Source organism: Strix aluco, chromosome 4 (genome assembly GCF_031877795.1).
Source record: "Strix aluco isolate bStrAlu1 chromosome 4, bStrAlu1.hap1, whole genome shotgun sequence".
NCBI classification, from domain to species: Eukaryota; Metazoa; Chordata; class Aves; order Strigiformes; family Strigidae; genus Strix; species Strix aluco.
Window position 1 is genome coordinate 18,953,659 of NC_133934.1, and position 568,435 is coordinate 19,522,093.

At 37.3% G+C, this 568,435-nt stretch overlaps 2 protein-coding genes across 15 annotated transcripts; one reads left to right on the forward strand and one right to left on the reverse strand.

Annotated features, from left to right (window-relative positions):
* Window positions 1-4,372: 4,372 nt before the first annotated feature.
* On the forward strand, window positions 4,373-16,541 carry PACRGL (parkin coregulated like). 2 transcript variants are annotated; one of them, XM_074822256.1, is made up of 8 exons: window positions 4,373-4,556; window positions 5,755-5,912; window positions 7,582-7,649; window positions 8,699-8,789; window positions 9,943-10,077; window positions 11,751-11,858; window positions 12,861-12,941; window positions 15,132-16,541. In XM_074822256.1, the coding sequence occupies exons 2-8, from the start codon at window positions 5,772-5,774 to the stop codon at window positions 15,186-15,188; spliced, it is 681 nt and encodes a 226-aa protein (XP_074678357.1). In that variant the 5' UTR covers window positions 4,373-4,556; window positions 5,755-5,771; the 3' UTR covers window positions 15,189-16,541. The 2 variants fall into 2 exon arrangements, with proteins under 2 accessions (XP_074678357.1, XP_074678358.1); XM_074822257.1 differs by lacking the exon at window positions 9,943-10,077.
* Window positions 16,542-16,597: 56 nt separating this feature from the next.
* KCNIP4 (potassium voltage-gated channel interacting protein 4) lies at window positions 16,598-458,356 on the reverse strand. 13 transcript variants are annotated; one of them, XM_074822248.1, is made up of 11 exons: window positions 174,790-174,833; window positions 157,257-157,384; window positions 114,657-114,728; window positions 113,190-113,280; window positions 66,120-66,244; window positions 38,927-38,996; window positions 31,797-31,867; window positions 25,084-25,191; window positions 23,862-23,966; window positions 23,470-23,532; window positions 16,598-18,201 (listed from the first exon to the last, which is right to left on the reverse strand). In XM_074822248.1, exons 5-11 carry the CDS (start codon window positions 66,225-66,227, stop codon window positions 18,154-18,156), a joined length of 573 nt encoding a protein of 190 aa, XP_074678349.1. In that variant the 5' UTR covers window positions 66,228-66,244; window positions 113,190-113,280; window positions 114,657-114,728; window positions 157,257-157,384; window positions 174,790-174,833; the 3' UTR covers window positions 16,598-18,153. The 13 variants fall into 13 exon arrangements, with proteins under 13 accessions (XP_074678349.1, XP_074678342.1, XP_074678344.1 ...); XM_074822241.1 differs by lacking the exons at window positions 113,190-113,280; window positions 114,657-114,728; window positions 157,257-157,384; window positions 174,790-174,833 and adding exons at window positions 71,415-71,516; window positions 458,242-458,356; XM_074822243.1 differs by lacking the exons at window positions 113,190-113,280; window positions 114,657-114,728; window positions 157,257-157,384; window positions 174,790-174,833 and adding exons at window positions 413,340-413,488; window positions 414,267-414,398.
* Window positions 458,357-568,435: the final 110,079 nt, after the last annotated feature.

Consider the following 568,435-nt stretch of genomic DNA (forward strand, 5'->3'; position numbering starts at 1 on the left):
CATCAACTTCTGACAGGCACTGAACTAATCATCTGATATTGGCATTTGTCAATGAAAGTGCCTGGAGCATCTAAATCTTTGTGGAGAAACCTGAAAACTACAATTAGATGTCTACAGTCTGTTCTGTAGCTTCACATTTATTGCCAAACCCTGTAAAATAACTTCTCTTTTACAGAGTACTATTTATAAAGCATGTAGAATGGTTAAGTCAGGATAAAAGCTCTGGGGAATGGTATTTGAAGACTATGATCTAAGGAAAACACTCCTAGAGACCTCAGTTTTAAATGTGCACTTTTTGAGACCAGTGAGAATTTCTAACTTTTCAGAATTACTGGAGAAATAAAAAGAATTACCAAATACATTGAGCTGAGGAAACATGTTTTGTTCTTTTACTGTTCTTAATAGGTTGTAAGACTTGTTAGTTCCCAGCTGGGGTTAAAATTGCACTTTGTTTAGAAACTTCTAAAATAATGTCAAATGAAAATATATCAGTTTGTATATTATTAGAGGAATATTAAAGAATATAATAAGATGTAAGAGGAATCAATTTTTAAGTCTGTTGGTAATCCCTTTCTTGTGCTTAGCAAATTATAGCAAACAAATCAGTCTAAAACACCTATTGTCTAACAAAAAGGCTGCTACAAATAGAGGAAAATGTTGACAATGTAAATTAATGAAATGACAAAAAGTCAAGTACCAACTCCCTTCTACGTTCAAAAGTCTCTACTTGTGAAGAAATATTCTCCCCACTATTTCCCAAGTGGCACTGGCCAAATGCCAAGCCTAAACCATACCAAAAAAACGAATGTAACAAAGGTATAAATATGCTCAGACAAAAAGATCTAACACGTGACAGTTTTATGTGGTTCTTTTAATTAGCCATATTCCAATAACCCTCAGTTTTAATTTCATAAACCTCAGAATCCATTTTGCTTTGGTGAATTCTCCTCCCCATCAGAAATTAACTGTTTAACTGTAACTAATGAAAAAAGAAGTCAAACTGCATATTGGATTTATCAGCAGTGATAATTAATTAATCATTGGTTCTACTTAAATTGGTTTTGTTATTACGAAAAAGTAAGCAATCAGTCTAGAGTTAGCATTTTGAGATTTCTATATGCTCACATGAACACGCTCACATACATGTAAGTGACTGCATTTCCTTTCATTATAAAAACTCCTTGCAAATTATTCTTATTTTTGTCTTTTACTTATTTTCAAGCATTTAGAAAGATTTATGGCAGTTCAGTTAAACAAACTAAAAAAACCCTAACGGAGAAACTCATAATAACATGAGCTAATGCCATACAAGTATACAGTAATAATAGTAGCTCATGACACCATATTTAAGACTACAAAGTGGTATCATCACAATGGAGAAAAGTGCTGAAATTTGTCATGTTTTGTGATTTATACACAGCGTAAGTCTTACAGTATTTTTCCTTCTAAATTATCCATCCACCAAATATGTTTAAAATGTCACAGACTGGTTCCTACTACAACTACCAAAAATAGTGAGACACAGTATGAAAAGTATTTTATTTTAAACAAACACATTTTATTACAAGTAATTTGACCCATATTCCCCATGTCAGTATTCAGCAAGGTCTTAGAAAATCCAAGGCCAGGCATAATAATGAGGAAGCTACTCAAGGAGCCGGAGATTTGCAAATTCATAGGAAAAGTGTAATAAAAAACATTTCAAGATTGTACTGTAGGAATCAGAAGGGACTGAACATGTGTTTAACCTTAGGACTTCTCTTCTCCTAACTCTGAAAACATCATGCAAGTTAGAAAAAGGTATCTATAAGGCTGTAGTTTCATCCTACCCTATTCTAGGAATTTAGGATCATTTTAGTCAGTATTCCTCCCACAGGGCTTGATGAGTTAAGCTCACACATGAGAGGGTCAAGCCCACCCAAGACCAGCAAGTTCCCAGCACTCAGGTACTTGGGCCTTGCAGGCGCGGGCACTGGGCCAGGGTGTATTTCTGCCTGCACGCAGTGATGCCTTGTGCTGAGTGCCCCGCTATGGGGAGGGATGTGCTGCTTCTGCACCAAAGCCAGGCCAGCGCCCCTGGGTAGGACCTCATGGCTGAAAGAACCTTGTATGAAGGCAATTCCCTGAGAGCCAGATATAGCGATTTCTCACAGTTCAAGAGATGAAATGCCCCAAGACATGAAATGCAGGGACACATGTCAGGCATCCACAATTCAGCAGGTATCTCTCAGACCCTAGTTTCACACATCACGTCTCACTGCAAGGAGAGCAGTGCAGTCCATATATTCAGTGTTTGAAGTACAGCAGGGCTCCCTGTGATACCATATACACCATCGTACTGTAACACTCTTTCATTTTGCATTTTTTAGGAAACTGATTGAACTCTGAACTAAGCCCTGCTCTTGCACACAGACTGGAGTCTTACTTGTCCTTTTATAACCCAGTCATTTCTGTGCCTCCAGGAACTCAGTGGGAGTTGCTGACTCCACAGAGCTGATCAGTGGTATTTTGCTTCATGCAACACAGCAGTTCATACCTCCTACTGACTTAGGAATTGTACTACTACTTTCTTCCACGCTTGAATGTAGCTGTAGTCTGTTCTGTACCCACAAAGCAACTACAGCAGATATGTGTATAAAATTATACTAATACACTGAACTAAAAATAAGCCTTGCTCAGAAAAGCAGTTCTTTTTTTCTCATTATGGACATGATCATGCTGGCTTGCATTTTGTAGTGTAACTTTCAAAGGCTTGCACAGTCTGCTTTACAAATACTGGATTTTTCTGGGATCGTTTACCAGCCTGCAAAATTTACGGATAAAAAGACATCCATTCCTCTACTGCCTTCCTGTACTGTGGAACAGTAAAATAATTTTGTGAAGTACTGTAATGTCTATTGAGCTTAGTTAAAAACACTTATAAAAAAATAACTGACATCTTCCCTTCTCCAGCATTATTTCTGTCATTTTTTCCTTCTGCATTTCCAACAGGTCTCTTGCACGAATGCATTTCAAAGGCGTTCGATTATGCAGCCCAGTTTTAACTCTGCAAATGTCCTCACTTGCAACCTTCCCAGTCAAACTATTTAAGTTGGATAAAACTAATTATGAAATGCCAGCATTGGCCAAAATCTAATGCTGACAGTAGTTTTCAAATAGTCAACTACTTTTCAACACTGTCAGTGCATTTTCCTGTGGTTTGGGTTTTTTTGGGTTTTTTTTTTTTTTTTTTGTGGAAAACCTACAGAATTGCCTCTTTTATCCACTTCTAAAGTCCCATTCTTTCCTCATTAAAAATCACAGAAGTAAGAAAGAATGCAACAGTGTAAAGATTGCATCCCACATAATCTAAGCAAACCAGGAAAACATCTTGCTTGGAGATTTACTGTTGAGTGCATGAAAGAATAAACACATCTCTTGAAGCAAGAAAGCACTCTCATGATTAATAGGGTCCACAGAGGGAAAAAAAATGTACCCTTTTACCCAAAAGGTCATTTACCACATTCAGATGTGATGGTGTGTGAACTAATACTGTATTTGTGACAGACAATTCAGTACTGTATGAGTGGATTTTCTGACAAAAAGAAACTAAAAATTAACTATTGCTGTAAACAAAAATGATCACAAATGGGAATGTGGCCCCATGCCGCATACTTTTGTCACACAAAAATAAAAACAAAGTATTTCCCAAATCCTGGTTTACCTGTAAAGCTATTAAGAAAGTTGTTAAAAATGAGTGGCAATGTCACCCGAAAATTTACGATGCCCATTCTTACCACAAACACAGAAGGTAGGCTGACCAAAAAAAAAAAAAAAAAAAAAAATTAAAAAAAAAATAGCCTTTTAATCTAATTTTCGTTCTTTCTTCAGCACGTACTGAACTCTGATGAGCTGAAGACGGTGCCTCAGCTCCCCGGCACTTCCCAGCGGCCAAGCTGGCCCGTCAGCCCCGCCGCCACGGCTCCCAGCCCGCCGGGCCGATGCTCGGGGTAGGCCCGAGGGGCCGGCCGGCCGCCGCAGCCATCTTACTGCTGCAGGCACCGCCCCGGCCCGGGCTCGGCCTGCTGCGGAAGATTGGGCTCTCGGCGGCCCGTAGTTTCCCTGGCAACCGGCAGGAAGCGTCTCCGGGCGCGCCGCTGCCCGCCCGCCAGGTCAGGGGGTGTCGGTGCGGCTGGCCGGGAGCGCTGGCTCGGGCCGGGCCCCCTCCTGCAGCCCCGCAGGGAGCCCTCGGGGCGCTGAGCGGCCGCCCTTCCCGAGCGGCCCCTAAGAAGGGGGGATACCGCTGCCCACCGGCCCCGCGCTCCTCTCTGGCCGCCTTGATCTGGGCTTCCCCGCGAGAGAGTGGGAGGTGTGGGGGGGGAGAGGGGCCCGAGGAACGGCTTGCGTGTCGCTGGGTCTTGATGTCCCGCGGTGTCGGCGAGAATCGGTCCGGCGGCTCCGTGGTAACTTGCCAGAGCTTTGCTGTTGGAGCCTCTTGGCGGTTACGGTGCTTGATGCCCCGTATCTCTTTCGCTCTCCGCCCTAGCAGCGCTCCGGGAGAGTTGACACTCACCAGGGTAAGGGAACAACCTCGCCTTTAAAATCCTACTTACTTTCGTTCCGCCTTTCTTAAGTGACTTCTAGAACCCAAACTCCAGGTCGCACTTTTCCTCCTTTGAAAGATGTCTTTTAAAGGTGCTTGTTCTATTTCTGTTTAACGATTTCTGTCCTTTGCTTGAAGTCTGTCATCTGCCAGTAGGATGGTTCACTTCTGTATCAAACCTTGTATGTCACTCGTTTGATTCACAACTAGACTTGTGCCGTCTGATCTCTCTACAAATGTGTGTGACTTTCCCAGCTCTTGACTACACAGGAACTTTCATGTGGCTCTGAAGACCGAGATCTCCTTATCAAAAGTCCTTCTTCCACTCTCTGCCATCTCCTCCTCTGCCAATACATAGACATGTTAGCTCAGTTGCGTTTTTACAAAACCGTTATCACTGTCTTTTACTCCTATCTTTACTTTTGTCGCAAAGGGCTAACATTGTTCCTGCCTGTTGTCACAGCTTTTATTGTTGACTTTCTCTGATGGTGCAACCAGTGACTTTTCAAATGCATCTAGATTTTGTCATTAATTAAAACATTAGTAGTGTCATTGGCATGTATCTTGATTACTTCTTGGAAAAGAATTTGAATCCATCTGAATTATTTCTGAATACTTTTCTGAGAAAAATATTTATGTTATTAGCAAGATGACTGTTCGCATTCTGAGCAATTGTACATTTCTAAGGTTGACACTGATAGCACTATTTTGTGATATATAATGCTAATGTCAAGAATTTACCTGGTGTTTTTATAGTATAAAACCATTTTGATTCTTATTTTTCTGATAGTTAAAAATGTGTTTTCTAACTCTAATGTGATTAGAGTGTTGTGATAATAAGCTGGCACTTATAAAATCAGTAAATTTTCTATGTTATTTGTCTTTTAGTGCTTTGAATTATTTCTGATTTTAATAATTTGCATTTTACAAACAAAATAGTTCCCATAAGTGTCATGTAAGTTTTTGTGTGTTGTGAAGAGACTTAATACTGTAATTGTGGTATGTTAATTCTTCTTTTAAAAAAACTGTCACTGGAGACAGGCTGTATTCTGAAAACAGATTTTCTTGATTGATTGTTTGTGTCAGTCTTTGGACCTGGTGAATCTAACCATTGATATTATGTCATATAGGAATGACAATTATTTTATGTTTTTAATCTTTTTCTATTCTAGGAAGCAATGTTCTAAGAATGTCATCAGGTATCCAAATAAAACCAAAGACTGCAGTACAGAAAATCAAGACATCTTCTCCTTTGCCACATTCTGTAGAAGCTGCAATTAAACCACAGCCAAAGCCTAGTGACAAGCTAAATCCTAAAACTATTGATCCAGTATGTATCAATATGGTGGTGGGTTTTCTGTTTGTTTGTTTAAAACAGAACTCTTGTTGGAAGGAATTTCCTTACTTGATGAAATACATGCAGGACATGATTCTTCTGGTCCTGTTTTGTAAACTAAACTTGTGTTATTAATCATACATGCCCTGATTTCTAAGCTCAAATGCCTGAGGTGTAACATATTTATTACTTTTTTAAAAAAAGGGTTTTGGTACAATTGTGGCTTGGATGGTAACTTTTTTATTTTCTGTGTACTTTTGGCCTAAAAAGAGATTTAGAGCTAAGAATTAAAAAGGGTTGGGGTTTTTTTTTTTTTTGGTATAGTTATAAATTTTGGTACCTGCTGCTTTAGAGGAACTGATATCAGTTACACAATGAAACCCAAGTATCTGATAGCGTCTTGAAGATGATCAAGACCTCATAAAATCTAGCAAATTAATAGCAAGCATTACTTGAAACTCCTGAGTCCTGTGAATATGTAATACTTTGGGAAGAATTTGGTCTCTCAGGAGAAGACTGATGAAAGGAGTTGTTTATTTCACAGATAAGTCCTGTGCCTGGAGAACTAGCTTTGAGTGGGTGAATTATAACTCACCATTGGGCCGTATTAGCCAAACAATTAGTATTGTCACAAACTTTTTGGAAAATGGCCTAAATACAGGTGTACTTTGGAGAGATACTAGTTTGCTATAAACAGAGGCTGAATACTTTCATGTGGGCACTTTTTTTCTTGAAAATTCTTTTGCAAGTAGTGCGATGACTTAATTAAGCCAAGAAGTCATCAATCATGCACACAATTTTAACAATGTTAATGTAGGTTCAAACACTCAAAAGATAAAAATTAAGATTTCATTGTATTTCCTGCTATATGCTTTGTGATAAGGTGTTTAATCTGGGAAGTAGCATTGAATGATAATGCTAATAAATAATATCATATTTCATATGCATAAGAAGCATGTATGTGTTAAAAAACAGCTTTATGCAGTCTTTCCTCCCATGAAGCTCCTAGTTTCCTCCTCCAGTGAGTCCTTCCTAGATTCTCACCCAGTATGAACCTCGCTACTGATTTCCAGTGCCCTCATACCACCTTGCCCAACATTGGGTGTTTTTCCCACATCTTGCCACCTTGTACTTTTGTCTAGACTGAGATCAAAATGGTATGCCTTCTGCATGTTACCAATATAACAACAATAAGAGCATCTAGTGGAAGCATCTAGTGATCTAGTGGAAGGTGACCCTGCCCATGGCAGGGCGAGTGGGGGAGTGGAACTAGATGATCTTTAAGCTCCCTTCCAACCCAAACCATTCTATGATCAGGAAAGTGAGAGGTCCTTAATTTGTTAAGGAGAGAACCCATAAGACTTCAGTGTTAAGGTTTGCAAGAGAAAATAGAAAAATAAAGGTATTTCATCAGGAGAGCACTGATTCTGTATTATTTATTAATTTTCACAACTTCCTAGGCAGACAATTCTGAAAAGCAGTTTTCTGATAAATGTACCATATATGTTTTCCACCATAGCTGCAGTTCTTCTTTTAATTAGTTTTAGAATCATATAACTAAGTTCTTATTTGGTAAACTGCAGTTTTAACATATACATAATAGTTATCAAACATTACTGTTAGAATAAATAATGTTTGGTTTTTTTTTTTTCTGTCTTCACAGTTTAGTGCTTATTCTCAACCACCTTCTACATTTGCTGCTATATACGCTAAAGGTGGCATTCCATGCAGGTGTGTTGGTTTTGTTTATATTTTACTAAATATATCATGGTTAGGTAGAATTACACAAATTGAAATACATCTATTCACATTTGATCTTTTAGTTAGACTGTTTGATTCCATTCATTTCTGAAAAGATTTCTGACACTTAACTCTTTTCAAAGCAGAAAGCAATTTGCCATATCTTTGAGACTGTCTTCTTTTGGTTCTTTTTTTATGCTATGTTAATACTGAAGCTGCATTTTTAAAGAATAGCTAAGTATTTGTAGATTTGGTTTGCTTCATCTTTCATGAATGAAGTTGATTTCTTCAAGTAATGGAATTTATTTCTTCCTACTAACAAAGACTATAAGGTTAGTGCCATTTTACTAAGTAGACATCTTGCAGTCCTTTTTTGTCTGAAGTAAGTAGTATGACAAGATTTTCTTGAATATTCCAATTCTGTAGTTGTCAGCAATATCAGATATTAAGAAAACTACTTCTATGTAATAGTTTGTGGTATTTTAAGCAACTTTTTTCTATTATATATTTGCCCGGATAATAAGCACTTTACTATTTTGTCAAGTGCATGCAGAATTACTTAACAAAAATTTGAGTAATCATTAATACATGCATATACATGTATAAAATAATCATTAATTCATAGCCTTTATCTGTATCTTAGAAGTAACTCATGAATTCCAGTATGATTTTCTTTCAATTGATTTCCCATACCAATTGTTATCAGAGGAAAACATTTCTTGATATTTATCAAAATAAGTAACTTGGCAAAGCAGCCTGTGTCAGTATGAGAGGCATCTATAATTTTTATAACTTTTATTTTCTGATTTCTATGTGATTGGGAGCAGAATTTTGAAAACTGCCATATTTGGGAATTATAATTGCAGCACTGTTAAATACCATTATACATGTGGCTAAGGAGAGCAGTATGTATTGAAATTATGTATATAACATTATAGTAATATTGCAAACCAATTGGTGATGTATTTAAAGTGAATAGTGTTAGCAATAAATTATGTATTATTATACATTAATTTGTTAAAACTTTATTCTTTATATAGGTTAGTACATGGCTCAGTAAAGCACAGACTGCAATGGGAATGCCTTCCTGAAACTGTTCCCTTTGATCCTCTTCTTGTAACATTGGCAGAGGTAAGCTCAATTTTCTTGCAAAGTTAAAGATGCAGGATTTCCTAATTGCAAATGGCATTTTTTAGCAAGCTAAGCTAGCTAACTTAGACTCACCTACTAGGGAAACATGGAAAAAACATTTGTGAGGCTCTTGTATAAATGAAGATGGTCACGAACATTGTCATTTGAGTTCTTTAGTTAGCACGTTCTGGGACAGCTAGGTAGAGCTATTTAATCTTTGAGATACTGGCCAAATACAAGACTGCATCTCGGATTCCCAACTGTTGAATGAAATACTTCAGTCCATTTGTGGCTTTGCAGGGTCTTTTGTAAACAAAATTGTTTTGATTCTTTTTGTATGTAAAGCCTACTTACTGAAGTAAGAGTGCTCTCCTCAATAGATTGAACTAATACAGTGGAAATAGCATCCTGTAAATAAGTGAAAGAGAATTACTATACATTATGTTCAGGCTTCTGTTTTCTCAGCATCATCTGTGACATTTATCACCAAATATGTTTCAGGAGTCTAAATAAATGTTGAATTCAGTGTCACGGATGGAATAAAGTGCATACTCTAGAGGTGGCTTTTTTTTTTTTAGTATTTTTTTGCTAAGATTAAACAAATCTGTCAATTCCTAAAGTAATTTAGAGCTTCTATTATGGAAAGAAGAAAGACTTCAGCCATAGGGTTTTAAATGTTTGAGTTCTGCCAGTCAGGTCTTCACTAGAAGTGCTTATTTGTACCATCTGCAAGTTTTTGGTGTTGCAGAGGGGTGTATGTGGTGGGGGTGTCTTTCCTCCCATAGCTCACCTTCTGGGTTTTTTTTTTCCTTCAGAGAATGAAAACCATTTAGAAATATAACCTATACTTGTTCATGGTATTGTTAAAAAATTACCTTGGGTAGTTAGATTAAAGGTAATGAAGTACAAATATCAATGGAATTGGCAGTATTCATAATATGAGTTTTAATATTCAATTTTCTAAAAGAAAAATGAATATTCTGTGAGCAGAGTTGTACTCAATGGCTCCACATGGTGGAGTTAGTGTATTTTATGTTTTGAACTGATGTAAGAAAATCTAAACATTATCTTGCTGCCATGTGGAACTTTTTAATGTGTTTTTTGTTTAAAAGAAGGCTCACTATTAAGCAAAGATGTTTTATATTTGCAACAGGGTCTAAGAGAGACAAAACATCCCTATACATTTGTTTCAAAGGAGGGTTTTAAAGAATTACTTATGGTTGAAGGTGCTACCGAAAAAGCAATTCCCTTGTTGCCTCGTTTAGTTCCAGTGTTAAAGACTGCATTGGTATGTCTTACTCTTCATGCAGAGATTTTAATGGGTTTGATTTTTTTTTTTTCTTTTTTCTTGTGCTGGTGAGGACTACATGGGAAATATTGATGTGATAAATCTATTGCATGGGCTTTTGGGTTCGGGGTGGGAATAGTTTCTTTTTTCATGTTAGCCCTGCCTTGGTTTTATATGTTAAATATGTCTGTAACTGTAAATTCATTCAGATGGGCAACTCCTTGTATAGCCATATGACAGTAGCTATGGACAAATTCTGTGGCAATGTTCTGTTAAAGATCTGAATATAAGCAGAAATAAATATATGTATTGGTGGTGGTTTTATATGTTCACATAGTAACTTGCAAAAAAAAAAAGGTGAAGAAAAATGGAGATGCGGGAATAAATATTCATCTGTTACATTTAAAAATTCAAGACATGCTACAGAGATAAAACAGTATATACCAATGAGAAAAAGGGAAGAATACAGTTAAAGTGTTTGAGGTCATATTCTTAATTTTTAAAAGGGTTTTAACTTTTCCACTCCTTCAGAAAATAACGTGAGGTAAAAGTATTGGCCTCAAAGGTAATCTCTTTTGTATCTTTTTCATATCTTTCAGAGCCCTTTTCTGGTTCAGCTGCTTGCTGTCCTTTAACGTAGTTGTGTTTCAGTTCTGGTTTTATAGAAACGGCTGAAAGTTTGAAAATTCTTTATGATCTCAGATCAGAGGTGTAATAGAAGATCAGAACTCTGTGTTATCAGTATCTTTGGTTTAGTTTGGAAGACAAAATTAGAAAAATTATTCTTGTCTGTTCTTCCAATTACTGTTATTCATCTGATAATTTTCATCGTTGCACTGCTTTGGTATAAAGGCTTGTTAAACCTAAAAAAACTACACAAGCAGTCGATGACTTCTAGTTAAAAAAAAAAGTTCAGGACTCAAACGTCAGAGTGGAAAAATGTTTAAATAAGGGTCAGTGTTAGTACAAGAACAAAATAAATTGTTATGAATTAATTTCTCTGCTAAAGGGAGAGCAAGATCACTAAACCATTAGAGAATCAGGTATAGAAGAACCTTCCCATGGGAGTAATAAAGATGACAAAGCACCCTAGGAGTAGATAAGAGCCGCATAATCACTGTCAGGTGACAAAGCTGTAGTTGGCAGGGGACTAAATTAATTGAACCAGGAAGTCATTGGCTCCTGTGTTTCTCCAACAAAGACAATTATTGTTATGAATTACATAGAAATGACCCTGAATTCATTACATTTGTAACTAAAATGTTGTCTCCCAATTTCAAAATACCTGTATTTGAAGGGCTCTTTCTAATACACTGTGAAGCACTAAATCATTGGTGTAGTAAACTGTTTTGCCTGCTGAATTTTTTATTTCATCAATAACAAATTATTAGTTTCCTTGTCTCAGAAGAAATGCAAGAGTTTCACTGACATTTGTGGATACCTTTGTTTTGTACTTTAAAAATAGAATTCTGTTTTTAAATGTTACCTCTAGATACTAATATTCAGTCATATTGTATTTCTAAACTTGTAACATTATAACAATTAGCAGTTGCACAGTAGTTTTAATTTTTAAAAATACTATGTACAAACATAATGTAGAGATTGCAGTTTTGAAGAACTTGTGCATTTGTCTGAATATTACTAACAGGATTTTCTTTTTTCCCCCTCTGAAGGCCCATTCGGATGATGACGTATTTGGAAGGGGATTGGATGCTTTAGTTCAACTGAGTGCTGTTGTTGGCCCATCCCTTAATGGCCATCTTAAGCATCTACTCACAAATGTAAGTTTTTAATGTTGTAGTAAAAAATCATCTACATTTTTATGGTTCTTTTGTTGAGATGTTTACTACAGTATCTGCACAGATACAGTGGAGGGCTCAGCAGTTCCATGAAAAGCATTAGTTCATATATTCATCATTCCTTAATAATATGGTGGCTTAAAAAGTTCTAGCAATGTCCAAAACCTGTTGGTAATGTAAATTGGAGAATAATGGAACTGTTGTCTTTACTATTTAAAAAAGATGCAGCTTGAAGCTTGAGGTGAAATAGATGCTATGTTTTGAAGGGAAGTTTGTGTTTATTGCAAAATGAGTTTTGCATTTTAAGTGTAAATATTTTTTAAAATCCATGAAAGTTTCAATAAATTAACATAGGCAAATATTCCCACTTCTTTCAAATGGGAATTCTGGACAAGGAAGTTTTCATTCAATAAACTCATAGTGAGATTATGGAAAGTATTTTTATACTGAGTCCTGTAGACATCCTTCCTCTGTCAGACAGGCTTTTCACAGTTTCATTTAGCCTGCTTTCGAAGTGCACTTTTACAGCAAATAAAAGGACCTTTTAGACATCCGATGCAGAAGAGTGAAATTGCAATAGTTTTTTTAAAGTATTTCCACTATAATAAATCTCTTTCAGCGCACATGAAAAATGTGTTAACTTGTCGTGCAGACAGCAGTTTAAGAATGACTTTTTTTAAGGTTGATACCTCTTTAAAATTTGTTTGCTAAAAGAAAAATTAAGTATTTTTTTGGCTAACAGCTGAGCTTTCTTTGAATTTAAGTTTATCATCAGTTAACATTTTATTCCTTTTACCTTAACTGAGTTCTGCACTTTGACGTCAGTTACAAGCTATAAAGCAATGGGTTTTTTTGGTTTTAATTTTACAAAGATAAGAGGAAATAAAGTAATAAAATAGAATTATATTGACTGCTTTGCATATATTGTACTATACTGTGCAGCAATCCTTTTTATTTTACTTTGTGATTTTACTTTTCCAATAGCTTTCAAGGAGATTAATGCACAAGAAATTTAGAGAAGAAATTACTGTTGCTTTAGAAAAGTTGGAGCAATATGGTGGAAAGGTGAGTTGATCAAGTGATTGTTCTGTAATCTGCACATTTGAATGCAGCTTTGCCGAAACAACTTCCAACTCTGACTTTCAGATTAAGAAATCCCTTCTGAAAACTGCTTAATTTTACATGTCACAACTACTCATATTGCATAAAACACAGGATTTTGCACTGTGGTGATTAGCAGTTGTGTTCCAGTCCATAATAAAATAGTTGTTTTAGTCTGACTAAAGTGGTAACAGAAATGACATTAAAGCTACTCTGGGTAATCCATATTTTGCCAGTTAGATTTTGTTGTCTCCCATTTTTTTATCTCCCACATTTCATTTGTATTCTCCATTGTTTTAATCTCTGAGCAGGAAGTACAAGAGTATGTCTCAGTAAATATTTCAAGGGATCCACACCTACATAAGAAGCTGCGTGGCTGAACTCTTACAGCACAGCACACCAAGCCCCATTCAGGAGAATTCTTTTCGGGAGCAAGTATGCATCCATGTGGATCCCTACCCATGATATTTGATTGGAACATTTTATTGTCCTTGGTGGGAAGCTTATGCAGACTTAGTGGTTAAATGAGATACTTGCTGTTCTTTCTTAAAATTCTCCATTTCTCTAGAAAGTCTAAATTTTTTTTCCAGGGTTTGAACTGGTGTGACAAATGGGTTAGTTGCATGGGGTAAGATCCAGGATGCCTAATATAAGTCCTTACTCCAAGTTAGGCATTGCAGCACTTAGAAAGTAGATGCTTATGCTGAGTAAAGCATGTGAGCTTCTTGCACAGACCATAGGGTAGGCTAGATGCCTGTGAAGAGTGATCCAGGAATTCACCAAATGTCAATTGGTAATTGGTCTCCTTCTGGAGTATTGACACCTGACTCAGGCTGAATATTTGTCTTGCTTCAGTATGCCTGGGATGCAGGCTTCATGGTCCTCTTTTTGAGCTTGAATACTTTTCTTAACAGGATTTACTTTTGCTAAAAGATACTTTTTTTGCTGTTGATGATGCCTACTCATTCCTACTAATAGCTTATTGTTTAGGTCACTTACTGAGGAAATCAGATACTCCCATTCCAGCCCACCCTGGTTAACCCAGAGGTTAGATCTGCAATTGCTATAAATCGAAAAAATGCTTTAAGTAATAACTGGCAGAGTATTTTTCTGCTGAACGTTTTGTTGCCTTTTCTGTTGTGCTGTACATTGTGCAGAAAGAAGAGAAGAAAAAGTGAGAGAGTATTGGCTTGGATATTCATCTAGAAGTGAAAATTATTTGCTTTCTTGACTCTATGAACACTTGCATGTATTATATTAAATGGTCATTGAGAAAGAATAGGAATAACCTAAAGGGTAGGTACCATAAATATAGGTCTACCAGTTCTGAGCCTGTGGGCCTTAATCAGTAGGCACCCAAATAATCAGTAGACACGACTTCATTTTTCAATGTGTGCTCATATTCATTTAAGGGCAGTAGCAATGTTCATATTACAGACTTGAAAACATCACGGCAAATAAAGAAGCATGAGAGTTTTTTATTTATATGTAGTGAGAGAAGAAAAGGTCTTGTCTCCTTTTCTTGTCCTAAGATGAGACGTAATCTTGATGTTCTGAAAATTTAGGTCTAGATAATGTAACTAATCCAGTGAATCATTAACCTCTAATTCTTCTGTCTGTCCTCTGATTTCTTGTAGTCTTACTGGTTTGTGAGTAGGTCTTTCTGTGTGTCTTTTAAAAATACTATAGTAAGAGCAGAAAACTGGAAACAAACTCCTAAATTGTGATTACAAGCAATATTATATAATCCAGTTAATGAATTTATCAAATTTCTATTCTAAATGAGTTATAATGTATATGATTCTTACTTTTATTGGAAGTCCTTTCCAGAATATCACTCCACTATTCAAAAATCCATATTATTTCATGTCTATATTTATGCCCAGTTTTAGGTATGAGTTTACATGTATCTTTTCTTGGATGTTTACTCTTCAGCATTAGTTATCACAATGGTTCATTTTGTCAGCCCTTTTGATAGTAAATTTCTCAGCAAATATTAACTTTTTAGTTTTCTACTGTCTGATAGTTACAAAGATAATTAAGTAAAAGTTCTGAATTATGCAATTTATAGAGGCTATATGTGTATATATATACTCTCATATGTAGTGCTAGTGCTCCTTATTTTGTTTAAATTTGGTTTATTTTCATCAACAGGCAACTGTGGCTATCATCAAATCTAAAATTCCAACCTATTGTTCTATCTTCTCTTGAACAAGAAAATTGTAGTGATTTTTACTGTGAGGTGAATTTCGGAAAGAAACTGCCTGTGAACATAACTGATGCTTGGGGTATGATATATTCTCTTAAAATAATCACAATTCTTCAGCATGATGGAGAGTGGGAAAAGTCCTATTAGTTTGTGAATATGTAATTATGGAAGACTATTTAAAATAATGCTCTCTGTGTTGCCTGCTATTTGTGTATGCATTGTGCTTACAATGACTGACTACTGACTATTATTTCAAAAACAGAGTAAATAATGATTCTTATGTTGTTGTAAAGTATAATTTCCTTTAATATATCTGTAGTGCTTTATTTGTTTTGTATGTTTGTGTGATGCAAAATAATGTGGCTGTAATTACTTAAATAATAACCGTGTTAAATTACATGTGTATTTTGAAACATGTAACTTATTTTGTGCCACAGGCACAGATGGATGGGTTCATCAGGATTTGCTGGATGAGACATAGAACTATGAGCACTCCTAGACTTCTTGAGAGTCAGCTTTTAAACCTACAAAGCTGAATGCACTAAACAGGTAGCATATGCTGCAAAACTGAACTTGCTCGACACATTATTCTCAGCACACTGTTTTGAGAAGCTGTCAAGGCTCTGGAGAATACAGTAGAAAGGTATCAGGTTGCTCCATAGAGCCACAGCCTAGGTTTTGCTCGACTAATTAGTTCCAGTTAGCTTTGGGCCTACTGAACGTGAGCTAGAGGTAGGAGGCAACTTTGGAGGATTTACACTGTGCTCCCTTTGCATTGAGTTCTGTAATGTCACAAATATGCTTGGGACTAGCTTGTGAATTCAGCTCCAGACAAGCTAATAAACTTCTGAACATGGAAGCTATGAAAAAAATATGAGTTAAAGACAGTAAAAAGATCGCAGAAGCAAGCTTAACTGGCTGACAAGCCTTGCAGGGTGCAGTGTTTCTTCATGAACGCACTTGAACTTGATTGCAAAATAACTCCTAACGGGTCTTGTGATAAATACTGTTCAGGATTCATGTTGTTACGGATATTCGAGTTGCTCTGTGAGGGAGAGCTGACTGAAGTAACAAAACTTGCTGTAGAACTTTTTCCCCTGAGGTAAGTTCAATTCCAGAATTTAAAGTTGTTGAAAGGTGGTTTTTTTAGTCATCAGATGATGCTGTTGCATAGGGTATTGCAAAAGCCTGTCATGGGAAAGCATTTTCAGAATTTTTTGACAATTACCACTACTTGGCTAAACTAAATTTATTTCAGGACTGTGCTACAATCTCTGCTGAGATCAGAACTGTGCTAAGTCAAGATCTATGTATTTCAGCTTTTTTAAAAAAATAAATGTTGTTGGCAAAAATGTTTAATTTGAAGAATTACAATTATTTGTTTAATAACTAAAAAAATCAACCATGCTGCTTGTTTTTCTTCATGTTTACTTTATTACTTTTTTTTACAAAATGTGCACATTTAGTTTACACAAACACACTACAGCAGATTTCAGGTGTACATGTATTGTACTACTCTTATCCTACACTGGTGATAGCAGAGCAGCCTTCAACATGCTTCTAACATCCCATCTCTACACCAGAATAGATACCTGATTTATTTTTGCAAAAAAATGCTTGCAACATTCTTTCTACTTCATTAATCCCCTTTCACATTTTCTGCAGCAATGTGACAATGAAGATTGGCCTATCTCTGATAGCATTTCACCTATTTCAAAGTATTGGAATAAAATCTGTGGACAATATATCTTAAAAATTACATGGATGGGGGGGCAATATTATGTTTTTAGGTACATAGTTTTTTTAGAAAAATCCTTCTAGGTTCAGAATTCAGGTAGCTCCAATCTTAATGAAGAAATGATCCTAAAAAAATGTAATGCATTTATCACATATAGATGATATACAGCTGAGGTTTCCAATTTTTTTTCTGATTCTGTCTCATAATTAAAGATATTACAAAAAGCTGAAACAGATGTTAGCTTGTCTAGCAGTCATTATTAGTAGAGGTTACTACATAGTGATACTCATTCTGAGCACTGAAGTGGGATGGAAGTTTCAGAAGTTCATGCCTTTTTCTTCATTAAAGGCCAAAAGACATGTACTTGTGAAAACGGTGTTAGGATCCAGTTAAGGTTTCCTCATGAAAAGTCAGAAGATCCTTAATTTTAAGCAAAGAACTTTGCAGACACATCCAAGAAGAATTAGAAATACAGTATGTAGGACTCCTGATACTCATGTAATGATAAATTAAATGCAGATTTACTAGGTAAGTGTGATTGATAGAAGCTTACTCGTATTTGTTAGGGAGTATATCTACCTATAAGCAATTTATTTTTTTGTTCTATAACAGTTCTTCCTCTCAAGTTATCTATTTTGTTAGGTTTGGGGCTTTTTTTTTTTTTTTAAGAGAAAAGCAAGTCAAAGGTTAAAGGCAATTGTAGCAAGTTGTGCATTGCACGTTGATTATAGCACTTTAACTCAAAGTATTATTCAAAAAATGAGGACTACACCATACAAATGTGAAAACAAAATACAGGGTAATACCTCTATAAATTAGAAGCTAAGATTTAAGAAATACACTCAAACACCTGGAGCTTAATCCAGTACAAATAAGTAGCAAAACTAAGAGAATTTATTTAATCTCCTTGTGATAGTATCTATTTTATCTAGGGGTTGGAATGATAATAAAGCTGCATAATGTCAGGTCTTATTTTGTTTGGGTTTGAAGTAAAAACCTGACTTTTCAGAATAATCTTGTTAACTAAGTTGCAACTGTTGAAGTGCTAAATTGTATAATTTAGAAAGTTTTTTGTTGGGAAAAGTTTATAATAAAAAATTTATTTGCATAATACATGTCTCAGTGTAAAGCTGAGTAATTTTATTTATGATAAAGTGGGAAATCCATCTTTTAGATAATGTTGCAGAATAGCTCATATTTGTCCATTAGTTGTAGACCTAATGTCTTCATTAAATCACATTTTCAAAGAGCTGCATGGATCTCATTATATTCTCATCCTGTAAAAAAAAAACAACAAAAAAACAAAAATCATACACCATTACAAATGCAGCTGGGCAATATCTATAGTAAAATTGGGTAGAACTAACTGTATTTTAGTTAATAACATTATTTTTAAGGTTGTTTGGAGAAATTGTCAGTAGAAAAAGGCTGCTAATAAATCTACACTTAAATAGGTTTTTGTATATATTAATTAAACCAGAACTATTCTGTCAAGAAAGCATGTTAAGAAAATTAAGTCTGCAATATCTGGAAGTTTATATCCAGTATAACAAAATACATATAGACAACAAATTCTGAAGGAGTAGTTGTTGTATCTGAAGTGTGAATCCATACATGAAATTGCTAGTCCTGTGTATCGTACACAGGAGCCTTTTTGCAATTCTGGGGCATCCTATTGCATAGCTAGGGATGTCCCTAAAATGTGTGCGTCTTTGCATGAACCAGAGTCAGTCAGTTCCTCAAATATCACCACAACACTCTTTGACTCCTCAGCTCACATCTTCTATGTGTTCACACAAAAAGATGTTGACAGCTTTCCAATGTTACTTTTGCCTTCTGATTGCTTTGCATTACACAGGTAATAAAACCTTTGACTTCCAAGTTCTGCATAATGCTTACTAGTACATCACTCTACTCCAGTTTTTATCAGTAAATAACTCCTAACCACAGCAGTCAGGAAATTATTTTTTTTTTGTAAGATTTACCTTTCAATGTATAGAAGAAAGAGTTTACTTGTAGTAGCCCGTATTTAGTGGCACTTCTGGATCAACAGTTGGTTGCACAGTACAATATACATACAATACAAGAGTATATTACATGCTCTTAGCATTTACTGGTCTCCACTGTAATGATCCTCTTTTTTGATCTGAATGCATACCCTTTAGTACTTTCTTGAGAGATAATCATTCTAGTGAATAAAAAGACTAAATTTGATAGAGTATTTTAGGAAGTGAATGAAAAAGGTGCATAAAAAACCCACTTCTTAGAAAGGTTATCTCATTGTATTCTCAGCTACCAATAGATATGTGGGCCTTCTGTACATTAATGTTCCAATAACAGATGTTCAGTATAAATTTCCAGTTAAATTATTCACTGTTCAGTCTAGTGGGTGATTTGCTTTGTAGAAAATGACAAGTCTGAGTAATTTTCTTAATTTATGTTATGAAACATGCACAGTGGCATTTTTCATCTTTGATTCCGTATGTCATCTCAAGCGATGTTGCTGTAAGAAGTGATCTGCACACTATTTTGTGCTGATAAACTAACTTATGAAAGCAATGATGTGTAATTTCAAAAAAATATGTTACATAGATTAATGCTTAAAAAGTTTGTATAGGAAATTTACTATATTAAATTACTGGGAATTAAAATAAACTAACTTTTTCCCACTGCATTGTTTTGAAATATCATCATACTATCTGATTAATGTAAGGTTAAAGTCTGGTTTAACTGGAATCATTTGTCATGTAATTATTTACAAATGTTTTTGTATATACATTGGCAACTAAGCTCAGCAAATGTGCAAAGCAAACAACATGCTCTTAATTTAGAAAGTGTTTTGACACTTCCTACCAATTTTATAATATATGTATCATCGCTAATGAAACTAGTAGCTTTCTAAAATCAGCTCCATATTTCTGAAGTTTGCTGTTTCTATACATAAGATTTCCAATGCCCCTCCTTTAGTCAGTCAAATGGGAAGAGTCTTCACAAGAAAATACAGGCTTGTCATAATATTTGGAACATGGTGACTTTTAGTAGCTTTTTTTTCCATCTTCAAAAAAGAAAAAAAAAAAAAAGCAGATGCTTGCATTAGAATCCTTTGGCAAGTGTATCTTTCTCCTTTGTCCCTTTTTTCAGTGCATTTTTCTAAACAATTTTTTGTAATAGATTCCTAACTCTGTTTAATGATTCCTAACTCAAGGCATTAGGAGGTGTTAGTGCATATGAAGCATAGTCCATATGAAGCACAAAACATGAATGAACAAGCTTTGCCAGAGCTGACCTAACTTCAAGCCAACTTTGAAGGTTTTCTTACTGGTTTGAGATGGCTCCTTTGTTGTTTTCAGGCTAACCCAGACCATCAGCATTGTGTATGGAGTGGGTTACTTACTCCTGCAGAAAGTATCTATCCCAGAAGCCTTTTTATCATTATCAGAAGGACCTTTAAGTCATTCACCCTGACGTTCACCTCACCTCACCATACATGCCTTAGTCCTGTGCTTCATGGTGTTGCTGTAGATATGCCTGAGTCAGACCATTTTCCACCAGCATCAAGCAGTGAAAGGAGGCAGGTGAGGAACTGGGTGGTACCTAGCCCTTGAGTTAGCTGTGCTACGATTTCCCAAGACCTATCTCTGCTATTTGGTGACTTACACAAAGCAGGACAGACAGCAGCCGCTTTCTGGGACTCAGTCCAGCATACCTAGGGCAGGATGGTACATTCCTCCTGTGGGAGCAGGGAAACTCCTGGAGTCTGGGTGGGATGTGGGGTAGGGAGGGCAGGGAAATCAGGTCATACACATTCCCTATCCAAGATAGAGGGAGGATGAGGGGAAGCACCTTTGCTGTCCTCTCTTAATCATGGGCAAAGATAGGTCCTTACACCCAGCGACCAGAGAAGACCACACTTAAAGTCTGAAGACTCTGTAATTCCTCTCATAACTGCTTAACACTGTGTGAATGGACAGCCATTCTTTGCATTGGGACTGTGAATAAAGAATCTTGAACTTACTGTATACCTCAGGCTGTACAATGCTACCACATTGATAGGTGTGCCAAACCAGTACTCAGCACAAGGAGGTGATTTTAAAAAAGGCACACGTGTGTATAATGAGTGTTTAAGAACACACCAGAGGCTCTTGATGATACAAAAAAACCCTCAGGAACCTATCCCAGGAACCTGAAGTGGAGCCTCTGTATACAAATACGCTCTGTTGTGTTCCTTCTCAGTCTTAAAGTAAGCATGCCACGCTTTCCTTAGTTCTCACAAAACACCAGTAAAACGGATGTACTTCTAAGACCCACTAATTTGGCTTCCAACTCAAAATAGAGGAATGGCAGTTCTCAGAGACTGGCAACTCGTGCCTGAGATATCATTCAAATAGAATGCTCTTGCAGCCTTTCCCTGGCAGAACAAGCTTCTAGTCCATTTTAAGGTTCAGACTGGATGGGATCTGAGCTTTAGAGTTTGGTTGAGGGTTTCTTACAGCGCTTGCCTCCTGGCACTGTTTTGGCTCTAGTCTCACAGCTTGAGCTAGAACTGGCAATCATACCCTCTGTATGCCTTTTAGCATATTTTCACATGCACCAGATGCAGCTCCAGCTGCCATATTCATCAATGGGCATTCCCATTCCAAGATCTGAGGTACAGTCATTTTTTTAGGAAAACTGGCAGTGAAGGTTTTGAGTAGATGTGCTCAAACATCAGCCTTAATGCCAAAGGAGGGTTCATAGATGTCACAGAGGGTCATAGCTGTCAAAGCCTATGGAGCAGCAGGTGTGCTGTGCCCCTGTCCTGATTTTGGTAAGCATAAGGTAATAGTAGAACTAGCAGTGGTCTAGAGAGAGGGCCAAGGGTGATTAAAGTTTCCCTAGGAGGAAAAATTGAATAGATTGAGTACTTTACAGCTTGGAAAAGAGATACTGAATGAAGGGCAATAATGATAACTACTGTTATTCCCATAACACCAGAACATACAGAAAACATAAAAATATTGCGTGACAGGTCTAAAACACAGGTAAATTTACTACAGGAAGGATCACAGGATCATTTAATTTTGCTTTTGGCATTGTTAAATGCTCATGAAAGATGAGACACCTCGCTCCTGGAGTGATGTGACTCACTGCATGATGAGGAAAGAAAGGAACCTTACCTTTTTACATCAGTCCTATTAGGATACTAAAAAAAGGTTTTCCTACAGCTATTTTAAAAGGAAGCAGCCACTACTGTCCTTTGTGAAAAATGTAATGCTGAACAGGCTGAAGCCACGGTAACTCCTGAATCAAGTTTCTTGAAGGTCTTGGATTGAATCCTAACCCCATACCTCGTTTCTGAAACCAAATCTTGATATAAACATGAATTACACACTTTGCAGCTCAGGTCTTAATAGAAGCACAGGTCTTAGTAGGTAGAAAGACAAGAATTTAGGCAGCAAGATACTTTTTGTATCAAAAAACACTGCCACGTTTGATGTTAAAAGCAAGTGAAGGTGAGGTAAGTCGCACCATGAGAACGGTGTCTCTGTCATGCAGCAGTTTAGAGAGCATCTCTCTCACATGTAGTCTGAATACTCAGAAGAGGTAAATAAGAAATCATCTAACAGACAGGAGAAACTGTGAATCACATGTTGGAAAAGGAAAGCAGGCAATTCCTTCTGAAGGTACTAATTTTCTTCGTAAATGAATCATTCAGCCCATCACCTTAATTGCTGTCAAATCCAGATTAATCTGTCATTTAACTTCCAGAACTCTGCAGAACTCAGCTGGGAAATTAATCTGTCTCTGTTTCTGATGATCACTCACCTTTAGCAGAGCAAATGCCTTTCATTCCTATTGAACAAGACTGACAAGCTAGAACCACGGTCAATGCAATAGAGCGCTGCTGACAGGGAAGACACCACCCAATACCCATTGCTAAGGATATACAGAACAGCCACAGTTAGAAGAGCTGGTGGATTAAAATCAAACAGAGAGTCACAGCCACCTGGGTAGCATAAACACGTGGAACTGATAATCACAATCGCAATCAGTTGTCACTCTTTTGCCTTGAGGAAAGTTGCCTGCTGTTAACTCCTGCCATCCAACACTTTGCAAGCTTCTTACACTCTCCCTTTTTAAGGCCTCCAGCAGGTCATGACTCGCTTTTTGAGGAAACACTATTATAGATGATAAATTTTCAAGCAATATTATTATTATTGCTGTGACTATATGCCAATTCTAACAGGAATGTGTTCCCCAGCACAGTTCTGATTGTGAAGAAACTTTTCCCCTATCAAGTACAAACAAAACACTGTTCAAGAGAGAAGGGATGTGGACACAGTTGTCTAATAAGCAATGACAGCTTGTATATAACATCTCGTTTACAGATTCAGGTCACAAATTTATTTACATTGTTTAGTGGTTTTGTGTAATGGTGTACATACATACTCTACCTTGGGAAAATACTGTCTCTGGTATTAGGATTACCATCAGTGTCGCTCCAGAAATCTGTGTAGCGCTATGATAGCATTAGCCAACAGATTCAGTACTTATTGGGTACTTACTTTCTGGCAGCTCTCGATGAATTCATCTATGGTAACTACTCCATCTTTGTTCTTGTCCATTTTCTGTTCAGAAAGAATAAGAATGTATGTTTATTATCTTCCTGAAATCCTGTGTAAAACAAGGAATTTCTATTATTCGCTTCAGTTATATGTTGGCCTAGGAACAAACAGGCCAAAATGCTGTAAAGATGTAGCAAGCGATATACTAGAATAAGCTTAAGGAGCTTACTGTTGAAAAAGCAAGGTGTAATGAGTAGAACTGAGAAACTTGGGGTGGAACCACAAAGAAAAAGGATTACAAAATTGGTAGGATATGCAAAACTGTTACAATGAAAATCTTTCCATACCTGCTAACAGAGCAGTCTTTTTGGCTCCTATGTTACCTGACCCACCTGGAAAAATGTTTCCACATGTTGTCTAGGCGCATCCTCCTTGAGAATAGGATAGGTGCATTTCCCCATCATATCATATATTGCTTTCATGATATCAAGCATTTCCTTAAGAGAAAAAAAAATGCGTGTGTAGTGTACAGTGTGTTGTAGACACTGCTTTAAGTCAGAACATATAAATGATTTTTAGGATTTACGTTTTAGAATAAAGTTTTGAGATTGTGCCTGTTGTTTTATGACTGAATAGCTTTGGGAAGGAACTACTATGTTCCTAGAAATTCTAGGATTTTAGTTCAGCTTTCATAGATAAACTTGTTAAATAGATGCTGATGTATGAGTTTGATTTTAAATGATTTAGAGTATTTGCAAGTTTATGGATTGTGGGAAGAATCTCCTGAGGTCTTGTGAATAAAACTAAACAGGAAAAGAAGTTCTGTAACAGCAAGTGAATGGTCAAAGCACATCAGCTTTGTATAACTGAGTTTTCTCTACAGAAAATAGAAACACCCATGCACACACCAGCATATATGCAAAGAGTCCTCCTTTTATATTAAAAGCTTTGAATTTTGTTAATAGAGTGGCCTGTGAAAACTATAAGAATAATTATAAAAACAAGTCATTTGCCAATATGCTGAGAAATTATTCTATAGATCACCCTTTTATAATAATTATGAAGTGTTTTTCTAAAAGTGTAAAATTATAAGTGTAATATATATATATTTACATAAAGACCCAGTTTTGAAAAAAACATATCTTTTTATGAAAGCATTCAGTTGGTCCCACTGTAATTTCAGTATGTGTTTGAATCATTGCAGAATAAAAGATGTAGGAATCTTTTTATATAGATTCTGTTACAAGTAAAAATTTCTAGAGGTAGATTCATAAAATAAGTAACAATTATGGCCCACATACTTAATTCTTTTTTGTCCAAATATCCTACCAAACTATTCTAGTGACTGTATGTGCAAATACACAGGCATAGGTTGAAGCCAAACATTTCTGTATCTGAAGAATTCTGACCTTTTACAATTTCTGTGGAGTTTTTCCTTTTTCAAGTTTTATATATGCCTTTAAAATGAGAAAATTATTTTTAGCATGTCTCGTTTAATAATATATAATTATTTGTTAACATGTCTAATTTGACAATGAAGCCATTCTTCTCTGAAAGCAGAACTTAACACATACAACTTTAGTTTCAGTGATTAGTGTAAAAAGTAGACCTTACCTCTTTAGTTATATATCCATCCTTATTTATATCATACAAATTGAAAGCCCAGTTCAGTTTCTCCTGTACTGTCCCTCGGAGTAGAATTGAGAGACCCATAACAAAATCCTAAATAGACAAAAGATCTTGGTCAGTTTGGAATTGAGTGGTTTTTCACAAACACTCAGAATTCCAGAATAATGCATAGAAGTCTGGAAAAATGTGTTTCTATTTTTTTTGCCTCACAGTAAGTGTTAAGGATTGCTGGTTTTTTTTTTTTTTAAATAATTAACAATCTAGGCACTGTTTGCTACACTCATTATTAATAAATTGAGTAATTTTCTATAAAATAAGCCATAATTAGTGGATTTATCCTCTGAAATGCCTCACATAAGCAGTTCCTGTTGAACTTAATACCAGGGAAAAGCAATCCTCGTGGTTTAATGATCCAAAAAAAAAGCTTAAGTGGGAGTTAGATTAATCTAAGCACAGGAAACCAATTTTGGAAGAACTATCTACTAAGGAACATTAAATGCTTGTTAAATCTATACCTTGTTGGAAGTGGAATGAATGTGGTTCCCAGACATCTTAGATCAATCTGCTGCAGTCAACATTTGAAACTTTGTGTATGCTACAGTACACCTCAATACTTAAACCTTTTACTGGATATATGATAGGGAATAATATTTATTACATGTCCATGTACCACCATGCTTTTGTGACCCACCAGTGCTCTATGCTGTAGAGCTATTCCACAGAAATAAATCAGAAGACTTTTGAGATTATTTATATGTAGAGTATTTGGTTATAGGTTTTTTGTTTCATAATTAATACTCTTTTGACAGCACGAACCTCATTTACATTTAGAGAGCATCTTCCAGATTGGAGAAAATATCAACTGGGATGTGTCATCACCTGTCTTCAGTACTTCTTCAGTATTTCTTAGCATGTTAACTTTTTTTAAACAGTGGCTTCTTTTTTCCTGTCTCCTCCATCTTCTTCTACTTGATAAGCTTATAAACCCATAAATCTGTGAAATTGTCTCCATAATAGGTTGAACACAATACGGCAAGAGCTTATATTTAAATGTGCATTTCTACATCATTGGCAAAGACATACAGGAAGTCTTAGAGTAACATTAGAGACAATAAAAGCTGAAAAATTTCTTATCAGCACCAGCAAAGTTTATGCATTTCGTTAAAACAGCAACAATGGAAAAGACTGCACTAAGGTTAGACATAAATTACAAAGGTCTGGTGTACCACACAAACAAATATGCCTGATACAGTGAAGCATACACAGATCTCATGGCCTCAGATGGTCTAAGTAGGCACAGACAGCTCCTTTGGCAGCTTCAGTCTTTTTAACAATTCAAGTGGTATGCTCTGGGTTTTCTTTGTCATAAGTTTGTGTCTTATTGGTATATGTGCCCTTTGGGGTAAACAGATACATGAATCTTGAAAGAGTTTTGCTCAGCATGTCTTGTCTAAATCTTAATGACTAATTGAGGGTCACAGGGTTAAATCTCCAAACAGATCTTTAACAATGTACTATTAAGTATTAAAATGTTCAAGAAATTCAGAACAGATTTCTCCACATTACAGCATTAGCAATTAACCCTTTTAATTCAGTACCATGTCTTCAAATCTTTTCTGCACTATTTTACTTTCTTGATGTAGATTTTCCTGAAGTCTTTTACAAAGGTCTCCAATAACTTAATTTTCTTAAGAGTATTATATTTCAGAACTCTGAATTTATTTTTAATTTGGCACCAGCAACATTTTTGTATTTATTCTATCTAAACCATATCTATTTATCTTTTCCAATTATTTCTCTTTCTTCCTTTCTGTGATGCACCACCCATATGTTAGTTGACTTCCTGGCATCATTTATATCCCCATTTGCAAGGCTGCCCTTCTATCATTGGTTTTAAAAGCTATGCATAAAGAAGAATTGACTTTATGCTGTTTTGCATGGCACTGAATGTCCTTATAAAAGCTGAGACAACTCAAAAATCTTCCAGATGTGTGCTCTAAACTTTGCAAGGGCGGGTCATCTCCTTCCATATTGCATCAACATGTTTGGGGATCATACATAGTTCAGTTCAGGTGCATTGCCTTTGTTTGAGTGTTCTGCAGGAGGCCATCTCAGGAACAACAGAAAGGATTTCTCTTAAGAGGAATTTGTGATGAATTGAATAAGGACCACTTAGGATGGCATAGTTTTTCTACAGACTTACTTTCACGCAGTTGAAGAATATAGCAATAATATAGAAATAGAATATTCAATTCAGTGGACATAGGCTAAATCCACAGGGTATTTTAGGCTAGATTCTCAAAGAGATAAATGCTCTGCATGGTGGAAGGTGATGTGTGTGTCAGGAGCAGTGTAGCTATGCTAGCTGTTAAGCTTGTAATCCTGTACAGAATGACATAGTAAAGCAACAGTGCTCAGCTTAGCTCAGCACTAAGCTCAGAAAGTGTCTGTCCATATGCTTGTTACTGACAACTCAGTGACGCGTCAATCAGGCACACCATTTAGCACGAAGCATGAACTCAAGTCCCCATTACAGTATTAGAGTACCCAGATGTGTTTTCCTCCCTGGTTTAGACATCTGATTTCTGGAGAGAGAGGAATTCTGCTTTTAGAGCATATTTATTCTTGAAGTAAGATTCACAGTACTGCTTGGACACTTAAATCCCCTAAGGATGACAACACTGTCCACTGAAAGGGACAGTGCCACTCAGCTAGGCACCTAGTGAGGAGAGGTGCATCTGATCTAGGGTCACAAAGGAATCTAAAACTCTGGAGTTTTAGACTGGACTGAGACACAACTCTAGGTCAGGTCTCTCTTCAGTCTGTCACAGAGAAGTTAGAAACACAGAAGTCTGTGCTTTGATACTTGCCTTTACTCCCTTCCACAGCTTCCTAATGTGCTAGCTGCCTGCTGAGAGTGCTATTACCTGTGAAGACCTCCATTACATGCCAAACTCTCCTGTTCCTAACTTTTTTGATTCGGCAAGATAGAGGGATGTCTCACTGAAGGGTTGCAAAATGGAGTGTTGCTGCATCTGTACTGGAGCCTCTGTGCATCAGTATCACAGCCTGCTCACATTTCAGTTCTGCACTATAGCTCTATTGAGCCTCTGGTTGTGATCTGGGATTAACTCGTATTTTGGGTTTTTTTCAGCAGTGGTTAATTATCTCTTACGAAAGTTGTTGATGGCCTTCTGATTGCTTTATCCCTCAGTAAATCTTTGGGGAGAACTAGATCATTAATAAATTAATTAACAAGTTTAATAGTGTGCTGACTCAAATCCATAGGAAAGCTTAAAATTATTCCACCTGATCATGTGTTCCTTTATGTCATGTTCAAGGCCAAAAGAAGTAGATAGACAGACACCTAAATCCATTTTGGGATTTAGCCCTTAGGATTTTGGAAATGAATCAAGTGATGAATGTTAGTCACAGAGGTGGTGAAGTCCTGGTGTGCGTAAGAAAAGACCACTGAGGAGGAGCTGCTACTAAGAGGAATTATATTTCTTTGTAACTACTTTACAGCAGCTGGTATTAAAATACTTATGAGCTCAACACTGTCCTGAGAAAAATTAGCTCCTTTCCAACACAACATGAACATGGATTTTTGTGTTGAACACAGAGAATCACATTTGGATACATTTATTAAACTGCTACCCTCATATTACTGCCTTGGAGACAATGACCGTTTATCACTGTTATTATGAGTGAAATACCAAAGTTGTGTATGATCTTAAGATCTGAGTTAACTGAGTTAACATGCCTGTTAATTTATTAATTAGTGCAAATTTATCAGGTAACAAGTAATAAAGCAATCAGAAAATCACCAACAACTTTGCTAAGAATTATTAATCATATTTTTGACAAACAAATACAAGTTTGTTTCTTATTAAAAATGACAAAAATCTTTAAACATTTCCATTGCATTTGGGCACAGCTTTGTACTTTAAGGCACTGAGAATTAGTGGGATTACTGAGTGACTTTTCTCTCATCAAAATCACACTTAGAATAACCTCAATATGCATCTACAACAAACTAAGGAGACCGATTTGGATATGTGCAATGTGCTTTATCTTTGACTATATGTCTGAAGTTAATTAGCCTCAATTTTCCTGACTCTGTAAATAGCCTTGAGGCTCACATCTTCATTTTGGTTCAGTTACACTATTCATGCAGCAAAAGGAAACCTTGCTTTCACATCTATCTCTCCCTGATGGAAAAAAGAACTTCAGTTCATTAATATGCCCTTCAATAGCTAGGTCACTAGGTTGTCTGAAACTCTGTTTGTCCCTCATGTTGAAGAAAAACTAGTTGGCATAACTAATCAGATTAGTCTCAGAATTGATACAATCATGGGATAAGTAGAGGTCGGTTCAAGCAGCTAGTTTCATGAGGGATTTTTTTTATGCTACATAAAATGGTTCAGTTGGAGAGCCTGACTTTTATCAGAGAGTATACAGATTACGGGATGACAAAACTCTAAGGACATAACAATCTCACCAAGCAATCTCCTCTAATGAAGGTGTGCGTTTAAGTTGTGCTAAAGCCTAACACTTCGTTGTTGATGGTTGAAAGTTTGAGGAAAAAAGAGCAAAAAAGCTAGAACAAATTCCCTCTTTCTTCTTCCCTACAACTCCAGTTACCACTGCTTTATGAGAGAAGGGAGAGTGCAATGCAAAAAATGTAATTCTGACCTAACATTCTTTTAGTACCATTTCAGATTTTCATACCCTTTTTACATAGAAGAGAGCTGAAGAGTGTTTTGCATCATAGGTATAATATTAAATTGTATTTACTCCTATACTTTGATATAGAAAGTAAATTGGGATGAATGATTATTTATTCTCCAAATTTTTAAATCACTTCCTTTTTCTCTACCTTTTGTGCTGCTTGTTTTTTTTTTTTTTTTCTTTCTAATGGAAATTAGAAAACTAGAGTACAGATCGGTATAGAAAGAATATGGCACAGCTGTACCTACAATAAAAAGCAGCAGGAAAAAATGACATGATTGTATTTTTCACATTTCAGAATATCCACTTTCACATTTTGCAGCTGCTTTCACATGATTAGAAAAAAACCTAAACATTTTTAACATAAGGAGGAGGCTTTTATAAAGGCTCTCATACAGTTTGTAAGTATAATGCTGCTACATGGTACAAGGACACAGAAGCAAGAGTCTTTTGACGGCACTAGAGTTATGCTGGATCCACAATTAGTGCAAATAATATCAACGTCTGGATGACTCTGAGTCGAAATGGAACAAAAGTAAGCTGGAAATGTCTGGTTTGGCAATGAAAAAAAAAAAAAAAAACCCACTGCTTCTTTTCTTTTCCTGATTTATTTTATTCCAAAGCCTTTTTTGTACACAGACCTGCACTTTGAGATATTCAAATCCCTTAAAAAGGGATACTGCATTTCTTAAGGCTTTCTGTCTGAGATACAAATGTCAACAAACTGTCCTGGGAAGATACAAAAGCTTTTTTTGTTCTCATTATTCTTAATGATAACAGCAGAAATACTTCTCAAATACCGATGCTAAAAATGTTTTCTCTCAGTGCCTCTGCTGTTGCTGATTTGACCAGAAGGATCCCTTGTACAATCAGCCTATGTACAGAAGATGTGAATAAAACCTCCATTCCTGGTTCTAGCTTCAGAGCTAGATGGAGCCCATTGATTTCAGCTGCCCAGAAAAAGGTAGTTGACGTTCATGGGTTTTTTTAAATAGATGCAAATAATCCCCCACAAAAAGATCTGGTTATAGTCCCAGTTGAGGTATAGATTCCTGATCACAGTGCACCTGCTTGGTGAGGTTTCTCATTCCATCAATAACAAAACCAAAAATGCTTTCAAAAAAATTTCTGTCACACCTCACAAGACCATTCACTCAAGTAAATCATAAAAAACATGTATAGGACACATAAACAAATTTAAAGTGGGTGTATTTATCGCAATCCAATCTCAAGTTGAAAGGATATAATTTGTCCATTATAAATAAAACTAAGCAAAACATGACAAAGCAAATATATCCTTTTGCAAATGAACTATTTATTTTTTTTTAATTCTATACCTTCAAATAATGTCTCCTTCACAGTATTTTGTAAACCCTGTTTTCATCTAAACTGTTGTAGTGAGTTAGCTTTTTTACCATGTTATTGCATTGATGACATCAGCCTCTGTAGGTAATGACATCAGCCTTAGCAAGGAAAGGCAGAATTTTGAAAACAGATGGACAGTTAAATGGAAAAGAATGAATTTCAAACTCTTGTGCTTTTAAATACATTTGCTTTAAAGCCTTTTTTTTGTAGAGCCTTCTCCTGGAAACTAATAGAGTGTGTGAGCAATCCTATTTTGGCTGACTCATCCCCATAACATTAGTTGTAGTTCAGAGTCCTTCTCACCTTGCAGAGGCAGGGAGGAATATAAGGATTATTTTATGTAACTTGCATATAAATTGGGTTACCTTTTAAATTAACAGATTTATAAAAATATTACATAGCAGCACAGTCTGAGTTACCATTTTGAGATATACAATTATAACATGACTTTTGTTAATACTTGGGAAGAACTTGATACTTGAGTCACATAAGCTAATTTTTTTCATAATGTGAGGCATATAATAAAAGCCACCAAACTGGACTTAATTACAAGGAATGGCAAAATATGCAATAGCAGATAAAGAAGTAACAGTATTACTTACCTCAAAACTTACAGATCCATTGTGATCAGTGTCAAATGCGTTAAACAGAAAATGTGCATAAGTTGTGGAATCTACAATTTAAAACAGTAAAAATTATTCATAGCAACCACATCTCATTTCATTTAATTTCATTCCATGAAAAAAGATTGATGCCAAGATATATATTGATACCAAAATTTCATAGCAAGACTAAATTTTCAATTCAGTTTAAACTTTTTTCTTGGCAGGGGAGGAGGGATAAATTGTAAGTGCAAGTATGTGGGTAGCTACACTAGTAGGAACAGAAAATCTAAAATTCTGGTCTAGAAGATCTTTATTCATTTTCATTCCCATTTCTGCTAATCACTGATATCTGAATGAATAGCAAAGAAGTCATGTCACTGTACTCTGAAACAACCTGTGTTAATGGGAACACTACTTACCAGTTAAATGACAGTGATAGGGGATCTATCTCGCATGTTAAAAAAGAAAAATGCGTTTATTTGTTCACTTTAAATGAGGGAAGCAGACACTACCATCTGTACATCTGGCATATCATTTTAACTCTGGAGACAGGCCTGTTACCCAGGTTGAAGCTGAGCTTGTCAGAAAGCTGCTGCTGCACTTGGGTCGTAGGCTCACCCACAGGTAAGATAAAATCCTGTGCTGAGAAGCAGATTCTTAAAGCTAATCTGCTGCTTAATTCCTGTGAGGGCTAGGTGCTTAAAAACCTTGTAAAAACTGGCTGTGACTAACTGAAGTAGTCAATAAGACTCTGAAAGATGACCTTAAACAAGTGATCCCTTCACTAATTATTTGTATACTTTTCAAAATTACTAACCAGTGCATATCGACTCATTTTAGAAACACAGGACAGCATGAATGTAAATCTGTCAAGCCTCTAAGTTTTTGTAAAGATCCATCCTTCCATTTCCATTGAATGACTTCCAAGAGGCACAACCTTCTCCAGGAGTAATATATTGTGAAGAGAGAACTTCTCCAGAGACTGCCCTCTTGATGTGAGGTACAAGCTGCTGGGGTTATGGGAAGTCAGCTTTCCTCAGGGTCTTTTGCCTCCCTCAAAACCATGCAAATTAATGTAGGTTGAGGTATTGTTTACTTTTAATATTCATTGCTTTGCTCCTCCTACTTCATGTATTTACATTAATTTTAGGTTAATTAACATTAACCTCACAATCTTTTAGTAAAGTGAGAAGTGTTGTGAAATCTGTGTCCCCCTTGCAGGACAAAACCTCCCTGTCACAGAAAAACCTCATCAGTGCTGAGATATCTTTTTCTGATTTCTTGGCACTAAACCATTTTACCTTGCATATCAATCCTGGAAACCTTTATTTGTCACAGCCCAAAATATTGCTTTGAATTAAACTGAGTGATAGTCCTGGGTCTCCCACCTGAAATGCCACCTTGACCCCAAGGAACCAAGTATACCAAAACTCAAAACTGTGTACTTCACAGATTCAGACCTCATATTAGCAAGTAAAGTCTCTGGTCTTACTTCAATATGTTAATTTCATATGAAGTGAAATAATTTTAACAAGAAAAAACTCTGCAACCTTTAAACCCCGTGTCTGTTAATGCATTTTCAGAGAATGAAAAAACCCAAACACTATTGAGAGATTCATTCATCCATGTAGCCAGTCATCAGTGTAATTGCTTAAGCACGGCCTAGCAGATAAATTCCCACTTTAACTGAAAAATGTAAATTTGTTGACTTCAGTTTATATTTAGGATTTTAATAGTCATATTTTCTATAATCTACTGAGACTTCTGTTGTGCAATAGAATATACTATGCAAACCATCTTCAGGGAAAAAACATATTAGAGAGGCATAATTACTGTAAACTGAATTTTAAATAGCTTTCTATTCTCTTGGCATTTATTTCTTAAAAACAAGTGAAATATTTCTAATTATTTTCTGTATATTTGCAGAAAACACAAAGGTTAACACAAAGGGGTTTTTTATTATTTGTTGCCCATACATGATACAGTATATTACTCTTTTTGTATGATGGTATATGAAAAAAAAATCTCTAGCTGAATCTTTTCCTTCTAGTACCTTTTTCTGAAAAAAAAAATTCAGAGGTCTTTTTCAGGGTTGTTTGTTCAGGCAATTCTGGTGTGAAATTTTGCCTTCAAAACCACAGCAGGATGAGGTACACTAGTCTTTTAATTACAGCCATTTAATGTGATTCCCCTCTGCCCCACCACCCTAATTCTTGAACATTAATCATGTTAGGCAAAAGCTTAGCTTTTTAAATAAAATATGTTTTCAGGGATCTGATATCATAACTAGTAGGCTAAATTGATGTTTTGACAGGTTGAGACAGGAACAGCTATTAAATAAGAATTCCTTTGAAATACACCATTTAAGCATATTAAACATCAGACACAAAAAATGTTAGTCATTATACATCCAAGAGTATGCCTTATCAAACCATGAACACAATATATTTTGTTCATAACTGACAAGGAGTGTAATAATTACTCAGTGTGTGGATTCTTATCTACAATGGGCCAGGTGACAAACAAGTCCAAGTTCTATTTCAGACAATCCATTGCATCAATGCAGGGGGCCCATTGATTCACCTGTATGGAGTGGTTTGCTAAAAAGAAGTTACTGGAGTGCCTTTCTGGTATGGAAGCTTTTTACAAACCTACTTCTGCCTTTTAAAATACATTGCTTTTACTGCAACCCAGTGTCATCTCCTTTGTTAATCTTGTGGCTCCCTTGTCCTCTTTCTACTCCTCTTGTACCTTGTCCTGGATAGTCTTGAAAGTCGCTTGATGAAGTGACTTACTGGATGACATTGGAACAGGACTTTTTCATGATTGCTTGGTCACCCTGAAGCTTAAAATCTTACACAACATCATTTTGTTTGCTGAGATATGAATTGTTATAATGATACATCATGTTATATCTGGTTTTGCATTACATAGAAAATTGGGGCAGAGATCTACATATACAACACACGTTTTAATTTGGGGACAGCTTTTAAAACTTTTTTTTTCCTTTCCAATATTCAGACATACATAAAACCAATATTTTAAGCACAGCTGAAAATTAAAAGCCTCAGCTGCCCACAATATTTTGGCAATACATTCAAAGATTTAAGTGTCCAGTCTGGCTGCTTAACTAGACACTTAAATATGATGATCTCACCCTGTTATTAGTATGCAAGGATATGCAAATACAGATAATTAATTGGGCTTTGAAGATACCTTGGCTAATGTGAAGAACAAAGAATAGACTTTGGCTCCTGTACCTCTCAGAAAATGGCAAAAGTCAACAGAGGCACCTATAAAACAGCACAAAACCTACACAAAAGAGTTCAAGTCTCAGTGGCCCCACAGAAATTAAAGGATTACTGATGTGAGCTGTTACTCCTCCAAGGAGATTCAGCTCTTCTGCTCTTTCCACTGATTATTTTTCCTGAAGTTTTGAGGAAAACTACATGAGGCTTTCACATTTGTTTGTGCTGTCTTTATGTATTGTTAAGGCTGCGCGCCATTGTGTAGAGGCTATGGAGGATGGTGAGAGGAAGGGGATAGATTCTGATGGTCTCTTCTTGGTGCTCTTCACTGAAATCTCCTAAACAGCTTTATTAAGAAAGCTAAAAGTTCTGTTACTAGTACACAACAACATCTGTTACTGATGAGTGACTTATCTGGGTTTGATACTTTTCTGCCCTGCTAAAAATCTAAATTTTTACTGTATTTTACTAAAGTTAAATGAAGAAAAAGCATATTTTTTTTCATAAAATTGTAGCTCACTTGCTGCAGATAGAGTAATGGCGTTGCTGAAATTGCAGCAAATAGTGTAATGATGTGCCCCAGTAATGCACTATTGCCATTGTTACTATGAAGCTGCAAGTTTTATAGGTAGCTTGCCCCAGGACGGAGGCTCATCAGCTTGCAGATTTGTTTCCCATGGTTTAGCTGTACCAGCAGTCTCTCAGAGTTATCAGGTTTCTAAGGCTCATTGGTTTTACTTTTGTAGTGCAACTATAGCTTTATACAGGTAGCAGAAACAAGAAGTTATTCTATGTAGAAGTAGGTATTTATAACTCTAACATGATGATACAGCGGAGAGAAGAACTTTTTGCCTCATACCCAGCAGAGGCCTTGAGCAGCAGAGAGACAAGATGCAGCGCAGAGGAGAGCAGGCGTGGGATGAGAGGGGATGGGGTGCAGGCTGGCACTGGAGACCTCACATCTATAAAGAACTCACCCATGGTCAGTTAAAGAAATGCAGGTGTTAGAGCTGGACAAAACTGGTTTTAGGGGTAGCAAAGAGAACAAAGAAATAGTATCTAACACATGTAAAAGTCACCACCTATAATAGATTTGGGTGTAATGTGGAGATGCAAATCAATGGAGGGGAAAAAAAGGCGTAAAAACATGTTAGCAAACATGTAGAAATGACCGCAGGTGAATCCTAGAGCGAGGAAGAAGAAAGCACCAACATGAACATCCTGTTCCTCTCAGGGAAGGACTCCAGATGCCAACAGTCCACTTCAGTTCCCACCTCTTCCTCCAAATGATGCCACTGCACTAAAAGCCCAGAGGAGAAGCAGAAGGGTATGTATCAGTTTTTAACTACATTAATATTCTTTCTTTTCTCTAACAATTAGGTCTGGACTAATAAAGATTAGTCTTTTAAGATTACATTTATTCTCTCAATATGATGATGGAGCAGCTCCTCCAGAGTACCATCACACAACACATGCGGGACAACCAGATGGTCAGGCCCAGTCAGCATGGGTTTATGAAAGGCAGGTCCTGCTTGACAAACCTGATCTCCTTCTACAACAGGGCGACCTGCTTATTCGATGAGGGAAAGGCTGTGGATATTGTCTGCCTTGACTTCAGTAAGGCCTTTGACACCGTTTCCCACGGCATTCTCCTGGCAAAACTGGCTGCTTGAGGCTTGGATGATCACACGCTTCGCTGGGTAAAAAACTGGCTGGATGGCCGGGCCCAAAGAATTGTGGTGAACGGAGTTAAATCCAGTTGGTGGCCGGTCATGAGTGGTGTCCCACAGGGCTCACTTTTGGGACCACTCCTGTTTAACATCTTTATTGATGACCTAGACAAGGGGATCGAGTGCACCCTCAGTAAGTTTGCAGATGACATCAAGTTGGGTGGGAGTGTTGATCTGCTCGAGGGTAGGGAGGCTCTGCAGAGAGACCTGGACAGGCTGGAGCGATGGGCTAAGGCCAGCTGTGGGAGTTTCAATAAGGCCAAATGCCGGGTGCTGCACTTGGGCCACAACAATCCCCAGCAGCGCTACAGGCTTGGGGAGGAGTGGCTGGAGAGCTGCCAGTCAGAGAGGGACCTGGGGGTGTTGATTGACAGCCGGCTGAACATGAGCCAGCAGTGTGCCCAGGTGGCCAAGAAGGCCAATGGTATCCTGGCCTGTATCAGAAATAGCGTGGCCAGCAGGGACAGGGAAGTGATCTTACCCCTGTACTCGGCACTAGTGAGGCCGCACCTCGATTACTGTGTTCAGTTTTGGGCCCCTCACTACAAAAAGGGCATTGAATTGCTCGAGCGTGTCCAAAGAAGGGCAACGAAGCTGGTGAAGGGTCTGGAGCACATGTCGTACGAGGAGCGGCTGAGGGAACTGGGGTTGTTTAGTCTGGAGAAGAGGAGGCTGAGGGGAGACCTCATCGCCCTCTACAACTACCTGAAAGGAGGTTGCAGAGAGCTGGGGATGAGTCTCTTTAACCAAGTAATAAGCGATAGGACAAGAGGGAATGGCCTCAAGTTGCATCAGGGAAGGTTTAGACTGGATATTAGGAAGCATTTATTTACAGAACAGGTTGTTAGGCGTTGGAATGGGCTGCCCAGGGAGGTGGTGGAGTCCCCATCCCTGGAGGTGTTCAAGAGGCGGATTGACATAGCACTTAGGGATATGGTGTAGTTGGGATCTGTCAGTGCTAGGTTAACGGTTGGACTAGATGATCTTCAAGGTCCTTTCCAACCTAGATGATTCTGTGAAATATATTTTAGCTTTACTTTTAGAAACTGTGTGCTTTCTCTTTGCCCATAAACAATTCCGAGTGTAAAAATGGAAAGATAATTTTTTTATTATTAAGTGTAGTAAAGGTGTAATAAATCACATGCAGAGAATTATTTTCACCAGCCAGGGTAATTAAAAAATATAATATCTGAAACTGTAATTGTTAGTCTGGTTTAAAAGCTTAGATATAGAAAAAATCACTAGGCAGGTCAACCCTTTTAGCCTTTTGTTCTTCCCTATTGAGTGTGCCTACTTGTTAAGGATTTCAGTGATGGTAATCCACCCTGAATGCTGCTCTTTATCTTCTAGGTCTTTATGCAAAATAAAACTAATTGGGAGACATTTTGTTCCTACCAATTAAGTGTGGGGGGTTTTTAAATACAAGTGAAAAGAAAGAGCTATGAACAGTCCCAGGGAAACATGCAAATCTCAGGAGCTGTGGGAGAAGATGAAGAGGCAGGATTGAAGAGTTGTAGGAGAATATGGAGGATTGAATGGTAAAAGCAAGAGGAAGAACAGAGAGTAAAACAATTCAAATTAAAAGCAAATCCACAGTTCAAGGCAAAAAACTGTTATACATTTTTGTGTTACCTTCATTGCACTAAAAGATAATGAAGATAAAGAAATTAATGAAACCCCTGGAAATTAATTAATTGAAATTAAGGTTAGCAAAAAAAGACCTCATTTAAGTAGAGAAACCTCACAGAAGTCAAAGGGGTTCTGCCATCAATATTAGAGTGTACCTGTAGTGCCTTCTACAGTTTTTGTTCCTACTGTGAAGGGTTCTATGGAATAAAAGAGAATGGGAAAGATTTTGTAGAAAATTTAAAAAGAAATAACCTCCTCGGAGAAACATGGTTTTCAAAGGTACCCAAACACAGGCCCTAACTTCATAATAGAAGACTGATTTGTAGATATCATTGCATTTCATTCAGACATATATACTCTAAAATGTGTCCAGCCATTAAGGAAGTACCCCATGAGTTCAGATAGAGCTTGAGACAGCAATCTTGTTAATTTGAACAGCAGGCTCTTTTGTCAGACTTAGGAAGTAACAAACATAACTTGCTGTTCACTGTAGTACTAATTACATCTGTCAAGTACTCACCTCCCTGTGGAAAGAACTGAGAGTAAATATCTTTGAAGGTTTCTTCATTGACAACACCACTGGGGCATTCCTGAAAAAAAAGTGAAAGAGAAGAAATGAATACCATCCAACATGGTCCAGTCAAATCATATGTTCATGAGACTGTACAATGTGACTCCGAGAGTTTGACTTGTCTGATTTTGCTCTTTCAACAAAACATTAATGCTAAATGAAATGTTTAGCACTTTGAAGCATCTTCCTGGAGAGTTCCTATGGGACAAAATTTCTTCTGTGCCATATATCTCAATTTCAGTCTTGATACCTGAGTGACAGACATGAGCAGCGACCACTCTGCTGCAGTGTGTGGAGCTATCGGTGTTGCTGTGGGCCATGCGTGGTCGCTCCTGCATCTGCAAGCAGCATTTGCATGGTGTGGAAACCAAGCAGGAATGTAAACTGCATTTGCAGTTAGATATTACTGCTAGAATGTGCAGTCATGTTCTACCTAAAAGCTATATTCAATGAATTCAAAAGACCCTGCAACAGAAGTCCTTATTCAAACCCTGCAGATCCTTCTGCCTCTTTACATCTTTTTCATAAACTGAAATATGTAAGAAAGAATAAGCAGAAAGTGTCAGAGCAGAGTGATTATGAAAAAATGAAATGAAGTGAAGGAGAAGAAAAAAGAGGATTAGAGCAGTGACTTTACAAAAATGACTTATGTAAAGAGGTAGGAAAAGCAGAAGGAATACCATATTTTTCACTAAGTCACACATAAACATCAAATACCAGTCAGTTGACATCTAGTCCTGAATTTGCCACATTAAGCAGATGACTTTGGGCAATGCACTTAATTCCTTTATGCCTTAATTCCTTCTTTAACACAGAGGGTGAAAAAAGCCTGGCAAGCTCTTTAAAAGGGAAATATTTCTAGAAACAAAGTTAAGTAAGAAAAGACAAACTAAATGTTAAGGTTCATACATCTATTTTTGTCTACTCCTATGCTATTTGGACTGATAGCTCAAACTTATGTGCTCCTAGTCTGAAACTGGGGAAAGGAAATAGCTTTAAATGAAGATAAAGGACAGTGTAACATCTTTTACCAGTGTAATAACAGCTTTTCCTGTGAGAGAAAATGATATTTTTATTAGATCAAATAAGGAAGACTGAGATCTGAGATATTCATAGTTCTGACAGCTTCTGCTAAGAAACAAATAGTGTAATCTTGCTAATTGAGAGATGAATGCATCACCTGAAAAACAATCAGATCAGATTATTTTCAGCTCTTCACCATAACTAAGCATGTACAAACACGTAGTAAGAAAAAATTCTGTTTAATCAGAACAGACAGACAAACAGTGGTCATGAGGACAAAAGTACGAAATTATTTGTTCCTGGACACAGAGGCTGTCACCGATGGAGGGAGAATTAGAGCACAGCTCTCTGTAAGATCAGATATATACTGACTGCTGGGCCACACTGCCTTTCAAACCAAAGCCTTTGGGGAATGAGAGGAACAGTGAAATGGATCTAGCATCTCTACCCTTCATCAGGTAAGGAGCAATCCGTTAATTGAGGTGGCATCTCCCTGCCTGTATATGTATTTGGGTGTGAGGGCATTGTAAAACATCTCTCTCTGCTTTACCAGCTTCCTAAAAAGACTGTAGTCAGATGGCCTAGTGTCTCTGTGGGCCCTATCAGGTTTACTATGGTGCTTGTCTTTTTATGTGAAGCCTTCTGGAGTTGTACAAGTGCATGCAAAAGAGCAGTATTTTTATTTGTATTTGAAGCACAATAAAGAAAACATCAGTGAAGTGTTCAGATACTCATTGATATAACATTATAGTTATTCAATGTAGAAAATGTAGCAAAGGCATTTGGAAGTTCCTCTTCCAAGCATACATTAGTATATACTCTACATCATTCCCAGACCTCCCCAAGAAAGAGTAATGCAGCCTTCTCCCTGAGATTGGTAGCAGCGTGAAAGGGCAATGCAGTATTTTAGAATTTAAAAAGAGAAGCCATGGTTTCTTTCTGTTCTGCATGTAATTTCTTTTCAAAGAAAAAGCTAGGCACATTTTGGGTGAACTAAAAAGAAAACCTGTATATTTGAATTTGTACAACTCAGAGTTTGCTTTTTTAATTTTTTCTGAGAAGCTTAATAAATAATGAATGACAAAATGTGCATTTAAGTTAATCTAATTATGGCTTATTAACATGCAAAGCAATTTTTCTACCCTTTCCTTGGATGAAAAAGACATTCAAACTATGCTCATTTTGCCAAGAGTGCTCTCCCCTTTTTTACAGGAAATTCCATCAACTCGAACTGTGTCAGTCCTTAGACAAAAGCTGTGAAGAGTAAGACTCCCATCTCCTGACTGCATTTAAATATTGTGATGTTAGAGGAGAATTAAAGGCACTCTGGAAAAATTTGTCTAGTTTATTCTTTGTTAGTTCAAAATAAGTTAGCAGCCTGTTTTTAGAGAAATACATGATCTCCTCATTTAAAAGTAGTACCTTTTTCTATCACTTAATGAACTCCAGTTTCACCATACTGTTTGAAAGAAACTTTGCTTGAAAAGGCAATCTACTTTCACAGAATTACATATTAGTAGAGCCAGGAATGACCTCTTGAGTTTAACCAGGTTGACCCTCTGTATTTTCCTTTGCTCTTTACCACAATATTACCAGTAACACCTTACCTCTTCCATCCTTAGAGGTCTGTATTAACGGTATCTTAAGGACATTAATTAGAAATCTATGATGCTGGCCAACTACTCTTATCAGAAACATCAGTTCAAACTTTTCTTTCTTTAGCTTGGATCTTTCCTCTGAGACTCTACAAGACAGTGAACACTTCTGTTCTTAAATAATTTTCATCTAAATACATATGTAGCCAACATCATTTACCTCTAAGACTGCTCTTCTCTTGACTCATAAATCTGGCTTTATTGTGTTTATTAGGAGATTTCTCTAGTTCAGTGAAAGAGATTTAATACTGTAATTGTTAAGTATGTCCCATGGCTTTATGCCAGGTTATTGCTGACTCCTTCCATTGTACCAACTATAATTTAAAAAATCTTTCTAACCTTTCATTAAACTCTTATAAAAGAGAGGAAAATAATTAAATAGTTTGAAAGAAAAATGCAAGGCTTATTTAAACCATTTCCTATATTCTTTTTTTCCTCCAGCTGTATATAATTTATTTTGTTACAGAAAATTTCTGTTCAACAGTCTTTTAAAATTGCATTAATGATGTATTATATTTTCCTTCTGGAGAATAAAAAGTAGGAAAAGTTCATCTTGAACTGTTTTTCCTGAGTCCAGTGCTCTCTCCTTTAAAGAGAAAATAGTATAAACCAACAGAAAGAAGAGACAGAGAATAATAAATACGATTCTGCCTTTTGATGATCTCTCTTGCTTGCAATATTACTGCTGGGAAATTACGCTTTCAGCACATTGTGTTCTGAACCACTCCAAAACCTGTAAATTATTTACAAGCTTCATGCTGTCTAAGCTGTCTTGTCTTCAGTATTTCTAAGAATACTGCAATAGGTGGATTCTTCTTTACTACCTAATCAACACCCTTTTTAGACAAGAGGCAAACCCAAAAAGACACAAAAAATGAGAAATAGTGAAATGTAGGAAAGAGAATGAAGAGGAAACAAACTCAAAGCTCAGACTTTTGTCTGCATAACAAACAATTTTGTATGATAAATAAAGCTGTATTAGGAGCTTTGGCAATTTAAAATGTATTTTAATTATAGGGTTTTGCATGACAGGTTCTCCATCCCATGTTTTATCTGCTGTCAGTTTTCATTCTGCTTCATTTTAGATATATGTTCATGTCCGTTGACTTAATAATCTCTAAGTGATATTTTCTCTTTTTGCATGTACTTCTATTCTAACTGAAAATTTAAATTGTCCATAAACACAAAACCTAATGGAAGAACACATAAGTAATTTTGAGATAGCATGCATATACTTTAAAGCTAATTCTACCAAAAATTCCATAACCTAAACCCATGGTGGCTTTTCATAGCCCAGTCCAGTTCCTAATTTTTCATTTGAGTATAATAGGGCTTTGATCAAAACAGCATGAGAATTTAACAAATGGCCTTGATTTAATAACTTAATCTAGGCAAAATTAATACAAAATCTGGTCCAACAGGCACCTCATGAAGCTCAACAAGAACAGCAATGTTCTGTGTCTGGAAAGAAATCATCCTTTGCCCCAGTACCAGCTGTGAAGTGTCTGGCTGCCAAAAAGGACGTGGGGTCACAGTGGATGTCATGCTGAGTATGAGCCAACAAAGAATTCTTACTGCAAATAAGACAAACCACTTCCTGGGCCAAGGCCAGCAGGCTGATGGAGTTATTCTTTCCCCCTACTCTGGACAGTCTTGGAGCCCTCCCATGGATGTGGAGGAACTGAAGAAGGCCACGAAGACTACTAGGCATGAGAGCACATGGCCAACAAAGACAGACTGTGAGAGCTGGTCTTGTTTAGTCTAGGCCATCACTAAGAGATGAGCTAATAGCAGCCCACCTGAAGGGCAGTAACAGATAAAGGAACCAAATTCTTTGTAGGGGAAGACAATTTAACAAAGTTCAGCGGCCACAGTCTGAGGTTTGTGAGCTCACCTTAACAGGAAAAACTTTTTCACTCTTCTTGATACTCTAAAGTGTGGTGATGCTTGAGACAGCCCTTAATTTCAGTGAAAATTTGTACTATTGAACAGCCTTGGAAAGTTGTCTGTGTATGTGGCAGAGCTTTTCTAAGGGATGAGATGAGAAGCTTTGTTTAATAAGTGGACCTTTATAATTTGCCATTACAAACAGGAACCAGGACAGAAAGGTGTGGGTTAAAGACTTAAGACAATAGGTTCTGAAGCTTATGTTTCTTCAGTCTTTAATGATTTTAAGATATATGAAAATTAACTTTTAACTTTATGCACTCCCTAATTCTGCATACCTAAGGTTGATTTAAATTTGCTATATCTAATGTTTGTTCTGATGTATGCAATTGAAACTTAGGCCTTCTTATGACTTTCATATTTGCAGAAAACTGAGCTAAATTATAATTATGCAATTCACATGGGGTGCAACATCAAATTAATTTCTCCCATTAAGAAGTATAATTAGTATTTTTGGACTAAACATTTAGTTTTATTCAGAAAAAACACATGTATTTGGTGTTTAATCAGTGCACATTGATGTGTATTTAGCCTATATTGGCCTCCCATGGGAAGACATCAGTGGCTATGTAGTAAAATTACTCAGCAAAATTATCAGCAAACCATTAGTCAACATTTTATCAGATAGAAGCATTTTTTTAGTGTGGCTACAGTAATGTATTATATTGGGAAATTTTATACTTGAAATGTACAGTGTTTTTTCTAGGCTTACAGAAAAATTAACTACAAGGGAAATCAGAAATCTGAAAATTCATTCGACAGTATTTAAGGACTACATAAATTATCTGGAACAAGTCCAGTGATACTCAGTTCACAAATTACTCCTATCTTGACTCTCCAAGGATGTCCAAACAGTCCCTCCAAGGATGGAAAAGATAAGGACTTTGGTGAAACATCTCTAACATGATCTCATTATGATTTGGAAGAAGGAGAAACATCGGATAAATCTCACCCTGAAAGGGCCCCTTTGTACCCTGACACAGAAGCTGACACATTGATATCAGCATAACAATCACCCTGAAGACTTTTGCCCGAACGGTGTTGATAGGCTTTGTACTGCAGCAGCTGAGCCAAGCAGGTATTTGTTGTATAGATACAACACCAGATCCAAAACCAACTAGACTTATTAATCTTACCAAATGCCACTTTCAAAACCTAAATCTAGATCTCTGACCCTCAATTGCCTCTCTGTGTTTTGCCAATTTACTTCAGATAACGATGTTTTGCCTCCCAGTGCTGCTGTTCAGGCAGTGGCTCTGTAGCCATAGGCTCATTGCAACCAGAAGGGTAAGTAGTTACAAAAGCAGAAGGGTGGGGGTGGGAGGATCAGAGACAAACAGAAAAAGTTCTCTCAAACAAGCAGTGTCGCATTAAAAAAATGGTTTGAGTTTGTTGAAATGATGAATATGACTCTAAGTGCTGTTACGATTAAGCTGCTGGGTCATTAAAAATGCATATATCTCATGTTTAGATGTGATAATTGGCTGAGCAGGGGTGGTAAAGTTATACTGCACAAAGTTAAAGTTCCAAAATAAAAACAAAAACTGGAAGCGACATAAAGCCAAAGAGCAACAATGGCATGGTGATGGTAATTTCAATGTCAAGGTTTCTGAGGCATTTAATTTTCCTTCCTACAGCTGCAAATCCACAACAGCTTGTTTCAAATGCCTCCTCTGAGCGCCTGCTGTTTAATGTAATATCCCAGTTTGCTTCCAACACAGGGTAGCCCAATCAAGCTGTTTTTCCCAGATTTGCCAATCCATTGGGTTCCTCTGGAGCTAATTGGTTCTGATGAAGGACGGATCTTGTTCCCGATCATTTCTGTGCTCATTTCCCTCCACTCCCCAGAGCCTCTTCTCAGTTCCACTGGCTGCTGCCTTACTCCTGCCTGTCTTTTTTCTCTTCACCCTTGCAATACGGCACCAAGACCTGTTTCACATAGTCTCTGTTTCCTAGATCTTGGAAGAACTGGTCCATCAAACCCCCTCTGAATCCACACATCTCAAAATCTCTTCCAGATCCTAATCTTTTCTTCCTTTTCAGAAGATTGTTCACAGATAAACTTTAATCAGGTTATACCCAAATATTACCCCATTTGTCAGACATAATAGTCCAAGATCAAACCAAGAAGGTGTCAGATAGATGTAAGTTTCGAGTCAGACAGATCCAAAATCCCAGTTCACTTTTGAGAACTAGCACATTCTGTGAAAAGCATGAAAAAATATCTTTCCTAATATTCTTCATTCTCACTTTGTGTCAGATGCCTTGTTTCTGTAGCATAAGCCAGAGAAAGGATGCAGAGAAAGAAGCCTTTCCTGGAAATAAAGCAGGTGCAATTCAGGATTGCCAGCATGAGGGAGTGTAAGCAATAGCATCATGTTACATTGATAAATAATTTCTCATGGCAAACAGGAAAATCCAGTGCACTCTTAGCAACTGCAGAACTTGTGGACCATGAGAAATGGGTGATCTTAACTTGGCAAGCAGAAGCAGTATTGAAAAATTACTTATTTTGGACATTAAAGAAAAGCAGTCAAAGAGGACATAAGTATGTATGTTATTGATGAAGATAACTTTTCTTTTAGTTTATTTAATTGCAAATAATTAATCGTAGTGGATAATGTCCTGATGTGGGCCTGCACATCCAAAATTTTAGTTAGGAGAAACTTATACACTAAATTTGTCTAAAAATCTCATAGCCTGCAGACACAGGAAGGAAAGAATTCAATGGCTGTTGCACCTTATTCCTCTAGGGCCAATGCAGGAATTGGTTTTTTTACAGTTTTACCATGCCTTACAGCTTTGAAATTTAGCTAATATCCTGCTGACACAGTATAAAATTATTTAGTTGTGTCTGCAGACCACTGAATGTACTTCAAGCAGAGTAGAAAACAAAACCACAAGCTAATACACTTCTAGACCAAATTTGTTTATATTTTATTTATATTTAATAAAACTGTTTATATTTTTTAAGCATGCTGCTCCTGACTGTACACTTGATTTCGTTAGGTTATATGGTAAAAACTTGTCTGCACACCCACAGAGGAACAGAAAGAGACAATGGCAGGCTGTGGAGCCCAACTAATGTTCTGCCTTGGCTGCTCCCAGGACATCCCAGGAGCCATCAGCCCATCAAGGGCCCAGCTCCACAAGCCCAGAGGAGCACAGAGGCACAAAGGTAAGCAGGAACCCAAATTAAGGACAGAGAGGAAGGGACATACTGTCCTGGCCCCTCCTGGGACTGTCCCAGGACAGCCTCAGCCCCAGGGTCAGGGCATCAAGGCGAATGAATAACTGGACTGAAGGGGGTTGCTTCATTATGGGATGCAGGGAAAGAGCATTTGGGGATTGCACAGGACTTATTATGGGATGTTTAGCAGGGAACCAAAGGTGGGGAAAGGGAGGGATTTAGGTGATTTGGGGAGAAACAAGTGTGGGAAAATAGAGGGGTGATGAGATAAAAAGTCCCAATCACATGTGTATGGTTAGCTGGTTAGTTTGCTTGGCTGGCCATGCCCTGTGCCTGACCAGGGCAGTCTATCCTGTCTTCTTATTAATCACCTTTCCAACTCTTCCCTGGGTGATGGCTCTCCATTCTGTGAGTGCAGCAGCTGGCGTCAGACCATGGATTGGAGGGCCCATGTGTCTCTGGTGCAACAACTGGAGCACGTGAGGGGGTGTGAGTGAGTGTGTGAGGGCTAGCAAAGATCAAGTTGAATGAGCTGATGAACAGGAGACATGACCCGTGAGCCAGGATGTGAGTGGGTCTCTAAGGGTAACACCCTGGTGGGGTTGGCTACTGGGGACCAAGGGAGTCCTGGCCAGGTTTGTGCATGAGATGGTCTGTACCAGCAACTGGAGTAGGGCTGCAGCCTCAAGGGCTCTTATGCCCAGGTGCCAACAACTTGGGGAACTGGTATCCAGGAGCATCTACTGGGCATCTGAGGCCCGTGTCTGAGCCCAGCTGCTGGAGTGATCCACACTGTACGTATATGTGTGTGTGTATATATATATATATTCTCACTGGTGGACCTCTATCCTGCTCAGCCACAGAGGGGAGCAGGATGAGGCTGTTGGGGCTGCCTGTGTTTGTGTGACTGCTCTGTGCATCTATGTGAACTGTGTGGCTGGCCATGTATATATGTATATATGTGATGTATATGTGTGCTCTATGTGCACGTGCCCACTAGGAATACATCTTCAGCCTCACTGCTGGATGGATCCGGGGGCATGGCAACAGCCTCTTCTCTCCCATGCTGCTGAATCTAGATTGATGTTTCGCCTAAGAAATGTAATTATTTATTTTAGCTAATACATTTATATAATTCAATACATTAATTCATCAGCATTGTACTCATTTTACTTGGGAATATCTTTAACATTAAAGATGTATTTACCAAATGCCAACAGGGCTAAGCTCAAGTTTTGACCAACCTTGGAGCTGCATGCTGAGAATAAATAAGTTTGCAATTTATTGTAAGTTAAACAAAAAATAAATTTGTAATTTTGTAACTCCTTTCTCTGTAGTAAATATAAACCTACTTATCCTTGATATATGCATCAGGAATAGATTTCATTGCCTATTTATTTTGAAGTGAGTGGTAGTGTGATTAACTTTATGTTCTGAAAGTACTCTTAGAATACAGAGTTCACTTTTGATGCTTTTTTTTCCAGTAAAAAAGCAGAGCATATATCAGAAGTGATCTTTGTGAAAAGGGGCTGGGTGGCATTGGTGGAATTCAGATCACATTGGCCAATGTAGGAGAAACACCAAGAGCAGACAAAAAAATCCTGCAGCAGCTAATAATAAAAGGGAAATTATTTTAGCAGGACATCAAAATAGATGATACAAACAAAATTAGGTTTCTGGGGGAAAGATGGTTCTGATGTCATTAAAGGAAAAGCAAATGCAGTCTGAAAAATATCTCAAAAGATATGCTTAAAAGAGATGCCATGCACTAGCCTGTAAAGCAGCCTCAAAAAAATAATTCAGAGAAACCCTCTCTCTTGAAATATTTGAAGTGTGGCTGAACAAAGCACTAGAAATTAAGACTGGGAAAACTAACCCAGTTAGTTAGATATTCCAAAAGATCTTTTTCTTTTCTCATTAATACAGATTTTAAAAAATCCCAAACATATTTATGGTCCTTTTCTTTTTTATTTTCCTTTGCTCTAAATAATTCTAGAAGAAGAAATAACAGAAGATGATGTGGGGAGAGGAGAGCAGCTGCTTTCCTGTCAGAGTTAGTTCCCCCCAAGAGGGCAACGAATTTACAGAGAGTGAACTATAAGCAAATTATTGTCCATTAGGTGTTGGTAAAATTTCAAGGGATTGTTTCTCCTATGAATTAGAAGAAAAAAATTCCATGTCTTTGTAATCTATTACACACAGTCATTTCTCTGAACAGCTTCTTTGAACTGTCATCTTCTGGACTGCTGTATTGTCAGTATTTGGGCTCCTGCTTTTTAACACCTCTTTTTGAAATTAGATGAATGACAAAAACATGTAATTTTCTTGGTATAGATTTATTATTCAACACATCAAATGGGAGCTTTGAGGAAGGTTTCAGGAAATCATTGCATGTATGAGATAATTGCAACAACTACAGAAGAGATACCTACTCTGGATCTTTTGATAGGCAATTATATTATTCCCCCACCTCTGTGTTCCTCCTGAGCTTTGCTGTTTGCCTACTATAGAAGCCAGTTTGTTAAAGGACTGGGAGGGTGACTGGCAGGACAGTGTCTCAAACTACTCACAAAGGATGACAACAGGTATTACTGTGTCTTTACACCTATCATTCTGGGGTCTGGTCAGGCCTATGATATAATGCAACAAGTCTAGACTTTACCTGCCTTTCTTCTGAAAAGCTGTTGAAGGAGCTGCTGTTATTTACCAAGAATTGTGCAGAGATAGGAAGATGAGCAGAGGCAGGCTGCAGTGGAAGAGATGGGTAAAAGAAAGTTTTGAACACGTGTGTGTTGGATGCCTGGTCATCAGTAGTGGCAACCAAACTGGCTCAAAGGAAAAGTGTTCGTTCTGAGAGTGATCTGTGCAGATGAAACCATAAAAGTGAGGCTTCATAACATCACAACATCTCAAATTAAAGACATAAAACACAGTATAAATAACAAAGTGTCATTTCTTTCCTTCTGCTAGACAGGGGGGGCCCTCCAGTTTTACAACCTTTTATACTGGTTTAGTAGCTGGGTTACCAGCTACTCTAGCCAATGAATAGAGCTGCCTTCTTCATGCCACCTACCCGCTAATAGAATATCAGTTAATTTTCTGAGAGAGAAGATAATTCCTCAAACAACTCAGAAACATGAATATTTCACTCAAATCAATTTTCATGTTCCGTTAAGTAACTGAAACCTTTTGCTAACTTTTCTAACATTTAAAAATTATATTCTGTATTTATTTTAATTAATGAATTATTAATATGTACTGATAAACACAGAACTTTCAAGCTAATGTGGATCTGGGTATACTAGAGAAACCAGAAATGGACTAAATCAGGGATTTTTTTCCCTGTTTGAGCATAATTCATGCTCCATAATTATGCTATGTCTATTTAAAGTAGAACACATACAAAGTATAGGACAAAGTGTACTTAAAACACAGTTATATCTGAAAGAATTTAATATAATTTTTGTTCTAAAAAGCTTCCTGGAGTAAAATGAAGATTAATTAGTACATTAGTGAAGCCTTTCCTACTTTGTAGGAGAGTTGAGAGTCCCAGTATATTAATATGTGTAAGACACATGAAGATACTCAAAGAGTAGGAATTTTAAAAGCTCAAAATACAAGGTAGTGTGGGGTTTTTTTAATTTTTATTTATTATACTGCTTGAAGTTACTCTTATGAAAAATTTAATTTTAAGGCCAGCATTAATATTCTTTTCATCTGTGGGATATTATCCCCACTACGTACAACAATATATGTTATATATATGAATATGTTTATAATGACCTATTTCTAGCTTGATGGATTTTCACTCATTTTCTTTAATGAATAACCTGTGTTCAATTCAATTACACTGAAAACCGCTGGTGTTTTTAATTTCAATTATCAGTTCTACTTTTCGTGTTATCAGGAAGGGGACAGCTATTAATTTAACCTTCCTGTCTATGGAAACTGAATTAGTTCTTGGTTGTTAGGGGTTTTTTTCTGATTTGGTTTCTCATCTTAGTCTTCTCAGGAGTGGGCTATAAAAAAAGCTTTCACGGCACCTTTTCTTTATTGAAAGAGTTCTTGGTTTACATTTTTAAAAATAACTTCTGTGCAATCATATAGAAAGATGCTGTAACCAAACAGTGATGAATGATGAAACATGCTGACCTGAGGTATATCAGACCTGATGACTTCAAGAGGGACAGAATTTCTTCTTGTAACAACCTGCTATTGTTTTCAATTATTGCAGAATTAAGCCTTATAGATCGGAACATAAAATAGCATACTGTAGTCTTTGTATACTCATATATACTTGTGAGGCCTGAGAGCTAGTAATGGAGGTGAAGAAATATTTTCCCTATTCCTTGAAGAAGCCATATGGGACGAAAAGCATACAGAATAATACCAAAGGAAGATGGTTTTTGTGAAATGGTTAGGGATGGTCATCTCAGATAGTCTTTTGTCCCTACTCTAAAGCCTTCCTATGAATTTGCCTGTTTATGGTTACAAGTTTAAAGCATAAACAGTTTTTGAAGGAGAACCTAGAACACAGGAGGCATCCCCAAATGGACTGCACCAATTACTGGGTCTAAAGGGATATCCTTCCCTTTGATCTTTCCTCCCTTATCTAAAGCACAGTAGAATTATTTCAGCTAAAGGCTCACAAAGGCAACACATTATCATTTCTGTCACAGAAGCTGTAGACTCATTTTATAGATCAGTGCTAACAGTCTACATTTCTAGGAACATTGTGGAAGTCAGTGGATTTGATAGCATCAGTCTCCATTGACATGCATTGGTGAAATACCCGTAAAAACTTTCAAGCCTTGTCTCATCAGGTAAAACACAAAACTTCTTGCTTCTATTTAGCCACCTGTAGAAGAGTTACAGTAATGCTTCACAATGGCACAGAAAAGATGTACAAGATTGTGAGCCTCCCACTGGAAGATACTATAATGAACAGAAGCTTCTTCCCACCACCTACTTGCTATGGCAGTTTCAGAGGAAAACAAGCAGAAAGAAAGGAACTGGCTCACATCCAGCATGTGTGGCTTCACACAGTAAATAACAATCAACACTTCGGCTGCTTCCAGGATGCAGCAGGCGAAGTGCCAGCAATGCTTTTAATCAGCACAGTTCTTTGTGTAGCAATGCCCACTAACTAGTGTAATTTTTAGTTTCCTATTATTAGCACTGGCAGTAAAACAAGAGTAAACATGATGACTAAAGATTTGAACTTAAAAGCTTACCCCAAAGCTTGACACACCAAACTTTATAGATGAGTCCCTGGCATCTGAAAGGTGCTTACTATTTCTGCCTTTACTTGTCACTAGAGGAAGGCATTTTAAAATCCTGACTTCACAAATAGGTGGGAGCTATAATTAAACTAAATGTAGCAGAACCCATGCTTCAGATACTGAGCAGTGGAGTTTGCTGTAAACACTATGGCAAAGACAAGGTACTCAGCCTCTTGGGAGAAGTTGTATCTAGGCGAGCACTGCTTCTGTGACTTGCCTTTCACATGTTCTCATCTGAGTGATTTTGATAAAGTCCCTTCAAACTGACTGAAATCTGTGCTGGTTTTGGCTGGGATAGTTAATTTATTTCATAGTAGCTAGTACAGGACTATGTTTTGGATTTGTGCTGAAAACAGTGTTGATAATACAGGGGTGTTTTTGTTATTGCTGAGCAGTGCTTGCACAGAGTCAAGGCCTTTTCTGCTTCTCACCCCACCAGCAAGTAGGCTGGGGGTGCACAAGAAGTTGGGAGGAGACACAGCCAGGACAGCTGACCCCAACTGACCAAAGGGATATTCCATACCATATGATGTCATGTTCAGCATATGAAGTTGGGGGAAGAAGAAGAAAGGGGGGGACATTCAGAGTGATGGCGTTTGTCTTCCCAAGTAACATGTGATGGAGCCCTGCTTTCCTAGAGATGACTGAACACCCACCTACTGATGGACAGTGGTTAATCAATTCCTTGTTTTGCTTTGTTTGCATGCGGGGCTTTTGCTTTACCTGTTACACTGTCTTTATTTCAATTCACGAGTTTTCTCACTTTTACTCTTCTGATTCTCTCCTCCATCCCACAGGTGGAGAGGAGTATCAGTGGCTGTGTGGTGCTTAGTTGCCATCTGTGGTTAAACCACGTCAAATCCTAGATGAGAGAAGGATGAATACCTCCTTGCTGGCAAGTGCTGGTCACTCAGGTGCACTCACTTAGACCCACACAAGTGATTCACTTGAGCAGAATGAAGGACGTCATCAGTCCTTAACAGCAATATTTGAGTATAGGTCAATTTCCTACTTTAAAACCATGGAGGCCTTTATTTTGTTTTTCTTACATGAGGGAGTTAGAATTTAGAAGCTTGGTTGGTGCTTTTGTTTTCCGTAGAAGCTCCTTGTACCCTTAAAGAGTGGAAGATTCCCTGAGAAGGAAACTGTACTAACAACTTTCAGCTAAATGTTAGCAGACTTGCACCATCATGATTACTAATATTTTATAGCCATATCTGAAAATGAGAAAGCCTGAATTTAGTGCAAGGTATTTATGAAGCAAGTGTCAGGGGTGAAAAAAAAGAACTACATTCTGTCTAAAATGCTGATCTGAATTTTTGTGTGTTTGTCAGTCAAATGGATGTTGATACTAAGTACTGACATCAAATCAAATTTTCATTTTAATCATGAAGTAAGAACCTTGTGAGTTTTGTATTCCTGGGACACATGTCTGCATGAAAGACACTCAGCCTGAAAGTATTTTTCAGAGTGGTGGTTCTTTGTTTCTTTCAAAGATGTGCAATGGTAAAGGCAGACAGATCAATATTTGGTTAGTGCTAAGTATGATGAAAAGCACCAAGGAATTTCAGCTCCTACCGAATCCCATCAGCTCACAGAAATGGTGAAAAGGATAAAAGTCAATGGGGAGCAGGTTAGAAACTGGAAATCAAACATGTACTCATTATTTATATTTTATATACTAATACATTTATCCTTTAACAAAGGTGTTTGCTTTCTCCACTACTAACAGCACATTCTCTCAGGAGAAGGGCCCCAGCATTGCAAATGTAAGAACAAGGGTGCTTACGTCCATAAATATTTATAAAACTGAGCCTGACATTAGCATAAATAGGACTTGATGCACCAAGTACAGTGGTGAAAATCAGAAGCAATTGAAGCAATAACGTGTACGAAGCTGCTGTGAGTGAGAGAGATGTGGTCCACAGGAAGAAGTTCTTCTTCCCTGTTCACACAGTGAGGGCAATAGGCCTCATCCCAGAGGCTCTCTGACATTCAGTGTCTCGCACAGGCTCCCCTCTCTATGTACCAAAACCTCACCGTCCCATCTGTGCTCGTCCAGCCTGTCAGCACACCACACCGACATCTCCTTTATTCTGTTGCTCAAAGGGCTCCCCAGAGCATGGGTCCATGATATGGAGAAGATACTTGACCACTAGAGCTCTACTGTTTATGGTGATCATCGAAGGGCCAGAGTGGGCTTCCTGGAAATACTGTGGGCCATAAATCTAAATGTCTTTGAGAAGGAGGAGTGAACAGTTCCATAAGACAGGGGAGGATGTACCATTGCTAATTATAAATGAGATATTTTCTATAATTCAGAAAAAGACTTGAGAAAAGCCAGAATGGAACCTGAAGTTTAGTCAGGAATATGAACTGTAACTTTTTTTAGCACAGCAAAAAATCTAAATAAACTACATAAATCTCCTTTAGACTGTTCTGAAGCTTTCCTAGTTTCATATGTGGATATTTGATACATTGCTTTTGGCAGCATATCTAAAATTCGTAGCATAAGTCAAATCATTGGAACTAAATACTGAGATAAACCTAAATAAATGGTGACTGCTATTTGCTGGCATATTTTTGTGAAAACATGAATGCCATAGAGAAACGAAAAAGAAGCAGAAGACATTTCCCAGTTAAAACAGATAACAAGAAGGGAAAAAGTTAACTAGAGAATCAGACACATCTGAAAAAGAGTTATCTATCATACAAGGTAGGCCCAAGAAAGAGATTTAATTTCTCTTGTATCGTTCCTTATGGAGATTCATTGAGGTTGAAATTGCCGGGCATAAAAACTTCTTGCAAAACCTGCTAAGTTTATGGCACATAAAATTTGTCTTTGTTCCATAACTGCAGCTTCTGAGAACAGAAGAAGAAAAGAAGGCTGTTATAACTTGGGCTCCATTACAGGGGATAGTTCTACATCTCTTGTTCAGTGAGGCAGATGCTATATGACTTGATTTATTTATTTTGAACACTACTGGAAATGCAGTGGATTTTTTTGGAAATCAGATTTAGTGTGGTTATTTGATCAAGTCTGAGGGATGATATGAGACTCAAATCTGGAGAATTATACTTCTTAGAAATAAGAAACAGAAAAAATAATTGATCCCCGTGCATAAGCTTCTAGCTTGTTCATGGACTGTTTAGTGTTGAGACAGTTACATTAATAGAAAAGGGATGGGCTTCAGTCTTAGGATCCTAGTTAGGTCTTCACTGGAAAATGAAGCTTAAAACTTCTTAGACTGCCCTGAGGTTTCCCAAAAGATGCTACTCCCAGGAACTCTAAATACAGAAGGCAATGACCAAATGGAGAAAGGCATCTCATTTGCAGAGCAAAACCTGAAACTTCCAGTTTCAGGTCCTCTGTTGAACAAATGAAAGCTCTGAAGAGGCCTGACATGCTCCCAATTCAATGGTGTGGATACCTTCATTGGGATGCATACGCTTTCATGGCTTGTTAACGTAGGAGGAAAGAAAAAAATATTTTAAAGAAACCAGGAAAAGGATCAGATTTTTTCAGCCAAGGGCAACAGGGATGGTACTTGCTTATATACCGGTAAAAAAACCAGAATACATTTTGGTTTTGCCTCATGGGAGTATCTTCCTCTGGGACTGGACTGGAAGATTTTGGAGCCAATTACCACTAAATTACAGTTGTCTGACAGACTGAAGGAATGTGCAGTTCTTTTCAACACAGACAATTAATGTGGTGGTGGACAAATCAGCTGAACAAAACTGTAATTGCCACATTTTTATCTAGAGCTCTGGTATCCTTGAGAAGCCATTCTTATAGTGGGTCAAAAAATCTTCATGACATTTGGGCATGTTCCATTAAAATCAGTGAAGTTTTGCAACTGACTTTAAGAGAGGAAGAATTTTTAGCCTAGAAGATTAACAGTATAAATTCAGGAACTAAATGTTACAAGTATCCAGAACTGGAGAATCTATGTAGTTAAAAACTGATAAATTTTCCATTACTCCCTGGTGGCAAGTTGAATGAAATTTTGCATCTGCTTTTATATTAAAGTTCTCTGTTGTTTTATGTTGTGTCAGTCTTCTTTCTCATCTTGCTCTGGAGGAAGGTAACAAACATTGCCTGTTTTAAAACTTTGTTAATAGCAATGAATGACCCATTGTACTGTGATTTTTACTGGGAACTCATTATCAGGACATGGAGAAACACTGACAGAGATCTTATGCCCTAAAAACTTAGGAAAGAGGTGAGAAAAGAATATGAGAGGAACTGGATTGTTCAGAAGGACAATATGGCAGTTAGTTACTGAACTTGGATTTCCTGCCTATTGATCCAAATTTGGTAGCCTTCCTGTGCACCTAGATCCAGTGCTTAGTGCTGACATTTTTAATCACAAGCACAATGATGTGTCTGTTTCCCTGAAACCTATAATTGCTGGTAGTGTGCCAGAGACAAAGACTGCTATATCCAGCTACTGGGGGCTTACTTGTAAAAATTATTCTTGACACTTCTTTTTGTGAGGCCACAGTGAAGCTGACCACAGTGTCAGAGACACATAAATGGAGCAAGTAAATAATTCTTAGAAATACCATTTAGAAGTGCTTCCTAGATAAGTGGTTTTTCAGGCATGAGGTTACTGTTATTTCCCCTTGATGGATACAGAGATTGATCATGAAGGGGTAAATGGTCTCACTCAAGTGTACTGCTCACAGAACACACATTTCACTCTTATTGCTGAGGAATTCAGTGTTCATTTTTCTCTCCTGTAAAGATGAACTTTGCTATCTCCAGCTCCTGGGAAAGTTCAGTTTCCCACAGCCACCAGCCCCCCTACTGGTGCTCCCCACTTTGTTCCCAGGGCATGTCTGATGACGTTTTGATCAAAGACTGAGAAGCAATCTCTCAGATAGCCAGGGACACTCTAAAAGGCTGTCAGACCACAGTCATTAAATTAGGCAGTTGTCAATATGGAGCCTGTGTGGACAGCAAAGAACTAGCATAATGCTCTTGCAACCCAGAAGGCTTTTTTAGTGTGACAGTTAAGGCTTTTAAAGGTGTGTGGCAGTTAATAAGCCAGCCAGAGAGCCAAAAGTCTAGGGTCTTTAGACTTCTAGTTTCATGCTGTGCTTACTGAATCATGCTGTCTTCTGAGTTATTGGCTCCAATTTCTTCTCTTATACTCACCATATCTAAGGTCCTTTAAGTATCTTTCACAATGGAATTGATTGGGTTGAGTAAATTCCCTTACTTGAAAGTTAACATGAGAATCATTCACATAATTGGAGTGAAGAGCAACTGCGCAAATGTCCAGCTGATTTAAAGAATATGGGATCTGTTAGATATTGGATTTTAGACCAAAGGTAAATGCAGGTTGGCCCAAGACTTGCAATAAACTTCCACAGCACTGAAAGACTTGACCTTTATGCTTTGTCACTTGTGATTTGCTGTTTTATTTGAAGATATACCAGGGATTATTTTTAGCATAAATGTAGATCTAAAGACATTTCTAATCAGAAATTAATTCTGTTGAAATCAAGAAAGGACTTTTGACAGTTTCACTTCTTTCTGACAAAACCTACACATTGCTGACTTTGTTTAAATCAATCAGGAATTTAAACAAGAAAAATTATAAAGATTCAAAATTACTTGGAAATTCCTGGGATCCAGAACAGATCCTTGAGTTCAGCACAAGTAAGATTTTGTCTAGAAAGTTTTGAAGTAATCAGGACCTAAATGGTCTGCGCCATCCAGAAGTATCACCAGAAGATGTATTTATTCCCTTTCTTCTCATTTTTCAGGCTTATGATACCCACTTGAAAATATGCATGTCCAATTTGTGTCCCTGAATTGCAGTGTAACAGGGAGATAACAGTACAGGATTTAATACAGAATGATAACATTCTATATAAAAACTCTTTAAAAGCAAGAAAACCAATAGCAAGAAATCCAAGGAGAGGGATTTTTTGAACACTGTTTTCTCAACTGATTAATTGGCTCACTAAAGCATTTTATGTTAAGCTGTGTGTTATAATGTGCCGTGTTTATAAAAGTTACAGTTAGTATTCAACTCACCTCATGAAGAAAAGGGGACAGGTGGAAGAAAGAAGAAGAGGTGTCTACTCACTAAATTTTTAAATTACAACATGATCAGTGGTGCATTGCACCAAATTTTACTCCTCTAATGTTAGTGATTACCCAGAAATGAAAATCCAACAATTTCACACAACTCAAGTACCAAGCTTTGTAATGCTTAGTCCAAATGCAGCAAAAAAGTAACTGCAGTGAGCCAAAGAAAATATTTTGCTGATCATTCTAGTACATAAACATTTATATTCCTCAGATGTCACATACTGATGCACATGAAAACCCTGTGGTAGAAAACAGCTCTACCAGCAGATGAGTTATGCTGAGCAGCTGGCCGGCAGAGCAGAGGTATATACCGTGCATCAAGTGTCAGCCTGTCATGCCTGATTGCACGCCTTGCCCTGAGCCCCACTGAGAGCACACCAGGGCACAGGACAGGGTACTGCCCATTTCAGATGTACAAGTACACAGAGTAATACAATTCCACAAAATACAATATTGACTTTTTTAGAGTAAAAAGCATTAAAGGTATTTGGTGCTCTGCACTATTATTGAGTGCTTAAAATCGCACTCTTTTTATGTACTGCTTAATTGGTGACTTGGCATCTACATTTTTCAGAGATAATTCAGAAGTAAGCAATCACTATTATGAAGACAGTCCTTGGTATGCTAGATGACAGTTCTTCCCTAGTGAATATGATGTGAAGTATCTCCATGAACAGCAGTAAGTCATGAGATGAACAGAAGTGTAGGGAATGAGTTCTTTATTAACTTTCAAAAAGAAGATTTCAGTATCTGCCAGCAACTGTGAGACTAACTGAAATGAGTATCTCCACTGAATGCATTAAGGTCTGTAAATTTGTGACGACTGACAACTATATGCTAGGTCTGTCAATCTGTATCTCCAAATTATTTTTACTCTTACATTTGAAAGACAAGTTTCTTGACTAAGTCCTGAAGGAAATATATAATGAATGTAAGCATTATTTATTGCTGTTTGTTAAAAGGTTTTCACATAGCCTTGTTTGAAATATAGAAAAGTTCCCTCTAAGCCCCTAGTAAATGAATACCAGTGCTTTTGAAACATAATAAAATTCTGCCTTGTTGTCCTGGTTTCAGCTGGGACAGAGTTAATTTTCTTCCTGGCAGCTGGTAGAGTGATGTGTTTTGGATTTAGTATGAGAATAAGGTTTGTAACACACTGATGGTTCAGTTGTTGCTAAGTAGTGCTTATCCTACGTTAAGGATTTTTCAGTTTCTCATGCTATGCCAGCAAGTGGATGTACATAAAGCTGGGAGGAAGCCTGTGCAGGACAGCTGACCCAAAGTAGCCAAAGGGATATTCCACACTATAGAATATCATGCTCAGTATATAAACTGGGGGAGTTGGCCGGGAGGGGCAGATTGCTGCTTGGGCATCAGTCAGTACATGGTGAGCAATTGCATTGTGCATCACTTGTCTTTTCTTGGATTTTATTTCTCTCTCTTTGTTATATTCCTTTTCATTACTATGGCATGGTATATACCTAACCTTCTTCTTCATCGTTAAACAAAAAATTGCAGAAGGACAGAAATTATTTATACAGTGAAGATTATTTATATTCAGTGCACCAACTCAACTTTCCTCTTCCAAGTCCCAATTACTTTTATCAAATTTATAATTTTTCTTTCACTTTTTAAAACTCTCATTACATGGCCAAATGCTCTAACTACCAGGCTGTTATACCAAATATGGACAAAGTTACCTTGTTCTTTCAGGCACCTATTCTCAGCAGATCACTGTAGCTCATGAAGGTGCCTAGTATTTAGACCCACAGGATTTGGAGAGGGATATAAATTCAGATAAATATTTGTACCTGGTGTTTTATATTAGCCAGCCCAAGTGGCTTCCTTGCCATACTGAAGGATTCTTTAATTGCAGTTCATAGGCTCTATCTCTGAATAAAGTGACTGCAATGAGAACTGGTGCTAAACTTAAGTTTTCTACTTCATACCACTAGGTCTAGCACTGAGAATTTTAGAGAGTTTTTAATACATAATATGAGCACTTATCATATGAGGTCTAGAACTGGTGTTTGAAGACCAGCATCAAAACTTTGAATTTTACTTCCTTGTCAGCTAATGTCAATGATGACATAAGATTCTGTGTCTCAGTGATCTTAAATTCTTTTTTAATGTCAGAATGCCAACAGTACCTAGACACAAAGCCATATCAAACATTAACCGGAATTTTCACAGTAAGCATTTATATAGATTTTATTTATTTGTGGAGACTTTTTACAGCTAAGAACGTGGAAATGCACACTGTAAGTGTATTGAGGTTTTGAGGGGATTGGGCTGCTGTACACAATACAGAAACAACAATTAGTTTCAAACCATTAGCTAATCCTGTATATCAAATTACTTATCTAATCTGAATGTGGGCAATTCAGATCACAAACTGATGGAATTGTTCACTGGAAGAGGTCATCTAGTTCAACTTACCAAAAATATCCTATGAATGTTCCTACATGTAGATATACATTAGATTGATAAACCCACATGACATGAACCAAATGTTTTTATTTAGATTAGAAACATAGTTAATTAGATAAAACAAGCACTTACTCCTTTTTTTTTTTTTTTTTTTTTCTGTAAGAGACTAACAGAAGAACAAACAAAAGGGAAGGAATTTTCCAGAAAAGAACAATGAGAATAGTTGTATTTTATCATGCAAAACTCGAATGTTCTAGACAATCAATAAATTAGCTTTATAACCTATAAAACCAGCTTTCATTAAACTTTCTGAAACTCACAAATGCAACATACAGTAATACAATGCTTCCATCAAGCCATAATTGAAATGGAAAAACCTCTGAATAAATTAGCATATTTTGAGTTATGCACAAATGTATTCTTATATGGATGGGTAGTGTGATGGGGGAACCTATCTTTGAGCTGCAACATTATCAGAGTTATTATCATACTGTCATTGTTTGCCGCATTTGCTAACAGCAATAGGGAAGAAACTATCTTAGAAATGTTGTTTTCCCAATAAATGTCACAAGTATGGAGCTGCCTATTTAAAGTTACAGTATGTATCCAGGGACATTTTTATGCATGCATGACTTCAGTTTACTTTCTCTCTGATATACAGCTGAGTAAGATCAATGTTCATCAAAAATCCTTTCACTTTTCCAGGAAGGTCTAGTAGTTTTCCAACACAGAGTTCGACAGAATTTTTGATGAGAATAATTAACCAAAATTAAAAGATCATTAACATTTGAGTTTAGCACAGGAGTATCTTTTGTGCAGCAAAAGCATTGTCTAAGTATTTTTAAAATGGAAATGTGCCATAGCTCAAGAACATTTTTAAAACTGCGAGAGACCTATCAATGGACAAAAGAGAAAGAAAGACCACATGTTGAGTGAACGTTTGATAGTCTGTGCAATTTATTGTGAAGTGCTACTTGTACTAGGCCTGCTACAGAGGCATTGGTTTGAAAGGTTAATGACTGCAGCAATCACAATTCAGATTTACAAGAAATGGGATGACAGGATGCCAAATACAAAAAGGAGGGGTCCCACTGTGATGCGACTGAGCAATAATTCATCAACAGGAGTGCATGAACACTGTAAAACCAGAGTGCTGGGGACAACTCCTTGAGCAGGGGGAGGGCTTAGGACTTCCGTTAAGCTCATTTTTGAAAGATAGTATAGAAGCTTTTAAGTATTTTAAATGTTGACCTTGACTACTAGCAAAACAGCCATTGCTAAGATAGGCATTTCAATACTTTTTGGGCCTTTCCTGCAGTTATCCTCTACGTCTTGCTTCCTAGAGCATCAGCTGTACTACAGTCTGATTTGAGACTCTCTGAAGCTTTCAGGTGTGTACATATACACAGAGATGCTCCTTATGCTCGAATTACTTTTTGCTGGATTTGACGTGTAATTTGCCTACACTGGAAAATCTAATTGATGAAAGTATCTTTAAAAGTTTACCTTTTTATTTTTGTATAAGTAAAAACCACATAATAGATCAAACCCTGTAATCACCAACACTACAGAAATATGGGATTACTTGCTGCTTTCTCATCTGAAGTCAGTCAAAAATAAATTTAAGCAATTTGAAGTCATAAATAATAAATAATTGGACATAAACTGTGAGAAGTTTTGGTCAACCCTATCTCAGAACAGAGATCCTAGAACTAGACAGGATTTGGGGAAATCAGCAGACTGACAGGAAAAGAAGGGACTAAGTAAGAAATGTGTTAGACGTGTGCAAAACAGTGAATGTCTCGGACAATAATGGTAATGGTTATTCATTTTCTTATAGCAGAAATATTATAAATATCTTATTAAAATAAAAGGCAGCAGGTTTGACACAGAAATGAATTATTTTTCAAAGAAGGCATAATTAGGTATGGAACTAATTTCCCACAGGATGCTGTAGATGTCAAAATACCCTGGTAGATTCAAAAAGCAATTATCACAGTTTATGGAAGAAACTTTAGTTAAAGTATGGAAGATACAAAGATGCAGTTATAACTTTCAGTACAGGAAGTATTTCAGTAGCAGAGTGCAAGGTGACAGAACAGTTAGGGGAACTATCGCTCTAAATTCCCCTTATTCTTGTATTCCTTCCCTTATCTGGCCACTTGTGAAAACAGGATACTGAGGTAAAGGGACTGAGTACTGATTTTCTTCTGATTCATCAACTGTTATTTCTTTATCATGTCTTGGACTTAAATTTGTGCTTGACATATCTTGCTTTATATAGTTAAATTGTTGAAGAGGTAGTAAGACAGGCAAACATCAGGTGAAAATCATAAAGCACAGAGGTTGGATCTGCACAAGTTTTGATGGTGTCATGTTAAAGATGTGTGCCTGTGTGTTTCATTAAATATTTTCAGTGGAGTTTCCTTCCTAGTAGAATGATCAAACAGAATATCACAGAATCACAGAATGGTTGAGATTGGCAGGGACCTCTGGATGTCGTCTGGTCCCACACCCCTGCTCAAGTAGGGCCACCTAGATCAGGTTGCCCAGGACCATGTCCAGACAGCTTTTGGATGTCTCCAAGGATGGAGACTCTACAACTTCCCTGATCAACCTGTGCTAGTGCTCAGTCACCCTCACAGTGAAACAGTATTTCCTGATGTTCAGAAGGAACCTCCTGTGCTTCAGTTTGTGCCCATTGCCTCTGGTCCTGTCACTGGGCACCACTGAAAAGACCCTGGCTCTGTCTTCTTTACACCCTCCCTTCAGATATTGATATAGATGCTAACATACACATCAGTGAGATCCCCTGAGCCTTCTCTTCTCCAGGCTAATCAGCTCCAGCCCTCTCAGCCTTTCCTCATAGGAGAGAAGCTCCTGTCCCTCTAGTCATTTTTGTGACCCTTCACCAGACTCTCTCCAGTACGTCTGTGTCTCTCCTGTACTGGGGAGCCCAGAACTGGACACAGCACTCCAGGTGTGGCCTCACCAGTGCTGAGTAGACGGGAAGAATCACCTCCCTTGATCTGCTGGCATTACTTTGCCTAATACAGCACAGGATACCATTTGCCTTCTTTGTCGCAGGGCACATTGCTGGCTCATGTTCAACTTGGTGTCCACCAGGACCCCCAGATGCTTTTCTGCAAAGCTGCTCTCCAGCTGCGTGACCCACATGAAGCATACAGGGTTGGAGATATTGGCAGGATAGTGTTAAGCTGGATCAGAAGGGAGGTGGCCTGTGGCAGACAGAAGTGGATGACTGAGCACTGTCAGGGAGAGACCATCTAAGCGCAGATCATGGGAGGCACTTTAATGCCATCCTGTATCCACCAAAGCCGCTGAAACTGTATTTGGTAAAAGCTATATGTAGTGGTGGTAAAGATGAACTAATCCACACAGGCAAGCTGCTCATAGAGCTTTAGAGCATTTTGCAGGAGAAACTGATAAATATGGAAACAAAACAAACCCCAACTCAACTGAAAGTTTTGAAATCCTTCATTTCTGAAGTCTAATGTTTGGGCTAAAGACTACTGCTTTAAACAGATTTACTTTTATAACAGTCACCAGCCCTAGGCATGCTCTATGGCATTTTTGAAAGTAATTGATAATTTTGCAATTATATTAAACAGAAAAAAAATTAAGTTCATGCTCATTAGCTCAAAATAGGCAAAGATATTTATACATGCATGTCTTGAATTATCATGTACTGATACGGAAATGAAACACCTGAATAAAGATGTATTACTATCGACACCCCTTTGATGTAAGTAGAACCTACATCTTAGAACACAAAAGAATATGAACAGCTGGAATTCCTCTTTTCAAAAAAGGTAAAACAGTAATGAATTAAAATACTTTCTTATAACTTACTCTCTTTTTCCATACTTCATTTTATGCATAGAACTATCAAGGTCCTTAATTCTGAGACTCTAAAAATAATTATTCTTAGAGAAACAGAGAGAAGGCTTATTTTATCCACTATACTTTGTACCTTTTTGCCTTAGATAATTAGGGACATTAGTTCATGATTTGCAATACCTAGGGAATACTGTCATTAGCAGGGGAATGTTCTCTGGTACTCTGAGGAAATTAAAAGCTTTTAAGAGCAATCACTGTTAATCACTAACATGCCAACATTATATACCTTCTGGAACTGGGGATGATATGTAGACAAGACACATTAAGTGACTCTGTATTTTACTTGCATTGTAGGCTTTTGATAAAAATGTCGTTTTAAAACATCCGTTTGCATGACTTGCTTTCATTACAAAATACTTGACATCTAAAAATTCTGTAAGATTTACACTTCTTCTTGTACAAGCTATTGAAAATATCCTCTCTGCTTCCATAGTTGAGGTTCATTGTGCTTTTAGCATTACTATGATTTGTTACACAATTTCACTTGAGTGGTAAATGCCAAGGGCAAGAAGGTGGCCCTTTTTTTAAGGGTGAAAGACAAACTAAATCAAAAGGTGATAAATGTAATTAAATTTATCTTTACCTCCAGCTCAGCAGGAGACTTAGCACCTGTACAGTTGCAGTCCTCATAACTGAGTACATAGATTAATATTACACACTCATGATTTGCAAGCAATTGCTATTATTCAAGGTTTTTTTAATATCAAGTATTTTCTATCCAATGTTAATGGCATATAATATCCCATAGAAGTATTGATTGCATGAAAGATAGTAGAATAAAACAGAGAGAAAAAGGCTATTTTTTTAAGAAAGCAGCTTTTTTGTATAATATTAATAAAATCGGGAGCAGCTCTTACTTTTGGTATAGAGCCAGAATTTTATAAAACTTAGTAAAATATTTTTGTGTCTTATTTCTCTGCTGTACTAACCATGGGTGCCTTACATGCCAGCACCAAGCCCAGCACCACAGGACAGTAAATGCATGCTGGAAAACCAGACAGACTGCATTCATGCACTGGGGTCCTCAGTGGGGATCCCCGACAAGTAAAAGCATTGGTCCTGCCAATAGAGCATATCACAAATAAATCACAAATAGTGACTCCTAGTAAAGGGATCTGACAAGGTTCCATACTTCAGGAGCTAGGAAGGGCTGAAGAAGTCATCTACTGCCATCCACCTAACAAAAAATTCCTCTAGTGCCTTTTATGCCAATTACTTCTTGTGATAGCTATCATGAACACAAAAATAAAAAGTCTTTCTTCTCACTGATCAAATTCTTCAGGACTTACATTGTCTACCATTATTTCATCTTTAGACAACTCAAACACAATTTTCAATCTGTCCTTGAACAAAGTCCTACTATACTAAGTTATAATTATTCTCTTCTGGATGCTTTCTAATTTGTATGCATCTTTTGGTCGTTAAACAGCCCAGTTGCTACAGAGTGATTGTTTCCTCACCTGACCAGACATGCAGTATTTACCTACTGAATCCCATGAGCTTCACTGCCAGTTGCTCTTATACCGTCGAGATTGCAGTGGCCTATCCTGTAAATGTAGGGTAAATTCAAAAAGGAAGTGCTTACATTCTTGAAACCTCTATATAAGATCTGAAGTTCCTTCTTTGTGAATTTACTCTGTGCTTCCAGCAGTTCAAGAGCTTCGGGTCTATGTCGTACTGTGGCCATTTCCATTTCATCTTCTACAGTGTCTGCAGAATACAAGAGACAGAGAAGTAAAGCTCAACAAGAAATATAGGATGTAGAAATATCTAACCCTTGCAGAAAAAAGAAAGTTAAATTACATTCTTTTAAAGAACAGCTTTTGCAGCTTTAAAGACAAATGGCATGTTCATTTTGAACCGAGAGGGAAAGGGTATCTGTCTGCTTCAGTGGGTGCACAGAACATGGAACAGCAGTGATGATCCAGCAGTCTGGATGTTATCACATCAGTACAAATAGCAATAAACTGGAAAGCCAACATTCTGCAAGGGCATGCATGACATATTCAGAATGACTTTTCTGTTTCTATGACTCTCTGAGTAAAGAAAACAATTTTATAAAACTTCAGTGACTTCAGAATACTGGAAATTTTCCCTTGGTTAGTTAATGGATGTGAATCCACTGTATCAGACTGGGATTCTCAATGTTCTCATTTTACTGTGAAGCTGTGTTTTGGAAAGCGTGTGAGATTGATGTTGCATATTCAACAGTACACCTTACTTTGAGTACTGTATAACAAACCCTTCAGGGCAACATGATTATTTATAGTGAGCAGCCTAAGTGGGGAACATGAGTATTTTTGTGACCTTATCATTAGGTGAATAAGAATGTGGATATATACACATTCAAGGCTTACAGCTGAGTGCAGCTCCAAAAGAATGAGAGATAGCAATGCATTTTTTTTCCAGGTAGAGTTTTAAATGTGAAAGTTCAATAAAATAGCTAAAGAAACTTACAGTATGTATTTTTTATATGGGGTGCCAGCCGTATACTTGATCTAAAATATGAATGTGTGTATCTGTTTTTAAATATTCCCAGCATTAAACATAGCTTATATAGTATGCCAAACTAATCTAATCAAATCACTGCATTATTCTGGTTTAAGATTTAAACCAACTATAGAAATGTAACTTGAGAGCAAACAAACACACAGAATTGTCACTTCTTCAAAGCTGAAGATATATATTTTATTTCATCAGAGTGTGGGACTCTGCATTCTTAAAATAAAGTTTTATTCAGTTCAATTTTCACAAGAGCACAATATTAGAATACTCAATTAAAACCGTATTATGCTTAGTTCACATATTTTTGTTCTGCTACAACACAGTAATAATAACTTTAGGATGCTTGGGAAAAATCTGGCATCAGAAGATACAGTTCAGCTAAACAAAAAATGAACAATCTTTAAACAAATATAATCAAAATATGCAAATTATTTGGATAAATCTTCACAAAATTGTAGGGTCTTGTCTCTTCTCCTGCCAAAGAGATGTTGCTGTTGGCACTCATCTCAGGAAGATGATCTCAGTGTCACCCACAGTCTTATCTCAGAATGCCCATTGTCTCTTAGTTTGTGGGCAAGTTATAAGATGTTTCTCTTTCATTTTTCTTTATAGGTTATCTCAGATAGATATAGACTGCTGCCATCTTTGTGAAAACTTTCAATGTAAATGCTATTGACAAAAAACCCAACTGACACAACTACATTGACCTTATGATGTTTGATAATAGTTTTAAGGGGCCAGTATCTGAAATCACAAGATTATGAGAACATTTTGGTTCTCTTCTTAAAGAGACATGCTGAGATGCAAAGCCCTTATAGATGAAACTGGAATAGAATTGGACCAGATTTAAGAAGCTATCTTCCTAATCTAGGGAAGGTATAGCAAAGTTCTTGAGTCCCATTTTAACTCAGCATAAGAACACCCAGGGTTTATTTTGTAAGGTTTTTAAAGCCTTTCCATCATATTTTAAGAGATCTATCTTTCATTTTCTTTATATAGTTACTAAACTCCCTATAACAATGTCATGCTGTAGATATGCAGCTGAATGTTTTTTTGTCAACTGTAAGTCAACACTAGGTGCTTATACTAAACTGACAAATGAGTCAACCTGAAAATAGATATTGTTGTAAAGTCACTTGTGTTTTACATGTCAGGAGCTACATGGGATTTAAATGGGCTATTGTTTAGACAGAAAGGGACTTGACTGGAAATGAACTCTCTGAGCATCCATTCTTGAAACATCTGGCTAGCTAGAGAGACATCTACAAGCTGTTCTAGAAGCTAAATGAATACACATAATAAATGTGATGCTAGAGATAAAGGCCAGACAATGTGATGCTGAGCATAATGTTTAGTATATCCTTAGCAATAAACATTTTTATTGTGTTTTAATGATTCAGTGAGAACGTAGAAGACTGCAGCGTGGTGATGCTGTCATTCTGTTAAAGAAAATTTTTAGTATAACAGTCCTCTCACACTCTATTTCTGTAGTCTCTTATAGATAATCCAAAAATAAGATCACCATAAACTTCTTATAATGTGCCAACTATGCTGATTAAAATACTACAACATTCATGATTCACTTGCAGGTTTTTAATTTTTTTCTTCACACTTATGGTTACTGTTATCCAGGCTGGAATAAAATTCTGTACTTTTAAAAATGTGTGAAAATATATCTGTTTCTAAACATTAAAGATTTCTATGGCATTAATGAAAAATTAGTTATTTCAGTTCTCCAGTTTCTTCAGCCTAAGAAAGTTAAGGGTTCTGTTCTTTTTTTTTTTTTCTGTAAAAGACTTAACATGTCATCTGAAAAACAGAAACAAGTTCATATTCACTCATTGATATATTAAACAAAATATTCTTGCTGATTTCACTAATGACTAGTTTTCTTCCAGCTAAATAGTAAAGACAGTTTTTTAATGTATCTGCTACAAGAGCTATGCTTTGAACCTTTCTTTGTTCATTAAAGAACAAAATGGTAAAAGCAATGCAAAAAGCAGACATACTCTTCAAATAATGGCAGTTCGAGAAGCATGTTCAAAGTTAGGGCTCAGTTCATATATGTAAAAATTGTACACATGCATTTGCCTGCACAAACCTTAAATTATCGCTCCCCTATCTATTTAATAACTGCATGCACACATGCTTTTATTTTCCAGAACCATTCTTGTCTCTGGTCCTGTCTCTAGCAGATGCATTTAAAAGTTTAGCTAAGGAAGGATGGAATTAAGTTTAGGCTTAATAGGCTAAAGCACACAAACAAGAAAAAAGCATTCTTTGATATGCTTTGTTGAATGGGAATGCTGAAATAAGATTTTATCTATTCAAGTAACCTTTTTCTGTACATATTGATAGCAGTTAAGCACAGAAGTGCAAATTCAGGCTGTGTATATTTAAAAAAATTACTTAGCTTAAAAATATTCCCCTTAAAATTTCTAAGGAATTCACATTTTGTGGTTGTTGTTGTAGGTAGTGCTGGCTTCATTCCTACTACATTACAATGTTGCTTCTTTTATGCTAGCAGAAATCAAATAGCACGTTATGTCAAAATGGAATAATAACAATATGTGTCTACAGTGATATTCTTATTTAATATTTTTACTTAATAAAACATTCTTAATATAGCATTTCATTATTGATGAGAGTACAGAGAAAAGTGCTGAAGGAATCATTTTTTACTACTTGGTTCTCAAATATGAAATATTTAATGCAAGTTTTATTTTGACTTCTGGTTTATAAAACACTGTCAGCAAGAAAATACAAGTTTTGCATGGTCAAGGTTATTAAGACTGACTCTAAATATTTTTTGTTACCTGTGCAGACAAAAAGCTCACATCAAAAAGTGCAAGGAATAAGCATGTGTTGCTCTCGATCCAACTTCAAACAAAAAGATCAAACCTTCTATTCCTCTTATTCTATTTCCTCATTCTATTCTATGTCCCATCATTGGAAGTGTGGAAGGTCAGGCTGGATGGAGCTTTGAGCAACCTGATTTAGTGATAGAAGTCCCTGTCCATGACAGGGGGGTTAGACTTGATGGTCTTTAAAGGCCCCTTTCAACCCAAACCATTCTGTGATTCTGTGATTCCATGATTCTATGATTCCTTTTATAGTCTAAGGCTATATTACTCAGGCCACATAGCTGAAAGCAACTTCTACATAATGAATTATTAGCAGATGTCAGGACAGTAACTAACCTTTTTAAGCTATTTTCAAGTAAAACACATCAGCTGAAGCCACCATGCAAAAGTCACTGTGCATCTTTAGTGGTTTTCATCTTCGAGATCTCAAATAGTTAAAAAAGAAAGCAAATACCACAGTCTTCTCTAGGAGCATATGAAAAACAGTGAAGTGGGGTAGCAAAAAGAAAGTCGAGATCCATACCACTGAAGTCTAGGCACTTTGTAGAGGCATGTGTTTGTAGTCAAGCTGCCTTGAGTTGTCCCATAATCACTGGACAAAAAGAACTGCTTTTGGAGGTATTTTTTTACCCTATATTGATATGCTTTATCAGAAGAGTATACAGTAAACACAGGAGCACTAAGCTTGTAAACTCAGGTGTTCAGATTAGTGCCTAGTATTAAGCCAAATTAATCTAGACTGAATTGGGTTCACAGGGATATTTTAAAATCAGTTATAGTAGCCAAGTTATATAGGAAGTCATTAGTATTATTACTATAATTTATCACTATCTAGGTATATATGTATCTAGGTACATATGTATCTAGGTATGGATGTCTCTCTCTCTCTCCCTCCCTCCCCCTCTTTTTATCTGTTAGCTACCCTGGAGAGATGTTATTTCCTCACAGCATATCAAGACATTAAAGGTACCATCAGTGTGTTTTTGCTTTATCTCTACATTCCCATACTTTTTTTTCAATCTCATTTTTATTTTTCTTTCAGACACATATTTTAGGTCTCGTTCCCTAAATAGTTTGATGTTACGTAGTCAAAACCTGCAGAGCCAAGCCTTTCCTCCTAGACCAGTACTGCTGATACTATCCTGTGTATTGGATAGCAAGCACACACAGACACGTGCACACATGTACACAAAAAGACACCACTTTTCAAATACATTGAGAGCAGGTATTTAATTTAACCAGTGAATCACTTCTCAGTTAGCTTGAAGAGCCTAAGTGCCAATCCAGCAGCTCCTATGCGGCAGACCCTGGCACTATTATCTTGCCATCCAGCTCTGCACAGACAAATCTGATACCAGCCCACGAATCTGTTCATCACTTCCTTTCACACCTCAATAGAGCATAAGATTACTTCAGTAGATATCTTGTTTCTCAAATGAGCAGTTAATGAAAGTATAACTTTTGATGCATGCAAACCTATAAAAAAAAATCAAATGAAAAATAAAACTTGCTTTGAGTAACAGGAGATGTCGTTTTGGCAGCCGAGCAGGGCAAGAGCTTCATAAGTCGCTCTTTAATGCTGCGTTTGGTACTGTTCTGAGCGTAGAGGAAACCTAAAAAATATATTATCAGGACTGTTAACATAGGATTGTGAACAATTTCTGTGCATGCTGCAGAGTTCATCATTATAGCAGAATCCTGATGGGAAAAGGCCAAACAGACGTCAGTCATCCTGAATTGCAAAGGGCAACCAGAATTTTTGAAGAGGACAACAAAATTGGTTTGGTTTTGTATCTTTCCAGTAAAGGGTGGTTTTTTTGTATGTGTGCATCTCTTAAAAAGTTCTTTTAACCCACTTGAAAACATCAAAGAAGTATCAGATTATGTATTTGAAACAACACAAGGTAAGAGTGTTTGTAAAAATTTTAATGCCAAAATATTTTAAAGACTTTTAAGTATTTTTGATTTTGAAGTTCAATATGGAAAACAAAAACAAAACCAAATAAAATCTCAAATATATTTTTTGTTGTCCTTTCTGGCAGTCTTCTAGTTCCACAGATGAATTTTCCCATATAATTCACTCAGCAATTGTGATAACCAACCTGGTACTTTTGCCTTTTCTGAATATTAAAATATCAACCATGATGTGTAACTAGTCTCCCTTTTCTTTAATATTTGCCATTCTACATATATATAAACATAAGTATTATTTATATTTTCATCTTTAAATACTGATATGGCTGAATAGTTAATGTTCATGTGCCATAAAGCAGGTGAACAGCATTACCCTTATTTACTGTGAAGGAAATTGTCAAGAGTAACGGCCTGTGAGGTCTAACCATTTTATACAAAATGGATGATACAAGCAAACATTTCCTAGATGGATATTTGCCGCAAATGACAGACTTAACATCTGTAAAACAACTGAGTAAATTATTTATGTTCCTAAGAAATGTAGAGCTAGGTTTGGACATTATGCAACTCCTGCACTTTTCATCTCGACTGCATGCGCTCACACACAAACTCTGCTCTGTGATGGCTCTTGCTACAACAGCAAGAATGCAAAACAGATGGGGCAGGAAATAAAAGACACAACTAACAGCTCCTGTGCTAACAGCATAGTCACCAGGATAATCCTGGGTTATCCTCACTACTACACTTGTGCTGAATACTGGTGTTAGTGACATGATGTACAATAGTCTCCTCCCTGTCACCAAAGCAGACAGGGTGGGAACCTCCCACCTGTAACACTAAATGGAGCTTGTAGACAATCTTGAGAAAGTATGTACTTGTATTTGGGAACAGAAAGTGAAGACGGCTTTAAGGATATTAAACTTTGTAAATGAAAGAAAAAATATTTCTCAGTTTGTATACAAGTAAAACATTGAAGGAAAGAAGTGCGGAAAACCAGGAAAGACACAATCACAGCCTTAAAAAATCAATCATTACCAGGCAAGTTCTGCCTCTGCAAGAACAGCAGCTCTGGTGAATGGATGAAACAATCCAGTTTCAGCACAAGGTCAGATGGACCTAAATGACCATCTCTAGAAATGTCAAAACCTTTTGATAGAAATAATAAGAATGAATACACTTATTATCTGTAACCTTAACCATCTGTAACACCTAACCATCAGCTCAACTCAGAAACACTGTGCAGATAAATGCATAAAATAAAAGACAACCTGTGATCTAATGGGCATCTCAAACTCCATTGTTCTAGTTTGAGTACAAAATCTGAGCCTTTAAATGGATACCTTGTGGTCTCAGCTGGCACTATCTGAAGTATCACACTATGCCTGTACTGTAGATTCCTGAACACAAGGGAAATTTATCTTAAAGATTTTTTTCTTTATTAGGAATTTTTCTAGCATAGACATGATCTAGAAATATCTACTTCTAGCTTGTTAATTTGAGTTAAGGTTTGCAAAGTTTACTGTCCATGTATTAGTTATATAATTACATAGGTCCACTACCTATGTAATTACTAAAGATTAATACAGTGCTTTGCAAAACCTAAAGGGACACATTATTTCCAAAGGGTTTGAAGCTCAAAGCCATGAGTAAGCAAACAATTTTGTTACTTTTATGCTCACACAAAGGCTCATGGAATTCAATACAAACCATATGGGCTTTGCAGTGGTATGATCAAGGTCAAAAATAAAATGAAATATATGGGAGCAATATCAGAGGAGTAACTTAGGAGGACAGTATAATTTTTGTGCTCACTTCTAGCAGCTAATTTAAAATCTCACTAAAATCAGGGCAGAGGAGAAGGAATTGGTTTGTCTTCTTACAGTATGAGGAAGGAGCATGGAAGCTTCGAAGTGACTGAAGTCAGTTTATTCTGCAGTCATTGCAGTCCACTGTCGTGACCTCCTGATCAGTACTACAGCTTTCAATGGGATTTTTCAGGAGCAAAGGACTACTTAATACAGAGAAAACATTTTGCACACTGGGCCTATGCTGAGTCAGTGTTTAATACACATTAAAAAACTAGAAGTGTTAATTAAGATGTAATATTGTAATAATTTCTGTGAATTCTGTAGCTGTTTACCAAGTTTGAAACAGGCTGAAGAAAAAACTGTGGCCATTAAGAAGCTAATTAAGATTAAAATTTATTTATTATATAGTAAGAGATTCTTATCATATTACAAGTCTTCAAAACAGCTGTTCATGAAAAGATGAAGAGCCATGAAGCACCAACACACTGATAATGATGGACTGATGCTGCTTCCTTCAAGTTTCCAGAATAGAAAAATAGTCACTCTTAGCCTGCAGAGAGATATTCAGAAGAAGCTGAATTTTTCAAAGTCCTCTTGATTTTTTTTTTAAATAAATGGTTGACTAGAGATTTCATAGCTGTTATCCCTAATCCAATCAGCCATGAGCTCCTCTGGGTTAACTGCGAAGGTTCTTCAAATTCAGGTTAGTTAACTGGTGCTGCTTGCTCTTGGGTTAGATAATTTGCTCCTCTGCGGTGAAAATTAAACTGTGATACATACTCTTCCCCAGAATTCACTGTGGGAGTGTCCTAGAACTCGTCTCCATATGACACCAGCTGGAAATGTGGCCAACTGTCCCAAGAGGTGCTCACGCTTCACAAAATGCCCTGTAACTGGAGCATGGCTTATGCATTCTCATATCTAGGTACTGCTGTACTGATATATGTGCTCCATATAGATATTGGGCATACTAGATATCCTTTAAGAGTTACTGCTATTTATCATGATTTGTATCTGTAGTTATAACTGAAAAATGCACCAACGCCTTAAACCTCTGATTTACAGATTTTTAAACTGGAGAACTATAACTCTACAATTAATAAAACTGTAACTCTACAATTAACAAGTTTAATTTGGAGTGTACCATGCATATACATGGTCAGTACACTTTTTTTTTGAATTGCCACTTTTAAAAATCATATTTGGCCAAAAGCCTCCAGATCACTTTATGTGTGTGACCTAGTCACTCCAATATCACAGTGTTGGCAGGCTGATGTAGATCTGACACTGCTGGTTACAAAAAAATACACAAAGAAGCACAAAATTTTTTCCTCATTAAATAAAAAATTAATATAGTCATAAAAGACTTTAAAAGATAAGGAAAAATGATGTGTTAGAATATAAAAATTGTTATTTATATTTATAAGTTATTTATAAATTTTTATATTTATAAATGAACATATATTTCTAATCATATACATCTATACCTAGACTATCTTAACTCTTTACAGATTTACTTTTTTCAGACATATGATCTCAGCTTTAGAAAGACAGTACATATTACATATTGCTCTGTTGTTACAGAGACAGAGGAGACTACCGCAGGAAAGATATCAAGCCAAGGGATTTTTGCAGAAGTTTTCAGAGACAAAACATCTCTCTAAGGATGATTGTTTTCTTTGCAAATTCTTTGTAGTCAGCATGAAAGCAAGGCAGATAGGCCACTTTTTGCTGATGTAGCAGATAAATCAGTCTCATACCCCCAATAAGTGCACAAGATGGACTGTGCTATGGCTGCCTTTGCCCTCGAAGTCTTGCCCATCTTTCCTGCCCGCATCAAATGCCCTCTGTTCAAAGAAGCACTCTCCTCCCTTGCCTTCCACCTCATTGCTGCCTTTTTGTAACTGGATTTGGGTAATAAATGTCAATGTAGAAGGCATAGTCCTAAAAGAGCTTTTGGGGAAAGTAATCATCCTATTTATTAGGAAGTTCAAAAACCAGAAACAATTCTCCCAATAATTTCTTCCTTCACTGTCAATGAAAGAGAAAAGTCACCTGTAAAACTACCTTTTCCCCACTCTTTTTCCTCTCCATGGTTTTTTATTTTTGTTTACTTTTCTTCTTCCTCAAAGTCTCTCCTTTATTTCCCAAAGACAGCAGATGAGATTCCACCGCCTAAACCTCATTCCACCTTTTAGTCAGCAGTATTTACAATCCACTGGCCACATCCAATGCCTTGCCAGTACAGCTAAGCTCCCAGTTGTGCTGGAAATTCAATTTTGTTCACCTACAGGGTTTTAAGTCTTCCCATGAAAACAGGAAAAATGCCTATGTTGTATTAGTTCTGAATGGGTCTTTTTGAAAAAGGTTAGTATAAGACCTGAAAGTCAAGCTGCACGGGTCATTTTCCTAAATCTAAAATTTTGGTAGGAAGTGACAAAGATTCTGAACACAAAAAAAAAAAAAAAAAAAAATGCATGAAGTGTTTTCTTGGCATAATGGTTTACACTCAATTTCAGCTCTACGATGGAATTTCTCCCAGGGCCTTAAGGGCTGGCAGCCCCACTAAACTTAATGGTTCAGCACAGATGGAGAGACAAGGGAGACAAAATTAAGTGCAGACTTCATATTCACAGTTCAGAACTTGTGGAAGAGAGCCAAATCAGAGTATGTGTTCCTTCTGTGTAGTGAGTCTGGGAATTAAACAAAATGATGTACAACATAAATATTTATAAGTCTCAGCCTCAGTTCTTTGGAAACACCTGTCGAGGAACTGCGTGAGTTGTCATTAGGCTACCTGACAGATCATCAGCATTTTTTGCCAAGCAGGAAAACATTCTTGCCAATCTCATTTGTCCATATTTTTAGTGATTCTACCTCTACTGCCCCTAACTTTCTGGTTTTCATTGCAAAATATACCTGTCAGTTTCAAGGACTACTAAAGCCCTATAACCACATCAGATCTGCTACAGGGAGAAGCTATGAAGGTATTGAGCTGAAAAAATGTATTGCAGCATTTTAGGGACTACCTTGAAACACTCATTCAAGAGTCAGATTGCTCTCCTTCACTTTAAATTCCCTTCTACATACTATTTTAAATCAGCCTCCCAATGGCAGATGCAGATTAGCATCTGGTAGCCACATTTCTCTACCAATAAATTAGAAGTCAGAGTCAATTAGGAAGTCTGGAGGCCAATAGTACTTGAACATGGATTGAAAATGAAGGACAAAGAATAAGTGATCTTGTCAAAACCAGTAAGTACAGTTGGGCATTTCTGGGATTGGCAAATGGAAAAGGATGAAAGAATAGAGAAAAAACCTAATACCACAGGCGAGAAGAAACAGAGAAGTGTCAAAGTATAAAAAATATAAAACAGAGAAATGGCCACACTTTTGCCCTTACAGGCTTCATTAAATTTCCCAAATACAGCTTTATTATTCAGACCATGCCTTCCCATGACACACATGCAGCTCTTCAACCTGAAAAACTGCTTATGTTATGAACAGTTTCTATACAAATGTTTAATGCAAACATTATCTAAAACTATTATAAACATCTCCAGGAGCATAAACACTGAAAATTGCAGAGATCTTCGTCAGTGTAAAGCCTGAAAATGTACTAGTTTTTCACTACCACTTTGGTCATTTAATACCACTTAATACACGCACTCCCAGAGCATGTGTAAAATTAAGCTTGTCCCCTATGACAGGAAATGTATTTATACAAGATCACTTGCTTTCTTTTGAAGAATCTTACTTGAAGTGAACCATATGAGCATATGAGAGAATGCACAATGAACCAGATTTGTTTGATTGCTACTCTGAACTATGCAGTTTCCTTCATTTTTCCCCTCCTGTTGTTTATGAGAATAGTAGAGAAGTTTTTAACTAACTGCAATATATAAAAATGATCACATAATAAATTACATCAACAGAAAGTCAGTTATCTTGTGGGGATCTAGGAAGGAGACAGATGAGGAGGAAGAGGTTTTTAAGTTAGAGGAGAGAACAGCTGAAAGGAAAATACTTGAAGAAGAGAGTGTAATAGATGGTGCAGAAAAATTAAAAACAAAAAAAGCCAAAAAAACCCAAAAAAACCCCCAAACCCCACAAAAATCTCTCTACTATCCTGAGCAATAAAATAGTTGTATGTTATCTTAATGAAATTCCTAATTTGCTCAAAGAGATTTTAGAATCAAAAGAAAAATGCTGAATTACAGAACAGCTAACAGCTGTTATATGTAACATCTTCTAACAGAGTTAAAATCCAGTGAATCAAAAGACACAAAAGCACTATTTTTTTTATTTTTCATTGGGCTTTGATTCAAAGCTTGTATAGCTTTAATGGAGTGACAGCTTCTCTCAAAGAAACAAGCAGCAAATATAAACTCTGGGACAAAGAAAATCTTTATGTAGCTCAAGAATGCTTATTTTTCATATTCAGGAAGGACACTCAACTTAGGAAAAGTCACACTGTCTATGTCTATTCACAAGTAATTTGGTGCAACAGAAATAGATTGGCAGATGAAAGCAAGTGATGCTGAGGAACCTGAGATCTCGCAGATGGCTTATGGATATGAAGACTGAAAAATAAGCGTGTTTATTGTGCCTAAGCAAGGTGGATACTTCAGTAGTAGTGAAATTGGGCCTAATACAGGGCAGACTTGTCTGGACATCTCAATGGTAGTGTCCCCGGTCAGTGAAGAGCCTGAATGACTGGCACCAGTGACGGGGCAGGTGAGACCCTCCGAGCACTCCCTTGCTTACAGGGCTGGTAGGCTCTGCGTGGCAGGCATGGCAGCATGAACCTGTAAAGAAAACCTGTTAAATCACTAATTGCAATTAGATAATGATAACAAACTGAGTTTCTCTGGTTTAGCAGAGGTTCACTGAGTTTTGCAATGGAGGAAAACTAATTGATGCTTCAATCAAAATGAAGGATCAGTTCTAACCAGAGGACTAAAAAGCAGTGATATGCAGCACCTGTGCTGTGAAATATGAAAGCAAAGAGAGAAAAATTCTGCTGTAAAAAGACTAGAGATAGCAACTGAAGACAAAAAGATGAGTCTATCAAAAGTGAGTGTCAGATGATGGGAAGAAATCAAATGGGTGATATGAGATGAGCTAGAATGAAAAAGAAGGGTTCAGCAGACAAACGAAAGAAAGAAAAAGTAAAAATGTTAAAGAGGAGTTAAGAATTAGACCACAGAAGCAAATAGGGAGGTATTAAAAATGTTGAGAGACCTCTCAAATATTTATTATCTCCATATTTAGCTTGTTATCTAAACTGTGTGTATGGTATATGTGAACATGTACAATGTTGGACTCAGATATGCTTATACTTGCCAAAGGGCCAGCAGCTGGAGTCAGAACAGGGGTGTAGGTGCCCCTGGTCTGTGGTGTCAGCTACTGGAGCCAGTGGGGTCTCTGTGCCACCCACTGGAGCAGGTGAGGGTCTTGGCCCCAGCCACTGGGCTGGGAATGGTGTGTGTCCTGAAAACCAGCTACTGAGGGGTCCAGCATGAGTGAGGAGCTCAGTGCCGACAGATGGAACGGGACCACAGGTCACAGTCCATGTGTCTAGTGCTGGCTGCTGGGGGACAAGTGTCTGGTCTCCCCCAGATCATGTGTGTGGGGTGTGTTATAACATCCCTTAACAAGCATATCTGTACTTTGTAGAGAAAAGTCTTTTCATGATAATTAGGACAGTTACAGAACACCAGAAAGAAATACTTTTAATGAACAATTTGTGGAGTACGCCTTCATAGTGTTCACACTATTATCCAATTATTCTGAGTGGAAATAATTAACCTGCAGTGCTCTAGGCTGTTACTGTAATGTGGTTTTTAAAGGCTTTATATGAATTTAGTTCTTAGGAGAGTTGTCTTACTGAGAGCTCAGAGAACTTTCACAAAATGGTGAAATGAAATCAGTGCACACTTTTCAATACTGCTGAGCTAGCCCCAAGTGAGTCAGCTCTGACCTAGATCATTCAGGAGGAGGTCATTTCCAAGCCCACTATATTCCATACTTGGATTGCTAACATTTTTCTGCAAATTTTGGTGGTTTGCGTAAAGCTCATTTTGATCTGGGGTGATAGTGACACTACACCACCTTTGTAAAGAAGGTACCAAACCTTTCTTAAATACTGATAGTTTTCAGTTTCTAAGCTGCCAGTCTTGAGATAAAGTGCTCTACTTTTCAGTGATGATCTGTATCCTGCTTTCATAAAAATAACATTTTTGAACAAGATGGAAAAGGAGTACAATAAAGTAATGAAAAACACACTTTTCTCTTTTGCAAAGAGATTTAAAGAATCCTAAAATAGTGCCATTCATTAAATGCTTCATTAAAAATATTATAAAGAAGAAATAAAAGAAAAGAAAGAGTATTAGTTTTTGCTGTTGATCAACTAGCCTTAAAACCAAGTGTAACATGATGTTTACATTTCCTTGGTACAGAGTTCTTATAAATTAATGTAGTTAGATGCAGTGCAGTATTCCTACTTACAAAGTAGTAAGAGTAGTCTTTTATTTCAAAAGTGTTGGTTTCCTTAAGAATGATGCAGCTACTCTTTCAGTTTACAACTGTGTGTACAGTTCCAGCTTGAAAACCACTTCTAAGCAGGGAACAGATGACAGTCTTAACAAGCACTATTTAAAAATACCTAGTATGTGCACATGATGAATTTCAGAGGCTGGGTAAGTGTGACGGATTTACAATTACACTGGCTAGAAGTAACAAATACTTTCTTAGGCAAATGGGTAAATCCCATTCTCCGTAAGGACCAGTGTGTAATTTGTTACACAAACATGACCTTGTGCCAAAATTCAGAACTTCTACTCAATCTTCTAGTCCATCTTGACTACAGTTTCATTCTGAGAGTATAATTAATCTCAGATAGGTATAAAGAATTAATGATCTGGCTAGCACTGTTCAAATACTGTCAATTTTTCACTGGTGTTCTAAAAGTCATAATTAAAGAAGCCACTTTGAAGCAACAAATTCTCTGTAGCAGTAGTGAATATAAGAACTTAATTGACAAAAATTTCATGCACAGTTTAAAGGCTTATTAAAATTCAGGAGTCACATATTTACACATATGTAAAATACTAGGATGCATTTGCACCATTTTGAAATTATGTTTAACTAATTTACAAAGTAAAAAAAAAAAGCAAAATTTCTTTCTCAGTAAAACTAAGACTGTGATTCAATAGCAGACCCCAGTTCCCTGAGCTGAGGGTCCCTGACTAGCCCTCTCTTCCCTGACACCAATTCCCATCACAGCATCACACTGCTTAAGAGCAGCCCTTTCCTTTGCAAACCTAGCTCTATTTCCTGACGCAGCTGACAGCACATCTCTGCAAATAATTTTGTCTGCATCCCTGGGATAGGGATGTATTCAGGTGGGATGAGAATAAACAGTTAATTTGGGAAAGGGGGAGTTTCTTAGGCCTATGTTGCTGCCAAAGTTCACATAGTGCTGAACCATGATCTCATTCCCTACATCACAGAGCTGGGGGGAAGGTGCAGAATGTTCAGTATTAAATTCAATATTAAAGGAAGACAAAAAATGTTTTCCTGTTAATCCTTGCCAAAGAAAGAAGTTGAGGTATTCCAAGCGACTTTCTGAGATTAGAAATTGCATTTATTGTCAGACTTCTTCATGAGAGTTTTGAAAGGCACCTATTCTGTTTCAGTTGAAGGATATCATGTATAGCAAAACCATTAAATTATTAACTAACAACAGCCTAAAAAATGTTAGGTGATTATACACTGTCATAATAAGATTTATATAACACATGCAATAGTTATGCGAAAAAAATCCCAAAATCTATTTCTGTTAGTTTTTCTATGGATTACAATGTTTAAAAGGCTGGTTAAGTCACAGACCATTATGAGGACAACTGGAGCAAAGTCCTTTTTTTTACCAGACAAAAATCATGATAAAATTAGTTGCCTGGAAGGACATATGAAACCTGGCTTATAAAGGAACTCTGAAACCTTTGCACAATATTAGGAAAAAAGTTTCAACAGATCACTGGCTTTCTATCCTGATGCTTTGCTAACCATTGCAAAAGACCTAAGGATGGAATAACACTGAAAACATAAAAGAAAGATCACTTACTGAATAAGAGTTTAAACCTCTATTTTTTGGAGAACTTTTAAAAGATGTTTTTCTCTATGAGCCAACACTTGCACACACAAGCACACACACAAACACTGACTGCAGCATGCTGATGCTGATTATAAGTCTGTCCTGTGGCAATTCAGGCAGCAAGATAAAAGAAAGACTGCTGCAACAGGTGGGGATGTTTGATTACACCCTCCTGATTTTGTAACTATTAAAACATGTAGTTTTCTGTGGTTGCAGGACTTTTCTGTTGCTAGTGCTCACTTGCTTCTCTTTTGCCTGCAGCTTCCATTTCTCCTTTTAAACTTCATATTGCAGTTCTCACTGGGTGTGCATTTATTACATTCCTAGTTTTAGTGAGTATTTCCTGCAGTCTGTTCAAAATCTGCTACTAAGATAATTTTCTTGCCTTGAAAGAAATGTATCAGCCTGACATAAACTTATTGCTTGCTGCTCTGTAGCCTGGATAAATATCTCTCTTGAACTTCTCTCCCTGCGTCCTTCCTTCAGCAGCAACATTCCCTTCTTGGGAACAATGTAACTATATATAATTCATTTAGACTAGTTACCTTATTATAAGGTTGATGTCTTCCCTTGTTCCCTTGGTGTTCTCAGCTTTTCATCACCCAGTTCTCTGAATTTCTAGCTAAGACTTTCATTCTTTCTACTCCTATCATTGCATGCACAAGGAAATGAGAACTGGAACATGTTCTTCTTTAGACATCCCTTTAAAGTCTTCTATTTGTGCACTGAGCTAGAACTAGATTGAATTTTTACATAGAAACATCAAGAGCTGTGAATGGCATGAATAAAGGTATTTAAAGCATGGATTGTTTTGTATTATTTGTCTTTTATTTCTGCTTTTATCAGTGGTTCCTCATCTATCCACTGGTCATTTAGGTCCCACTATGTGTGGGAGGACAAGACATTGATTTATATTTGCATGATACCTACTGCAATAAAATCAAGCTGACTCTGATTCTTAGGCAATAATCTCATACAGAATGTTTATAAATAATAAAATATTTTTTAAAAACTCAAAACAATTACTAGAAAGAACAAAAGAAAGACTAGTGGCAGCTACTGGAGGATGTGCTTGATTTTAACTTCAGTCAAAGAGCCTCTGCAGTGCTCTGGCATGAGTTGCATGGAGCAAACTCACACTGAGCCTGACAGAGATTTCAACTGTGAAGGAAGAAGATGTGCTAGCACTGCAGCTTTCACGGTCCTACCTAATCCTTGTCCTTTGAGTCAGTTGTTTCCAAACAAGACATAATTTGTTGAAGAGGATACTGTACCTTATTTTTCTCCTGCTTATTTGGTGTCAATCAGGAGAAGTACATCTGACTTTCGAACTTGAGAGATGCTGGTATAAATCAGTTGTAACTTATTTGCCCTACATAAAATGAGTATGTCTCTTTCATTCCCTATTACTAAATGTTTGGTGTTAAAAAATTTCAGCTAAACCAGAGTAAAGTAACCATGTGCAATAACACATACCATGTTGTGTTAAAAGGAGCAACCAAAGGATTGCCCAGGGAGGTGGTGGAGTCCCCATCCCTGGAGGTGTTTAAGAGTAGGGTCGACATAGCGCTGAGAGATATGGTGTAGATGGGAACTGGCAGTGCTAGGTTAATGGTTGGACTAGATGATCTTCAAGGTCCTTTCCAACCTAGTTAATTCTGTGATTCTGTGAACACCAATTTATGAATAAATGTGGGAGAGAGAGAGTAGGTAGAAAGATTACTGGGTATTGTAATGCTAGTGCACAGGAAGGAACAAGAAGCAAGCTTCCAGTAGAGAAACCCCCTGCCCCAAAGGTCCTATTATTAATAACAAAATGTATTTGCAAAGTCCCATTAGAGCAAAGTTATTGATTTGGGAGTTCTTGCCAGGGCAAATCTGTTCAGTTCAGAGAGATTCCCCAGGGATCCTGACAAACCACTCGCACCATACTACTATGAACTGTTCTACTGGGTACTGTCTATTAGCAGGCCTAAAAGCAAGCAAATCCACTTGCTATTTTCACAGAATCACAGAATCATCTAGGTTGGAAAAGACCTCGAAGATCATCTAGTCCAACCGTTAACCTAGCACTGACAGATCCCAACTACACCATATCCCTCAGCGCTATGTCGACCCTACTCTTGAACACCTCCAGGGATGGGGACTCCACCACCTCCCTGCGCAGCCCATTCCAACACCTAACAACCCGTTCTGTAAAGAAATGCTTCCTAATATCCAGTCTAAACCTTCCCTGACGCAACTTGAGGCCATTCCCTCTTGTCTTATCGCTTATTACTTGGTTAAAGAGACTCATCCCCAGCTCTCTGCAACCTCCTTTCAGGTAGTTGTAGAGGGTGATGAGGTCTCCCCTCAGTCTCCTCTTCTCCAGACTAAACAACTCCAATTCCCTCAGCTGCTCCTCATAAGACCTGTCCTCCAGGCCCTTCACCAGCTTCGTTGCCCTTCTTTGGACACGCTCGAGTAATTCAATGTCCTTTTTGTAGTGAGGGGCCCAAAACTGAACACAGTAATCGAGGTGCGGCCTCACCAGTGCCGAGTACAGGGGCAAGATCCCTTCCCTGTCCCTGCTGGCCACGCTATTTCTGATACAAGCCAGGATGCCATTGGTCTTCTTGGCCACCTGGGCACACTGCTGGCTCATGTTCAGCCGGCTGTCAATCAACACCCCCAGGTCCCTCTCTGACTGGCAGCTCTCCAGCCACTCCTCCCCAAGCCTGTAGCGCTGCTGGGGGTTGTTGTGGCCCAAGTGCAGCACCCGGCATTTGGCCTTATTGAAACTCCCACAGTTGGCCTTAGCCCATCACTCCAGCCTGTCCAGGTCTCTCTGCAGAGCCTCCCTACCCACGAGCAGATCAACACTCCCACCCAACGCGGTGTCATCTGCAAACTTACTGAGGGTGCACTCGATCCCCTCGTCTAGATCATCAATAAAGATGTTAAACAGGAGTGGTCCCAAAACCGAGCCCTGGGGGACACCACTTGTGACTGGCCGCCAACTGGATTTAACTCCGTTCACCACAATTCTTTGGGTCCGGCCATCCAGCCAGTTTTTCACCCAGCAAAGCGTATGCCCATCCAAGCCACGAGCAGCCAGTTTCACCAGGAGAATGTTGTGGGAAACGGTGTCAAAGGCCTTACTAAAGTCAAGGTAGACAACATCCACAGCCTTTCCCTCATCCAATAAGCAGGTCGCCCTGTCGTAGAAGGAGATCAGGTTTGTCAAGCAGGACCTGCCTTTCATAAACCCATGCTGACTGGGCCTGACCATCTGGTTGTCCCACATGTGTTGTGTGATGGTACTCAGGATGAGCTGCTCCATCAGCTTCCCCAGGCACCGACGTCAAGCTGACAGGCCTATAATTTCCCAGATCATCCTTCCGACCCTTCTTATATAGGGGCATCACAATGGCCAACTTCCAATCTGTTGGGACCTCCCCAGTCAGTCAGGACTGCCGGGAAATGATGGAAAGCGGCTTGGCGAGCACCCCAGCCAGCTCCTTCAGCACCCTCGGGTGTATCCCATCTGGTCCCATAGACATAGTATATACTGAAAGAAGCAGTAACAAGGGAAGGGTCCAATTTTAATTCCTTCTGAAAAGCCCAGGCACATCCAGTTAATCTACTCCTATTCACAGACAGTACAAATTTAAAGGAAAAATCCAGAATTAATCAGAATTCCTTGCCACTAATATGGAATAACACTCTTGGTTCAGACAGTTACTTCCCAACTACGGTATTTTTGCAAAAGTTTCCATATCTTTTTGTAACAGGCTGCAACAGAACAGATTTTCTATTTGGATGTCTTTACCTTTAGAGAAAGAACTCTCCTAAATATTTCTTTTGAAATGAAAAAAAAATTATATCAAAACAGGCATAAAAACAGCAGCTGGTATTTTCTAAAGAATGCATAATTCAACAGTTTTCAAAGGTCTACTGGGAGATAGTGAACAAAGTGTTGCTGGTGACCTATAGAAGTAGGACACTGGGGACACTGACAGAAATTAGATTTGTTTAAAAAGGGGAGGTAATTGTTTCAGATAATATTTCTGATATGAGTTTCTAGTGATGATTTTTGTAACTTATACGCACATTCTCTTATTAAGAAATAAAATCTTCTAATGGTTCTGGTGTCTTCAGAAGTAAGAAAAAAACAATGAAAATAGTAGTATAAACCACAGAGTAAACATACTGAAATAGTAAAAATATTATTTTCAACAAAAAAAGCAGGACTTTTATACATAAGTGTGATTTTAAAATTGATGCTGCTACTCTAAACATAGGGTGTTACACCAGGAATGTTTGCATGAAACCCTGATTCTGTGAATAGTACAGAAACCTCCCAGAAAATGCCTGAAACTTCAGGAAATTGCTAAGGTTCAGGAAGTTGGCCATCTGTAAGAATTTCCTTTGAGATACCTTCTCCTAATAAAAGAGCTTGGATTGACAGAAAAAAATATACCTAATAAAACATCTTTTAGAATTATTTTTGGCAACTGTTTGGAATAAATAATCAATGATAGCTATATTAATGCCAGCTTATTAAGCTTTTTTTTTAAAAAAAAATATCTGTAGGTATTTGGTATTACTTTTGTTTGAGTAATTTAAGAAGTCTTTTTTTTTCAAGGTGTCATACCTATTCATAATTACTGATTTTTAGAAGCTCTTTACACTCTTTAGTCTTTGTAACTAAAAACTGTAATGCTTTTGCTATCTACAGCACTAGTATTGGACAACTTCATATACTTGGCTAGCTAAATTAAAAAAAAGAAAAAGCAGGGAACAGGATAAAGAGCATTGGGAAAGCAGCCTGATCACCCATCGGTCAGTCTTTCAGAATCAATAACCAATTTACTACAGCACTTTATTATGGTATAGCTTAATGAGTTCTTGAGATCAAACCTGGTCATTTTTCAAGGTGCAATATACCCCAAATTAACATCTACCATTTTTCTTTCTTTCCTTGAGTAATCAGTGACACAACCATTATGGCAGCTAATTCAGAAATAAAATCTCATTACTCAACACATATATAACCTTAGACATATTAGCAAAATACTGTTGAAACTGTTTACACTAATGTGGTTTATTTTTGAGACCGAGCTAATAGATCTGGGAGGACAATAATCTCCCCAGAGTGACAAATGGCTGTGAGAAAGCAGTGGATAATAATCTCTCCTGCTGGCAAAGCTGTTCTGGAAGTGATTAAGCCTTTAGGATCCTACTGATGTAACGGTTGTTACAGTTTCTTTTGTCAGGCAGGATAACTATCTGATAAAATTAAAATAAATACATATCATTTGCAAACAGAAAATGCATGCACCAAAATAAACAAGTGTTTACATTTACATACATAAAATCTATTCCTAATTGGTCTTCAATTCTGAGTCAAGCATTGTTTGAAATCACCCTGTTCAAAAGAATTTTATCTTTTAATCATTGTTGCAGTGAAGACATATCAAAGAAAAGAAAGCACATTTTCCAGTGAAACTTTTGCTCGTGTGGTATTTCTAAGTTGGAATGTTATTTTTCTACATGTGATTTTTATTATATTCTTCAAAATATGATTAAGAATATTCACCTTGGGAATTAATTATCACAGACTTTGTTCAAACTTTATTTATTATTGTTGTTAAACATTCCTTACACAAATCTGTGGGACTAACATATCTCATTTGGCATTTGATATTTTCATCTCATCCCGTCAGACAATGATGCTACTAAACAAGATGCTGCACCATTTTTATGAAAACCCTTCCTAATCTGTCGGTAGCATATAATACCTACTAAGTGAATTCACAGCAACAGCAAAAGAAACATGTTGTTTTCTCCCGTCAAATTACTAGTTAATACCTTCTAGACTGTGAGCTTTTTCAGATTTTCAGAAACTTTATTTTTCTGCATTATATACTGCAGGGCTCAGTACAGCTGAATAAATGAAATTCTAACAACTGCTTAGTTAAAATTGCTTTCACTGTAAAATGTTTGTTTAAAATGGCTCCTCTCCATTCTTAAAGAGCTTCTTTAAGAGATGGTTCCAACTGAGAATATTGTATTTCAAAGAAATGTCAGTAATTATTTCAAAACAATAATGTGAGAGAGAAAATGCTGTCCAAGCTTAGCCTAGAGATCAGGATTACACCTCTTGGGCGACACATTTGAGACATGTCAGAAGCCCAAGCTTCTTAAGACAATCTTCTGAAATACTGCTAGAATTTGACGAAATCTCACTTAGTATGAAGTTTGTAAGACTGGTTCAGCAATGCTCTGACCTTACTGTAGAAACATGCAAGAGTAAATCAAAGCCTGCAAGTAGCACACATAGCTCCTATCCCTACGATGTTGTCTCACACAAAAGCAGTAATTCCAGGAGCATAAAGCCAAGAGCAGCAACAGCAACAGAACGAGTAAAAGAATTTGGCAGTTACTTTCAATATGAAAAAAGATAAACCAAAGAGTTTCTCTTTAGCATTAGGGTCTTAAAGAGTATCTTCACATTCTTCACAAATGTAGCCCAATATTCTTCTGCAGGTTGTTGTGATTCTACTCAATCAAAACAGTTGGACTGTCCTAGGATACTTCAGGATAAATCTGTTTGAAAAGTTTTGATTTGAACAGAATGCCTAAGCAAGAAAGTAAAGAAGCAGCAGTCTTGTGTCTTCATGGAAGTGGCGTGAATGAAAAAAAATTCAGTTGTGAATTAAACCTTCTGAGGATGCTCGTAATTCGTACACTAGAATTATTTAACCAAGGAATGTTTCTGCAGATTAAATAGAACTAACAATCTGATGATATTTAAAAAGTCAAATAAAATGTGGCTTTATAAGCATATAGGTTTTGCTGGATTGGGGGCAGAATGCACATTGCCTTTCAGGATTAAGTTATGGGTTGATAATAAGATCTCAGTTTTCTTTTGACCTTAAGAATGAAAAGTCATCAGGACAAATATTCTGGAAACTTAGGCCAATTAGTTGTTTTATTCTCCAAGCTGTTCCTGATCAACTGAGCCTTATTCTTTATCTGTCCATATTTCTACAGAAAGACTGAAATCCACTGCTAGAGATTCTGGTTTTATTCAAATGTTCTTTACTCTATTTTAAACGCTAAAAAATCCAAACAGGTAAGAGGATCTGTTGTAAGAAATGATATCACTTCTAATGAAAGAAATACAAGTAACATAGTAGGGTAGCTACTACAGCTGTTATTTCCTTCCAGATCCCAAATCCAGGGACAGATTTCTTGAGATATCTGGCAGGCTATACTCCTCCTCCTTTATTGCTGGCTATTTGGAATATACAGTGTCGTGATTATACATCAAGAAAAGGTTTTACCTTTTTTCACTTTACTAAGCCTTACAGCCAAAAGGAAGAGAACAAAAAACCTATATACTATATGCATACATTTGAAGCACTGGACTGCTTAAATTTGAAAGGCCTATGTACTCTTAAAAGATCTTCTGTGACTACCTAAAACATACCTTCTTTTCACAGACTGAATATCAAATTAGCCTAATTTCATTAAAAATGTCAAAATGGGACTCTAATAGACTTTGAACCCTCTATAAGAATTTTTGCCGTTCAGATTGCTATTAGGTGTTTTCCATTACATTTCCTTCTGTACTCCAATAAGAATCACACAAATGATCTGCAATGAAAATGTGCCCCAGGGAACATTTGATTAAAATGTATGATATTGAGGAACAATGATTCATCAGTAATCATAAATTTATAATACCGGTGCCAAATGAAATTGTATCATTTTCCACCAAACAATATACTCTCCAAGAACAGGTGGATTTGAAGTCATTCCTAACATTGAATTATCTAGACAGAAACTACATGGAAGAGCACATGGAAGTGACCTTTAGTCTGACTGACTATCACATCCTATTACGCATACATGTTCGTAGAGCCTGAGGTATCTTCACTGACTTAATAGATTAACATTGCTTGGCTATCACTATTGCATATCATTGTCTATGTAACACAAATGAGGGGAATTATTCATAACGATTAGAAGCTGCATAAAAATATGTGAGAGGCAGACACTGGGCAGATATAAACCACTGTAGTTACAGTGAAGTCACTAAGGCTATGCTGGTTTTGATTTTGCTGCTAAAATGCAATTATAATACAGAACTGAATCTGTATTATAGCACTCTTGAGGAATGGGCAAAAAAAGGGAGTAAGAAGCACTTTCCAAGATGCATAAAATAACATTTTCATCGTAGAAATTTTACCTTAGCTGTTAAAATATGCTAACCAGAAAGATTTTTTTGCAAGTCATGTAATATCGCTTATAAAATAAACCATTTGCATTTTTGTGTAAATACTAATGCAGGCATTTTGTTTCAGTACTTCAGCTGAAAAATGTTGATGGAGCAAAACTGCAAAAAAAGCCAAATATTCACATCAAGTCATTAAGACTGTAAAAACTTTGAGCTGAGCTTATTGATAATATCAAAAGCAAGGAAAAAAACATATAACTGTCTACATGGCATAAATGACTGATTTTGCTATGATTTGGGGTTTTTCTGCCCCAAACTTACATCTACTCCAAATGATCACATCCCAACACCAGTAAGTTACATGAAATAACCATACAGACATTAAAATTAAAATAATGGTTCCAGCAATTGTTTGGGAAGAACTGGAGGCACACTGGAGAGAGGATTAGAATTCAAAGATATTTGGACAAATCAGAAAAAAATAATTTTAAACCCTCAAGAATACAAGTCAGTCAAGACAAGTACAAAGTGCTCCCTGAAGAAAGAACAACTTGGCAGAATTAGTAACATTTTAGATATGGGTTTATGTCAGTGTCAGGGAACTGTTTTTCAAGGACACAGACCTGTAGAAGTGAGTTCACAGATGAGTATCAGGAAAGAAAAAGACTTTAACAGAGACAACTTGAAAAAGCAGGGGTTTTTTGTTCTAAGGTGGATTAGACTGAAGGTAAAAGATATGACATTCTTCACTCTGTGCAGGGTTGTCACAAAAAGGAAAAGAATCTTCAAATGTTTTTTGGGTAACAGACAGTAAGTAATAAGCTTAAGTTTCACAAAAGATTTATAGTGAGTTGGGTTTATTTTAAATCATCCTAATATAATCAGATTTTCTAGGCATGTTGTGGGCTCATCATTGCTTTAGTTGTTTCAAAACATTTGTCAGAAATGGCTCAAGCCTTAGAGCTAGGCAGCAGACCAAATGACCACCTGACAACCTTACCAGCTTTGTTTTTATGTTCTATGAAAAATGACAATGTCCTCAGAAGAGCAAATGACCCCTCATAAATTATAAATCTCTTTCTCGAAGTACAGCCTATCAAGGAACTTCAGTCAGGTCAAATGTGACTTTGGATTGTTAAATCTTTGAGGCAGGGATTCTGCATCTACTTGAGTCTGATGCATTAGCATAGCTATTGATAAAAACGAATTAACAAAATATACCAGTAACCCTGGTTCTGAAGAGGCTGGTTTAGTGCTGTGAGTGAGCTCCTAGCAAAACATGTACACAAGTACCCGATGACGGGCTCCTTCCATTTTCTTCCCCTCCAGATACCTGGATAATGGGTCGTTCTGACTATTTAGTGTTCCGGTAAATTAGTCATCAGCAAACATTTATCAAGAATGTTTTATCAAGTGCATAAAGGAATATAACGGTATAGATTTAAAGAACATACCAAAATTTCAAATTTTACAAACACCTAGAAATAATGAATCATGTCAACCATGAGCTACATCAGATACTTCATTACCGGAACCTAATCCAATTAACGCTTGCTTAAAGATCCTGTCACTATCAGCTGCCTTTGAAATCAAAGTCTCTCTGTTTTTTTCTCATTTGGGGTGTCTTCCAAAGCAGCATCAGGAAATAAAAAAAAAAAATTACTAATGACCCAAATAAAGACAAAAAAGATCCATTTTTGTAGATATATTTTAAAAGTCTGTATACAATTTTCTTCAACATGTATTTCTGTGCCTCTGTGAAGAATAACCACTTAGGAATCAGAATTGCCTTTAAGTCTAATGAAACAAAAGATCTGTATGCAAGATCAAGTGCACAGTCTCAATTATTAAAACAACATTCCTTCTGGCTTGTAAGAACATTAGTGCTGCCTCCTCCAGGGTAAAGGATGGAGAAAGCAGTTATTTACTGGTATTTGAGTTCTGTAATGTTTCTCTTCAGCACTTAGAAAATCTAATTTCCTGTGAACGGGGTTTGTGTTGTCATCCATCACAACCCTTTTGTTCTGGTTCCTCACTAATATTGCTCATAACAGCTTGGGTTGATAAGATGACTGTGGTCTTTTTCAAGTACAGATACTTGGACCCAAATCAAAACAGATACTAGTCAAACAATATGTGTTAGGGCAGTATCAGCAACACACAGCAAGTTTTCTCTTCTCAGTTCTTCTCTGACTTTAATGAAAGATCTTCTTTATGTAATTTGTAGTGTTCCTGGAGTATAAACCTACTGCTGTCACCAAACTGTATTATTAGTAATTTAACAGCACTGAAAGCTGAATGAAAGCAGCTGTCAGTTGAATTCTAATTCATTCCCCATGCAGTGGGAAGCATACACGAGCAATTTTGTGTGTATAGTAGGCAGAGATATTATTTTTTCATGTCTTTCTATAAATCTCTTGCAATTCAAAACCAGGTATTTTGATACTGAGATCTGTGCCCTGAATGATTAGAAGCACACAAGCAAAACAGAGACATACGAAAAGTTTAATTACAAAATGCATGCAAACCCAGTCAATCCTGCTTAGTTCTGAAAGATAAGTCAAGTTACACAGCAAGTTAATTGCATCAAAAAGGTATTCAAACAAATTTTCAGTACCACTATTGCTTGTTTACAAGTTGGCAGAACAATACGCTGCTTTCCGAGAGTGGAAGATAATATGCAATTCTGCTGTTGTTTTGTTTGGGGGGTTTCTTGCAGCTCTTTGAAAACATTAATACAAACACTTTTTAAGACTGGCTAGGTACGAAATACAAATTGTATTAGTAAAGAATTATTGATTGAGGATTTCAGCAAAAGCCTCTGACAGCTGGACAACTACCATGTCGTTAGCTAGAAAAGGTTTTTCAGAATCCTGCGATAATTTTTTTGTTAAATTTCTCAAACTGATAATCTTAGAGGTTTGAGTTCTAAGCAAAGAGTTACTTGGAGCTGGCTAATAACAAAACTCCCAGCAGGGTATTTGTGCAGATACTTCTGACTTCTCTGGAATATAAGTACCTCCCACTAAATCACTGGCATAATATGCTTAATATTCTTTGTACTTGGAAAGTGATCGCTATCATTAGTAACTGATATATGAAAATATGTTTGAGATGTTCGAAAGGAATAAGTTTATCAAGATTCTGAAGCACAGGACAAGGAGAAAACCAGACTCTGAGGGCAGAACACATTCATAGCATTCAGACTTCTGTGCATTAAGTCAAGCCCCTACCAACAAGTTATAGATGGGGCTTCATATAGTATCTGCGGCAATTTCAGAAAGTTCTAGACCTGATTGCTGGGTCCTTAAAACTTTGAAGTCTCCTCTTAGTCTCCTTCTATGCAGCTCAGCTTTGCAAATATTCATGACAGCCTTGTGAGTGGCACTGGTTGCTTCTCAGATGTCTGAAGCACTAGTGGCTTCAGATGGGGAGATGAAGTGGAGTGGTACAGAGGTCACACTCAGAGAGGAAATTTTACTATGGTGTCAAATTTAAGAATTTGAGCATGGGAATGGTGTCAGGAAGGAAAATTATAGCAAAGCTTATCCCATCACAGAAATATGGTATTTTCACATCTGTTCTCTTACGAACTTTTACAGCAAAGATGATATCTAAATGAATTTATTATATTTAATCTCTTTATTATTATACTTATTATATATAACCAAAATCAAAATAGCCAGATAAACCTCACTCTTTCCTACACCAGAATTTTATTTTTACTTAAAACATAATGTAATAAAATTGTCCCATCAAAGTGAAAAGCAAATATCAATTGTATTCTTCCATCTCAAGTTGACATGGAAACAGAAAATTATTTTCTTCTCAGTCTATCTTACTGTATAACACAAATGTAATACAATGGGGGATCACCGTTAGATGTGCTTTCAATCAATACAGATGTATTCAAACCTTATTTTTTTAACTCTGTAGAGAGCCAGACTTTATATCTTCTGATATACAGGCTTACACTGGTGGCTATTAACAGAAAATGGCATTTGTTCTAGTCTTTGGTGGCACTGTAAAAAGTGATGTGAATTATAAAACAAGATGAATGGTTTAACAGAGGGCAAACTTTAGAGAAGATTCTTGCCATTCCATTATTATTTTCTAGACCCTACTCCAGAATTTCACACCTCTGGATGGATTCTTGTACTCACAAAAAAGCCTAACGAACTGAAACCCATTATATATGTTTATATAATTTCTTCCTAAAGATGATTTTCCAGGAGTCGTAATTGGTATTCTGTGCAAGCTGTTGGCTGTTGAAAGGAGCTATAGCATCAACCAATGTTGATTACCAGGGATAGATTTCAGAACAGAAATTTCTTAATCATAGAAATAAGTAGCTTGTACTCCCCTGATAATATAAAAGATTTGAAGACCTTGAAAATATTACATTCACGGTATCCATGAACCAACTACCATTGATAGAGTTGTAGGCAGCTTTTAAAACTAATGCAGATGAGTAGAAATACAATGGGAAGAATTACTTATTTTTAGAAAAGTTTATTAAACTCAAAAATTCTAAGGAATTCTCTAACAAGAAAATTAATTTGTATCTTTTAATTTTTGTCAACATATTTGCTGTAAGCATTCCATTTTCTGAGGAAAATCAATTATCTGGTAAATTATAAATTGACCAACAAAAGCAAACGTAGCGAGAACTAAAAATTTCTTTAAAATTTGACTGTACTGTTTTTAGAGGGCTGCTTTCCAAGTGATAGACACCTCTTTGTTCAGTTCAGGTTTTAATATTTCACTTTCTTCTTACTTTTGCTTGATTCAAGCAACAAAATGCAGCTTCACAGGTAAGGAAAATGTGAAGAAACCAGAAGTCCCCCAGAAACCATAAGCCTAAGCAGCACATTCCAATAAAGGCAGTAGGATTTTTGTTCCAATGCAATCTGACTGAAATTTGGGGTGACGAAGGAGAGAAGAACAATTCCCTGAAGTGGGGTGATGGCACATGCCTTTCGGAAGAAGAAATGCGAAATCCAAGGAAATTCTGATTTACTGGGGTAAGGAGGAAGGGGGTGCAATTTCTCCCTGCTCCGTTCTCGCAGTGGGAGTAAGCCCAGCAGCACTGGTGTGTTGGGTGTGTCCAGGGACAGGAGTTGTGCCAAAGGCACCCTCAGGAGAAGAGTGCATAGCACAATTTGGCAGCCTGTCACAGCTTTTCCCTTCCCACACTGCCGAACCTCACTGCTCTGCAGACCTTTCGAAGGGCCTATTGATCATGGGGACCCCTTACAATTACTGAAAGTGGTTACTGTGTTGCATTTGTTTATTTCTGCTCCCTTGATGCCTGGGCTAAGGCTGGGGGTTCTCTACCTTGTAAGACAGTCTGTACTTCATTCTCCTGACAGAGCTAAGACAAACTATTATAGTAAAATGTAAAAAATGAAATAAAATAAAATAAAATAAAATTAAATTAAATTAAAATAAAATAGGAGAACCACAAACTAAAACATTTGCAAATCAAGTTTGGTCTCTTCTCTCATCACTTAGAGTTAGTAAAATACTATCGGGGATGCTTGTGCTTTTCCTGAGAACCAGAACACATGCTTGTTAAAGGCATTTTCTCATACCCAAGCAAATTCAGAATGTTCCTGACTATATAGTCTCTGAAGGAGCTCTTCTGCTCTGCTGCTTCTTTTGTACTGACTTTTGTATTCATTTGACTACAACAACTGAGACTGATTATTTTGCTGAGTTAGTGTTTAACTAGATTAATGAGCTGAACTCATCAGGAGCTCACACAATCACTACTTTCAACATGAGGAAGATAGAAAAACATGTGGCAAGATAGATACTTGAGGCTGGACATCCTGATGGGATCCTTGCTTTGGTATATCTACTTCACAGTTAGATCAGAGGTAGCATATTGTGAAATGGCACCCTAATGATTCTTTTAAAGGCATTAATGACCATTTAGTACTAAAGTTATAGGCTATATTAGGTGTGAATGGTATGCTTTTATTCATATTCTAGTGGTAGCTGCTCTACTCTAAGACAAGCCTGATTCCTCACCTTTTCCTGCAGGAGAGACTGCTCCCTACAATATCTAGCTGAGAATTAATGGAAGAAAGAAAGGTATCTGAGCTAACACTATCAGAAGTCACATACCAAGATGAACATTGTCATGGTGGGATAATCACTATTTCTGTTAGTAAGCTCTTCCTAGTCAGTATATGAGTCACAGCCCCAAAGTGATAAATTTATTGAATCAACATGTCTCTGCAACTTCAAGTTTTTCAGAGCTCTGAGATAATTACAACTCTCTGTTCCTTTAGAATGAATAATATGTCTTGAGGAAAAAAACAATTTCACCCAAATGTGGCCCTTGCGATCTAAGAAATCATAAATCATCTGGGCAGCAAATATGTGGAATCAAAGCAAAACAAAACAAAATACTGCAAACCAGCATCTGTGGGAGCTGTATGATGTGCATTAAAACTTTACTATCAAAAAACCACTCCTGGTGTGTTACACAAAATGGATATCCAAAGAAGATGAGGCATTCACAATAGAAAAGCACTAAAACCATTCACCCCTAAGCCTCTGCTTTTCTGCATGCAAAGCAAATTACTACACTTACCAACAACCAAAGCTGAAAATGCCCAGGGCTTGAGCTCTTTTCAGGCAGAGGTTACATAAATTATTATAATCTTCATTTTATAATTTTGAGAACTAAACAACAGAAATTATAAATCTCAATTTTAAAGGAAAACTTAACTGAATGGAAGAAACTTGTGTATTTCATGAGTTTCATGCTATATCCAGTCCATTAATTTTCACAACTTTAAGCAGCTAATAGACACATTGTCCAGGAACAGTTAGGTGCACTGAGATTTGGGTGGTAGCCCATGTATTGCTTCAAATATCAAATCAATTGCATGTTATTTTTCCAGCAGGCTAGAAAATAGGAATAACTTAAGTGTTAATGAAAAAGCTACAGGTGCATGGATTTGGTCAACTAACAGACCTAAGAAGTTCTGGCATAAAAACACCTGCAGCAGCTTCATTAACGGCTGTTGATATGGAGAAGCAAAAATGAAAGGGGAACAAATTTGGGGGATAAAAAAAGATGAAAGCAATATGTGTGACTGCCACTCTGTGGTTACTGTCTTGGTACTTTACAGAAAATTTTATAACAATAACAACATGCCAGAATGTTTCCAAGATCTGCATGTGGAAGCAACCATCTCTTTGTTCTTTAGGTTCCCTTCTTCTCAGGCAGGAAAGACAAACGGATCTGTTTTACAGGAGCCCACAAAGGTCATTCAAGAAACGAATAACTCAGTATGTGAGGAAGGGGGTATGTGGCACTTTTCTTTATTTGTTTTTATTAGCAGTATTTGTTTTTATTAGCAGTATTAAGATATTTAACCAGTACAAAAATACTTCTTTACAGTATACTTATCCAATGCCTAGCTTACTCAACTGTTTGAGTTTCGGCAACTTCCTTCTTACCCAGAAATTATCACAGTTTAACAGATAGCCCTGTTTATCAGGGATGTTTAGTTATATTTATTTCTGTTCTTATCTCCCTATCACAAATTTTTGCTACAGTAATTATTTCATCTCTTTTAATGGTCTAATTTCTCTCCTTCACAGATATTCACATCAGTATCAAATATTGGTACTGGTAAAAGGTACAATATGCTTATATTAAACATTAATACCAAAATAAGGCTTTCATAAAAGATTTTAGCACAAAAAGCAGAAGTGGGGTAAATATCCTAATAGCAGGGAAGGTGAACTTGACAAAGGATCTCCTTATTTTGAAATGACAGAGAAAGTAAAGACCTGCATGTATTATTTAACCATATGATGGCCATCAACTACCAATCCAAAGTGGCCATGACAGAAGATGCCTAAAATGTTTCAAATAAAGTTTTTTCATTACTGCCAGGAAATACTGAATCTTTGGCATCAGGGAGACACACTCAGTGATACCAGGCAACGTTCAGCTCAGTCATGTTTGTGAAAGATGAACTGAAGTTGGAATAGATGAAGACAAAAATTCCCAGGATGACCTGGCACTTGTTTAGCTTAGTGAATGTAATGTTAAGAAAGGATATGGCTCTTGCCTGCAAATATACCAAAAATGCAGACTTGAGAACTGGAAATAATGCTATTCATTCCAAAGAATAAGATTGGCACAAATGGGTATGAAATGACTGCAAATACTGTTAAACTGGAAACTACTATAAGATTTTCAGCTACAATGAACCTGGAGCCCTTCAATAGCATTATTAGGGTTGAGAACATATCTAGCTCCAAGGTAAATGCTTGATTAAATAGAAGAAAATATTATACAACTGTTACCTTCGAGTCTATGGGATTCAGTGACAAAGAATATATCCAGGTTTTTATTTCTATTTTTATTTGGTTTAAGTGGCAAGGTTTTGGTAGCAGTGGGGGGCTGCAGGGACACCTCTGCAGTGCAGAGGACCCCACACCAGAGCAGGAGAATATTTCCTGAAGGAAGTTGCAGCCTGTGGAGAGACCAAGCTGGAGCTGCAGATCATGGGAAGGACCCACACTGGAGCAGGGGAGAAGTGGTGTGACAGAGAGGAATTGTTATGGACTGACTGCAACCCCCCACTCCCCACCTCCCTGTTCTACCTGGCATGGAAGAGGAGGTAGAGGAGTCAGGAATGAAGGAATGAAGTTAGTTTTTGTTTCTCAATAATCAACTCTATTTTTAATTGACAACAAATTAAATTTACTTTTCTCTGGCTTGCCCATAATGGTAATTGGTGAGTGATCTCCCTGTCTTTATGTCCATCTATGAGCTTTTTCATCACATTTTCACCCCCATTCTGTTAAAGAGATATTGCTAATTGTTAATCATTGGATATTGCTAATCATTTCCAACTACACATCATTAATTTACTGTAACAAAGTAACAGCTGTTCACCAACTGCTTTTCTTTGGCTACTTGTTGCACTGACAGACTGCTGTTGAAGTCTAGAATGTTAGTAATTATGTAACTACAGCAAATTAACAGTTTAGACTGAACACTCCGTGTTGTCTGGAGGTATCTGGAAGATCAGCAAAATAAAGGAAGAGGAAACATGACTAAAAATGAGATAGCCTGAAATGAGATGAGTGATGTTATTTGAAGTCATCTGCCCTTGCTATACTTCATTTTTTCTTATTTGTAAGAAAGCACACATTTTTCTCATCTTGCTGATTTGGGAGGAACCATGAAAGTTGAAATGCTGAGCCAGAACAGCCAAAGCATAGCCTAGGAAATCAATATGCAAACTACATTAGGTCTGCAAGCTACAGTATGCTCTGAGCTGAACATCACCTTCAACATAAAAGCATGCTGTAGCACTGCAGCAAAACACAGTTTCTAAAAATCTCTTTTTAATTCCTACAGAAAGTATAAGGAAACATGCTAAGGGAATCCAGGACATTTGGTGTGGAAGTTATAGAAGATAATCACTGTTTCTATATAAAAATATAAAAAGATAAGTACCATAACTAATCAGTCAAGATTTTGTAACTTCTTCCTAAAGTTTTCCTTCTGGAAAGGAAGCAACAATTATTCCTCCTGAAATTCTCTTCAATTCCTCCATTGATTTTTAGTGCAAGTTCCATCAGGATTATGCTTACCAGAGGACAAAAGCCTCTAGCTAGCATCAAATCTTATGGTAACTGCTTGAGAATGTTAGGGTAGCTCGAAGGCACTCATTTTCTCCTAGCATCCCAGGAGATCACATTGTGAACAATAAGTTCCTTTAGAAACTGTTTATGTTGTAAACACATGTCCTGAAATACCAGTTGATTTAAAAGAATATTTCATGTTCCTATTTTGTTTGGTTGATTTTTATAGCTGGCAATCATCACAGCTTTGGTAAATCTCCCTTTGCTGAACACTCCTTAGGCTGTTGTTTTGGGCTTACTTACCAAGACAACAGTTTTTTGAGTTTTCAGAGTTTAAGTATGCTAAATTGTAAATCTGCTTTTCAGTCTCCAGATGCAGTCTCAGGATATAACATTCCCCAGACAGCATCTTTTTGTGAGAGGTAAGATCTCCCACAGTTTAGCTTCCTAGGCCCTATGACTAACACAAACTCTCCCAAATGCTTCAGTTATTAAAAAAACATCCTTTTCCAGAGCATCAGTTTGACTGCCACTTCGGTTTACAATCTACCTCCTGTGGATCAAGCAATATTTACAGCCTATAATATCGGCAACTTGTAAAAATCTGCAATACACTTTGTCCTGACTAGGTATTCCATCAAATATTGGGGGGGGGGGGGGGGGGGGGAAGAAAAAGGTGAAAAATTATCCTATTTCTTTAACAATTAATTTTTCCTTTCTACTTGGATCAGAGTTGTGTAAGTAGTGGATTGCCTCTTGGACATGAATTTTTATCCCTCAGTAAAATCTCTCTCATCTACTATCCCTCTCTACAAAACACCAGATCAGAAAATGTCTTTTACAACTTCCATGCATGTTCAACAGATGGCTCATACCTTTCTTAGGTTATCAAAGATAACCTGTGGCAACACTCAAAATTGTTCAAAAATACTTTCATGTGAATAAGGATAATTGAATCTTTACCATTCTTTGTTAGCTCTTTTTCCAAAATGGAGTTTTTAGCCTGACACAGATAGAAGTACAGAGTTTGTATTCTCAGAGTTCAGAAATTAGACATAGGCATATTCCCTAAATCACCATGGTAATTATTGTGTCCTAGAACAAGTACCTTCATTTTAAGGTAATTTTAGTTATGAACATTGGTGAATTGCAGGGATTTGGGAGAGAAACTGGGGCAAAGCTATGCATATCTCTTGTGCAATGCAGATGCTCCAGAAGAGTTCTGGGAAGGAAGCCTTTGTGAGAATGTGTCAGGACTGAAGTCCTACTTCAGCCTTGGTCCCTTGGGGTTTATTGTCCAGTTAGCACCTTGCAACACCCACAATTCCTTTAGCACTTTTCAGTGAACTTCACTAAATTGCAGGGTTGGTTTATGGTTCAGCCAAAAAATAGCATTTGGCAAAACAATCTACTGATTGTAAAAATGTTTAACTAAGAGCTTTATAGGTCAAAATACATGAAGTGATACCATTTAAACATGTCTGTGGGTATATAGAGCTCCAAGGAAATACCAGAAAAAGTAAATAGTAAAAAAGAGAGGGTTTTAGCTTTTTTGTGAATATTCTTATTTAAATTTAATAATTTTTCATGCCTTTTTTCACTGGCTGTTTTTGACACTGGTATTTACACTGTGACTACATTTCAGTCAAAAATGCATATACTATATGCAGCCTTTAGCTTTCTGATTGCTTGTTAGGTGAACTGACAGTTTAAGAGGAACTCTTTAGCCATCTCTTTAGACAAAGTTTGGACTTTGAAGCTGTAGGTTTCCTGTTGTAACTGACAATTTGTTCATCTAAAGATCTTTTCCTTTCAGCTAGGAAAAATTCTTCAAATACCTGTTAGGAAAAGGCACAAGACATAAACCTGTTGAAAAGATAATAAAGAATATGTCCCTCATGCATGTCCTACATCACATTTAACTAACACTGAATTTATTTTTCTGCAATTAATACAAACAGTTTAGCTTAGTGGTTTTGTTAGCAGTGAATGAACTCTTTAGTGGAAGTCCTCAAGATTATAGCTCACTTCTCACATTTTTTTGGAGTTCAGCATCTCACCTTATTTCTTGCATTACTGGTAATAAAAAACATGTCTACCTACCAAAGACAGATGTGCTCCTATCTGTTCTCATTAGGGGAGGCTTTATGTTTAAATCCTTACACAGTAAAAAAGAAGGATAACCATCTCATATTTCCCTGAATATATAATGTAGTAAAACATGCACCAAAGAACAAGTCATTCACGGTAACACATTATTCCTATGTTCATAATCTCAGCTTCATACAGCATGCATAAGATACTGCTTGATTACACAGCTCAGCTTCCCAGACTCTCTTCACATTGTCAATACTTTGTATTCCAGCTTGATATACGTTTTTTTCCCTAGATTTTATTGTACCATCTACTTTGATGTTTTAGAGGTTCAGTGTGCTTCAGGCGCTGACTGAAAAGCTTCTCTTCCCAATAAACCATACACTCAGAGTAACTTTGTTCTTTACTAGTCAGATGTAAACGGAGCACCATACAAACTACAGGGAATCCGCTCTGCTCAGGACATAAGCCATGGAAACACATAAAACAGACATAAAGAAAAATCTCCTTCCTGCATGTGTGGAGATAAGCATAATAGGTGTACCAGAGATAACACTAATACAGAATATTCCTGATTGCTTCTTTGACCAGTAGGAAGTGGTATCCCAAACACTGGGAAATAAAGGTTAAATTCCTTACACTATCATAGACTTTGAAAGTGATCTTGGTGAATCATAACATCTTGTGTCTTATAATATATATACATAAGAATAATACACCACATTCCATTTGTCTGCTGTGCCTATTGTTTTAAAAAGAAGGATTGTAGAGATGAATACATTGGAAAATCAAGTCAGTAGGCACCTGCCAGTCAACAGAAATGCTAATAAAGCCAGTGAGGATCTCAGAATGAAAGACAGAAAGAGAAGAAAAAATACAGGCAAAGGAAAGCTCTGTAACTACATTTTACTGAGGAATGCAGCTAACTTGGTAGATGTATTATAAAGTCCCAGATGGCACACACAGCTTAGTAAAGAAGTCAAGAGAGACAATATTTGCAATTTGCTTCTGGGAGGAGGGTATAGAACTGGCTCTTGTTTTGTTCCTATCATGCCCTGGAACCTGGTGTACATCCTCAGCAATTTAACAGGGTATTAGAATTTATGTGAGTCCTTTGTATCTCTACTGCTGTACCAGCAGAAAAAATTCCCAGCAAAAACCAAAAAAATCTCCCCATTATCGAAAGCCAGCAAAAAACTAGAATGTTGCTGATCCGACAGCAGACAACAATGTCGGCATGAGATGAAGAAGGGAAATTGGAAATGACAATTCCTATTAGACCAAGATAGAACAAAAATGAAATTGCTCACAGACATAAAATGTAATGACTGAGATAATTTAAAGCAAGAGTTCAGAAATTTCTGAAGAAATTAAAATGCACCTACTGAAGGTTTCTCAGTGGCCACAGATAAAGTCCTTATTAATACAGCAATATCTGAGAAGGCTGTGAATCTATAAAACTCTCCTCCACAACTACCAAAGATCAAAGAAAGGACCAGTAACATTGACCACAGTTTTGAGGGATGTCAAGAAGACATTGGACACCTTCAAGTTTAGGAGCTGACCTGAAGGAAGAGCCTTGGGAAAATTTTTGCATGGAAACAGAAAGTTGAAGTTTGTGGTAGAAGAGGGAAGGAATTTCTCTGCCAGAAATGGAGGAACATACAAGGGTTTATTAATAACTTTATCTCCAATTTTAACTCATAGAGGTTCAGAGGGGGAGCAGATTATCTCATGTTACAGAACAGGGGAAGAGTGGAAGATTTATGTGAATGTTTTAGTACTAAGGATTGTTTAAATTTATGGATAAATGTATGAATAAACAACTAAATTAGCCCAACAGGGAAAGTGACACAGCCTATGCAAGTAGAGATGCTAAATTCCATGTTATTGCATATTTACATATGCTAGTATCATGAAGTCCTGAACCTAATAGATATTAAAATTAATAAAGTATGACATAACAAACTGTTAAGGAAACTGTGTTTTCCAGAGAACCAGGCAAAATATTGAAAATACTTTACATTGTCAGTTATTTTACCTTGAAATAGAACAAGAGATATAATTGATGACAGTGAAAGATAGATTTAACGTCTGAAAACTAGATGTGACCTGCAAATACTCATGGTGAACAACCTGAAATTTTGTAAGAATATATTACTATGATATCTCTGATAGGCAGCTGAACAGAGAGTATTGCAAAAAGCCAAGGTTATTAACTAAATACTGATGTCAAAGCACATTTTTATATTTTTAAAAGTGCATATTGCCACATGGAGGAGGACCTGTGTAAAGGATTGGAAACATATGATAAGATCTGTTACAATTTTAGTAATGGCTTTTGGAATACGTAATCAGTTTGCTAGAGTAATGGGATACAATTTTTAGCATGGTATGCCGAAAAATGGTAAAAAGAAATATTAACACACACACACACACACACCAAGCTTAGGAATAAACACTAGATTGATTATATTGTCTGTGATAAATTTGGGATGGAATATAACGAAATTACAGTTGTTCAGAGAGTTTCCCTTAAAAAAGTCAAGTGTGTGCAAAATGCCAGCCAGCCTGGCACTTAGAGCAGAGATTTGTGGGGTTCTGCTTCTATTGCAGAAGGGTTATTCGAGCATCCTGAACACAAGCCCCATTCTGGGAAAGAGAATTCCTTTCAGGAGTTTGAATGTAATCTTCAGAATTCCTAAATCTGAGAAGGGATCTTGTCATTCCCATATCCACATTTTCTTCTTAGACACATTTTTAACAGAAGCAAATTCCAATATAGTGACACAAAAGTACAAAGCCATGGGCGATCACTAATTATAGCAAGTTTACATTTTCTTTGGGTGTTTTTTTCCCTTTTATCTACAATTCAGTCTTAAAATAATGTTTCATTCAGATACTCCTGCCTCATAAAATTCCAAGCTAATTTGTATTATTACATTTTAATAATGAAATGAAGGGGGTTTTATCTGTGATTTGTAGAATTAAAGTTATAAAAGGCAGTTCATAAGATGAAGTAAAACAACAGAGAAGTAAAAAAGTGGGTGATTTACAAATTTCAGAATTAAACGAAAAATTGTTGTAGAGCTAAACCTTCAAGATGCCTATAGTAATTCTGATGCAATTAAATGAAAAACAAAAAAAGTGTTGAGACATATCCATCTTGTTGAAGAATCTGTTAACAGAGATGCCAGACCTGCTTAAGGTTCTGCCAAATATGAGATTATCAGCATTGGATTCCAACAATTGTCCTCAGCTGCTGAGAACTATGAAATGGAGTGCACATGACCTTTCCCAGTCCCACCAGATGGAACTGTGTTTAATCAAGTTTTAAGGAAAAAGGATTTTTGGTCTGCCAAGAAGATGAAACAGAGTAAAGCCTTATCTACACAGGTCTCTTTGGCACAGATTGACATGACATTGGCTTGAAGTTCTGAAAGTGATACTTCTGATAAAGTAGAATGAAGAATATCTAGTATTTTCAGTGAACTTCCATTAAACTGGGATATATATATTTGCACACATTCTTTTATTTATCCCAGTATTTATGCAACCATGACCACTGTGGTTAAGCCTTTTAGTGCAACGAAATGCTGCAAATAATTTCTGGGGTGAGGGATTTCTATGAACCTTCCACAAGTAACAACTGGTTGCACTGAAAAGGAAAGTTTAGAAGCAGAAAAAAGTACAGTAGAAGAAAATCTTCAGAGCTTATAACACAATAGTACTTCAGAAACACTCAGTAATCTCTCATGCCTTTTCCACAGGTGGTAATACTTCTTTCTAAGCACTTCTTAGGCTATCAGAGTGGCTCACAAAACACCCAGGAGTTATTCTGGAAGCATTTGTTCCTCTTCTCCATAGCCCCACAGAACACAGCTGTACAAGACCTGCATATTTTATTACATTCTCTAATAGGAGGAATCATCTATGAGTTAGACACTATTTCTGTACCAGCAACATCACAATACTAACCCACATTACCTAATCTGATTTTTACTGTGGCAGAGCAACTCTGCCTCTGCATATTAATTTAGTACATTTTTAACATGGTTTGTTGGAGACCCATAAATTTCCACAGCAATCCAGCCGCTACCTCATCTCTAGCACAGCCAAGTGCTCAGAGGCCTGCAGGATTTATTTATGTTTTTCAACTCAGCAACAGAATGTATAGTTTGCAGAGCAAAGGCTTTTGTGCGCCCATGAAACAACTACAGTCATGTATCACTCTGTGGTAATTGTTGGGAAAGGTTGATTTTATAATGACAACTAATGCACATTTCTGGGTACACTGAAAGCCACATCAGACCTAGTTTAAAGAAGAGTTTTTTATATCAGTCTGTCTTGCAGTCTTCCCCAACGTTTTGTGCCATAATACAGTGACACCACATGCTAATGACAAGTAGTCTCCGAGTTGTTGATTTTCACTGGTGTTCATTTTATCCTTGTCATCTTTATCACTGATAGTTTTCAAGATAAACCCAAGACAGCATCATAAATTACATCTAATGTCTAACCACGTATTAGGCTCTGCTGAGCTCTAATTACTCTGACGCTATTCTAACTTTAAGTTTTGTTTAAGTTTAAGACAGTTCATTCAACTGATTTTTAAGTGCACAGACTTTAATGGAAATAATTGCCTTTTCATTTACACATTTCTGTAATTGTTTTCCTGGAGAGAAGAAATGTGGTTAGCACCCTGCAACACCAAATCCTTTGTAAGTAATCTCTTTAGAAACATAAGGGTCAGCTGAAGAGCTTCAAGCCCCTACAAAGGACCTAAGTCACATTTGAGGCATTTTATTACCAACACCTATGCCACAGGAAGGCCTATGTTACCACTGTTGAGGACAGACAATGATACAGTCTTATTTGGAAGTAAAAGTTCAAGCACAGTATTTTTATAAACACTGATCAGAAAATCACATGTATTTTCCTGTTTGGTTTACTGTGGTCTCAACTGAAAATGTCAGTCTGACATCCAGCCTTTTTCCTTGATCAACATTTTTTAATGTAGACAGGAAGAATGAAACTGGAAAATAAGACAACATATCTCTGCACCACTCTCTAACAGTTTTTCAATCTTTAACACCAATCACTGCGACCATAGCAGATATTTACAGAACAAAGTTCACAAAGCTGACAGGTTAATGTAAACCCTAGTCATGGTGATAACTCTTATTTAGACTGATTCCTATAATGTATGGAAATATATTTAGAAATAAATAAGGTACCAATTTTTCACTGTTATCAGGAACCTCATGAACAGAAGTTAGAATTTACTCTTATTGAAAAGCTGGACAGTGGTGAACATCTACTTGTTTGCCATAAGGAAACAAGAAATTATTATGGCCTCATACTCTAAAGCTTGATAGAAAGCTTTCAGTAAATTAGGTTTGGCCCTTTGGCTGCAGGCAAATTCCAAAGTTTAGTTGACCCTCGGTGAGGGTAACTGATTTCCTTCTCAAACAGATAAGCTTTCTCTGGCTCACTGACAAATATTATTCATAAAATGTTCTTTTCGGAAAAGAACTGAAAGCCTGACAGTCAAAATAACTTCTACCTTGGCAACCGTAGCTCAAGTAACCTCCAAGCTTGAGAAATGCATTTGCAGACTGCTTCATGAGAAGAGTTAATATCCCTTTTCCTCTTAGCACTTTGTACAGAATTATCACCATTTATCTTAAAAAAACAGGAATTGATTCCAAGGGAAAAGTTCTCTTCTTGCTAAATCAATTCATTTTGTCTGGTCTTTCTCAAAGAAGAACTTGTAAAATGTATTATTTTTCAGTTTGTTGCTGTCTCTGTTATCAGTGTTTGTATAAAATAGCTTGTATAATATATTCAATTATCTCTGTTATTTATGGAGATCGTAAATGTTGCACCACATATAATCATCACAATATTGTAAATTTTCTTGAATAATTTTTTCAACAAGCAACACTTATAAATAAACTAGAAAATTTAATAACATCTGTCCCATTACCAGTATCTCCATCAGTACTTAAATGAGGCTGGATATTTGTGCTTTGGACAGCAACTTTATTCATTTTTCAAATGAGCAAAAAGTCCAACATGACTTTACAGTAGAACATTGTGCAGTTGCCTAATAAAAAATAAAATATTGAATAAATGAAAAGGGTTACAGCTCAACAAACTCTTAGATAACCTTGAAAAACACATTTATATGTGCTTTCAGGGCAGCATATTTACTAGTCTTTTTGAGATATTATTTTCCTTTGGGCTCTAGTACATTGGGAGGTTTGGAAATGGTGCTGTGACAGAGTAAATAATAGCCCAAGTACTACATAAGGTCTCTTACATAGGAAGGGTAGATGGGTGAGAAAGAGAAAGAAGTAATTTTTCTGATAATACCCCTATGTACGCAAGTTAGTGTTGTGTTATACATAAAAGCAGACCAGTTAACTTGCATATTCATGTATGACAAAGCTACCAGTTATTATTATTCCCATTCTGATATCCTGTTTTTGGTTATGACTCTAATTTTACAAATCCAAAGGTGTTTGAACTAACATTTCCCACTGTTTCCCCTGCTCTTATTCCCATTGCTAGAAAAATATATTTTGTTTTCCTGACTTAAAATGCTCCTGAAGACCTTTGTCAAGCTATGTCAGCTTCAGAACTGGGACTTGTAATTTAGCCCATTACTTGAATGGACCTTTGGAGTCCCTTTTAAAATCTAATAAATTTGGCCACGATTGTAAATCTTTGAAATTGTGATTCACAAAAACACAGCAGAAATTCTGACAATTTTATTGTTAAATTCCTGTTGTTCAAAGATTCAGAATGCAAGGAAACCAAGGATGCATAGGATTTTCTCAGCAGTAGGCTGCACACAGGTAACCTGAACTGAGAGTAGGGAATAAAATCTAGGCATCATAAAGGAAAGGTCTTCCTAAATTAAATGCTCCAGGTTCAAGAGAGGGACTGGCTGAAGTAGCAGTTTGAGAATCTGAGGTTAGAAGACAATGGGGAAAACATTAAAAAAAATAATCAACAGTGAAAAGAATCTGGATTAGAAAATGTTAAATAGAAACCCTGCAGGAAAGCTTAGAAGTAGATTTTTAAAATAGCATCTAAATTAGATTCCAGCTCCAGAACAGTTTTGGCCTTTGAACTGAAAAAAAAACCCTGTGAAAATTGACTTTACATCATGATTATACCAATCATTCAAGTATTTGAGTCATCATATATTAAGCCAGGTTTTATGCATGTATGTTTATCTGTATCTCTGTTGAGAAAGGAAAAATTTTGGCTATGAAAAAAGTCTTTTTTCAAGTTGTTTAACACAAATAGTCTATACTGTGAGGTGTACTGACTTCCTGATTCCAGATGGACTGAACAAAAATAGAACTACACAGACTTTTGCAGTCCCTAGTCCAGTAAAAGTAAACAGTTAAAAGTACATAAGTAATAAATATAGACTCAGTTTTAAAGTAGATCTTACTTTTTTCTGAGTTAGGTTTCTTATTTTTTGTATTAGGAAATATTAAAAGGACGTAAGAACAATCTAATATTTCATATTTTACCCAGTGAAAATTTAATGCGGATTAAATTTGTCAGAGAACCAAACCTAATTTTCCACCATTCTTATCTGTATTTTCAGGCTGTTGGAAATCACCAGGAGAGACCACTCTGAATAATAGACTAGTTGACAGAACACTGCTCCCCTATGAGAGCTATTTTTCATACTGAACACCTTCCTTCGCAGAAGAAAGTTCACATTTTGCTCTTTTTTATTTTCATTTTTCAGCCACAGTAAAAGAAACACATATTTATATTTAAAATGTGGATCTAAATTTAAGAATTTAAAGAATTGACTTGCTCAGAGTATCCCTGCCAAACCAAAATCTATGCAGAAGCATTAAGAAAAAAATTTAACATGAAAGAAGTTACAAGTGCATGAAAAGTAAAACTGAAAATATTTCCCCCTCCAAAATCTGCCCAAGTGATTATCCATTGCAAGTTCTTTTATAAATAAAGTTGTTTACATTGAAAAAACATCTCTCTTAAGCAAAGAGGTTTTTTGAAACTAATTTTTAAAGGAGGTGGGTTTTTTTTTTCCCCAATAAGGAAGAAAAAAGGAAAAATTATCCCATGTGTGGCTTGCTCTTTACCTGATTTTGTAGATACTGTGGGAAGATCCCCACAACATGTATAAAGACAAATATGTTCATTTTCCCTTGAAGAGCTTGAGTTTCAGGGCCTTTCAAAGATTTTGACCCCTAAAACTGAGGATGTCAGGAGAAAACTTAGCATCCCAAATGATCATTTGTTTGGCTGGAAGAATTCCACTGTTCCAGGGACAAGCGGTTTCTGTAGAATTTTTGCTGTACTAAGTAACTAACACTGATTAATCTCATCGCTTACTTTGGTAGAACAAATGTAAAGATGGTTGGGAATTTAGCAGCAGGGCACTAAATATAACAGCAGAGTCATTTTTGCTTAGCATTTGAACTTCTACAGACTGAATGTACAGATGAAGAACTATAGTCAGCAAACACAGAGAACACAAATCAATAGTTAGTGTTAAAACACGCAGAAATTTTTTGAGCCTTCACCAAATAGACTGATAGAAAATGCACTGTGTCGTGCAGAAACTATAAGTTCCTTCAAAATTTATTGGTGCTGATAAAGAGAAGCAGAGGTGCTTCACTTTCCTTATATATTAAGGAAATACATATTATCTTTCATGGAAGATATTTTTGCTACATGCAATAACCAATTAATTTATACAAAACACTAGTCAAGTATGACAAACATCCATTTGAGGGGGACCACTGTAGAGAAATCAGCACAGCAAGAATCTTCTGAAATCTGTAAAAGCATAAGAGATTCAAAAAACTGACTCTTGAAAAGTTTTTACCAGATGTTACTAGCAATTTTTTTACCTCTATATTTCAGACTATATTGCCTCTGTATTTCAGCCTCCATATTTCAGACTACGTTAAGTTTTAGCTTTCCAGTAGTCTGAAATGGGAACTGTGTTATACTGGCTAGTAATGCTACATTCAGCAGCACCGGACACTCACTTTCCACCTTTAGGCCTGATTTTTAAAAATATGAAGGCAAGTGTGAAAATAGTAATGTTAATTAAGCTGCATTTTAGGAGGATGATGGAGAAAGAATTGTAAAAGTAAAAATTCTGTTTGCTTTATTGGAGATGACTGATGGGGAACGGAAAATTATTAAATGAGCTAACTGGACAATGGAAGTCAACTCAGTTGAAACAGTTCAAATTTGTAACAGTCTGATGGAAAATGAGTAATGTCTTCCACAGAGAGGCAGGGAGTAAGATTCAATTATTCACCAGACTGGATGTCTGCTTCCAGGACACATATAAGGCAGTTCTCCAGGTCATTCCTCCCCTGGGAATGGAGATGCCACTTCTTCACTGTGGAAGAGAGGATCCCGCAGAGGGCTAGGTAGAGCTGTGCCATCCCCAGGTGACCCAGCTCTGGCAGCCTGCTGCTGACTCTTGTGAAAGGACTGGAACCTATTTGCTCATGTTGCTCTCTGTAGACTTTCACTATGGTAATTTAGGGTCAGGATGTTGCCCAGTCTGGCCCCATCAAGGAGAACTGACAGCTGACAGAGGTGGCTTCATCTGTGTTGCCCTTGGACTCTGGTGCTCAGTGGCCTGTACTCTGCATGGCTGAAATTCTGGGTGACAGCCTCTGTGTTCCAGCTGGGAGAGCCTAGAAAAGCCAATTACCTTTGCTGAGCAATTTTTCTCCGCTAGCCTGTGACCAAGGAAAGATTAAAGGTTACAGAAGTCAAGAGGTGATTTTACTACAAATGAATTGCCCTGAAAGGTAGATTTCTTCGCAGCTATTAGAATAGTGGGCCACTGTGACATAACAGTTTGCCTAAGGGATCTGCTTAAACCAAAGATGTCTTTCAATTACTACATATATGCTAGTAAAAAACAAAACAAAATGAAAAACAAAATCAAAACCAAAAGGCAATTAACATTTTACGGCAATAAATGTCTCATTTTCAGAATGCAATTTTGGGAATGGATAAGTTTGTGCATCAGCTGAAAAGGAGACTGAAAATCCTTTGACATTTAACTTTTTTTCTCCTTACAAAAAAGTTCTTCATTATTAATAGGTTTTATTAAACTAACAGCAGCAAGTGGACAATTTCACTCTGTAAAAAACAGACAGGTAGAACCTGACATTTATACTCTTTGAAAAACAGGAATTTATTCATATTACCTGAAGATTATTGTTTGGCTGGTAACAATAAGAAGGACTCATTCTGTATTTCTTATGTATTCTAAACTCCTGGTGACTTTATCAACGAAAATTATCATCAAGGGTTCTTCACGGGGAAATGGGAATTGGCAGAAAACGCAGGACAGAACCCAAGTAGCTATACATTACGAATGAATACTGTGAACTATCAGAACTGTGTTTTCTTGTTAAAAATAGCTTTTACATGAAATAGCTATTCAGAAAAACAACCAGAGAAGGTTCACAGCCTTCATTTGAATGTGACAGGTAAAATGCCTCAGTGTGTATTAACCTAATTTAAAGTAATGTTGCAGAAGGAATAAGAAGATAGGCTTTTTTAACCTAAAGTTCATTTCATTTACTCTGAAAATACTAATTCTAACAGTTTATGCTGTCTGAAATTTGCTTTGGTACTGAAGTGTTACATGGCCTTGCACATATTTTAAATACATATAGGAAAGGGGGAGTAAAGAGGTTATCTGTCCCCAGAGCAACATATCCTGCACACATCATGGGCACTGTCGTACCCCCAACTCACCAGTCAGTGGCCTGGTTGGCTATTTGCCATATGGCACCAGTATTAGACTAAAAGTGTGGTAAGATATAGTTTTAAATAGGTACAAAGATGCCTCGTAGATTCAGTGAATAGCTATAGGAAGATAAGAGAGCAGCACTCTGCAGTACCCAATGCTTAGAGAAAACAGAAAAGTCTAATCCAATAAATATTGACAGAAGTTGTACCTTTTCAGTTAGCTTTGACAATGACCTTTATTCTTCAATTAATTAAATCGGCTCAGTTCTGGAGATTAATAATTAGTCATAGTTTCTTTTCCCCTTTTTATCTGATACTTTTTAATTAGAGTCCCTAGTGGTGTTTCAGGCATTTGTGGACAAATACTGCCTTGGTGACTAACATTTACAATACTTAGATCATTCTTGCTCCAGGAAGATTTGTTATTCTTTATTACAAAGTACAACAACAAAATAAATCACCATTAAAGGGTTCTGTAAGCAATCTTCAGATAATTTTGACTCAAATTCTACATTTTAAGTAGATTGTTGAAGCACGGTCATAAACTATGGGACTGTCATGTGATGTCTTTGACCTACATGCACTTACCGAGTCCTGCTTTCCTCTTTTAAGCCTACTACATTCCCACTGCATACCACACCTACACACCTTCATACTCCAGTACCTTATCATAAAGTCATAATAATTTTGAAGGAGAATCACTCCAGTTAATCCCAGCCCAGCCTTTCTCATGAATCTGTCCCTTCCAGGAAGAGCTGTAAATCACAAAACTTTGAATTAATTTTTGCTATATATTTTTTTAATGTCCTACTACTTTTTGGAGTCTAAAGAAACAAATTAAAACATGTAGCATCAAAAAATTCAATGGAATATAGTTATTGAGCATTTAGAGTCAGTTGATCTTCCACAAAACAAGCTGAAGCAGCTGATTGCTAGCTGAAACTATGATCACATACTATTCATTTTGGGGAGCAGGAGAAATCTGCAACTAAAATAAAAAATTATCTGCAAAACCAGACAGTTCCTTAGAAAATCCCAGCATCTATTTCAAGAAAATAATCATAATAGCACGGAAAGTAAATATGCAGTACATCTACATTCTTCATTATTCATAGAATATGCCCCCGTTAATTTGTTAAAAATATCATGTTACATGATTCATTTCATGTACCTGATGGATATTTACACATTTAAAGATATGGTAATTCAAGGAAGATTAATGATTTCCCCAAAGCATACCAGTCTGGAACTCATTTTAATTGTCATGAAATTAGTATACATACAAATTACTCAGGTTGCTCTCTGTTGTCATCATAAAGCAATGATTCAGAAACAGGACGTTTATTAATTGGAAAGAAAAATGTGTGAGAGGAATCATATACATACACAGCTGTATGAAAATTCAGAGTGCAATTCAGGTCTGTACAGAAGAACAGGAAGTTCAGGCACTACAGACATCCAACTTACGACTTACTCTGAGGTCTTAAACAGTTCTCTGTGGCTTAACTTCTGTACAAGCTTGGTATGGTTATTTTCAAAGAGCTTTCCACCCTACTACTATATTTAGGCAGAGAGATGTGGGTGAAAATTTCAGAAGAGGTGAGTTCTCACATAAATATTCTCCCTTAGGAACTGCCCACTATTGAGTTTTTCTGGAACCCAGCTTAAAGAGAGTTTGGTACTTCTGTCTGCTTTTAAACCTTCCTTAGTCTCAACTTGAAAAGTGCTAACTACCTAGGATGAATAGAGGATAAATTTATATTGAAGGAATACATCTGGGATACAAATCTAGAGATTTGAAATTAATTCCTTTCATTTTCTCCTTCTTTTCTTCTGCTATTCTTGCATGTTTTGTGAATGAAAAACATAATTTAAATGTAAAATATTTATCAAATATTAAAACAGATATTAAATAAGACAATCAGAAAACATTAAATCAGGTGAAACTTTACCATATTCTGTCAATTCACATTCCTACCACTCCCATGAATTCCTGAGTTTCAGTTCTGTGAAAAGTTTGCATTTTCAGTTTCTCTCCATAACCACTAAAGGAAAATAAACAAAACCTTAATTCTAATTTACTAATTTATTCTTCCTTCCTCATTTTCATAATAAGCCAAGAAAGACTTACAGCAAAAATCCTCTATATGATTTTAGGAAGTAAGGTTTCAACTCAGACAAATATTTTGCAAGAAGACCACAACTGCAAAGAAAGGAATAGAAAATATGAATTATATTATTTATCTTTAAAATATCAAAGTAGAGACAACACGGGGATTTTTTTCCATTCATTTTTAGAATTGAACTCACTTAACAATTCTCGAATACATTCCAAAGTAGGAGCAATGCTCTAATTTATTAATTCAATTATAATGGGATTAAAGTAATAAAACTATTAGTAAGTTAATTTTTTCTCAGAAATGTGCAACTATGTAGTACAGTAGTAATACATTGTGAATCACTTGGTGTTAAATAATGCTTCTTAGCACCTGCAGGGTAAGACTGGTCTTTATTGAAATAAGAATGAGGGAGACCATTCAAAATACAAGTCTATAAAACCTGTGTGTGAAGTAGTTTAATGTAGTTTCCAGGTAGATTTGTCACCATCTGAGTCCACTACACTCCACACCAAACCACCAAAACCTAGGTAAACTAAGTACAAGGGCATGCTTTAGACCTGCCTGGATTCACCTCACTGAAGAGATTGATCATACAACCTGAAAGTCCTAACAAACATCAAAAAAGAAAAAGATTTTCTGTTGAGGATAAATAGCACACGAAGAACCACCAGTGCTTAAACCACATTTTCAAATGTAGGTGTCTAAACCAGCTCACAAAGATCTAGGAATTTGAATTGAGGTGGCCTGATTTTCAGAAAAGTTTCTTCTGAAATCTGCCACAATTCTCATAGTTCAACACTTCTAAAAACCAGAACATTTATATTCCAGCACTGCCAAGTATAGGCTCCTTCATTTGAAAGCAGCTATTTTTCAAATATTCACTTATCATCTAATACATTAAATAACAATCACTACACTTCTCGGGGGAAATGGTAACAACAGAAAATCCTAAAGTTTAATTTTTTTAGCATAGTTCCCCTCCTCCATGTTCCTTCTGTGCACAGATACATTTAGTAGAAGATACATACATTTAGTAGGAGAGCAAAAATGAACAGCTATAGCTTGCTTGCTCTGAGCCTGTGAAGTCTGTTGTAATTGTCCTTCAATCTTATCTACTTTTAAAAGACTAACATCATCAGGTCCTTAACAAACACTGCTATGATTCCTTCCTTGCAGTTCCTTAGGTGTTTAACTCTCTTAATGAATTAACCCATGATAATTCTAAGCCCTCCTTAAAAACTGCATTCAAAATGTGCTTCCATTGCAATGCCTCTGGGCCTGGCTGTGACCTAACTATATAGCACACACAAAATCTCCACTTGTCTTTGCATGTTGTTGCATGCAAATGTTAGGTCATTTGTCACCTCCTCAACTCTGGAGAAAAGTTGCAGACCCGCCCCATCCTGTTTTCTACTCATGTAAGCATTGCATTGAATCTCCTCTCTCTCTCTCCCATCAGATGTCCCTGAGTGGGATGCCATGCAGAGCAAAGAAAAGGTGAGCTGCCAGAAATATTAACCTGCTGCTACTTGTTCCTTCTCAGCAGCAGAAAACTAGAAGTGAGACTGCTGCTCCCTGAGTCACCAGCCTTCTCTATGGCTGCTTCTGAAGCAGTACAAATAGAAACAGCCCTTGAACTGTAAAGCCTTTGGGCAGAAACTTTCTTATTCTTCAAATAATAACCAATAGAATGGTGGTGACTACTGTCTCTAGTTACACAACTAATACAAAATTGCACAATTTAGTAAAATTCATAATAGTAAGAATTTGCTACTAAGGATTTGACTTAATTATGACTTTTCAGTTGCCTCTATTCAAGCATTCATCCATGAGATACATTTTTAACCTGGCACAGATAAAAGAGATCTGAATAAAAGCTTTTAATAACACTATTTTCAGCAATTTCATCTCCATTTGGAAAAAAGTTAGAAGCACAAATTCATGGTAATTCATGGTACACACTGAAGCACCCATTTATTGGTATTACTTTGAGGTTCTCTGCTTTTATAAAAACAGCCTATACTTTTGTGTTGATTGCTATATTTGAAATGTGCCATTTTTTGCACAATACTCTGCTGAAAGGATAAAGTGATGGACACATATAACCTCTGTTAAAGAGTATAACCTCTGCATATAGTACAATGCATTAGACTTGTTCATCTGACAAAAGCAAGCAGAAAATCTGATATAGCTGATGATCAGGGGTGAAAACCAATCCCAAAATGATTACTGCAAGTTAATTGATTGGGCTCCATTTAGTGACTTCAGTAATGAGGATGAAAAATTGTCCAGAGGGAGAAGAACTGGAAACAATTTTTTTTTTAGCAATGTAAATCATATTACTTATTATTGAATATAACAAAGAAACATTTATTTGCAGTGCATCATTATTGAAATATAACAAGATTATCTGCAATGTTAAACTATAAAAAATTTCCTTCGAGTTATTATTTATAATTTATGTTTAAATTAAAATGAATTATATTTCTTACGTTTGGGAAAACAGAATCCTGTAGAAAATCTCCACACTCCAATAACAAAATAGCATCTTGTGCCGAAATTAAAAGTGCATTCATATTACAAATATGTTGTATTAAAAGACTATTCATGTGAGTAATAGGTTGAGAAACAGGGCCTGTATTTTGAAATATTTCAAAGGAAACACAAATTAGCAAAGATTGTTTTTTAATTTGCAGTCTGTGAAATACTGCAAATCCATCTATTTGCACTTTGTACACCATAAATTGAAATCTAAAATTATTTTCCATATATTTCATTGCATATGTGTATATATGTGTTCTATGTGCTATATAACTCATAAAGGAGCGTATTCCCTCCTTTTCTGTAGATGGCCGAACGCTTGCGTACTGATGGGAAGCAGTGAAGAATTCCTTGTTTTGCTTTATTTGTGTGTGCAGCTTTTTCTTTACGTATTAAACTGTCTTTATCTGAACTCACGAGCTTTCTCACTTTTACACTTCTGATTCTCTCCCTCATCCCACTGGGTGGAGGGTGAGCAAGCAACTGTGTGGTGCTTAGTTGCTGGCTGTGGTTAAACCACAACAGAAGTGTTTATAACTGAAGAAAGTATATAGGAGTACAACATAAGATACTTACTATGCTACAGTAAAAATCTTACTGTAATTTATTTTACAACAGCTTTTTATTGGAATCTGAGATGAGACTACCTGCTTTCTCAACAAGAAAGTATATACTGTTCATAGTAAAAATAGTCTTGGGTATTGACCAATGCAAATACATTTCTGGTTGGATTCAGAGTGCCTTTTTTGTTTAAAAAAATCTCAACACGTTGAAGCTATTTGTAATTCTATCTCTCACCATGATCATGTTTCAAACTTGGACTCCTAGTTTTGACAGCGAGATTGAAAGACATCTATTGATGTGTGTCTCTCAGTACTCATGTGGCCTCACTACTTCAGCATATGACACAACTTTTAATCTATTTACTCTCACAACAGCCAGTGAGTTAACTAGCACAATTTTCACTGTTTTCTAGATTTCCTAAGGTCACAAAGAAAAGGAACCATGATGAGGGTTCCTGAATGCCAACCCAGCTTTCTTACTATTTAATTGCAATTCTTTTAATCATGTAATTGAAGTTGCTGATAATTAGTACCCATCTGACAGATAAATAATAAAGCACCTTATAAACAATTCAAACTACAGAAGAAATATGGGGAGAGGCTGAATGCAGATTACCTAATAAGGATAATAATCACACATATTCTTGTAAAAAATAACTAGCAGTAAGTATTTCAATGTAAATAACACCACTGCTCCACTGCTTGTTGAAAGTGGTATCATTCACCAGGAGTGATATTTCACATCAAGCGGAATACTCTGTTGCCATCTCAGAGGAAGGAATTAGATTATTGCTTCATAAATAGAACTTCGAAAAACAAATGCTAATCTACTCAGTTTGCCTAATCTCAAATTTCATGATGATGTGTAGAATCTGGAACTCCATCTTTTATTGAGAAACAAAGGAATATAAAGAATTAACAGTAGAAGAAGAATATAGATCAAACTGCTAGTACATAGGTTAAACATTATAGCTGCATTTTTCAGATATAGCTAAGCTGAAACCAGTGCTTCTGTCACTGTGGGTATCTGGAGAATCGCAACTTAGTAAGGTGTTTGCCATTAGATCACAGGAGAATATAATACTCTTTTTTTGAGCATAGAAGGCTACATTTCCTCTCCTTACACAACAGTATATGTTTAAATGTGATATGATTGACCCATGACATACAAAAATCCAATTCACTGAAATTCATGAGCCTTCTATTTACTCTCCTAATTACTGCATTTTATTTTAAATGTTTTTTTGAGGCCATCCTTACCCTGCTACTTATTCGTATGGTGATAGATCACTAAGCAAACTAGACTTTTTTTTTCCTCTTACTTTTCAACCATCTCTTCTCTCCTCTAATTTCACCCTCCCACTTCAAACCCAGCAGTTTTATTTGCCAGGAACAAACCACCTTTGGGAGCACCATGAAACAGTCACTGATCTGTTGCACTTCATTTTGGTTTGACTCATTTCAGTGAACTTTGATCAATATCCCTCCTAACTTTCAAAAGCCCTGTTGTCTGAACAATGATCTGCTTTATATGACATAACTCATTCTTTCTTAAGTGATTAGTGGAAGGCCGAAAATGTACCCAAAATATGGGCAGATGTCTATCAAAATATTCAAAGTCTGTTCATCTATATACATATCCAAAAATCAGGCAAATGCACATATGGAATCCATCCATCTACTTACAAGCAGATATAAAATAATCAATCTGCACAACAGCCTGACATTTCAATATGGAAATATAGACTATTCAGCAGTAACATATTGTACAGAAAAATACTGAATTGATCAGTAATGACTAATTACTTTTTTTTCAAACAGTAAAAGTGACCTACCTGCATCTACGTCAGACTTTCCGTTATACAGTTGTCCTCTTGGGACACCATAACAATTAGAAGATACTCAGTGTTAAAATTAGGTACATAAAGTCTTAATTTTAGATTATTTCTCTCTTTTCAACAAATGTACACACATGTATACACACATGCACTCAATCTACTGTTAGGCTATTTCTAAAAGTTCATAGACTACAGACTTTGGAAGGGCGTATTACATTTCTATTAATGGAACAGTCTATTTGTGCTTCTTTAATACTGCTATAGTAACATGAAGCAGTTATACAGCATTAAGTGTCCAGATGAGACTGCAGAACTAGATTTATGGCTGCTTTTGCATTTTTTCCCAAAGGTAATTCCTTAAGAATTTTTATTATGAGCTAAAATGCATACTAAACAATGAAATTATAGCATAATGTCTTTAAATTATGTTATTATTTTCACATTACATGGTACAGATTCAACTGCTTTGTAAATCTTGATGTTTCATACTGGTCTGCACGTAATCAGATACATAAATTCCTACAAAATTCACTGAGTATCTCCCATGTCTCATTAATATCAAAGAATTCTGGTCAAAAACTGCATCAGACATGGAACAAATAATTTAAGAAGTCAAGAGACCGAAGGTTACTACATGATTTCTACATCAGTGCGCTATTATGGATGGGTTTTTTTAATTCAGTCATTCCATCATTGCACATATTTAATCTTGTTCTATAATGTGACTTTAGGCAATGATTATTTATGTCTTTGCAAATACCATATTCTAATGGTAAAGCCTTCCAGATTCTCAGCCCTAAAGTACATTAGTGACTAGGCAATGCTTTTCTCTCCTCACCTATACTCAACTGACCAAGGGTAGGTATTTTTCAGAAGTGTACTTTGTCATACCGAGTATCTCTGTCATTTTAAAATTAGTTACTTTATGTGAGCTACATTTTAAAAGCAGCCTGAGACTGAAGCAGTGGCAGAGTGCAGAGGGGAAATGCCTAAGCAGGGCATTCTTTGCGAAACTCCTGGCATCCATGATATGGGATGCACACTGGTTAGATGCAGACTTTGCTACAGCTATCAAATACATGTTACATACCTTTATTTTGGATATTTGTCTCTATATTCTGGGAGAAAATACCTCCTTCCTTTTCAAAAGATATCTAATTCTGGCCAGCAATGGCCGTCATGATTGAATACTGACTGTTTTCTGTGTGAGTGTTCCTTCATCTTCTGATTTCATCTTTTTTCTTATTACATTTATTTTAGTATTCTGTAATAGTATGATGGAGGGTTGGTCACAGTTCATAAATGTAGTACATCCTGATAAAAGGTAGTACTCTCTTTTTCTTCTCTGAGTGCTAATTCAAATGTATTTTATTCCATTTTTCCCTCAAATGTTTTCATACTCAACACAGGCATTCATAAAGTACTTGAACAATGACAGTAAAATGGTCCTGAGAAAGAGGCATCTGATCTAACATGGAGGCAAAAGTGGTAAAAACCCAGATATCTATGGATGAATGATCTGCTGAAGATAAATACTCAGCATCTCTTGAAAAAACTTCAAATGAATCTCAAAAGTAACTATATCTTCAGAAAGATGAATACAAGAAGAAACTAGCCTTCTTACTTGCAAATAGTCAATCGCTCAGGCTAAAATGACTATCGCTAAGAACATTTTCTTGAAAAAAAAAAAAATCAAGACTAAGAAGCTAAAAGTCTAGGTGAAGGATCCGATGATTGAGGAGAAGGGTTCTCTCAGAGCTGTGTGGCCAAAAGCAGCCCTCCCCAAGTTAGGATGCAAATATACTGTGCGATCCTGAGCCAGAGAGTAAAGTTTTAGTACAGTGGGTGAGTGCATACTAAAAAGAAATGTTTTATCTAAGCAGTCCAGAAAATTCATAATACCTGATCCTTCTGTGAACTCTCATGTGAAGAGACAGCACATAAGTTGTCCTTACAGAAGTGTCCCTGGTTTCTACCAGTATTTTGATGTCATCTGAAATATTTCTCTCCACTTTTCACACAGCCAGTATCTAAATTTTGAATTCAGACTGGTATGGATCTAAAATGTCCTATTCCTCAGTGATCCAAATGTTCTGGATGTTAAAAAAAACCCCTGGAGAAGTCCATGGAAAGTAGTTAATGAAAAGATCTCAATAAATCAGTAAGGCCTTCCTTAAAATTCTTAAGTAAATTGTCCTTTTTAATTCATAGTTTGGTAAAAGCAAATGTTTAGGTTGATGCATGATTTCCCTGATTTTGACATGAAAGAATGATTTTTACTCTTCTTTATCAAGCATATTACTTTACACTCATATGTCATTTGTGCATCTTATTCAGGTAGGAAAGACACTAAAGTAAAAGCAAAACAAAAGAAAATCTTCAGTTTCAATATAGTTACACTAAGATTACAATCTTCTTACATAAGAAGGTTAGTCAAGATGGTGCTTCCCAAAATCATGCTCCCAAGCCTGGAAGAGCCTAGTTTTTGAGGGAAGGTGAGGAATAAATAGAGCATCTTCAACAACCCTGAGCTAGCTATAACAGATGGTTACAAGTTTCAGTAAGTTTCAGTCTGTCCTGCACCCAACATAAGCATACAGAAACATACATGTCCAAGAAGACATCCCTTTATAGATGAGCATACTGAAATTCACATCTCAATTTTTATATCAATTTGAGATTGGATTTAAAGCAGGACTTAATGCAGACTTGTACTTGGTCTGAAGTAACTGTTCTCTGCTGTGCTTCTCTAGATGCTTCTATAGACTGGCTTTCCTATAGTGACCTTGAATCCAGAATCTCTCTTGAGATTTACAACAAGAGTTCAGGAAACACGCAAAGAAAAAAGGTAATCTACTTTGTTCACCTTTGAGGGGAATTATTATGCTTCTGGAAAGGTAATGTTTGAATCTTAACACCTTTCACCTAGCCACATTCAGCAAATAAACAGTCTATGTGCACAGGCGCTAATATATTTGATGTCGAAGGGATTATTGGTTGTCATTTCTAGTGTGAAAGATTCACTGATGATCACAGGAAACCTCACACTATTATATACCTTGATAACATGAATTGGCACTGGGATATCAGCATCCATGAACAGAATTTTTTGAGGCAGGTGATGCTGGTTTACTCAGAAGAAAGTAGTTCCCTCAATCCCACAAGTATCTCTGGAGAAGAAAAAAAGACAAGCAAGAAGTGGACATTTCACCATGTGAAAACTGAACAGCTTATTGATAGATCCTAATCCAGTGTTACAAGCAGCTGCTGAGAAAAGGCAAGCAGACACGTACTGCTGTGTGATATATTCCTTATCTTTTTGTTTATTGTGGAGTTATGCTACATTGCACCCCATTTGGCTGAGAGACGTGATACAGGAGACTGAGAGTCTGCAGGAACCTGGGCTTGTAGCACAGTCACCAGTACATGGGTAGGACATCCAATTTCCAATAACTTATCAGCCACATGTAGACAAGCAGAAAACTTGCTTTTTCAGGTTCTTTTTCTTAGAAAAGTACAAAGCAATAGAGAATTTGTCAGCAATATGTCTTTCCCATATCATTCATTTTCTAAGTGGGAAACTCATACTGCACTTGAGACAGTATTTTAAACATTGATGTTTTTGGTAAACCATACGGGTAACCAACATGTTAACAGAGATGGTTGCAGACAGACCTAACCTTATCCTCTCTGTGCTTTTAAGTATCCCAGCTACAAAAGAGGCCACATTTCAGTGTGTTAGTGTGACAGAACAAATCAACTCAAATGCACTAACATAACTTCTGGACTGGAGGTGGCTTCTGACCATTCAAATTAGAGTAGAAAGAAAAAAAAAAATGTTATTTCTGTACCTGCACATAGCAGATATATCCTAAGACAGTAAAACTACCTCTATTTAAAGAAAATACTCCCCTTCCCCAATTTCCAAATTCTAGCCAATGCAACAAATTACTCTATTTACTCTCAAGGCTGACTTTACAGCTAAATATGTTTATTGATAACTGTAAGTGAACTGCTCTTTGCTTTGCATTACAGTAAGATAAACTAAGGATCAAATATTCCTACATATCCTTGATGACCTATTGAGTTGAAAAAACATGTAGGGACCAGTGGGTCCTACTAGCAAAGCGATTTTGAGTTCATGGGACATTCATATATCAGACATAAAATTTACAAATGAATAGGCATTTGAAAGTTGTGGAAACTTAGAAATTAGTGGAAGGAAAAGGGGAAGAATAGCAGGCTCTAGAATAGTTTGCAACACTGGTTGATTACATTCAGAAGAAAAAGAAAACCACTTCTGCATGAGGTGTTATACTTCAAAACAATCAATGCATAATGAATGAAGAGGCACAGTCTGTCCTTTTAAAGACTGATTTATGCAGTCCCCTGATGTTTACAAAGTTGCTCACACATATTTACATAACGTCTCCATATAGCTACCACTTGACAGATATTCTGGACACAGAAATGCAAAGTGTATCCTTCATTTTGCCAGTCTCTCTCCTCCAAGTTCCCGGTGGATGAATTTAATCTGGTGCTGCTATTGTACTGCTCTGATCCTTTGTTTCAGTTCTGATCGCTCTCCTCTCCTCCCCTTCCAGCTGAGTAACAAAACAAAAGCTTTGGAGGGAAGCTGCCCAGCAGCAAAAGTCTCAGTCAAGGAAGCTGGAGGGAAGATATTGATCAGTGTCAAACCACTTTCAAAGTAATGGAAGGAGAGGGAGTTTCATTCTCTTCTAGTAAAAGTGGTATTGATTCAATTCTGTCCTAACTGAAATAGCTCGCTGGCTCCAGTAAAGCCAGTTTTCTCCTCATTCTAGTCTCTCTTTCCTGCTTACTGGAAAGTGGAGGATGGATGAAGCAGAAGAATATAGTTCCTAGTCTGGGACATGGCATCAAATCAGGTTCTCTTTCCTGACAAATGTTGAACATTGTAATAAAACTAAACATATTGCCTAGATTCTCCTACTTTCCCATGGAGGAATGTGGGCAAGTCAAGCTCTTCCTCACCATTAACTCCTTTGTTATGTAAAGTAAAGGAGTGTGGTTGTCCATCACAGCACAGTGAGTGACCCATCTTCCTGCTTGTTCAATTCAAAGTCCGTTTTTGCAGGAGAGATGACTGTGCATGGCAAAGAAGCTGTACTGGGTAGAACACTTCCAGTAGATGTGTTAAAGAAGAAATTTTTCTGCAAGTGTACTATTGTTTTATCTTTGTTCTTTTTAAAAATAATACTGAAAGTGCCTGGAATACAACATCTAGGGTATTTTATATCTCATTATAAGTTACTATAAAAATAAACAATAAACAAGATGTTGCATTTTCACAGTACAAACAGATTAAGGAGTAATGAAACTGAAGCTACCTCCACATTCTTGTGGACAGAGAGGAAAAGTGAACTGGAAGGAAGGAAACACTCCAATTACTCAGCCCATGATGCTTTTGTGGATGACTTTAGTTCTGCTCCCATTTCTGTGGCTGACTCTTGGTTTGGGCTTAGACAAGTCGCTCTGCTGGTTAAAACTGCCATAATGCATCATCACAACCTCATCAAAATCAGTGGAGTTGTAACAAACTAAGGATTTGTCATTTAGCTGTCTTCTCTGTCCTGTATTGGCAAACATCCGGACAAGCATGCTGCCCTATCTTTCAGTGATATTTTTAAAATAAGTCAATATATCAGGGATATTAAGAAACACATGTTAAGGCATCAGAAAGCCCAGCTATGGGAACAGATTTGTTTCAGTATATGGCTCATGCCCTGCCTTCCATGGGGTAGTTAGGGAGGGCTCACTGCTTATTTTGGTTTCAGGGTCAACACTGGACATTCAAATATGGTCCTCCTTGTATATCAACAGAAAACCTGTCCTTGCATTCAGTAGAAGAACAACAAAACATTAGTTCTGAATATCCTGTAAAATATTCCTTAATCATTTGGGGTAGAATTCTTGTTTAATAGTAATGGCAGTACCCAAACATGGAAGAATTAAATAGCACAGATCAGCCTTATGGGAACTGGAAACTCCCCGAGGTCACTAGAGCTATGCACACTGTGGATGTTACAAATATATCCACTATAATTTATAATGCTTAATCTTTTTACATTTAGAGATCAGTTTTATGTTGCTAGGTAATTTTAGTGAAATTATGACATTACCATGTGAGGAAATACCATAAGAACTAAGACAAAAAGTTACACTCTAATTGATATATCATCCTGATACTATTTATATTAAAATCAGTATAATTTCTACCAGGGGGATTTTTTTTAAAAGGTGATTTAATATAGTTGAAAATACATGAAACACTTTCCCACAGACTTAATAGCCATATCATACTGTGAGACATCAAGAAAGGGATGTAACTGTACATCTGCTAAAAAGCCAATATTGTATTTTAACATTTTTTCCTGTTACCATGTGTTATAAAGTTGAAGCTAACACATATCTAGTAAGAGGATTTTTTAGATCTTAAAAATGCTAGACATCCAGAGCATAAAAAAACCCCAGAAGTGAGCACTGTTATGAGAGAAAAATTACTCATTTGTTTTGAATTTGAAAAGTAATTTTACAATTCCATAACCGATGCATTATATAGTAACACGGCAAATATTATAAATTCTCACCACAAACAGTTCTAAGGATGATTTATTTCAATAGTTCAGGAACTATAAAAGTGCTGTGTTAAATATTTCACATTTTATCAGCTGAACAATTTTATGAGGTGATGATGTGACTCTACATCCATCAAAGATCCTATTCCATGATGAAAAGTTAATGTTTCAGAAAACTGGAGGGCTCTCCTTGGCTGTATGATTCTGACTGAAAGCAGTTGCACATCAAAAAGGACTGGTTTGTGTTCACATGTACAAACATACTGACGAAAGCAGTATTTTCTGAGCCAGGGCTTCAGTGAGTGAATAGCTTTTGTTTACTACAACAGTCTACACGAGACATTTTGTTAAAGTGTTGAAAATTTGACATCAAAAGATCTCATTGATAACTGATCTGTAATAGTTTATTTCTATAAAATGTGAAAAATATCACTTTGTATGGAAATAAAAATCCTACTGAAATTAACGCGAAGCCCTCTTTGAGAGTAGATGAAACGATATGACCCATATAGTAGAGAGCAGAGAGAAATCTGAGAGAAAAAAAAAAGGAATTTTAAAACATATATTCATTATATATATTTAAAATACCCACATTTAATGTTGGCATCTATGCTTTTTCTTTGAAAGCTGTCAAGCAGACTATATCCTAAAGCTTACTCTCTAGTAAGTGTTTTGCATTTATCTATGAAACAGGTTTTTAACACATAAATACTGATACAGAATAAAACCCGAATTGCATCATAAATCAGAAGAGCGAAGCATGTTAAAAACATGAACTGAACTAAGATCCACTTAATCTATCAAGTTTTGTGGCAGTGAATAGCTTTCAAAGGCAACTGACAGGCATTATGTTCAGTTTTCAGTCTTTCTAATAAACATCCACACACAGACACTTGGCAATTCATTGTAAAATACAAATATTACGCTAGCATCTACCTCTGTTTTACAATAACAAAGTAAAACCAGCAGAAGCAAACCAGGATTTTTAGTCTGAATGTTATTTTCACTTTCCAAGCCTTTTTATTTCAAAGCTTTTATACCTGATGCTCCCTAAGTGTATTTTAGCCGATCAGACACCACACCTACAAAGAGCACAAACTGCAAGTGACCACTTTACCTTCTGAAAAATCAATCAGTCCCAGCAAATGAAGCAGCTTCAGAGATGCAAATATAATCACAACAATACCCACTGTTTGCAGTCCCTCCGACTCCCACTCGAGAGTCAACATTCTTCCAACAGGCAAATCATTCCAGTCTTCACACCAGTTTGCAATCAGAGGGAAATTAGAGGATTTTACCAAGAGTTTGCTTTGAAGAAAGTTGCAGTGGTGTACAGCAGCGCTGTACTGAGCTGTGGCGATTCACCAGCCACTCCAGCTGAGATAAAATATTAGATAAAGCATCACATCTCATGCTTCTCTAAGCATTTGATTTCATCAGTAGCGAGTCCTCTTAGAAGGCTGAGGTGGACCACGAACCCCTGGGTATGACATTGTATCTGGTGAGCAGCATTACTTCAGAGCTGATGGAGAAACATCTGTGTCGGAGCTGAAGACTTGGCTGTCAGTGCCAAGAAGAAACGCTCCCTGGAAACTTGCACGAGGGAGCACGCTGCTGTCTGCACTCTGCACTTCAGCGCTTCCAGACCCAGGCTTTGTGATTCTCCCCCAGCTTCACAGCCCTTCCCCAGCTTCTCTTAGCACGGTTTTTGTTAAGTTGGACAAATGACAGTTTGCTAAAGACAGACATCTGTTTTCACATGTGCTACATGCTGCACATCAGAAAACTACTGCCCTCTGCATTAGAAAGAATAATCAGAGAAACACTGTCCTTTCCTCCTCTTAAGCATCACCAGAATCTAATTAGAATCTTCAGTGGAAATGAGAATGGAAATTAAAGAAATACACATCAGCACGATCAGTGCCTCCAGCTAGCAAAATATAGTGCTGTCAAGGAGACATGCACTGCCCAAACCCCGTTCCGTATGCAGGAAGAATGTATTATTTATTGACTGAGAAATACAAACAGTGCTTTTCCATCTAAGGACGTGAACCTGTAAGTGCTGAACCCCAAACTCTGATATATATGAATGGGAATTAGGCATTTTCCACAGCTCCTGGGAAGATATTGCCCAGGCTATGCATCAGGGAAAAAAGAAAAGAGGCTTATGATCCCAGATGATTTATTGGATAGTCTGTACAAAACTAACTGTCCTGTGTTTATTAATACAATTACCAAGAGGATGCCCAGTGTGAAGAATAGGCTCCGAAGAATATTTATGCAACACATGCATAAATATTATAAGGTTAGGCCTACACGCTTATTCTTGTGCCCATCCTAATAATTTTATTAAATCCGGTCCACTGGTATACAAGGCACTAAAATAAAGTGAAGGGAAGTTTCAGAAAAATTTTAGACATACTACTAAAGAAACACCTAATCTAGCACCAAAATCAATCTTATAAACGATGTTCGATATTGACCACTCATCTTCGGCTGCTTAACTCTTTCCGTTAGAAACAATTTTCATTAACTTTCAAGAAGCTTAGAAACTTTTACTTTTGTTCAGAAAGTCATTATATTTTTAAATTGGCATAATAAAAAAGTGTAACAGTAACAATCTATTGTTCATGGTTTACCAGGTAGAGAAAGAATAATGTAAAGTACAATTTACTATCTGCTTTTTTTTGTTTGTCTTTGAAAGCTGTCTGTATTGAATTACAATAACTAACCAGAGTCACAGATTTTTGCATAGAGGGAGAACTCTAGAATCTACACATTTTTTTTTGTTCGAAAAATCATATGTACTTCAGTTAATTTTATGTTATAACTAGGCAATATATAAGCAACAATATTCTTTGGTTTTGCTCTTCTGGGTATTTAATACTAGAATGTCACGAGTTCTGTATTATTTATGTATGGTTTCAATCTGAATGTCAGTTCCTTTCCCTATTAACCTGTAGAGCTAAAATGGTGCCTAAGAGGAAAGCAGAATAAAAGTAAATCAGACCAAATATCACTATCTCACATTTGCACCTTCCAAATACATCATTACCTTTGCCTCATATTGTAAAATAATTATTCAATATATTGCCATGTTAAGTTCTATTCCTTTTAAAAGAAAATTAACATTTTCTTTCCTTTTTTCAATTTCTAGTTACTCTGTATCATCATCTTCTTTTAAGGCTCTGACGTGTTCATCTTAACACATTCTCATCTCTGACTTCCACTTTCCCCTTGAGTTTATTCCTTTTTTTTTTTTTTCCCCTCAACTTTTTCTTCTTTTTCTCAAATGATAAAGCATGGCCAAATGTTCATGATATTTCAAGGCTTAATGTGATCCCAAGATTGGAACTTTGACCCATCTTGTTTTACAGGCATTACAGAAACAATAAACCTAATATAATGCAAACAATCGGACTATAACAGTGAAAGCAGTCTTATTTGTCGTTAATAAACAGCACCAGGGAAGCTATTAAAATGGAGAAATCTGTCAGTCTACATCCTCCTTTCATGCAATAGGTCCAGGCTACCTTCTGCTGAGTTGTCCACTCTTGGGAGCAGAGGCCCTTCTACTCCACCACTGAATGTGCTAACCCACCTGCAGAAAGCCACCCAGCGAGAAGTGGTCCCAACCATAACCAGTGTTTTGTTTTCTGCTTTCACACAATCAGAGAGACCTGGATCCCTTCTGAAAAATGAAAGGGTCAGAGATTATGAATTTGATGAGCTTTAGGGGTCAGTTCTACCTGCATAGCAGGAGAATTACAGAACTTTTAAAGAAAAAAAATTAACCTGAGAACATCCAGTTGAATTAATGTCATTGATTACTGACTTCAAAGACTACCTTCTTAAAAAAAGTAAGACTTTTCCTGTTGTTTCTCATCATAGTTCTCTAAGTTAGGGGTATCACACACAGACTTTGTGAATCTCCAAGTCTTAGCTCTGAGAAGTAAAGCACAAAGGATAAGAAACTATGTGGAAAGGAAAAGGAAGTGATGTATGAAATGTTTCCCTTAATACACCATGCAACAGATTCAAACAACAGTGTCACTTACAGAGGTGAATACTTCTGGAAGTGGTTCAATCATAAAAATTCCATGCCTCAAAGCATTTGAAAATGAAATCAATCTTGAACAAGGAGATAACAAAATTCAGTTATATATAGGGTATTTCTTTGTATTCTGATTCCTTCCTAAATTCACAGTCAAGTGTAATTTCTCTCTCTCACTTTGTATTTTGTTCAATTATTTCAGAATAAGTATTTCTGTGACACATCCTTATGGGGAGCCTGTATTGACACTACAAGCAAATTTTAAAAGCTGTTCAAAGAAAAGGAATTTTTCATCAATGCTACCCTCAGGATACAAAAGAAAACATCATCCATTACATGAAGCACTGAAACCAGAGGCTGATGGCTTGCAATATCCAAGCATTGCTCTGGCTTGTTGTCTTTCCCTAATTCCTGCTTTCATTTTTGACATTGCAAGGCATTCTGGTGGTGATTTAGTAATATATTTAAATTTGCACAAACTTTCTTGATTCTCCAGTAGGTTGCATGGGAAAAAAAAAGTGTTAGCGTTGTTAGGAAGCTATCCCCTATAAACAGTGCATCTTCCACTGGCCGTAAATTCCTCTCCCCAAAGATCTGAAGCAGAACCTTCATTGTTTGCTGGAAATTTGGGTGCTATCACCCTATGGGCTTGCTGAATCGTTAATTATGGGAAAGCATAACCATGTCAGTACTAAACTCTAATTCAGAGCACTCCTTTAGCAATAAACATGCACGCAAAAATACAGCTTTAGGCTGATCTGTCCCTCCACAAAGTAAGGGGAGTATATGCTACCGCGTAAGGCCGTGGCAGGTGTGGATGCATGGCATGGCATGGTGCTCCTCAAAGGATGGAGTGAGGAGTTCATGGCTGTGGACCTGATCCTGCCAGCTCCTTCCCCCTAGTAATTAGCTGTGCAAGCATAAAAAGAAGTAGAAGTTTTTCTCTCCTAAGTAAACAGACAAGAAAAACCTGTGTTGAAGTGCCATGGGAGATACATCTTATCTCTAGAAGCACAGACCCTAAGTGAATTCTGAACTGGACTGAGTAGATCTGCAAAAATTAGCAGAGTCAACAAGAACAATCCCATTCTAGAGTCCTTACATTTTTCCACAAGCAATCCCAAGTAATTACTGGCTACTCTAACCATTGTAAATAGAATGATTTATGTATAGAATGCATAATAATGCATATATTTAATATATAAAAAAGACACCTCAAAGATGACAGCGTATTATGTACTAAGTAAATTTTGGTTCTGACTGCTGGACGCTTGTAGAATACCTACAATTTTCCCCTACTTCTTGGAAGAAGACAAAAATACTCAGAAATATTATTTATAAAGCTTAGATATGGGAAATTGAGTTTTAATAATTTCGAAGTTGACTAAAAGCAGAAAAGATCTGCCATTTCAAAACAATATTCCACCTAATTTAACACATCACAAATAGCAAATGCTTGAGAGTAACATGTAGGATGCTATGAATTGAACAATTAAGGAACAAACTGTTTTGAAATCCTAAAAATAGCTAAATAATAATTCTATGATTAGTGTATTAGGGTATAAATTTCCCTATAATTTTATATGATTACACAGTTCTTTCAAAATTATCTGGTATTATCGTATTTCTTTTATATACATTGGTAAACCAGTTAATTTCAGTAAACTCTTAAGTTTTTAACTATAACCTGTCACAGTAATTAGCACAGTAAAATGAGGCGTTTATTTATCTTTTAATCGCTTTAGTTTTCATAAAGAATTTTTATTTTACTTGTTCTTTTATTTTTATTTTAATGCTTACAAGAAGTTTTCTCTGCAGTTTATAAACTCTTCCTCTTTTCAATTTCTTCTGACTTTTGTACATGGAAGTAGAGAAATATGAACGCGTACCTGATCCCAAATACATTGAAGTGTTTTATGTCTTTCCACTATATTTTGTTTTTAACTTCTGCTTGTAAACAGTATAGGTCTTTTCAGGCTTTTCTCAAAGAGAAATCTCTTCTACTTATAATTTTAATTTATCTTCTGTGCAGATATTCTGGATTTGCTGCTATCTAATGCAGAATGGGGCTGATCAAAATTGAACAGTTTTCAAGGCAAGGATGTGTTATTATTCATTAATTGACTTGAATTATACTGCTTTCCTAAGTAATCTGCCCAGTGTTGTAACTAATTTACAGGGGGGAAGAAAAGTCTTAACTGGCTAGCAATAATAGTTCATTAGACTCTATTTGATATTTTCCCCCAACATAGCTAAAAAGGGAAAGTGCTGATGAGTTAGAAATAGAAACAAAATTTGGAAGTATTAATTAGCTGCCCTTCTTTCTGTACTCTCTTTTTCCAGAGGGAAATGTCAGTCAGCCAGAAGAGAAAGAAATTGTCAAATAAACACAGAAAAGGCACCTACATACAGGTCAGATGAACTGCTAATCTTCAGCTTCTTGTTCATGTCAGATCTGAGATTATTAGGAAAGTTATATTGTGGATAATGAACTTAATTCTCCTATCAGCCAGTAAGAAATCTGTTCACAGGCAATAATCTACAGTTTTCTACACTGAAAAGTTTCTATCTTAGATCTGCAAAAAAAAAATATGTCCACTAGAAAGCATTTCAAGAACCAGGAGAAGCAATTAATTTACACATATCCTTTCAAAAATTATTCTCAGGGTAAAAGAATTCATATTTTTTTAATGCAACACCTCCTGCATAGGCTGCTACAGCTAATCACAGAACATCATGTAATTTTCATAAAATGTTTAGCAAAATGAGATTAATGTATGGAATCACTTTGTTCGTCTCGTCAGTGCTGCAGCTACTGAAAAGCACAATATTGCACTAGGAGATTACTTATCCAACCCAAACTGCAGGGAAACTTTCACCAGTTAGAAGAGCTAGGTAGAGTGCAATTGACCAAAACTAAATTTATCAGGTTTCATATATCATCTTTAATATTTACACTAAGTGCCCTAGATCTTTAATGACTATAAGTGAATATAGGCTGAGAAGGAACAAATTCAATACCTGTACAGGCAAGATACAATTCATTGGTAATCAAGGGAGAAAACACGATATGTAAGCTTCTGAAAGTTTGGTCTCAGAAGTAAAGAACACTAAAATAATATTGCAGCTATAGCTGTTTTCCTCATTTTAGTAGTCTGGTTCTAGGCTATGGTATGGGATTTTTATTACTTTTTTTCCTCTTCATATTCACCTTCAGACTCTCACTTGCTCCTAAGAAGCTTTTGTTCTTGCTTTGATCTAAATCAAAGGACTGCTGCCATTACTGATCTGAAAACAAGAGTTGAAAAGAATCCCACAAGACAACTATTACCAACTCCCCCATGACATAACAGCTACAGGTGGTTTCATTTTTCTATAAAATTAACTGATATAGCATGTTATACAATTATGCTTAAAATAGCTGGTATGCAAGTGGATTGTAAGTTAAACAGCATGGCCATGGGAGTAATATTAGCCTTTTAATTTATTAAGCTTTAGCAAAGCATTACAGAGAGGCTATCTCTTTCCTAAACAAGGTTAAATTACATTTAGTAATAGTAAGTAATCAAATTCTGGTTTGTTTTACTGCAAAGCCCACTGGCTTGTTTGACAAATTGAATTATCTCTAAATTATGCGACTATATCTTCAGCCTAGAGACATGTTTTTCTTTTTATATTAAATCATACTCGATCTTGCAGCAGCAGGAATTGCCACTACCAAATTTGTAAGCATAAATGTATGTCTACGCAGGAGAACTGCAGTATAATGGAACTACTAGGAGCCGGTTAAACCCAATACTTTATTATCTATAATACAGTTTTGTTATCAGAAAGCTCAGACTGGGTTAAGCTAACCAGCAGAGAATCATCAGTAAAAGTAAACTTTCCCAAAAAAAACTTGCTGTAGATTGGCTCTAAAATTAAATGATTATTGTTTCTCTGGATGTTGAACTACTTGATCAGGAGTGCAAAACGTACTTTTAAAAAAGCTCAAGCCCAAGGCGTGCCTCACCTGTACATCTTCAATTCTCACCCCTTTTGAAGTATTATGTGAGTAAATCTTTGATCTACCTTCCTCTGACTAACATTACATATAAGATGTGCTTTTCCTGCTTTTAACAACACATAATTTTTTTTCTGGCATGACCCTCCTCTTCTTCAGTCTTTTCACATTTGGAAAGAACACAGTGTCTGACCTGCTGATTTTCTTCTTCCACTACTATTTTTGCAACTATACATTGAAGCAAGAGGACACCATTATCAATCATTTTATATATGCAAACAAGAAACTACTGGGAGGCCTACAGATCCAGCTGGTAGAAATGATGGGACAGAGCAGCAGTATTCACAGCTCCATACTCAATCATTTTCTGTTAGCCAAATTATGAATATATCCACTTACGCTCACCTATACATCTAGGAAGTTATGTTTTTATGGATTATGCAGTTAGATGACCTCAGATGAATTCCTAAAGAAAGGGACAAATGCTTTCTGCTGTGATGAATGAGAAAACAAATGAACCATGTATGCTAGTAATAAAAACTAACACTCTAGTAATGAATAGGAATATTCACCATCCCAACCTTCAAACCAACCATCTATCAATTTAAAATCCTCAGCCTATCCTGTGCAACACCTCTATTTCAAAACTGGTGTGTCTGGCTCCCTGTGGTTCAACAAATGGTTAGCAACTAAAGAAAAAAATGTGTTATGAAACATGATCATAAGAACATTGTTACTATGCAACTCTTTTCTTGTGATGCACCTGTCTTTCTCTGATATGAAATAAACCACGTATCATAAATGTTCTATTTCTCTCCTTGGCTTTTATAAAGGTGAAGCACTATATTCTTCCATAGCAACAGGAAAGTATTATAAATGAAGTCTGAAGTGGCTGACGTATTTCTACATTTGATGTACTTGTTAAAAGATGAGTGTATCTGTCCTACAAAGATGAGCTACAATAAATTAACCCATATTACATGGCTGCAGCACATTCAAGAAACATAAAAAAAACCCCGTAATCATGATCGTGTGTGTATATAATAAGACTCAGATGTATATAATAAGACTCAGACTATATATAACATATGCACAGATTTGACTACAGATCTGCAACATGTGGTTACCATTCAGAATTATGCAATATTCTGAATTAGTCCATAGCATCTGTTTATATATTATTGCTTCATTTATTAACAGCTTCTGAAGCGTGTCATTGTTTATTTTTTTATTTATTACTGACAAAAAAGATGCCTCATCAGATGAGGCCACACCTGGATTACTGTGCCCAGTTCCCAATACAAAGGAGACGGACATACCATACAGAGTCCAGCAAAGGGCCAACAAAGATGTCTAAGGGACTGGAGCATTCTTCCTATGAGGAAAGACTAAGAGCTGGGACTGTTCAGGCTGGAGAAGGCCCAAGGGGGATCTCATCAATGTATATCAATAACTGAAGGGAGAGTGCTTAGAGAACGGAGCCAGGGTCTTCTCAGTGCTGCCCAGAGGCAGGACCAGACACAATGGGCACAAACTGAAACACAGGAGATTCCCTCTCAACATCAGGAAACACTTTTTTACTGTGAAGGTGACCAAACACTGGCACAGGTTGCCCAGAGAGGCTGTGAAGTCTGCCTACCCGGATATATTCAAAATCCACAATAGACACATCCCTAGCCCAACATAGGAACCTACAATGATATTTGAAGATCTATGTAACACAATGAAAAATTTTCTGCTCCAGCAATTTTGCTGTTCAATCACTCTGGAAAGCAGCAGCAGTATGAAACCAAACCCTGAAGGGAGCAATGAACTTATAATGCCTTATCACTGAAGTAAGTAAAAGCAAGGCTATGGCTCTTCCCTGAGGAAGCATTATAATATGTCCAAATAACTGTAGCATCATGAGGTTCTTGTAGATACTGAAATGAGGGAAGCAACAAAATACAGAAGCACACTATCTTGAACCTTCAACAAAACTTCAGACGCCACTTTTGATTGTGTTACGCTACTGCAGGGATCAAATCTTTTCTTCTTTAGTAGCTTTGCAGGGTTTACCACAGCCTCTATAATCCATGCTTACAGCTTAGATATGCAAATATTTCATTATGCACAGCAGGTTTTTGGGTCATGAGAAGTTCATTTTCACATGCTTCTTGACATGCATAGAGCCATACCAAAAATCCCTGAGACACCAGCATGTCTTCCTCCTGTTAAACCAACATGATTTGGATCTGGCTGGATTTTTAAGATGTTTTAAAGCCATTTTCAGACATTTTTAAGACTATTTTTGCTGCCATTAATACTTCAGGAATCATTTCTCCCCAATAATCATCTGTTCAGCAGGCTATGAATTTTAATTTCTCCAATCTTCTCAGAAGCAATTTCCCTAGCTTTCCAGTCATGCCAGTCTTTTCTGAACTCACTCTAATTAGGAAAAAACAGTTACACAGAAAAAATTTAGTAACTAGTTTTCAGGTAGAGTTCAATTAATCATGAGCAAGATTGTATGATGAGGCAGCCAGTCATAGTCTTAGCATTTCATTAATATCCTCATAAAAATAATACTAAATATTTACTAAATTTTGACTTGTGGATTACTCAAAAGCAAATAAATTTCAGCACTCCTCTCCCCCCAACATTAGATGCGCATGTATGCCTTTAATTTTCAGGAACTTTTATTTCAGTTCAGGTGTCCCAAGAGTGTGCCAAGAATTCAGCCCATTCCCTCACTGCAACTGATGCTTGTTTTGGTAATGTTTATTTTCAAAGTTATTCTTAGAAATCTTTCTTTGCTAATAGTGATAGTAACACATGCTGTCTTTACATAAAGTAATTCTGTGGTACACTGGAGAATAATTAGGCTATTCCAAGGCTGCCTGAACAGGTCTGACAGTTTGTCGCTCTGTCCCTAGAAGGTTGTCTCTTCTGCACTTGCTTTGGTGCTTGTCTGATACTGTGTGAGCTTTCACAGATTGTTGTCAGATAAAAAAATCATTTATAATTTGTCAAAAACAAACAAAAAAAAACACCAAAAAAAACCCCCCACCACCAACCGAAAAGAAAGCAGAGGCATTGTCCTCAACATACTTTTGGAGACAGTGGCTCTAGTCCCAGACTAGCAATCCTGTGCAGGCTCAGGAACAAAGCCAGATCCTAATGCTGAAAGAGCAAGCAAGCAAGGAAACAAATTCCGGGTGGATTTCAACTGACATAGCCAGCACAAAGCTATTGCAAGACAAAGTCAAAACTTGCTGTCATACCAGATGAATGAGAAGAAAAGCAGTAGCCATGCAGCAGCAGCTTTCCTTACTGTGTGGGATTCAACCAGATATACAGCCCACAGACATACAGTCCACATGCAGCAGCAGCAAGACACAGTTCAGTCCAATTTTGTATTTTTAATGGGTTTGATGATTAATCCTAATTTACATTTCTTAACGTAAGTATACAGGACATGTTTATAAAACTAGTACCTCTGAAAGGTATTCCTTAAATTTTCTGATTTGGATCCTAGCTATAGGAAGAAGTTAAGTTTATATTATACAGCATTCAGCCACCTGGTAAATTCTCTTGGTGAATTCAAGTCTAGCACATTTTTTCTTCCTAATGAATGACACTGTCTAGCATACCAAAAGAGAGACATACAGTATCTGCTCTGAGTCTCAAGCAAACAGAATACAGTGGCTGTCTTGCTCCTTCCCTGTCAGAAGGTTGTTTTCTTTCACTTTTAGTTGTTTGGGGGGGAAAGGGAATGCAACTGCAGTAAAGGTTAAGCAATACTTGCTGCCTTATTTGTTGAACTGAGGCTCCCATTTAGCAAAATGAGAGAATATTTGATCCCCAAAGCAGTTTCTCAGTGGTATTAATGAGTTAAGAACCATAAAGCTTTTTAGTGTAGATGGAGAAAAAGCAAAAATAGTTAAATGATTTGAACAAATACAAGAATTTCTCCTCATCACAAACCCCAGTACATACTAGATTATTTGGTAAGACATTCTCTATGGATCACTAAGTTTTAAAAAAATGTATCTATCAAGATTTTTATTAAAAACTTAATTTTTAAAAAATAAATAATTCAAGATATTGTCTTTTTTCCAAGGTACTACCTTACACAGGATGTCTCTCTGAAGGAGGTTAGGAATTAAAGGATGGGCTGACACAAAAGTAAAGTGATTTTATACTCTCCAGGAACACATATCAGCAAAAGGCAAGTTTCAAAAAAGCAAGACACAAAACAGAAGGAATAGTTCCAACAACCTCAGCTTCTCTGCAACTGCTGATCTCCAGTGAAAACAAAATTAATAAACTCTAGGTGTGGAGGAGTGGTGTTAGCTCACTTTTGCATTTCCACGGTTTCTGGTGGTTAAATCAGTATTTTGCAGAGCATGTCCTGTGCTGACAAGCAGTAAGGGTGAATAAAAGTTCTCAGACCACATTTGACAGGAGGGGCAATTTTAGCCCACTTGTGGGAAGAGTAAAAGGGTCATGGACACCATGAGAGTACCAGACCCAGATACCAGACCCCAGCTGCAGCCCTATCCACAGTCTTAACAATCGGTTCAATGATCTGTGCAATACAGCTTTCCTGAAGGAAAAGAAGAAAAAGCAGGTACCACCACGCACTAGAGGGGATAACTGTCTAATGTTTTGAGGATATCTACAGCATTTTGAAATACATGAAGGGCTGTTTTGCAAAGAATAAAGAGATTGAAACTAGACACATAGTCCCAGGCATACCTGCACATTGGTCTATGAAGCAATTGTTGGCCAGTGACCCTAGTGACTTGGTACAGTGTACTCTTTTTAGTTCAAAAGTGACTCACACTGAGTGAGAGTTTAGCTTTCACTTTATCATTATTTTCATTTTGCGTCCTGAGTTATCAACTGCCCAGCAGTAAAATAAATGTTGAAAATCATTTTTCAGACAGAATCATGACCCGATGTACAAAAGGACACAAAACCAGCCATAAGAGAACGATTAATACTAAGAAATGCTTTTTAAGTTTGTGGGTTTTTTGTTTTTGTTTTTTAAGGAGACTTTGTCTGAGGAATTTCTTGGTTCAAATTTGGAGTTTCTTTGTTGTTTATCCTTTTCTCACCCTATACAATTCAAATAACATTTCTGTGCAAGTGTTTGAATGTTAACATGTAGAGAAGTCAATTTTTAAACAGACACTGCTCCTATACATAAATATAGCATGAAATATATTTCAGAAAACTCAGATACTGCATATACCAACATACCTCAATCCCTATCCTATATAGTTCACTGGTAAAGTTGGTGTTAAAAGATACAGGATTTTTTTATTTTTAAGACTTCGTGAAAACCATCCTTTTCCCCTGGGGCAAAATTACTAATACCCTTAAATCATAACACTGTAATCTACTATTAGAATTTAGAAGTTTAAAGTTGGAAAACATCATCTTTAGGATGATGAATGAGGGAAAGATTGTGTAGGTTTTGTTTTTAAGGAAAGCAACAAAAAGAAACATGTTAACAGACTGCTAAGTCCATTAGACTCAAGACATATTAAAAACCCAAACTATTAATGAATCATAAATTTTTACTCCCTTTAGACAGGGATGAACTAATCTGTGTGGACCCTTTACATTTCTTTCTCTACTCCTGTACTTCAACCAAACCCTTCTAAGATATTTATAAGCAATCCTTTATTTCAGCAGTGGAAGTACATATTAAAGATTCAGACTGATAGCAGTTAATATATAATCTGGCATCTAAAGCTTACTTTTAGAGACTCAGGAAGAGCACGTATAAAAAAATGCATCCACCTATGCTAACGTCCTTTTTTTAAAACTTGTAAAATAAACGGATTGGATCACAATACCATAGCAAACAAATAGGAGACAAACCTGTTGGGAAAGCTAGAAAAAACTTCTCTCAAGGTGAACACTTAGAAAATTCGTGGAAGAAAACATCAAGTCCTTAATATGGTACTTGTGATTCAAGGATGCACATGTCAGAGTGCCTCCCCCCAGCCAGGAGTTTAGCTGCCTGTGCTCGAGGTCAGCTCCCTGGGGAGCAAGAGCTCCTTGAGGAGCTGCAGCTGGCCATGAAGCTGTTCAAGAAAGAGCTGGAAGAAATGACACACTTTCTCTCGGGAGCTGCATCTACATGGAGGCTGTTGCTCTTGCTCCCTTCCAAGGTTACATTGCAGTCATACCCATTAAGTAAAAAAAAAATACATCTTCTACATCAGCAAAGTTTGCATACGGACTACTGATAAATTTAATAGCAGAGCCAAGGGAAAGATTTTCCATTTCACAATAACTTTTAACATACAAGTAAATATGCCATGTATGTTTGAGAAGAGAGATCTAAGCCTTATTAACCAACAACTGTGCTTGTAAGATGAACACAAAATACTTATGCATCAATGGCCATCTGTTTGTACACACTATAACAAACAGAAGTTAATACATTTTTCAGTTTTGGAATGATAGCCCATTGCAGAATAAATAACAAAGAAGATTTACACTGTTATTGCACTGAAATATCTGAGGAACTTAGGTCCATAAAATATTATGCCACTTTCATCTGTCTGCCATCTTTTATCTGTTGTTTTCATTTTCCTTGAGAACTAAGAGCAGGCTTTCTCACACAGCTGTAATCGTTCTAGCTGTGCCTCCAGCACTCTACAAAAGAGTGACTATCTACATCTGTTAAATCTCTTTAGGTTTTTTTCCCCCCAAGTTGCAAAGCAATTTATAATGAATAGCAAGTACAAATCTGCTTCTAAATTTAATGGAAGAGATAACTTCATTGCGCTTTCTGGCCAGCTGTTTCTTCCTTCCACTACTACTGTATATTTATCTGTTAGAACATCATGATCCCCCCAATTAAAGCCTTTTTCTATGAACAGATAAAAACATTTTGTTTTCCAATTCTGTACATTTGTGAACACATCAGACTCCCCAGATACCACTGCTGACAAATCAACAGTTCTGCTTGTGCTTTGTTTAATTCTGTGGTTCACTTCGGATGCTTAGCAAAAAAACCCAAACAGTTATGCTTTACAAAACTGTAGTGAAGGAAAGGAAAAGAGAAACAACAGAAGTGAGGTAGAAAAACAGATTCAAGTAGTTCAGCTGTAAAAGTATCTGGAGCATTAGCGCAAACCAAGGAAAACCCTTCAACTTTATAATATTTGGTGATCCTACCTTTATTTTTAAAATGATTGGTGGTGCTCACCCTTCTGGAATTACTAGGTATCACTGAAGGATACCTCTCCCTTTCCATTAGTCACTGCTCCTCTGTCAGTAGCTGCAGTTGATTAAAATCTTAAAAAGAAAATTAAAATAGAAAGTCCTTACTTCTAAGTTAACTAAGTTTCTGCTCCAGACAATTAGCCCACCAAGCCCCCAAATCTAGTATTTAATTAGTCTAATTAAACTCTGGGTGTATATATGTGACCATGTATATAGTCAGCTATGAGTCGACAATGTTTATTAGCAGTGCAGATGCAGGGGCAGAGAAATTCGAGATCCACCTTTATAAGGAGAGTTATCTCTATTCCCTACATCCTTCCCACAGTAATGTGCTACCATTTTTCTTCTGAATAAACTCTGATTCCAGAAGGCACCATTTGCTAGTGAGGACAACTATTGACCCTCCTATAACATTAAGCCATTTTTTTTTTCTTAAGGTACCTCTGCAACAAAGAAGAATCAATCTGCCTAAAAAGGCAGACAAAAATCGGTTACTTTCTTAGCTACATTTTATCTGTCACTGCTTTGATTTGTATCCATAGCTTTGTACAGAGGACACAGCAGTACAGAGCCTGAAAAAATCTTACTTCAAATGGAAACATTCCTATGTGAGATAGAAGAAAGTAAGCCTTTCTCTTGGCTTGGAAGCTGGAACATCTTTAATGAAGTTACAAAATTCTAAGAATTCTTTATCTTAGTCTAGTTTATTTCAAATTAATAAAGCAAAGTAAGCTAACTAAAGTGTGGTTTTACATCTTATTCTGTACATGTTAATCTCCACTGAGGTATATGCAGTGCAGTTGTGTCATAGTATTACGCTATTTCCATTTCGTATATTCTTCTAGATAAGTACTACAACTGCAAATTAGTTTTGACCAGTACTGACACCTGCTAATAAGGAAAGCTACTTTTGTATGTAGCAGGCTGTTGTGTGGAATACTAGTCCTGAGAATGGTATTTCTGCTAATAATCACTAAGATAACTGATAGGAAAAAGAAACTTTTTTGCCCCTCTTTTATGTGTGCATACAGAATATCATAATGAGGTTATATCCAACAGACCCTTTAAGACTGTCATTTCAAGTGTTAAATACAAATTAGGAAATACTAGCTTCAGGTTTGCAATAGTATTGCTAATATATAGGGAGAGTGAACCAGGCACAGTAATAAACAACTGAAGACAGGTAGTTAGAAAATGCAAAAAATAAAGGTGAAAAGAAAAAAATGAGCTCACAGGAAAGAAATGGGAAAATATAGCAGCAGTTGGAGTGATTATCTGGCTTCTGGCATGACTTGGGTATTGCAAACTTCTGTTTAAATAGCATAAATAGAATATAAAAGTTATATTATTTCTCATTCAGTATAACAATTAAGTATACCCACTCAGTAAAGGCAATAAACAATGTTATAATGAATGAGCCAAGAGCAATGCACAAGTGAGGAAGACAGCATTAACTGATAGAACACTCACAGAGAGAAAATGTTTGTAATACTCCTGAATGTAAAGAATGGCACCAAGTGATGTGTGGGGTCAAAGTCATTCATATTGGAATAACTGAAATCCAGGCTCACATTCCAGTTACTACTCATAAAAATGAGCCAGTCCAATAGTGCTATACACCTGTCGAGTATTTTGAAATAGGTACTTTCTACTAATCTATTCAATCTCCTCTCACCAAGGTCGTTTTTTTCTGTTTTCCAAGTGAATATGAAATATAACCCAAAATACATTAAGAAAATATATGAAGAAAAGGATATATATAAAATCTCTTCTGGTTATACATTGCACTTTCTACTTACAATTTTTGAATCTTTGTAGATTTAAAATACAAAAGTAACAGATTTCTATTGATCCTGAAAAGGACATCTATCCAAAAGATTTTAATGTCTTGTTAAGATTTGCTAAAGTAGCACAAATTAGACTGTTATTATAGATCAAGAACACTAACAGGTACCATGACTCAATCTCATGCACTGAAACTTGCTTATGCTATCTCTGCCTCAAAGTAAAAGCTGAAATGTAACTTATTAAAATGCACTGACAGTAAATCAGGTAGATATAGCATACTGACGGCTACCCCTTTCCAGTGATTTCCTCAATTTAAAGTGCTAAATTGAATCATCTAAAGAAAGAAAAATCACAGTTACTTCAAAAAGTAAAAAAAAATATAAAAAAATACTGTGTGATATTGCTGTGTCTTAATAGTAGAACTGCTAGTTATACTAATGCTGATTAATATGTACTCTACGTAATCCTCGTCCCTCCTGATTTACTATCATACTTGATAAATTGAATTATTGAGAATTTTAACACTACAAGAACCTAAAGATTCACATATTGTTTTAGAGTATTTAATATTCATCACTCCACAAGAATAACTCTGCTTCAGGACATCATCTTTAGCAAGGATAGCACTGAAGCAGCATGTCCTCAAGATGTACTGAAGACAGTGAAACTTGAACATATACATAAAGTTACCAGAAGGGATTACATTTGTATTCACTGCTTGCATAAGCAATGTGTGGCACTGATGTTACAGGTGGCAGAATTAAAGGGCATTGTTAAATGTTTTGGAAGAGAGTTTAATTCCTCTGAAGGTCGAAAGCGGGTTGACTTGCTTCAGAAAGAAAATCAACAACAAACCTCACCAGCTGTGACATTACCCTGATAGATATTTTCTGCATGTTTTAAGAATTTTATTGAAAATTTTAAAGAGAAAAAAGAAGTGGGAAAAAAGCCATATCCATTGGCATAAGTGACATAACAGACAGACAGGAGCAGAACCTGAGCTGAGCTACATCTATTAGGAGATACTGCTAATGAAAAGAAAAAAGCTGAACACCCTGATAGGAATTCTGTTATTTACAAATACTATTCTGTTTAGATATATTAATAATAATAATGTCACATCAGTATTGAAAAAAAGAATAGTTGAAAAATAAAAATGACACAGCCTTCTTGCACACAGGATAATTCCTTTATTTGATGAATTTTATGCTTTACGTTGCTGTAAAACTATTTTTAAGTGCTACATCTTTCTGACCTTTGTAGCTTTTTTGACATGGCCATAATCAGCAGTACACTAGGGATGATGTAAGTATGCAAATATCTATGCACTTAAAGTAGTATTTTCTACTTACAGAGATTCCACGTACAATAGAAATCTACAGTAAGTTCTTGTTCAAATGCTGCATGGTCCAGAAGTGAGAGCTGGAGCTCTTGTGCTATCTTCAGAAAACTAAAACGCACCTTTGCCAAAATACCATCAAGGTGGTGGTTAACTGTTTCAGGGTTTGGTTTTTTAGTTATCCTCCTTTTCTCAAGACAATATTCAATTGTGAGGCTTACTTTGTTAGTATTTGAAAAATTATTTCAGATCCTATTATGATAGCCACTGAAATATGAGTTATTGCTATTTTGTCATCCCTATCACTACCTGCTAATGTTTACATCCAACATAATTTTTACTTTGAATTTTGCTTGTTGAGCTTTTTTTCATCTCCGCTCATATTTTTGTCATCTTACTGCTGCACACAGAAATTAAAGAAGAGGGTGAAAGGTATGCTGCTTTTAATTTAAATGATTTTGTTCCATATATTTAATCATATTAAATAGATTGTCAAATTAGTGATTAAAGCAAGTAGAGAAAAATCTGTACAATAAAGAGATTTTTCTGGTTTTATAGTACTCATACACAATAGAAAATAAATTTGTTTTACTTGTTATGTATCTGTTGAGGACAAAATTAAAACTAAATTTGTTCTATACAATTAAGGAAAAATATAACAAATGAATATTTAGTATTTCTTAAAACCCTAATTGCTTAAAATATTGAACAACACAATAATTATTCTACAAATTAACATGAAACTGTAATCAAACTATCACTTCATTATGTTATATTTATCATAGTTATGACATGATGAATGAAGGCTTCTTACACTTACCTAAGTTTTGAGTTCTCTTACATGTGTTTCAGATTATCCTTATCCAGTTCATTTGAGTAATCTTAAATAGAAAATGTGTAGCAAGCACTAAAGAACAGCAAAAACAGGACTTCACACTATTGGCAAGTAGCCTTTTTTCCAGGTTACAGAATCAGGCCACACTTCCTTATTCTTTTTGATCCCACAAGCCTGGCCTTACTGCTACCACTGCACCACTACCTCTTCTACTACAGATCAACCTTATAAAGGAGATTAGTGTTTTGAATCCCAAATGGATGGACTACCTCTCAGAAATCCTAAATCAGACATTTATTCAGATACATCTTTATGCCTATCAGAGGGCTGAGAAAACTCCCTCTACTTGTATATTGATAGATTTACTCTACTTCAGAAATTAATGGAAGGGAGGGTGGAACACAGGCAGAAAAACAGTTTTCTCTCTATGCTCTTGTGGTTTAAACTCCACCGGTAGCCAATCACCACACGGCCAGACATTTACTTACCACCCTCCTCCCCCTCCCCCCCCGCCCCCGCCCCGTGAAATGGGGGAGGGACAAAAAAAAAAAAAAAAAAAAGAAATTCGTAGGTTGAATAAAAAAAAATTTAGTAATAGTAACAAGACAACAGTAACAATAGTAAGTCCAAACAGGTAATATACAGTAGTATATAACTTTGGGTTCCATCTGTCATGACAGTCTTTATGGCTGGAGGAATGAAGTGAAGTCAGCTCAGCCGGTGGAGCAGAAGGCTTTGGATGTGGCAGGAGGATGTTGAGGGGCACCAATTGCAGTAACAGGGTTACTTGACAGTTCGATTCATTGGCTATTCTCACCTAAAATCAAATCTTGAGGCACACATTGGACTTACCCACCAAGTTCATCCAGGTCCTTGGGCAAAAGTAATCCCACACATGGGTTTACCTTTACCCAATGCAGGAATAACCCAGACGGTCTTCCCCAGCATATTTTTAATGTGCACTATGGGGGCTTCATCCCCATCTACAGTATGTAGGAGGTTTGACTGAGCAGGGCCAGCTTGCTTGGCAGATCCTCTGGTATTGACTAACCAGGTGGCTTTTGCTAAATGCACGTCCTAGTGTTTGAAAGCTTCACCATCCATTGCTCTCAGTGTAGTTTTTAGCAACCCACTGTACTGCTCAATTTTCCCAGAGGCTGATGCATGGTAGGGAATGTGATATATCCACTCAATACCATGTTCTTTGGCCCAAGCGTCTATGGGGTTGTTTCAGAAATGTGTCCCATTATCTGACTCAATCCTTTCTGGTGTATCATGTCACCATAAGACTTTCTTCTCAAGGCCTAAAATGGTGTTCTGGGCAGTGACATGGGGCATGCCATAAGTTTCCAACCATCTGGTGGCTGCTTCCACCATTGTAAGCACATAGTGTTTGCCATGCCGAGTTTGTGGGAGCGTGATATAGTCAATCTGCCAGGTCTCTCCATATTTATATTTTAACTATCGTCCTCCATACCAAATGGGTTTTAACCATTTGGCTTGATTGTAGCACATGTCTCACATTCATGGATTACCTGTGCAACAACATCCATGGTTAAGTCCACCCCTCGGTCACGAGCCCATCTATATGTTCCATCTCTTCCCTGATGGCCTGAGAAGTCATGGGCCCAGTGAGCCATAAATTGTTCACCCTTATGTTGTCAGTCCAGATCTACTTGAGCCACCTTAATCTTAGCAGCTTGATCCACCTCTTGGTTGTTCTGATGTTCTTCAGCGGCCTGGCTCTTGGGTACATGAGTGTCTACATGGCGTACTTTTGCAATCAGAGCAGCAATACCTTGCCATAATTCAGCAGCCCAGACGGGTTTGCCTCTGCGCTGCCAGTTGCTCCATTTCCACTTCTGTAACCACCCCCACAGCACATTTGCCACCATCCATGAGTCAGTACAGAGGTAGAGCACTGGCCACTTTTCTCGCTCAGCAATATTCAAGGCCAGCTGGATGGCTTTCACCTCTGCGAAATGACTCAATTCACCTTCTCCTTCAGCAGCTTCAGCGACCCATCGTGTGGGGCTCCACACAGCTGCTTTCCACCTTCGATGTTTCTCCACAATGCGACAGGACCCGTTGGTAAACAGGGCATATCGCTTCTTATTATCTGGTAGTTTATTATATGGTGGGGCCTCTTCAGCACACATTACCTCCTCCTCTGGCGCCATTCCAAAATCTTTGCCTTCTGGCCAATTTGTAATCACTTCCAGTATTCTGGATCGGCTGGGGCTCCCTATTTGAGCCCGTTGTGTGATTAATGCAACCCATTTACTCCACGTGGCATCGGCTGCATGGCGTGTAGAGGGGACACTCCCTTTGAACATCCAGCCCAGCACTGGCAGTCGGGGAGCCAGGAGGAGCTGTGCTTCAGTCCCAATCACCTCTGAAGCAGCTCAGACTCCTTCGTATGCTGCCAGTATCTCCTTTTCAGTTGGAGTATAGCGGTCCTCGGATCCTCTGTATCCCTGACTCCAAAACCCCAGGGGTCGACTCTGAGTCTCCCCTGGTGCTCTCTGCCAGAGACTCCAGGTAGGGCCATTCTTCCCAGCTGCAGCGTAGAGCACATTTTTAACATCTTGTCCTGTCCGAACTGGCCCGAGGGCTACTGCAGGAACTATTTCCTGTTTAATTTGTTCAAAAGCTTTTGTTCCTCTGGGCCCCATATGAAATCATTCTCTTCCAGGTCACTTGATAGAGAGGGCTTAAAATCTGACTGTAATTTGGAATGTGCAGTCAGCAGAAACCAACACCACCTAAGAAAGCTTGCGTTTCGTTTCTGTTAGTTGGTGGGGACATAGCTGTTATTAATCATCTCCATTGGAATCTGACGACGTCCACCTTGCCATTTTACTCCTAAAAACTGAATCTCTTGTGCAGGTCCCTTGACCTTACTGTGCTTTATGGCAAAACCAGCTCTCAGAAGGATTTGGATTATTTTCTCTCCTTTCTCAAAAACTTCTTCTGCTGTATTACCCCATACAATGATGTCATCAATGTACTGTAAGTGTTCTGGGGCTTCACCCTGTTCCAGTGCAGTCTGGATCAGTCCATGGCAAATGGTGGGGCTGTGTTTCCACCCCTGGGGCAGTCGGTTCCAGGTGTATTGGACACCCCTCCAGGTAAAAGCAAACTGTGGCCTGCATTCTGCTGCCAGGGGGATGGAGAAAAATGTGTTAGCAATATCAATCGTGGCGTACCACTTGGCTGCCTTCCACTCTAGTTCATACTGAAGATCTAGCTTGTCTGACACGGCAGCACTCAGCAGTGGCGTGACTTCATTCAGGCCACGATAGTCTACTGTCAATCTCCACTCTCCATTAGACTTTCACACTGGCCATATGGGGCTGTTAAAGGGGGAGCGCATCTTGCTGGTGGCTCCCTGACTCTCTAGCTGACGAATCAGTTTATGGATAGGGATTACAGAGTCTCGATTGGTGCGATACTGCCATCAGTGCACTGCTGTAGTGGCAACTGGCACCCATTGTTCTTCGATCCTCGGCAATTCCAAACAGAAGGATCCTCTGAGAGACCAGGTAACAGAGAGAGCTGTTTAATTTCTTCTGTTTCCAAGGCAGCTATACCAAAAGCCCACTGATACCCTTTTGGGTCCTTAAAATATCCTCTCCTGAGATAATCTATACCAAGAATATATGGAGTGTCTGGGACAGTCACAACAGGGTGTTTTTCCTACTCTTTTCCACTTAGGCTCACCTTGGCCTCCAATACGGTCAACTGTTGAGATCCACCTGTCACTCCTGAAATACAAATGGATTCTTCCCCTTAAAAATTTGACGGCATTAGGGTGCATTGAACACCAGTGTCCACTAAAGCCTTATACTGCTGGGGGTCAGATGTACCAGGCCATCGAATCCACACTGGCCAATAAACTCGATTGTCCCTGTCCTCTGCCTGGCTGGAGGCAGGGCCCCTCTAATGTTGGTCATAATACCTGCTATCGACAAATGGGTTAGTGTGGTGTGCATGGGTTTCAGTCTCATCTTGATCACTCACTTCTTGTGAATACAAATCAGAAGTTCTCATAGGATCGTGAGCAAAGTCAACCTTTCTGCTCTGTTTGGGCACTTGATTACTGGAAACTGGATCAGCATTTCTCCTAAAAGAACCCCGTTTTGTAGTTGTTCTTCCTTCCAACTCCCATACCCGCTCTTCTAGGAGGTAGGCAGGTTTTCCATCCCATTTCTTCATGTCTTCTCCACAGTCACGCAGGCAATGCCACAGCTTCCCCCATGGTGTATACTGGATCTCTCGAGTAGAGAAACGACTGCTCCTAATAACTGAGATTATAGTCCGTGCAGGTGGGAAGTAGGACATGTCCTCTTTAAATTGCTGGAATTCTTGAGATAATTTCTCCACAGCTGCAATGAGGGAGGAAGAGAGACTTTCTTCATATTTTCATAGTTGGCGAGCCAATTCATCAACTGTTGGTCCCTCTTCGTCTCTCCAGTCCATTACTGCTTAATGCACTGGCATGTGATGATGGTGTGCTCCATACAAACTTCTGCCATATGGTCTGGGTGCACTGGACTTCATCTGGATCTGTAGGTAGCTGTGCATTATCTGGGTCATAGCAAACCATCTTCAGCACGGCTAGCTCCCTCAAGTATTGAATACCTCTCTCCACAGCGGTCCACTTACTTGGATGACATACAAAATCTTCCTTGAAGAACCTCTCCCTGACACTTGACAGGAGTTACCTCCAGAGACAGAGATTTTGTGTCTTCTTTCCAACGGCTTTGTCAATGCCCCCTTCCCTAGACAGGGATCCCAGCTGCCTGGCTTCCCTGCCCTCTAATTCCACACTACTGGCCCAGCTATCCCAGCATCAGAGCAGCCATTTAACAAGTTGCTCACCTGGATGGCAGCTGAAATCTTTTCGCATGTCTCACAACTCATCAGGGATAAGGATCGGGTGACTTATCACTGGCTCTGCCTCCTCCTCCTCCTGTTCTCGTGATGGGCCTTGTTCGTCATCATCCTGTACACTGCAAGGGATTTTCTTGTGTATTTCTTCTTAAGTATGGGAGCAACTGACACCATCATGGGTTGGTTCTCTGGTTCAGCTGCAGCGCCTGTCCTCGGGGTTGTAGTGGCTGCAGTTTCTGTTGTGGACTTTGGAGCGGTTGCACTGTCTGTTACTCTGTTACCAGAACCAGAGCCCTTCTCTTCCTCTCCAGGGTGCTGAACAGTATTTAATAGCACTCAGTAGGTGTGGGCAAAGGCCCAGTATGTTGCAGTGAGCTGTGCTTCTCTGGAATTACCCAGGTGACAACCTACTTTTTCCAAATATTTTACTAGTTCTTCAGGATTCTGCACCTGTGAAGGAGTGAAGTTCCAATACACCAGAGGTTCCCACTGTTCTAGGTACTTGCCCATGCTACTCCGCACCCCCAGCCACTTATGATTCTCCAACCTTGGGGAAGATTTCCACGTGATAGTCTTAAGTAGTTGCTTAACCCTGAACAAAACCTTAACCACATGCAGGAACACACTAGCTCCTAGCAGTACTACGACCATGTTAATGTCAACATTCCAAGGATATTTGAAATTCCTGAATTTCTCAAACACAATTGTAAATAGCCCCAGGACCGATGACTGCATCATGTCATAGATCAGCATTACATAGTACTGCAAAAGCAAAATCTTAACCCAACTCTCATGGACAGTGAGCAACAGCATGGGAAATACATACGGCAAGTGAGATGATAAAATTTTAAGAAGCCAAGCAATAAACGTTATGACTTGATCTGTTGTTGAATCTCAAAGCCCTGGCCCCACACTGGGTGCCAAAAGACTGTCGTGGTTTGAACTCGGTTGGTAGCTGATCACCATGTGGCCAGTCGTTTACTTCCCCGGCTGCCCCCAGTGAAATAGAGAAGGGACAAAAAAAAAAAAAAAAAAATCATAGGTTGAATTAAAAAAAAAATTAGTAATAGTAACAAAACAACAGTAACAGTAGTAAATCAAAACAGGTAATATACAGTAGCTCCTCACCAACCGGCACGCAGCCCGCCCCCAGAAGCAATCCCGACTGCACCAGCAAACCCGCTGCCAACCGACCAGGAAACCGAAACTGGAAACTGAGAGAGCACACATCCCCTTATATACTGAGCATCACATCACAGGATAAGGAATACTCCAATGATTGATCCGGACCCCGCTCCCTAGCTGTGCTCCCTCTCAGCCCAAGGAAAGTTAACCCTATCCTGGATGAAACCAGGACAGCTCTCTTGCCCAAAGAGGAGTCCCAGACAGAGATTTCATCGTGTCCTTGACATCTATTTGTCCTCACAGACCTCAGTTCCCCCTTCTCCTCCCTGTCCATAAGCACCCCTCATCTGCTGCCACCCCAAACGCCCAGACATTTGGGAGACGGTATTGCTCTTCTCCTCCATGAGATTTTTCGCTTTTCCCAGGTCATTCACTGGGAATGGGAATTGCTTTTATTCCTCAGCAGGAATGGTGGGAAATGAGGGGATTCTGGGCATGGGCACTTTCACCTGCCCATCAGTTGACTTTTTGATGGGACACTGATTTCTTACTGGCCCTCCCAGTAGATAAAAAATACTTAAATTTACCAAGCTATTGATGATTGCATTACTTGTTAATATTGATACAGTCTCTGCCTTTGATTCAAGTAAAGTTAGATTCAACTTTACACTAATGAAAGGCCCCTGACTTCCAACCAACAGCATTCTTGCAGAGGTCTGGGCACAGCTGCCGATATATACAAAAGCACATTCAAGAAACAATTGTTTAATCAGCTGGAATTTTGAGTCATTAAGATTCAATCTCCAAACACATTTAGTGTGCATCCTGGAATGTTTTATTAGGCTATTATTTCTTTTCTCTAGTACAGTTATTTAAGCACAGAATGCAGCATGATCAATGTAGTGGGAAAGAAAACCCATTGTAAGGGTTTTGGGGCTTTTTTTCCCACCCCTTCCATGCATTCCAGCAAGCATACTGCCAAACTGTCTAAAATTTCATGAGGCATTTAACTGAACAAATGCAGAACAGAAACTTGATCACAGTGTTGTGGAGAAAAATCCTGCCCTGACTACCCACTGTACAGATACTGAACTGACTTGGAACTGTGCAAAGATTGAAATACTCTTCTCATTTCTCTAGATTATTACTACTATTATAATTACAGTGCACATTCAAACATTATTAATTCGCATACATTAGAGTGCAGTAACTCCAGCTGTTTTAGCAGCAGCATCTCCTTACATATACAAGTGCAGGCTTTCCTGCTGCTGTGTTATATTGATGATTTTCATAAATAATAATACACTTCTAAATAGCTTTCTTTCACTGTCTTATGCAGTAGAAAAAGCAGTTTAAGAAAGATGAATAAATATATTTTTAATAATGTATTAGTTCTATACGTTCCCATTGCATCTTCTGTATTGAAAACAATTACCATTGAATGAAACATCCCTGAGAAAAGCGAATACATTTTACCACGAGAAAAATCACAGGCATTAACAAATTATGTTTGAAAACTTTTTGCAGCAGTTTATCATTAAATTCCTTTGTTACAAAAGAGTTGATTAGTATCTCACAGTAATCTATCATGTATACATTCATAAACCTTTTCTATTCCTGTCTCAGATATATCCTGTCTGTGTGGATTATCCTTGTTGTGCTGAGTTTCATGCTGGGTAATAGAGGCCAAAAAGCAGGATCGCTGTTAATGGAGCTGTTTTGAAAGCAGGTATGGCATGTTTGACACACTGTTCTTTAGAACAATCAAAGTTTTCAAACATGGCTTTTTGCTCAAAGGCTGTTCCAGTGTTCTCCTAAGGAACACCTCATTTAGAGCCTCATGACTCATCCGTTCAATTTCCTCAAAACTGAAGGGGGCACTAAGATATGTTTAGGATGATAAAAATGTCATCAAATGAGACAAGATAGAAAAGACAAACAAGTTATTTTAACTTCAAGTGTAAAAAGCATGAGCAATCCAAATCTGAGAGCATTTGCTTCCTTATTTCATTTTTCTGATCATCTCAAAGGAAAATCTTCAAAGTGGATGAAATCCTGGCCAGAGACATCAATGATAATGCTGCTATTGTTTCAACTAAATTCATGTTTTCACCTGCTCCAGTTAAAGATTGTACCCATCAAGGCTTACTTTAAAAATAAACAAAAATTATTTTTTATGGCACGCTTACATGGGTTGTGTGAATTAGCTTTTGATTATTAATGGAAGTTTGGAATCTAATCCATTTAAATACTATTAATTTGTAATTCAATTTATATTTCCAGATATGGACAAAACTGAAATAAGTGATAACCACAGTACCATCTAAATTAATACCTTCCAGCATGGCATTAATGATTTAAATGACAATGCAGACATCCATCAGCTGTCTCCTGAATGATCTTTCAGCTGTTACAGTGTGGATTGCTTGTTAATATTCTATTTAAAGAATACAAACGGTACTATTATTAATCAACTACATTATTTATTAGTCCTATTTCCTAACTAAACTTTATTTTCACCCTGCAATTTTGCTGTGTGTGCTGTGGTATGCATCTTACTTTCAGATTTTCATGTTAGATAAGAATAGTTTCCTCCTGGTGTACTGCATAATTTATGTGCTTTGCAAAAACAGTGATAAACAGAAATTATCTGACTGACCAGAGAACATCTATAAAAGGTGTGGTGATATCTTAATACCAAGACATACAAGATTTATGAAACACAGACAGAATTGGTAGAGAGAACTGTCAGCTTTGTAAAGAAGAGGAAACTATCTTTTTCCCCACTGGAACAGGAGAAAAACACATGCACATATCTCTGTTCCGGGCTATAATTTGGTTCAGCAATCAACTCAATTACAAGGTTTTCTGATAGTGCATCTTTGGTTAATATTACACGGGAGTTACGCAATCATTTGAAACAGTAATTCTTATTTAAAGAAAAGATGAAATTTTTCAAAGAAAACATTTCTGAAGTGCTGTCAAGATTCTCTTGAAATCCAGTAGCACTCTCTCAATGTTATCTTAGATGAGACACATTTAATTTTATGCCAGCATTTTGCTGATAAATGGTTGAAAAAGAAAACTTGCTGTTAAAAAGGGCTGCAGGGAGAGTGCCATAGCTTGTCACACAGGTTGGTGTGGTGGGAACCATCCAGAAATTCCATGGAGGAAAAAGCAGTATCCAGAAAGATTATGTGGTTTTCTCCAACTTTGATAAGTCAGGGAAAAAAAAAAAAAAATTTGTTGTATCAGTGATACCAAAAGTTGCAGCTAAATCTGAATGGATTAGTACATTTGCGTTTTATTACCTATATAAAGTAATTTGATTTAAAGGAAGAGCATATCATATCAGGCTAAAACAAGAGTGGAAATGATTTTAAGAAATTGCAAATTATGTGCTAGGTGCTGTCACAACTGACTCAATATTGTGTGAAAAGAAAAAAGACAGCTTTAGTGGTTGCCTCCTGGCAATAGGGTCTTATAACTAATGTGAAAGAAACATCTAACCTTTAGCATGAAAAGGTGTTAGTGATGACAACAAATCTCTCTTGATCTTTATGACTTACCAGGAGACTCACAAATCCATGTCAAAACCCTAGACTGTCTTGTCAGTGAACCTCAATGACAAGCCAGATACTATAAAAAAATCCTCCTAACTCCCCTTCTGAGATTTACTGTGATAAAAAAAAGCAGTCAGGATCTAGTTAGATCTAATATATAAGCAAAATAATTGGAAAGAGTCAATTCCAAGAACTTTCTGGCAGGAAGAAGCCATACACTGTGTAAGAGCTATCCAGACATAGGCAAAAGGATTCCTTCCGTAACTTAAAATGCGGGTAGCTGCTTTGAGCCACTCTAATAATCTACAAAGTCCCATCTTTATCTTCATAGAGGATATGGCTGTTGATAAGTATATTGCTGTAAAACTTCAGACAAAGAAACAATGCTTGGCTATACTGAATTCCCTTTTCAATAATAATTTAATAAAAACATGAAAATAAAAAATTACTGATGTATATCCAGTGATAGAAGCAGCTGATTTCAAGAGCATATTAGCAAGATGAACTTACTCAAACTTTATGCTAACATTACAGATTTCAAAACATAGTACAGAATTTGATAGTTTTCTTACAGTTCTTCCCTTATGAAAAATACATAGAATTTTTCAGTTGGAAGTGACCTACAACAGTCTTCTAGTCCAACTGCCTGACCACTTCAGGGCTGACCAAAAGTTAAATCATTATTAAGGGCATTGTCCAAATGTTTCTTAAACACTGACAGGCTTAGTGCATCAACCACCTCTCCAGGAAGCCTGTGACAGTGTTTGATTGGCCTCTTGGTAAATAAATGCTTCCTAATGTCCAGTCTGAACCTCCCCTCGTGCAGCTTTGGACCATTCTCATGCATCCTGTCACTCGGTATCTGGGAGAAGAGCTCAGCACCTCCCTCTCCACCCCTCCTCCTCAGGAAGCTGTGGAGAGCAATGAGGTTGCCTCTCAGCCTCCTCCTCTCCAAATTAGTCTTTAGCTGCTCTTCACAGGACATACCTTCCAGCCCTTTCACCAGCTTTGTTGCCCTGCTCTGGACACATTCAAGTACTTGAACATCCTTCTTAAATTTCCCTGGAAGAATTTAAAACAGGGACTTAATCACCCAGTGAAAACACCAGACATGACCAAGTGGAAACCTACTGAGACTATGAAGTAGCAGATGAACTCAGCCAATTCATTTGTTATTTGTAAATTCTACCTGATTTGCATTGCAACAGCTAAGACACAATCAGCAAAAACAGCGGTTAGTGAAACCACCACCAAAATCATATATACTTTCTACACAAGGGAGAAAGAAAAGGCGGGGGGGGGGGTGGGGGGGAGGAAAAAAATCTGTCATTCAAGAGAAGCTGTCATAGTAGAAATCGGACAATAACTACTACTGATGCAAAAATACTTAATTTTACTATATGTGTCTGATGATTACTTGATAGTTATTAATAGTCATATTTGAAAGCTATCTACAAATGCAGTTTCTCATTGTTTGTTCTTTCCCAATAGAAATTAAAATTACTACAATATCTCCAGAGAATAATTAAAATCTTAACTCTAACTTGTTTTAACTCTAACTTATTAGTCACTTAAGAATGTACAAAGCATATATGTTCAAAATTCCTTTTGTTACATTAAGGGATGAGTAATTTTTTCTTAGGATAGATGTGGGAAATCCTATCTTTTGTGAAGATAACAACAAGAACTGCAAACATTCCTCCAATAGTTCAGTTATTAAATAATTTGGTATCGCCCAAGACTAAGTTTCCACTTCTAAGAATTATGTTGCTTTAGTAATACAAACTTCTAGTTCTGATACACACAATGATTAAGAATTCAGGTATCTTGAACAACAAACACAGGATTGCTTTCTGCATTGACATGCAAATTCTCATTTTTGGGATCTGCTGATCAATGAAACCAATTGGCAATTTTCTGCTCCAGTCTGTAACTATTACATTTACCAGTAAGCAGATGCAACTGCTGAATCAACACATAGATGTCCACTGAAAGCCTCCATTACACCTATACTTGTAATACAAGTTTTTCACATTAGTAGTATTTATTTCCCCATCGGTTTTCTTTTACCAAGATTAAGGGCAAGTACAGGGATGTCTTGCTGAAAAGCCAACCCAACTATCTATTGATCAAAATGTAAAATTCATTTGGTGAAAGTACATTATACTCCTCTGTGTTCAACACACAATCATAAATAAAATAGCATTAGTTTGAGTTACCTTAACAGAGTGCATCATTCCTTAATTTCTTCAAGGCAATGGCTGTGTTTACTACGTATGCAGCTACTGAACCCTTCCACTGGATTGTGAACTAAAAGAAGTCCTTCAAACCATTCTATGATTCTCGTCTATGGAAACAAAAAAGTAAATAACAAAGTGACAGGGAGGGCTATAATTCTTTTGAAAATTCAAGGTGGTTCTCTGAAATGGTCCCAAGAGAAAACACACTGCAGGCCAATTTATGGCCACCCTATCTGTGAGATGATCTGTTTTCTGCACCTAAGCATGCCCAATAAATTAAAATGAGAATCAGTGGGGACACAAATGATATATTTTATTGAAAGTAATTTTTTCCTGTCACTAAGAATTATGTCTACGGTTCAAAAAGCTTTTAAACCTGCAGTCTGTGCTTTTACCTTAGAAACTGCCCTTGTTAACACACATTCCTTCTTGAACCTTATAGGTTCCCTTCTAAGGTGCAGCCATAGGAGCCCCAGCAGAACAGGAGAGCATCACCCACTTGAGGCCACTTCTGCCCACCACTGACATCTTTTTCTCAGGTATGGGTGTGAAACCAGCATCATGGCATAGCACACCTAAGGATTCCCAATTTAACAAAACTAAATAGCCCAAACACATGAACCATTTAGGGTGGTATTAATGGCACATAATGGCCCTGAGTGCACTATTAGACTTCGATGACCTTGAACAGCCTCACCTGGGATCTCCTACCCAGTTCCTCTATCCAGGGGCCCAGAGGCTCCAGTTCAGCTCAGGCCTGGGCACCTTGCCTGTGCTATGCCATGGTTGTACTCACTTCTGGCCCCACTTCCTTGATGAACTTTTGAACCTGTGTTAGAAGTGTCCATGGCTGTCTCCCCTTTGTTTCTGACTGGACTTTCTGGATTGACCTCCCAGACCTCACTTGTCATCAGAGAAGGTGATGTAACATCCAGATGGTTGACAGTGACTCTTTGCATCAGCACCTCTGCCCTTCTCAGCCCCTGCGGGACCATGCCCTGGTCCATCAGGGCACTGCCTATGCTGGGAACACAATCAGCTCCTGGCTTATCTCTTTTATGGAAGCAGCCCCTCTCTTTCGATCCCTGATGCTTGTTTGATCTTCCTTTTCCTCTCCATACTTCCACAACTGCTTCCCTACCGCCTTGACTGCTCTCTGGCAAGCCAGTGGATTCATGTCTGCAAAACCAGAGAATGATGAAGACTGAAGAGCTTAAGAAAGGGCAATTAATGAAAAGCAGTGCAAAGGCAATACTTCCTACAGTCATGGAGCAGTTAAGTGAATCTTTTTTTTCTGTAAGGAATATGAGATATGGGGATATATGCCCTGCAAATATGCAGGAAAAGGGAAGGCTTAAGAACATGCATAGTTTCTTGTTATTACGATATAGAGGTGAGACACAGGAGCATTAACTGTACATTAAATCTCTTTATACTGTGATTTTAGGCCACAAAAAATTTACACTTCCACGGCCAGGATCATTAACTGCCCTCAGGAGATGCTAGCAGACTTCGAACAAAATAAATTCCCCAAGGAAAACTCAAATCACTCCATGACAAATCCATCTCATTTATAAATAGAAAACCTCCAAAGATGGAGACTGCACCTCTGCGGGCAGCCAGTCCCACTGCTTGACTATCTTTTTACAAAGTCAGAACCTCTCTTATTTCAATTTGTGACCATTATCTCTTGTCCTTCTGCCATGGAGACCTACGAAGAGGCTGGCTGTCTTCTCCATGACCTCCTTTTAGGTGCTGGGGTGCTGCTGTTAGGTCCCCCTGAAGCTGTCTCTTCTCTAGTCTGAAGAAGCTCAGCTCCTTCAGCCTCTCCTCAGCAGGCACATGCTCCAGCCCACTGCAAGTTTAAGGGCCTCCACTGAACTCACTTCTGTTTATCAGTACTTTGTATTAGAGGACCCAAAACTGGATGCAACATTCTAGATGCAATCTAATGAGAGTAATAATCATTCTCCTCAATCTACAGGCTGTGATCCTACCTGCTAATACAGTCTGGGATGCTCCTAGCTCTACCCTGCTGAAGACACCAACATTCCAGGCAGCACATTCAGCTTGCTGTCTTCCAGGACCCCCAGATGCTTTCCAGCAGAGCTGCTCCCCAGCAGGTATTCCTTCCCAAGTGCACGATTTGGTGTTTGTCCTTACTGCATGAGATTTCTCCTGATCATGCCTCCAATCTGTCTAGGTCTGACTAGTGGCACACCAAGTTCTGGCATCACCTGCAAACGCATTGACAGCGCACTTCTTTGTGCTTTCCAGGTTATTGAGAACAAGCTGTGAAACAGGACAGGTCTCTGGCTGGATCCTTATGGTACTCCACCTGTTATCAGCCTATCCACTAAGCCTGGTCATCCAAACAGGGATTTTTTTATCCACCTCGTTGTCCACCAATCCAAACTGTAATTTCCTTGATATAATACTTCAAGTGCACCCACACTTTCAGATGCTTTTACCCATAGACAGAAAAGAACACAAGTTCAGAGCTGCAGGCTGAATCCCATGCCTGGCTGCACTGCTTTTAAGTGCATCTTGGCAAATACAACAGAGGTATCGCTGCCTGAACTGAAGAGCTGCAGGATTAAGGGTCTAGACAAATAATTGGTCAGAATACTTCAGTATGAAGTGTGACTTTCTAAACTTTCTAAAACCCATTCCTAATCTGCATTTTTGCTGTCTACGCAAGAGGAGAGGTCATAGTCTAAGATGTACTTTTTGCTTTGAAAATGTAAAGGTTTCTAACAAATCACAGTTACTGTTTGTTTTTATTACAGATGTCTTATTGACATGTCTTACAACGATCTTTAGAGATCATCTAGATTACAGGATTGTAACAGAGTAGCAGGACCAAGCATTTGATTATATTTAAAGCACTTGTAGAGGCTCAAGATGGACATGCAGAATAATTTTCATTCCAGAAAGTAGCAAGATGAAGTAATTTGCTGCTGAGTAAATTAAGTATATGGCTGAAAACCCCACATATTAAAAAGAGTCCTGATCAAGACAGACTGGAATCAAAAGCACATATTCATGAGACAAGACATTTATATATTTGGAAATGCTTCAAAGGGTGCTAGCTAATTATGTTTATTACAAAAATCTTAAAGCAAAATTACAAAAGCAAAGAACTTATTTCCAATGCATGTAAAGATGACACACTAAGTGCCACTCCCCCAAATCATCAATAGTAGATAAAATATAAAACAATGTTAGAAAATGAGAACTACAGCAAAGTATATGTTTTCACTTGTTAAAGGCACATTATCTAAATGTAATTTTGTGCTAACTTGTTTTGAACAGTGTTTGTCATCCAGTGGGGAAGAAAGGAGGAATGAGAGCTCTCTTATTCACTACCTTCAGAGGTTTTGTTGGTACCTCATAGACTCTTGCTTGTCACCTCTTTAGTTTAATTAAAAAAAAAAAAAGAGTCTATTTCTTCCACAGCTATTTTCTCAATCTTAGTCCCTTCTCTGCACTCAGAAGTACTAAAGTACTCTATGCGTACCAATTTTTAACACAAGAATCTGCTTTTCTCCAATATATTTTTTTCTGTCTGCTCTTCCTTTTAGTTTATTGACTCTTCTCAGAATCTCAAAACAGGATGTTGAACACTTATGGTCATGGACTGGTAGCTTCCAGTTCCACATTCTTCTATAAATTTCCATATTATTTGTATATAGCCTGCTTAACACTATATTGCTCGTCTATTAATTGCAGGATGTGTGAGCATATATGCACATTTCTAACCAGTGATGCAGAAGCACTTGTTTTTGCTATAGCTAAGCAAAGAGTACAGTGCATGATAATTTACTTTGTATTACATTCCTCCAAAAACCCGTGCCTTCACAGAAATAACCAAGTTGACTTTTAGACTGCACAAGGGTTTCTGACAAGATTGTCTATTGGGAAAAAAATACTCCAAACATCTTAGTTGTGCTGTTCTGCTCTTTCAATTCTTAGTGCACTGCTAATGTCACATGAATAAGAAAAATGGACACAGATTCTATAAGACTGATGAACTGAATAAACAAAATCCAAGTCCTTTATTGATACACGTAGATTCACTGATTTTCACTGTTATCCATGAGAAGATTGTGGCTCAGTCTTTTCCTCATTCTTATCTTTTCTGATAATTACATAGCAAAACAGAGACAAGCATGGAGTACAGACTGAAGTTCAAAAGTACGATTTGCTTTTCTAAGTGGCTCAGCTGGTCACAGCTTTAGAAGTTGCAAATAACACCATAAGAAGAACGACTCTATAGATCCCAAAAGGCCATTTACATGTGAGCATTACTCATATAATGGGACACTTGCACTCTATTTAAGTGGCTTTTTTCCCCTTTAGTCTGCAAGATATAAAATGCAAGACTGCAATTAAGACTAACAAAAGAAACAAAACTAAACCATTTCATATTTAAACATTACAATATTTTGATACAATTGATCCAAATTGAATTGCAAAAGTTATAAGACAAACACACTTTTATAAAATTTCATATAATCTTGCAATGGCTCAAGAGTTTTTAAATAGCAGTATCAAATAATTTCATTCCCTGCTTGCTTGTCTTCTTATATTGCCACTAAAAATAGACATCTTCTTACTCAAAAGATCATCCAAAGGACATAATAGTAATATTTCACAATCTCTGTTTCAGAACACACTCCAGTACACTTTAATTCAGATTCACAGAATATTACCTATAGCATCTATTTATTATTTGTAAAATCATGTTCCTAGCTCTACTACAAAAAAAGTGAGCTTTCCCTTAATGCCAGGAAACTTTTACCATTTACAGGCTTAGAAAAAGAATGTAGATGATGCTGTAGCTTTATAATTTATCTGAAGTGCCAAATTAACTGTACAGTAAATAAACAGTATGAAATACATCATTTAGGAAAAGTTTATTCTGACTCAAACTCCATAGTACACTTAAAAATTAATTCAAGCACAATCTTAGCTTTTCAACATACAAAGAGTCTCCAATTTCTTTACCAGTTTATTTCAGCAAAAGCTAAGGTTCCACTTAAGTGTTCTGTTGGATCAGGAACCGATTATTTAGGAGTCTTTAGACTCCAAGCTACTTGATATTTACAAGCCCATTCACATGTCTAAAATTGCGTATTCTTTATTCAGATGTAAATCTGGAAGGAGTTCATGATCAAACATTGTAAAATACACTTTTTTTTTTTTTTTGTGGTTAGATCTTGTGTATAAAAAGAACAAGAAAAAGAACCTACAGGAAAAAAACAAAAAACCCCACAACCAAAAGCACTTATTGAGTTTTGAATGAAAGGGACTCGTGTTGTTCTGTCAAAAGTCTCAGTGACGTGAAAAATGGTTAAGGCATCAAGTGACAAACTACTGACAAATTTCTCTATCCAAATAACACTGCAGAAAATAAGCTGTGCAAAAATCATTGACTTATATGATTGGATCTTATGTGGCACAAGAAATCTCTACTGTCTCCTGTAATATCCAGACTCCTTGAAACGAGGGCCAGATCAAAAAATCATCTCAGTTCCTCTGTAGCTGCCAAAGTTTTGACTTTCTTGGCCACCAGAGTTTGCTCTGATAGAATCATAATAATCAAGGTGAAGGATCATTATTTTACAAATTAGTTAACTGCATAACGCTTCACTCTTCTCAGATTTCCTTCCTTTCTAGAGCTAAGACAGCAGCTAATCATGCTTTTCTTCACTACTTTATACATGAGAAAATGGAGTCAAAAATGAAGGGATCTTACCATCTTAAGGTGTGCAGACAATGGTCCCAGTGGACATGCCTACAGACTAAAATCTGTTACTAGGTAGTCATATAAAATTGAACATAAGGTTTGCAAACTATCAGAACATTAATTTTTTTGCAAACAAATACAACCTGAATATCAGATTTTTTTAAAAAGACAGTCAAAATTAATTAAATCATCACACTGATTGTGAAGTTTATTAATATTAAAAATTAGATTGAAACCCACTCTTCAAGCTCATTGCTTTATTATATCAGCGTTCAAAGAAACCAAGTTTACAGAGCCATAATAGCAGTCTGGGTGGCATCACGCTACAGCATGTGGGCTGCTGGAGCAGCAGTGAAGATATTGAATACAATTTAGCTACAGATTTTTATCCCACAAATATCATCACATTGTTTAAACTCCCTCCCATGGCCTCAAGGAAGTAGTGTGGGGCACCATTAGAAGGATGGCTGCCAACTTTTCCTGTGGCACAACTCTTTCTTTTCATCATTGTTAGATTAACTTATTTTTCAAATTAACAATATGACATGTACAAAGAAATGTGCTGTTTGAGCCAGAAGGCTTTTTAAAATTCCATTAATTATCACATTTGTACATAGCCAGATAACCACTAAAGATCAACTTTATCTAAAATAAAATCATTCTATATTATTGTGTATCTTCTTCACTTTGGAAAAGCAGAGAAAAGCAAAGGGCATACCTAAAGTAGGGGAGTTACTAAATGGAAAATTTCAAAATATTCCGCAAATCACTTGTTTTAAGAGGGAAGTGATGTTCAAAGGAAAATGAAGAGATAATCAGAATGGGAGTCCTGGGTTCTCCATCAGGGAGGATTGCTCAGGGAGCTAAATACCACTTTTATACTGTTAAATTCCCCTGCATCAAAAGATTCAAAGCTACTTAGAAAAAGATTGACTTTAACTGTCACAGAAATACAGCACTAAAAGTGAACATTTTTCATTATCACCACACATTCAACAATCCTTTTAATGAATTGATGAAACTCCTCCCTAAAACTTCAGGATTCTTTTTTCCCCTCTTCCTGCTCCTACTGGAAAATTGTCTCAGAGCTTCATCAATTTCCAACATAAGCTGACTCACAGAGAGTTTAACCTATTACTTGGGCCAACTAAATAATTTACCTTAAACACATTTTTTTCTTCCTCCTGATCATATCTCACTCCTGCTTTTCATTTTGCTGTGCTAAACGAGTCAGCTTCTTGCAGCTTCCTCCTGTAAGAGAGCTCCTCCATCTCCCTGGTTGTTCGAGTACATTCATTACACCTCTGCCACTTGGAATTTATCTCTCAACCTCTAACCTGATGAGCAGAGTGTCATAAACCAGAACGAGCTGTCGCAGGCTCTGATCCATGTACAAAACAGGCCAAATTACCTGACAGTCACAGCCTCAGATCTAGCGGGGCAGGAGTTATGTCCATCAGTCTTATAAATTCAGCAGGAATACCAATCCTTCAAAACCTTCTTCATCTCTCACCTCAGCCACTCACTTTAAGACTCTCCACTGCAACAGCTCAGTCTCTGAGGGCAGCAGGCCAGCAGGCCTGCACGGCCCTGGAGTGGAAGAGAAGCAGCAGGAACGTGTACAAGCCTGTGAGCTGGGGCACACATCAGGTGCTGGGGCCTCCTCGTCTCAGGATGGCAGGGAGAGGAGCCATCCACACTGCAGCTACGCTGGCCATGCCATCATACACTTCAGTCAAATTCACCTCAATTTGAGTACTAAGTGTAAAGCCAAACAAAAATAATAATACCTGTAATTAAAGTGCCTAATGGCGCTTTTTCAAATTTCACAAAATATACATTCTAATAGAGATTGTGGTGCTACATTTTTGAAACTAGGGTCGACCCTCTCTCTCCTCAGTCTCTATTTGCTGCAGCTTAGGATATTCAGCTAAGAGGGAGAGACCTGCATTGAAACCTCTCCTGTACTCAAGGCAAAGATAGGATCTTTTTTAGAGTGCTCAGCACACTCACAGACAAATTTTTAGGTTGCTTGGTTGGTGTTCATCTTTCTTTCTGCACTTAATAAGAATAATTAAAAATTCAAGGTACACAATCCACCTCGAAATTTATTAGGCCAGAGAAAAACAAAGTGTGAGCATAAATTCATAGGCACTAAGTTGCTAAAATATCATATGTCGGTTGCTAAAATATCATATGTTGTTCTGGATTGGATGTGGAACTCTGACTTTTGCCCTGGACCATGAATGATGCTAATTTCAAGAAAAAACACATTTTGTAGACTGTTAAAGTAAAATGATTGAGATGCCTGATTGTCAGACACATACATAGAGTCTGGCAAATACAGGAGAAAGCTGTATGGAACTAAAATGTTTTTGCCTTTTCAATCCAATATTTCAGTGTTTTTGAGCATGACTGTAATAGACAGGATACATCTGTTCAGTGTCATCTGTAGTATTTCCTATTCATGGCAAGAACAGATGGAGCCTCAGTAATCCTCAGCAGATCTTATTGAACTATGTTTTGGAATAACATCAAAACTGTAATTCACAATATTTCATTGATGGAAAAAACCCTCAGTTACTGGCAAAAACAAAAGGATAAGTCACAAAAGAAGCCAGTGTTAACAGAACTTCTAATTTTTCTGTAGCAATTTATTCCACTGAGGTCTAAAGTTTTATTGAAAGAACTTTTTTTTTTTTTTTTTTTAATGAACACAGATATCTGAATTGGAGGTTTTGTTCTTTGTATGTTTTCTGTTACAGCAGTAAAATAGAGCATATTACTATTTTGAAACTGCTGGTTACCCAAAGCAGAGGATATTTACCTTTGGTATTTGTAGGTTTATGCATTTCAGTTTCTGTCATTTACTAGTGACATCAGCAAAGAATTTTTTTCAAGCAGCTTAGAAGTAAGGTACAACACAGTTATCCTATTCAAAGAGCAGTTCAGGGAATGAAGTGCAATCCAGTCTATCTGAACTCTTCTGATCCCTTCTTGTTCTTAGCACAAGGAAGTTTGCGATGAGGTATGAACTGGACACATCTGCCCTTTTTTTTTTTTTGGTAGAAATCACCTACTCCCAGCACTTTCATCTCCTGCATAAAACAGCAATTTATTGAGCTATGCAAAAGAGAAACCACTTCTGCCCTCAAGTCCTCTATATGGGTGCACCAGGTTGCCAACTTACCATCTGGCCCAATGCAAGTTCTATGTTTTCAAGGCAAGAGAAACATACAGCCTATGTGTGGCATTTAGACATAGAGCATGGCTAAATAAATTAGCATTCTGCCAATGCATAATAGCAAACCTTCAAGCAGAGCTTACTGACTGTGTCTAATTACACATTCCTAAGAGCCTTGTTATAGTCAATAAAAGGCATGTGAAGAATGATTACAGTGTTAGGAGAAGAGTACATGTCCACAGAGAGAAATTTATAAGTTATGGTCACTAAAGTTTCAACATAGCATTTACGGTAATTTTAAAAGATAATCTCAGATATCACTTTCCTACATAGTCACAAATCTGAAGGTAAGCATCTACCCTAGATGAAGTATTTAAACAAATCCCACTTATTTTGAGTTTTCTATTTTGTGAACCTACATAGGATAAACAGCACATCATTTAAAAAGTGTAATTAGAAGAACAGTTGTTATTTCCGGCTGTTATTTTGTAACTATTCCTATTGCAGCAGATTAAATAATAGATATGGATTGCCTATGGAAAACATCTTACTGAAGTAACAAGGTCCTTATAAAAGTTAAAAAATAAGATAAAGGAACAAAGATGAAACTTCTTTAACTAAGAGTACATAGTTCAAGATTCTGCACTCAAAAGAGTTCATGATTAGGTTTTTCATCTACAGTATAAACTTGGATGTCACTTCACATAAATACAGCAGTACAGTCCAAGACTGTATTCCTCAGAGCTGAAAATTTTGGAAATCCAAAGCCAGCAGGACTGTAATAGCTGCCCATCTCCTTCTACTCTCTACTGAAAGTGTTGGAGAGGCATATACTGACAGAATGCTATCTATTTGCCCAAGGTTTTTCCCTAGTCCTTTATTTTATTCCTACTCCAAGACTAAATGATCTAAAGCTTGCAACATGTCTTACCCTATCAAACTATCCTAGACAACTTAGAAGCCTCTCTCTGAAGTTGCTTAGAACCTTTTCTCTGAAGTTGAGCAGTCTTTGCTACCCATAGTGTTGCATCCCCTTCAAGAAAACCTCTCCCTTTTGTTCACAAGCAATCGTAGCTGCATAGGTACTATAAATCTTCATCCAATGCACTTCCCAAATCTTCCTCCACTCTTCTATTTTGCTCACATCCTGTTACTGGGTTTTGGGAAAACTGTTTTAGTAATAGAACTAAGTTTAACAGCAAGAAACTGTTATAAGCATAGGAACTGTTGGTTGTAACCCAGTTAATACACCCCATTTTATCACACCATAGTTAAAATGGATTTTGTAGTTTTCAGAGTTTCCTGCCTGTTTGAATGCATAGGAACCTTTTTAGGACTAGCCTTGGGGTGCACTAAATAACTTTTTATTAACTCAATAAACCATGATAATTCCTTGAAAAGCTTGAGTACTAACAGACTTTTCCTTTTGAGTCTCAAAGCAACTTCAAAAATGGGAATAACCTCACAGTAAAAGGTGTTAGCTAACTAAGAAAATAATAGACTCTAAACTTTAGATGCAAATTTTGTTTCAAAATGCTTACTGGTTGCTTCATGATATGTTCTAGCTTGATTCACCTTAGAGGATGTGAACAAACACAACCACCAAATCAGGGATACTTGTGGTGTTCAGAATTATGGCCATTTCTATTAAGATTCTTCATGTATAGCGAGATGAGAATTTTTAGTACTACAGTTGCACTTAAGAGGTAAGCTAAGAAATTAGCATTTAAAGTAAACAATACTTGCAGAAATTTACACAGACTTTCAGACTACCAGACTAATCTAAGTGGCAACTAATAGCTACAGCTAGCAATAATAGCTGTAACAACTGTTCACAGAAGCATGACAAATACCATTTTATACAAATTCATTTGGAAGGAAAAAAGTGTATTTTGGTTTGCCACTGCCTTCATTATTATAAGACAACACAATAATTATTACTCTCCAATGGCTTTTCAACAATCTTTGTGAAGCTAGTTTAGTTATGAATTAACAAATAACCACCCAGCTTGATCTTTTTTTAAAAAAAGGGACACTAACCAGAATTAATGGGTTTGGAGACTTAATTGTCACTTCATTCCCAACGCTGTCCAGAGTCTATTATAACTGATTAGTATCTCTCCTTTGTCCTCAACAGATTTTGAATCATATCATCGCTCCTTTGTATCACAGGTGGCCTGGTCTAACAAGGTCTGAGAAAAGAAGCTTAGGCTGTTTGCTTCTGCGCTTTAACATTTTAGAAAATTAACAGGTTTCAGTTCAATCTCATTAAGAAGGATTCCTTAGAAACAGGAAATCTAGAATATGTAAATACCCAGGACCTTTCCTTCCATTTTAGCGGCATCTTCACTAGACTTAGAACCATGTCTTTGTTGATCTCTCTTTTTCTTGTCTTGTGAGTCTGGTAATTTGAGCTGCACAGACCAACAACTTTACTGGCAGCCCTTGAGTTTAAAATCTTCCTCTGAGCTAGATCATACAATTTTTAATTCTCCCAAGACAGGAATGGAATTGCAGAGCTGCCAACATCTGCAGGATGCAGGAGACTTCATGGCATACACAGTACAACTGGGCAGTATGTTATCTATTTGGATGTATCTGCAGTCTGAAACAGTAAGAATGCCAGGTCTTAATTTGAAATGTCTCCCATATTCCAACCGACGCTCCAAAGCATCTAGTGGGTAGCATTATGGATATAAAAAATGAGGTCCATGAACATTCTGCATGTTATTTAAAGTAAAATAAAGTAAAATAAAAAGTGTGTCTACACATGTATCTGGTCTCCTTGCCTAAGAAGGCACATTAGAACCCACACGTAAGATACATTTAGAAGTCGAGTTTTGCACAGACTAACCTGTATGTGCCCATAGAGTAGAATTACTGTTGGAGTAATTGTTGGGAGTAGAATTAATACTGATCTTGTTATTTTTTTCCCCTTCAGTTTCAGTTAAGTTAGAAAACTGTCTAAATACCACATCACGTAGCTGCAATTTCACAAAAAGAAATACCTAAAAGGAAAACTATCATTAGCAAGCTCACTGAAATCTTTGGTGAGAGAGTATGAAATAAGAGAAAAGAAGATTAGATATTTCTTATTTCAAGTGACTAAGCTGCAATAAGAATTTAACCTTGTTTCTGCCAACATTCATTGTGCTTCTTTCACATATTGGTATTTGTCTAAAACCTATGACCACTGGGTATATCAGCAGTGCAATCTGGTATTTTTAGAGCTATTCCCAAGCATATCCAGAAATCTCACGGTTAGCATACAAAAGCATACAATAATTACAGTAATTTCACTTAGAAAAAGATAGGCTTCCCATCTCTCCCAAATTCTACCAGACACTACATATTTGCACATTACCGTGATTCGAAATTTCATTTCTATAAGTTATTTGGAGTCCCGCAAATTTTTTCTTCTCCAGATATAGACAGCATTGAGAAGTTGGTTTTCAGAAGTGCTCAGCATTCAGGTCTGAATAATCAGACTTCTTTAAAAAGGATTCAACTTTAGAATGTGAAAAGACAAAGCTTTTTGTTGCTAGGCCTTGTCTGCATGTGTGCCAAATACCTAGTATTCCTCACAGTTACAAGTCATGTGAGCCCATGAATATTCAGGTGACTTAAAAAAAAAAAAACAAACCACCACCAAAACCCCTCATTTATCCAGAGAGCTCAGTATGAAATTAAAAGATTGAACATCTTAAAACACCTTAAAATATACAGTTATAAAGATGAAATTGCAATTTCCTCACTTTCAGTGCCATTTAGAAACAGAACATTGACTTTGTGCAGTAAGCATGCACTTGCTACTTTTTTTTTTTTAAAAGAAAGGGTTTTATCAAAAAGCTAAAACTCCAAAGAAAACATTCTAATTTTAAATTATGTTCAGTGGGGCATCATCCTGTTTAAAAAAAAAAATCCTCAAATGGTTAATTTACCATTTGGGAAACAATAACTAATAACTAACTTAGTTCAGGCTTTCAGCTTAGAAGAGCTGAATGAAGGCAGCTGCAGAAGTTGTTTGATTCCCCCTTACTTCACTTACAAGTGGAGACTTTTCTATTTTTTTTGTTGTTTTTGTTTCTAACTCCAGAAAATAAAAAGAATTCTGGATGGAAACCCAATTTCCATACCAGTATTCCTCCTTATTTTGCAACCAGGAAATTTGTAATTTTCCACATTTTTTTTGCTATATCCCTCGAATGAAAAATGTGATGTTGGAGCCCTCCTGTCTCCCATTTCCAATAACAATACTCTTTCTCCTTCCAGTTGGCTGTAGCATTCTCTGCAGTAGCCAGCATCTTCTGTTGACAGCTATAAATTTTAACTGGAAATATTTAGTTCTAAACAAAGTCGTATCAAATGACTTTTGCATAGATAGACTTCTTAAGGCAACGGCCAAATAAGCAAATAATAAATAATTCAGTGTTCCCCAAACTGAAAGAATCAACATTTTAATAATCTGATATTACACCCATCCCTGAATCTTAATGCAATTATATGAAATTTAAGTAATTTGCAATTGTTGCAAGTGTATATCATCTCTTTACTACTACAGAATGAGATCCATTCAATCTTCATTGTTACAATCAGAAGTCATTAACCTAAACTAGGAAGGTGTGAAATTAATGTTGCAACAGCCTCAAATTTCAGTATGTTTGCTGAGGGATAATTTTTAAAATTTTTTTTAAAAAATAGCAGAGCATAGGTTAATTTCTTCAAGAGAGTTGAAGAATATATTTTCTCCAGATTACTCAACAATCTTTTAATTTATTGCTTTTACCCAAGAGTGTCATTTAATCCAGTTATTCAAGTTTTGCCAGCAATTTCACAGTTTAGCATAACATTAGCAATTTAATTAAATGCTAATAAAATACATCACTCATATCACCTGCAGACCAGGATGTGGGTGGCTCAATTACTTTAGTGTTTACAGCTCACCGAGTTGTGAAGGGCAAATGAAAACTTCTTCGCATTACTGAACAGCAGTTATTTGAGAACTAGCACTGGAGGAAGATATGAATGTTTTGTCTCAAATTTAAAAAATGAAACAATAAATAGAGGCGCAGAGTGGATATATCAGTGTTCCCTTATGATAAAGGGGAAGGAAAAGAAAAAAGGACTCAACTGATTAATAATTAGATCATGTTTTTTAAAAATTAAAGAGGTAGCAGTTAAAGAAAAAGGAAACCCGATTTTTGTTGCGCTGTTAATTGGTCTGTACAGATCTTAGTCTCATATTCTGATTTTTATAGATATTTGTAAGGCAACCTTCAGGTGGTTTTCTAGAATTATTAATTGTTTATTTTTTCCCACCATGTTGATTACTGCTTTTTTTTTTTAATCATTAAAATATACAATAGCTTATCAAGGCCTGGTAAAGTTCATAGGTTCCTTGGCATTTTTCTTCAAGTTCTGAGCAGGTATGAGAGAAATCTGTTCTACCCCAAAACATCTTTAATGTCCACTAAACTAAGGAAAAAGCAAGAAGGCTTCAGTGCAAGATTCACACTTTCCTATGTGATCTTCCTTCTCTTGGACTAATATAGATACTACAGCTACAGATACCAATATCTGCATTCATTTGGGAAAATATTTTGTTCAGTCTGTGTTCATCATGCATACCCTGGACATCACTTTTCTTTATCTCTTTCAAAATAAAACTTATTTTCTTAAGCAGCTACCACTTCAGAAAACTGAGTTATCTCTACTTCCCTGGTACACAGGACTTCCATAATGACAAACAAGCTTTGCACAATGTCTAGGAAAGAGGGAGACTCTGGGTTAGTCAGAGGAGTCAGTGGGTTGCAGGCAAACAGGCACAGGAACTACAGGATGTTTTTGACAGGAACAACAGAAAATGCCATATCATACTACTAACTGTCAACATGAGCAGGGTGGAGGTTTCAGAGGAAGTGCAGAATAAAGAAATTTTAAACCAGGAAGACAACAATAACATTGTAGGTATTTATGGACGTTCTTACAAAGTGTTATGACAACATGAGCAGGAAATAGTGATATGCTTATGTGGAAAAAAAAAATGTAGAGAAGCAAAATTAGCATCACTCGTTTTGAAAAAACAAGCAAGCAAAAAAATCTCTCTTCAAAAGGAAGAAAAAGATCTTTATTTTCATGTACGCATAAGTAAGGCATTATTTGTGTGTCTCTGTTTTGCATCAAGCCTGGGATCTACAATTTGACCAAAGTCAGAATGGCTTTGCTTCCAGTGCTTTGTACCAACAACCAGTGTACTTTGGTTCATGGGTGAAGAACAGCTGTTGGCAAGACTTCGGAACAGAGATTTGAGCTTTTATCTATAGCTACAAGAAAAATCCTTAAACGTTACCTTATTCATAAACACTTTGGGATCTGCCTAAAACTTATTAGTTATCTTCTGTTGTTGACTCATTATCCAAGAATTCTGCATTTACTTGGAACAGTGGTGTCTATTGCATAGGTAATGCTGTATCTACCAGGCTATTATTTCAGCTGATACCTTCACTCAATTTTGAAGTCCATCTTGACCAGTAAGTTTCTTTTCTCTCTTTGGTATTTTTGTCCCTGCTGCACTTTCTCCATCTATATATTCCCTATTTGAACAAGTTCGTCAACCTCTTTTCCTATAAAGGCCCATTCTCAAGACCCATAGCTACTGTAGTATCTACAGCAAATTGATCAGTAGATCAGAATTGCACATACCAGATTATGCCACAAGGAAATCCTGGGAAATAAAGCTATTTTTTCATTCTTAATATGATAAGAGGTTAAAATTTCATCTGATTCCAATCTAATAATCTCAGAAAAATTCGGTAATACTCTAAACTAAGTAAGACGTGAAAGTGAGTACTACAAAATTTTACAACTGCATCTTCAGAATGGAAATTTCTGACACACGAGTGAGAAAAAAATACATCCCGCTGGAAAGCAGCTCGTCTTTTGAAATTTGTGCTACAATCTTTAGTTAAAATGCACTTTTACCCAATAATGAGGAAAACCAATAAACCATCATTAGTTAAGGCAAAAACAATCAAATTTTTATGGATTTTTTTTTTAAGACAGAGATATAAAAATGACTGTTTAACAGTAATTCCCCAACATCATGTTGCAATATCTACTGCTCCTCCAACTGATTTAGGTGCTGTAAATACTCTCAGACTGATGGCAAAGCAACTAGTTAGATTTTCAGTATGTGATGGCACAAATTAAAACTTTTTCCCTGAGAAAAAAAAATAGTTCCTGTAAGTGAACTTCAGTCAGATCACTGAAAGAAGAGAGTAAGCAAATGGCCACTGGAAAACTTATAGGAAAACAGTCACAAAAAAAAATATTATATGATCACAGCTAAAAACACACATGTTGGACAGAGAAAGAGTACTTTGATTAGCAGACTGAGCATTCAAAAATGGGAATTGTTATATTAAGAGAATGGAGACTAGAACAGGGCATTGTAGGGGGAGCATTAAAAGAGAAACATAGAAACAAAGGCAGAAGAAATACAGTAGAGTAAAATGGCAAGAAAGCATACAAGAAAAGACAGAATAAAGATTTCTAAATTTGTTCTCAAATCTGATAGCACTGATTTTGATTTTATGTTTTTATTTTTACCTAGTCTGGTCAGTCATATCCAGGTTGTGGTTTTGGTTTTCTTTTATTCTTTTCCTTTTCTATTCCTTCCCTTTCCCCTTGTTTTGTAATCAAACAAGTGTATGAACAAAATCTGATATGGCTGCATACTTTTAATTTTGTGGAACAAGAGAAAATATGTAGAATTTCATATAGTTTGTCAAAACTGGGAAGCACGAACTAGGAGAATCTGATCTATTTTTAATAGAGACTATCACTTTACATGGAGAAAAGAAGAATCAGAAAAAGATATTTCATTATTAAAAGTTAAAATATAGTGTCACCACTACCCCCCTTTTTTTTCACTACGTTTTTCAACTTCCAGGTGATATTGTATTTGGGGGCACTGTATTGTCATGCTGTACAAGTTTTGTCACCATACATATGCAGTCTATGACATCCCATAATACAGTCATTCATCCTAGCATAGTACATGAGAATGGATGAGAAAGGAGAAAGTCAAACACGTCAGAGGGCGATGTTCCCACTCAGGAGCAAGTGCCAATACCTAAACACATCAATTTAACAACTGCAACATTAGGAACAATGGATTGTGATAAACAAGTTGATTTTATTCCTTGTGTCATTATTAATATAAACCATGATTCAAACAGCTTTTGAATACATACTTGTAAAATACATTATTTCTAAGGGTTTATTCTGACTGCATCATTCCAAACACCTTAGAAGACCATCAATGTCTCATGAGCTTGACAGTGACTCCTAAGATGCTCACACATACGTTTTCATTAGTTAATTGAGCTTAGCACCAGGGAGAAAATATTAAAATTTGATATAAACTACAGCATGGGAAAGTCAAGAGATATCAGAAAGTATTATGGCTACGTATTCAAACATTTTCAAAAAGACTGTTTTCTTAACAGAAAAAAAGAACAAAAACCCAACCAATCTGTAAGCTTAAAAAAAATTAAGACAAGGAGGTCTTTTACCTTGAGGAGTTACCGTAGTAGAGTCAATAAGCCTGAAGACAAAGCATGCAAGACTTGCACGGGAAATTTATGGACTGTGCTGTTTAGAGGTAGGAACACATAATAATCTCTGAATAAGGTCAAGCCAGGATATTTCCGTGACATAAAAAAAATTATACCCCACTAATCTCTTGAATGCTTCAAATGAGTCAATAAAATAGTTGCACAGGGACAGAAGAGAGGCAATTAAACTAAGATCACAGCGTTAGGGAGGTTTTAATATTTTAGATTAATCAGATGAGGATCAACTATTTAAATAGTTGAGAAGAATTAGTTATCAATTCCAAAACTTTCACATATAACAGTATAGAATTTATCACTGGGAGTATATCTGATATTACTATATCCTTAACATCAGTTAAGTTAAAATGTCCTATTTAGAAGTGGAAAGAGGCTAAAGTTTTGGGGGGTTTTTACCTTGTTAAAATATCCAGGCATGAAGCCTTTGTGATCAATTAGAATTTTCTTGAATTTATTGTTTTCAATTTTTGAAGTTACTGACCTATTCTGCAATCAGCAATAATAAATCAGTTTTGTCTTAATGGGCTTTCTGAAAATTAATGAGCGAGCAAATATCAACATTGAACAAAGCTACTATAAAAACTATTACAAAATAATTAAAATGGAATAATGAAGGTCACAATAGGAGAATTACTTGATAAATCAATGTATTAAATTATTATTTTATATCTCAAATTTGTTGATAACTGTGAATGTTAGATTAAGGGTTGGACTAGGTGATTTTCAAGGTCTTTTCCAACCTAGATGATTCTGTGATTATGTGAAATTACCACATCACATTATAAATAAATCTTGGGGTCAACGTAACAACGAATTACATAATGTTAATTCAGTATCAGAAAACTGAAGCACTGTTTTCCTTTAATCTAAAATCACAGATGGTATTCTAACCAGAACGATAAGCCTGACCTAAGAGGTAAAGGACCCAAAGAGCACTTCTGGTTCTTTTGCTCAAGAGAGGTTTCCCAGAGCAAGCAGTTGAAATCAGTTTAGCTGGCCTTAGAGCACCAAAAATAGCTATTCCAGCTCAGCACTTCAGCATTTTCTCCTCAAATTTCTGCTCCGGAGTGAGTATTCTCTTCTTGATTCTCCTTGTACACTGTAACACTAAGCATGTACCAGGACGTTGCCTGGAGTGACAAATAAACTACTCTTGCAGTCTGGCATGTCAGATTCCAGTAACCCTCCTCTAACCTTGATGGCAATTAATGACTTTCACATGTCAGTTGTGAGGTTTCAGAAAGGTATTCAAGGTGCAGCATAAATTGTGTGCCTCTATTTCCACAGTTGGTTGTAACATGGAACTCTCCCATAAAAAAACCCAAACCCTAAATGAACGAACTAGGTCATAACCGTGGATGGACCCCTGCCCCAACACACCCGAGTTGCAGTAGTTCTGAAGTAACCTCAAGGATTAACCAAGTAACAGCACTATTTATTTCTTCTCAGCAGCTTCCTGAATGCTGCAATAAACGCATGCAGTGGCTATTCAGAGCAGCCTTGGTTTTGTACAGAATTAAAAAATAAATAACAGTCTAGGGAAACAGCCACAGGACATCAACTACATTTAAGTCCGTGTGTTATTCTGGGTAAGGATCCCATTTCACTGAGATCTTGACTTCTACCATCCATTGCTGGTAAAAGCAGTATTTCAGTAAGCAGACTGTGTTGTAAGATGCTATTTCCTTTGGTTCACATTCTCAGCCTTTGCAGAAGATCTACTCGGTCTCATGAACATTAGTGGCAATAGTAGGTAACTCAAAAATTTACGTGGACTACTGAGGTAAAAAAAAAAGTGTGTTCAGGCAAGAAGTGGAAGGAGGGAGGTGGGCATGATTTCTGGTTCAAAGAGCTTACAATTTAGATGTTAGACTTCACCTACCAAAACGGTTTCGCTCATGCAGCTGTATGACGCACAGCACGGACAAAGGGCTGCTAATCCAGCCGCAGCAGGGCAGCTGCTGAGCTTCAGTTCTGCTAAAGTAGGCAATCCCAGTCACAGTTCACTTCCCAAGTGAAACAGCATAAAACCACTTTTTCCAGCATAACAGATTCCATGGTAATGACTTTTGGCAGCACAGCTGTGTAGGTCAAACTTACCTACCTCTAACTTTGCCACACATAACGCTGTAAAATTCAGTCATGGTGAGAAATATATGCAGACTAAAAAACTTGTAGAAATCAAAAGGAAACAGCAAAAGGATTATAAAAGTAGAATAATACACTAGAGGTCACATCAGACTTGCTACCCAGTCACTCAAACGTTATGCAGTCACAAAACAAAAGATGAGCTTTCCTTCCTAAAGAGTAGCTCTGAAGATGTTTTGTGGAGTATCTTCAAAGCAGGAGTTAAAATATTCAGTAAAATAAGAAATAAATAGGAAATCAACTCCTAGAATATTTTACTTCTTTTTTTCCAAGAAAAGTTGCAGTATATAGAATTGTTTTAGCTATTGTGTGCTTGCACACTCTGTAATGCTTCTGACTTTGTAAGAAAACAAACAAAAAACATTCTAGACATTTTCTCAGAACATGAAATAGATGCATTTAGTTCTGATCTAAAAAACATCTAAGCTATGGAAAACATTTGGAGACTCAAAAGGCATTATTTGAAATGGTTAGCTTTTCCTTAAAATCTTGTTTGTTTGCTAAAAAAATAATGAACTGTCAGAACAAAGACATCTAAGCACAGTTTTAAAGAAATAACGTCTTTGGCAGTTTGTAACCCCCTAGTGAGCAAGCTTAGTTTTCAATGTTAACAAATTGTTCATACATCCTCCAAAGGAGTAATGTATGCCTAAAACTTAGACTTCATTATGGTGATTACAATACTTGTCAGAGCCAAGAACCATTTATAGTAGAGTTTTTCAACAGAAATTGACAGTGGACTTGCACTCCTGGTGGTTGTAGAGGGAAGGTTTTGTTAAAAAGTATTTATCAGCACAAGTTTGAAGTGTAGCATTTCTAGGTACTTTCCAAATTAATATCCTTCCCACTGGAAAACAGGTTGGATTGGAAACCTAAGATTCACTGGCAGCAGTATTTAGGTTTTTTAATTATAAAGACAAATGAAAAAATGACAAAACATGAAAAACCACAGTGCCAACAAGTTTCATGTGGAGCTCTGTCAAGTAAAACATCTACAATTTTAAATGTTTCTACATACATTTCAGATATAAAACACCCATATTTTCAGTACACATGAAGAGCAGTGCACCCTGTGAAACTGGTTATGATGCTTTGTGTGCTAAACTGGTAAAAAGTTTGAAAAACAAAAAGTTCTACTTCTTCACGCATTATTTAGATAGTTATGTTGTGGAACTCTTTGCCAAGAGACAGTTGTACAGGTTAAAAAGTTACAAGACAAGGAACAGAAGAAAAAAAAAATCCCTCCAGAGACATTAAATACAGAGAGGCGATATCTTCTGACTTTAGAAGTCCCCAAGATACACATCGTTTGGGACTGGAATACTGGGGAAGTGCCAGTAACACGATTTTTGTGTTCTTTCACACCTTCCTTAACCATTGTCAAGGCCACTCACAAAGACTGGATTTAAAATGAGAAGAATCTTTGACATTAACCCCTATATTACCCCCTGTATTCCTAAATCAAAGCAAAACTAAAACCAGGACTGAAAGGTATTTAATCATTCATTTCTACTAATTATATGTTCACAATAGGGTGATAAATGTTAAAGAAAAACTCAGAGAAAAATTGCGAAATATCCTTTACTAACCGTGTAATGGGTTGCCCCAAGAAATAACTGACCAAGACACTGAGAGATTATATTCATTTGGAGATTTGAGAATTATTGACAGAAATCTGATCTATTCATCCTACTGCTGACTATACTAATAATGCACATCAAAAAGCCAATGCAGCTACTTTCAAAGTAGAGATTCCTTTCAAACAGCTTGATAAAAGGCAGCACAAGAAGAAATAAATTGCATAATCCAGGTAAATCCTGAACTGCTGACAGACAATTTAGAGAGGTTATATTTTTTAGGTTTATTTGCTGTAAGTTATTTTCTTTGAAATTTTCTGTCTCTACAAATTTATTACGTGTGCTAGATCTACTGAAATGAGGTGGCATCTCATTTATCACTGTGTGGGAACTCTTGATAATGTAAGCACTTTTATAACACCACATTATGCATCATATAATAGTATAACTGATAATTATTTTATTCATACTATCCTTAAATATAAAATAAGAAAGCAGTAAGAAACACATTTCTTTTGAAATCCCTATAATAGCTTTTTTTGTTCATGCTGTTAGTACAGAACAATTCAAAAAGTGATTTCAGAGATACTTGCAAGTCTGATTTCAAGAAGCAGAAAAGATACATTTTAGTTACCTGAGAAAATTAACATCCACTTGTGGAAAAGACAGGTAACACTTGCAGTTAGGTAATATTTATAATCTCAGTCTAACCTTTTTAACTACTTCCTTGTGCTTTCCACCAAATTTGCATATTTTTAGATGATCTCTTTACTAGCTCCATTTTTCTTACAGAGCAGAACAGTCAGCTTCCACCTGGTTTATGACTTCATCTTTCTACTCTGATCTTCTTCCTTGGTATTGTCTTTTGACAAAAGTATTCTGAAGGGCTAAGCGATTTTCAAAATACAAAAGCTGCTCTCCTTATACTCAGGAATAGATGTGCCAAATCAAAAATAAGATAGAAAGAAAATACACTAGTGATCTATAGGATAGTATTAAGACTGCCTAGCTTAGTTGTCATGACAAATTTGACGTCTAAATTCAAGACACTAATTAGAGTCTCTACACTGCAAAAGAACTGATCAAGTGGTTCACTACTGCAAAAAGGGTAACACCGTTCCTCTCCCTCTTCTCACTGTGACCCTGACTGCTCTCTGTTATTAGCTGTGGTACTTGCCCGATTGCACAGTAAACTTATTTAACCATCAACACAAAGGGGCCGGGGCGGGGGCTGGGGGGAAGAATCACTTTCTATGCTGAGGTAGTTTTCTGCAGATTACTGAACTGAATTGGTTTAGCACATGAACAGAAAACGAACAGAACTAGTGCAGAACAAGTGATGGGATTATACAGCCAGAAACAGAGGGGAAAGGAAGGACTGGTGAATGGTGAGCTGACAGATTGGGCCCTTCTCCATAGGGCTAGATATCCTAGCTCCTTGCAGCACAAACAAAAAGAGCAATTATTGTGATGTTTAAGTCACTATGCATTTTATATAATGCAGTGTAATATTAAGAGATTCTCAACTATGCTAACATTAAAAAAAGTTGATTATTAAACAAATCTTACATTTTTGACTGTATGTTTAAAAGGACTCCATTGAAGAGTCTAGAGGACATATTTTAGAGATGTTTGAGCACTAAATTCAGTAGAGAGGGCAAGTTCTGCAGAGTTACTTGAGTTTAGATGGGAAGGCTTATACAAGCATGTGACTGACAGAGATGAGTTTTGGCATATACAGTGAAATGACAGTACAGTCACTGAGAACACCTAAATAATCCCTGAAAACAAGCGCAATAAAACCTATAAATAAAAGTAAGCTATGATATGTCAAAGCATATTCCTACTTGAATTTTTGCAAATACATATAAGAGAATGACTATCAAGATAAATGAAAATAAAACCTAACCATTACCTTATTAGCCTGGTGGATTTATTGTTATTCTTTGGAATGATTTTTCCCTCAGAATATTTTTAGTATTGACAATGTAATGTTGAATCTTAATTTTCTAACCTGTTTGTATTTTTACTTTTTTATATATATATATATATATATATAAAATGAAATGTTTAATAGTGCCTTGGAAAGTTCCATATTCTTAAAAATCTCTTACTTCCCAATCTTTAGTGTTTCATCTGAAGATCTTCTACAAGTTTTATACTTAACACTTTAAATGCAGAGTGTCAACAAAAATCCTGCAAAAGCAGATCACGCATTTAAGAAAAAAAAAAAAAAAAAGACTGGGAAATAAATGGCTAAGCAGCAGTTCTGCAGAGAAGGTTCTGATAACTGGATTGAACTATACAATGTACAAACTCTCTGCTCTGTTGACTGTGATGAGCTGCAGGAGAATCCTCTGCTGGATTACTCTGACAAGTTTTACTCAAAGACACACATAAATTTAGACCAAACAGAGTATGACAAGAAAATTACTAAGCTTAGAAACTGTGATCTATGAGGAAGGGCTGGACTTAGGGAGAAAAAAAGGGAGCAGATACATGGCAACAGTATTCAAAGTGTTTGAAATGGTATTACAATAAGAATGAACAATTAGAAGGTTTCCATGTCTAAGGCAGCATGAGAAGTAATTGGCTTACCTTTTAATAAAGGAGACTTGGGCTAGCTACTAGGAACCCCCACACAGCGTAAGCTATTAAATTAATGTAGCATAAGGAAAATGGTGAACTGTGATCATGGAAGGTTCTGAAAAAAACAGATACTATTCTTGGTATTCATCTATGCAAGTACTGCCCATCAGCCTTGAAACCAGAGTCGTATATGCTTTTCTTGACACTGACTCCAGCTCCATACTTCTGATGTTCTAAGGTTATGGTTATACCCGAGAGTTACTGAAAGAAAGTCTGAAGAATTGGTGGGGGAGAGAGCAGAATCCCATCTGCTTCAAGCAGAAAAACATACATTACAAAAAGGAGAGAAGTATATATTGTTCTCTACATTAAAGAAATTGCATTCCTAGCTGGGTAGTAAAAGAGAAAGTCTATATTTTTCTGGTCTCATGTAGGAATGTAGAAATATATTGCAATGTATTATATTTTCAATATATATCTTTGCTCTCTCCAAAGGAGAATCAATGAGCCATAACCATTTTTATTTATTCTTTACCATGCTGCTCTTCATAAGGGCTGCTATTGCCTTCTTTTCAATTCCAGTGGCAAATTAGACTTCAAGTTAAATTTGACTGATAAAAAAACACAAAACTGTAACTTTAGATATATATGCTCATAATAATATATATCTAGGTGTATATATACATAATCATTCTACGGTCATGCTGAGAGCAAGTAAGTTTCAGATGTGAACTCTAGCTTAAAATACAGTAACAGTTTTAATGACAGCTGATCAGCAGCAGCTTGTTTTCCCTAGAGATACACACACCCCTCACCCTGACAAAATAAGTCAGTTCTTCCACCACAGCCACAGGCTTTGCACTTGGGAATGATGAATGTATACAATAAAAGTCATTAGGTTAAATATTGGACAAAAAAGAAATCATGGAGGTAACAGACTCCCAAGCCTAACAAAAGTTTGCATCTTGTTACAGGTTTTGCATTATTTCTACAGAACTCAATAAAGACTTTGTAGGACTCCATTTGTTTCACCCCAAGGCAGTCTGTAATGCTTCATTAAAGGTAAAATAAAAACTCAGTAGCTTTAAGATTTCTGCAACTGTAACAAATACTTATTTCTACTCTTCTTTATTTCCACATTCTTAACATTTTAAAATGCTATATTGCTTCTGTAGACATTTTTTAGCCCTTTGATCTTATAACTCTTCTGGCAAAATAACTTTTAACTCTTCATTAGACAGGAGGTATAAGATCTCTAAGAACTTGTTCACTGTGTAAATCTAGTTTTGTATACAGGATTGAAACAACTTTAACATAAATATCAATGCCAGCACATGAGAAATTCTTAAAATCCGGTACATAATGACTTCTCCCAGCTGACTAGTCACAAGTAACAGTTATGGAACTGGTAATACCATGAAATGTATTTAAAAAGCTTCTGAAACAACATTAATCAATCTACTTTTTACTTGGCAATTACAATATAGCAAGAGGATACAGACTTCCAGATAACAGCTTAAAGTAACAAAAAGAGATAATCTGTTTATAGTTTAACTATAAATTTATGTACTAACCAAAGCAATATAGCCAATTTAAACATATTAAAATGTCTGCAGAATGCTTGCTCTACTCTAATTAAATCCTTTTTAAGCAGATTTATATTTAATTAGAGCAACCTGAGCATAAAAACAAGTTTTCTGACACTTTAACACATCGAAGCAGTACACCGAAGTTTGTATATGCCATTAAAGAGGCTTAAGTTTTCACCTCCAAAACTAGTAAACAATAGAGTAACTTCCCTGCAAAAGTCAGGTAAAGACACAAATTCTTGGAGTACTTCTAGTTCACACAGCTGCAGCACCATAAATTATTCCTCCTCCCTCCTGCAGCTCCATCATCAATACATCGCACAGCCTTGCTTCTTAATTGCTAGCTTTGCTTCCTTTTCACAAAACATTTTATCTGTCACAGTAACCTGATTTATTTCCCTAGATGAAACTTTTGAGAATATTTCTTTTAAAGCCTGAGTCCTGAAACCCATGTTTCCCTTGTATCCAGCATCTGCTGCACTTTGGGACTAGGGGAAGGTTTTTAATGCTTTCTGAGGTGAATTCAGTTGCCTTTGTCCACCAAGATGCCTTTGAGTGTATCCACCAAGACACCTCACACAAAGCCAGAAGCGCATCACACTGAACATTTAGATAGATTCACTAAATTGAGTCAAGCTTTACGTGAACAGTCCAACACCAAGCACTGAAGAGAAAGATATTTCCTATCCTGCTTTTCTTCAGGACTCAAGACACTAGAAGGACCCCATACCAATGGCTACAGCCTAAATAGCTGAACCATATGCATGCAAACTTCTTCTTTAGAAGGTAACACAGAGATCACTTCTTATATTTTCCATGGGCAATTTAGTCCATCCCACTCTCACCTAATACATATTAGCTAAGCAACTAGATTTGAGCGATCAAGTCTCATCTTTTCCTCTGTCTGTGAAAATTCAAGCCTATTTCACCCATTCTCCAGAAAACTGACTACCCGTGACGCTCAGCTGGCATCTCATCCAGCCACCTCATCAGCTACAGACAGACAAATCCACCAGTTTCACTCACCTCTGAAACAGAAGGACTCCTTCCTTTCCTTTTTGAACAAATTTTCTGCTTCTAGATACCATGCTGCCTTGCTGAAGCCAACCTTTTCCCTGCAGAAAGGGCCAAGATGATTGAAGACACTAGACCAAAACCCTCTGAACTACAACCCACAGCCCAAGTGTAGCTCAGAAAAAATCTTAATTAATTAAGCAGGTGCCCCTGATCTGCCCACTAATACACCTATTGGTTGTCCATGTTGTCTGTTTCATATAGCACAAAAGAAAGTCTTTTTTTCAAAGCAACGCTTGCATTTTTTCCTGTAAATTATCACCCATAAAATAAGAGTCATTAGATTATAAGAGTAATAGAGGGGAAAAATCTTTTCTTTCTTTCATTGCATGGAAATTTCTTGTGACAGTGTTATTCTTAAATTTCTTTAAAACTACTTTCAGCATTTTTTTCCCAGAAATACTCAACATTGGTCTAATGGATTCCCACTGACATCTCTGACTTTAAGAAATAAATAGTTGGGCCGAGAATGTTTTTTTCTTAATTTATACATGGTACAGCTTAGCAAACTTATTTTTGGCATACTCTCTGTTGGAAAATATATTCCTAGATAATTACATTAGAAATGTTTCAAAGCTTTTCAAAGCCTTTTCTGAAAATTTCTGCATTCTTTCTTCCCATATCCTATCTGTAAGATAGAAATTGCTTTAAAAAGCATGATTGTTTTATTTTGTTTTATTTTTTCATAGTTTTATAATCAGAAATATCACTTACAATTCTGTGGTTTGTTTTAACACATAATAAAGGCCACCTAACTGCATCCAATCCTTTTTTATTAAACTTAAAATTCCCAGTCAGTTTTTCTAGAAAGGAATAAACTCTTGATTTAAAAAGTTAAGTCTGGCAATGTTTCCCTTTTTGAAACGTAATTAGAGCAAACAATGGGTTTCTTCTCATCTTGCTTTACACTGAAAGCTTCCTCGTATTACTAATAATTTCTGTTACCCTTCACTGACTTTTTCTTTTCCTGCTATAAGCTCATAGTTTTAGTATTTTTACCAGATATCTTCTTGTAACATTCTAACAAAGCCATATGAAAACGATGCCTGTACTCTGGGGAACAAGTAACTTCAGATTCTCATTATCCTCCCTTCAACCAATATTTACCAGATGAAGAAGAAAGAAATTCTAAAATGAAATCCTACTACAATTTAGTTTCAATCACATTTTATTTGTAGAATTAAAGTTTATTAAAGAAGCATAGATTTGCCTCTGCTTAAATTTGACCTTCAAGTGCAAGATTTAATAGGCTAAAGATTAAAGTAAATCATGGTGGTTTGCTCATTCTTTTGTGTAATGAATAGCTGCAAGGAGGAACTAAAACATGAAGTAAAAACAGAAGTCAAAGTTAGTTTGTGAAGGCAGATTAAGAAAAAGTATGAGCATGAGAAGTTATAAGCTACTCAAAAGGAAAATAATTGTAGTATTCTTTTACATATTGCTCATCAGATATATGCAAAATGTAATCTACAAAGAACAGTATTTGTGGGCAATCCCATGGAGAGTACAAAAATTCCAAACAGTTTACTTGCATTATTACAGCTATATTTATTAATAAATAATTAATAAGAAACATACAATCCACCATTAATTCTAGCTAACTTAATTGCATACAATAAAAGGTAATATAGATATGAATTATAATAAGCAACTTGTTTCAGCAAGTAGATACATAATACTATCATGGTCATCCTCACAGTTCTCTTTCTATTAATATCTTTGAAAAATATGTTAATTACTATTAGAGAAAGTCTGTAATGCTGTCCCTGCGTGGACAACGGAGATACTGATGTTATGTCACTTTAAATAAAACAGAAATAAACAAACCAAGAATGTCTTTACAAAAAGAAATCCAACTACAAAATGGCATATTGATCCTTGACCCAAAATAACAGAATATCTGACTTTCAGGGCAGTTTTCCTAGACTTCATTTATCAGAACCTAGATTTGGGCGTCATATTTTTTTTTTTTTAAACCAAGCTCAGATATGTATGCAGACCACAAGGACCTTACAGGTCACCAAAAAAAAAAGGTATGAAAATCTCATTAGAGAACTGTGAGATGTTTCGATTCCTTCAGAGTATCCGCAAGTAGAAAGCAAGCACACACCTTCTTATTGTAACTTGATATACCTCAAAAGTTTCCACCTGGGTGAAAAAGCAACAAACAAGCAAAAGACAGGGGTGTTGGTGGTGGTGACGGCTTGACACTAGGTGGGTAGAAGGTTAATTTTAGGTCCTGTACAATTTCTTATTTCATCCATAACGGTTAACCCACCCCATAAGGTGCTGCGACAATCTCTGCTTATGCCCACTGATTTCTCTCTGCCTATCATCTCAGCAGACTCATTTGGTCAAAATAATAATCAACAAAATTGCTCCATCTGAAAGGTAGGGGGGATTTTCAAAGCAACATGAAGCAGACACTAGTGAGGTCTCCACAAGACAATTATCAGGTGGGGGATGTACAGGGTAGCACGGTCTGCGTACGGAACCTGTCCAAGGCAGAAGTAGGAGCAGCCAACCCCAGTGCTCAGACATCCTGGCAAACCAGAAACTGAAATGAAACAGGCAACAGCCCTATTTGTTTAAACAACTCTTGAGAAACAAGAAAATTGAGAAATAAGGTGAAAATATGCACTTTCATGCTTAATCATCCCCTCATCTGTATTGTTATTTATATCACACTGGGTGTGTCCATAAAAAACATTTACATGCAGAGTCTTCCACTAGTGGCTGACTGTAGCAAATGTGGGAATTATAATTTAATCTCTCCTTTTAAATGAATTTTATTTTTACACTCTGTATTAATGAATTTGCAAACAAACATTAATCAAAGCTTGAAGGATCAAGAAAGTAATGCCAAAACCATTTAGAAAGTTAAGTTTACAAGGATGCTGAAGAACAACCTCTTCCCTGCTAAGTTAATTCTCTGTATTTAGGGCTATTTGATCCCGTTTCCTCATTCATTCTCTGTCTGGTGGCTTACCCTACTCTTCTCCCCTTATCCAACATTTATTTATCACATTTTTGTTCAATTTTTTTCTTCTTTAAATTCTATACAGCTAAGTCTTTCTGCACAAAACTCCACCTAGAAATACAATTACTTAAATCAGAATCAACATGATATTTGCATGCACCCCATTTTTTCATTTAGCCTTCCATTTTAAATGTCTCCTTGTCTACAATTTGCCCTTGCTACTTGTAAAGGCAGTAATCTCTTTAAGTCCAGAACTGTACATCATTCTATCAGTGTATTATGCCTAGCAAAGTAAGAATCTAATACTGGTTCAATCCAAATACTGCTGTAACAATGATTATGCAAATGAGAGTTAGTAATACCTTTATATTTAATAAAATTAAAAGTTAAGATCAATGAACAACTGATTCATGAAATGGTTCTTGTAATTTTTTTAATAAACCTCCACACAATTAAATCAAATTGAATAATTAGTGTGAGAATTGTAATTTCATAAAAATTAAACCTGTTCCATTCCTAATTTGAGTGCATTGTGGTAAAGCAATTTGTTAGAAGAATATTACTCAGGTTGCAGTATCATGCATTGATGTGATGGAACGCCAGAACTAAATTTCCCACAGAACTCTAAGCCAGGTGCTTTGGGCATATGAACACTGATACAATCTTTAATTACACAATTTCATTATTTTCCTTCAAGACATTTTTCATTACATTTACAGAAAGGATGGTACTCATTTCAAAAAGAGCTATTTAATATTTTCTTTCCTCCTGTTTATCCAGTCTGTGGTCTCACAACTAATTTGTTGCACACTGTTCAAGACCTGGTCTGAAGGAAGAGAGTAGTATTTTGCTCATTTGCTTTTTTACAGAGCTCATCATGAGAGGACCTCAGTGGTTCATAAACATGACTGAATTTACTTTTATGAAATCTCCATGACACGATTGCTCCTAGTTTGCAATAGAAACACTGAAGCAAAGGGAACTAAATACAAGTTATCTGAAGACCCAATAAAGGGGAGAGCTAGCGCAATTCACGTTGGATTTAGAATATGAGAAATTCCTAACACTTGCAGCATTGCCCAAGCCTAGTGTGACCTAAATTCAAACAGCATTTCTAGTTTGGACCTCAGAATTTTCTGCACACCAGTATTACAGGCAATAACACAGAGGTGATTCAGTGCAAGGAGATAAATGCCAGCTGCCACCCAAGCTTCTTTGAAATTTGTAAGCATGAAGCAGCCTGAACTCCCTTACCCAGAGGGGCCTCGGTGTGGTGCAGTATGGGTGGATTTGAGTGGCAGAATACTTGGTGCCAAGGGGATGTTGTGCCTACATACACATATACTCATGTTTCACAGGGTTTTTACTCTGAATTACATGCAGTATGTCCCAAAACTGAATATTCATTAGTGGTTGAAACATATATTCCAGTTATATGTCCTCTGAAAGTGATACCGCTCTGAAAGTAAGGCTGCTCCATGTGGTAGCAGGAACAGAAGATTCACTCCTGAACCACAGTCCTGATTTGAACTAAAATGCTAATGTATGCAAAACATATAGACAACACTGGGTCAACCAACAGTAATCCCACTTTCTTTCCAAAAGTGACAGCATAGGGGCATTGTTAATGCTTCTTCTTTCCTAGTTTGCAAACTAGTTCCACTGGGAAGTGGGATGTAAAATTGCACTTTTTTTTTTTTTTTAATTTTCAGTGTTTGCCAAAAAAGCTTGAGAAAAAAGAATGGCGTCATCTATTCTAGAGTACCACTGCACAACCAAGCACGCAAGAGTCACAGAGCCAGAACAGGGAATACAAACCTCTAACAGTGTTGTTAGATACTCCAGAAAAGGAAAAACAGATTCGCATCCTTCCTATGCAGAGCCTGTGAAATTGCAGAAGTATCCTTGTGATCAGAGAGGAAAACAACCAAAATAAGCACTGTTAGAATTTTTTTTAACCCTACATTATTAATCTCTTTATAATGAACTATTAATATATATGTCACAAGAATGGTGAAATCCCTATTTCATGTAAGTCAGTGGAAAAAACTCCTATAGACCTTTATGGGGCTACAATTTTACTGTAAGAATTAAAATATAGACACTATCCAACAAAAGCAGAGAAACTCCACAGCAAATTTTCATCAATGTGAACACAATCATCTGCTAAGAATAAAAGTGACTTAAAAACAGTTCAAGCTAAGTAATCTTTGTAACTTTCATATAGACAAATAAACAGAAAGCATTTTAAATTAAAAGGTTCTATAAATGAATGCAATTAAAAGGGGGCATACTTTGCCTGTTGTTGATTTCATTTTAAAACATTTTTCCTATAAATACATGTTCATTATAAACGTACACAATTGTCCAGCCCTCATGCCAGTTCAGAACTGCAATAGGATTTTGCAAGAGCAGACACACAGTTAGGTCCTTATAAAGTGTATCACTGCTGCTCTCTGCTGGTCAAAGGAATAATTTCTTTGTTTAAAACCTTGTAGAGGAAATTCAGAAAAATTTGTAGGGAGGACAGTAAATAGCACGTGAATGGGAAGATCTTCGATGGTATTTAAATAACCATCTCAGTCATGACAATTATTTGTTATCATTGGTATGGCTGTACTCTTGAGACCATCAAAATTAGTAATAAATGCTGGAATTACACAAACAAAACTCCACGTTCACAGGCCATGGCATTCCAATTCATAGATGTACACATCTAAAGTCACTTTTGCTTGTAATACTCAAATTTTGAAATCACAAAAAAAGCACAGCCTAAAATTCCTAAGAAATCAACAGTGATGCAAATGTAACACTACAAAGTTCACCAGACATTATGGGGCAGTACGATGCTAGAACTGAAGACCATTTCACAGATCACAGACAATAATTTCCATGTCCAGTTGATGGTATTCATCACAGTGAGCAATGTGACAATATCTGCGTGTATTAGAACAATGTAGATTCTGGTTTTTAACTGTAATTTGTAAGCAGAGGCTGCTGTGTGACATTACGCTGCATCAAAGAGGTTTTACTTCATTTTTATATTATTAAACCAACTGTCACTAGTTTTATTTTTGGATCCCACGTGGTTTCTGCTGTCAGAACTTATGGTATACCTGGCTTGTATTTCAGAGTGTTGGGGGTTTTTTTCCCTCCAGGTCACCAACAGCACTGCAAAATTTTCTATTCATTCCGTAGTGTAATGTGAACCAGTTCTAAACTCAGAGTTCTAAGTCACAGTTCTGCAGGAGTGTGAAAAAACAGAGGACAACTGTCAGATTCATTCTTGATGGATAAATTGTATACAGAAAGAGTAAAGTTAGAATGAGAGGAGAAAAGTGAGGTGCGTAGTGCAGTTCTAGAGAAACAAGACATCTGCACTTAATGGAAGGCAAAGCAAGAAGGTCAATGAATGCAATGGTGTTAGAGGGTATGTGGTGAAAGAGTCAAATGTAAAGAGAGTAAAGAAAACATTTAAGTAGTTAAAATGTTAAGCAACATGGTTTCTGTTGTGCCATGATCTCACTTCAAGGAATGAAGATTTGCACAGAAGACTGAAATGCCAACATTTTCTGAAATCTAAAGGCATGTGTCCAGACTAGATCAACTACGTAGTTATTAAGAAGGATAGATAGACAAAGGAAGCTACAACAATTGTGAGTCAGTCTGAACAAGACCTCCAACTGTATGGACAATCTGCAAAAGAGATAGTTTAAGATACAGCCAGTAAGGAGATTTCAGTTCCATTCAGGTTTTCTAACTTCACCGTAAAGAATCTAATTGAACCTGTATATTAGTATTATGAGAACTGGTACAAGTTAGTCATAATTAGTATTACGACAGCCAGTACTTTAATAGATGTCATTTATAATATTCCTAATGTTAGCATTCAGACCTTCCTAAGTATGAATTACTTGGCAAAAGTACCCTCTGGACAGACGGATGGCTTATGTGTGAACATCCTTTTTCCCCAACCTGTCTATACTTGTTACTCTTGGAAGTTCATGTCCATTTAACAAAAAACATTACCCAGCATGTACCTAAAACACAAGCCAATGTCTGATCAGCATTATCTTGTCAAAACCTGCTTTGATTCTTTGCCTCAGCTAAAGTGAAAAAGAATTTTGTCAATAAAGAACAAACAAATATAAGTTTCCTACCATTTCTAGTTTCAAGCACCTTTAAAATTTTACTGGACTGCTTAATTTCTATTTGAATTCTGATATAAATAGAAGTCTCACTTCTGGAGCTCTGAGCTGGGTAGTCCTTAATTAAGTGGTCCCACTGGCTAACTATTGCTCAGTATGAATTAAGGTTTCAAAAGGAGCTCCAAAATGAACATCAAATTACCACAGTGTGAAAATAATTTTCTTTTTTCCTAAAGAAACATTTTATGGTAGACTAAGCTAATTTTAAAATTTCCTCAACTATGAAATGAAAATTATACTGAATCAGTACAAGAAAACATAAGACTCCACAAATCATATCAAATAATATATCTGTACCTAGCAAAAAACACAACCCAGTTTGTTCGGTTAATCAAACCATTTCCTCAACAAAGTACAGAAATATGAATCATTTATTTGTTTTGATTGTAAACTCATGTTTTTCTCAATAAAATACCTCAGCACTTGTAAATGGACACATTTACGCATAGTCTGGGATTACAAAAATTGAATTGGCTTTGAGTATAGAACATCAAAAGAAATTGCTAGCTAAGAATATATTCCCAAATGGCTTAGAGAGCTTTACTTGAGGTCAATGGACTTCACTTTATGACAACATAAATAAGATGCAGAAAAACATTTTGTGATTTCTGTGACTGTTTTCTAAAACTCTACTTTGAATTAAGTGGTTTACAAAACATACTGAAGCAACTGTCCAATATATTGCTACAGAAAGAAATCTCTGGGCTTTTTTTGTAAAAATGTATCTGCATAATATATAAACTTATTTATTCCAAAACCATTGTTAATGGCTGTGGTGGTTTGACCTTGACTAAATGCCAGGTACCCACCAAGTCGCTCTATCACTTCTCCCCCCTTTTTTCTCAACAGGGCAAAGAGGGGAAAGAAGATAGGAAACAAAAAATCACCCTTGTGGGTAAAACAAAAGCAGTTTTACTATAAGTGAAGCGAAGCAAAGGTCCGCGCACGGAAGCAAAAAGAAAACAGATTTATTCTCTACTTCCCATGAACAGGCGATGTCGGGCCTTCTCAGGAAGCAGGGCTCCAATACGCATAGTGGTTGCCTCGGAGGACCAAGGGTGACCCCACCCCCTTCCTCCTTTTTCCCAGCTTTATACTCGAGCAGAGGTCATATGGTCTGGAATATCCCTTTGGTCAGTGCGGGTCAGCTGTCCTGGTTGTGTCCCCTCCCAAGATCTTGCCCACCCCGTCCCACTGTGGGGGGGGGGGAATGTCGGAAAGAGCCTTGGTGCTGTGTAAGCACTACTCAGCAGTAGCCACAACACCAGTGTGCTATCAACACCCTGCCAGCTCCCAACATAAAACACAGCACCATGAGGGCTGCTATAGGGGAAAACCAATTCTGGCTCAGCCAGACCCAGTACAATGGCTAAAAAATGTACATGATTAAAATAAATACAAAATTACATTTTACTTCATTTTATCCTTAATTTTCATTTTTATGTTGTCACTGCAAGTTATCAAGGCACTGATTTCAAACTGGGTTTTTTTAATTGTCAATATTAAAATTTAATCAAACATCCATATACCAACATTCTTTAATGACAACTGTGAGATTTCAAAATCTAGGCCTCATAAGTGTTTAAACTTCGCGGCCAATTTAATTTGTTAGTGCAAAGAGTTAGGAGTTCAAATCCAAATATGAGAAAGCACTAGATCATTTATCGCCTTTATCAAAACCACAAAGATTTGTACTATCAATCTCTGTTAAGCAAGAATGCTTTTTTAACTGGTTCCCATAAAATTTCAGATAATTTTCTCTTGGCCCATATAATGTGCCCAAAAAAGTTTTTCACATCAGCTTGGAATAAAGAAGATTATTTTAAACCAAGTCAACATGTAAAGCTTATTTATCACTCAAGCCCTTTACCTCCCTTCTCTTGAGCACAGCTTCTTATAAAGCCACTTTTTAGGTGGTTTTCTGGTGGGTGATTGAGATATTGTGATTGGGATCACAATCACTTGCTTCACCACTCTCTTACTGTCTGAATAAAGTATGGATTTAGATGGAGAACTCAGGTTCAGCCTAGCAGAAATTCTGAGCAACTAGTTTAGGCTGTCACCTGAAATTCAGAGAACTTCTGTCTTCTGCTGCATTCCTTCTGAATGCATCTCTTTACTGGATTCCCAAACACAGCAGCAGCAAGTCTGCCTCAATTCTGCTTCATCATCTCTGCATCACCATGGTCAAAGAGACTACATCTCCCCTCCACAGCTTTTTTTGAATGTTGATTTCTTTATCACCATGTGTTCATTCAGAGCAACAGCACAAGGGCAGGCATCTGAATGTGGTAGAAGTGGTAGACTGTGGTATACTAAAAAAAGTATAGTGCATGTCTTGCAACGTACTTTTTACCTGTGCACCCGAGACAGTGAAGAAATCAAGACTTCCTAACAATGTCTCTAAAGATATAAATAATCTGGGACCCATGTCCAAAGAGATGGTATCCCTCTCTATAACCTCACAACTGAAAGCAACGAGAGATAGGTTAATAGAGCTACCTCTCTCATCATCTACTTATGCATAAAGTTAACATCCAACTAATAAACACATGGTAACATTGCCTTACCAATCTTTACTCCTCATGACATTTACCATTCTACCTTTCACCTCAAGCTGATAAACCATTTTGTGTCACTGAAGTCTGAGCTCAGCATGAAACAGGAGGAGGTATGAATTGCACTGTGCTCTGTGTTAGACTCAGTGGTTTTAAATGAGTACCCCAGGAGACATAATGAAAGAACTCAAATGAATGCTTTTCCCATTATCATTTTCTGTAATGATTTTTGTCGTGAGTGATTAGCTTCATCTTATTAAGAGATATGGTAACCATTTCAAATTTCTGTGCGGAGAGAATGAAAGTATGCTGAGACCACAGTAATGTAACTAAAGAAAATTGAAAAAAGAAGAGGGAAAGCTTGCTGTCATGCTGTTACATGCTATTTATCATATGTGCTCAGGGTGTCTTTGGGATAAAAGCACAAACTTCACAGTGGAGATTCAGTTCCTACAAACATTACAAAATTTTAAAACTTCCTGGAGGTCTGGGGAGAAACAGTGAGGAGCTGAGGCTCCAGCAAGGATCCTAGACACCTTCAAGATCCTGCCTGCTCCTTCACACTTAGGACACTGCTCAAGAGGAAAGCAAAGTGTCACTGACTGAGGATGGGCTTTTCTCAGGCCCTTCTAGGAGCGAAGCACTTGCCCAGGGTAATGCACCCAATGTAACGCTGTGTAAAAGGGCATCCTGACATTTCCTATCCCCCAGCACCCACTAGTGATCTAAGGCTCATTTGAGATTTTGCAAAGTTTTAAAGGGCTCAGCAAGCCACAGTGAGAGTCTGTGAACTTGTGGTCAGCTTACCATATGTGTACTCATCACCGATCATGAAGGAAGCCACTGCCAGCAGCCAAGGGCTCTGTGTAGATCGCCTCCTGACCAAGCATGAACATAAGTATCAAGAGCTTACAAGTACACTGACCTCACCAGGTTCCTTGGAGGAAAGCAGGTAAGGCGCAAAAAGTAATCAAACGGCTTGTATACATGGCAATCCTATCACTATGATAGATAATATGGATGTAAACTGTCTCTTACAACCTGTAAAAATACAAACACGATCCATTCCATATCACTTGACCTCACTGCTGAGGCCATCAAGATGGTCTAGATACAGCCCAAAACTTCTGAACTGTTTTATTGTATACTGCTATTACTGGGAGGATGTACTACCTTGACTAACTTAACAGCCTAACAATATAGTAACTTAAATGTCAAGTGTTCTGCTTAAAGAAACCGAAGAGCACAAAGTAGAAAAGGTCACAATACATAATGTGACCCTTATAATAGGGTGGCAGATAAAAAGCATCATGTCACTCAAGGTAAGTTCCCACAGGGTAAAGCCTACTTTATCGTATGCACTAGCACTGCAAAGAAAAAAACAAATGCCATTTTATTCATGTCTGCATTTGTTTCTCACTTCTTATCTGCAAGGTAACAAACAGAACTGTGCAACTACTGCAGGCCTGGGTCGAAAACCCAGTGCTCTAACACTCTATAACTCTACAGCAAATTTTCTTTAACAGGTGTTACCAAAAGTGAAGAAATTACATGCTGCAAATTTGGTCTCCACCTCTGCCCTCATGACATAAAGTTTTCTCAGACATCTCCCACCTTTCAACACTAGCTGGATTTAACACTTTCAAAAATTTTAACTAGGGAACACCTTCAGCTAAGAGTGGGAGCTTTTCTCTAGTTTATCTCTAATGACAAACTAGCAGGGTTCTTCGCTTAATATCCTGATAAACATGGACTTCTACCACTGCAGCTAAGAAAAAAACATTTGGAAACAGTGGCTCTTTCTCCCATTGCATTATTTAAACCAAGAAAGCAAACTACACATCATCCGTTCCATTAAGAAAAGAACCTTTGACAGTGGCCTGTAACAGCAGTTCTTCATTCTGCTGGTGATGAACAAACCATCAGAAACATCCTGAAGACTGAAGGGAAGCAAGGTGAGTATCTGCTTCCTTGAGCTGTTTTCCCTTTGACAGAAAAAGCCCCTGAACCAAAAAGCTGACTAAGAAATTTCAGAGCTGTTGAATAAGTACACAGCAGTCAGCAGGTTACTTTGATGTGCTGAAAGTTCCCTGGAGGTTGGCTGAGTTTCACCAACAAAAGCAGCATTTCATCCAGTAATCAGAAGTCGAAGTTAATGAGAATATTTTGCAACAGCTGTATGTTTAATACCTGCAAAGCTATCAAAATATATTAGTATAAAAGTCATGTAGAGATGGATTATACTAAGGTTAGTAACTACAGAGGTCTTTAATTATATGCATTTATTCTGATATACAAGCAGATGCCTAAACAAATTTGCCACTGAACTGACTACTTATTCATTTATTTATTACTGATGTTTTTCATAGTAGGCTTTTTAAAATTCAGTGAAGCATTTTTACCTTATCTGTTCTCCGAGACTTCTTAGCATATCACAGATAATAAAGAGGTTATTTGTATTGTTTCTTACTAGTATTACACGTATCTCAGTTTGGTTTTTTGATTTTAGCCTCTGATTGTGTAACATTAAAGCAAAAACATCACAGAGAAAAGAAACAAACAGAAAACCAAATAATTAAGGAGATATCTGGCATAAATAACTTCTACAAAGTTATGCTACTACTGGCAGAGGTTGGGGGTTGTTGCGGCTCGAATGTGAGTGATGAAGCTGTGCATTCACGCAACATTATGTGATGTAGGCCCCAGCTGGTGTTAATGGAAGACCTAAAGCTGCCTTATCCTTCTCTGGGTCAATAAATCCGTGCCTGAGTTAGACTAATAAAAAGGAAAAAGCTACTTTCCAGGCAGCAGGCATAGTTACACAGCAGGTTTGCCAAGTCTTCACGTCTAAAAAGCGTAAACAATGAGAAACTCTTCCCCAAGAACATTTGTTTTAATCCTTTTTATCTGATTGTATAGCAATACAGCACTTAAAAACACATTTCATCCAGTCTTTTACTTTCTTAGCATTCCTGTTAGTGCATACACTTGTAAACTAAGCAAGCTGTGTTTTAAGAAGTACTGACTTCTGTAGTATGTCAGGTGTCAAAATTCTGCTTAAAAAATAAGTGTGTTAAAACATGGATAATCATTCCACACCATTCTCCAGTGCTCCACATGATTTCAAATCAAAAGAAAACCTGATACCCCATCCATTTATAAACAGGCCCGCTTTTATATAATTAGGTGTGAATATTTATTATTTTAGTTTGAGCATATGCTTTCAGCATGGATTACTTTTTATCTATTTTTCTTTTAATTTGTCAAGCAATAACTTTAGACTTCCTGAGCCTGGAAGCTGTGACACTTTAAACAAACATGAGAAATACTAAAAATTGTTACCTCAGAGTCCACAGAATAGATAAAATTTATTTTCTCAGACAGTGGTATACACAGAGCAACAGTAAAAGTATTAAACTTCCATTTCCATCCAGTTCTTGGCTTCTGTGCTGAAGATGACAAGATTTCTAGTTAGGGACAGGTAGCCATTTAAAGAGGGACTGATGATGCCAGCTACTTTCACAGAGGCACTTGCAAGCATTTCATGTATTTTTATTCAAACACTTCTAAAATGAAAGATTACAACTAACCAGCTCCACTAGCAATCCTGTTTTTTATTGTTGTTAGCATCATAATCTTCTGTACTTTGAGAGGCATTTAGTAGCTAAATATTGGAGATCAAGAGCTTGCTCTTGCTGTTTGTAGCTGCCTCAGCCTTTGGGACAGACACATCTGACACTTGGTGCCTGCACAGACTATACCTGTGCTGGTTCCCAGCCTCCCTCCCACCTGGGAGGGCAGCCCAGGACCCACACACAGTCAGAGCTCAGTTAACCTTCTCTCTTTAGACCTGAGAGCTGGGAAGCATCCCTTTAAGTAAAAACAATGACGTTGGTTATATGCAAATCCTTTTTATTGCATTTACCTGAGCAAAGCAAGAACAGGATCAGATCCACTTGCTCTGCTGTAAAATAAATGTAGAGAGTAGCAGTTCTCCCTCAAGCTAGGTGATGGGCTCATTTTCATCCAGATCTCTATTGTGGTGCTTTAATTGTTCTTAAATTAACTGTGAAGGCCAGTAGAAAATGTGTACTATCATAACTAAATAGAAAATCTTTTCAAAATGAGCACCTACCAAACTACATAGTGTAAGGTATCTCTTTCTGTAATATTCCTTGGCTCCATATATTTAGCTTAGGGCAATATGAACATTTTCTTACGTTTCAGCTTCCACTCTGCAAGATGGTAAACAGTAGCTCATTTATTTTGTTAAAGCTCCAAGGGACAGCTCTGTCAGGAGCAATAAAAAGCATACTTACAGTTTATATGTTTGTTTCTATGTTATCTATAAATGTTGTCTATGTTGTAGCATTTGCAGTGCCATAAATTAATGATTCTATATTAAAATCACATTCTGCCATACCTCCAAACACATGGAGACACCTGTCAAATAGATATTCTCCAAACACATGGCTATACAGAGAAAACAGACCCAATATTTGCTAATTTTTTTTTCCCTAAAGAAAAAACAATTAAAACATGTGACAAAACTGCTATGGTTACAAAGTCTTCACTCTACTGAAGAGTAATATGAATTAATACATAGTCTAAAGAATAAATATTTTACTGCTCTAATTGTGCAGAAATTATTAAGATTCGTTTAAAAATGTGCCTTGAGGTTCCTGTAAGTCATGGTCTCATAAAATCAACCTTAAGCACAAATCCAGAAATTTCATTTTGCTCTCCATTAAAACACCGGAGTTGTATGAAACGAGGTAACAATTTATTATCACTCAGTGCTTTCAAATTCAAGTCAACTTCAGGAAAGAAATACACTACATAAAAAATTAGACTACAAAATCACTGGAGAGCTTGAAAGGATATGAAGAGTAATGTTCTAGAGAAATTACCTCATTCAGATTACCTGTATGAATACTTAACATATTTATTATTCTGCTGTTCAGCAGGTGGGCTGAATATCAGAAGGACACCCTCCAGAGAGAATGGGTGCAATCTGGGAATGCACATATCACTCTAGTACAATAGAAAAATACGTTGCCTCCAAGAGAGATGGATCAAATAATTTCCTTTACAATCTTTACTAAGGATGAATTTGGTATTTGACTACATGAACAATTTTATTATTCAAAGACACTGTCTCATTATTTTGTTTGGCAACATTAGGCAGGTCCATGTAGTGGAATCTAAAAATAAAACATAGGAAGTAGACTTTTTTCATAAAGTGTAGATAAGCCCTTTAAAATCAGAAACTCAATGGCTTTTAGCAAGGGAGACACATTCATATTTTTTTCCACCCACACTAATTCTGTGTAAACTAAAAATGTAATTATAGGGCTGGTTTTTTTACTAAATTCAGCTTCATTCGAAATTCTTTATATAAGATCTGTGAATGAAAAAATAAATATTTGGAAAGACAATGTTGGGTTTTTCTCACCAGAAATCCTTCCCTAGATAGCAAAAAGTTAAATATTGGCATATAAGAGAATTATGGTTTACGAATGTAACAAGATATACAATCATTCAATCTTCAAAGATTGCCAATATAAGTAATCCTTGCGTGCCTTCCTTTCTTTGTCATTTAGTACACTCAGAAGCAAAACCGCTCTACAGGAAACAAGTTGAAAGGCTTAATAAAAGAGCAATTTATGATACAGTGTGCTGATATGGGAGTAGAACATCGACAAGTTACTTCTGCAGATTAATTTTAGGGGCTTGTGTGACTTCAAATCAATTCTACCTGGCTCTGCAAAAAAAGGAGCAACCCTTTTTCTGTTGTTTTTTAATTGGAATTTATTTTAAACATTGTGAATTCACAAACTTTTTATTCACTCCTCACTCTGCCCCCTCTATTCCTCAGTTTCAGCATAGATCCTGGACAAATACACCACAGGAAAAGTGGGCCCTGTTAGAGATGGAGGTGGTTAGGATTAGGTGCTTAGGCTGACTGAAGCATTTTACATCTGTGTAAAACACACTGCAGTCAGACTCACGGTTTTATTTTTTTTGTCAGATGTCATTCAAGGAATGGAAGGTCACTGATGGTGAACTTAGATTTGATTTGATTGAACTTGGATGAACATCAGAAAGACAGTTCTTGATATTGAAAAGATTCCAGTTAATTGCCACAGATGACTTGTGCTTCACAAGAAACATCCGATTCAAACACAAGAATGGAAATGTGGGTCTGGCACTTCAGGAATGTGGAAGGGTATGGAAAGTACTCATAGCTACCACTTCATTCTCCTTTCTAACACAGGTCTCAGAGAAAGAAATCAGCTTAACAGATCAAGGTAGCAAATTCTTCATTTATTTTGACCTCAATGATCTTTTATTTAATATCCCTACTATTAACATGAAAAAGAATTTTTAATACACTTCCTAATTACAGACTGTAGACAATAAATGCTACAGTTACTGTGATACCCTTAGTGGAATCATGGTTAATGAAAGTACAAAATATGTTCACAGAATCATAGAAAAGATAGCTGAAAGATAACTTGATGGGTCAGAGAGTCTTTCTCTTAATGAAGGAAAAAAAATCAACTTTGTTAATTCCCAACAAATATTTGTCTAATTTTTTTTTCTTTAAAATCCCCTTTAAGTAGTGGGGTGGATTGTCCATGTGCAAGATGCATTAACTGATTCTTCTACTAAGCTTTAATAAGGTTTTATCTGGAATATTACTTCCAAGAAAGTTGTGGACAACTTGGAGAAAGAATGGAAGACAGCAAGATTTAAGACTAGAAGAAGATTTAAGGACTAGGAAGCTTGACCTATCAGGAAAGTCTGAAAGTACTGGGGTTATTTAACCTAGAAAAGAAATTGCAGGGACAACAGGGGGGTGTGATAAAAAATTGGACATATGAACCAGGGGCACTCTTTAAATCCATAGCACCTAGGAAAGGAAATACTTGCATTAAAACTGAAGGTATAAATGGTCAGTTTCATATTAGGGAAATATTTCTAAAGCCAAATATAATGAGTCACTAGGACTGCTGAATTGCTACGCAAATATTTCCCTGGAAAGAGGCAAGAACATTTGACTCTTGTACAGCAAACTGGATGGACTAAATGACCTCCTGGTGTCCCCTCCCATTCTGTTTTTCTAAGACTTTATCCTTTTGCTAAGAAGTTGCTTCTAATATTTAACTGAAATCTATCTTTATCACATTTTCTATTCCATCCTACCCTGGTGATAATGAGAAGTTTCTTTTTTTCCACTTTTCAGCAATATTTCACTTGTTTGAAACTCTTACTGTGTTTCTCCTCAGCTTGCTTTCAATTTTTCTTAATGGTCTTTAAACCTTTTATTATGGCTACTTCCCTGCTATTCCCTTTACTCTCACACTTCCCTTTATTCTCTAATGTAACTTGTTCTGTTACATAATATTTAGTAGTACAATTGCAACTAGGGCCACAGTTGTATTAAAATAGTTATTAAGGAAATTCTGGTATTTTGCAGATACAGATGAACACATAGTCAAATTTTCAAAAATTGTCAACAAAAGTCTGCAAAAGAATGATGCTAGTGAAAAACCTGTATGCCCATACTTGCCTTAAACAAAATTACTATGGCTGTCACTGTCATGGATCTTTAGATTAACAAATAGCAGATTTAGATGTTTATTCTAGAATGATACACTAGTGCAATCCAATTATTTTATAAATCCATGTGCTAACTGCTTGCTATTAGATAGTTTTAAAGGTCATCTTTTTCATCCCTCTCTTTTTTTTTTTTTTTGGTGTGTAGTGCAGATGGAATCATAAGCCAAGAAAGATTGATCTAAAATTCCAAAACAGCATAATATGAAGTGTCTAATGACCTTGTCAGTGGCATAATTTGAATGGTGTTTTCTCTAAGTCATATTTATATGCAGCTGGATAAAGGCTACTAAAGAAGTCACAGCAGCATCACAATTCTTGTAGATGATTACATTTTGACAGGTGTAATCATTCAATGTTGATTGTTCTCTTCTCAGGCTAAGCTAATTACCACTGCACAGTCTTCCTGGTACCAGAATGCAAGCAAATACAATACTGTCCTGTGCACTACAGGTATAATAGCTTGTTCAAAAGTATATCGGGTATATTTAATACTGTGAAAGCCTTATGATACTAAGTAGCACTTCATGAAACCTGGGGGAGGAAAACATTTAAATAGCTTCATGCTTTTCTCCCCATGCTCTTTTCCCCAATTTGGATTCAGGTTGGCTTTGATAGCAGACATGTCAAAAAGAGAAGAAAAGCTCTACATGTAATAGCTGCTAATGATTTGACTGGTAACACAAAATAGCTCTCTAAAATGTAATTTTTTGCATAGTTTGACCTCTATTATTGTATAGCTAAGAGCTTTGGTCAGTGTAAAGAATCATAAAAATTTTAGTAAGCAACTCAGTAAGCAGCTATGCAACCTGAGCTTTGGATTTACTGGACATTTTTACTAGTATCAACCAAGTCCAAAGCATACTGTTGTTCAGAATGTGCTATTGAATAGCTGCATTACAACCAGTTGGAGTAACTAATAGAAAACTATGTTTAAAGAACAGTGTATAACAAATGGTGTTCCAGTGTAGCAACACAGACAGGAGTAATAAGTAAAGAGGCAGTGAGAAAGCCAGGTAGAATTCAGAAAGGCAGGGAGAAGAGATGCTCTCAAATTCACAGATTAACTGTGAGACAGAAAATTCATTATTAGAGGATTTTGGCATAGTGAGTGGGACTGAAATAGCATTTGTCAAAGAAATTTCTAAGTCGTGGTTAGGTTTGGAAATTGTCATTTGGTCTGACAACAGTAATACGGGAGAAATAGGTAACCACCAAGCTAGGAAAATAGCCAAGAAACAGGATAATGTGAACAGTCTTGGGGATTAGTAAGAACATTTATATCATAGTTTCTAACTAGTCCATATGAAATAATTTGTACCAAGGTACAATTTTATTCCAAATAATGACCAGATTTTTTAAATGCCATCTTCTCTTGCGCCATTGGTGTCAGCATTTACCCTCAAAGTAGACATTCATGCCTGTGTAGTTCAAGATATTCATACTTGTGCATACAAATGTGTGATGTGCAGCTTAGTAAATACAGGTGCAGCTTTGTAAACACACTGTAAAGTCACATGAAAATCTGTCAGGTAACTTTTTCCTATAGGATACCAACAGATTAGAAGGCATCTTTAACACAGGGGTTAAAGTATCTTTTAAATGGTCAGAAAATGAACTGTGTTCTGGGAAGCATATTTAATCAAACACAAATACGTGTTTTGTGAATTTCTTAACTGCCAAAATCACCTCTATTCAGGATGTCTTTCTCATTTCTCCAATTATTTTTCTTGAACAATAGGAATCTGGAAGATTTAAGAGACTCTTAATGCTTCAGATTAAACTTTGTGGAACCCGACCAACTTGTGACAACTCTTGTTTTGTCTTGCTGTGCCTTTAGGCAAGGAACCAATGCTGAAATGCCAGTTCTCAGCAACTGCATCCCTAAGGCCAGTAGTTGGCACACATTAAAAATGTTCCAAAACCACAAAGACAACAGATGCCAGATAGAGGCAGAGTGGGGATCAAATGGTAGAGGATTTAGACATCAATACGTGTCAAAAAACTATTTAAGCATCCACTGTGACAATACCTGTTGCAGCTTCAGTTTTTACATGAATTATAGTATCTCTAGAAAGAATGGAGTGCAAGGGAGATTAGCGTAATTTCATCAGAAAGCATCAGTTACTAAAACAATTCATTCTGAAATAAAAATCCTCAAGTTTTGTGAGAGTCAGACACTCAGGTGGCACAAATCAGTGCAGCTGTACTTTAGCAAAGCTATGGTGGAACAACTAACTGAGGACTTCTTGACATAGAAGAGTTCCCGCAAATACAAGTATGTTGAAAACATGACATTGAAGGCCAATGTTGCAAAGGGGAACTGATTATGCAGTGCAGGTTTACCATTTCGATATTGGCTTTAACAAACCCATTTACAAAACTCTAGCATTTGTAGGAACTCTCCTCTTTCTGCAGTGCAGATCTAAGTGAAAAATGCTTGGGGGTGAATACACACAAAAGTATGCTAAGTCTTTTACTTATGTCAAAATCCATAAATCTTCATGTTAAAAACAGATTTAAGTATTGATTCTTTCTCCATTAAACTATGGAAATTTATTTATGAACAAGACTTTATAAAATAAGAAGGCTGGCTTTCTAAATATTATCATCATTTGGGGAACTTGATTCAAACTATTTTATTTCTCTGTGCTTTCTCTGTTCCGATCTAAGTGAATAATTCTGCTTCCACTTTACAAGACTGTTGTAAAAAATAATTAATGTCCATAAAGTAAATTGACAACATCTGGATCAATTTCTAACCATAAAATTAATCTTTGTGGTAATCCCAAAGCCTTGTGAGATGATCCATATGACTGAAAACTTGCTGGCCTTTCTTTTGTATGGATGAACTTAGATGTCATCAAGGAGAGCTGGAGAAGCACCACCTACCACAAAGTTACTGGCAGCATGGAAGGCAAAGATTTTGGATGCTCTGAACTAGTCTTCTGTAAGACATAAAAGCACAGAGGGAGTCCTAGTCTGGTATAAGCTATCATGATGTCTCATGTGTCACATGGAAGCAAAACAAAAGCAAAGCTAGTAACATTTATCTTTCCTGCACTGAAATATCACAACCTCACAAAGCTGAAGGTAATAATGCTCCTAAACAAGAGAACTGAATTAAAATGAAAATGATGTTGGGAACTGACAATATACATCTCAGTGCTGAAAAAAGCACAATTTCACAATTGTGAAAGGACACTATAGAACTAGTTTGCATAAAGGGGAAGCCAAACTCTACATACACAGCAGATGAAATATAAATTAGAAGATAAGGATGAATCACTGTGACATCAGTAACACAACCTTGAAGCTATGCTAAGCACGATCTGCACACAGAATTGTTAAAGGAATCTCTGTCAAAGGCCAAGTTCCAATTTCCAATTGCAGCCCAAACTCGAAGCATTAAGTTGTTGGTAAACATGGAGGTGAAAAAAATACAGGGTCACTATTGTGAATTATGGTTGAACAGTACATCAGGCTGAAATGGTTCTAAGCTGGTTTCCTACTGTTGGGCCACTTCCACCCATTATCCGAGTACTACTTCGTATTTGCTTCACTAATTTTGTTCAGAAGCTATTCCCAGTATATCCAAGGCTAAGAACTCATCCTGTCCCTCATTATCGGTAAGAATCAGTGCCCAGACTAGATTGCTTGAGTCAAGTAGAAAAGATTTTATTTTTAATCATTACTTGACTTAATAAAATAGTGCCATAAGTTTCGTAAGAGTTAAATCATACTGTGAAGTCCTTCAAGGCTTTTTTGTTGTGCTCATAATGTGAAAAAAAAAAAAAAATAGTAGTGGTACAAATTATCTTACCGTAAATTCTTTTTGCACTACTTCAAAAATGTTTTCACTTTCTAGGAACAGTGCCCTGTCCCACAGGTTTTGTCCCTCTCCTTTTCCAAATGGGACTTCTCATTTTTCAGCTTCTCAGTTTTCTACAGCTGCTTTTTATTTTAACTTAACAGCAACAAAAACTTTCCCTGTGTTTCTTTGCTGTTTAGGGGTTTACATAAACATGTCAGTCTTCTCCCATAAAATTTTCTTGTTTAAAAAACACTTTTTCTAAGCCAGACTCCACTGTTTGTGACCTCACATGGACAGGTACTTGTTCTTGGATCCATTCTGAGCTTCCATGAGGCTGCAGTGACAAACAGCAAATCACATTGCCTCACTTCTTTGAGAGACAGAAGGGAACACCACTTGTCTCTTTTAACCTGGTCTACCCCTCCAATACTGTAAGAGGGAAAAGCACCTCCTTTCCAATCAACAGGAGGCCAGGATCATCAGCAGTGCCCATTGCTCCTCATTCCCTACCCCAGCCTCTTGCTTTTCTTACATATTGCCATTAAAACAGTAGTTTTCAAATTAAAACCTGTTATGGTATAGCAGAAGAGAGAACTTGGGCATGAAATGGGGTTAGGAACATAGTGACAAAGAACTTGGAAAGGCTGAGGTACTCAATACCTTCTCGGTCTTGGTCTCTCCTGACCACATCTGCTCAATGGCCTCTCTGGTCCCTGGTGGCAGAGCCAGAGTGAGGTACGGCTCACGGCAGAAGATGTGTAGTCCTGAGGGAAGCTAGGACCACTGAATGCAAACTGGATGTACACCCATCTATGGAACTGGGTGGAATGTTTCTAAAGCTGAGCTTAGGAGAACCAGAGAGCATTAGTTTTTTTCAGCCTGAAGCAGAAAAGGTAAAGGAGAGTGTAACTGATGCCTTCCATTGCTTAATGGGTGGCTGGCGAGAATATGAAGGCAGACTCTTCCTGGAAGCATGCAGAGAAAGGACAAGAGACAACAAACAAGGTGCAACAAGGGAAAATCTCATCACATGTAAGGAAAAAATCATGCACTATGAAGCTGCTCAGACACTGAGACAGGTTGCCAGAGAGGTTTGGAGATACTCAGACCTTAACTGAACAAGGCCCTGACCAACCCTATTTAAGAAGTTGGCCCAGTTTTGAGCAGCAGGTTGGACAAGGTGATCTCCAGAGGCTCCTTCCAACCAAAATTCTGATTTTATGAAATAATGGCCTAGCCACAGCCCCATTTTTCTAGGACAAAAGGCTATCAAAAAATTCAGTAGTTTTTTCTATGATATATTGGTTTCAGTTGAATAACAGTTGTGTCTTCTGTGTAAAAATTCATATGCAAATTTTCAGTTTGTGAAGCTTTTGATTCATCTGGGAGAGAGCTTCTATTCTAAAGCTGTAGGTCAGGAAGTTCTGCTCCTGAAGCGTTGCACATGTGGTCAGCTGCTGCAATATTCAAAGAATGTGATCACTTCCACCACGTTTTTATCATTCACACTGCCTTTACCCAAAGTGTACACATATATAAATAAACAGAAGCCAAAGTCTGGTAGGGGTAAGAAAAACATCTGATGAAAACAAGAAACAGTCAATAAATAAAAATATCTGAAAGAGCAAGCTGTTGCAGTGCACTCATTCATAATGGGAAGAGGAAAATAACATCCGGTAACTGTAGAGCATATCTAATTAAAGCCATTGGATAGTTCAGTTGGCAGTTGAAGTGGGCCTGACATCTTAAGGACCATGAGAAGTTGAAGCAATGTAAATGGATCATGCATGTAATTATCTCAGAGGGCTAAAATAACGCTGCAATTCCATTACTTCTGAGATATTGAAGTCACTCATTTTTACATTCTACTGAACAGACCATGCCAGTTTGGCATCTCTGTGCTTCAGTAGGGAGAGCCCTAAATTTATTTTATCTGAAACTTGTAGTAAATCAAACTAAATACCTATGGTTCTATTTTGATTAGTGGTATAAAAAAGGCACAAGGGCCTGGACTGTACTCCAACATGAAAAACAAATTGCCAAACCAAACACCTTTTGCTTTGACTAAGGACAAAAGGAAAAGCTTTTAGTGACTGGTAATGAAACCGTTTTAGGAGCATAAAGTTACCTTTAGAGCTCCTTGGTAGAAGACATTTCTGATTGTTTTTCACATTCCTCCAAAACATAAAACATCTTGAACTTGTTCTTCTATTTGCATGGTTCCCTTTTACTACAGTTGCATATATTTGGGTTTCTCAGGATATTGTCTTTTTGCTCTGGCCAGAATTTTTATCTCTGTACATATTTAGGATACTGTTCCTATGTTCTGGAAAGACTGGTAAGCCAGCTGGCTTGGGAAAAGTGGCTCTGACCATCCAGTCCTGTTGAATACCTTACAGTCCTGCACACAGTCACTGCATGGGCTTGTGACAGCTTGGCAGAGCACTACAGTAGGTTCAGTGCTTTATAAAAATGTAGATGATACAGAACGTGCACGTAAAGTTCTTTCTGCAAGAGCTCAGAAAGAAATACAGACATTCGAGTTTCACTTAGCTAACAGTTTCCTACTTACCTTGTTATGAGGTCCTATACCAGATCATATGATCACCAAAAGGGTGGAAACATACTTTGAACCAAGCAATCAGTGTAATAATGAAAAGCATGAAAAACACGATAGAACTTAAAGAACTAGTTAGTAGCAATAAAATGATTGGAAAGGATCTGAAGAGAAAGCTGAATCAATCCAGGATGCTGTTTACAAAATTAAGTCCAGATCTCTTAGGTCAAATAATTGCACCAAAGCTTAAGTACAACAGAAGCTCTGTGAAAGGAGAATGACACAGACTAACAGTATCTGATTTAAGTTAAAAATCTCTGGCTTCCTCATCCATGAGAAATTCCATCAGTATCTATGAATAATTTTAGCAAGAATATTAAAATGTAATTTCAGGCCTATTCTACTGATGGTGCACAAACAAGTCACAAATCAACTGTAATGGCAATACTATTAAAATAGCACTCCCTTCTTGGTTTTAAAGCACTAACAATCACACAGGTGTGTGAAAACGGAATTAATCAGTGCACAGAAATACCTTCTTGGAGTTTGAACTGCAAAATAAAACTCCCAGAATACCATAAAATCCCATAGGGATTTTGCAATTAGTATATGCTGTTAGGGTTGGACACTATGGTGCCACATTTGAATATTGTGAGGTGAGTACAATGTGGAGGGGTCTCAAAGCACTCAGGTATTCACTGGTGCCTACACACACTTCAGCTCAATAGATCATAAGGGTACATGTGTGGTTTTTACTTGTCAGTAGATGAATAGGACATCTTATAGAAACTCCACCAGAATCGAATTAATTATTTGACAGTATAAAGAAGGATAAATAAATGTTAACTTGTAACTAAAGTCCAGGAAACAAAAAATAAGACAAAGCACAGGTCAATGTCAGACTAAATGAAGCAGTATCCTTAATTTAGACTCTTTATTGAAAAGACCCCCAGTCACAAACAATTTTGATCAATTAACAATATTTCATCTAATGGAGGTCAGCCACCTAGCTAGCTAATTTTATTTATCTATTTTTGCCACTAAGATAAAGTGTTTACAACATCTAACATGCTTTAAGCAAAAGTCTATGTAAGCCAACTGTAACGCAATCTGGACAATTGAAAGCCCAAGTGATACAAGTAAACTACTATGGGTGGAGGGACTGCATGGAATGAAAAACTGCACTAAGACTAGTCATTCTAAAGGCTAGAGCTAGATATAAATAATGTGCATATAATAAATTAGACCAATGTGATATCCAGTTATATAAAACAGGAAGGATTTAAAAGTTGAACATTCACCTCTTTGAACAAAAGAAAATCTTTCGTGTGAAAATACTTAATGTTGCAAACTCACGGGCAATTTTAAAGAATGAAATGAAGTAGTCAGGAGTAAGAGCAATACAGAATGGAATGAATATAGGAAGAGATGAGACAAGTAAAGCTGGTAGCTGCAATATGAGTACATATTACAGAACAGAGAGATGACTTTAAGAGAACAAACCAGAAAAATGTGGTATTTGAAAAACAGTAAGTCAAGTAAACTTCTTTTTAAAACGAGTAGGAACAGAGTTTCAGTGTACGATTTCTTACTTCAGAATACACATGTGAGAGGATGACACTTGACATGGCATTTAAAGAACAGGACAAAACCTGGCTGTATTCAGCCAATTTGTCCCACCAAGACTACATCTTCTTTATTTATATAAATATAGTTAATTGATACTCCTCCATGTGATTTTCTTTCTTCTGAGTGACTCATCAGAAGAAGTGAGTCACACACTTGTCAGGTGTGTGGCTTTTCACCAGCTCTGAAAGAGGCAGGTGAGACTCTGGTGAGCACTGATGTATTTCCTTCTCCAATTTAATGATCAGTGTGTCTAGAGTTACTTATAGAAGGAAAGCCACTGGTGAGAAAACCACTCAGCCCTACATTCCTTACCCAGACCCATGTAATCCACAGTATTCAACAAATAAATAAGGACCAGGGATGGGTCAAGGAAGGAAATTATATTCTTTACTCAAATACTTTTGGAAGTTTATGCTTAATCCTCATCTTCAATTCAGTATCATGCTAATACTGTAACTAAAGAATAATAAAAAAAAAAAACACCACAACTTTTTTTAAAAAGAATAACCAAGAAAATACTATGGACTTTTAATAGTATTATTTCCATCTTACAAACTATATTAATGGAAGTGTGCATTTACAAACTATATTAATGGAAGAAGTTCACAATTTAAAACATGAGATTGCAGGATGGGAGAGTTGGGTCCCATTCTGCAAGGCGTTCTGTGATGCAATTTCTGTTTTCAAAATGGAATACTGAGGTTGTCATGATTTACTCATAACAGGCTTGTGGTTGACGTGATCAGACACAGAAAAAAATTATAAACTAATGGCTCATATGGGTCATGTGCTTACAGAGAAGCAGTAAAGCATTAAAAATTAACTAAAACTTATGGGTCCTAACTCTTTGTAATGTCTTGCCCCCCCAGCTGATGCAATTATGAGTTTATAATCTCCGCATTGATTTCTTGATTCGTTTATTCAATATGCCTGATATAATGAAAAACTACAGTGGCCTCAAAATTGCCTGTAAGGGTTTATGTTTTTGTTTCAATTCCATAAACTATTAATCTACTTTAGTTATAGGATCTCCAGATTATCTGGAATTAAGTTTAGTTTTTAAATGTCACGTGGACTTCTGTCATACATTTTGGTATTTGACTCTTCAGTTTTAGTTCCTGTACACTGTAACTGACACACTGTATAAACATTAACTGCTGTGAGTGCTTTTCTTAAAAAAAAAATACAATACTATATCGAAACCCAGAGACAAAAACCTTGTATTTCAAAATCAAAGTAAAAAGTGAAGTGCAAGTCATGAATAGGTGCATTTTTTCTCTTGTTCCTGATGGTCAATAAGCACACTTCAAATACCTGTTTTAAGGAAGCAGGTCAGATGTTCATAAAGGATTTTGCACTTTGCTTGTTTTCTTCTTATATGAGCTGCTTCAGCTGTTGCCCATGGAAACACATGCTTCACAGCTGACCACTAGTCTCAGTGCATGTCAGAGCAACAGCTGGGAAGGCAGTATTATTTATTAATATATTCATCAGAATTAAAATAGTTTAAAATTCAACTACACTAGCTTAAAATTAAGGCTTAAGAGTTATAACCACATTTCTAAAAGCAGATCAAATCTCTGAACATCCACATGACACTAACTAGGTAGAGCAAGTCCCAACAGAGGCGAGTTTTCTTGAGCTTTGAGAAGGTTTGGCTCAGATGAAATTTGAATGACATGATGCCTTATACTGCGCATAGAAATAAATTGTTCACACTGATGCAGATCTAGCTTACATATTTCTTTAGAACTTGACCCTGATACACCTAAAAGTTATTAGGTACACAGCTGGAAAGACTGATCATTTCAGTTCCATCGATTTTCTGTAAAGAGACTCTGGTTAACAGATCTGCCTAATTAACCACTGCCAAATATGTTACAGTTCAGGGACACAGGTGTAAAAACTTCCTAGGCTAGAACCATATGGATTCATCTATTCATTTATTCTAGTGCACATTAGCTCAGCAACATTTTTTTTAACATACTTAAAAATTATCTATGAAACCAGTATGACCACAGGATGTGAAAAATATTTAAATAGATGGTTAACAATGAATTGCTGGTCACCAAATGCAATAGCATGACAGATTGCGTACATCCTGCCAGTTTGGCAATATTACCTGGACTGGTGCTGAAACTGTTCATGGCCCAGGACTTTTTATTTGTTTTGTTTTGCTTTCTGCTTTCTTTTTGCTTGGAAGCTAACTGAACTTCTTGATGTAGACCAAACACAAGCACAAGTAAAACTGATATATAGCATATCTCTAGTGCAAAATACTCTACCATTTACAAGAAATTTAGTAATCCCAAAGTTCTTTCAGAGAAATACATCACAAGGAAAAGTTTCATAGTCAAAGATACAGTCTGACTTTAAGGGGTAGATGAGACAAGAGCTACTAATGAGTTAAGATACTGATTACTGAAAATCAAAGGAGTTTTCTCCTCTTTTTTTCTGATTACTATTTTTTAATATAGTTATTGATGTTAAAGAGCAGCAGGAAACATTATTTCAGTCTAATCTCCTAGAGAATATATTTTCTTCCACCACTCTCAATTTGCTGCTCAACCTAGAAAAGTTTAGACTGCATTTCAGATACGTGGGTACAAAATAAGGCTTTTCCAGTTATACATTGCTTTAATTTTGTTAGTAAAAACCACAATACAATGATAATTATCACTTTCACAATTATCATAAAAGTGAAATAAAAGTATATTGGTTTTAAGGGAAATTTAAGGGAAATTTGGGGTCCAGATTCAGTTTATAAAGGAGCAAAAGGAAATCCTATTCATCCACCCAATTTGTGACAAATTTACAGAGTAATCAGTTTGTCCATCACCGTATTGTATATTTGGCTACATATTCCCTAGTCTCACACTATACACTTCATGGATTCTGTTATGATTAAAGGTAAAAGAATAGAAAAATTAAAACCTAGCTGTTTATTACTGACTGCAAAACACTGCTCTCTATAAACAGCAAAATCCCAACCCTGTACAAGTAAAAATATTTTTCCAGTTCAGCTTTCTAGCAGCTCATCTCTGGAATTTCAATTCTACCTTAACATTGATTGTCTCTGAATCTAAAAATAGCCCTTTTCATGTGCCATGTGATACTCAGGTTCAGGTTTATTTGAGCTGATTAACAGATAATCAACATTTGGCACAAATGCTTGATTAAAACTCACATCCAAAGCTGGATGTGCAGAGTTCAATGTTCACTCCTGTCATTAGATTCTAGATACCACAAACCAAATGCTGTGTTTATAAATAACACATACATACATGCATTTGATATTGTCTCTGTAAAGCGAGTTCGACATTCAAATGAGAGGGCTAATGTAAAAACCTTTAATGGAAAATTGTGCATCAGAAATTGGTACACTGAAAAACCACACCAAAATAAACCTAAATAAGTCACATGAAATGTGTATTACCTAAAGAGAGACAAAAACATACCAGTTCTTTTCCAAATCTTTCAAGAAATTCTGTTGCTTTCTTTCCCTCATGCATGCATGACTTCACACACTTTCAATAAGGAGGGAAAAAAAGATAAAGCAAAGCATCCATTTTTTAATACACTGAATTCTAAACCACTTATTTTTAGGATGTTATTTTAAAGCTTTAATTATTAATCTATGCAGGAAACTGAAGGGCACAATGATCACTGTGTTCCTGTAGTCACCTTTTCCTTTCCTCCTTTTCCCTTCATGTGAGTGTTGACGTTCCTTTACAAACCAACAATTTCCTTCAAATGAAAGCAGCACCTTCAATTTCTTTGCATGTTTTCATTTTTCAGTAACAGTTTTGTTCAGATTTATGCAAACTATCGTGGTCTAAATCCAGCTGGCAGCCAAACACCATGCAGCTGGTCGCTCACCCTGCCCTGCCTGGGGGATGAGGGAAAGAATTGGAGGGGTAAAGGTAGGGAGACTCACAGGTTGAGATAAAAAGTTTAATAATTGAAATAGAATAAAACACTAACAGTAATAGAAAGTACAAGTGGGTAATGCACAATGCAACTGCTCACCACCCCGCGGCCAATACCCAGCCTGTTCCTGGTTAGTGATCCCGAAATATCGAGATCCCACAATTGCAATCCCGGAAGTGAGAGAGAACTCCCTCCTTCCCAGCCGCCCCTCCTTTATATCCTGACATTACAGGACATGGAATATTCCACTGGCCAAATTGGGTCCGGTGATCTGGCTCTGCTTCCTCACAGCTTCTTGTACACCTGTGCACGGGCAGGACATGGGGAGTTGGAGAGTCCTTGATCTCAGTAACAACCGTAAACATCAGTGTATTATCAACATTCTTCTCATACCGAATCCCACAGAATCACAGAATCACAGAATTGTCTAAGTTGGAAAAGACCTTGAAGATCATCTGGTCCAACCGTTAACCTAACACTGACAGTTCCCAACTACACCATATCCCTCAGCGCTATGTCGACCCGACTCTTAAACACCTCCAGGGATGGGGACTCCACCACCTCCCTGCCAGCCCATTCCAATGCCTAACAACCCGTTCTGTAAAGAAATGCTTCCTAATATCCAGTCTAAAACTTCCCTGGCGCAACTTGAGGCCATTACCTCTTGTCCTATCGCTTATTACTTGGTTAAAGAGACTCATCCCCAGCTCTCTGCAACCTCTTTTCAGGTAGTTGTAGAGGGCGATGAGGTCTCCCCTCAGCCTCCTCTTCTCCAGACTAAACGACCCCAGTTCCCTCAGCCGCTCCTCGTACGACATGTGCTCCAGACCCTTCACCAGCTTCATTGCCCTTCTCTGGACACGCTCGAGTAATTCAGTATCCTTTTTTGTAGTGAAGGGCCCAAAACTGAACACAGTAATCGAGGTGCGGCCTCACCAGTGCCGAGTACAGGGGCAAGATCACTTCCCTGTCCCTGCTGGCCACGCTATTTCTGATACAAGCCAGGATGCCATTGGCCTTCTTGGCCACCTGGGCACACTGCTGGCTCATGTTCAGTCGGCTGTCCATCAACACCCCCAGGTCCCTCTCTGACTGGCAGCTCTCCAGCCACTCCTCCCCAAGCCTGTAGCGCTGCTGGGGGTTGTTGTGGCCCAAGTGCAGCACCCGGCATTTGGCCTTATTGAAACTCCTACAGTTGGCCTTAGCCCATCGCTCCAGCCTGTCCAGATCCCTCTGCAGAGCCTCCCTACCCTCGAGCCCATACTGAATCCAAATCACAGCACTATTCTAGTTACTGAGAAGAAAAATTAATTCTATCCCAGTCAAAACCAGGACAAAACCCATATGAAAGATACAGTGAGTTAAGCCTTAAACTGCACTTTCTGAATTATGTCTGGAATATATATTGTATTCAATATCCCACATAAGAGACCCATGGAGGTCTGTGTAACAGCAATTAATGATACAGGTTTTTCTCAATATGACTCAGCAGCCCCTGATATTTTTTCTAAACTCAGTAGCATAGTTTCTGCTTCAGACTATAGCTCCAACACAGTAACATGCATTATTTCTGTAATAAATCACAAAATGTCAAACTGACATAAACCACAATCATGTTTTAACTTTTAATGAAATGTGTTTCATTTAGCAAACACAGACACTACAGTAGTAAATACACATCTTAAACATATGAGGAGTCAATGATGTATGAAGATCTCAATTTGTGAAGTACTTTGTTGAACAGCTTTAACAGCCAGTAATATGTACCTCCTACCAAATTGCTGTTAAATGTCTGTAATATTTGGAACATCATTTTTTTTCCTCATGTGAATATTGAAAAGCTTTATAAAAAAAGCTTTGTCTGCAGGAATTCTGTATGGTCATGAGTAGAAATTGTTCTTTTATTCAGTGTAACATATATACACTGAAATATATGTTAGTCACTACTGAATGTATAAGATTATGAAACAAATTAAAATATTATCTATAACATCTATAAATTTTGCTGTGCTGAAAAATGTAACCTACTAAGTCAATAATTAAAATGTATGCATTCAAACTACAGGACTGTTTTATGTAATTTCTTTGATATGATCAGGTCTCTTCTTTCTAGACTTCTTTCTGACAACACAGGTACAAACACTTGTGCTTACCAAAGTATGACTTTCCTTAGTATGCATTTTACCACTCCAGTATATCATGTCATGTTAAATCATGCTTTTCTCCTTTCAGATTAAATTCAAACTGCTTATATTGCTTTTTGTTTTAAACTTGGAGTCACTATTAAAGTACATTGGGGAAATAATCACAGGATATACTGAATATCAGACTAAATTTACCAAAGGATTTTGCCTGATTTGCTTTTTGCTTTAGAAAATATGCATTTAGTCACAGAAAATTCAAGGTAGTGAAATGTCTGCATTTCTGTCTCCCAGTTTCTTGCTTTCCTCTCTCCATCCTGTCCTCTCTAAATAAGCAAAGTAATTCCAGGTTGACAAGAACAAATTCTGAAAGGACTTCCCAATCTCAGAATGGTGATATTACTGCTGCTGAGAACACAGTGACTTTTCCTGCAGCTTAGAACAGAAACAAGAAAGAAGAAAAAATGCTATGTTTCTTTTAATTAGATACAATAAAGCCAAAATATACATTTTATCTAAAGATACTAATGAATGTAATATTTAGAATCAAAATTGTGCTGCACTTTAGAAATTACTTTTGGAATGGTCCGATCTGCATGATACATGCAACTGAAGAAACTCTAGAAAGCCAGAGATGTCTTTTCCCAGTTATAGTGACCATGAAAATAAGAAACAGATTACAACCTGTTTTGCTATACAAGCTTGCTAAATCTTCATAAAGCTGTATAAAAGAGAAAAATGCTAATTATCAGTTACACTAAACTCCTGGAAAAATTACCTGTGCTTTAAGGTAGAAAACAGCCCAAAATGGGATGATGAGAACAAGAAATATAATGGTTGTGTCAAGAGAAGACAGAATAAAATTAGCAATTAATAACCAATTGTGGGTTTTGGGTACAAGAGGACTGAAATATGCAGTCCAGCAATTGCATTTCTGTAATGGATAATTACATGTTAGACTCTAATGTGGAGGAGATTCCTTTATAAATCAATCCCTTTATCATGCATTATACATCACTTGCAAGGCATACAAAAAAATTTCTCCTTTTTCTTGCAAACACTGAGTAACTACTTCTATATAGATATATTGGAAATAATGCACTGCTGCACACAGTGGAGCCCTTACAAGTTTTTACTGCAAAAAATCAAAACTTACTATGAAGTCTATGAAACCTTTGTGAGCTTTATATAACAATCACATGTGTTAAGATTTTAATTAGAATGCTATAGTTTGGAGTCAAACTCATAACTTCAAAGTTATAACTAATTTCTGTTTAATTTTTGGTAGACTTTTCATATTTTCAGTATACATTCTTTCTTCCTGAAATAGGACTGCCAGCAACAGAACATCAGCGTAGATCTTTTTGTTTGTCAGAAAGGCTGCTTAGACAGTATGAAATTCTAGGGGAAGTCATGGTTTTGTTTTTTTATTGATGGTAATAAATCAGAGCTTCTGGATATCTGCTGCTCCTAACACCACCCTATTCCACAGGTACTCTTGCTAGGCTCTCCAGTTGTGCTCTATTAATTTGCTTAATGCAAAGCCCTGCCTTCAAGCACCTTTAAAGAAACTGGCTAACTAGCTAAAGGGTTGTCATCAGACAGAAACATAAAAAAGGAAAAAGCTTTCCAAAGAGTATGTTTATGCCCATTAAATGCAAGAGCACCAGATCCTGTTACAGTGTTGGGAAATCACAATGTCAGAATTTGCCGATACAGAATTCCTTAGGGGACAAACTTACCATTATTTACTTCCCTCATACAGAAAATACTTCCTATCAGAAATAATTGACTATTACAGTTGTTTAGTCCTACTGTCCCAGTTAATCTACTAATGACTCCAAAAAGCCAATATCAGAACTGCATACATTTCTACACTAGAAGAGTGTTGGCAGTTATAAATTCCTCTCAGATTCTGCTTTGGAGAATGGTTCTGAGCTGCTCCAACAAAAATGAATTAATTCCAATGATTAACACTGAGAACAAATAACACTACTGCTGCTGTTGTAAAATACTGTCCAAAAACATAACTAAAGAAGATCAGAAGATCTGAACCAGCAACGGGAATAAAAGGTGCTTGCCAGCCACATGCAGATGAACTGAATGTGCTATTGCAGTGTTGCTGCTGGACCATGGAGGGCATTTGTGAGAAATAGAAAGCAGGAGACCCTGTGGCATGGATTGACTTGTCAGTATGCTTGGTCTGCACTTTCGGTTTGCCACATCAGCAGCCTTGCTTTCCTGGTATTACCTTTACTGTTGCTTTGTATAGATGGAAAAAACATTCCACACAGGACATTTTTAAGAGAACATTATTGCAAGTAGTTACAATAATTCAGAACAGAAATTGTTAAGGAATATCCTATGCTGAACTTTCTGCCTAAAAAATATGAGCCTGAGAGATAGCATATTCAAGGAAGGCATAGTCTGAATTCAGATGAAGCATCAGTAAAAAAGGTACTATAACAATAAAATGAGTAAGCAGTAGCAAGTCGTAGCAAGCAGGATTATATCCCTTTAGTTGAGGATATAGTGGGAACTCTAGTATGAAATTACAAAATCTATACATCTATAGCATGTTTCTCATGCCAGACAAATGGAAGGCAGCAAATGTAACACCAACACTTAAGATGATCCTAAGAGAATTAGTAAGACTAGCATACGCTGTTTCTCCGAGCTCTGTACACCATTGTCAGAAACAGGCTCCCAGTCAAGATTGTCCTTTGGAGTGACACAAGTATCTGTTAATTTTGATTGTAATTGTTTTGCTCATTGAAAGTCCAACTGAGTTTGAAGTCTCTCCTTCCTAGTACTTGCTTGGGATAGCTTGAAAGTTATGTTTTCTTCAATCAGTTCTGACAATCTGTGGAAAGGAAACCTGTTTTGCCAATGCACTCCACTGTCAGTTAGTGTTCTACACACATTTGCTCCCAGATGATGAACTGTGGGCTATATTCCTGTCATAAAGCAATTATTGCCAAACTGTTGGCAATTATTGCCCAAAATAAATGTTATAGGTAAACCAAAGTGAATCAACCAAAAAGGCCGTTACCTCTCTAAGATGTCCAGTGATCATATTCATGTGACTATGGCTGCAAAAGTACAGCAGATAAAACCATCTGAGGTCATCTTGAACCATATCTGGTGTTGCAAAAGGCTGTAGCCATTGTGAGTTGGACTGGGTCAGCTACAGGATATGAAAACTGGTAAGTCAGGTTACAGAAGTGTTGTTTAAACTGGGCAGCCAGTACATACGTGATGTAAGGTACAAACGATCAAGATTTATACTAGAGCAAAGCATCTATACTTCCAAGCTAGGCTCTCAAAGGAAAACACAGGAAAAACAACAATGCCCATAGATCTAAACAAAACAACTGTAAATTGCAGTAGATAAACCACAAAAGGAGCTCAGTACAGAGCATATGCAAAGGCATATCTTAACTCTAAGTTACTTAGTTACTCTAAGCAGTAAGTATACAATGCCAGTATACAACGCCAGTATACCAAATTCTAGATGTAGATAAAAGCATTCCCAAATGCATTATGGATGTAATTATCTGTATTGTTAATGTCTTTCCCACACCAAGCAGCCATAGGCTAACGGATTAATACTGGACAGTAACTTAACAAGCTGTGTTCCCTAAATCCATCTGCTTGTTACACTTTGGAAGATTTCTAGCTGAACCTCAATTACACCTTCAGACATTTCAGGAACAAAAACTTTTTACTTGCTTACTTGTACCTTCCATTTACTACTAAATAACCTTCCTTTCTCTTTGGATTGTCAGGACATATACTTACTGCAGGGTTACCGCTATCATTGTTCGACCACACCCACCAGACTGGATAAAGCTAAGAGGGTGTAGGGTGTGAATTGCTTAAGGAAACATTGTGGAACTGCCTTGCCCAGAGCTATTCAATAAACAGAATCATCTGCACAGTGTTTGGTGAAGGTATGGCTGGAAGTTCAGATGGTTTCTAAGGGATGTCAGGAATCTCTGAGGCTGCCTGGAGTACACTAGGATCACATCTTGTGGCTCTTCCCTATCATTGTCATAGCAGATTCCAACACAATCTCTTGCTCTGTGTGAAAATGTTTTAAAATAAATCATTTAGAATAGCCAGTCTCTTTACAGTGAAGACTACAAGCAAGACTACTGACCAGCAGACAAGAAAAGAATTTGGTTTACCTGGAGATGCACTTTTGCTTAATGTCCCTGTTGTGTAGAAATACTGCAAGTTATCCAGTATGTGTGATGAGACATAAGAATGGAGGAAACATGGTAACAAGTGATGAGGAGAAGGCTGAGGTGCTTAATGCCTTCTTTGCCTCAGTCTTTAATAACAAGACTAGTTGTACTGAGAGAATCCAGCCTCCTCAGCCAGAAGACAGAGACTGGGAGAACAACCCCCCCCACACAGTCCAGGAGGACACAGTCAGTGACCTACTGCATCACATAGACACACACAAGTCTATGGCACCAGACAGGATACACCCGAGGGTGCTGAAGGAGCTGGCTGGGGTTCTCACCAAGCCGCTTTCCATCATTTACCAGCAGTCCTGACTGACCAGGGAGGTCCCAACAGACTGGAAATTGGCCAATGTGACGCCCATCTATAAGAAGGGTCGGAAGGATGATCTGGGAAATTACAGGCCTGTCAGCTTGACTTCAGTGCCCGGGAAGCTGATGGATCAGCTCATCCTGAGTACCATCACACAACACATGCGAGACAACAAGATGGTCAGGCCCAGTCAGCATGGGTTTATGAAAGGCAGGTCCTGCTTGACAAACCTGATCTCCTTCTACGACAGGGCGACCTGCTTATTGGATGAGGGAAAGGCTGTGGATGTAGTTTACCTTGACTTCAGTAAGGCCTTTGACACCGTTTCCCACAGCATTCTCCTGGTGAAACTGGCTGCCCGAGGCTTGGATGATCGCACACTGCTGGATAAAAAAACTGGCTGGATGGCCGGGCCCAAAGAGCTGTGGTGAATGGAGTTAAATCCAGTTGGTGGCCGGTCATGAGTGGTGTCCCCCAGGGCTCGGTTTTGGGGCCACTCCTGTTTAACATCTTTACTGATGATCTAGACAAGGGGATCAAGTGCACCCTCAGTAAGTTTGCAGATGACACCAAGTTGCGTGGGAGTGTTGATCTGCTCGAGGGTAGGGAGGCTCTGCAGAGAGACCTGGACAGGCTGGAGCGATGGGCTAAGGCCAACTGTAGGAGTTTCAATAAGGCCAAATGCCGGGTTCTGCACTTGGGCCACAACAACCCCCAGCAGCGCTACAGGCTTGGGGAGGAGTGGCTGGAGAGCTGCCAGTCAGAGAGGGACCTGGGGGTGTTGATTGACAGCCGGCTGAACATGAGCCAGCAGTGTGCCCAGGTGGCCAAGAAGGCCAATGGCATCCTGGCTTGCATCAGAAATAGCGTGGCCAGCAGGGACAGGGAAGGGATCTTACCCCTGTACTCGGCACTGGTGAGGCCACACCTCGATTACTGTGTTCAGTTTTGGGCCCCTCACTACAATAAGGACATTGAATTACTCGAGCGTGTCCAGAGAAGGGCAATGAAGCTGGTGAAGGGTCTGGAGCACATGTCGCACGAGGAGCGGCTGAGGGAATTGGGGTTGTTTAGTCTGGAGAAGAGGAGGCTGAGGGGAGACCTCATCGCCCTCTACAACTACCTGAAAGGAGGTTGCAGAGAGCTGGGGATGAGTCTCTTTAACCAAGTAATAAGTGATAGGACAAGAGGGAATGGCCTCAAGTTGCATCAGGGAAGGTTTAGACTAGATATTAGGAAGCATTTCTTTACAGAACGGGTTGTTAGGTGTTGGAATGGATTGCCCAGGGAGGTGGTGGAGTCCCCATCCCTGGAGGTGTTTAAGAGTCGGGTCGACATAGCGCTGAGGGATATGGTGTAGTTGGGAACTGTCAGTGTTAGGTTAACAGTTGGACTAGATGATCTTCAAGGTCCTTTCCAACCTAGATGATTCTGTGATTCTGTGAATCTTTGTGCTGAGCTGTGTGAGAGCAGACTTGGAACAGAGACAAAGACTGAAGCATCTTCACTGGAAGGCAGAGCAGATTCCTGGAAGCAAAAACCAGGCTAGCACTTAGGGATGGTATTTATTCTTCTGAGGACTTCAGTAAAAGTAGGGGTGGAAGGAGGGCATAGACTGGCAATATTAATCAGAAAGGCATTCAGCTGGATCCTTGGGACAACTCAATTCTCAGGCTAAAGGACTGACACTTCTGGCCTGCTCTCAAGCAAACAAACTGGTCACAGTCTGAAAAAATGAGAAGTAGTTCATCATTATAAATGAACTTCCCACTCATGACCTCCTCGTTTGATATGAGTTCAACTACGAACACACTTAAGGCTCCAGGAAGGTTAACACATGAATGTAATTTATCCAATATTCTCAAGACTGGATGATTCCCAGACCTAAGGAAGGGACGTCATACTTCTATGTTGTTGGTGCTACCTAACAGAATATGAAGTTTACACATTCCGAAATCCTGCAGAATGTAGGCAGGAGTTCTGCAGGAAATGCCAGATTAAGTTTCTTCGTCCAAAAAAAAGAGCTAGGATTGGAAGTAAATGACTGAATTTGAAAGAAAATTGCCCCTCAAATCATTCCAAGTGCTGACATTCTGTCAGTGTATAAATTAGATAATAGACAAGAGGAGCAGTTATACACAGACTCCCAAAATTTCTGTTACACAATGAAGCGGGAGTCACAATTACATGCAGTGCACATAAATATGGTGTAGAGCATAACGTTAGAATATGCTGCAGTACAACCCCATAAAGCTAGTTAAGCCATTACGACCTTGATATCCCTAGATGTTTTAGGATCTTTCAGCATCTGAAAACTGTCCCAAGACAGATGGGATCCAGCTATAGGAAAGTTCACAAAGCACTCTTAGTAGTAATAGTAATGAAGCGATCCAACTAGTAATATTGTACTAATAATAGTATAGAGAGCTTCTGTTACGTTGAGGATTTTTTGCCCTTCACCAGGAAACTGTTAATTGCTTCCATCTGAGCCATACCACTAGGACACTGGTTAAGGTGCTTGGAGACATGAAGACTCAAATGATAAGACACATCATAAACTGAAGATATTTCGTAAACTTTATTATACTACGTATAGTATATGAGAAAAGAAGTTTGTGTATTAAAACCAGTTATTTCCTCAAGCAATGGAATTGTAACTGTCTGTATCATCGTCTCAGACTTGAATTTCAAAATAAAAACATTGATCCTCTTTCGGCCCAAGGTGGATCCTGTTTGGCACCTGAAAGTGTCTGCTGTAAATGTCCTTCCTCCTGAGGTGAGAGGGGATTTTGTTCCTAGGACTGGAATATTAACTACTTCCTGCTTGTGGAAGCATCCGTGGAGAGAGATAGGATAAGTGGCAGAGAACAAAAATAAATAATAATCACATATACCCAAGAGCACAGATGTTCATTTTCCCACAGTCTGACATTATTCCCACCCTTTTGTACAGAAACACAGAAGCCAGTTGTCAAAAGGTGAGAGGATCCAATTTTTCTATTTCACAGATGCCTTCAATTTTTGGAAGAATTAATCTTTAATAGAAAAAGAAAGAACAAGATTAAAAAGACAAAAAAAAAAAAAAAAAAAGAACTGATAGGTTTGTTTACTAATAGTATCAACACATCCCTTTTCCGCTGCTCTTGATACCAGTGAGTATCCATACAGAGGTAGCAAAAGTGAAATTCAGAGGACTTGACTCTTGAATGCAGCCGCAAATCTGTTTTCATTCTGAAATTCAAATGAAAATTACAGATGGATGTAGAGTGGATCTGGAGTCAGAAAGAGGTTTGATTCTTGAGTGTTAAGAGTGAAGTGGACAAGAGTGGAAGGTAGGAGTGAATGGACCTTTGCATTACCAACGTTAAGTGATGTCTGATGATCTGATCTTTATAAAGCCTTTTTTCAATTAGAGGGGAACACTGTCACAGCTTCTCTTGAGTCAGGAAAATACCAGCATTTCTATAGACACTGAAGAAGTTTGTGGGTATAATGAGGATTTAGCTCCTAACGGGTCTCACAAGAGGTCACGGCATGAAGGAATACCAAAGCATACCTTTAACTTCTGTGGCACTATTGCACACACTTCCCTTACACTTAAAAAGCAAGATGTCACTGGACTAGAAAAGAAACATGTTTCTTCCATGAGCACAAGGACTCAGTAACAGCGATCTATCCTCAAGATTATGGCACTAAAAACACAGCTGCAAACCAGATTGATTCACCACCTGCTGAATTTTGCCATTCACTAGGATAGCCACTCACAGGTATGTCCACTGTTGAAAAGTATCTGAGTCCAAACCAGGACAGGCTGAACCTGTGGTTGACTCAGAGAGAGGTAATCATTCCCTGCAGTGATTATCTGAGAAAAGACCTTATACTGACAAGCTATCTGATGGATGAGTGGGGCTGTTTTTCACCTTGTATCTGCCTGGCATGGGCAATGCTCGAGGTCTTGAATTACTTGCCAATTACAGCTCACTTCCAAGAAACAGGCTGAGGTCAAGATTGTAATTAGCTTCAACTAGATCCAAATAACCATGTGACTGGTTACTGAGACCATCATATTTTAAACAACAGAAAATATTTAATACTATGATAACAAAAAGTTATAGTTTCACTACTCTTCTTCAATGTAACAGAAAAATCTCCCCCCCCCCCCCCCCCCCCCCCCCCCAAGAAAAAAGGAAATCTGCTTTAATCCAAGTAGTGATACTGATAGCACAAGGTGCTGAACATAGTACTTGGAAATATACTTCTGTGCTTCCTGATTCTATACATCCACATAACACAGTGATGTCTGAAAATGCTAGTGAATATAAAAAATATACCAACACTGAATTTGTTACTTCACCACTGCAATAAATATCCACTACAGAACTTTAGAATAATAAAAATATGTGCATGAAAAGTCACATTTTATCATTTTCCTGACTGCAAAAACATCTCTCTTTCAATTAAAAGTACTGATACTGCAGGTTTATAATCAGAAGGAAAATTCCCAGAGTAATAAATCTTTAAGAAGGAACAAAAAAGATTAAAATGGGAGGATTTTTCAAAGAGGAAAAAAAATACATCTTTATACTCACCTATATTCATGAAGATAAGTAACTGCAGATAATTTTTTCTAAAAGTTAGTTTGACAACCCAGTAACAAATGGAACAGTTTTGAAGCAGCATTCCTAATTCAACATGTTATTTCATTTTTTATGGTAGGCTAATTTAAGATGAACAAAACCACAGGAGGTGCTACACTTGTACTAATCCATATCTGGCCTCACAACAGAAGGTAACAGGTTATTCAAAGGTTATTCAAAGGAAAAAAATAAAATTACCAAAGCTTTTCTAATGACCTCTTCTAATGAAAAAGATAGGAATTCACCCTTGTCTTCAGTTCTGTATAGAATCATTAATGTATCTCTATTTTACATGAAAGTATAAAACAAGCTAATTACTGCTCAGATGCATTAGTGATAAATTATCAAGGCAGGGATATTACCTCTTACCTCTGACCTGTCTGAGGCCAGTTTTGAATCCTGTGTCCAGTTCAAATATCAATCCTCCAAGAAGTTTATTAAAAACTGGAAAAGGTTTAGAGAAGAACCACAAAACTTATTTTGAATCTGGAAAGCAAATGGTACAAATGCTAAAGTAGTTTTACTTACTTAGTTTCTAAGAGAAAAAGGTGAACAAGTTCCTAAACACAAATTAAAAATTCATCTACAAGGATTAAAGATATCTGATGCTACATAATATTTTAAATCTAGCAAAGAATAGGCAAAGGTATTACATATGTAGCTCTTGAGCTAAACAGCAACAAAAGTCAAAAGCAGATACACATTTCTAGCACTGAAAGTAATTAAATGCTGGGCCAGCTTGTCAAAGGATGTCACGATGAATCTTTAACTTGGGTTTTTACAGTGAGATTACTTTTTAAATAGGAATGTTTTAGGTCTATTAATTATTGGCTCAGTCAAAAAATTCTAACATTCAGAAAGAGACTGCTTCTTAAAATAGTCCTGTAAGAGAATGGTAAGGAAGCAAAGAGAAAAATAAATAACATTTAAAGTATGACTTTTAGCAGATTATTATGATTTTTGAAATTATAATTCAAAGGAGATGTCCTCTCACTGAATGGGTTAGTATCTGAGTTGATTGAGAATTCCTTCCTGTCTTAATGACATTCTTATTATTGCTGAATTTTTAAAGCAATTTTAATTGTGGGCAAATGAACTAGATTTCATTGTAACTCAACTGTCAACTTGCTAAACAACAATTTCAGCACCATATTCTGCCTTCAGTTATGTCTTTTTACTTCTGAAAACAATTACTCATGTTCTGGTAACCTGATTCATCTCAGATTACTTATCCAGCCTTAAAATTGGACAGAATGCGAACTCTGAGATTTGTGACGATGAATAAGAGGGAAAGAGCTCTAACTTATAATCAAATACCAAATGGTTTTCAAGCAAGGCATTTACATTGCGACATTTGTGTAAGAGCAGGTCTTTTACTTGTAAAATAAGTCTTAGAAGTCTTAAATTCAAAGTTAATTAAGACAATCTAGATTGATTTTGTATAAAATATATATAATGAACATAATAAAGTAATTTTTGTTCAAATATATTAAAACTTTAGAAAACTCAAACTGTGTATAACTCCTTTTATCACCAGCCACAAGTTACAAATGAAGAAAGGCAGACCTCCAATGCACTTCTTATCCTTGGGATCTTCCTAGGTGTTAAGCGGCAAACTTTCTTTGAGGGTACAGGTACTTTTGCTGTCTTGCAAATACAAATTTTAATCTCAGACTTCAAAGGAGGTAACTCAGATGGCATGTTAATATATTTCAAGTATTTAACATGCATATCCTAAGGCCAAATAAAATTTGACTCAGTGTGAAAAAAAGTTCTTTCTAATGAAAAGGACTTTACTCAAATGATCCAAGTGGACAGACTACACCCTCCTATAGTGGCAGAATACGCTCTCTTCCTCCAAGGGAACAGAGTTACCGCACATGAGCATTATGGATTATCTGTACACATCTGGGCTTCCCAGAAATATCAGGTTCCTATACACACATTACAAAATAAATCTCTGCCTTCTTTTTAGGCACAACAGATAAGCATGAGCTGGCACCATCAGAGAAACTCATTCAGGCTGTGTCTTGTTTCTGTTGTTCCTGAAAGCTTCTCAGATGCAGGCAAGAGGTGGCTGTACATAGCTGATTTTTTTCCACCAGCAGCAATTGTCTTCCCTCGTGACCTACAGCCACCCCATCACTTGGTAGAGTCACAGTTAGAAAAAACACTGATTGATTATGAGCTTCTGCTAACAAAAGAACAGATTAACTTGTAGATGGCTTGTCTGCTGTATTGGAAATCCTCAACCAGGTATTTTCCAAGAAAATGGGTCTGATAAGCAAAAAATAACATGGGAGCTGCAAGATGACTGATCTTCTGAAAAGACTTTTTGAAAAGCAGGGTAGGGAGGGGAGAATAGTCCATTTCTCGGCCTCACTTACGTGACATGCTTTCTCACCTTATCAGTCAAGGTGTTAAAGAAAGTTTTGGATAAAATTACTCCAATACTGCTAATGCATACAGCAGGTATACACAGATACTTGTACAATAATTGATCTTTAATATAAGAGAGGGCATAAGGTTTTTTTAAATGGAGATAATAGCAGCAATTAACCTTGAAATGTATTACATTAGCTTTGAAATATTTGTAAACTAGGTAATAAGAACGTTTTAATATATGTCCTCATAATGCATTAGTGGACTCAGATTGGTTTTTGCTAATCTTGGTAACAACAGGATTTTGACAATACTGTAATATAGGCACAACATTTACCTATGAGTTGAAGCATTCAAAAGTATAGGTATTGTTTACAACTACTTATGTAAATTGGATAGTTTAGGCAGAAAAATGGTGTTCTTGAGGATTCAGCTATAAGAGTAGTTTCTACAAGAAGAGGTCTCTTATCAATTATTCATTTATGCTAAACCAGAGAGACAGTGAGTGTGGATAATGTAAGGGGTCCAAAAGGCATCTCCTTTTATAAGTGTTCCAGCAAATACTCATGCAACTGTGAGGTGTGACACTCCTTATGTACTGCACGTATCTCTTTTCTTCACCTTGAAAGTAATATATCTTACAGTTTTGGGTTGTGGGTTATTAGGACTTTCTCCAGAACTTTTTCTCTCCCTTCTCATCACATGCATGCACAGAAACTCATATCTTTATATTTGGTCAATCCCATCAATTACTTCAACGCAAGATTATGTAACTTCCTAGCTGTGTATGTAAAGGCATGATTGTCTTTGCAACAGTGAGCCATCACTGAACCAAAAAGGTTGTCAGCCTGATGGAAAAGGGTAATAGGGGGACCAAAAAACCACTGTCAGGTGGATTTCATGTAACTCAATCCTGCTTTCCTCCAAAAGGAATATTTAAATAAAGTTATTTATACAAAACACAATTTGGAAATGAAGTTTGTCATAAAAGTTGAACCAAATGAGATTTACTCGAAGTATAGGCAAAAAGATGAATCAGGTCTGTGACAATACCTCCCTATCAAACCTTCCTGATGTAGGGGTAGACCCTGGAGTACAAGGGCCTATCTTGATGTACCTACATTTGGTGAGTATTATGCATTATCATAATGCCTATGTCCAGTGAAGATATCTTCCTTGAAGTCCTAAACAATTAATTTCTCTAATAATCCTTTATCTTTTCTGCCTCAGACATACAGGCTTATTTTGTTGGAGTTTTCTGTATTAGAATATATTAGTAATGAGTATTAAACTTATAATCATACTTCTACGTAAAAGTACACAATATTTCCTACAATAACTTTGATATAACTACTGGGAAACAAGTATCTGATTAATAAACAGGCATTCACCTGATTTAATCTCTTTTTCTTTATTTCACTTTATCAACTGTTAATGTGAAATAATGAAAGAAAAAGAGATTCCTGTTGTAGCCTGCTTTGGATGATCCAAGTTTTATCTATCTGTTTGCAGAAGAATAATTTTTGGATTATTGATCCAAAAAAGAAAATATGCATGGGGAAGCATATATATTAATGCTTCTGTAGTGTTATCAGAAAATGACAGTAAGGGCTATCAGAAATAAAGATTGAACAACTGCAACCAGAACTACAATCAGAACAACTACACTCAGAACAACTACAATCAGAAATGACTTCTAGAGATACCACTAGGGAAAATGGCTGCAGAAAGCAAAAACAGAGGCATTGTATCAGATTAAGTCATCTGCCTCATTAGATTTAGGCAGCATTCAGTCTGGCTGGACTTAATTTTCTACCAGGTGCTGAAAAATTCATCAATAGCTACTAGAGAAATAGGTCAGATAACTAAAGGAAGAACTCTCCTATGAAAACAAAACAAAACCAAACCAAAGCAATAGCTAAAACACAAGATCTTCTTCATAACCTCAAGCAGATATACAATAATTTTTAATTTTATATGAAGAAATTACAGAATACACAATATATGCAATCTCTGATGTTAGGGAGACATCAGCTCGAAACCACGTGAAATAAAGTTCCTAAAATTTGGAGTTGCTATTTTCTAATAAAAGAGACATTGAGCTAAATATTGTGTATGTTAAATATTCCTAAATAGAAAGACATGAGGTCAAAAGTGGACTGGAAGTTAACATAAGGGCAGAAGGGCCAAAGCTGAGGGTCTGTTTGCATTGTATGTGAGCAAAATGAATGCAATCTGAATTCAAAGTGTGTTTATCTCATATATCTAAATCCATATATCCTTGGTGTGTCAAAAAGCCTGACTTTCTGAAGCTGAGGACTGAAGGTGACTGATGGGAAAATCAGACAGAAAACCATAATAAAGATTAGGAATTCTATAGGAAGATGCATTAGATAGCCAAAATGTGGTAATCCTGCAATAAAGAGAGCAGCTTTGGTTAAAAACTCATTTTCCTTCTGTGGTATAGTAGCTACATTAGTTATAAAAGTCAGAGTAACAGTGAACACATGGAAAAGGGGGAAATAACAATCTGAATGAATTATGATGTATTACATAGAACATACAGAGAAAACTAAAGGCAAAGGATAAAATCCATTATTGAATAAACTTCTGGAGTTTATATTTGAGTGGGTTATTTTTAAAATGCATTAGAAACAAAAGGAAGCATATTAACAAGGATAGCATCACAGAGCTAATACAGCAAGTGCAGCCAATCTTCCTGATTTCTGAGACATATACCAAATGACTGACACAGAGCTAATGGCCAGAAAACATATACTGCCTACTTAGAAGGGAGGGTAAATCTGGGAGTGATGCAGAGAAACAAGCATAACTCACTACATGAAGATAAGGGAAAAAAAATAGACACTGTTTTTTAACAGTAGCAAAAAGGAGGAAATTGTGAAATTACATGATTACTCCTTCTTCCCTTGTCATCTTCAGAACACATCAAGGTTTTGGATTCACCCCACATAACTTTAGAAAGCCTGTAACTCTCTCAATTTGAGAACATCACTGACCTTAATGGATAGATCACAAATGAAAAGATCATTTGTGCTCACTTGTCTCTCCTTTCATCAAATGCATTTCATGGTTCAGTCAAAACATGCTATGGGGTTCAGCAAAAAAGCCAGTTATTGCCCTGTGGCATACAGGTCTTTAAAGCACATGATCTGACAACTCCTTTTCACTTCATGTATCAACTTGTGAAATTTACTATTCTCTGGCTTAACTTTCCTGATATCTTTGCATATATCAGGAGATAATTCTATTTACTCTTGTGAAGCATTTTGAATTCTACAGAAAAAAAGAGTGCAGAAAGTATTATTAGCACTAATATATTTCTAAACAGAATGGGTACACCTGATTTCACTAATCAGGTTATTTTTTTCTGCGTACCAAGTTTGGTATGCCAGTTTTCCCCTAATCATTGACAAAACTATGTCCTTAGAAAATGTTTACTCAGTAGACCATGAAACTAATCAGCTCTAAATATTTTTGTCTAAATATTTATATCTAAATAAGACATAGATTTATTTTTTTGCTATTTCAAGTACTGAAGTACTGAAAAGTAATAAATGTTCACAAAACTTGGTAGAAATTGCGCGTATTTTGATTTATATCACCCACATTTACTGATGGCTAAGATAGCGAAAAAATGAAAAAAGAGAGTCACTAAATGTAACCAGAGGGCATTTATAGATTTTCATTAAAAGTGAATTCAGCACTTGTGGAGAATATGTAAAAGTAAAGGAATTTACAGTGACAGGCAAACAGTGTATAATTTTCCTTTGCTTATGGTGGCTCTATGACACTAGGAATGTAGCATTCACTTATCAAAAGTAAATAAATAAAACAGGTATTCTGAAAATATATATTCTATATTGAGTAGCCAGTAGGACACAGAGGAAGTAAATATCAGAACTTGTCTCCTTGATGGAGATAAACCAGACCAGAATCTCATCTCTTTCTCATAGCCAGGTTATCCTCATACAATTCTCTAGGTTATCACCTAAAATTACAACTAAGCAATAAGGTTCTAGTATTCTTCCATTTCATAGCAGGTGAGACAATTTCCATTTATTCAATGAGATAACTAATAACCAAACTGCAACAGGAATGAGACCCTTGTGTTCATGAACTGCATCACCACGATTCACCACACAGGGAAGTTGAGAATTCTCTGATCAACTCTCTGCTTATTTGGGTCTAATATTTTTGTTCTTTTTTTTAATAAAGGTTAATTATAAACTAGAAAATTTGTGAAAGATATTGTATTGATAATTCAAGAGTGTAGTGCTCTTTATCCATCTATTTCTTTGACATTTCTTCATTTGCAGTTACAGTATTTACCTACTTTGATCTCTGCGGATGTAAAGCACTAGACAAGCACATTATCATCAGGAGTGACAATTAGTCTTGAGAAAAGCAGCTCTTCAGCAGACACTGACCTGGGAACCCTAGAATGTTTTTCAGCAACAATGGACCAGCCTTCAGATGATGATTCAGAGATGTCACACTGCTTAAAACAGGCAACCAAGGACTGAAAGGACCCATTACAAATTCCCTTGGCTAGCAAGTTTCTTTGCTTACCTGCCTATTTCTGGTTTTTAATACTGTATCCAAACATTGAGGCTTCTAGTATGAAAAAAACAAAAGAGGAAGAGCTTTTCTCTTTCTCATTCTGCCCAGTACTGGCCTGTTGACCAGTCATGCAGGATGCACAACCTGGTCAGGTGCTCACACGTGCATAGCTCCACATCAACTACAATACATGCCGCTGTCTACAAATGACTTGCTAGTACTGTCTGAGCATAAATATTTAATCAAGGACAACCTGACTGCAATTCTGTGCTAAAGATCTCTATCTACTGCTCACTCGCCTGCATATGAGTAGTTGTTTCAACAGCTGTTTTAATTTAATTTATCTTGTTATATATGAAGGCTTAATTGAACAAATTACTTCTAAGGAATGCCTGAAATTGCTAATATTAAAACTTCTATCATGTCTTTGTCATTTGCACACTGTCAGCTCTGGCTAATCATTTCACGTATTGGTCCATGATTGCTTTCGTACTTCATAATTCTGTGCATAACTCTCTTTGACATCAAGACTGATCTTAAGAAAAATGGCAGAAAAGCCCCTATGTTTATTACAAGCTAATTCTAGTATGAGGTGCTAGTCATTATGAATCCTCTGAAATTAGTATTTCCATCCATGAACAACACTGTGAAGAGGGACATGGCTGTGGAAATGTTGAAATTCCCAACAGATCATAGCCTGGATGACAAAACAGCTTCAGTAGCCGCTAATTTCAGAGCAACCACAAGTAAGCAACTTGCACCATGTTTCCAGTCATACCCAGTCCTTGTCAAAAAGAGTTGTAAATATCACAAGGAACTCCCTATGTGTCCATGGTTTTGCTCTGTTTTCCAGCTGATGAATGGGAAGTTGTCAATAGCCAGGATTATTAAAATGGAATTAGAAGCTGCTTTGACATTTTAGAGGAATCAAGTGTTCCAGTAATTTAACTCAACTATTACAATTTTTAGCTCTAAACTTCTACTACTGCCACTCTCAGGGCTCCCAAACAAGGAAATTAGATAGGTATCGATCATATAGAAACATGGAATCCACATTTCACAGTAACATACACGATTATTTCTATGCCTTTTTTTTTTCTGTTAGAGGTACTAGCTGCTATAAGAGTATTCTCTAAGAAACAGGGTATTCTTACGTAAACATTTTTGATCACTCATATCCTTCACATTTCTTCTCTGAACCTTATCCCTAATGGTGTAGGTTTCAATGCTTACATTGATGAAGATGAATTTATTTTGCTGTTTATTTAATTAAGAAGTGAATTAGCTTTTGAAAATCAATCTAATTTTTCCAAGAAACATTTGGACAAAACAATTTTAACTTAGGAAAGTGCTGATCTCATGATGCTTCAACCACTCTGTCTCCAACAATCTACCCAAAATAACTGACATACAAAGAAGATATTCACATACAAAACCTCTTCCGTATCTTGATCAAGTTCATATGATCCTCATATATGAAGATCACAATCTTTTCAGAAAAGTACCAGAAGTATACTGAAATCATACAAACTGATATCCTGAGTATTGCATAATCGTAAAATGCTAACATACTGTATATTCAACTTGCTCAGTTCTTGTATGTCATTTTAATTGTGAATGACTTTCGGAAAAACTTGCCATGCAAGAAAAAATATGATTAATTTAAAATTTATATCTAGGTATATCTAGGAACAAACTTTCCTGATTAGGTGTCAATACATTACTCCTTACACCTATTACATCACTGTTTTAAAAAAATCAGTGAAGTTTATTAAGGAGGACATAATTTATGAAGAGTTAAATATTTAACCTAGAGACAAAGTCTGTGCAATCCACAACCCACAGGAGTGAATAAATCTGTTCTGCTACTTATCACTTTAGGAGCTGTCATACAATATTAAAAACATCTATTTGAAAATACTTTTATAACAACAGTAAAACCACTCAGCAGTTAAAGGCAACTCAGCAAAACCACAGAAAGCATACTGTGATCTAAGTGAGTGCAATACATCATAAAATAATATTTAACCTAGAGATAAAGTCTCTGCAACCCACAACCTACAAAAGTGTATAAATCTATTCTGCTACTTATCACTTTAAGAGCTGTCACACAATATTAAAAACATCTATTTGAAAATACTTCTCCCACAACAATAGAATCACTCAGCAGTTGAAGGCAACTGGGCAAAACCACAGAAAGCATACTGTTATCTAATCTAAGTGAGTGCAGTACTTCAGAGAATAAGTATAAGCAAGTATATACAATTCTGAAAATATTTTATTCTTTTCATAAATAATGAAAATAATTGACCCCTATTATTAGACATATAATTTGCATTGAAGAGTCTATAGAAAGCAGAATATTACTTACACTTATGATAGTTATTATGACACTGAAAAGAGGAAAATGAGATTTTGCTATTGATTTACATAAACTGCACCCAACTTAATGTGGAAATGGTTCACAAAGTTCAGAATCGTGACAACCCAGTGTTGGAAGGAATTTAAGTTAGCTTCAAGCTCTTGTTACCACGATAGGGACTAATTCCGAAACCTAGATCTCTACCAAAGCTTCAGTATGATTTAGAGAGTTCAGATTTAGCATCCTGTGTTGGGTGCACTGTGTCACAGGTTATTACTGACTCTATGGATGATTTCCAGATAGACGCAGAATGCATTTTATATGCCGTAAACGATTTATTTGTATGAAACATGCAAAAAGATTTCATTTGGACATGTTAACCTTTGAGAATAAAAGAAGAAGGGATATAACCTATCCAAAACCAGACAACTGCATATCTCCTTATAACAACATCTTCAGAAAACTGCAACCAACTTCCTCACTGATTTCTGGAAAAGCACATGGATAGTCTGAGCACACTTGTAAAATTCATTTTTTCTTAACATTCTACTTAAAACCATCTCCAAATGCACAATTTTATGATGCATATACTTTTCATTCATGTGGGAAATGAATAGCCTTGATACTTACTAAAATCATGACAATTTTTTCAACTCCCTAGTAAAAAGTATAATCTTTTTTTTCTTTTGTAATCAGTTTGGATCTTTAATGCTCAAGTTTAAGAAAAAAATGGGGAATAAACCTTCACTGTTCCTGAACTATAAGAAAACAAATTTATAAGCCTGTGCAATTTAGCTAAGCCTCACTTTCATACATCAATGTTTTTATCTGTTACTTGATTCCCATGTAACATGCCTTTTATCTCATTCACAAATTTGAACACCACAGAGAAATGGGGCATATATGTCTTCCTGTGGTTTCATCTAGCCAGCATGCTGGAAACCTGTCCTGCACTAGGCAAGAAGAAACTTTAAGACTCCATGCACACGCAGACTGCCAGTTTTTTGGCCAGTGAGGCAGACAAAACAGGCAGCTGCACATGAAACTTATTTCTTACAGAAATCTTACAACCACTTACAGGCAGCTTCACTATATTTCTAATTGTCTTTCCATTATCAGTTTCGCCAACCTTAAAAACAAGTACAGACAACAATCAAGTGCTAAATTTTGCCAGGGAACCAGACTGGCTGTGGCAATCAGACTTGACAGAGCACAACACAAATCTGCCAACCAACCTCAAAAGTAAATTTGGCATTTTTTTTTTCCCCCCACATCTCTGCAGCCTCTAATGCTGGAGATAACTTTTATCATAACATTTCTCAAGTTGATTGACATTTCTATTTACAACTGAACACAAAACAAAAAGAAAAGCAGAAGTTCATACATTTGACATCTCTCCATTGTGATTTAAACTCAATATAATGCACTCTAATAGATACATAAATTCTTCATAAAAATGCAATTGGTAACACATTTTTGTGAGTCTCTGCAGGGTTTTCAGATTCTGTAATCAATACTAGCAAGTCCACACAAGACAGCAACACAAACAGTTGCATGAACTTATTTAAAATCACTTGAAGAGAAGACTGAGTTTCTTGAAAGGGTTACATAAACAGGATTACTTTAGACCTTTTCACAGGAGCAAATTTTGCTTATGTTCTTACTTGTTAACACATGAAAGCACAATCTCTCAGTCAACAAAGTTCCCCTTTTCATAAGCAAAGTATATACACTGTACTCAAATGCTAGCTTACAGGAAGATTTGAGAATACAATGTTTCTTCAATATTTGAGAAACAGACCATTTCAGTCTGGAACCTAATAAAACACTGGGATGCAATGAATATCATTACATTATCAACCATGCTGCCAGCAGTGGGTTTTTTGACTAACTCCTCATACGGTAAAAATAACAGCACTTTTAGAAATAAGGTAAAAATAATCAATATTCAACTATCTTACATATAAAAAACACATTTAAAACAGTTTCTTATTTTTCATTTTTACTGCTTTATACAGAAACACTATTGCTAAGAAAGGTGATCTAAGATAAACAAAGCATCAAACAATAAAACTTGCACTTGATTGCCCTAAGTGAATGTTAAAGTTGCTTATTTTGTGTATGAGTATTGCTGTTCTTCGTCAAGCACATTTTAAAATGTCAACCATAAATTAAATATTCAACAGGTTTTTAAATACTATAAAGTATATATCTTGGTATTGTAACAATCCCAGTACAGATCATGTTAACATGAATATATTACAAAACAATTCTGAATAGATTACATACAATTTTAAGGCAACAGAACAGTATTTGCACGTTAACATCCTGAAATCTGCTTTGACCCCTACTCCTTTAAATGTGCAGATTTAAAACAGGAATCAGCGATTCAGATTTTAAGGCATTTATCTCTGTTCAACATCGAAGTTTATACTTGCAGTATTCAAGACGCCAGTTTATTTTTCCTGCGGAAGAAAATCACCGCAACTTTAACATCAACAACACACAGCCACTGATGTGCACGTTGCTCTCGAGATGACTCAGGAAGCGTCTTAGATCCAGTTTACAGGTGCCCCTTGCCTCGCCGCAAGAGAATAAGCAGAACAGAAAAATGACAAGCCACTGAAAAGCACTCCCTTACCTTCTAAACCTGCTTCAATCAGCCCAAACTGTTCCAACACTTTAACAAAGAGCACAATCACGATCAAAACTGCTATCATTTCAAGCCCTTCCAAGTTCATGATGCGTTAGGTCATGGTCTGACCACCGCCACTGAGAAAAGTGCTCTTCTGCCTGGCTTTCTTTGCGAAGCCATTAAACTAGGCGCGGGAGGCTCCCGCGGGGGAAGGGGGCGAGCGGGCGGGGAGCGGCAGGGAGCACCCCCCCGTCCTCCCGGGCACAGGCCGGGAGGGGCCGGCGGACCGCCTGCGGCCTGCGGGGCGGGCGGCGAGGGGCGGGCAGCGAGGGGCCGCCCGCCGGCGGAGCCCCCCGGGGTCACCGGGCACCGTCCGCGGGAGGAACGCGGCGCCGGGGGCGCGGCTGGGCGGGAGCCGCGCCGCGGGAAGCCGCGCGGGTGCGGAGAGCCCGTTGCCCGGGCAACGCGGGGAGCGCGGCGCGAGGGCCGGGCGCGGCGGGGGCTGGGGAGGGTCCGGGGCGAGGCCGGCGCCGGTGTGGGAGGGTGCGGTGTCGGGGGGTGCAGTGTGGGGAGGGTGCGGTATCAGGGGGGTGCGGTGTCGGGGGGTGCGGTATCAGGAGGGTGCGGTGTCGGGGGGTTGCGGTGTGGTAGGGTGCGGTGTCGGGATGGTGCGGTGTCGGAGGGGTGCGGTGTCGGGAGGGTGCGGTGTCGGGAGGGTGCGGTGTGGGAGGGTGCGGTGTCGGGGGGTGCGGTGTCGGGAGGGTGCGGTGTGGGAGGGTGCGGTGTCGGGGGGTGCGGTGTCGGGGGGTGCGGTGTCGGGGGGTGCGGTGTCGGGGCGCCGCGGGCAGGGCCGCCCCTCGCCGTGCTCCGGTGCTGCTGCAGGCCCCTGGCCAACTTCTCCGCTAGTTGCTCCGGGTAGAAAAGCCGCCTCAGTCCTACGAGGGACAGACTGTTGCATGTGGCGGGCAATACACTGCATTTTATACACAGCAATGCGTTAAGAATCATTTTTTTGTAATTAAAAACCCAAATGTGCTGTCTCAGATTCGTTAGAGCTTTTTAAGCATGCGGGCTTACGTGGAAAACAAAATTTGAAAAGAACCGATTGAGCAGGAGAAGCAAAAGCACGCTCATTATTTTTGATGGTTTCTCACTTTATTTGCTAAACAAAGTATTTTCCATGGAAAATATCAGCGGTGAATACACGGATATTAACCACAGGACTGAACTGGTATCTTACACCAGTAACAGCCACTGGCCTCTCTGCAACAGTTTGCCGTACTGGCATTGTCACGTGCCACGCACAACGCTATTCATGGTTAAGGATTTACTCTTTAAATCCCTTAATAATTTAGCATCTAAGAAGGAATTTACATTTCATTTACAAGAAAAACAGCTTCCCTATTGCAGCAAAAATGAGCAGGGGAACAATTGCAACAAATTTAATCCTGTCTGTTAGAGTACTGTCCCCCACACAGTTGGAATCAATTACTGCCAAGGGCTCAGTTTTCTTCCTTTCCTTGGATAAGATTCAGAAAAAAATCATTGTGTCATGTGAGAACTGGCAGCAACTTCTAAGTCCCCAAGGTATACTCACATTATGATGGGTGTTACCGTTACTGAAAACAGTGGAATGAAGTGGGAGTAAAGGGGCTAACAGATATAATAGAGGTACCTTTTTTCCTACAGTGCATAGATAAATCCATGCTGCATAATGTTCATGTGTCCTTATTCAGTGCTTTTTTGCTTGGGATTCGACTCCCCAAAGCTGCTTAGCCTTCTGTCAGAACACTTAAGGTTTAACACTCCATCCTAAATATTGTATTTCTTTCGTTTCTGCAAGCCGCTTTTCGAGTTTCGTTGCCTTTATTTGCTGCAAACTTTCTCCTTAATTCTTCTCCTTCTCTTTGTTTCAAACAAGGCTAAATACCTTTCCCTCTAAGCCATCTTATCAATGGCTTTAAGGACAGTAGATCCGGCTCTCCTTCACCGTGGGACTAAAATGGGCTAATTTAGCAGCAGCAGCAACATAACCTCTCTAATCTGTATGCCTTTACCCAAAAGGTTGATATAAATTGTGTTTGGGTACACGCAACATTGTCACCTGAACTGACACACTCATTTTCACTGATAGCTTTCATTAATATTTGTCAGCTGAAACTGTTAAACTGAAAACACTTCTCTAAAAGATGCAATATTTACTACCTTTGTGACAGTCGCACTTACTCAGAGCCCAGAGCAGAAAACTGGAAAGCAGAGCTTGTGGTGGTGGTGCTGCAAAGAAGCCTGGCTACCGCTGCCCTGCAAACCTGGACCCCACAAGTGGCAGTGAGTAGACAAATATGCACATGGAGATCCGCTATGTGGGAGCTGCTTCCTCAAGTATAGGCAAAGTAAACAGTTTTTCCCCAGAGGTGTAGGTCTACTGCACCTATGGCTAATCCTGACTCTTCTTCCAAGGCACAGCAGAGAAATACAGAAGAAAGGAAGGAATTGGTATTACTCTAGTTTTACAGATGGATGCCAAAGCACAGTAAGAAGAATAATCTCCAAAGGCGGCTAGGATTTTGCAAGAAAGCTATGACTAAACTCAGGTTTCTCATGTGCTGTGAACCAGCAGTGAGAATCTCTTTTTTTTTTTTTTCTCCTTTTAATCTACATACAGGTAATCTAATATGCAGTTAAATATATCTTTCCTCATTAGGTCATTGCTTTTTAGCAAAACTTTATAAAACCTTACAAAAAATATTTCTCCTGTAGAAATGCAAAATAGCACAAAGCTACCTCCGATCCTCGATTTCCTACCCGCTTAAAAATGGAGTTGACTCGATTGACAGGGTTACAAACTGCATAACATGATCATTTCTCTCTACAAGTACCTTGCCAAAACCAGTGAAGTGGACTGTTGGTTTCTTCTTTGCCTTTCATTTAAAAAAAAAAAAAAAAAAGTGATCTTCATTTACCTATACAGTTTTATCAAAATGTGGCAGGAATAATGTAGCTAACATGTAAACATTGAAACCCTGCTTTCTCTCTTGTCTAACTATCCAAGCCTTAATATACTGTGGAATTAAACTTGGAAAAGGTCTACAAGTAGGAATGCCGGAAATAGGAATGGGACGAAAGATACTGATGCATAAATTACCATGCCATATAGGTGTTTTATACACAACAGCACATAGCTGTGTTTTTCATATGTATAACTACAGATAAAACGTTTCAGCTTAGAAAGTGTTACATATGCTGTCTCCTTTTCACCAAAGCATTTTGCAGGTCTTGCGTTTTCATCATGAGAGTAAATATATTTAACTGAAGTTAACACTACAAAAGGACATTGAATGACTCGAGCGTGTCCAGAGAAGGGCAACAAAGCTGGTGAAGGGTCTGGAGCACATGTCGTACGAGGAGCGGCTGAGGGAACTGGGGTTGTTTAGTCTGGAGAAGAGGAGGCTGAGGGGAGACCTCATCGCCCTCTACAACTACCTGAAAGGAGGTTGCAGAGAGCTGGGGATGAGCCTCTTTAACCAAGTAATAAGTGACAGGACAAGAGGGAATGGCCTCAAGTTGTGCCAGGGAAGGTTTAGACTGGATATTAGGAAGCATTTCTTTACAGAACGGGTTGTTAGGCGTTGGAATGGGCTGCCCAAGGAGGTGGTGGAGTCCCCATCCCTGGAGGTGTTTAAGAGTCGGGTCAACATAGCGCTGAGGGATATGGTGTAGTTGGGAACTGTCAGTGTTAGGTTAATGGTTGGACCAGGTGATCTTCAAGGTCTTTTCCAACCGAGATGATGATTCTGTGATTCTGTGAAGTCACTGGTTATATTTTGAGCTTGGGACGTATCTAAATGGTCACTTTTCATCCTTTGATGGAGCTCTAAACCACAATGCAGTGACTCTATTTACATTACTAAGATCCTTGATACCATTAATCTACTGCTATTGCTTAATGCTATGTATCATGAAATGTTAATGTTAAAAAAGACCAAATCAATTGAGATTGAAAAGTGATGAGTGGGTCTCCAGTTGGAGTCCCAACAATGGTTATGTTTCTTCCTTACACTTTCTTATGTGCTCATACTAATCAGGATGCCATTAAGGCACTCTCAGGTTTTCATCTTGGCTTCCATGAGGACAAGTACTATTCTCTGATATTCTTTACCACCTACTGAAATAGTTTATGGGAGCCTGGTCTGCATAAGTCAAAATCGTTGTATTTGTTCAGATTAGTGATCTGAGCTAACCTTGATGACTCTGCATAAAGCAAACTGGGATGCACACATGCACTGCTGCACTAACAGATTTTGGAGAAGGCTATCAATGAAAGGGGGGTAGGTAGTGGTAGAGCTAACTGGCAGAGCTGGGTGCAAACAGGATTCTACGCACAGCAAGAGAAAGCTGAAATGGAATAGCACTAGTGAGTATCCCATGTCATACATAAAGTCTGAGAACAGAACCTCTAGTAGAAGTTACAATTTCTTGATTTTGACTGAGAACAACTTAAATAATATTTTTAAGCATGCATATGATGAGGGTAAGATTCATGCTGTAAAGTTAGAGCAATCTAATGATTGCTTTAGAAGTGATGTCCCTGCAACTTGTTATAAAGATAACTAATATTTTTCTCCTGTCTTTAGTAACAGCTTTGAATGAATTTTCCAACATCTGATATAATCATTATAATATTTCTGTGTAGCTATTTAAAAGAAATTTGTATTTTTTAATCTTAAAAGGGGGTGAAACACTCTTTCTTTCTAAAGGAGAAAATGGGCCAGAAAATCTTGATGTATCGTAAGTGCAAATATTTTATCTCAGCAGCTGTTATTACACTTTAGTCTTCCTTTTTATCTCCCTTAAATTTACTATGAGCATAAGAATAAGAGAATATGTTATTCTATTTATTTATTCTATATATTTCATTTATTCTATTTAATTTATTATTATAAAAAAAATTATAAAACCTAGTAAATCTTCTAGCTCATCAAATTATGGAGCAAAACCAGCAAAAAGATACAAACTTTTCTCTTTTCGTTTTAATTTATTGTTCTTTCTCAGTAAATATTTAATGAATCCAAAGAAAAGATACAAAATGCTATGATGCATTCAGCCATTATAAATGTTAAATCTTATAATGGCCCACACCTTGCAACTTCCCTGTAGGCACTGAGCCAATGTGGCTTGACTTTCAGAGGATCTTTTCCAGATTAATCACTGGTAAAAAAAGCAATCTGGTATCACAGTGCCTTATTTATACCTTTTCACAACTTTTATCTAAGTTTACATCCTGAACTCTGTCCAATGTTTTTCACTTGTCACAACTCAAGGAGTTGCCACAGTTCAGACATGATCATGCTTACATCATATCAGAAAAAGACTACTTCCCAGCCCCACCCAAGAAGCCATACTACTGATAATGCATGATAACTCCCTAAACGGGCATTTCAGCCCTATGTCAGCAGGCAGCAATAATTTTATGGGCTAGCATGGAGGTTCTATCTCACCCAAATTGTCTCTGGTCATGGAAGCGGGGCAAGATGTAGTCATGAAGCAGAAGTTCTGGCTCTTCACATTTGGTGTATACTTAGATGTCAATGCATAAATTCTGTGCTTTTATAGAACTGATTAAAACAGAAAAAGTTATATACTACAATATTCATAAGCAGGCTTTTCGAAGACTCTCACATAAAACATCCTCACCAGCCAACTGAGACATAGTCCCCGTTGAAAAGTATACCTGAAGATCTGGATAATATCATAACATGACTCTTTAGAAGTTTTGGATTGCTATAAATGTCAGAAGCAGCACAAAATCTGTCAATATGTCAGTTACTCTAAATAGTCTTCTGAATAGTATGTGAGTAGTCTGAAGCCCTTAAAATGGAATTATATTTCAAGTTTATCCCTTTCCATACAGTGAAAATATGGCTCCCTGAATCTGGTAGCATATATTTCTGGAAACTGATGCAGATACCATACTGTGACCATGAACTATATGTCACTAGAAAACAGAAGTTTTCTTATTACATGGAAAACCACCATTCCAATAACTCCATCTTTACTGGAGGTCCTTAAACCTCATTAAAAAAAAAAAAAAAATCTTCAAAGAAGTCCAATGTCTTAAAAACGACAGACAACTATATTTTAGAACTCTTTATGGAAACTGAAGCTGAAAAATACTTGGCTGTTGTAGTTGCACAGATGAAGCTCAATTGTTCCCATGATTTGTTTGTGCTACCTATTTATTAGCAAGGATTTTTCTCCAAAGAAATGTAATGATTTTTCAAGTGTTTGCACTTGAGGGAACATATTGATCATTTTCCAAACTACAGAGAAAGTCCCGTCACACAGAATTACAAGAGAATTATTAACTGTCATTTGTAAAACTCCTATGCATCTTCAGCAATAAAGAACTAATGCAGCAAGCTTCATTTCCAATTTTGAGGTAGTCACAGCGTGTCAAGGGATGGTGTTTTATGATATTTGACAACATTTTCTTTGAATGACACATGGCCTCAAATAGTTCATGTTCAATGCCTCACACAGCTGTGGGACACCACAAGTGGTAGCAGGCCTCCAAGCTGCTTATTTCACCATGTTTCATCAGGCTTCTTAGTACGTGACCCACACCTCCATTACATTCAATATTGTTTAAGAGACTGTGTTATCTCTTATGTTTAAGAGACTATGTTAAGAGAAGATGTAAGTGTGTGAGCTAACACTCATGACACAAGTAGTTTCACTGAAACTTTCCCAGACATGTCAGTCCTGCAGCTCTTTAACCTGGGTATCACGCCTTATTTCTCCCTTTATACTTTCAAATCTAGGGTATATCTAATGTCTTCAGTGCAACAGCTCTAAGATTCAGTGTTTTTTCCCTGTCAGACAACTAAACTTTTAATTCAGATTTTCATGGTTTTGCTCCTCAACTATTGTGACCTTTTTTCAGTTTTGTCAAGTGCTGTCTTACTCCTGTTTATCTGCTCAGGATACTGCTGCAAAGATAATCAATCTGGCTTACCATTCCAACTATCTCAGCCTTCCCTTTACATTTCTAATGGATCCACTTCATCATATACAAAGTATTTGCCATCCCCTTCAAGGCCAGTCCTAACATACTACTGCTATACCTTGTCACTGTTGACTTTTAGAGAATATTGAGCTGTTATCCCAGTCAAACAATAACGCTAGCCTTACTTATTCTTAAGTTAGACTTTATTCATAAGAAATGTTGCTGGCTGTAATACAGCATGTTAATATTCGGAAATATTACTACATCTGTATTCACTGTGCTACAAAGTTTCTGTGATACTCAACATGTGGATGCTGACATTTTTGAACCCATAGCCATGGACAGAGCCTGAAAATTTTATGACACAGCATGGTAAAATTTTCATCCAGATAGCAAAGGGATAAGAGCCATCATTAATAATTAGAAATATCATTAATAATTAGAAATAGATTCTGCTTTTTTGCTACCTTTTTTGCTGCATATTATTGGAAAACTGTCAAGCTTCCTGCAGACTGTAGCTGTGAACATTGTATTGTTAACATTATCATAAATACAATTCGGAAACTTATCTACAGCCTCGAAACAAGAGACTGACAGAACTGTTCCTCCAGTTCAGCTGCTGCAGCATGTGGATGTTCGCCAGACTTTTCCTCCTAATCCCTCGTTGGTTCATTAGTAGCTCACTGCAGACAACACGAGACTGTTATGCCAATCAACAGTAAAAAGTCACAGGAAAGCCCAGCTCATATGCCTGTGGAAAACAGCTTGAGAGATTGGAGCAAGATATCATCCGTCATAGTTCAGCTTAAAAAAAAAATCAAACAACCACAAAACAGAACCAAAAAGCTAGGGAAATCAGAAACCAATGTCTACTGAGCCTTACAGTCTGACTTAAGCACTAGTGTGCTGTCAGGGTGTGTTTCTAGACTGAAGGGTGAGCTTCTACTTTGCCCAGAAGTTTTTATTAAGACAAATAACAGAAGAGTGACAAGTTCAATTTTTAATTTTTTTTCGGACTGGTTATCCAAAGCTAACCAACGTATAAAAAGGAAATAAAGCAAGCTGACAGATATACTCAGTTTCCAACTCTGTCCAATTACTTGCAGAACTGTGAAGGAGCCCAACAGGTTTCTTCCTAACAATTTGACAATGTCTCTTAATTTCTTTTCTGCAGACCTCTACCATGTATAAACCCGATACAAACAAATCCATGTGCCTAAGCAAAGCTCGCTGTAGGTTCAAACATCAGAGTCTTAGTTTTGCTAGGAGTTTTGTTTTGGTAGGAGGGTGATGCTAAGCCATCTTATTACAGAAACACACTGAAGGGTGCATTAGGGTGCCTGAAGAATCAAGGGAGATCGTACCATTTTTCTTACGGTGAAAAAACATCTTACAAATAACTTATACTAACCATATATTCAATAGTAATGTTTATCTCATTGATAGTCAATGGTTGTTAATGGTTGTTTTAGACCACCTGACAAGGATAGATGGCCCTTTTATGTGAACAACTGCACAGAAACGAACACTTGTGTTAGCAGTCACAGCAGACAGTCCTAACTAGTTCAGTTGTATGTGTGGTCTTTACAGCATAGGTTTGAAGAACATTAGTGCAACAGTCCGGAGAGACATAAAGCACTGACATTTGCTATTTAAATGAACAGAAGATTTCTGTGCATTGAGCACCAAGACACGGAGACTTTCAACATTGCTAAACTCAGCAGAGCTACTCTTAAATCAATAGGAAGGAAATTCTTCTTGTTATCTAAATTCTCTCTCCCTCTCCCGTCTATGCAATGTTAATGCCTGCATTACCACTTCCTTCCTCTACTATTACACTCTTTGATGTCTGGTGAATATTTTTCTTTATAAAGTGGTCATTTGCATACCAAAAATTTGACAGATTAGTAATTCTATAGGTTCTTTAGCTCTCATCACTATGCTTTTTGAAAGCTGTTTTTATTTAAATTCAGATTTGCTGCACTGGAAAGATTAGGTATTGATTTATACCTTCTCCACTTGGGTCTGTAAGGTGAACGGGTTTCTGTGTGAGCTGGTAGCCTACCAAAATAGCATGGAAATTTCAGGAGTAAAGACGGACCCAGTGGAGACACAGATAACAAACAAGACACTGGAATTTGTTTACATATTAATCTTTAAATGTGTCAAAAGTGTTGCTCTTTCATTTTAATATCTTGTAAGAATTTCTATGAGATGCCAGATAATATTTGCTTTGCTTTTATACTCACTGGCAATACATGATAAAGAGAGCTCTGAATGTTCCAGGGAGTTCAGAAATGTAAAACGATATGAAATATGACATTTAATGCACCTCACTTGTCAAAACAAACAAAAATCAAGTGGGATGCCTGAAAAGACTCACTACAGTTAGGTATTTATTTACTTTGTGTTTCCTATTGCTTTCTCTGAATATCTCATCAGTTTGTTGATTGATGGTCAATATTCTCTTCCACCATGAAAATGACACTAGGATCTGTGCAACTCTTTTACTTCATTGTGGATAAACTAGTTGGGTAGGCAACCATAGTTCTGTTTTGTGCAATTTACATGAGAAAATAGAGGTAAGGAGTAGATGACTGTGAGAACGTGTCTGTGTATGTGAATAAAAAAGAACAAAGAATGAAAGCATTACACCAGAGTTACAATAATTAAAAAGGAGACAGCAATAAAAGAGAGCAGGGACACATAGATATGATACGGTCACTTCAGGGCTCTGAATGGCTCAGGTCTGCCAGCTTTAAAGGACAGACTGTCATGAAACAAAGAAAGATCAAGCTTTTTCCATGAGACTTTTTGTTACAATTATTAGCACCACTAACATTACAGATACCATTGAGTAAGAGAGCCCATATTTTCTCCTCATCTGTTGAAAACATAAAAGGGCCTGTTCAAGTAACAAGGTTGAGCACTGTAAGGACAGGTATCAGAGGATGCATGTGGTGCATGATGGCCCAGTGAAACTCTTTCACCCAGCTGTCTGTCAGTTTACATAACAGAGGAAGGATTAATTTCCACAGGCTGTCAGGTGACTAAAACATTCTGCAGAGTAAAACAAAAAAAAATTGTCCCATCACATGGAAAGACTTAAAAATATATTGGAAGCAAATATATTGTATCTGTGCTCTCTGTCTGGAAAAGTACTAACACTGAAATTGTGCTAGATAGGTTAAAAAAAAGTCATTTAAAGAGCTTCAGACCAACATTTCGAGATCTCCTATAAAAACTCAAAGTCTAAAACTGAACAGAACTAAAGAAAGAGCAGTATGTAAGAAGGAAAAGAGATTCTGAAATGCTTTCTTTTCCCCGGGCTGGGAACCAGATAGGGTTCAAATGGCATCCTAAGGCTGCTACCTAGAAATTAATTTTAGTATGTAATTTAGATTCAGCCATGAATATAGCCTTATCAGAGGACAGGAGAACTGTGAAACAAATATGTATATACCTATATAGATAACATGGGAGTGGCTGGAGGTAACAGTGATTCACATTTTCATTCTTCTTTAGCATTATTGATACGCTTCAAACATAAAATTCCTCCTTCATAACTTCAGCCATTCTTTGGGGTTTCTTCCCTCTGAGGAATATCACTCTGACGCATTTGCAGTGTTCTGCATCAGAAGAGAAAAACTGAGCTCCGTATTCAAAGCAAACAGCAGAATCTGGCAGAGGGAGCCCACAGGAGCAGAGGTCATTGCCAGTAGAGAGCTCTTCCACATAAATGTAATGCAGCAGTACTGATGGCTGGAGTAGAGTTCACCACTCCTTTTCAGTATTGCTGCATATGAGGAAGGCAGCCCATAGGAAGACAGCAAGATGAGTTTGCTTCTGTTTCTCAGTATCCACCTTCTCCACAATGTAGGCTCCACTGCTTCCTCATGGAAAGGATCCTGCAGAGCTGAGCTGTGGTACACGTCCATCCAAACCCTACAGAGGATCTCCACAGTATCCCATTGCATGTCTTCCACTTCCCAGCAATAGAACCAGGCTCAGGATTTTTCCCATGGTTATTCCTCTAGAAACCCTACCAACCTAAGGCCTTGACTTTTTGATGCCTGTTTTGCAATTTTCTTGCCATGGCCTGTGGGAAGAGTTTTGTGTGACTTCATTTTTGAAGCAGTATTTTCATCTCATTGCTTGCAGCACTTTTTATTTCACTATAATTTTTCTTCATCTTCTCTGCTGTTTTGTATCTTTGCATTATATCCTTCTGATGCTGCCAATCACTAACAGCATGTGTCATTCTGTAGCTTCTTCGTTCTGTAGCAATGAGGACAAAGTTCTCATTGTTCTCCTTTGTCCCCAGCGCTGATCACTTGAAATATGAACATCAAATCACAAGGAGAAAGTTTGCCTCTGCTTTTTCCAGGTTCTATTCTGAACTGTTATTGCAGTAGAGACTACCTTGCAGTTGAGCCATAGATTACTGTATTTTGACAATTTAGTTGTGTGTCAAGTGACAGTGATCTCAGACCAGTTCTTTATCGATGTGACACATTAACCATCTCTTCCTATCCAGTATTTCACTGTCAAAGTGAAATATCAATGTAATCTTTTCTACCCTGCCAAGCAAAGGATGGATTGGAAATACTGGTGCAGTAAGACAAAGCATCCTCCTTGAATTTATCAAAATACAGAAACATACGTTCACTCCTCAGTGAATAACATATTAGTATGAACTGCATGTGATGTTCTACCCATTCAATATGATGATTCTATTCTGCTGTCTATGCTCAGCTATCACTGTGTGTACCATCTTCAATACATTACCAACAACACCCCAACAAACATCTTTGCTATGGTTTTCCACCATGACCTTTTTGATAGTTCAGTTTCTCCCTATTTTCAAAAAAACATACATGCAGATATAATGTGCTGGTTTTGACTACAGGGAGAACTGAACTTCCATCACATGTTCACAGATCCATTTATATTGTATGCCTGCTAGATGGTCTTCCAACATGTTAGTTAAGTAAGACTCCAGTAAGCACAGGATAAAATACTACAAAAGAAAGCCCAGGATGTAGTATTTTGGCTTATTAATAGATTTAACCAAAGTGCTATCCTCTAAAAATAATGGACTGCCTTGTTCTGATAAACATAGGGAAAATACTGAAGAGCTATTTGATGCAATATTCAGGAAGTACCCAGAATGCCTTTTAAAACTATGTTACAGTCCCTGTAACTGGTAAGCTGTGAATCATAGGAACAAAAGTCTATGGAGTCCAGGAGTATGATGATACACTCCTAAACTAAATATTTATGTGCCAGCTCTAACAATATCAAGTTTGTGCTGTCAGAATAATGCAGATCCTTCTTCTCAATGAGATGTTAATTACTGTGTTTAGCAGTCGCGTAGTAATAATGGCTTTGAAAAGTCATCAAAATTAGGCATATCACAGCTTCTCATTAAAAATAAAATAAAATCAAGTGGACAGTAAAAGAACCGAACATTTGGCATACCACAACTTGATAATTAACTAGGTATGAGAGTCCTTCATCAAAGAAGTTCTGCACACAGGAAAGGTTAGCAGGCTGGGTTTTTTTTTTTTCCTTTGACAGAGGGACAATTTTCAATGATCCAGAATAAATTCAGAGACATTTTGAAAAACTGCACAATTTTCAAGGAGTCATTCCTCATTCTGATGACTTACATTGGTGAAACTTGTATGCATGAAGCTGTGAAATCTGTCCTATTCCCAATTCACTGCTTCATATTGTTGCGAAAGTAGTAGAAGTGCCAAGTTAAAAATTTAATAAAACAATTATCTGAAACCAGAGCAATATTTTAGTGACAACCCTCAGAGATGCACCTAGCTCTGCTGAGAGTTAAATACATATAGGCCTTACACTACAGGTTTCAAAAATGGGTTCACTGAAGTTGAATGAACCCTTAGAAAACATGGCCTATTCAAGGCAACAATAACAAACCAAAAATATTCTTTTAGGAAAGTAGACTTAAAATATAGCTTGCAAAAATTAGCGCTGAGAGAAGCATCGACTAAAAATATTTTTCAAAGTCTCTAGATCACAATTATAAAGTTGTAGAATTTTAAGGGCTCTCAGGAATCCACCTGGTCCAGACTCTTGCATTGTACCTTCCTGACAGACATTTTAAAAAAACATAAAAAGAATTAGAGCATAACCCCCCTAAGAACTCTAGTACCTTATCACTCTCTAGAAAAACTGACCTCCGACCCCAACCTTGTATTTCCCCCAATCTCTTTTGATGCAATTTGAGCCCATTTATTCTTGTCTTATTCATACATCTCTAAATCTGTCCCTCACAGAAGCAGATCTGGTCTAAAAAATTCAAACTGAAGCTACTAGAATTCTCTGAAGCAGTCAATTAATTTTCATATGTCGTTTCATATACATCCTACTTATGATGCTGTAGTGCATTTTTTTAAATCAGAAAACTGAGTATCTAAAATGTTCCAGCTATTTTTAAAACAGCTTCAAAAAGGGGGGAAAAAAAAGTATTGGGAAATGCATTTTTCCTAACATACAAATGTAGAAATTTCAGAATCATCCAGAATAAGTTCTAAATTATTCCACAGCTGTGGAAAACATAACTCTTATTAAAACCGACTACTGATGACTTTGCTTTTACATTGTACTCCTTCCTCTATTTTTCTACGTTTCAGTTAAAAGCTTCCCTAGGCATTGACTGTGGTGTTGTATACACTCATATTCATATACATGTATACACATATTATACATGTTCTAATCATCCCAGGTGTATCATAATCTAAATGATGTTAATAAAATGAAGCAAAGCATCTAAGCTTTCTACTTAAGTGAAACATGACTGAACTGAAAAGGCTGGTGGGGACATGCTTTCTGTTTCATTTGGAAACCACTGAAAACCAATTTCCATAAACTCATTTGGCCTCTCAAATCACATCAGCTGCAACCAGCAAGATTATCTGAGGCATACAGTGTTTAATGGAGGTCAGCATGCATCCCTGACTCATAGGAATATGCACTATGATCATGTTCACTGAAAAAAAATAGCACATCAAGACTGGCAGTCTCTTTGTCCATGGCACTGGAAAAGAGAGTCCTGCCAGAAATCCCGCAAATACAGAGAATGTCTGTGCACAATGATTTTGCATTTTGATCAGTGCATTAGTTGAAAGACAAATGAAGTTAGAGTAGGCATAGAGTTCCTGACTTCCTAAAGCAATTACGTATCTTGTATATATTATTTATTCAAGAAAAGACAGTGTCTGCTGTATGAAATAAATTTAGCATTGATATGGTAGTTTTGGCTGGAGAGACCACTTGATCCATAATATATGTTTAAGCCAGGACCCATTTCAGGGAATTTTGGTCAGAAATATGTATTTCTGACCTCATGAACTCTTTTGGAGGAATTAAGTATCCCAGCAGAGAAACTGCTTTGTACTGAGAGAGCTGCTGCCAAATATTCAACATATAAATTATTCTACTCTTGAATGTGTTGATCTCTCAGCAGAGATGAGCCCTAAATAACTGTCTCATTGCATGTTAACAGTTTATGTGGCTCAATTTCAATTCTGTGTAATATACTGAACACTAGAGAGCTTTACTACAAGGTTCAGGATAAATTAATTGAAAATCAAGTACAAATAAAGTATGGGTCATCCATGAGCAGAATTCAAAGAGATGCCAACAAGCAGAACAGCATCTGTTACAGCACCCAAAAAAGACAGATGGAATTCCAGTGCATCTGTTTTCAGAAAAAAAAAAAATAGTTTGGCTGAGGTTGGACTATATCTTGATAAGACAAGAAGGAAGATGCCCAAAGAAACTGGGCTAAGAATCATTTGGACACATTTTTGCCTCTGCTTTAGCACAGACCCAATCCCATTTTGAGTACAGAGGAAGAATAGCATGAGATTTCACAGAGATCGGAGGAATAATATGTGAAATAATGTCTCTCTTCTCCCAGTTGAAGGAGCTCAGCTAAAAACACACAAACAAACAAAGCTCCTATGCAATCTGTAACACAATCTGTGAGTAACAAGACCTACATAAACCAGTGGTCCCAAAGATACTGGACTTAATTTGCCATTGGTTTGTAATACAAGGTCCTTTCCAAAAGTACAAAATGGATGAAAAAATTTACCAGTTTAAAATGACATATATAATTTATTAGTTCTACAGTACTAAATGGCATGCCGGCATGCTCGTATTTAGTATTTAACACAAGCATGGCAGCATGAGAAAGATGACGAGGGTCAGCTGAAAACTGCAGAGCAAGACCTCTCTCTTTGAAGTTGATGCTTACAGTTTTAACCTTATGATTTGTTTGACTTTATTAACTGAAATGAAAGAGAAAAGGCAGAATGAAGTATTCTATACTTTTTCTCTCCAGCTGTATTCTGGCCTTGCAGCATGCTGGCTGTGCTTTTGGGCAGCATATGGTCACAAGGAACTCTTCCTTGTGGAGCAGTCTTGTATTACTGGAGCCTGAAGGTGGGGGGCTGATTAGCCTTGTTATAAATGCTATATATTCCTATGCAACTAGTTATTAACTTATGCAGAGGACAGCTGGTTATTAAGTTAGTCTACTTACTAAGTTAAGACATAAGTTCTTAACTTATGTCTTAACTTATGCAGGGGACAGCTATGACTTCAAGTCTTCTCTACCAGACAGAGCAAGAAGCAGTTATGTCACTACACACAGTTAAGAACTACACACACCAAGAACAGAGCTGTACGCAAGTCGGCACCACAAGCCTGGCTTGTCACTGCACCAGGAAACTGGGAGGACCATGTCCTGCAGGGAGGGGACACTGCTCCTCCCGTGGGCAGCACTGCTGACTACTCCAGCAGTGGCTCATGGGTGTATGTGAGGCTCCCTTAAGCAGAATTACCAGACTTGCATTGCCTTGTGACCAATATAATCATTCGCACTTGCATCAAATGCAAGTAAAATGCTGCTTGTCAGAATTCTCTGCTCGTATTGACAGGTACTCTCATCTTGTGCAACGAGGGGAGGAAGAGGACCAGTTCCAGCTGCTAGCATCTACGTGGGGCAGTACAAACCCTAGTGGAAAGCCTCCTTGTCATAACTCTTTTTTCTACAGAAATACATAAGCAAGTGTGGTGGTTTAACCCTGGCTAAATGCCAGGTACCCACCAAATCGCTCTATCACTCCCCCACCCCTTCCCCCTTTTTTCTCAACAGGGCAAAGAGGGGAAAGAAAATAAGATAGGAAAAAAAACCCACCCAACACTTGTAGGTAGAACAAAAGCAGTTTTAATATAAGCAAAGCGAAGCAAAGGTCCGCGCGTGGAAGCAAAAAGAAAACAGATTTATTCTCTACTTCCCATGAACAGGCGATGTCGGGCCTTCTCAGGAAGCAGGGCTCCAACACGCGTAGTGGTTGCCTCGGAGGACCAAGGGTGACCCCACCCCCTTCCTCCTTTCTCCCAGCTTTATACTTGAGCAGACGTCATATGGTCTGGAATATCCCTTTGGTCAGTTCGGGTCAGCTGTCCTGGTTGTGTCCCCTCCCAAGATCTTGCCCACCCCATCCCACTGTGGGGGGGGAATGTCAGAAAGAGCCTTGGTGCTGTGTAAGCACTACTCAGCAGTAGCCACAACACCAGTGTGCTATCAACACCCTGCCAGCTCCCAGCATAAAACACAGCACCATGAGGGCTGCTACAGGGGAAAACCAATTCCGGCTCAGCCAGACCCAGTACAGCAAGAAACATAGGCCTTTAGTCACAGTGAAAACAGGCACTTTGCATTTTGGATAACTGTAGTCAAATAAAAAGTTCATTGTATTAAAGTATGAGTCAGTTCTTTAAACAAAATCACAACCCACCCCACTCCTCCCAACCCCCCCCCAACTTTGATTGCAACCCAGTGCCTTATTTAGGCCGTGGTTTTTTAATGCGGCAGATAATACCAAATAAAGGATATTCACAAACAAAATTCAGCTGTATATTTCTGCTTGCTTTAACACAGGCTGATGGAGTGCCTTAGAGTGCCATTACATTTTTAAAAATAGAAGGTACATGAATAGACATGCACCTCAGTTTTTAAGAGAAATGATTCACAGCTCTTCAATTATGTTTCTTTTCTTTGCTCCTTTATTTTAAATTTAAGAAAAGACCTTATTTGTACATCCTATTGCATCCTTATCAAAATTCTGTGAACATAGTTAATCTCACTTCATGTGGTCGGGATAACAGCAATAACAACACTGTGAAAAGCAATAGACCTCATTGTTAATGTGGTTTATTGAAGCAGATAATGAGATCTGGTATTTTACCTTGAGAGGAATATTGACAAGTAGCACTTTACTTGGTAAATATTCTTGTCTATGAGTTGGATTCTGTGCAAAGGAAAACTCATTCTACTATGAATTCAACTTCACCAACATATTCTTAGTGTATTCTGGAAACTTCTTCATTTCTGTATGTATGTGCTCTTCCCCTATTGTAACCAATAGTACATAGGACTTGATACCTTCCCCAAAGTCTCAAAATATTCCTCAAAAGTGTTTTGCAGGAATATCTGTTGCTCACCTTTAAAATTGGAAACAAACTAAGAGGTAATGAGCTGCTTTTCATTACACAGTTATAGAGCCAAAAGTATAACCTGCATATCCTATTTTCCATCCTGGTATTCTATCTGTCTGATATAATAAAGCTTAAACTATCTACAACAACACTGTAATTTTGTTGTTGCAATTTTTGTAATTGCTTCCAGTGTTTTAGTCTGCTGTGAAAGATCGAAAAAGAGAAGGCAGAGTACAACTGTTGCTGTGAAAAAAAAAAAAAAGTAATTTGGAAAAGGCAGAAGACTTTTACTTTATAGAATAACAGCTGACTATGGAGTTAAGATTAAAAAATCTCCAAAATTCTTTGAAATTTGTTATCTTAAAGAGTTTCTTCATAAGGAGTCTCAACTGTAATGGCTTAATCAACTGCTGAAGCTCACAAACTCTTTAAAATCAAATGTGTGAAAAATGTTCTGGCTGAAATGGCATAGAATGCTACATGACCTAAAGCTTCTGGTAATCCTGCAGCTAAAAATAAACAGGAATGCAAGAACTCAGTTTAGCACTGCCTTAGTTCCAACATCTTCCCAAAGTAATATCAAATCTTGATCCAAGCATTGTGAGGAACAAGTGGAAGGCATCCCAGAATGAAGGGGCTGAACCACTGTCTCGTTGTTAACCATCTCTCTTCATTTTGCACTGCATTAGTTGGGCTAACGCGTTGGAGTTAACAAACTTTAGATTTTTATATTCTGGGAATGAAAAGTGGACATTCTAAACTTTTGAATTCATGTGCACAGTCTATAGCTATGATGAGTTCTGATTTGAATCACACATGCTATTAGAGTGCCTTCTGGCAAGTGCATAATAGAAACCCATAAAATGTATACAACTAATAAAAAAACCTCTGGATTTTGCCATCCCCTAAAACTGACCCGTTACTACAAATACAGTGAGACCAGTGAGCTGGGACATGTCCGGCCTGCCAGGCCTGTACTGCTTTTGATGTGCAGAGGTACAGTAATTTCCATAGCAGTGAGAACCCCTTGGACTTTTGCACAGAACTGCACACTGCACAATCACATGGGGCATAGTGAGCACCAGCTGCCAAAAAACTAACCTGAGCATGTCTGGTGGCCATGTATCCAGATGTCAGCTTGACTGGAGCTACATCTTTAAATGAGCTGCCCGATGCTTAGGAGATTCCAACAAATGGCTGTATCCCTCTTTTTCCATCCATGATAAAACTTTCAGATTATCCATGGCACTATATATATAAAGTCTGGGAGCTCCAAACAAATCCCAAATTTGTGACATTGTATGGAGGCAATGTACCCCTTAAGTCATGGAATAAATAGATTTTGTGACAATGCATTCAACTCAGAGAAAGACCAGACCATTCTAGCTGGATCTGGTTGTCATACTCAGTTAAAATGATGACACTGCTTGCCATGAGGAGCAGTTACAACCAGTACAAATGTAAACCATTCAAACAGAATGCATATTTATATTTTGTAGGTTCAAATCAAAGTGGAGCAGATATTTCTGAGACTGAAGCTAAAGAAAAATTAAGTAGATTTGCTTTTCCCATCCCAGGCATTTATTTGAAAACCTCTAGTGTTTGTGTGTGACAGCAAGATGCTGAAATATGGCAGAAGAAAATTCCAAGGTAGAGAGAGAGACTATGATGTATTTCTCTGTGTACTGTCAGAGAGGTCAAAGGGAATCTGATTGAAAGGTTCAGCTCTCTTACTTGGGTTGCAGTCATCAGAAGTAAAGAGAAAAGGAATAGTCCCTTGGGACTTAAGTACTGAGAAAAGGAGGAAAAATATTTGTCCCAGAAATGAGACACTCTAAATACTGCCATTTACCTACCTGCTGATATGCAAAATTGTTTTAATCTTTAATCTGACACTAATAGAATAAAAGAACTGGAAAGAGGGCAGGCTCGCTACAGCCCTTGTCAGACTTTTCTGTTACTTGGTTAAGAAACAGGGATTTAAAAAGAAAAAAGGTTCCTATCACTACATCCACTCAGGGTATCATCAGGTGGGAAAGTGCAATATTTTAAGTCTTAAAAGCCATTATTTCCTTCACACACTCTCTGTGAAGATGAAAAGGTAGAATACAATGTTCGTGTGTAGAAGAAACTGAGGAGTGGTTCGTGGAAGAAGCTGTGGGATGCTTGCATTAAACAAGGAGCTATTTAAATTAAATATTGTATGTAGCCAAAGGAGAAAAATACATTGAAATGACAGAAAAGGAAAAAAAGCTCAGTTATAAGGATACTATAAGGATGGGTTGAAGTGAAGCATGGGTGAGAAATGGAATGCTTGTAGACCACCAAGGAACGAGCTGAAGAGATTTGACTGGGAGATTTCACTTTTCCTTATTTTCTCTGTCTTTACTTTTTCCTTCCTCAGTGGGGATCTTTTCCTTAAATTCTCACTATGTAAATATATTTAAATTTACACAAATGAGCATTTATTTACATTTCAAATTTGCATGTCTACTCCATTTTTGCCTCAAAAACCTTGGCAGAGGTACCTCCATTCTCCTACGAGAATTTATGGAATATACATAGCTACCTAAATCATGTCTGACAGCTTCAGTTAATGTGGACAGGTAGATTTTACACTATGAAATGCACTTCATCCATAACAATTAAAGAGTACTGCACAAGTTACATGAGCAAGAGAGATGAAGGGAATGTAAAGTGTTAAAGCTTCCATGGTAACCTCAGCAGTGAGGATGCAATTGGCTTGCTCGGTCCCTTCTGTCATGTCTTGATTCCATGCCAACAAATCATGAACTGTCCATCATTTCACACATCTATTTTTAGTGCATCCTCAGCTGCTTCCAATAAAATGATAAATGATACATGTTCACAGAGGGCTAATACTGGTCATAGAAAGTGCTGTTTCCATCTGAAATGCAAGCTGGAGCTTTGGAGCAAAACAACGTGACAAAGGTACTAACCTTCAGAAAAGCAGATTAGAGGTTTCAGTCAAACCGTCCTTTGCTTTTCTTAGCAGCAACCTGTTCCTAACTAAAGGCAAACAAAATCTATGTCAACTACAAAAAAATATGCTTTTAGCTATTAAGGGAATTGTTCTAATATCTGCAGAGTCACTCTCAAGTGAGAGACATTCAGGTATTGTCTCATCTATACTGGAGTAGCTCCTCTTTTGTGCTTTCAACAGGAAGACATGCTAAACGTGTTTAAATAATGATATATGACCACTGCAAACACAGAATCTTTAATAATGCATTTCTCTGGGAGACAGCTCTATTCATACAGGATGCCCGAACAATGAAGAGAAATTGCTTATGCTGTACCAGCAATTCGTTGCAGTGTCTGCACTACAACCAATAAAAGGCAAAATATATAGAGACAAATAGGGGAGAGACACTTTGTGGAAGGAGAAAAATGAAAATAAAGTCCTTTGGGGGTCAGATCTACACCAGCAGAAGTCATATCATACTATGGCATGGAAACTCAACACAAAACTTTCTACCTAAAGTGCCCTCAGTGCTTACAGATGGTAATGCCTTAAAAAAGTAAGGCAATACCTCAGTGTCAGCACTCTTCATAATTCTGCTTCTTTGTTTGACCTTTATCACTTTTCTCCTCATTCTGAATGCTCTGCACTTAGTTTGCCTTGCTCCAGCACCACTTGCTAGACTTATAAAAATCTCCAAGACTTCCAAGCCACTTTTATATACAAACTCAGCTTTCTGTATTATTTCATAATATATCCTGAAGACACACACCTCCATCATTTCCAAGCACAACTCAATATTTTACAGGTTACAGAAACTGATCAATTAATTTTGAACTACTGTTTATTCCTATTAACTTTATATAATTTAAAATATGGACTGAAAGGTCTTTCTTAAAACTGTAATAAGTCCCCAAACTAATGAAATTTCAATCTTAAAGTTCTTTTCTAAATAAAGTTAATTTGCTTTTAGTGTTCAAACATCTCTGTATATGTATACCAATGCATTTCTTATTACACCCAGGATAGCAAACTACAGTTTTCAGATGGTTTTGCTGACAGACAGAATATATTCTGAAAAATCAGAACAGTAATACTATTTCAATTCCTCTAATTCATTTGTTTATGTGACAGCAGAGAGCTTTTTCATACAAATAGGTAAATTCCTATTTTAATGTATTATACTTGCTTCAGAGGCAGAAAAAAGCTCGTTTTTTAATATTTCCTTTTCTATATATTCCTTGTCCAAAAGCAATAAAAAATATTAATAATTGAGGTATTATATACTTTTTAAATTACAGATTTTATTTTTCTTTTACAGGAGGATAGATGAAACTCTATTGAAGTGAATTTGCCTGAAGTGCCAAAGAAAACTGTAGAAGTGTTGCTTCACCAATGTCACTCTCCTTTTCTTCTTCTAAAAAAGAGTAAGTCTTCCTCAGCTATGAACAGGGCTCATTTTGGCATTTAAGAAAAAATTTCTTTTAGTTTCCATGCTACTGGGAAGCACTGGAATTAGACATGCTAAAGACATTTCATAAGAATGGTTCACTTGCAGCTATCTTAATCAAGAGATGTTGCATGTACTTAGTAATGAAAACAATTCATAAACTGCTCATTAAGTGCTTAAAAACAAATTAAAAAACCCAACCAATTCCACAAAAAAAACAAAGAATACCTTTCAAAAACCAGCCAAACGATAAAATCACCTTTGTTACAAAGCTAAGTGTGTTCAAATGCAATATTCTGTTAGTTCATAAATGAGTGAAATTATGTGAAATTATTTTTGAGTCATTCTACATACTATTTTGGCACCAGTAAGAATTAATCTGTAAAGCTCATTAAAAAGTTTGTATTTTTTCAGTCTTGCAAAGCCACTCAGGCCCTTAGTATTAAGCTGACATAACGGCATAGCAAAATAAGCATCCTGCTCATTAGTAAGATCAAGGACAGAGGCTCTTTCATTGTACTTATAAACACAAGGTTTATACATCAGAGAGTCACCTCCGTTGGGGAAACCACAGAACCCAGATAGGCATAAAAGGGGTATCTCCTGGGAAATGTCATGGCATGGGGCAGGAAAAAATGTACCCCTGTAACTCCTTGTTAGAGTATGTTGAATTACACTAAGTGGATGCTTTGATCCCATGACATCTTCCTTCATGAAACTTTAGTTAGCTATTCTCACTGTCAGTGCCAAAGCCATAAAGGGAAACAAGTGCACCCTCGGCAAGTTTGCTGACAACACCAAGCTGTGTGGTGTGGGTCAACACACTGGAGGGAAGGGATGCCATCCAGAGGGACCTTGACAGGCTTGAGAGGTGGGCCTGTGTGAACCTTATGAAATTCAACAAGGCACATGGGTCAGGGCAATTCCAAGCACAAATACAGGCTGGGCAGCGAATGGATTGAGAGCAGCCCTGAGGAGAAGGACTTGGGGGTATTGGTTGACTAGAAGCTCAACATGACCCACCGATGTGTGTTTGCAGCCCAGAAAGCCAACCATATCCTGGGCTGCATCAAAAGAAGCATGACCAGCAGGTCAAGGGAGGTGATTCTCCCCCTCTACTCTGCTCTCGTGAAACCCTACCTGGACCAGCTCTAGGGCCCCTGGCATAAGAAGGACATAGACCTACTCAAGTGGGTCCAGAGGAGGGCCATGAAGATGATCTCAGGGCTGGAGCACCTCCCCTATGAAGACAGGCTGAGAGAGTCAGGGTTGTTCAGCCTGGAGAAGGCTCCAGGGAGACATTACAGTGGCCTTCCAGTACCTAAAAGGGGTCTACAGGAAAGGGACTTTTTACAAGGTCATGTAGTGATAGGACAATGGGTAATGGCTTTAAATTGGAGGAGGGTAGATTTAGATTAGATGTAAGGAAGAAGTTCTTCACTATGAGGGTTGTGGGACACTGGCACAGGTTGCCCAGAGAAGTTGTAGATGCCTCATTCCTAGGAGTGTTCAAGGCCAGGCTGGATGGAGCTTTGAGCAACCTGGTCTAGTGGAAGGTGTCCCTGTCCATGGCAGGGGGGTTGGAACTGGATGATCTTTAAGGTCCTTTCTAACCCAAACCATTATATGATTCTATAAAAACTTTTTTTTCTATGATATTGCTCTTTCATTCAATGCAAAGAAAAGTATTTGTGATTTTTTTTAAGAAATTATAACTGCTTAGCTGCATGCTGGCCATTCTGTCAGCATTGCTTATTTTGTGTGCCACTCCATAGTATTCTGTGAAAATACTGATGTACAGCTGATGGAAGCATTCATTTATGCATTATTGATACAGCATATATGTATAATTTAAATTCACAGGCAGTCATTCTTTGCTTCTTAAAACAGCTATATTTATTAACAGAATAAATTTCTGCTCCATGTGAACAAGAGTGGTAAAATGAGACTTTTAGAAAAATATTTTCTTGAAAAAAATGGATAAACATGACTCTATTGATGCTATCGTTAATAATCTGGAATATTTGCATAAATGTGAGAAAAGATGGATGACTTCAAACAACGGTCACTAATCAAGAGACTGAAAGAAACAAAGGACTAATAACACCTTATAAACCAAGATAGGCATATTAGCATACCGTATCTCATATCATTGTGGTAATGTCAGAAAGACAAATAATCCTGATTACACCTGAAGCGATACTATAACTAATGCAATCAGTCACAGCAAGGGACTTCTGCTTGCTGTTCATTTCTTACATAAACTCTGATTTTTAAAGCAGGTCTGTTGCTGAAATGTATATATGTATGAAAATGAATAAAATTTGTTGCAATAATATGCACACTGAAGGATCTCCCTGCAACTGAATTATTAGTCGCCATTTCCTAAAAGTAGCTAATCATTATGCAGACTTCAGCCTAAATCATATTGTTGGAAGAGAATGGCAGATCATTAGAAAAGTCTATTTTTCAGATTTCTTGCCAGGAAAGTTGTTTGCTTTTTACATAACAACAAAATCTCTGACAACATTTGTGAGATTTTTTTGAATTAGCCAAAAGCTGAAAAATTACTCACAGAGAGGTGACAAAGCCATTTAACTTCAGGTAGTACTGCTTGCTACTAATTAATGTGTTGGAACTATTTTGAGTTACATTGTTTTGAAACATATGCTGCGTTAAATCCAGAAAATTAGCAGAGGGGCAGAGGTGATACTTAAATATTCTGATAATTTTTCTTTAGATAAACTTCTGAAAAGCAGTGGTCCCACTTTTCAAGGGCTTCTCAAAACTAAGGCTCTGCATTCTTGTATATGATGTGAGCCACTTGACAGGATTACTGGGGATTGAGAAATTATTACTGGATTTTCTACAGGGGATCAGACCTGTGAGGTGATGGACATGCTCTTACACATAGCTTAACCCTGAATTTAGTGAGCAGTGCTGTCACCACGACCCATGCACCAATGGAAGGGCAGGCCATCAATGAATAATGTCAGCTACTGTTCTTAAGAACAATATACAATAATGTATTCCCTTCTAAGCATGGTTCTTGCAGTACTAAAAGGATTAATTCATTTTGTCTCCCAGTAAAATATAAGCTTTAAGGTTATATCTCCTATACATAAATGGGGGTGAAAGGGGAAAAAAATGAGATCAGCATTCAAAAATGTCTTTTCTTTCCACATCTCTGTTTTTCAGTGCCCATCCAGGATACCTTTGTAAGCATCTTGGTATTTTCTCTGTATATTTATACCTTTGTCCTGACAATTTGTCTAGGCACTGGAAATCACTGCAGCTTTTTTTCTGGTCTGCATCCAGTAACAACAAACAAAATTGCACACCTTAATTGCTGTTGTTTCCTGCTCAGGATAGAAGGTGGGGGCATCCATTTCTCAGGCTTTTTAGACTGTGCTTTGACCAGAGTCCGTGACCTGTCTACTGACAGCACTCTTCTTTTTCCTTGTTGAGGAGAGAACATAATGGTAGTTTTTTTGCAGCAAAGTAGTATTGCAATAATCACAAACTGTATCTTTTCTTACAGTTACATGGAACTGAAAAAGACAAGTAAGGCTCTTAAGGTAAATTCTACTTAGAAATATGGCAAAAACTTTAGCCAGCAATGTGACAGTAAGACAGGAAGCCTTTAATGACACTGTTTACTGTATCTTGGACAATCTCAATACCAAAACTTAAGGCAACTCTGATTTCTTCCTATCTCTTCAAAACATTCTCTATCAAACAAATTTGACCTGTGCTGCACATTTAAGTAGGTAGGCAAATACTAATTATAGCAGAAACGTAGTTCTTGAATTCTTTGTACTATTATCTGTGGTTAGATATTTTTTTTTAATGAAAATTTTTAGAATAGGTTAAACACTGATACATGCCAATAATCAAATATGGAATAAGACATTATTTATCTTCCTAAGTGATAATGACTTAATTTCGTACTGTTTCACTATGGAGAAAAAAATATTAGTTTGATTTCAAGTTGAATCATGAGTGACAGATTCAAGTTTCAAATCCAGTTGTTCCATTTTATAGCCTTCTAGCCCCAAATTCATTGAGAAGTCCTTGGAAGGGAACACAGTGTAATTTGTGGTTTTTGGAGGCCAGAGAAAAATAGCTGTCTTTTGTGGGTGCTCAGTGACAAACACTCCCAGAATGACACCACATGCTTAGAACCTTGATGTGAGTGGAGATTCACACTGCAAGTTCTGCCTGGAAAGTACAGAAATAAAAACCACTACAGTTTCAGTTTGTAGTTTACTTGTCCATAGCCATGAAAAGAAAAAAAAAAGGAAAAAAAGAAAGAAAAAAAGCATAGTTAATACAGAGAGAGCATAAGAAACTACTGTCTGGAAACCCCAGAAATGTTCTATTGCTTCTGAAAGCCAGACATTACACAGCTGTTAAACTGTTCAGCAAAGAACTGCAGACAGCAGTCCATACATCACTACTGTTTCCTTGCACTCACTCTGACTAGGAAAAAACAAAATGTACATGACAGCTCCATAATATATCTGACAACAGTGACTAGCAGTGGCATCTGGGACATCTGCAGTGGTTCTGACTAACACCAGCTCTCACTGAGTATGCTTATAGAAAGCAACAACCTTTAAATCAAAGGAACTGATAGGACATGGGGTAATGGCTTTACACTGACAGAGGGTAGATTTAGATTAGATGTAAGGAAGAAATTCTTCACAATGAAGGTAGTGAGGCACTGGAACAGGTTGCCCAGAGAAGCTGTGGCTGCCCCCTCCCTGGCAGTGTTCAAGGCCAGGCTGGACGGGGCTTTGAGCAACCTGGTCTAGTGGAAGGTGTCCCTGTCCATGGCAGGGGGTTGGAACTGGATGATCTTTAAGGTCCCTTCCAACTCAAACCATTCTGTGATTCTATGAATTTCTGGCTAGCTGATAGACTCAGAAAACAGAGTTATCTCTGGATCAGAATTCATACAGGGGATGATCACAACTAAGAAGAAATCACCTCCCTCTCAAGTATTTCTGTTCACTCTCTGCACTTCAGTGCGAGAATGTGCAATTACCCATGCTTGTTAGCACCAGCATTTGGAAGTGCAGGGACCTGAGTAAAAAGCTGATCCTTCCCTCACTCTTAGATCAAAGAGTTGAACGAAATTAGGAATCAAGTGCCCTGCTTCCTCTTCACTTTCTCCATAGATGGAGTTACCACTGTCTCTGACAGAAAAAATTATGGAGGGCTGCATCTCCTGCTTCTCTCTATTACTGTCTGTATTGAAGGAAGGAGAGATCCTTCAGCTGAGCACCCTGTTTCTTCACTTCTATGTGGCTTGTGCTGTGCTGAGTAGAGAAAGGCTGATACTCTGTTCTCTTCCACAACACATTAAACAATTCCTATAGAAACAAAGTCAGTAGAGAAAAAGTGTCCTGCTTCTAATATAGTATTCCTTCTCAGAAATGTAATTATAAAACTCTCTTCTTCACATACATCAAGTGAAGTTCAAAAGACAGCAAAGCCTTAGCTCTCCTCCCCGACACTGAAATCAGTTTAAACAAGAAAAAGTTTCTTGTTTAAAGAACACGAACTCCCAAAATCCTGCTGTTTGGGGAGTAGGAAGGAAAACTCTTTTGAGAACAGTTGTGGTAATTAATTCATCCCTGCTTCAAATAAGTTTTTTTCTTTAGCCCTCAATCATTTCTGCCTGTGTTTCATCTTTGCTCTTTCTTCAGTTATTGGCACTCTTGGCTTTCCTTGCTCCCAGGCCACATCAAAAGTCTAGGACACTCTGGGAAGCTAAAGGCTTATTAGTTTAATAAACAGTAATTGATAAACTGTAGTGTGAGCAATTGTGTTATGAGAAGATGGATATGCACTTTTTTTCTCCTTCAGTACTGATCTGCTGCTTTGGTTTGGAGTCAGTTAGAGAGAGAGAATTTTACTATGTTAAACCAAGCAAGACTGTACAGAACAAAGACCAAAAAGGCTATTGATAACCAAAGAGTTATAACACTACTTTCAACCTCTTCTCTCTGCTACTTGTATTTCAGCTAACTTTGTCCATAAAACATTGATAGCAATTCTTTTTCTTTCAGGATCTCTCACAATTTCAGCCATGATTTTCTTTCTCTCAAGTGCTCTTCTCAGTCAAAAACTGTTTCACTTTTCTTCTACAATGGCAGGGACTGTTTTAAACTAGGAAATTCAAGCTGAGAACATTGTTAGTAACCTTGTAACTATCCATCAGGGACCAATTTAAAAATAGAATGGAAGAAATAATGACACAGTAGTTTTCCCAATTTACATGTAATAGTAGAAATAAACTTCTTGTCCAGTTTGCTATATTTCATATGTTTAAGGAGCAGTCCCTTAAATCCTATTCTGCAAGAGAAACTTTCCACTAGAAGACAGAAAATGTTCAAGTAACACCTGAGATAGTAAAGACACTGCTGTACTCTAGCAGACCTGATAACTTAGTTTTCTGACTTGTTCCAGTTAATTGTCACAAGATGCTCTAGATTTTATTAGCTTTTTGTGGATGAATTATTCCTGATTATCTCATAAGTACTTAGCATTTAAGTTTTGACTGAAACCTACATTTATTAATGAAGTAGCAATGCAGGTGAGATGCATTCAGATATTTTTTGCTTGCAAGTTGAATCTTAAGATTGACAGCCACACAAGAATAAATCTCTTCAGAGCCATTCCCCACCATTCCCAACCTATGTGATCTATGACATATGCAAGATTAAGCATATACACAGAAATAATACAAAAGCAGTTTAAATTAATTACAAAAATCAAAATATACAGAGTAAAATGATGGTCAGCACCATGAGCACTACAGTAAGAAAAATGTATTAACTGCATGATAATTCCTTCAGGACAAACCTCTTTTTTCATTTTACTTGCGTAGGATTCTTAACTGAAGACAGTAAAGCTGATGGAGCTATGAGGCCTTTTCAAATTTTTAGTGATGATCAGCTAATTAATACTATACAAAAATTCTCAGAACATTCTAAACCTGTTTCCAATCATATTTCTGAAGATGAAGGGTTCAGGAGCTGTAACAGTATGCTTCCCATTAGAGAAAACCTGTGAAAGTAACACTGCAAAAAGCAGTGAAAGAAGAAATATTAGAAGTATGTGATCACAGAATATGCAAGGAGAGTAACTCCCAGGCAAGAAGAAAGTATAAAGACTATGGAATGAGAAGCTACCAGTTTATCATATAAAAACAAGTACACATATCTGGCCATTCAAGTCCAAGAAAAATTAACTTGAACTGGGTCAGAATAGGTGAAAAGAAGAGGACTTCACTCTTCTTTAACATCCTGTTCTCTTCCATGAAGACAGACATTGCAGATTTCCCCTTTGTGAGAGATCAGGAAAGGTTGGCTTGCTTGTTATAGCAAAACGATGGGCAAAGATATTGACTCTGGCAATAGTTGAATGAAAAAGATAAAAACAAGGAAGAGAGACAAGCTATTTAAATTGAAGGAAGCATCAATGATTAAACTGCCCATAAATAAGTTTTGACAGGAAATCAGATTTTCTTAAAGTTTATGAAGACTCACAGTCTTAGCCATACTGCTTTTTTTTTTTTGCTTTTCTTTTTTTCCCCCTTCAGTAGATTTGAGCCTGAACTGCAGTCTTTCTTGTAAGCTTCCTACCTTTGACTGATAGCTATTAAATTAGGTTTTACCCCTTTGGTTCTGTCCAGATTAAATCAATTTATAGCACAGCATGACACAATGAGACAAAGGAACAAGTGGCAACTACTTTGTCTATTTTTGTCTCCTACATGGTTAACCATCATTTAAACACTGAAAAGGAGGTAAAGCGATCTGAGTTTGAAAAAAAAAAAACAAATTGAGATAATAGGATCAGGCAAACTGACCCTGTTTAATCTATAACAGTTTGCAAATAAACTTTTTAGAATTTTTTTTTCCTAAATCCCAGGAATGGTTTTTCAATGAAGAGCCAAAGAAAGACGTACTAAACAAGGCCTTGCCAAGCTAAAACATATTGATATCAAAAGAGTACTAAAAAGGAAGAAAACAGCTTATTGTACATAACTTGCAGACTGATTTTTATTTAAAGCAAATGGGTTTAATACTGATATGAGTTCACAGTTCCTTCATGTGGTAACAGAACAGTGAATAAACATAGTAATGGTTTAAATAACATTGCCATTGCCATGCTCCTACAAAGCACAGAAATCTCTTTTCTCCTTGTTAGTAATGGTATCCCTTGTTGGCAAGTACCCTGCAGGACACATGAAAGGACCACGAGACCTTCAGACAGAAGTCTTTGGGGGAGACAGCCACTTCCCATGCAATAGATGTTCTCAGGAGCTTGTACAGAGGTTTTAATTAATGCACTTGCCAGATGACTGAAAGGGCATATGAAAAGACAGAGCAATGTACATCTGTTTCCAGATGTAAAACCTAAACCTCTGTACAGAAACCTCTTGTTCATATCCATCCTGACAGAGTCATGGCACTCATACAATTAAACCAAAAAGAGATATATAGGCTTTGAAAATATGGCAGTACTTATACATGCTACTTCATGGTATTTCTGTTATAAAACTGATCAGAGAAATGGAAAACCTAGGTTTTTTCTCAGACAGCAAAAGGATGAGTATATGTATGTATGGAAACGGTTATCTGAGGTGATGATGGGAAACATTTAAAAAGTGAAACAGACCTGCAATCTCATTACTTCCTTTGCTCTTCTGTTGGTATCTTCCCTCTTGTGAAGAGATCCAAAGCCTCACTTTGTCAGAAAGTTTCAATGAGAAGCTTTTATTAGTAAGATTTGTGGCAATGATGGTAGACTGTATGAGGCTAACTCTCTGACTTTCTCTCTACCGAATCACATACACAAAAACTTCACAAGCCATTTAAAATGCTTTCCTGATAATTGTCCCATGCACATTGTTAGACCCAGATTTGCTTCCATGGCGGTGCTTTTATGGATCTAGGTCTTACTGTTAGTCAACTTTTTGACATAGGCATCAAAAGGACATTCCTCTCACACAATAAAACTGTGGTGATTTTAGGTATTTGCTGTTGACAAGTCAGAATTGCTTTTATTTTTAATCCTGAAGGCATTGTTCACTTGAGATAAAAATCACAGGGCAAGTCAAATTTTGATAGGGAGCATGTCGTGAGTTGCTGCTGACAGTGTGTCACAAATACATCTCTACTCTGTAATTTTTAAGTTTGTTATTTTCCCACTAGCTCCACTGGCTTTCATAGTTACTGCCTTTAACAACTAAGGCAGCTATTGAATAGCTGGGAGCCTACAGGGGTGTGCACTGAATCACAGCAGGGTGTTCAAGCAAATTGGATATATGGGTGTTTGCTGAAAGTGGGAATCATCTCTTTAAGAGTTTAAGTGTGATGTGCATTATTTTGAGAGGAACTATCATAACAATAAGCAATTCCTACCTTAGTGAGCATAGGGGATGATTTAATCAAAGAAACAATGGGTGGTTTTTATTTCACTGGGAGTTCTGGCAGTCTTCCTCCTTGCCAGCTAAAATCCCAGGCTGCTTGCTGAGGCTATCCACCAGGCAATTTCACCCCAAAGAAAGGAGAAACATTTTACCTTGTCCTGCACTGTGGTGCATCACTGACATCAGTGCCAGTGTCCACCACCCCTGTGCCTGTTAGCTCCGTGTATTAGAAGTTAAGTGGCCCAGAAACCATACCTATCCTCAGTTACCTCTCTTCTATAGCTGAACATTTTGTGGTTGAAACACTTTGGTAACAAGCTTGGAGTGTGCACCCTCCGCAGGAGCTTTTAACCCTTCCTGTTATGCCCCAGCACTGAATCCCCCACTGGTGCTACAGAAGCAGGAGGAAGGACCTGAGGTTTAGCTGCCCAAATTTAAAAGTTCCATTTTTTGCATGCCAGGCATACACATTGCAAGACCCCTTCAGCACTGAGCACACACCTCAGCATTCAGTACAAAATGCATTTGGTACAAAAGGCCAACATAAAGACTCCCTGCCCCTTTTTTAAAGCTACTTTTGAACTCAAAATCTGATTTCTAGCTAAAAATAATGAGACACATAGTGTATCACTTCCCTTTTTTTAATTTCTAAATTATTGCTTTGAATGGCAGTATTTCTAGTAGTTGACATGCAGGAGGAAAAAGCACATACCAATAAGCCAGATTTTCAGGTGATATAAATACGGAGTCCAGTAGGTCAACTATTACACGAGAGTCAAGTTCCCCTGCGATACTACTCTCATTCAAAATGCAGCAGTTTAGAACTTGAGTTTCTTCCCATTTTTATTCAGGTATATTTAGACAGATACATGAATCAATACATTAATGCTGAAAACAATTCCAGAGTATCAAAAGATGCTAATTGATAGTTAAATGTGAGCTTATTTGTCATGTGAAACTGCTGTACTATATTCATTGTTGAAATAATGGTAATAATTTTCTTTGTGACATTCTCTTGAGGAATTTTAAACAAAGCCTTCAGTAATTGCTTAGTTACTTCAGACCTGCCTGGTAATTTTCCACTGTATTAAAAGGCATTTGTTACTGAGTGATAGAAAAAATGTACATGTCTGCTGGATGGAGCTTTTACTTATTTTCAGTCAACATAATTACCTTTTATTAACACACCTGGTATCTGAACAATAGCCTACTTTTTATTTATTTGACTAATACTTTCCTAGCTTCATATCTGTAGGATATCTATACCCTTCAAATTGTACTGAACAAACAGGAATAGTTATGTGGGCAAGACTACGTTTTCAGGTTTTTTTGAAAAAAAATGTTTAACCCTACTCAAAATAAAATAATTTTGATTATATGTAGTTTTACAGGAAAAACTAATCTAACAGACTGAACTTTTAAGGAACATTTAGAAGAACAAAACCAACAGTATTAGTACTAGAAAAGCAATTTTTATAGCATATGTATTATACTCTTGTGACTTTGTAAGGTAAACAATATTATTAAAGGTATTTACTATCCAGATATTGTGGTATTAAACAATAGGTATTATCTGCCTAAAGGTCATCTAGATCACTAAATATTATGTGATGTAATTTATTCTGTTTATCAAGCTGATTTTGTTACTAGATCCAACACTGCAATGAAAACTAATACCCTTTCAATACTTTCAGTAACCTGCACCCCACGTAGGCAGCAAGGTCAAATGGGAGACCTCAGAGCAGCAGCTGTGACCCAGGACCCCACCAGTGTGAGCTCCAACGAATGTAAAGTGGGTCCTCGTACCTTCAGCCACCCATGGCTTTGTTAACACTATAAAATAAGCCCTGTGATGTGTTCTGAGGCTTCACAACAGCAGAGGGCTTTTGTTACACGTTGCTATTTGTGACCAGCTTTTAAGAGCAACTACCATGCTTACATTGATCGAGGATGCCCCGAGCACCACATCCTTCTGCCTCTAATATAGACCCAGGCCCACACCTACAAGAACACACTGTAGTGTTTCTTGCTTTTCTCTCTGCTTCTCATCTGCTTTTGTGTAATGGAATAAGCTTAAGTTTGCAAAGGAGTTGGGGTCTCCTGATTCCCCTGCACAAAGTCCTCCCAGCTGGGAGGAGTGCGTAAAGCTGCCAGACTGCCTGCTAGCAGCTATGTGGAGTAGGTGGTGAGTCTGTAAACATCTCCTTCAACAAGTTTTTAGGTATCATTAAGTATGAACACTATTCTCACATAGGTTTAAGTAAGAGCATATATTCCAGCTCTAGAAGCCTAGCTCCAGCTGTTTCAACCTTATTACATGTTCTTTCAGCATCTTGCTGTACTCTGGCCCAAAGAAACAACCTTATCTCCCTCAGTCAGCAGATATGCTCTAGCTGGAACAATGCAGGGAGCAGAATGCCATTTAATTACATTTATTGAACACTCAAACACTGCTCCCTTGACATATTACTTATTTAGGAATATTATAGAACATTTTAAAATGAGTTATTTAGGAATATTACAACACATTTTCAGATGACAAACAGTACTATTAGAGTAGGAACATAAAAAAATGGATTCAAATTAATGTCAGACAATTTCTTTTGCTTGGTAATTTAACTGAAAAAATACAATCATTTTATTCCCGAATATTAATGCAACCTATATAGGCTCATTTATCATTTTCATCATAACTTTGAAGTTACAGATAACTTTGGGGTTTGGATATTATTTAAAAAATAAACAACACCAAAAAAGTAAAAAAAATACCTAAGCCAACAATGAACAAAGAGGATTTTTCAGCCAATACTGATGCCCTCTAGCTGATGCCTGCAAGCAGTTGGTGCCTGGAAGTTGAGGCCTGTAACAACTAGCGACAAGAGAAGCATTCCATTATACCTTATGTAGTCATGCTGTACCCAGTTGTGTATACCTGGAAGCCTCAAAGGGGGGAATATTAAGAAATTCTTTTACCAAACAATGTTTAACTCTGTATTTAACAAGGCCTGAGTGATTAAAATGTACAAAGATATCCTAACCTTGAGAATAGATACACCCTGGCAAAAATGCTCAAACAAGGCAGATAAGAAAGAACAGCTTGGCCAGACAACAGAGTGGGGAAACGTCCAAGGAGAAGAAATTGTCCTCAAAAGACTTGTGACCATAAAAGGGAAAAAGGAGTAGGGGGCTAACTCCCCAAATGACCACTGACGACCACCTGAGACCCCTGTGCATGTGTAGTGTAGTTTTGCAACGCCAGCATTATGTAAATATGGTAGATAGGCAGAAATGTGGAGACTTCCTGGAAAATGTATGAATATTCATGTCTTTAAGGTATATAAAGGATGAACTTTTGGTTTAGTGTATGCACGTTAGGTGGAATGATGCCCCGTGCATCCAGAGCTGCAATAAAGAATGCCTGCTTTCTAAAACTCCAGAACAAGTCTTAAGAGAGTTCCTCTGCTGGCTTTTATGGTAACAATATGACCAGAAGCAATTACTTATCATGGAGTGCATTTGTATAATAGATGTGTGACACTTTTCACAGTTAACATTTCATTTATGGTATATGCATTTTTTAAGGAGATGCAAAATTTATTACAGAGAAGTCGATTCCTTACTTCCCAACTTTGTTCTCCACCTGTGAGTTCAAATTCTATTCTATTCTATTCTATTCTATTCTATTCTATTCTATTCTATTCTATTCTATTCAACAGTTTTTGGGGTCAGTGTCTCTTCCTCTAGAATATTTTTCTTTTTTTTTTCTCCTTACTGTTATTTAATATGAACACAAGTTTCCAGAAGTTGCAGTGAAAAGCAAGGTCCATTTTACTGCACAGCTGTTCTAAAGATACACCACCAGACAGTTCATGGTATATGAGCAGCATCAGAAGGGAAAGCAGAGATGAATTGTCACCAAATATTAAAGTGTTGCCTAAAGTTGCAAATAGTTCAAAAAATTAAAAATAGTTTAAAAGTTAAACAAAAAACTTTAAAGTGCTAATTTGCCACAGGTCTAATCAGTGATAGTAAAGTCAATCTATTTGGTGAGTTTAAGAATACATTCAATGGTTTTAAGAAAGATAAAGCAAGAAGTTTTGAGTTACTCCAGTAAGATGCTGAAACAAGAGTGTGTTGTTAAGGTTGGCACAGAAGGAGCACTTCATTGAGCTAACTCAAGTCTGACAGGTTGCTCTCCTATAGTGCAGCATTCTACAGGATCAGGGCTCTTTCCTAATAGTAAACCACCACCTTACAGCAGCTTCTGGTTTTAAAATATACTAACACATCTATCTTGGTAATCATAAATTTTCATTCATTTACATTCTAGGCATGTCAGAGATACCAGACAAAAAAGCTTTCCTATATATAATTTCCACAGAGAAAAACATGGCCTAATGATTCCAGCACTACCTCTCTCCAGAGATAGATTTGTGTTCAAATCCTGCTTCCATGACTCAAGCCGCGTTGTTTAGGCTGAACCCAAAGTATCAAAATCCCAGTTTAGATAGGAGATGCTCATGTTTCCAAAAAGCAATTTGATTGCCTGAGCCAGGAGGGACTTTAAACCTGCTGGATTCCTCATTTGGGACTGCAGGGAACCCAGCGGGCGGTTTGGAGGGGTGTGGGGAAAGCCTCATCCACTTGTGGCTATGGACAGCATACAGCAAAGTACTCCACTTTCACTTGACTATCCAAAAAAAGGGTGGAGGGAGAAGAAAAGGAGGCAGGTTTGTTTTGCACAATAACTGAGCAGGATCAAGCAGTGATCCAGGAAGAGATGGTGCTGAAAATCATTTCCAGCTGGCAGCTTGTAGCTCCTTTACCACAGGACCCAAATTGCCAGGCTAAGGATGAGACTCTGGCAGAGCACTCCTCATCTGTCTGTTGAACTGAACTCCAATTTAGGACAGCAAAGAGCCACCCTGTCAAAGAGCAGAGAGCACAGTGTCCAAAAGAGTCTGGCAGACTTCCCAGGATTAGGGACTTGGGAGGTCCGGTCTCTCTTCACAGTATTACACATTTTATTCAACAAGTCTTCAGTGATGCTCCAAACCTTATTATTTTTCATTCAGCATGACTATAAGGCTAACAATATTATTTGACTGTATTACAATAATCCTATTAGTGTTAATATGCAGCAGGAAGATGACTCTGGCTGTAGAAAAACACATTTTCAGGAATGTTCTATCTATTAGCTTTGCAATCATTATTTCTCAGTCACTTTATAATTTCAATCTTTCCACTGAAAATGGTTATTAGTTTCTATTTCTTTCCTAATAAAAGCATTTTTACTTCTAGGAGCTTCTTTGCTGCCCTCTTAAGCACTTTGCTAGAACAGCAGAGCTGAATGAAAAAAGATTATGTTCAGCAAGAAGGTGTTTTAAAATAATTTCTGCTTTGACTCTAACTACTTGCGATAACAAAAATATTTTCTGATTATATAAAAAAATACCTGACCAGAAGTTCCTTAGCTTTTCAAATCATATTGTAAATCAGTATCATGTATCAGTATTATATGACTATATATCAGTATTATAATCTTTCTAATATCTATTATAAAGTAAAATAGAGTTAGAAAATGAGGAAATTAATAATATGGACAAAAAAGATTAGTTTTTGTGGGCCTATTTTATTATTTTTGTAATACCTTCTTCACATATATACTGAGATCTTGTGACAATTTTAATTTTTCTCCTCTTTTTTAATTTCTTCCACATATTTCTTTCTTAATATGCCTTCCTGAAGTAAAACAGATTCAAGAAACTTTTTAAATCTTTCTCAGGAAAGATAAAAACTATGGATCCACTGATCTGCCACTTTTAATGCCATGAAAACCTATAGTTGCTAATAGCATAGAGGAAAAGAACATTGTAAATACTGGCAAAAAGTGTAAAAGCTGTTTTTATCCTAAAATTGAAAAAATTGTCAACTGATTCGTATCTATTGTTTTCTGTATTAACTAGATATTATTATTAATTTGCCATAACCTGAAGCCTTAAACTAACTTTTTATAGAACAAAAGCTAAACCTACTTATGTTAATATGCAACTTTCCTTGCTTTCTTTCAAATATTCACTTCAGATGACAATCCAAAGATCAATGGGAGAGGGAACAGAAAGGAAAATTCCTATTTTCTTTTTCCTCATACCTCTTCCAGTTGAATGCTAACTGGTTTTATGACCAATTGTATACTCTCTGTCAAAATCGGTTATAACTAACCTCTTCTAAAAGCAGCCTTTATTTACAGTTAAACTTGTTGCTTCTGAGCCATCTTAAACTGCCTAGTGTACTTTACCATGCATGCAGGCAAAGGGAGGTATCAAGGCAGATTTGTACAAATGCAAATACCACCTTAAACAGGGACAGCAAGTAAGTCATTGCAATCCAGTTGTCCAAAGGCCTCATCTCTGGAACCCTGACTGCTGAGGAAATTATCCTTGAGGAAATTACCAAGAAGTGAAACAGTGGAGATATAATTCTTTATTCTTAAGTTATGCTTTCAACCTATTTATCTCCCTGCAGGTGGAGAAACAGAAAAAGCAGGCACTGAATAGCAAAGTAACACAGTCAAGATCACGGTGCAACCCATGCTTCAAATACCTCCTTTTGAGGTTTAGACTGAGAAAGCAGCAGCTGATGCACCAGTATGAAACCCACAACTTCTTGAATTGCTCCAGGCTAACTTGTGGGACACACAACACTGTGGCAGGTCTGATCCATGTTTCTCCCAAAACATAAAACAAATGTATCAGGTTTAGCTTTCTCATCCCCCTTTTTGTAGATATTATATCATGGTGTAAGGAAGTTCCAACACAAAAAATAAGTTTCATCACTTCCATTTTTGCATCTGAAATTTGTTTCTATTAAGAAAATACATGCTATGCAGTTTAAAACTAAGATACAAAAAGTAATACAGGAATGCTTAATGAACTTATGGAAGATTCTTAACTAAGCACAAATATTGCCCAAAACATTAGATCTTTTAGAATACTAGGTATTTTTGAAGGAAGTATTTTATTTAATTCATAACTGTGCATCTAAACCGCTGATACAGTGGTATGTGATCATACCCAGTCCGAGAAGATTTCAAAAACCTGAACACTTCTTGTTAGCAGTGCATTTTTATTGACGCTAACTTTCTGTTTGGGGGCACAAGTACTATAGGATGTTAGGTAAGTACCCTGTAAGTCTGTAGGATAATTCTGAATCCCACTTATGTGTTTAGCTTGAATGATTTTGAATCAAGTAACTATTGTGTATCAGCCAAAAGAAATCCATTTTGCATGATAGAATCTGCCTTTTGAAAAGTTAACAGTGACACACTAGAAGGTTAGAGAAACAAAGGGAAGAACTGTGTTTATACAATCAAAGATATGGGAAAAGATGGGCCTTATTGACATAGATCAGGAAGTCTATTACCATGGGGTAAACAGACTTCAATCTGGATCAAGGTAAGAAACACTGAAGATCTGCTCTGGAAAGAGAAGCTAAAGCACATGTGTGAGAAGCATCAGCTGTGGGGGAAAGCCTATTTCCTAACGGGAATACAAATGAAGATTTCACAGGTGAGTTGCCTTAAATGTTACTGGTTTCCTTCATTATTTGAATGATTAATAGGAGAGTGATTTTTATCCCCTATCTTTGTAGACAGAATTCTTCACTGGAACATAAAAAATCTCCTATCACACTGATAGGAAAAAAAGGAAAGTCCTTCAAGGAAAAGTTGTGCAGAATTAAAGCTTTTAAGATGCAAACAGTAAGACAGTAAGCATGATGTGGCCATCTTGCTGGAACTCTAGCAAAATTTCTGGAGATCCTAGTTAAAGCTTTGCTGAATGAAGAAACTGAAAGTGGCAGTCTTAAAAGCACTCCTTTGGGACCATCCAGAAACCCTGAAAATGTGTGTTATATATTTAAGTCTAAACAGCAGTTGACTGTCTTTCTCTGCTATTCTACTAGCTAATCAATGTTTGTTATGATTTTATGGTTTTGCTGTTCAGTCAAAAATTTAAGAAAGAGATGTAAGATAAATGCAATGTATTTATTTTATCATTTACTAATTTTTATGAAACTCAGTGTAATTTATACTTAATCCCAGCTTTAGTCATCATATTTTTGGTGACCCTAAAAGCAAAATCAGAAAGATTCAGGAAGTCATACATTTCAGAGAATATAGTAGCCATGCTATAACATTATAGTTTATGTTGTATTCATTTAAAGTAAATAAATTTAAATTTAAAGCTCTTAATTAAAATAGAGAAACTATTAAATAAACTGGAAAATGATAAATGTAAATTGGTTATATCTTTAATGCTATACAATAGATTAAATCCATTATTTTAAAATCAAATTAGAGAGAATGTGAAAATTATGTTCCCTTTTCCAGGCTTTAATATCACTCATTTAAACACTTTAATTAAAATGCAGATGTAAAGACAAAAGCTTTGGTGAATAGGGAATATCTGAGAAATCGTTAGCCAACATCACAGCACATTAGATTACTGCTACTGAATTGGAAATATAATGTTCACCGTGATGAAAAGATTATAAATTAAATCAGATGGCTGTACCACCTAGTGTTTTAATTTCCGCAAACTTCACTCTGAAACACTTTCTTCTCTGAATAACAACTTTCATCATCAAAGGACTATTAAGTCCTTTGCTTAAAACACTGACTCCTCTTTGTATGATTTGTCACCAAAAGAGTCTTTCTTACGTAATTTTCTGTCATCTGGCAAGCAGTGTAATGTAATGCAGTTGATGTGTCATATATATAAATATGCTTATATAAATAAATTAATGACAGAAAAATAAAACAATACTTCCTGGGAATGTGAGTGCTCAGCAAGGGGACAAAGTGATGGACTCAGGGATGTATTAACTTTCAACAGATTTCATTAACTAAATAGTTTGTAGCCATGAATAAGAGGTCTACAAACCAAATGCATGCATGGTATTTCTGTACAGATGTGCAGACAGATCAGCACCCATTGCTTGCCACAGCTGCCAAAGCACCCATAGCTGTGTTCATGCTGCTCAGACAGCACTCCCCAGCTGACAAGGTGCTGACATGCTTACAGTGATTGGCACTTTGCCACACTGCTTTGTTTTGTTCTCTAAACAGGCACCTTAAATGTTAGATATGAATATTCCCGTGCTTTCCTCCATATTCGTGAAGATATAACTAGGTGACATGGCCATGTTTCCACAGATGTCATCAAAGCAACACCTCCCATCTCTTGCCCACCCACCTGCATCTGCCCACCATTACATCCCTCTCATTTATGCGAGCACAAGAGCTGCAGTCAACCAAGCTGTGAACTGACCCAGCTTAAAATACAAACCGCTATTCTGGGAGAAGTGAGGGGACAGCCCAGGCTGGAAGTAAAGGTTTGTTTTGCAAGGCACCTGAGCCTGCTTAATAGTCCTCCCCATGGGCCACTCCCCCTCCAGTCTGTGGAACACCCCCTACTACTAATTTTGACTTTCAAACTCCAGCAATAACAAGTGGAGCCAGACTCTCCAGGTTATCTGCAAAGCTTAGGCACTTTGCTTTGGAACTTTATATTAATGCAATATCAAAGCCTGTAATAACTGTTAAATATGTGACCATGAGCACAGGCATGATCCTTTAGTGTTTGGGTCATGCTGAGTGTTGACTGCATTTAGTTACTCTTATCAAACTCTTGAGTGCTCAGTAATTCACAGTATCCTTCAGAGCTTAGAAGTGCAACCTAACACGTGGTCTGGTGAGGCAAACACAGCTGCGTGTTACATCCCACACGTGGGATGTGCAATTTAAGTGTAAATGCCAAGATCCCCTGGGTTTCTTCTCACGAATGAGCATGTCAATCTCAATTAACCCCACAGTGTTTATTTAGAAAGTTAAGATCTTAATTTCTGAGGGCAGCACAGGATGTGAGCCACTTTCTTCAAATACAGACAACTACAGTACAAATTCCCTTACATTACTTTTCCAGACTTAAAAGTGATAGGTGAAAATACATCTTAAGGAAGTGGTCCTAGTTTTCACGGCCCACTCTCTCCTTGCTGACAAAGGCAGACCATGGCATCATTTGTGACAATACTAGCTGTGTACTGTGGTAAGATTTCAAAGGGTTCTCTTTAATCATATTTTTAACAGCTATTGCCTAATAAAATATTCAATACACTACTGACATCAGCTGGATGGAAGGAGACTTTGTGCTTATAATCGATTGTAGAGTAACATCAATTCCTTAGTTCATCACCCTGAATTGTTGTCCCCACTATAATCTAAACACAGCTGTCACCCCTACACAAATTTGACCTATCATAAAACAACCTACCATCACTCCTAAAGCTGTACTGGTGTACCTTTTGATTCCCCACCTTCTTGTCCTGGATCTCTTCCCAGCCTTTCTTCCTCCCTGGCCATTCTGCTGGTACAACAGTTCATGCAGCTAGATAGCTTGGGGACAGTCCAGCTGAAAAGCAACAGGTTTTTTCCCTTCCTTATTTTTCAGAAGCATTAGTTGTCCAATCTAGACCACCATGTGTGCTGCACAATCATCACTTTGCATGTGGCTGTGCAATAGAGTATGAGTGCAGAAAAGCTGGGGGCTTGCTGCTGTTGGAGAAATTGAAAAGTTTAGTCTAAACTTCCCTTGGTTTTCTGGATTTCACCCCTTTAGCTCTAAAGCAGCCTGGGCTGCTGGGTACATATTTCCTCCCATCTGCTGTGCAACAGTGGCTGCCATGGCTGTGTTATGAAGCAGAGCAGAGGACTGATTCAGTTGAAAAAGCAACGGCTGGTGAAAGAGCTGTAAGAAATTTTGATATCTTTTATGGATGCAGTAAAGCCAACCACAGCTGGGTAAAACAAAGACTCAAAAAAAAAAGTCATTAAAATTGTAGGAAAGTGTTTTCTCTGCCATAAACACGGGTAACAAGACTACTACTATAGGCCTATCATTTTCTAAAATAGACTCTCTGTGAAGAACCAAATATGAAATGTTAAATATGTAAAACAAATATAAAGAATACAGTTAATGAAAAAAAAAATGGTAGCTATTTTATCTTCCCTGCAATTATCCCTTATTTGTACACATAAGATTGGATTATTATTATTATTATTACCTTAAAAAGAGAAAGGATGTTGAAAAACATCACCTTGTTATTTTGTACCAACGTTAAACAGAAAAGTAAAAAGGAAAGAAAATCTTAAAAGCCTCAATTCATCTGAAATCTTTAGTGAAATGCTTAGAATTTTCTAACACAGATTGAGCACTGACAATTATTTTACTGACTGCTTGGGTGAATTAAATGTTGTTAATTCTTGTATGTATGTTATAAAGCAATTGTGTATTAGAATAGAGTTGAGGATTCTGCTAGTTACCGATTTGACTATGTAAAAATTCTCAAAGGTTCTCAACTATGTTCAGCTGGAATGTAAATAAATGTGTACTAATCAAGACTAATACAAATCTAGATACTTACATTAATAAATATGAGACTCTTGCTTGAGTTGCAATTTGCAGCTGTCTGGATGCTCCTAGGTGATACTTTATTGATCCTCTTCCTTGTGGCTTTTCTGTCTGTACAGCCCCTAACAAGCTTCTCTCCCCCCAAAGTTACGAATTTTCATAAAACAGGTAGAAATGTAATACCTTTGAGGAATCCACCCTCCACCAAACCTGAATGAAATTAGATTTTTTCAAACATTATCATGTCAAAGACAGGCCCCACACAATGCATGCATGCATCTAATTAAACACGCACAGTAAAATAATACTAGATAATTCATTTCCACAGGAAACAAAGTTAACTGGATTTCACTCAAAAGCTTGACCAGAGCTGGTGAGCACCATCGTACAAGGTATGATCAGAACATGACAACTGCAAATTTCAAAATCATCTACCCCTTATTTTATTTTTTTCAATTTAAAGCATGAAGCCTGTTAAAATTTCCCTTTGTGGGTGTGCTAAGTGTTCCAGGACATCTCTCTCTCTTCATTTGCACACAGTACCTGTGAACTTTGCTGAATTATTGTGCCTTATAAATTTACTATTTCTCTTTAAACTGACAAGCAGATGATGGAAAACATATTCATGTTCCATATGGCTTAAAAGCTCATATGAAATCTTGTTCCTAAAATTGGCATATTTCAGTGCTTTTAGAGCTGTGAAAGGCTTTTATGTCTGCCAGTTTTCTATACCATTATTACAATCCTGAAGCAGTGTTTATCACTGGAGGATACCACCTGGTTCCAGGATCCTGTATGCTATTCTTCCACATTTCCCTCCATGGATTGGCTGCCAATGAATCACCAAGGAAACTCGTTACCAAAAGCACAAGCTACACTGAACCGTACAGCTGACTGCCAGCAGATAGTGTTATTTGCTGGACCACTCAGGCGTGTTATTTCTTCAAATGCTGAACTTCTGTCATGTTGAATAGCTGTGCTATGCTGTTTCCCATTCTCATTTGTTATTTAATTCTAATCTCATCTGACTCAGTGGTATGGGTACCATGTCTGAGCTGCTGTCAGAAAGTCTGTGTGAGGCTATTTTAACAGCTATGAAAAGACAAAATGCGGTTCTCACTCTTTTCATTTGTCATTTATATTGAAGAATTTGCTTTTTCATTAGCTCAGTTTAGGCATATCACGTTCTGGATGAATGAAGAAATTTAATCCTTCTTTCTCACTGTTTAATGTTTTTCTCCAGTTCACGTCAGGTGGTGACAGCTTGAAGACTTCCAGAATACAACCTTTTAATGCTTGGGTCAATTTCTGCCTTTCCCACCTACAGTCTATAAATTCCAATTTTCAGTCGCTGTGTTTTGGACACCGGTCTGTGTGGATTTTCTCAGGGCCTCTGCTGGGACTGCAGCAGTTGGATAGGTGTCCTGGCCAGCTGTCTGCACTGCCCCACTGGGCCCCATATTCTTTTTATCCATATGAGGAACGAAGAACATCTCATTTGCTACTGGACATCCACTCACAGATTTAAGTCAGAGACTTCTTTTCATTAAAGACACTTTACACACGAGCCAGTGTTCCCTTACTCACCACAGCTCACAGTTTATCAGTTCAAAGATGATCCCACCAAATATTTTAAATCACTGAACGTTACTGCTTTCTAACTTTACTGAGCAGAGAGTCCTTCACAGACAGCTTGGTTACCTTTCATCCTGACGAAGCTCTAACTGGTTTTATGAACTCTTTTCCTGCTTAAATGAATCTATCATATCTGTGCACTGATTTAATACTGGTTACAGTTTCAAGAATCCAAGATCCAAATTAAAGAGATTGTCTTTTTTTGTTGTTGTTGTTATAGCTACCTTTCTATTAGTCCAAAACCAACTACTACTTTTTATTTGAAAACCTCAGACTTAGATATTAATGGTGCTTGCTATTTTTCAGGTTTTGCCTTTCTCCACTTCTATACTTATTTAGGGCAATTTACTACATCTTTGCTTAATGATGCCAACTTTATCTTTTTTTGCAAAAATCCAGCAATTGTGGACACTGATGGAAACAATTTAAATGAGGATAAAATTGGAGTGAAAAATGGGAGCTAAAATGGCTCAGGGATACTTTGACTAATCTGACTTTTCACCAACCTGAAAAGCATGGCAGAGTTATGAAGATAACAATCTATTTAATCTGTTGATAGATTAAAACCTTAGATGATAGTTATCATCTAACCAAACATGATAGATTTTTAATAATTGTGAATAAATGAAGGGTCATTTTAGATTATGATGACATTAAAAATAACAGTATTCCTGTTTGACATGTGCATTGCACGCCGACAGACATCTGACAAGATACAGAGCTTCTGATGAAAGTCATGTCACTATGTCATCATTTCAAAATGTCATCATTTTATTCAGAGACTGTCCTTAATGAATACTTAAATTCAGGATAAAATTAAACTGTTTGTTATTCTTCCTATTATTGATAATAAAGCTAGCTAAGAAGAGTATTTAAAGCTATTGTGAATCAGGCATCACTATAACAATATGTAAGGCTTAGATTCTTTCTCAGTACAAGACTTGATGGTAAATGTACTGCTTCCAGTTTAAAAAATGAGAAAATACTTGTTTTCACTCTTTGGTCAGGCACTGAGTTTAAGAGGTTGGGAACAATGGTCCTTAGGACTAAGGTCTTAAGGATTGCTTAGGACATTCTGGCTGGTAAAGGATATAATAGAGCCTTATTAAAGCAAACGGCAAGACTTTTACCGACTTTTCTGTAGCCACAGAGCTCATAAAATACTGCCTTCCAGTAGCTCCATTCATTTCTGTAGGTCTGTTTATGTGTATAAATTTTGACTCAGCTGTCTGGTTAACAGAAATAATAATAATGACGACAAATGAGCAGTGCAGCAGTGTCCCTGCTGAAGGCCAGATCTGCAGCACTTATTTTGAGTGGATCATCCTCACAGGATTGAACATTTTAAATTGCATGTGAGAAGAGTAAGAATTGACACATGTTCAAGAAATAGACTGAAGACCTGGCACAAAGTGCTTGTTTGAAATGAAAAGGAAAGCTTTGTTTATAAGGCTAGGAACACTGTACGAGAGCCTTTAAATTGGAGGAGTTAGGGAAAAATTTTCAATATTTCTGAAGTATCTTCAAAGATAATGAGTGTTGAGCAGAAGCAGAATTATCCTTTAATCTTTGCCATCTATTTTTTTTCCCCCTAGGGTAAAAATGATCCTTACACTTACCTTTTTTCTCAGTGATCTACTTTCTTTCCTCATAGATGTTTCAGTGGATTTTCACTGACTTGAGTAAGAACATATTTTAAAACAGTAAGACTGATGCAAAACATGGTATAATGTTGACAGTCTCCTGACAATTGTCAAGACTGTCTTTCTTGATAATCATTTTTTGAAAAAAAAAAGCTGGTGGATTGAGTTTACACTAGCAGCTGTAATGCTGGTTTCATCACAACTGATATTGTTTGTCCTCCCATGTAGCACAGAGGTGACTGAGCAAGTCTAAATCCAGATTGTCTCTCTGGCTAAACTGACATAATATGATCATGAACCCAAGTCTGATCAAGATCAACCTGGTACTGCTGAGTAACACAGGAGGGCTGCTGAGCTTAGATGCCATTAAAGACTTAAAACATCCAAAATCCTTTGGAAGTTATATTTAATGTTGCAGTCACATGCAAAGTTTAATTTTTAATACAGTTTGAATTGGTATATATTATAAAGCAAGGAAGTGCTCTTTTCTTACCCTTTTCCTCCTTCCTTTTGCTTTCACCCATGCATTTACAAGACCTGTTATTTACAGAGAATTGAATGTCAGCTATTTTAGGATTCATTCCTTCAGTGCCCATACCACTATTTAGTGAGCATGTTCTTCTGTACTTCAGTTATTCAAGCCAAAGCTGCCTGTATTTAATTATTTTTAAGAAACCTAACTCAGATTCCTATTAATTTTGATGTGATATATATCACTGTGACAGCTTTCTGCTAACAAGTTATTAGTGATTATTTCTGAAACATCACGGTCTAAATGGCAGCAATGCTGCTTAGACAAGAAAAGAGATATTCTGACAGTTTGTCTTTCATTTAATGTAAATTTTCCAGGAGTGCATGATACTGAAATCTAATTTATCACATCACAACCTTTTCTCATCTCTTAAGCAGTTCCCCAAATGCTTTAGTAGTTTTTGATCCACTTAGCTGCACAGTAGCAAACTGTGAAAACAACTGTTTGAAGAAATAATACTGAGCAAGAAGCACTAAAAAGGACAGAAATCTTTAAAGTCTTTCTATTTTGATAATGACTCTGAGAGCAGCGGGAAGACAATACCTGCTCTCAGCTATCACTAGAAGGCACTACAGGCATCTGAGAATGCTCTTCAATAGACAGGACACTACCAAATGTGACCTTAATGCAGCTGTGGTTGCACATCTTTTGAAAACTAAGCTTTTATAGATTATTTACTCTTTGAAAAATAAAAGTATTTGGGAAAGCTGTGACTTTGAGGGGAAAGTCCTAAAGCACAACAGAATCTCCTCCGTTACGCACTAATTATTTTCTCATTCTGTGATAGCTGCTGAGCTGTTATAAATCAGGGAAATAACAAATGTCCTACATACTCTCCTCACACTGTCTAAAGTTCTTCCTGAATCATCCCCTCTTTGGCTGCATACATATATGTACATGCACATTTGCATATATAAAATACGCTTGGAAACATTTCAGTGTCTGGCCTGGAAAATCCTCTCTTGAATGACTTCATTTTAAGGTTTTCCTTTCTTCTTTGCTTTACCTTGTGTTTTTTTAATGAAAGTTTTGCCACCTTTCTGTTATATTACAGTAACATTTACTGCTGCTGGTGTGATCAATAGTCTAACCCAAACCGCTGGTCATCAAGCACAGAATGTGACAAGGACATCTGACTGCCTGCAACCAGAGCCCTGGCAGCTGTGACTGTGTCTGTAATACCCTGCTGGAGTGTCCTTGCTGAAATCAGTTTTGCTGTTATTTCCTATTAGTTATGACTTTATAAATGGTGAAGTCAAAACTGAAGAAATCTTTCTGCTCATTTAGAAACCCTAAACCCATACTCATAGCTTCCTAAAACTACAAGCAAAATCTAAACAACATCCTGGAGTCAACTTTCACTATGCTGAAGCTTGACTGATAGGAGGAAAATTATTGTGAATAATTTGCTTAAGACAGTGGAGTATTTTGCTCTTTTAAGTCTAAGTAGATGATATTTCAATTTCCTCTGTAGATACCTATTTTTTCTTATGCTCAAAAAACCCCACAATAAAACCAAAACAATAATTTCATTAAAAATAATGCTTAATACAGCTCATTTTATGTCACAATTTCAAAGTCTAACTTGATATAGAAATCACATATGTATTCATAGGTATATATATTAAAATAATCTGCAAATTTACAGACAATGTTTACCTGCTTCCATATATGAAATAGAAACAGGTCGAAACCTCCACTACATCTCTCCTATTTTATAAACAAGAAAAAGTCATCATCATAATACCCGCCTTCCCCTTCTGTCCCACATCTGTTTCTTGATACTGATTTGCTGCATTAGGGATCCTCTATCACACAATGTATGGAAAATGAGCTAGGATTGTGAAAACAAGAACAAAGTCAGTAACGCTCGTTACCACCTGCCTTCTCATGAGCATACATCTCTTCATGATCTAAGTATTAATATGCTTTGCTCTCCAGATTTTTTATCCTGATATGCATAGTCAGAAATCAGAGACACATTTTAGTGGGAGAGCTTGAATATGACATAATATAGCACCCTCAGCATCTGTATTAATTGGCCTTCCCACTGCTCATGAACCATTACAGTATTTACTTGCACACCTCTTCAAATAGTTCAAGTGTTCTTAAGAAATAAATAGAAAAAGTTGTTTATATTGGAGTAGCCTGAGTAGAGTGTACCACATGGTAAAATTAAGTAAACAGGACTAGATTGTCATGTAGTATTGGATAGATAAATGTAGAATCAGTTCCTTCTTGTTAACAATTTCTAGGAAGAAGGTTTAAAAAAAGTAGTATTTTCTAATCTTTACCCAGAAATTTTTCTGAATGTCATATGGGCCAACAAAGACTGATATTTCATCCAGATACGATCATTATATCCTTGTCCTTTGATGCTTCTTAAAAAGAAAATCCAACAACTGTAAGATTCCTTTGCCTATAACCTCAGTAGGACGGAGCACAGGAAAACTAACAGAGCTGCATCATTTCTAAGAAGTAAACCCATTAGAAATAATAAAACTTGATCAAATATTCAATAAAAGGAGTCAGCAGATGTAGAATCCACAGGTCCCATCACTGTAACAGAAACAAATGCTTTATCTCCAACTAGATGAATCTGCTGTAGTTACCACTGATGTAGTCTGTTTTTTCCAGCTGAGTGTGAGAATGACAACAGAGAAGTTAAGAAAAAAATGTTACAAAATTTCCTCCTCAGGACCCTGTTTTTAAATACAGTAGTACAAGGCAAGGCGTAAGCATTTCTGGCTTTAATCTTTAATAGTATTGCTCTATAACATACATAATGGTTACAATTACTCTGCAGAAAAATATTTTCACCCCCAAATCATTCAGCAGAGAAGGGGAAATTCTGGACAATTTCTATCTGCCTTAGAGCATCATAGAAAACCAGCTGTTCTTAAAAAAAATTAATTACACTCCACGACTTTGAAGCTGCACCTTTACCTTGCTCCCAGTGACGTTAAAGCTCTTGATTTAGAGACAGAGTATATGTTCAACATGCTTGCTTCACGTAACTGATGTACAACTAGACTTTGTATGCCTCTTTGTTTTGCTAAAGAAACTTTAGTGTGAGGCTGGCCATGCATTGCAATTATATGAAATGCAAACACAGGCATGGAGAAACAGCTGTTTTCCCAATATAGCAAATTCTTTTGGGAAATTTGTGCAGAAGGAAGCAGTAAATGCATCAGCAACCACTGACACACTCTGATAATTACTGCAAAGCAAAAGAACATCTGCATGCAAGAAGGAGTAAATACAACACTACAGCTAATCAAAAGGAAAATGAAAGAAAAAAAACTAACCCTATGATGGGGAGTGGAAGAAAAACATCTTCTTTTTCCTTAAGAGATCACTAGCATTTTGCTCAAGAATTTAATTCTGACACATTTTTGTTGCTTGATAGCTTGTGCTTTTTTTGACTGAAATAATTTTTGCTTCATTCAGTAACAGGAGCTTCCCTTCTTCAAAAAAAAAAACTAACCAGGACCTGAGAAAGCCAGCCGTGATATGTAGTAGAGTTACTTACTACCCAGCATCCAATCTTGAGCAAGCCCATAGCAAGTCAAAGTCATCTTACACTTTATTTAAATCAAATGAGCAATCTAGATTCTTCCTAAGACAGGACATGAAAATATTATCCAAAACAGGAAGTCAAAATATACTACCATATCATATTATCTGCTGGGTAACTTTGCAAAACTTCACAGGAGAACATAAAGCAGTATATTAAAGTCCATGTTGGAAGGTTTCAATAAACCAGCTGGTTGGAAATCTTATGTTTTTCTCAGAAGAATAATTAAACTTTCCAGTTGTAAGTTGGTTAGGGGAAAAGCTGCCCAACTAGCTTCTCTGATATGTTTCTGATTTGTCTTTCCCAAAGAAAATGGAGCCAAGGGACACAAAATGGATTATTCTGGATGTGAGCTCCTCTGGTGGCAACTCTCTGTTTTTTCATTTCCAACTGCCATTAGCCACCCAACCCACCACAAAACACTTTTTCTTAGTCTTCCTAAGCTATTTCTACCTATATGTTCTTGGGGTTTTGTTTTGTGTGGTTTGTTTGGTTTTTTTTTAAGGTCCACAAAGAGGAATTAAGTACTTTTGGAGGGGTGTTCAAAATCACCAGTACTTTTTCATATTTTACGTCACTGTGAACTTTACAGAACCAGACTTTGACTTGAACTCCCCTACATCTACACTGGGCTTTCGAGGATTCTACTCCTTGCATATCTTTTTTCCCCACCTTAAACAGTTATAAAATCAAAATGTTATACTGGAGATATTTTAGGAAGTAGGTATAGCTAATGTTTATGAACCAGATAAAATTAACCATTACTACTAATAATTTGTGAAGTGCAGAAATAAGTTACACAAAGAGAAAAAGAATCGAAAAAGAACAATTATGTTCATAGCTATAACATAAATTCCATGTTCTGCAAATGTGATTCAGAGTGAATGGTGATGATAGTATCAATTTTACCAGTTAATTAAATGCTAATACTTCATAAATGTTTTTTGTTTTAATCAGGGGGTATCTTCCTTCCTTGAGAAAAAAATTATGCATAATTTTCATTTTAGGCTGCCCTCAGAATCTTACGTGTTTAAGATTATTTGCACCTCTTTTACACAGACAACACCGTCAGTTTGGAATTTTAAATTCCATGAGCTGGAGATAGGACAAAAATATCACCTCCAGAGCCCTGAAAACCAAGAAAAAAAGGGGACATTTTCTGCCAGCCAACTCATTCATGTCTGCTTTACCTGTTTATACTGGTAACTGTTCTGCTCATTTCTCTATACTTAGAGAGTACCTGCAAAAACTGAATCCTGATCTTAGTTTCTAGGCACTGCTGTAAAAAGCATGATTATCACTCTTGCAAACATCAGCTACAATTTTTTAAGCTGTAACAACTCAGCCACATGTCCAGAATCACGTGAGTGCTAATACAGGTGATCATGCTGATCTTCACCTCAGGACCCACAAATCTTATCATACTACCTAGTACAAATGCGTTCAAACTCACAGAAAGACAAAGCTGTAAGACTGATGGAGAAAGCCGTAGGAGTGAATGCATATGTTTTATAAAACATGCAAATACATGTTAAGAAATTTGTCACAAATTTGCATGGGTGGGAAAGTTAAATTCTAATAAACAAACTAATGTGGGGGTTTTTTTCCGATACAATTTTAGGACAATGTTCTGCTTATTTCAAATTTCTTGGAAATTTTTTTATCCACTGTTGAATTTTCAGCCACTGTCCCAGCCTTTCCACAGCCCCTTACTACTGTTGAGAAACTGCATCAAGTTTTCGAACAGAGAATTAAAGTGTGCACAGCATTTTTGGTATAGCATGCATTTAATCATTTGTGTTAAATATGTTTTGTTTTAATCAGTTCTTTAATGGCAATTTGTTTAATGTACTCAGCACAGCTTACTTTAAAGAAAGTGAAATGAGAAATTGAGCATAATATTGATTATGTTGATTAATAGAGGTGGTGATTAATACCTTTCTTGCCACTCTCAAAGTCAGTTCAGATGTACTTCAGATGCAAATATTCTCAGTCAGGCTCTTCTGCCCATTCATCTTGTTGTTTGTCTTAAATTCTTTCTAGTCATCTTCTCATGTCCTTTGACTCTCCTTCCAAAAAATAATAGGTTGTGATATAGTCTTCAGGCCAAAGAAGGCAACACAGCAACGGCAGATGAGAATGAATGCACAGAGTGTGGGCCAACAGAATTTCTCCATATCAGAGGTAAACAGAACCCTCTTCAGGAAAGATAAAACACCAAATCCCTCCAATATTCTCCTACTCAGATGCTAAACATCGGGATAAAGTCAGTTTGCAGTCATTCAAGCAAAACCTGAGGTAAAACACAATTGACATCTTTGGCAATTCATGCGGCGGGGTGGGGTGGTGGAATCAAACATGGAACTTGGAAAAAAAAGCTGAACTAAGCAAAACATATATCTAGAATATGCAACCATACAAACACTCCCAGGTAACCTGCATTGAATACTGTGATTACATAGGCTGCTCTAAGCACCAAGAGCTTTAAGAAATGAAAACTAATCCTGTGTTTTAAATCACTTTCAGAACAAACTTCATCAGTGTGTTTGGACTGAAGGACAAAGCTTCTGCTATGCTTCCTTTACTTCTTATTTGTCCAATGTTAATTAGAGCGTCTCAGGGAGACTCTGTAACTGAGTATTGTATAAACTGCTAATGGGGCCTTTGAGGGGGATTGCTGCTAAGAGGCTAAGTAATCTTCTCTCCACTTCTTCCACAATTGGACAAACATTGAAATAGCTGATTCTAGAGGCTAGCGTGGACAATATATGTATATTATATATACACACAATGCACTTCCAAATAAAAAAAATGAATGCTCAAACAAGATGTGTAATTTAGAAGGACCTTGTTTTTATTATGTACTGTCATCTGAAATTGAAAATTATCAAAAGTTAAACCAGGAAAAAACCCACATGTACATGTATTTTTGAAAATTTTAAAGAGGAAACACAGAAAACAGGAGTAGAAAGTGAATTAGATCACTGGAGTGCTTAAAGGACAGCAAGAGGAGGTGTTTCTACACAATCTCTTGGTGTTCTTTTCAGTGAAAGGATGCAATCCCAGACCCCAAAGCACCTGAAGAGGCCCTGAAGTTAAGATCAAACTCCCGTGGAACAAGGTAAAATTACATGCAGCAAATGAACAAGTGCATAAGCAAGGAAACAAGGGAAAGGAACTGAGGGAATACCCCCTGCTAGAAAAGAGTAGCAGAGCGTGATTTCATACAAGCACAGAAACAGTGGCTATCTCAATCACACGATGTTCATTCTTCCAGCAATAGACAACAGTTTATTTACAGAACACCATCCTTTTTTTCACTAGCTAGGGAGCACATTTGTTTACTACATACCAAGACTTCATCAGAAAGTTATGTGAAGGTACATGTGAAAGCTTAAGAGCATTTTACCGTCTCTGTCACCTCAGTGAGGAATCTCCTTTAGACCTGGTCAAGCATCAAAGAAGTTCATTAGTAACATTCAGCAGCCATTTACCAAGATTACCAACCATTCCTGACCAACTGGATTGCCTTCTGTGATGAAATGACTGGCTTAGTTGATGTAATTTACCATGACCTTAGCAAGGTTTTTTGATCTTCAATAGCCAAACTGAAAAGGCTACAATGTGAGTGGAAACCCCAAGCAGTGGCACTGGCCAGGAACCAACTGGCTGCAGAAGGCAGCTTTGCAGGAAAGGACCCAGGGCCCAGTGGACGCCAAGCTGACCATGAGTCATTGTTGTGCTCTCACAGCAATGAAAGCTATCCACACCCTCAGATGCACCAGGGAGAGAGTAAGCAGCAGGGAAGCACTTCTTCCCCTCATTTTGGCACCCATGAAACCCCACATGGAGGATTATGACAGATTCGGGGTTTTGCAGTACAAGAGTAACTCACAGCCAAGGCCAGTGAGATTGTCAAGGGGCTGGATTATAGACATTGAGGAGCTGCTGAGAACGCTGGGATTCTTCAGACTGAAGGAAAGAATATTAAGTTTCTCCCTTGTTAGTCATCTAAGAGGTGCCTTCCACTAACTAAGGGTGCTAACAGAGAAGAAGGAGCCAAATCTTTCTTGGATGCACACAGTGAAAGGACAAGAGGCAAAGAACAAGCTCTGGCAAGGAAAATTCTGAGTAGGCATGGCAAATTCCTTAGACATACAGTTTTAAATTAAAGTTCACCATGAGAGATTAAGCACTGGAGCAGAGAGACTATAAAAGTCCATCCTTGGGGATTTTCACTTCACTGGACAAGGTCCTCCACAACTTGATCTGATTTCTTAGCTCTGATTTCAGCAGGAGCAGATGACCCACAGAGGTCGCTTCCAACCTTAAATGTTTGACAATTCTGGTTCTAAGACTTGAAAGTGCTCAGAAGTTCAGCCTTAACAAGGCTGTAATTTATTTGGTAAAGAGGAAAACATGTAGATTCAGGACTGCTATCATTCCTTTCCATAGTTTTGAGAAATTTCAGCATTTTTCATTACAGAAAGTGTACTTTGGAGAAGCTGGTGAAGAAGAACATTGTCATTGTTCTCATACTGGAGATCAATCCCAGACTGATTGACTAAAATGCTTCTTAAGGGTTTAGAAATCACCTTGTACCCCCACATTACAGTATGTACATGACTATTTCTGGAGTGATTTACTAAGACAATTAAAACAACAAATAAATACAGTATGTTCTAACTACAAGGCTACAATTTCTTCAATGATATACTTTTATTTTTATGATTTACTGCAGGAATGTTAGCTAGTAATTGAGCAATTAATATTTTTTTCTTTCCACAGTATTAGAAAGAAGATTTGAACTCATGGAAGAAGATTATGTTTCCCCAGAAAATTCCACCACATGTCTTTTTCCATGTAAAATTTGTCTTGTTTCCAAAACTAGTATTACCCATGTCTTTGCAGGTAAAACAATCTGTTTTTCTATACCTTACAACTATGATTGTAATTGGAACTAGTCATGAGATAGAGAACCAGAAAATTTCATCAAAACACCAGCTGATTAACTGACAAATACCTTCTGTTGCAAACCTCTTTCCAAAAAAGTCTAACCTTGAGGAAAGAATGTGAAAATTGCACTTACTGCATTCTACTGCCTCACACATGCTCACAATAAAGCAAGGTTAATTTTACCATTTTTAACTACAGAGGTGAGTTGAATCCCTTTGGTAGCTAAATTAATAACACTTCAATTTTTTTCTTTTTGATTTTTAATGAGCATGCATACTGAGATACACAAATTACCACTCTAAATGTTTCCCTTAGCTTTTGCCTTTTTCTTCAAAAATCTGCATTTCAAAAATTCTCATGAACTTTATCATTATCACTTAACATTATACTAGATTGTAAGTAGATTTAAGTAGATTTTATGTTTAGTGATACAGTAAGTAATTTTTCAGTATAATAAATTTTTCTTAAGTTCATTTCCATAAGAGATAGTTAAACATATTCTATTTTTAGACATGGACACCAAGATGCTTTGTGAAAATTCTAGTTTAAGAAAAAAAGAAAGAAAAATGAGGTAAGATGGATATTTTTACAAACATTGTTTTCATTAGCTGTGAGATTTTGTTATTTAAGTGGTTAAAGCTATATCTCCAATTTTAGAAATAAATTACATTATTATTTAACTGTACTCAATCCCAGTTATTTTAATTGTATGGTTACCTACAGAGGTGTTTACAATATGCCTAGATTTACAAGGTTTGAGAATCGAGAAATTTAGTTCATTTTTTATAATCCATATACTTCATCCCACCCACTGTTTTCAACACAAATCCAAAACATAGTCCCATACTAGCTACTGTGAAGAAAATTAACTCTACCCCAGCCAAAATCAGCACAGATGTAAATAGTATTTTTAAATTATGAACATAGAAAATATCTTAAGCCATCCCGGTAAGAAGATTTAGTGCTTACATCCCACCTCCCAGGTGTGCTAATGGGAGGACACTGCCCACAGAGAAGATAATGATCCCCTGCCAGGTGACCCAAGCAGGGCGCAGGGCTGTGCCATCCCACACACAGCACTGGTCACAGCACCAATTCCACCAGCTATTCATATCCAGCTAGACTGCAGGCAGCTCCCACTTGGCACCAGCAATTACACCACCTCTGTGTGCTTATCTTACGTGAACATGTGCTTGGCAGAAGAAATGGTGTGTAGAATTGCACACTGGTAGGAAAATCCTATATGAGCGCTAAAGGCAGGATCTGCACAATGTGTTTTGCCTATCAGTTCATCTGAAGGGTTGTAAGAACATTTACACATATGCTGTTTTCCCTTCTAGTGTTAGCACCAATAATGGTATTTTTATTCACAACTTTATGGAGTCAGAGTGCCTTTTGTACTGAAATCCGTAATAAGCATTAGCCCCGGTGCATTATACCAGGCTAGAATTCCAGTCATTGAACTAATGTTTTAAAAAAGAAAATGAAGAAAGTAAAACAAGAAACAAAAAAATCAAAACAACGACTGAAAAAAGGAAAAAAGGCATGGTGAATTCCTGCCTTTTGGAAATGCCTTACATTGCTCATACACAAATCAGTGTCTTGGCTCATTGAAAGCAGAAATCAATCTAGACTGAAAAAAATGGAAATATGAATTCAAGAGAGTCATATCTGAAAATTTCTTTTGGTTCCTTTTTTTTTTTTTTTAATTAATTCCAGTTTCTTCTTAATATCTGTAATGACAGTGCCTCTGGCTATCTCTTCTTCTATATAATTGTTTTTCTGGACCTGTCACTTATAAATAGGAGGAATCCTTCAACTGATTTCTATCAGTCTTCTATTAAATTAATCTTTTTCATATTATTGCCACTGTTTTCCTCCTCTAGGGTATACAACTATGGTCAAAGCTGAAACTGGATTATTAGCTTTTACAACATTGTATTTTTAGTTTACAGTTCTTTAGCTGTTTTTTGAGAGGTGGGGTGAATACTGGGGGGAGATAGGAACTGAGCTTCTGTGTTATTTGTAACAGCAGTTTAAATGGAATTTTTTTTTTTTTCCACAGTGTGGCAGCAAAGCCTTTCAAGAGGAAAAACTGACTCCTCTCAAAAACTTTTTGCTAACTCAGCTGAAAATTATGAATAGCTGAAGTCAGAGTCCATAGACTCCTTGTCCCCAGTGAACTGGAATCTGTTTGGAAGACTAATTCACTGCTCTAGAATTCTAAATCACTGCAGGGTCCTTTTTCTTACTTTACCACAGATATTTATTTTTAATGGTCCTTTTTTTTTTTATAATAAAAGTCTTGAAATACAAAAGAGTTCACAAAAATTTTGAATTATGTTGTGCTGTTATACAACCATGCTGCAGCCCCACAGGTAAAAAATGTGAAAGAAACCTTCTTCTGTAATGCCTGATAGGAAGAATTTAGGAACATGCAGGCAGGCAGTATGTGTCCTGCAGTTCAGCAAATGAATCAGATACAGAAATGGCAGAGCATTCAAAGGCAAATTATGTTGGTTTTTTTACTTCCCAATGCCTTGCGTGCATGTGTCTGTGCGTGTGCAAATGAGCAAGAGAGAAGGCAAATGTAATAACATCTAATTCCTGGAGAATTATATGAGACAAAAACATTTACAGCCCCACCCTGTAATCCTCCACATTCTGAAATGCTACTTAAAAAAGCAAAAATCATGACCACATTTCTGTGATCTATGGCTAAAGCCCTCCTGATTACAGCAATATTCCAGCCCAGTTTTCCACCTCAGCTGAAACAAATTAAAGAACTGAGCACGTTTCATTCCTTCCACTCTCCACCCCTACTTACTAGGTATTACCTTTCTTCCAATCATGTTAAGGCTGTGTAATTTTGAACACATCTATTCTGATCATCAGTTGATTTTTTACCTTCTCAGAACACTATTTATTCTTTCATGCTTGAAGTCAAAGGATAAAATTCTTTCTTAGATATAGTGATCTTAGTGTCTTAAAGGCTTAAGAGAGAAATGTTGCTATTTTGGAAAAGGTAAGAATTTTTCCTGGAAAATCAGATATTCATTTCAGTATGTTTTAAAGCAATCCATCAAGGAAAATACTTTGTATAGTCATGAAAATAATCAAAGATTTACTTATGGCTATACCAACTAAGCAAAGCTAAGCAGTATGGTTGATGTATTTTCTGCAATAGACAATAGAAAAATTATTACATTTTAGGAAATAATGTCTAATGTGAAAACAAAACATAGTAGTGTCTGCATTACAATCAGTTAATTAAAAGTACTATTTTCGATGTAGATTATCCTATGTGACATCTCAGATATGGATTATTTAGGCATCTGGCTAAACCTATGTCTACAGCATAACCGAATAATGAAATCACTGGAGGATCTCTCTTAAAATGTGTGTGCTCAATACGAACACGCATGTATGTACTTTCATATGCATCAGTTGGTCTTCCTAGGTGTGAGTCTAAATCTTACTATGCTAAATTTGGATTTGTAGGAACTCAGACAAGCCAAAATGCATACGATGTGTGACATTAGAGAGGGTCATTTCTCATCTGGGACTTGCTGACTCATGATTTAAATATACAGTGATAAACTACTTCTGGGAAAGAGTCTAATGGTGTGTATCAAACAGAAGCTATTAAATTCTAATATTTAAAACCGGGAGGAAAGAAATATTTGGTTACACTCAAAACAGTCTTGAAAAAATGGGATTTTTTTTTTCATTAAAAAAATAGTAATTTCTTTCCACTTTTTATCTCAGCAATCCATGTAAACAGCGAATGACCCACAACATAAATCTTTTAGAAATATTTCTGTTATTGTCATATTCTGGTAAATCAATACTGACTTCCTGTTTTGTCACCCTCCTTTATCTTTGATAATGGAACAAGATTGTTTTTATCAGTATAAATCAGATTTATCCATGCTTTGTTATAGATGACTTTAAATCCACTTACTACAAAACTACTGCTACCAGGTCACCCATAATCAGCTCTTCAATATATTATAAAACATTCCATGTTAATTTCAGAAATGTTTAATGAAAGTGGTTAAAGGAACAGAGCATGGTAGCTGTCTGTGTTGCCTGCAGCTATGACATGACCTATTGATTTTAGAGCAAAGTATTACCTATGTTCAAAGGCTCATTATTAAATGTCAGAAGTTCAGTCATTTGTCGTAATTTGAAATTGACATTTTTAGCTAACACTTTTTACATATAGTGTAGGTTAAATGCTCTACTCTATTAAATCTCTGAATTTAACAGGAATGAGGAAGAATATATAGCAAATGTTTTACAAGGATACCACTGATAGCTCTTACTGCTTACTGGAGAGAGTTGTAATGACTCATCCGAACACACAAATATACCTGCCAGATAGTTACATATATTTTACAAACAGAATCTGGATTGTCTGATTATTTCCTGAGTCTACTAAATACTGCTTCATTTTGCTGAATTAAAGGAGACTAATCTTTTAGGAACTCCCGGAGGTACGAGAAGTGCTCCTAAAAGTATGCAGAAGGAAATTTATAAGAGAAAATTTATTATCGCCATGCCAAAGTTCTCTATGAAGTAGTCTATTCCACTGAAAAGGATACCCACAGAAAGAAAAAAAAAAATTTTACACTATATTTTTACACTATAACACAGTCATCAGAGTAAACATTGATATCCCTGCATTGTCTTTAATCAAGTTGTCCCAATTATGCTTCAGACAAGTACCAGTGAACCCGTCCATCACAACCAACCACATGCTCTGGGGAGTCCTTTTTTGTCACACTGGGAAACATCACCACAGCGTTAACAGATTATCTTCACTTCAAAATCACTAAAAATCAATTTAAAAATACACACACAAATACAGGAATCGGGTTTGGGGGTTTACAGGAGGCCTACATTTCTACTTCCTTCCCATCCTCTCAAAGTTTAGTGATTACTTAGCTTCAGAATAGAGAAGGTCACTTAAAAAAAAAATTATTTCAGTTTGAAATGTATAAATTAAGGACACTTCATGAAAAATGGGTTTAGCTTGCATGAGAAAGAATTAAAGTCTACCTCAGAGAAAAGTAATTAACAGAATTCCAGGATCTGGTAAAGACTACAGTTCCTCTAGAGAGGAACAAATGTTCCACAAAGGGAATGTGATGGCTTAATGCAGTGAGAAATTATTTTTTATATATATGCATATATACAACTTGCATGTGTGTTTAAACACACAGCATACAGTTTTCTTTTATTGGCTGATGCTGCCCCCACAAACAAATATTTAATAAAAATACATAGCTGTGGTTTATAGAGTTATTATAACTGTCTAACCAGTTTCACAACATGCAAAATAAACTAAGGAATGGCACAGAGATAAAAAGTAAAACAAAATGTTTTTAAAGAGCATTACAGACATTTTTAAACACAAAGCTAGAGTTCATGGGTAATACTGTCCTATTAGTCTATCAATTTACGATAGTATACATACATATATGCATTCTTGTCCTGGTTTCAGCTGGGATGGCGTTAATTTTTCTTCTTAGTATCTACAATAGTGCTGTGTAGTGCTTAGTTGCCTGTTGGGGTTAAACCACGACAACTCTATACAGTTTAACACTGCAATAATATTTTTATGTTACGTGGGTTTTGAGGACACTGCGAAGCCATAATTTTAGTCTCGTAGGTAGCATCTCTACTTATTTGTCCCTAAGTGCATAGTTAGACCATCTTCAGAAAAGGAATGAAGCCATGTTATTTTAACCATATTTAGTTAGTTGTTCCTGCCTTATTTTCTATACATCTTCAAAGTATACAATGGATCCAAAACCATCATTCCATGTGGCCTTTCCGATTGTTCTCACCACCACCATGTTCATGTGTTTTGCAGACACTGCTGAACATGTCTTTATACATTTAGCTCATGGAGGAAATGGTGACTTGCCCTGTCAATACAGTGTATCGGGGTTAAAAAACAGATTAAGCATCAGGGTCTCTAAGTTATAAAAAGACTAAACATGCATGAGTCAAACATTTAGCTGTACTCCACAACTTTCTGAAAAGATAAGATATTTTCTTTCTATTTCTCCATAACTGAAGGGAGTGTTCTGCTGATCGAGGGTGCCAATTAAACTCAGACACCAGAGTAAAAAGAGTAGGCTTATTTTACTGTTAATAATTAAAGGTTATAACCAAGTAATACAGAAAATAAGCAATAAGAAAAATACAGAATAGTACACTTAATTATTACTATATACAGTTAATTATAGAAAATAAGAATAAGCTAGGTAATGCACCTAATCATTACTACACGATGGGGAGAATAGTGATTGAGAAAGATCCATCAGCACTTGCATACATTACCAACATCCAGATCGGCAGTCGCTGGGGAGCCCCGGTTGCAGCGAGGATTTGGAGTACCTTTCCCTGCAAGTGGGAAGTCCTACGTGATGTGTCCATCCATAGGTGAGGCATCTAAAGTCGCAGCAAGAGGGTCCAGCCTTATATACCCAAAAATCAGCAAGTCAGAATGACTTGCACTTTTCTTTGAGCGGAAACATCTGGTTTCATCCTCCTGTTGGATTCCACTCAAAGCCTGGCCAGGGCTCGGGGAGGAGAACCAAGGGAGTTTCTAACAAGGCCGAACACTTGGGTTCTCAGCCTTGAACAATACTAAACAAGGGAAGTTGGATACACATTCTCACATTTCATCCTCACTACTCGATTACATTTTGTCTAAGCTGCATCTTTCACTAGTGAGCATACATATTTCATTAATGATCAGATACTAATTAATAAATGCTTATCGTAATACAGATTTTAAAATTAGCAGATAGTAATAATGGATAACATTTGGTTGTGAGGTTCATCTAGAGGTCAGCTTTGTTTCAGGGCCTATTATTCAGGCCCTAGCACTACAGGGAGGGCCACTTCACTAGATTTTGCAAAACATTACTTGGAGTTTACCCCTGATCTCTTTGGTCTGCTTATTAAGTCATCCTCTTTAATTAATCTTGGTTTAACCTATTTTATATTCATTTACTCCAAATGGACTGCAGCAAAAACATAAAAAACCCCCAGCATCTAAACAGATGTGCAGAAAGAAGAGTATTACTGGAGCCTAACCTTCCCCTTTCTCACCCATGGTCATAGTAACACAGTTGTTCTGAAGAAGCATCTTTTAAATTCAAAAGAAATATGGGGTCCTGAAGAAAATAAAGGAAAGTCAAGACTGAGCTGGCAGAGGCATCTGTAAGATTCAACATTTTTAGCTCCAGCTCCCTGCTCTGGGTGCTTCTGCTACCTACTGCTTTAGAAAAATAGGTCTGACAAGGCAAATCTGAGCATTACTTGACATGAAAATAGCCATAACTATGTACATTTATCACATTTTATTCACTGAAAAGTTAAAAAGTTCTGGCTAAGTAATTATCCAGAAAGAAGGCATTCAAAATTAGGAGGCATTTTTAGAAATGTAAGGCCAAAAATGTACTTAGACTTACCCAGCAAAATTAATGCCACTACTCCTGAATAACAAAATATTTATGTACATCTGTAGTTACAGAGATGCTACTGTGTAGAAAAGTAGAACATGACCTTCAAACGCATCAGTTTATTCATGTCAGCATCTTTTTCCCACATGGTTAAAAACTTTTGCCTTTCTTATGGATGATTAAACTACTTCACCATTTATCAAGGGGGTAAGAGCATACAAATGGGAAATTACTGTTTACTGATTTTATGGTATCTGACCTCTTAGAAAAATCTAATGAGTCCTGTGTTTGTTTCTGTCACAGCAAATGAACAGTGAACAATTCAAAAAATAAAGGTATATGTTTTTCTTTAGTTAATAGAACACTTAAGTTCATAGAAGCCAGAAATATGCATGGTTTTTGTGAATTTGGAGGGAAAAAAAGGTACTACTAGTACACTGTAAAACAAAAGAATGAGTATGCCAAGCATTAGTACCTTCATGCTCAAAGAGGAATTAAAGTATAGAAGAAATTAAGTAGTGTGCTACAGCTGTGCCAAGGCTTTTGAAGGATTCACAGTACTTCTGATGTTTGGAAAAACATCCAGTTTTGGCAGAAGACAATTTGGGGCTGAAATGTGGTCTCCAGCTGAGGCTTATCCCTTGGCAGGGAAGCACTGCCTGGTCAGGATGAACCACTGAGGGCAGACACTACAATTTCTCCAGAGACTTCCAGGATTTTATTATAAAATTGGTATTCGTCCCAACACGGGCAGCACTGCACAAACACCCACTGGCACATCACCAGCTCCCCTGCAGTCCACCCACCTCATGATGGAAGTGTCTGTGTTTTGATGCCATGTCAGATGTGCTTCCAGACACATGAAGAAAGGCCCCCCCTAGGAAAAAGGGCAGCTGGGAGGGATCTGTAGGTCATTGGAGTGACTCATCCAGCCCTGTCCCTTATCACTGTCTTCTCTAGTGCTCAGCAAACCTGACATGGACAACCCATCCACCTCCTCTCAAGCTACTTTTATTCTGTGTTAAGAAAGAATACCAAAGCGGATGTACATTTATGAAGTATTTGCAGCTCCAATAACAGAAGTGTTTCACCAAAAGTGGCATATTTGCCTACCCCATTTTTATTCTGGTTTAAGAGGATTTAGCTCCCAGATACCTGTATTCCTTTATGAATACCTACTGCACATTTGTGAAAATAACTAAGCAGTTACTGTCCTTAAAATTTCCCTCTTGGAAAATCATGGGTTTTTTTCTGCAGAAATTCATAGCTAACCCACATTTACTTTCTTCTTCCCAATTTCTGACACTCAGAACAGAAGACCATTTGACACAGGCTCCTGAAAAGACAGACCCAGTCACACTGCCTTCATCTGAGGCAAGGAGTGCAGAGCACTCCATTGCTTTACAGCATTGTTGTCTAGTGCTGATCACAGTGCTGTCAAAAAAGTGCTTTATTTATAGCAGGCTGCTGAGTCTGTCTGAAAGTATTTGTATCTCACAAATTATGCTCCATGACTGGCTTTGTTATGGGAAAACATGTCTGCATAACTGATAGCAAAATACAGGAAGGTGCTAACAATATCAATTTCTGTTGTCAAAAAGCAGCTGAGGCTGCAATGTGCTGCTTAATGTACTGGCAAGAGTATCTGATACATATATAAAATTGCCTAAATCCGATCATTTGAAACCAATTTATACTTTTTTTTTTTTTTAATATGGAATAAAAAACAATATGTGATACATACTGCACTTTCCCCTGAAGTTTCAGAATTTGATTCTAATTCTCTGGGTATTAAGAGGGAAGATATAAGACTTTTCAAATGTAAAATATTTATCAAATAAAGGATATAGTTAGAAATATAATTCCCTATTATGAGTGGTAGAGGAAATTAAAACTATTTGTTGCTTTGCTGCAATGAATGTTTAAATACTGGATATTTCAAACTCAGTCCTTCACATACTGAATACTTCTTTAACAGTAGGGACTAACCAGTCACTTCATCTTTTGCTGCAAAGATACAGGAAACTTCCTGTTTGAATTATTAAACACTCTTTGAATGCAGTTAGGGTTCACAAACCTGGCTGTCTGATGAATCTCATGACTATGTTGCATTACCAGAAGACTAAAGATCCTTGGCAGCTTGATAAAAAATGAATTGCTCTCTCTACTGAAGGATAAAACATGGCAAAAATTAGATAAATGAATATTTGTTTATATTCCCATTTTTTCACATGGATTTTTACTATTCTGCAACAACTAGCAACCTCTAAAATATAAGATAAAAACTGGCTTTCTCTTTAGATTATGAATTTTAAAACTAATCTATATTAACGACTGTAAATTATTTCTAAACTCATGAAACAGAAAAACATATGATTAAAAAGCCCTAATTGCATAATTCCAACAATTTAAAATTAAGTTTTGACAATTAAGACCAGAAAGGAATTTTCTGACATTTTTTACTGAGAGAATTACTGTTCTTCCCAAAATAACAGTAACTTCTTTTAGTGGAAGTATTGTAAAAGTAGATTTTACACTGCAGATAGACTTGCCAGTATGGCCACATACTGCTCAAAACATTCTGATGTGGAATTTAGAATTGTCCTTAAATGTGTATTTTCTCTGTTTTGAAATAAAATTCTGTTTAATGGACTTAAGAAACTTCTGTGATACGTATGTCTGTGACTGAAAAAACATGTAGGTCCTTCTGTGATTTTGTAGCATTATCCAAGCCCACTCACTATTTAATCTTGACACCTATGGCAGAAGAGGTTCTCGGGCAGAGAGCTCTGGCCTCATTCCTTCAGTCTCTTCAGGGTTTCTGTTCTGCTATGAGATGAAAAGAGCTTCTGATTCCTCTGCCTCTCCCCATGCAGGATTGCAGCTGCTCCTTTTCACTTCATTTTTCACTTGCCAGGTAGAGGTGTTATTTACCCGGAAAACTGTTTATTTAGCTAATCCTAACAGAGTAAAAAGTCTTACTTACAAAAACCAGGGTTTCTTCAAGGGGCAAAGACAATGTTATAGTGAATGATGAGTGGATCAGCAGCCCAGAAAAATATAGGCACTTGCAAATTTTAAATTGGATGTGAGGACACAAGTCAGGGTAGTATAAGAGTCAGTGACAGTATCATTGAAAAAAAAGTAAAGGAAAATAATTTTAAAAAAAAGAGTAAAACTAAATAAAAGAAAAATAAAATCAAGAAAACTAACTGAAATGCTAAGCTTACTGTCCAGGTCTTATTTTCATTGAGCATTGGATATATTTTTATAAATATGTGATAGAAGTTCATGATATTAGTATCATACTAAATTTCTGGTCTTACCCAAAGCATGTACTCATTAGGAAAGGACAAAACAACTGAGGAAACATTTGTAGATGCCTTATAGCTTTGGAAGGAGTCTATAAATACTGTACAGACCTGAGGTGAAGGCACCCAACCATTTCACAGCTGAAACTCCTAGAAACATTGCTGCCACCTTAAAGGAATACTGAAATAACTCTGAAAAGGTTGGGTGTTTACATGTGCAAGACACAGAAGAGAAGTAGAAAGGAAGAAAGAACAGAAAAAAGAACAAACCAACCAGTCAGCTGACCATTTGGTCATGCAGAGACCTAAAAGATTTTAACAAGCAGATAAGAAATGAGAAATTTCTTTCCCTACAACAGGAAACCTTGCTGGGAGGACAGCTGAAGTATTGTGCCCGATGCATTAAGAGAGTTCTGGCAGCTTCCTTCAGATGCACAACATGTTTGTGTATATCTGATGTTCCCTTTGGGAGAGTGTTTCTTCAGACTACCATTTAGGTTCTATTCAGTTTTCAGACTTTGAAAATCTGCAGGAAACTGTAAGTTTTTGATGGATGAAAGAGTACAAAGATCTACAAAAAAGACTTTTTGATCAGGAAATGAAAGTTGAAAGGCACAACTAGAGACTGTGATCAAGAGAAGGCCAGAGCTCTTGGGCTACAGCTAAATGCACAAAATTTTGTATTGTGTTCAAAATGAAAAAGCTACTTTACAAAAAGTTAACCTTGCATGGTATGGCCAAGTAGCAGCTAAGCTGACACTGTCACCAACAGGAATAGCAGAACAAAGATCCTAATTTAGCTGTTAGATACCCACTCAGTTACCTGATAGTAGAACAGGGATGTCCTAATGGCTGCAAAGGTTACTGAAGACTCTGAAAGTATTTCACTGAATTGGTCAAAGTCCTAAAACACAATGACTGAGTTTCCTTGAGCATGCAGAAAGAATGCCATGACAGTCTGATGAACTTGAGAGGGAATAAAAAAAAAAAAAAAAAAGAAAGAAATTAACTCACAAGTGAAGACATACTGGCATGGCAGAGCTTTGTGAGGCAAATCACAGGACTGGAATATTGGTGTAGAACAGTCACTTGTTTAGCGAGCTCTCTCAATGGAAAAATTGCAAATGTTGTCCGTAGTTACAAGAACACATATAAATGCTATAAAATAGAGAAACAGATAAAAAAAAAAAAATTAGTTTGTTGAAAATCTTGGGGAGTGGGTGCAAAGGAAAAAAGGAAAGAAGTAGACGTGCTAAACTGAGCAAGAAAGTGAGGACTACATCTTTTTCTTTGCAAGGGGAGGGTGTTGGGTTTTGTGAATGAGAAACTTTAAAAGCATCTAATGGAGATGTGACAAGAGACCGAATACTTAGGTACCACATGAGAAGACTATGACTTAACTTGTCAGGACACTACATTGGAGGCAGACTGTTATTTCAGAGTGAAGCAGCTACCACAAGAGTAGGTTATTATAGGTTTGGTGCTATTGAATAGGAAAGAATAGATTAACAATATGAAGAGAGGTCTTCTGGGGAAGGCAGTCACAAACTGATCTGTTATGAAAAATGAGATATGACAGCTACAGAAATAAACCAGAAACACCCTCCCATCACATCACCACCATCAAAACCAACAGATTTCAGCAAACTCTGGAAACTGGTTAAAGGTCTTATTGAAAGATGACTTGAGGATAAACCTGTGCAGGTATGCTGGCAGTTTATGTAAGAAGGTTACATTAAATGCACAAATTGTCCCAAAGAAAGGAAAAAAATAGGCCATTGCACTTGGAAATTGTCAATGACTGGCTGTCAAAAAGTAATCACACAAAAAAAGAAAGCAAGATCATACAACAAAGGAAGAATATAGACAAAAAGTATAAACAACAGAAAAAGGATATACAACAGGAAAAGCTGAAGTATAAAATGAGTTTCAAATTGCAAGAGATAAAAGGAACCAAGAAGAATGATTTAAAAATACCCTATAAATAAAAAACGAAAACAAGCAGGTCAGTGGTAACAGAAAAGGAGAGAAAACAATGGAGGGAAAGTTGAAACTTAATTATCTAACACCTCCGTCACTCCAGCCTTCACAAAATGGTAAATCTTGAAAAGACATTCAAGACCAGCTAAAGAAAAAAAATTGGATTGCAAGCTAAAGTATGCAAAGGAAATATTAATGAATATTTAGATAAGATAGATGTGTTCAGATTGACTGGGCCTTATTAAATTCACCTTAGATAAACTAGACAGAGATTTCTGAATCATTAACAACTATCTTTACAAGCTTCTGGAGGACAGGGGAGGTCCCAGTGGACTGGAGAAGGGCAAATATAGCATTTGTCTCTCCAGGAGAAAAGTGAGGACTGATGGAATGGCAGACCAATCAGCCTAATTTTGATTCCTGGAAAGATCCTTCAATAAACTACTAGACAAATCTTTGCCAGTGTCCACATAATTTTCAGAATAGACCGCTCTTAGTGCAAACTGCAATCCTATAAAGAAAAAAAATTCACACAAGCCAAAAATACCCAAAACATATTTGTTTGTAAAACCAGCACAAAAAAAAATTTTTTTTGATAGGGTGGGTGGCCTGGTGGAGTACAGAATGTATGGCAGTTCACAAAATACACAAGTAAAAGATGTGTGGCATTTATGCGCCAAGAGAGATAAAGAGGGTAAATACTCTTCAACAGAGAATACATTGGCAAGAATACAGTAATAATTTATGGGAACCTACTTTTAAACCTGACCCAGGAGAATTACTGTAATTGCCAAGGAGAAGCAGAACTTACAGAATAATGGGTTTTTCCCCAATAATAAACAAAGTTTTGTACACGATTTCAAGTCCAAGATTAATATGGCAGTTGCATATTCTCTGCAGGCCATATAGGGCTAGATTACACATGCTCATGCACTCACACAATTGTAAAGGTTGGACAGAAACCTTTGGAAATGGACTGGTCCAGCCTCCTGTTGGAAGCAGGGCCAACTACAAAGATGGATCCATCTTCAAAGTTAGGTCAGGCTGCTCAGGGCTCGTCCAGCCAAGTTCTGAAAATCTCCCAAGATGGAGATTTCACTCCCTCTGGGAAACCTGCTCCGGCATTTGATCACCCTCAGAGCTGAGAAATTTGTCTTATGATCACACAGAATTTCCCTTGCTGCAGCTTGGGTGCATGCACATGTCTTGCTCCATCTTCTCTATAACCAGACCTTAGGTAGCACAAGTTCCCCTTTAGCTTTCTCTTCTTCAGGCTGAAAAAGGCCAGCTCTCCCAGCTGCTCCTCAGTATCATATAATCCAGCCCCTTAAACATCTGGTTGGTCTCAGAGGGACTTGTCCCAGTTTGCCAGCCTCCTTGCAGTAGTGCATACCCCAAAGCTGGGCCCAGTCATCTGCAGCACTCGTCCTCTGCTCTCCCAGAGCAGAAGGGAATAAGCTCTGCTACAGGTCAAAGAACCTGAAACACAGAAAAACCTTAGTCCTTCTCTCATCTTGTTAAACCTGACTGCAAGTGCTCTAGAGATGAACTTTCTTCCTACCCCATATTCACTGATAGGCTACAAGGTGGGAAATCAATCTCAGTCCTACTAGAGTTCCCTTGAGGGGAATTATGTCTAAAGAACCAATGTCACAAGTGTTTATCAATTCAACAAATGTATTTTTAACTGGTGAAGGAAATCGATATGAGTTTTAATCACCTTATTGTCCCATGTGCTTCTCTAGACTAGTATAGGAGAAGCCATCTCAAGTAAACTGCTGATTCTATTTTCTTCCTCTTTTTCATGTTCAGAAAAAAAACCCCAACACAAAATAAAAATAACCTCTCTCTTGTACTTCCTCAAACAACCTGCAGACAAAACAATGCAGAAAACATCTAGCAAATTCCCAGGTCAGTGCAAAGAAGTCAAGTAAGACAAGTTCCACTTGCAATGGTTGAAGTATTAAAGCTCACAGTGCACGACTAAAGGACAACCAACTAGTCCCTATTTTTAGACTCTGTCTCAGAGGTTCTGTCTATATTCGTCCATCTACATTTTAAACTCTTTTGGCTCTAAAATGCATGATTTTTGGCAGAGAAACAAAGGCAAGGTGAAAACATTTCTAAACATCAGCCAATCATGCATCTTCGTAAGTCATGATCCATATAAGCAATCTTAATACCACACAAACCGTGGTCACAAGCTATTTGTAGTCCCTTTGCAAAAGCCAAGAAAAAAAATCTAGAAATGCTGTAGGGATTTGGAACCTGCATGGTCTGAAAAATCCACAAAGACACAATCAATGAAAGCAGTCAGCTCTGCCTATTCTCTAAAATAGTTTCAAGCTGGAGCACTCACCACAATGGTGTTTTATAGTGGAACAGAAAATTAATTAAATTATTTGTGTTCACCTTCTAGCACACACTGTAGGAGTTGTACTCAGGTTTATGTCCAAAGTTTCTAAGGAGGGTGTTCCTCCTCCACGCACATGACTTCAGAGCCAGTACAGGCCAGCTCTATAACTTAAGAACTTCTGTTCTGGGGCAGAGCAAATACACCTCCTTGTCTCCACTACTAGCCAGAAGATGTGTAGAGAAGACTACAAAAGTGATTATTTCCTTCAAGATATCCTTGACGTTTTCAGCCAGGGCTTTCTGAACCAGCAGTAAATTTCCTGCATAGTTGCCTTGTTGAATATCTCTCCCATGCATTTATAAATTTGTTTTTTAAAATCATTCTAAGCTTTGGTGAAAATAAGTATCATTTACAAGCTATGTGCACTGTGATAGGTACATCCCTGGCACATTCTGAATCTGCCACGTGACAATTTCACTCCTCATACTTTAATTATGAGAAACAATTAACCTCTTTATCTCCCTTCATGCCACTCACCTTTATAACCTCCTGTCTCATCTCCCACCTTCCCCCTCATTAGTCATTTTTTTCAAGGCTGAAGAGCCCTGATATACTTAGACATTTCCCTGTCCTAAACCCCTTCCATACCTTTGATCACCCATGCTGCCTTTTTCTGTACTCTTTCTAGCTCTGTTTTGTCCTTTTTGAGACACCAGAACAGCATACAGGATTCAAGATAAAGGCAATAGATTCATACAGTGATATAATGATATTTGCTTTTGTTCTTTTTCCTTTCCTAGTAATTCTTAATGTCATATTTGCTTTTTTGATAGCTACTCAGCACTGAGGTGACATTTTCAGAGCACAACCTATTATAATTCATAGATCTCATTCTTGAGCAATAAAACCAAGAACACAGCACATTATTGCAGATGTAATGGGAGGACTGTTTTTAACACACACATTACTTTACATTTATGAGTATTGACGTTTTATCACCCATTCATTCAACAGTCTTCTGTAATTCTTCAGTTTTGGCCTTTTGCCCATCACCTAAGAGGAACTTCTCCCTCCCCTGCTGTCTCCTTTTGCTGGGACTGTGATAGCAGCAATGAGGATGAGTTAGATTTAAGGAGGTCACTGCAAAAAACCCACTGATTATAATCCTTACATATAAGGCCTGAAAACTACTTGATTTTTTTCTGATGAGCTATTTTTCACCAGTATTTTTTAATTAAATGCAAAAAGAAATCTTTGAAAAGATAGGTAAACAGGATAATGAAGACATCCTTAAGTATGACTACAGCAACAGTATTTCACAGGCTTTTCCTTTGGAGAGTCAATTCTATGTGAAATGTTTTATACTCTTGTAGAATACCTTAATCAATGTTTAAGTCATACTGGGTAGCAAAGTGCTTTAAAGATCATTTAATCCATTTGTTTAACTTTGTATGAACTAGTCCTCTCTGCCTGCCACTCCTGTTAGCCCTACCTTGTACCTCTCTCTTTAACAATTTCTCCTGCTAGTTGTGCTTTGAGCTGTGATCTGCTTTGATAATCTCTCCCATTTAGTTAATTCCAAAACCTTTGCTAAGTGTTGCCATTTCAGTTCTTTGAATATTGTGTGTAATGTAAAGAATCAGTTTTTCACTTTACAGGAGGCAGTAAGATGGTTTTACTGTACCTCTTGAGAAGACTGACCTGCAGGTGTTTTCAGCCTTTGCATTACCATGCTAGATGAGAACTGCCTAGGTTTAGGGAGACCTAAGACATACTGGTATTTTTTTTGTATCCTAAGTACAAAATTTCCTGATAATATAACTTAATTTAAAAAAAACCTCCAACAAACAGCTCTCTGCGTTGAGGCTACATACACAATATAAAAGTGTTTGAGGCCTGTCATTAATGATCTCCATTTATTTTTTTACTTCAAAAAATCAAATAATTTCTGAGGCTTGATTTCCCCTTAGAAAAGCTCTGTAAACTCCACTCAGCCATATACCTACAGACCTAACAGTCTGCCCACTTTACAAATTGTTGATTCATATGATTGGTTTGTTCTTTTCCTTGCCCTGTAATTTGAAACATATCTTCTAACACACAGACTGTAAGAAGAGTGTCCTGTATGAGGAGATACCCTCAGTCCTTCCCTTGTGCTCCGCACGAATGTGGAATCATGGATTCATTTAGTCTTTCCACTTACTCATATATAAATACGCTGTGATTATCCATTGGTCCTGTAGACTTTCTGTTGCTTATACGTGGTGGACAATCTTTTTGATAGTTTTTTATGCCTTTACCAAGTTATTTTGCAAGATTTTATTGGAATGTCATAATATTTTTATAGTTAAGCACATTGTGTAGATTTTTCTAGTTTCCTTTCTTGGAACTTCTGAATATCGATTTCCTAGTTAGTAATTTCTTTGACCCTTCTATTTAATGACACCTTTTATTTCCCCACTAAAATCTGTTTTGATATGGTAGTATAGATTTTTACTGAGCTTCTAATTTGGTATTTTAAAATTAAAATTATCCCCATTACATCTGAATGTGCTTTACCCTTGTGAATGGCCCTTTCAATTTCCTTTCGATGAACTCATTTTAACATAGATCTTCTTTTTCAGTTATGCAGTAATATAATGAATTCTGCTGTTCTTGTCAGAATATTGAATCTAATTACATTATAGTGACCTAAAGAGCTGGAGAGTAGCTCTTTGACTGTAACATTTTGACTGTAACAGGACTGGATCCTGTGTACTCTTTCAGATCAACTCAAAAATTTCTGCTTTTCTTGTGGTTCCCTGAGTAGCTGTTACATAGGACAGTCATTCCTGATTTTTATAAATTCACATCTGGAGTCACATTTAACCTATCTTCAAAGGGGAAAGTTCCATTATAATTGCATTTTTTACATTGCGTGTTCTACAGCGTACTTCACTGGATATGTTTCTTAAATTCGGCTACTAAATTTTTACATCTATGGCTGAACATTAAGAATAAAAAATGACCCTGAATTACCTTTTAAAGTTGTTCTTCAATATGGAACATATCCCTTAACAGTGGATGGAAGGGCAAAAAAGGCATAATGAAATAGCAGCAATAGGTTTTCCTTAAAGTCAAAATTATCTCTTACAACTATGACAGTATAGTTGGAGTTTAAAGCCATTCCCTCTTGTTCTATCGCTAATTACTTGTGAGAAGAGACCAGTTGTATGTTTTTACTCCATCTTTTCTTTCTTTGTCTCATTCTGGTTTTGCCTTTTTCAGCTGCCATTTTACTTTCAATTCTGTAATTAGTCTTGAAGTTTGATTTTCATATTCCCGTTGATTAAATCAAGAGTAAAGAAAGACAATTCATAGGAAGTCCAAAACACTAAGCAACCTATATCCACAAACAGCTAGCACCACTAGGGGCAGCCGTAATGATTTACAAAAGAAATTCTGTAAAAAGATTTAGTTTGAAAGCCACATTCTTTGACTGATATGCTGTAGTAGCCTGTATAAGAATGTTCTTTGAGAGACTGACACTTTCCTATAAAAAAACATACCTAGAGAACAAAACTCAAATTTTTAAAAGTACATGGAAGACCTCTTTTCTCTTGCTTAGTTCTTCATCCCTTTATTAGGGCAAGAGTCATAATTTTATCCAAGTTGGTCATTATCCTATACACTGAAAGCCATGGCGTCAGAAAAACATCTGTACAAAATCATCCCAGAGCCTGATTCCTATTTGTCACTTTTAATGCACACATAATGGGAAGTTTTGATTTACCAATTACATTATTTATTATTTTATCTATACGAAAGAGTTTAATGTTTAGTAATTTAAAACATTTTTCATGAAAAGCCCCATGACAAACTGCTTTGTAAACAATGAAAGGTAGAGAGTATTGAAAGTTAAATGAATATTGTTAAAATGTGGCAAAACAGAATATAATTTTATTTGAAGTATGATTTGCATACTTCCAGAAGACAAAATCTCAAAAATTGTTACAGAAAGGTAAAAATATTAACTCCTAGTTGTAATGGTCTCATATTCTCCTTTTATTTTTTGTTCAAATAATTTTATCTAGGGTGGTGAACGAAGGGTTAATTTTACTTGTCAGTGGGACTGAGTAATATACCCAGGGATAGGAGAAGTAGAGGTTCAGATCTCCATGCTCCCCAGATTTCAGCCCATGCCATTCTGAGGCAAGTCATTTCCACATCCTATTATGCAAGGGTTAAGAAACTGATGGCGGTGATTTGCAGCTAAATCTCTTTTGCAGATAAAAGTAGTGAATGCACGTTCCTCAATCTGGAATATGGTTCAGTCACTGCTGGGAAAAATGACCCCAACAGCAGCTCCTCATTCTTTAAAAGGCTTGTGAATTTAGGCCAGGGTTTTTAACTGAATGTATAAAAGAGAAGCCATGCTATTTGAGCACACATATTCATTCCTTGAAAAGTCTAAAACATTTTCACTTTTCCTTGATTTGATTCAGTTGCTGACCAAACTAAAAATATACTTTAAAAGAAATATTATTTATATCCCAAAACCCTTTTATCACAGCAATGAAGACTGGAGATATGACTGTAAATGACATGACGGATTTATATAAACTTAGGAGCCTATTCTGTCAATGCTCTCCTGGTATATCCATGAGCGATGCCTTAAAAGAACAAAGCACAGTGCTTCATTAAACTCCAAAAAGCCACAGACCCATGTGTCTATGTGACCCCACAGGAAGGAAGAAGGTAAAAATAAACAAATACCATTTTAGTTTAATAAAAATGATAAAATGTTCAGTTTAATAAAAAGATTAAAAAGCTGTGTATATGGTCTTATGTGCATACACCCAGAAAATATGTAAATAATCTCTATGGCAGCCAAAAACTATGTAAAACATTACAGTTTAGCCCACAAAGGATAATAAATCTCAATTTGTGTCAGAGAACCATTACGTGTAATGAAAATCTATATTTCTGTGCCATCTCTCAACATGTCTCTGAAGAGTTATTGAAAAGGTAAAATAGTCTAAGCTCATTCAAAATAAATAGATCATATGGCTTAAATGCTCTCAAGAGATAAAGTATTTGATAATACCATTTAAAAAAGAGGAAATATTTATGAAGATATTTGCTCTTCAGCACAAGTTTTTCTTGCAAAAGATACCTATACTACACAAAAAATAAGAATATTTATTTTAAAAGTATAGAAGGATGATTTCAAATTCAAACAGCCATTGCTCTTTTACGAGGGAAATGAGTTTGAGAAATGTAAAAACAGCTACAAAACAAATTTTTCAAAGGATGGTCCTAAGTTCCAGATGTCCTGAAATAAACAAAAAAACCACCCAAGGCAAATGGTTTGTTCAGTTTAAATTTATAGCAGAAATAGATGAGGGACAGAGAAGGGCAAGGAGCATGATCAAAGATAAGTATTGGATTTCTGTACAAAATGTGACAAAATATAAAGAACAGTTGCTCAGTAGCTCTTCCAGTTGAAAAACTAGAGGACACCCAATGAAACTAGCAGGCGGAGAAAGAAATGTCTTCACACACTGCACAGTTAAGATACAAAGCTCTTTTTCACAGAATGCTGCAGATTCTAAATAAAGAGATTCATAAAAAAAAAAAAAAAAGCAGCTTTAAAAATTCATGGACGAAAAATAAGTCAAGAACTATTAGATACAATGACATTATCTCCTGTTTGGTAAGTCCTTGTATTGCATATTGCTGGGAATTAGAAAGCATTCCTAGGACATCTCAATATATGCTTTTATTATTTTTTAGCTTCTCTAAACATCTTGACCCTTGACAAAGCTAAGATATAGAACTAAATGAACTTCAGTCTGACGTACAAGAGGTTTTTATGTTCTGTATTGTCATTTATATGCCAAACTAGAATCTTATTTATATGCCCGTAAACCCTCATGAACTCTTCAAAGAGTATAATAATTCTCACTGCAGATAAAACAGCTATATAAAGCTATATTGCCTAACAAAATCAGTAATACTTGACAGGAGAAGTTTGGAACCAACTATAACCTACTTTAGGGTGAAGCTATACATGTTTATCATATTTTACAACTTGCACTATGTCAATGCCATGCAAGACTACACAGACATGTGCTACAATTTAATTTTAGGTATCTATACAACATATAATGTATTATGTATTATAAATAGCTCACACTACAGTAACTATGCACAATATTGATAACTCTGCTAACATGACATAGTTGACATGAAACTGCTAGAGTGCCTTATGATGTCTGGAGGCATTTTCTATCAGAGACCAAGCAGGCAGCAGAAATAAAGAATCCTCTCAACTTCTTAGAACTGCTGAAATGAAATGTTTATTTGACTAGTAAGTCATGGTGTAGACTGTGAAGCCCAACAAACAAATAAATTTAACACAGTCTCCCAGAGAAGTAGGTCACCTCATTTTCAAGGAAGTAATGTAAATAAAAAGAGAAACCACCTAAGATACAGATAGACATTCTTGCAATCTGGGTAAGATTAGAGGATAACTTGGTCTCCCTTCATCACATATTGACAGTATCTTTTATAGTTTCCAATTGGATTTGCTCTTGCTTGCTTGTAAAAAGAGTTTATGCATTCCACAGTACTGAATAATAAATTTTTGTGTGATTATCAACCTAATTTCTTTATCTACTGCTTGTAAAGAATGTCTTTGTTTAATACTTCTTATCCATGTTGCGGCCCAACTCTGCCAACATAGCAAGAGACAGTTCCTTCATCACTGCCTCAGAGAGCTTATTCTCAAAAAGCATTCCTCAGTGTTTGCTGAATTTGTTAAGAGAAGCTTATTAAACACAGTAGAAAAATCCCTGTCATAATATTACAGGTTTATCATTGCATATTGCTTAAAAATCCCACTGAATAATTTGCTAAACATGAATCTTAATTTAATCTTTACCAAAAGCAAACCTGATGTCTCTTGTGTTTAGGTTTTTACCTACTATGGGCACCCTCTACCTGGTCATAGTTGAATCCTTTTTTGTAACTTTTCCTCTCCAATGAGAAGCAGAGCAAGCCTTTCATAGGTTTTAATCTTCAAAAATACAGACCAACGTCTTGTAACTCATAAATCTACTGCAAGGTTTGAAGAGTTATCACCACCAAGCCACTCTCACAATTAAGAGTCGGTGCGACAAATTGATGAAATAATTTTGCAAGAAAATATTTGAGGAATCAGAATTTGCAGCTGGAAGTCCTGTAATTCCTGTCTCAGTTGTTTTTTGTCCAGCAGTTCACATAGGAATATGCAGGCTAAAATAATAAATTAATAAAAATAAAGCACTTAAATCCATTATTAACATTCTGAGCACAAAATGAATGATTATTCACAGTGATTTACTTTCATTCAGAAGAGATTCAGGGGCCAGATATCAGAAAGTATCATCATAGTGATTGACAGTGGGTAAAAAAGCAAATACAACATTAGAAATTGTTAGGAAAGGACAAGAAAAGAGAAAAGCATCATTATGACTTTATACACTGCACTCATCTCTTGAATATTGTACACAATGCTGATTTTCCAGTCTTTGAGCATAGAGCAACAAGAAACTTTCAGATAAAAGGACAGCAAGGACAGTCAGGTATAGAGAGTGATTTCTGTGTAACAACAGTTCATCCCAGAAAAGAGATACCTTTGGAAAAATGGACCGAAACCATAGTATGCTCCATAAAAATATCAAGTAGCAAGTTTAAAACAAAGGGAAGGGAGTCCTTTTTCTACCTACTGTATAACTAACTGTGGAATTCATAACCACAGGATGTTGTGTGGTCAAAAGTCTACTCTGGCAAAAAATTCCTTAAAAGTGCTAAAAAAGGTAGACAAACGAATGGAATATTCATTGTGATTACTATTGTAACTTAGAAAAAATCTATAGCTTGAGAAGTTCTTAAAAGTCAGCTTGCTGAAGTCTAAAAAGCCATGCCAAGGAAGGATCACATTAAATTTACACTCAATTTCTCCTACACTTTCCACGACTGGTCAGTGTATGAATTTCATTGAATACTTAGTCTGACACAGTATAACTGTTGCTATGTTTTCATTTAATTATTTTATCACCATTATCTTTCTAAATATTTTTTTATCCTTATCTTCATTGACACATTGTGATACTTATTCTGAAAGTTTGGCTGATGTCCTTAGTATATTCTCTTCTTGGCTAAACAGATTTTCCTTTTTCTGATTTAAAAAGCAAGTATCTCTAAAAAACACGGGAGTATAAATCAGTATTTCTGAAATCCTGTTCTGACCTTCATCCCACTCACTGCAAGTCCTCCTTTTCTACTTCTTTTCTCTGACAACTCTTCTTTCCTTGAAAATCATTGATCCACAAAATTTAAGTGACAGCTATCCTCCATTAGAAGATTAACTCTGCTTAAAATTTATTCTTTATTAAGAAGTACCATTTCACACTAGAATGAGATGCCTGGATTAACACTGTAAAATTTAGAAACATGATTATTGTATTATTATCATTTAATGATTTTCACTTTAGAGCTAACTTTTTTATAAGAAAGCCATTTCTCCATTTTATGCTCACACTGTGCCAACTGACTTAGAACTATACATCTAACTATTGTGGAACAAAAATAGCATAAAGAAGAGTCTGCTCAGAAAGAGAAATTACCATATTCATGACTTTCTAGATCAACTTTTCAGAAAGCAATAGAAGACAGAATTTGAACCAAAAAAGTTATTGTCAAGTTTCCTGATTAAACAGACAGCTCCTTAAAATAGCAAAACATGTTAAAAAATACAAAGGAACATTTGTTTAAAAGCAATGGAAACAAATTACAGATCCAACAGGTCTAAAATCCACATACAACGTTAGATAACAGACACATTTATTTTGTATGTGCAAATCTAGTTCATTAAAGCCTATAAAGAAAAGAATAAAAGATAAATATGTACATTAGAAAAGCAAAGTAGATAATGAAAAGCAATTTTCCAAAGACACAAACCTAAAAATTAAAAAGATGATTTAAACACAAGTCTGTTGAAGTAATAGGTGTAAAGTAAGCAATTGAGGAATACAGACTACTTGGCTTTTTGAAGCACTACCTCACTGCTCTCCTTTACGTATCTCTTTGAAAGTGTCCCTACCATGAGGGCTAAAGAAAAAAGTATCCTAGAGCTATGTCACAAGAGACTGAGAAATTTAAATTTATCTTATGGTTTAAACATCTATTTAGAGTCTGAGCTACTAAGCTCCTGTACAATGAGGTAATTGCAAGAACATCCTTGCGTATTCAGATTACATTTTCTAAAATAGCTTGGTCAATACCTTTCAGAGAATGGGTTGAATGAGAAAACTTGCCCTTGTTTAGTTTGAAATCTTTTTCATAATGAAAATAATCCAAGGAGTAAAATCACAAAATAAGCCTCTAATAACAATTACACCAGAGACTTTAAAACCCACTGACAAAATTAGTTTTATTTTAACAGCCTAAGTTTCGTCATGTAAATCTCCAGATTTGTTTAGCTAACTGGATAAGAAACAGAACAGAATTTGTTCTCCTTGGGCTATAAGCACTGTTACCTATTGGAAACAAAACAGCTTTGGTGATTAGGTGACAAAAGAAGCGGTCTGCACCAGAGCACTGTTAGTGTGGCACCGGTTCTCACCTGTGGGTACAAAGAGCCTCATTTCTTCACAACAAACATCTGATGTTTGGGTGCATTTAGTCCTGCCAGGCTGGCAGCTCATGAGTGGTTCTCAAAATCTTAAAAATTAAAACATCTCAGCATTATTTTCTTTTTCTTAAGTTTGTTTAAGTTTCTTGAACTCTCTTGATTCCCAGTTTATGTCTGCAGTCCAACAACAGAAAGACATTTAAGATGGAACAGCATTTTTGAAAAAAGACCCTTATGCCTCCCCTTAGTATCTAATGGACCATAACTTACTTGCTTGACCAAGAAAGAAAAAAAGAATATGATCACCCATATGGAATAAGATAATCTGAAACAGGACCAGGTAAACAGACAACTATGAAATAAAGACTGTTTCTGGAAAGCCTGTGCTTATCCTTAAATCCCTATGCAGCAGTTTGATGTATGTGGGCAGCAGACCCTCATTACTTCAGTACAAAAGTGTCAGTGAACATTGCTTTACTCATTCCACACTAGACTCGCTCTTTTTGCCATTGAGAACATCAACATCAAATAAACAGAAAAGTGAACTGCAACACATCAGTGTCTCAATTTTGGTATTTTATAATAACTGAAACTGATAAACCACCTTTTAAAAGGGTACCAGTCATCTTAGAGAATGACTCAATTCACTGAACAAGGTTATTACTTTAACAACTAAAGCTGACATTCTTCCAAGCTGAATTTATGTACTAAGTCTACAATACATTTTCAATTTATTTTTTATCTAGCACATTACACACTGTCACTATACTTGCAGGCATATAATACAAACCTATGAAGTGAATCAAGTTTTATAAATATCTTTTTCCAAGCCAGGATTCTAGGTGAAAACTGAAGCCTTTAAATAAAGTAGAAATATTTATTTTTGCAGAAACTTCACATCAGAATCTATTTCCTAAACCAACATAGTTCCCTCAGATTTTCAGAACGTATGATTAGGTGCATTGTCCGGATATTTCACTGTAATGATGTAATAACTTCTCTATCAGGCTTATGGCCTCTCAAGATTCCCAAGAGATAAATACAACTATGGCTGTTCTACTCACAGTATCATGGCTGAACCTAAAGACTGATAAATACCTTAATTATCTTCCTACTGGCACTATTTATTTTCCTCAGCAAACTCAATAACTAGTGTAGCACACTTTAAACTAAAGGCAAAGTAAATATCAGAATGTCAAAAATCAGAATAATAGAAGTGATTTTAGCAACTATTCCTGGGACACTGATGAGCTGCTGACAGAATCCAAACCCTCTCCTTCAGCAATTTGCAGCCATCTGTCCACAATATCTAACTCCTTCCTGTGGAGTCACTTATGCAATGATCTGGTGCCTTGACATATAAAAGTACTCAGATATTCCTATGAAATTCTCTCTGTACACCTGGGAACAGAGACATCACCTGTCAAACAGCAGGGCATATAACATCAAAGATTTCCTGACTAGTTGCATTAATATCCTTTGACTGATGAAGGAGAAGGTTTGCCAGACTTGGGTGGAAAGACCCTGACAGCTACTATACGGTAAAGTGTTCTATAGAAGCATAGGTATGGCACCTGATGGGGTATTCATGGGGTACCCTAATGGAGATTTCATTTTCTCTTCTCCTCAGCTGGCTCCAGAACACTGTAGTGACCCAAGGAATTGTCCTTAAACCTTCATACACCCTTTCAAAATTTTGCCCAGATGTTAACTAACAACAGGAAAACCCACTTCTCCTATGTGGGCATTTACTCAGAATCGTATTTCCTGGTCACAAATTATCTTAGACGTCTATAAATGACCATGCTGCCATTAAAAAGCATTAAATACAGCATTCTTAGAGTAGAAATTGTCTATGGCATTAGCTAATTCTGTGCATTTTCCATGAAATAATACTTTTGGCTCTTGCATTTCCCTGGTTAAAACCTGGGAAGGGAGGTGCAGGAAACAACTCCTAGTGAAATAAGATGACTTTTACATTTCTCTGAAAGTGATGAGATACAGTCTTCTAATTAAGAAAGGCCAGACTGTCTTTCACCTTAGAGCAGATAGAGGGGTTTCAGGGTGAAAAATAAAGCAAGCCTACAAAGCTGAAAGAGAGCAGCTACAAAGGCTAAAGCACTGCCCTAACAGAGAAATGAAAGGTCACAGGTGGTCTGAAATAGAATTACACCCTGTGTTGAGAGAAGCAGCAAGTCATATGAACAAGGGCAAGAGATACCTTGTTTACTGCAACTGTAGTGCAATTTAAGCATAGTTGTTCTGCCATACTCATTTGCAACTGTGTTGTCTGCCCATACTTTACGGTCATCTGGAATAGCTCACTATGGGGTTAACAGCCCAGCACGTGCTGTGCAGTGACTGAAATGGTATCAGAGGGGGGTTTCATGGGAGCAGCAGACCAGGCAGGAAGACACACAGTAGGAGCAGGGCAGGTAGGAGCATCAGATTACTTCTGGGGGGTACTGTCACATGGTAAAATTTCCAGTTATGCATACAAACACCAAGACCATAAAGAAAATACCAGCAGTGCTTGTTAAGAATAGAAGATGCTTAGTTGCTGTGAAACTTTTTCTTAGACCATTATGCTGTGAATATTGATAAGGAACATACTTAAAAACTGAGATGCAATACCAGGCAAATGTTTACATGATCAGAATGTGAAAGATAGGTAAAACCCTGCAAGTTGGATACCTTTGCATTATTCGAAGCCGTTAGGATATTCTTCCTTGACATACTGAACTGGAAACTAAGAATCAGGCTAAGTATAGTTTAAGCTGCATCATTTAACCAACACATAATTAGCAATGACTTGTTTGCACAGTGAGGTGATGGAAGTCTCTTTGGTTATAAAGTGAAATTTTCCATTAAAATTTTAAAGAAATATATTTAGTGGTTAGCAAATAGGACTTAAAAAGTTACATGAATTCACTGTTTATCCTTCCCCATTTATTACTGGCTCTGTTCAGAAAGGGATCCTCTTTATTCCTTAATAATAGCCATTCATATAGTGTTAAACATTTTGAAATACTACATGAACACTTAAGACTGATTCCCTTCACAAAATCCCCAAAGAGGTAGAAAAATGGCTTTTCTTTCTCATGTTTCATCTACATTTCAACATTTACAAATATATTTGTGCTAAACAAAAAGTCACATACAAAACTAGAAGAGCTAGGGTGGCAAATCTTTAACTACATAAAGTTTAGCTTTGTACTGTGAACCTTACAGTAATTCAAACTCTGCTGGCCTAAACTGCTGTGTGTAAACTGCCATTTGGGAATGATCTCTGAAAAGTTTTAATCTCTGAAGTCCAAAAATTGCTGGGGAGAGAGTGACTTAGCACACACCAGAAGCTTCCCAGGGACCACAATACCAGTAGAGATGATTAAGTCCCAATGTTTGGGACGTTCCTGCGTAATGTTGAATATATTAATACAGTAGCAGGAAAGTAATAGAAAGGGAAAGCCTTGTACTTTGAAGCAGGCTTTCTATTTCATGGTGTCACAGTGCCTACACATTCTGCTTGGGCTATGTCCATGCCCCAACCATGGCCTCTGGGAGGCAAGCATCCTTCACCCAGCAGAAATGTCTAAATGCTGGGAGCCACCTGAGAATCATTTCAGTGATAGCATTACAAAGCCTCTAAAATATAACCATACCAGAACAAAAAAGCTGCAAGAAGCTTAGTGGCTATTGACGCTAACAGTTAAAGTCCACCGGCAACAGTGCCTGAAGCTATGCACACCACTCTTTATTGCATATAATGGTGGAACAGTGAACATTTCTGTCTATATTAATATTTATAAATCTAGGGGAGCAAACAACCTTTAGCTAGGATAATGTGAGCAAGGACATGCAAAAGATGTATGATTTATTATGTCAAACAGATGCAAGAGACTCACTACTAAAAGCAATAGGCCCAGTGGGGATAGACACTTAACAGCTGCAATCCATTGAGTACAGATCAAATAAAAGAAGCAATGTGACATTTTTATTGGTATCCCACTAATGCCAGATTCAAAAGGAGTCATTTAGTTTAAGCAACAGGTCATGCAAATAACCTTTTGTGGTAACTCAGTCGTAAGCCTGGCAAGTTACATAGCACTTCTGCACAAAAGGATGCTTTTTGGATATTATTCTTAACAACATCCTTTTTGGTATTCCAAATTCTTTATTTTAGCTTGTAACCCAAAAGTAAAAGTTTCTCAGAGACTTTTGAAAATCAAAGCAATTGCCATCCACTGAGTTTCTCTTTATCCTATCAGTGATACCTTCAAAGTGTTACAGTAGCTTAGTTAAACATGACCTCCCTTCATCGAATTCATGTTTTCCTTGAACAATCCTTTTATTTCCGTATGACTTAAATGGCCATCAATTTCCAGGAATCCTAACTAGCTGAAAAACAGCTCAATTTAACAGCAATATAAAATTGTTGTGATTTTAAATAGCTGGTGGACCATCCTAATGCTGTTTGGTCCTATCAGTCCAATTACTAATGAAGAGCAGAAAAATCAACACCATCCTTCTCCCTTTGACACTGTACTTATCAGGCAGCCAAGAATTAAAAACATGTGTGACGTGATAATCCAGCTTCTTAGTGCATATGTGATTGAAATAATGCCATTATTCATTCCAGTTTTCAAATCCCTGGCCTCAAATCTGTAGCAGATCATGGATTGGTGTGGATTTGTACCTGCCTTGTGTATACTGATTTTTCCCAGGAAATTTCATGCTTCTTGCTGGCACCAATGTTCAGTACCAGTTCATAAAGCGACTTAAATGAGATCTTTCAGTGCTAACCAATCTAGAGCACCTCTGAAATCTTGGTGTAAATACCTTTATTATTATTGAGACCTTAATCCATTTTATTGCATTCACATAAATGAAATTATTCTGCCTCTCTCACTCCCTTTTACAGCCTGAAATGTTATTTGGGTAATCACAGGGTAACAACATTACCAAACTGCTAAACTGTCATACAAACTTTTTCGGCCTGAACTAATTTCACTGTATCCAGTGGAGCTGCATAAAATGTTATCTTGCATGCAAAAACTAAGGGCATGTTGAAATTACAAATACCTGCTTGTCAAAAAAATGGTGTAAGAACATGGTCATACTGCAGTTGCTAACACCTGTTTCTTTTTTGCATTGTAGATGAGATCTAAGATCAGCCTCTGTCTTGCAAACACGTTTCAAAGTGAAATAAGAGAGAATTATCTTAAAACCACACTTAGGTTCCTTCTAAAAAGAGGAAAGTGCTGGAGGTCACTGTGTAGTGAAGGGAACACACAGTAGAAGAGCATAAGTCACTTCAAAGGCTACTTGGAGTCTGGTTTTAACGTTAAATTTGCTTCAGTTTAGTGATTTCCATCTACTTCTTTGCATATGTCCTTTAAAACTTTCTGAAGGATATTTGAAAAACTGAGACTGTTTAAGACTTAAACAAGGCAAAACTTTTTCTGAGGGGAAGAAGATTTATTAGTACTTTTAAATTATTTTTACACAGCAAAACTGGCACTAGTGTTACGTTATACACATTGCTGCACAAATCTGAAAGATCTGCAGGAAAATGAGGTGAGGGAAGAGGTACAGTGTATACAGGATTAGACGAAGTGAAAATGAATTATAGAGGTTTTATTACTTCCTTTCTATACATGTACTTCAATAAAAGTGGTGGAGCTCCTAGAGGAGAAAAAAATGAGGGAGGATTAATTGTATCTAGACAATTACTGCCCAACATTCACACACACATTTTTCTCTCTGTAGGAAGGTACATGCAAGGTCAGATCTAAACCCACGGCCAGTTTTGTCGGTGGGTTCTTGTGTTTATCATTGATTTAAATTTCAGACCTTAATTCAATTTTATTCCTTCTCTTCAGTAATTGCTATTATCTAATCCAGTTTGTCTGAATTGATTTTTAAAGTTGAAAATGTCAGTATGAATCACAGAATATTTGGCATGTTGTAAAATAAATATAATGAAAATGGAAACATTTGAAAGCCAAAGAGGTGGCTGGTGGGTAAATACAAACCAAAGTAGGGTTATATTCATGACACAGACTTGTGCTCCTCAGAGAATGGTCCTTCTCTGAATGCAAGATGTTTGATATCCCTGAAGGACATTACCCTCCAGTTTACTGCCATCTGTTTTGTTAGAATGAATGTGCCTCTGGGGAAGCCATTCACTTGCATCTACATTTGAGGTGGTTTGCTGTTATGACAGCAGCTAGCTTAGAAAAGCTGATAAAGACTGTGGTGGCATGAGAAACTAATGTCCTGGAGCATATAACATCCTCCAAAAAGAAGCCAAAACCAGGTCTGATTGCAAGATTATATCAAAATTTTTGTAATTCGTAATTTCTTACAACATATAATTAGTTTGCAAAAGTTGATTAACTTCTACGTGTTCAGCTCCTTTTTCCTTTGCCTTAAAGAAAATTATCGCTCTCCCACGAAAAAATGATACTTTCAAACCGTTAAGATATTAATTTGGATTTAGAAACAAAAAATGAGGAGGGATGAGGTATGTCATGAGGGAGTTGCACAGGAAGGAGTCTTAGGGGGAAAAAAACCAAATAAAATTACTCTAGTGGCAGCTAAAATCCAATACCTATGAACTACAGAAAGTCCTAACTCCCCACCCACACTTAGCATGATGCCAGGATTCTAAAATACCACCAGTACTACAAACAAAACTGCCTGGGTCCTGTGAAATGCACACCAAGGGAACCACAGTTACGCAACTGGGAAAGTAGTATGTAATATTAAGATAGCTTCACTGTGAATGAGGAGTTTGAGCAGCTAAAACACTTTCCCTTACTTCCAGGGAAAAGACTGGAGCCCTCCCACTCTCCCTACCTCCTGTGACTGGTGACTGCTTATTGGATGAGGGAAAGGCTGTGGATATTGTCTACCTTGACTTTAGTAAGGCCTTTGACACCGTTTCCCACAGCATTCTCCTGGCAAAACTGGCTGCTCGTGGCTTGGATGGGCACACGCTTTGATGGGTAAAAAACTGGCTGGATGGCCGGGCCCAAAGAGCTGTGGTGAATGGAGTTAAATCCAGTTGGCAGCCGGTCACGAGTGGTGTCCCCCAGGGCTCGGTTTTGGGGCCACTCCTGTTTAACATCTTTATTGATGATCTAGACGAGGGGATCGAGTGCACCCTCAGTAAGTTTGCAGATGACATCAAGTTGGGTGGGAGTGTTGATCTGCTCGAGGGTAGGGAGGCTCTGCAGAGAGACCTGGACAGGCTGGAGCGATGGGCTAAGGCCAACTGTAGGAGTTTCAATAAGGCCAAATGCTGGGTGTTGCACTTGGGCCACAACAACCCCCAGCAGCGCTACAGGCTTGGGGAGGAGTGGCTGGAGAGCTGCCAGTCAGAGAGGGACCTGGGGGTGTTAATTGACAGCCGGCTGAACATGAGCCAGCAGTGTGCCCAGGTGGCCAAGAAGGCCAATGGCATCCTGGCTTGTATCAGAAATAGCGTGGCCAGCAGGGACAGGGATGGGATCTTACCCCTGTACTCGGCACTGGTGAGGCCGCACCTCAATTACTGTGTTCAGTTTTGCGCCCCTCACTACAAAAAGGACATTGAATTACTCTAGCATGCCCAGAGAAGGGCAGCGAAGCTGGTGAAGGGTCTGGAGCACATGTCGTACGAGGAGCGGCTGAGGGAACTGGGGTTGTTTAGTCTGGAGAAGAGGAGGCTGAGGGGAGACCTCATCACCCTCTACAACTACCTGAAAGGAGGTTGCAGAGAGCTGGGGATGAGTCTCTTTAACCAAGTAATAAGTGACAGGACAAGAGGTAATGTCCTCAAGTTGCACCAGGGAAGGTTTAGACTGGATATTAGGAAGCATTTCTTTCCAGAACGGGTTGTTAGGTGTTGGAATGGGCTGCCCAGGGAGGTGGTGGAGTCCCCATCCCTGGAGGTGTTTAAGAGTTGGGTCGACATAGCGCTTAGGGATATGGTGTAGTTGGGAACTGTCAGTGTTAGGTTAATTGTTGGACTAGATGATCTTCAAGGTCTTTTCCAACCTAGACAATTCTGTGATTCTGTGACTGCGCTCTCTTAATAAGCCATTTACAGTCCACATTTCAACCCTGCCTTCTCCTTCAGGAGATTCAGCTGATTCCACTGACTATGGCAACCAAACCTGCACCCTTCACTTGCTATAATAGCAATTAATTAATTCCAGAACACTGCTAGATTCATTTTCACATCTAGACAGCTTCATAAACAATTTCAAGTGGCAAGGTTATACCGTAGTTTCTATAGCATCACTGGGCTTGTAAACTAATTATGGATCTCATTTTAAAGTGGTAAATTTAAATATGTCCTCAAAGCAGTCCTCTAGGTTAAGTCATGCTGCAGTCATTGCTCACTAGTTTCAATATTTTCTGCAATCAGTACATTTAAGCTGCTCTGCTTTCATTGAGAAAGTTATTTCCTATATCAGACAAACAGTGATAAACAGATACTTAGTAAAATACAGCCATCAGATTAAGTGCAGAGAATGGAATATATGCCTGTATTCATGGAATCCCTCATACAGTCAAAACAGGATTTCTCATATAAAGTTTCAATTGGACCAAGGGTGTAGAATTACATTAAATTAAAATATACTTGGAAAGGTACAGATAAAATTTTACAGATAAATTTTTCCTCCATAACAAAGATATAGGATTGCATTGTGCTGGCCAAGAGCTAAACCTCACAAGGAAAAATAATGCAATGTTTCCACAAAGAAATAATCTGAAGAACAAACTAGCCATGTAAATCACTACTATAAATATCAACAGAATGAAAAAATAAAATAAAATCACAATTATCCAACAAAACGTACTGTTCCCATTACTGTTCCTGAAAATATTAGTATGAAATATCCTAAATCCAGATCCATACTTTGTGTTTTGGTACCTGCAAACCATCAACAAATTGATCAATTTATATGCCATCTGACCAAATGTACTAACATGTAAACCAAAATTATTTTGACAATCTGTAGATTTACTGTGGGAGCACTTCTAGGACTGCAACTCAATAAAGGTATCAACTTTAAGCAGTTAACACAGTATTTTGAAAACACATACCTTCAAGGGCATTCGCTATCCTTTCTCAGACGTCTCGGACACTGAAAAAAATCTTTTTTCATCACATATGAAATATGGGATACCACCTGCACAATTCTTATTGGCAGAAAGCATCATTTCTTTGTAAGTAGGGCAATATATATACTGACATCTCCTATATCAATAAGAAAAGCTTAGTTTACCATACTGAAAGGGCTGAGCCAGATGCATTCAAAATGAAAGCCTAGGACAATTATACAGAAATGTAACAGGAAAACAAACTGACAGATGAATTATTTCTAAATCTTGGTTGCAGATGGTTTTGCTACCACAATTTTGAATGTGATCAAGACTTTCCCATGAAGGGAAAAATGAACCAGAGGCATTTGTTTGTGGTGGATCTATGTATACTATTTTCTATCTACCTACATTCACAAGGTGCATGTCAGTGAGGAAACCAAGCCTGAATTGCGATTCATGGACTTCTGAATCTCTAATAGCTTGAAAATGTGCACCAACAGACACTGCTGTGTGATGAAACAGTTTATCAGTAGGAGAAACTATTTTTATCTCTAATCAAGCAGGTATAAGTGTATGTAGTCTAGTATTTTAACTCTCACCTTCCCCAAAAAGCCCAGAGCACATTACCATAATTGCAAATGTCTTTTTCAACTTCTCAGGAGAAAAAAACAAAAATAAAAAAGGAGCTTTTCCAATGCATCCTACATCTATCTCTAAGGCTTAAAAGGAAAAGTCTCATATTTTTATGCTTTAAAAAAAATAAAAATGGATTAATCTCAACAGGCAGTTGTCTCCCATGGATTATTAGGTCTCTCAAGAAAGCTTATATAACCTACACAGTTCTTATGATTAGCTTGAAAACCCAAGGAGACATATTATCATCCTCTTAAAAATAAAGGGCCATATTTGCAACAGGGGTTTGAAGATAAAAGTTATTCCAAGATTTCAACATTGCTTTTCACTTCAAAAATTCTTTTGACTTTTAACTCCAGCACGTGCAGAAAGTTATTAATAGGGGCGCAGAAAGCACATCCTGCAGTACTAGATGGAAGAGTCTGTTGTAACTGGTAGGAATTTTTGTTATGATAAGCCTTCACATAAAAGTGAAAAACAGTGAAAATTTCAACTCATGAGCCAGATGACTGACCAAATAACAACTGATCTGTTCACCTGCACTACTTATTAATAGACACAACAGTTCAAATGGAAAAGAGCATTCTTCAGTACGAAGGGACAAGTCTCTAAAAGTGTGGATTTCTGGGCACAGTCACATAACAGCAAAAAAAGTGCAAGTTTGAGATTTTTTATTTATCTGAAAAATCAGACTGGATCCCCTTTTTACACTGTTTGCTCTCTCCACTTCTATTTCTTTCTACATTTTTTTTTTCTTGTATATTTTTGTCCTTACCAGTTTCCGCATCTGGTGCTGTTTTACTGCTGTTGCTTTATTCCTCTTTTTCCACTCCCAGCTTCTTTACCCTTTGAAAGCTCACTAACCATCTCAACCTCTTCTTCCATTGCTGGAAAATCAGCTTAGTTATATCACCCTTAACATAATTCTGACACTGGGAAGCATGTGTGGACTAGCTATATGTGAAGATGGAAGGGTATTCTGAAGATCTTTAGGAGATGCCAAGAACAGGAGAAACAAGGGGAATTTTGAGTCTCTCTTCTCAGTATCCTCTGAGAGGTTGTCTTAAGTCCTACCAGATCTTGACAGGGCACAGCAAATGCAGTAGGTGTCATGATGAAATGACTAACTGCAGCAAAAGGACATTTTCTGGTTTAGACCATGCTGATCACTAGATGGACAAGGAAGACAAATGTCTTCAAGTCAAGATGGTGAACAAATGCCTTTTCAGCTAAGTAAGGAAAAAAGAAAAACTAAAAGCAAAGATGAAAGACAAGTGGAGAGCAGAGAAGAATATCTGCTGTGCTTATAACACCAGGACAGAGTCACGACAGCATACTTTCCATCCTTAGAGAGGCAGAGCAAGGTCACTGGATCCTCCTTGTTGCAGAAGAACATTGGGGCTGATTCCTCCCCAGAAGGCTGAATTGTTCTTTTGACCAGCTCAGCAGAGTCTGTAGGTCTTGAATACTAGTTTATAGGGGATAGCATCAAAACTTTCTGTACAAAGACTACTCAAATTTATACTTTGATTGAAATAGCCTAAAGCAACCAAGCAGCCTACTTTGCTGAATATTCTCAAGTGTTAACAGGACATAGGCATGTATCACAAAACCTCTTGGATATCTTCAGCCTCCTAGTTAGCAGGTGTAAATTTCGCCCCTTGTGTAAGTCGCATGAGATATGTGGAGTGATTAAAGATGACAGTTCTGAAATCTTGAGGGAAATACTATGCCCATAATGAAAAGACAGATGCAAAGTGACCCATTTGTGGAAATCAACTCTCAGCAGAGGTGAAGACTTGGCCAGAGTGAAAACAGTGTGACTGCCCCATTCCTGTAAATACAGCCTTTAATATTACTCAGAGGCATGCATCATAAAGTCTATGAAATGTTAAATTGTCTGAGAAGTGACTGAAATTATCAGAGGATTTAAGAATGTAATCATTAATACTATTATCTTAGACTTGCTAGACTTGGATAATCCTCAGTGACACTTGCAACTCCCATAAACAAAAAATATCCTTCTAGTTTGAAAAATAAGTCCATTCATGCAAAACTAATCTACATTTCCCAATCAAAAGTGGCTCAAGGGGGTTTTGCAGTTTTCTTCTTTTGCAAGCATTCATCTAGCAGATGCTGTCATTTTAACTCCTGTGAAGTGATTCTTATCATAACTTGGGTATTGCACATTGTTTCTGTTTCTCTTAACAGAGCTTTCTGGGAATTCTAGCAAGGAGAAATCAGTATTGCTGCCAAACCAGCTGTTAAATGTGAGAAAAGAATTCAAGAAGTCGTTTGACAGGATATTTTCTATTATAGCATCTGTGCTTGATTATCTTACAAGCAAATTTTACAGATGTAAAATGTTCAATGTGTAAAATATTGTGTCTGTCTATATGGCTACAGAGACACACACACACACAGTCCCTAGTGCACCATGACTGAGATTCAGAAATAATACTACTAAAGGATAAGTAAGACAGACAGAACTTTTTGTATTGTCAGACGAGAATAATGTGCTTTTTGAAAACCGACTGCTGAATAATATGGATCTGGTCTTACAGTTTATGAGAGGATTCACCATGGACAAAGTGGCTACCAAAACAGGAATCAGAAAGTGTCATGTTAAAAGTCACTGATGTTAAAAAAAAAAATGTGACTTGTGTATTTTTAAGTCATGTTTTCTGCTCCAAGGAACACTGTAATCTTACCTCAAAAGCTTCAAGCAGGAGACAAATTCTGTAGGTCTTCGTCTGCTAACCATGCTAATCATCAGAAAGGTCAAAATATTGCCTCTGTTGACCCTCAGGTTTCTTTTTCCTTATCAATTAAAACAAAGTTTCTAGAGGAGAAAATGAAAAGGACAGTTCCTCGTGTTTTTCTAGGAAAACTCTAGAAATGACAAAGTGCTGCAGTGCTTTAGAAAAAAAAAGAAAAAGTAAAAAAAAAAAACCACAAACAAACCCTATGCAAAAGTTTCTTGGGTTAATGGAAATTATTCTTGTGAGACATGCTCTTCTGAAACTCTTCCTCCAATCGCAGCAAACCAAAGGTGGAAGGGAGTGCATTTATAAGAATTATATTGTCAGCAGTTAGCAGTTCAAGCCATAATCAATTGGGGGGGGGGGAAGGAAACATGAAAGCACAGAGAAGCATTTTTCAATACTTTTCAAGATCAACAGATCAAGAAAAATCTGATATTGTTCTGGCCTTTTCTATATAATAAAAATATGGTAGTTTGTCTTTTACAGACACAAAATGCTAATATATACGGTTCTGAAGTTTGTCTTAGCATGTGTGGGCATACCCATGTGTATGTGTAATTTGGTCTTACATGCTGTGAAAGCAAAAAGTCTGCCATGACAAATCTGCTAGACCAACAGTTACGAACCGTGTAACTTCAGTCACAAAAGCACAAGGTGGCCACAAACTGTGAATCTGTCATCAACAGGCTTGCAAGTTGATCACCCTCCCTTCTCAAGCAGAGAAAAGTTAAGTTGCCTACAGAGCAATTGCATGTAAAAATGCAAAGCTGTGGCAGCTATACATGCAAGGAAGAGAAAAACTTAAAATGCCAGAACATACTAAGTTTGAAACAGACAGTTGAGTGCAGGAGGAGAACAATGCTTTAAATATTTCACTCCAAAAAAACTTGCTCAACAATATAAATATAAACATACATACTGCCTGATATTTATACCCTATTATTTAATTTAACTTCTTTAAGGATAAACAAGTGAAGACAGTTACTTGGCTGTATTGTGCCATATAATAACAGAAGGTAATACTAGGTCCAAGAAACTGGAAAGTTGAGCTGCTACTCTCTGACATTACTCCAAAGCCAAAAGAGTAAAACTATAATCCTTAAACAGGAAGAAAATGAAGAAAAAAAAAATCCAAACTTCATTACAAAAATATCCTACATACAAGCTACAATATAGAAATAGTCTAAATACCGATAAACTAGGCCTGACTGAATTATAGCAATTTCTGTAAAACCACTTTACAGGGCTTTGCATATCTATTACTTTAATAGCAGGCTTTTTTTCCCCCTAAAAGTATATCTTTGAGTTGCTCTGATAGGTTTATCTTCATGATATATGGTCCCCCTGCCCTGTTTTGCATAGTACAAATGAGACTATAGAGGAACATTTAAATGAGCAAAACCAGTATTAGCCTGTATTACCGAGTCATTTATTCACTATGCTTTATGGTATATATTTTTAAATAAAGGCTCTGCAGAGAAGAATGTAGGCACATAAGAAGTGAACTTAATTTTCCATTAAAGATTGATTAAGAGAAAATCAGATGAGGCTGAAAATTAAAGATATATAACTGCAGTTAGAAAGAGCAAACCACTTTCTCCATGTCCCTCATCAAAGCAACCACTGGCAATGATTAGGGGAAGGAAAACTCTGCAAGTAACAGTCTTCTTTCAATAACCTTCTTTCCCCAGCACCTGAGGAGCACAGGTTTGTAATCCAACTGAACTCAGCACTGAGGAGATCAACTAACAGCAACAAGTATCTCTGTGGGGGCTGGGCCTCTCTGAAGCTGCTCTTATCTACAGCCTCCAGCAGAACTCACCCAGACTCCTGGCTGGCAACCAAAGCCAAGCACCTGTGCCCTAAGATCCCCTCCACAAAGTTACTGCATAGATTCACATCCATCTTAATTGTACCCTCTGCTGAAGGGGAAAAAAACAGCAGTATATGGAGAGTATCCTAGAGGATTCAAAGATTATGAATGTTGGAAAAGAAGTAGATGTTGTGCAATTCTTGAGTTTAAAACCAAACTTTACTTTTAAACCAACTTGGAATTGGGACATGGAGGCAAAATAATCTTTTACCCCTTACAGACCTGAGATCTGCCCTAGGAAACCTGGCTATTGCTTGCAATTTCTCCTGGTATTTAGTGAAGTTTTCCTGTGCACAGAGTCATAGCAGTAACTTTATTTACCTCAAGTAGGATGTATTGGGATGCTTAATTTTTTAGGAACGTTTAAATGGTATATCTATTCTTAATACACAATATTTAATATGAGAAGGGTACAGAGAGAAAATGTTTGCTTTTGGAAATGCAAGCTAGTATTTCACTCAGGAGCAATGAAGACAAATTATTTTACCTGTTAATTAATAGTATATACAACCCCACTGAGCACTCAGAACCTGTACAGAAACCTGAAAACACGACAGTGGAAGTAACAAAACAAAATGCCTGACAATCTGTTCCTACATGGTTTTTACATTCTCAAAGATCAGTTCACAAAGTGATGGGGCTCACTGTAAATCATCTGCTGCAGCTGACCAAGGCAGTCTTTCAAAAAAAAAAGCAATGCTCACTCAAGTTTAGCCATCCTTCAGTCCAAAACCCTGCTTACTATTCTGTTCTAGCCTGCAAAGTAACCATTCAACCAGAGGTTTACGATTTGCTTCACAAATTTATTAGCACATAGTTCTTGCTCCCCTATTCAAGGCAGCAAGCCTTCCCATGTACTTTGACTTCCTTCTTGAATGGCACTTTTCTTCAGATAAGATCCACTTACATAACTTCAGGGCAGGAACAAAATTTTCTGTTTTCCTTAATCTTGATAAATCCTTGTTCTCCTGGACATTCCTGCAGTGCAGTCTAATGAAAATTTGTAGTACATCAGTTCATTCAATTTCTACCATGGAAATTTCTTTCTGCTTAAAAAATAGTGCAACAAGCCCATTACATTTAGAGATTCTCCCAGGCCACTTTCTTGTGCTTTTTGCTATTGGACCTTATTAGACTCATTGTTTCCCATGCTTCTGAAAATCTGTTGTCTTTTTCTGTCTCTCCAAAACAAGCCATGCATTCTTCTTTCACAGTTTCCTGACATTTTGCAGGTCAACATGAAGAGCCATCTGTTCTCCTTGGCATATAATTCCTATTTTTTTAACTTTAAAAATAATACGATTTACTTACAACCCTTGAGCTTCAGGACCCTCTTCATATTTTTCCTTCAAAATTTTTTGTGATGTCCCATTCACCATCTTTGTCAGATTTACAAGTTTTACCTTATGACATATTGTAACTTGCTTGTATTAGTCTTGTATTTGCAGGCAGTGGTTGAAATAATCTGTGATGCATTTCGTATCATATGCTCAAACTGAAAATTATTGTCTAGTATACTCAAAAGTCTATTTCTCAAAGATAGTATTTTTTGCTTTTCTTAAAATACGTAAGAAACTGTATTTTCTGTGTAGTAGCTAAATGTTTTCAGACATTTTCCTACAACCTTTGCTCTCTCTTTCTCTAGATCTCAAGTGAGAAATAAGGGAACGTCACTGGAAAGATATTATGAAAAAAAATGCATGGGAATAAACACATAAGTTTACTGTCAAAAATCATCATAACTATTTTGAGCCCCTTCTTAAAGACACCATAATATCCCTTACCAAGTAGTTCAACATTCCAGAGGAAATAGGGAGAGTGATAGTCACAGTTCTAAGAAAGAAAATAATACAAGAGAATTGTACTTTTTCTGTACTAGCTAAATGAGCTGAGTACCACAGCTGTGTCAAATTTTTATCCTGTGCTTGTTTCTCCACGACTGTGTTTTGATGGCTCAGATGGAAGAAATGAATCCTGTGCCAATCCATTCAGAAATATGCTGTGTGGTAGTATCAAGCACCCGCTTTACAGCAGGGATGGTCAAAGTTTGAATTATTCTTAAACTATACTGTACAACCAGAACCCATGTCATCACTTCAAGATCCAATTATGTTCCCTTGCACCACTGTTGATTAATGTAAATATTAGTTTGGAAGGCTAAGCAGGCAAATGGCATAGGTCCAAATGGCATAATGAAGCAAAGATTTGGGGGGGGGGGGGGGAAGTATGTAAGTGAATCAAAAGTTTGAAAAAGCAACAGTAACCTCAGAGTGAAAGGATATGCTAAGTCAGGTTATTCTTATAATGACACATTGCTAGCATTTTAGGAACAGATGTACAGTTCACCATATAGAAATGACCACAACATGTACTCAATTAGTTGAACGCCTCAGATGGTGCCCTCATTAACCATAATACCCTCTGTGGACTTCGTGGAGTGCGGAAGACACCTTGACAAATTAAGGTTTCTGTCCTCTAAAAATGTAAATTTGGGTTCAAATAAGTAGCATTAGAACTACTTAAAGTTCTCATTTAGCAGAGTATGAAATATTGTGAAAAAAATTGGAATTATTTTGGATTTTCCCAAGGATTTCCCTCATCCAGGAAGCTCTGTTTAAACAACTGGCAAATAGCAATTTTGTAGTTTATGATAGACTTCTCATTTGGATTTTTTCATCTGGATTTCAGATCTGTTAAAAGAAAATTCCATGCAAAAATTACTATCTTAGTAATAAAATGTTAGCTAAATACTGAGACAATCAATTAAATAATAACTATTAGGCAGCAATAACCATCAGCAGGTCGCAGAAACTTTGGCACATTTTCTGTGGATTTAGACTACTCTGCCTTATTACAGAAAATTGCTTGGAAATATTTTGTTCCCAGTTCTAATTTTTTGCCTTAAATTCTACAGTCTTACATGATTCTAAAACTACTATTGCTGAGTCCCATATTGAATTTTATATGAAAATCGTTGTCTTGATACGATGTGATTCTGCATAGGGTTAAGCCAATTTTGTAAGAAAAGTATTTTTTCCTGATAAAATTATTGTGTTAATACTGGGAATCTCACAACAGCAAGGACACTAAGAGTCCTCAAGACAGCAAAACTGGAGTTTTCTTGTTGCTGAACAGAGCTACAGACAGTTTCTTGACACAGGCAGGAATAACTTTCTTGCATTTTATCACATTCAGAAGACAGCCTGACACCTTCCCTGAGATGCTGTTAAACCTAATAGGGTTACTTTATTCCTAGGAGTCTGTAGAAACACCCAGTCTATGAATCAAGAAGTGCACTTTGTCTTCTAGAACAAAGGGTAGGCAGCATTTATTCTCTGAAATTTTCAAACAGAAACATGATGCAAAAAGAAACTCCTGATTCAGGTGGCAGTAGGAATGAGACTCTGTATTCTGTTTTACTTAAATTTACTTAAACTTTCAGAGCTGCCTTCCATACATTTTACATTTTTATTCTCTTCTGCCTTCACGCCTTTCATGTAGATTTCCGTCCGCGCTGCATGACAGGACAGCCACTGCCAAAGCACTTTCATTGACTTCTGCTTTGAAAGCTGCTAGAAGCCCTAATGCATTCTATCTTGCTTTTTATCAACAGAGAAGCAAGTTCCTTTACCCAAAACTCAGAGGAGAAATTGGCCTCAATTAAAAACTGTCAGAAAGTCCAAGCCTGTTGACTTTCAAAGCATTCAGAAAAGGACTGGTTGTTCACACCAGGCTTTTCAGAAAGGTGAATAAGGATGGCTTGTAAATTGAGGGATAGAAAAAAGCAGGGCAACCAATCTGTGAGAAATATGACATAACCACCTAGAAGTATCTTCTACAGAGCTTCCAATTAACCAGTGAGGGTTACTCAAGAGGCAGAATAGAGGAGGCTATTGTAAGGCTGCTTGGCTTAGAGTGATTTTCAAATAGCATTTAGTATCAAGAATGAAATTTATGAAGCAAACAAAAATAATTCTCATAAATAAAAGAATGAAGTCCAATTTCTGTAGAGACAGGGAAGAGAGCTGTACAGTGTTCAGAAACTTTTTTTTTTTTTTCACCCTGCAAACACAACAGTGGGAACAAAGAAGCATAATGACAACAGCTGATCCCAAAACTAGGTGGCTCCTAGTTTTAAGTTAGCTCAGCATAAGAGGGCTATAAGATTTCATTAAAGAAAAGCATGTAGTTTAAGAACTAAACAAGAGCATACATAAGCAACCAACTTGTCTATCTGTGCCTCTTCTCAATCCACAGAGCTAATTTCATAAATTTGAAGAGTTAAATAAATTCAGAGAACAGATCAGACAGTGATACAAGACAAAACAAAGACCAGTAGAAGACCCCAAATAAACTTTTGTCGAGGAAAAAGTGTCCCTGGTACTTCACAATCAAGCTGTCAAGAATGAAAATGCTCTTTGTACTGAATACAAAACCGGAGAAAATGGGTCCTGAACCAGAAATGCATGCTTACCATTAAGTCAAAAAGCCTGTAAGCCAAAACTCAACAGCAATAGACAACAAAACTAATAAAATTCGCTATTTTAGCAACCCTCTACAATAAAGCACTATAATTTGACTTAGCTAATGCTTAATACACACCATCTTTCATCACTTATGTCCAAATTACTTCATTTAGAAGGACTGTTCTGCAAGACTCTTAACAAGACTGTCACTGCATGATTGTCATTCCACCCCAGACTATTGAACAGTACTGCTTGGGATATCAACCTGAAAGCAAACAAGATATTTATTGTAAGTGGTCAGAGTTGTCCAAGCCCACAGGAGCAAGAGCAAAGTTAAAAGCAGTGAAGAGTCGGGAGATTAAACTCATGGCTTGCAGGCACTAGATAAGGAATATGTGAATTTAACATATGACTAATTACAAACTGGAAAAACGCAAAAATAGCCATTGCTTTGTTACAAAGCAAAGCAAACCTTTTACTCAGTCAAGGAACTGCTTTCACTGCAGGCGTAAGAGAACAAAAGGGTAAGAAGCGTGAAGAGCTTTTAGGTAACAGAGAGCTCTCAAATGAATATGGCAGAGAGGGGCTGAAGCCAAACCACCCAGAAGCACAGGGCAGAAGGGTGAAGGACTGAATCCGTCATTTCTTCTTAAACATCAAAAAAACCAAACAAACCATGCAAAAATTGAACAGTCTCTCTAAGAAAATATATTTTTGGTGTGAAAGCAGATTACTACTGTTTTACGATACTCATCAGCAGAGTCCCTCAAGTCCATTCTAAGAACAGGCTGCTTAGATATACTCTGAAACTTTTCTTGTGATTTTTTTTTTTTAAATTCTTAGTTCAGTTCTATTTCTTAACTGAGTAGTAACCAAGAGCTGGAGGTCTAGCACAGGGCAGTAAGCTTTTGAGGGTATAAATAGCACTACACAGGACCTGAAGAAATTAAATATACACTTGAGATATTACATATTTATGAGATATCTCAAGAAAATAAAGAACCAGCTACAAAATCCTTGGAATTTGGGTGCAGGGAAATCTGAAGAGAGAGTACTTTGCATCTAATTTTTCTCCTCCCATTGACTTAGAGCATTATTACACAAGAAAAGCCAATATATATTTGAATAAAACCTTAATAAAGCATTTGAGAAATTGATGAGATAATTAAAGAAAACCCAAGCCTGAGGTTTCCCATCAGTAAATACGCAACAAATTCCATTGCCTATAACATGCTGAAGACATTTCTAATGCGATATTCTAAGTATGCCTTAAACTATATTCTTTGAATTTTTTCAACTCTGAACTTTATTAAACTCCTTCCATTTTTTCCTAATACAGATTTAGCTAATCTGTAGAAGGCAGAATTAAATTAGCACAAAAGAAAATAAACTTTTAATTCAGTAACTTGAGAGAAAAACGAAAACCAAGTTACACCATTCTCTATCACTGAACCACTTTTTTCTGTAACATCAAGAAGCTGAGTTTCTGGGAGTAAACCCTTGTACACTGTAGGAGATATCACACAGAAAAATGATCACCAGTTTTGACAGCTTACATGCCTTGTATATCAATAATTGACATCCATTTGGAGGCCTATCCTTTGTTTTTTGGAAACATTTCTCTTACTTGGTGCTTGCTAATTAGACGTTAAGTAAGAGCAACCTGTCATCTTAATGTCACTCCATAACTTGACACAGGTAACAAAAATACAATAGAAACCAAGGCCACAATCATACGTTCCCAAGAATGCTGAGAAATAAACAAAAAAGAGAATACATGGCCTTTGTAGGTAAAAATAACCCCTGAAATTTTTTCCCACTTCAGTTTTATACTGCAAATCTACAGAAAGGGAAACATCAAAATGCAGATCTTGAGTTAGGGCCCATGCACTTCATCTTTTCCCCTGTACCTATAGTGCCAAAGCACCTTTGCCTTCTGGAGTCTCAGTCTGCAGTTTAACAGTTACTGCAGCATGAAGGACATTTGTGATCAAGTGAAAACCAAAGGAGCATTTACAGGCATTAGCGTGAGAGGTAGATACCCTTTTGTCAGCAGCACTGTAAAATTAAAAAACAAACAAATCCTAGTTTACCATCAGTTCTAGAGTTGACTAGTTAAAGTCTTGAGGGGCAGAATTCTTCATACTTCCTAATTTTTCTTGCAATTTATTTTTCAAATTATGATGCAGTATAATAGAATTGTTCAAAATACAATTTTAAAAGAAAAATACAAACCCCAGTAAAAATAATCTTCTAAAAACAATGACGTAAATATAAGCTTAAAAAGAAAAACAATTTTTAGGACATATAATTCCTTTTTTTTTTCCATAGTATAGAGTGAAACAAATTTTATAAACAACCATCTGGGATTCAGGACGTTTGATTGCATTTTTATTTTTACAACAGACTGAAATGAAAATGAGTAGTTTACTTTAGCAGTTGGTACAGTTCTATGCCTGGAAATTTATCATAGTTTGCCATGTAATTTAAGCACTCAATTTCCAACAGCTACTGCTCTCAGCCTGGGGAGGCAGTGAGGAGAAAAAAAATCTACAACAAATTACATGTGATGAATTTTTAGTAGCCTCAGTATGTTTCTTTGTGTCACCAGGAGACAGGACACAGTGCAACAGACTGCCTGAGAGAAGAGAAAGTTAACAATATGGGTAGTAAAAAGAAGAGTCTATGTGGAAGGTGACCTTCTGAGAAGAGGTATTCCAGTCTCTGGCTGGGATGAGGAAAGCCTGTGACTGCTATAGAATGGTATTAAAAGTAGCTTATTATTCACTTCTGAAAGAGATTTGTCCTGGCAACTTTGCTTTGTTTTGGGTCATGTGCTACTGCACTTGCACATTTGTATGCCTTTGACATATTTTCTTGATTGGACTTTTCAGGAATCCAGTGCTGGGATGCTAAATCTTTAATCCTACATCATAAGAGAGATACCAAACTACTTAATTCTACCAGAATGACTTCTGCTCCAGGACTTCAAAGGATCAAAGCACATGCAGCAGTTTTATCAATGTTTTGTAGGACTTCAGCAGAATGTAGGCACCAGAGTCCCAGTGCACTTACCCATGGGCTGGAATAACTTGTCCTTGCCAGGGAATTGGTGGTAGAACAAAAAACAAATCAAATCATAGTTTTGCATTCTAGCTAGTTAACCATGCATTGTTTTAGAAAGACAGATCTTTATGATTACCAGTAGTATCTGTGTAAGAATCTCTGCAAGACATTATTGTGTCTGCCAGAGCACTGAACCAAGAGATTCATATTTTTCTTGTGTTTAGAAGAAATTCACAGTGGCTTACATAGATATGCTCTGTCTTGGTAATGTGTTTTAATACCTTGTTATTCCAGTAGAAAGCAAAGAGAAAAGTTAAAGAAATATCAAGAGCTTTAAATTCATTTAAACAAATGAGTGGCATGCAAGAGACTGGATGTAAGGAGCACACTGATCTCCTGACGCAGGTCTCAGCACCAGATCCCTTCAGGATGTGTGTGACCTCTTGATGTGGATTCAGTACTTGAAGAAAGCAGCCAATCTTTAATGTTTCACTCTGCTCTCTCTTAGCTGCAACTCTTGAAGGGTAACAGCAAAATAAAAATGTGACTTAAGTAGGATTTACAGATAGGTTAAAAAAATAAAAAAAGGGATAAAGGCAGGATATGGAGTGGAAGTAACTGGTCAGACATCACAGCAGAGGAAGGTTACAATGGAGGAGTCCCTATAGGGTCACTGCTGAAGCTCCTAACGTTCAACATATTCATAAGTGTTCACAAAGAGAGGATGAATAACAAAGCTAGCAAAATCTGTTTATGATATTCAGTGAAGGCATACTGCAAGAACTGCAGAAGTACCACATGGAACTGAGTGACTGGGAGATGAAGTGAGGAAGAACAGCAGGCAGATGAAACAACAACATAGCCAACTTAACATGAAACAGGTAGGAAAACCAACTTTTATCTCACCACATAGGGCACTTAACTCACTACAGACTACAAGGACTGAAAACTGTAAACATTCTCGTAACTCATACTTCTAAGAAAACATTAGCTTAGCAGCACTTAAAAAAAAGCAAACAAAATGTTCAGAGTGATTACAAAAGTATTAAAGAATTGAAGAGCAAGCATACAGAACTGTTAAAACAGAAGGTTTGTACATTTTTAAGTACTACAAGACATCCTGGATTCTCTAAGCTAAAAAGGACTTAATAGAAAGTAGCAAAAGACAAAGCACTTAACTGTATGCCTGCACTACCTGAAGAAATCACTGTGAACTTAAAAAAAAAAAAAAAAAAAAAAAGTATCAGTTTTGCCAGTTCAAACCTATGCCTCTGGAAAGAGCCAAAATAAGTGATGCTTAAATGGATAGAGATAATTCTGCTAATTAAGAAAATCTAAGCTGAGCACTACTTAGCCTCCTAACTACCAACCTTCAGCAGTGCTTCCTATACCATATTCAATTTTCAGGGAGCTGTAAGGGCAGTGAGGATCTTCCACACTGCTTCAGCACTTAAACTGGGTAGAAACATGAAGCAGGATATAATAATATATTCCACCAGTCATCACCTTTCCCATGTTCTTTAGACCTAATCATCTGTGTTTGAAGGCTTTTTCCTTCAAATTCAGCTCCTCTATGGGTCAGCATGCTAAAGCCCCAGCATTGCACATCCCCTGCCACAGCTCCCAGATCCATAGGTGCTCCATGATCTGTACTTCATGTTTCTGTTTCACTCTCGTGCGACCATTTCTGCCTCTTATCCTTTGCCCTGTCAGACTTTAAAGTTGGCCAACACACCTCCAGGTAGGTGGATAGGTAGTTACAGTGTCCCAGTGCTTTAATCTATTTATGCGTGGAATGCCTCATCTCCAGGTGTACACTTGTGTTTCAATATACTGCAATATATTGAATACAATACTTTGGGACTCCAGATCTGGTATTTGATGCAGACTAACTAAATGTAAAAAACTAGTAGTACAGGATATAAGCTAAAGTATTGCATTGCTTGGAAAGAATAGTGTTGTTAAAAAAAAAAAAATAGAACAAATTTATTTTTTGTTCATACACTCATATATACAATGAGACAGTAGCCATTTAATCTTACAGGTAAGCTGTAATAGAAAGAAAATCTAAATTTCCTCAAACCTAAATTTTATTACTTTGATAGGTAGCAATACAGCTAGAATCATATGCTTAAATACATATATTTAAATAAATGGCCTTCTTATATTGAAGTAAACAGACAACATAAAAGCACTGAAAATTCTAGATACTCTATTTTCTGTTATTACGTGATATTTTCCTTCTCTCTTTACTGATGAACTCTCTCTGGTAAGACAGGAGATAAATTATTATTCATACTCTTCAAAAAAAAAAAAGGGAGGGGGAACAGGGGCATATAGCACATTGCCTATTTACAGTGTCAAGATGAATATTTAGAAGAATTCTATCACTTTTTGGAGGGCAGTTTTCTCCCTGATGAACATGAATATCTTCTGCTACATGGTATGACTTGATTGATAAAAACATTTCAGCAGACTAGTCATGAAAGAACTGGCCTTATTCCTACGCTGTCTCAACAGGATGACATTTCAATTACTGACACAGTATGATACTGTACAGACAACAGGTAAGTAATTTAATAGATCAGTCCAGAACTTCCTGTAAGCAATACATACAATTCAATTAGTTTCTCACAATAGACTACAGCAGTTATTTGAGGAGCTTCAAGCACTTCATCTAGTAAGTCTTCACAGAGGCAGGAATGCCCTGCTGTTTCCATTCACATCTGCCACTCAGCATTAAAGTTTCAGAGAACTGTGAACATGGACACAGGGTATGTGGCGGCACTTAGATTCACCAGTGTGTGGCAAGAGAGAGGGCCTCAATCATGATGAAATTTCAAAACCAGCAGTCAGGGTAACAGATGTGCCAAACTGATGAGGAAAAGTGACTGTCAACCACCACTTGCATTTCAGTCTCCCCCAACCTGGATTTTAGTTGCTGGTATAACTCTGTGAACTCAAAAACCAGTCTGGTTTTGAAGCAATAAATATTTCTACACTGTGTTTTTGAAGAATCATGAATTTGGTAATTTTACCTTCAGTCTTACAGCTTCAGAGTGCTGAGAGTTAAGGCATGACACCATGCTGTCCCCTAACTATTTTTCTTGGTCCAAACTCTTCGTTGGTACAGATTTGTCAGTGGTTTTATCCCAAGGGTGAATATGATTCACAATAACATAGATGTATCAACATCTGTGCATATATGCACGTTTATATACTAGTGTCACTCATTTCCCTTCCACTTTCTCTCCTCATCCTCACTCTCTTGGGTATGTACAACTGTTACTTCAGGTAGGTTTTTCTTAAAGTCTTATTTTCCCTTTGGCATTAATTTGCATCTAATTTTCTTTGTTTAGTTGTATTTTTTAAAGTTTTTAGCTGATTGAAGAAATGGAAAAAAAAAAATAAAATCTTCCTGTCCTCACTAAAAAGCCCTGCCACCTTTTCAGGGATCCTGAGGAGCTGTGCACCCGGGCTACTCAGGAAAGCTAAATATTGAATTAATTTTAACTATTCCACCTTGCTGATTAATTAAGTCTCTGTTGAGACCCTCTCATTCAGAATTAAAACAGACTTTGTTTGGTTTAATCTCCTTGAAAAATGAATTATGCTAAATTAAAATAAGGTCATTTCAGTACCGATTCTTCTGAAATGTATCAACTTTATTTAATGTGAATTAAATCTGGTGCATGAAGACAATTCCTTAGATTTCTCTTACATTGCAATTCCTTTCCCGAACTGATAATGGAAGAATTTCCAAAAGTTGTGTTAGGCTGCAGTACAGAAATTCAGGAGCAACTTATCACTGGTGTTTAATATTTGTTTGGAAACAAACATATGATTTTTTTGGGTAACTGACTAAACGTATATAATCACTAGAGACACATTTACAGTAATTAAATAATCTCATACGTATTTTCTACAGGAAGTTCTACAGATTTTACTGTCATTGATTCCAGAGGCATTGTTGCTGGTGAATTAGCGTACTGACTGTACCTGACACGAGAGATGCCTGAATGTGAGTACATTTAAAATTTGTAATTGAAAATGAAGAAAGATTGTTTAAAAGGAGGTTTGTTAAAAAGGGGTGTACTTATACATTTTGAATATACATTTTTAAAAATGTAAAAATCATAACTTTTATGGATAATCTAAACCATCAATATTAGCAGTTACTATATGTACTCTACTTGATTTGAAAAAAAACTTGGATTTTTTTGCTCCAAGCTGGATGTATCTGAGTGCATGTATCAGTACCACATTTGACCAGCAACTCCATTCTCTCCAGTGCTGCAGAAACCAGAGTCCCCATCTCACATCATGTCCTTGTCCCAAGGGACTCATCTGAGGAGAAAATCTGACCTGGGATTTTTAAGAAATGCTTCTCCAATTAACATAATGAAATGTAGCCATTAGACTGAAGAATCTACAGACAAACTTCAGAGGGGTAAATGATAAATGGTAAACATAAAAGCCTAATTTCTATTTTCAGAGTTGACTAAGGAATCTATCTTCTGCTGAGCTTTACAAATATTACTATATATCAAATATAAATGATCAGCTGTCACTTATTTTTCCTGAACTGAAGTTTACCGTGGCTGTACACAGAAAGACCTGCACATCACAAATGCTAAATGTTGTTTGATTTTAATCACATGCCTCATTAAAGGGATTTTAAAAAATAACAAAACTGCCAATAAAAAGCAGACTAATGGAGACACAAAATTTAGTACCTCATTTCAGATTTATTCAATTTCCTAAATTAATGACATATGGGTCCTGATGAAAACAGACTTTTTTTCCCCCTATCCCAGACACTTTTAATTTATATTTAAATTTAATTACACTGCCTAGATGGGCACTCTATAAAAAGTTTAAGAGGATAAATCAAATTATTACCAGTTTTAAAAGCTAAAGAGCCTACTTGACACCCTTCCCCCCAGTAATACTGTATATGCTTATTTTCAGATGATGTATTTTGAAGACACAGTAATGAAAAAACTTCATTTGTAAAACTATGGTATCAGCATTACTTGGAGTAGAACTTCAAATACAGAAATTAATGACACGTTAGAGTTCAGTACTGAAGGGTAGTAACAGGAACACAGGGTTCCCAAGAATAACTGCTGTAGCTTTAAGATGTTTGAAAAATAAAATCTTTAAATTTTTGCAGTATTTTGGTGGAGTGATCCCCATATAAAGGTCAAAGTGTACACATACTTGCACCATGCTACAGACTTCAGTTAAAAATACAAAGAGGTAAATTAGCACCCAAAAACCAGAATCTAAAGGTAGTATCTTAGTTTAGAGAACTGATCTAATTTGGACAGCTTTTCACCGTGGGAAGTTCAGCAGTTCAATTCCAGACAGTTGTTGGTAGTTTTTTTTTTTTAAATTACTCCAAAATAAGTATTTCAATTTTGGAACTGGAAGAGATATTAAAGCAAACTGTGTTGTCTTCCCTGACAGGCTGTCATTATGAAGAGACAAGAGGCAAATCAAGAGTTCAGTGTCACACTAAGTGTGTCACTATGTAGTCAACATCTGAACAAATTCAGACACAAAAATCTGCAAGTAGAATTTAAATGAATTGGGTTATACACAGAGACAATAAAGGTTAAAATATAATCTGAAAACACCTTAAAGCAAGTGAAGGCCACCACACCATGCTGTGAAAGAGAACAGTGGTGTGAGATGACTGGTGTCACTCTGTTATAGCACATAAACAGGTGACTGCCAGTGTAATAGGGCATAAGGTTGGCTTTTGCCACAGCCACAAAGCAGTTATCAGTTCTATCATTTCCACTTGGCTGTGTCAGAGCCAGTCAAATAGAATAATCAGTTAGACTGAAGTGCTGTTAGCACGTAGTTCAGTGCCCCATATTTCCAAGGCAACATACTACAGCGATTTTCAAGATTGTCCATTTATTTTATATCCAAACATGGTATTGAATCTATCATCTATCTATCATCTATCTATCATCTGTCTCTAACGTTCTTACAGAATTCAAAAATTAAACTATTAAATGGGGAAAGTATTTTTTGTTAATGCAGGTTCACATTCAAGATAGCCCTTGCAGACTGTTTGGTAAATACGAACATGTGGTTATCCCAGTTTTGAAGAGACTGCCATTCAATAAACTAAAAGTTAAATTACGTACTATCACTGCAGTCATCTAAAAGCATATGCATATATTGTCATACTTGGGTGAATGACATTGTCAGAGTTTCTCATTTTTATTCCTAGCTTGCATCTTTCACTTAACAGCCACAAATAAAACTATGAAGCAGATCAAGATACATGGGTTTTCACTGTATGTTTTAATACCTCCATTTGAATGATCATCTATTGACACTGCTCCTGATAGGGTAAGTCCATTTTCCCTAGATATCCCTGCTTTAGCTGGTACATACTCCTATTTTCTTTCATCAGTAAGTTTCTCATTCCTTTTCAGGACTTTAAAGAATACAACTGCCTGAGAGGGTAGGAAAGTATTTAGACTTAAGGCTAGCCCTGTGGATTTGCATTAGCTCTTCAAACATAATCATTCATATTCTCATTCATTGCCAACACTATGACAACAGAGCAAGAACATTGTTTTTACTTCAGGGGCAAAGATAGATAGATAGATAGATAGATAGATAGATAGATAGATAGATAGATAGATAGATAAGGTCCTAGAACTTATTCTAAAACTATTCCATATTAAAAAAGCCCATGCAGTGACTCTTACAATTAAGCTGTAAAACGCTGCCTGAAAAAAAAAAAAAGTTTCAGTTGACTTCTATTTGGTTTATAACTCTATGCAAACTACCTGCTTTGAACTTCTGGTGATTGGAGGAAGGGGCTCAGGAGAGATGACTTAGTCGAAAACACTTTAGGAAGAGGCAGGGGTTGCAAATGTTGAACTGTGATACTCTACCATCCTTTGGAAGCAGTGATATTATCCTAATTGTAGAGAAGTGTATTTCAACATAAAACCATAAGAATGATTGTATTGGTTCAGACTAAGGATCCATCTAGCGCAATATCCTATATTCAGCTGCAGCTATTAGTGTATGCCCAGAGAAGAGGAGAAGCAGGACAAGCACACTGAGTATTTTTCCCTAACGTTTTCCTAGCCACAGGTTATTTTAATCTCAGGGGATTTCTTAACGCCCAGCTTGTCCCTCTGAATTCATGCAGAACTTTTTGCACTTACAGCACTCTTTAGTAAGGAGTTTCACAGGTTTAGACCCCAGGGTTTCATTCCTGACTAGCAGTAAGATCACCAGCTATCCATTTAGACATAAAGGTCATTTTGCCCAGCGTGCATCACTTCACATTAATCTACGCTGAATTTTATTGGCCATTTTACTGGTTTTGAGAATCACTGCACAAAATCTGTCTGCTATAGAATGTCCCTATGAAAAGAACAAAAACTCAACAACCAAAAAAGTCAGTGTACCCTAAGGTAGTATTTATTACAGTTTGCATCCAAATTTCTACTCTAAGTATACTCTACTCCTAAATGCTTCTATACTCCAAGTTACTCTGTACAATGGTTCAAGGAAAAGTGCACACACAGCTGAGAACTGCATTATATTGCATAAGGCTGAGACAGTGTTAATGCTGCCATTTCCTAACATTTTGTGTGCATAATTTGGTAACCTTCTAAGAGATCCTTGAAGAGTATTTTTAAACATCATGTCAAGTGCTGTGTCCTACATACAGCTGCAGTTTTAATATTATCTTTATAAACTATGTCAATAGCTTGGACTCTTACAACAATGTTACAGAACACAGGACTCTCAAAGGGATCTCATTAAGGATGGCTATGGGATACTTTTCAATGTGTTATTTATAAGAGAAGCTGAAGTGAATCTTTCACTGTAATTAAGATTCAGATTTAGAATGAGAGAATAAACACCAAAACAACCTTTTCAAGAGAAATGGTATGCAGCATGGTAACTTTGTCCTCTTCCATTATCATACCACAAGAAAACTTAAGACTTCAAAGAAGACTTTTTTTGAAGTAACTGGAAAAAACCCAACTTTTTGAAACAGGTTATATAAGGGAGTTAATGTGTTAAAAATATGGGACATTGGAGCAAAATATTTAAAACATATTCAGGAGAATATGTTTAGAGATTAGGGTTTTGCCTTTAGATCCCCTAGTTCAAGATATCCTTCTGCCCACACAAAGTTTTTTCACTACTGCTTCAGTCTTCTGTGATGAGCAGTCAATTTGCCATATGCAGGATTATAAAATCTGAAGTTGAAACATTCTGTACAACACTGAGTTTTGCAGATACCGCTTAAAAGAAGAGAGAGGTATGCAAATTGGGGGAAGCAATGGCAGTCTATCTAGACCCTTTTCTGAAGAGGAGAAAATTCATAATTTGTGAGTGATTAGCAGTGGTTTATTATCATGCAGTTTCTAATTAATTACATTACTTAAAGTCTGAGTGATCTTCTATAAAATCGCTGGAAGTTCACAGTAGGTCTGCAGCTGCACCATGTGAAAGGTATATAGCTAGGATTGATTTTCTGGGTGAACAAAAGAAATATTTATAATCTGCTCCAGCTTGAAGCAGAATGTAGCATAAGTGCATTAAGTTATCGCATCCTCAGCATTTCTCAGAATTTCTTTTAAGCTAACTGCTGCGAAGTTCAATAAATCGTGGTCTTTTGTCTCACACTCTGTCTCTAGTACGGTCTACTTCTAAACAAAAAGCCTCTAGGAGGGGCCCTATTTCTTTAGGATAACATAAAAACAGGTGGTTTAAAAAGCCAGGTACTCAACCATGCAATAAACCAAAAATCCTAGCAACATTGTAAGAGAACTCGGGGAAAAATCAACTAATACATTTGCTAAAAGGACTTAAAAATTAAATTTAGGTTTGGTGGGTTTTTTGTTCAGTTAGTTGGTTTTCTTAAGGTATTTTTCTCTCAGCGTCTGATATTTTACATTTAAGCATCTCAGTCAACTAGCAGTATGAAAATAACTCAAAATCCAGCTTCGTAACATTTCTGCATCCAGCACACCCTTCCACAAAAGTGATTTCTCTCTGAGGTAGACTAACACAAAGACTGCACCTGCAAAAGTTATCAATGTTAATCAGGAAATTAAGAAATGTAGAACTTCAAATGAAATCCTGACTGGTTTCTTTGAAATTGAGGCTTCTTTCCCTAAACAAGACATGACAAAGATTTCACCCTTGCACATGAAAACTTGTGCAATTATATATAGAGAAGACGACACCTCTGTATATGAAAAACATCTGAAAGCCTAGAGGTTCAAACTACCTCATAGGCAAGAGATGCAGACCTTAAATCTGGAATTCTTTTCCACTAAAAAGTAATAATAATGAAAAAAGACTAATCACGTTGATGAACAACACTGGTTTGGTATCTGAATGAGAAATATTTCAGCAACACAAACCAAAAAAATAGCATTTGTAAACATATGAAACCCGTGCTTTTCCATGAATGTTGCCATTTTAACTTTTTCATGACATCTTCAAGCTACAAGCTCTTTTTTTAAATGATTTTATTTTAGATCCTATTTGCATAAAAAGGGGAACATCCTTTTCATCTGCTCTCTTTGTCTCATGTTATTCAGGATTATTTTGATATTTTGGGTTATTGTTTTCTTTTAATTTATTCTACTTCTCATTTTATTTCACATGTATTTTCAGTAAAAGTTAATGGAACATTATTAACTTGCATTCAAAAATGGTAATTCATCTTGGAATTACTAAGCAGCAGCCTTGGAAACACTGATGATAAACTCCTGTCTCAGACAGACCTGGACTTTAGGTACTGGTAGGCAGGTGAACTACAACAGTCACAGGAATACTGTTGTGAGCCCCTGGACACCTCTGTGTTAGTGTCTCCCACACCTTCAGGTCTATGCTCAGATGATGTCTTCCTCTTGGCAGTAGGCTAGAAAATATTTCTGTGCACAAACAGGCAAAATTTAAGACTAAAGACTACCTTCTAGTAATCTAGTTTATCAAAGATAGTGCCATCAAAAAGTACATCCTGCATTCACAAATAATTTTTTTCCTAAGAAAAGCCTGTGATCGGTGTTATTTTACACCAATGGCATCAATACTCTACATTAAGAAAAAAAAAATAAAAATCAATCCATAGCTTCATCTACATAAACACAGAAGACTGAGATTACTTCAGTTTGTCAGAGAGAGTGCAATTCCACAGCCAGTTGTTCTCCTCTTCCTTCTACCTATGTAAACGCATAGGCTAACTGGGAATTTGAATCTGTCCTGGAAAACTCAGCCTCCTTTAATGACATTTACTATGTCATGTCAGGTATTTAGTATCAACATGCCTGAAAAGGATATACTTGTGAAAATTTACCAGTGAAGTCAATGACAGTTTTGTTTCTTTTGTTTCAATCATCTCTTTAATCCTTATCAGTTGTGACAGTTAAGAAAAATTTCTTAGCCATTGCTCTAAAATTATTTTTTCTCCATTTCAAAATAATTTGCAATCTATTTCTTGATCTCACAATGATTTATGTTGTTATTTATGATACATAAATTCACGTTGCATCTGAAAACTGAAACATTCTCAACAGCAGTGCTAAATTCTTTATGACAATGTTTCAAAGTCTTGGCACTTCCAACACACCTCAAGAGGCAGAGGCAATAAAGTAGGAATTGGTATGACATTTGAAAAACGCTGTCTTCAAGTACTTGAGGGAGTCTGTTTCATTTGCGGAAAACATCAACTTAATATATAGCAGAAATCATGGAAAATTAAAAACTTTGTTTAAAAGACTATTTCTTTTCACTACATTTTGCTGTCAATTATAGTAACTTGCTGTAAAAAAAACCTGAAAAAGATCTAGATGTATTCAGGCAGAGACTGCCACTTAAAACCCATTGTAAAGATTTATGCAGCATTTACCTTTAAGCAAGGGGGTAGTTTCATTAATATTGGTTACAGCTGAGTTGAATATTAAGCACAATTCCATGCTTATGTACTATCACAGACAGCTATATGAGATAGTTTTTATTTTAAACATTAAGATTCACCACAGAGCAAGTTTGTAGTGCTGTAAACGGTTATGGAATGCAAGCAGTAAAAACCAGTAATCAACAGCGACTTCTTAGCTGGGCCTATAGCCAGTAAACCCAGTCTCCCTCCTAGCTCACTTTGTCTTGTTTTCTAATCAGTGTTATCACACCAACTGCAGCAGAGCTTGTACCAATCTATACTGACGTAGATTAAGTACATAGTCAACATGCCTCCAGAAAGGAGGAATGGATTAGAATCAGGGCATGTACTTTTGACCATGTGTAGTTCCAACTTATTAAGTGTAATTTAAACATTAAAGAACACTTGAAAAAGAAATTGGGGGCCAAATCATATCAACAAGTTCACCATTGTGCTCCTTAGTCAACATCTACATTTTGAAAATAATCGGTTACTTGAGTGAGCAGATTGCCTGCTTGTGAAAAGCTAAATAAGCACGCTTGTTTCTGATAGTTATCCTGTACTTTTTGAATGCTCAGGATACAATCAGCAACATCTTTAATATACAAATTAAGTAACTTTCTAATACTTTCAACTAGGCTTCCTCATTCATCTTCATTTATTATCAACTAATTATCAACATAATGAATTATGCACTAGATTTTGTAGGGAGAACAGTAACTGGTATTGCAACAGTTGAGGTTAATGAGTAGACTAGACTGGGCTATGCAAGAACTGAACAGTGGAGCTACCTCTCTTAGCGGTTCAATTACCACATTATATTGATCTTATTTGCTGCATCGTTTGAACATGATGAAGTCTATTAACCTAATAATAGTAGTAAGATACTGTTGCCTGTAGTAAAAATGAACTGAAAATTTCCCAGGAAGTGTCTCAGTTCTTAAAGAGTTCCTAAGAGTGGGGTTTTTTTGCTTGCTCATTTCCTTGAAGGAAACCTATTTCATACCACTCTATTTGGCCTTCCAGTAATTTAGGATTGAAAATGTGCTGCTTAATTATGAATCAAATAATGTCTTTTAGTAGTAACATAAGAATCAGTATCCACAACAATTCCTGAAAATGGTTTTGAATTGTGAGCTCAGAAAGCTTCCAGTACAAACATCTGTCTCAAAAATAACGTAGTGTGCATCATTTGCTAGCTAGGAAAGGAAAAGCTTGGATGACTGTGAAAAAGTACTAGTGTTCATTTCTAACGTAGCTTTCTTCTTGTATTGTGTATTATTTAATTTCCATAGCAACCCACAGGAGCAAGAAGTCAGCATTTTCAGAGAAATCTGAATTGATACAATTCACAAAAAAGAAATGAAAATAGGCTAGGAATAGTACAGAAAATAAAGTCAGGGAAATTCTATGTTATCAGACACTCAGAGTTACTAAAAAGCTGTATCAGATTTCGACAAGTTACAAGCATCCTATAAACTATTCATTGCCAGTGTTTATACCACAATCTTTATAGCATTATAACCACAAATCTGATAAATTGCATGCATCAATACTTTATTACTGAAGAGTCAACTTTGCTCTCGTATCTTTCCATCAGTGCCTAAAATCAACCAAAACTTTCAGAATACTTGTAGTAAAATGAATGGCTTTTAATTCTCAACAATCACGTTAGTATAATTGGTTATTGTCTGCTGATGCTGGACTTGCACCTCTGCTTGATGATTCTTCCAAGAAAAAAAAATTCAAGTCTAGAAAGAAGCACAATCACATTTTATAAATACAGAGTAACATCATGTAAGCTATCATTTATCAGCCAGTGGGAACAGCCACAGGAAAAGCTGAACTGTGAAAAAAAGTGTATTTTCCAAAGTGCTTAGAAGCAAACTATACTGCTCATTCAGTCTAGCTTTAGAACCTTCTCTGGTACTGTACAGTTTGTCTGAGGTTACAGAAAAAAAAAAATTACCTAAATAAAGGATGACAGACATTTATGTTTCAAACTCTTTAAGGACAAAAAGCACAAATGTTATTTAAAGTTTGCAGCAAGATACTGTAACATCATATTCAGAGTTTGCAGTAGATTTGCATCTTAAAATAAGCAAAAACAAGCCTCTGGGAAAAAGAACGTAGTCTGCTCGTCAAAGTAAATCAGTTCAAGAAACAGTGAAAACAAAAAGCCTAAGATTCATCTTTTGTGACCATGGTGTGGATACTCTGCAGTACCTTTAATGTACACAGGTGGACAGGTGAAAGCACGTACACTCACATTCCAATTTGGATTCAGGTGTGTAACCGCTTAGAGAAGGTTACACTGTCTGAACACTGTAACATAAAACTGTATCTTCTGGTTTTATTATGCTCTGCCCCAAAATAGTTCACAGATTTTTTATTATTATTTACAAGATAAAAGGAATTATAATATAAAACAATGCCACCACTCCATTAACCTTAGGCAATTTGCTGGTTATCATGCTGCACAGCCCGACTACAAAGAAAACAGTCATTACCTGTGTGAAGGGAACCTGTGATTAGCCTGAGAAGGTACTGGGCAAATTTCAGTATTTCACGCTTACACCGCTTCCGACAGCCACTCATGGTAAGCGGGGAGGCGGGCGGGCGGGCAGGTATTCCTCTGAGGAGAGCCAGCGGCTTTGCCAGGGAAGGAGCAGTTTCTGCCAGCAAACTTCTGGGGCAGTTCCCAGCCTCTCGCAACTCCTCGCCCCTCGCGGCCGAGCCAGCTCCCGCCGCTGCCTGCGGGAGGGACCCCGCGGCCGCGCGCGGCGCGGGCGCTGCCGCCACCGCACGGCGCAGCCCTCCCCGCCCCCCCCCCCCCCCCGGCACGCGCTGCCCGCGCACGGCTCCGCGGGCGGCTCCGCAGCCGCGCAGCCTGGCGGCGGAGCGGGGCGGGGCCGGGCCGGGCCGCGCCGCTCGCCCGCCCCGCGCAGGCACCCAGCGAGAGGCGCGGCAGGCCGGGGCGGCGGGGCCACCCTCCCCCCGCGGATCAGCGGGCAAGCGGGTGGGGAGCCCGCCGGGGCACCCCGCTCCTCCACTGCCGTGACGCTGAGGGGAGGGGAAGAGCCCCCCCAGCAGCAGCCCCTGCCGCGTTTGAAAGCATCCCAGCGCCAGGGACTGCGCCGCGCTGCTCAAGGTCAGCGCGGAGGAGCGCCCTGCCCGCGCCTCCCGGGCGGGAGCGAAGCCGGGCGGTGAGCCGCAGGGCCGCCCCAGCGCCCCAATTCCGCCTGCCGCCGCGGGACCTGTAGCCTCCTGAAGGTCATGGGCACCCCGGGCCATTGCAGGGAAGGCACAGCCTGGCAGGGCCCCCAGTGGTGCCGCTGTGCGGAGCTCCCCCGGCTCTGCCGCCCACCGGCCCGGCCCGGGGGAAGCTGGCTCTGGCATAGTTGGCATTTTGGGGTTAGGATCTCTCCGAGGCAGTCTCCTGAGGAAGCTACAGGCATTCCTTACTATTTCCTTATAAATTCATCATTGTCCATCTTGCATGAGAAGTGTTTCTTATTAATAAAGATGATCTGCTGAAGTCCTAATCCATGACCGAAGAACCCAAAGACACGTTTTTCCCTTGGAGTACCCCCCTGTACTACATAAACACAGAGAACAACTCTTGCATTAGATGGTGATGCAGTATGTAATGCCTAATACAGTTAAAAGAAGACAACCCATTAAGGAAAAGCTTAACAGAAGAAAATCACTCTCTGATCTAATTTTAATGACAGCATTGAGCATAAAACATTTTGATGAATGCCCTTAAAAAATCATAATAAACACAAATGCACATCTTCAAGCTATTCTTTATATCGTGCACTGAGCAGAGATAAACACATTGTAGACCAAATACATCAAAGCCTTATCAAAGTTGCAGTTAGATGACATAGTTTCTATGTCTGCTATCTAAAACACAGGCATGCTGTCATGCTTCCAGTGAGGCTACACAGTTAATGGAAAGAACCAAAATGAAATAGCTCCCCAGAAGCCCTCAGTTTAGCCCAGCAAAGGGTTTAGCCTGAGAAGGAACTGGGCAAATTTCAGTATTTCTTGTCTACACCACTTCCTACAGCCACTCATCTTAAGCAGTAACTATCTTCTGTGTCTTTTCAGAAGAACTTTGCCAAGAAGAGTTCAACAAAAAAAACCCACACAACAAAATCATCACATTCTGAGGCAGTAGAGATTGCAGTGTTCCATCTCTGAAAACGAAATTGCTTAAATAGCTGATAGAGGTAAAAAGATACTGAAATCAGAAATGTGTATCTCTTCTTTAGAAGAGGACAGAAGAGGCCAATGCAAATAGTTCTTAGCTAGAGTGCTTGACTTTCTTAATCCTTTGACGTTTTTAATTGTTTAATACAAATGTCACTAGCAGTGTTACTTTAAAATAGAGAACTGGTTTTCTAAAGCCTTACATAAGCATGTATCACCAACACCATGTTTTGTTCATTTTTTTCCCCCCTAAAACAAAGCTGCATCCGCTCTGACACTTTTTCTTAAACCTTTTACGTTTTAACACAGCAACAACAGTAATTGCTACCTAAGAAAGAGTTCATGAAAGGTTTCTGACCAGTTTCACTAAGAGGCTTTTAACAAACAGTGCAGTATTCTAAAAGAATCTAGCTCCCAGTATTTCTCTGCTCAGCAGAAAAGGCTGACTTTGGACTCGAGTTGCTTACCCCAAATCAAAAGAGCAGATCAGGGAAAGTGGACACTAAAATTAGAATGGAGAACTGTAATAAAACCATCATGATTGTTAACAAATATATTATAGTGAAACAATAGGAAGGACAGTTGGAGAATATCAACTTCTGCATATTGGTAATATACATTTTTTGTTTTTTAATTGATGGGACACACTAAAGTCCTCAGTCAGAAACAGTCTCTTTGCCCTGAAATACATAAATATTTTTATATGTATAAGCTACATCCACCTCCAATAATTCATAATCTATAGACCTGAACTAAAACCTATTAAAAAAAAAAAAGAAAATTCCCATTAACATCAGAGGGATCTGGATCAATTAGTATAAGTTCTGACTTTTAAATCAGGGTTTAAAAGCCAGTAAGTACAATGGAGAAGGAATAAAACATACATAAAACAAAAGCGTTTTCCAGACACTGAGAAAAGTAAATGGAATGAAAAAATAAATGCTGTTTGTAAACCTCTGGATTTTCAAATTTTTTTACCCAGTCCAGCTGACAGGCTCCCAGTATAATATAACACACAAAATTATTTTGTTTTGAATACGTGGAAGGCATGAAATGACTGGAGAGGAAACATATGCCTTTTTTTTTTTTTTTTTCTTTTTTTAAGAAGCATGTCCACGACAGCAGCCCAGTTTAAATGCAAAGTGGAAAAGTTTCCCTGAATGCACAAAGTGTACTATAGAGCTGTTAAGACAAATTAATTGATAATAAAATATTTTCTTCCTTGAGGAATTCTAAACAAAGCTAGAAGAAAAATCTTAAAAATCTTTGTCACCAAGGCAAGAAAAAGCACAAACCCATCGATTTATGATATTCAATTCTATTCAATCCATAGATGCAATTCCACATGCATTTTTAGAACTTCGATTAGGGTCTCAGTATCACTGGTCTATGCCCCAGGCACACGTGTCAGCAACTGTAGTGCACCCTAACCATATTCAGAGGGGCTATACACTGATGCAGCTTTAGTCTCACACTACAAAAGATAAAGGTACACAAATCTTGTAGTTCAGAGCTGGTCAGTATTAGCAGATATGTAATCAGTATTTCTTTTCTTGTTGCTGTGTAGAAACAGTATTTCACTATAAAACAAAATAATCAAAACCAAAGCAGAAATAAATTAACAGCAATATGAAAACATATTTTAAAATAAGTAAGGGAAAAACCTGATTTTTAGATTGCATGGGTTGCTGGGACAATCTAGTCTAATCTTCCTCCAAAAAAATCTTAACCGTAAACACACTGCCTGTCCCAGAACAGAACACTGATTGACCTGGCATAAAATTATAAATAGTGAGGAATTAGCTAGCATTATAGTTTCTTTTTGAAAGAGAACAAGTTACTAAATACAGATTATATTTAATGAAATAAAGCAAAAGAATCTGTTAAAATACTGAAGTAGAAATTAAATTTGGCTGTTGTCATATTAACTAACAATGGCAGACTCAACTTGCAAAAAGCACAGTGTCATGGTTTAAGGCAAAAAAAAAGCCATCACACATATTTGACAGGAAGAAGAAACCCCTGCAATAAAGATGACAGTGCACACCAGATTTGCTAGTCTGGTAACAAAAAAGCAACAGCGCAAGTTGAAGTGACATACAGAGTGCAAGTTGCTTGGCTTCCTGGAGATGATTTGCCTTGTATACTTCTTCCATTTGCACACATTAGTTAAACATTCTTCCGGTTTCAGGGAGCAAAATTTCCTCCTGAACTAGTCTGTGCTATTGACTATGAGCAAATTGAAATTGCACAACAATAACAAAATCAACTCAATTAGATGTTTCAACCTCATCAGAAAGGGTAACTGCAGGAAGTCAACCAGGAGCACTGAAAACCTGTATACAGAGTTTCCTTGCTGTTGACGCCAGAGGCTTGCAAGGGCTTTTGTTCTTAATGCAAATGCTGAATTCCACAACTGAACATTTTCATCAGAGGATTTCTAGCTTCCTTATTTCAAAGAACAGAGATAATATTTACAACCTAAGCACATGGCAAGAAATAACAGATGGATAGAAACAGATGGATGATCACAAGGTAACTGAGAGATGTTTACGATCAGCATAATAAACAGCCACCACAAGGAGATGACCATCACCAGATCTCCTTTCAGTTGCTTCTCATCTGTCATAAAAGTAAGGGTCCTCCTAAATCACAATCCCTAATGTATTTATTTTAATAGCTCTCCTCTGGACTTTTACTTTCCAGCTCGACAGTGTTGTGTACCAAGGTGTCCAAAGTTGGCCACCATTATTCTAAAGTGGATGCAGCAGGAGTAGAGTCCATCATAGAAGTCACTGGAAACTGCAGAACTAATTCCAGATTACTCAGCGTGTCTACGAAAATATTAGCCACCACTTTTAGCCACAGCCAGTGAATAGCAACAAAAATACTCCGGCACCTCATCTGCCCAAAATTAGTCTTGGATATTAACACAGAGATGGTTATATGCTAGAAGGTGAGCTGGGAAAGCAGAGATGCAGATATATGATCCCTTCTTAACTGATTAGTAGTAACATGCTAGCTAAATTTACTTAGTTTAAAATGGTTGTTGCTGTTTGTCCTGAATCTCATAGCGACAACAAGGAACACAAAACTATTTCTGCTTCATCCACTCCATATTAAAATGGATGTCTACATGGGATGTGGACGTGATCTTGTTCTGTTTTGTGTGGGAATAGTAACTTCCACAGAGCCCAAGACGGATAGTGAGGGGATTGCCAAGTTCCCTGGTTATGAAGACAGACTTCTTTTTTTATTATTTTTTTTTAAACCCTTCATAACACAATTAAAAACCTTCCAGTAGCTCAACTGTTACGTATGCAATGTTTCTCAACATGGAATAGAAAATAATAAGAAATCTTTATCCTCGCTAATGCCACTGAAAATTAATGCAGACTTCCTGCTTCTGTCTATAGTTTTTAACTTCTCCTGAAAGCTTGCTAAGAATAATAACCTCAAAATCAAACAGCTCTATTGCTGTGCTTAAAATAGGACTACAGAGAAATGACTGCTACCTCATGCTGTTTGCATAATATCAACAATTTATACATGTGCTCCATTCTAATAGCCAATACCTGCGTAAAATAAATTACTTTCATTGCTGTTATAGTTCCAGACTCTATAGGTTCAAACTTAATTTTCTATTGCATTTATGGAGCTTAATAAAACATGGTGGTTTTGCCACCAGAACATAAAACCTTTGACCACTGTAACAAAAGCACTTAAAACATTTCTCTCTCTTATTTCTAACTTCCCTATAACTAGCTGCTCTGTCAGAATGTCTTTTTTAACTACTCAGTGTCCTTGAAGCTACCCCAAGGATTCATTTTCACACAACACTCTAAGATGATAGTGCAGAGAGCCAACTAGGAGCTATGGCTGCCTCAACCTCCCACACGGTCCTCACTTGCCTAATTAAATATTCATCACTCCAGAATGTTGCAGTGTCAAACAGAAGCAACTTCTCAGCCTGACCTTCCACAGTCAGCCTGCGGTTTGTGCTGGAGAATAAACAAGACTAGGACTTATCTGCTGAAACATAAAATGGCATAATGCAGTTTTCATGTTGCACATTAAGTTCTGTGCATGCACTGTAAAATTCTCACTGCAGAAGCTAGAGTACTATCTTTTAATGTTCAATATAAATTGAATATCTGTATGCAAAGCTAACTATAAAACCTGCATGGGCAGTGTTACCAATAATCTTTCTGCAGAACACCAAAATCTTTTCTTGCTTATCAAAAAAAAACTTGCTTATCATACAGATTTTGCATGTATGGTCATATCTTTAAATTTAAGAAACAAACTAATGCTGAATATTCTCCAATAAATCAAAAAAGATTAAAGCATACTACTATCAACAAGTATGCGAGATTTTTTTTTTATGGCTTTGGACTCCTATCTTAGTTTCACACACCCCATTGATAAGAAATTTGCATTTTGCCTCTAAGACAGAAGAATTTATTAATTCCAAATCCTCTGTGGAAAGAATATATGGAGCTATAACTCATTTTAATTGTACTAGATTCTGCACATATTTACATCTGCATTTCGCGAAAGAGAAAAGTGAACTGAAGAAATCAGAAGGAATCAACTTCCCTGCTACAGAAACATAGTCTATAGGTTCCACAGATCTTTTGAGATTTGATACAACTAAAGCATATCCATATCATGCCCATACACAATAAGAATATTGAAAAGCTTGCATTTTGACCCCAACAGCTACATTAATCTGTTAAAGAAGAAAAAATGTATCAGAAATTTGGTGCAAACATCTTTTATTTACGCATACTAGGTATGCGGCGTTCTGAAGATGATGGAATAGTCATTGCACCAATCAGCTATGAGAATTCTGTAGGCATAATGAATGCATATGTACAGCTTAGGCCAGCAAGTAAAAATATCAATGAGAAGTACGCTTTTGCTACATATATATGTAGTAACACACACGTGTGTGTATATATAAAATATACATATGGTTTAAAAAAGTGTGATTTCATAGACTCAATAATTTATTCAGTCATCTGTGAGAACCTTTTTGCCCCTAGGATTTTCCATAAATGGTCAAAACTTACATTTCACCTTGTCAGTCAAGGGCTTCCCTACAGTTTTCAGGGATTTTCTTTCCCCTGGCATTTTTTGCTAGTCCAAAACAGTTGTGGATGCTGTAGAGGTTACAGATGTGGCTTGATGCCCTGATTAAACTAAAAATTAAGATTTAAAGGTGCAAATCCTTAAGTCTTCACATCCTTAATCTGTCATGAATTGCAGTGCATTTGGGTGAATATGCTGCAGCTGTGACATCAGGGAGAAAGATAGAAGACACATGCTACAGACCAAACAGCTCTTCAAAGCCTTCATCTTGGTTGAAGTAATTTTGAAACAGCTGTCCTTCATCCAAAATTTGATTCTGTTAATTATTTCATGTGAAGTACCAGTGTTGAGAGCAAGTTAAATTACTACACTGCTAGGACTGTAGTGTCTATCTTTTCCCTCCTAGCAGGGTCCCGCAGATGTTGAGAAGAAAAGCAGTCTGTCAGCATTCCTGTGGGATCCGTCAGTAAATCCCTTTGGGGAATACAAGCAGTTAACTTGTCTACTCCAGATTTTCCAGAAGCATTGTGATAGGTCCATAGATCCTCCTCCCACATAATACAGGTGATTAGCTCTCCCTAAGTATGCAGAATTTAACTCTGACAAATAGGAAAGTAATTTTTAAATAGACTTAGAATTGATCTGATCATATCTATGGTCTGATAAACCTGTGCTGAACCTGGCTCATAGGTAACAGGAAGGGTTTATCCGTGCTCAAAACTCTACCACTCTAAATAACAATTTTTTTACTCCACACACTTATTTTCATAACAGGCAAATTAAAAACACATTCCAAAAATTATTTTATGATCATCTTCAGTCAATTGGAAATTCATCTAGGTTTCATGCTATGGATAAAGCCAAAAGAAACTACCCACACTACGTGCTTCAGATAGGGAAACAGTGATCAAGGATATAAATCAGAGTGGCATATTCATTTATCATTGCTGGCCCTGTAAAGGAAACATCTGAGTCTGCATTATGGTCTTGAAGTCACAAATAACACATACAGCTGGTAGATTCTGATGGCCTTATTCAATATTTGTGCAGTATCATCATTTTTCTTTCTACCTCCTACCACACATTCTTTCACAACCATATATACCACCACTTCTCCAAGTATGGCCACAACTACTTGTGGCTTCAGGCAAGCCTCCCTTATCTGTCCTTCTAATACTACTTTAAATCAGTCCCTAAGCACCAGAGATGGAAGGAGGCAGAATCAAAGTAAATCTTGGAGATTAAAAGCAGGAGAATGGAGCAACCAGGGAATTCAATCTCACATGTGACCCACAGGCATTAGTGAAGGACACAATTTTTGGTTCCCAGATGGGAACACTCAGTGGCAGGGCAAGTGCTTGGGACCATGTGCTTGGGACCTCAGGAAACTGTATAAGTCGAGTATGAAATCACTGCAGTCTCCTAGAAATAGAGTCTAAGGTCTGATCACATAAAGGCCTTAAGCATAAATCCAGCTCATTTTCCAAGTCTATAGCCCAAGGAAGTGAAGTAGTTTTTATTATGAACTCAGCTATTACAAAGTTACAAGTCAGTGCTAATGATGATAACCTGTATATAGTCTAGGTGAGCAAAGGAAAATTTCATTAGTTGGCTGTAAATAAATTTCCAGATCTGAAGCCTAGAACAGGAAGTTAACTGCAAGGTTAGTAGTAAGCATTTCTTCCACCTCTGTAGATTATTACAAAGAACAGTAATTTTTAATATGATACACACACACATTATATACATCAGCACTGATGCTCAGAAACACAAAGATACAGGGAAATACCACTACTTGTTTCTCTCATTGTGAGGAGAAGAAATATTCCTAGAAGAAAACAACTCCTAAACACTAGAAGAATAATGGTAAACTTTGAAGGTCTTATACAGTACAGGGTGCACATGTATATTACTTCTATTTCAGCCCTGCAGAAATGTCTTAGTTCATACCAGCTGCTCTGTATGCCTGGATATAGAACTTCAGTCACCAAGTAGAAATCATGTTTTATGTTACATAAATTATGACTTCAAACTTTTCCCCATCAGAATAGGGCAGCTACCTCTACTGCAGAAGCTGTATTAAAAATGGAAGAGATAAGCTCTTCAGTCAAAGAAAATTCTGTTAGAGTTATCTTACATCCAAAGAACTGGGGGGGGGGGGGGGGGGGGGGGAACATCTACAATTTCCAATACACAGGTAACTTGTCAGGTATAAGCATCTTAATTGCAAAGATGCCCTTACCAGTTTTGGTCAATAAAGAATTTATGGCATGCCATACAGTTTTCCTTCTTGTCTCTTGATTAAACTAGGTAATTCCATGCTCCTTAACTTCAAGTTGCTTTTGATTCAGCAATCACATTTTATCCTACATTATTTTATATTATCATTAGCCAGACTCCCCCATATGATGTGTTCAGAGATAATTGGTGACATTTTAATAGCTTACCTCTTGTTTTCCACCCAATGAAAGTGGAAAAAAAAAAAAGATGGAGATAAATGCATAATAGATGTTTTAACCAGCTGATTTTTTTCTGAAGGTAAAATATTTATCTGAAAACACCCATAGATTTCCTCACCTTTTTAATATTAATGTTTCTAAAAAATATATTGCTTTGGCTTCCCCAGGAAATTCCATCTTTTGAGACACAAACCAAGGGGGAAAAATTGGTTTGTGTGGCACTCTGCCTTGAAAATGATTTATAAAAGTAGAATAGTACCGATAGGAGGACACCTAATTTCAAAACATCCTACAGTCTCAGGGAAGATTACGGTACTATCTAGGGAAGGACAATACCCAAGCAAAATTACTCCTGAAGGTCTCTAGTCATGGATCTGTCACACTATGAGATCTCATATCAACATGAACTGTTAATATTATTGCAATTGAAATAACTTTTTTGTATGCTGTTTATACTATTAATATTTTAAATAAGCTAAAAATAAATTCGTGGCTCTCTAAACATAGGGATCAGGTATAGATATATGGCATGTTCCCTCTGTTGTCCCTAGCAAGATTCCATGCATAACACCTTCTCTTATCATGAGAATCTGTTGCAGCTTGCTTTCCTTCCAGTGGATTTATACAGAAGTGTGTCCTCATGATCTAACTACTTTCATCGTTTAGGGACAATGCCAATTTCTGACCTTGCTCAGCAGTATAAAACCAATTTCCTAGAACTGCACCACTCTGAACTTGCAGTTCACACTGGTCACCAGAGTACACATACTTGTCCACAGACATCAAAGACTGCAAGAAGTAAATAAATTTTTACTTTAAATTATGCAAGACATTCCTACGTCTGAATTAGTTAAGGTATCTGAATGGGGGAAAACACAGTTTCTACATCACTCCTTAGTTCTTTAAGGTAAATTATTGTGCTGGGCCCTTCCTCTGCCTCATCCTGAACTTCCTGTGCTGGTTTCTCTTCCAGAACACTGCCTTTCAGAACTGTTCCCAATCCTTGCAACACAGAGCTAGCTTACTTCTGTTGACATGTCCAGGATTCATTTACTTCTCCAAAGAGGAGTTAAAAAAGAAAGCATTTTTATCTGGTCTTTTACTAGATAATCTGTTGCATAGTTATTACCATCTGATATTTAAAGTAAAAGAATCTGGTTTGCCAAGAACATTGCTTTTCCTTTTCCAGCAGTCCTTTATTTAAAAAGAAGGTGATCAAATTTTAATGATCTTCTTTTGTTAGCTTAAACCAAGTGCAAAAATTCCTCCTGTCACGTCCCTTGGGTTTGAAGAGTATTGGCAATGTTATCCATTCTAAATGGCACAAAGCTTTTGGTGGTAAAAATTCAGATATTTTACTTTTAAGAGATGATGAAGTTTGTAACAAAAATCCTACAGAAAACAAAAGTATAAGCAATCAAATAATTAAGGCCAAGACATTTTTCCATCAAAAAAAGTTAAGGACCCTTTAGAAAGCAACACTGAACCCTCAGTGCTTTCCTAGAGATTTTATTTTGTTCTATACATGAAAACTTGCTCTAATATACACTTAAGGCTGAGGAGACAGGTCAAAGCCTAACCATGATTATTAGTTCTTGTAAGCATGTGCAGAATCTAGGAACTCTAATTCTAACAACAAACTCTTCTGTGAACCCCAGGATTGCATGAATAATCCACATTGCATAAAATGTGATTTTTTTTTAAATGGCTGGAACTATATTTTTAAGGCTTGTAAAAAAACATCTTGAAATAATTTGCCTAGAAATATGTGTATGCTGTCTCGGCTATCAGAAAGTGCACATCAGGATAATGCTTTAAAAAATTCAGTAAAACTACAGCTGATGTCCTCTGCATAAAAAAGACAATCTTTTGCTGAATCTTAGAAACAAAAGTTGCCAAAGTTGCCCTATAAAATTTTTGCTTTCCCAAAACTCCTTGGCTCAGACTCCTTGGCAAGAGAAATTTTTATTGTCACTCTTTCAATTTGAAAGGCCCATCAAATCTGTAAAACTAAAATGCATATTTCTTTTATTCATGCATGGAATAGCTAGGTTTCCCTTCCACTCTGGTGTTTAAATAGTTTCTCATCTTTTAAAATTACAATAACCTTAAAAAGATGCAATATGAGTATCACTCTTACTGGTTCTTTGAGAACTGGCTTCCTCTATCACTTTAAAGAAGAAACCATAAATTACCTCCTGCCTGAAGTATATGCAGAAGGTAATCATTAAAAAAAAATAAATTTACTCTATCTGTAGAGCTGCATATAAAAAAAAAAAAATCACTTGACAAGTTTTTTTAGGGGTTTTGTGGTTTGCTTGGGTTTTTCCCCCATTTGCTTCTAGGAGTACATACAATAATATTAGACTGGAAGTGACATCCTACTAACCAGGGAACATGATGTGATAGGTTTCTAATGTATGAGGACAAAGTGGCAGAGCTTCAGAATTACTATGAAAACAGAAGTGCCAACAAGAAAAGCATGGCTGGAACAACAACTTAACTGAGCTTCAGAAATGTCTGTTTTCTCTGGTAAAGGTTCTCATTGCCATCACAATGCAATTCCACTACTGGTCGCCAATTATTATCTTTATTGTATTATTTGCCATTAAAACCAGCATCAGATCAGTCTGAGCTTCTGGAGGTCTGAAGCACTGTTTGTTTGCTGTTGATCTTCATTCAGAACCACAAACCACTGCTTGCATGGCCACTGGCTCCAAGGCACAGAACTGAAGTGCTTGTTAACATCTCATGCAGCAGCTTGTGGGGAAGCAAAAAAACCCCTAACACACACACAAACCAAATACCAAACAAAACAAAACAAACAAAATCACCATTTGTTCATGCTGTAACTAGAGAGAAGGGCCCAATCTTTAAGCATACAAGAGCATAGACATTATTCAGATTATTTCCTCCAAAATCCCAACAATTATTAGACCACTGGCTCCCTAACAATTTGTAAATACAAGCAGAGACTGAAACATTGAGTTGTAGAGATCAAAATCCTGACATTTGAGTCCAGAAAAGTTAAATTAGAAACATAGGACTGTAAAGGGCTTTCTGGGATATCCAGTCTTGATTGTGCTGAAGATAACTTGGATCTCTTCAGCCAAACAATTTGGTGTAACTTGTTCCAGACCAATTTGCTACTACAGTACTTTATCCATGGTATGGACTTGTATTTTGCTATATAAGACAATTGCATCAGCTTTTCTCCCTCCTGCCACCATTTTCTTTTTAAGAGGGTTTCTATGAAGAAAAATTGCACACTAAGAGCACAGAAGGCTCTGTAAGAGGTAGTGTTTCCCATTACATGACAGTACGATTGCAAGCTACTGGAGCAGAGTAACCGTGACTGACCCCAGAATTACTTCCCAAGTGTGTTATGCAAGAGATGATGCCAGCGTCAAAAGAACAGAACTGCAGTTCAGGCTGAACATCATTTATTGAAATTACATAAAATAGATACGCAAAAATTACTGCGATTTTTTAATTTTACCTTTCCAGACACCAAAGCAGCAGGAGGGGGAGAGAAACAACAAAAAACTCAGCAGTGATTACAAGACTGTGACCAATACAGAAATGAAATTCCAAGTCTTGGGAGACAGCAATGGAGACACAGAAGTGCTCACTTCACCTGTCCTAGTTGTAGCACTTAAAAATTGGGTGCAAAGGAGAGTAAGACAACCATCAAAGAAGATAAGACAGAGAGGACTGCTTTGAAAGGAACGACTTCATCTTATATGTTATTGTGCTTTACCTTATTTAGTCTAACCTGCAAAGAAGGAAATACACTGATGCTGTTCAAAGCATTCCTACTTTAGTTTAATTTTTCTAAACTGCAATAAATACAACTTTATTTAAGCGTATAATAGTCTAGCAAATCTTACATGTATTTCCAAAATTGAGGAGAACCTGAAAACTAAGCAAGAATGCTGATGTGTAAAACTTTGTGAAATTACATTTCAGCCTGTGACGAACACAAGGGAGGAAACCAAGGAGTAAGCAGAAGATGACAAGTGAAGACATACTAGACACAGACTACTAAACCAAGTCTCTGAACACAATGTTACAAGAAACAGCTGATGTAAAGAGGAGACAAGAGATAAATATCTATGCAACAATTAGTTTAACATTGCAGATCCAAGACTTTTTTCTTGAGCATTTTAAGTTAGAATACCATTTCAGATTTTTTTAAATGAATCTGTCATAGTTCACAATTTATATTAGCTCAATTAGATCATCCTATTCCCTCAGGATCCTATTCCTACTGAGAACAACAGATGCCTTCAATATTCAGCCTTGTTCTTTTATGGTTGTCTCTCTCATAGTGCAAATATTCCCATATTTTAGGGAAAGTATATAACGCCAGAAAATGAAATTATGTCTCAAGAGACATTCTGAGTATTAAGCTATCCAGTTAGTTCCAAATTAGAGTGAAACATTTAACAGCTGAAGGGAACATTCCCATTTGGTAAAGCCTCAGGGACTTGCTACCTGTCCTTGATTTTACTGTTCCTCAGAGCTGCTATGGGATGTAAAAAAACTTTATGCTGATAACCTGTCAAAGTATTCATTTTTTGGTCACTGTAGGTAAAAAATCAGTATCTACAGGTTCTTGAGAAACATCTGACAAAGTACCATATTCTGATATAACAATCTCTACAATTTCCATATGTTTAGCTACACATTGAATTGTTACTCATCATTCCACCTGAGTTTGATATTCCTTTCTACCTCTGTAATACAACACAAAAGAAACTTACTCTAAGAGACATCTGGCAATCTGATTCATCCTGTCTACTCACCTAGATTTCCATTTATCACCAATTTAATCCAGTACTTCAGCCTTTTGTCAGCACTGCAGACTTTCCTCAGCATCTCCGACCTCTCTCCAGGGTACTGAATCCCACTGGTTTTCAGTTCTCACCATCTAACCATCTCACTGCCTCTCCCCAAGGAATAATCAAAGCCTTTCCAGAGCATTTTATTTGCAGATAACAAGTATCCTGATGCAGTCTGTTACTCTTCGATGCATGCATAGTTCTTTTTGTTAGTGACCAAAAAGATGTTGGTGATTTGATAATCGGTTTTGATCAATTTGTATAAAACACTAAAGAATATACGCACATTTGTGGAGTAGCTAGAACAATGCCTTACACTTAAGAACATGGGCACAATGAACAGATTACTCTCCTTGTCTATTCCTATATCTACATCTGTGTTTATCTCTTAAGCATATGGATGGAGGAAGCAAAAGGGTATATCTGTAGGCTTCACTGGAACAGAGAATGATCAAAAAACATGTTTGTGCAAAACTGAGTTTGTGATTAGAGACTCAAGCCAAGGCTGGAAATGGAAGCTCACAGGGAAATGGAGTTTCAGTTCCTTCATAGCCATACAGAAATTCATTAGTACAAGGAGAAACTACATAACTTAAATCAGATATAACCTTCCACAAACCTCAACATGCATCAGATCTTAAAGATCAGTTCTTGAATCAGCATGGGTATCTGTGCATTATCAGTGCTCTGTGCAAGCTTCTTTTCCCCTGTGGAGTTTTCTGGTAGGAGTATTAGATTTGGAGATAATTTTTACCTCCATCCTTCCTTTGACATTTACAACATTTTAGGAATGCATTTGCTCTTCAAGGATATTTTCATCTATTAAAGAATATATGAGCGCTGCTTCAAAGAAAACCGCTGGAATGAGAAGTCAAGCAAAAACAGACGGTGAAGATTTGCATTTGCGACTATTTGTAAGTTAACTCCTAGCAAGACAAAAAGCAACACCTAAAATGTATTAAAAACTTAGGTTAAAAAAAAAAAAAAGATATATCTGTGCACAGATTATATTCTCTTACCTGTTCAATGTTTCAAAGTTTGATACCAAAGTACACCTAAAAACACATAAAAAGCTTAAGATATTACTACAGTTTAAGTGTGAGGAAATTAATTCACAAATCAATTAAATTAAAGGCAACTAAAAAGAGATTTTTAAAAAAGTTAAAAGTTAAAAAGGTTGGGTTTGTTCTGCTGAAATTCAGTGCTATCCTATGTAAACCTGTGATTAACGATTTTGTGAAGCAAAGATACTATGTGGTTTCACAGAAGCCTCAGAACTGAGAGGGTTTATAAATGTTGCCATTCACATGGATCACTAGCATACACCTTCAGAGTAAAACTGCCCTTTAAAATGATAAATTCAATAAAGGGTTCATACCGTAGAAGTCAGGGCAGCATCTGAAGTTTTGATTTAGAGGGGATTGCACGGTTGCAAGCAAACTCCCAAGCCTCGGAAACTGATGGATCATCCGATGATGGTGTCCAAAAATTCTACTTCATTCACTCCAATTCTTGTTACAAAAGTTTATTGATATCCCTGTGCCATTGATAGACTGGCATTGGAGTTCTGAGGTGTTTGCCTTACCTGTTGGTCCCAGGCAAGCGAACACTAAGTACTAAAAGGACAGGTTATGTTTTCAAGAAAGAATAGGGAAATTACTCTTATTTAAAAACCAGAGCCCAATCTTGCCGTTGTTAGCAGTACCATTCTGCACTTACTTTTTTCAAAAAAACTAATTGCACAAAAGACAGAGCTATTTTCCATGGAAGACTGCACTTGTTAGAAGTTTGGGCAGAAAAGTCAGGCTCCTAAAAACACCATCTGTGCACATGCACATACCTCCTCTGAAAACAACCAAAAATTTGAAATGTTCAGCTTTTTTTTTGAAAGGGAGGGGAAATCAAGCAAATGCTTCTGTGCACTTGTAGATATTTATAAAAGGGTTTAAGAGTTGAATACAAAGCACTCATCTGGAAAGCTTTGATGAAGAGTATCCTAGAGAGTAACAAGATAAATACATGAATTACTAAAATGGGAGTCACATTCATCTAACTATTCCTGGTGAAGTTTAGAAGCCAATGGGGACGAAAAGAGCATATTTGGCTTGCTTAATTGACTTGGAAGATGGCAATATTTGCATCATGAAACTCGGCAGCTTTCTGAACAGTTGGTGCACTGACATTTTAATGCCAACCCTAAGAACACTGTTTCCAGCAATGACATTTCTAGGGAAATTGTTACAACTTCACACATTCAGAGGCAGGTACAATCAGTTGTTCCCCACGTACTGAATTACCTTATTAAAACAAATTAAGATTGAAAAAAATTATATATTTAAAAGCCTTTGTCAAAAACCTCTAGTGAATGATTATTCATAGCAGTCTTTACTACAGCTCAGAATGCAACACTATTTTCAATCACCCTAGACTTTGACATCATCTAATTAAAACAGCATTAAATATCACAAATCATCTTACTAATGATATCCTTTATCAACAATATCAAAATTACACTGCACCCAAAGAAAGATGGACAGTTCTCACTATTTTTATTTAGATAATATTTGCTTTGCTAATATTTGAATTTAAGAAATTGCTGAAACATCCTTAGTTTTTATAAAACCTATTGTGCTTTTATGTTGATAAACAACATTTTTGGAGTTTTGCAATCATAAATCTAAGCGTTCTAGGTACTTTCATGCAATAGGAAGGCTTTGATTTCTCTTATCTAGCACAATTATTTTCTTTGTAGCAATCAGAAATCCACTGAGTACTTTGCAGTTATGATGGCTCCTAATAATTCTCACAGAAATGAAAAAAACATACAGAACTCAGGCACTGAAGACAAAGACACATGAGGAAACTCATATATCTAATATGCTTATTTTATTGTATTTTTATTCAATGTGGAGTGGCTTACACATATCTGAATCAATTTTCCAATATAGTCAAAACAATGTGAAAAATCCCACTAGTGCCAACCCCAGTGAGGATTTAACCCTGTTTATTACTTGGGGAGATTAAACAGTACATTTCAGGTTACAGATGGCAAGGAGCCAAACAACTTCTGGCAGGTTTGAGCAAACATTTATCACTAATTAATTACAATTTCTGAACGTATTCCAGTGCACTATGTATTTTTCAAACATAAAACGGGGAGGATTACCCAGTCTGAAGAATTTATGTTCCTGGGGAGTCAAAACAGACAAATTTGCCTTATTAAGAAAAAGCAAATAAGCACATAAGACTGAGTAAATTTAGATATTTTGTGTGATAAAATGAGGTCATGTGTATGGTATCGTAAAAGCATAAGATCTTTGCTATCCTAGACAACCAAGCAGCCAGTATTCCCAAATAATTATCATGCCATTACCTGTACCAGTAATTACAGGTATATGACCTATGAATCTTTTTTAACAAGCATTATGCTCTCTGCAGCATCACAAGACATTTTATAGAAAGCCAGATAAAGCCAAGGTAGAAAACACTTAGTAAAGCCACAGAAACAGTCCTGTATTCTAGAAAGAGGGAACTGCAGATAGAATACAATCCAAAAAAAGATATATATGGAACATTGATGAGGAATAAAACCAAACAATTAGATCTCAGGGTATTTCTGTTGTCTCAACTTACAAAGAGAAAGGAGTTAACATGGAAAGTATTTTTGAGAATGTTTCAGCAAATTAAAATTTTATGCCTCTCAAAATTTGTGTGTATGAAAGTTTAAAAGATTTTACTCAAATACTAGTAATCTTTTTAATAAGCAAAAAAATAATCAAGAGTTCAAACAATATGGATGACATTGGAAGATTTGGCTTCTTCGGGTGATATCTGTTCTTTAAAAGTTTTTCATTTCTTCTGCAAGACACAGGTATGACCAGATTATTTTAAAGGTTAGATTTTGAATTCTTCTAGGTATACCAGTCAGAGAGAATCAGGGAAAGTAATTTCATTTAAAAAATGAATTAGCTATAAATTACTATTTACTCAACATTTTTATGTTTCCATATTTCACAGTACTTACATTTTAAAGGCCAAATATCAAACTCTTAGGTCAGCAAAAATCCCAGTATTGCCAGAGGTGATATTGGTCCCATGTGAGCTTCAGACAACATACACATAGCTATAGAAGTTGTGTAGTCCTCATGCAAATAATCTGGAATTAACTTCCCTTATGTCAGTAAAGTTAAATTACTAACAACTAAATTAACTGATCTCTCAGTATATAAATATTAGGAAACTAAATTTTTAACAGCAACCTTAGTTTTTGAGAACATAGGGGAAAATGAGCTGCCTGTAAAATTTTCTATTAGCAAAAAAAAAATTATCAGTTTAATTTTACTACTGTACAGGAGAATTTATAATTCACTTGCAGGAGAAAATATAATTTTAGACACAACCTCAGTAAAGCCACAGCTTTTAAGGAAATATTACTTGAGTAATAAGTGTCATCCACTATCAGAGGTAGAGACTGTGACAAGCTCCAGGAAAGGGCGCTGCTAAAGGCTTTTATTACTTTTCATGTACCATCACCCAGCTGTTGTTAAGGAAATTCAATTACAAATTGAAGGGTCGTTTATCCAAATTATTCAGTGCTACAAAGGAAATCTGACACACAAACAATTTAGATAAGGAATCCTAGTGATCTAATACCCCAGATTGTCTGCAATTTGTCACTTGGATTCTACTTTTAAAGGTAAATCTTCACTGCCCTTAGAAAAAATAATTCCACTAAATACACACTGAAAACTACAGTTGCTGATGAAAAATAGGCAGATAAATTTTTATACCTCTTCTAGTATCTGCCAGAATGTTTCCTTGTGCAAATACTGGTTTGTTTTTTTTTTTTAAAGTTGAATACCGTACCTTGCACTAATACTATATATTGGGTGTTCCCCTCATACTTTGACATTTTTCCACTGTAAGTATATATGTTTGTATACATAGTTCTCTCTCTCTATATACACACACAGACACACATTAAAATACTCATAACATATAGGTTTTTTAATAACAGTGCCTGGTTATTGAGCCATTGCATATCTGCCCACAGGAAATACATGTACTGCAGATGCACAGAAGCAGTTTAAAGTAATCTTCCCGAGTTCTCAAGATCCCATCCTTCACCTAATTTCTTGCTGACAGATTTAAAAAAATAAACAAGTGTGCAACATATTCTGTATGTAGATGCCTCTACAGGACTAAAAGATAACAATAAATCGAGGGCATCACAACACTTGTTTTTCCTCCATCCTTGTCCTCTTTGCTACCAACTCTTTTCAAAAGAGAAGCTATGAGAGTACAAAATCCACTCAATGATTTTATGCCACCACAGGGATCATCCCTAGGCAGGTTGAGCTCAGCAATAATCCTTCACCAAGAAGGGAGGGGAGAAGGGCTAGAAAAAGCTTTGAGGCGGCAGTTAGAGGAGTTGATCACCAAACATCCTTTCTAGCCTAAATTTTGTGTTGGCTTTTGGATGCTGATGAAGTGATAACAGGGAACATCAGCTAACTGCCCAAGCAGCACATGGAAAGCTAAGTACTGCACAGCATGTCATTTCTTGTCTTTTTTCCTACTAATTTCTGGTTTGTTATTAATGAAAACAATAATTAAGAGATCAGTGTCCTGTGACCATTATTGCCATCAAGGGTCCTCATATGTTAACACTCAAGCATATTCTTAAGTGAACAGAAAAAAACCAAGTCCTAAACCCGAGGAACTGGTCATATTCACACTGAGGACACATTTACTCTGACACTTTATTGGTGAAAATATGCTGAATATCTAAAGAAAGTCAAGTTTAGTTTTCAAGATGACTTGAAACCACTTCCACAGTAAAATAAGTATAAAGTACAGTTTTTCTTTTGCAAAAGCTTATATTATAAAAGCATTGAAAAGAATGTTAAAGTATAAAAGTTCAACTCAATTATGTAAACTCAATGTACCCTGGGTATGCCATTTCTTTTCAGGAGCAAATATGGGAGAAAAAGCATTACATAAAATCCAAACAATTTTAGCAAAGCCTAATCTTGACTCACAAGTAGGATGTTTATTCTTTTTTTTTTTTTCCCCCCTGGCATTTCTCAGTGTTAGAACACAAATAAGAAGTTATCAGTGGTCCTCAGGAGAAACTGCAGTAAAGTGATAATCAGTTTTAAAAAGAGCTATACCTAATAGTAAATTCTGAAGAGTAAGTTTAGTGAGTTATAAAGAATCTGTACTTGCTTACATGTCACTACTAGGAGCCTAATTTAGAAATAAATAGATTTTGTAAGGGGAAATATTGTAATGTCAAAAAGGTGTTGGCGAAACATTAGACAAAGAAATGGCTGCTTTCAGAAATAGGCATTTAACACTAAAATTTACAATACTAAATATGTTCGCAAATTTTAGTCATATTCACACCCAAAGGTAAAGGTTTCTGCCAAGATTAGGAGAAAACCTGGGAGAGACTTCTTGTTCAAAAGTTCTTTTCAATTTTATATAAAAAAATGCATATAATTTGCAAAGAATTGCATGGATATCTACAGCTCAGTGTTTGAAATGTATTTGCTAAGCTGAAGGACACAGAGGTTTCAGTTTGACAGGAGCTGTCTCCATGTTTGGGTTGAAACGGTGAATTGGTTCAGCCAGTGAAAACACGGGATGAGGGACTGAGGAGTTCTGCGTTGCTATGACATTTGCAAAATGATGGCCAAACAAGTCTCACTGGTGCTAGTTTTTCATGTCTTGTCAGTGAACTGACAAGGTAGCTATGCTACTTTACCCATGGTAGACACAGCAAATATTAGAGAAAAAACTTAGCATCTCCATGGCCACTTCCTTACTACATAAGCCAAAGCACATATCCTACTAAAATTTATCTGTCTGTAACATAGGTATAAATTCAATCTTGTCTCACAAGGTCTCAACAGGGATGCTATGAGTATTAATCATTCTGTAACATGTCTTAGGTCCTTGCAGAAGGACCACTAGTTTTAAACTTTACAGGCAATTAGTAATCTTATACATCAGTAACATGAAAAAGGACAACGGACAGTCAAAACCTATTTAAACCACTTCATTTATAATACAGAAATAGGTCTTTCTTCTCTCCATTTCAAAATGTGACAAGAATTTATCCTTTCATTATAACAAACTATAAACTTAATAAATTTTCCCATTTAAAATTGAAAACAAGGATCACTGAACATCACTTCTTTGTAAATTAGTACATCTACCCTCACAGCAATCTCTGCTTTTGACAACATAATGCATACAGAATTTGTTCTGGTAGCAAATAACTTATATCTTTACTAGTTAAACTTACTGTATAGTACTCCAGGGAAAGATGGCAGAGGAACGTGAATTTTTTTTGCGCCTTTTCTTTTGCGCCTTTTCTAAATAGACTACATCCCTAGACATTTATTCCTGTTTTCTAAAGGCAATATAACTTTAGCTTATATGTTGATTCATTCTATTCAATACTTTAAACTCATTGTTCCTTCCTTCTCCTGTTTTTCCTCTTTTCGTTACAGTGTGCTTTAAATTAAACCCAGATCCCACAGATGATTACCTGTAAGCATCCCTTATGGATTTAACTGTGGTTCCAGATAAATTCAGCATATATCAGCATCAAATCTCCTGTCCTGCATGTGATAGTATCATAAGCATCTCTCCTGGACCACAGAATCTATTGACAGCTGTCCAAGTAGGTAAGGAGTCTGTTGATCCTGGGTATGACCAGTGGCAACAGTGTCAGTGTTCTGCAAGCCTCAACTTCTATTAGAAGAGAGAGCTTTTTTCAGTGTAATAGTATCACTTTAGTTTCACGACACCAGCACACAAACTGCTCTGGGGAAGATCTAGCAAAGCGATGGTCAATGACTGAAACAGCTATCGTCAGGGCTGTGCCTCTGGAGAGAATGAGGCAGGAGCATGTCTCTGCCTGCATGTGGAAAATAGGGACTGTGTTTGTTTTAGAAACATCCCAAAGAAAGCAGTGCTGGAGGAGAGTGATGCTTTTACACTCTAGAAATGCACTTTCGGAAAATCTGAAGAAACTTGCAGAATTTTCTAGAAACTGAGATCCAGATGAGAGATTCACAGATAAATCCATAGAGCATAGTACAATATAAACAAAAATAATCAAATCTGGAACAGAAGACAGACAAATGCATGTGGCCTGTCAACTTTAAACAGCTTCTCATGGAGCTGGCAGAGAAGTAAACAAAACATACCAACTGAACTGAGAAGGACTACTAAGCTATATATCAAAAGACAAGGAAATGAGGACCATGAAGTCTGTTTATGAGCACCTGACAGTACAACCCAACAGGACAACAAACTAGTATAGACAGCAGCACAAGTCTTAGATGCACCTGAGAAAACAGTCTGCCAAGACATCAGTTCTGTAATAGTGGGATGTATTTTCCTGTTAAACCAAAGATGCATTAGCAGTATATTGTACAAACAAACCAGACCACCAAGATAATAACATCCTAAGAACAACAATTTCCTCATATATTTAAAAGGCATGGAATACTGACCTTCACATACCCATGTTCGCCGTCTTTGCTCATTGTCTTATAAAAGGAGAAGGAGGCTGACACAGGGGAGTGGGAACTGAAACAATCTTGAAGATATCCAAGAGTGCTATTGATTTGCTCCTTTTTTCCAGTGCGTGCTCAATGAGAAAATTAGATTAAATCAGTCAGCTAAATATATTCTTGGAACTGAGTTGATGGTTTTAGCTATTAAAGTAATAGTAAGGGAAACAAAACAGAAAAAACAAGTTGCATTTTAAAATATCAGCTTTACTTCAGACAGTGCATGATGTCTAATTTTTACTTTAAAAGTAGTTAAGATTGACTGCTTTTGCAGTGAGGTTGTGTTGGTTTCATCTAATGTTAGTGTAATAACATAGAAGATTGCCAGTTTTGATTAACAATAAAAGAAAACAAAACAAGAAGATAAAATATACAAAAAAGCAAAAAGTAAAAATATATTTTAAGGTAACTGATAGGGTGATTTCCTGCAGAACTTTACAGAAAGTTGTCACTGATTAAGAAAACCTCTTAAATTACCTGTGTGTAGAACTATTCTACGCTCAATTCACATGCAAATAGACAAGTACATTTTAGAAAGCAAAGAGGGAAAGCTAAAAAGCCACCTGGTAACCAATGGTGAGAGATATCACAAATTCCACTACCCATTATCGTATCCATAATCTCTCTTTCAACTGAAAAAGAGCAACAACCAAAAAGAGTAAACAAACCCCAAATCCTTCCCTATCTGTCTCGGTTTGCAGACCCTAGCACACTTGCAAATCAGATTCTGGAAACCCATCTCACTCACCTGTCCAGAATTTAGTGGATCACTTCCTTGGCTACACTGAATACTTCTGAATAGGTTTAATATTCCATCTGATGCTCATGAAATAGATTTTCTTTATCCTCTAATAAAAAAATACTTTCTATAGAAGACTTTTTAGATAAACTTCAAGTTGAATTCCCTCTAATTATCTAGGATATTCATTAAACTGAAACTTTTTTTGTATGTATCTTAAATTTATCTTCCATGCTTGTCCAGGTCCTAAAGGATTAAGTTAAAGTATGGTTCTAGTAGATTTGTAACCACCATTATTGGAGTTTTTTTAAACTCAAGCTTTTTTCCAATCAGAAAATGCTAGTTCATTCAAAACTCAGCTGTCTTGTTGAAAAATGTACTACTTTAGATGGAAATCTGGATAGCCACCTGCTTGTTTCATCAGCCTTCTAGAAGCTCACTCTGCAAACTTCTGTGCCTCTCCAGGGCTGTGCTGCAAACTTCTGTGCCTCTCCAGGGCTGTGCTGCCAAGTAGTTTGCCAGTTTCCCATGAGCAGCTCAGCACCTCCCAGGACTTGTGGGATGCCAGGATTGATTCACTACAGTTCCTGATGAACCCACCATCCTCCAGCCCCCCAGAGCTGTCAGGATGCAAGACTCTGACTTCCACTGTCACTCTCCACAGATGAGCAAAGCAGATCATTGCACAGTTAGGGTGAATTCTTCACAGGACTCACAGCTCAATATGTAGCAGCTACAATATGACAGGATTCACTGTTGCCACATGGCTGCTTTGGATGTCTGTAAATCTGGATTTGCAGGAGGCTTCTGCAGAGGGAGAAACACTGGGAAGCACAAGCTGGCACACTTTCATCTCCCTGCAAATGCAACATAATTTCTCAGTACCTTGCCAAGGGTTTTGTCAAGCCTAATTTTAAGCCTTGCAGATAACCTGGCTTTTACCACTTCCTTTGGGAAATGAGTCAACAGCCTATTATATTTCACTGACAGCCACGCAGCATGAGGGTAGGACACTATCACACCCCAGGAGTCAGCTCAGAGAAGATGAAACCCAAGGACTTTCCTGAATAATTTCTTTATAGCAGATATATGGTTTCCTCACCTCTCAAAGAAGCTGCATATTTTTTCCATTTTCTCACCCCTCCACACATGCACCCCAGTTACACACAACCCTTCTGTGTGCCTCCACCGTTGCAATCTGTACTGCAACTACTACACCTTGTGTAGGAGATCTGCTTCCAGACATGATTTCCCAGGCAACTTAACCCCAAGGATACTACAGCATCCTAAAAAAGTTGGCTCATTACAAGCTTTGTATGCAGAAAAGGGCACTTCATTTACTGAAGAGACTTGTACTCTGCTACTACACGTTTGGGGATGGGCAAGAATCCAAGGAAGCTGCAGCATCCAAACCCAGATGAACCGAGTTTCTCTCTGCTACATCCCACTAGTCAGAGATGCAGTAAAAAGGCTTCTGCACAGTTTAACGAAAGGACAACCCTTTCTCTGCGCATGGAGCCATAAAACAGGTCATGTAACTGTGCTACCATAAATGAATTTAATGTTGTTTGGCACAGATTTAGGAATCGTGGTACTGTGGATTTACAAGCTATGCCATTAGGAACAGACACTTAACTTCACAAACAACAGATGAACATTAAACCCATTTATGATACTATATACAATGTGCCCTACAGGACAAAGCCAGAGAAACTACTGTAACTCACCTTCATATTGGTATACGGATACATATATATCAATCATATGGATACATTTCCCTATTGCTAACATGATGCAACTTTTTTTTGGTGGGGGGAACAGCCAGGTAAGAAAATTGCAGGTGTCACTGGACATAAAAGCATTTCAGTGATACTTTGAACACAGACAAGATGTATTTTTTTGTATCATTCTTTTTTAAGTTTTAGTAGAACCTGAAACTCTAATCAGCATTTCAGAAATTAACATTAGATCCTCTTTATTATTAGATAGCAGTAATGAGCCTTTTTTGTTATTTCATGGTTGGATTATTAAACTAGATTGGGTTTCTGCCAGATTTTTATGCTTTTACTTGAAGCTACAAGGAAATGTTTAATGGCTTCAAAACCAAAACTAAGTAAGATACTATCTGAGATGTATGCACAGATTGTTGAGACAATGGAACTGAATCTCAGATGACAGTCATATTTTATTATTATTTCTGCAATTTATTATTACAAGCCTTGGGCAATGTATTAGTAAGTTAAAGTATTAATTATTTCCAAAATAAGTGAAGCATAATTTATCAACCTGGACTATGTTTTGAGACATTACATTTTTCCTTGGAAATAGAAAGTAGAGGTTTTAACAAAGATGGTAGGTAAGTTTCAAAAATACCTTTTTGATATGTGAACGACTATTTTAAGGAAACATTTAATGTTGGCTGATATAAAGCATTCAAATACTGGTATGGAACATTATAATGACAGTTTTTTATATTTATTAGGGAACAGTTTCAGAGAATCCTATTTACTGGCATGAATGAAGCAATTTCAAGTATACTGTGCCAGTCTGCCACTGTGGCCACTTAAAAATTCACTAAACTGTATTAGCATTTCTGAGTGATCTCTGGGAGAGCAGCCAAGGCCTTTAGAAGAAGAGCTCAACTTCTGGATCTGGTCAGCAAAAGCTGGCAATGTATTTCAAACAGCAAACAAAACACCACTTAATTGAATGATGCTTATTTAGCTGAAAATGTTCAATGTGCAATACCACTTTTTCTTAGAGGATAGCGTATGATGCAACCAGAAATGCTTCTGAAATTCAGCTCTGTGCTTGGACTTTTCTTCCTTTTGTGGAAAACTTTGTAGGCATCTAAAAGGTCCCACAGCCTGGGCAGGTTATTCACTCTGGGAGACACACCAGTGATGCACACAGTCTCTGGAGAAGAGATGTAGGTGTCTCTGTGCCAGCATTTTTCTTATGCTCCACTGCAGTGACTAGACTGCAGAAAGCTTTCACCAGTGGTACTCTCCTCAACATCTCCGCTGCCCTGACCACATAAACCTGGGTACAAAATCAATTGTTTGTACCCCAGACAGTTATCCACAGCATTGAACAACAGCTGTTGTTTATGCTGCAGAAGCTGGCAGACTGGGAAAGACAGTGTTATTCTGGCACCTGAATAATAATTGTACTTTTTCTGAATTCTAGCATTTGACATTGAGGCACTATGCACAGCAACGAAGTCATGATGCCATTATGACACATGAAACTGCACTGCATGACCTATACTACGGTCATTTTCTAATGCAAGAACTTAAAATGCATCATTTATACCCAGTTGAGCACATTTGCACTGCCATGTGACGTCTGAAAAACTAAAGTTAGTCCCTGAATGCATAAGCAAGTAGGAATAGAGTGCAGTATATTGCAAAATAGTTTCCACTATATTCATTCTATCACAGTTCCGTAAACAGCTGTGCTAGCACACAGTCCAGATAAGAAACACAGAGTATGGAAGTACACCCTGCATTTAACTTGAATATGTGTCAATCTATTAGCCAACATAAGAATCTGATATTTTGGTTAAATTATGTAAGGTATAAATGATCAAAAAATTTTTTTTTTTTTTAAAGACTTCCAAATACACAAAGCTCTAGCCTGACTCTTCCTCTCAGTTCTTTTGTTCCCAGGTGGAATTCTGTCCTCTGCATCTGTCTGCCTGTCTTTCTGCTTCTATCATCCTTTTTAAAATGGTGAAGGAAGAGCAAGAGAGATAAAAAGGAAAGATTCAGTAATGAAGCTTAAGACGGAACAGGAGAGGGCGAGCAGAGCAATCTCCCTAGATAACAGTTCTGTTTTGAATATCTGCTTAGTGGCTAAATTCCAGAATTGCCAATACGATGTAGTGAAACGTTATGAAACAGACCTTAAAAGAAAGATTAAACAAATTTTCTATATGTCTCCACATACTTTAATCCATAAGAATTCATAGTTTGTTTTTAGAGTTTTAGCAATTTAAAACAACAAAATAAAAAAATATAGACAATCCTAGACTTACAAGAATTCAGTGGTTCATTTTAAAACTGTAGTCTTATGTTCACAGGATCTTCTTTTGTTTTATCTAATTCAAGTCAGCCAGCAGAAGTTGAGACTAAATTCAGTCTACCAATCAAGCTTCTAGTTTATAAAGATCTAAATTAAAATTCTACACAAAGGCCAAAAGGAGCTGAAAGCAAGTTTAGGCAATTTTTTTTCTGCCCATCCTGTTATCCTTCAAACACTTACTTCCTATCTTCAGTATTATGACAGGCAGCAGTTAGAGAACATTTAACAGATAATGAGCATTCTGAGTGGTTTGAATACTAAACCATAGGAAAGCTCACAGAAATCAATAAAATCTCACAGCTTCTTCCCTGTGCTGCATTTCTCAAGGAAAGGGTAGAGAGAGGGATTTATACCAATTTTATCTTGGAATAACTTTCCCAGCATCATTCAATTTAACATGAAATGAGCGACCTGGGTAATCTAATTTTATTATGTCACCTTCAAGTAGCATTTAGCTATATTTTTTTTTATTCATAAAACTGCATGGTTTTTCATAAAGCTGTTTTGGTGTGAATGCATTCAGTATATTTAATGCCATTTCCCATGCTCTAATTATGTTAGCAACACAAGTAGCCACTGTTCTGCTTGCTACTGCCAAGGAAGATTTGTGGGTTAACCTGACTGCACTTCAGAAATACAGATGGGGAAAAAAAAAAAAAAAAGAAATCAAGATGAGAGTTGCTGCCTTCAAAGCTGGATGAAAGTACTCTGGCAGGGCTAGAAAGGAGGATCTTACAGCCTCCACAGGATGATGCATTGGTCATACAGTCACCAGGAAGACAGAAGCTAACTAAGTTGCACTTAAATTACAACCTTTGGAAACTAGCAAAGCTGTCTCAATTTCTACCAGCTGTTCCTGTGTGTTCTTTAAATAAGCATGGCACTTTCATGCCCAGTTACTCAAAACATACAATTTCTTAGGCTCAGTACAGTTACTCCATGAATAGCTGACTGTTCTTTAAAAATTCCTTTTTCTAGTACCTGTTCTTGAAGAATCCAGTTTTCCAAAAGCTGCTTGAATAAAATAATTATCATCCAAACCAACCCAACAACTTTTAAAATCTTGAGCAAACACTGAATAAAAGTAATCAAAATCCCAACAGAAGTAAACAGAGAAAGAGTACCACTATGATGTGTGAAATCTGTGCAACCTAAATAAACAGGAAACTTTTTGCAAAACCTCTAGAAACTTGACTAAAGACTAAATGAAGCAAGTCCGCTATTTAAAAACTGTTAACAGAGCTCTACTGGCCTTTTAAAAAGTAGTGATCCAGTTACAGCCTGCCAAAGTCTACCAATATTTGTCCAACATGAAGTTAGATGATCACATGCAAGTGTTGGCAGTCGCATGAAGAAATTGGCATAACTTTCAAACTTAAAACGAAACAGTCAAGTAATGGCAAAAAAAATGTTTTTCAAAGACCTTTTCTGAGTGATGAAAAAACTACTTCGTTATGTGTAGCTAGGGATAGAAACAATGAAAGCTGGCTTTAACCCTGGCTCTCCCAGGGCCACCTAATGGGACTCCAAAAATTCTATAATTCTGAGCAGCCAAAATTAAACTGGATGTCTTCAGATCTAATATTTCAAAAGATAAAACCCTAAAGTTTGCAAATGCATATTTTTCATGTTAATTGACATAATTTAATGTTAAAATGGCATTAATGAAGATTATGTCTACTAGTCTGCTTGCTAGAATTTGGATAATTTCACATTACATACTTGTATGGATTTATATTATATATTTAGATGAGCCTGTATCATAGAATCATTGAGGTTTTCACATTATGTACCTGCTAAACACTCCTGAATTAACCATATATGCATTTAGGATGGCTATCTCTTTCTGCTAGGTAAGTAGCATAAGAATCATTTACTGTCTCCTAGCACTGCTGCAGAACAGGCTGTCCATTAATTAATCACCTAGGCATCGTGGTATGTCAGTATTAGTGCTCCTTTCTGGAAATAGCATGCAGTTAGGTTTTTTTGCTGCAATCACAGCAAAACATAACAAGCAAAGGACTATACTATGAGAAACTACTAGCCCTGCATTTACACTTTATAGTAGCTTTTTTTTTTTCTAATGTTGAGATAGCTAATGTCTCTTTCCTTCATATATTCTCATAAAAATTTTAAGAACTCGGGGGCGGGGGTGTGTGTGTAAGAAAAATAAAACATCAGTGAAATGCACTGGGCTCATTTAGTACTATCCACAAATGAGCCAGTGTTCATTGCTCATTTTATGGACAGACTCAAGTTGAAGATGGGGAATAATCTAACTTTTCTAATGATATCAAGGGAACTAAAATCATGTGTCAGCTAGGGTTTGCTCAAGGTCAGTGAAAAGCTAGCTAGTATATATGCATCTATAACAAAATGCATGTTGTCTTAACTGTCTTTATAATCAAGGAATTAAAATTATTTTCAAGGTTCATGCAATACAATATCATTATGAATAACAGTTATAAGCTGGCCTAGTTACTTTGAGAGTGGCAATAAAGACTTCATTTTTCATATTGCATTTCATATTCCAGTTTTAGTTGCAGTAGAGCCCGAAAAATCAGGCATCGCGTTAAAAAAATAAAAAGATCAGCGTGTCATCTTCATTATCACTCAAAAAATGTAAGTTCCTTCTGCAGATCTTGTATCTTAAACCACTGATAAAAAGTAGTCAATATTTGCAAATAATGATTTCAGGGTTTTGGGTTTGTTTGGTTTTTTGGGGTTTTTTTTTGTTTTTTGGGGGGTTTTTTTGTTTGTTTTGGTTTTGGTTTTTGGTTTTTTTTTAAACGGAACAATAAAGGAAGCCGTTCATTAAAAGGGAAAGCTCGGAGGGGAGGAGGTGAGAGACACGGCCCCGGTGCGGGGCTGCGCAGCCCGCAGGCGCTGCCTTGTGCCGGCCGCGACGAAAGGGAGGTGAAACCTGAATGTTCGAACTCACTTTCTAGCAAGCTGTAGTCACACCTATATTTATTCTATTGCTCCACAAAATGATCAAAATTTAAACTTTCATACGGTGACCAAAGTCGGTCACGTGATCTAGATCTTCCATCTAGTGATTTTAGGCAGATACAGCTGGAGGAAGCAAAACGCAAAACTGAGAAGTCTCCTTGGGGCAGGGAGTGTCAAGAGTTTACAGAGTATATGGTAATCCCTGTGTATCGCCACCAATACAGCAGAAAGTGCTAATTTAGGCCAACGTCAACAGAAATGTAAAGTATACAATTTGAGGTCCCATAGTTGCCAGCTACTCTACATGACAGGCTTTTGAGGACTTGATGAATATGGACATCCACCTGTGGAGATGCTGGTAAGATCACAACACTTAACTCTGCAGCTAAATCCATGGAAGGCTAGATGCTATAATATTTTGGGGCTGTAATCTCCAGCCAAGAGCAGATGTCCAAACATACCTTGATATGCAACATGGAGGGGACCAAGAAACTGTAAGTTATTCAAGTGTATGGCTTTAGACCTTCAACTGGGAGCCCCTTCCTGAACTGGAATGAATCAATAAGTAAACAGAGATAGCACAAACAAATGCTCACGTGCAAGACGGAAAGAAAGCAAGCACATCTATGATTAAAATATGAAGAATGATAAAAATGATGTACTCAAACAAAGATTTCCATGTAAGATTTCAAAAGAGAAATCAGGGCAAATAAACAGCATTACTCCTCTATGTAGCCTTCCATCATCAGTTATCTGTGGCTTAAGGGTAAACAGAGGCTTTATCAAAACACTGTTTCCAATAGTGCTTAATGCATTTTTCTTACTTGAACTTGTCTAATGGCTTTTGAAGCCATTAATAAAGTGGTTAGCAGCAGTGAACTCCCCTATTTAATTATGCATTGTGTGGAAAAAATATCTGGCACTTAATACTTTCATTAGGTATTCCCTGACTTGTCTATCATGAGGAAGATCGGACAATCTTCCCTCTTTGCTTTCCTTGCTCCATTTATATGCCAGTGTCTATTATCTTGACTTTTTTTTTTTCCAAGCAGTGTTCTAAAATTTTGATTTCTCCTCACATGGAAGCAGTCCCATTAAAAAAAAATAAAAAAAAAAAAAAGAAAAATCAATGTGCCCTTTCTCTTGCCCTTCTGATTTACCACATCCTTTCTGAAATGAATGGATATAGAATTTATGAAGAGCAATAATGATATTTTGTTACATGCTTCCTTTACATCAAGGTTCCCAAGGGCATGCACACTTCCAGAAATAAGTCTAATTCTGAATACATATATTCTCCATTTGCCTAATCTACATTTAGCAGTTTTTATTTTTTTTTTTTTAAACTGGCTAGTCATTAAGATTTGTAACCTGCAAGTACCTCTAATGAGCATGTTTAAATCTAAAACTCAGTAATTGGGGATCTTTCATGAATTTGTCATTTTACCATTCACCTTCTCTCCCAGATAATTTACTAACGTGGAAAAAGCCTAAATCCCTTTCCATTAATTCTTATCCCTTTGGTTCTTATATTTTTAGTCTCTTACTAATCTAGAAGAGCACCTTCCCTGTTATCCTATTAGAAGTATTTGGTGAGAAAATTTAGCTAAAGTTTTTTCAAATCCTTATCATACTTTAACCAATTATATCAATTTTACCCCAAAGCCTGCCCTAAATTCTACCCTAATTGATGCCCTAGTGTGCAGTTTCTCTCTATAAAATAACAGTTATTCTTTCCCTTTGCAACACATTTCTACTGGTTTAATCACTTTAGGTTTTTTTGTTCTATACATCAGATTTTTCAGTCTGTAATTTCCAAAATGCTTTTAAAGACCATTTTTACTTCCTCTCATCCCTCTGGTGCTGGAGTCAGTTTAAATGAGAAGTTATGTACAGTACTGAGCAGTTTGGCAACTTCATGTTTGAAATTGAGAAGTGACCATATGACTCTGGCAATTTGTTGCTAGCTATTCATTTTACCAGCTTCTCCTACATCTTTTACTGACATTTCATTTCAATACAGACATGCACTGGAAGAATTAAAGATTTGTGGGAACATCAAGGAGCTCTTCTGTAACAGGCAAGAATACCAATGGCTATATGGAAAGTAGACTTAAAACATCACTCTGCATCCTTCTGACAAATAGTTTCATTCCACACTTCTTCCATGGGAGCAAAAGCTCTAGCCATAAAGTTACCAGGCTGGTTGGGAGAGTCATTCATTCTTTCCCATACAAATAATTCCATTTTTCACAGTTAAATATTAGATTGGGGCTGAGCACAAGAGAGATCAGTAGTGATCTCAGAGTGGATGAATTATTGGTCTATAATATAATAATCTCTGATATGCTGTATACAAAAAGGGAAACCTGCTGGTACTTCCTTTAGAAATACTGATTATGAACACTCTACATTTTTAATATTTTATACATTTTAATATTTTAAATTCAAGATAATAAGCTTGATGTTATAAATTCAATTATTTCTATTTAACATTTTTGTTTCCCATTTTTCTTAGACAATAAGGTAACAAAACTACCCTGGTTTTATTTGTGTGCACTGTCACATTACAAACCCTACAACAAAAACAAGAATAAAAATTAACATCGCTCAACTCCACAAGCTTTCCACATTTCAGTTAGTACTATGCAATCTTTTGAAAGCTTCTGTTTTGCTCCAACACACCTATGAACTTCTTGTGCATTTGTTACATCTTACCTATGACTTCAGGTTTCACATCATTTTTCAGTCTTACTGTGCAGTTTTACATAAGGAAGAGGTATGACTTCAGGATAAAATCAAAGAGGAGCTACATCCATTTTTCTGTACTAAGACCATTATGATGTCATAATGGTCATATAGTCCGTGACTATGGAGGCACTCCATTATACATGGATCATTAACACATTAAGGCATTAATGACTCCTTTGAAACTATTCCTGATTTGTCGATTTCTACTGAAGCGGCCCATCATCATGCATATTAACAAGATTACCCAAATCATTACTCAGACTCTTGACTACATGAGTGTATAATTTTTAAAAAAACCTCCCAGAGTTATAGTTCTGTAGTAAACTATGACTCTGCTGGAAGGTAAATGTAGCAGAGGGTAAAACCTCTCTCACAGGAGAGATACTCACAGGACACATTAATGCTCAAGATACCCTTAAAGCAATTCTCATTCAGGCCAAATGAAAGATAATGATACAGAGATCAAAGGGGCTGGGACTCAATGTTACTGGTCTCATGGTTCAGCAAGTAGTGAGGACAGAAGTTATGACTGCCTGGGACTAGTCCTGCCATATACCTATTCCTCCCATACACCTACTCCTCCTTTGCACCCATCTAATCTCAGTCACATAACTCCCAAATCACATCCTGTCAGTGTGTGAAATACACACCCTACCCAAGACCTTTAAAAATTCTCCCCAGAAGCAGTACAAGAAGCCATTTTTGGAGAAAGTGAGTGCTCCAAGGTCAGTCAGCATGTCAGGAGGGGAGCCAAGGAGAAAGAGAAGGAACTTTTGGGGACTTGCTTTGGTTCGTGTGAATGAGGTTCTGGATTAGGACACAGTTGGGAGAATAAAAGACTTCAGGATGAGTTGAGGAGAGGGGAGAAGACAGATTCCTTCAATTGAAATGGGCTGTAGCATACCTTCAAGGCTTTTTGAGCCCTACTCGGATGGACTGCAAAAGACAAGGCTACAGAATCGTTATCAAAGTGTACATGCAGTAAATTAATAGTAGGATAGTTTTTTCTGTCTGTACTGCATATTCTAAATCTTTAATCAGTGAATATACTTGGACTGTAAGAAAGAGAGATATGCTTCACTTGAGTACACACTCAGGAAATTATAATAAAAATATGCAAAAGGAAGGTTTTTTTCCCCCCTTACTTTCATTTCTCCATTCTAGAAAAATGATGGCTGCTTAATCAAACACGACAGCCACTTAGCACCAGGTACTCACAGGAGCATAAGATGCTAGGTTCATATTTGGATACCCCCTTGGAAGCCATTGCTTGCTGTTTGGATTGTGCTGTACCATAAAACAACTTTATGCCACACAACTGATTTTTGGTGTCTTAAAAGGTACTATAAATGAGCCTTTGTTTTAGAATGGGAGGAAGACAGCAGAAGAGTTACCAGAGAGTGGGGAACCTTGGCAGTAGTTGTTTTGCAGTAGAAAAACAAGGAAAACCAAGAAAACCCACAAAACAGAACAACAGCTAACTGCCAAACCATCCCACAACTGTTGAATAAAAATAACTTAAAGCCAAACAGCTGATGAGGCATATAATCTCTGGTCTTGAAGCTATTATTCAGAAATATCTGCTGTTGTGCATACTTCAGTGTACATTGGTTTAAGCAAAAGACAGACTTATTTGGTTAGTACTTCACTGTCCCCAGCAAGACAGTGGAAAATACCATGAAAATAATAAAGCTGTATATAAAGGACCTGTATCTGATTCTGATCCATTCTTCATGCTGATGAATTTCAAGAGGCTAGCAATGAAAAAAAAGCCACCTGAAAGCTTATACAAAAAAAAACCCCACACACAAAAACACAGGAAAAATAAAATAAATTCAGTACTGGATACTGAAGTCAACTTTATTGGGAAAAAAAAAAAAAAACACAGAAGAAGAAAATAAAAATACATCAGTGTGATTTAGGGCAAGGAGCTACTGCAATCTCATGCAATCCTTCATCACTGCTTAGAGGTTAATATTAGCAGATGGCTTCATAAATTAAGTCAGCATTATACTTCTAAGATTAATCTGTGTTCTGAATAAATATTTTGATTTTTAAATTTTTTCTTTTTAATCCACTCACAAAGGCAGGAAGGCTAATATAAAAATGCAGCATTTGCATGGTGCTGTATGAAGATCAACATTAAAGTCTCCATGCAAATTTAGAGAATAAAAGAACGTAGAGGTCAGAGACCAGTGGAATGCAACAAAATGAAAAAAACTAAAATACTGTGCAGCAGCTTTCGCTTATTGCAATTACCTCAGATTTACTAATGTACTCCAATGTGATGGAGAGAGGCCCTTCTACTTCACAGATCCTTCTATCATTCCATCAGGTACCTTTTCCCTGTCACCAGTGCCATCAAGCAAACTGAGCCCAGGAGATATCAGTAAAGCTACGCCACTTTGCTCTCTGTTGGAAGTTACTGTTCTGTGTTTGTAAATCTGCCCCAGTATCTTCCCCAAGGCCTTGAGAGGCATCACAGAAGAGGGGAGAGAGAGATTAGGAGGCTATAGAGTTGTAGCAAACATGGTGGAATACAGCTGTTAGAAGAAAAGTATAACTATTACTTTGATTGAAGAAACATGGAAAGATAAGAAAAGAATGCATTTAAGATGAACAAAGCAGAAAAAAAAAGAATTCAGGTGTGTAGTCAGCACATGACAATGTTGAGGGAAGAAAACTGGGAGTAAGACCAACTGTAATGCAACATTACCGCTATCTGGATGCAAATGATAGTCAAAACTCTTCCAGAAATAAGAAAATAAGTCCCTTCTTCCTACCTTTCGTACAACGCCAGGCCATCACTAGTGCCTCCAGCAGACACTGACTTGTCTTGCCTTCATCTGCTACCTGCAGGTGTATCAACACAACAGTCTAGTTCAGCCAGAGGGGAAATGAAGTGTAATGTATGTAACTGGTATCACAAGAAGCACCTACCAGGGCGAGATGCATAAGCCTATGTGCATACTAAAGTACTGAAAAACATTTTGCTAATTCTTCAAATTGCCACTTTGCAAAATGACAGCAGCTAAAACTCTTAAAAGATGGAGAGTATCATAATTAATTCAATATACTAAGACATTAAAGAACAACGTATCATTTAAAACATTGTACAAACTCTTCTGACAAGATACTAGTAACCTGTATGAGACAAAAAAAAAAAAAAAAAGAAAAAGGCAGAGATAAAGCTAGACTACATTATATCATTTTGCCCAAGCTAGCAGCATACAACTTGATTTTGATTGAAAAAAATCTCATTAGATGTTCAGCAGAATTAATTTCAAACATAGTACAGTTTTTATCTTTGTTTTTTTTTTTTTTTTAAAAAACAACACTTTTCCACAACACTACTAGAGTTGATGAAACTGTCACCTGAAGAATACTGTTAATTTTAAAGTTTTTAAAAAAAAAAAAATGGTATTTGTCTTCCTCATTAAAACATAAGATTTTTATTTAGAAAAGGAATCTCAGGTGGTTTTCACTGAAAAATTTAAGAGGTGTCCAACAAAGCAGCCACAGATTTATTCACACTAGTCATGCCTAAAATTCAGAGCAAAGAGTCAGAAGAGGAGAGTTACCAGAGGAAACCTTCCCTGAAAACATAGCCAAGAAGTGTTCAGTCTAAGACACAGAACCAGCTGTGGTTAAAGAAAACAGCTTCTATGGGTGGAATATGGTTTTATGTCATGCTCGTATTTGTCAAAAAAAATTTATAACTATTTCTTGAAGTAGAAATAAAGTTGCCATTTAATCTGAGGTACAGCACATAATTTTTGTGTGCTCAGTCTGTGCACTTGGACAAAAATCTGTTCTTCCTCATGTTTCTTATTATGCAATTTCATGTTTACATATCAAGTCCCAACAAAACTGAAACAAAGACAACAGATATGAATTTTTGTAAAGCAGTTATATTCTAAAAACATAAGCAAGTTTAAAGCAGCTAAAGACTTTTTAGCACCATTACTATTTTTATAAAAGAACTTATAAAAAGAGATCAGAGATCACATTCCTTTCTTGTTCATAGCAGTCATCCAAGTAATTAAGATAATAAAAGAAAGCATAACTCTTTTTTCAGAAACAGTCACAGTGTACAGAAAGGGAAGGTAAGTTGTTCACATTTTGGCAGGCACCACAAAAAAGGAGGCCTTCCAAGAAGACACCATCTGAGGGACAGTGAAGACAAACAGGGTGGACATAAGCATAAGAAATTTGTCAGTCGGTGCTACACTTTTATCAGCTCACTAAGACAGTGCTGGAGAAGGCCACTTCTGGGCTGTAAAGTAGAAGGGTTTTTATCTTGATTGTTTTTTAGGCGTGTTGGCTTGGCTTAGTGCAGTACCTTGTGAGACTTAGCTGATAGCTCAGATATCCCAATACAGCACAGTATAAAGCTATGTAGATATAGCAGCTTGTGGCTCAGTGACACACCAACATGCCTTTGAAGCATGTTAATTTACCCTTAACTACGTGGACACAGATTAAAACAATGACTTGAAAGCTATCAGCGATACACTCTTCTCTGTGTAGAAGAGGTATAGAAAATAATGGATGAACATATGTTCAAAAATTTCCAGAAACAACCACATTGCATCCACATTTCAGGACAAATGTTCAGAGAAGAGTTCCCAGGATCACTGACTCTAGCACCTACCTACTACTACAGAAAATCATGTTGTGTTTCTTCCATGAACATATCAAACTTCACCTCTGAAGTAATCATGCTTCTCGCCCTGTCACTAGTTAGATGCCCACTTCAGACACTTGTCTCTTTAATGGTCAGAAAGCTGGATTTATTGGACAGCTAGATTATTCTGGGGTAACTTTGCTCTTCAGCTCAATAGCTTTTTCCACGTTACCCTTACAAGGCAGTGTCACATTCTTTCTCCCCCATAGCTCAGCTTCTCTAGGCTATACAAGCTCAGTTCTTTTAGACAGATCTTTATTTCCCCCTCCCCCCCCCAATTATCTCAAGCAAGAAATAATGAGAATGACAGTTTTAGATACATTAGAGGACTGAGAAAAGCCAAGCGCCAATAGTTGACTTAATGGAGGTGTAAGCCAGTCTCCATCCCAGCTGCATTGGGGTGGGGGGAAGAATATACACTGATTGCTCAAGAAGGTATAGAGATGGATGCAGGCAAAACACACACATACAAAAAGGTGTCAAAATTCCAAGACTCCACTACCAGTCTACCTCCACTGATGAGCGAGTACATTTCTTACTGTCCATACCACTGAAAGTGATTTTTATTTAAAAAGTAAAAGTGTTTTATTAAAAACATAATATATGAAATACATATATATCAAGCAAAATATATATATATACATTCAAACAAGTCAGTACAGAGCAGGCATAAAATGTAGTTACCTGCATTTAAAACTTCTCATTATGTAATAGAAGAAACCTCACCTTCTTTTAAACATCAGAGCTCCACTTACAATCAATACACAGGCAAGGAAAGAAAACTGGTGCCCTAGCTAATTACATCCATAAGCAATATTTTTAAGAAAGTAATTATTAAGTAACTACTCCTTTAACAAGTTATCATACAATACAGAAAGAAGAGCCATTAAAAGATGAAGCTAGTAATGGATTACTACCACATTCATTAATTTTCGTTTCTAAAAAACCAAGTTCATCAGTTCTATTGCTCCCATGTATTCCACAACACCCTACAAAAGCACAGCATCTAACAAAAAGCACTTAAATCTCTTTATTATTTCTGTAATTTCTATTTTACCACTAGGTGGTGATAGCTCAACACAGATCAGCTTCTAGTCTGTTAAAATAAGTGTTAACTGCAACCGGACAGTACAGTTTTACATAATATTTTAACATGCTCTCTGTGCACTAATAAGATGAACCATTAATCCTTTTAACTGTATACATTGCTGTAGCAAAGACTTACCTGCTTCAGTTCACTCTGTTCTCCATTAAAACACACATAGATGCCTTGAAAAAATCTCCTCTCAGTTCATACACTGGAAACAGCCGAATTTCACCTTGAATCCGTTGAGTCACACAGGTCTTGTATAGTCTTGTCATAGCAGATATTTCTAAAAAATCATGATAGCTCTATCTTTAAACCCTCTTTCCAGAGTACTATTTATAAGGCTGCTCCCACAAGTCTGTTAAAGCCCTCAAAGATGAGACTGCCACTTTTTACTTGCCTCAAACTCTCTTCTGGATTCCTAAGGCGGTTGAAATCCATTACTTTTAATTAATACCCACATCACAACGCTTTTTATCAGAATAAACCTTCAAGTCACAACTTTTCCCTAAGATCATTCAGCCACAAAACCTAATCATGAATCCACTATCCACAAGCAGCTAAGCAAAGCTCAGGGGAAGTCCCTTCTGTTGAAAGGCTTGTCCCCCAGCAGGTACATTGGGCACACCTGTGCCCTGTTATCCTCCCTGCATGCAGCTGTAAAACCATTCTTGGTTTCTGTGTGGATGGCATGTACTAACTCTTACTGCAAAGAGACCTACCTGCAGAACTTTTCTATTCAGTTTTAAAAATAATTTATGTGTTGGTTACAATAAACACTCTGCATTCGTGTGAAGCTGGTTTTGCCATTTATGTTCCTTTCTGATACATGTACCCATTACTACAACACCCCCTGAATGGTGAGGCTGCAGCCCCATCTTCTAGTCTGCTCCCTGTAGGCCTTAAAATGGATCATTTCCTTCAGTACCTGCAACTTGTATAAGTCTACACCATACTTGCTCAGTTCTAGATATTTTGTAACATGCATTAGGAGCTCCATCTGGATGCAGTCCAGCTACTGAAACCATAAAAAGCTGAAAATATGGAAAAAAATCCCCCTGGTTTCTCTATTTTCATATTGCTTAAAACTGTATCCATAATAGATGATGCCTCTGAAATATGATTATGCTTTTTGTATGAGTAGAAAAGTTAAATTAATTTGTTTCTTACCAGGCTTATATCTGAATAGCTGAAACCAGCTGGTTTTAATTACATTCCCAAATATAATACTATATATATTAAAGGAAAATTAGTAACATAACAAAACCATTAAAAATAAAAATCAATATTTCTACCTCCAGCATCATCATACTTTACTGCACCAACAAGGACACTTGAAGCCTTATGACGGTGAAAAGGCAGTGCTAAGACTATTTGGTAGAATTTCTTACAGAAATTTATTAGTGGGGGGGAGTTGCATGGCAAGGGTAAAGACAAAACAAATTACAGAAGATAGATGATAGGGAAAGCAAAGAAAATGGACTGAGTGAGTTTGTATTTCCTTTGTATTACATCAGCCTTTCCCTGAATGTCTGTATGTAAATTATTTGTTAACAGAACATCTTTTCTAGAAAACTTGTCTCTAACTCACACGCAATTGCTGCCCTGTAGTTTATAGCTCAGTGCACATAAACTGTTTAGAATGAACTGGCTAACTATAACTTATGTTAAGGAAATGGGGAAGAAAGATATAACAGGTATATTAGCTAACAGCATGTCTTAAATAGGTTTCAAACTGAAGCAGAGACACTTCTACTTAAACCACAAGCAATCCAACATAAAAAAATACATCAGAAACCAGAGTTACAAAGCAGTAAAATACATGGACCGTTCCCCAAAAGGGATAGGCTTTCTCACTAGACTGTGAAAGAACCCATGCTGTTCTCAAGTCTGTATCAGACCATCACCCTAAAGAGCACATAAGAGAATGATAAACTCATGGAAAAAGAGAAAAGAAACCCAAATCCTTGATTAAATAACTTCATCTCCTAAAAGCCTGCTCTTTTTCAAGCAACCCGTAAAATCATCTGACAGTTCTTAACACCTCACTGTCTGTTCCACCTTGCCCTAGGGTCCAAGCTGGTGCCTATTCTACAATCTGGGCTACAGGGTGTGAATTGTACAGTAGTGGTGTGCCACAACACGTACAGTCCCTCAGCCTTTCTACGTGGCTTCAAAAATGGAATAGACATGGACTCTAAGCTAGCCCAAGACCTTGGCCCCAATTCTGTCCTGCAGCAAGGAATTCCATGGATTAATTATGGCTTCTATAAAAACAAAATGAAAAAAACAACAAAATCCAACCCACAAGTCAGGCTTGTAATTAAAAAAAAAAAAAAGTGCACAAAGTGCACAAAGTCAAATCTGTCTTTTTCCAGTGCTTAATCTGTTTCCTTTCAATTCATATATTTTCTTCTTGGCCTTATATTGATCTAAAAACCACTGGAAGGAGTAATTATAAACACTCAACACAGGTCTGCACCATTCAGCACCTGTCCAGTCTCTGGTATCTCTTAGTAATCCTCAGTTGTAGAAGAGCTACTCGATCATGTCAGGATTCCCAGGCAAGCTTTCCACAGCTAACTAACCATTTTCACTGGACATCTTTCTGCTGCATTTTTATTGGATCCTGTTTCTGTGAGGAAGTTTATGTTGCTGTCTTTTTTGTTACCACTTGCCATGCTCCCTCACTTCATTTCCAAAAGAGAAATAGGGGCCGAGTCTTATTCCTTCAGGCTGCAAGAAATATCACCTGCTTTTCTGGGTTGGTATGATACAGATTTTCTTCCACTGAATTAAACTCATAGTACTGTCACTTAGTGTGAATGAGGAGGCAAAAAAGGGCATTTTAAAACATTCCAAGCACAAAATAAAATAAATGCTTGAATAATATTCTCTAATGATTTAAAAAAAAAAAAAAGAAGAGAGAGAAAATAATAATAACCTCAGGCACTGTCCTCAGTGAACTACAAAGTATAAATAGCTCAACTGAAGGCAGAACAAAAGTCGGTTTGTGCTATCATGCAGCTGAACCAAAAATAAAGCTTCTCTGGAATTGCTTTAGAGAATCACATAATTCTTACAAATCTTAATACCTTAATCTTTTCCTTTAACCTTTCTCCAGTTAGATAAAAGGAATTAAAATAAAGCTTCTGATTCTGAGGAACAGAATGGTTGGTATCTATTGTCGATAAACAGAAAAATACTAAGCCTTTGAACATTGCTTGACCTGTCCCATTGTATCAATCTAAAGATAGCATTTTTGTAGGTATTAATTTCAGTTCTAAAGTAGAAAAGTTCTCTAATAGACATTTTTCTTGGGTCATTTTTCCACAGTAATTCATGTAAAAAAGCCAAGTCTATGAAATAAAAGGTGTACTTGAATATTTTAATATTTACCTTGAATTTCAGTTGGTAACCAAGCCAAATTCAAGCAACTCAAGTCTTATGAAAGTCTTAACTAAAAAAGACTCAAAGAAAATAAAACTATTTTCACTTTATTATGACCAACATCAGAGAATCCTAATCCTTTTCATACCAGTGAGACTGCAAAATGGCACAAAAGAAGAAACCCACTACGAGCAGTCATCCCTGTCCATTATATAGGCTTCTTTCCATTTCCCTCAATTGAAAAAAACATTGTATTCATTAAGTATAGTCTGAGCACTCCCTCACCCAGTGTAGCTTATTGTGAATATTTGTTGATGCTTCCAGAAGCAGAAAAAAATATTCCTCTTTTTCTTCTCTTTCATATGATAAAAATAGAATTATAAGAGATATTTAGACTACCTTTCCTTTTGATACCAGGAATGGTGTCTCCTTTTACCTTAAAGAATACAGTGGGTCTTTTCATTCGTTAGCATGCCTACTTTTGTCTTTATCGTTTTCTGAAACCAGATAGCAGAAGATTCTCACTAATATGATGCCAAGATATTTATGATAACAGGATATTTATGATAAAGAATCTCATGTCTCAATGTAAGATTTTGTTAGTCCATGAAGTGCTCTGAAAAGGCACAACCTGGTGGAACATCTGATTGATTCTTAAATCAGTCACTGCATGAACAATGCAGGGTGGAATTTATTACCAGTAACAAAGAATGGTTAAACAAGTCTGTCTCCTAAAAAGTCTATGTACTCATTCCTCAGCTGTAAAATGCATGATGACTCAGCTTCAAACAGGGAGAAAAAGTTGATATTCCTGAAGGGGAATATTTCAGAGGGGCCAATTCTTATCGCATTTCAGAGTTGAAAAGACTCTCCTTTATCAAACAGGTAACCAGTCCATCCTTGCTCAGAACTAGCATGTGCAAGATTTCCATAAAAACCTCCATTTATCCTAGAGCTGCTGGTAAGAGATAAACAGATTGTTTTCTGTGGGAGATAATGACATTGGAGCCACAGAGGACACCACTTACTGACATCACCCAAGACAGACAGGGAGCCTGACCCAAATGACAGGCAGAGCCTTTGAGATGGCGGGACCTCCTGTCATGACTTGAGAGTTGTTGTGAGCCAAAAAGCACTATCAGAATGTTTCTTGTTGCATTTTTAGTTTGCAGAATGACTTTTTCCCAAGTGAATAACCTTCTCTATTATATATACTACTACTTGTTAATTTCATGGCACTTTGAATATATGCGCTGTGGTGGTGCTGCTGTAAAAAAAAATCAGAGCAAGTAAGTTATTAATCATCGTTTGCATCCATTAAATTTTTCCCAAAGTCTTTGACCAGCTGGAAATCATACCAGGACTTTTCTGAAGATGATAAATGAACTACAACTGAGTAAAAAAAGGCATGGAAAAAACAATATGTATCTAGTACATTAAGGGAAGCTTTAACATCATGATAGACTTCAGTACGAAGGAGAAATATTTTTAATGAGAACTTCTGAGCATGGCTTACCCTGAATAGCTGCAGTTTTGGCACTCCCACCACCTACTCATTACAACTGCTCCAAAACAACTTCTAAGAACATTTTTCTCTGTTAGAGAAAATGATTCACATAGCTGGAAAAAAAAATATACAGAACTGTTTTCACAAAAAAATCATGATTTGGTTCAACTGAAAGATTTTGTGGCTTTATGTTGACATCAGTCAGGTTTTCTCACCGTAAAAAAAACAAACCCAAGTTACTCTATTTAAAGCTCTTTTCTTTTTAACTCACTTTTTGTACCAAACATCAATTTTCTTAGCAGTTCAAACCTGAAAAAAAGAACATTTCTCTTCAGGGTGCATTAAGCATTTCGCTCAACCTCAAACCATGCTTTTCCAGTAGTTGTGGAACAACCATCAAAACTAATAGCTGGCTGTTTGCAGATTTCCACTCACAGGCACTAGCAAAGTTACCACTAATGTCTCAGTAATGCTAATTTTATGAAAAAAACCCAGAGATTTCCTTGTACAGTTGTGGTGTCTTCCTTCCAAAGCTGTAGAAAGCTACCCAGTTTTAGAGATGACAGGAAAGAAAATGGCTTGCTCACACTCATTGAGCAAGTAGCAGCCTGGCATATCTGCCACTGAGGAGTGGTGATAGCAGTGATGAGCCTGAGACTTTGTGTATCCCTCCCAAAAACCCAGCCCATAGGTGAAACACCACACCATTTCTCTCTTTTAAGTTTTTCTGTTGTTTGAAGCAGCCTTCTTCCCTCCCTGCTCCAGGGGGGAGCTAGATGCATGCAGCTAGCTCTGAATAAGTGGTAAGGAATTCACAATTCCCCAAAATAGCACTGTGTATAGGCAGGAGCTGTGTCTCAGAAGTAGTACAGCTCTGCTTATGTGGCATAATGCCTGCTATAGTTAGCATTGCTTAGTCAGCTAATTAGCCCAGTGAAGGTCCTGCACTAGCACTTGCATATTATTTCCCACTGCAGAGTTAGCTCAGCTGTGGTATCTCTGCATAGTACATCACTGTCCAGAAAAACAGCTGGATTCCTGGTATGCCTGTATGGTGATGATCAAGCAGATAAATAACTAATATATATACATATATCTCTGTGATTTGACCCACATTTCTCTAAAAAAATGTTGCTCCTATGCTGAGTGAAAGACATTTTGTCCTTAGATTACATGCCTCAGGGTAACTTACATTTGGTGAATAATATTTTACCTTACATACATCAGGACATATACTTGTACATAAAAAACCAATAATTACTTATTACAGCTTCAGAAACTAAAATTGTCACTTTTCAACATATTTTCATCATTTAAAACCAACTATTGTGTTGTGTTGTAAATCAGTCCTTACAGAAGAAGGAATAGCTTATTTGAAAGATATTTGTGTCATACAATGCAAAAAACCTGAAGTGGAATCACTGAACCTTTCTGAAATATAATGATCTGACACCTTTAACTTAGTTAATTAATTCAAATATGAATGCTTTATTACATGCTTTTGATAATTCCATTCACTAAAATAGTACATGATAATGATCCTAAAATATTACCTGGGGAAATTTCTCAATATCTTACCCATGTAAGTGGACATTTTTCTCCGCTTGCAATGACTAACTTATATGAAATAATCATAAACAAAGGAACTTATGAACTCATCCAGTATTTTGATTACAAATCTTTTTCTTGAAAGAAAGACTAGAAATTGCCTAAAATGACAGCATTCATTAAATTAATGAAAAATAAAGATAGCCAACTTCTCACCTGGAACTTGAGAACAGTGAGGATGAAATTAAGATAACTAAAAAATTATTAAAAAATTCACCCAGAGGATCCCAAAGAGCATTGCCAGGTGTTCACAAAAGCTGATGGATTCAATATATATGAAATGCAGAAGGTCCATTTCCCCACAGCCTTATCCCTAGTGCAGTAATTTATTTCTGGCGTAAATAGGGTTTTAAGTGTTATTTCTCATCTGGAGATTTTTTACTCAATTTGTGGAAGTGCACCTTACTACAAAAAGTGAAAGGCAACAAAAACCCGAGCTCAATCTCTGCTGCGCAGCAATGAGAGGCAAGAACAAAGGTATCTGCATTCCTCCAGGAAAGGTTAAGAAGGTTTCTACAACTGACATTGAGCAAAAAGAGTAAGTCATTTCCTGTGCACCTCTCCAAGAGCATAATGCAGTGAAAGGCAGCTAACAATCAGACCTTCCTTCTGCTCTGACAACAGATGCTACAGTTAACATCAAGTTAGTTTATGAGCTACTGAAACACACCAATACATGTCCCTGTTACGTTAAAATTCAGTATTTTAAATTTTATTTCTAGTTCAGTTTGAGTCGAGGAAGATCAAACCTAAAAACTATAAGCAGGATGCAAAAACTAAGTTTGAAATTTAGTCTGGAAAAATCCCTCAAAAAAATCCCATATATATCTTGCACTTAGAAACAGGACTATAGTACCCTGCTGGTTACTGTAAACAAAAAGTTAACTCAATTCGAGATCTCATGCAGAAGATGACTCCTTGAGCAACTGCATGCAAGTCTAGTGTATGGACCAGTGCTCAGAGGACAAAGTCTTGCACCAATTTTATCTGCAGTTCCCATATCCTCAGAATCTCCCAATCCTGGTGTAAAGTAAACTTTATATTATGCAATCAAAATCTGACAGCTAGAGAAAGCACAACTGTAGGACGCTTTTAACAATCAGTATAGATATTGTGTGGAGAAGAAGCATGACATACGTTTATCTGAAGAAAATTATGCAGAAACCAAGAATTTAATTGCTGTTCAAAAATCAACCTCTCACTGACTTTTAGTACCTCTCATAATTGTGAAGGGGGTTCAGACAAGTTGAAATAATTTATATAACACCAGCTTTACAAAACCAGAAAGTTTATTATAATTTATTCTCGGACATTTAAACTGCTAATGATTATTATTATTAAAAAATACAATAATGGAATATAAAACAGCTGGCATTTCAAAGGTCTGATCAAAAATAGATCAATGGGCTTTATCATACTGAAGGAAGGCTCTTCTGAACTCTTTTCGAAGAGGAGATCATAATCTGTATGCTCTCCTGAGCAGAGACAGAAATAGACTAAAAAAGGTAGAAAACAGACAAGAAGACTAATAAAAGGTGCAGGTTAATCTTTCATTTCCTATGAATGAAATGGAGAAATTTTACCAGTTTTGAATCTACACTGTCCCAGTGAAAGTGAAAAGACAAGTAGCAAATAATCGCATGTTATCTTTACTTTTACCCCAAATTCCTCCTTCCCTATTTTTGCAAATGATAGTGTTGACTTTTTTCCTAATACATTAAACAGAACCCTATTTTAAAAACACAAAAACCATGGAAATCAGATTGTAATTCACAAAAAGGCAAGAACTTCAAACTCCAACAAAGGTTTCTTTCTGAAACAAGAGCCAATATAGTTTTGGCCTACGTCAAAGTACTTCAGTCCTCATACAAACAGTAGAGTTAGAAGGATTTTGCTTCTAAAAAAAATCAGAAACACGGATGCTATTACAGAAATGTGTCCTGTGTGGGTGGACTCACTGGAACTCACTAGAAAATGGTGGTTTAATGGGTAACTCCCATTAAACCCTGTCATTGCCAAGGACCTTACAACTAACTGTAGAAAAAGACACGGTAGCAAAACCAGGCTTTGTTTCACAATACATGTTTAAAGGTAACTTGCTAACAGACTATATCCAAGAGGTATAAACACATTTCTGAAATACAGATGGAAGTAGGGTTTTATCCCTCACCCTATACACAAAACAATAATAGCAGTTCTTGCAACTTAGTATTTAATTATATTTCATTTCATAATATGTTTGAATATGGAAAAAAGTATTTCTCATAAAATGAGGGGAAATGGAACAGACCTGCTAGCTACATGTGACTGGAATAGTATTTTGAATAAAGATTTGATATCATAAAATTTTCAAAAACATCATTTACATTTCCTGATTGTATGGGAAATCTGGACACTTCTTGTACAATATACATGCCCCACTGCCTTCTGTAGGACATATTCACTTATTTCTCCTAAACCAATTGCTTTTTGTGATTTATCAGATCATTTATTGTATTCTGTCAAGTTCTAGATAAAGAACTGATGGTTTGGCATTCCTGAGTAGGCATAATCTCCTCTGTCTAATCTTTACTTCAGTGCATAAACTCAAAGATCTCTAAGCAAGGATTCAGGGTAGAGTTCAGATACAGCCTTTGTATACATTTATATCCAATGATAAAGGCACAATGGCATTAACAAGGGCAGCAATCAGTCCTATCTCCTTGTTACTTATATGAGGATCATATGACTACCGCAGCTTTAAAGAACACAGAATTTCTAAGTACAAGTGGGATAGTCACACACAAAGAAAATAAAATACATCACTCTAGGGGAAAAAAAGCAAGAAAAGCTTTTTTTCTATGGCACCTTTTAAGAACTTGTGGGAAGGGCACATTTTGGATATGTCTCCAGTCATGGCCATTCAGAGGAATGTTGCAGCTCCTGATCAGGAAACCTGCAGGGTTTGCCCTGTCCTGAAGTGTTGTCTTCCTTCACAAGGTTTCCCTTGGGGCATTACGCAGTACAGTTTTTCTTCTAGATTGGTGACTGAATGCAGCAACTTGTTCTCCCAACCAAATAGTTTTTGTTAGCTTTGTTTCAATATGTTCTAACAATTACCAGGCTCAGGATCCGTGTGAAATGAATTCTAAATCAAGGTTGGTTTGGAATTAACAAATCCTAACACCTTTAGCCACATTTCTGTATGAACTGGAAATGGCTGTAAATACTAGAGTAATGAGTCTTTGGGTATAATGTTCTTTTAAATATGCTGTTGTGGTTTAAACCCAGCTGGCAGCCAAACACCACACAGCTGCTCGCTCACCCTCCCCTGCCCGGGGAATGGGGGAAAAAATTGGAGGGGTAAAGGTAGGGAGACTCACAGGTTGAGATAAAAAGTTTAATAACTGAAATAGAATAAAACACTAACAGTAATAGAAAGTACAAATGGGTAATGCACAATGCGACTTCTCACCACCCACCAACTGATACCCAGCCTGTTCCTGGCTAGCAATCCCAAAGTACCAAGATCCCACAATTGCAATCCCGGAAGTGAGAGAGAACTCCCTCCTTCCCAGACGCCTCTCCTTTATATACTGAGCATGATGTTACAGGATATGGAATATTCCATTGCCCAGTTTGTGTCCAGTGGCTCTGCTCCCTCCCAGCTTCTTGTACACCTGCGCACGGGCAGGACATGGGGAGTTGGAGAGTCCTTGATCTCAGTAACGACCGTAAACATCAGTGTATTATCAACATTCTTCTCATACCGAATCCCATAATGAATCCAAAACACAGCACTATTCTAACTACTAAGAAGAAAAATTAACTCTACCCCACCTGAAACCAGGGCATATGCTTAGCAATCTTTGGAGGTTTTATCTAACCTGAAAAGATACCACAATCCCTTACTGATGAATAGAGCACTTTTGAATATCAAAGAATATAGAATCTGGATGCAATTGGTGAGATATTCAGGAAAGTGCCCACTGGCAACTTTTGTCAGTAGCAGATAGGTTTATTTCAGGCACCAGGAAAAACCTGATCTAGCAATATCTCACCAGCTTCATGAATGAAAGCACCACTGTAGATATCCAGCCTACAGGATACACTGTAGATAGTTCTTAAGTCTTGTGCAACGTTCACAAGATAGAGAAGTGACAAAATAAAGTTCTGAATGGGATACAAGTAAAAATATTTTGAACTCAACACTACTTTACAGGATATAATATGTAAGAAAAGAAATAAAGTCCAGTAAAGTCCAGCCTATCCAGTGACGGCCCTCTACTACTGTCAATAAATATCCAGCCACACTGGGGATCTTCAGAGAAAATAATTAGAATGATTTCCTGATCACTTATCATGAAGACTGTTCATTACCAATACTACTATCATACTTTTTGCCATATCTACACCAATATCAAAGCTCATGAGAATAAAACCTTTCTGAGGGATTCAACTGTTTCCATGAATTTCTCTATTAATCCCCTTTAAAAATGTCAGGTAGACCATTTAAATAATATCAAACTTGCCTTGCAATTCTTTCTTTTAAACTGCAATGTTTAATGAGTTGTGGTCCACTACATCATATGAGATTTTCCAGAACTAAGTAAGGTTATACTAATGTCAGTGACTGCAAAGTATTGATCTTATAATTTACCCAGATTTGTGGAATAGAAATGTATCAATTGTGTATCAATTAAAACTACACTGATTAGACAGTTTATAATGGGAAAGAAATATCACATGTTCATATACTCAACTCTTTTTGTGCCAACACATTATCTTTATCCCATTAAAGAGCCTTATGCCATCTGTACCATCTGTGATACCAGCTGGTACATTGGTCCAAAAATATCTCCTCAATTATAGTATACTGATTAGTTTTTAGTATAGAATCAATTGTAGCTTAACTGAATTATAAAAATAAAATGGTATTATTTTTTTTCTTATTTATATGCTTTTTATTTCCATAATGAAAATTCAAAAACTTCCTGTCCTTTTCCTAAGATTTGGAGACTTCATAATTTGCTTCACATAAAATGAAGTAAACAAAGAGTTAAAGTATTTATTGCTTAAATAAGTTAGGTATTGGGAACTCATTCAAAATGAAACACTAACCATTTCTAACAAAAATCAAATAAGGAGCTCTTCTTCCCCCAAATTCTCCTTCTAAACAAATATGGCATACATTAAAATGTAACTTTACAAAGCCAACAGACGGGTGTTTTGTTTTCCTACATAAAGATTTATCTTATTCAGTATAGAGTTATTTTTATAAAGCAAATTGAATGAAATTCCTGCTGCAATGAAACTTACGGCAAATTTCTCATTCATTTCAACAAGCCAAGATTTAACATTGCACAATTAACTGAAAGGTGTACATCCTTCTGTATGCCTCACAGCTTTCACACTTTGTATCTTAGGGTCTGATCCTTCGGTCAATCACATTACCCCTAGTTTTAAGCAGAACTACGAGCCAACCTGAGTTTTATGCTATAAATCCTCACACTCAGAAATTTTGCTATATATATTAATTACATAGGAAGTACCCATCAAAAGAACTGTACTGTGATCAGAAAAACTAACAGCATTAGTTCAGCCCCTTTCTACCTATGCACTATGGTGCAACCTTTTAATGACACAATTGTGTGCTATAGTTTGAACAGGAGTTTCTTTTGATAAGTTAATTTCATTCATGGATACAACATATTTATTAAATTCAAAACTTCACTCCTTCTACATTTTATGCCCCCATAATTTACTTATCAAACATTATTGAAAATCTGACCTGAAAATACATTTTCTTATGATGTTTACCAATACAGTGTCTGAGTGTTTCACAAACATTACTACATTTATATTCACAACATCCCTGTGAGTTGAGAGGGTATTATTATATCTATTTTATGCAGAACAGAGGCACAGGGAGATTAAGATCAAAGGTACTGACTAATTTGGGCACTTGTTAGGAAACTCATGGAAGCCCATTTTCACAATGCTTAATACACAGCCTTTCATATATGTTCAAAGCCAAGTTAGTAATGCTGCAAGTGCTCAATATTCTGCCAATCAAACCCCAAGGATTCACTCAGAAAACAAGAAACACACAGTGTCAATCCCTAAAGTTTGTCTTAACTGACTCCTCTAACATCACATAGGAATTGTGTGGCAGAAGAAATCCAGTTCTCCAGTATAAGTAAACCATATGGACCTCTTTTCTTTTCTGTGTTGTTCACTACTTTCTAAATTGTTCAGTCAACGACTAAGGAATTGCACTCTTGTCTTCCTTACAAGCATTTCTATAAATCTTTTAATCGCCTGAGCGCTTCCACTCTGTTTACTGAAAAGTAGAGGGGTTTTTTGTTTCAGGAAAAATTGACAGCTAAGAAACTGATAGCTGCAGTAGGTTATTGTGCCCCCATATGATTCAAAATGAGAGGGAGATGTAATAATTTCTGGGTTTACAGAGATTTTCTCACAGCAAAGAATACTGAGATCCAGAAACACAAGGATCAATTTTAAGTTACTGTAGGGACATACTGTGATGACATCATAGGGACATCCCCTCCTCCATCTAAGTTTGATTTTTCTCATCGGTCATATTTAATCTCAGTTGCATCAGAAGTGGTACAAACTAAGGGACTTAGTTAAAGCAGTCAAACTATGACAGCTTGGGAAGGTAGCTCTTTTCAACTGAAGGGTCTTAAGTTAAAAAATTTTACCTCTCAGCCAGCAAAGATAAACACAAACATGTGCAAAGATAAACACAAACATGTGCAAAGATAAACACAAACCTGTACAAAGGTAAACATAGAGACATTAATAACAGCTCAGCTGATAGATGTTACACTCAAAAGCTGTAGTATTTTTATGGCTTTAAATATAGATATACATGAGGTATAAAAAGGAAGTCACATGAAGGGATGCTAGTTATATTCAGAGGAACCTGGTGATGTGAACTGACAGAGGTTTAAGTACTAGTAGTCTTGCTGTTAAGTCACTCTTGCTGTAACATTCAAGACAACCTTAACTTATGCACCTATGCATCTGCTTAGGCCAGAAGTAGGTAATGAAACCAGCTTCACATTTCTGTTGCCCTAGACCTTGAGTTCTTGCATTGGCAGAAATAGGTTTTCTCTACTGTTGGGAATGACCCCAACTCACCCAAGTATCTTGCTTTTGTGCTCACAGGGTGAAAGATATCACAAATTTAATGATGTATTAGAAAAGGATTTTTAATATTATAGGTATTAAACTTTTTCAATTTATTGGCCTATTATAATTCTCCTTTTCCCAGCCTGTATAACAAAGAAATCAGGTTGGCCTCAAATGTGGAAGATTATGGAGAACAGTACAAAAAGTGCTTAGGTAGCTCAGTATTTCCAAAACCATTTTCTGTGACATATGTGAAATCAAGTATCCCTTCTGCTTTGCTACACAGTACAGGTTTGTTGGCATTTGGTTGAGGTGATCCACAAAATGCAATTGCAGTATTGCCACAGATGACTAATGCAGTGATTGTGCCCACTAAACATTTAGATGGCTCGGTGAAGAACTCCAGCTCCTTACGGACTTTTTCTTAGTCTCTTGCACACAGGAAGGATGAATAAGAAAATTAAAGAAAAACTGAGAACACATCTTGTTGCCAAGAAAATAATGCTACTCAAAGAAACAGCAGGGAGGTCCCAGCAAGATGGCATTGTTGCAGCAATGAAGAGCACCAAACTCTCCCACTTACCCCTTTTGGGCTGAAAGGAAGGCAAATCTATCCTGTCACAACTGTCACCTGCCAGAAGAACTGTCAGGACCACACTGCAAACTCCAATGGAAACAAGCATTCAAGAAAGGTGATAGCAGCAATAAATTAAATGGGAAAAAGAGCAAACAACACAATGTGTAATTTTGTTGTTCTAGTCATTCTGGTTTATTTGTTTCTTACTGTTCTTCTGTCCCTTCTTCTGCCCTAACTATCCACTTCTAAGATATGTTGGTTTTCCTTTTAATTTGATCTTTTGTGAAAAGTTATCCAGTCATAATATTTCACCGTTCAAAAAATTAAAAAAAGGAAAAAAGCTGGCTTTGCATACTTTAAAGCTGCTTTTGACAGCTTACTTGATCTGCAGTAGAAGTGCTCCTTCTATCGCCGGACTTTTTCCGAGGACAGGTGCTTGCAAACACAGTTGTGTTATACTGCACTAATATTCAGTACACTTTGGTAAACAAAATGCAGATATCGTTAACCACTACAACAAATTCAGTTCTTTATAGGCCATACCATTTATAAAAAGACATTCAGAGCTACCATTTAATCTGGAGTACTCTCAATATATTTAGCCATTTAAATTGCTGGAATAATGCCCAGATGGAAAGTGGCAAGATATTTAAAGATTGATTCCATTTTCTAAGTATGCCATGAATATAAAAGTCCTTCCACTTAATCTAATACACTTCTTCAGCCTATTAGTTTTTGATTGATAGAATGGTTTGAAATAAAAAAGCAGCAGCTGGCAGACACAGTAGAAATCAAAGATACTGTGAGTACAGAGACTAAACAGAAGTATATATTGGTTTAATAAAGAATATTTTTGAGTTTCCCAAAAGTGGTGATACTCTACATTTATTATATTCCAAACCTCTGATTGTTATAACTTGATTTTTAAGTAACATATTTCCAATAAATTATCAATCTTTCTTTTTTTTTTTTTTTAAATGGGACACTGACCTTTGTATAACAATGAAGGAAAATCTGGGGAAACAAAATTAGATAGCAGATTTTCAAATGGAGAGGTCAGAACTTCATAGTTTGCTTTCACATTCAGGGTGTATAGTTTCTATATTGTATTGCAATGGTTCATTTTTAAGTATCTGCATGATATTGAAGCACTAACTCCAATTCTACTAGAGAAACGAGAATTAGAGAAACAATTATATTTCTTATATAACTAGCTGATTAAAGAGCAGTTAATCAGCTATTCCTTTTATTCTTTGGCCAAATTCAAGAAGATGCTAGGGCTGTTTTTTCTAACAGTTTAAAGCAATTGAAGAATAAGGTGATTGTTGGTAAGGAGGATTAATGATCTCAATAGAAAAATAAAATTTCATTATGCAGAGTCCAGAGTGACATCCCCAGAGAGGTCGGCTCGATGATTCCTCATGCTTTTTATATGAAAAGAAAACACACATTCACTATGATTAATCAAAAATTAAATGGTTAAAAGGGGTCTGTTCAAAACTCTAAATTAGAGCTATTTTAAAACTGTGCACTGTCTTTTAGAAAGCATATGCAAACTGCTTGGTGCTAACACTGGTCAGCAGGAAAAGAAAGCAAAGAGAAGCAAAACAACCTTGGGAGTTCAGCACGCTCTTCTGCAAATGTAGAGTTTTTAGGCTGCAATCTACCATGAGTTAATGCTTCATCTTCCAATATGTCCCTCCTAGTAACTGCAATGCTGGGATTACAAAGGGCAATTTCAGGAGATCATAAAAATCCATTCTGACATGAAGGAAACAAACCTCCAAGAGAAAAGGAGAAATGCACCTTATTGTGTAATGTTTATATAGCCAGGGAAGCATAAAACAGAAACTCCATAAAGTGATACACTCACATTTTTCTGAGCCATGTTTCTCAGGGGTTAACCGTGAAGCACATTTAATCCTTTGAATGTCAAACCCTGAGGAAATCTAATTCCCTTGAAATATCCTTCTCCTTACAAACACATGCACTCTAGGGAGAACTGACTTCATAATCTGCACTTTGCAACTTACTATCTTTGTATTAAGAATCTTTAAAAACTCAGTTATGGATAATACTTACTTTTATAGGCACTAATAACTGTTTCAAGAGGCAAGTATGAATTCTCCCCAAACTGTAAACTAGTGGTTATCGCAAGATTTGTGCAATTTTATTTTTAAATTTGGAAATGGTTAAAAACCTTGTATGCACAAAGGAAAGCAACTGTGGCCTCTAAGTATTAATTTTAAAATTTTAAGAAGTATTAAAAGCTTAAGAAGATATACATTCTTTTTTTTTTCTAAGAGAAATATAGGAGAGTGATTATTAAACATCCTTGAGCCAAAAATGATGCTACATAATTTTATACATACTTATAAAAGTGTGTGTCAGAGCCTCACATTTTCATTAGCTCCATGCATTGCTCAGTTTAGCAAGTTTGTACACAAATACACAGTAAAAGCCCTTTTTAAAACATTAATCACTCTGGAATAATCACCCTGGAATGATTCTAAGTTGTGAGAATCAGTGTTTTTCCAATTCTCTTTTTAATGACTTGAAAGATAACAAACATACCTGCATAATACACTTTCCTGTTAATTTGTGCCATTAACTATTACAGCTACCCTGAAGAGAGTATTAGAAGTCTTATTGAGACTAGATCACTCTGTGCTACAAATTTAAAAGGAAATTACATTCACCAGGGAGAGCCTCTAATTTTATTGCCATGATTTGTTTTTCAGAGTTAGCATTTGGCAAGAAGGGCACAATCTACAAGGTTCCCCTTCTTGCCGGATTTTGATACAAACTCCTTTGAGATTATAATGGGTGGCTTTGGTGGAAAACAAAACAAAAAATACTAAAAATAGATTATTTTCCCTTACCTTTCCTCCTTTTCTTTCCATCATGTTTTATTAGCATTTTTTAAACAATCTTTTCATACTTAGTAAATATGTACAACTACATCTCTAATACGGAGAATTATTTAGCTAAGAATAGAGTTCTATATTGGTTTCAGGGAAAAATACTGCAATAAATAAAAAAGCTCATTACTTGCAACACTTTTGCAAATAAACAGAATATATCCACATTTTCCATCCAGTTCAGTAACTTGAAAAGATACATAAATACAATGTATGCAGTATTTGTTCAGAAGGTGACATTTTTGTAACATAAAATGGAACATTTGCACAGTGAGCCAGAAGGTATAAGGCACCACAAAACCTTGACTTACTACAGCTGAGTAAGAAAACAGTGTTAATTCATAGTTCATTGTAATTAAAGAAATACCTAAAGCAATAGTGAGAAATGTTCATTTTTTTCTGAAAAAAGTTATTAAAAGACACAAAGCAAATAAGGTTTTAATCTTGTAACTTTTGTAAGGTAAGTAGCTATCTTACTTAAGATTAACATGTACACCAAGAGCATCATCACCAAATTGTAAAACATTTTCATAAATATTTCAAATAGACAAAAAGGGCTAAACATTGCTCATTTTGAATTCCCAAGTAAATTTATCTTCTTGTAGCTTTTACAAAATAAAGATTTCTGTATTGCCTAAAACCATGAAGGTTCAATGGATCTATGTCTTCAGAGCATAAAATCTCAGATATGTTAATATCTTCAGTGGTTAATACATGTAGTAATAGGCTACAAAGCCTGCTTATTGAGCATTCAGGAAAGATTTCACAGGGTGTGGTCTAGTTATTTACACATTGACCATCTAGAATGGAAAGGCGAAGGGGGTCTGGCAAGGAACATGGTCTTTGGTCTCTCTCTTCCAGCTCTCCTTCCCTTCCTCCATCTCTCTCTCCTTTTTCTTCTCTTAGAGGCTTTCAGACTTAAAATAGCAAAGTCATGTGAACTTAAGTTCTACAGGCACATAGGACAAATTTTTCCCAGTGCCCACATGAAGTTCTGTGAAGTCCTCTCATGATGTAAATTTGTAAATTCAACAGAAACCCAACATTGCTCAAAGCATCTGTGAGAAAACTGAGGAAAAAAATCCTAGGAAAACTACATGAAGTAGTTTGACATGACATGAAGAAAAAGCGACATATCTGACAGGCCATAAAAATTCAATTACTGGACAAGTTAAGATCTGAACAGTGTATCAGCAATCCTTTAAGAGAGGACTGTTAGTGAAGAGGACAAGGGAATGAACTCAGGAGAATATGCTGTTCCTGACACTGGGTATCTATTATTTATTGTTGTTTTCTGTCATTTTTATCTACACATCTATTTCATATTCTTCCTGTAGGGAAGGGTGACTAGGACCAGGCAGATTTTAGTAACTATCACTCCATGCACAAGCAAACACAAAAAAGATGCTTTTGCTTCAGTAATAAAGTTAAGAAACAACTCTTATCTCCTAATTAGTAAATCATGATAGTTTCTAATTAAGGCAGTTGAGGGCTTTGACAGTGGATTACAAACCCTGTATGTAATCTTGCTGTCACCACTGCCTACCTTTCAGGTTGTCTGCCCCATTACTTCACTGCTCAATAGAAAAGGGGTACAAACAGGCACAAAAGAATTAATGCTGAGAGACACTGGAACAATGCTTCAGTCCAAAGGACACCAGTTCAATATTACTAAAGGTTCTTGTTAATTTTGAAGACCAGGGAGGAAAATTTATTTTCACGGTCTGAGATGTGACTGAATTTCAAAGAAATGCTCCAACATATTTGCATAGGAGAAAAAAAAGGCAAATGGACGACAACGGACAAACTATACAAGAAGTCCATATTAAAAAAAACAGTACTGACAATCTCCAGCAGGAATTTTTTGAGTTATCCAAGGTCTGAGAGTATATGAAGTACCCTAGGGAGAGCATAACATTTAACTGGTTCTCAAACAACTTGGGTTATTTTTTACTTAAATATTTTTTCAATTGGGAAAAATCTGACAGGGAAAAATACACACATTGATTGACAGCATAGAATTATTCCTAAATTATTCATATCTCAACTCATAAATACGTGGTTTGAAGAAATGCAAACAATATAAAAAAGTTTATAAATAAACAGTTGATAATCTGTAATATTTTTAGCAGTATGTAATGCAGAGTCAGCAGTACAATTCCTCCAAATTTATCTTTGTGACAGACAACTTGTTGTCCTCTTGGTGTCTCTCATTTGCGTTTTATAAAATCTGCAGCAGAATGTATATTCATGGCATGGAATGATTGGAAAAGACTCATAACTGCCCTAGGTTAACTGAGTAGGTTGCCAGTTTAGGGAGGAGATAATTCAGGGCTGCTCATTTTTGAAAGTGAAACCCTCCAGATTTTCAACACATGATTTAAAAATGGGCCTGTATCTTATTGCAGTATCAAGATCTCACTGATGTATACCTGACAGTAGTGACAGTCTGTTCCTCAAGCCTTAGTTACAAGATATCTGCTCTCTGAAACTACTTTGTGAAGGAATTAGTCAAATTACTGAGCCTTGAGCACTGACTAAAATAGTGTCTTTAGTGTGGAATTTTTTCCCATCGACAACTATGTTATTCCATTTACTTTTCTTTGAAATACAATAAGGCTTTTTTTTTTTTTTTAATTCTCTTATTCATCCTTTGGAGAAATCACTACTGCATCAAATTCATGCTGCATAAAAAAGGGTTACGTGTAATTATCTTTCCAGTATTTATGTTATAACATTCTTCTTATTCCTGTGAGAGATGTTGAAGTGGAAAGAGCAGGAAGACATCCCCAGTGCCAGGACATTCTAAGATTTTTTCATACAAGTAAAGATTATTCATTCTGAAAATAGAGTTAAATCATATGAATATTGCAGTGAATCAAATATTTATTTGCCTGCTCCAAATTAATAAATGGAAATTGTCTCTGAAAGTATAATTAATTCTGTAGTTAAAACAACATGTTGACAAACTCAGTTTCAAGATCATACAAATAAACTAAAATATGAAAAACAAATGTAGAAGAGAAATGATCTCTGTTTTAAAAGAAAGATCAAGTATGCATCACTTGACAGTATTTCCAGCTACAAACTGTCATAATGGCAGTGAATTATCAAATAATTCAGTATTTACAATTTTCATTATTTTTTAAAAATATCAACAAAAACATTTCAGGGTTTTTTTAAGTTCTAAACTGCAAGCCTCAACTGCCTCATGACCATTTTTATACCACTTTACTAATGTAAGGTAGCTTAAGACAATGAATGGGGAATCTGATTTGTGTAAAAGAATACCGAAGTGGGAATGAGCCACCACAATATCATTTGCAAGCCCAGCTTCATCCTGCTGTCAGAAAATAGTAGGTCTTGACCAAGTACCTCAATAGCCAGGTGCTCTGTAGCTACCACAGCACTGTCATGGGTACTAGGAAGAAAGTTAAATTACAGCAGACCTCTTGCTGACTTAACTTATTCTGGAGATGGATGAGCATCTCCATATGTATAAAATCTTACCTAGCTGTGGCTCAGGAACTCAGTGGGATATGCCATATACAACTTGTGTTATAGATGTCACTACGCTCTAGTGTTGAAGTCCAGGAAAATCTGTTAGGCCAGTGAGGTCACCTTGGACAACAGAACAGCGCTGAAGAAAGTACCTCAGGATGTCAGTCTTCTTGATCCTGATAAATATTCAAAGGTTCATGTAAAGGGATCCCTATGGGAATACGCTTTCTATCATTCGGTACTAGATAAAGCAAAATTAATAGTTAACTATGTGTCAGATTCTTATTTTGTCTCAGTTGGAGTAACCCAGAGTAACTTAATTGAGCCTGATTTTACAGTGATTCATATATCTGCTAATTCTCTTTACCAAGACAAAATAAATCATTGTCTATCATTACTTATCAACTCTTTTAAGACCCTTTCCAGAGATGCAAATTATTAGTCAGTTTAAAGGTACTGAATAATCAGACCTATTAACTTTAGTGCAAGTTGCTTTAGATTCACACACCATTTCTAGAGATCCAATTCCTTAGGCCTACTGCGATTGTTGATAAATAACCCAATGAAAAAAATTCTAAAATTACCATGAACAAAAGGATGAGTGTTTTGAAAGGGTTACAGCAAATTCACTTTTGCTTCATTAGCTCCAGTAACAATACAAAAAATAAATAAAAGTGCAGAGAATTAGAAGTACAAACCATAATATGCATGGTGATTAAAGCATCGATTTGTTGGAAATATTACCCTAAAGCTTTAAAAATGAGTGGCCAAGAACAGCTAAATGATTATGCTTAGATTAAAAGGCATATCAAACACTTGTTTACTTGGATAATACAGGGCTAAGGACAGTTTAAAATCAGAGGTAGGTTGTATTTAACCAGATCATTGTTTCTAAATGTTGAAACTAAGCTACTAGAGCACATCCTTTAAAGTAAATGTGTAAATAAAATAACATATCACTCAGGATATGGTGACTTAGCTCTTCATGACAAAATAATGTCATGCATTTTCTTCATTCTGTTTGACACAAATTCAATATACTGTGGACCTGTTTTTATATTGTCATAAACTGTGTGCAAGGGGATGAAAAATGCTGCCAAAACACAAAAGGGTTGTTTGGGGCAGTGTTTTTTGTTTTGTTTTTACATAATGTCGCACAGTACAAATATGATGGTAAAAAGAGGAATCAATGCTGAATAAAATCCTTAACTGCATGTATGTTCCTGAGGAAAATAACGTGAAGCAGATTTAACTATCACTTCAGGATGGTTGCCATTTAGTTTATTATTCATAAACCAGTTAGACTTTCGATAGGTGAGATATTTCACAGCCAACTATCAATTTAAAAAGAAGCATTTCTTTTAGTATTTATTAACAAATACAGTACATAGCATCATTATGTGTAAAAGTGACAGTATGTTACCTGTCTTCATTTCCTCAAAGACAAAGGGATTGATCATGTAATTTCCATCTAAATTTACCCTGACAGTGATCAAAGGAGGTTTTACTCATCAAAACAGATTTTTGGGTTGGGCCCTGATAAATTGATACATTTATTGCTGGGATTTTACATTTATTCATTTATCCCCTGATTGGAGGACTATTTTTTCTCTGCAGACCTTTTCTGCAAACCATGTATTTTGATATGCTGCAAAATGAATGCTCATGCAGTACAATTATTTATATCACATTATGATAAAGCACCTTCAATCAAAGCTGTACCATTTTTAATCTCTTTGCACAACAGACCCAAGACAGCAGACACTTTTTGTACCTGTAACTTGAATGATGCTAAATTCAGCAATACCACTGTATCAAAAATTCAGAATTTTTGGAAAGACAACAATTTCTCCTACATTAAAAATTTCAATAGGAAAGGTACCTTTAGAGCTCAAACTTTTCCAGGCAAAAATTCGCTTTATCAAGCAGCAATTCCTAAGCAATTTCTTGCAGTTTGCAGGCTTCTGATGATACTGTTGCAAATCTTCATTCTCTTCATGTGTTCTCTTCTTAGGGGCTAACACTTCCATCCTAAACAAAAACTTAACCTTTAGTTTTCCTGGAGGATATATACAGAACTTAAATCCATAGACTGGGGGTAACGGACAGGGTAGGAGAAGAGAGGACATGGACTGGGGATAAAGGGAAAAGCTTTAGGATCTCATTAACCATTATTCTTAGCTCATACATTTTTAGTATTAATTAACTTAAATGGAATTATTGTATTCTTCTGTTTTGAATTATTTATCTGGAACATTAACATATTTGTAAAAAAAAAAAGATGGGAAAAAATCAGATTTTATCTACTATTTTAAAAAACTTTGATTTTACTTAAATGATATAAATTATATAACATCTTTAGATGGTAAATAAATGTTTACCTCTTACCTTAGTCAGTTGTTTAGGTAAAGGAAATAATGTAATCCTCTATGCATGAACCTATTATCCTTCCTATCTTAGCTTGCCTTATATCAGTGTCATAGAGAGCTGCATTCCTCTAGCTGTTATTGAAAGACAGCTGCTCTACCCAGAAAAGATGAATAGTTGGGTTTCTGTGCAGCCTTAATGCCACTGTCACTCAAATGCAGAAAAGCAGCTGAGCCACTTAAAGCCAGTTGTACACTTGGGGACCATTTCTCTACACTACCTCCCGATTCACATAGGCAGACCAATACATTTCTATATGACTTTATTTTTCTTGATAGACTGCCACTTCGAAGGAGCCAGGGGCCATTAGCAACAACCGACACTGACTCAGACCTAACCAAAGCCTTGCTCAGGGGCCACAAACCCAAGAAAAGACACCTACCCAGTGTTCCAGGACTTTTATGCTACTCCAAGGTCACGCAAGAGTCCTAAACAGCATTCCCGTTTGCTCTTCAGTGAGCTCCAGCCTGAGATGCCGAGGAGATGACTGCTGCGGAGGACAGAACCAGACTGCAAGCCGCAGCAGCCCTTTGACAACCAGCCATAGACTGCACCAGGGGAGCTACTCTAATTACAAACAATAACTACGCTCAGCCAGGAGCAGGACACCAAAGTGGCCCCTGTTTCACTCCCTGCCTTTTCCCTCACACTGTGCTCTCACCCACAGTCTAAATCTAACAACATTAAACACAATTTAAGTTCTAAAGACATAAGGTAGGAAAGAGTCAAAGAAAAAAAAATAGTTGGCATCAGTCACAGTACACACCAGAGTCTGAGAAACGAAGATGACTTTTCAATCGTAAACTTACCGCTTCCTAAAGAAAAAAGCATGACGAAACACATGATATCACTGCGTGCATTTGCATCAGGAGTTTCTATCGATTACACAAAATAATCAAGGAACAAGTTTCCATTTCCTAAAATTTAGTTTTTAAAAGATACTAGAACTCCAAGGTTTTTTTAATCAGTTCGCTTTCCTTCTAACTGAATTAATCTTAATGCCAATTACATAAATTTGCAAGTTTGTGAAATTTCCTGTGTACATTTGAACTATGGCTTAACTATTTTGCTTTGTCCAAAATGTTACACACAAAACCCCGTACCTACTTATAACAACTGGAGACAGATCTATCAGCACAGGCTAGGATGGAGTTTTTAAAGCACTCTAATTCCACCTCTGGAAAGAACCTATCAATCAGCAGTGAATTCTGTTCATAACAGCGGAAAAGCATGGACCTTAACAACCAATTTTTAGGCAGCCAGAGTAAAGGGGAGCACTTCCATTCAGATTCATATCTAGGGATACATTTCAGGCTCATTGCTATTTAGAACTGAACAAGGCTTGAATTTGCCCTGTTGAAACAGTACTTGCTCGTATCCAGTCCTTTGAGTCCCACGGCATGACACAGCATTCCAGTCATGGCTGTATTCCCATCACAAGTCGCTACCACAGTGAGCTGAATTTCAATCTGGTAACAGAGTTTCTGAAACTTCTGAAACTTCAGCAGAGAAACTTCTTCCAGTTTAAGCATATTTCACAGCTCTCTTATCTTACATCTTTCAAAGGTGCCGTTCTGAGAATAAATATTGATTTTACAGTGGTGTTTTACTGAGCTAAGAAATACATTTTCACCACAAGAGATTCAGTCTGGATTTCCAGATGACCCCTGGAACAGAATTTTGAGTTGCAAGAGCAAAGCACGAATGTTATTTATTGTACAGCAATAACAGCTATTTTTAAAAGATAATGCTCTCAACTGTTTCTACATTCCATCTTTGAATGAAACTAATGTACTCTAGAAATTAGAGTTCATCCCTCTGAAAACTGGAGGTTCACTTCTGATCAGAGTCTGTGTAGGGCATCCACAGAAAGTCACCCATCTTCTCTGGTGGAACACATCTATGTCACTCCTGTCCAGTGCAAAGAGTCCAGCAGCACTGGAATATAGCATCTGTAGCTCCTAACAGCTAAAACTTGAGAGTGGTGTTGAAGTACTTTAAGTTCAAGTTTTCTTGATATAAACCTTCAGAGAAACTGCCTGCCCATGTAAAGGTCAGCTATAAAATCCTTGATGCTCCAGCTCAAATGCTAGCTCTCACGACATATTCTGTCACACTCCTCAGAGTGCCAGTTCAGAGTTGACTTATCTCAGAGATTCATTAATCCAAAGGTAGTGTGAATGGGAAGCAGACACAGGAGCTGAGACAAGCATCTGGGAAAATTACGCAATAATGGGATAGTAAACATGAGTGCATACTGCCTAGACATGGATCAACTGTTCACAAAGAGGGTTGCTAGATATGCCCCCATATTAGCATTTGAATAAGGTCTTCGGCGTGGACAATTATACAGACAAGCTTTGCCAGAGATGGGATATATATGAAAGCACAAATTTGATTACATTACTCAAGAGGATATGGAGAGGTAGAACTCTTGCTGAAATCTTTAGGATTTGCTTATGTGCAGCTGAAAACCATGTCTTATTTGCCATGAGGTGAAGAGCTTCACTTGAGATTTAACTCTAGAAGGAAGTATTTTTTCTAAAAATGGTTCAGAAAATGTCAACGGGTTCAGATTACAGTCTATCTGTTTTCTTACTTGAAACCTTAATCAACTCCACAGCAATTTTCTTCTATAACAGAAGTACACATGAATCAGATGTTCTTTGCAGCGCTAATCATTATGCTAGAATTTTGCAGTGAGTTTAAAATAAACTTAAGCTGTAGAATAGTAAAGTTCAGGGCACCATTGAATTTTTCCAAGCAGATGATACTGTACCTCATATATCCATAATACTTCATTTATAAAAGGAATTAACAATACTATTCTGAAGTAATACAATTGATTTACTTCCTTCTCCTCTGCGAATCATGTGCTCTGACTTTGAGAAAAGGAAATGGATTGGTAGTGAATTTCACATTTACAAACACAAATTCATTACATGCAATACTAGAGAAAAACTAGTCATGTTGTAAGTAACATGAGAAAAGTATCATGTGTGGAAACGATTTCAGTCCAGGCTGCACAGGATCCTTCCTTTTCCTAAATACATTGAATCCTTGAATAATTTAGGCAAAATGAAAAAGGGAGCCAAAGAGCACTCTGGGAGTACATTAACTGGGGGTGATCAGTGTTAGGCTGAACCCTTCAGCATGTTCAAATGAGCAGCTAGTTTCTGAATTTAACGCACATTGTTCAGGGAGCACCTATATGGCACTGGTACCTAGAAGTTACTGAGCCTGAGCAACCTCAGGATCTGGGGACAGGGGGGATCTTCCAACTGGGAGTGAGTAGGGAAACAAGTAAGACAGAAAATAAACAGAACTATGTACTAGTGGGAGTATCATCAACAAGACAAATGTGGAGAAATGATCTGCATAAAACCCTGGAATGCCTCTGGTCTGAGCCCTTACATGTTACTGAAGAAGTAACTGGGAACCTGCACTCATACTGACCATGTGCCTCAAGTCAGGAAATGCTAACTTTTTACTGCAGCAGTAACAGTGCATGGAGATGGGGACTGCCTAAAGAAAGCAGGTTTTCATTATTTCATGTTACCAGATTTCATCTGTAATCAGTTACATCCAAAAATAAAGCTGGGTTTCTGTATAAAAAGTTAATTTCCTATTGATTGTTAAATAACTGTTTTTATGAGTGATCTAAATCATGTCAGTTAAAAACTCCGGAGTCACAAGCTGATGAATCATATAAGTGCTATGTGATGCCACACAGCTACAGACATTTTGAGCAATATTTATTGGAGCTACAAGGGAATGTCTTTTAACTGGGTGTACATGAACATAGCTGCAATAACAGCACATATGCAAGTTGTCTCTTAATATCGCTTGATCAGATTTGAACTTTGTGAATATGGAACTGAACTTTGTGTGGACTTATTGAAACCTATACAATTCTTCACTTGATAATGAAATAGCAGTTGGAGAGACCAGAGGCATCATTATAGAGTGAGAAATGACTCAGGAACATTCCAGATGAAACAGTAAAAACTGACATGGCATCTATATGGGATTTTTTGGGAACCTTTACAGAACTGATTAATTGCATTAGTTGATTACTCTAACACAACTGTTTCAGGAACCTTCACTGATGACTACACTGTCTCATAAGGATCTTGAAGAAAGAAGTTATTTAATGTGAAAGATGAAGCTAGGTTAAACCAGTAATGTCTGCTGAAAACTTTAGGCTGCTAGAGGTTGCAGCTATAAGTTAAGAAATGAATACTGAAAAATAGGGCAAGCTTAAAGAATCCAGTCCTGGACGAATGTGTGGGTGACTGCTGACATATTAAGGATTACTATGATGAGATGCTTCAGAGAAAGAACAGGGTTTGGTTTGTTGGGTTTGCTTTGCTTTGGTTTGCTTTGGTTTGGTTTGGTTGTTCTCAGCAGAAGCAGTTTTTAATAGTATTATATGATATCCAAATCTAGCAAATGAAGGAAAGGATTTGTGAGTGGAAAGGAAAATTTCATTCTCTTTCTGTAAAATGAAAGATGGAACAGAAAAAGATTGGAAGCAAAAATATATCAGCTACTTATTTATCCCTAATGTATAGCGTTTTGTTGTTGCATTAACTTGAGCTCCATTAACATCTTTTTATCCTTTTCAGCATGTTTGTTTGTCTATTTATAGGCAGAAAATGGCAAATGGATAAATACCAGGAATCAAAGGCTTCCTGTACACGTCAATATCAATTAAAATTTTGGGTTCTTCTTTTGCCAAGAGAAAACAATCAGCAAATCTTAATTTAGCTTGAACATAGTGAAGAGTTGAGCAGTGTCAGTCACTCTGGAAAGTCTGTGGGAAGCATCTGAAAATGTATAGGTAGAAATGCTATCTTTGTTTTTTCTCACCTCAAAAAGGTCATCCTTCTTGATGTATAAAACATCCATCTACGGGTCTTGCCTCTTCATGCATGGTGAATCTCTGTATTGTAAATGAGGAGCAAAGAAAAGAAATAAGAATAGTGGGGCAGCACTGCCCTGGAATTCTTTTGGTTTATTTAGCTCTGGACCCTTTGGTGGGACAGTGCAGGTTAATAATTGATTTCAGGTTGTATACAGATTGCCTGGATTAGAAGGTGAAACCTGTGTTCACAGATGTTATGTCACAGTGCTTGTGGGCAGTGCAGGTGACAGGAACACATTTTGACACCTTCAACAATTACTTGACTGCAGCAAGAACAATGAGCAACATAAGCAAGAGCAAGTATTTGTGGGTGGGAATTTCAGAGAGCTCCTTCGTTGGGCCAGAGGAATTTCATGTTGTAATGAGCCCTCTTGGGGTTATAGATATATTGGGATGAGCTCTCACTGGATGATTCAGTAGCTGAACTAAACTCAGAGAAAAGGTTTACCTCCTGTCAGATTATAGTGATAAGAGAGATGACAGTGACTCTGATATTGGCATAAAGGATTTTAATGTTAATCCATTGTTAATGGTAATTAAAACATTCCTGCTTGCTCTTAGCTTGTCTGGGGTGAAAATATATTCTGCCCCAACAGGTTAAAGTGACAGGGGTTTTTAGATATTCAGTGGTAATAAATATTTTTCAGCAAAGAGAAATATAGTGTCTTTACTGGTCAAAAAAATAGAGTTTTATAGCTACCAAGAAGCCTTCTTGTCAATATGTCAAAGGCTTAATTCTTACAGGACTTATTACAGGTACAGTGTAACCTTTCATTTTCCAAAATCACAGGAGAAAAATGGACTAATGAAAGGGGGGGGGGGGGAAAGGATATGCAAGCCCTAAGACCTCCTTAGTTACTTCCAAAATTTTTTTTTCATAGGTAATTTTACATGAGCAAATTTGAACAATCACATGCCATTGCTGTGAAAGGCACTACATCAATGATCCTTAGAAAATACTTTCTGAAAAACTACTCAGTAGTATGAGATAGCTGAGAAGACTACCTTGGTTGGGTATTCCAAAATCGTCTGCCACTGAGATGGACACTGGCAGAGGGAGGTCAGAGGGATGGCTTGGGTAAGGCAAACATGCCAAGACTATGCTAAACTGATCCATTTAATTTGTGAGAATGGTATGTTCTGATACTAAAAGGGTAGCAACATACTGGAAGTGTCATCAATGTCACAGCTCATGAAAAGAATCAAGAAGTGTATTGGGCTGTTTAACTTCCTGAACAAATAATTTTTATCTCGGTCACAGGATGAATATACCGAAGTCTTACATGTCTCTGTACAAACAGGTACTGTTTTGTACATATGTACATCATCATTCTTTTACAAGAAAAAGACATATTTGAAAAGTCTGAAAACTCAAACAGATGAGAATGAAGGCTTATGAGACTAATTATGGTAGCTTTGTATACAAATTATGGTATGGTCTTGTGCATAATTTCTTAGAAATATTGATAGATCAAGTTGTTACTTCAGAATTAACAGAATGTGAAAATGGTCCTAAACAGTCTGTGAAATCATGTTATATGTTTGTATCAAAAGTAGTATCATGAGCATATGACATTGGTAATGATGAATAAGAAGTAGAGGAAACAAATATAAGTAGATTATTTGATTAAATTCTGTAAACATATGGACACGCCAACAAATTCTAAACAGAAAGCCCAGCTAGAATTTGCTGTTGGAAATTATCTGCTCTTGGTTCAAGTCATTATTTTTACAGGTTTTTACAAGTAATCTTACTTATCAGTAACTATTAATTACATTCTCTACCTTATAGTAATCAGAAAGTTGTAAACAATGTTCTGTATAATAAAACTGTATGTGTTTTGCTTCAAAACAGCAAGAGGTATTCATTTTTAAACTGGTCTTGAGTTTATTATATGGATTGGATATAATCCCTCCCTGCCATTGACTTTGACTTCTCTTATGGGCCCTACAGCTATTGTAGCCATTTCCAGTGATGATCACTACCTTGGAAAGTGTTACATTTTACTTTTGCTCAGGCTCCTAATTAGCCAAATATTTGTCAAAATATCCCTAGAAGATATCTGGAATTTTCTTTCTTTGTGGATCTTTATCATTTACATGTAATTTATAAATAAAGAACTATAAAACAAATTGTCCATCCTTATTTCATGGTATGGAGTTTCCAAAATGAAACAAGAATAAATTTGGCCAGGACATGTAAACATTTTTTTCTCCATACTTATAGATCTCTCAGTACAGGACAGAGAAAAGATGCTCACTTCTCACATATCCATTTAATACATTTTTTTATCATGCCACAGAATTAAGAACATATCCAGTAAACCTCATCAGGACAGTGACTTATTTATGAACTTCTAAGTAATCAAATGCATATTAAACTAGCTTGCAAAGCTTTCACAGACAAATTAAATACAAGAGAAATAAACTACCTTTTCAGCATAACTGAAGGTTCCTTTTCTATCTACTGGATGTTACCTCTTTCAGTCACCTTTTGGCAGTAGTGAATAACACTTAGTGGTAGCATACCACTGGTAACAAGAAAGGGCAGAAACCTCCAGCTCCTGTCCAAAACCACCTGCTTATCAGAGAGTGTGCTGCAGGTGGGGCAGCACTAACAAATAAAGCTAATTGAACAATGAGAAAACATTTCCATGACCCCTTTTTTTGCCTGCGTGTTTTTACAATTTATTACTAGAATCTGAAATTATTATTTCTAAGGTATGGTCTCCTTCATACAAGGTATTTTCAGACATAAACAGCTTACAATAAGAAAATGCTATAATAAATCATCTACAAAATGAGTTCCTAACTGCTACAAGGCAATCATCATTGTCGTCTTTTACTCACTGAAGAACAGGAACAAAATCTGAGTTATTTCAGATGTTACAACGTCATACTGATAAATACAGTCCTTTAAATGGTTAAAAAAAAGAGAAATACAAAAAAGAAAGAGAAAGAGGGTGCAGATGAGCAATTAATTGAATAGCTGAAATCAGAAGCTTCTAAAAATTGATTTGACCATGAGAAATGTTTTATCCATAATATGGTCACTGAAGAAGGAGCTTGAGGAGATACAGGAATGGTACTACACAATATGCTTGGGAAAGGAAGCAGAACAGGTCAATATTTCTTTCCAGTTTCAAATAAAATTGATTATGAACTAGTAGATGAGAAGTTTTATGATTTCATATTTCAGCAGAACATAACTCATACATTTCCTCAAAAAGACACAGAAGTCTTATTTAACAGGGGTATATGCATTGCTTGGAGACAGTACACATGAATCAGTACGAACACATTTGTCACTTGGATCCTTGATGAAGTATCAGCTGAATTCTTAAATGATCTTCCAAATTTTGGAGAAAAAAATACAGATTGGATACAAACTTGCATTCTTAGGCTGCCACATAATGTTGCACTAAATAAAATCATGTTGAAAATTATCGTCTCATTAAACTTCATGACTATAGCCTTATGCTCGGCAAAATAACGATAAACATCACAAGGACAATGGAATAGGAGATAAAAACAATAAAGATATTTTCAGACAGACTTTAAAGCTGTGTGTTTATTTGGATACACATGCAAAGTGAACAAAGTTATGAAATAGATGAAATAAAAGTAGTAGATGGTTCTGAATTTTAATACAGGCTTTCATACGTTGTCATAAAATTTTACTCTTATGAAACTGTATTCAAATACTTTGTTTTCCTAGATACAAACAGCCTCAAAGATTGAACAGAGGTCGAGAGAATATAAATTCAGAATATAATCAACTGCACTATATTGCAGTCACATAAACATCGAGGCTTGATTCTGTGATATGCTGAGTACTTCCAGTTCTTACTGTGGATAACAGAAGGATATAGTGTTCAGCATTTTGCAAGATCAGGCTCAGGTGATTATCATACACGAACAAATTATCATTTGAGTCTATTTCAGCTTTTTTGCATGTATGATTTCTTCTTTAATGGTCCTGAAATGAGACTAAAAACTATAGCAAGTGGAAATTCACATTGTGGTAAGCTGGGAGAAACTCAGGAAGCAGAAACAATGCTAGCAAGCAAAAGAGTCATTTATTATTTAGAAACGTAATAGGAGGAGCCTTTTTGTGCAGCTTTGGAATGACTGCATTTTACACATGATATTTAATCACATTACTATTTAGTAAGTTCAACTAATAAGTTACATGTTTTTTTGCTGCCTCGTGCAAATAAATTTACCAGAGCTATTGGGTCTGTTAACAGACAGCAAGTTAAAACTGTCTCTTCAGAGACATGTAGCATTCTTACATAGTAGCTTTCTCTATTTCTAGGCCTGTCCAGCAGCATTTAGTCTTTACTAAATTAGACAACATGCACAGCAGTCAAAAATCATTGCATGTGCCGTGGATATTAAGAAAAGGGTACAAGTTGTTTATAAATATCCAGAGGCCAAGCTGATCAATACTTGCAAGTTAGGTTCAAGCTGAATCAGCATCTAGGAGGCTGAATGCCTCCCTCACTAATCACTTGGGCCACCCATACAGTTTAAAATGCTTAGTTTACAAAGATTTCGTGTTTGTTGTGTATGTGCCTGACAGCAATGGGAACAGAAATCTTCTGTTTTGTCACAGAACAGGAAAAGCACAAGCACTGTACGAGAGCAATACCTTTAATCTTCCACTGGAACAGCTACATCTAATGACAATGTTTTTTTCCTTCTAAATTCTTGGCCTAATTGGAGAAACTAATAGGGCAGTTAGTTAGCAAAACTGATAGCTGTGGTGTCTTTTGTGGCTGCAATTTCTCAGAGAAAATGAACAGAAAACACAAAATGGGTTACCAAACAATTAACAACTACAGGTTTACCATTAAAAGAGACAGCTTTCCTCAGTAATTAACACACAGAATATCAGCAACTAAAGAAAAATCCTTTAATAGCTATGTTCAAGCTATTGGTTTTCTATAATATCCTAATGATCCTTATGCAGTACTAAAAGTATGGATAAAAGAGTGCCATAGGAGTTAGGAGCTTCTCACCAGTTTATGTATCTCTATCTCATATATATATATATATATAATTATTTTGAAACTGAAGTATGAAAACACTGTCTTATACACTTACATAAGTATATACACTTATGCACTTATAAGTGCACTTATACACTTGCATAAGACTGTTTTCATACTTCTGTCCACCTAAAATTCCTTCTAGAGCGTAGTGTAACCAAAGTGTAGAGTGTAGACTATCTACAGTTGCTGACACTTTGCAGAATTCCCATACACGGAACACCTGGGAACCTTTTTTTCTTCAAAATAATCTTGAAATATTAAAACAGAACATTTCATTACAGAAATAACTTTATCAGCATGGGCTTTAATTTAGTGATATATTACATGAGGTCGTGTCAAGCAAAAGCTGATTATAGTATTACTTCTGTGGAAAAAACAGCTTTTCTAAGTGGTTTACCAGGCCAGCACTACTTAAAAATGAAAATTTGCAATTTCTGGATATTCAAGGTGTGGTTTTACGTTTGATTATGTACTGTCAACATATGTTAAATGCCTGTCCGGGTAGAGCAGTGAAAGGGTATTTAGTATTACTGTGAAAGCCTTAAAGGCAGCAGTGATATAGAGTACTTGAAAACTACAGATTCCATCAAGAGCATGCCTTATTCTAACACTTCACAATGACAGAAAACACTCTTGCAACTATTCCACCACTACTTTCCAGAAAATCAAAGTTATCACTTCTTAGTGAACTAGTAAGCTCTCAGAAACCTCCGTATTATGCTGTTACTGCACAATAGCAGTGCTGGAGAAAAAACAGAAAAGCTGTAATGTAGTAGTCTCACACTTTTGCAGTCCAGTGGATTTTACATCATTTGGAAGAAGTACTTGAGAGACAAACGAAGTCTCAACTTTATCCATATTTATCAAATGAGAGAAAACTCAGTTATTTCTCATTGTTAATGAATAAGAATAATGATTTTGCATTTTCCTCTTTGGGCACATACACACCTGAAGAATAATTTTCTTTCAAAAGTGAGACTGGAGTTAAACTGTGTTAATAAAGGATGGAAAGTAAGGTAATTTTTTATGTATTTCTACAGCGCTTATGAAGGCAGCATAGCTGGAGACTGATGAATTATAATAAACTTTAGATTCAGCAACTGAGTATTTTGACAGCTGAACAGCAACAATTAGTTTGTTATAAACCCACGGAGTCTGAAAATATACCAGCAACTTAAAACTATTACCTGTAAAACTATTACATGGGTATTTTTATGTCCCTTCTCTATCAAGTGATATAAAGAGGTATGACATAGCAACTTGGCTGCATGCTCTGCTGTCACTAGTGTGATCATCTCCATCAGCTTTAGTGTCTGTATTTCAGCTATGCCTCTCTTCATTAAGTTTTACTGTTTCATACTTAAGATTTTATTAAACATGAATGGTAGGGGTCACTCATTAATGAGAATACATCTATGAATGGAGAGAGATTGGCTCTTGGTCCAACTCACTATTAATTCCTTATATGGACAAATGCCAAGATTGATGGAATAAGTGATCAGGAGGACATTTTACTGTTACAGGATAAACTCAGTAATTTTTTTTTTTCAGTTCAGTAGAATGCAAAACAACACTTCTAGGAACAAAGAATTGAGACTCTATGTTTGTTCAAACAAAAAACCCTAAGACTACCAGAACAGCATTACAGTTTAGAGTCTACACTTCCGAAGAGATGAGAAAACAGAGGGGCAACTTCAAAGGGTGACTACAAAGTAAAGAAAGTTAAAGGATGACTACATCTCTCTGTGAAGATACTCATAAGCAGAAAAGAGATGTGATTATGAAAAATTTCCGAGGCTGATGGACATGGACCAAGTATGATGTGAAAGGTGAAAACTGAAGCTAGACAAATCTGGAAAATAAGGTGAAATTTTAGAGTAGTTAAATATTAGTGGTGATCTCTTTATTGGTTTGTTTTGTTAAAAACAATAATCATATTTGAAACATAAATTATGATTCCATCTATGTGAAAAAAAGATCTCTGCCTGAAGAAGGCTTAAAAGATTACTGTGATCACCTCTAGATTTTTAAAAAAAAAGTCAATTTAAAAAAATAATAATTTGCAGATGGAAGGAAAGAGCACTACGTTGCTCTCCCCTCATTTTACAGGTTGTTTGCAAGGTTACCTTCATTGTCATTAAAAGCTGGAAATAAAACTGTAAATAAAGAACACAGTTCTGTAGCAATTCTCTCAGATTTTCTGGCAAATTCCAGACATTCTAATAATGCTTCTAACACCACCTACATTCTAGTAAATGAATTCAAGATTAATCAGTTTTTCAGGATTAAGTCATTTGTCTGCATTTCCCTGTGTTGTCCTTCAGCAAAGAAGAGTGTCGAAGCTCCATACAAATCTGTATTTAATCAGATGATCATCATTTAGCACTATGCTAAATGCCCAAGTGATTAAAATACCTGAATAATTGAAGGGATTACTAATGGAATAATTACAATACTGTTCTATTGTATATCCCTATTTTCATCGCTTTAGGCAATATCAAGTGGTTCAAATTAATAAACCATCTCATAGATCAGATGGCTCTCCAGCACCTACAGTTCAGTACTTGAAGCTACTGGTTAGGAAGGCAGTCATAAACAGTGCAAATATTAATGAGATTTTTGACCTTCCAGTGTCATGTAAATTGATGTGTGTCTGACACAGGCAGACGTTGCTGCTAAACTCAGAAGCTTTCAGCTTTGTCATTGTCCCCATCTTGTAATTGGATGTGTTAACTCTAAAGGAGACTAAAATAGAAGAGTAAAACCAGGGAATAAAGTTAGGAAGAAATGAGTATTCCTTTTCAAAAATATACATTTTTTTTAGTTCTTGTAAAAGAAAAATGATTGTGGTTTCTCAGTTAAACACTTTATATCAAATGAGGTTGTATACCACATGCTGGCAACTAATGTATATAGATCTAAAATAAAGCTCATTCTCCAGTACCTAGCATTTCAGATTGTAAAAGCCAGATCCAATTAATGAGAAATAGGCATTCATATCACTTTTTTGTTTGTTTGTTTGTTTTTTCCATGCTTTGCTTCTGATATGTTGATTCTCTTTCTTTTTCATTCTGACTTCTATTCATTTTTCATTAATTTATGGTAGTTCCTAGTTCTGAGTAACTAGGGTCCACCAGCTGAAATACTGTGATTCTCATACTTTGATATAGCCACTTTCTGTCATATACCGTATAATGGTCAAGCAAAACTATTTTATCCTTTGCAGTGATAACTGAGCAGATTTTAACTGCAGAGTTCAGCGAGCTAAACAGAGTTGGTTAAGCACCATTATTATCACAGAATAATCAAGGTTGGAAAAGACCTTGAAGATCACCTAGTCCAACCATTAACCTAACACTGACAGTTCCCAACTACACCATATCCCTCAGCACTATGTCGACCCGACTCTTAAACACCTCCAGGGATGGGGACTCCAGCACCTCCCTGGGCAGCCAATTCCAACACCTAACAACCTGTTCTGGAAAGAAACAGTTCCTAATATCTAGTCTAAACCTTCCCTGGTGCAACTTGAGGCCATTACCTCTTGTTCTATCGCTTGTTACTTGGTTAAAGAGACTCATTCCCAGCTCTCTGCAACCTCCTTTCAGGTAGTTGTAGAGGGCGATGAGGTCTCCCCTCAGCCTCCTCTTCTCCAGACTAAACAACCCCAGTTCCCTCAGGCTCAATTAAGTGACTAGCTTAGAAATATTTATAGACTGGAGGGACATCAGCAAGCAAAGAAAAATCCTAAGTATGTGCGTTGGTGGTAATAAAAAAGACCCAAACATTCAGAACAATATGCAGGTACTGTAAGGTATGACCTACACTCCTGATACAGAGCACCATAGCAGTACTCAGTGTGTACGTTCATGACAGATATTATCAGCAGAATGATGACACACAGATACCAATAGACTATGTTGATACTGCTACATACTGCAGTACAATGAAGTGATATATCAACGTCTGTATGCATTAAACACTAACACAAAAATTATTTCAATAGACTTAAAGAAACTCCCAACTGTGATTCTATAATGAGGGAGGAAGATTGAAATAGGGACAGCTGGAAGGAGACTGAGAAAGGGAAAAGGTGAAGACATGTTGCTGCAGTTAGCATTCTCCCTACCATACCTGTCTTTTTGAATTGAAAATTCAATTTGTGATGCAAATACTGACAACAAGAGCTAAAGATTCAGGATGTGTGACATTATCAAATTCCTTTTTTCATTTACTCACATTAAAATATTCATAAGAGGAAACACTACCAGCCCATGTAATTAATCCGGCAATTGTCCCACAGCTCCCCACACTCTTCTTCTGCTATTGCTGTTCATCTAAGACAAATACTGAGTTCAGCCCATATTTTGAGAAAGTAACACTTTGCAGAAGGATAAGAAGGTGATTTAGCATCCAGACACTTCTCCCAGACCTAATTCTGTACCATGTTAGCATAGCTAAGGATCCTCTGGGGTTCTGATAACTTAAGGTAGTTAAGTACTGTGGCATTTTCTATAACGTCTGGGTCATTATCACAAACAAATTCTAATTAATGCAAGTGTATTTTGCTTTCCTACATTTCTTTGTCAATTCATGGAAACTATATTGTAGCACTGCAAGAGGTTTTTTTCATATAACCATCACATATGCAAGGGAACAGTTTGTTCATTAATATCTGTATAACGATCCCAGAAAGCAAGATTTTACGATGTATGAACTTTTAGTACAAGGATGAAAAAAAATCGTAACTCAGTCCATCTTCATGAGACCCACATTAATTTTCACCTTACGATACTAGTATCTACTAATTCAAAATGGTCAAATTAATCTAAATAGAGAAAACACTTGCAATACTGAATAATCTCCAACCTTGCTAAATGCCTGTCAAAATACTTCATGTTCTCATTTCTATTTTAAGTAATATATTAAAATATGAGTATACACAGATTTTTACACCATGATAGATTGCTTCTTTACAGATACTAATTTTGGACAAAAAGAAGTACTTGTATTAACAACTCCATGTTAAAGGATCATGTCAGAAGATTTTCAGAGGGTGTTTCCATGTAAAAAACTATGAAGCTAAAAACATCACTACATACCCTAACTCATCTGCAGGCATTTATAAATTACACAGTTTTTCATAGTGGTAGCAAATCAAGTTTTTGTGTTGGAAAGAAATACTCACCTGAATAAGATAAAAAATTCGAAAATTGCTGTATTAGAGGGGAGCAGAGAAGCCATCTGACTTTTAGCACCCAATGTCCGTTGTTAAATTGAGTGGGTAAATTCCCTCAATTCAATCTATAGTCCTGCAGAGAGATGCCCCATGAGAGGGTGATGCAGAATTCCTGCATATTCTGCCCTGAACTGCCCTCTTCTGGCTACATTTTCGACCTGATTAAGTGCAAGTTAGGCAGTGAGAATGCATTTTGTTATGTCCATTCAATTTCTATCAAGCCCTAGCACTCATAGATACATCATGAAATGCAAAAGAGACATAAAAGTGAAAGTTATATTACTAGCAATGCAATGAAGCCATTAAAAAGCCATTATCTATCAATAGTTGATGTACACTAGTTACTTATAATGCCCTATTATAAGGGTGTTTGTGAGTGGAGAGGGTAGGCAGGATGGGGGAACTCAAACAATAATACCTCAGGGTGGTAACTGCTGACAGTACTAATGCTTTATGACAACCACAATATGGTAAGCAAACAATAAAATTTATAATCTGCCAAAAAGACTAGGAGAATGTTCTACATTATTTCAGAACTGGTCCAAAGTGGACTGCAAATCTATTTCACAGAATGCACATTAAAAATGCTCCTGCCTAGAGGATGTCATCTCTTACTGTATTATGGAAGTACCTAATGGCTTCAGTATATTAGGTACTATACAAACACATTTTAAGAAACATTTCTTTTTCCTCTGAACCACAACAGAAATATGCAAGATGAAGGCCAGGCAGAAGGATGCATCCATTGTCTCCATTTGGCAGATGGGGAACGGAAGCCCAGCACCCAGCGAGACAGTGATTTGCCTGAGGCAGTGCGCAGCGGAGCCAGGAATTTGACCTAGACAGCTTGAGTTCCAGACCACTGCCTTCTCTCATTAATATCTGCTTTTTATGATTTTTCTTTTTTGCCATAATCTAGCAAGTAAAGGAGCGCTGCTTTGTCCCAGGTTTAATAGCATCACAGCCTTAAAACGATATACAGGAGTCAGATAAATTTTAGGCTGTATTGATTTTAGTTTCTTCCCTCAGCTCCTATGTTCTTTAAACCATCTCCAGTAATTTGATTCAAGCTTTGGAAGCAAGTCCTTTGAGAGCACATGAAACAGTATTTCAGTTAAACCACTAATGTGATTTTTCATCAATCAAAAGTTAAATACTTGAAGAGAAAATAAACTCAAACTATAAGAAATGCTTCTGATGACAGTTCAAAAGATACACATTCAAGCAGTTCTGCAAATAGACAATAGATTCACTTCTGTGTCACAATACTGATTAGGTTTCGTGCCTCATACATCCATCTCCGGAAGTGTGAGAAATAAAAACAACTGTAAATATGGATAAAACAAAAGTACTGTCTTCTCTAAGATAGCTGCTGACAGTATTTGTACAAGAGATTTCTTTACCATTTGTTGCAAGGCAAAAATTATATATGTGAACAGTAATGGCCAAATTTCAAAGAGTTTGGAGAATCATTACTTTCCTAAATTCTAAGCCCACAATGTAATGAGTAACATATCTGTGAGCTTTTTTTGATAGAGAGAGATTTAAAAAAAAAATATTAAAAAATCAATGTGCCAAATGTTCAGTTGATAGTAATCAGTAGAATTGGGGTAGTAAGGAAATGAAACTCCCTAAATAAACACTAGACAAGCTCATGATTTAACATTACGTAAAAATTCACAAGAAATTAAGGTTATGAGATGTACTAAAAATGAGACTTATCTGATTTTTAAGAATAATATTGTTTCTCTGAGTCTTGGGAAATGCACAGTACACTATGAAGTCCTACTTCTGGGATAACTGCAAAATGATATCCTCATCTGAAAAAAGTAATGATGGGAGAAGCAGGGCAAATCAGGCTGCAAAAATAGAGAGGTTACACAATCACCTAGGTGCCTACTGATTTTCATAAGCAAGTCCTCAAAATTTGGTCCTATTTATTGCAAGTTAATTATCCACACCACTCAGTATACAGAAAGACAAATCATTACCATTGCAAAAGGAATCAAGACCCTTTGAAAAGAATATAATAAATGCAGGTTCTGCACAGATACTACAAATGACGAGCAAATTTATACTGGAAATAAAAAAATGTGAGAGAAAGCAACCTGATAATAAAACCCAAAAAATATGAGTAAGAAGTAATAATCTGCTACCTTCTAATTTTATCACAGCCAAAAGAGGCCTTGTGGCAAAAAATGTGAATTCCAAAGCCATAGCTTTGTCATTCTGACACTTCTTATAAAAACTAAGAATTAATTTTGAGGCTAGTTAATGCAACATACTAGAGCACTTGACTGAGAGACTGAATGAAGAGAAATGCTGGTACAATAGTTGGTTGCAAGTAACATTTATCAAAACTTTTGGACAATTTGCAGAGAATAATTATCCATGAGTAAAACTACCTCCTGCCTAAACAGCTCAAAAATAGGAAAATAATTGCCATCGGAATATTATTCTCTGGTTTGTTTAGTTTTTTTTCTACTAACAATGAATGCATTAAGCCATGCAATCTTCCAAGGAAAAGGTAAGGAACTATCAGTCACTGGTGTGGGAGGAAATCAACATATATATTCTTGTCTCCTAAGTAACTCTTATTGCTGTCATACTTTTGCCTTGCTTGCAAAAATGATTTGTTTCCTGGTGTACTTGAGTATTCAAAGTTAGGTAAGCAAACCAGTTTCAGTTCTAGGCTGCCTATATGGTTGCAAGAGAGTCTACAGGAATAGTTTGGGAGTAAATAGTTGATCCTTCCAGCCTAATACCAGTAAGAACTCGGTTCTTTCCTCAAAGTTGTGGCACTTATAGTTGGAGACTTTTAAGCAGAACACAAGGTGGTTCTCTGCTAAACAGCTGGATTTTACATGTGCTTAAAGCAGCTGAGACTGACGTCAACGATACCATGCAGAATCAAACCTCTTCTGCACATCTAAAAAGTGTAGTTCAACCCAATCTAGGCCTGTTTTTACTGCTAAACTCAAGTATTCTTAACTGTAGGCACATTTTTGCTAGACAAGTCTCAACTTTCTGTCTTAATCGCATTGCAAAGTTTTCTTTTAACTAATAAAAAAAGTCTTTCCCTCTCCATGCTTCATGAGGAAGGCTGAACATTTCTCCCCTTGATAAAGACTTGTAAAGTTTCATCCTAATGCAATCAGTATTTAAGAAAGTTATAAGTAGAAAGGAAACATCTGCAGATAAGCATTACAGTTCATCAGTTACAGCAGCAGATATAGTTGATTACTGGAACTTAAGAGAAAATGTAATGGAAAAGTTTTAGATTAAAGTAATTACACTGGAATAATTATAGGGGGCTGAGTTCATTATATTAGAAGGTAGTTTTAACATCTGAGCCATTTAAAAATATATGCTGACTAGTACTGAAGTTGAAGTTTTCCTCAGATACAATGCAAAAAGTATATTAAGCTAATATTCTGAAAGTATCTCTGTGAATACACAGTCTGTTTTGTAATCTGGTCAAACACAAGTTAATGCATGAAAAAAACCCAATGGTTTATTCCATTGCACTCATAAGGTCACAAAGAAATTTAAAGCAGAAAGTATTAAAGAAATCAAAATACATTTAGAAAACTGATTACATTTTGTACTAACAGCAAAATATTAAAGAATTATTACTTCAATTAATGGAAGTTTCTCATGTTATCAATTTTTACAATGTGCAAGTTTAGTAATGATTATATTAGAAAGACATAACTTTTAGTATAAATGCTTTTGGAGGGTATCGAATTCAAGTGTTATACTCCTGTTAAGACTTCTGATTCTTAACGTTTATTTAAGTCAATCACCAGTTTGGGGTGGGGACACACAATCAGTTTTATACAACTGCTTAAATCTTGATGATGACAACAACTTTTGAGATGTCATATATTTTGTACATTTTACAGTACTGTGTAAAGAATATTTAATCCTCTTCTGGTAAGCATAAGACCATCCCAGAATCAAACCCAAATGAATCCTCTCCATCTGCTGGATCTTACAGCTGTTCCTCTCCTCCAAGGCTTCATGGGAAATCCTTCCACACTTTCACTCTTCAGATGTTATAACAGCTTTGATTCAATAAAATATCTGTATGTAGAAATCCCCCTTGATTCCAGGATTTAGCAAATACTTAATCCCCACAGGAGACAGTCTAACAGGAGCACTTTTCTAATTGTGACCCTAGGTAAAATGAAATAGAGTGAACATTCTCTTCATGACCCTTCAACATGCGTTAATAAAATGAGTTAATCTGAAAATGGATTGATTTAATGTACTTGAATGCTTGAGGAACTGCAGTCTTAAGGTACATAGAAAAACTGTAAAGATGGAAACCAAGCAGGAGGACACTTTTTGGCTTTGTGTATTATCAGTTCTAAGCACAGAAAATTTCTGAATCGTAATTAGCACTCAGTTAACTTCGTGCCAGCCGCCTGATGTTGGCACATAAAAATCTCTCCTTTTAAGTAACTGATAAAGGGAGAGAGGTGGGTTTAACGCTGCAGAGCATTAGAATACTTATAAAAAGAAGAAAGTAAAGTTCAAAGAAAAATCATTTGTATAAGCTCCAGCAGTGCACATTATTAAAAGCTATTCATATACTGTGCCCTGGACAGCTACTGAATTCTCTCACTTAATTTGCACTCAAATTACCACAGCAGTGAGCCTCAAAATAAGAAGGTAGAAGATATATAGCAATCTATTGCTTTAAAGCAATCCAATACATTGATATGGCCAGATGGTAATAGGAAATCTAAGAACCAAGCAGCAAACTGTGACACAGCAGTCTCTTCATTTGTGATCTGAAGTGGCTTTTCTGGTTTCTCAGAAGCCACCTGCAGCAGTTCTCCCACTGTCTTTAAATAGTTTTGAGAATCAGATCTTTGGTTCTGAGGGAGCTCTGGAAACTAAATGCCTTTACTTTCAGAGTTTAAAAGAATTTTTTCTCCTTTTCTTTGCATGGTGTGACATTAGACATCTCCTCCGTCTTTTCTAAGAAAATAAGTAGTTTTTCTTCTTCTTCATCTAGACCATACTTTTACCTTTTTTCAACATTTGCATATAAAAGAACAGGGATATTTTATTCTACATACATTGCAGAATGAAACAACCATTTCTGTGGTAGTAAATTCCACAGAGTTTTGATTTTACTTGCACAGGAAATAAAAGCACATTTCTTTATCCCTAGTATCAATTCAAATACCTATGTATTCAACAATTTTTTCCCAGTAATATTGGGGAAAAAAATGCAATAATATTGGAAAAATATCCAATATTTGCACACTTGCTATTACAGTATGTTAACTATCTATAAAAATAAACCATATAAAGTTCTTAATATGAGTACTTGCTCCATTTAAAAAGATTATATCTAGGGCTTCAAATCAAATTTGCTGTTCATTTTTGATCAACACTTCCTGGAATTAAAAAAGAGCAACATTTGTGCAGTAACTATGTACTCACTTATTAGGCTGTTAATTCCCTGGTTTATTAGAAAGTCTTTGAAGTCTTTTAATATTATGATAGTAAAATTACCAAAATTTTTGTACATCCATTTTAATTTCTAGGTTAACTAAAAAAAAAAAGTTGGAAACATGCACAAATGCACCGTTCCATCTTCTGATGTCAGCAGTTCTGCTAAATTTAACAGCCATAAAATATGCAACACCAGAATTTTTACATGTGAAAACTATGTATTACCATTTTTAACCAATCCAGAAATTCATTCATAAACTCACCTGATATTTTAAATAATAAGCAGGGTAAAAATATGCAAAGGTATTAAATAAATTTCCAAAGCCCCCAAATCCACTAAAATCTCCATTAATAGATTTCCAATAAGGTGTTCAAGAAGGCATTTTCATCTATTGAAAGGAAGGTAAATCAGTAAATGCTGGTACTCTTCAAAAATCGTTACTAAAAGACAGCATCAGGGTTATCACACCTTTCTAAACAATGGACATGTCCCAGAAGTGTCCAGATCCTTGTCAAAGACACTTAATACAAACAAATTACTTAAAAATCCAACAAAGGCATTATTTCAGTCTTTTTGCAAGACATCCAGTACTACCCAGTTATCACTTGGCTACAAAAATGTAGAAGAAACTTCTCTTGAATTCAGCATTTTTCCTTCCTTGAGGCATCCATCTGATCAAAGCCAGAACAGGCAGGCACTAATGATAACAATGTAACCACCTTTTTTAAAAACTGGAAGATTAGAACTGTTATCAGTGCTCTCAGTGATACGAAACTGAACACTGTAAAATATTCTTGGCCATCTGTGGAGGATCCAAGCTGCAGTACAGATGCTTTGCAATAGTCCCCTCCCCAGCCTTGGCATGAGGCTTGGGAATGGGAGAGGAGTGCAAGAAGCAGATGACTGCATGTAGCAGCAGGATCTCAGGGAAGGTCATTGCCGTGCAAATCACCAGGGCCCTTGAGGGGCCCACAGCAGCTGGAATTTACTGGCTGCAGGTATGGCTGAATCCCTGCTAAAGCTTTCGGTCCCCTGGGCTGCAGCTTTTAGCTTCTCCCCACAGGCTCTCAGCCCTAAATTTTGTGTAAACTTTAAAGTGTCTGCTTGACTGAAAAAAAAGGTTCAGATGAATTCTGCTGTGAACAGTGGATTTCTTATTAGTATATTTAGCATCACTTCAAAAAACTCTACATTGTCACAGCTCAGTTAACACATTTACAGTTCTCTTAAACTGTGGTGTTTCCCAGTGAACTGTATGAACTGGGAAGAATTTTTTTTCTTTGTGGTATCCAAAAAGCATCCAAAGCAGAGGGAAAGCATCACACTATTTTAGTGTTTGAGCCAAACCAGTGTATTGCAGTTTAATCACAAAATTATGTCAATTATGGTCTTTTCTTCCTTCTGCAAAATTTCAGCATAGTCCTTTCTTGCTTTACTGTAAAATACATATGTAATATTCTTCTGAGTCTTCAAAAGAATCAGGCCAAGCAATGACACTAGTTGTAGAAATAGAGGCTGACATTACTGGTAATTTTCTATCTCCAAATAAAAGTCAAAGCAAACCCCAATTCCTTTACCCAGAAGGCTGAACTTGCCATGACTACAAAAATAATACCGGGTCCAATACAGATAAAACAATGTCTTGTGAATGAATGGTTTTCAAATGGCCACAAGAGTTTCCTAAGAGGCAAAATGAGAAAGGAAGTGAAAGATTTTTTCAGTCCATTAAAAAAAACCAGATAGGACTAGAATTAAGTAAACTTGTCATAAAGCTGTGATTTGACCAGTAAAAAAAAGGTAATTGATTTCTTCTTTATGTTAAGTCTTTACCCAGTCTGAAAACCTTTAATATTCATGGCAAAGAACAGACATTTCTCTGTTTGCCAAATTTGCCAAAACCCTATATATACTTGTATAAAGTGCTGCTGACTGTCTCAATCATAAAACAAAACATACAAACTCTTCTCTTGCTCTTGCCAGAATGATCTTTATTTGAAATTCATCTTACAAAACAGTTAATAATCTCTGAATTTAGTCTCAATCTTCTTTTTATAGAGTGAAAACTCACAGGAGAACCTAGGACCCTGTAGTGCACTTTGAAGAATACAATTTTATTTTAGAACAACTGCTACTCTCTGCAGAACCCTTGAAATTTGATGTCAGCGAAAACGAGTCATTATACTTGAAGATTTCCACAGAGAGAAGGATTCAGAACACTACTCTTCCTACCAATGCCTACAGATTTTTTTCTTTTCTTTTTGCTCTTTAAGTAAACTACTGACATTAAAATCAGAAGAAAAAGTCTCTAAAAATGGAATTAACCACCAAGGGAAGTTAAGCACCATAATGCCATTGAAAGTGAGTCAACCTTACCTAAGTTATCCCATTAGAGGTTGCTGAACTGCATCCAGCTTTAGTAAGTGTAAGTTTGCAAGTCCTCAAGGGTGCAGAACTCTTGTAGTAATCCACAAGAGCTCTATGAATAGAGAATTTGTAAGGGGAGGACTTAACATCAATATTTGACTGGTTTTGTTGAAAGTTGAACAGAACAGCGATGCATCTGGGTTATTCCATCTAACATGCTGCACAGCAGTGTTTAGTACTTATATGGTGCCCTAAACTTTGCTAGCCTACAGAAAGAAAGATCTAACCCCAATTGAGCAGAAGGTTGAACCAGGCAGCCAGGCAACCTGGTTTAAATACCCCATTACACACAGACTGTGCAGCATCAGACCTATCCTCCTTCTGCTTGGTTTCTCCTTTCCTGTTAAAGACAGTTACATGTACAGCACAAATAAACTGCTAGATCAACATTTTAAAGATTAAGTCACGTAGATATCTGGTCATTGTAACCATGTAAGAAAGTTCTTATGATCAAAAAGCAGTGGCGAAGATGGGAAGCTAGACAGGCTCTCTGCCTCTCTTTCTTCTCCACCATTCAATTTATTTTATTTTTTTAATTTTCCCTTTTAAATACAAACCTAGTAAGGCCTGATGCAATGTGTCTTCATATCAGACATATTTAAGTGTACAGAAATTGAAAAAAAGACATGAAAATTATCCCTTGTTTCAAAAGTTTAAAATATCAAATATTCTTTGACTAAGTGTTTATAGCACTCAAAAGATAGAAGAGCTATTATAAAATAATCACATAAAACCACAAGAAGAGGCTCTTCAGTAAAAACAATTTAAAATATAAGTGCTTCCCCTATTACTAGTTATCAGAATCCTTTCCTAGCTGAACTGCAAATTAATCACAGGATAGTATCCAAGCCTGTTATCATCCACATTAAAGTAATTACTGGCTCATTAGTAAAAAACTTCAATTTTAATAGATAAGGCATTAAAAAAAAAAAAGAAAAAGAAAAAAGCACACTATCAACTTTCAGTACAAATTATGTCCCAACCTGAAAAGCTAAACTTGGTTGCCGGACAGAGGAAACAATACAAAAAGAATAACTTATTTCAACAGTTCTCTGCACAAAATCATCAGTTCACTACTTCCAGAGCTTTATAACTGCATTTAAGTGGTTTTAGTTCCTAAAGGCAATGCCCACATCCAACACTTAGCATTAGGTTTAATTAAGGTTTCATATAGCCCCAGATTGCCCCAGGCTAGTATTAACAGTCACCTTATTTAATGAATGCAGAAACCATGGTCTTGAATGAGCTCTACATTAATTTGGTAAAAGGTAGCAAACTAGTATAACCGTACTTTTCTGAATGTTCTTTTCCTTGAAGTCTAGAGAAAGGATTTCCACCTTCAGCAGCGATGATCATGACTTGGAGCTTGAAGGAGCTAAGCAAGGGTGCAAAATACCTTTAATTCCTGATTATTTTCCAGCACAAATTCAGTCAGATTTTACAACTTACCTCTTCTGTGGATGAGTCTTCATCTCCGAATAAAGGTGTTAACAGCAAAGGAGTTCCAAAGGTCTATATCTCCACTTTGAAATGTGTCAGACAGTAGCATTTTCCAGAAACAAATAATTATACTCAACTTGGGCCTCTGTAATTCCATGTACACTGTTCTGTGCAGTTATGACTTCATGAGTTTGAATATGAAACCTGTCCCAGGCATTTGTATTACTCCCTGCAAAATCCTAACAGCATTTCCTCTATCTCTGACCATACACTTCTTGAGACTTCACCAAGAAGCACCACAGAGGTCTCTGTTGTAAATACAGCATGTTTCAACAAGCTGGTGTTTGTCAGCTTGGGGAGAAGCTATTTTTCTGATAGTCTGTGGGAGATTTGGTCAGTAAATGCCTATTTCCTTTATTAGTGTGGAAGGGTATGAACATTCATAATATAGCTATACAGTTCTCATGATGAAAACAAGAAATCAGTGTAAAGGTTGAAGAATTCTGAGCATAGTTCATATCTGCCAAAAAAAAAGAATGGGTATTTATTGTGGTCAATTTAGTTTAACTTTTTTTTAGACAAAAAAGTACTATCCAATTAGCAGATCTAGTATAGGCAGATGACATGTACTAAAAAGTTTAGCATAGTAGTTGCAATATTTCCTGAAACTCCTTTTTGTGGTTTTAATTCTTATAATATTTATTATTTTATTTGAGGCACAGCTGTAGCCATGTTTTATTATATGGAAATCCTAATTTTCATTTTTGAAAATTAAGGATCTTGTTCTTATTTGCACTTTGAAAAGTATGAATTGTTTGAATAAGCAGACTGCTAATTGAAGTGACTGAATGTATATCTCCTCTCTACTAAAATAACTGATATAGTATCGACAAGTTCTACCAAAACATTTTTTCAGCACAGAAAGGTACTTTGACCAAATGTCCCACTGAAGTCTTTAGTATTGGGCATGCGGGTCTGAAGACATTTATTAAAGTCTGTCTTGCCTTCAAAACTGTTAGAGAGCTAATGTGTTCATCAAGACCATCTCAGAGTACTAACCTCTTTCTAAACTCCCATGAGTTTGCAAAATTTAATGGACAATATTCTTACGTGTGCTTTCAACACAAAATATAAACTGATAATCAAAATTTGAAATTTAAACTCCCTGGAAAGATTTAAGAGGTTGGATTTTTTTGTGGGTTGGGCTTTTTTCCCTAATTTTTAGCCATGTAACAAATGCTTGCAAACAATGTTGATACTGTTTTAAGAATGAACAAGTATCTATGCCATACCATCTTAGTTTACAAGAAAAGAGAGTTCTGAAAAGTACAAACATTTCAGCTCATGCTCTTGCCTCAAACATTTTTAATGTGTTTTTTATTAACACAACAGTTTTTAGTAAGAAAATTAAAGAACTGTTCCCTTTTTCATCAGCATAAAAAAAGAAAAAGGAACACAACCATAATTGTGGCATCAGTATCCCACCTAGCATTAAATAAAGCCCTAAGAGAGACAAAACCTCAGCTTAGATGAAAATTTCCTGTGTTTTCAAATAAAGGTGAAGAGAAAAATGTACTACTATACATCTAAATAAGTAGCTCTGGTTTATTATTATATAATCAACATATTATTTAAAAAATAATTAAAAAAAATCACCATTTTCTTTAAAAAATAGGCTAATACTGACTTGAGTTCAGCTGCGCAGCTCCATGTGTTCAACCTAGTAACTGCAAAATTCTTTGACTTGACTGGAGGTATCTTCTCTATGCAAGTTAATACACAATCATAGCATCTGTTCTGACTGCCTTTATTGTGTCATTATGTAATATCTAGATGCTGCTGATGTAGACTATAACACATTAAGAAACTTTCAAAATTACTTGAAGTGAAAAAATAGTGAAATAGTTCCTGAACCCCTAATCTGGCTTATGTTTTTCCTGGGAAAAGACAACAGCTTAGTATGCATCCCAGACTTAGGTTTTAAAAACTTTTGTAAAACCCAGCATGATCAGATATGTTTCTTTTACTGAACTTGACCTACACAGTTCATTTAGAGATACTATAGATGTATAATATAACCAAGTAAGTACCATACACACAGATGCAGTGAAACAGGAAACAAAAATAATTTAATTTCCTTGCATACTATACATGCATATGCATGCAGATCCAACATTTCCACACTGTGGTTCAAATCTCCAGCTACTGATGTTCACCTAGGCCAGCGAAGGCTCTTCACAAAAACGGGACACCAACAAGGTGGAACAGACTGATCAAGAGCTCTAAAGAAATGGCAAAAAGGACAGATCCCATTCTGCAGTAATTCTACATACAAAACTAACATGAGTCCTAACAGATAAGGAAATTATACTGACACGAGAGTTTATTCTCAAAATTAGTTTCAGACAGATCATGACAATAAAATGTAATGCTTGAGTGCCTACACATCTTTGAGTACATATTAAAGAAAACTGTTCTTTTTGGTGTATCTATGCATTGCTCTAATTGAGAGCAGAATTACTTAACACTGAACACCTAAACCCATTCATTTCCAATACATGAACTATTAGTTACGTAGTGCATCTTACACTCCAGAACCACTTTTCCCATTTCATATGTAACTACAGTCTTCCCTGCCATTTGCTTAAAAATATTCATCCAGTTTTTCCTTCTCCTCAGTGAGGACCATCCCTGGAATAACTTTTAAATACAAAACTACACATAGAAATGTAAACAAAGATGAAAAATGCAATATTTTGGGGGCCACAAAACCACAAGTATCCCTAGAAATTGAATTACAGTCAATGTACTATAATGCCACTTTCAAAAAATGTCATCCATTTCAGTCACAGCATCACAGATTGGTTGAGGTTGGAGGACCCTCCAGAGGTCATCTGGTCCAACCTGCCCTGTTCAAGCAGAGCCACCTAGATCAGGTTGCCCAGGACCATGTCAAGGTGGCTTTTGAGTATCTCCAAGGAGGGAGATTGCACAACCTCACTGGGCAACCTGTGCCAGTGCTCGGTCACCCTCACAGTAAAAAAGTGTTTCCTGATGTTCAGAAGGAACCTCCTGTGCTTCAGTTTGTGCCCATTGCCTCTGGTCCTGTCACTGGGCACCACTGAAAAGTCTGGCTTCGTCCTCTAAGCACCCTCCCTTCAGGTACTGGTATACACTGATGAGATCCCCCCTGAACCTTCTCTTCTCCAGGCCAAAGAGTCCCAGCTCTCTCAGCCTTTTCTCATAGGAGAGATGCTCCAGTCCATTCATCATCTTTGTGGACCTTCGCTGGACTCTCCAGTATGCCCATGTCTCCTTTGTACTGGGGAGCCCAGAACTGGACATAATACTCCCTCTAGGTGAGGCATCACCCATGCTGAATAGAAACCTTCAGTCGCTTTCAAGTTTCAAGAAATTATCATTAACAATTTCCATTTTTAGCTTCCATCATTGAAGAGATTTCCATTTATACAATTCTGGGAAAAACAAACTTGTGTAATTTTTCTTAAGTTAACTGAATATGGGAAACAAGGAATAAAGTCTTCATGTATTCAAGACTTTAAAACATTTTTCATAGTAGGTTGAGATGGTACTTACATGAGCTAAGAATAAATCTGGTAGCCACGTCATCTCTGAAATAATTGGATTTAGAAGCAATTTAGCAATGTTTAAAAGAAGCGTAATCACTCTGAGCATAAATTTGATTCCTTAACATAGAAAGACATTGCAAGGTGTATTTTTTGAGCTTGAAAATATGACAAAGATTAAATTAATTTGGCTTTGTGACCATTTCTATAGCAAGCAGGGGTAATATTAGACTTCATAGTCATGCTGTGCAAGGAAAACCCTACTCAGCTGCTATGATCAAACTCTAAATGTACTTACAAGCATTCTTAAAATATTCAATGAGCTGCGCTTTGGCACAGTATTTTAAAAGTTCCAATTCTAGTGCCATAACAAACTAACGTAATTTATAAAATTAGCCAACCTTCACACAGATTTATATTCTTTGCAGTGCTATTGACTTAATTTTCTCTCTGGGTTTTTACTGACTTTGTATATTGTCTCTGGACAAGTAATTGCACCTTGAAACACAAAAATTACAAGAAGTTACCGGGGTGTGTCTGCATCATGCTGCAGAATGCAGTCTGCAATACAGCCAAAGATGGTGTATTTACTAAGTCCAGCACTGAAATTCTAGCACACATGTATTCCACTTTTTAAACCTGTGATGGTTTTTTTTGACACAGCTATACATTTTCCTATTCAATAAGACATTTAGCTGATGGGAGTTCTGTACTACGTTCTGCACATGTGCTGTTTCACAGTCACAACTAAATGAGCAGCCTGAATACACACAATGAGAATTAATTGCAAATTGTCAATCAGGCAAGCGAGAGCAGCTATCTAATAGTGAGGAACAGCTTCTGCTCAATGATGTTGACGATTGGTGATGGTGATTAGATGTTAGGAAAATATCTGACAGAGAATTTGACTCTAACAAGACACAATTTTGGTGATATTAATATAGTAAATCCTAAAATACATAGGCCTGATCTTTAACAAACACCCCTAAAATATTAGGACAGTCCCTAAGCATGCCTCCATAAATTCCCTGAGTGAGGAAGGATCAGATCTGAATTCTGCAAAAGAGATGAAACTGTAATTCAACAAACTCACCCAATTTCTGGGCCCTTGGAGAATGGGAAAGCTCCCACAGTGCTGTCTAACATGTGAACATATTAGCATTTCCATTCAGATCAGGAATGTGCTTTCAGAAGTCACCTAATAGCCCCCAGTTACTATGTTTTGGTTCACATCATGGAATGCACTTGGAATGAACAAATTGGATTCCTGTAGATGAATCTAAGTGGGAAGATGTACTCCAGAAGCTCACTTAATTCAGTTCAACTATTAGCAGCCATTTAGTCAATCAAACTAGACTGGAGCTAGTCTGAAGTAAAACCCTGTAAAAACTCTTATTCATTATTACTCAATAACCCCATTTCATACTGCAAGTCTAAGCTACCATTTCCCAAATTTAGGCATAGTCCAAATGCCTAGACTGATAAAGTTATGATCTTCCTGCTAAGACTTCACAATTTCATTTCTCTATCACTTATGAATTATTCTTCATAACTTCAGAAAGTGTCCAGTAATTTTATTTTAAGGTAGTGAGAATTCTGATTAAAAAGCATTGTGAACCTATCAACCAAGAACAATGTAGTTCTCTTCACAGTACTATCAAAAGGTACATAACTGGCTTAATAGCTTAATAAAAGACTAATGACTAGGCTAATAAAAAATTACACAGGAACAGTCACAACAAATAGAATTCATTGCACACTTTATTTCCAGCTAAGGTCCAACAAAGTTGTTCTGAAGGAAAAAGGCAATGCTAGGCTGATATACTTGTAGAACATTTAAAATTCAAAGTGAGACTAAATGCTGTGAAGGCAGAGACACAGAATCTATAAAATACATTAGTTGTGATGAATATTAACAAAGAAATTGTCGATGAAACACTGTGAAGTTGCCAAAATATACAGAAAAGAAGATGATGTTATATATACATATGAAAATCTAGTATAACATTTTCCCAGCAAGGCCACCACAAGGAATGTTGAATGGTATAAAGTCAGAGAGTCAGCTATGTGCCTCTAGAGGACTGCCTGGTAAAAGCCTCTGCCTGGGCTCGTTAAAATAGCTTTATCACTTCTCACAACTGAATTCAAACACACAGCTTAATATATTAACATCCACAGACGAGCTATCACAGAACTCTCCTGGAATTACAAGCTTAAAGAACCATATCCCTAAACCATCAAACTATAAAAATGAATTTGCATGATGAATGAAAGGGCAATGTGCATTTGCAGCCCAGAAAGCCAACTGTATCCTGGGCTGAATCAAAAGAAGCATCAAAAGAACCCCCTCAAAGGAGGTGATTCTCTCCCTCTACTCCGCTCTTGTGAGACCCCACCTGAATTACTATATCCAGCTCTGGGGCCCCCAACATAAGAAGCACATGGCCCTGTTGGAGCGAGTCCAGCGGAAGGCCATGAAGATGATCCAAGGGCTGAAGCACCTCCCTTATGAGGACAGGCTGAGAGAGTTGGGGTTGTTCAACCTGGAGAAGTGAAGGCCCCAGGGAGACCTTATAGTGGCCTTCCAGTACCTAAAGGGGTCCCACAGGAAAGATGGAGAGGTACTTTTTACAAGGGCATGTAGTGATTAGGACAAGGGGTAATGGCTTTAAACTGAAAGAGGGAAGATTTAGATTACATTTAAGGAAGAAATTCTTCACAATGAGGGTGGTGAGACACTGGAACAGGTTGCCCAGAGAAGTTCTTGATGCCTCATCCCTGGAAGCATTCAAGGCCAGGTTGGATGGGGCTTTGAGCAACATGGTCTAGTTGTCACCTAGGAAGGTGTCCCTGCCCATGGCAGAGGGGTTGGAACTAGATGATCTTTAAGGTCCTTCTAACCCAAGCCATTCTATGATTCTATGAATTTGGAAAAGGTAGATAAAAAATCCTCTATGGACTAATGGTGGTTTTAATCAGGCACTGGACAAAAGTTAAATACTTTTGGAGTATGTACACCAAAAATTAAAACTAGAAAGGCTTAAACTGGTACAAGAGTTAGAATATATGACATATTTCTTGATTAAAGCCTCCTAGATACCTGAGCCTTGAAAAATGAGAGAAGAATGAGCACATCTTATTTTATCATTATAATAACATTTGGTAAAGACACTCATATAAAGTGGAGGCACATCTTTTCAAGTATGAGATGGTACAGCACTGATAAAAATAATCTGAATGAGAAGTGTTTGAAATTTCAAAAGCTTCACTATTGCCTGTGACATTGACTTTTCATGTTAAAAAACTGTTTAAAGTAACTGTCTTTAATTTTTATTTATGGAAGACAGAACTAAGATATTCATGCTACATATCAAATGTTCAAGAGCTAAAATAGCCTTAGAAAAGATACAGTTCATAAAAAGGTCACTGACAAAGTTTCCTTTCTGAAGATCCAAATCCAATAGCTGGAAAGCTATGCAAGTTGAAGCTGTACTTACCTGCTTTATTTATCTGTTCAGATCATAAAAGAGACAAGTTCTGGAGGCCCTTGAGGATCCCTGTAGTCTTGCATCAAGCTTCCCATAGAAATGAGGTAAAGTTGATGGTTGTTATTTCTTGTAAGACAATGACTCCTACCTCATCCCAAATTCTTGAGAGCTGCTTCATACAAAGGTAAAAGGTTTGCTGCACTGCAAGGATGTAACTTACTCTACGGTGACTGCTCCTCAGACCCAACAGGAACTGGGAGCTGCTGATCTCATCTCCATGGAAGCAATAACTCCTACAGAGCTCTTGTAGGATGGGAAGAATTACCATCAACAACGGCAAGCTGGAATCTCTCCTTTGTGCAAGGCAGAAACTCCTGGTGCTAAGTTGAAATCTGTACCCTACTTTTATTTTTCCAATTTCAAGCACTGTAGTTAGTAACCTTCCAACAAGTTTGGAAGTTAGAAGATAAAAAGTAACACTCAAAATACTACTTATTGTTTGTAAAGTAGAACACATCAAGTAAGAGTTCCAGAGAAATAATCTACCTTGTAGAAACAGAATGGGGAAAAACTATTTAGGTAACACCTGCGTATCTGGGAAGTCTGACACTGCTGAACATGTTAAATCACAGGATCAAGACAGGTGGAAGGCAGCTGTGAAAGGGACAGCAGTTCATACTTGAAAGTATAAACAAGACAAAAGTCTGTAAGATATACCAAATAATGTTTTTGTCCTATTCAGTACTGTAAAATCTTGGCTATATATTTCATCCATTTTGTGTACCAGGCTTTAAATGTAAGATTTACTTTAAAACTAGGGAAAAGTTTGTACCAGGAAAGATAAATTCTGGAGTAGATTACCTAGTGATGTTATGTAGCACCCAGCAGTGGTGGATTTTAAGTACATTAGATAAAAAGCTGTCTGAACTACCATATAAATATTTGATCTTGCCTTGGGCCATCAGGATAAATAATAGGACTTCTCAACTTCTCTTCCAAACTATTTCTCTGTGATTACACATTTTTTTATTGCTTTTATCTGAAAAGTACAAATGAAATCCAATGTAATAGAAATTTTGAGCTGGATTTTGCATCAGCCTTCTGCCCTGAGTCGGCTGTACGGATTACATGCATACAGCTGTATGTAATCAGCCTGGTTAGTCACTGTCTGCCTAGCATTCAGAGACAAATATAAACCTAGAAACTCAACTGAGCATATGCCTATTTATTTTCTCCTCAGCCAGAAAATCCACAATTTTGTCGGTGGTATTGAGTTTTTTATCTTAAAATACAAGTTTCTCAAATCATGATAATACACAAAAATCTCCACATTCTTTGAAGAAGCTTTGTTTCCCAGAAAGCAAATAATTAACTGACTCTTAAAAAGACAAAGTTGCCGTTTTGGTGGTTTCAGTTGAAAATACTGACCAATATTCTGAGCAGGGAAATGGACTCTCTTTTGGTATCTCTTTTTGTTTCTCATATTCTTTCATGTTATATTAGTATTACAAGATTACATTAGCATTACAAGGTGTATTGTCAGTGCAGTTGGGTATCCTCTAAAGCCACAGCCTATATTTTTGGTTTATGAAATTACAGACTATGCAGGAAGAGAGAAAAGTTTTATTTCTTCCCTTCTCTGTATGAAGTTTCAGAAGCTGAAGGACTAAAGTCAACTGTTCAAACACTTATGACCAAGTATATTTCTTAAGAGGATTATTCCCAGTTGTATACACTGTATTGCAACTGTTGTAAGATCCAATCATAATTCATTAATCATAATGAAACAAGCACTGATGGATCAAGAAGATCTATATTAATTGCTTCAGTGCAAGGTGCATTTAATCAATATGCACTCTTCTTGGAACACAAACCATTGTTTTAGTGTTACTGCAACAAGAAACTGGTATCAGTTTAGCTAATTAACTGTATGTTTACTATTGAATACACCTTTCTTCTAAAGCTAGACCTGCAAAACGGACAATATACTATCTAGACAATTAACTTTGTAAGTTGCCACCAACCAAATAGCAGTTTGATAATGCCATCAACTTTTCCTGTTTATTTTCAGTGAGGAATTAGTGTCTTAACTGACAGCACTTCTGTACGTACTCTATGTGATGCAGCATAAGTGAAAACACACCGTTAATATTTTTAAAAACACATATGAAAAAAGCCTACTTTCTTCTGAATCCTTTAATTGAAAATGTCCTAACAGACTGTCAGTTCAGTAGTAATTTAAAGTGCTGTTGATTAAAGTGACTGTTGATAAAACACTGCTTAATAAGATGTTAGAAATTCACTGACACCTTTACATTCCATTCTGAACAGGTCAAAATGTTCTTGCTTTTGCATTTCTAAGTATAGGCATATTCATTTTTGAACCCTGGTAAAGTAAAACATATAATTAAATCATGAGTAGAGTTGTTTGTTGGTTTGTGGTTTTTTGGGGGTTTTTTGTTTGTTTGTTTTGTTTTTTTTTTTTTTTAATTCAACATAGGGTTTTAGCTGAACAACCCCCATATCTTCAGGAAGGAAAAAGTTACTGAACAACCCCCATATCTTCAGGAAGGAAAAAGTTACTGATTCTCAAGAAGTCTGAGATGACTTGAAAACTTTAGAAATAAGAAGTGATCTTTATAAGCCTATACTGAAACACAGAATTGCTTTATTCTATTTTAGTATCCGAAAATTAGCTAAATGCAAACAAAAGGTGCAACTGAGGCAAAGATTTTTGTGAGTCTAAATAATGTCTAAATGCTGTACAACTGTGCAAGCTAAGTAATCAAACAAGCTATTCAGGTATGAATATGTACAATTTTAAGTCCTGATACCTCATAAGTTTAATAAAGATTTAAAGTATTAGGGAGAAATTTGACACCAGGTGTGCCATATAAAGAGAGCTATGTCACTGTATACCCTCAGTCATGTCTGTTCCCTCCTCATGTACTATTTTTGCTCCAGGCTACAGGAATTCAGTTTTATAAAACATGCATTAGGGACCCACCAGTTCCACTGGAGGCATCACATACTCTCCTTTCCTTTCATTGACAATCAACCAACCTAGAAAAAAGTGCATAACCTCAAAACAACATCACTCTGAGGTAAAAGATTAGGCAACAAAGGTGAGAAAGTGCTTATTTAGCTGAGGGGTTCATGTGTGCCTTCCAAGTGGCAAGCAGAGGCAGAAGCAGGGAGCCATTGCTTCAAAGAGTTGGGGGTTTCCATCTTCTCCTGCGAAGAGGATCTTCATCACCATATAATGGAAGGCAGAAAGGGGAAAACCTATCACCTATTTACCAAACCCATCCTGCTATTTGACCTCCTCTTTCCCCTGTTTCCCAGGCAGGGAAACAAATACATAGTCCTATAGAAAGGTACTGAAAGCAATGGCTTTGAAGCAAACAATGAAGTGAGTTGACAGGTCCTAGCCACAGAGGTAGTTCTCTCGTTTTCCCATTTCTGGACAGTAGGCTGCGAAGATGATTGCACAATGTAGCATATTCCAGAAAGCAAAACAGGAAAACCCCACCTCATCGCCAACACAAAGACTGAAGAATTACATAGTATATAAAGTAGACTAGTTACTGAAACAGTAGCATGAAAATTTCTGTATCTTAATTGGATTGCACTCTCTCATAACTTGCAGGTGTATCTACTTTGTTTTATTATATTTTTTTCTTAGGCAGCTTAGGTGTGGTAGACTGCAGACCCTGGTTGCGCAAAATCAGTGTAGCACTGAAGAGTCAGTGTGGGTACATGTTTAATTACTGTGTCTTTTTAAAAATAACAATGAACTTTATTGTGTACTTGTTTCAGTTATCTGCAGGTGGATGCTGCCAGTAGATAATACTCTGGAGAAACAGTCTAGATTTATCTTTCTCTATAGACAGCATTACAACATGTGATACTTTTTATGATGTTGCATCTCAGAACACAACAAAATAACCTCAAAGGTCCATAAATCAACATGGAAAAAGATACATAGCATAGTGAATCGTTAGATATGCAGGGTACCATTCACTTACTGAGCAGTGAAATATAACTCAATAGTCAGAATGATTAAGGACATCTGGGTATCACCTGGTTAAAAGCAGCTACATTGTCAAAACTCAAGACTGATGGTGATCTGAGGAAACACCTGTCATACTGTTACCAGCACGTGTTGAAGAAAAACAAGATTCTATGGCTGGATCTGCTTGATGTACATCTTTTGTATTGCTTCAAAAGAATATTCTTAAAGGATTTTTCTCCTACTTATTTTAAAATAAACAGGATTCATTTATCTCCAGCTAAATGTAATAGAACAGCAGATCCCAGAGTCCGCTTGCTCAGATACTACTGAAGCCACACACACAAGAAGGCATTTCTTGATCTTTTTCCTCTCCTTTCTTTTCACTGCTCAGGCAGTAACTGCAATCTCACAGCCTACTTTTCACTCTCCCAACACCCATCTACACTGGGAAACCACAGGCACATACACAGCGTGACCCTCCTGGCACTGGTGCTAACTGGGTGTGTGTGCAGGGGCCTTCCCCAGCCCATCTCAGTGCCTGGATGGGGAGGGGGCACCTGCTGCTGCAAAACACCCAGGACTGTACCAGGTTGGTACAACACGCTTTGGCACACTCTAAAACAAACTGTCTCAAAACAAGGTCAATCCTTTCTAGGGTGTTCTTTGAAACTATAAGCTGTAACATTCATGCAAAAAAAAGCATTATAGCAGTACTGGTTCAGGTATTTTGAAAATGTCATCATAGATTGTTAATTTATGGTAATTAACATGTACACAGACATCTCTACACACTATAAAATCCAAATCTTCATGTTCAGTTGCAATAATGCTTGTATCTGGCAGATGTTATATAGAGCATGACTTTCAGAAGGTCATGATTTCAAATTGCATCAGGTATGTTAAAATTTAAAAAAACCCCAAACTGTATTTTTCCTCCATTCCAACCTACTGCATGAATTTAGGACATTCTCCATTTAGGATAGTTCTTTTCATCATATTATGTTTATCTTTTGTTTGGCACAATGTTGTCTTTCAATATATTTTTATTATAACATCTGCTGTAATAGCATTAAAAATTCTAAGTCAAATAAGCTTATTTAATTTTAAAAGTGAGAATTACTTAAATTTTGTAAATTTTTCCACGGGTTCTTCAACACTGATTAAACCACACTCTGTTGATAAATGCTTGTGATGTAGAATATAGTGTAATTTCTTTGTTTAGATAATGTCACCTTAAACTAAAACATGAAGCAAAAAACAATAGCAGTAATACAAGCAAAGAACAGAACATATACAGTAATTAATTATTTAAGTAATTAAAGACTCTTTTGGAGCACAACCAACAAAATAAATAAATCTTTTAAAAATCAATATTATTGCTTTCTATACACAAACAGGAATATTTGTCAATAGTGCAGACTCAATGCAATATTGCAAAGTCTGCAGTGACTCAATGATTTAATTTGAATCACATTCTTTCTCCTCTATTTAATAAAACTGTTCAAGGATTTAGAAATCAATTGGTACAGACTACCAGAAACATTTGTGTGACAGTGTACAGAAAGCAGAATTTCTTACCCAACAAAACATGTTAGGGATTTGACCCAAGAAGTCCTCAACTAGCAAAGGTCCAGCATGACTAGCGTCAGCATTTCTCACTGCAGTCCTTTACATGGCCGGAAATATTATCCAGAAGACAGTACATTACTGGAACGCCCAAACAGTGAGAGTACCTTTGGCAACGCTAGCCAGGTGACACAAATTTAGCAAAACTTCCCTGTTACTGTAACATGGTGGTATTAAGAGACTGAAGAGGGGGTCTCTAGATGTGCTGTCTATTTTACTGTAAAGCATGTAGATGAGTGATTCAGTAAAAGGCTCTGGTCATTTGACTATGTTTCAAGAAATACCAGAGCTATAAACTTTTAATTACTGCTCAGTATTTCCAGCACAGTGTTTTCCTTCCTTTACATGGAATCACATAAACTTGATCTGTGTTTCAGTTCCAGGTTTAGTGGTGTTCTCCTGATTTTCACAAATATTAGAGCCAAAATCTTTATTCATTGCAATTATTCCCATAGGTATCAAAGGGTTTATAGGAATAGTCACAACAGTCAAATGATTTACTGTGATGAAGTGCTGTTCTGGTTGTTCCCACTTTGGGCAAGGATTAAAAAAAATTTGCACTGTGAAGAATCAGACCCATCATCACGTTTTATGGCTACTGTCTACCTTTCTAAAAAATTCTAAATGTTTCTTCTGGATTATTAAAAAAAGTAAACTTTGATTCAAAAATAAGAAAAATATTTGTTATATTAAAGCCTAACAACTATAGTGATATTCATGAAAATTCTCTCTGCTGGAAAGGTAACTGAAAATGTGAGAGCAAGACAATGGATTGTAGAATTGGTCTTTTTTCCTATAATTAAAATAGCAAACCATTTCTTAACGACTGCATGAAATACAGCAACCACCTTGCAGACTATGTCTTAGGAAATTCAAAACCTTTAATTTTGTATAACCATTTCCATGCTGTCACCACTTAGCCATTTTGTGGCATACTGATATAATGTGCTGTATGGTGCGAGACATTTCACTGCACTCAGGGAAGCTTCTGGGTTTATGCTTTATTTAGTGAAAATATCTGGCATACAAATAAAGATATTTTCTCCTATAATAAAATCCAAACATTTAAACATGAATCAGTGTTTTTAACAGGACAAAATGTTTAGAGTTAAAAGTTCCCTATTATCATGCCTTCTACCTGTAGTTCGTTTCTCCAGTGGACACATAAGCATCTATGACTTTCACATTGTTTGTGTTGCTGCAGCATAAATTATATACATACAACAGAGGATCACAACTATAAACTGTACCTCTAAAGAAGTTTGGTTTATAGGTGAAAAAGAATATAGAAGAGCAACGCTATATTTTCAGACCTTTGTCAGAAAGTTCCTTTTAATACCATATTAAGTCTCTGCTAGGCTGCCAGAAATACAACACAGTATGTGTTCAGATTTACAGCTTTTATTCTGTGTTTGGGTTTATTCTTAGAGGTAAATGGATTCAATATACTTTCAACCCAACCACATATTTGAAATTGTTGCCAGTTTATAGTTGTCCACAGACCTCCCATATTCATAGCAGCAACTCTACAGCCCAACTTCCTCTGCGGCTGCATGCATGAAGGCAATCACACAGAAATTATCTCTCCCGTAGAGTGTGAGAATGGAAAATGAAGAGAAAAAAAAAAACACAAACCATGATCGATATGGTCCCAAGACTCCTGTAATACAATTACAAAATAATAATTAAGAACGTCACAAAATAATTGGATTCCATGGTTTCCGTAGTTCTATAGACTCAAAAAAAAAAAAAAAAATACATTCCATACATTTTCGCTTCTCTTCCACATTCCACCTGGTGTACTCCGTGGGAAATCTAAGCCAAATACTGCCCAGCCATCAAAGGAACAGCAAGCAAAGATCTTGCCAGAGAAAACAGGATTCTGAACGCACAACTACTATCAAAAAACTAATGACTATGTCAACCTTTTGTCCACTTACTTTTGACGCAACCACACACTACAGTTCAGGCCAAACATTATGGAGACGAACTAGCCCATTAACCTCATTATTAGATTATCTCCAGTTGTGCTGCCATGCTGTGCTCCAAAGAAAGAAGGTTTTTATATCTGCACTCCTTATGCCCCAGAATAGGCCCAAGCCTGTTAATTAAAGTGTGTGTTAGTAAATAAGAGAATCCTACTTGGTTCAGATCATATTGACTACAACTACTGAAAAACCACTTTGGTTCCTGGCCCAGACCACAACCTTGTGCCAGTGTTTTCCCTCTCATCTCAAATAGAGGTAATGGCCTCTGCTAACAGGAGACAATAAATGGCCAGCGTTTGTTTGGCAAGTAAGATTTCAAACACAGTCTATTTCAGTACTTGAAACAAAGAGAGGACAAGCAGAATTGTGGGGAGGAGGACAACAGGATGGCCTGGTAAGAATGCACATATCTATGAAATAGCGAAGCAATCAGGCGTTGTTGTATTTTTAGATACTTTCTTTTTCAAGTGCCAAAGATTCCGAATAAATCACAATGGCAAACTGAGTGGCTGAGATGGGATAGATTACAGATGAACATTGCATGGATCAAATATTCATCTCCAACCCAAAGCATGAGTCTTAAGTGCTTATGCAATACACTATAAGAGCTTTCCATGGCCCACTAGCTACTTCTCTTATGGCTACAGTAACTGCTAGATACCGTATCTACCTCTATATACTTCATGACATCTAAAAACACCCGTAAAGAGTCAGTTCCTTAAACCCAATATACCTGAAACTTGTCCAGATGTTCAGTTATGTGTCAACTCTCTGAGCATGGGTAGTAACCTTGAAACACAGAATAATGAAAAAGAAAGCTGTATTTTGTGCTAATTGATGTTTATATTTATATTGATATAAAATCAATATTGATGGAAAGTCAAGGTATTTTCATCATTCATATCAAATATGACTCTCTGTACTAGAATTTTGCATATAATTACTGCTTCACACGCTCACTAAATACAGGAATTGAAGATGGATGTAGAGACCAAACTTTACAGAGGCTTATGCCACAGTCAGTTCTCTCAAAACGTCAGTTATTTCCTCCATCCTGCGGGAGCAGGATGTATATGTTACACTTAAAATATTTGCATCTATTTGCATGTGCATTATAAAGATACCTCCTTTATAAGATCACAAGTCCATTTAATTTATTCCTTCCCTGCTGTATTTGCAGCTTTCATAGAAACATGTGGCATTTGGAAGCAGCATTTCTAGCTGACTATGGCTCCTCAGTGAGAACATATCTGTGTTACAGAAGGCTCAGGGCAGAGACCGAGGATCCACTGGGATACAGGTGCACAAGATAAAACGGCCAGAAGGTCTCTCATATCTAAGAAAACATGAAGAGTGTTTAGGGACAACAGATCATTAGAAAAAGTGACACTGATTCTTGACTGACAGCACGACCTATGGATGGAGCTCCTAGTCAAACCAAAGCCTTCATGCTGATACAAGTATTGGTGAAAATCACTCGGAGAGACTGTCTGCTTTTCATCATGTCAGAAGAATCCCAGCTGGGATAGAAAGGAATCGGTCCAGTACATACCATCAATACAAAATAGGATTCCAGTATTCCTCAGTAGGACACACTTTTGTTTAATATCAGTTGTATCTCAAGGTATGCAAGAAGCTGCTTCATTTCCCTCCTCCCACCTCTTCTTTTTTCCTGAAATAGTTTTCCAGTGCATTTTTCCTTCACTTTCATCATTCTTCTTAGCATCCTTTTTCCTAAATTCCTATTTTCAACTTTTCCCCTATATATTTTCTTGTCCTTCTAGCACCACTTCCTACATCTTCTAAGAATGCCTCAAGCAACAAGAGCAAGCCATTCATTAAAAGAAAAAGTGAACACTATTGCACAAGGATCTCTCAGAGGTATGGCAGAGAATACCTAACTCTAAGTAATCTTAAAGTTGCATAAACACTTCTTAATAACTCTATTTGGTCCATCTTCTGCTCATGATGTAGAAATGATAGCCGCTTTCCTGACATGCCGAATTTGTGACTGCCCTGTCTAATGAGAGAAAATCTTCAAAACTTGTCATAAATTACTCCATGGCTTTTGTAAATATTTCTAGTGTTTGAGTAAGAAAGGGTATACTGGTCAGCACAATGCCCATTCTGAATTCATGATACCCTAAAACAAAGCAACCAGTTGCTGTGATAGTATCTTATTCATATTAGTATTCCCAACAGCTTAAATTTGCCCTAGATGTTAACCCCACAGGACACCTTGTGATTAAACTTATTCTTATCCACACAAACTTTTCCTGATAATCTCACTCTGCTCTCCTCATTTTGCCAAGACCCTTCATGCCTTTACCCAGTAGCTGATTAGTTTTGGCTGTCACTAGCACAAATATAACTTCCTCACAGATAAGACATTGATAAAAACTGTTTCGTGGGGCAGAATGATGAAACAGTTCATCCTTACAATGGCTCAATATTTAAGAGAGGAAGCATTCTGTTACTTCAACAACTCTCAGTGGTGCTCCCAACTGACATTAACTTGACTGTAAAAGATGCCCTGAAAGTTGCAACAGAGTCAATGTAAGGGGAAGAGCAGGTGAAAGGAGTCATTACTTGTTAAAAGGTACAAAATGTTTCCTTTGTCATTAATAACTTTCATAATTTAAGATGCTTGTGTGTTACTTGGGCTTTATTTCACATGAAAAAATGAAAAGGAGGAACAGTCGCACTTCTGTTGGTTTCGTTTTCTGACTCTCATGCACTACCATCAAATCCCTGTAACAACTCTGCTGCAGGCATTACCATTTAAAAATAACTAACATTTTAAGCATTGTTTCTATTTGAAGAGAAATAATGAGAAAAAATCCAGTGAATGCTGCCTCATTAAGTAACCAGCAGACAGGTACATTCAGAAATGCTGATGGCACTGAAAATGAATTGAAAATTTAGGAGCTGGGGGGGGAGACAGCTAGAGAAGAGAGAGGTGGGAGGGAAGTTGAGATGAAAAGGGGCCAAAATTTTGGGAAGATGAACATACATGTGCTCTCTCACATAAGGAGGAAGCCCAAGCAGTGAAGATAGACACTTGTTAGCTTCACATCACATCAAGCTAGTGATGGGGATATAAGTTGAGTGTTGATCTAAGGTATATCATTCTCCAAAACAAAGGAGGTATTTTCTTTTAGCTCTGTCATTTTTATCTTTCCATGTTCTGTTTCTGGCATAAGAACTTGTTTTTGAGAAATGTTTTTCCTATGGTAACTCATGTTTCAGTTAGATTTTTCTTTTTATTCTAAAACAGTGTGAAAGTGTATCTTACTGCTTCTCACCATTACAGGCTTAAAATGAATTAAAGCTGTTATTAATTTCTAAAAGCTACAAGGCATGCATATCAAGAGAACTAAAATGGAAAACACATCTAACATACAGTTCAACTGAGAACATCTTTGTAAAAATATCACCTTGATATTTCATATGATTTGTATGACATGAATCGAGATCGTATTTCCACAGTTTTCATATAGACACTTTCCTGTTACTGCTAACTATACCTGTAAGATAAAACATTAAGCTGCAAACTCTCCTTATGCTTCAACACCTATAGTAATGGTCCATACACCAAATCATTCCTCGATAGCAGCTGTGTAAATCCACTGTGCCTAAATTATGACCTTAGTTTTGTTTAGCCCAAACAGTCCGGCATAGTGGTTGCACAGGTGTAGCTGAGAGCCTGCCTGGTGTTTGTCATTGATGATGTATGTGCTATGGAGAAACAGTCTGACTTTCAGATCTCTAACAGACTAGAGCTGTACGGCTGACAGCGGTATATGGAGGGAAAAGTCTAAATTATAACTTGGGTAGGCTGGATATGAAAAGCAGTAAGAAGTACCACAACACCACTTTAGTAGTGAGTCCTTTGTTGGATAACCATAATGACTAAGTGTGCTTTTTTTTTCTGGAGCTCTAAAAGAAATGCAAAGATGGATTAACAACTGAGCTGATAGCCTAAAACTAATTGCATTAGCCTAAAACAAAAATTCCCTATCCCCAAAGCAGCTGCTGAAGGGCTACAAGCCCTAACACATGAGAAAAGCTGGGACATTAAGAAAAGAGAAAAAGTGCAATCCAACATAAGACACGTGGCTGTGAGCCTCTTCCAGCAAGCAAAAGACTATTCTGAAGCACCAGAAGTCAAGCAAATGGTGGGACTTCACTGCGTCTTTCAAGCAACTTGATGGTAAGGCTACTATTCTACACTGGCATCACACAGTTTATAAGAAATCTAGCAACAGAGCAGGAAACATGAAATAGTATTCCATCTTGTCTTAGAAAACAGGTTTCCCTTGGCTTTGATTGGCTATTTTGCAAAGTTTTTATTAACTGTCCAACCATCCTCAGCTTAACGAGCTACCTCGAAGTAGGCACCTTCCTCAGCAGCATGATGTTACACACAGTGCGCACAAGCAGCCTCATTTCTAAATAACTCTGTTTCCTACCTATGCTGGGAGCAAACTCTTAACATTCCAGGAGTCACAGTCACCGTGGAGGACAGCAAAGCATGCTTTTCTCCTCCCTAAAATGCAAGGTATTTTATAACCTTTCTCAGGTGAATGTCCAGCTGCAATTTGCAATACAGAGAAGAGAGGCACCACATAGCCTTTGGTCTCCATCAAACAGTGTTACTCAGGCATCACAAAGTACAAAGGAGACCAAAGCAGGGAGGTGTAAGCGGGACCGATCAAAATTACCTCCTGGGAGTTGGTAACTAGAGAGGACGTGCATGGTTCGCCCGGGAGGTTCGTGCCCAGCCCCGGGTCATTTCAGCGAAGGCAAAAGTACCAGTTAGGTCACAGCAGGCACCTTACGGCGGGCTTTGCAAAGCCTTGAAGGTTTCCTAGCCCGAGATCCCCGGCATTAAGCGTTTGCTTCCCGTCCCCATAGACACACACACACACATTTGTCCAAGACAGCACCGATGCATTTACCCCATGCAGGCAGGCAGCTCCCCCCTCCCCGCCCCACGCCAAGTTGCAAGACTCGCTGATTACAGGTGGGGGGCGAGACCCCTGAATAACTCAGAAGGAAAACCTCGCGCCCCCACGCTGCTCGCGTCCTACCGCCTGTGGAGCTGGCCTCCTCCAGCTGCGCCGAGATGCTCTCCACCCTCCGCACGTTCATGCTGGGAGGCGGGAGGCGCCCGGAGCCGCGGCGAGGCGGGACGCGGCGGGGGAGCGCGGCAGCACCGCCGCGCCGGGGCCGCGGGAGCCGGAGCGGAGCCGCGCCGGAGGGGAGCGGAGCGGAGCGGAGCGGGGCCGGGCGCGGCGCGGCGGAGCGGAGCGGGGCCCCGCCTCGGCGGCGGCACCTCCCCCGCCACCCGCGGCGGCGCGGGGCGGGCCGCGGGGCTCCGGGGCGCCCGCCGGCAGGGGCGCCACCTCCACCCCTTCCCCGCCGGGCGAGGGCGGGGGCGCAGTCCCGGCGCCCTGCCCTGCCCTGCCGGACTGCCCCCCGCAGCGGCGGGGCTGCGGGCCGCGCCCCGGGGGCTGCCCGCCGCCGCGGGGCTGAGCCGGCACCCGCGCCCCGCGCCGAGGCGGGAGCGGGGCAGCCGTGGGGAAAGCCCCGAGCCAGGGCCGGGCCGTGTCCCCGCCGTGCTCCGCGGCTGCACACAGGTGGTTCCCGCATCGCCTGCCAGGCAGCGGCTGCCGGGGCGCCGGCGGCGCGGAGCCCGTGCGCAGGGGAGCGACCCCCCTTCCCCCGCCCCGCCGCCCCAGAGCCCCGCTGGCGGGGCAGCGCAGCTGGGGCGCCGGGAGCGCTCCCCGAGCCCGAGGGCACCTTGTGGAATCGCTCGCCAGCGCGGCGAGCACCAGCACCAGCACGGCCCCCGGCTCGGACCTGAAAGAACGAGCCCGCAGTGTATCAAACCTTCTCCTTTTTTTTTTTTTTTTACAAAACACTATATTTGTTCAAATCGTGGTAAATTGTACTATAGGATATGAAATTCTCAGAAGCCACGTATGGAGCACATAAATAATACCAGACAAATTATTTAGTCAGGCACTTTGAACAGCTCTGAAGGATATTCATATAATTCCACTGAAACCAATAAGGTTCCACCCTGTGATAGATACCGGGACTGTTTTGGCTGTTGTGCTTAAAGAAAGAGGGAAGGGCATTTTAAGACACCTTCATAACTCCTCTAATTTATGAAGGCCTCCTGTGACATACCATTAGAAAATGCTTCCATTATGGCAGCTCTCCCAGTTCAATTTTATACAGATAACTTTTTAGTGTTCTTTACCATTTCTTTTATTCCTACACGAATAATGACTTGTTTTAGAAATCCCGGTTTTTCTTCTCTTTGTGTACATTCCAAAAAATGATAGTAATTTTTTTTCAAGGCACGTAAAGGTTATAGGCTTAGAGACCTAAAACCTTGAATACTATTTTTGATGTCTTATTTCACATTATTTCTTGAACCAGGTATTGTAAAGGCTCTTATGAGCTGAAAGACAAAGTAGCAATGCCTACAAAACACTGCCAAGTAATGCTTTAGGAAAGGACTTCTGTCTTCTTTTATTCATGGGACAAACTTATGCCTGTTTTCACTCCAAAATGATGGAATGATTGAAGGCTTGAATGGGCAGAGATACTACAGTGTAGTATAACACTGGCCAAGAACAACTCAATGTTTAGTAGCTTCTGCCAAGTGTTCTTTTTTGATGAAAATGCATTCGCTGCTGAAGGTTTAGGAAAGACTGTGAAGAGACAGGATTCAGAGTACTGTATCCGCTATATGCCCTCAAAAGATTTCACTTCTATAAGGTGAATCCCCAGGTAGCCAGGATATGGCTCTTCCTGATCAGAGAAATTCAAAGTAGTCAGAAGAAAAATCAGGATTTTGTTTAATTATCAGGATTTGAGGTTGCTTATTATCAAGAAGCTAACCTTACAGAAAAATGTAATTTATCATAATTTTGCAGGAGTCCTTGTTGTCACATATATATAGTTTTCAGAGTGAGGCAGTTCTGATTTATGGCCATCACTTCCCTTTGCTCTCTGCTCTACCTCAATGTTGTATCAGAACTCTGTGAGTTATGAAAACACTTTAAATATATGTGAGCAGCTGGTCATAACAGAGTGAACTAAGGCAGGCATGGTAGTAATACATCAAAAATACCTTTGCAGTTGCAGTTAACCTAGACATGCACCTTGTGTCTTAGAAAGAATTACAGGTATGCAGCACAGCCCAGAACATAAACTCCAGAAGTGTCTACCAAGTTTGTACAGATAAGGTAGCGTGTGTCACCTCCATGATAATTGTGTCTGAGGCAAAGAAAAAAGAAAGTGACCCAAATAAACTGACTGTCTCCATAAATCTGCATGTTTCTCTCAAGCTCATCGTCTTTATTTTTCTGCTTGCTCTCTTTGTTTCCATCGACCTGCTCTTCATCTCCTGTTCTTTTTGATGGACCTTGCTTGAAATAATTTGATCAATTCCCTCTCCATACTTTTTCCTTTTTGTTCTCTCAGGTTTTAAATACTTCTTTTGGAAAACGCCATAGTCTTTCCCAAACTTTCTTTTGAACTTTTCCATTTCCTGGCTGTTTAGACCTATTAGTTTTCTCTTACTTTGTAGATACCTGTTTTCTTTTTTCACCATCACTGCCAGTGAGATCTAAATGTTAGCATATTATTTACCATTTACTTACAAATTAGGGGTGCATTACATAAAATAGAAGCCTATTTAAAAGTCAATGGAAAAATTCTCAGTTAATACAGACATATAAAATTTTCTGACTTCATAAGAACTATAGCAATAATAGAACTGTGCAGATTTTCAACCATTGAGCATCTGGTTTAATTTTATCTAACTCTAGATTATGACAATTATTGGCAGTAACTGACAGACATAAAGATTAAATATGTGTCATTTTGATGCTCTATGTAAAATAAAATATATGTCGGAATGTGGGGTTTTTTCAAATTTGCTTTAAAGGGCAAATTCTGTACTGTTTACCAAATCTGATTCAGTTTCTTCCAATTAACATGTCAAGCCCATGTATCTGCTCTATATAACATTTAGTAAAAATTGACTTTGACTGTGATTTCATCCCTTCTATATAATTACATTTCAACATGTAATTATATTTCTATGAATATAGAGTTTCATTCTAGTTTCTACTTTTCAAAATATATAACTCTGTCTTTTCTTTCTCATTTATTTCAAATATTTATTTTGGAGCTAAATGAAAATAATATCTTGAGCATATATTTAAAAGGTACATGTATGGCTGAAGATTTCTTCCAGTCACCTGTGATAAAATTTTAATTTATTATTCTTGAAATAGTTTATGTAGTTTCCATCTGATTTCTTTAATTAGAATCTGAATCAGCATATTTCTGTTAGCCTCAAATGTAAACTAATTGGAAAGATTTAACATAATTATGATTCAGTGTGTCCAAATCAAGCTCAGCTTTCCACAGTTGTCTAAAATACATAATATAGAAAATTAAGTGTTAAATTGTGAAGCTAGACTAATGATCAAGGAGGCATCTTCATCCAAAAGAGAAAAAATAATTTTTGGTGAATAAAAAATATTCATCATGATTTCTAGTGGTAACACCTTCCTATGAGGGAGGACCTGTTTTTTTCCTACCTATTTGTGTGGATGAGAAAAGGCTCAGACTCGGAAGGTGTATAGCAATACCCAAAGATTAAGTCCTTTCAGTCTCTTCTGCTCCCCCACCGGTCTTGGGGCACGTGCAAAGGGCTAACACAGTAGTTCAGCTGCCCAAATTGTATTTGCACTAAGGAACTGAAAAATTTATGATTAAGCAGTTGAATAGAAAAAATATAATCCAAAAAGATTCAGCATGACCATGTTACTTTCTAGGCCTCTAGAGAAGCCATTTATTTTTGCAGTGCTTCCTCTGCTGGAGAATGGCCCTCCAGGTGGGAGCTTTCTTGATTCCCGTAAGACTTTGTCATTAAGTTTATACTGTATGTCACTTACAATGTTTTTCACAAGAACAAAAAAAAAAACCCACTAAATCAGTCTGTCACTTACTTCTAGGACAAACATTCTTCCTCCTTTAAAAAGTAATAAAATTCCATTTTGCTAATTTTTATTCAGGCATGAGAAAGAAGATGTTCTTCACGCTACAATAAATTTCTAAGAGTACTTTTATTCTCAGAAGTGTATTTTATTTATTTTTAAGTCATACTGTGTAAAAATGTGTACTACAAAAACATTTTATGTGTACTCTAAATCACAAAACATTAACCATAATTTGGCCAAACTCAAATATTTAGTGTCTGTGACAAAACTACTTGATCCAAACCAGAAGTCTCCAAACCTTTGAAAGTCCTCTGGCACCACATTGTAGGGTGTGCATTGGGCGCCAGTGACAAGGCGTTGTTAGTGGGGGGGCTGCAGGGTGGCCTCTGGGAGGAGTGGCCAGGGCTGCCCTGTGCCAGACAGTTAATTCCAGACAGCTCTACAGCGGATCCACAGCAGGGCACAGCTGAGCCCATCAGCTGAGTTGGTGGTTCCTTGAGGAAAACGTATTTAAGGAAGGGCAGAAAATGCTGAGGAGAGGAGAATGAGGGAGGGAGTGCCAAGGTTGGAGGAGAAGGAGGTGCTCCATGGCAGAGCATGTACAGCCCCAAAGGGGCTGAGGCCCGTGGAGGACCCATGCTGGAGGACGTACGCCATGAAAGGACTGTGGTGCACAGGTAAACCCATGGAGCAGTAGAAAGAAACCTCTACGCACCAACCCTGACCACCTGCGCTGCCCATCATCTCGCTGAGTGTAACCTGCCATGTGAACAAGGAGGGGAAAGAAGTGTCTGGAGTGAATCTGAGCCTGGGAAAGGGTGAGGAAATGTGCTTTCCTTAAGTGTTTAAATGTTTTTCTTCTTTATTTCCCAATACCCGTCAGTAATTAAGTATTTATGTTGACTGTCAATAAATTAAATTAAACTCTCCAAGTCTGTTTTGCCCATGACAATAACTGCTGAGTGATTTTTCTGTCTTTATTTTGACCCCAGAGTTTTCACCCTCTTGTTCTTCCCATTTTCTCCCCTGTTCCACTGAGCATGGGGGTTAAGCAAGCAGGTGTGTGGGTGCTTGGCTGCCAGCTGGGCCTGACCCACCACAGGGTAGATATGGGAGAATTCAAAATACAAAATGAGACTGTAGGTGTACGAAAAGGTGTCACAGACTACTAACAAACTACATGTCTCTGAAACAGTGGAGCTTCAATATTAACACACAAAGAGAATATCAATGCTTTCAGTAAGAGTAATCTTGAATATTTTGATTTTTGTGCCTATTAAACCTTAACCTTAACCAGGACACTTCTTCAAAAGAACAATGTGCACTGTGTATTCTTATCCTTGCACAGAAATAAATAGCAAGAAACAATGAATACCAGCCCTGGAACCTGGCAAAATTGGCTGTTAGTATTACTATACCTTGTTACTAAAAAGGTGAGAGGAAAGCGTGAGAGCCTACTTTCCTTGAAACCCAATTTGTTTTTTTAAATTAACATTTTGTAATAAGTTCTTTAGGGGTCAGAAGCAATCTGACTTACCATAATGAGTAAACAAGTCAGAATGTATATGTGGTAACTGAAAAGAGAATACAATCATTTAACAATCTTTCAATTTAAAAATTGTCTCCAGATGTAAATCAGCCAAGATATGGATTGACTTCTTTGTTGGGACTTTTAAAACAAAACTCGGGGAAGTGGGGGCCCACCCTTCACTCAGTGTCAATGGGAAACAAGTACTTAGTTCCTCCAGACCTAAAATCCAGCATGGGTTTTTTTCTGCTGTTAGATCTATGTTTGTTGGCTTCACTTCAGTGTGCTGCAGGTGACTGGAGTGGCTTGATTGTTGAGTGGCAGTATTTAGACAATTGAGTTTTGATTTGTGCAAGTCTTGTGGTTTTATATCTCATTTTAACTGTGATTCATGGTTTATAATAGCCACACTGCAGGTACTTTAGAAGAAAGTCATTACAAACTAATGCAAGGTTATATTTAAAAAAAAATACATGTAATATTCAACACAACTTTGATATGCTGCTTAGAGACTTCCTTGGCATAATCTGTATCCCTTAATCTAAACTGCTGGCAAATTGTTTGTTGTAATTATTAGACTGTCACTGAAGTTATTTTATTAATAAACCAGAGTCAATATATGGTTTCGTATTTACAAACGTCATGTAAAATAATAGCACTGTAATTTTAAGCACTTCATTCTTAGCCTGGTGATCACAAAACATTTTAAAAATAAAAGCATACTGTGAGCAAATTCACCTGCCGCTGAAATGTAGCCAACTTCAGAGGACACACAGCTGAAAAACAGTGCATTAGTCAGGTGTAGGTTGAAGAAAAATATTGGCTAATTATACTGTAGCTAACCTATGTTCTTGGGGGAAAAATCTATAGTATTTTTATATAAAATAGATCATAGGCTGTAAGATCTTTTGTGAACTACCTGCTCGTAGTGATCTGTACTATGCTCAGAGAGACAGAAAAAAGAAAAACCTAAACAAAAAACACCAACAAAAACCCCTGAGCTGACCCTGGTGTAGGACAGTGCCCAGACTCAGCCAGTTTATGGCACCACGATTTCTCAACACCTTTTCTGGCAGTTTTACATTCAGCTGTATGTTGGCTTCTCATTGCTTTTCGTCCTTTCTCATCAGGGAATTCTGTACTCTGCTCCAGTAAACCCTTCTCCCACTCTGCTTCTCCATCTCCCTTCCCTCCATCTCCTTTTCCCTCTCTTATTTACCTCACACATCATTTCTCATGAAAAAATAACAGCAGAAAGGATAATGGCTTTTATGTTCAGCTAGTGGAGTTCGGAGAGCAGTAGTGCTCTGTACAGCCAATGACAGGATGTAACTGAATGCAGTGCTTCATATTCTCCATTTTTAAATCCACATCCACAGAGTCTCGAGATGATAGGGTTTTAAGAAAGAAAGTCTAATGAGTCCTAGCTAACTCAAAAACCTGTTCATAGAATATCAAACAATCATTAATAATACAAAATTAACAAATTTCAGAATGTTTTAAAGCATTTTGGTTCCTACGCTATTTCCTCCATGGACTAAGATTACTAGATTTATGGCAATAATGATTCATTTATGGAAATATGGAAAGACAGTAATCTCATCTTTTGTTAGTGCATCTAAACACAGAGACATGAGGCCAAATTCTCTTTACAATGGCAATAATACTCTTTTTTGAATGAGCCCAATCTATTTGGGAAGACTAAAAGAGTTTGTTCCTCCTCATACAAAAAAGTCCAAGAGGGGATATGGTTGCTATATAAATATATCAGACAGGTGAAAAACAGTGAGAGAAAAAAATCTATTTCAGCTAAAAGTCAATGCTGGCACCAGAACAAATGCTATAATCTATAATCTATAAATTTAGGTTGTATATTAAACAAAAGTTGCTAAGTATTAAAGAATTCAAGTACTGAAATGCCCTTCCAAAATGAATGAAAGGCAAAATAAATGTTTTAAGGCAGAGCTTGATAACTCTGTGAATTATGTGATGTGATGTCCATGATAACAGAGAGCTCTATGATCATAAATCATATATATGTTTTCCTTTCCTTAACAAGTAAAGCTCTTGAACATAACACCAAATTCACAATACAGCATGGGTCATAGGAAAAGGTCTACAATACTTACTGCAGAGCTTACATAACATAGTATATATGATAACAAGAGCCTCTACAATAAACTTTAATCCCTTTATATAATATCCTGAAAATTTACAGGACATGATAACAGTCTTTCAAATTAATATGGTTGCTCCAAGGAAGACAGTAAACAATTGTTCTTCATGGCCAATAGCAGTGTCACAGGAGAAAGAGACTTAGGTTGCAGCAAAGAAGTAGTTAAAATTTATGGGAAAATTTTTAACTTCTAAGGTAGTCAAATATTAGGATAGTTTTATGAAGAGGTAAGTGGAATCTTTGTCATTAAAGAGTTTGTTTTAGCTGCTGTAGAGATGGCCTGCTGAAGACAGTCTAGAGCTTTTGAATCTGTCACAGCACAGTATTACTCTAAACCTTGAGGTGTCTTATGTCCATATATATCTTTATGGTTGTATGTTTAAAAGAATAGTACTGATTTACGTGAAAAGGGAATTTGGCCAGCAATGGCCCTACTTTCTCAGCTCTCCATCCCCATTTCCTCTACAGAACTAGAGCTCCTAAATTGTTCAGGTTTTACTCTAGGTCTCAGAGGTGTATTTCCTGATTATTTTTTAAGATGCTTTGTTTCTTAATTTGCATACCTAAGTATTCTGTTGTCATGGAAATCTCTTCTCTGAAGCCCTTGAAGACCAGCTCTCTTGCTTCAATTCTGTTTCAAATTTTATGCCTCAAATAATTTTAATTCTTACTCCAAGTTTTCTATATATTTTCTTGCCACATCTAAGTGACACAGTCTTACCATCTCTTGGGCTAAAACCCTATCCTGTCCATCTGTAAGAATACAAATTTCCCTTCAAACAGGTGTACTAAGTCTAGTACAATGCCATTTGTTGACTAAAATGAATCCAGATTTTTAACTGTTTCACTGAAGAAGCATCCATATTGATAGGTGTTTACCAACTCAACAAACGAACAAGAAATTATAAAAAAAAAGATATAGCTATAATGAAATTCAAATAAAATTGTTTGAATAATCACAGTATGAATGTCTTGTCTATGCAAAAAGATATAGCTATAATGAAATCCAAATAGAATTGTTTGAATAATCACAGTATGAATGTCTTGTCTATGCCTGTCTTTTTACACTGGTTGGAGGGAGTCTCAGAGTCTGTCCTGGAAGTTGAAATACTTGATTAAGGACAAAAATTATTCACATCAGCTTTCCTTTCATGTAAAAACTAACCTACCATTCTCTTACTTTTCACCAATTGCAGCCAAAGTAGGTTCAGGTGTCTTCAGTGATCACAGACAAAAATATTGAAGAGATTCAGGAAGGTCAAGTTAGGACTTTCCTGGCTAGTAATAACATTATTCTATTGGATATTATTGGAAGCTTGGAAATAAACAGCGTCTTTCACAGAAGAAACATATGTTTAACATGCCCGTAGGAAAAAGACAACTGTGTGAAGAAGCAGGCCACCAAACTAATAACCTTTAATTTCTGGAGAAACATTTTTTGATTTGATTCACACTGAGTTCATCATATGGTCAATGAAAGTTCTACATCAAAAAGAAATAATCTTGGTCTCTTGAGCATCAGACAAAAAGTGCACTTACAGCTTAAAGTTCAAGAAGCTTCCAAGGTCAAACTTACAGCCAATGACCTACATCAGCCAAGGGCAAATATACATCCTTGATGAAAGATGCAGAAATATATCTACCTTACTGTCCAGTTGTTTCAGCAGTTAGCTGACCCAATGCCATCTTGATTTTTAGCCAAATTGCATTTATTTTTGCCACAGCTCTCGCAGAAAGAGAACAATGTAATCTTTCATCACGAGTTAGAAACACGGATATAAAGCTGTGTGTTATCTGCATGCTGAAGCAGAACCTGATTGCTTATTTTTTTCAACAGCCTCCCATATGTGCATATAACTTGATTAATTAATGACTGAAGTAGAGTATAAAGTAGTCACTGATCATATTTTTATTTATTATTAAATCTATAAGGCAGACTTTGGTCTCTTAACTGCTGTCATAAGCTTTCCCATCCACCCGATTTGATTCACCAGACTAGGCTAAAAGCCAGAATTCTCTCTCTTAATCACTTTGTTCCTTTACTGTAGAATTCTAACTGCTGCAGATCAAGTCAGTTCAATGGTAGTAGATACTGTTTCCATAATAAAAACAGAAAAACAAAACAAAAAATATAAGCACAGTGAAATTTGACTTAAGATTGTGGGTCTCTGGGTTCTAAAATTGAAGTTATTATCATGACAGGACACTGTGGAGAAATTATTGTACTTATGAATTTGTAGTTCTTAGTCTTCCAGTTTTAAACACTTTACCCCTCCATTATATATGTATTACAGGTTACTGTCAGTTTGTTTGCCCTATTGCATCAAATTCTTATTCAAATTACCCTTTCTGTCTTTCAAAGATTATATATGCATTTTATTTTTACATCTTTCCAAAGAGTATTAGGATCTTAAGAATAAAAAGGTAAATTCTCAAATATGCCATTCGTGCTCCAATGAGCTCATTTGTAAACTAATGCTGAATGTCAAGTAACTAATACTACACATTAAGAGCTTAGTACTAAGCACTGCCATTCTGACCATCCAAACCCGTGAGGTTAATTCCTCCTTCCCATCAACAATGGATGGCATTGTCTGAAATACTGTAAGCCTGAAACTCATTTTTGTTTCCACTTGCACATCCTTAGTGTACACAGAAATCATATTTTCACACTGGTATGCTCTTATCAACAACTGTAACAGATAGAAACCTTCATTTTAAATAAATTAAAGACAAAACTGATCTGACTCTCAACGATGTTCCTGTAAGAAGAGTATCATGACCTTTATGATATAGTTTATGAGAATACTAAATGTGGCACTGCTTGCTGCTTTTGAGATTTGAGAGATGCAGTTCGTTAGCACCTATAAGTGTTTATATTTTGAAAAGACATGGAAAAGAGAAGCAATTACCAGGTCACAGGCTAGATTAATATGCAGGGGCATCCTAGTTATTCTTCACACAATGCTAAGCTCACTGAATTGCAGTTACAAGGTACAGATACAGGTGATGCTGAAGAAAATGGATTTATCGTGAAGAGTTAGCTTGGAAGATCCAGTAAAGGTAAACTTCCCTTGCTGCTTCTCATTTTTGGGGGTCACTAGAAAGAAGCTTAGTAGGGACCATTCTCTATTAGGCAGATGATTTAGATCAGCTGCCCCAACTCCACATTCACTGTTTTTTTGACATAAAAATCAAACTTGATCCAAAATTGCCAGTTTTAACTCTTAGGCCTCCTTTGCTCTTGGAAATACAAGGGCTTGATTATCTAAGATTCACATGAGGTCTGTCTTTAGAGTAGTTACACAGAATAAGTACATCTTCGTTTTCCTACATGAGAATTTTGGGGTTGGGGGGGAGATTGCACAGCAATGGGTTTGCTTTTGTGGATTTTATTTGCTCATTTGCTTACCTCTTCTATTTTCTTCCCACTTCTGCAATATAATTACTATTTAATTATTATAGAGGCAGAGTTTTAGAGTAAATTGTTTATTGAGTCCATTGAGTGACCAAGTACTATCAACCTAGGCTAGTTCCAGCAAGATAAAGTGACATATAAACTCAAGAAATTCCAAGGATCCATGACAGTAATTCCCAGAGGTGACAGAGACCCTGGTAGGAGCAAGGGTTGTGAAGCCAGGAAACCATAGGAAAACTTAGGAAACCATAACTAGGAAGGGAATACAGCAATTTTCCAATTCTTGAAAGCATGTTCAAAGGTTATGTGAACAATATAATTAACCAATAAGTATTATTCAAGAAGAGTTAATTCTTCACCACTTTAAGCAGGTAGCACAAAAGCAGACAGCCTTAGCTACTGACAACTTTCCAACATTTTCACACCATACTACTCTGAGCTTTACAGGGAAGCCAACATGGAAAGGGAATCCCAACTTTCAGCTTCAGTCTGACTTTGAGGTATGTCATCAACAGAGGCAGACCACAAATACAGTTCACTTCTATTGCACTTCCCTCACACTTAGGCTAAAACACTTTGGAGACCATTTCAGGCCTTTCACATTCTCTATATTCAGAGGAACCAGCAAAAAAAACCAGAAAGTGAGGGTCAAGGAGTATGCATAACGTTTTCCCAGCTCATACCAAGCAGTCCTTGGTAGGAATTGATCCACACAGCTAGGGCTACTGTAGAGTAGAGTGAAAATATTAACTAGTTTACTAGCATAAAAGTTAACATTGTTAACTTCCATGTTACTCCTTTTTCATATGAGCCTGAAGGCACATGATTAGTCACCACACTGACTTGTCACATCAGGTACCTCAGTTCTGTCACAAAAGTAACAAACAGTTTCTAGCAAAAGCAATTATTTCTCCATAAAGTAGACTTTGAGACTTGTTCTGAATATCACCCAACATAGCCTGTTTTAGGAGTGATGACCATATAGAGAAAATACTGCCACTCACTTGTTAGGGATGACCTGACCTAAACTACCTACTGCATATGACTTTTTTTTTTTTTTTTTTTTTTAATGGAGAGGGGTTATGACTGAATTGTTGAATCAGAAATGAAATTACAGGTTTGTATTCTTAAAAATCTGTTAGATCATTTAATCTTCTCAATCCTACTTTAACAGGAGAAACGGACAGTTTACAGAATAAATTACTTTTTAAATAGCATGTGTATACATTCAATACTGTTAGGGCACAAACTGTCAGACAAAATGGAATCAGAAATGGAGATGGGAAGTTGCTACCATGGCTAGAGCAAGTAAGGTCAGGAAATGGGGAAGAAACTGATTCCACAAAGTCAAAGGTCTATGCAACAAATATTGCCAGGAACTGTGCCAAAGTCTAGAAAAGTAAAGATTAGATGGGGAGATCAGAACAAGCACCGGGCAACAGAATTGAGCAAGTAGGACATAAATTTAGCTAGGAAACAAGTTCAATAAACAAATGCAACCTGGGTAATAGCCTTGAAAATCAGGCAAGTTTGTGGTAAACCAGCAATCAGGCTCACAAGCCCAGCTTCAGCTGCCAGGAATTATCAAGCCTTCATTCTCCCATGGCACTGACTGACTGGCAAAGATAAAAAGGGTGTCCAGCCACATGGATCCTGATACATTGACAAAGGTGATCAGCAAACCAGTAAAAGAGACCACAAGCTCATGTTGGCTATATAGCACCACACCTTTTAAAATTAAAAGACTACTTCAAATCATAACTTAAACTCTGCTATGGTGCCTACCCTGCCACTGTTACCTCAGCTGGCAATATGGCTATTGCAAGTCTTTCTGCATGGCACTATACTGTATTATATAGAGCTCAGACTACCATTTCTTGTGTTCTGAGTACTAAACCGTTAGAAAACAAGTATTCTAATGCCCAGAGGAAAACTAAGAATTCATGGATGTGAGGAAATGTCTATTTAACTCAGACACCTAACAAGAGAGACAACAATTTAAGCAGGTAATTCCTATATTAGGATTTATAATTCAAAACACCACCTTCTACCATAAATAATGATAAATAATGTGATAGGATGGAAGCAATATTTTATAAACTGGCATTATCACAAGTTCCTGATGTTTTATTCTATAACCTTTTTTTTATATTATAGTATTCTAAAGTTCTTGTGGTTAACTATGTACAGTCTTCACATGGAAGTAGCACCCTTGGTATTACTGAGCTTTTTATGATAGCTGACTGATAGCTATGAAACTCTGCCAGTGACAGTGAAGAATGATAGAATATACGGGAAGTTTGTTTTTTTGTTTGTTTGAGGTCTTTTTACTCACATTCAGGGACACCTGTTCTCAGTAGACTTTCGTGTTGTGATTACAACAGAGGAAACATGGAGCATCATCTGACATAATACTCTCATTGGACTAAAGTCACCAAACCTGAAAATCACAAGGAAAATAGTCTAGACTGGGCAATGCCAAAAATACAATGATTGAAAAGAAGTGTATTTGCTAATACCATTCCCTGAAGTAAAGTAGTTAGTGTAAATTCCAAGGTTTTTACCCAAGTAGCAAATAATGCATGCATTTTCTTGCTCAGGAAACTTCTTCTAGTCCTTCAGTTGCTTCTAACCAGTTGATGACAGTCATCTACTAATTAGCCTTCTTCCAATGCCCAGCTTTAGCCAAACATTTCATAATTCAGCTGTATCTTAGGTGGCAGATGGTTGGCTGTATTTCACTAATCACTAAGAAATACAGTGATAAAATATTTCTTGAACAGAATTGATGACAAACTAGTAACTACACAAAAATAAACTTCTGGAGCAACCTGTACAACATCAGGTAGCTAGATTCATGACCTCGAGAAACAGTTTTAAAAAATCAGAAGGAACTCTAGCTCAAAGTAATTCCATCTCCAGAAGACTGCCAGCATTTCAAAAACGTATGAGACAGACAACAGATCTTAAGAAATAGCATAAAATTTATTATTTGTTGTTTAGCAAGATCATCAAACATAAAAGCACAAGTGTCAGAATACTACTTGAGCGGGAAAGTTTTGATGTAGCCTCCTGAAGAGAAGACCTAATAGTGTCTGTCAATTACTGAGCCAGAGATCCACGCTACACTTTCTAGTCAGTTCAGAGAAGGCAATATGAAGTCTTTGAAAACTTATTTGATGCTAAAAGCAGATTCAGCCTTTGTTTCAAGATAAATCTCTGTGCCACAGAAACATATAGATTAAGCTAAATCCATGGACCACCACCATCCAGCAAGAAAAATCCTCATTACCATTGTATCTGATTACCTCTGAGAGTTAAAAATTAATCAGAAAATAAGCCATAAATTCAATATGAAAGGAGAAATTTTCTTTTAAACAGCTTCTTACTATGGGAATAAAGTCACTAACAGTTAATACAGTTAATAAAAATACAGGCATTATTGGTTTTATAGTATGAAAGACATTCAGTGAAACTTGTTTTCTTCATACTAATCTTACAGGACCCAAGACTAACTACGCCTGTGGTTTTGTTTTTTTTAAAAAAGATATGCATTCAGATTTTTTTTTTTTAGCTTTAAATTGTATAGGACTGTCTCTGAAAAGGGAGCTAAAAAACTCCTTTGGTTTCAGTGCTCAAATGCTGTTTTAGGCATTTTACATGAAAAAGAAGCACAGATATTAAACGCAGCTCAGCTTCAGTGAGAGGCGATGTGTTGCCGTTAACTGCCTGCAACATGCTGATTCAAACTGAGAACTTCATTATAATTGTGCATTATCATGTATTTTTGAAGAAATTGAATTCTGGAATAGGTGTAAAAGTTTAACAAGCCATGAAGTCACATATACTATAACACAGGGGATGCAGTAAAATCTCCATTTATGTCAGATGTATCAGTAATAGGTATTGGAATGACAAATTAATTTTAGGTCTAAATACATTAGGAAATTACATCTCTGGAACAGTAATACCCAGATTACCCAAATTATTGGTTTTTTTCCCTCTGAATATTAGTTTTCACCTGAATTACTATCAAAATATTTTTATTAATGTATCAGAAGTAAACAGATATCTTGCTTGTACACCTTACTAATTAAGTCCTCTACTTTCTAAAGGATCATCTAACAGTACTACAGTTTGAATCTGGACTCATGTACAAATTTCTTCAGTGAACCCTGACAAATCTTACCTCCTGTATTTCCTTATCTGTAAAATGAAGATAGTTTGAGTGCAAGTTGAGTGCAAGCAGAAAAAGACCTCTAAATTCTTACTGGAATATTCTTGTGTACACACAAGGCACCAATAACCAACTTCCTTCTCCATGAATGAGCTAGAACCCTTTACCTAACTTCAGGTGTGACTATCTGCCAAGATATGCAAGGTATGCAAATTTCAAATGCAAGTGCAGGTACACAGGTGTCATTTGCAGCTCTGCTCATGAAATAAATAATCTGTATTATGCCCCTGCTTCAAGGACTTAGACTATATTTTTAATGCAACAAATACGCTCTTTAAAGTTGCACTATAGTATTTAGAATGGAGTGAAATTAAGATGTTAAATTGAATGTTCTATTCTGTAGGCATATTTGTATAGGCTAGTATGCATTAGTTAGTGTATTTTTATTAGATTTATAAGGCATATGCTGCTAAATGTATAGTCCTAAATTGGGTTAAGTTACACATTTGCCTGGAAGTTTTGGCTTGAGAAGGGACTGCACAACTGCCTGTTTTTGTCCCCTACTATGGTTTTATAGAAGTGCCTTGGTCAGTAGTAGACTGTTTAAGGGGAATTCATATGTTATACAGGCTGTGACTTTAATTATCACTGCATACTTACCCAAAATGGAAGCTTTTTTTGTGTGAGTATAATATGGGAAAATAAATACCTTTAACTAAATATCATGTGAGAATTCAGTAATTTTCTACTGCTGGCCTTGTGCTGTAGCTGCTTAGAAATTTGTCAAGAATTTTACCTAACCTGTCTATTAATATACAATAGGAAATTCCTGGGAAACATTGCAAATAGAGTAACGAATTTAATTACCTAAGGCATATGGAAAACTTTTAAAAGTAACCTCTACAGCATAATCTATGGCTATATGGAATACAATTTCTCAAGCATTTCATTCTTCTTTCTTTCTTCTCTGACACCAGTGGAATTTCTGTAGGTAATTGACAGTGTTTATATGACCTCATAATTCAGATCACTCTTCCCCGTTAGAAGGAAACTTGGGGTAAAATGAAAATAAGGGTCATTTCACATGACAGTACAGCAGAGCACAGCTGTTGACCAACTAGGCTTTAATGTAATAGACATATATAGCAGTCAGCACTTGAAGTTTTTCTTTCAGTTCGAGCAATTCAGAAGAAAATATTATGTGGAAAATATGTTTACCTAAATAGTACTGCTTCAGGAGAAAAATTTTAATCAAAACTATGTAATACATTTGCTACAAATCTTCATCTAGAACAAGATCATTGGAGAGATACGGTTCTGTCACTTCTGCATCTCCCTCAAATGAGAGTTAGTCTGTTTGACACATTTTCCATGACACGAGTGTCTCAAGAAGGTGTCCTGTTTTGAATTCTTCGAGGTAATTTCCAAAGTTTATCATATATTTATACATTTATCATCAATCAAAAAAATTACAGAATTGATCATGCTCCAAAATCAGCTTTTATTGAATGAGTATTCAATAGGAATTCATTCCACAAAGAGTTCAATTTCACAATAAAGTTTGAGTAGCTTATACAGGAGCTCATGCAAAGACTGTTACCTGAATTTTCTTTCTGTAAGTTAGGAATTTTGCTTCCCTTTATTAAAAAACCTGAAATTACCTGAGAATAGCAGAAATGAGCATTTGCACATAGAAATTTTCTGGTCTTAGTGGGGGGGTTGGTTGTTTTTGCTTTTTTTCAATGAAAAGGCACAAGAATGACCTTGTACAATAAATACTGAAGAATGAAACCCTGGGATCATATTCAAGACAGTATTTTAATATATTATCAAGTATGCAACAGGCGTATAGAACCTGGGCATTTAATGAATGGCCATATTAACTTGACTGCTTTTTCATTAAATCTGTAAATTTAAGATGGTCAAAGCTGGACTGTTATTTGGAAGGGAATTCTATGCAGAAAGCCTTCCTGGTTAGTGGAAACCATATTCATTCGGTAAGTCTCACTCTTTTCTAAGTGACTTCACGTCTGTCTTCTGAGGTTTCCTCTACTATAGTTCACTAGAAAACTGTCCAGTTTAGTGTGTCAGGTGCAGAGATATCATCACTTTCCTTGTAAATATTACCAAATTTTAAATATTCCCTATCACTGACACAAAGTAATGTTGAGGAATAGAGAGGAGAAAAGTACTGTGTTAACCTATTTGACGTTTATGATTAAGACATAAAAGCAAAGTCTGGTCGAATATGAAATCAAGTTTTCATACCACAGGCAGACAGTGGCACATAATACTTCAGTGTATTTAACTTTTATGTGTGCAAGTGGTGGATTTCACAGAGGCAAATGTTGCTAATGTGTAAATGGGCCTGTGTAAATGCTATATATAGGCACAGAATCAGGTAAGAAACTCCTTACTAGATTTTATAAAATAAAAAATGCAAAATAATTTAACTGATTACAGTTAAAACTTAAGGCAAACTTATTACAGCCTTTGATTTGCTGAAGCCTTAAAAATATGAAATGAAATTTGACTGTAGTAGGTATAATAAAACCATGAACTTGTTCGGTGCTTTGCTATTTTAAAACCTCTTTTTACAGGAACACTAAAATTGCTTTTCTCTTTTTCTAATCCATGTTTAGACTTTGCTTCTGGAAATATCTAGATTCAGGTCAGTCTCACTTGTAGTCTCAAGGACTGACCTGTGCAGTGACTGAGGTTTCTGAAGAAATGCACTGATGTAGAGATTCACAGGAACCAGAAAATTTCAGATTTACACCGGGTCTAGAAAATGTTTTTGACATAGTGAATAGCTAGTGAGATTTTCCTAAACACAGATGTTATATGTCTGGCTGCTTCTGAAATGAAGTGCCTAAATACTTTTTGAAAAATCTTTACCTTAGGATTCTATTGATATTATTTCAGTGTACGTTCCTAAATCAGCTTTCTTTCTCTTCTGAAAATGGCAGTTAGGTTTTTTTATGTAAATATTAAAATTACCTCAAGGAGGTTTCCAAAGTAGGCATATAACTCCATCAGAATCCCTCAAATACTCCTAAAATCTACTTAGAGACTTAATTTCAGAGCTAACTTACACTCAAGAAAACAACATAATGAACTGAACTTTGTACTTTCTGTTGCAAAACTACTTTAATCTGTTTCTAATTCTTTGCTCCCATAAAAAAACAACAGTTCGTTTACTCCACTGGTGGGAAACAATCCATGCTACCATATTCTGCTTGTAAGAAATAGCTACTTAACATGAAAGTAGGATTATTTTAGAAAACAACATGGGGCTTTTGGAAGTTCTGCAGCAACTACAGTATGTTTACTTGACTCAAGAAGCCTATTATTAGTTTTACTAAGAAAGCATTGTTTATTAATGAGGAGGACAAAATATAACAGGTAAAGAGATTGTGTTGTCTCTTTATTTTCAGCAAGACATCTTAGTGCTTCACTGTACTGCAAACTCTCTTGGGTGTGGACTGATGTACTTATGAAAGTGCTTTCTTTTTTGATGTCAACTATTGTTAGGTTATATACTTCAGTCATTCACATTTGAAAAACAGGTTTTATGTCTCGAACCTCTTAAGAACAGAAAAAGAATTGTTCCAACTCTTCAGTCCCTCCCTGATCCCTATTCCCATTCTGTCTCACTTGTCTCAGTGTTGTCTGTGGAATAAAGGGTTGAAGTCTAAAAGCTGATGCAGCATAATTAACAAAAACTGCATGGGGGTGTAATGGTGGTACTGTTTGACAGCTCAGAGTTATAATTTTCTTGTCAGTCTTGTGCCAGACAATATTTTCTTGAATGGCTTCAAGTAAGAACACAGAAAAGAAGCATTTCTGTGCTATGTATTTTTGAAAGAAAAACAAATATGAGATGAAGTACATGTATTTCACCTTTGGCTGAGTCACGAAAGGATTAGTCTGCTCTGCTACTCAGATGAAAAGCCCAGCATGCATACGCTGCCTTAGCTAGCAGGCTGGGAGAGACAGGGAGGCATATTTGGATGATTGTGTCAGGCAGCTGGAAGGATGAGCTTCACAAGAAGGATGGTGTGTTTCACAAGAAAAAAACTTTTAAAATCTCCATTTTTTGATGGAACATTGATGGGGACCAGTTTCTAAAACAAAAGTAGATCTCTTATTCAAAGGGGAAAGGGGAACCACTGTGGAAGAGGGGTCATAGCTCTCTTTTACGCATAAATACTCAGGAATGGATTGCAACTCTGTGGCTATGCCAACAGATAAAGTACTGTAATAAATTAACAAAACTGACTAACACAGGGAAAAATTAAGGTATTTTATGGTTAAACTTCCATCCTACCCTGCTTGTAAGTTTAGTAATCATCACCCCAGAGGAATTTGTTATAACCTTACTGCAAGCAGTTTTAAAGTACTTGTTTTTATTTTATTTAACGAACAAAGGCCTTAGTGTGAAAACAAATTGTCCTTTACCATAAATACTACAGAATTTTCTTAGAATGAAGATTGTGACACCAGAACACAAAGGGTTCCACAACTGCAGACAGTAAATATTTTTCAGCCTCAGTGTTTTAAGTTTCAATTAATTTACATTTTAATGGTGTCACTGTCCATCTCTATCATCTCTAAGAAGCTCATGAAAATTACATCATGAAAATTTCTTTCCTTAAGAAGTTATGAACTTACAAAAATAAGAAATTAGCAATCAAGCTTTTTACAACCCTTGTTTCAGTTCTATATTGCTTTAGTTGTTATATCTGTAACAATTTACAACCAAGTTGCAATTTGTCGATTTTCAGTAGGTTGGAGATGGGAGAAAGACTTCTTGGACAATGCTAACAAGTTTCTTTCATATCATGAGGTCATGTTAAGCGAATGTGATTTTGTAAAGCAAACGATGAAGGCATATATTGTAACATCATTTAATCAAAAGTCTCTTTCAGTAATATTCTAGGCCAGCTGTCAAAGTCAAGTTACATTTGTGTGTTTTCCTGAAACCTAGATGAAGAATTATGAAACACTGCTTTATCCCTAATGATTTTTATTATTAGAACTATAGTACCAAGATTATTTCTAAAAACTGTCATTAAAACCTTCTTTATCATAAGTATGTAGTAATACCATATGCTTAAAATGTCTTTTTTCCTTTTCACATGTAGCTTAGACTCTGGATATATTTTCTTCATGCATGTGCTTTACATACACTATTTTTTCACTTGTTGTTTCCTCTTGGAGGTAGGGCTTTCCTAAACTTTTATATCTCTTCCCTTTTTTGGGGAGTTTATAACACTGCTCCTTAATTTGTTTTTGGGAAGCTGTATGGTTCTGAATTGCAATTAATTTAAGGGCCTAGACTCTTCCTAGTTAGAATGTGACTTAGTAGATTCATGTAGATACCTTTCACAAGACTCAGCTCAAACTCAAGGGAGCAGACCAACTCAGTAAATCACCACTCAAAGGCATCCAGCAGCTCTTCCTGAGGCTTTATATATATTTCAAAGTGGATTAATGGAGTCAGTCACGTGCAGAAAAAGAGTAATACTATTTTTTCTTTTCATAATAAAGGAGGGCAACATGGGAATGGTCAAGAGTCTAGACTTCCATTTAGTTGTAGTTCTTTTTGCAGGCATCCAAGGAGCTTAGAGCAGAACAATAAGAGTTAGGAAACTCTGAAGAGAATTATGTACATTTAGTTTCATTATTCTCATTAATTTGAAATACATATTTCTGTTGCTTTGAAACAGAAAAGTAATATCATGACTACAGTCCACCACATGATACATGCAAGGTTGTTCTTCCTGGAGGGCTGTGGTATTTGGTGTATAATATCTACATATGTAAATATATTTTGTATATGCATACATATATGCCTATGCATACATATGATACTGGAAGTCTTGACAATGATTATAGGGGAAAAAACCAAGACAGGTCTTGGACAAGCCTTTTCAGTAAACAGAAGTAGAAGAAAATGGATGTTACAAAAGGATGAGAGGAATGATTAAGTAACAATGAAATTATTTAAGCAGTTCCACTGTTTAATAGAAAGTCTAATGCCAATCTTTGTATATTGCACTAAAGAGAAAACAGTGCAGTATGGAAAAAGATATTATTTTTGGTTATAATATATGTATGCATGGCAAGCATGTATAAACCAGCTATGTAATGCTATGTAATCATAATAAACAGTTCTGATAAAATAGTCTACAGAGAAATACAGAATCTGAAAGATATTGAAAAGACCAGACTGACTGGGACATCATCTAGGACAAAGAGAACCATTTGACATGGATCCTCTACATCACTAACAACAAGAATTCTTAGCATGGCTGCACATCTCTAACTCCCTTGGAAACACAAAAAATATCCTGAAACGGAATAAAATAGTGAACTATCAGTAAGACAATCAGTAGATAATTAGAAACCATTTAGCAATATTAGCAGTGCAACTGAGTTGAAGGAACTTGATCTCCTGATATTGATAAATACAACATTGAAGTTAATGATAATGGTAAAAAGTCTAATATGATAAAAAAAGGAAAATAACAAAATAAATCCAAATAAATGCATGCACATTTAAATGCTTAAAGTTGATGTGCCATTACGTAATTTTGCATAATGGGTTTACTACTCACAGAAGAAAACTGATCATAAAATAAAATTAGTTAATGAGGTAACAAAGAATCAGCAGTGGATTGAAGAATCACAGTTCTGATACTGTCCTCTGTTAATCAACAGACTAATTGACAAGATTGAAGAGTTAATGAAGAGCTATAGAAATTAAGAGCAAAAAGACCATTTTGTTCATCTTAGCTTTTAAGACAGACTACAGTGATGTCCGTCAGGGACACCCCCTTCAAACTGATCCTAAAGCGTTCCAAAACACTGAGCAGAACCTGAAAATCATTCTGGGAGCACTCCCTGGTATCTCATTAGTCAGGGGTTCCCCCCCCCCAGCCTGGACAATTTAACACTGATCAAAAAGATGTCTGTCCTTCAACTCCAACATATTTTTTCAAATTTCAGTCTATATATGGATGGAATCATCAGCCAACAAATAATACACAATTGAATAGACACTTATGACCTTCTCTGTCTCAGAATAGAGAATAAACAATTACTAGTTATTTTTGATACTGCTTTTAAAGGCTCCTATTGCCTTGAAGTCACAGATCCAAGCCTACAACCTGATCAGGACGGAATTATGGAAAATTAAGACCTGCCCCTCCAGTTAGACAGAAATTAAAGCCTTGTCTCAATGTAATGTCCCAGAGGGGGAAGAGGATCTTGGGGCAGGAGGTAGTTGGGCTTATTGACAGAGCTTTAAACTAGATTTGAAGGGGGAAGGGGGCAAAACATCAGCCCATCTGAAGTGCATGTATACCAATGCACACAACATGGGTAACAAACAGGAGGAGCTTGAAGCCGTGATGAAACAGGTAAATTATGATGCAGTGGCTATTACAGAAACATGGTGGGATGTCTCCCATGACTGGAGTGCGCCAATTGATGGCTACAAGCTCTTTAGGAGGGATAAACAGGGAAGGAGAGATGGTGGGGTGGCGCTGTATGTTAGGGGCTGTTATGATTGCTTTGAGTACAAGTGTAGTGAAGACAGGGTGGAGTGTCTTTGTATTAGAATCAGGGGGAAGGCCAACAGGGCAGATGTTGTAGTAGGAGTCTACTATAGGCCACGCACCCAGGACAGAGAGGTGGATGAAATATTCTACAGGCATTTAGGAGAAATCTCACAATCACTTGCCCTTGTTCTTGTGGGAGACTTTAACTTCCCAGACATCTGCTGGAAATACAACACAGCAGAGTGGGACCAGTCCCGGAGATTCCTGGAATGTGTGGCAGATAACTTCCTGACCCAGCTGGTGAGTGAACCGACCAGAGAAGGTGCCCTGCTGGATCTCCTCTTTGTGAACAGAGAAGGACTGGTGGATGATGTGGCGATTGGAGGCCAACTAGGACACAGTGATCATGAAATATCTCTATTCTTAGACAGACCAGGAGAGGGGGCAGCAGAACTGACATCGTGGACTTCCAAAGGGCTGACTTTGTCTTGTTTAGGCACCTGCTTGACAGAATCCCTTGGGAGAGGGTCCTGAAGGGTATAGGGGTCCAGGAAGGCTGGACACTCTTTAAGAAGGAACTGTTAATGGCTCAGGAGCAGGTGATCCTGAGGGAAAGGCTGTGGATGTTGTTTATATTGACTTCAGTAAGGCCTTTGACACCGTTTCCCACAGCATTCTCCTGGTGAAACTGGCTGCTTGTGGCTTGGATGGGCACACGCTTTGCTGGGTAAAAAACTGGCTGGATGGCCGGGCCCAGAGAGTTGTGGTGAATGGAGTTAAATCCAGTTGGCAGCCGGTCATGAGTGGTGTCCCACAGGGCTCACTTTTGGGACCACTCCTGTTTAACATCTTTATTGATGATCTAGACGAGGGGATTGAGTGCACCCTCAGTAAGTTTGCAGATGACACCACGTTGGGTGGGAGTGTTGATTGGCTCGAGGGTAGGGAGGCTCTGCAGAGAGATCTGGACAGGCTGGAGCGACGGGCTAAGGCCAACTGTAGGAGTTTCAATAAGGCCAAATGCCGGGTTCTGCACTTCGGCCACAACAACCCTCAGCAGCACTACAAGCTTTTGGAGGAGTGGCCGGAGAGCTGCCAGTCAGAGAGGGACCTGGGGGTGTTGATTGACAGTCGGCTGAACATGAGCCAGCAGTGTGCCCAGGTGGCCAAGAAGGCTTGCATCAGAAATAGCGTGGCCAGCAGGGACAGGGAAGTGATCTTGCCCCTGTACTCAGCACTGGTGAGGCCGCACCTCAATTACTGTGTTCAGTTTTGGGCCCCTCACTACAAAAGGACGTTGAATTACTCGAGCGTGTCCAAAGAAGGGCAACGAAGCTGGTGAAGGGTCTGGAGCACATGTCGTACGAGGAGCGGCTGAGGGAACTGGGGTTGTTTAGTCTGGAGAAGAGGAGGCTGAGGGGAGACCTCATCACCCTCTACAACTACCTGAAAGGAGGTTGTAGAGAACTGGGGATGAGTCTCTTTAATCAGGTAATAAGTGATAGGACAAGAGGGAATGGCCTCAAGTTGCGCCAGGGAAGGTTTAGACTAGATGTCAGGAAGCATTTCTTTACAGAACGGGTTGTTAGGCGTTGGAATGGGCTGCCCAGGGAGGTGGTGGAGTCCCCATCCCTGGAGGTGTTTAAGAGTCGGGTCGACATAGCGCTGAGGGATATGGTGTAGTTGGGAACTGTCAATGTTAGGTCAATGGTTGGACTAGGTGATCTTCAAGGTCTTTTCTAATCCAGATTATTCTGTGATTCTGTGATTCTGTAATCACCATGACAGAGAAGTTAGTTTATACTGTTTCTTGAAGTGATCCCTACATTATTCAAATTAATTTGAATTAATTTTTACTTGTGGAGAACCAGTCAACTAAATGTTAAACAGTAAAGTTATAAGTTTCAGCCCTTTATAAATTCGGGTGAATGAGATGAGAGGATGACCTACAGACTGAGAATCAAAGATAATTAAAAGCAAAACTATACCATAGAAAGAACCCAGAGAACTATGTAAGCAATAACTGTATTAGAGTAGCTGACAAAGTATCACTGTCAGGATATGTAAGTACAAGGCAGCCAAGACATTTCATTTGATATGCAAAAATTTAATTTGACTAAATGAAAGAGATGAGGAGAGGCAAGTTGATTAATTCAGTAGAAACCAAATAATGCTGGGGAAAAAAATAATTTTAATTAATTTACAAATGTAAAGAGACTTAGAAACTTGAGAGCCTTAAGGTACCAAAAGAAGTCTTCAGGAAAAAACAAACAATTCCTGGGTTTATCAACATTAAAGCGCAGCTTGCAGCAGCTGCTACCAAAGTATTTCAATCATTCTGCAAAGATGAGCACCTCCTAAACCAGCGGGGCTCAGTTTTTATTCATGCTGGAGACAGAAAGCAATTCGGAAGCCTTGGCAGATGCAGTACTCTATTCACGCAAAAGGGGGCAAATTGTTATTAGCTGCCAACTTTCTAGCCTGTCTTCATGCAGCTCCATGATGATACATAATGTTGACTGAAAATATGAAATATTTGTTTCAACTTGTAAATATTCAAGTTGGTATATAGCTAGGAGAACAGTCTGAATCACTGAAAATGCATTATTTTTCTGAATTTGAATACCAGTAATGAAAATAATGCACAGTTACCAAAGTGTCAAAAGTTATTATTTTGTCCATGAATAGCTTAGGAGCGTTGCTGCAGAACTTAACTGCAAATATATCTCACTTTTATTCAGCTCCAGCTACCTTCGTAATCACATTTTGTAGGTGCTTTATATAACTCATTTGGCAACTATGGCACAAAGTCTACTTCAGAAGTGTAGCTTTGGTAATTGGGCCAGTGATGCTTTGTATGTATCAAAATACTTCATTGACAAATTTTTAGCAACATCTGTGATAAAAGATAACTTTTGAACTGCTTCACAGTATTTCTCATGTTATATGTTTTCCTATATTTAATGCACATATTAAACTCAATGCTCTTGAATATTCATCATTTTGTAATAGTTTGCCAGTTATGCACAAGTAGAAATAACATTGTGAAGAAAATGTACTAGTAGAGGGTCTCTACTAATTACATCCTCTCCACCAAGATAAGAAACTAACTTCCTATAGAAAATTCAAAATTTAATACTTTCAGAAATTGTTAGGTCTGTGTAATATTGTTTCTGAAGAATTATATTATGCAAGTGGGCAAAGACTGTAGCCATTCCTAACAGTGAAGGTAAAAAGCACAGAGCATGGAGATGCAAATTCATTTTCTTATTCTTTTTCATATAAATAGCTCAGAAGCTCTGCCTTTTGAAGTCATAACACTTCTTAAAGAGTGCCAAAATGTACATATAATGGCTTTTCTTCAGCAATATTAAATTAGTGCAAGTTTAACCTTCCCCCCCCCCCTTTTTTTTTTAGTGACATTCATCCTATCTTTTTAGAAAAAAAAAAAAAGCAGTTATGTCAAACTTTTCAACCCACTTGCCTGGGAAGGCATCCTGCATGACATAGCCACTCCCATGACGTTGCTCTGTAGCTGGGAGTGGCAATATCGATCACATCTACCAGTTTTGCCAAAGTCCAGACCCTACAGACTACAGCTGGATGTCTTTTGCTATAAGAGTCAGTGTGAATAGGTTATAGGCCATTCCTGTCAGAATAAACTTGCTTGTGTTAAAGCAACAGATCTGCTCCTATGTGAAAATTCAAAATGAGTATTGTCTGCTTTCAAAATATACAAACATTTTCACTGACAGCTATTATTAACATTCACTCAAATCAGAAAGTTTTTTCCTTAATAGTTAAAAAAAAACCCCAAAATCTAAAAGAATAACAGTAGCTGTGGAAATGTTATTAGAGAGTACTGTACTAGTGTCGTAAGTGTGAGATCCTTCTGCCAGCTAATAGCTTTGTTAAATGAGAAGAAATGGATTAAAGTGAAATTGCCCGTATTACCCACTTGTTGTTCTAGGGAATTTGAATTCCTGCTGTAGAAAGTAATAAATTACATTTTTGACACTTTTCTTGAGTAATATCTATATTTAGTGTGTTGAAACAGTATCTGACAAAATCGAATTAAGAGTTAGGATCACGGTAATTTTGGTGCCCATTTTTCATTCTTGATTTACATAATCTGTGCAATTTGGAATTTTTTTTAGATTTTTTTTTTTAATGGAATAGTGCTTCTGTACTCTTTTACCATAGAAAACTGCCCATTATCTTTAATAATGAGTTGCATTCTGAAAGCTGAAGTTCTTACCAGTGTTTAGAAAATCACTCATTTGAGCACCAATTAACAGACAAATTTTGAAACAGACTACAAAAATGATTAAATTAAAATTATGTCAGAAAATGCTTGAACAGATTTCTTTGGATAACTCAGTAGCTTCAGTCTTGGGCAGGGTTCTATTACCTACATTAAAAGCATCTTTTTCCACTATCTGTTTATCCAATAAACCAGGGTTCTACTTATTACTACTGCTTGTTTTAAACTGAACTCATAAATTCAACTGAAGATTATGGAGGTGAATGACAAGGTAAAAATGGGTAGTTGTTTGAAATGCTTGGATTGAAATGCAACTATATGCTACCCCTGTTTTCCAGGAGATGGTAGTTGGCTCTATACTTGCATGATAATAATAATCATAACTTACAAATATTTCCACTCTTTAATTTCATGACTGCTAATATAAATATATAAGCAACTCTGAGAGCATGGAGTGAAATGCTGGCCTCTCCTTTTGTGGACAAATGTTTAATAGCAGCTGTATAGAGACACCCACTGCTTTGAACTCTATGCTTCTTGGTTTCTTGCCAATAGTGTGCCTTGATTTCAGTGATAGGAGGGGAGAGTTTCCAATTACATTAGTTGTTTTATAGCTTGACCATACGTTATCATTTCTTGTGAATCCCCCTTAGATGTTGGTAAACTGAGATGATGATGATTAGAACATTCACAGGAAACACACAGTTTTAAGTCCTCTCAGGCAAGGAGGAAATAAAATTCAGTCCTGCTTCCTGAGTATGCGCCCTACCTGGTATGCAATTACTGAAAAGGTCACCTTCTCCTCCAACATTTTAAAATGAAGAGTTAACACTGCTTAGGTGTTACAAGAATAGGTGTAGATACATATCCTCATGAAAAGATTGCAGATAGTGTCCTTTCTTGGCTGGATCTATCTTTACAAGCAATATAGAAATCCAAGACTTGAATTTTAACTTGGGCTCATTTATATACAGTTACTGTAGCTTAATTTGCAGAATCCTAAACCATTTATTAGCTGGAGGCTTTCCGTGGCTAGAGCAATCATTTATATTGACATATTTGTAGGATGCAAGAAGATGTGTGATTTCAGAAGGGGTCAACCCATTGAATCAATAGCAAAACAGGGAGCCACAGCTATGTGTACGTGCACAGCTCTCCCTGAAATAGTTGGGGGTGTTCATTTGTGAGCCTATAGTTTTCAAATAGAGAAAGCAATGACTTAAATGCATCTCAGCATGTATATAATTAGTCTAATGCAGCATATTTTCTTGTCCCTTTTACCTTCATGTTCTTCCTTTCCAGCTCATTACAGCTTGTTTCCAGCTTGCCATCACTTCAGCTCTGATCATGATGCTGTTTCTGCAAAGACAGCAGTTCTATATTAAGTTCTGTTGGTTTCAACAGATTTCTCGTTGAGAGCAAAATGCTCACTTGTAGCATCAGGACTATAGTTTGTAGAGTCCTTTTCTCTCCTATGATGCAGTACTGAAATTCAGCAAAAGGATAGTGTCGTTCTCAGCTGCAGTTTCTTGATAATATTGCAATGAGTATAAACACCACCATTAGTTACAGATCAGTTTAGGAAAAACACAAAACAAAGCTCAATTGACATGACAGTTGAAATATTAGATGAAAATACATTGGTTCCTTCTCTGATGTTTTTTGCCATTATTCGTTCCTTACTTGAGTTTTAGATTAACTACCTTGTCCCCTATACTTTTCCCAGAGACAAATGTCTGATTAGGGTGATGCTCATATATGTAAGCAAGTTAAATTACTTTTCTGTTTATTTAGTTAGTGAAAGGACTCTATTACTATTAAGCAAGAAAGAAATATCTATATCCTACAACCAAAATCACATAAAAAATGGATGGAGACAATGCTGGCAATACTAGCTTTTGCTGATACAGGTCAAAGTTGTTGGAAACATCTTTTCAGCACATGAAACAATGCTGTGTCCTGTTACGTCACAGGAGTAAGCAAGATTTGCCTTTGCCTGTTTCCTGTTCCATCAGGCCACTGTGAATTGCGGCCTAGCAATGCCTGGCAACTTTCCCCAACAAAGCAGAAGATAAGCCCCAATACCAAGCTGTAAAACCATGAGATACAACCCTATTTGTGAGGAAGTCAGTAGTGCAGCACCCAAGATCAGCGCATGAGGTTTGAGAGCTCTGTCATTAATCCTAGCTTCTACCTTGTTCTGCAGCTCTTCTGTGCTGCCCCTCTGACCAAAAAAGAGTCACACTGAATATATTTGCGGAAAAAGAATGTGTCTTCTTGACTAAAGAAAACATACCTGGAAAAATCCTCAATGTTTTAACTATGGTATAGCTAATATCTATTTGGGATGAGTCCTAGCTACATATTCAGTTATGTATGTGCTCTTCATCATGCAGAATATACTTTTTTGCTTCTTAGTCCCATGTGAGACATCTGCAATAGTACGTTAAATACCCACATTAATTTCAGGGGATTTTTTTTAAGATTTCTAATTTACATTTTATTGGCCTTTAGAATTTTGTTATGTTTGGATAGTTTGTGCAGAAATTTCTTTAATTTTATCTGCAACCTTAAAGAAAATTTTGAAATTATACACTATTCTGGTTTACACTATATGCTGTGCATCTCATCACTATCAATAAGAGATGAATTTCTAGAAATAAGCAGAAATACTTGTCACCTGAGTCTCAGGTGATAAAAGTCAGCAAAATCTCCTTTGGAGACCATTTAACTGCAGAATTTGATCGAAAAAGCCTTACTTAATTTTACTACTATGAAATTTATTTACCAGAAAAAATAATGTATTTGTTGAATTCAGCCTACTTGCTGCAGCGATGAAACTTTGATTTAATTTTCTCGATTAATTTAGTTTAGTTATTTCTCAAGCAATACTTGGTGCTGAAAGCCAACACATAAGTAAAACTGATAATACCCTGTACTAATTCTTAATTTCCTGTTTCACTTTCTTCTCCCCAGCTGTTATTGTTTACAGACTCCCCACTGCCTAAAATAAGGTAACATTAAGTCTCTCACATCTGAAATTTCTAGTTTTAACTGTAAGCTAAAGGAACTAGATAGCACAAAGAAATTGGCATCATTTTGTCTAACATACCTGAAAGTGATATAGCTTCACTGCTAGCACAATCTATAATAAATATTTATGAACAAACATCATATCTCAGACATCAATATTTTATAGATAAATTTCTTTTACAGTCCTCTTTCAATAAAACTTGAGAAAACAAATAAATAGTTATTTTAAGTGCTGCATGCAAGAAGACCCTAGACTTCTACAGTACCTCTCACATAAACTGTTAAATATGCGCTTAGTGCTACTAAAGAAATGCAGTTATTCTGCTATGACAGAAGGTTTAACTGCTATTGCATATTCTATCTGGAATTCCCAAAGCCCATAGATAGAAAAGTCTCTTTTTCAAATTTAGAAAGTCTACACCTTTTGCTGTTCTCTGTTTCAGTTCCCCTCCTCCTCTAATTGCTTAGGGAGATTAACAGGCCCAGAACCTATCCTGCAACGTTTCAGAGTGCTCTCTGTTCTTAGTCATGTAGCCAAATTGATTTTACCAATAATGTCTACTTTTACATGTTCTGATGCTATACAGCCTCCAAATTTATGATTCAATTTGACTTTATTTGGCTCCTGTTCTTAAAAGGATCATAAATTTGCCATTAATCTTTGATTGTATTCCATCTGCTCTCAAGGTGACTTCTACTGCTTCAGTACATACTGTGGAGCTACCCGCCAAACAGTCTTTCTGCTGCAAGGCTATGTGTTTTTCCAGGAATAGTTGTATCAGGGTATTTCGTTCTTGTTTCGTAAGTTGATTATGAACAGCACTGGATCATAACATTCGATTCACTTGAAGCATTGTACTTCTGCTTTGGAAAGCACCTAACTTCCCATTTTCTTTCAGACTGACTTGGCCCCAAATCCAACATTATTATCACTGAAGAAATCATAAGTATTCCCCACTGCAGTAGTTGAACCTTGGCTTCTAGTTAGGGTAAGGTAAGAACCTGTATATTGCATGGCACATTTGAAACCAAAGGCAATGCTTCTGGCACAGGAAACCTCTGAATCATAAATTTCTGGAGCTGAAAAAGTATTTTGGGAAAAGTCACTGTAAGCTTGCCCTGTTCTTATTCTCTTTCTTAGAGAGTATTGTGTTGGTCAGCATCATTAACAGGAAACTAGATGAAATAGAGTGTGGGTTTAAACTGTCATAGACATTTTCCTGGGTTTGTGTTAGCTACTCCACAGTAACTGCCTCTGTGTGTTCTCATTTGTACATCCCAGAGAGCATGCTGAGATGTGATTGAGACCTTCAGTGAGACTGTCTTCCTGCAACTGTAATCCAAACCCTAAGCTTAGCAACAACATTCCACTCAGGCAAACACGACAATACCAACAATGGAGGAAAAAGCACTGACACTGAGGGGTGACAGTTTCTGATTTGCTTATAAAGAATGAACTGAACTTCAGCAGTTAGTAAACAGACTCTCTAGACCCTTCACACCAAAGTCTTTATTCTTCTATATGGGCTTTCATAGCTTTCCATATAAGCAAGGTACTAATGGTCGTCTAAAAACTGAAGATAACATTCTTATACCAGTTGGCAGCAGGTTTTTGTTTTGTTTTGTTTTTTTAAAGTATGAATTTAATTCAATACATCAGTCTAGAACCCACCCCTAACCCTAACTCTATACCTACTATTTCAGGTAAGCAAGGACACCAAAAATTGAGAGGAAGCTTTTCCTGGAAACAGTTTTTTAGTCATCATTGAATTTATCTGAACAGATTCTGTTAGCCTAACTTTCTGAAGCTTTACATGGAAAGAAAACTTTGACATCAGCCACAATCTGAACTGCAGCTTTCTAGGCAAGGTTCTCAGGACTTCTGTGTATTGAGAAAAGATATGGCTCATATGAACCAGCTTTGGCCCACCATTTACCTCTTTGAGCTTGACAGTTTTATAATAGAATTTCTACATGGACCACATTCTCTGTAAACAAAACACTTAAGCTGTTACTGGACTCATCCATAGGAAGAGTTCTCTGAACACCTTGAAAACTGAGAATAAGGCTTTTTTTATTGCCCTCTAACAACTCCCTATTCATATGCCTGGCCTACTTAAACTCCTATCAAAATCACAGCTCCTAGTCTTCAGAACTTTAACCCCAACTATAATCCTAAATAATAGCTTCCAGATGGGTAGGAAGCCCAGCACTACTAGAAAATTAATGGGAAGTGAGTCACAGCTGCAGGTAGCATCTCCCAAATTATATCTTCCAGCCCATTTGAATTCATTAAATTCACTTTAGCAGCTACATTAGCTCTGCAGAAGTAATTCTCTATAACTGTATGCTAGCCAAAACCTTATTCTTCAAAAGGAGAAAGCTGCTTTCAACTCCTTGAAATATCAAAAGAAGCTCTTCACGATAACAGGTAATAACATTTCTTTAAACTCTGTGCCTGCATGTGGCTTTTCTGAAACTCTTGATTGTACTTTAGCAAGATACCCAACATGTCACAGAGGTTGGGAAAGCAATCTCGTGTAAACTAGTGCTTGCTTCTGGCATTATGGTTGTTTAATAACTGAGGTGGCTCTCTAATATAAACCTTGCATTTCAGATAAGCATGTTAATCAGAAATGGGGAAAAACTTAAGAAAAGTGAATTTCCAGAGACAGAGCAACTGTGGGTGACAGATTAATAATTAAATGGGATCAGAAGGGATCAAAATGGGACATGATCAAAATCCTGCCCTTTACTTAAGCACAGGGTGTTGCCTGGGCTCAGAGATGCCGCAGGCTTCTACCAGTTACTCTCATCGACCCTCTCAAAATTCTCAGTTTCAGGGCCTGAATTAGTCTACAAAGTCTGTGATCTCTTCTCTACCAGAGGCTCAGGCACCTGTGTTCAAGTCAGGTTAGGAAAACTAGCCACTGTGCCACAACTGTGTGCTGAATCTGATGTGTCTCACTCCTCAGGCTGGGCTTTCAGAGCCCAAGCAGTGCCAGCTACATCAGGCCTCAAGGCCCTCCTGAGGCTGCTGGGCCAAAGCTGCCTCACAACAGTGAGTTTTCACTTCAATTCTTTTTGTACATGCCTTTGTAGATATAACATTAGATAAACAACTTACAATACCTTATGGAGAAGCAGGGCAAGACTTCTACTGGGCACAGCATGCACCGACCTGCCCATTCTCTGCTGCTCCCTCCCCCTCACAGACTGCATCGTCCTGGAGCTGTCCTGTCTGAGTCTGTGCTGGAGGTTAGATTCAGGCTCTTACTGTAACCAAGGAAAATCTTCCTGTTGCTCTCAATTTAGGGGTTTTCAACTGGAAGAGTGCAGATCAAGTGAAGCAACTCTGGCGTACGCACCATACCTGGGAGCAGCAGCACGGAGTGAGAGAGCAGGGCAGGCACAGAGACAGAGGCTGGGACTGACCAGGAACCCAGATCATCAGCAGGTCCTGTGGTGACAACAGGACCAAGACCAGGGCTGACAGCCTGTGGGTGGGGTTCAGGATCAGGGGTGGTGAGGGGAACTGGGATCAGATAACAGCCCTGGGGAATTGGGCACCTCCCTAGGGAGGGGAACAGGCCAAGTCCAGGTCAGGTTGGGGGCCTGCAGGTGGGCCTGGCTTCAGTAGGGCCCATGGCCAGGCTCTGGCTGTGGGGAGCTGGAGACCAACACTGCTGCAAGCGTCACTGGGGCAGGGACTGACAGACCCGAGAGCAGGGCTGAACTGGGGTCCTGGGCTATGGGCAGGGTGGAAGAGCCCCAGAGGGCTGCACAGTCAGCCAGTGACTGTGGGCCCAGACACACTGTTACCTGAGCACAAAATTAAGGTAAGAGATTAATTATATTCACTCTTGTATTTGCCATCAGGCAGCAGCATGCTCATAAACATCACCCGTATCCTCATTACAAAACTTCAAAATTCCTGACTGTGATCATAATGATCTTATCTTTATTCAGTGGATACTTGGAAGTAATTTGTGGTTTGATAAACCATCTCCCCTTTCCTCCTCTCTTCTATAACCTCTCTAAACCTATATAAAAGTAACCTATATAACCTATCTAAATTCAGCCATCTTTAGGGCAAATTGAGTCACTTGCCTAAGTGTCTAATCCAAAGCCAGTTTTATTTAGTGGATAGATTCCCAAAGATGGGCTCCTTCCATAAAGCAAACTGCTAATCCAAGCTATCACTTGGCCATGCCCTCAAAGGTAACTTTACGTTAAGCGTCACAGTCTTTGATGGTTGTGAGTGTTCAGAACATTAGTTCTAGTTCCCTCCCAAAGGGCAGTAGCTCCTACTGAATGATGTTCTGCACTTCTGCTTGGGCAGGGAAGATCAAAGAGGACAAATTACAGTATTTGACTGTGTTTAAATCCAGGACCAGCTGGGTGTCCCAGCGTAGTTTCTCATCCACACTTCAATCCAGTCTCCTTTTATTTAACTGTGCGCTGAACTCTTACTGTGATGTTATCTTTATGTACCTGAAAACACTAACTGTGCATAAATCCTCCTGGAAAGGTGGGTGCAATGTAAACTTTTGCTGTATTAAAATACAGAAATTAAGATGGATGAGGATCACTTGCTGATTAAAATGTATGATCCTTTCTGAATAGAAGGTAGTTGTAAACACATTTGCCTATTTTCTTTTTATAGTAAGGTCTGTGCCATACCCACAGATATAATACAAGTGGTTTCCTTAGCAACCATCTAATTCTGAAGAAAAACATAAATTCAGTATTTCTAAGTAACAATATCAGAGAAAACCAATTCATTCCAGAATATTAATTTCCATCTATCCTAAAATTATTAGCAACTATTCTAAACTGAATTACAGTATATATTATTATCCCTCAGGGAATAAATCTCTCCAAATTAGTTTAGTAAATTTTCCAAATTATTTTGAAAAATTGAATTAAAATCATTTGCATATAGGTAGTAGTAAACAACTTTCCATCTATCTATTGTAGCATTTTAAATTTCAGTATTTTAAACATCATTAAAACCTATTAATGATAACCAAATCATTTGTGTATTGCTAAAACAGCATTTACCCATGTTTTGCTCATAAAGCACAGAAGCAGACAACAAGCTGGTTTACAATCTCAGTTTGCCTTTCCTGGATCCACTAACTTGATTTTAAAAAAATTCAGAATAACACTGCTGGCTCCCATCTATGTGAAGAAAAACTTTCAAAAGGGAATTGAATGTATTCTCTGTAATGAGGTTTTCCTAAGTGTGCAAACAAACTGAATAAAAGAATAACTGCTTTAAACCTCTTCAGTCCATCTTAACCCACTTCTGACTTTGAAGCCAAGAATAACAGACTGTGTTAACTCTTTAGCTACTGAGAAGTTTAGTAATCTGAGGATTATTAAAAAATATTTGAAAATACTTTTGGCTGTTTAGGGCGCTAGTGCATGGGATCCCTTGGGAAACTACCCTCAGAGGTAAAGGAGTGAACAAGAGCTGTGAGATATTTAAAGACATTTTTCTTAGGGCACAAGAGCTCTCAATCCTGATGTGCAAGAAGTTGGGCAGGGAAGGCAGGAGGCAAGCTAGGCTGAGTCAAGACCTCTTAGCCAAACTAAAACACAAAACCAAAAATGCATAGGCAGTGGAGGCAGAGATACACATCCTGGAGAGATTATGGGGATGTGGCCTGGGATTGCAGGGAGAGGATCAAGAAAGCCAAGGCACAGCTGGAACTGAACTTGGCTAGGGATGTGAATAATAACAAGAGTTTCTTCAGGTAAGTAGGACAACAAAGGAAGGTGAAAGAAATGGAACCTTCCAGATGAGCAAAATGGGAGACCTGGCTACAATCAACATGGAGAAATCTGAGGTACTCAATGACTTTTTTGCCACAGTCTTCACTGGCAAGTGCTCCAGCCACACCAGCCAATTCACAGAATCCAAAGGCAGGGACTGGGAGAATGAAGTACTGCACACCATAGGAGAAAATCAGGTTCGAGACCATCTAAGGAACTAGAATGTGCACAGGTCCATAGGACCTGATAAGAGACATCCAAGGGAACTGGCAGATGAAGTTGCTAAGCCACTATCCATCATATTTGAAAAGTTGTGGTAGACTGGTGAAGTTCCCACTGACTAGAAAAGGGGAAACATAACCCCCATTTTTAAAAAGGGAAAAAAGGAAGACCCAGGGAACTACAGGCCAGTTAGCCTCACCTATGTCCCTGACAAGATCATGGAGCAGATCCTCCTGGAAACTATTCTAAGGCACGTGGAAAATACACAGGAGCTCTCATGTAGGGCTTGATCTAAAATAATTTCCAGTCAGTGGTAATACTTGTCTCAATCCCTCTTCAGTTTCAGTAGGTGTCTTTGGACTTGAAACCTCTGATGCAAAAGCACTGGGACTGCACTTTCTTGGGATAGCATACATCAAGTTTAGAGGATTCTCATTTGTGAGATCTGAAACTTTTCCCTTCTCTCTCTCCCTACCTTAACTTCAAACACCAAACTCTAAACTTGGACTTTTCCTACAAGAATTTGCTTCATAATTCATAAAAACAAAACATATAACTATGGTTTATATGACAGCTAGAGCTTGATGCTCTCAGTTAAAATGTGGCAGCATGTTCCAGAATCTGGCTTTTTTCTGTGAATGAAAAAACAAGTTTATATAATTTTGATCGCAGCTGACAAATGCTGATTCTTCCCTCTGTCTCAGGTGTGTGGGGTATGGAAGGAGTGGCCATGAAACCTGTTGCACATCCACCCAACCCAATTTTTATGAATTTAATTCTACAGATAAGGCCATATTTCCTCCAATAGCATAAAACATTCCAGGAAATTCTTACTGATCTAAGATGAAACAAAAGAGTTACTTTCTCACACATGTTTTTTCAGTAAAAACCTTTCCTACCTTTACATTCAATTGAAAATGGCCCATAAAATCAGCTTCCCTCTGAATGTTCATTTGTGTAAGAAGCAAGAAGAATTCATATGTCCACACAAGAATAATTCTCCAATGACCTTCTCTGAATGTCTTAAGACTAGATTGCACTGCTAGTAATCCAGCATGAAATCATACATCACATATTCAAGTAAAGGCCAATGGCTTAGACAGATAATGTTATTTTGTACAAGCTCGGTTTTTGGAAAAATTCCATTCACTCCCTGTGTAACAGATTATGTCTTAGCAATGGAAGTATTAGAAGCACCAAAAATTAAAGAAGTCATAACTTTTTCAGGTATAGAAGTGAACAGTCTTTTCTCAATGTAAATTCTGAACAGCTTACACAACAGGACAAGGATTTTTAATAAATGTAATTACCAATTTTTTCAAACATTAGAGAAAACTTCATTCTGACAATCACAGAGAACAGGGTGGGCAAAATGTAATTTATATTAGTACAGATCCTCAATTTCTAATCTCATAACAAAAATAAGATACTGGAAAAAAAAGAACTAGGTCACTTCACAATGGTGCAGTAAAATGTGATGATGTGGTGTATGCTAACAGGTTTAGAATCAGGGAAAAAAGGTTACTGGCTATTTTTACTGCACTTGGTTACATATATTGCTTAATGCATGTATAGTTCACAAAACCTAGTTATATTTCTGTCATTAATAAAGGCATATAAAGTTTTGAAATATTTTGTGTAAAATAATGGATTGAGCTGTTCACACTCATAGATGAGATATTTCAGTAGATATGTACGTTTTCCCCAAGGTACCAGGACTCTATGAAAGAACTAATGCAGCAGTTGTAATTAATTCTCCATTGTTCAAAACCAAATCAAAAAGTACTTAATCAGTGGATGCCAGAATATAGACCCTCAAAGAACTTTGATATAATACAAATACTTAGGAGAAGCAGAAACCTTTCTTTGTAAGATCAAATTAAGTCAAATGAGTTATATGAGGACTGAAATTAAATTGGTCCAATAATTCCTGCCCCCATACATTTGCAAAGAGGTATCAAGTCAAATCTCTGTTCATCCTTTCAACTGAAGAAAAGTATTTTTGGAATCTCCCCTTTCTTGTGCCTTGATATTACTGACTACAGTTTTTCAGAAAACAAAGTTTTATTCAACAAAAATAATTTTAGTTAACACATTTTCTGCAGGAAATATCAACACTGCCTGGTTTTTTATGGAAAAAGTGCAAGTTTTCAGGTCTTTTGTAAAATCTTGCCATTTTCCTGAGTAAGATACATTTTCCAAATAAAGTTTGTTTCTTTAAAATCAGCTCTGTTGTAATTATTGTTGAAGAGGAAAAAGAGTGAGCTATAATTCTCTTGTACAGTGTAGATGGTACAGTTTTCAGACCTACCAGAAAATCCAAATGCTCTGCTAATTTGGACGCTTTCTGTACTGGGTTTAATACAACATTCAAACTTTGTGTAACATGCTGCATTCCGAGCTGTGAACCCAGAGAAGGAATTCAGTCTGTTATTTATTGTGAGAACCAGCAGTAGGTATCTCCTAGAACTGAGTAATACCTAAGAATGAGATACATACATCTGTGTTTTGAGAGTTACCTAATTAACAGAAACAGTGTAGTCAAGTGAGAAAGGATACACAGGAACAGGATATAAACAGAAGAGTTGGGAAGAGACACTTGGCAACAACAAGAAGAATATGTCCATTCACACCCACAAAAGCCAAATCTTCTCTTACATTTCTAACACAAGGGATTCATCCTTTCTTGCAATTAAAATTTAACAGTTGGAAGTAGCAGCTGGAAGTAAAAGGGCCAGTAAAGTCAACGTTGTACATTACCTATAACCCAGGAGAAGAAAACACATTTTATATCAACCATAACCTTGATATGTTTGTGATTCTTAACAGACACACTGAAGTAATTTCCTGAGCAGCACAGCTAATGGAACCTGTTTTCCATGGATCACGTTTCCTGTTTGATTGCAGTGCCCACCTGCTTTTTCCATAGATCAGGTATGTATGATATTTTCCATAACAACTCTCTAATGGCTGATACTATTTGGTGGCTCATCTGTAGCTTTCCCTCACTCAAAGCCATTTGTTCATCTCTTTTATGAAGCAGAAAACTCTTTTTCATTAAATATGCATGAGTGTTTTAAGAACTTTAGTCCTCTGCCATGTTTGGTTGAAACTGGTCAGCAGATTGAAAAGTTATTCAAGAAGGGATAGGTAGACAACTAATGTGTAATCTTTAGTTCTTTGGACATCACTAGAAGTATTTACTAGTCATTCTCTGACATGGTGGCTGTTTCTCAAGAACCCATAAACACACAGAACTCTCAAAGTACCCTTCATGATCATTATGTTACCTTCCAGAGCTACCAAACATGTAGGAAAAAAAAATGAAACTTTGTGTAGAACCCCTAGAAAATACTTCAGTAACAACCAGCCCTGAGTATTACTGATGATTCAAAGTAGTAAATCTACTCAAGTTTACCAGGCCCAGTTTTAGCATAAGGAATGCATAAGCATTTACACTTTTAAAGGTTTTGATTGTTTGATTTTTAACTTAGAATAAACAGGAAGCAAAGGGAGATTAAAAAATAATCAGATTTTAAAACTATTTGTGTAATATCCCAAGCAAATTTACTAATTTTTCTACAGTGTGTGAGATTTTAAGTAGCGAGTGACAATAAACTAACAAGAATTAAGGACCCTGATGAAGGAAAAAAAAGGATCAGTGAAATACTGTTGTTTGTACTGTGTTCACATCCCATTCACCCACTAGAATAAGAGCCGCATTTTGTTTATCCACCTCAGTTAATATTCCTGGGTTATAAGCAGAAGAAAACAGGCATAGCGGTATAAGATATAAACTTCACGTCCCACAGAAGATCCAGCCTCCCAGTCAAAAGCTGTTCTTCAGGGTCATGATATCTTAATTTTTTTAATTACTAATATGACTAATATATGTCAGGAGGGGCTTAGAACATGTCTATGAAAGAGAATTGTCATTAGGTGTGCTTCTCAGTACCTGCAACTGTAGCTACAGTAATTGAGTCTCTCAGGTACTTACTCTGATGCTGAGCATAAAGACTATCAGACTCCTTTACATGTCTCCTATGTCTACTTTACATAATATTTAGTAGCTGAAAGGCATACCAACATTCTCACAGGATCACTAACATTTTATTTTGCTTAATGAATGATAATATTTCACTCTTTTAAAATTTTCTTTCTTTTTCCCCTATTTTGCCATATCGGATAAATTACTTTAGAAGCAGTTTTTTGCTCTAGAATAGGCATAACCCAAGAGAAGCCAGTTTATGGAAATATAGCATCTGTTTTTTTCTGTATTTTGATCATGTATAAGTGGGCCCCACTAGGCTGCCATGTTAAAATTACTTCCTGCAGTGCAGGGCAGAAGTTAATAATTTGCCTTACAATGACTCATTCACAAAGAAAAAATGAAAAAATGAAAAGAAATCAGAAATATGCAATGACAAAAAAGGAGAAAGATCTCATCTTTTTTTTTTTTTTTAATTTGCTTACTGCAATATTTCATAAGGGCAAGAATGCTATTTACTGTACAAGCTGTTAATTCAGTATTGTTTTCCTACAATACTTGATAACACTTTGGGAAGTATTCATTTTATCATGCTACTTCATTTTAGTGTTAAGTACTATAAAAGTAATAATTCATCAGCAGTTAAAAGAAGAAATAGTATTGCTGAAAGTATACAGGAGGTAAAAAGGAACTGTACAAAAGTTTGCTAGAGGTTTAGGTAAGGTTAAAAAGAAATTGAGTATTTCTCTATAGCAAGCAGTTTTGGCAGTAGAATTTGGGAACCAAAGATACTGATTAAGCATAAGTGACCCATGTAAGGGTAACAGGACAGTGCATATAACAAGTCATGCCTGGAATGCAAGCATCAAAAGAGATACATTGTTCAGAAAGGTAGAAAAATGAATGTAAAGATGGTGATAGTAAAATAAAATGGTGTAAAACACCAACAAAGGTTTATGGAAGAGACTATTAGAGGCTGATTCTGAGGCTCTTAAATACACTAAATGCTAAGGGATGTTATAACTAGCTGCTATCTCCAGCAGCTCAGAGCCCAACGATTCCTCTTCCCAGCTGCTGGACCCCAGACCAGTGTGCCCAGGGGTCTCTTTCCCAGACCAAGGGGTTCAGCTCCTGCTTTCCCATTTGTATGTTCAATCAGTTTGCATCCCAGAGGCGCACACACACACACACGCAGAGGACACTGAGACAGGCAGTCACACAGACAAGGCGCTGCCTTCCACAGCACCTACATACAGGACTCACATAAAACAGAAGCATGGACAGCCAAATCCACTCCTCTTCGGCTGGTAAGGGCTGATGGTCACTAGTGGAAGCACACACACACCACTGTCTAGGTTCAGAAGCACATGCTCATTCACAGATCCCTTGAATACTGGCACATTTGAAGTTACCGAGGTGAATAATATGGATATTGGTGCAAAATTGTAACACGAATCATGATCTGACAGTACAACAGGTTGTGCCAAATACAAATACTAATACAAAGATGCAAGATACTATTTAGCCATTATCTGAAACAGCGTGTAGCACTCTAGTCACCTTCATACAGGAAAGGTGAACAGAATGAAGGCTCTTACTCTATCTGTTGTCTACAAACTCTTTGGGGGATAAAAGTATGAAAGAAGGAGCTAAAGTTGAGGTCAGGGATAAACTTGGTACAGGAACACATGGGTATGAACTACACATTAGTAAACTGATGGTGAAATAAGAAGGCACGGAAATTATCATATTTGCTGAAACAAATTTTCCAAAACATAAATTTGCCTTTTAAAAGGCAAAGATCATAAGCCATTTGAAGATGTACAGAATTACGGAATAAAGTTGCATGTGACAGCAAGTAGATGTGCAGAGCTAATCCCTTTCCCTGTTTCCTGTGATCTTATGTACTTATGATCTTAAGCAACTTCATCTTAATGATATCCATACACAAAAGCAACATTGAATATCACTGCTTCATACTCTATTTCCAAATGGATTCACTTTATTAACTTGTATTTATAAATATTTATCAGACGTATAAACATGACTGACTTGACAGGAACAACAGATGGAGCATATCAAGTTGTAAATATAAATAGGGAGACATTGAAATCATTAAACTCAACAGCACTTTGCCATGGAATTCAGGCTGAAGTGAGGACAAGGTTCGGACTTCAAAACATGGCAACAGTAGAAGAACTGCATATGTTTTTATAATAGTTCTCAGCTATTTTAAAAGTCCTATCAAAGTGCAGAAAAACAGAACAGTATTGCAATGCTTTGGGGTCTGGTGTTCTGTTGGCAATTGGCCAGATACGATGATGCTGATAGAGCTACACTAAGTGCCTTCCTCAGTCTGATACACAGTCATTCCTATCTGGAAGCTGCTGCATGTCTAGTTTATTACCAAGATTTTCTGAGAGGAATCACTCCTGTCTTTTCATATGGATAGGTATACTGGGTCTGGGATGGAGTTAATTTTCTTCATAGCAGTGGTGTGGTGCTGTGTTATGAATTTGCAGCACTGTTTAATAACACACCAGTGTTTTGGCTATTGCTGAGCAGTGCTCGCGCAGCCTGGAGGTTTTCTCTTTTTCACATTCTTCCCCTGCTTCCAGTAAGTGAGCTGGGGTTGGGTAAGAAGCTGAGAGGGGGCACAGCTGGGACAGCAGAGCTGAACTGAACAAAGGCATATTCCATACCATATGATTTCGTGCTCTGCCATAAAAGCTCAGGGAAGGGAGGAGGAAGGGGGGAACATTAATGCTTATGGCATTTGTCTTCCTCAGTAATGCTTATGCATGCTGAAGCCCTGCTTGCCAGAAAGTGGCTGGACATTTGCCTGCCCATGGGAAGTAGTGAATAAGTTCCTTATTTTGCTTTGCTTGTGCATGAAGCTTTGATTCACTTATTAAACTGCCACTATCTCAATCCATGAGTCTTCTCACTTTCCTCCTACTTTCTCCCCATTCCACAGGAGAGGGAGTGAGCAAGCGGCTGTGTGGGTGCTTGGCTGTTGGCCAATGTCAACCCACCACAGTGGAACACAGCTTATACAGCTGCTCATGCTAGAACAAATGTAGTTGTTGTCTGTGTCAGGGAATCCTCTATAAGGTTGAATTACTCTGCTATATCACACTATAGCCTTACTATACAGCAGTAAAGTGATTTCTTTTAAATATTTTTACGCCAAATGATGTGATTGTTCTCTTAAGCTCTATGGTCCAGTTCCATATTCAGATAATTTCTACTAAAAGCTGCTTTATAATTCTGCTGCAGGAAACAGAGAATACCATTTGAAAGATTACAAAAGAGAGTGCAAAGTGTGACTCATGCTACATGTCTGTGCAGGAGAGATGATGAAGTAATATTCGATACTCTTGATTATCCTTATTCAAATTGGCCTTTCAGATGCCATACATAATTTGTCATTTTCTCAATTTTATTATTAGATAACATGAAAGTGGCCATAGGTCATAATAACTGAAGTTATGAGCCATCTCAATTTCGATCAGACCATATGTTCCCCATCCCTGCACTCGACATTTGCCCCTGATATTTACCATAGGTTTCCGGAGCCATGCAAGTACCAGGTAGGACAGATAACAACTGTCCCATTTTGTGGTCATGGACGCTTAAGCACTAAGGATGTTGAATAGTCTGACAAACGCCACCTTCTTGAGGCAAGTGGAAAGCACAGATATGGTTATCTAAGTCTGTGTGTTCCCTAGCAAATTCTTCCAGAGTGTGCTACCCTGTTGTTTCTCAGACCTGCCCCAGCTGTGTATACAAGTATTAAACTATGTACGTGTTCACACACAGAATATGCATTGTCATTCCATAGTATCAAAAAATTTGGAAATAAAGCTGAGAAGGATACCCTTCTGATAAGACAGCCACAGTTATGAAGCAAACTATTGGATTCATTGCAGAGGTATTAAAATAAAATTGTGTAGTGACTGTGTGATATAGGAAGCTTCTGTCTGGACTTAAAAATCTGTGAGTTTGTGGCTACATGGCAGAAAGTCAGCAAAAGTATGTGTACATTTACTTTATAAAGAAGGTAAATATCCATTTAGGAAAAAATTATTAAAATATCCTGTAAGCATACATCCTATTCACAATGACCTTTACAGCGTTTTGATTTTAACATTCATACTGTCCACATGTTCTTCACTAATCTTACTAAACATATTTTTAATTCCATTAAAATCCTTAGCTTCAAGTTCTGCATAAAATATCAATATTATTGATTCATCCTTTTTCTCTCCTCAGGGCATGGTTTAATTTCACATCAATTTGTATAATGAAAAAAGGAGTGAATCTGCCAGAAATTAATACTAAGGGAAAATGCTAAAAATCAATTAAAACGCTTTATCAGCTACAAAGATAGTCATATCCTTTTACTAATGAAGGAAGATATATTGCAACTTAGAAAATCAGAACTGATCTGATGTTTCTACTAGCAGATTTTGTACTTCAGTTGGCTACAATGGTTTTATGTTGATGTATTAAAATTTAATTTGCCCATTATTAACATTAAATTTGTGGAAGATTAAGTAGACAATTAAGTCCAACAGAATGAAAATTAAATTATCAAATTAAATAATCAAAAATATTTTTATCCCTTTGTATTTTGTTAGGTATTTTTTTGTCTCATCAGCATAAACCATTTGTACAGCATGACTTCTACCCACAGTCAGGACAATCAAATATAAAAACAAGTGCATGTATTTTAAATACTTGAGAAGTCCATTTTAACAGTAGTAGGTACCTTTTTCTCAGAATGAAATCTTGCTCTTGATTAATCATTGAAAGACTTGCCATTGAATTCAGTGGTTACAGGAGTTTACCCCACGAAGTATGCATAAAAATATATTCATTTTGTAAAATCCTAGAGATGTTGGCTGCAAGAAAATTCTAGACAAACTTTCCACCTGAAATAGGATCACGTAACTTGCCATGTCTTGAAAACTTCCAAGATTGAAGTTTTTACAGTCTCCCAGGGTAGCTGTTAGACTGCTGCTGGATCAAAGTGATGTTGTTTAAAGTCTGACCTTCAAAACCCTTAACACTGGAAATTTACATGAAGTTAAGAGCACCAGGTGCTTAGCTCTTCTCAAAACCAGATCCTTCTTGTCTCTTCAGAGAGTTCAGTTCCAAATTTTTCAGTTGCAGTCTCTCTTTTCTTTAACCTATGTTTGCTGTTATGATTGGCACACATTTTGTGATCATGGAGATCATCTCAACCTTCTGGTAACATGGCCCAATGGCAGGACCCATTGTATTGCCAAATACCAACACCATAAATGTAAACTAGTATTTTCTTAGGATCCAGAAAAGAGAATCAAAGTGTTGGCTAACATGCCTTCACCAACCTCTGCTATGTAGATGATGGGTAGCTGAGGTCTGAAATGATATTCTGTTAGCTGAGACCTTGACAGAATTTTGTTATTAGGAATGAGTTTCCATATGGAAAGTTTTCGGTATAATTCAAAAAGCTAATTTTCATCTCTTATATAGTGTGGTATGTTCTAAAACTGTCACTGTATTTTACCCCAGTGGTACTTTCAATGTAGTAAGTGGGAAAGGATCCCTAAGTGTATGTGATGTTCTGATTATTTGGCATGTTTTATCTATGTAAGGCCATGAACATTAATATTTCACAATAATATGTGATTTTATTACGTCGGTAAACAAAGCCTTTGAGAACTTGCTTTCACTTGCTTTTAAAAATAAATGTTGAAGCTTTTATTCCCTTCTAGTGCAGCCTTTACGAACACTAACCCTCCAAACCTTTATTCTTTTAAATATAAGCCACTAGTGTATGAAAGTGGACAAAAAGATAAGCTTTTACAGTGACAATTCCAGAATTCTATTAAGTAAAATTATTAAGGATTTTAAAATAAATGGGCAATTTATCTTAGGCTAGGAGGGTTGTGCCAATTTCGTTAAGCAAGAAATTTACTTGGTAGTCCATCCTTATAGGTGCGCCATAAAATGCTGCATTTTCAAAAGTGTCTTACACCTTTTTCCTGTGTTTCCTTACATCATTTGTTTTCCTTACATCATTTGCCTGTGATGTTTTCAAAATCACTGTAACGTATTTGACATACGGTGGTTTTCAAAAATCCCAGCAGAAGCTGCCTGCAATTGTTGAGTATCTAATCCCAACAGCCTAACATACTACAGTAGTGAACTATCACTGAAAAGCAGAAGCATATGCATGCCTTTTGCCCCTTACTATGTCTTTGTACCTTCCATCCATTCCCTTAGATGATCTACAAGCCAAACATTGTCCTAATTCTGAAGGTTAGCAGTAAATCATGAATACAAATGTGTTTCAATGTAAGAAAGACACATATGGAATTTAAAGGTAGATTTCTTTTTTTTTCTTTCTTTTCAAATTGGTATAGCTCCTTAGAGTTTAAAATCAGAAGAAACTTTTACAAATATTTTTAATGACCTCTGTATAACACAGTCCATAGGACTTGCCTGTTTTATCCAAAAGGAAGAAAGTAGTTTTCCATCAAATGGTTGTGGCTTGGTTTTCCTCTTCATTAAAAAAGAACCAGTTTGTTCAAATCTGTCCTGAGGGTAATATTCAGAAATATAGCTAGTATAGAATGCAGACAGTAGTAAATTAGATTTACAGCCCTAAAAAGTTGGCTGTGAAGGCATGCATGTTGAAGCTAAAGGATAGCCTAGAATAAAAAAAAAAAAAAGAAATGGTAGAATTGTTTTTTATGATGAGAGTATCTTCCTGCTTCTTATGTCGTGGATGTTAATGTGAGCCTCCTTCTCTTGGGCATTTAGAATTAGAAATTAAAATATCCATTTATTCAGGATGTTTGAACTCACAATCAGGACTGAAAAATCTGTTTTGATCTCTGCATCTCTGAAGTCTGACTGTCAGCTAGAAACTGTGTGTGATTATAGCTTTTTCTGTCATATCTGTGCACAAAGTTGGAATTATTTTGATGATAATCTGAATGCATCTGATATATCCTTGACAAAGCAGTTCAAATAGTTCACTGGGATGTTTTTATGGGACAGACCATTGCAATGCTTTTAAGACCCTTTTTTTTTAAAAAAAAAGGGTTTATTGAACTAGATCTCATTCTTTGATTTTTCTTTAGGTTTCCCATTTTACGAACAAGACATCCCAAGCTAGGAAACAATATATTTACAAAATACCATATAAAATACATTACTTTTTGTAATGCCTTTGACATAAAGCCAAGATTTGAAGTTCTTGGTTTTTTCAAGCTTTTTGTCTAGTTTTGCATTTAGAACTTCCACTGATGGCAGGATAGACCTAATTTGTAAGTTATGAACCTGTACTTGCCAGTGTGACAGCTTGAGACTACTGGAAAACAGAATCACTGGGTTTAAAATTATGTGGAAAGAAGTCATTATGAAATAAGTTTCTAAAACGTCCAGAAAATATATTTAGGATACACAAGTATGAAAGTATAATTGCCATTTTTATATAAATTACATATGTTTCCAAACAGTTAGAAACTGCAAATTAATATAGGGGAGACTAAGCACAGAGCTGAGTTAGTTGTAAATTTACATGATTAAAAACAGCAGCAAACAAGTAAGATTGATAAGATGTTTCTACTAGAAGCTGTTGATTCAGCAAAGACTAAATGTCTTGGGGAAGCAGTCTAAAATTACCAAAAATCCCCATCAATTTTCTGGCAGAGATTTTGCTGATTTATCTGGTAGCATATCAGAAACTAACCTAGCAGATGAAGGAAGAGCTCAGAGTTTCTAGGCTCCTTGACACCACGACAGTTCACCATGTGGACAGTACCAGAGCCAGAGTGCCTCTTTCTTAGCATTTTAACACTTTAGATAGAACAGAGTAAGTTTTCCTGGTGCTGTTCTGTTACATATTTAGCCAGAAGTAAAGCTCAGGAATTCAAGTGGCAAAATCCTCTTGTGTATACTGAGTGGCTGAGTCCAAGTTGATGTGAATATTGACTGTTGCCTAAATAAAGATCAAAGACAGAAAATGATGGAAAAAATGTGAAAGCAGTAAATACAGTTTTAGTAAAATTTATGCAATACCAGAGTCACAGTGAAGCAGAGTCTTTGAATGTGAACGCCATTTTAGGATTATATTCAGTATATTCAATTTCAGGAATCAGTTTGACTGGTTTTGTATCAAAAACACTAGCTAGGCCTAAAAGCACACTGAAATTAAATTTATCCTGAGTTGGATTGGTCCTAATTTCCATCAACATGCTTGAGAAACATAACACTAGTTTTAATGATAGATAAACAAGAGTTATTTGTGTGATCCAAGTAGCCTTAATTTGTGCTATTTGATGGTTTACAAGTTTTTAATCAACTGCTGCTTTCACACATTTTTGTTAAAAAAAAAAAAATCTAACTAAATATATTCTATTTATATTATAACTAAAATATTATGTTATAAAAGTTTGGGTTTTAAAATGAGGGTTTTACCTTGTGATAAAAACAAGAGAGAATACAGAGGGCTACCCCTAGACAGCCATAGAATACCCACACGACTGAGAGACAGACACTCAGAGAGTGATAGAAAATGGGACTTCTGTTCAGCATGCAAAATAAAATAATTCAACAAATTCAACTTACTTAGCAGGCACTTGCTTACATTTAGACAAAAATCTCTTAAAATCTCATCTTCTGCAAGGTACATTCAACACTGCAGTGAAATATATCCAGTCAAGATCCAGATGCTGTAACCTTCAAGTGTGGTAGCCCACTTTCTGTGGAAAAGCAAAGAATGAGTTACTTTTTAAATGTAGGTTTGTACAGTAAACTAATACAGGAAGCACATATTAAGGAAGTAGGAAGCTCATGTTACCATTCTTTGCTTGAGGAGATTGAAAACCATGTGTCCTGTGTCCTGGAAGGACACCCAGACTCTCAAACATAGGGTTTTTCTGTGCTTTTTAATGAAACTGTGCCAAAGGCAGGAAAACAAAAGATTAATTAAGCACAGATGAGAACCTTCTTGTACCATTAAGCTGCAGCATTTTTCACCTTGAAGAATAGATCCTTCTGTTCTGGTTTCTGGTTTGTGTAATTTAAAGCAAGCAGCTCTAACTACTAAACTATTAAATAAAGGGCATTTTGAGGATTAGGTGGCAGGTCAGTGGGTTTTTTTAGGACTTCAGGATTGAATTAAGTCAAAATACAAATTCTCCCTGCTTGTGTCTTCTGACAGGTGTGGCCACCAGCAGATACCTTTGAGGGTCTGTCATAAAACAAATCAGTGAAATCACTAATAATTCAGAGATGGTCCTTATATTTTCTGATGTCACAACAATCTTTTAGTATATAATGAGACCTATTGAGCTAGTCCCTTGGCAGATATATATTAATTTAAATCTGAATTAATGCTTGTCTTATTTAATATTTTTGTAATGCAAACTGCAGTGATGTCAGTATTTACTGGCATTTTTAATGGATGTACCTAATTAAATTACAATATACTTAATAGATATTTGAATATAGACATAGGAAGATTACAAATACTGCCTGTTTTCTGCTTTATTAAAATATGGCATGTTTTTGGCATCACTTCCTTTCAATTTTAATTTTAATTGACCAAAACTTGGGAAATATTCTTCTGAAAGTGGTGAAGGATGGAGGCTTGAAGCTTCTTACTGAATTAAATTAGCAGAGTTCCAATGTCCTTTTCAATATTCAGATTTCACTACAAGATCAGTTTTCTACCATAACATAATTTACAGACCTCTACTTCTTGGAACTGTCCAAAGTTTTTCTTGATTTTGTCTTTCAGTCTGAGAAAGTAAAATGTTTTTTATTAATTTCAAGTCTTGCAAACCTCTTAATTAACCAGTATAAATAAATAATTAATTCATGCTTTAAAACAAAACATTTATTAATGCTTTCAAAGAAAGAAAAACAACAAAAGAAAACACACACACTCCCCTCAAGAACAGACAAATCCTCACTGCTAACAGCTCAGTTTTAGCAGCAGCTGGGTTTTGGGTGTCTGACAGAGTGCAAGTTACAAGCCAGATATCTAGAGATAGCAAAAGATTAAATCAAACGTGTCCTTTTCCAGCAGTTGTGGTATTTAAAGTGCCACCATACCTTGAGAACTCTTGTTTGATTTAGATCCTTAAATTGCTGTCTTTTGGAGGTTTTCTGCTGAGATCAGTGGCTAATCCTCTCCTCAATCCCTCCTGAAGTGCCTACAACTCCTCTGTATTGTATATGGAATTTGCATGTGCTTAGGTCCATGAATTTTATTAAGCTCTCTCCAAAAGACAGGAGAAGGTCTGAATGCAGCAAACCCCATGAGAAGTCGCCTAAACTAGCCAGCAGGGAAAATTGGAAGTGAAAACATCCACTAGAGTATTCATTGAAACCAGTATTCCCTACTTCCAGATGGATATGCTAACATTTACTTTCTCTCCTCCTCCTTGTCCAATATTTGGTTGTGCATAAGTATCTAGTTTGTTTGTTACAGCATTCTTCTGAAACTTACACTCATGCTACCACAGACAGAAAACAAATTCGAGCATTTATATTCCCACATTTTCTCCACCCCTTTTGGTAGGGCTGAAGGACTGAGAAGATACATCTTTAGGCATACTTTGAAAATATATAACAAATGATACTCTGCAAGTAAACATATAGGCAATGCAAGGCAATCCTGGTAGAGTTAGGTGCAAGCAATGTATTTCGTTTTTACCAAAATTTCCACGCTGAAGCAAAATCTCTTTACCAGTCCTTTAGATGCTATGGGAATTAATTTAGTGGAAGTGTAAGAGTCAAGAGACTTTAGATGTCAATATATTGTCATTTCACAGTATGTATATATTACATGCTAATATTTAGCTGTCTCCAGAGCATTTGCCAATGAACAGTTGAAATGCTGTGTTGGTAACAGACATGATAGTATTGAAAAGATGAAGAATATGTATAAGTATGAACCCAATGGTCTACTAATTGAAAACAGTGAGGAAACTGATACCTGGGGTTTAGAAGATCTAAGTTTGGAGACTTAAGCATACCCTATTCCTAATGGAATAGCTAGAGCAGGTGTATAGTTCAGTGCAGATTTGAGGTCCCAGAAAACTCATAGAACATTTAATAGATAATTAAATTTCATGCCTTAACATTTTTATTCTCTTTATGTAGTCCCAGATATGGAAAGAAACAGTTACAGGAGAAAATTACCATTTACTCTTAGACATCATAGAAGTGTAAGAAGTTTCTCCAACATACTAACATTTTCATTCCAATTGTAGGACTGATAGTTATAAAACAGTATGTGTAGCATTTAATAAACACATAGTCAAAAATGGAAAAATTAGTTAATAAATATTCTACTCTAATCAAAATAAGAAAATAAGATTACAGTAGCTTTCATGACATTCATTAATCTTATTCAAGAAAAACATTATGTCAGTATAGTTTGTTTACCTCTTAATGTTTTTGACAAGTATAAAATATTCTGCAAGAAGCTAGATGATGGTCTAGTTGCTACAAATCAACCACACACCACTGAATTAATTAATTCAGCCATATGGTGATACATGTCTACTGAAGTTGTCACTCCCTGACAATGGTTTTTCTCATATCCAAGGTTCCCAGTTTTGCAAAAATTTGCTTGCAGTAAGAGGGATCCAAAGTATAGCACAAATAAACATCTTGCTTGGGTCTGTGGGGTTTTGTAGTGTGTGAGCTATTTATAGTTTGAGCTCCCAAAAAAATTTTTCTTTTTGTCTCATGTCACTGATAAGGCACCACTGATAGGTCAGTTGATATCTGTTGAGTATCGCCAATCTGTTACAAACAGATAAAATTATGACTTTGGTATAGTGACAATTGATTGTAAATTTTAGCTCGATAAAGTTAATCTCTCAGACAGAAAGAGCCAGTATCTGTCATTCTATTTTATTCTAAAATGAAAGCCCTAATTCCCATTAATATAAACATTGTCCAGGTCAGCAAGAATCTCAGCAGAAGGACCAAAAACCAGTTCACTCACTCTGCTATATGGCAGTTTTCCAGCATATATTCATTATCTGATATGTGTGACAAAAGCAGAGATTTCTGGTCCTCCTTCTTACAGCTCAAGGCAGAAGAGGCCTTTGAATGGTCCCATCCCCCAAAAACCAAAACTCCCCACCTTTGTCTACTAATGGAACCTTTTCTACTTTGTCTCTGTTTCAAGTGATGACTTATTGTAACCAAGAAAACTGGTAGCGTTTGTCAGTCCTCTTAACTCTCATACTGTCTTGTCAGTGTGAAACTTGAACATTTTCTTCCCCCTACATCTTCCCCAGCTACAGCCATACAGCACATTCACAGTGAAGTAAAGTGGCTTGTCTCCCAGTATGAGCTACATCCAGTGCATAGAGCCTGAGAGCAGGGACGATGGATGATGCTAAGCTGCAGGCAGCACTGTACATACCCCTGGCTCCACATGTTTTCGTGGGACTTCAGGAGAAACACACTTCCAGTCATTGCAGTTCTGCTATTATTGGTTGGCAAGGACACTCATCACCTAACCTCAGCAACCCAGACAACCTCCCTCTTGAATGATCTAGCTCCCTGTCTGGATGCATTGAAATACCAGTTGACAGTCACTTGTGCAGGAGGTAAGGTGGCCTGGGGAGTGGCTTATGGACAACTATGCTCTGGGAGGAACATTTTAGCCTCCTATCTACATATATCCTGGCTTCCCCTTTAGCAACTAAACCCGGATAAACCTATTATTCTTCACATCATTTCCAAGGACTAAGAAGAGTATGTGATCTTAATTCTTGTCAGATTTTTTTAGACTTGGTGGTCCTGCAAAATATGCCAACAGTCTCTTTAAAAAGATAATTAAATGACCTGGGGAAAAAAAAATGCTTAATGTGGTAGCTACTGCAGAAACTGTTCTATCATCCTGCTACTCAAATTTCACATTTTAAAAACCCTGACATGTCTGTAAATCAATGAGCTATTTTTATTTGTTTACCTGTTGGTAAGCTGGTGAAATTTAAATATATTTATAAATGCTGATATCTCCTGTATTAAGATCAGCAAGTGCAATACAAAGCACACCTGAGCCCACTGAATTTTGTCAGATATTTATGTCATCTCATTATCCATCTTTTCAGACTACTTCACCTCAGTTTCAGTTTCTTAATGAAGAACAGTTATTTCTCCTGCTGATTTGAATTAGTATCTTACTGAATTTCATACTTGTTTATGTGTGAGATAAATTCCCTGTTCTGTTACATCTCCTCTCTATTCTTTAGAGTATTATTGTCAAAAAGCTTTATGCCACTTTTGCTGTATGTGCAGCTGAATACTTTAACAAGCAGTGGACCTGAACTAGGACATCAAGTTCATGCTTCCTTGTATTTTAATTAAATGGAGATACAGCGCAAATTTACATCAAAACTATCCAAAATTAAACATGAATTTGTGTAATGATTAGTTAATTTTGTATTATTCTTTCCCTTAGATATATGTGTAAGCAAAGTCAAAATACTGCGTAGTCGGAAAAGTTATTACTGGAGTATCAGCATAATTCAGATCATATTCTAAGTTCATTTTCAAGTGCATAGTTGGTGTATAGGGACAATTTTATCCAGTCAGCCTCTCCACCATGAAGTTGTTCGTACTGGAGAAGATTTAAGCCTGGAAGAATGACTTGAACTAGACAACAGCTTCCCCTTGGCATAGCCCAAACTATCTGAGGTATCCAGTAGAGCAGGAAAGTTCTAAATTGCTTCAGCTGCTAGTTGCTGCTGGAAGATCACTTGGATACAAGGCAGGACGGGTAGTTGCATGTATCCTTGGTACAGAAGCTCCATGACAATTTGGGGTAAAATCCCTGTCTTGTGTGTTCTTTGGGGAAAGTTTAGTACAAGGTAAAGACAGTTTGGAAGTAGGGACTGTCCACTCCTTTTAAAGACATGTTTTTCAGGATCAGCTTCTGTTTTGTCTTTTTTGGTGGCACATACACACATACTCTCCCCAAACACTGACTTAATTTAAAATTGCATGCACATAAACATGCACACAGGTCCATGTGACAGAACTTCCTAAAAGACAATGTTCGAACTGCAGCAAATCTAACTATAAAGGCTTGTAGAAGACCAATTTCATTTCTTGATCTGGGTTAACTCACTGCCCAAAGCATTATTTTTATTATTTCTTTAATAGCCTGGGCTAGCTCTAAGCCCTGTGTCCCACAAGCTTTGAGGCTTTCTTCTATTTTACCTCAACTTTCTTCTATAAAAAGGGAATCTGCCAGCATACAGCTACTGCACGTTGTAAGCAGTTCTCAATTCCTCCTTCTGCAGGGTTCCTGCAGCTCACAGCTTCTCTACATCCTGCTCTGAACTCTATTCCAGTCAGTCCACATTGTACCCAATCTGCTATAATCTATTGCAGCAGTCCTCTGATTTCTCTGCTGTAAAACTTCAACTTTCCTGCTTTCTGACAGTTTGACCTTGCTCTGATTCCTGCCTTCTTAGAGTACAGCATCACAGCCTGCCAAAGATGGTGTGCCAAGAAAGGGGAACACATCTGCCTGTACATCCTGGCTAGGTCAGCAGAAAGAGAATTGATTTACTAAAATTTATTTTTGGAGATTCCACCTTTCCTTCATCCAAATAAACTAGTGAAATACTGCCTAAACTGGCTATTTTGTCTCCTGTGCTTGAACCCATAGCACACCTTCTCAGTTCTTCCTGATATGTGTTAAAATCACGCTAACAATCAATCTAAGGCACTTTGGAATTGAATTAATTTTATCTCTAAATGATTAACAAAATACAGTTGGATTTTCAAGAGCTAAATTGGTTCTTTACTTAGGAATAAGACTTAACTATAGTCAGGAGCACGACTCAGTGTTTGGAAGACTTCACCCAAGCAGACTTTTATTTCCACCAACAGTTAGACCAGGTCCTAATACTCCAGAAAATGCCACCCCTTGCCTTTCTAAAACAATAAAGACTTGGTGGTTTCTTTATATGAAGCTTATATCAGCTGAATAAGAGGCAGCTGGGGCTTGGTATGGTAATAAGAGTTAGAATTCATTGCCAGGGATAGGAAAATGAACACAGTAAATTATAAAACCAAATAAAATTGTCAAGAGGCATTTTTGAAAACTCGGTGATTTTTCAAAAAGATTTTCTGTACCTTTCAGAATGATTATATGTGACTAAACAACTGGCAGAAAATGAAAGTGCTAATTGAGAGTGTCTGAGCAGCTACACAAATTAACAATAAATTTGTGTTCACTGAATAGGAAAGAAATACAAAGACTGTCCTGATGGGACAATGAAGTCTCACTGCGCAGTGCAAAACTGCAGGTTAGGGAGTATGTTCCAAGAGTTAGAGGAAAAACCTTGCTTAAGCACCAGTAGAGCAGAACCCTAGAAAACCATTGCCAAACTTTATGTTTGAGACTCATATTTTAGCTAGTTTTTATTTTGATCAATTGTTACTTTTTTAAGCACTATCTATGATTATGCAAAAGTGATCACTGTGTGGATAGAACTTTTACAGCCTGCCATATCTCCAGTTTTGTTTTATCAGTTTATTTCTCCTGCATCTGTGCACCTACAGCTTCTCAGCAAGGCTGGTAACCCTAATTCTAGACATGTTTAGACCCAGGGGCCTGTAAGATGAGGTAAGCAGGGAATGTCCAAGAAACTGATGCCTGAGTACACAAAAAACATGGATTCAAAAGATACATTCCCTGCTTCCCATACACTGTCTGCATCACAGGATTGCCTCTGCTGAAGCGTACGGCATGTCTTTGCATGCAGCAGTGTCACAGGATTTAACCTGAACTGACTGCGTACCATTTGATAGCACAGAAGTTAACCTGATCCACTACAATGATTTTTGTCTTTACTGTTTTGTAAATTAATGACTACTGTGTCTTAATTCACCTGATACCCAGTATATTGACTATTTATAGCAATGAAATGAATGGCAGCTCTTGAAATATGGCTCCAGGATAGTAAAGAATCATGCAAAATTTTTTAGGAATTATTTTCCATTGAGCTATCACAGAGGGAGGGTATAAGCCAGCCTCTAACTAATCAGGGTTTTGCAACAGTTCTTGCAGGATCCTAATTACCTACCAAACATTTTTTATTGCATTGTCTAAAGCAGTTACTGATTTCTGAACATGTGATACTCAATCATAACAACCAGTGCAACTAAGAAAAGGCTACGGGTGATAGTAGTAGGCAACTCTCTTCTGAGAGAAGGGACCCATTGGCCAACCTGACATGCTCTCTAGAGAGGTGTTCTGCTTACTGGGGGCTCATATCAAGAATGTCACCGAGAGACTACCAAGCCTTACAAGAGACTACCTTGTAATAGTCCACTGACTATTATCCACTGCTGTTGTTTCATGTGAGCACTAGTGGTACAGCCACAAGCAGTCTGAGGAGTATCAAGAAGGATTATAGAGCCCTGGGAGCACTGATAATGGACTCTGGAGTGCCAGTAGTTTTTTCATCAATCCTCCCAGTCAAAGGGAAGGAGTTTGAAAGGACCAGTCAAATCTGGTAAATCAGCAAATGGTTATGGGACTGGTGCCACAGCAAAGGGTTCAGCTACTTAGACCATGGGACTTGCTTTGGGAAACTTGGTCTGCTGGAGGCTGATGGGGTGCATCTGTCAGAGAAGGGGAAGAGCATCTTCCGTCATACGCTTGCCAAGCTGGTGAAGAGGGCTTTAAACTAAAGTTGTTGGGGGAGGGGAACCTCCACTCATCCCACTCCTACCAGTTTGATGTCAGTGCCAGCAATACATGCCCAGAGCCTGGAGAGGGAGCACACATCAGCAGGAGAGCACCTGAAGAGCAACACAAAGGAATTTCAGTCACTCCAGCCAATAAATCAGCTTCATTAGGGGCCCAGCTTAAATGTCTCTATGCAATCTCACTTAGCATGGAGAATAAACAAGAGGAGTTAGAGGTGTGTGCACGCCTGCAGGGCTATGATCTTACTGGCATCACCGAGAGGTGGTGGGATGGCTCCTATGACTGGAGTGTTGGAATGGGAGGATACAGGCTCTTTAGGAAGGACAGGCAGGGAAGATGAGGAGGGGGTGTTGCCCTCTGTGTCAATGACCAGCTGGAGTGCATGGAGCTCTGCCTGGGGATGGATGAGGAGCTGACTGAGAGCTTATGGGTCAGGATTAAAGGAAGGCAGGGACAGGTGACATTATAAGGGGGTCTGCTACAAGCCACCCAGCCATGAAGACTGAGTAGATGAGGTCCTCTATAGACAGGAGCAGCCTGACGTTCACAAGCCCTGGTCTTCAGAGGAGAATTCAATCACCCCAATATCTGTTGGAGGGACAACACAGCAGGGCATAAACAATCCAGGAGGTTCCTGGGATGTGTTGATGATAATTTCTTTCGCAAAGTGATAGAGCCAACAAGGAGAGGTGTTACGCTGGACCTTGTTCTCATGAACAAGGAGGGGCTGGTGGGGAATGTGAAGTTCAAGGGCAGCCTTGACTACAGTGACATGAAATGGTGGAGTTCAGGATCCTTAGGGCAAGCTCACTACCCTGGACTTCAGGAGAGCAGACTTTGGTCTCTTCAAGGATCTGCTTGGTAGAGGACCATGGGATAAAACCCTGCAGGGAAGAGGGGCCCAAGAAAGCTGGTTGATATTCAAGGATCCCCTCCTCCAAGCTCAGGAACAATGCATCCTGACAAAGAAGTAGTCAGGTAAAAATGCCAGGAGGCCTGCATGGATGAACAAGGAGCTCCTGGGCAAACTCAGACACAAAAATGAAGCCTACAGAGGGTGGAGGCAAGGACAGGTAGTTTGGGAGGAATACAGAGAAGTTGTCCGAGCATCCAGGGGTCGGGTTAAGAAAGCTAAAGCCTTGATAGAATTAAATCTGTCCAGGGACATCAAGGGCAACAAGAAAAACTTCTATAAGTACATTAGTGATAAAAGAAGGACTGGGGAAAAATGTGGGCCCTCTCTGGAAGGAAACGGGAGACCTGATGACCCAGGACATGGAGAAGGCTGAGGTACTCAATGACTTTTCTGCCTCAGTCTTCACCAACAAATGCTCCAGCCACACTGTCCAAGATGCAGCAAACAAAGGCGGGGACTGGAAGAATAAAGAACCATCCACTGTAGGAGAAGATCAGGTTTAAGACCATCTAAGGAGCCTGAAGGTGCACAAATCCATGGGACCTCATGAGATGCCTCCATAGGTCCTGACGGAACTGCAGATGAAGTGGCTAAGACACTCTCTGTCATATTTGAAAAGTCATGGCAGTCCAGTGAAGTTCCCACTGACTGGGAAAGGGGAAACCACCACTTTTATAAATGGAAAAAAAAGAAGACCTGGGCAACTACAGGCCAGTCAGTCTCACCTCTGTGCCTGACAAGATCATGGAGCAGATCCTCCTGGAAACTATTTTAAGGCACATAAGGAAAATAAGGAGGTGATGGGTGACAGCCAACATGGCTTCACTAAGGGCAAATCACACCTGACAAATTTGGTGGCCTTCTACGATGGGGTCAAAGTGCTGGTGGACAAGGGAAGAGCAACTGACACCATCTACCTGGACTTGTGCAAAGCATTTGACACTGTCCCACATGACATCCTTGTCTCTAAATTGGAGAGACATGGATTTGACAGATGGACCACTCGGTGGATAAGGAATTGACTGGATGGTCACACTCAAAGAATTGTGTTCAAAGTCTCGATGTCCAAGTGGAGAGCAGTGACGAGTGTCGTTCCTCAGGGGTCAGTATTGGGACCAGCGCTGTTTAACATCTTTGTTGGTGACATGGACAGTGGGATTGAGTGCACCCTCAGTAACTTTGCTGATGACACCAAGCTGTGTGGTGCGGTCAACATGCTGGAGGAAAGGGATGACATCACTGACAGGCTTGAGAGGTGGGCCTGTGTGAACCTCATGGAGTTTAACAAGGCCAAGTGCAAGGTCCTGCACATGAGCCAGGGCAGTCCCAAGCACAAATACAGGCTGGGTGATGAGTGGATTCAGAACAGCCCTGAGGAGAAGGACTTTAGGATGTTGGTTGATGAGAAGCTCAACATGACCCAGCAATGTGTGTTTGCAGCCCAGAAAGCCAAAAATATCCTGGGCTGCATCAAGTGTGGCCAGCAGGTCGAGGGAGGTGATTCTCCCCCTCTACTCTGCTTTTGTGAGACCCCACCTGGAGTACTGCATTGAGCTCTCAACATAAGAAGGACACGGCCCTGTTGGAGCTAGTCCAGAGTAGGGTCATGCAAATGATCAGGGGGCTGAAACACCTCCTCTATGAAAACAGTCTGAGAGAGCTGGGGTTGTTCAGCCTAGAGAAGAGAAGGCTCCAGGGTGACCTCATAGCAGCCTTCCAGTATCTAAAGTGGACCTGCAAGAAAGCTAGAGAGGGACTTTGTGCAAGGGCATGTAGCGACAGGACAAGGGATAATGGCTTTAAACTGAAAGAGTGTAGATTTAGTTTAGATATAAGTAAGAAGTTCTTTACTGTGAGGGTGGTGAGGCACTGGAGGGTGTGGCTGCCCCCTCCCTGGAAGTGTTCAAAGCCAGGTTGGACAGGGCTTTGAGCAACCTGATCTAGTGGAAGGTGTCCCTGCCTGTGGCAGGGGAGTTGAAACTAGATGATCTTTAAGGTCTTTTCCAACCCAAACCATTCTATGATTCTGTGATTCTGTGTGGCCTTGCTGCATCTATTCGCATTGACTATGTGACTGATCCCTCACCAAACAATTTTCATAGGCAGAAACAAATTGACATTGGAACTATTTACATGGAGTAACATTGCTTTGGTTACGTTTCTGAGGATGAATTTTCAAGTGCATGCACTCCTTCAGATAAAAGATTTCTGCCAGTATGGTTTAAGATGACTTTAAGGTGGCCTCCAAGAAAGCAAGTGTATAGATAGTTGAAATGGGTAGGATGTATTATGCATGGAAGTGCAAGGTATATAAAAAAATGGCCTATGCTGAAGGTGGTTATTCTAGAGCCCATCAAGAGATGCTCTTATAGCTCATGGATGCATGTATTTCATTGTCAGTCAATACCCAATGCAATATCATTAAAATACACCTTCATGAGTAAGACAGGGACAAGGATCATAGGCAAATCCATAAAACACACACCAAAGTTATCCTAGGTATTTCTAGGAACTTAAATAGGTTTCTTAAGTTCAGATCCTGGTTGACAGAGTGTCCTTCTCTAGTCAGTGGAAACCACTGGAGAAAGATTTGGCCCATAGAAGGGCCAAATCATCTTCTGGAGCCACTTGATTCACTTTTCACTGGAGGTGTCTTATTCTGTCAATTATAGAAGTCCAGACCAACTATGCTCCCAGGAACCTCAATTAAATCCCTAAAATTTGTCAGAGTAAAATGGCCCCAGGAAAATGGTTCCAATAATTTCAAATGCACCAGGCGCTGTTGTAGTTCAGTTAATGGACTTTCAAATTAGCCAGAAAATGTGATCAAAGCATCACATTAAGGCACTATGAAGAGGAATACACTTTGATCATGACTAATGAGGTGCAAAAGCAGGAAAAAAGACAAAACTTCAGTGACATAAAAAGATAATTAATTGTAAGAACTAATCTGCCTCCATACCATCTTATTGACAGGGCAGAGGTTAATATTTAGGCAGACATTATTATCTAATTCTCTAACCAGTTCTTTTCATAAAAGCTGAGGCTACTTTTCTTGAGAATAAAAGAGATCTAACATAAAAGTGGTAGGTTATAAATGGACGGCTTAAATGTATTTTCTTTCATACTATTTCAGGACTCAAATATCAAGTCTAAATTCCAAGGTTTGGAAAAACTGGTGAGGCTTTACAGATTCAGGAAAGGACTAGCACCGTAGAATACTGTACCCATAGATTAAGTTTTGTATCTTTCTGTGAGAAATTAAATAAGTGCCCCATTTATTGACAGAAAACCAGAAAAACATGGGTTACATTGTTATTCTAGTAGAAGAAATAATACTTTTACTTTTCAGGTCTATCAAGCATTTGCCAGTTAACAGAGTGCCTCTGGTTTATTGATAAGAAATCTGATATTGGTGTGGTTTGTACTGCAAAGGAGTATAGCCATGTTACTGGACACAAAGGATGAGACCTCTGTTCTTTGTGATAATAAAGCTAGATTTAAACGGATTTTTAAAGCTGTTAATTTATCACCATTTTTCTTCAGTTTTTATTGATCTGAAAAAGACTGTGCTACCAAAAACTCAAATGCCTTATAAATGATGCTGAATCAACAGCTCTGAAGTATTGTCACAACTGTCAGTATTATAAAAAATAATAAATATAACACAAGTAATACTCACAGTCTTGGGTGAAATTTCAACCCAACAGAACTTTACCAGCAGCAGCTGGTGGTGATGCCCATTTTTCTGAGTAGTGTAACAAACTTTATACTCCATTTCCCTACTATCAGCTACATGTAGCAGCAACAACAATGTATAAATAATATATTATGCAATAAATAGTGTATAATTATGTAATATAAATATAGTATAATATACTTCAGTAGGTATGGTATAGTATACTTTAGTATAATACAGTGTATACTATAAATATGCTATACAATTATCCTACATTTATACTCTCTATATATACATTATTATATATTATTAATAAAATTTTATTATAACTTGTATTATAAAAGCCAGATATACTATTTATGTCACCTTTTAGTAATATGCATGTAATAATCTAAATAATAATGTGGAGTTTATAGCCTGAATATGATACAGGATTTTACTGACCACTTTCTTACTGAATTAGAATATTAATATTTTTAAAATCCAAAGAGCTGGAGAAAACAAACCAGTCGCTTTCATCTTGTGAGCATTAAAGCTACAAAAAAACTGTAAATTTGTCAAGTTTGTTGCATGGGTAGAATTCGACTTATAACTTCTGAGAATGTCATCCATGGCATTATGTTTTTCTACCATTTCTCATTGATGAATGATGGACTGTACCATGAAATAAAGGACAACAAACCCAAATATATGTTTAAGCTTAATAAATGGAAATGCTTTTAAAGTGTGGATTTGAACTACCCTGTGGAATTTCTTGCCAGAATATCACTGATCCTGAAAATTTATCAAGGATTATTTGGGGTTGGACAAGATGACCTCCAGAGTTCCCTTCCAGCTTCAACCATTCTGTGATTCTGTGGTTAAAATTATTAACAGTTTAAATAGCAAGAAAAGTAGTACAGTCATAAATTCATAGGAATTTCTAAAAAATACACTGTAGGGGAAAAAAACTTACCTGTATTTTGCAAATTTCTGCAGAAAAAATAGAAAGAAATATTCCCAAGAGAAGTATTATTTTGTTAAGCTTGCACTTTAAATCTTTTTTCACAGAACCCCAAATCCCTGCTTTAATATATATACTCTAAAATGTATTAAGATAACAGTCAGTTCTGACAGGAATTTGCAGGACATAGCCTACAGTGGAGAATTTACTTATGAAGTGTTACTGAGTTATGTATTAGATTATTTTAGCTATTCATTTCCTTTCTTTTCAGTTATCTAGTTTTAATTTCCTATTTTTTCAGCTGTTAGATTTTTTTTAAATACTAGATATGATAGTGTGTTACTCTACCTCTTCTTGATATTAAGTTGATGGACTTTTTGATCCAGAAGTTTAATTTTAATGCAGTAAAAACTCAAGATCTATGCTATGTATTCATCTATTACACCTGTACGTTATTTCAATCAAGAAATGCCTTATTGTTAGAAACTCTAGGTCATCAAATGTAAAAAGAGGTCATGCTTGTAGATGTAAACTGGGTACTTTAAAATACCAAAATCAGAGAATTAAGACTATGATACAAGTTCCGAACCATTGAAAGACAGCATTTTTCTTTACTATATATCTTCAGGAAAGTGTGCAAATACTGAACATGAGGGGGCACTTTTGTAAAGAGCAAGCAATGGATCAGATCTCACTCAACTATCCAAAGTTTTTGCTTAGTGTTCATGTGAATGTATTTACAAGCATACCTATGCAATTTTAATTCTCCATCAGCATAGAAACATTTCAGAAAGAAAAACGGGGACAAAAGTTTGAAATTTTTTTGTCCTCAACATTCTGATAAGAGAGGAAAACATCACTTCCTAAGTATTACTGTTTTATTATACTTAAGAAGATGCAAGTATTAGATTATAAAGACTGCATTCAATATTTTTAAATTTTAACATACAAATGCACAACTCAGTCATAGTTAAATTTTTATATGTATTTATATCTGTATGCCTTTAGCATACATTGTTCTCTGACCTTGAGAAAAATTAAAAATTTCCTTCAGAGGCAGCAAGTGTTGGAAAAGCATAAGTGATGTTCACGGACAAAGAAATGAGTCCTGGAACACTACCTGTTCTGTGAACCTGAGCAATGTGTTAGTCTGATATAAACACTTAAAACTAATATCTGGAAAATTTAATAGTGTTATGCTGTAAGATACTCTACGCTGTGATTAAATATTGATGTTTTGTACATACATGAGTCTTATGGAGTAAATTGCAGAGCTAGGTGTTATTCTTTATACCAGGCAAATGACAGTTTCAAGCTAAGTAAAGCTTTGGCTGGCAAATACTTTATTAAGCTGCTTTTCATTGCTATATTTTAAACAGAAAAGAAAGTAACAACAATCCAACTATGAGAAGATGATAATGGAAGATTTGATAACTAGATGATCCTGTAGGTAACTCTATGAAATCATTAGCGTGCTTCTCGATAGTAAGAACTGGGAGGCCCATCACAACTTCCGCTTCCCTCTTCTGCATCTCAGAAAGAAAGGGTGATACACCCAGACTTGTGATGCTTTCTGGCTTTTGCTAACAAAGAGGTGCTTCAGGCTGCAGGCTGATGATATCCTCATATTTGTATTCACTCTCTTTGAAATGTCTCTGTATGTACAGTTATTCTCACTTTTAACCAGAGATTGGAAACTTTCTGAAATCTAAGTTAGACTAAGAAGTCTATCTTCTTTTGATTTACCTCTTAATTGCTTCTATATTATAGGAGTTTTATTAGCTTCTCTTCATTTCCCAGTGTTCCCTTTGGTTACCCATAGGTAGTAAACTGTTCTCTTTTATATAGACTCCAGCAGCTTTTACAATTCTAAAATGTACATCTTAGTCCTGAAGCTGTCCCTGTTTTAAGCTGCTTTAGTTATCAAGTGGAAAAGAAACATTATTTATTGAAATGCTAGGCTTTTCGGTAAGGCAAGAAATAAAACATCAAAATTACTGAATTAATTGACTAAAGCAGCAGTTTGTTCTTATGCCAGATTATCAATGTATTCCTTACTTATTAAAATGTGTTGTGGAGCAGATTTTAAAAAAACCCAAACAAGTAAAAACCAATGAATGTTTGTTTATAATGCTGATCAATTAATCTAATAACCTTTCTTAGCATTTCCATGAGCAACTGTGTTTTCCAGTATTCTAAATTAATAAATTGCTCTTTGGCCACAGAGTTTATGATTGACAGATGGTGGCTGTGCAAAGTATTTTGGAACAAATGCAGCTGACAGACTGTAGGTGGGTAGTACATATAGCTGGCCAATCTCAGTGTTCTGTCCACATATGAATAGCACAGTGTATAAGATAATTTTTTTGTTTGTTTCTTATTATTGAAAATAAAATTAAATACTCTGATTGTGAGTACAGAAATTCTTAAAAAAGGACCAGTTCTTCAGGTGGCGCAAACTGTGTTCACTTGACTGATCAAGCATGGAGCTAATAGAAACACATTGATTTAGATCAACTGAGGATGTGACCACTAGTGCATGTATCAGGAGTCACAGAAAGATATTAAAGAAACTCCACTGCAATTTGTAAAGGTTTAGCATTTTGTCTTGTCCATACAGAATGAAAAAACTTTGGTATGTTCTATTGGTTTTATCCATCAGCTAGCAAAATGGTATCTCAGTCTCTGACTAGACTCTGCAGGATGCTCTCATAACATGAATAAATAATCTGTATGTTATTGCAAAAGCACCAGCAGGCCTTCAGAAAGGTAAAAATGTCCTGTACAGCATTTAAAGCTTTTTAGAAAAGAAAAAAAATGGACATGGAGAGAAGGTGTTTGGGCATAATAGGTATGAAAAGCTTAAAATTAGGTAAAGTTTGCCTGATGAGATGCTTCAAATTGAGTGATTATAAGCACTGCACATCAGAACCTACAGTTAGTATTGTGTGAACTACACTGAGTACTAGATAGACTTGTTTAACGAGGCTATGGGACAAAACTTTTCTCCTGCAACGAAAGCATATTTAAAAATAGCTCTGATGATTTTATTGCTCAGAACACCCAAAGGGTTGCCCCTGGGAGAAATAATTTTTTGGAACTTCTCAGTTCTTTGAAAGGTCAAATATAAATCTTACAAGATCTTAAAAACTTTGTCTCACATTTAGTTCCAGAATGGTGACATTTCATCTTATTAAGGGAATTGTTTAAAAAAAAATTTTCTTTGCCTAGAATACACAGCTTTCAGATTTAAGCAAGACTTCCCTCTGCTTGTCCTCCTGTTTAACAGAGAGAAAAGAAAAAAAGAAAAAAGTTGCAGAGAGAGCACCATGAAGAAAGCTGCATTGCCTCTAGTACTCGTCAAAATAATTAGAAGAATGAGGTGGTTTTCTGTCTACCTGAACAGGGCACAAACCTTTTAAATATTGACGCTGTTGCTTGGGGAAACATGAACTTAACAGAGATACTCAGACTAATTAACTATTTCCATGTAAGAACTGCAAAGGGATATCTGTTATAAAACTCTATTTTATAATCACATTATATTTTACCTAATTAATGCTTAAGCAGAAGCTCAGCGCCAGTTCCATTTACAATTATTTATGTGTTTGCTTCTAGAGTTGAACTGCTGGTACTGTTGTATTCAAGGATTTGTCTAGGTATAACCAACAGAATACAGGGTATTGAAGCTAAGCCATTTCCTATACAAACAAGTTGTCCCATTTTAACTCTGTCCAAAATACTGCTGGTGTGACGTGTCTTATAAGAGGATGAGCTCAAAATTGAATCAGTTTATAACCAGTTTACATTAAATTTGGATTTTTTTTTTTGTTTCTTTTCTTCTTCAAGCAGACAAGCCAATGTCTTTAACACTTTCAGTTCACGTGAGCATTGATGTTACTTGAAATAACATCTTTCCAAAGCAAAAAAGTCCAGGAATGCTTCTCCAGATGGCATTAAGCCAGGTGAGAATGGTCCCAAGAAGAGTCATTATATATATATGTATTCTTCCTCGGTGTAAGCACAAGAACCACACTAACATATTAACCTGGATTTTTTTTCCCGTAATACATCCCGTACTTATGGATCAATGCTCTTCAGCTATCCCTGGCTAGATCTCATCTCACTATCAATAGTGATGTCTACTGTTGGAGCTTACTGGCTGTTTGCAGCTACCTTCCTTCCATCAGTGGTTAGTTTAAAATAGATTACTGGAGTACTACACACAATATCTGGATAAGTAATGGAGTTTCCTAATGGCTAGCAGGGTTATAAACAGGTTATAATGAAACTGTCTTTCATGCATTTTCAGAATATACTGTTTATGCTTTGGAGGGTTTGTGAGTTATGTGTACATAAAGCACTCAAATGTAGGAAAGGTCACTCAAAGCTAAGCTAAAATTTATATTAGCAATATGGTGCTGTAAATCTTAGGTTAGCTTGGAAAAAAAATGGTATATTCAGTTCTGCTTCTGAGCAGGAGCCAAAACCAAAACATTTTTTCGCATATCCAAACAGAAGGCTTCATTGTACTCAAAGATGAGTAAAGTTTTAGAGAAAACGGGCAGAATTTAAAACTATTCTAATTTATACAAATTTGATTCCTTAGATACAAACACCAGAAATGTGCTTATTCTCTGATAATTCTCAGCCTAATCAAATTTCAGTCTACCTGTCTGGTAAAGGGTTGTCTGCCTCATAAGGTCCAAAAGCTCTAGGTTAATTAACCCTGTTCATCTAACCAGTGCAGGATTTAAGAGGAAGAAGGTAGGGGTGAAATAGGGGCTGGCAGACTATGATCTGAAGATGGAACAGAACGAGTTGTGTTGAATGCAACAATCAAATGAGTGGTAGGCTGCTAAATATGTTTTTGGTCTTGACTTCTTACAATGCGTTTGGGTTTTTGGATACTGAGGGGTCAGGGAAAGGTGGCAGCTATGAAGAGAAACTTTGTGAAGAGGTGTTTAAGAAACAGAAGGAAAAATGCTGGTTTGGAAGTTGCAAGCAGGAAATAGCTGTGAAAGGGAATGTGGTCACCAAGATACCATGCAAGAAAATGAGGCAGATTGATAAGAATAACGGCCAGGCAGGAACTTTGCAGAATGCAGAAGTCATAAAGCCAGTTGTAACACCAGTGTCTTCCATGTAGGGAAAGTGCTAAAAGCTGCTGGCAGAAGGGCAAAGGGAAGGAGAGACATAGCTTTTCTAGCACTCAGAGCAGGGTGGGAAGTGGAACTGGGAAAATGTCTGAGCACTTCTAAATCACCGTGTAGAGAAAATGAAGCAAGGATGGAAGAGAAGGGTAACAAACTTTCATTTAAGAAGTTCATTTTGAAAGCAGACTATTGTGCAGTGTGACAGAAAGTGCTTGACAGCAAAGGAGGAAATATAAAAAGGAATTGGCAAGGAAAATAGGCTCTAAATTTGTAAAGACACCTTTCATGGGTGCTAGTTCATTTAACTACAGAAAGAACTTGAGAGGTGTGTTTATAATTAACAGGCAGGAGGTGGAATTGTCTGCTGTAGGTGAGAACTGAAGGCAGACCCAAAGTAAGGTGCTAGCTGAAGTTAGTCTTACTGTGCCAGGTGGATACATTGACAGGTGACTGTTATTAAACTCTGCCTCTGGTTAGCTGATGTGTGAGATGAACTCTGAGAGACAGAGGCCAAGGGGGCTGCAAACCAGTAATGAGGGAAGAAATACGTTTTCTATTACAGGACTTGGCCTGTTTTTGAAAAAGACTTTAAGAGGAATGTGTATAATTTCTAGTCAGATTCTCTGTGGGTTGTGAGGTCTCAAGACTAGCTGTTCAGTTAGTTAATTGTGCTACTTCACTACCATGGTGAACTTGAGAGAGAGGAAACCAGGCAGTAAATGGCTTGTGAGTGTTGGAGGAAGATGTTGAAAATCGTTAGATGCATTTTGCATACAATCTGTCTGGAACTCATCATATGCTATGGGGTTCTGATGTATACTACCACTGTATGGTTTTCTAAGAGACATGGCTGCTTTACACAATTAAAAAATTGAAAAATGCCCCCATTTGAAGTCGTTCGTAGTGAACAATGTCTCGGTATGCATCTGTATAACCTGGAGCAGTCAATAATAGCTACACTATTTACCATGATGTAGATAAATGTCAACATTTTATCTTTTCCCTCTGATTATTCATTCCAGATAAAAACTTGTGATTCACTTCTCCTCTGATACAAATAGATCAAGGCTATCATGTAATTGACTGAGGTCATCAAGTTCACCACTTACATAAAACAAATTGGCATGATTTCTTCCTTCTTTCTGTCAAATACAAAATGTTCAAGAAATATAGCCAAAAGCAATTACATTAATGGCAAACTATGTTTTACAACTGCTTAGTTGTTCTAATTTTGAAGGTAATCAACATATTTTTAAAAAACACTGAAGTTTTTAAAGATTAAATAATCTCTGGCAAATATCTCTTGACTTTTGACTTAGCCATCTGCAATGACCCCAGCATTTGAAAGAACCTTTGTGATGCAGCAGCAAAATATCATGATTAATCCTTTCCTTTGGAGATGTATTGAATAGAAACTTAGGCCTAGAGAACAAGCAGGACACAGCTTGTTTTTGTATTGAGCTTAAAACTGAAATTGCCATGACAATTCTCTGGATATGATGTAGATAAATATGTGTGACTTGCCACCTTTACAGATATGTGAGCTTAGTTCTTGAGATGTCTCTGTAGAGGCAATCATGGATGTATACGTCTCAGTGAATTGGTGTTATGCAGATATTAAATATTGGCTTATTTTGTCTACAAATAGGATGCTGTTAGGAAGAGAAAAATATTGATGAAAAGGCTGTTTTTTGAAAAACTGCTTGCCTGAAAGTTGATAAGGCTAGAAAGGGGAGAAAAGCCAGGGATTTGCTGTCACATACATAGATAATGAGAGGGATGAAAACCACAGGTGAGAGAAGCTACCTGCCAAAGGATGGGTGAGTAGAAACCAGAAGGATGAGGTTGGGAGTAATTATAAGCTCAATGATGAAGTTCTTTAAGCACAAATGAGGAAGGGATGTATACTTGCAGAACAGTAAACTACAGTGTTCTAACTGTACCTGCTGGGAAGGAGACTGTCTAGTCAGGAGGACTCAGGTGGTTTTTTCCTTAAAGGAAAGACATAATCTTTTTGAACAGTTATGCAAAGAAAGCCAACAATCATCTCTGTTTTAACATTGTGTTTCTAAAAATGTGTGTGTTTGGGAAGAGCTTAATAGATGGCAATAGGTGAATTAAATTGTTTGTGCAATTTTTTAATAACATACCTTATGTTGAGAAGGAGAGAGGAAATACAGGGGGTATGGGGCATGTGAGGAAATTATTAAATTTCACTTTTATGCTAAAGAAAAAAAGATTAAAAGTCTGTATCTAAAATTAATGGCTTTTCAGAGCCAAATCTCTAGCAGAGATCTAATGGTAGCTATACAGCTGGACATTAAAGGAGAGGAGTAGCATTTCATTGAAATATAGAGGATGATCTTTGGCATTTGAGGAGTGGTAATCATCCTGAGTTCTGCTGGATAAAGTAGCTGTGGAATAAACCCCTACTCATGAGTTAAAGTTACTCATTTTACCTCAAAACTTCTTTTATCCAACTTTATGCCTTGTTTAGAAGTCAGCCCCTTCCCTGTTACACCCCTACATATCTAATATTTGATTTGTAGGGCTGTACCTTGGAGTCATCAATGCTGTGAGTGAATAAACAGCTAGCATTTGAAGTAAGGTCATTTACTTATTTTGACCAAATGACTTGTGTGAGCTCCATGCTCATCGTTGCTCTATGAATTCCAGCCCACATAACAGAACAGCCCAGGTAAGCTGTTCTGTAACTGACAATCTGCAGACTCAGCCTGGGATATGGCAATCATGCAGTGAATTTTTTTCCCCTCCCTTCTTCCCTATCAGCACAAAGAGTCTTCAAGGCAGACTCATCTTATGAATATCTATGCTTGAGGATAACTTGAAAAACATATCCAAAAAGTGTTTCAACAAAATTAGTCATTACGAAAGAATTTGCTCTCAACTTGCACTTTTTTGACTACATGGCTTCAATGGGAAAAATGGTTGCTTAAAATGTCAAAGAAAAAATGGACAGCACAAAGGGAAGATGTTTGTTGGGTACAAAAGTACTACTGTACAAAGTTCCATTCCAAATGAGGTCAAATACTAAGGAATGCAAGGAAGATTATACAGGGATTTGACACTTTAAATTGAATACTCACTAGACAACTTTTAAAGAAAAACAACTTGACAGACAATTTTTAAAAAGAACTAATGCTTGCGTATTCATGAGCAGCATATTAGGATATTTTCTTTCCACTATAAAACAAGTAGCTGTGCAGTTGAGAGAGATAACAGCTGGCATGGGAATCAGTAACGTTTGTATCTCAAGTTACAAACACATGAAATAAGCATTTAACTAGAGTTCAGCTGGTTAATGGCTTCTTGTATAATGTGTGAATGAATATACCTAAAGGGTCATAAAAACCTGGAAATTCCCCAAATACTGAATAGTGAGAGTGAAAATCATGTATGTTTTTCAACAAAACCTGGTTTGTTGTTGTTTCTTAATGTTAGGAAATATTCTATCATGTGGGCTGAACAGCTTGGGTATGCTACTCCTGCTTCTGGTCCTGCCAATTGACTGAAGTTCACCACAGTCTTTAAAAAAGACTCCAAGGTCAGGGATCCCTTAAATCTTTATTGAATGAATTTCCCTGTTGGATTCAATAAACAAATAGTAAGGGTAAAATGATACTGATCATCAGAACAAGCAACAGTGCAAATCATTACTAGTGTAACTGTACTTCTTGTTTATCCAACTTAGTACAAACAATGGTTGCTTGTCACTTACTTTCTGTAATTAAATTAATATGACCCATGTGGTATTTTTATAGTTACTGAATGTATCCCAGCTGTGGACATGTCCACTTTTCTCGATAGCCTTGAGGAAGTATTACTTCAATAAGTATTGAAAAGTACTTGATGTTCTTGACAGTTATGCTACTGATCAAATGTTAACTGAAGTCTGTGGAAGGTTTTCATTAAGTTTATGACATTTTGAACCAGCCCTGAGAATATCCATGCTATCCTTTCTCATGTTACTGACTTCCTAAACCAAGAGCCAAATAAGGTATTTGAACTGCAGGTACCAATATGTCATGAACAGGCATATCGGAAGTAAATCCCTCCAGCATCACACAACTAAACAGTTAGCTTGATGATCATCTTCTGCTTTTCTTGCAGCTCAGATACCTTTTATAGGTGACAGAGAGGACACCCTATTGGCATACCTAGCAAGTACCCAAGTCCTTTTGGTGCTTTACTCCTAGCTATTCATGAATATCATTTCCTTAGACATCTTACTCAGGTCGTGGATTGAGCATGAAATCTCAGTTCTAAACTTGACACTGATGCATGACCCCAGACACTGCAAAGGCTAATTGCTTCTTAGAATTATCCCAAGTGCCTTGTACAATGATCAAACAGAAATACTGTGCTAGTACTGTAAATTGAGCAAAGGCCTCCTGAGTCTTGGTGTTAACTCAAGAATTTTTCTGTTGATGCAGGGAACTTTCTGCCCTTGAATATATAACTGATGGCTTTGCGACATTTTTCACTTAACCAAAACCTATCTGTCATTGGAGTTTTTTAATCATAAAGGTCAAAAGCTTTTCATATGCCTTCTATTATTATTGCAGGCTCTAAAAATTAATGTGTTATTGAATATGTGTAGTTTAAAGAATGAAATATGCAAGAGAAATAATATTTGACTTAATTCTTTGTATATTTCTGAATAAAACAACAAATTGTAGATCCGTTATAGAAGTACCGAGGAGCCTTAAACATGAAAGCCTCTGGAGAGAGACAAATTAGACAAAGAGTAGAGGGACAAATGCCCTGAAAATATACTCTGGCTCCATTATTAAAATGTTTGCATGTAATTACAGGATGTACTGTAGATGTGTTTTTAGACCTCATCAGCAAAAGTGAATGGCAGGTACTTAAAATATTTCAAATTAGACATGAGGCACTGTTCTCCCTTCCTTGTGACATTTGAATGTGTTGACATGAGGTCTAAATTACAGTCTCTGTTTAGGGATGGCTACATTTGAAACATCATACCAGTTCATAAATCTCAAAAACTTAATTCATCAATATCTCTTTTTGCTTCTTGGTCTGTTTCATCTTATTTTCCTTCTATATTTATATCCATCTGATGTAGCTGTTCTGGTCTGGTATCTGTGAAAACAAGAAGGTAATCTGCCTTTTGGAAAATATGCTGAAGATAGGATATAATAGAGCACATACCCAAAATGTTATTTTTCATTGCTTTGTGCATCAATGCATTTATTTTTTAAGCCAGTAAATCACAGTATAATTTTTCATACGGTGATGCAAATTTTGAAGTAGATTCAAAGGACAGTAAATGAATGGTTTGTGTGTTAAAACACAGGCTCTGCGATGTATCAGGAATGATGAAGACTCATACCTCTTAGTTGTGTACTTCCACAAAAGGGTTGGTGGTTTGGCTACCTTGGTTGAGTGGGAGATGCTTTGCTTCTCTCCACACCTGTAGGGACTCATCCCACATCGCAAGCTGATTAGATGTATTACCCAGAGTTTCAGAAAAACTTGATTAGCTTTGGGAACATCGAGAAATGCCTCCCCATACTGCCCACTCTTGTTCTGCTCACGGCTGCAGGTTTTTCTTCACATACTCACAGTTTAGTTGTTCAGAGCAGTGTCTGTTCACTGTTAAAGATGAGAGAATAGCTGCACCCCATTTTCAATTGATTCACCAAGGAATGAAAGACACAGAGATTACGGTGGTACTCTAAAGACAGCAGATGTTTACCAATAGTGTGGAAAATGCTGGATGACTAGAGTCAGGGCTACTTTGGGTACCAGAGCTGCAAAATGAAGTTTGTGTGAGAAAGCACAGGTTGGAAGAGGCACCAGCATGCCTTGGAAATGTCTCCAGTGTTAGCTGCGGTGTCTCTGCTAAGAGTCCTTTCAATGAAGGGAAGCATGTACAGCCTCCTTTCATGTAATAACATAACAGATGGCAAATCAAGGACCTGTATGAAGGGGCAGATGGAGTTCTGGAGAGACAGGGAGGGTCCCACAGCAGAAGAGAAGTGGGAATGGACTGAGAGAAACCTGGCAAGCAGGCAAGTGTCCTTACTGTTAATGGAAATCCAGATTTCAAAGTGCAGTGGAATAGCCAGTTTGGTATAATCAACTGACTTTATGTGCTGGGAGATGTGATTTTTTGCAGGCACAAATGGGAAGCTGTTTTGACAGATCTAGTTGGTTAGTTGGAACACTTCAACTCTCTTTGTGAGAACCCTGTGCTCTGGGTTGTGTTTCCAAACGTTGTTTTTACCTCTTTCTTTGACTATCTTTATGTACTATGTTGCCATAAATGCCTAATGGAGAAGGGGGAGAGATAGGGAGGGATGTAAAAGTTTGCTGGGGTGTTACATGCTTTTGATCAAGCAGAACATAACTTGCTCCTTTGGCAAGTGGTTCTGCAGAATTGCTGATAAATACCAGATGGGTACTTACTTTTTTGGCTCACATTTTTTGTTTTGAAATGTGTTGAAACATTTTTCTGAGAAGGACATGGTGCCATCCAGAATTTCTGTCAGCCTTGCCTCATTGATTTGACTGGATATGTGCCTAGTTCAACACAGCTTGGTTAGCTGTAGACTTACCCAGCACAATTTGTGGGTTTAACACATATTCCTCTTCTTTTTTTCCTTAAGAAAGTAAATAAGGAAGAAAATTCAGCTTTTTAATGATCTAGGAAGGGCAATGAAAATTAAGCAAATACTCTGTTACATGAACTGGAGGATGGAGTGTTGTGTCTTGCTCTTGATGCCATCACTTTTCTGAAGGGTGATAAATACATAAATATGGAAAACTGATAGATGAGACTACAGTCTGAGTCTGAAAATGTCTCTTGGGTTAACTTAGGAAATTCTGAGCTTCCTGCTACCTCATTACTACAGAAAGTTTGATCAGGTATGTAGTATTCTTCCTATATATTATCACAGACACTCAATTTAGCCTCCCTCTGACTATCCAAATCCTAAATTAACACATATAAAAACCATGGGTAAGGGCACCCAAATTAAGCAATTGTGTTTCCAAGGTACAGTGTATTCCAGGCAAACTTAATGGTCCAGAAGGGATGACTTCTGAGGTAATGAAAGTCATATAAGAATAGACAGTTTAAATGCCAAGTCCTTATTGGTGGGCCTTTCTCAAAGTTGTAATAACTGGCTCTTCTCTTGAGCATCACTGCTGACCTTTCCCACACTGGACATTATAAGAGAATTCTGTGGCTAGGCTCATTGACATTCCATTAAGAAATGAGTAAATTAAATGCACAGCCAAGAATACTCAGCTGTTGTTTGTTGTTTATTTTACAGTCCACCCTGATCCCTCATCCAGTTTTTGCTTGTCTGCAGATCTATTGACCTTCTTCACCTGTTTGTAAATCACTTACTTACATTGTTTTCTAGGTGTGGAGGTGTGTTGGGTTTGTGTGTGCAGCAGGGTTTTTGGTAGAGGGGGAGGGGGCGGGGGGTACAGCAGTGGCCTGTGTGAGAAGCTTCTTGAAGCTTCCCCAGCTCCAGGTCGGACCTGCTTCTGGCCAAGGCTAAGACAATCAGCGATGGTGGATGTACCTAAGTCCGTGGTGAGAGGGCCGGCTGTCCCCCTGCAACACATGACGGTCCACAGTGGAGCCAATTCCCACCTGCAGCTTGTGGAGGACCCCACGCTGGAACAGGTGTCTGTGCCCGAAGAAGGCCGGGACTCTGTGAAAAGCCCCCAGTGTTGTAGTTCATCGCTGGGAGGACTACAATGTGCAGGAGTGACCCATGCTGGACCAGCTCTGAAAGAGTTGCAGCCCATGGGAGGCACCCATGCTGGAGCAGTTTGTGAAGAGCTGCAGCCCACGGGAAAGACTTTTGTGAGAGAAAGTTCATGGAGGACTGTCTCCCGTGGGAGGGACCCCACGCTGGAGCAGGGGAAGAGTGTGAGGAGTCCTCCCCCTGAGAAGGAAGGAATGGCAGAGACAACTGATTGAGGAGCTGACTGCAACCCCCATCCCCTGCCCTCCTGCACCACTGGGAGCGGGGAGGTAGAGAAATCAGGAGCAAAGCTGAGCCCAGGACAGAAGGGAGGGGTGGAGGGAAGGTGTTTTTAAGATGTAGTTATACTTCTCACTGTCCTACTCTGTTTTTTAAGTGGTGGTGGTGGTATTCAAAATAAATTAATGTTCTTTTTCTTCACCTAATGACGTCTTTTGCCTGTGACCATAATGGGTGGATCATCTCTCACTGTCCATATCTCAATTCCTGAGCCTTTTGTTTTATTTTTCCCTTCCAGTTCCTGATGGGGAAGGAGTGAAGGAGTGACTGTGTCACGCTCAGTTACCCTCTGGGCTCAGACCATGACAGGAGAACAGAAAAGGAGAGAGATTTTGGAGAAAAGTGGGAAAACACGTGTAGGAGTAAGAAACATTCCATGTTGCTTCTGAATCCTTTTCTGTTCATTTAAGCTGTCTTGGTATGTTTTGCTTTTTTTTCCATGCTAAAGGAGTTTGGCAATTTAAAAAAAAAAAAAAAAAAAAAACAACAAAAATTACAACTTTTGAAAAAGGCTCACTGATAAGGACTTTGCATTACAATCATCCATTCTTATGTGAGTTTCATTATATTAAAAAAACCCAAACTGATCCTTTTGATGAAGTATTGCTCTTTTAAGTAGATCAGTCTTAACTAAAGTAGTGTACAGTCACTATGCCCCATGTCTCTCCCTTCTCAGGCTGGTCTCAGCACCTTTGTCAATAGGACTTAAGACAATTAAGCATACTAAAAGAATTATTTTGGTCATTACAGCAACAACAGATTTCTCTGTGCACAAAATCCTTCTCCCAGAGAGCTTGCAACAACAGAAAACTACTATATAGTTGAGCAGAAGATGGGCAGAAAAGACAGACAACTCCAAGCTTCAAGGAGCAGATTGAAAAATTTGTGTTAACTTCTGATGTATGGAACCTGAAATATAAGCACGTGTCTGGTTCATCTCATCAGTGTTTTTGACAGAAATTTGCCTGCAAGGTTTTAGGATGTGTTTGCATGATCCTCAGATTTGCCACTTGTGACTTACAGGGCTGGGAGCTGGGTACTTTTGGCCAGAATATGTTTGTCTCTTTCCCCTTCTGTCTACCTTTCACATTTTAGGCTTTCAAGCTCAGAACGGGACACCTGATATAACTTCATTAAACTTTCAAAAATGCCATGTTCCTGAGCTGGAGTCCTGGGAGCAGTAGTTCCTCCAGGGCTTTGCTCCTGGCTTCACCACAGGAAGTCAGTATCAGATGTTTCCTGTAACTTCCCCAAGTACAGATATTGCACAGTTTAACAAATGATACCTGTTATCCACTAAGGCATAACTCCTGGTGGTGTTAGACTCAAACAACAATCAGTTTCTTATGTCTTCTGCATCTTTCTTTTATGAGTTTACATCTTTTGTCTTTGTTTCATTGAATGTCTGTATTATATATGTAGTATAAAATTGTTCTTTTCAAATAATTTTAATTAATAATTTGATATATCTCTAAAATGCCAGCACTGTAAATCTTCTTTTGTCAAAAAATTTTTGAAAAATAGTAGTTTTGCATCAGTTTATAATGACATTTTCCGACCTTCTTAAGAGAAAATTATTAATATTAAATTACTGGGGTTAAAGCAAATGTTAGCATCACAGAAAGTGAAACTGGCTTTTTTTTTGTTGCTTTTGTTTCTGCTACTTAATGCAAAAGAGAATTGCTGCCCTTATAAGAAGGCTGACAAATCCTATTGCAAAACTTGCTTAAATAATTTTAACACCATGTATCCTCTTATCTATCTTCTGGAAGTATCAATCTGGGAAATTAATAGGAAACAGCTAGTGTCAAAAAAAGCTTAAGTTGTGTCTCTGCCCTCTGAACCTTGTCTCTAGCCTTACTGGCTCAAATCAATTACTTTTCCCAGTTGACAGTCTCTATTAATGAAGTTTTTCCTCACGTGCAATGCATGTACTGTGTTAATTGCTCTATTTCGTAATAGCTAAAATAAGCAATTGTGATCCCAGCCTAAGCCATGTAGAGAGAGTTTAGTGAGAACTAAACTGAGGAGGGTAAAAGGGATACTTTTGAAGAATAGTGGTCTTCACATATGAAACTGTTTGACAGTGACAGATATCACAGGAGGCAGTTGAAAAGCAGGGCTCGATAAAAGCACTGAGTGCAATACCTGTGTGAAGAAGTGAAGTGTTCCTCATGGGGTTTGCACAGAGTCCAGGGGAAGTCTGAGCACTTTCTCAGTTCAGAAGGCTCCACAGGGAGAAACTGAGAAGGAAGATATGATGTGTATGCTTTGTAAGTAAATAAAATGGACCAAAGAAATACCAGATCCCTATCAGACTAATCTAGTTGATGGAAATAACCTGGTGAAAACCCATCTATCTTTTAGCTCTTAAAGGTCAAAAGGAACACGGTCTGTCTTCATCTAGATGACAAAACCAAAAGGCTTACCAATACAGGGTGAAACTATATTGTAAGGCAGAAATTACTTTAAATAGAGTTAACATACCTAATTTCAAATTGGCCTTTTGGATATTTAAGCTTGGGGTATTTAAGCCCCAATCCAAAAAGCCCACCACACATACACACACTCCCTATATTAAAAAGAATTTAATCAAGACTTTATCATCATACCTTAAATACCTGACTCACAGCATACAGCTCTGGGTTGACTTAGTGCTATGCATCAAATGAACAAATTATTTGAGGGCAAGTTTTATAATGATCAGCATATAAAAAAAAAAAAACAACACAGAACAACTACTGTTAATAAAAACAGCAACCTTTGTTTTCACTGCATTTTTTGAACCAGAAACTGAAACCTAGGGTACCTTTCCATGTGAAAACACCTTAACCATGAGAAAGCTATGTTGCTCTGAACCAGGATCTTTTTTTGTCTTTTGTTTTTTTTTTTTTTTCATTTTGTTTTGCTTTTCAAAGTTTAATAGCTTCAGCAGAGGGGAGTTGAGGCATCTGTTAATCCAGTGGACCAGGAAATCAGAAGTATGTGTTTTGCATTGCTATGGACATGAGGGAACAAAAGAGTTTTGCCAAATCTTAAGTGTTTATACAGTCACTCACTGTACAAAAGGACTCCTTTGTGACCAAGGTCAGTTTTCGAAGGGAAGGAACAGTCTTTTGGGATTTGTTCCAGTATGGTAGATTCATATCTGGTGAATCCTGTAGGATGAGGTAGCTAAGACAATATGGGAAAATGTCTCATCTATGTGGATCTCAACAAGACATAGAAATACCAGTACTGAAAAAGATTTAGGAGCTTTGGTTTTTTACTATGTGCAGTACTACAGCAGTTGCAGGAACTGAAACTGCATTGATCACAGATTAATGGGTAGAAGTAGTAAAAGTTTCTTAAGTTATCTTCAAGGAAGTAAGTTCATCTTGGAACTATATTATCAACTACTGCCTCTACAGAACTGTTAAGAGAGACATGTTAAGCAGCAAGCAGGATTAGCACTCATTTCTGTATGGACTTTATCCATTTATAGCTAGCTTGCTTTAAATAACATTTCCTGCTCTAGTGTATTCTGCTGGCACATCCACTATAAATTGCAAATAGAGGAGGAATAATGTAGCTTATGGTATCTTTAATAAACTTTAATGGCCAACAAAAGATAATGTCGTAAAACAATCTCATCACTTTCCAACTGAAACTGATTTTCCCATCCATGATCTCTAAATAGTATTTGGAATCCATAAAAATGATATAATGTTTAATCAGGTTGCAGTACAGAAATCTCTCGACTCTCCTTTGAGACTTTTTTTAAATTACAGCATGTGCTCTGTTAATCAAGCTCCTTGTTGCTGGGAACAGAAATCATTGTCCTCTCAGTAATGGATTTCTGTGCCCATTTAATGCAGGAAATGACAATGTACACTAATCTTACTATATTGGTAGAGAGCATGTGACTTAATGCTTTTACTGTCTAGAACTCAAATTTTCCAAATGTGTTATTTGGGCTTGTGGAATTCTTGTGTGAGGAATGCAACTAAATCTGCAAATCAACTCGATGGATATCAGAAGCTCTAAAAGATACCTCAAAACTATCCTCTTTCAGCGATGGTAAAACTTTCTTCCTTTATACCAACCTCATTACAAATAATTTAGAGCACCTCTTAAAGTACAGTAACAGTGAATGACATCTAAAAACACTATGAAGCAACAGTTGGAAATTTTTCCCAATTTGGACACAATAGTATTCAGTTTTCCTTCTGATATTCCAGAAAATGCATTAAACAGGAAAGACACCTTTCCTAGCCAAATTAGGACTGACTGAGAATCACATAGGCCCTAAAGCTGTCATCACTTCATTACACCAGCTGAAACATCTTTAAGACCTGCCTCCTTATATCCTATTTCCTTTTCCCTGCTCCTCAGAATTCTATGTCTGGCCACCATCCCATCAGATTTGTGTGCTAAATGTTTAATACATCCAGCTGGAGAAATGGTAACTAAGAATAATGGGCAAAATACTACTTTTAATCTTTAGATGGAACAACTAATAGAATTTAAACTGTAACAGGAGAAACAATTACTGAATAAAGGTTTTCTAATATTTATCTTATTAGACCACATTAATAATAACAATGGCTCATTCCTCTTGTACGAAAGTATAACAGTGGCAGGAATGTGATGCTTTGAAATAAAGATGAAGTCCCATTGCAGTCTGACAGCAAAATAATGTCTCTTCAATGAAGGTGATTTTAAATTTATGAATTATATCTATGCTCCACCCTTACCATATTAACACCTAGCTATAAACAACACACACCCAAATACTGGATATATTTCATCCTATTATATGAATAGACCACCAAATTTCAAAAGCAAATCTTAAGTCATGTTGTATGTGTTTAGAGCTGGGATAACAGTATGTGTCAGCCAGCAGGAGAGAAAGCTTTAATAAGTTTTGGAATTAAAACTGAATCATACAATATAAATTCAGCATTGTGTTCAAGAAAACATTAACATTTTATAGGTCTTTGGTCTTGTTCTCCGTTTTCTCAATTTAGGCTCCAGGCAGTTCAGGATGTTCAATTTATACCAATTACATATGATTGTCTTGTGTACCTTGTAATGCTTGGAACAATCAAGGGATGTAATCATCTCTGTTTCTGAAGCAATAATGGGTTTCATTTCAAATGTGTTCATTATACAGCATATACTTCAAAAGCTAGATAAATCTGATGACTTCTTTGTTTACATCCAGCTTATATACTAGGACATACCTTGTCTGTTAACACTCTGGTTGTGGATTCTTGGCAAGGCAAAAATCAAAGAAAAATAAAGCTCTGACAGATTTTTTCTTTTTTGAACTAGCAGAGATATAACCCAGTCTATAAAATACTCCTGGGAGTGAATTGTGTTCATCTAACAAAAATCCAACATTAACAATTCTATAAGAATGGGCTATGCACCATGCTAATGTTGCTTCAATGCCTTTTCCTGGATTCAGCATGTTCCTGTATTAATCATCAGAGGCCAATATTCTTTAGATAAAATCTGTCTTTATTGTTAATAGATCAATAGATCTTATTATAAATTAAGGATTTGTATTTTGCTTCTTTAACACCAAATCTGCTCATGACTGGAGTTTCCCAAAACAAACTTTTTCTGCTCTGTGATAGGAAAAATCAGGGGCAGGGGTTTGAGCTGAATTAGGGAGATCAGACTGCTGTTGCTGGTACCTGTGCTAGTCTTGTTTCCACATATGGTCTCAGAGCTCAATCATATTCCATAAACTATTGCCCCTTCTTCATACTCTCTGCCCATGCACACACTTCCCTCCACTTACTTTGTTAAAAAAATAAAAAGAAAAAACACCTCAACTCTGTCCTTCCCCTTACTAGTAAAGGCCAGTGCATGTGGTGGGAGATACAGACATGCCACTTAGCCCTGTTTCTCCTCTGCACTGCCAAGCTTCTATAGCCAGAGCTGATAGTGTTCATACCTACAAATGCAGTGCTACAGTCCTTGAACCTGAGTGTCTGGCCCTTGTGAAGACTGCAGGGGAAGTGAAAGGCACCTTGAAATAAGATCCAAAAGAGTCAGCTTCTAGAGCTTTCAAAACAGGAAATATGAACATGGTGATGGCTGAAACACCTTCCTTTCCCAGAACTGAGGTGCTAAATACAAGTGTCCTGGGGGAGATCTCTGTCCTTACAAATAATCACTTCTAGAAATAAGTGGATGCTTGCTTAACTCAAAAAACCTTTCTTGGAGTGTATGGAGGCAAGGACACCAGAAGGGAATGTTTTCTTCCTTTATTATTTCTTAACAAACTTTCTCAAGTGCTTCGTCTGGTTGGGAGGAACAGGTTAATTTTCCAGGTCTGCCTGGGGGAAGCAGACTCTTGTCCTTCTCCTTGAATGGTGCTGGAAATGCCTAAGATTTGAGTGTGAGCCACTCTCCACCTCTTACATCACTGTGGATTCCTGCACTGGCAGAGTATGTCAGAATGCGCAAGATAAAACGCAGAGACCCTCATCTTGCTGCTCAGAGCATGCTCATGGGGCAGGACTGAAGACACCAACCTGGCCTGTGCAGAGGTTCTGGAAGCAGTGATGGTAGCAGAACCCTGGACATCTCCTCTTCCAACCAGCACTGCAATTACAAATGCTTGCTATCATATTGCACTCCCTTGTGTATCCATCTGCTCCTCTGGTCCACTGTGCTTGGTTGATCTTGGATTCCTCTTTCTTCAACCACAGAGAGGAAGAAAGGTCTTCTCTCCCTGAGTGCGGAAGCTTTCTCCTGCCAAGTGGTGTGGATCTTAACTCCTCAGCCTGAGAGTCAGGGTTGAACGTAGCATTCCTGCTTCCTTACACTCTTCTGTTACACAGAACATTGCTGCTTCTATCCCAAATATGACTGCCAGTACTGTTTCCTGTGTATAACCTGTCTTCTCCATAAATATTATGCACAGTCTGAGAACACATGCTATTTGATACCACAGCAAAAAAAAACACCTACTATTTGGATCTTAATGAGTCTTAGCTATGGACTGGTACAACAGGAAGGTACTTCAGGACATTTCAAGTAGTGCAATTTGTTACTGAAGCAGTACCTGAAAAGAAGAGGATCAGAGAAGCAGAAGAAGGAGCGAGACCTTATGTGCACCAAACCCCTTGAACATTGCAAGGGTAGACCATGGATTACAGAGGGCCAGCGAATTTAAGAGAGCAGATCAGCTGCAAGGCAACCTCCTGACTGCCTAATAACTTGAGGAATTGCTTTTGTACAAGGCTTTCCAGTAAGCAAAATCCTACTTTATTGTACATAACTCCAGGCAACCTCATCTGAAAATACTTTATTTTAACCTGGATTTTTTTTTCCGTATCAGAGGTATAGGGCCTTTGGGACACATCCTCTTGTATATGCCTACCAAGTTTACTCTCTGCAGGAACAAAGTTCTGAACAGAATTAACTTTAGGAATTATTAATAGTGGCTCACACTCTCTCATAGAAAGGGAAATTCTCTCAGAGAAAAGGAAATTGATTGAGTTAATAAATACTCAGCATAAGGGTTTATAAGAGCAGGGCCCAGGACAGCAGTCTTCGTCAGTTCACTTCCTTTCAGATAGATACTTAGCAAAGGTGCATTGAGAGTCTGGCTTGTTTTTCAGAGATTAAGATAAATATCTTCATGCAATTCATCAAGAGGAATTAATTATGAAAGGTCCATTGGCAGGCTGAAAAAAAAATCTGAATCTTTATTCTGAGCAGAAAAATATTCCTATCTAATCCATTAGTGACTTAAACTCTGCCTTTTGTGTTCCACAGCACTTAGTCGAATTTTATTCAGCCTGTGTTGCTCTTTTGGCCTCCTAAATCTCTGTAAATATGAAAACAAATGATATTTTAATATAAAGGACAACTTAGTAATGTAGTCATTCAAATTTACCAGAGTTTATAGGTTCATGGTTCATGACATTTCCCTTTCCCTTCTCATTTCCCTCTGTTCCTGCAAACCTATTCAATTTTACTTGATTTAAATAATCACTACAATTTCATCTTAGTAATAAACAAGATTCCGAAAGATTAAATTATCCTTCTTGAAAATATTACAAGCAGGTAATCATCAAAACATCAAAATTTAGAACACTTAAAAGGCAAGTTCCCCAACTGTTGCCTTCGGTGTTGGTCACTGGGTGTCACCAACCTTCTCCCATACTTCTCTCTGCCTTTCCTTGGTATCAGCTTCAGGTTTGTTTGCTTTTTCAAAACTGATTTTCACTGACCACTCTCTGTACTGACTACACTGCAGGGATTGGCAGTAGAAGGATATCTTCATACCCTCTGCAGTATTCGCGTGTGAGATGAATAGGACTCTGACACTCCTCAACTATAGTTGTGACTAGTGAGGCTGGTCTGGTCTTCTCTGATTCCTCTGGATGTGGCAGTTTCTGTTAATCCCATCACAAACCAGGTTGCTAGACAGGTGTTCTGCTAAAATAGATGGCATTAGCTTTCAATGTCTCCAGTTACTGATTATGCGGCAGTTCTTAAAGGCTACTGAATGACATATGCTAAAGATGACTTCTTCACACATACCAAGAATTTATTGCGTAGGAGTCTTGTGAAAGTAATGAACAGAACAAGAACTCATTCCAGATCTTTTTCTGTATTTTTGCCATTATATTTTCTGCATTTTTTTCTGAAATTAACAGCTGGAGACTGCAGATTTAACCATTACTCAGTGGTTCATCATAATGACAAGTGTCTGAATTCAACAAAATTGACTTAAGGAGAAGTGTTGAAGTGAGTTGCACAACAGAATTTAACTTAGAAGCCTGTCTATCTGGAGCTTAAATTATGAGCAAGAGATTTCAATACTGAAACAACCTTTTTGTCTAAAAGTGCATCCTGAAAGTTTAAACTAGGAGAACTCTGCATACTGAAATGGAGATTAGGAAAAGACAGAGAAAAAAAATGCACTGAATAGGGGAACAGAATATTTTAGTTCACTCTATCTATGAAAATGCAATTGAGACCATTGCAGAGAACGATTTAAAGTCAACTTCCACTGAAACAAACCAGGACAATGCTTGTGATCTCTTTTAGAGGCTCAGTGGAAGAGAAAGAGCACTCACTTGGTTCTGTAACTGCTCCCTTCAGCTCTGCAGTTTCACATCTGCCAGCCCAGTGGAACATCTGCTTTGGTGTGTCTCAGCTCAACTGCTTTGCCCAAAGTGGCAAATTTGTGAGTCCTTTCTCCCTCTCTCCACTTCTTGCCAATACATTGGCTGTGGTCATTTTTTCTTCTTCCCTGTGGTTTCATACACATTTAAATTAGACAAAGGAGGGTGGTTCAAGTCTCAGTGGATTGTGCAGAAACATTTGCTGGCACAGTTGGTAAACTGTGGGATTTTTTTTAAGGATGTACAGGAGAGGTGGTGTTTTGTTTTTTTTGTTTAACTTTGATTGGAACAGAATTTTTTCATTCAGCTGATATGACTTCTTGCGTTTACAATATTTTCAACAATACTACTCCCCCCAATCAACCTGTTGGTCTCAGTGGATATTTGCCAGTTCATAAAAAGCAAGTGTATAATACTACAGAGCTTTTGCTGTAGTCTTGAAAACCAAATGGTTCTCTCAGTAGAAAAGCTTAAACATACTTCAGAGGCTTTGTGTCTCATTGGACATGTGTTACTCCAATTATAAATTGGAAGTTCTGAACTGGTTTTCAGGTTGTTGGGATATTTCCAGGTTTAGCTAGAATGATAGTCTGTCCTCAGTATCTGCATTAACTTGACTGATTTTGTCTATACTCACACAATGCAAAAGCTTGCCATCTCCTGGGATATTTATCCTTTTTTAAGTAGAGCTGATACAGCCAAGAGTGTCAAAAAGTTTTTGGAAAGGAGAAGCAGACAATGCAATTGTGTAAGACACATAGCCCAAGGAAACCAGGCTAAAGATAACTTCTGTCTGTTTTCTGTTGCTTTGTTTGGCTTACCTATCAACCTAGTTTCATTCTGCGTTGAGGCCAAGCTTATCTGAAAGGCTCAGAAACATTTTCAACAAGCCTAGGCTGAAGTCTTCAAATATATAACAATCAGAATTTCAGGAGCTTCTACTCAAATTTTGTTTTGCTGTGAGTATCTTGCACAGCTCTATTCCTTCTCTTGATAATGCATGCTGTTTGTTCTAGATATGCTTTTAAGTGTGGTCTACAATTGTTCGAGTGCCACAAATCTACTTCTACTGAACTGCAGCACTATTGCCTCAAAACAGTGTGTACTTCTAAAATTCAGTAGGTTTACTGAAACTGTGGCATCAACCACTACATCCATGTGGGAGGTTTCAAAGTCATTGTTCATCTGCTCATTTTTTTTCTGAGTGTTTTTCAGTTTGTCATCAAATTGTCTACAGATTATCTACCTTGCTGATTCAAGAACTTAAACCTCCTATTTTTAAAGTTACTTAAGAGTCTTACTATATCTAGAGAGTGATTGAGAAAGGTGAATTAAATTCATATACTAGAATATAACTTAACTATATTTATAAGCCAGAAGAAAATAAACCCAAATATTTTTTTTTTCTCTTACGGATTTGTGTTGGGTTTCTGTGTGTGATGGGGTTTTGGTAGCCGGGGGCAGAAGCTTCTTGCTTGCCACCTCCGTGCCAAGGCCGAGACAATTAGCAACAGTGGCTGCGCCTCTGTGATAACATATTTAAGAAGGGGGACCTGATAGGAGGAGGAGTTGTGAGGGAAATAGTTATGCAAACACAAGGTCAGCGGAAGAAAGGAGGAGGGGGGAAGGTGCGCTGGAGCAGAGACTCCCCTGAAGCCCTTGATGAGAGGGCAGGCTGTGCCCCTGCAGTCCACGATGGTCCATGGTGGAGTCGATAGCCCCCTGCAGCCTGTGGAGGACTCCACGCTGGAGCAGGTGGCTGCTCCTGAAGAAGGTTGGGCCTCAGGGAAACCCACGCTGGAGCAGTCTGTTGCTGGGAAGACTGCAGCCTGCAGAAGGGACCCATTCTGGGGCAGCTCAGGAAGAGCTACAGCCCATGGGAAGGACTCATGTTGGAGCAGTTCATGAGCAAATGTCTCCTGTGAGAGGGACCCCACACTGGAAGCAGGGGAATAGTGTGAGGAGGCATCCTCTGAGGAGGAAGAAGCAGCAGAAACAATGGGTGATGAACTGACTGCAACCCCCATCCCCTGGGGGGAAGGAGGTAGAGAAATCAGGAGTGAAGTTAAGCCTGGGAAGAAGGGAGGGATGGGAGAAAGGTGTTTTTAAGATGTGGTTGTATTTTCTCACTGTCCTACTCTGATTGGTAAATTAGTGGTGGTGGTGTTCAAATTAAATTGATATTCTTTTTTTCTTCCCCAGTTGAGTCTGTCTTTTGCCTGTGACCATAATGGGTGAGTCATCCCTCCCTGTTCTTGTCTCGACTCTCGAGCCTTTTGTTTTATTTCCTCCTCCCCCATCCCTGAGGGGGGAGAAGTGAGCGAGGGGCTGTGTGGTGCTCAGTTTCCCCCTGGTCTTAAACCACAACAGGATTTGAGTCCTATGAATTAATTTTTTCTCCCCACACAAATGTCTACCACAAATAACAGCACAGTTTATTTTGCCTCTCTCTTTTGTGTAAGGAGAATAAAAATAGACCCCAAAACTCACCAAAGCCAGTGTCAACATGTTTCAGCCCTTTCCTCTGTCTCACTCCCTGCAGTTTTATGTTGGTGGGAATGATACCTTTTTTTGTCACTCTGGGAAACAGCTTGGTTCTAATCCTTCCAGCTGGATATTTATACATACATAAGAAAGAAAATTACATTTGTGATAACTTGTTTATGTGCTCATGTAAATGTGTATAGAAAAACAAGCAAACAAAAATTAATGTCATTAAATTTAATGCACTGACCTCCTACTTGTCTATGTAAGTGTGATACTGATACAAAAGGAAGAATTGCTCAGTTGGCTCATATAATGGTGCAGACTGCAAAGAGGAGATAATTAGTGCAACCTTAGGGAATTACTGTCTTGTAAAAATGTGTGGGTGTTTTCAATACAAACTTGCCTGAGTATAAGACGAACTTGTCTAGCAAGCACTTGTGTGTGAAAACCTGAAATTACCAGGGTAAGTCAAGAATGTTCTATACAAACTGAAACAGGTAAAGGTAGATAGTTATCTGAAAGTAATGCGCCCCAAATGGATCATTTTTACTTCTGCTTTTCTAAAAATAAGGAAGGTTTATGATACAGAAAATTATAAGGGGAGTTTAATAGGCAGAAAGGATGAAGACAGACTTTCTTTACCTCTCTCAAGTGAAAAATTGCTTCAGATGCTTGCATGCAATTTCCCTGATACGAAGGCTTACAGAATACCCACAGGTCATCTCCCTCAAACTACTTCCACACCTCCAGAAAGGGAGATGCTATCTGCTTGTTGCAAGCATCATGCTTAGTTAAATGCATTATGACTCTTCTCTGGGCTTGTCAGGCACCTCTAGCAGAAAAGGGAGAAAGACAGAGACATTTTGCCAAAGCCACACCTGAAATTCAGTGGTTCCACTAGTTGCAAATACACTTCTGTGCCTGCTGTGACCTGGTAACCTCTCTTAACATACTACAGTTGATCCTTTGTCATGGAACATTTTGAAGTGCTTTATTAAGTTGAGATAGCTCAGAAAATCATCTAGAAATCTTAAAGTTGGTTTCAAAAGTCATCAACTCTCTCTTTAATGAGAGTTAGTCTTGAAAAGTGCCTGCCTAACTCAGGTCATTGAGGTAAAAGGGTGAGGCATTGAATGTGATATTGCTGCAGGGTAGGACACTAGTAATAGTGGCAGAACAGTGCAGTGTTGGTGCTACTTGGTCTTGCTCAGAGGCAGGACTTGCCAACTGTCACGTCCCGCTCAGACGAGGGGGACAAGTGACTCAGATTCGCAAATCCCCAATGGAGCGGACAACAAGTCTCCAAGTCTAAACATTTATTAACTACTCACAATGTACTAATTGAACACACGATAGTTGGCTAAGTATATAGCAAGTTGTGGCAAGCAATATAATATGCCTTGCATTGCTTAATAGGAAAGGGAAAAGAGGGAGATAGAGGGAATGGGGAAACACAGATCACCGGTCTGGGTTTCTGCGCTGATCCCGCTGCCGAGGGTTCCGGGAGGCACAGGAGACATCCGTCTTTTTCGCTGACATCCGTCTTCTTCGCTTCACTGCACTCTCTCTCCTCGGGGCGCCGCCACCCCCCCCACCCCCCCTTCTTGATTTATACCCGCTTTCCTTGGGTCCATCCCCTAGGTCGACCCACATACCTACGTATCCCATGTACGGGGAGGGGTGAGGTGTTTCATGGGATGATGTAATTAGCATGATCATGTTAGCCCTCGTTAGCATATTGAGGGGTGTTAACTTTAATATGCATTTCGTGGATAATGAAGCAAAGGTCATTCACCGGACAGATGGCCCTTGAAGTTTTGGCCAGGTGCACCAGAGCAGAGCCGTCCTGTCTTCACAGGGCTCCCTCCTCCAGTCCCATCTTGTGTTATTCGGGCAGCCTTATCAGCTTCGACCTCCACAGAATGCACCCTGTGACTCATAGTTTTGTCTTGCGAGTGTTTGAGGCATTTCTTCGATCAGCCTCAACTTTTGCTTTCTCAGGCTGTTTTTCTTAGTTTCTCACAGGCCTGGTTTCTCGTCTCTCACATCCCACCCCGTGACTCAAACACTCCAAGTTCTTCTTTGACCATTGTGATCCCAAAAAAGTATAGGGAAAAGGAAGACAGAAGGTGAGAGAGCATATAGCTAATTGCTGCAAGGCATACTATTAAAAGCAAAAATTTGCATAATATCACAATACTAATATTTACAAGCCATCCTCCCCACCCCGTGAGTCCTGAGGATCCCAGTGATGTGATCCATGACCCAGGGTTCCATCCATCAAACTAGTCCATCAGTCAATAAAAAGGTTCTCACTTCCTGTTGTTGATCATCTTCATCATGGCACGGTCTCCTCTATAGAGGTGGTGGCATTGTGGATGATGATATAGTATTCTCCCTCAGTTAGATTCAGCACACTGCACAGTCCATGTTCCTTCAGCAATGCTAGCCAGATTCTGCAACGTCATCTTAGATGCTTGTTGGGTCTGCACCTTTAATTCCTTAAAGGCATATCTTGTTAGTACATATAATTGCTAAGTTAAATTTTCTAAAACTATTTGAGGTTACACAATGACATTATCAGGTCTATAAGGATTTAAATGGGAATACAATTTAATATTCAGGAACAATTCATTAATGCTTAATTTGTGGGATCAGACCCCTTCAACTAGTCTTTGATGACTGCATCTTGCTGTTGATGGATGTGGTGTTGTAAGGACCACATACAGTTATATGAGCTAGCATTGTGATCTGTTTGGTATTTGCAAGCACCAGTTTGCAGTCACAGGTGGCTCACAGGCTTCCTTTATTTTGGAGGTGATTCCCAATAAGGTAACTTAAGGCACAACTCCAGGTTAACCTTCTAATAAGTGAACTCATTAAATGTACCTGTAAAATTTCCTGGATCGTTGATTGTAATTGATTGGCAATGATTTATTCCACACTCAGCAGGTATGATTCCACAAATTATATAATAATGTAAGCAGATTACAAATAATAACTAGCCAATAATGCCTACAACCATTGAAAGTGCTAAAAGTAACATAGGTCTCCTGTTGTCCAGGATCAATGCTCTGTAAAACACATATATACATGACAAAACAATGATGGTTAGAAAGAAGGGACAATCCACCTGGTATTGATGCGGTATTCTTTCCCATGGGCATCAGTAGCCACCCATGAACAAATATTGATGGGAGTTTTTAGGGTTAGGGGTACTTGCCCCACAGTGGGCAAGTCTACTAGAACAGGTTGTCCAGGATAATGGAGCGGGTTTGCAGGGTCTTTAGTCTCTTTTTTCCTGGCGAGTATGGACAGAGGCTTAGGACAGAACGCGGTAAGTCGTGGGCACCCATTAATTCCCCACCGGCTGTTTATCTTCATTACTGCGTCTGACACCCGTTGTGGCCATCCTGGTTCGAGGGGTTTTAGGGCCTGCTTTAACAGTCCATTGGTGCGTTCCACAATTCCATTTGCTTGGGGATAGTATGGAGTATGGAAAATCCACTGAATTCCTTCATCTTGAGCCCACTCCTGAACCACCCCGGCAGTAAAGTGACTACCGTTGTCTGATTGGATCGATTTGGGCTTAGGCAAGTAGCTAAACCAACGTTTTAACCCCTTCACCGTATTTTCTGCAGTTGCTCGAGATACAGCTTCTGCTTGAGTTAGGCCTGATACTATTTCCACCCCCACCAATACATAACGTTTTCCCTCAGAGAGCCGGAAAGGGCCAATATAATCCACCTGCCAGGTGTCCCATAGTCCCTTGTTGTCCCTTAGGTGTAGGGGTTGGTCCTTAAGAGGGTTGCGCTCTCCCAGCCGAGTACGACATAGACTACACGCTGAAATAATGGTATTGCACAATTCCCTGGTTACGGACCATCCCCTGCTTATCGCTTCTTTAAACAAATCTTTGCTTCCTGAATGACCCCGCTTTACATGCAGCCATTCCAGTAAGTGTTCCCATTTCTCCTCCTCACCTTCTGTAGCAGTTCTCATCAAACGAGTCATTGAATCCACCTGGTTGTTTAGCAGGTGGGCAGGGTGATTTCCTGACTGGTGTGCAGCAACCCATCCTACTAAAAAGGACTTCCGTTTTGCAATGTTTAAGATTTCCTCCCACTTTTCATGCTGCCACACTGGTACCCGATTTACTTCCCAGTGGTTTTGTTCCCAAAATGTAAGCCATTCGGTACATCCCTTGAATACAGCATAGGAGTCTGTGTAAATAAATACTGGTTCTGTAGTCTCAGCTTCTTTAACAATCACGCTCCATACCGCTGTTAACTCTCCCACCTGAGCACTTCCCTCACCCTCTGTTATGATTCGGTCCCCCGAGTCAACATGCAGTGCTACTGCTCGGTATTTCCATACCTTTCCCTCTCTTCTAGAAGATGCATCGGTGAACCATACATTCTTTAGATGGGTTTCAAATGGGGGAGCAGGTTTTATGTATGAGGGAGGAGGTTCAGGGTGGTCAGAAGGTGGATCTTGTATTTTGAGCACTTTAGGTGCCCCCTCCTCTATCTGATATGTGTGGCAGTAATGATCTAATTGTGCATACCACTTCCTCACTGTGTCTCGCTGCGCAACCCCCACAGGAGGGGGGGTTCCAGCCAGTACTGGTTTCAGGACCTTAAAGGGTCCTCGTAGAATGATTAGTTGCTGCCTTATGATTTTTTCAGCTTCCTGCAAAGCTAGGGTAACCACAAAAAGACCCTTCTCCCAGATCGAGTAACGCTTTTCTGCATCTTTGAAACTGCGCGAATGAAACCCTATAGGGCGAGTGGTACCCTCCGGCCCACGTTGCCACATATGTATGGATAGTCCATGAATTGCAAAACCCCACTCAATTTGGAATGGATCTGTTGGATGTATCGGCCCTAAAGCCTGATATACTCCAGCCTCAAAGATTAACAGCTTTAAGGCTTCTTCATGGACAGGAGTCCAGTCCCAAGTAGCCCTTTTGCGTGTTAAATCATATAAAGGACGAGCTATGATGGAAAAATCGGGAATATGTTTCCTCCAAAATACCAGCAAGCCTAAGGCATGTTGCAGCTCCTTCTTATTTTCAGGGCTCTTTACTTCTTCCAGGGTAGTTAAAGTTTCTGGGGGAATACACACTGTTCCTCCCCGCCACCAAATACCCAGAAACTTTACCTCAGAGGATGGGAGTTGTACCTTTTCAGCTGGAATTTGGAGCCCTAAATTTTCTAGGTGGGTGATTATCTCTGTCTGGGTCTGTCCCACTGCAGCAGCATCAGAGCCACCAATCAGAACATTGTCAATATATTGATATATCCTGACCCCTTCCCTTGGAGGGATTTGAGCAAGCTCCTGTGCTAGTGCATAATGAGCGATGGTCGGCGAATGGCAGTATCCCTGGGGGAGACGTGTAAAAGTAAATTGCACGCCTTCCCATGTAAAGGCAAAGCGATCTCTGTCTGCCTCCTGTATGGGGACCATAAAGAACATATCTTTCACATCAATAGTTGCTAAGATCTGGTGGGCTTGTTCCTGTATGGTTGCAATCAGTTCAGCTATGTTAGGTACTGCAGCTGTTAGAGGACCTGTATTGGCATTTAATCGCCGATAGTCAATTGTCAGACGCCACTTTCCGTTAGGTTTACGGACTGGCCACACTGGGCAATTATAGGGTGAGTGAGTTGGAACGATTATCCCTTGCTCCCGCAGCTCTGCTATTACCGGAGTGATCCCCTCCCTTGCACCTAACGGTAAGGCGTAAGGTTTCACATTAACAGTTTTAGAAGGAGGAAGCGCAGGCGCTTGCTGTAGAAGTCTTATAGAGGCAGTTGGGGACCCAAATTTCCATTCCCTTCCTTTTGAATCCACCCAGGCTTGTCCCTTCAATAGGTCAAGTCCCAGGATATTTGTGGGGAAATTTCCCAGGATCATCATAGCCTCTGTTGCAGTTTCATTCCCAGGTAACCAGCATTTCACCCGAGCAGTCGGCTGTGGCTTAGAGTCCCCGAAAACATCTGTAACCCAGATCTGCTTTTTGTCAGCAATTATGCTATTCCGCTTGGCAACCTCAGTTTGGAGTGCTGAAATCTGAGCACCCGTATCTACTAGAAACGTAACTGGAGTTTTAAAGGGACCGAGCGGAAAGGTAATCAACAAGTCTCCTTTAGTATTCTCTGTGAGCCTCCTTAAGTGGACCCACCCGCCATCCCCCGGCTCACTTACTGGGGATGGCGCATCCAGTTTCCCGACCCTAAATCAATCAAGTCTTCTTCAGGGGCAGTTGGTGTTTGAGAAGCAATTACCACCATCTCGTTAGTTTCCAGCTCTGTCCCTCCCTTTTCTCGAAAGGTCCGCTCGGTTGGGGGGGGCAGCTTTCTTTTGTCTTTCCAGGCTCGAATGAGCTTTTCTAAAACTGTAGTACGCATACCATCCATTAACTCTCGGGGAATCCCCTGTCTAATTCCCTCAGTCCACAAGAGGTTTCTCTTTGCTCTTAAAACTTGCGGAGGGGAAGGAGGCGGATTTTCCTGCTGTTCCACTCTGCGTACCGAGGGCTTAGGTTTACCCGTTCCCCTGGTAAGGCCCATTCTCCGGCCATAATTTATTAAGTCCTGAGCTATCTCTCCCCAGGTCATGGCTTCTCCCCCCGCCCATCTCCCCCCTCGCGGGGCTAATGCATTCCGCAAACGATCTTGTAATTGTACTGCATGTGATTTCAAAGAGTCCGGCAAACCCCGAATCAGGGGAGTCATTTGATCAGGGTTAGCAATTAATAGCATTGGGGAAGGCTGCTGCGGAACCAAACGCCTGTCATGCATTAATTGGAGACAAGCAGCCTTCTGCAGACTTTCAGTCAAATGATTTACGGTTGGGGTCTCAATACATACTGGATCCCCCCTTTCCAAGGGGTCCAGACCCCCAGCCCAATAAGCAGCTCGTTGAGTTAACGACCATGGCTCTCTCTGGTCATCAGTAACTAAGAAAACCCCTGGCCCCCAGTATCCCTGGGCCTCATCTTCTGATAACAAAATTCGGTCGCCACCAGTCAAAGATACCCTCCACACGTATTCAGTCTCAGTTTCCTGAGCTAGTCTGGTATATTTCTCCTGAATTTTTGCAAGCTCAGTCGCTGGATATGGTGTAGTTCGAATGGTGACCTGTGGAGCTCTTCCACCCTGACCCTCGGTGGTCTCCGTTTTAATTAATGGTCTTAAATTTGCCCCCTCATTTTCGGGGTAAAAAATTTCTCGGCTTATCTCTAAATCCTTTGTTGGATACAAGGGTCTGGCTGCTGCTTTTGCCAGACTCATAACTCCCTGTTCACTATCCGGAACAGAGCCGAGATCTGTCCGGTTGCAGGTTTCTTGTTCATTCCTCTCTTTTTCGGACCGTGAGATTTTTTCTCGGTCCAAGGCATCTAACAGAGCCATGTGAAATCGCTGAGAGGTGTTACGCTCATCAGCTAATTGGCTTTTCAGAACTTCAGTTTGCTCTTGCCAGAGTTTAGCTTTTTGTTCAGTAACTTTACGTTCCTCAACCAATTGATCCTGGAGAGCTTTTACCAGATCTTGTAAGGATTTGATCATTTCCCCTTCTAATTGTTTCTTAACATGTTTATCTTTTTGGGCTGCAGTCAGTGCTGCCCCTAATACAGCGCACACTACAGCTTTTCCTTTGCCTGGTCGCGACCCTTGCACCCCCGCAAGTGCACTGATATAGCTTGCCACTGCTTCTGGATTATGCCAATTATCGTGGGCCCAAACCTCTACTAAATGAGGAGGACAAGCCTTATACTCCTTCAATTTCTCAAAAATAGGGGAGCAGTCAAGCACCGACATTTCCTGGCCAGTCATGGCTTGCCACTGCTCGAACCTCTCCTGGCTTAGAGCTGAGAGGTCACTTCCCGATTCTCCCTGTCCTTATCGGATAGAGAATCGGTATCCCTCCGACCCTTTCCCAGCGTATAGCTGAGGGGCCAATTCCCAGTTCTCCCTGTCCGAGTTGGTCGGATAGAGAACCAGTATCTCATAAGACTTTCCGACACCGAAGGGGATCCTGCCGACTACGCCAATTTTAATGTCACGTCCCGCTCAGACGAGGGGGACAAGTGACTCAGATTCGCAAATCCCCAATGGAGCGGACAACAAGTCTCCAAGTCTAAACATTTATTAACTACTCACAATGTACTAATTGAACACACGATAGTTGGCTAAGTATATAGCAAGTTGTGGCAAGCAATATAATATGCCTTGCATTGCTTAATAGGAAAGGGAAAAGAGGGAGATAGAGGGAATGGGGAAACACAGATCACCGGTCTGGGTTTCTGCGCTGATCCCGCTGCCGAGGGTTCCGGGAGGCACAGGAGACATCCGTCTTTTTCGCTGACATCCGTCTTCTTCGCTTCACTGCACTCTCTCTCCTCGGGGCGCCGCCACCCCCCCCACCCCCCCTTCTTGATTTATACCCGCTTTCCTTGGGTCCATCCCCTAGGTCGACCCACATACCTACGTATCCCATGTACGGGGAGGGGTGAGGTGTTTCATGGGATGATGTAATTAGCATGATCATGTTAGCCCTCGTTAGCATATTGAGGGGTGTTAACTTTAATATGCATTTCGTGGATAATGAAGCAAAGGTCATTCACCGGACAGATGGCCCTTGAAGTTTTGGCCAGGTGCACCAGAGCAGAGCCGTCCTGTCTTCACAGGGCTCCCTCCTCCAGTCCCATCTTGTGTTATTCGGGCAGCCTTATCAGCTTCGACCTCCACAGAATGCACCCTGTGACTCATAGTTTTGTCTTGCGAGTGTTTGAGGCATTTCTTCGATCAGCCTCAACTTTTGCTTTCTCAGGCTGTTTTTCTTAGTTTCTCACAGGCCTGGTTTCTCGTCTCTCACACCAACTCAAGCCCATCATCATGCTGATGTAGTCCTGCTGTGTCATAGTCCCCAGATAGCATCTCTGAACAGTACCGCCCAGCACATGTTATGTCATATACCATTGTAGCTGGGACTACCTCAGCAGTCTGACCACTAGATCCCATTTTGTGATGTGGTTGTACCACATAAGCGTAACTCCTTGTGTTTGCTTCTTTAGAATGCTATTCCTTGAAGCAGCTGTCTTCTGAGTCAAATTCTAGCTGGCAGAACCCATTTTAATTATTTACTAGGAACTTCTGATCTACTTTTCTCTTTCATATCTTATCGCTTACAGTTTGCCACTATCATAAAAGTATGCTTTCATTTTGCAACATTGAAAAAAGTCTATAAAACTATTCAATATTGCTATTTTTATTACTCTGTCCCGTTTTATGAGAACAGTGCAATTCCAAATCTTTCCATTTATCTTCCAGACTTCTTCATGTTTCAGTAATTAAATGAAGAGATTATATATCCAGCTGGCTTTAAAACAAGACAAAGCCAAGATTTTTGTATCAAAATAGTTAAAATCATGTTTAGACATGAGATCAACCCCAAAATATTCTGTTTAAAGTATCAGCAAGTCTTAGTTCTGTGCATTTAGTCATGTGATTCATCATCAGCCTTACAGTCTTTTGAAGGGGCCATGAAGATGACTTCCAGCCACAGAAACCACATATGAAACTCTGTCTTCATATGTTAATTACTATGCAATTCACACTTCTTTCTAAGGATGCTTTTGGTAAACGTTCCAGTGATTGGATTTGGAATGAATCTGACTCTCCCAAGTTCTGAAACAAGGAAAAACTGAAATTGCCTTCAATGCAATTATTTTCTTTAATGGTCCTCAGAAATAAAGAAGTACTAATAACCCAGCTTCCAAAAGTAAAGCTGAGGGACAGGAAAATGAAAGGATCACTGAGGAAAATATTCAATTCACTGTTCTGGTGCTGCTTCCAGGATACTACAGGGTCATTACAAGTTGATATCTAGTACAGAGTACAAAGTATAGTGCAACAGAAACCAGCAGGAGAAAGATCCTTGCAGAACCAGACTCATGTGAAAAGTGCTAAATTTTGTGAGGATCTTCCTGCACAGACCACCAATGAACCAGATCTGCCTCTGCTGATGACAGCTTGGGGAACAAGGTGAGAGCATTGATGACAGCAGAGAAGAAGATGGAATACCCTCCTGCTGCTAATCACATGGGTCTTGTGGAGAGAAAACATCATTTTTATTAGGTGGCAATATTAACTGTACAAAAGCATTGTTGAATTTCTGTAAAGGACCTTGGTAGTCCAGCAAGCATGTCCCAATCTCAATCTGATAAGAAGGTTTCAGCCACCACTCTGTAATGGGACAATATTATACCAAACTGGGCACTAGCTGCCTAGGGAGAGGCACCACTGTAACATGCCCATTGCAACAGATGATAGGGAAAATCTCTGAAGGTATATCTGGTTCTATGTCAGTCTGCTGAAGCTTCTCATGCAACTAATAGCCCATTGCCACATGACTTACAGATAACAAAGAGGGGTTTAGAGTTGTAACATGTTGGTGAACTTGCCTTTGATGAGTTCTAAGAGCTCCTTCCTCAAACAGAAGGAGCATGATACTAATTTGCTTGGAGAATATTCTAATCATTAGCCTAGATGCAAAGTGCTCATTAATATTTTTATTGTTATTATTATTGCAGTGCAATGAGGTACAAATTCATATTCAAGGAATTTCATGTTACTTTGTAATGCAAACCGTTAGCACCCTGACTTCCACAACACAAAGTAAAGCTGCAGCAGTTTTAATGAATAAATCCATCACACAGTTTCTTTCAGAACATTTTTTTATAATTGTAATAAAGCCTAGAATTGTCATTGTTGTTCCTAGGAAAATTAAAATTAACAGGAAATTAATGAAAACCACAGACCCATTAAGAAACCAGTGAATTTGAGGCAAGGTTTTGGAAATAGTGAGTTAACTGTTGCTGTTTTACTTCAATTCACGTATTCTCTGATCTAGTATTGCGGTTCAGCTTGCTCAGTGCCAGCTCTTTTCTTGGAGCAGTTCAGTTCAAGACAACCACAGCATGATCGTATTTTTGTTTTCTTGGGCACAGGTTGGAAGTGAGAGAAAATTCAGTTTTGCCAAGGTAAATTAAGTTTCTCTCCTTATTGCCACTTTTGCTTAGGCAAGTAATAGGATTTGCATTTTGTTAATTGTTCACAGATGAGAGGTTTAAAAATATTTTAATTTAACAAAGAATCTAATTTTGGATGGAATTTACCCCTCCACTCATCAAGATTAATCTGAGGCTTTACAGTATTTTTAAGGATTAGCGCTGACTTGGAAGAGAGAACTCTTTATACCACATTACAGTGGTGGGAAGACAAGCTAAGTAAGTGATTCTGGGGTCACCAGAGCTCCCCTTACCACAGAGGTTACCCACAAGTTATGCAAAGATTCACTGACTGCTTTTTGTAGTAAGGCTACTGGGGCAAAATAAAGAACTATACTCTAGGAAATATTTGCATATTGGCTGCAAATTCCTCTGGCTCAGCTGCCTGCAATATATCACACATGAAAGGATTTTACACTGCAGTATAGAAAAGTGTGCACCTTGCAATATAGCCTTCAGAGCCATCTTCTGGGGAAAAAATGGACATTTGCCAATGCAGTAAATCATATTTTATAAAAAAGAAAAAAGCAGCAGCAGCAAATAAAACCGTGATAACTTCTTAAAAAATTTGAAACACAGGAATGAGAGATGGGATTTTACAGTGTGCATTTTTGGTCAGAAGCAAAGATCTCTGTGATCCCTGTGAAAGTAATTTATTAGTTTCTAAATCATCTGGGATCTTCTGAAAATATCCATAGACAATTTTACATTATTTAATTAACTACCAGGGGATATTTGGAAGAGGGCAAAGCTGATAAATTTTATGCACCCACCCACACACATACATGCACACACACAACCCCTGTTTTGATTTGCAACAAATCCTAAGAAATTAGCAAAAAATCTAGAATGAGTAGAATTACTTGGTTTAAGTAGTACCTTCATCAACAAGTAATCCCATGAAAATTGGTAGGATGACTCAAGACCTAGGAGATTACTAAACAGAATTTAAAATTACCTCTTCTGGCTCATGCAAGATGTATGCACGTAGGTTAAATTCCACTGGTTTCCTGGTATTGTCTGTGGAAAGTTTTGATTTCCTGGTGTTTCTTGGTACCTTTATGACCATTTCTCTGACATTCTAGACAAAGAGTCTAGAATGCTACAGTTATGTAAAAATGACCATGAAAAATCCAGAAGACCAAATTTGTTATGGCATGGATATTATGGCAAGGGTTTTGTTATTGTTGCATTCACATATGTCTCTTCTGAGATTGAAAGGTGAATATATCAGTGCTCTTTCAGGAGTGCTGGATTGCACTGAGATGAGCATATTCCTGTCTCTAGCTTTGAAACTATTTCAGAATCAGTAATTATCATTATGGTATAGTTAATAACAGAAGAGAATGCTTTTCATCTCCAAAAGCAATTTACAGTTTACAGTAAACTGGCACATAAACTCTTCAGGAGGATCCCTTTGTGCATTAACTTCTACTGCACCTTACAAATCTATTTAGCTGTAGAGTCAAAATGCTTTGCTGAGTGGACATTAGAGCCTGCTGTTCTTTGATTAAACTTCTCACATAATACAGTGAATGTTAGAATAGCTCCTTAGTAACAAAAGTATATGCAGTATAACAAAAATACAATTTATGCACACTGTGATTTTGAGAGAAAGCTTTGATTTTTGTTACTATCTGATAAGATAAGAATAGCATATGAGGGGTAATTCTGTATTCTGCTGGTATTAACATTGGAGCTTTAATACCAAGGCCAGCTGTTTCCCTACAGCTTTAACTTCAGTGTTTTCATACGTGTTTAGGGAATGCTGATTTTTATTGACTGTGAATCGTCTTAATTTATTTAATTGTCTGGCCTAATTCTTAACACATAAGATGCACATGCAAGAGCCAGAAATCACTTACCATAAATCTGGTTCCTAATGCAATCATTATATTGGCCAGAGCTGGGCAACCAAAGCTGTTTTCTGTGTCTGGGTTTCATAACTAGACCTTTTAAGTATTTGGAGTTTATTGTTCTCTCACTTCATAGGAGATCAATGAAAGCATCAGAGTAATTTAATAGATTACCTACAAAATAATGCGGTTATTGCTTTGGGAATACATGTACATTGTTGTTCTAATAGGATTTCTATAAGAACCCCAAAACAAAGACTTTGGAGCCTTTTTTTTCTTCTATTGGATCAGGTTCAGAACAGGTGTTCAGGGGTCAGTAGTGCAGGATTTTGAAGAGCTAATAACAATATAAGGACCAGAAAACTATTATATACTTCTAACGCACATTAGAAAAAGTAAAAATAGTGAAAATATTTATTTATGAATGCAGTATTACCTGCCAGTTTTCTGCATTCTCTGTTTCTTATCACAGCTGCACTGCGCTTTGTTTTCTCTGCCACCACTATAATTGAAGTAGGCTTTCATTTCTGGAGATGATCTTGAGTGTGCTCTCATTTGGGAACTTTTTCCATTTTAATGTGACTGCAGGCAACTTTGAAAGTCTGCTCCCTATTGAAATCCATGGCAACGCTCTCTCTGTGACTGAAACTGTCTATTGTGACAGGCTTGCACTTCCTCCTTACTGTTCTGCTATTACTCACATTGTTACTTCAGATCATTTATTTATTATTATTATTATGATAATTATTATGTCCCTTCCATATGTTTGTCATGAGTTCCCATTCCTTTATTTTGCCCATGACTGGTACAAGTAGCATGTCGCTAGCAACGTTACAATGTATTTATAACTTTGTCTTAACAATTTTTCTCCTCTATTCTTCCTTCTCAAATCTTCCTCGAATCTTTCAGGCCCTTGAAGTTATTTCTGCAGTCATAGCCTCTTCGGAGGCGTGGGAGGATTGGGAGGCAGAAGGAGCAGCAGACAGCAGAGTCCAGGCCTATTGGCTCCAACCAGTCCCCACAGCCCTGGCATAAATGTAAAATCTTTCTATGAACCACCTTTTCTTTCACATTTTCTTCTTCCATTCTCATTCCCATTCTCACTTCATCTATCCGTTTATGTTCCCTTGCTTCCTGCTCACTTTTGCCTTAATAAGTAGAGCACAGTTCTAGGGAATTTTTATCTCCCCGCTATCAAATAGATCTGGTTGTAATGCTGCTGAAAAGCTTACGCATTATTTAAGTCTGGAAAAAGGAAATGTTGCAAAACTCGTAACTTGAAATACACCAACTTTAATCTTGTTCTTGAAGTGAAGAAGGGAATATTTGCATTATTAAAGGCTGGATTTTTTTTTTTTTAATAGCAGGCTTCCTTAAAACAAAGGCTTTACATAGAGAAATAAACATTTTCCCAGTACTCCTGGTTCAATTCTTTGCTCTTCAAAAGTACTACATGTAGAATACCGGCTCTCCTGACTTCCTGTATTTTTAGTTGCCCTCCTAGGTCAGAAACTAGCTGTTGTCATTCAAAGACCACAGAAATCTGTGGAAAAAGTCAGTGTTGCTGGCTTTTTCCTCACTGGGCTGTAAGCAGTTCTCTGCACACAGTCACTGAAGCTTATACACCTGGATGAAAATAGGAGAGTTGAAACAGGAGTACAATACTCTGTATCTTATGCTCAGGGTATTAAAAAATGGATCAACAATTTTATTATTGATATCAGATTTCCACTTTCTGTAACTCATTTGGTTGATATCCAACATGCACAGTTTCTTTTTCCTTATTTATTGCCCACAGGGCAAATAATTTCAAACGAAGCCTGTCTTTAATTCCTCTGTGGGCTGCGAGCTGCCAGCTGATGTGCTATAGAGACGGTTCTCCAAGGGACAGCTTTTCCAGAGTAAAAACCAGGCTTGTTACTTGCCACTGTTGTATGTGTGGCTGAGGGGTCAGTTGTGCAGGTTAGGTTTTGGAAAGCAACATGCATTTTCTTCCTGCTGAATTTTTATGTAGTATAGTATTCTGGGTGAGCAATAACTTACAGTTAGCAGATAGCTCTGACTGCCAAGGCTGGATTTGATCATGGCTAGAGTGAGAGCATCGATTCACTGAGATTCTACACCTGCGGAAACAAGGAGTCAATGCCTCATTATCACAAGGCACATGGTACCACCAACTCCCCTCCAAAACGTCTGCCTGACAGCACCCCAGCTTTGATTTCATGTGTACAGAACACACAGTGGAAATGACAGAGCATGGGGTTGATGTGTGTGCATTAAGAGGCATTTCTTATAGCTTTGTGGTTCTGGACACCTATTCTGTAATAAATTGAAAAACTGGTCTTGATGTAAAAATGCACCCTAAAAGTAACTTGGATCTTTTCAGCAGGCACAGATTGAAAAGAAAAACTAATTTCCTTAAGAAGGTTTGTATGTGTCTTTTTTTTTTTTTTTAATAGAGCTATAAATTTAGAGTTACATTGGCAAGTAGGCATAAATTTAGAATCTGTGTCATATGCTTTCAGAAATAAAAGGGTTGGGCTTTTTATTTTCTTAAGCGTTCTCCTGTGCATTAAGAATGATGATTTAATATTCTCTTGAGAAGACAAGGCTAAGGTGATACTTGTTGAAAAGCAGAAAGCCTAAGGAAATTAACAGGAATAATATAGCAGCTCTTAGAAAACACCTCCAGGCAATCTTTTGCATTTCTGATCCAGACTACTAATAATATCATGCTACTATAGAGCCCATTATCTTTACATAGGTGAACAGTTGTCTCACAGAAGAGATCCTGTGGCCTTGCAGAAATTTGTCATCTCTGCTTTAATTTCAGTAATGATAAATAAAGCTTTAAAAAATGCTTCCCAGTTAAATAATGCCACCCTGTAGCAGAAGCCTGGGGAAAGGGGAGGGGTGTGCAGAGGACTTGGGGTGGGCTTCTTGGGGCTTTGCTCATTACAGTACACATCTTTAGGAAAAAAGTATTTTGGAAAATGAGAAAATTAGATGGATCCTGTTAGGAGAGGAAAGATACTTGACATGTGTTGGACAAGCTGAGCTACCAGCTTGCTGAGTTAACAGATGTTACCTGGTAACTTCATGGGGGGCGGTGGGGGGGGGGAACCCCCAAACAGGTGCCTATTTAAGTTGAGTATAAGCTGTTTGACAGCAGGGAGGAAATAATTTTACCCCAGTCCTAGGACTGTGGTAATTAGACTGTTCTGAAACAAGATGTTTTGGGAATGCAGATCACCCCTCGGGTAGCTTTGGCCATTAATTGCTGTGGTATTTCTAGCATGTAACTTTACTCCAAGTAATTTTTTTGTGACACTCCTGGGTCTGCCTGCCTGTTTTCAGACAAAAGCTTCAAAAATAGGCCAGTAGGGGCTGAATTAGCACCATCAGATCTCTGCAATTAAACTCCATCATTATCACCATGTCTAGACAATGGGCACTCTAAGGGCACCTCAGTGCAAGGAGCAGCTTCATCTTTGCCACAGTGAACACATTTTTACCTATTAAGCAGTATTAAAATTTTGCTCTTGTTCCTTTTGGGATCTGCATCAGAAATCTGTTTGGATTCCTTGTCTGGGAAGGCTTTTTGGTTGTTTGCCAGCTTGGGTTTGGGGTTTTTGTTTGGTTTTTGTTGTTTTTCAAGCATTGGATTAAAATTCTTCCCATCTCTTTTATCAGAAATATTGGAGAGGACTAGGAAATTCTCCTCCAATTCCTAATGTTTTCCTTTATACATGAGGTTACTTAGGAGTTCATTACAAAACTAATGATAAGACAGAAGCTGTCTTTCCTGTTCTTGAATATGGGAACACAGATGTAACAGGGAAGGGGAAATCACAGTGGTTGAGCTGATACCTTTAATGAGTGAAACTTGCCAGGTAGCTCAGTGTTGAAACGTTTGGTGAAAGCAACTTACATAAAAGAAAGATGAGAAGAAACTCATAAACTATAAAACACTTTTGTCAAAAAGATGGAGACAACAGGGTTCACTTCATTGTTGGCTGCTGAAGGTGACAGGAAAGCTACTGAGCCATGTACTGGAGGGAACACCTGACAGTACGTGTCATTGTGCAGCTGATTTCATTTTGGATGGAAAGATGCATTTCTCTGATAACATAAAACTGTTCTAACTCTATACCGGTCTTTTTTAAAGCTTATTTTCACTGTCTGCAAGGTTCAGAGAAAACTTTAGCTATCAGATAACCAGATGGTGTTACTACACAGGATAGGATAATGTAAGTCATCATCAGAGATGTGTCAATATACTGGTGATGGTTCCCATGTCCACATCATCCTTCAACTGAGAGGTACTGGCCAACTGTGTATGTCACCCCAGCATGGTAGCATTTCAGGGCAATCTGCTGGGTTGTTCATTATCCACAGGTGGAAGGAACAATGGATTGCACCCATTTTTGTTTATCAAATATAGGTATTTTTACATCTATGTATTGGGTTTGCGTGGCAAGGAATGGGGGAGGCTATAGGGGTGGCTTCTGTGAGAAGCTGTTAGAAGTTTCCCCCATGTCCAATACAGTCAATGCCAGTCAGTTTCAAGATGGACCTGCTCCTGGCCAAAGCCAAGGCCATCAGTGATAATATATTTAAAAAGGGAAAAAACCTAAAAACCTGCTGCGCAGCTGCAGCCAGAAGAGAGGATTGGAAATATGTGAGAGAAACAACTCTGCAGACACCAAGGTCAGAGAAGAAGGAGGGGGAAGGAGGTGCTTCAGGCACCAGAGCAGAGATTCCCCTGCAGTCTGTAGTGCAGACCATGGTGAGGTTGTCCTACTGCAGCCCATGGAGGTCCACAATGGAGCAGATATCCATCTGAAAACCACAGAGGACCCCACATTAGAGCAGGGGGCTGCCCAAAGGAGGTTGTGACCCCCCTGGGAAGCCTGTGCTGGAGCAGGCTCCTGGCAGGACCTGTGGACCCATGGAGAGAGGAGCCCACGCTGGAGCAGGTTTGCTGGCAGGACTTGTGACCCCGTGGGGGACCGAGGCTGGAGCAGTCTGTTCCTGAAGGACTGCACCCCGTGGAATGGACACATGCAGGAGCAGTTCATGAAGAGCTGCAGCCTGTGGGAAGAACTCACTTTGGAGAAGTTCGTGGAGGACTGCTTCCCGTGGGAAGGACCCCTCACTGGAGCAGGGGAAGAGTGTGAGGAGTCCTCCCCTGAGGAGGAAGGAGCAGCAGAAACAACATGTGATGAACTGACTGCAACCCCCATTCCCCATCCCCCTGCACTGCTGAGGAGGGGGAGAGGAGGTAGAGAAATAGGGTGTGAAGTTAAGGCCAGGAAGAAGGAGGGACGGGTGGGGGGAAGGTGTTTTTAAGATTTGCTTTTATCTCATTATCCTACTCTGATTAGATTGGTAGTAAGTTAAACTGATTTCTCCAAGTCAAGTCTGTTTTGCCCGTGATGGTAATTGGTGACTGATCTCTCCCTGTCCTTAACTTGACCCACAAGCCTTTTGTTGTATTTTCTCTCCCCTGTCCAGTTGAGGAGGGGAGTGATGGAGCAGCTTCCATGGGCACTTGGCATCCACATAGGTGGGTGGACCAGGGTCAACCCACCACAGTCTACAACTGTATTTAATAAAGATGGCCTTTCAACTATCCTTTTCTGTTTCATATTGAACTCTTCTCCCCTGCAAATGCTATCTGCCTTGTAGTTATAAAGCCATGATTAAACTCATAAAATCATAGAAACATCATCTAGGTTGGAAAATACCTTGAAGATCATCTAGTCCAACCATTAACCTAACACTGACAGTTCTCAACTACACCATATCCCTCAGTGCTATGTCAACGTGAGTCTTAAACACCTCCAGGGATGGGGACTCAACCACTGCCCTGGGCAGCCCATTCCAACGCCTAACAACCTGTTCTGGAAAGATTAATTTTCAAGGACTTCCATCCTATTGCAGATTGCTGCAGTGATTGAAGGTTGTTTGGGTTTTTTAAACTAAAGTCACATTAGACGTATATACAACTGGCTGTGAAGCACGCTTTGAGAAGGTTGGCAAGTCCCCTCTCTGCGCTGACCTTTTTTAGCTGCTTTTGACCGTGTAGAGGCACCCTCCACTTGAGTCAAGATTTGGTCTATGACACATTGGTGAGCCACAATGGCAGCCAGCAGAGGAGCCTGGTCAGCAGCACTGGTTCTGCAAGAGCTTTCAGAAGCGGCCAGGTTAGCAAATACCAGGCATATGGCTGCTTTCCTCACCTCTGTACCCAGGGACTGCCATTTTCTACCTGCTTGCATAGAGGCATTTCAGATGCAAGGTGGTGTTGGTGGGCTAGTGTTAGAGATGAAAGTCTGTCATCTTTATGATCTTGCTAATCTAATAGTTTTCAAAAGTTAAGTCTTCCATAAAAACAAATTTTACATCTGTATACATAGATATACCACCTCTCCATTTCCTCCATCTCCCCAAATGTCCATATTCAACCAATCTTGGAACCAGAGAAGGTATATAAATCTAATTTAAACTAAAACCAAACTCCTGCAACACAACAGGTCCCCATTTTTGAAAGTGGGGATTAAAAATTCACAGGGTGTTTAAATTAGCTTTCTTCATGTTTTATATGTATACAATAGTATTTCTCACAGATGTCTATGCTATTAATCTCTGCAAGATCTAGAAACTGTGACCCAAAAAACCCAATCAAAAAACACCAAACAAAAATGATCCTTCAGTCTGCTCAGGGATGCAAAAAAGCAGCAATACGTAAGACAACTGCATCCACAAGCAGCACAGTGATAACACAGAACTGGTCAAAATGGAATAAAGTAAAAACTAAAGAATTTAAAAGTGTTTGTTTCTTCCTCTCAACACCTGAAATATTTCTTAACCTACAGAAATTCAAAATAATTAGCATTTAAGGTGTTCTGATAACACATTACCTATGAGCCAATAGTAATAAAGGGAGCTCCTCATTCAGTAAAAGGCAAGATCCTTGCACCTTCATGTCTTAATTATACACTCAAGCAATGATTGCTTACGTGTCAATTCTGTACGCAGATGTTCATCAAAACAATGAAGTTCCATTTGAAAACTTATCTTTTTGGTTATGAAACACGCTTTCTTCAAAGATGTCTAATCAAAAGTGACTTATTTTCTGTGGTTTTTAATGCATTCCCTGAGATTACAGTTAACAGCACTCTGACATCATACCTTTCTGATACCCTGTATGTGCTGGTGTCACTTGTATTATACACCACGAGAGCATCACAGTTGCTGGAAATGCTTTCCTCATCTGTTCCATTATAAATGCCTGTTTTAGCTCTCGAGAACTGTCAAGTTTTATTTGCATGACTTATCACATATGCCTCATTTCAACCAACCCCTTTTTCTTACTAACACAATGTTTTTCCCACCTCAATCCCTATCCTTGGTATCACCACCAACTTTTTTAGCCATAAACCAGGGTGCGCTTATAGCCTTCTTCCTCCAACCTGTGATGCTTGCTCTTCAAAGTCTGCTTTTGTCACTATTATGAATGGACAAATATACTGACTTTTACCACAGTGACTACCAGCACTAACTACTGCTGTTTCGAGTCTCTACCTTTTTTTGGTAGAAAGCAAAGTTATCTCAAAAAGGGCTGTTCTCACCTCAGTTTGTATTATCTACTCCCCTTTATATATCTGATTAATGATTGTAGCTACTTTCTCATTGTTCCACAAACAGGCAAAAATTAGTTTTGTGTGTGATGTTTTTTTTCCACTGGAGTGATTTAGGTGGTTTTTCATACAAAGTTTAATTACAGCTCTGAAAGTAAGCTTGCTTAACACTATTAGGAAAGACCATATGAAAAAGCCTGAATATTTCCTGTTTCCCATTTCCTTATTACTCCACTTTTTCAGAGTCTAATAACCTGCCTTCCACCTTTTAGTTACGTAAATTCTTTCATTTAAGATTATTCATGAGAAACACAGGAGATGAGTGTATTCTTCAGTATCTGTCAAGACTATATATGAGAATGTCTTAAGTCTGTCATCATCTGAGCAAAAGCACTTGTTAAAAGCAAATGTAACTATGCACATAGCTCTAAGTGAAGTAACATATTTATTAGTGTGATGATCTAATAAATATTTTTACATTCCCCCCTTATATGTACCAAGGCTATTCATAATTTATTACATACTTAGGAAAGAGTTTATTTTTTTAATCTCTTCAAAACTTAAGATGAGCTATCAAGCTATGCAGGAATATCACATTTAGAATTAATTTTAAAGGCACTTTTAAGATCGGCTTCAAGAAAGACTAAACAGATGTTGAATTCCAAACCTGTGCAAAAGGTGTCAAGCAAAGCAAGTGGATTCTAAAGGATAACTGATCTCTTCCTTAAGTCCCTGTCCTACCTTGTTCAGATAATAAGAAGTAATCTACAGACTGTTTTGACATTTTTCCATATGGATTATATTTTTCTAGATCTGTACTTTTAAAGAAGACACAAAGTAGGCTTAAATTATTTGCATTTGTACATATATTTGTTACTATAAAAAAACAGCACAGTATATATTCCTGATTAAATATAATCTAAAAATATCTGGGGATACAAACTATGTATGGAGGAACCTCAGTGATTATCGTGCTGCTATAGTTGTGTAATATTTGACTCAGAGATGAGTGCTTCTCTTAGCATGTGACTTTACACTTACTGTCTGCAATTCAGTTTTCATTCAGTCCATCACTTAATTAAGAAACAGACCTGCAGCATTTGGAATGGAATAGGATCAAGTCACTGGTTTTGACTTCTAGGTCCAAAATGTATTTCTGCCACCAAGAGGAACATCCCCCCCCACCAAATAACAGCCCACATACAGCTTTTTTTTGCAATTTCAGAGTAGTGAGTTAAGACGCTTAAATACCTTTTCAAATAGATTAAAGTGTAAATATTTTACATATATTTGAGACGTTTAGTTTAAATTCTTTTATTTGGTAATACCTATGAATTCCTTTTTCTGAGTGCGTAATCTATACGGTAGCTGTAAGGTCTGTTACAGGGTAAAACCTACCTCTCCTGAAGCCAGTAAAAATAGAATAGCAATCACAACTGAGTCATACACTTGTCAAACTGTTGCTTTAAGAATTCTTAAATGGCAGCTACTCACAAGAAGCAAAACCAGAACCCAAATCCTAACACCACTGACCTGCTGAAGAGGTTTGTACAATGCATCCAAGATTAGTTCAGACTATCAAATGGATTAGTAGAAGGTGCAGTAAACCTGGAAAGCAATAATTAAACATACCTGAATGAGTCCTCACACTATGAATTATTTAACACAACATTTGAGTACTGAGAATGTTAGACCTGTATCTGTATTCGAACAGATATACTTAACTAAAATACCCAACATGACTGAATTCGGTAACTAAGCAGTCAAATATATACAATCCAATTTCATTTGTTGCTTAAAAGCTGAGTTGTGCTATCTGTACTAGATAATACAGAAGCGTTTTTTTGCTATCTAATGCAGGTGGTTTTAGCAAAACAGCCATCAGTACCAGAACCAGGTAAAATCCCAAGCATTACTCTGCAACTACAACCTCAAATTTGTCACATCAGCAGGATGACACAAAATATGACCTTGTTTACATTGAGGTATCAAAAATTTAAGTAAACTATACTCCTAATTGACAAATATTCTATAATATTTCATTTTACATAATATTTTGACCTTGTCACTTTTGTAATTATACTGCAATTAAATTTAAATTAGAGTTTAATTTACAACTTTTATTTCTCAAGATTTACGTTACTGTAAAAGATTACAAGTTTTAGCTATTTCTACTTCAGGATTTTACATGCTTTTTAAAATTGGTAACATCAATGTAGCTCTGCTACTGAAACTTTTTTTAACACAGATGCTGTATAGCATTGGAGAATATTATTCTGCAAATGGTCACATACAGGCAAGTAAAAGTGAACTTGCAACTCAAAATGCTCTCTCAAGAGTCAGCTTGTACAGTGACACTGAACTTGAAGACCCTGATTTTGCAAACCAAT

What these genes read in the sequence shown, in the direction of transcription:
- PACRGL (XM_074822256.1), top strand. Translation starts at nt 5,772, where the DNA reads ATGTCATCAGGTATCCAAATAAAACCAAAGACTGCAGTACAGAAAATC. An exon ending in AAAGGTGGCATTCCATGCAG is followed by an intron (nt 7,650 to 8,698) that starts GTGTGTTGGTTT and finishes TTCTTTATATAG; the next exon opens with GTTAGTACATGGCTCAGTAA. An exon ending in TTCTTGTAACATTGGCAGAG is followed by an intron (nt 8,790 to 9,942) that starts GTAAGCTCAATT and finishes TATTTGCAACAG; the next exon opens with GGTCTAAGAGAGACAAAACA.
- KCNIP4 (XM_074822241.1), bottom strand. Translation starts at nt 458,302, where the DNA reads ATGAACGTGCGGAGGGTGGAGAGCATCTCGGCGCAGCTGGAGGAGGCC. An exon ending in TATATAGAGGTTTCAAGAAT is followed by an intron (nt 38,997 to 66,119) that starts GTAAGCACTTCC and finishes CTTTTTTTTCAG; the next exon opens with GAATGCCCCAGTGGTGTTGT. An exon ending in TCAGTTCTTTCCACAGGGAG is followed by an intron (nt 31,868 to 38,926) that starts GTGAGTACTTGA and finishes TTTAAATTGTAG; the next exon opens with ATTCCACAACTTATGCACAT.